The sequence below is a fragment of the Gobius niger genome (genome assembly GCF_951799975.1).
Source record: "Gobius niger genome assembly, chromosome: 6".
Lineage (NCBI taxonomy): Eukaryota > Metazoa > Chordata > Actinopteri > Gobiiformes > Gobiidae > Gobius > Gobius niger.
The window spans coordinates 19,743,372-20,320,087 of NC_136857.1; the positions used below are offsets into that span (position 1 = coordinate 19,743,372).

General features: G+C 41.7%; 1 protein-coding gene and 2 long non-coding RNA genes across 4 annotated transcripts; 1 reads left to right on the forward strand and 2 right to left on the reverse strand.

Annotated features, from left to right (window-relative positions):
* Positions 1–9,254: 9,254 nt before the first annotated feature.
* LOC306964816 lies at positions 9,255–9,721 on the reverse strand. Its single transcript, XR_013792998.1, has 3 exons — positions 9,617–9,721; positions 9,460–9,536; positions 9,255–9,385 (listed from the first exon to the last, which is right to left on the reverse strand). It is a non-coding gene; the product is annotated as an uncharacterized lncRNA (long non-coding RNA).
* A 1,630-nt stretch (positions 9,722–11,351) lies between these two features.
* On the reverse strand, positions 11,352–405,223 carry LOC306963912. Its single transcript, XR_013792934.1, has 3 exons — positions 405,113–405,223; positions 404,935–405,038; positions 11,352–11,377 (listed from the first exon to the last, which is right to left on the reverse strand). It is a non-coding gene; the product is annotated as an uncharacterized lncRNA (long non-coding RNA).
* Positions 33,950–342,311, forward strand: plxna1a (plexin A1a). Of its 2 annotated transcripts, none has more exons than XM_079557533.1 (33): positions 33,950–34,175; positions 76,622–77,966; positions 103,510–103,692; positions 178,180–178,311; positions 196,167–196,267; positions 197,823–197,946; positions 199,064–199,217; positions 199,721–199,820; positions 208,816–208,930; positions 236,115–236,315; positions 253,335–253,431; positions 259,241–259,461; positions 269,150–269,301; positions 270,144–270,267; positions 271,095–271,231; positions 274,031–274,198; positions 282,741–282,834; positions 283,779–284,015; positions 289,678–289,821; positions 299,093–299,327; positions 312,843–312,991; positions 318,797–318,894; positions 319,517–319,675; positions 320,775–320,841; positions 323,594–323,740; positions 324,354–324,513; positions 325,077–325,180; positions 325,569–325,665; positions 329,313–329,503; positions 331,468–331,637; positions 333,734–333,946; positions 336,847–336,997; positions 340,641–342,311. In XM_079557533.1, exons 2-33 carry the CDS (start codon positions 76,803–76,805, stop codon positions 340,734–340,736), a joined length of 5,685 nt encoding a protein of 1,894 aa, XP_079413659.1. In that variant the 5' UTR covers positions 33,950–34,175; positions 76,622–76,802; the 3' UTR covers positions 340,737–342,311. The 2 variants fall into 2 exon arrangements, with proteins under 2 accessions (XP_079413659.1, XP_079413660.1); XM_079557534.1 differs by having other exon boundaries at positions 33,951–34,175; positions 312,843–312,985.
* Positions 405,224–576,716: the final 171,493 nt, after the last annotated feature.

Consider the following 576,716-nt stretch of genomic DNA (forward strand, 5'->3'; position numbering starts at 1 on the left):
TTCACTTCAATCCATATATACAATTTTCATGTAAGCACACCATCATGACACATGTCCAAGAAGTTAAAAATATCTGCCTTGTAAAAAGCATTGTTCTAATTGGGGCTGCCTCGCTTGTTATTCCTTACAGTCAATTGGTCACTCGGGTCAATTTTAACAAGAAGCTGGAGCAATATGATGCTATCTCACCTGCTCCCTACAAATCCATTATTTACACACTGCCCTGAGCAAAACAGATATTTATTTGCTGGTAGCCATTTGCACAGTCCCTTATACTGCCCTCTGGCCATGTCATTATTCAGCCAATTACAAACCCAGTGCATTTTTCTCATGCTACTGTAGCGGGCTCTTTCATTGAAACCTGTTAAATGATGTATGGTGGTGTGTGGTGGGACGTCCCAGTGATCTCAGATTGAGGAAGAGACATGTCAAGTCTGTTGTGCCAATCTACTGCTGCAGCTGGACATTCTGAACATGGGTGCATGTGGATAAACACACAGGGGAGGGGATGTTCCTGTACATTTTACATGTGAGGTGTCAAGAGCTGATTGAATTTCAATAAGTCTAAGCTCACAACCCCAGTGGACATTTATTAATTCAACAGATGTTTACATTCATTCTCCACATCATAACATACAGTATAAATATGCATACTCCTTTATGCAGAATTGCCTCTTTGGGGCCATATTCTGCTATTTATTACTACTACAACTACTACTACTACTACTACTACTACTACTATTACTACTATTATTATTACTACTATTACTACTATTACTACTACTACTACTACTAATACTACTACATTATGTCAGTTGCTATAATTAATAGGTTAAATTTGACAATCTACGAATCAAAAACAATATAGTTTCTGAAAAAGCTATTGTAGCTGCTGGACAGTCGTTTGATAGTTGGATTTAGCTTTGGACTAAGTTGGATTTGGCCTTCTTTGTCAGAATATACTCTATAACCTATAAAAGCTAAATGATTGTTGATTTTGTGCCTTCCTCCTGCCACTTCCTCAAACTGAAGAGGCAGCGGCAAAAGAGATTATGAGTATGTACAGTCCAGATCAAAACATTAAGACCAATTGAAAGATGGCAAAAATTCACAATTTATCAAGGTTCCAAAGAACTTCAATATGCAACAACATAAAATGGGAGTGAGACAAAAAATGTATATATATATTTAATGTATTTATTGAAAACAACAATTAAAGCAATACTAAGTAACTTGTTTACCATAATAAATCCTTTTTGTAGTCCTTCTGGGGGTAATACAAGTGTTTATGGGATGATTGGAGGGTCTTTCATCTCCCCCTGGTGTCTCTGGACAGAAAACCGACACTTGCAACTTGACTGCCACCGGACCGGAACAATCAATACACACTATAGAATCACGAAGAAGAAGCTAGCAGGCTAACGGGGAAAGCTAACTGCGGGATAGCGCCTCTTAAACAGTATTTACAGCCAAGTTTGCGTGAAAAAAATAATCTCCATTGTGTAATTGGTTGAACAATATCCCTCTCTCCCTTTGCCTTTTCTTTCAGCTTAGTATTTTTTAATAATGAGTTAAAAAAAAACATGCAATAACTGCAGTTGCAGTTATGGCTGCTTGGGGCAAGAGTTACTTAGTGCTGCTTTAAACTGAACTGTCGCAAAAGTTCAATCTTGCCTATAGGGCGCTAGATTGGCTCAGGCCGGCCCAATGTGGAAGACCCCCCCCAAAAAAACGTCACCAGAACTGAGCCAGAGGAGCCAGTGGACTCTGTGAATAAGTTCAAGTCAAAACAACGCCGCCCCAAGAAGTGACTTCCTGTTTTGATTGACTAATTGATTAGTTCAGCAGGTACTTGCAACATTACAAGAATGTAATTAAATACACACATTTTAAATGTTTTGTCTTTTAATAGTTAGGCAGAAAGAAAGTTGAACTAATGAACTGCTGAACTAATGAATAAGATGGTGCTTTTTTTGGGTGTGCAAAACAGGAAGTCACTTCTTTGGCGGCGAGTCAATTTAGGCCATTGCTCGTGCTGACTGCAGCCCAATAACCTTCGTCTGCGACTGAAGGGCAAAAGATGTCCTCAAAGGTCTCGTCTGCTTGACCACTTGAACTGCCCGTTTTGACTTTGCAAGAGAGCACCAAAAATATTGAACATTGAAAGGTGGAAGAAAGTTGAAATCTCTGATGAGAAACAATGACATTGAGGGTCCTGATGGTTTCCAGTGTTGCTGGCAGGCAGATCCACCTGAGATGTGTTCTACTCGCCACAGTGTGTGCGGGTATGGGGAGGACGGTTGGGTGTGGGTGGACCATATTTTCTGTACCATTTTGAATTGCAGTCCAGCTATTGCATGCAATCCAACGCTAAAACGGCTCCACACATCTCCGGTAGTTTGGTGGTTGAATTATTTAAAACAGTTCTCCACTTGTTGACAAACTCTATGGACTGCCAGAGATGTGCAGCTCATTACCAGCGATGTTTCTGTGGCCTCGAACGTTTAGTGATTTCCCCCAGTTTTACACCAGGGCTCATACTGGACTGTTACCATGACAACCTCCAGTTAGGCTCCAAAGTAAAATACTAGAGTTTGATCAGATTTAGACCTAATTAAAGTGGGCCACACAAACAGAAGGCTAGAGAGGAGAGCGGCCAGGCAGATCTCCCCAAGGAATTCCCAGCACATGCTATTTATCACAGTATCATCATTAACTGTTGGACGCAACCAAGGATGAACCTCTCGTAATAATCTTTTCCTGAAGCAATGTGCTTTGTGTGCCAAATTAAAAGCAACATTTGGAAAAGGCACATTTATTTTCCATTGATGAAATAAAATCTAAATTACCCAGAGGTATGTGGTTTTGTCTAGAGTAGGCATCTGCAGTTAAATGTGCATCTGTCCGGAGCGCACGCATCGTGAAGGGAAACTCATATACTGTATTGTTTTGTACTCTCTCGTAAACACCCCTAAATCATCATTGAACGAAATTTTATCGAACGCTATCACATGTAACTGCAACTAATTCTAGTCCTGAAGCTGATCCAGTACTTTCCAAAGGACTTTACTCGGTATGCTGCAGTAATACTACTTCTTATGTGTCCATTCTGTAGTCACTTGATGTCTGCTCAGAGCTTAAAGCCCTTCTCTTCCATTTACACAGAACTGTTCCATTAGAGCTGAGAAACCTGTTCCCACTAACCCTATCACTTAATCCACAATTCCACAAATGCAATTTTCTCCTCCTCATCTTTACTGGGCTTCAAATACATTAGTTTGGTCAAAGCTGGGACTTACTTGACTGACTTCTGCTGTGGAATGAAAGATGCATTACAGGTTCTCATCAGTGATCATGGAATGACTTTTCTTTAATATAATAGAGCTATTACGAAATATTCAGCATGGATGACAAACCTGCTTAGGCCACTCTTCCAAAAATAATAATAACTCTTCTTCACACCTCTTCCATGCCACTCCTCCTCAGCTTCTGAACTGTTGCCTGGTATGTATTTTCAGCCTCTCATCGCTCAGCCAGCCTGATCTAAACATGCTACAACTCTGCTGCAGTCAGCAGTTCAGCTCGTGCAGTCTTCCTCCACCCCAGCACCGCCTCTTCGAGATCTTCCTCAAATTGTCATCAATCTTCATCACCAGCAGAGTCAAGGCTCCAGGGGAAATCTTCCCCTCCACCTTCTACGCAACACTCCACGACTCTGCACCAAGCGCCAAACCTGTTCCATTGACTTTATTCAATGCACGTTTATGGTCTTTGTCTCTACTGGCCAGCCAGGCTACACGCTGTTCCTATTCTTTACAGAGACTTGCTGGGATTTCTTTGAATTCCCCATATGTGCGACTGACAAGCATATTATTTACCAATTAGAGTGGATATGACCCAAGCAAGGACAAAAATATATTCAATAGATTCAACAACCAGAAGAAAATACTCATAGAGCAGATGAAAAATCAAAATCTACTTCTGAAAGTAATAAAAGGAAACCATCAAAAACACAGGACAGTGAAGAAGATTTCCCCTCCACACAGAAAAGCATTTTACGGGTTCATTCTTGTTCAGCGACATTACCTTTAAGAAATATTTTACGAGTGGTTAATTCTGTCGTCCAACTTTCCACAAGGCAATTCAAGGTACTTCACAGTTAACATAAAATTCCAGCACTTGCCCAGGTGTACTGTGTGTTTCCCATGTCTTGATGTTTTTATATGTGTGCTTTGCCTTAACTTAACCTGATTGTAATTTCGCATATTTTCTTTTGTAAGGCGCATTGAGTTGCCTTGTGTACGAAATGCGCGGTATAAAGTTGCCTTGCCTTGCCTTGCAAGAAAGCAGATAAAAGTCAGATAAAAACAATACATACAATATCAAATATTATGTTATGATGTTAGATAATAATAATAACATCACATACAGTAATAGTTTCATTCAAGACAAGGGTGTAGACCCGGGCAGTGTGGAGAGTCAGAATAGAAGAATGATTTCGTTGCACGGACACAAAACAATTGTGCAAAACTTTTGCAAATTCTTCCTCGTCTACAACTCTTCCACTCCATCACAAGAGGGCGCCAAACCTTTTTACCCTGTGAGATAATGGCAGATAGAGCGACTTATGTTTCAAAGATATGTGACTGAGGTGGAGTTCACCCGGGAGGCTAGATGTTAATTACACTCAATATGTTACTACATTTACCAAGATGTTTGCTTTTAATATAGTCAGATAGAATGCAGAAATACAAGGGGGCAGTATGGGACAATACATAAAATATTCATGATCAAAATAGATTTTCAGCATGACTTGTCTGTTGCTAGATCATTAATGTCAACTTCCAGTACACGATCTGTCTCATCAAAATGCTTCAAATGTTCGTCTTGAGCATCATTTTCCTGTTTTGTTTTCTCTTTATAAAGATTCTAAATGTGTATTTTTTAAAGTGAAACCTCTCCAAAAGGCTTTCTTCTTCAGCCGTGCAATCTAAACATCCCGCCGGGAGTGAGAGCAATAGCCTCAACTGTATGGAGTGCACAGGCTGTGACATGATGTTAGAGTGTGAAATATCTCAAAAATCACTGAAGTAAATGAGAGAATGTGGGGCTTTTTAGTGGGGGAGTGACTGAGGCAAACAGCGCTCTGAGGGGAACAATAGATGGCAGCCTTGTCTTTGGTTTACACTGGGTTGGAGTCAGCGGGGAATGGGAAACAAGAGCCCATTTGCTGGAGTTGAAAGCAACACACGATTGGAGAAAACCTTATATTATTGTAAACATACAGACAATAATGATTGTGGAACAAACATGTTTACAACAAGATGAGACCGATCTTCCTAATTTATAGACATTTACAAGCAGAGGATTTATATTGATGCTAAAATTATAATCAGTTGTTGCATTATTCCTGAGTTTTAAGTGATGTAGAATAAGAATTGTTTCGTATAATGTGACTAAAACCTTTGTGTAGGGTTATAATGCTTACTGATCATTCACTTATAGTTTGAAAACCTAAGAATTTATATTATAACATTATTCCTCCATCAGTATCAAGTACTAATCTTAGAAAAAAAATAGTGTTGTAAAGCAGGAACCATATGTTTACACACACATTTGCATTTTTTTCTCACTTTCTGACCAGAATTAACATTCATTTATTTATTTTTTTATTTATTTTTAGATAAATTAGAACTTTAAACATTATTTCTATTTGTCAAATGCCAGAAGAATGAGAGCAGGAATTTTCTACTCAATTTTGTATTACTTTTTACATACAGATCAGAAAGACGGCGGGTACTGTGTCCTAGAGATGAACGTGCTGTGGTCTGAAATGTGAATATCAACCCAAGAACAAAAGCAAAAGACCTGGTGAAGATGTTGCAAATAAAAGAAGGATAAAGACTTTACTTTTTGGAGACATATCCTGTGGCCTGATGGGGCAAAAAAAAAAAAAAATAGGAAAAAGGGGGAATCTTGCAAGCCTGAGAACACCATCCCAACTGTGAAATACGGGGGTGGCAGCATCATGCTGTGGGGTTGTTTAGCTGCGAGAGGGACTGGTGCATTTAACTAAATAGATGACATCATGAAGAAAGAACTCTACGTGGAAATATTGGAGCAACATCTCAAGACATCAACCAGGAAGCTAAAGCTTGGGCTTCCAAATGGACAATTCACGACCAATACTGGTTACTTCTGCCAACTACTGTGAGAAGCTTGTGGAAGACAATCCAAAACGTTTGACCCAAGTCATATAGTTTAAAGGCAATGCTACCAAATATTAATGAAATGCATGTAAACTTTTGGTTTTGTAAAAAGCAACAAAAAAAACATGTAGAAAATGTTATCTCTCATTCTTCTGGCATTTAGCAAATAGATTTTTTTTTTTTTTTTTTTCAATTCTAATTGTCCTAAAAAAGTGTATGTCAACATATGTACATTGGCGACATCTCGCGGACATGTAAAACATTTGTCCACAAAACAAAGACGGCCTTGGGTGTCTTCTTGCCTTGCCCTGATTCTGGTACCTGTGTATAGTTAGGTTTTATAAAAGGTGGGTCGATTTTTAAAACGCCCCCCTCCGGTACACCGATAATTTTGCACCCTTTCAAGACCCTAATGTCAAAAAATGTACACTCCAAAATAGAGCCTTAAAATAACTATACATTCATATTTTTTTTCTTCAGTGGCTTCTGGGTCATTTTGATAGGCCGCGGGCTCCAGTGGCTTTCGGGTCAAAATGACCGAAGGCCCCGCGAGGGTTGTGGTCAGTAAGTGGGTAGTATTAATAATAATAATAAATGTATACCTCTGTATTATATTAACAAATTGTTTTGAACAATGAAACGTGAAAAAAAAACACGTGAACAAGGTCTGTCAGTGAGGAGTGTGTAATTTGGAATGATTTAGAATCCACTGCATGTACACTCTCTGTGGTGGAAGAACTGTGAGGCAACCCACAGGCTACAGACTCTGTTAATGAAACAAGCACAGATTCTGTGAGAAATGATGGCAAATTAAACAGACTTTAATTAAACATTTATCTACACTCTCTGTTCCATTTTTACCTGGAACGAAGCAGTTTTCACCTCCAGCTGTCTTTGTCTAAACCACCTCACAGTGAGAGAAGAAAACAAGATGTAGGTGTTTAGAGTGTTGCCTTAAAATCCTGTAAATAACAATGTGTTTTGTATTTTTAAGGTACGCATGCAGGGCAGAGGGGAAAAAAGAAACGGTTTACTTTTTGACATTTAAATACAAAATTGACGGCAGCATTTACATAAAGTGGATGACAGTGTGGGAGCTATCACTGCAGGTTCTTTCAGGAATTAGTCATCCTTAAATGGTCTAAGTGAAATAAAATAAAGGCAAGGATCTGCTGACACCACGCTTGCGTAACTTAACACTGAATCTACTTTTCTAATATGAAACTGCATCGCTGCCTTTGGATCTACGAAGACACAATCAAGCCAATTTACCTCAAAGCCGAGCCACCCAGGTATACATGCCCTTCTCTCCAAGTCGGGCGAAGGTGGTGCTGAAGAATTGTCTAATGACCGCTCTGTAAACAATCGTGCATCATTTGTCACGCTGCGATTATTCCCCACGTCCCCCAACAGGCCATGTTTGGATTGTGATTGTGCCTGGAGTAATGCACAGACGCACCACTCACATTCTGTACTCCTACGTGCATGTTTTTAAATGTTTGGTGGAAGCCAGAGTGCCTTGACAAAGCTTAAAAAGCACCACAGGGGACATACTCAATCAATCAAGGGAATTGATTTCTCGACCAGCCCAAGATTTGAAACCACTTTTCAGTGAGAGAGAAGAGAATTAGATGTGCTGCCTGTCTCCGTGCAGAACATTGAATATTGAGTCATTGGGTTGGTCAAAAACTTGCCAAGAGTTCACAAAACCAGCAAACTGGAAGATGTTTTGGGCCTTTGCTGAGAGCATGCAGTCCACGCAATACAGAGAAAAGAACAGGAAAGTATTTTAAAGGGACTATACGGGGTTTAAAAATGTTAAAATGATGTATTTTCCTCCCCCTACATGTTACAACAATGTCCTAATGTGTAGAATGAGCCGATGATGTAAGTGGGGCACAATAGAGGGCAGTACATACGTATGCTCCTGTGTGCGTCACTAATACTAAGGTAGTTATGAACCATTGTTAAAACGGTCTGCTCTCTGAGTGTTCACTTAGAGCGCTCAGACCAGGGCCAACAAGGGCGCAATTACTTTTCAAACATGGAGTTCAAATTCTATGGTGCGCAAAGGTTTTTTGAAACGCTGACGTACAAATATTGGTATGATCGTGTTAAGTTCAAACAAGACAACACTCCAGAGAGACTCCTCACCACAGTTTCCCGTGAGGATAACGCTCACCGGATATACCACGTCCGTGTATCAACTTTGAACAATAAAAATGTACATGGCAGTGATCTTTCTATTCCTCCGTTTAATATTCTACGACACATCCACACATATCCATGTTCATATAACACTAATATCTGAGTAGGAGGTGAATATTCCTCTTTGTCAATGCAGTACCCAGCGGTGGCTTTGTGCCTTTCATCTATTAACATTTTGTAAAATATGCATGACTCAGGCCTCCTTTTCAGTGAGAAGCAGAACAGAAAGCAAGACATCAAGGATTCTTCGATCTGGTCACTAAGTCCTTTCTGTTCAACGGTGAATAACACAAACTCTGAACACATGGAAGGGTTTAATATGTGAGATTTTTCTGGTTAAGGTTTATTTAAGCGGGGTGTAAGTTCAATGAAAAATTTCAAGCGGAATTCAATAGTCATGAATGAATAAAAATGTCTTTCATCAGCCTTTGTTGCAGAGATGGAGTTATAAAGTTTTGATAATGTTCCCTGACAAATATTCACACTAAACTGAGTCATGGTCATGGAGTTTTAAAGGAAAGAAGAGGTGGGACACTGCACAATGTAATGTTAAGTTGCATTGCATGTGTGACCTGACGGGGGCGCAGGGGGGGTGCATTATCTTACCATGATGTTACCATTTAAAACCAACAACGCCAGCCCAGCGTTATACTGGGCAAATGAAAATATCCCCACGCTTAAGGCACCACAGGTTCGTATTAACTTGGGACAGAGACAATAATACAGTCGGTTAATTTATTAACGTTTCGTTGCTTTGCCTTTAAAACATAGTTCGTTCGTAGACAGGTTCACAGTTCCTTGAGTTACTGACAGGTATCATTTCATGTAGCTGTCAGTCAGTCCAATGCACAATGTCCATGTTACCAGTCCGATACGGGTCTCGACCACCACGAGACGCCGTGTGGCGGAGGAAGGACCAGGTGACAGACACGAGACAGAAAAGGGAGGCTCTCCCGCCGACCAGCAGCCTAGGAGGTTACAATATAATTAGTCTAACAGTATAAATCTACGTACATAACAGGGACACTAAACGTGCACATACCGGGTGGCTGTGACACATCCAGACATGCACACACGCGAGGGCTACAGCCGCGACGCCGACCTCGCACAGCCGAGAAGCTACAAACAATGCTAGTGTAAGCTCAGCGTACAACCGATAGTTATTAGTTCCGAACAATAATGATCTCATTGCCACTCACCGAGAGCACATGCTACACCGCATGCTCCGAACACTGGGCTTGACGCCTTGAGACAGTGACATTTCCTCTTTCTTAGCGACAATCTTCATACATGTTACACGAAGCTCTCACAGCCATGCTCGCTCCTGGTCGGCGGGTGACGTCACGGAGGGGAGAGGTCAGGTGGGACGAACAAAGGGGAATGCTGCCCTATTTATACCCCGCAGGCAACCACGCATCATTCATACTGCCACATTTCACCCCCCCAAAGGTATCGGCGTCCCGACGATAAAGTTTCCTAAACCATCCATACTACATACGTACAGAGTGAGAACGACACGGTGAGGCACTCCTCTCACAGGATGATCAAACCTCGACCACGCCCTGACGAACAAACATAAAATCCGTGCATGCAGCTGCCTCATCTAAACACAACGTTCGATGCTGACGAGGGGCCCTTAAGGCTATAAGCTGAGCCATGCAAATGAACCACCCCAAAATCCGTACCATTATGATTCCTGCTTGGACTACAAGATGCAGTAATAACGGCCGCGTATGATACGCTGTCAGTAGTTGAGGAACAAGCGGGCCCTGCTGCTACAGCAGTCCCTACATCTCACCCTACCTACCGCTACCTGGATGGGTTTGAGCCATCCACTTTGAGGCAACCACTCGGCACTCACATCACAGTTTAAAAACATTTAAAACAGTGGCTGACCAGGTCGCGCTTCAGACTGTCAGTGTCCTCATGGTCCCATCCGTTTACCTGGGATACGCGAGGTGCCCTTAAGGCCAATAACACGCCACACGGTTCCAACGTACGACCAACTACTCTACTTCAGGACTCCCAACCTGGAACTAGTAGCGGCATCAACAGTACGCTGCGTTGAAGCTTGAAACCGGAGGCACAGACGCTGCCGACCCAACAGCGGCCCAACTGTCACACCCGACATTCCCACCCTGACGTCCAAGTTCTACAGAGCCTCCCTTTCTGCAAACAGACATTTGTTGTAACCAAAAAGTCAGTACAAAGTTGAGGTATACAATACATGCAGTTGTTTTGGTATTATTACGTGCCACAAGGTTAATTGTTACAGAAATAAAAACAGCACCTTCCATAATTCAAGTGCAGGGCCCACAAAAGCAAAATAAAACACAGCAAAACATGCATTTGCAAAGAAAATAAAATGCACACCATAGGCCTACAACCAAATCACAGGTCAGAAAACCATTTTCTTCACACAATTTAGCCTTAGCTGCACAGTAACCAAGTACAATACATTTTTTTTCTCTTTAAATGCTATAATACCTCCAAACAAAGAATGCCAACTGATTAAGTCTCTGTCCGGATAAAGTTAATCCTGCCATACAAACGCCAAATGTGACCTGACGGGGGCGCAGGGGGGGTGCATTATCTTACCATGATGTTACCATTTAAAACCAACAACGCCAGCCCAGCGTTATACTGGGCAAATGAAAATATCCCCACGCTTAAGGCACCACAGGTTCGTATTAACTTGGGACAGAGACAATAATACAGTCGGTTAATTTATTAACGTTTCGTTGCTTTGCCTTTAAAACATAGTTCGTTCGTAGACAGGTTCACAGTTCCTTGAGTTACTGACAGGTATCATTTCATGTAGCTGTCAGTCAGTCCAATGCACAATGTCCATGTTACCAGTCCGATACGGGTCTCGACCACCACGAGACGCCGTGTGGCGGAGGAAGGACCAGGTGACAGACACGAGACAGAAAAGGGAGGCTCTCCCGCCGACCAGCAGCCTAGGAGGTTACAATATAATTAGTCTAACAGTATAAATCTACGTACATAACAGGGACACTAAACGTGCACATACCGGGTGGCTGTGACACATCCAGACATGCACACACGCGAGGGCTACAGCCGCGACGCCGACCTCGCACAGCCGAGAAGCTACAAACAATGCTAGTGTTAGCTCAGCGCACAACCGATAGTTATTAGTTCCGAACAATAATGATCTCATTGCCACTCACCGAGAGCACATGCTACACCGCATGCTCCGAACACTGGGCTTGACGCCTTGAGACAGTGACATTTCCTCTTTCTTAGCGACAATCTTCATACATGTTACACGAAGCTCTCACAGCCATGCTCGCTCCTGGTCGGCGGGTGACGTCACGGAGGGGAGAGGTCAGGTGGGACGAACAAAGGGGAATGCTGCCCTATTTATACCCCGCAGGCAACCACGCATCATTCATACTGCCACACATGGAAAAAAATGGCCAGATAGAGGAATACCAAGGAGACGCTAAGGAGACGGACATGTTGATTTGTTGATAGTTATAAATGTCCGCGCAAAATCAACCAATCCACTTGATCCACTAAACATAAAAAAAAAAAGCTTGTATCACACCTCGTTCTAAATTTTGTGGCGCCGCGCTTCCTCCATCTTCTCCTCCCCAGCCCCGCGCTCTGAGGTCACTGCTCTGTAAATGGGAGCATTGTTCCAGAATGGAGAGGTTGTCTTTGTGCCGAGGATTATCTGTCGCCGTTCAGCTCGGGGATTCACTTCCCTCTGCTGCGCGAGCCGGTCAGTGAGCCACCGCAGTGCTAAGCTTGTTATTATTGTTTGGGGAAATGGAGGACTCCTTCACAAGAGAATACGCAAGGCAAAAAAGAAAAGGGGAGCTATAGAGAGGAACAGTTATGGCCGAATGTTTGGTGATTTAGTGCAATTGGAGGGAGAGGGGGCGTCAACTGGATGTGCCGAAACTGGACACAGGTTTTAATGGGGAGGACAAAACAGTGGTGGGGAAAGACTTTATAGAAGGACGGGGAACATGAGGGGCTCAGTATGCTCTAAAGAAAATGGAAGTAGTGAGGTTTTTGGTATTAATGAACTCAGCTAGAGAGACACTCTTGCTGCTGGTAGCCAATAAAATGCCTTTTCCTCGTCACCAGTTGCCCACCAAGCCAATCATATAAATGCCCTCCCCTCCATTAGCCAGAACAATAGAAGGCATGTGTTGCTTAGCTGTGAGTCTTGCCCGGATACCCCCTCTTCCTTGTTTCCTGCGGCACCTCTTATGATGCCCCCACTGTACTGCAGGTGTGGGGGGCTTTTGGTGCCTCTTCAGTGTTTCAGAAGAAGAAATGTGTAGGTCTCAAATGGGTTTAGCTGATCAACTAGCTTTTTGTTTGCTTTTAATTCTCATCCATTTTCATTTTTTCTTATAGCTTCATGCTGTATTGTGTAAGGTTCCCCTTCTATTTTCTCCAATTTCATGACATACATTACTGATCTGTGCAGTTGTGACTATCATAACATTGTCAACAGTTAAACAAGGCCATAGCGCTCACAACAGCATCTCCACAGTGAGTTTAAAGCAGTAACAGACGTGCAATAGCTTCTACTAGGCAGTGATAGATGACTTGCAATGTACAATGTATACTCTGGATACTAAAAAAGATGTTTTGTCAATTCGATTTTTCACAGCCAACTCGTCTATGACTAAGTGAGACTTACATTATTATTTCTGGAGGAGTCCTGGAGAGTCCTGGAGGGTTCAGGCTGACAGCAGCTTCTTCATCCCAAAGGTCTGAGGTCTTAGACTCTCTGACAGTGCAGACAAGCCATGTCTAAACCCTTTAGTCCATGTCAACAACTGCACTCAATTTATTTCAAATGTGACTCTGGTGCAGACAGTAATGTGACAGGATGTTCAACATTATACATTTATATTTACTTGGCAAAAGCCACATTAATGCTATGGATCACCTGTGCTCACAGTGATATTTGCTGTTCTTGTCTATGAATAAGTCCAGCATTATACCCATCTGCTGGACATTGCAGAACACAACCCATTATTTGCAATTAAAAAGAATAATGCTTGAAATTTTCTTCCTAAATTAGTTTCATAGCTTTAGCTTTTAGTTCTGTATTTAATTGTGTCCTTGCCTAAAACATAGTTGTGCATTGTTTCATTCATTTACTCACTCACTTGTTTCAGCAACTCTGCATATTTAGGCCATTTCCCTACTTAGAGCTCAAAGCACTTGGTTCCACCTTGCGACATCAGCTTTTTACTACATTACAATGTTTTTCTCTCATGATAAAACATACCTGAAGCTGAGTCTAGACCCACTCACTTATCTTTGAGTACTCTTTGGATTTTCTCCACTGGCTATTCTTAGCATCGCGGTGACAGCTCCTCCCGATCACTTAAGCTAAATCCTCTCTTTGCAAAGTAAAAACACTCATCCTTGCTTCACTACAGCCACACGAGCCAAACTGTGTATTTCTTCTTCTGTCTTTATTGAAACAGCTGTGCAACGAAGGGGAGCAAGAGGAGGGGGAGTGGGAGGGGCTCATGATAGCTCACTTGGAGGATCAGGAAATGGAACAACTGTATAGTTTTGTTTTTAGCTGTTTTAGATCAATTTTCTGAGAGATGAAGTTTGACATTATTACCAAATGCCTGCAAAAAGCATAACACCCCTTGTTTAATATTCAATTTAAGGGGGTTCTTCTAGGTTTTGTGACTGATAACATTTTTTATATGTAGTAGGCTGGAGATGTCAGCAGGTGGCACCAGCCTGAGAACAACAGCAACATTTTAAAGCAGTAATATTGAATTTCCATCTCCTACCATAGCACTCATATATATACACATGTATCTAGAGACAGGTTTTACAATATACTGAGAAAAAAATGTGAAATAGTGACACATAAAATGCTAGAGGGTTAGGATGAAAAAAAAAAGAGAGAAACAAAAGACAGGCAAGTTGAAGGCTAGTATCATCAGGGCTGTTGGAGCAAAATGTATGATTCTCTTTATCGGCTGTAGCTGCTCCTTTACTAATTCCTGTCTCCTCTCTGCTCCCCCCGCCACCTGTCAGTTGTGCAGGTACCGCGCTCCTCTGACATACATCCCAGTCCACTCAACCTGAAAACTCAGCCTGGCATCTCCTCCAGCTGTACGGGTCTGAGGAGGGTTGGAGGAGAGCTATAGCGCTACCTCTCCAAACACCACCTCCTTCCAATCCAAGTGAATTGGTGATGTTAGCTGAGCTGGGTTAAAAAGAAGAAGAAGGAAAAGGTTTGCTAAATTGTATGTGTGTTATTGAGTTCATAATATTTGACTTAGCATATAGCAGTGTTGAATATTGACTGTAAAAAAAAAAGAAAAAAAGAAAAAATGGTGTCATCTCCCACACATTGCCTCTGGTGCCATCTCTATACTTATGCTACACTCTTCTTGACAGTTTTTCTTGTCTGTCAAGGATACAATAGATTCTGACAGTATCTTGGAACAATCAGAAATAGCAGTATGGCAAATGAAGCATTTGCCTCATTTTGCAGCAAGTCCTTGTGTGGCGGCACCGCAGTACAGCGGTTAGCGCTCATGCTTCACAGCTAGAAGGTCCCGGTTAGATTGCCACCTGGACGGGGCCTTTCTGTGTGGAGTTTGCATGTTCTCCCCATGTCAGTATAAGTTTCCTCCGGGTACTCTGGTTTCCCCTACCACTAGGGGAAACCAGTGGTAGGGGAAACCAAAACATGTCCATCCATCCATTTTCCACCACTTTATCCGGGGCCAGGTCGCGGGGGCAGCAGTCTCAGCAGAGATGCCCAAACTTCCCGATCCACACACACCTCCTCCAGCTGTTCTGGGGGACCCCGAGGCGACACCAGGCCAGCTCGGAGACATAGTCCCACACCTTGTCCCACTAGGACATGCCTGGAACACCCCTGCGGGAGGCGACCAGGAGGCATCCGGAACAGATGCCCTAGCCACCTCAACTGGCTCCTTTCGACGTGAAGGAGCAGCGACTCTACTCCGAGCTCCTCTCAGGTAACTGAGCTCCTCACCCGATCTCGAAGGGTGTGCCCAGCCACCCTGCGAAGGAAACTCATTTCGGCCGCTTGTATTCGTGATCTTGTCCTTTCGGTCATTACCCAAGAGCTTTGCCCCCCGACTCAGTTCCCTCTTCACCACGACAGACCGATACAGCGACCGCATCACTGCTGACGCCGCACCGATCCATCTATCGATCTCACGCTCCATCCGTCCCTCACTCGTGAACAAGACCCCAAGATCTAAAAACATGTACAATAGGTTAATCCAATGCTCCTTACAGCACGGGTCGTACATGGTCGTACAGGCGTCGAAGGATGGGTTAAACGCACAGGACGCCTTTCGTTGTACAATGTTGTATAATGACAAAAATAAAGCACCATATTCACCTTATTATTCATAAGTAAAGGTGAACTTGGCCGCCTCAGAAAACAGGGATATTTTAGAAATATGATTTAAGGTTATTTTAATGAGAATCTTTGGGATCTGATTATTTGAAAGAGCCAAAGGTGTTTCAGGCATTGCTTGTTTTTTTTATGTTAAAATTAATGTTGTTTTTTTGTTTTTGTTATTTGCCTGAAATAAATAAAGCAATAAAAATAAACAATTGGCTTATTTTAAATTGTATTTATAGTATTGTGGCTTTAACCCACCCAAGATTACGCAACCTTTTTTGTGTTGCCAGATTGGTTAGACTAAAATCTGTTCAAAAAAGTTCCCAAGTCGTCATAATTGTTTGTTTGCTTGTTTGTTTATTTGTTTGGTTTTGTATTGACAACCTCTTGCATCCCCAATCCACTGAAATCGCACATGTTAAAACACAAGTCCATTCGCTCACCACCGTTATTGAGGCGCTTTTTGTTGAATCTGTCCTTAGCCGCTTCACGTCTGTCACAGTCACGGCGCTGGTTGAAGCAAGAGGGGCATCCAGCATCAAAACGTTCATGTCCTCCACACATAATTACAAAGTGATGGAGAATAAAAGCTAGACGCAAGGACATCCTGTTTCCTTTTGTCAGAAGTGTAATGAGTGTACATCATTTTTCATTACAGTTGATGGACAAGCCTCAGAGTCTTTCAAAGAGCTTTCAAACTGATCAGACTTCACTAACTACTATGTGCTGATATTGCATGAATCCCAAAATTCCCAAGCTCCCAAGATATGCACTTGAATCCATTTCCCCCCGATTGTGTTGTTAAGCTCTAGAGTCTAGACCAAATATGATAAATATGAAGATTTGTAACAAGATTTCATCAGGACAACATAATATTGGCGACAGATTTTGCTTACATGAGTTTTACCCCTAAACTCCATGTTGGTTTCCGTATCCTCAGCTTTGTTCCTCCCTGATCTGCATTGTTCCCCATCGCAACCCACTGTCACCTCGACACACGGCACGCTCCATCCTTCCTCATCTCTTTCCCTCACTCCTTTGTGCGCCTCCTACTCCTCGCCTCCTCACTTCCTCATGTGTAAAAAGGCCAGAGCTGTCAGAATGGTTTAGCCACAAAGCGTAGTTTCCTCTCAGGCGGAGATGGGGTCAGCTCACCCAGACCATGTATTTACTGTTACGGGCAAGGAGACTGTTTGACAATTCCCACTTCACTTTATTCTTTTTGAAATGCTTACAAGACCCCCAGCAGCCATCCATACATCTATCTGAGGAATATGGTGGACTCGAATAATGAATGCAAATGAATAACCTGGAGAGAAATAGGGTGAGGACTCTCTTTTAATTCCTGTCCTTTGTTTTTATCATGGTGCAAACCGTCAACTAAAATGAAAATTGAGCATTTTCAACAAGATTCTTTTGGATTAATTTAGATAGTCTTTGTTTGTTATGTACTTCTGATGAAATGTTTTCAAACTCAGAAGCAAAGACACTGGTTAAAGCTCAGGCAACAGGCATAAATATGTCTTGTCTCCTTGAGTAAGGAGACTTAAAGAAAAGTCTTCACAATTTTAAATGAAATTGCATTGTTTTTGTTTAATGGCACCATTGACATTCACCAAAAAGCACGTTCGCAAGCCAGCAATATGATATGTTCCCTTTGAGCTACTTTCTCAAACAAATATTATGTAAACTGCTTAGTCACATTAGGAGAAATGCCTGAAACAAACAAAGTTGTCCTGTCCAGTGCCATTGAATCTGTGCCGTAGGTCGGTCCAGGGCGCTAACTCTGGCTCAACTCAAGCATGTCCGCACTAAATTGCATAAGAGGCTGAGCTGCCTCTGGGGCACATTAAGCTCCTGTCCCAGCTGGCTGGTTTGTGCTGGACGTTCCACCACACTGTACCCCTCCACATCCACCATCATGTATACAGTATAAGGACACAGCTGATCTGAGTCAAGCTGAGCTGTCCCCGCAGCCTGCTCGCTGTGATAGTAACTGCTTTAATAAAAACAGAGTTGGGGGATGAGAATTGAATTTCATACTTGAATGCTCCGTCACTACATGTGTTTCTTTTTAATAAAGAAGAGTGAGTGAGCTGGGCAGCGGAGCAGAGTCACTTGGTCAGAGGGAGATAGACCCAAACATTTCTCATTTCCTCTCTCTAATATACGTATTCCGTGGGTAAGTCTAGGGCATAAGGTGGACAATCATGAACCCATTTGAAAGATATTCAAAGAACAAATTTCTCATCAACTGGTGCATCCTCCCTGAATTCTTGACATCCTCCAAATACTCTAAGTTTTTTGAGTAAAGACATGACTATACCCCAGAGAGGTGGCTCTGGTATTGGTTTCTTTGTGATATATAGAGGAAAAGGAAAGAGGAGTGGTGCATGAGCAGGTCCCTGTGGAACTCCAGGTTATTCTGGGCTTCGTAACATTTTTGTTATTTTATTTCACAAATATAAATGAAACAGCTGTTAAAAGAAATATAGATTTATTTTTTTTCCCTCCCCATATTTGTTAATTGTTTTAATTTTTTTAATAGAACATGAATACCGTAGTAAGCGTTATAAAAATCTAGCTTGTGCCGAGCGAGGACCAGCATCTGCTATTTTTTTTTTTGAAAAGGGGTTCAGTTGCTCCAATAAATGAATGAATAAAATGAATTGCCTTCTTGTCATTTCCATTTGCAGATCTCTGAAAATCCATTTCCCGAGCATGTCAGTTGGGATAACCACATGTCCCACTCTTCTGAGCCGGTCTGGGAGAACGCTGATCGCAGCAACTTTCCTCAGAACAACTGCAATTTCAGCGACACAGCACAACATTGTAGCGGCCGAATTATCGAGTGTGTTTTTGTTCTGATGCCTTGGACCGACCAGTCACACACTCCGCTCAGAGCAGTCTGTTTGTGTTTATTTCCACTGACATGACGGAGTGAAATCAACTTTCTGAAGGAGCTATAGCTTTGAGACTCCCTTTTCTGTTTAAGATCAACACCGTGGTTCAAAAGTAGCAGCTCAATTAAAATTCCAACAAATACCAACAGGTCGGATGCCCCCCAAATGCTGATGCAGAGATGTCATTTGACTTTTTTCCTCTTATGGACACCATTCCTCTGACTTTTGACTCTTCAAACGATTGTATATAGTACGACTTGTATATTGAATTCTTTATTGTTATAGCGCCAGTCTTAGTTTTGCTTTACTTGGCACCCGTGGATAGACTAAACAGAAGATAAGATGAAAGTCTAAGGAGGCTGACGGTTCTGCTGCTGTAGTAGAGATGGGTCGAAGAACGCTTGGATTTATTGAAACAGGAGGACATGGCGAGAGTGCATTTGAATGGTCTGATGAGTGATGAGGGATGGAACCCCAGGAAAATAAGCTATCAAGGTTCTGACAGCTAATGGTAAATAAAAGCATAAATGAAATGTATTGGAAGAAATGCACAGATGCTGATGGCGTCATTTGATCTGAAGCAGCTCCAATCACTCGCTGGAAACAAATAAAGATGCTTTATAGGTTACACTAGTTTCCATCTGCAGTAACTGAGCAGGTGAATCAATACAACGTAAAAATGTATCCAGCAATCCAAATATACACAACCACGCAACAACAGTACCCAATTAATTAACACTATCATGTACAATTACTCACTAAATGCCATAATTACAGTTACGCTGCTGACATTGCTGCTTTTTATGACATTTGACAATAACACTGACACTGCAAGAGAAATCCAAAAGTTCAGAGGAAAGTTTAAAACTCTGTGGGAGTTTGCTCCATTCTTTAAAGCCTTTGAGAAGGCTGTCTGTGCAGAGGCTGAGCTACGTTTAGGCAGTCTGCAGTCATTACGGCTTGTGGGCCTATCTGTTCAGAGCAGGACACATTTTTTCCAGTGATTAAGGTGCAGTATTATTCAAGATTTCAAAGACTAAATGCACAATACAGATTTACATTGTCAAAGCTCAGCATGCTATACTGTATTGTCCAAAGATTGAACTGTGACGATTTCTCAGTTTCCTTTTAAATAGCACTTTAACAGCTTGTCTCAAATGCCTGGGACCAACATAAAATATCATTATGTGAAATTATCACTGCCTCCAAGTACATGTTTTGCATTAGCATGAGTGAGTGTAGTTGTAATATGACAGACAAACTGTACTTTAAAGTGTTTGAAACTTTATTTTGTAAGCTGAATGTTGGGTCCAAAACAAGGCCATGATATTTAAATCCCTCTACTACTTTTATTTGGCTGTGGTTCATGTACATGGGAAGAAGAACTTCAGTTTTCTAGTTTTGGTAAAATGCATTGCTACTGTTTCTGAATCTTCACTGTGACTTCCTCGTCCCAACTCACAGCTCTTTCGTGTAGGCTTTTATTGTTCACTGTTTCAAACATGGCTGACAGGACTACTTTGAATATTTGATTGATTTTATTACCCCCAAATAAATGACAAAAATGGTCTCTCACTCATATGTAATTGAATTTTGATTTGATAAAATTCACATCCTCCATCTTGAAAAATGACCCAAGTGGATGAGTAATAACTATCCAACCCAAACAAGAGTGAGTGATCGTGAAACAGGACGGAGGAGAGAAAGGAAGAGGCACATTACCAGCTCTGAGTGACAGCACAATCATCTCAGTGCACATCTCCAGGCGTCGCCATAGTGACATTTATTAATTGAAATGTGATTGGTTGGCCGGTGGTGATGTGTGTGTGTGTATGTGTGTGAGGGGGGGTCCGATACTCCCATCTAATCCAGATCACTGCAATTCATAACACATTCACTCCCCTCCCTTCCCGCCTCTCTCATCACCACTGATATTTCCAATGGTGGCCAGAAATTAGAAAAGCACAGAGCAATAATTGAAAAGGGGATAATTCGGGAGAGAGAAGGAGCTGGGGGCCACTGATGGAATTGGGGAGGAGGATTAATTTGCGCAACAATTCAAGGGACTGCCCAGGAGGGGATTTTATTTTTAATTCTCTAAGAGTTTTAGTAATGGACAGAATCACACTCTCATTCATGACATGTCTGGAAAGAAGGAGATGGAGACAGACATGAGGAAGCACAGTGTTCTGCTTTATTAATGTGAGGAGTAGAAAGTCATGTAAAAACAATTTAGTGTAAATCTTATCTGAATGGTAAGTGCATGAAACACAAATGTTCAATTCCATATTGACATAAAGCTTTTGCCACTTACCTACTTTTGTTGGGATAAGAAGTGAAGAAGGGAAAGAAAATGGGAAAAAGGATGTAATTGGATGATGTGTATAGATAAGAACTGACCAGGCGTCTCTCACAAATGAAATGAGAAGTAAAAAATAGGCAGAAAGCACATAATGCTGGCACTGTGCAGCATCAGTTTGCCACATAATAATAAATAAAGTTCAGACATTACAGCGTGTTACAAGTCTTTGGTTTATAATCTACCCATATTTTTCCATTTTCCATTTACAGTATATTCTTGCAATTTTGCTCTCAAAGTGTCTAAAGCCAAAGCAAAATGTTTTGCTCCTAACTTTATTATTCACTTTCATTTTTGGTACCATGCTTGACAGATTTCCATGGCAACCTGTTCCTTTTCTTCCGAGCACATCCATACATCCCTCTGCCAAATGCATTTGGAGGAAATACACTGCAGCTGGATTATGTTCACTGGCACTGAGGCTTTTCCGATCCAACAAGTGTGACATTGTGAACAGAAGTCAGGGTGAGGTGCAGACCACTGCGGCTCTGCAAAGTTTTAGCAGAGAACTTTAAATATTCCCACACATTAAGTTTAGAAGTTAAATTGTAATAGTGTAAAAAAGAGTCCATCTTCATCCTGCACCTTGAAGTGTTAATGTGTTCATGAACCACTCATTACTAGCTGAGAACTACAATAAATGCATATTCATTTCATATAGAATCTGTGGCAATCAATGGATACATATGCATTTATACATAATAAAAGTTTGTACTACAGGTGAATAGTGAATTTCCTGCGTGTCTCCAGAGTACATTCCTTCAGAGGCGTGAGGTTACTCCCTTTGAGAGTCGGAGCTTGTTGCCTGGAAACCTCACAATAGTCTGAACCGTGTTGTGAGGGGAATATTTCTGTTTGATTTGAGATTTCAATGGCAGAAATATTTGAAGTTGGTTCTTTATGTTCTGGACATTTTTCAGCTCTGAAAATGTTTTGGACAAGTATGGTGAAAAACAGCCTTGACAGCAGTGAGTAGGTTTGCAAATGAAATGCAGTACCTCTTTTCGACTGTCACTATCTGCACGGTACGATGCCCACCTACCTACATTTTGGAGCCACTTCCCCCTGGCAAAGCGAGCTGAATAGACTAATTTGTGAAACATCATACATGATTTACTGTTCCACAACATGATACAAAGTTGCGTGAGGTGTTTGTCACGACTGATAGGTAGCATTAGCCATGGAGCTTATCTTCATATCTACCTATAGCCACCATTAATAGAGGGTATAATGTCATAAAATATTCCTTATTTGGGGAAAGCATGCTCAGATAAACAATCTGTCCATACAGGTTCTTCGACCAGCAAAATCACATTTCTTTCATGCAAAGCAGGAGTGATGTGAAGTGTCTTGCGGAAGAACACAATGCAAGTGGCGAACATCTCTACCCGTTTTTATTATATATTGTGTCCATAATAAATGAATGTAAATGTGAATTGTCTGACCTCCCTGACACATAATGTCATTGAGAACACTCGTGTGGATACATGTGTCGAGTTATGGAAACATTGCAAACTTCCACCTGACAGTACCTCAATATACGGCCTGCCATTGTAAGTGAACCACCGCATTGTACATGTGTATAACAGCCAGTGAATAGGCTCTGGAAACGGTATGCCGCTGCATAGAAAAGCAAGGTCTTCACTCCGCACAACCTTGGCCTTTTAGCATTCAGTATTCCCACTGTGAGCATGAACATAGTCGTTTGAAATGCTTTGAAAAGACAGGAGCCGTCATGAAATGTGGTGGGCTCAATAGGCTAATGCTTTACAAGGTTTCTCACTTTCGTTTTTTGTATAAACAGCACAGTGTATGCACACAAGTCAATAGGCCATAGAAATATTGTAACCTCACCTTGGAACTTACTGTTTCTTTATGTATGTTCGTATTAGGAAATATCACAAACTATACTTAATGCATAAACTGGAGAAAAAGTGCATTGAACATAGAAAGTTGTTGGATCAATGGTGTGGTTCTGTCTCTTTCAGACCCACACCAGAACCGATAGATAGATAGATAGATAGATAGATAGATAGATAGATAGATAGATAGATAGATAGATAGATAGATAGATAGATAGATAGATAGATAGATAGATAGATAGATAGATAGATAGATAGATAGATAGATAGATAGATAGATAGATAGATAGATAGATAGATAGATAGATAGATAGATAGATAGATAGATAGATAGATAGATAGATAGGGTGATGGACTCAGGCTTCTTGTTTATGTCAGGAGGTGGGCTGCAGCATTTTGTAAACTCTGCAGGCGCTGCAGGGAGCCTTGGTTCAGTCCCAATATATACAAGGCAATCCAAACACAAGGCTACAAATGCATGGATAGCCTTTTCAATATCATCTCGAGGAAGACAGGTTTTAATTTTGGCAGGAGTCCTCAGCTGAAAGAAGCTGGACTTGATGACAGTGTTTAAATGTTTGTCAAATTGAAACAAAGAAACAAAAACAAAAAAACACACCTGTAAAGCGACATTGAGCGTCTGGGAAAGCGCTATGTAAGACTCATGCTTTATTATTATTCACTTCATTTGTGTGACTTTCGGTCTTTATACATGAGAGATAGATAAATTTTATTCAGAAAAGCATTAACTCATGAAGAACAATCTCCTTTGTCTAGTAGCTGTTACAGATTCTATCGGATTGATTGCTCCTATAGATTTACTCTGTGCTTGTCTCATTTTTCTTTCTTGCACACGCAGCAACATATGTCATTGTATTATTGAACATCTTTGCATATTGGACTGTAAACTTTGTTCTATTGGCCAAGTCAAATAAATTGTCCACTTAAATGATTTTCAGATGATATCCCAAGAATAATTTTTATAGCTAGTTTTTCTATCACTTCTCATATTTTTGTGTCCAAACTCTATCACTGAAGCAGCATAAGAGAGGCGTGTTATTGCGGATGCAGGACACACTTCAGTCTGGGATTAATCACAGTGACTGACTGGAGAAAATCAATGAGCTAAATGCTAAGACTGGCCGGGGCACAGACGGACAAACGGGCTGTTAGCTGAGGCCAACAGGGCTTCTGCAAACCACACTCATACTACACTACTACACTGCCTCACACATATCCACACACTCTTCCACAGATCCACACCAGAGACAGGCAGCAGTCACATTGACTGAAGATATGGAGTCCCAGTGCAGGCTGAGTTTAACAGACCCTAGTGTTGCTATGGACTTATTGTGGTGCGGAATAGAAAGAAAGGCATATTTGCTCTCTGACCCGTTCTTTAATGCCAGTGGTGCAGTTTGGTTAAGTGCCCAAAATATCACTCAAGATGATATAAAATGTCATTAAGATACTCAAGAACAGATACTGGTGAAAGTATTGCTTGGGCAGGTATTTCAAAAGTAAAAGTAACCATAAAAACAAGAAAGAGTAAATCATATTTGAATGGTAAGGTGCATGAAACACAAAGGTTCAATTCTGTATTATCGACATAAAGCTTTTGTTACTTACAGTATGGTGAGATGAGATTGAAGGAAGGGAAGGACTTTATTTGTAAAGCGCCTTTCACAAAGCACTTTACATGGGACAGTTTAAATTCACTCCACACAGTCTGGTGGTAAGCTACTTGTGTAGCCATGGCTGCCCTTTGGGGCAGACCATCAGAAGCTGAACACATGTGCTCCAACAGACCCCCTGACCACCAGCATTCATTCATTTACAGGCCTCATTAATCCTGGATTATTGTACATGTTCATAGTGGCCGGGTAATCCGAACACAGGCACGGGGGAACATATAAAGTCTACACATATAGGCCCCGTCAGGCCCGTGAGTGCTAACTGCTGTGCCACCGTGCCGCCCACAGATACTGTACTGGTGCCCCTTGAATAAGTGTCACCCATATATTGAGGGGTTCTCACTGTTCTCTCTTTTGTCTTCAATAAACAGGAACATGGTACTGACCAGTCCCCCACAAAATTATCTGCCTCTTTTGCACCACATCAAATCGGTCAGCTACACTACCTTACATTTTTTTCACGGAAGAGTAGTAGTCTGTGACTTCAAATTAATATTACTCAAGCAGAAGTAAAAAGTACTGTGTCTGGAATTGTATTGTTTCCTGGACCACCAAGCCAGTCCTGGGCTATTCATGAGCCACAAGTGTTTGTGCTTCCTTGATCCATTGTCTCCAATCCAGCTCCCCTCCTCTTCTCTGCACTCAGAGTCGCTCGTCTTCCTCACATTCTCTCGTTTAGTCACTCATTTTGTAGCATTTATTGGAGATACGTTTTGGTGATAAAGAAACCTTGCTTCATAATTGCATCTTGAACGCTTTTGCTTTTAGGATCATTTGTGAAGATGAAAGTGATTCAGTTCAAAGTTAGGATGGATTATGACGACATATGCCTCCCTTAGTTCTCATTATGTTGGCTAAAGTGTCTTTTGTTAACATGCAGTCAAACTCCTGAAGATAGTTCTCTGAAAGAATTTTACATCTGAGCACAGGAATTCAAAGTGTTATGTTTAAACACATAGCTCTACATGTTCCTCGTGGAGTAATGGCTAAAATCGATATTTTAGTAACACATTGTTGACTGCATAGGAATAATGATAAACATCAATTCCATAACAATTTGGGTGCTGATGTAGTTTTAGAATGTAGTTAGGCTTTAGTAGGCTATATAGTCACACCATATATCTAAAAACTGCAGAAATCCATTCTTCTCAGCCAAAATTATGAACACAGTAATTCAGAAACGTTCCATCAACAATGTCTTGGAATAATAACATCCTAAATTTACTCCTGGCCATGCACATAGCTTAATAAAACACCTGGCCCTTTCATTTTTCTTGTCTAATTGTAAACAGCGTCTGACTGTGAACACATCTTCCGGCCGGACCAAATACTGCGACTGAAATAAATGTGCCCGTCTCAGCAGGAGAGCAGCGGAATGAGCCTGTAATGGATCAAACGCTGTTGACCATAATTGTCCTCGGCGAAAATTGCTGTATTTCCCAAAATCAGAATCTGCATGTCAGTGTCTGCAGGGTCCTCCAGCATCTACAATTATTATTTCTCTGGCGAGGGGATCGGACTTGAACAGCCCCTCGCCCACCTCCCCACCCCTCGCTCCTCCTTCTCTCTGCTCTGGACCAATTTGGGGCGGCGAGGCGATGGTTATCTAAATGCAAAGTGATGCTGTAATAGCACTCAGCGAGAAGGCGTAAACGGGAGCTCTGAGGCCCAGAGATAGAGCCATGGGGGGGAGGGGGGGGTTAAGGAGCTGGAAGAGACAGAATGCAGAAGGAAGACGGGGAAATCAAACGGATGAAAGGTAAAGGCTAAAGAGGAGGATGGAGTGAAAAGGAAAGTGAGGGGGAGACGCCTGTTGAAGGAAGAGAGAGAGAGGGAGAGAGAGAGGGCTGCGAGAGAAGAGGGGATGAAGAATGCGTTGCTTGGTGTCATTTCGATCCGTACAAGAGGTAAAAGTGCGTGCAATGTGGATCCACATTGAGGGAAACGGGTGTGTCATGCTATGAATCAGCTTGCCCAGCCCAATCCCAATGTTTAAAGGAGCAGGCCACCGTTTTTATGTACTGAGATATGTTCTTACCTGAGCTTAGACCAGTTGATGCGTACCTGTCTGGTCTTTGTGCGTGCCCTCAATCACACAAAACGACCAAAGATGTTGTTCGTTTTTGACCTCTCTCAGCATATTCCTATAGCTCCAAACTGGGGTGAAGTTGGAAGCTACCACACTCTTCCACAGGCACGCACAAAGACCAGACAGGTACGTATCAACTCGTCTAAACTCAGGTAAGAACATAGCTCAGTATGGAAGAACTGTGTGCCCTCAGTCACATAAAACAACCAAAGATGTTGTTAGCATTTGGCCTCTCCCTGTATATTCCTATAGCTCCAAACGGGCTCAGGTAAGGACATATCTCAATATGGAAAAACGGTGGCCTGTTCCTTCAATTTATGTTCTTTTTTCTACAAGCTTCTTTCAAACCTCTGTTCCGAGGGGCAAAACTTCTGCAATTCAGAAAAACACAGATGACGACATACATCTCTACTGGATTTTTCCGGAGAAACGGAGAACGACTGGCACGGAGAAGCTGTCTTGGTGATCCGAAACACAACTATCTCTGAGTAAACACAAAATGGGGTTTAGAGTCTAGACTTAGCCGAAGTCCTGTTCCCCAGTTTGACATTTTTGTATGACTCAAACAGAATCCTGTTTGGTCATAAGCTTATCCCTGATTCATGTAAATATCAAAGAGTAGCAAACAGCTCTTTCTTCATGCTGCAGTTGTGCCACACCTGCAAAACAGCTACAAGTTGCTTTTGAAATTAATGTCAACTGATTTAAACAGATAATCCCAAGCATTAATGTGTTGCCATGTTGAAATTTGCATATATACATAATGCTTTACCTCAAAAACAAATTAAATCTACTTCAATTCATCAGTCTACTCTATTGGATTTTCAGGTGTACTATACCTCAATCTGAAGGCTGTATCTTTCCTCTGTCTTTCTCAACCAGCATCTTCTGTCACGGATCCAATCAAACGATGCCTTCAGTAAAGAAACCTTGACAGTACAAAGCACTTAAAGCTCGCTCAACTCTTCAACTTAAGAGAGCTAATTGCATCTGTTTGTGTCCAAAAGCGAGCGAAATTCTCACTTCTTTTTATCCACGTGGCTAATTAGCTCCTTTCTCGCGGCAGCTCTCTGTGGAGATTTTAATTATGATTTGGCATCAGCTGGCGTTTGTGGGATGAAATGGCTATTGTTGATCAAGGCTGTGTTGGAAGGTGCTCGAGATGGAAGACTGATACAAGCTAACGGAAGAATAAACGGTCAAAATAAAGGCTTGGTCATTGTCATTCATTGGGCGTTTTGATACATGCTGCGCAAAGAGGGACCAAAACAAGTCAGGAGCCACAACACTTTTCGCCGAAATGACTGCTTGCTCGGTGCCATCACTGGTTGATGTAATAATGAAGTGCGGGCAGGCGGTGAAAGCTTTTTCATTTACGGCTCCGAGAGAAGAATTTGTGCTTTTTATCTCCTGGAAGAGAAATCCTCTGATGCACCCAGAGTGATGGGCTTTCTGGCAAGGACTAAATATTGAAACAACTATGTGTTTGGAATAGAATGGAGAATAGTATGTTGTCTGCAGTGCAAAATGTATCATCAAAAAGAAATAGGGTGCGGCATAGTGTTCTAATACTGTATACTTGTAGCAAAGTGGAGCGAACAGAAGCTACGAAATTAAACCCACTACTCAGTTACTAAAGATTTTACCACCAACAACGCTGTTCAACCTCTTACCCCCCCCTTTAACCGAGTTTGGCTTTACCCAAATCTAAAAGCTCCTTGGCTGGAGCTTACAGCCAGAGAGATGCCACATTTGAAAGCTAAGGCCAACAAAAGTGATCAAAACTGATTTTTTTTCTTGTAATGTTGTCATTTTTTCATGATCTTTTTCATCACATTTTTTGTCACTTTTATGTTGTACTTTGCTTGCTTTTATGTCACTTGTTCTTTTATGGCTTTTCGTCCATTTTTGCCATTTTTTTTGCACTTTCATCTCATTTTTGTCACTCTTTTTTGTGTTTTGTCAATTTTTTTCATAATATTTTCTTCATGAAGAAAATATTCAAACCCCTCACTTGCTCTTTTGTGAGGGGTTTTGACACTTTTGTGCATTTTCTTGTTTTTGCGCTATTAAGATGCTTAAAAAAAAAAAAAAGGTTTTAGATTTGGGCAAAGCCAAGCTGGAGAAAATCTGCTTGCTTTAGGCGGGGGTTAAGAGGTTTATATAACTATTAAGGCAGCACAGGTCCTGACCCCAGAAGACTGATGCCATCCAACTATAGATCTGTAGACCCAGTGTTCGACGAGGCAGCATCATAATAGTTGTACATCGCAGTCGCTGGCTTTACACTCCAACACGACAAAACTACTTTGGCCAAAGCTGCCACTTTACCATGGTTTCCTGATGTGACATCACAGGAGGAAGAGGTCAGGGACGTGGGTGACCCATATATTTCGAAAGAAAGTGTGTCTTTAGAATAAACACAGTTAATTGCTTGTTTTTAACATGGTTTCCTGAATACTTTTCGCCACATTTGTTTTATTGCAGTATTTAACGTTCTAAACCAGGGGTTCCCAAACTTTTCTGACCACGACCCCCAAAATCACCCACCAACTCGGGACCCCTTCTGTAAAATGTAATTAGCATTTATTGTCATTTTTGTTGTTGTTTTGTGCAAAACGTTTAAAATCTGGTTTCATGATGCAGTGCATCAACTGCATGTTGATGTTTGGCTTAATTTCACTAAAATGTGCTGTTTTAAATCAGAAATACATCAAATTCAATGTCAGAAATGTAAAATAATTGTCTCAAAATCATCTTGCAACCCTCACTTCAGTGTCCCCCCCCAGGGGCTCCCGACCCCCACTTTGGGACCCACTGTTTTAGACAATCTTCAGTTGAGAACTTTTATATTGATATTGTGCTGAAGTGAATTTGTGAATTGATGAATTGATTGAATTGATCGATTGATTGAACGATTGAGCCAAATGCCGGATTTTCCCTTCATGAACCCAGTCAATGGTTAGCAATAGAGCATCTTGAAATAACACCATGGTAGTCCATAAGTCTCACATTTGTTTAATTAATAGAGAATAATTCTTCCGCCTGTATTTCATACTAGAATCTCCTTTGGTTTGTTATAATACTCACTGGAAATTGTATGTGGTGCGACACAATACCAGTCTGTTAAACTATAAGCACATATGATGTCAATTGAATGCAACATTTTTGTTCTGAACAACAGTCTGAATCTGCACCCGGGACATGTTTATTCCAGTGTGTCATGCATTCTTCTGATCTCGTAAACATTCTTCATCAGTCCAAGACGTTATGGGACAATAGTAGGATTAAAGCATTGCTTGTGTACAATATAAATGAAAGGGAGAAAGTGTCTCTTTATTTGGAACTGAGTTGAAGCACCGGCTGCCATCCGTAAAACTTAAAAGCATGTACTATATTAGAGGTAAGTACTGCATGTGGTGTTAGAGTATGTCCTTTTCAAGTCAAACGCTTTCAATGTAGTTAAACATCTAATACTAAATGTTCTTTGATTAGCCTTCAGAGATTGAAGCAGAGCCAATTTGATGCAGTGAAGAGCAGCAGATGTGGATGACTCAGACTCCTCTATAGGACTGTTGCCATAGATGACACGGAGTTAGCGGAAGCGCATACATTCACATGCACACGTACCGAAATCTGATCAGCACATATCGTCTGTGTAACCACATCCTGAACCTCCGCGTGGACCCGGGGAACCCAACACCACATAACCCTATATGAAAAGGCCCTCGTCATCACTAATATGGGCAGGAATATCAACATTTAATATGCACAAGGGGACAGCAGAGGTCAGAACAGGCAGCAGAGTGATGGAGAGAAATGCGACACACATTTGCAACGAGGAAGAACAAGGATTGCTTTGAGTAAGGTCTTTCAACATCCTTGAAGCCACCACTGCGTAACATTTGCCGCAATCAAAGGTATCAGTGTCCGGATGTTTCTATTGGTGAAAAATACATATTAAAAAAAGCATGCGTCTCTGCCATGAGCGGGCGCACCACTCCTTAAACCGGACTAGGGACTTTGCCTTCTCTTCCAACTAGTCTACCATGTTCATTCTCTTCCAAAGGTTTTATTTTGAAATTGCAATTGTAAAACTGAACACAAACATTGTCTGTGTGTAACTGATTATTAGGAGGTGTATGTTTGGCAACAGTGGCATTTTATGTGTCAGGGTTTAGTTTAGTTTTAAGCGCACAATGAAAAAGCACAGTAAGTACAACCTAAGACAATAATCCAAAAAACACAGAAAATTCACCTCTGCTTGAAAAGGAGCGGGATGAGGTTCAACACTTATTAGTTCCCACCCCCTCTTCCAAAGTCTTAATACAATAGCTCACTTCCTATGGTTTTATCCACTTTTCTTATACAAAACACAAGCACATCTTCATGCATTTAAACAATATGTCAGCAACAACATTTCTAACATTTCATTTTCTTTCATTTTTATAACCTTCAAGAAATATTTATATCAATCTTTTCCTAAATTCAATGACTGTAATGCCACATATAACCCGAAATGTTCCTCAGAGTGACTTTAAAGGGCTATGCCTCAGATTATGGTTAGTCTGCAAATAACAAAGCAGAAAGATGACTTGAAAGATACATTTTTCCATTTTTTTATGAGCTCCTTCGCTCATATATTACAAAACACTGACTTTCAGATTGTAAACAACTGCACACACATACCCCCCTAACCACGCCCTGGTCGTTCTGTGTCTGCCACATCACGTTTCCTAAGCCCCACCCCACGGTTGTCCTTCCAGTCACCCCCCCAAAAAATTCCGCGTGTAATTCCCATGTTTTTATGTATGTGCTTTGCCTCAACTTAACTTGATTGTAATTTTGCAAATCTTCTTTTGTAAGGCCCATTGAGATGCGCGGTATAAATAAAGTTGCCTTGCCTTATTACCCTTGTAGTTCGGCTGTGAAAAGTGGCTGTGGCCATAAATGGGCTTGATCTACACTGCCTGCGGTGGGCAAGAGTTTGAAACATCTTACCTGCACGCACAATGAAGATACTTGTGCCGGAGCGTAACACAATGGAGATACTACCGTTTGGAGGGTGTTACAGTAATATAATAAACATCTGATCTAAATCACTGTGTTGATACACCTTGGTTCGCGTGGGTGGATGGATGAAACAGAGGCGGAGTAAACAATAAGTTAAACAAAGGATGAGGTGTTCTAGATGCTGTCAGAGAACGGTGTAATCATCAAACACATAGTTTTGGTGGAGAGTGTCTGCCATAAAAAACACAATACTGTTTGATCTACTCCGGGCTCATTTCTGAGACTAGTTTTTTTTTTTTTTTTTTTTAAAGAAATGCTGGAAAAAGTCGAGGTTTGCTTGAATGTATAATTATTGTAATGGTGGTTGTGGAAGCAGTTGAGCCACAAAAACAGCTTTCATGAATTTGAAATTAGCTAGTAGCAAGTAGCTGAAGTTCAATATGATGCGTTAGTTATTTAACAACAAATAGACCTATATGACAACACAAAGACTGTGTTCGACCTGCGCTGAGCTACTGATGGGAGAAATAAATAAGTTTTGTTGAGCATATTTTTGCATTTCCAATTTCCCCTCCTACACTGAAGCACTGAAGTTCTCATGTGCTTTGTCCTACATCAGAGTGACGCTTCAGTATCAGACAAGGGCAGCGCAGTTAAGAGGCCATTCGTCAAATTTCATCGCAGCTTGACCTTCAGTTTGGAACGCCACTGACAAGACGCATTCACACCAGCGTTAATATGCACGGGAGGGGCTCTGACATTTATATATACATATACATACAAGCATACATTACGCCGCCCACACAACACCGTGAGTGAGGCCACCACGTGCATCATGGGAGACAGAGGTAATCCATCATCCGGAGTGAGCGCCAACCGGCTGCTGTGTGTAAACTGTGCACACGTCGCTGCCGGGACAAGCGCCTTCTTGTCAGCTGTAATGGGAGTGGGGGACTTCAGTAATGCAGAGTTTATTTCACTGTATGTGCAACGACGACAAAGGCGGATGACTCTTGGGGCGAGGGAAGTCTAATGAGCGGGGTAAACCTTGAGATTTCAGTGAGATTTTAATTATTATTTTTTTCATCGAGCTTTGTCTGACTTGATACATTTGTGATGTAAGTTGGGCTGTCACGATAATTGCTATATCGACTTATCGTCCAATAAATAGCAGATAAATGATACATTTTGGGGTTTTCGATATTTATCGTCTGTACATTTATTAGCATTTCCCTCCTATTTTTTCTTTATAAAACTCATTTCTAACTGTAGCAAATTGAGGTACTTGGTTTATTGCAGCTCGTGTGCTACTGTAGGATACAATTATGCACTTTTAGAACAAAGGTTTATATAATGTTTATGCCTGAGAGTTGACAGTGTCTAGTATCGTTAGAGTCAATAATATCGCTTATCATGATACTTTCCTGCCTCAATATATCCAACTTCAAATTTGTTATCATGTTATCGTTAGCCAGCCTACTGCATGAATATAAGCAAACAAAACAAAAGGGGACCTGAAGCTCTGTTTTTATAACTCTTTCTAACTTTACAACAGGATATAGTAGAGTGTCTTGGAGCGGTACTCAGATGTATAAGTGGCCCCCATGATTAAGTAAGTGTGTACATAAAGGAGCTTGTTAATTAAAAAAAAAAAAAAAAAAAAAAATCCTCTTGGACGAAAGGTGTCTTTGTTACAAATTCGGCCTTGGTGTTTATATAATGCCTCATACTGTCTGTAGCCTAAAAGTGTAGGAACACTTGACGTCTGACCTCGAGCTACCACTTCCCAGTTTAATATTTACCATTTAATTCCAATGAAAGAAAAACATATACATTTTAACACCTTTTCCTCCAATGATAATGCATTTAGGCGTAGCTACATGTTCAAACCAGTCTTTTAAAATAATAATAGGCTGTGCGGAAGTCGATTCGAATGTGCTTGAAGGCCATGACTGCAGCAGATGATTCACCCTGAAAACCACTGCAGACAGCCACAACTCAGCCGATCAGCGGATCCAATGCTGCCACCTATGCTTCTTACCATAAAATATGGGCGCGCTTTACCCTTGCTTCACAGGCAGGGGGCGCACGGCCGTCAGCTACTGCGTCTTCCCCGCATTTCTCTCCGCTCTCTCGCTGTTGTGCCTCTCTGTGCCCCCTCTCCTCTCTCTCTCTCTCCAGCGGGAGATGCCGGAGAGTGAAGCGCAGCTCGCGTCTCATTCATGCTTCGCGCTGCTCCGCCGTGCGCACGGATCCACACCACTCCGTTTCGGAAAACCCTTTCTCCGTTCGCTTCTTCTCTCGTAACTGAGCCGCTCTTGGAATGGACTTGTATTCTTCAACTACAACTATTTCCCTCTAAATCTTTTTTTCTGCCCCCCACCCGAATCATGCCCAGCTGGATTGCTCTCACGGACGCTTGTATGAGTAAGTAAAGTTTCTATGTCTTGGAGCGATTTTTGCGCATCACGTATTATCTTTTATGCCTGGTGAATTCTTGCTGTTTGGTTCATCAGGAGGGATCGCTGTGCACTGCAGGGGAAGGCAGGGATTCGTGTCGTGTCATTTTAAAACCTGGCGTGGCGTAAAAGGTTGCAGATAGATGCTTGGAGCGAACAGGGATTGTGCACGTTTGCTACAATGGGGCAAACTTACCCAAGACATTTTTTCCCCCATCTATTCTTTTCTCCCCCTTTTCCTCATCGCAGTTTTATTCGCAGGTTTACGCCTCTAAACCCGTTCTCCTCTTGTGTTTGTTGCGGAATGCTGACCCAATGTTAGGTGACGCTATCGTGGCTCAGACGTGAAGGGAGTAGCGCTCGGTAATTGAATGCGCGATTCATATTAAATCGTTTGCAACTGGCCGCGAACTTGAAAGCGATTTTGACGTCGCGCGTGCACGTGCATTTACAGTATTCAGATTCTGTTACGACGCCGGGTGTTAAAGTTTGTGCGCAGTTTTCCTTGGACATATGTCGTTTTTTTTTGGCGATGGGCTTTGATGGTGTGGCTCAACACAGTCTTTTCTTTTGGCTACACGAATTGTTGCGTTATTATTATCATTATTATTTTGTTTTATTTAGCCATTTTTCTTTTTTGTTTCTACTGAGAAAACGCTCAGCCTTGTCCGAGATGCTTCTTGGGCGGATACAAACAGATGCTTTGCACGCTTTGGAATTGAGAGTTAGCCCCACAATGTGAACACACGAGGAAAGTCCTTCTACTGTATCCAAAATGCCAGACCCATCATGATAATCTCTCATTTTCATATTGTATATCGAATATTATCACACACCTGGTGAGCTTCATAGCCTTATTCAAATGAAGCAATTCGTTTTATGCCTCTTTTTGGTTCTGCCATTTGTTTATTGCTGGCTTCATTTTGCTTACTGAGCGTGTCTTATCAGTTTGCATTTATGAGGAAATGTGCCATTAACCAAAGCAAACAGATGAAAGCAAGGTTAGTTGAGGCAAATTAGTTAACATTATTCAATCATTTCTCATTAACATCTAACATGACTTGTGCAGTCATTATTCAAATCACTTGATTTATTTATATGGGATTATGCATCGTTCAGTCTTAACATCCAGTATCCACATTTCTCCATAGCAGCTGTTTGTCCATTACTTCCTGCCACAGTCAATGCAAACTGCCTTACTTCCGCCGGTGGAATTACACTTTAACCATAATCCATGTAGAAGACGTTGTCGCAACCTACTGTGGGGTCCTGACCCACACTTTGGGAAACTCCGCGCACCTGCAGCCCAGATCTGTCAGGTCTAACCTATAGCAGTGGGCGCTCTGAGCTGCGGTTATATACTGCCGGGAGCTGGCGGCTTGTGTTGTGCCTCTGTAGTGAGCATGCTGCGGTCGGACACATTTCTCATTCTATGTGTGTGTGTTTGGATCTGGCCATTTCAGACCTTGAATTTAAACGAGTCTGTTTGCCTGGATGCATAAGCCCGACTTTACATCTTCCTAGTACATGCTGTATAAAGATGTAAGTTGGTTAAAACAAGCTATTTTACATTTAATGGCACATACAAGCCTGCTCATTTGTAAAAAGTGTGCAAGACTTAAACAGCCACATTGCACGAGCCTATACACCTGAGGGGAGCGGATACATAATTTTTTGATTTCCAATAATAATGAATATAATAAAGAATATATAATTAAACATATATTCATTATAAGTGTAGCTTAGAACTCTTCTTTTAACATGCACATAACACACCTGTGAACATAGCCTACAAGTGACGCTATGCAGATTCAGGCCGATATCGGTAATGGGTAGGCAGGATGTGTGCTTATCTCCGGTGTACGTGTGTTGTAGTTAATTGGCAGAGTGTTGTGACCCAAAAGGTCACCAGTTCAATCCCAGCTTTCGCCCTAGTGCAAGTCACTTAACCCATCTTGCCTCCGACGTCTACGTCCACTGTGAATGTGTGTGAAAGAGAGAGCTGTTCCTTGACCATATCTTGTTCAATATTGCTTTAGACACATGCACTGTGATATTCGCGTCTCATTAACGTCTGTTTCCCTTTAGTGTGTCAGTATGTAGATTTACGCCCATAATGCACGTAAGCTCACATGCATTTCTGCCCATATTCTGCTTTATATTGACCCATTTCAGTTCCATTCCTCTAAGCCTCTCTCCAGCTTCTAACTTACGCGTTGGTTTGTCCAAGAGTGTTTGTATTTCTACGCTCACCAGCCGCCCACATTTCCCACACACACACACACACACACACACACACACACACTTATCTCGCGGCACCGTCGTTTTGGAGTGGCATCAACGCGCTCTGACAGTTTTGTGTCACCTTATGAATTTTTGACTGGAGATGCTGCGTAGGTGAGGCAGACGGCGGGCTGTGGGCTCCGAGCCACCGCTTCCACAGCCAACAACTACAGAGAGAGGGAGAGATAGGAGCGAGGAGAGGAGAGGAGAGGAGAGGAGAGGGGAGGGGAGCGGCTGGCTTCATCATCCGCTCCTCTCATGTCTCTCCGGGGTGAGCGTGTGTATCGCGGTGATGAAGAAGATGGAGATGAAGGTGCAGGGGAGGTCCTCGGAGATGTCTCCAGCGCGCGATGCGAGGCTGGAGGGAGCAGATAAGACTGTGTACCTGGAGTTGAGGGGATGAAGCGTGACATTCGACCTGACTGGCTGTACGCACTGTTTGTAAAAGCAACATGAGTCATTTATGCCGCTTCTCGGGAGTGCCGTCTTTGGCTTCCTTGTGCCGGCTTAGGTCCTTGCTCGCTCCTCGCTCGCCTTTCAGCCTCTTCTGACATGCAAGTGGATTGGTTAATTTATAAATTGCCTCTATTGAATGAATGAGAGTTTTTTTTTTTTCACATGCCGCTGCGTTTCTACAAAGCCTTTCTTTGAAATATCTCGAACGCAGATGGTTAAATATGAAATATAGATTTCCATTTTCGTCTTTTGTCTCCAATGCTGCGAAATCTCGATGGTTGGAGGACTGCTTTACGGTGACAGCAATAACTGTCAAGCATACTTTTTTACCCTATTAATCTCATATGGAACTGAAATTAAGATCATACTTGTCACTCACAAACCTGGATAAATCTATAAATATAGCAGTATTAGAAAGGGCATCGGGTGCAAAACCTACGGTATATCAGTAAGCCCTAATGATCCCATAAAGGAAGGAAACAGAATGAAAAAGAAGCAACGAAAAATGCCACCCACAAACCCCCGACATGGGAGCGCTTCTATCTCTCTCGCCACCATCCTTTCTCTTTCTACCTCCCTGGCTTCCTTGCTTTGTCTTCTTCACTTATGACCTTCTCTCCCGTCTATTGCTTCCTTCCTTAATAACTATCATCCTTGTTTATTTGCCGCGCATTATTGGACGGTCCTTTCTTGTTTCCTTTCTCACACATACAAGAGTCGAAAAATGCAAGTGTGTGTCTCGAAACCTGTTGTTTGTGTAGTAAATGGAAGAAGAGCCTACATGGTGGTCGGTTGAAGTCCGCGGGGTTGGCTATTCATGGAAATTCTGTTGTACAATGGATTGTTCGTGCGCCCTCATCTTACCAAGACCAACCCTATAGCATTTTTACAGCCCAAGCGAAACACTTTTCTCTTCTGTAAACATTTTTTTCCATGTATTTCCCCTCAATCAATTTAGAAATGCGATTCAAAGAGAATTAACTTAAGTCTGCACAGTTGGGAAGTGACATAGGGCTATATATGACCCCATTATAAGGAATGCAGTGGAGCGTTGGCATACGGTATATTGGCGATATTGATGCAAGACCATTCAAACATATAAAATCACCTCTCTTGCCAATTGCAGGGGACCATGTTATGGGCGCATGACACGTTCCCTCTGTGTGATGGGAGCTGGTGCACGCTGATAAGGCTCCACTACCTCCATCCTGCTCAGTGCGTGACATGTGAAGCGACTGCTCTCTCAGGGAGAACAGCGCACTTGTTTTTCACTGGTCGAGTGACTCAGAAGGCAGCGCTCCATGTTCTAACCTCATTACCCAGTTTATTCTGAGAGTGCTGTATTATTAATATGTGTTTTTAGATGATCTTCATGTTCCCCACAGAGAGGCGCTTCTTTGGGTGTGATTGATGGGTCGGGGGCTTCACTCATGTCTTTGGGAGAAGAGCCGACATGACACTCGGATGTGGAGTAGCTGTTGTTGGGAGAAGGCATGTCATAGTGTGTGGCATCTTCCATAGGTGCTGCAGTTGCGATCTTTCTGTTGAGAACGTGACTGCTATCAGTAGAGTAAATATGGAGAAGTAGAATATTTATGTATTTATAGTCAGCAGTTGCAGATTCTCCAATCCAGTCCGCTTTTCTCATCCATCCATCCAGTTTCTTTCGCTTTGTCCGGGGCCGCAGTCTTTTCTATAGTACGTTTTATGAGCTTCAGAACAAAGTGTTGCCATCTGCAAGACTGGATAGGCTACACACAAAACGGTAGATGGATCCCTGCTATCAGCAATGCTCTCTGCTAACAGTGGGCAATATAACAATATAGAATTTAACTGATCTGCCCCGACGACAATCTACTTGGATAGATGATCGTGTCGTGATTCAAGTAGTGTTTAAGGCAGCTTTATGTTCACACAGTGTCGCATGCCAATCTACACTCCCCCACCCACACCTCCTATTAGTCTGAGAGTCACAGTTGGATTTAAGCAATCACTGCGAGGTGTGAACTCTCAAGAGGAGCGGATATAGTTAGAAATATAAAGCTATAACGTGTTAGTGAGAAGATTAAAGTATAGGCTGTGAGAATGATGATAACAGAAATCGTCGAACAAATTGTCCACCCAGTTGTGTCTTTGTTGTGGGGAAGTGTGACTGAGACTATGTGTGGTTGTGAGCAAGACCATTGACATCAGTCTGCCAAAGGGCGGCTCTGACAACAGAGTTACATCACTTCATTTTCGTCTTTTGTAATTCCTGAAAATTGTTATTATATAAAAACAACAAAAAGTACACGCAACAGAGGCTCAAAGTCACTGAATCACTTCGAGGATGAGTGTGACTTGTGGTAGGTGTTATTCAAATGCACAAAACATTAGTTGAATCAGATCAAAACAACACAAATGAAAGTGCCATATCGTTGTGAGCTGAAATTTGCTGCAGACCCATCTCGGCTGAAAACTGCCATTAATAAATAACAGCACTAGCACTGTGGCAATAGAACTGCTATAAACATGATTTGTACAGCAATTCTGAGCCCTTCACTCTCGCAAAGTCTCCGAAAAAGGCCATCAGACGTCCATAGGAAATGAAAGGATTTAAGAGTTTTGAGGCACGTACCCAGTGCCCTGAGAGCTTTGGGTGATATGGTTTATCGCTATTATAACAATCTAGCTTTGGTATAAAATGCTAATCATGTACAAGTGGTCAACTGGAAACCTTGTCTACGAAAGCAAATAGGTGAATTATTTCATTTCATTGCAGTAGTGAATTTGAAAGTGAAAGACAAAGTTGATCTATTAGACTTCACAATAGCCTATTTTAAGATAATGGACCAAGCTTAACTCCATAGTGCATCTTCCATCTTACCCAAAGGTTGTTGGTTTGATCCCGATTGTGTGTACTTGACAGACAGCTACAAAGAGTCTGCTACGATGAGATCACAAGAACACAAACAACAGCAGAGATCCGAGAAGTACTTCCTCCAACTTGAAAAAAAAAACACTCTGTAAGCATTGCTATTGATCCATGTCTAGTTCTAATGTTCTTAAATTAAGCCCAAAAAGTACTTTTCCGAGCTCTGAGTAATGACTGCAGTTGTTTCTTTGTGGCTACATCAGCGTCATTAACCCGCATCAATACAGCTGCCTGACAGGGAAAACCCTGGGTGAAGTAAATCTCTGAAGAACTTGCCGCACTCTAAATGAAGTACTTGTAGTTCTGAATTGTAGAATCCAAAGTGATTGTGGGAGAAAGGGTCCTACAATATTGGGGAGCCGTTTTCACTATTTATTTAACTACCGTATAGATGTACCTTTGTCCGGTTTGAAAAGCCTTGGTGTAAATAAAATGACGGAAGCACTACTTTGTACATGCTGCCTACTCGCTGAGAACCCAAAGCACATCAAACACTCCCCTGAAATACCTCCTCCTGTACACTACGCCCCTTCGCAGATGCGATCTGTACCAAGTCCGGGGGCGGCCTCCTTTTTTTTTTTTATACCTCTCCCAATTGTACGCGCGCTCCCTCTCTTCCAAGTCTTAAATAAGACTTCCAAGTATCTTTTTTGATTCGGGACGGGGCGACCTGTGGGTGGGCGGAGGACTTCTTCTCCCTTTTAGCTCGTGCGCCGGATGATTCTGCAGTTGTTTTGTCAGCAATTAAAAGAATTTTCAGCAACCCCGTTCCTTCTGCCGCCGCACCACTGTTCTGCTTGTGTTCGCTGTCCCAAATGGCCAATTTCTGCCTTATGTTCGGCGCTGTCTGAGCAGTTGAGGCAGCAAAAATAATTAGAGTGTGTGTGTGTGCGTGTGTGTGTGTTTGTGTGTGTGTGTGTGTGTTTTTGGACCAGTTTATTCAGATGTGCACAGCCTTGGAGCACTGCAGCACAAGCCATTGGACTGAATGCATTTCCTGTATTCATTAGGTCAATAAGGGTGGCCTCCAAGATATTGCACAAACGCACTCGGACATCCTCCCTTCCCCTTCTGCATATTCCCCTGTTTATTTTTAGTTAAGCCAAGGTCAAATAACGGCTTGGCTCGTGTTTTTTCCTCCGGACTTAAATGGCGATCGGCCCTAAATGGCATGGATTTGCTGCGGCTTTGCGCGGGTCAAAGAGTTACAATCAAACTGTGGCCTTGAAGAGAAATCAAAAGCTTGTTGGATAGTTGGAAATCTCAAGAAGAAAGCGTACATCCACAACGACGCAAGCTATTGGATCCTATAATGGTGATGAATGGTGTCTTGAAAGTCACATGGTCAGCAATTTATGAGGCAGTTCTCTGGGAAATATATAGGGAAGAATAGGGCAAGTTGGACAACCTAGAACTGCCATTCATCCATTTGCTCATTCATTCATATTTTTAAACTGGAATCCACTGGATGGGCCAATTACTCTAGGTTCTGTTCCAATTTTTGTACTGGATATAATAATCTGTCATCAAGTTGAAGTTATGACCCCCATCTATTTGCTCCCTAGAGTCTTCAGCATCACCTCAAGTCTTTATTTATTCATATAATGGATGTGAATGCACTGTAACTGTGCTGTCAACAAGTATTGCACGGTCTGTCCGTCCTGGGAGAGGATGCAGTTCTCCCTAAGGATCTTTTCTTTCCCATAGCTGGGTTTTTGGGTCAGCCTTAACCCAATGGAGTTTGTAATTCGTCAGACTTAGAAAAAAAAGAAAGATATTGTGCTATGCTAATAAGAATTCAAGCAAAGTGATACAAAAGGCGACAGCCGTTACACCTGAATCAGTAGCAACTTGGGAATTTGCTAAAGGCTTTCGTAAGCACTTTAGTCTTGTTTGTGCCATCTTAGTGCAGGTACTATCATACGTAAATGAAAATAAAACCAAATGTGTCAAAAAAACAGTGTTCGTCCCACTCTCTGTTCTTCTGCATTTTTTTTTCTTACTTCCTGTGGAGCCCTTAAAATTGGCCCAGCTCCACAAGTGCCGTACTTGACCCTACGCTTTGCCCAGGGTGGAAGGGTAAAAACGGGGAAAGAATGGGGGATTTGGGCCGTCTAAAGTGGAGAGAGAGACGGATGAGAGGGGATCAGAGAGGTGCGGCGGGAAGCTAGGCGGCAGCGCAGCGGAGTAATAGAGCGTATTGTGAGCCATCCGCGGCACAACGGGGAGGCATGCCGCGGCGAGGACAGGGAACGCAGAGCCTGAATGGAGACTAAATTGGAATGGTGCTAGGGTGAAGAGGTCACGCGGGCTGTAATGATGCATCCGGAGAATCCATCAAAGTTTCAGACAAGTTTAGGTAAACAGTTTGGGACGAGATAGGATTCAAGCGAGCGGTTCGGGATGGAATGGGGGGGGGGATGATTACGTTTTACCAGGGACTATGATGCATTTCAAGCTATGTATATTCACATCGTTGTCGTATGAACCCGGGCTCGCCGCTGTCGCAAACCTTGTACCGGTCAACGAAAGGCTCACATTCATATCTCTGGTTTTGTCAATGTGGAATTTGGATTTTTGTTTTTTGTTATGATATATTTTACATGTAATAAAGTCGATCAGTTCTTGACCCATACGTAAGCCTGCAGTGTAAGACATGTCCATTTTTAAACACCTCCACTTAGAGCTAGGAGCGACTTCAGTATATGTGCGAGATTGGATTTGCGATTGTGCACATTTTAACAATGGTGCATTGACATTACAGAGTGGGGATACATTGATATTTTCTTGTCTGCAGAGTTAAATACAACCATTCCAAAGGAGCTGACGATGAAACGTTATAAACTGGACTGGGAAGTCAGAGATCCGCCACGTTTGGGGGTAGCTGCATGCATTGTAACAAATAGAACAAGTAAAAACTGTGTAAAAACTGTACAAACTGTAGTGTCCAAATGCTTTAATGTGAATGACAACTTCAGTATTTTACATTTCCAAAATTTCATTATGGAAAATGCACTGGTGTTACTGTTCACTGAAGCATTTGGACACTGCTATGTGTTAGACGTACGACTCTTCAGTAGTTGTTCCACAGCTCTTTCCTTGTATTGTTTTTAGCTTATGTTACTCTCAGTTGCTATGTTGATGGGATTGTGATTAATCTTGCAGCGCTACTCCGCACCCATTCTCCGCACGAGTGTATCACAGAGTCAGTTCCTACAGCTAATACTTGCATAGCTTGATACATTCGCTATTGATTTAGAACACTGGTGACAAGTTCTGCTGCGGGTCGAACTTCACACAGTAAAAGTGGTGAAATGATGTGAATAAAAGGGTCTACCGTAGTGAGGAGGCTGTATTGCAGAGTGATGGCCGGTGTCAGGGAGAATCAGTGGAGAGCAGTGACAGGACGAGGGCAGGGAAGGATAACTGCGGCAGAAGAGCACTGTCAGCTCTTTACTCAGGTGATTCTGGGTCAAACAGAACGCTCCACTGGAACACTCAGAGTACCGTGGGCCAGGTAAAGTGGTTAGCCCCCCTGCCTTAGAGAGGAGACCGTTGGGTGTTATTCTTCAATCCATACTTGGAAAAAACAATGTATCCTGCCCTCAGCTAATGTTGCCGTCCTTTATAAAGTGTGTGATGTGCGTTCAAACGCATTGTTGACTTCGTAACGTTCATTGTGTCTACTCGTGTAGTGATACTGCGTTGTTGACGTTTTGGAGACTCCAACTTCTTCACCTCTCTGGCAGTGAATCAAGAATTTGCTATGACAGCAGCCCTTATTTTTAAAATCACTTGATTCCCATTGATGAGAAGAGGAATTAAGTAAGTGCTTTATTTGTCATTGTACAAGTGTACAACGAAATAGTGTTTAGGTGTTAGTCCTGAGCTGCGCCGCCACTGTGGGTCAACCTGACCAGCATATTTTTGAAGGTAGGGGAAACCATAGCACCCGGAGGTAACCTGGCTGCCTGCTTTTAGCCCCCTCTGATCCTCTGAATCGGTGTAGCACCTCCTGGGTTTGTCTCTGTTTCAGAGCGTGGTGTCCTGCACTGGTCAGCTCCACCTTCCTCTTCCTCCTGTGCAGCTCCCTCCGCTTCTCTACAGTCTTTCACCATCTTGGGGGAAGAGTTTAGCAGTTAATCTGTTTTATTCTCCAGTGAATGTCCAATAGCCAGAACAATAGAAGGCATGTGTGGCTTAGCTGTGAGTCTTGCCCGGATACCCCCTCGTTTGTCCCTTCCTTGTTTCCTGTAGCTCCTCTTGTGACGCCTCCACTGTGCTGCAAGTGTGAGGGGCTCTTGGTGCCTCGTCATTGTCTCAGAAGAAGAAATGTGAATGTCTCAAATGGGTTTAGCTGATAAGCTGGCTGTTTACTTTTAAAAAGCTGCTTTCTTCAGGACCGTTATGGACTAGGAATATTTCACAGATTTTGTTCATCCTTTTACAGTTTCAAGCAGTATTTTCACTACTTACCTTGCCCAGCCTTTTGTCATAGAGTCACAGAAAGTGTATAGCTCACCACAATGCTTTATACCTTTAGGGGTCTAGAATTTCGTACTGCGCCCCTGCTGTGCTACACTGCACTGAACACTGTAACCTCCTTCCCATTGGATTTCACTAAACAAACTCCGGCTAAAATGCACAAATCCCTTTGGCAGCCAGCAGCAATCGTTATGCCTCTGGAATAAACTAAAGGTAAATACAATGAGCCTCTGATCTGCAGTGCTGTTTGAAACATTTTGGAGGGGAGCAGCCGATGCCCGGGCCCCACAGTGACAGTGTGCGGAGAAACGCTGAGTCAGGGAGAGCACTGGCACGCCACTATCACACGCCTCATCTCATCTGCCTGAGTGCTTATGCTACACCTATTGTAATGGAAAGAGGCTGTGGAGCTTATGTCGTCTATCTTGATGCATTTTCACGCTTTTGGGGAGAAAATGAGCTCGTTTAAGTCTGTTTCTTAATTAAACTGTTCACTCAGAATGCAAAGTTGGTGGACGGAGTTGATGGGCCTGCCTAGACTATAGATTTCGATTCCGATTCTATACAAAGATGTACAGTCTGCAACCTTGTCTTATCTCCCCCAAGTTCCAAAGGGCGTGACAGACAAGGCAGATTATCCGGTCAGAAAGGCACGGTCCGTTCATGCTAAAGCAAACATGGCGGCATAAATAAATAAGATAAATGGGAAAAAAAAACAAGAAACCAACAAGATCGTCAATTTGTTTCATGTGTTGTCCTGTCTAATAAATCGAAATAAATGAAAAATAAATACTGTTTATAAAGGTTAAAGAAGAACTAAGTAACTTGTTTACCTTAATAAATCCTTTCCGTTGTCCCCCTGGGCGTAAAACAAGTGTTGATGGGATGATTGGGGGTTCTTTCATCTCCCCCTGGTGTCACTGGCCTGAAAACCACTTTCATGCCTCCGGGTCAGAGTCACCAATACACACTAATGGAATTAAGAAGAAGAAGCTAACAGGCTAACGGACAAAGCTAACTGCTCCGTAACATGCTACGACACCTGCAGCAGCGCTTATGGCCTCTAGGGGCATGAATTACTTAGTTCTGCTTTAAGAGAAGTTATAGTTTAGTGGCAGACTAAGCTAGTCAATGAGAGCGTCACAAGTTCTCGTCCATGCGACTTTACAAGCAGAGGAAGCAAGAAACCATCTTATGCACTTTCTGCAATAACCAGTTGTTGCTGATCTCCCACTACAATTCTCTCGGAAGCCTTGATGTCACTTATTGATTGCAACAAATCACATCAAAGGATTTATGAACTTGCGCAATGATATTGTAATATCTGTTGGTCTTGAGCCTTGATGTATCGCAAGTGATGTCAGGGAGAAAATCCAGTGTAAATCCCGCTAAGCTAGCATTTGACTGACTTGAATTAAAAACAATTTCATCCCAATCATACAAATGGGCTGGCAACGCAGGGCCTCAAAGTTATCCAAAGTCAAACGGATAAATGTTTATGTCTAAACCTATACCCTGCCTCGTGGCATATAGGCCTAAAGCGGCTCTCCATCTTTCTGCAAGTACCATAATTGAGTTCAACGCATTTGCCATCAAAACAATTATTCATAAAATTGATTGCGACCCGATAACCCAGTATGGAGCGAACAAAAGCAGCATCAGTCAAATTCATTGGCTAAACCTATATTAATTCCATTCCCAAACCAGCGAAGGCGGTGCCTCACTCAAATCGCAAGCCACCAGTGAATTTAATCATTCTTGAAAACTGCTCCCCACTCCGTCATGCCACTGCAATCCAGCTTGAAGCTAACTGGCTGCAGCATTGATGTACTACGTGTTGCATTAGCTGAGATATGAACCATAGGCCCAGCGTTCCAACCAGATTGAAACTGTGCCCATTCCCTTCTCCCTCTCCCTCTGCCTCTCTCTTTGCTCCTTTCCTCCTTTGTCTTGACATGCCAGTTTTGCACCCCGCTGCAGTCCGTCTCCCGGAGAAATACTCCCTGATAACACCAATATAGTAAATGCTTCCGCTGCACTAGAACAAAACGGGTCAAAAACATGTTGAAATCTCTTTAAGGGGCTAGAATTGGCAGAGTAGCTCTACCTTTGTGGGTCGGTGATGCATGGCGAACCATTCCAAGGAAATGCAGAAGGCAATTTGGCTTTTAGAGGGACGCTGGAGGCAGGAAAGAGCAGGATTTCGGGGTAGGAGCACGAGAGAAGGTTTTGGTTTAGTGAGACGAATTTAGTCAATAACCTCTTGCTAATGGAACCGTCTATTATCTGGAGTCTTTGTAGCCATCTCTGTGTCTCTGAAGCGCATTGTCTCGTATTATTTGTGCCGTTCTCTCCCCGCTGACACTCCATCTCTCCATTACAGTTACAGTTTTTTTTTGTTCAACTACTTTTCACAGCTTCCCATGATAACAAAAAAACACTGTGTAATGTCAGTGCAACCCGGACAAAGATGATGAATTTTTCCATTTTAAGCGAGGGTAATGTTTTTTTGTTCCGCATTTTGTTTTTCAGTCCACCCCCTGCAAAGTTCATCCCACTTTTCGAAATGTCCTAGTTTTGAAGGGAAGTTTCAAATGACCATTGCCAACATTGGTTAATAATGTGCAGTACATCAAGTCACATTACATGCATTTTCTTTCCTTGAGTTGGAGTATCATTTTAACTGTGCAAGGTGTTCTCTGACTGTGTCCCATGGTTACTCAAGTATTTTCAAAGCATCCGTCTTTATTTCAGCAAAAGAAGCTCATGGGGGAAAAGCTCTGAGATTCTTGGTTCATGATCAAACCAAAGTCTTGTTTTGCTGTGCTTGCAAACATGCCAACACAGGAAACTTACAAAATTGAGAAGAAATCCAGCACAGGTGGCACTTACAACCTGATCCAGAATCAGTTGGCTAATGAGAGTGGACAGTTGTGTGCATATACTGGGGCCCCTGCTCTTGCTCCTCTGGAGAAATAGCCCAAACCATACACTGTACACCAGCCCCACATTGTTCCAGTTGATCCGTTTAAAAGCTAGCGTACCTGTCGAGCTTTGGCTGCACTTGCCTCTATGCGCGTATTGCCTCAGTACAAACAGTTGTTGGTTTTCCCTCCTCTCTGCAGTGTGGGTACAGCGGGCTGCGCTGTAGGCTTCTCCCTAATGATTTTACTGAAACCATTCTACCCTCCCTCCACCCCGCCAGCGAGAGGGATTGAGCGCTTGTGCATGTGCTTCTGTCAAATTGCCTGTGTGAGTTATTGGGAGTGGGTTGAGTCAGCGCGTTTCTTTGTTTTGGAGCGTTTATATGTGTATGTGTGCGCCTTGAATTCTTTCCCCTTGTAAAGCGGTTGTGTGACGGTGGTTGAACAAGGCGGTTCATTTTCCCTCCGTGGGCTGATGGGGCTGACGGACTTCTTTCCTGGAGCTGTGCAGAGCTGTGTTTATGTTTTTTTTTTTCCTCTTGTGTGTGGAACAGCATTACAACTTCAGAAAGCTGCCAAAAGTACTCCACTAACCTACATACACATGACTTTTACTCTGAGCTCTCACAGGCTTGTTTTAGTTGGCTGTGCTGCTCATTGCTGCACTATGTGTAGCAATTCTTGTAGGAAAGATTTTAACTGCATTTTCCTTTTCTTTTCACACAAACATTTTGGAAGATATTATTCGGTAGAGATACTTTTATCCTCCCGAGAGTATTAATGGTTTCTATAAGCATTTGCGGTAACTGTTCTATCACAGCACTTGTCAATGCCTTATGTGAATGATCTTCCAGCAACAATGCCCCACTGTGAAACGATTTTGTAAGTGGTTGAGTGGGCTCCCCCATCCTGAGAGCTTGTAGTTTAATTTCAATTTAAGCCTATAGTTTGGACAGGCCCAACACTGCTGTAAACAATCAATCAGCCCCCCCCCCCCCCCGCCCCTTTGAAGCAGTTGCAGCCGTCGGTGCAATAGTGGTATTAGTAGTTTTCTCCACCACTGTCTCTAAATGCAGCATGGAATTGACTTGGCCTCTCTCATGTTAGCTCCCCTTTCTGTCCTGACTCATGTGTGTCCAAACATGTCTGTGCCGAGTGTGACTGAGGTGACGCTGTTCCACATGTGAGTGTTTAGCTCTCTTGAGGATTAAAGGCACAAGCTCCATAATATAGCGCAGGGACAACAGCAACATCAGTGTCAATATATGAACATAAACCATCGGCACTCTCAGGGATTACACTGGCTAAACCCGGGTATACCGTGAAGGCTGGGACCGTACGTTAAGATAAGGCGGTTCAGTTCAGTAGCACATACGTAAAACAACAAGTCATTTGCAATCACTGGTGATCTTCCATGTTTGATCTTCAAAGCGCACAAAGACTTAACTGATTCATTTCATCCAAAATGCGATGAGTGCATAAGCTGGCTGTATTGATCTGCAGAAGATTAATGCAGGAAAGCATAAGTTTGTGGACAAACACTGAAAAACATACAAGAAATGTATACTCTACAAACGTAGAGTATATTTGACAGTGCTGCTGCTGTGTAGTATAGTTGTATTAATGTTAATTTATTTTGCTAAATGAAATTATGTGAGTACAAATACATTTAGTTCTTTCAATTAAAAATATTTCCTTGTATGTCATCAAACTAAAAATCAAAGATACAGACGGCATTGCATCATACAAGGGGGTGTGGCCTTATTGAGGGGGAAGAAAGTATGTGTTTTTATTTGTTTTCTGGCAGAATATAAACTTTATATTATTATTATTATTTATCACACACCAATAAAGTGTAGTTCAAATCGGGTCCATGTGGATATGTTTTCTCAGCAGATTGTTCAGTGGAAGCGGGAAAAAAACAAACTGCAGTTATAACTAGCATTAGCATGTAGCATGATGTTAGCATTTTCCATTATTTATGTAGTTATGGGCTGTTGAACTACTTTGCTCCTCTCCAAGTCTTGGTGTCTTTATTTAGAAAACTGTATTCATAAGTCAGCGTTAGTTAAATTTTAAAGAAAATTTAGATTTTTCTCTTCTTATCACCCTGAACTGCTTCAAACATGACCATATATGGGCGATTCCAGATGCCATCTGTATCAATCTCGCAGCATGTCAATTTTATATTAGGCTATCAACATGAAATACACCTAGCCAAAGTTATCCTAACGCATCTAATAAAAATCATCCAGGCGTCTCAGCACGTCTCGTTTAGTCCATTAATTTCAGTACAAAACATGCACTGTTGTCCTAACCCTAATAATAACACTATCATTAGCCAAACGCTCACACTTCCAGAGTCAATATTTAGCTTTGGACTTGGCCGTGGTGCTGGTCTTGAGTCCTGATGCTGTGAGTGTGACCCCGGAGCAGGCAGTGGTGCGGCGGGGGATTACCGAGGGTGGCCTCCCTGCATGCTGATGCCGTTATGGGGGGAGAAAAAGAGGGTGACTGCTCGCGGTGCAGATCGAGAGTGACTTCAAGGATGTTGGTGGTGAAGACATGTATTGTGGGAATTCCGTGCAGTGTATATCGGGGCTCTAGTGGAGTTGACTTGGGGATGATGTGAGTTGGTAGAGAAAACACAACAGAAGAAGGAGAAGCGGAAGTGTAGGGATGAAAACAGACAGTATTTGGCATTCTTTATTCTATGGTAAAATGTGCAAGCACGTTTTCCTCAAATTCACAAGACGTAAATGTATGGCAACATCTGAAAACAAACACACAGCTGTAGACTGCTGTAAACGCTTTCATGGATGTCCTACTGCAGTGGAATAAAAAAACTTCAGATTGTAACAATGGAGCTTGACCACTTTGGCAATATAATCACCATATCACTTGTGCAATTATACTTGCAAAAGCTATTTGAGTTGCCATACTGTGTTTTTCAAAACAGCGATAATCGTCACCAACAGTGATACTTAAAAAATGCGCACTAAAGAAAATGTACAAAGTGGTAAATGATAAATAGTTTGTGTGATGGAGAATGTCAGCTGAAATCTATCTTTCAAATGTATTTTCAAAGCATCCTGCCTGTGCCACAGATCTGTCTCCAGTCAGCGCTTTGTGTGATAGATATGCTTTTCCACCGACTTTGATTATGAGATAATTATACTCCGCTTTAAAACTCAAACTGCGGTTATCATTAACCACAAAGAAAACGGGCACATTTTACATTTAATGAGCTGAAACTAAACATCCACTATCTCCGCCACAAAATCATGAATGATCTTCAAACTTGTACTTACGCGACTGGTAATGACACCTGCTCCCAACCTGAAAAATGAAGGGGCAGAATGCGGAGCAAATGAGGGTTATTAGTATTAATAATCTCAAACATCATGTGTTTGTGCCATCTGCTTTTGGCAGATGGTTCAGACACTATAGTACCCACGAGCCTCAGCTGCAGAGAGGGAGACAACCCGAGGACTGGAGGGAGTGGAGGGAACGCAGTGCCAAGCACGGGCTTTTGTTTTGATACGCACTTTGACATAGTGTGAATGTGACAGCCAGACAATTATTAAATACAGCCCTAAAAGTGGGGGGATCACCAGTTGACTGGATTTAAAAAAAAGACAGAACTGCAAACACAAGTTAAGGCTCATAATGTGCTCTGTATACTGTTCACATGTATTGTCCCTTTGAGGAACTTTATCTTATTTCTATCCTTCAATTGGACTAAATCATGATTTTAATAAGACATTTCCTAATCATACATACTTAGACTCCTATAATTATTGAAGTAAACAACTATTCTGATTTTTCATATTGGCATATATTCAAAACAGTACAGTTCATCATTTAAATTTGGTTTACTATCCCAGAGTTTATTGAGTAGTTATTTGACATTGCTTGACATCATTTCCGACTGTGCTTTCTCTGTGTTTCTTCACACAGCAGTCCTTCATATGGCCATGGCCTCCTGATGAAACCTCAAAAAACCCCTCTGATTTAACCCAGCGCCTCCCTGTTCACAGTTAGCTTTAGCCTGGCGTTAGCCGCTCACATAATTTATTGCCCCACCGCGACTTCGCACAACTTTTCACCCTGCACGTCTGTCTCTGGCCTTGTGTTTGGGTTCTGGAAGCCATTACCGCGCCAGACAGACCAATCAGATAAAGGCGGTTGGAGCGGCTGCAGAGGGTCATGGTTGAAAGGTTGGGGGTCAAATTCCACTCTCCCTGATTAGAACCGCTCTTCACACCACAGGGCTATAAGCGATCGCAGATGTGCCCGGGGATGACTTCATAAGGCGGGATCATAAACGCTGAGTCACCCTCCTGATTATTGAAGAGGATGCAGCGGAGATGGATGTGACTGCAGAAAGTGGACTGACAGATGGGACTTTTGTCGTTATTTACGAGAACAGCGTTTTCTCATACAGTGTAGGCAAAAGTTCCAACGCAGTGGCATGTAATGGATTATTTTTGTGTTGAGCGTGTTTCGCCTCTCACCTCAACAGGCTTCATCAGTGACCACTAATCTTTTAGCAGGTGGCAGGATTTGTACCAGTCTTGGAGGATGGGGATGCTTGCCTTGTTTTTGGTACAAACAGTCTTAATTCTAAAAGCTACTCTTAACTCTATTATGTTTGGTATCAATGTCCCTGTTTGCAATGGTTATCTGCTCAATCATTTTATTTTTGTAATACTTATTAAACCACTTTACACCCACCTGAACACAGTATTCTCCCAAATCTAAACACTTCACAAACATTGTCATATTGGTGATGACAGCAAGGATGAAAACGCAACAAAAAAGTGACCAAAAAAGCGGCAAAACAGTGACAAAATGGGCCAGAAAAGCAACAATAACACAATGGAAAAGCAACAAAAATTACAACTAAAGAGTGATGAAAAAGCAACAAAAATGCCACAAAAGAGCATCAAAAATGTGAAAAAAAAACATGATGAAAAAGGGACAGAAAAGTGTCAAAAAAACAACAAAAACTTAACAAAAAAGCGACAAAAAGAAACCGAAAAACAGTGATGCTAAAGCAAACATAAACAAAAACATGAATGCTTCAAAAATGTGAAAAAAAAGTTAAGATCAGTTTGAAGGTCTCAGCTTTCAAATGGGGCATTACACTGACCTATAGGCTATAAGCTCCAGTGGAGAAGCTTTTAGATTTGGGTAGCACCAAAAGTTAAGATTTGAATTATAATTTTCAACATGGGGCTGGCATTTACCCTTTGGATGTAGTAAAACCTGCATTCTCCATACCCTCCAGTCGAGTGATTTGACTTGTTCATTAAGGTCAAGTTTATGTGAAAGTAGCATATGTACAAACAGTGAGATCAGTGAGGGTAAGAGCAGTTTATTTACTCAGACGTGAGCATTAATAACATCAAATTGAGCTTCTCTTCATGAGGCCGTGGTCTGAATATGTATTTTTTGTTGGCTCAGGTGTTCTTCAAACTGTTTATGCTCCTGGACATATTTGCAAAGTACAGTACGCATCTCCTTGATTGAAACAAAAATTAGATGACGCGTTTAGATACCAAAAGCATTCGGTCCTCGCTGGTTACGTGTCCCAATCCTTTTTCTTCTGGTTTTGCGTCTCTCTATGCACACCCTCTCAGACAGACCGCAGCGATAATTCCCCATGATTTGCCTCCATCTATCTTTATTACCGTCTACACATGCCCCTCTTGTTCTGCCCAAACTCTGTGTGCAGCTGCCTTTGTCAAACTGCTCTCGTGAAGCCAGCGCTGCTCCGGCCTGTGCCAAACGTGCAGCTCTAACGCGGGCCTAATGGAGCCACGGATGGATCTGATGTGTTTGTCCTCGGCCCGTTCTGTCCCTGGCACTTCGCTTCACGCTTGGACTCACCAGTGCATTTTTTCCACATTTTGCAGGCTGGAAACAAGAGAGGAGCAGGCCAGAATGAGCTTGTGCAATGCTCGGATCTGGACGCCTGTGAGCACACTGGCGCATTAGAGCAGTTTGTGTAACGGGAGGGAATGACCTCGGTTGACCTCCGCAGATACACTCCGGACTCGAGTCGGTGCCGGGGAACATGTTTATTTTGTGAGCGTGTCTGGGAAACTAAAAAAAAAAGAAAAAAAAAAGAAAAGAAAAAAAAAAGTTTAGTCGGATTTCGACGCTGGTTCCAATTCGTAATCACTGCGGAACATCCAGGCCAAGAACAGATATTTCGGTGATTATTATTTTTCAGCACAATTGAATCTCTCTTTTAAAAGCCCAAAGCATGTTCAGACTGAAAAGGAGTATCTAAAATAGCTCGTAGTGGGCGTATGGGTGGTGATGCACAGTGTACTGACAATGAACTATGGCAGAATGTATAGATCTTATTGATTACATAAAGCACATTTTGACAAGTTATATGCTAAAGCACACAAAGGAATAGCAAATTGATGCTTGGTCTGTCTCAACTCAACTTGTCAAAGAATTCAGGTCTGGCTCGAAAGCTTCATATTTTAGGACAGATTCAGCAGATTGTAATTTTACTGTCAAACGTACAGCTTGACCGTACCAGCCACTCCTGTCAAAGCAAGAATTTCAAATGGATGCTTATGTAAAGGCTGATTTTGGTAATGTGTACGTCAAATAATCTCACAAACTAAATCTTAAAGCATAACCGTGTAACTTTTGTCCCAAGAGGCCACAGGCACCATTGCAGATGTCGTAGCATGTTGTTTTTTATTTTATTCATTAATTATCCATGAGAGTACATACTAATACAAGTGATAATCATGCCATTAACACTTGTATTACTCCCACTCAGGGGCTACAAAAAGGATTTATTAAGGTAAAAAAGTTAGTTCGGCTTTAACATGTCCAAACAGCTCAAAACAACATTTAGATTAGTATATATATATTTGTTTTACCTTTGTACATTATTTAATATTGAGGCTACACTTGATCAAATCTAACATTGCTGTCAACAGATTCTGGGAAAAAGCGTCTTTTGATAATCGAGTTACAGCCACTTTGACTTGTGATATCAATCTCTTCCAATCTTCATCTTCCATCTGGTCATTCCTAAAGCCTTTGCTGGACATTTTGACACCGCTGCTTTGAGTGTATGTTTTCTCTCGTGTCTGCCCTGTATACAGACTGTTGAAAGACCGTACTGACAGAGTGACCACTATAACACACAGATCCTGGCCACATCTGGAGCCCGTGATGCTCCGTAACCTCTCTCTCCCGCTCCTTCAGGGAAATGCTCGCACTTGTTTCAGAAACAGACAGATTATCAGATTCCGATCGCCGTAAAACGGAGCTAGTTTTCCCAGTGATGCAAACTTTTTTTCTTTCTTCTCTGTGTCTTTCACACACTCAGCAGGATTAGTTTGAATTACGTAAAGTGTCTTTGGTTTGAATTCTGTGTGCGATTTTCGAACAGATGCTACTCATTTTGAGTCCCATCTGCTTCCATCACTTACATTGTTACACCTAGTCAAGTTGCAAAGTTACATTATCATTCTTCAGTTGATTCAGGATGTCTCAAAGTACAATAGTTGCATTCTTATTTTTTTCTCTCCTTTTTTACACCATAATAAGTAACAGACAACCCGACATTACTCGACACAGGATCTAGGAAAAGAAGAGAAACAACAGGATTGGATTTTCGATTGGATACGTGAAGAAATAGGGCTAGGTTACATAAGTTTAGCCTTTGAAGAGAAGCTATACTTGAAAGGTGTATTCGCTAATATTGCAATACCCATCAATCCATTTTCTTCCACTTTATGCAGGGCCCGGTTGCCGAGGCAGCAGTCTGAGTGTACGTTGGATTGTGGCAGAACTCCCCGATATCTGGAGCTTATTATGTAGATACGTACTTGCACTGCCTTTTCAACAAAAAAACTTGTTCAAAAACCTGTTAAGTCTTTTAAACTTCCCCATTCTTCTGCATATGACTTCCCTGCTCCCTATTATTTCTGAATTTCCCCTGTCTCTTCTTTGTTTCCTGGAGCGGAACGCGCCTGGCCACCTGACAGCGCTGTTTTAGGTGGATGCCGATCACGCAGAACAAAAAGAGCCTTTGAATGTGTTAATAGTTTCCACCGCTCTGTGACAAACAGCATATGGAGACAGGACTAATATACAAAAAAAGAAAGTGTTGGAGGCTGTGAGGAAAACATTGGCAACGCCAACACTAGGAAGTGAGAAGTCATGTATGGGACTGAACGCACGCCAGAACTTATGCCGTGGGCACAAGAGTGAGTGGGGACTTTCTCAACGTTGGCAATGACATGAATAGGACATGTATGAATGGAAGATGGTGTAACTTACTGTAAGTGCTTTGCAAAAGTGTTCCATGCCACAAAGTCAAAATTAAAAATACAACTATAGTGATTCCATTGTACTACTTACAATGCTGTGCCATATTTTACGAGGTGAATATGACTTTTCTAGGACTGCTTTGTTGAGTATGTTTTCAGATTTACATTATATCCATATTCAGTCACAGGCAGAGCATGAAAACTATGTGCACAAAGGCTCCACATGCTCCAGGAATTGAACATGGGACTCTTTTGCTACAAAGTGAAATTGTCTTTTTCTGTCGTGACTGGGCCAAATTTCCAAATGGGTTTAGAGGCGGCCTTTTAATGGTGAATGAAAACCACAATCAGAAAGACTGCATCACCAACACCATTCGAGCGCTGGTCCGTAGATTGGAGATATACAAACGGGGTGCCACAAAGTGTTCTGTTGGGGAAAAGTAAAGCAAACCAAAGCAAACCGGAATAATGGCATTGCGTTTTATCGTCAAGCTCTTGCATTCCAATTGTACAAACCTATCACAGTTGACTTCCTTACAAACTATCTCCCCGTGAGCCACTCCACTGAAGCCCGAGCATGATCTGCCTGCGTAAACGTACGGTCAGTGTTTATGTGTGTGGGATTATTAATGGTCCCAGCCCACTTAAAGATTTCCTTGTTAGCTCTAATCCCGCGCCTCTGATTCAGATGCAAAGGTCAGCTCTGATCAGCAGCCAGGACGCGCTTACACTTCAAAATATACTGTATGAACTGCTATTCTCATATAACAGAATGGCACACCAGCTGTACATAAGAGTGGAGGGTTAATTCGTGGTGATTCCTTAGAGATCGAGTGGATATGAATAAATAAGGAGTGAGAGTGGTGATTCATGTATTATTACTTCACTTGTAGAGTTGGAGGACTGAGTCAGGGCATGAGCTACACTCCAGAGACAATAGTTATATCAGCACTGACACGCTTTGGTAAGCAACGTTTTCATGATATGTTTCTTCTTTAGTTGAAGGTAGGAGGAGAACTTTAACTCAATTCTACTTATTGGGTAATCTGATGACACATGATGGTAATGGGTCAATTCAATCAACAATTAAAGAGATATAAAACAATGGCACTAACAAATGTCAAACAGTGAATGAGGAATAATAGCTGTTTTAGATCCTTCTGCTTTGCGAGGGAAACTCAATGATAAACAGATTGAAGGAGAGATCCACTCCCGACTTAGCGATACCAGCTCTTAGCAATTTCATGTTTGGTTTTCAAATCCAGTCTCGCATACCTTCCCCATGGTTACACCTCCACTTGTGTTTTGTGAATTGACCCCTGTTGCTCGGGCAGGCTCCAGTCACCAGCCAACCAAGCAGAAGAATTTACATCAGTATCTCCGGCTGTTATTAAAACCAGGTTGAGTGCGCACAACATTTTAATGTTGGCTAATTAAAAATCAATGGAGGCTATGACTCATGCATGATTCATCCCAATACTTCTGATAGCGCTAATAAGACTATTGGTAGATGCCTTGAGGCCAAATGAAATGAAGCCAAAATCTATAGCTCAAATGTGAGACAGTAATATCTGACATTTTCTTCAGTCATGTACTTCCTGTAATAGGCAACACTCTATAGGCACAGATCAATACGTATGGACCACTCAGTGATCAGATATCAGCGCACAATGACAGCATCCTGCCGCCGCGTGCTGTGCCGCTAGAGGTTTAAATCAGAAGCTACTCTTTATGCAGTAAATTGTGAGTGTGTTTTGGAGTGGTATCCTGTTATTAACAACACCTAATGAAGTGTGGAAGGGTGTGGAAAGTACCAAATTGATTGCTTGAGTGTTTATACAAGGAAGATATTTCAAGTTAGCTCCAAACGATAAATGCTTTGGCTTTTTTAAGAGTAAATGCAATTGCATACATAGTAATTGTATGATGTATTTTAGTTGATCTCCTTTTATGGCGACGCTTTATGATGTTCCATTAAAAAGCGAAAGCGTTCCAGCGTGTGACGAATAAATAGTACAAAAAGCAAATAGTAAAGCAGTCCAATATGCTGCAGTATTGATCTTCTGTCCTCCCAGCCGAGCGACTCTCTGTGACAGACAGCATAGATGGTAACCTTGTCCCTCTCCTTTAGCTCCCAGTTAGCGCTCATGTTTACAGTCTAGGGTTTCATCCCTCCAGTGCTGCGTCTCTTCCTATCTCCCCCCCTCCCAGGACGCCAAGATGATCTGGGTCGCTCCGTGCTCCCACGACCCCCCCGACCCCCAAGCTACTGGACGTCCCCACAACAGGCTCCTCCGCACGGTCCGGATGGGTCCTGCCGTAACCCTGCCCCGTCCACTGTTTGTTGAGCCCCAGAAGAGCGGGTCCGATTGCTGTAATGATATGGATAGTACAGTGGGGTATGAGGGGATCTTGGCTTGTGATTGGTCAATACCAGCATGGTGTCAGACCATAGTGGTGTCCCCGCGACTTCAAAACATAGGGATGACTTACTAACAAAACTGTGCACCAGCATGAGCGTGGAGTAACTGCATCCCCCACAGTGACATGTGAGACTTCAGTATGGGCACATTGTGTTTGATCAGATCGCATGTATTTGTTTTATTACGTCTCATTTGGTTTACTTTACTCCAAGGTCAAAATGTTCTCCAATGTGTCCTGAATAACAGTGTATTACAAAGTGTAACTGTCAGCAGACTTCTGGTCAGCTTTACATTTCCCTTTCAAGAGCCAAACTTCTGAGCACAAAAAAGCATATGATAAAAACGCTCAATATATCTGGGCACGCCTCTTTAACATCATAGGTATTGCTCATTCGTTTTATTTTATCTGAATACTGAAAGCTGTTGAGTGGTTGCGCCCGCCTGCAGTAATCTCGCTTGATTGTATAATCGTTATAAATGTGAATTTGGATGAAAGCTGCACACTTATTTTTGAATATTGAGTAATTCATGTCATTAGATCTAATCCCACAATTATCCCTAATTTTAATCTCCATCAAAAATAATAATAATAATATCATCTTGAATTGATTACAACGGCACATGGAAGATTAAATAATAATCCAGTTTAGTCGTTTGGCGAGTGTTTCTGATGACAACCAAAAAGATATCTATATGTCCGTATGTTCTATCAGGGGACGTTCATCTATCACTAATTTCACACAATGGTTTATCTGTTGCTAGATTTGTTCTTCAGACACTATCGGTTAAGGCAGCTCTATATAAACTTGTAGTTGCAGTATGTTTTCAAAGTCATACAGACAGATACAGAACACATGTGCTCATTGTACTTCAGTATTGAATGTGAAGGCCCCACGCTGATTCTTATAGCCCTGTTTTGAAATGTTCTCCTCCTCGTGGGGAGGCCAGGGTTGAACTATCCCACCACAGCAGTCTTTTCTGGAGGCGCTTCAATGCTTCCGAGTCCAAGTGTTGCTCAAGACAGTTCAACAATTTCTCTAACCACACACATACGCAAGCCCCCCTTGCCACCGCCCGCCCTATGTGTGTGACCCCCACTCCACTGGAACCCTGTCAGACTTAAACATGATAATCAAAACCAGACCGTGCACGCCGGGGTTCGTCCAATCACAATGAGCCCTGCACGACGCCTCAAGAATCTGGTTCCTTCCTCTGTCAGAGTTATTTTGATTATGCCGATGTTTTTACTATGGAAAGGAGAATGTATATAATTGAGGGCTCATATTTAGTAGATAAGGCTCTGTCCCATAAAGAGTTGTTGTTATATAGAGTATCATGTGATGCTAGAATGTGGTGAAACATTTGTGTAATTCAATAGGAATGAAGAAATTACATTTTGTTTTATTTAACCACTTTCTTCTTGATCTGATATGGACCCATTCTAAAATAGTGTTGATTTAGTGCTTCACTGGTGTAATTCGTATCTGGCATTTTGGAAGTGAAGCTGCTGAAAGAAAATTCTATGCAGTTTTCAACATTTGAGTACAATTACATATAGATCTAATCCGGTTCTGACCTGTTCTGTTGCCAGGCCCCTGGATGTCCCTCAGGGACCACTCAGACATCCACTGAGTCTGAATGTACTGTAGTATAATGATTGAATAGGTTAAGACACATTCTCTATAGACTTAGGCTGAATTATATTTACATTAATGGACTTGGAGACATTTCAGGTTGCACATTATGAAATATGTGACATGATCATTCAAGGTCACGACCCTGACATTCAAGTTAGCAGTTTACAATTCCATGATTTAACCTGAACTGACAGTGATTTATAAAAACAAGCAATGTATTGCAGGGCTATTCAATTACATTTTTTACTGGGCTAGATTTTACTGAGATCATTGGGCACTAGGCCGATCATTTGGCGAGTGGCCTCCTCTTTCATTGTTTGTAATTAAAAGAAAAAAAAAAGAAAGAAGAGGTTTGGGTCCACAGGGAGATGATAAAAATTCAGATAGAAACAGATAGAAAAAGTCACTGCTAACTAATTACTCCCTCGCTTATTACTAATTTTTATAGCCTTCATTGTTTGTAAACAAGCACATATTAATGGTATTGATGGTAAGCCCCTGTGCTTTTGGGCCTATGTAGTGCAGGCATGTTTTTGTGTGGTCCTCATGTCATCTCGGCTCAGACATGACCTTTCCACACACCGCTTTTCCCCAGCCCTGCTGCGACACTGCTAACACAATTACACTTGGCTAATGAACACGAGCTAACACACTTCCGCTGCGCATATCAATCTGCCGTAAAGGCTACATTTGCATCTTTAATATAAATGAAAGTCCTTATTAAAGCCAAGGCGGCGGAGGCTGGCTCATTTCAATCGGAAACGTTTAACTCGTCACGCCACCGTTGGCCCGTTAAATTCCACCTTCCTCTCTCCTCATCTCTCTGTCCACCAGGGTCAAAGCACTAAATCAGCCTGAGAGCTTTTGATAGCGGTGGGGATTTTGTGGGGTTGTTGCATCCATTGTCCAACCAGCTGTTCCTGAAGGTATTTTATTTGCAATCAAAATACGCATCAATTCATGTGGAGACATTAATTATCATGTGGTTTACTGCTGATGGAAGCGAAGCATGAAAATCTGTTTGGTTGGATGAGGTCAGTGGAAGAAATTGTAATTTTTGCAGATTTTTTGCATCATCCCCAAATAAACATTGTCATAACTAAGATAGAGGAATTTTTTTTGTTGAGTACGTTTTATTAGAATGAAATAATAGCCTTTACTTTCTAATAAAGCTGGCAGCCATTTACTTTACAGTACAATAATAGCATGGTACCTTAAAACTTATAAACATGGCAATTACATGGAAACAGGACACACATTTTTTTCAGAATAGATGTTTTAATGTTTAATGAATATGTTTTTAAGTTTTTCATGTGGCAGCTGCAATAAAATATTTTAAATAACTAGTCAGAGGATCGATGAAGGATCGATGATCTCTGGATTCAGAGTGAGTGATCGTTTCTTAGATTATCACGTCATTTACCAATGCCATGTTTTGATTCTACCTTGTGCAACAATAGCTCTGACCGAATGAGTCATGCTCTGGAGACCTGCCCTGTTATCCGTATGTGCCACCCTATTTCTCTGTTTTTACTGTGCTGTGGAGTAAAGTGCAATCGAACCATAAAGCTTTGCAAAGCACGTTACTGTGGATATACATTCACTTGGTGGTGGTCAGGTACTTATGGCCGCACGGCTGCCTTGGGACTAACTAACAGAGTCATGGCTGCCCTGCTGTACCAATGGCCCACCATTAATCTCTGTCACACGCAGCACACAGGCAAAGTGAAGTGTCGCACACGCAAACACAGCCACAGCATCGCTCAAATCACTGAGCAAACCAACAACCTCCGGATCAGTGGGTGAATATCCACAAGCTGCAATGATAAAAATGTATTGTTTGTGACTATATGATGCTGTAGTTTCTCCTTTTTTAAATCTGATATTTTAGTGGACTCTGAATCAGTAATGGGGGTTTGACGATGACAAAATGATTGTGTACATATTGTAAGCAATACTATTAGTGCACCATCCCACCCCACTGTGTATACTCCATATTACCTTTTTACATAGCATCATTCATATACTCTTGCATGCACGCATTTGTAAATATGTCAACAGGCCCTTGTTGTACGCTGCACTTGTGCTTACACCCACACGTTTGCACAATATGCGCACAGTGGCACAAGGATGTCAACTGTCCACACACAACCCTCGATTTGATAATAATTTATGTCGTTTTACACATGCACCGTTCAAGAGCACTCAGAATGCACAACATGCCCAACCGAACCGAGTTATTTATTCCCACTACGAACATATTTACGAGTCTCTTCTAATCCTGCTTTCAAAGCCTCCCTGTGCTAACTGCTCCATGTCTTCTGCAAATCCTGCTTCCACTTTGTTGTCTTTCATCTATGTGTTTTTTTATTTTTTTCAAGAGAAATATGCAAACAGGACGCGGCACATATTTATGAGGGAATAATAGAAGTGCTCTTGCGTCTGCCTACGTGCATACGCCAGGCTTATCGTACTTGATTAAACATTAGCACTCAAAGCAGCCCGCAGTACACCTACACAGGCCCACATAGACACAAGTGGTATGCGGGCACTGAATATGTATAGCCAGAGGCGAGAGTGAGCATCCAAAACTGAACTAAAGATGTCTCCTCATGAAACGGCTGAAAGGGGAAGGTGTATGAATATTTTGAGGAGAATCTGTGCTAAAATTACTTTGTGAAGAGTTAGGACATGCTTGTGTCCCTTTCACCAAGGGTTTTCTGTGTCTTCTTTTCACCACCTAAAGACGTTAGTGATAAGGCATATCTATTTTTTCTCAATTATGATGTTTCCTTTCGTCAGCTCACGTCACTAAATGTCATCCATATGACTAATCGGTGATTCTCCCTGAACTCAGACTGGGCATGGAGCTCCGGGCCTGTGCTGGACCACAATGCAGGGACGTAACGCAAAAAAAATATCATCAATAAAACATCAAAAGTTAATCATAACCATGTCACTGTTTTACACTTCGTTGAAAATGCTATACGAATCTCCTCCTTTATCATATCACTGACATCTCAATACATGTTATGTAACACATATTGTTTTGGAAGGTAAATCTACTTTTTATTACCCCCTAAGCTAGATTATAACTATGCAAGCCTTCTGATTTTGGAGGGGGGGGGGGGGGGGGGGGGGGGGGAGGCATCATCTTTCTCATGGCTGGTATTGAAAGCCTGCGATCAGATTTGCATGTATTTACTTCTATGATCTCTCTCCTTTATGTGCAATATTCTGTTTACATCCACTTTCAATAAGTTTCCTCCTCTGCATCCACCATTTTTCATCCTCAATACCGATGCTATCAGTTGTTTATGAAAGCATTCCGGGACACTTCACTTTTATTCAGAGGCATTTGGCCAGCACAACACAACGCCAAAGAATTAATGAAACCGTGATTGAATTCAGGCCTCGTTTTGTTCCCGGCCCCGGCATCAAAAACATTCAAACCACTGGCTTTGATTTCGAGTCGCCGTTTGATCCGCTCTTCCCAATAGTTGTGTGTGTGTGTGTGTGTGTGTGTGTGTTTGCGTGACTCTGAACCCCGTCACCTGACTTCCTGCCAATCACCTGACACCTCCAGAGGAAATGAGCCTTCTAATCAGGAAGTTGTCCCCACAATAACCTGGCCAAAAGCAAAAGGGAGAGCTTTATTAGGAACAAAGAGAGGAAAATGGCCTTCAGGATGTGACAGAGAAGGCCGCAATTATTTTACAAGCTGTTTTACAAACCGGGGATGAAATGCTTTAAAGGCGCAGACACAAAGGATATTGGACTGAAGTTGGACGGTTGGTGCAGGCAGTATCAGCACTCAACGAAAGGCATAGGTTTAGTTTTAGTATAGTATTGTTTGATATGATTGGGTTTTCTTTTGCAAATGTATACTTTTGTGCTGTTTTGCTTCTTTTTTAGTTGTGCTAAAGAAAGTACAAACTCAAACGTATTTGATTTCGATGTCATGTGCTTATTGAAATGGGTGAGTCCTGCGTGGTCAGTTTCTTGGTCATCTAACTATCCTCACAACTCGAGATGCACCGTTCCAGCCTTTTGGCTACCGATACCGATACTGGGGTTTGAGTATCTGCCGATATCCGATATTTACTGATACCATGAGACTTTCTTAAAAGTGTCTTTCTCTGAGTGAAAAATTGAATTGACTCTTTTCTCCATTTTAACCCCTTAACTCCCAGCACATTTTCTCCAGTTTGGCTTCACCCCAGTCCAAAAGCTTCTGGAAAAACGCTGTGAAAATAGCGACAAAACTGAGACGAAAACAATGATGGAAATGTGACAAAAAAGTGACGAAAAATTTATGAAAAAGTGGCAAAAATGTCACAAGAAATTGACCAAAAATTGACGAACAAATGACAAAAAAATGACAAAAAAATGACAAAAAAATGACAAAAAAATGACAAACATGTGACAAAATGTGACAAAAAAATGTGACAAAAATATGATAAAAACAATTACAAAAATTTGTCAAAAAAATGACGAAAATTTGATTATAAAATTGACGAAAAAATGGCAAAAATGTGAGAAAAAAGTTACAAAAATTAGTTGAATACCCAACAAAAAAATCTGATGACGTGAGGAAAAAGATCTTCTCGGTTCAGGCGGGAGTTAAGAGGTTAATATCAATAAAGTCATATTTTATTGTCATAGTACAGATCAATTATCAAGCAGACCGTATCTATTGATAAACTCTTGGATACACATTTAACAAAGATCACTGGACTTTTCTACACTAAATATCCTTTGGTATATGACAGACTTTAGGTTACATTAATACTGTATAAACAACTCACATGAAGGGATCTGATCATTACAAATGTTAGATCAGTTATTTCTTAAACTAAAATACAAACACTTGGCTTCAACAGTGGTTATTTTATTGTATTAGGCTACTTTAGGTATTTCTATGTTAGTTTCTGTCCCAGCCTTTATTAGCTTTCGTTAGCATTTGCTTTGCTAGCACGGCATTTTGCACGGCGATCAAAAATACATTTGAGCAGATTAAACTAAATCAGCGATTGAATTCATAGCTTCAAAATGATATACAGCATGCCCATATTCACTTAGATTTACGTGGTGAAAGTTGTGTTTTTAAAGCGGTGAAATCCCAAACTGATATTTGTTCAGTATCGGAGATTTGTAGCCGATATCCAATATCGTGTTTCTTTCCCAGTATCGGCTCCGATATCCAATACCAGTATTGGTGCATCCCTACTCACAACCCATAACAGTAATAAGTATATTGCCTATTTATTTCTTCCATTAAATTTAAAGCGTTATGCCATCTAATGCAATACTCAATACATCTTCATCAGAGACGACATGGTAGCATTGATTTAGTGCATAGAAATCAATCGTTTTTTATAGCGTCTATCAGCGTAGCCTATATATACACTATAACAGCTCACCTCATTCATTTATTAACCGAGTATCCCGTTGTTTCAATACGAAGTGCTTGCAAGACACATTGCATTCGTATACGATCATTCCTTGCCTCTTTGCCGTGCGTGACTTTTACATCGTCTTATTTGTGCCTTTTAGTGGCTGGTAGTTTGCTTTCATTAACTGGGTGTAAAGTAACTCGCTCATTAACCCGACTCTCACCCAAAATGCCGGCATGTAAAGCAGATGTTACCGAATGTGCGCGTTTTCCCGCCCAGCGCTTCTCTAACGGCCAGTCAACATTCGCCTTTATGGCCAATGTTAGTGCACCGGCGCGACAATAAAAAACGCTTTTTTCCGCCGCTGCCGCAATTTAAAATCTCTCAAGCAAGATAGATGGTGATATTGTGCTCGCCCGCAGATATCAAGCTACTGCGCGCACTTACTTCCCCATCTGTCAGCGCGCTTGGGCCAATCGCGGAGCGCCGTTCCTCTATATCCTCCTGCCATTTCCCCTCATTCCTATGATGTTTTTTAAAGACCATTCTCACTGATTCGCCCGCTCCGCAGTATAATCGTTCTCCTCCCTGGAAGAGTTGCAGTGCGAGGAATGCGGGTATTAAGGCGAGGTGGGCACATCTTACTGACAAAACCGGTTATAGGAATAGTCGGAATTCGTAGAGACCATAATTTGCATTCTCGTGCTATTACCATGCTAGTACTACATATTTGCTGTATTACAAGCAGTGAAAGAAGTAATTCTTCTAATATATCCGCTAGTTATTTGAAATACTGTCTTGAACTATTGAACTATCCACCTCTACTCCCTTTAAAAAAGACCAAAGCAGTGACATTGTGGCAGTGGAAATGCTTCTCAAGAGTACAAAATGCTGTCAGGGTCGCTGTAGCTGGACCATAAAGGTTTTAAGAGCAGTAGAGGTAGTTTAGCAGTATTGGCAGCAGTGCTACCATCATTTTAGTAAGTACAATTGCTTTAGCAGCAGTAGTAGCCATAGTTGCAGCGGTGTAGCATCCAGCAGCACCAAACATGACTTTGCTCCAACAGTCAGAGCACACACATAACTCCACATCATTCTGCAGCAATTCCCACTGTACTGTAAATCCCATTCCCACCACTCCCCTATTCTACAAGTCATTTTCCTCCCAGTGACTTTAAACAAATGGGCTATTTCAATCCCTCTTTCTTTCTTTTTTTCTTTCTTTTTTTCTTTCTCTCCATCTCTCCCCCTCGCTCCCCCTAACTCTCATTTTCTTAAACTGCAAAATTGCCGTGCTGCGGTCGGGAGCCAGCTTCGATTATCTACGCCAAATTCCCCGATAAAGGAGTGTGTTTGCGGACCCATTCATGCACTCAAAGCCCCTGTAAATGGCTGTACCCCACTGCACACACACACACTTCCATACAGCCATCATGGGAACGGGCCAACTGCACTGGGAATCCTCTTTTGAACGTTTGCCGCCAGATATAAATATTATTTTTCCGTGTTTTGGCCCCTCGGAGCATGTTAACCCTTGCCGACTGGGCCGTTGTGTGCCTTTAATTGCCTGGAAGTCCTGGTAAATCTATCTAAGAAGAAGGAGGCTCTTGAGAAATCACATTACGGGTCATTTCTTCAAACTGCATGTAATGAGCCAAGCTTTTTCCCTCTTCTCCACTGGGTAGCAGGCTATTGCAACGTATTTCTTTAGGGTCAGGTGTCGCTTTTATGCTTTTGGATAAAAAAAAATAATAAAAAAATTGGTTGTTGGTTGTGCTCATACCTCCTACAGTTGCAGATGCATTTCAAATTCAGTATAAAGAACATACAAGCAAAACAATGTCCGACTATGGCTGCCAATCTTTTAATGATGATTAGCAGTATTACAAACAATCTCTTACCTCTTTATTATTTTTTTGTATTCACTGTTATTTTGTATAGTACCTTTCTGCCCATTTGCGACCCTGAAGAGCAGCACATCTCACTCATACTGAGCTTGGATCCGGCATGTGCTCCGACAAGTTGTTTGTATACAGTATTCATCATCTATACAGTGGGAGGAAAACGTATGTGAACTGGTCATAAAATGTGGTCTGATCTTCATCAAAATCCTAATAATGAGTAAACAGTGTCTGCTTAAACAAATATCACCCAAACATCTACATTTTCTCAAATTTTTTGGCCATAACATGTATAGTCACATTCACATTCCCTCCCTGTCCTATGTTTACATGTTATGGCCAATAAAAATATGAACGTTTGGGTGGTACGAGTTTAAGCAGACACTGTTTATTCATTCTTATGATTTTGATAAAGATTAGACCACATTTTATGACAAATTTAGCTGAAAATGTGAGAAATACCAAAGCGTTCACATACATTTTCCTCCCACTGTATATCCAGGTTACTCTTTCCATTGTGAAAATCACATAAAATCTTATAAGCTTAATTCAATTACAAACGGCCATCAATTTGTGGGCATTCATAGTGAGAATTTCCATATTTAACCATTTTTGAGTCAACTTTCGAGAAATATGTATCTTTCAAACCTAACCGGGTACTTTATTTTGACATGGCTTTTACTTTTTGAAGAAATTAGTTTACCAGCGCTTGTCTTTATGGTCATTATGGAAGCTCCTCAAACATTGTATGGGAACAACTTTGAACTACCTCTAAATTCAAATTTATGCAGACTGAAATAAATCAAATATTCTCTCTATGTATTTTTTTTTGACTATTGTGAATGCTTTTACAAAATAACATTCGTGTTTCACCCGACTAACTTTAATATTTGTGTCAGATAACAAAGCATGACTTAAAAGTAGTAAGCTTTTGTAATAGTCAGTGCACTATAAAACACACTGACTATTACAGCATTCTGTTTGTGTGCTTTCTATTTGGGTTGAAGTGGCCTACTTATCATTATTGCATTTCTCCGGGCAGTAAATACTCCAGCCCTCAGAACACAATGGCACTAGTTGATGGAGCTAAATATTTGTGACAAACAAAGAGGCGGCACTCGCTTTGAGAGTCCACGAGCCTGTTGACTTTCAGAACTGAATAAATGTTGAAGTTACAGCTTGGGAGATACTATCATTGTGTATGGGATTGCGGCATATAGTTTTGATGGACACATCAGAAGAAGTCATGACAGTATGAATTGTGACTTTGAGATTGCTTTGAATAAAATATGATCAAATGTAAGTATTTCAGCTTTGTAAATATAGTTAAATGCATATAAAGTATCCGGCCCCAGTGGACATAAATTAACTTTGACTCAAACCTTGACTCATTTAGATCCAAAGGGACTATCTGACTCAAAATGCCAGTCTATCTCACCATTAATACCAATTTTACAGAAACACATTAATTCGCACAACGGTACAATCTTCCCGCATTGTGTGCTTCTGTTTAATGACAAACAATGAGTAATATCTGAAACCTGACCCTGCATGTCAGTTTGTATTTTGAAGTCAACATCAATAACGCTTTCGGAGTCATCTCTCATCAGGGACGTCTTATGCAAGACAAGCATGTTTAGGTCACATAAACAATTGTGAACTGTACTGAGTCTTGTAAACATTTATTTCTTCTCCAGCGCATAAAGTTTGGGCAAATTAAAATCCATGCCGTTCATTAAAACGTAACTGAAAATCCTTTTTAACAAGTCTTCATTGACGTGCCATTAAATCTTAATAATGCCCATAGTTATTGCCCACCAAATGAACTCATCTCTGTGCTAACACCCGCGCGGTTCTGTTGTGATTGCAGTTTCTTTATCTGTAAAATATGGCTAAATCCCTGCACAGTGGAGGGCTGAGAGTGTGGGAATGGTGCATTGTTGAGGACTTAGAGAGATTAGGAATGATTAGGTCTTAAACAGTGTTCACAGTGCACGCGGTATTACAGCTCTGGTAATGAGTGACGGCTCAGCGGCACCTGTCACTGCCCTGGGCCTGTGTGGATGACTCAACGCTGCTCAATTGCTTTATTGAATGTAATTGTGATTTTTTACGGTCTGTGTGTAGCTTGTTCTTCATAAATATAGCTTGGAACCTTCGAAGAGTAAACAGGAAAGGCTCATTTGCTACAAGACGTGCGACTACATGTGTTCAGCTGAAACTGCAACAAGTCATTGTAAAGTTGTCTTCAGCTCAGCACCTCGAGGGCCACAGATTTACCTTTTCTTCATTACCTTAAGTCGATATATGAAGGAGCCTTTGTTATGAACTGAAAATGGACCCCGAAGTAAATAAGGTGTTAAGAACCACTTCTGTATGCGGTAAAAATCCATTGGTTGGAACTCTAGGACAGAGGTTGCTGCTATGTTTTCATTGTAGTCCTTTGTCATCGATTAGTCATCAGTAGAAGCCAGATAGTTGCGATTGTAGTCTTGTCTGATCATATTTGAGAGGATAGACGACTCAGCCTTTGTTTGTCTTCATTTGAATGAAAGATGCTTAGTGTCATGACCAGCTCGTGCGCACATGCACTGCACTGGCTGCTGTCCAATGGTTTCTTTGTGCACTTCAGAGGCCCGCGGGGGTGCCGCGGGGGAGTGGGGTGTTCTCAGCTGTGCGTGGGGTCAGAGCTGGAATGTGGCTGTAAATGAAACTTGGTGTACTCACTGTATGGTGCAGACCGCCTCTTTTATCTTTATTAGAATTTCAGGTGGGAGATGTGCAGTCCATTGAAGCAGTTATTGGAAGAATGGAAAGAGGGCCACAAAAAAAAGACTTTCTACTTTCATTAGATTGTTGTTAGTACCGTATTATTTCCTTAGACTCAGTTGGGTGTACGGAAGTGAGACTGACCACCACCAATCACTCACATACATTCATACGGGCAAGGTACACAACTACAGTCTGCACTGGTGGGAGATTGGATTCAAACCACCAACTAGGGCTGTGCAATTAATAGAAATTCGATTTTGATCATTTAAATTATCAAACTATTATTATTATATTATTAACAAACAATACGCAACAATTTCAACAGTTACAATACATTTGACACACTAACACCAAGCCAGGATTACAAAACAAACAGTGCTGCGTGATGATGTCATCAGGCCGCACTGCTTAATTTAATGTGAGGGCTGGCCAGCAGGGGGCAGGTGTGAAACAGAGATCTCTCCTCAATCGAGGCATACTTGAAATGAGTTGTACTTTTATGACTGTTCAGAAAACAGAAAATCTTCAGCATAGTTTTTTGATTAATAAATAAATAAAATAAAGATAGACTTTTTTAAAGGCAACACATAATCATTTAAGTAATTGTGATTATTTTTTAAATAATCTAGCAGCCCTACCGCCAACCCTCCTGTCATGCGACGACCTGCTCCACCATCTGAGTCACAGTCACCCCAATAATGACTGGCCCCGCCATGAAGATGGCGGAAAAGTCATAGCTATTGACAAATCTATACAGATATGTACTACATTTAGTAATAATATATCTATTAATGATATAAATGTTTACATATTAGAAATGAAACTCGCGCTGATTTTGCAAAGTTGAATTTCAATTTTGTAGATCGTGCAATTTTGCTTAGTCTTTTATGCATAATGAATAGTTTTCAGTTGTATTTTTCAATATTACAATGTTTCAATGTCACTTTTTTTTTTTACAAAAACAAGCAAAAAATTAAATAAAACATGACCAGCGGCTGAGAAGTGTCAATCACCAAACACCATGAGAGTCAAAGTCTAACAGAATAAGTATATTCTGACTGCCCATAGTAAATCCTAATTAAAACACATATGCGTATTACAATTTGTCTCATCCATATCAACTATCTGGGTGCCTAATAGCACCAGTAGAGTAAACTGTGAGCTGACTGCACCAGCCCGTATTAGCAGGTCACTCTTTTTTGTCTTGATTACTGAAGATATTCCGAATTAAAATCTCCTCACGTTCAAGTGGCTTCTCAAACATTCCCTGCCTGTCCTGGTGCGACCCAGGGCCATCTGGTCCACAGGAAGTCTGGACTTTGTAAATAAATAGACTGTATTGGATTCTGTCTGCATTCTTGGAAGTGCCTGGCTTTCTGCAACCCATAATGTCATTTGCAGAATGTAAAAATGCAATTTGCTTCACATTCATCATTATTCTTTCTGATTTTGAAAATATATCGTCAATTTGAATTGGCTGCGTTTTATGGCCTTTTCTTGTGACCTTTCTGTTTGGCAGTCCACCAAGACAGAGGGAAGTTGAAACCGCTCATATTTAGCTTTTTTGAGCCTTTAACCATATTATAATGTTGCACCCTCACGGTTAAAAGACACATAGCACAGTTGTGTTTTGTTTCATTGATGCTTATCATGCCAGTCTCCGTAAGAGCTCAAAACGTTTGCCCCCCACATGCTGATGTCATGAGGTGGTGCTTCTCTGTGTTTTTCAAGTCCAGACAGTTTCCCATGACTAGCTCTGATCATTTCATTGCTCAATCTGCCTCCACTATAAATGATTTCTTATGAAAAGCTATTGTTTTTAACGTAGCCAGAGGATGAGTCCAGAGGGGTCATAGTATACCAAGCATTTGCTCACGTGCAAAATGGGTAGTACATGCAAATTGGAACAGCAGCTGAGTCATTGTGCATTTTTTTTTACTCATCAGGCATTCTCTCATTTACATGTCAGACTCGGGACCCAATTTTCAAATGATAAATTAGCTGCAACATGCCCACATAATCACATATTGTATTTTTCAGTTTGCACTCACTATTTAGCATCTGTCTTGATAAATGACCCCCAGAAAATAGGGCTGATTTGCCTTTTACTCGTCTTGTATATTTGAAGTAATTAAAGATGAAATACCACTGCTAAGATGTCCTGGACCTCAGTAAGTAGCACCGTTTTGTTTCTCGATTGACTTCCTATTAAATGAAATAATAAGCTACATTCGATTCAGTCTTTTTGCAGTGGCGTTTTTTGAGCTTTTTAATTCAGCTTATGTGAGATTTTCATTAGCTGATGGGCCGGCCGCGTTAGCTTTAAAGGTCAGTGACGAAAGGGCTGGAGATGAAGCGTTAGCGAAAGGCGTGAAATCATTTGAACTTTGGAGAAGACAAGTGCGAGGAGAGAAGTGTTCCAAAGCCACTGCGGTGTGATTCATTGCCTCTGATGAGCTCATTATGGGGGGAAAAGAAGAAAGATCATTTGCAGAGATAAAGAAGTGCATGGGGTTTGTCAATGCCAGGTGCATACGGTGGAATCTTGCACGTCGTTGCGATAGTGCGGTGATGTCATTGAAAAAGTCCGCAATTAATGTAGTCACTGAGGTTTTCGCCGTCAACACCTTAATGGCTGATGCAAGGGGGCAGCATTCGGAAATATCCCAAGATGTGCATCAAATAGTATGGGTTAAATGGGAGGTCATATGTGTCTGTGCCCATTACCAGATTACACTGTGCACTGTCTTTCATAACAAGATTAGCACCTTGTAGTGTCTGAAGAATTGTTTAAATGGGGAGACATAAGCATTACAACCTATGACACGCATAGTTTTATGCAACAAAACAATACATTATTCATTAGACTGATCGCAATACAAACAATATCCCCACACGGCATTGCTAACATCTTTGCAAATATTAAATTGAATGTTTTCACGTCTTCCACAGATTGAATTGACTTGAGTTTGTGTCTTTCTTCATTTCATTTATGTGCTTTCAGAACGGAGTTCACAATGAAAATAGTGTTACTGTAAATGTTTATTCTGCTGGAGCGGCTGGCTGTCAGGAGACGTATGGCCCTGTTCGCGTACAGTTAGCACCGGGCCTGATGTGTTTGGATGTGCGTCGCTGGCTGTTTGAGTTGTAAATAAGATTGAACGGAGGCAGGATTAGCACACGCATGCATGCCGGCCGCGAGGACCTAGCAGCAGCAGCCTGTGTGAGATCCATGCTAAACAAGGGTGGTGTATAAATTTGCCTAAGTGTTTGGGCCAAGGCCTGTGACTGGGTGTGCAATCGATGTGCCAAGTGCAATAAATCAGTGCGGGACGGAACGGGAAGGGCCCACGGCTTTATCTGATGTGGCAGGTGGGCTTCAGGGTCACCACACACACATTTGGACATGTTCAGAAGGAGCACTGGATGATTCAAGGTTTTCTCACAATGCATTAGAGGCTGAGGAAAGATGCAATGGTCTGCAGGAGCGAGCTGGGAGTTGCTGGTGGGTGCATAGTTAGCGTTGATGCCCCCAAGGAAAGTGGGTTCAGAGTGTGCATTTTATTTAATTGGCATTCTGGCTTATAGAGAGTCGATCTGTATTGGGGTATTATGCTTTTTTCAATCACATGGCACCAGTCTATATCACACTGCAATGATGACCAAACCTTCTGTTGGTCTGTAAATGCAGTAAATTAGAATAACTGCCTTGTATAAAATTACTCTCTCAAAATGGCTGTAGCGAATGTCTTGAAATAGGCCTCTGTCTCTTTAAGAACCTCTGACCCTTTCCGACACGCCCCCTCCACACGCTGTCTGTGGCATCAGTGGGGAGGGGGTTCTGCTGAGGAGCAGTGGTTGGTTACTCGGCTGGTGATGAAAGCTTGGAGGCGTCTCCAGGAGGTGGGGGCGTTCCTAGGAGGACTCAGGCAAACCTATCCCTAAAATGGCTGCCAGTTTTTACAGATTACTCAAAAATACGTGAATGTGCCAATGCAACACTTCAGGCATGTTTTTAATGAGGGAATGACATAATAAAATGATGTAAAGCTTGAAAAAGTCAATTTTGCATAATACCCCCCCTTTAAAACAAATAAAAGAGGTTGGAAAACCTTCTAACGCCAATGTACACATAGCTGGCATAGTGGCTATGGCTTGTGTTATTATTTGATTCTTTATAACTTTATTACTATAATGTAGTCCTGAGCCGCTGCGACTTGAGCCGCCATTGTGGGCAAACCTGAGCAGCATGTTTTTGGAGGTAGGGGGAAACCGGAAAACCGCCTCCTGGCTTTGTCCCTCTTCCAGAGCGTGGCGTCATGCACTGGTCAGCTCCTCCATCTCCTCCTATTTCCTCTTCCTCCTGCGCAGCTCCCTCCGCTCCACAACAGTCTTTCACTATCTTATGGGAAGAACATGGCAGACCAATATAATCCGTCTTATTCTAGAACACTAGTAGGGAACACTTAGCTGTGAGTCTTGCCCGAATACCTCCTCGTTTTTTGTTGCCTGTAGCTGTACTAGCCAGCTTTTGTATTTTTAGGCTCTGCAATGGCTTGGACTTGCACTTGCTCAAACGAAGAAGAGCCTTCGCCACAGTTGCGAGTTCAGTACATTCTGTCCTATTTGTCCACATCTGTACTTTTCTTATCCTTAATTTTCCTCCATAAACTTCTCCTTTTGCTCGTTTTGAGCTCTGTGAAACATCAAAAACCTCCTCCAGAATCAAAGTTGTTTTTCTGCCTCGCTTTTCTTCTCTTATCTCCTCGTCCCAGTTTAGTAGAACAGCTGACATCACCGCTGCTAATGCTGTACGACCACCGTGGCCATATGCTCTTCCTGGCATATTTATAGATTTCATAAAGTGCATCAGAGAAGGTGAGATGAGAGAGTAGTAAAGATAGTGTCACTTCAGAATGCTTTATAACGACTTTCCTGTGCCTTTGAAAGTAGCTGCGGTGGGAATACTGTGCTGGGAATGACATACAGTAAATATGAGGCGACCTTGCTTAGAGGTGGTATACCCAAAAAATTATTTCTTATGCTGTCAACCCTGTCTTACACTCTTTCTTTATCTCCACCCACCCTCTACCGCAACATACCAATTAGCTGAATACCCAATCCAGCTTCAGTTGTGCGACTACAAGTGTCATGTCATGGTCTTTCTTCCCGTGACAATGTTGACAAAAGCACGGATATAATTCCATGATGTCTTATGCTTTTACTTCAGTTTTTGAGCCCTTGTTGCACTGTGAAATACAAATTAGGCCCATCAAATAGAGTATCAACATAATCCATTCGTTATTTATCATTTTGCGCTACAGTACAGGGCAGAGTATCGTAGATGTTAGACAGAGAATAGACAGGGTCCCTTTAAAATGCGATGAACGAGACAGTGTACATGAAGACCACAACTGCTTTGAGTGTGCGTGGGTTTGAACACTGGCCTTATTGTTCTGATGGGACAGCAGCAGCATCGTCATAGCCCACTGTAATCACGGTCAGTCCACATGAAAGACACTATTGACAAGGAGAGAAGTGTCTTAGGAAAGGAGACACAGCCCGGTCTAATGAAAGGGGGGGAAATAAGAGCCGCGAATAGCTCCCTAACCAAACTTCATTATTAAACAAGCGCCCGCCTTGTGCTTTGTATTAAGTCAGGCATAAAGCAATGAACTGGCGAAATGACTGTACGGTTATGCGTGAAGATTTAAAGATGGCATTATTGCAGTGAAGCTACTTGGCTATTAGGAAATGGTGGTAGATAAAAGATTATTTGAGCTTGGAGGAGATTAAATAGCCAGTCAATGTTTACACAGTAATAAAAGTTCAACTCCTCCTTTGGAAATTACCAGAATAAAAACGATTACAAAAAAAAGACTGTGATTCAAACGAGTGCTAGTGTAAAAATGTGTGCAGCATAATGGACAGGATGGATGAATGCAAGTGGAATACTGAGTCTATGACAATCGCTTCCCAAATGTATCAAAAGCAAAATCGATCTTCAACTTTTGATTGTATACTTGGAAAAAAACATTATGATTGATGATCAAGTTTAAGGCTGCTATGTCATTGTGTTTTTGGAGATGTAGTTCATGGTCTGTAAGATGGGTGGTTGCTTGGCTTAACTACTATAATATTTAGAACAGTACAAGAAGTAGTGGATGCATTTTTGACTATAACTTGCCTTCAATCATTCTGTACACCTTCTACAGGGACTTTCTGGACAGAACACAGTAAAATAGCTGAGCTATTTGGTTCTCATGTATTTTCTCTCTATTTTGACTTTTACCAATCACTCCTCCATCCCCGTAGCCCTTGTATTGGCCTGGTATGGAGCCAAATGGCTTTGACTTCGTTCCCTTTTCAGGGCCTCTCTTATTTTATCGGCTTCCTACGGTTTCCTCTCTCTAGCTCTATGTTAAATATACAATAGAGAAAGGATATCACTGACTCACCTGTGGTTCTTTTTCAAAATGTGCATCCGGGTCTGACGCACATCTGAGTTCTATATATTTTTAGTCTTTACTGCATGATGTCAACAAGATCCAAGCGATCAATACCAACAAGCACTTTCTTTTCCGTTTTCCGTAAGAGTTGGCAGCCTCTTTGCGACCATGTGAATGACAAACAACTGACTCACTTCCCTCTTAAATTCAGACTCTTATGGCAAAGTTTAGCATCTTCATCGTTCTTTAAATGGAGGACCAATACCTTTTGGTTTGTTGTACTGCTTCAAGTCCAGAGACCAATAAACAAGCTGATATTATGAACCAAGCTGCCGTGACAACAATGAGATAAAGATGGTCTTCTGTTTGGTTTAAAGTTGTTATATTTTCTGTACTTATGTATCTATAGCATACAATCACATATGTTTTACTAACATGTTGTTCTTTTCTCTTCCATAGGGCTGGTAGCTGAGGTGTTTGAAGCTCAGGGGATGAGGTTGTAAAATCAATTGAGGACCTAAGGAAGAGGGAGTTTCTTCTTGAAAGTTTCCAATTCGTCAAAGGCCCCACAAATATTGAACGTCCCCACAAAGATTTTCCATCAACAACGGAGACTCTACTCCTCCCTTCCCTCACCACTATGTCCTCCCGCCATTACCCGCCCCTCCTCATTCTCCCAACCCTGTTCCTCCTTACCTTCTCCAGAACCTCCTCCTCATCCGCCTCTTCCTTCCTCTCCTTCTCCCCACCTGAAGGAGGGCTCACGCATTTGGTGGTCAACAACAAAACTAGCGAGATCTACTTGGGAGCGGTCAACTGGATATACAAGCTTTCGAGCAACCTCACCAAACTTCGCAGCCACGTCACCGGACCAGTCACCGATAACCCGCGCTGCTACCCACCTCCCGGTGTCCAATCCTGCCCTCACGAATTGATCCAAACCTCCAACGTCAACAAACTCCTTTTGCTGGATGCTGCCCATAATCGGCTAATCGCTTGTGGTAGTACTTCTCAAGGCATATGCCAGTTCCTTCGCCTGGATGATTTGTTCAAACTCGGCGAGCCCCACCATCGCAAGGAGCACTACCTATCCAGTGTGGCTGAAGCGGGTACTATGTCCGGTGTGGTCATCTCGCCTGATATCTTTGGTGGTGGAGGTAAACTTTTTGTCGGAACGCCAATCGACGGAAAGTCTGAGTACTTCCCTACTTTGTCAAGCCGGAAGTTGATGTCCAATGAGGAGAATGCTGACATGTTTAGCTTCGTGTATCAAGATGAGTTTGTGTCATCGCAGCTGAAAATCCCTTCAGACACTTTATCGAAATTCCCAGCGTTTGACATCTACTACATCTACGGTTTTAACAGTGAGCAGTTTGTCTACTACCTAACCCTTCAGCTAGACACCCAGCTTACCTCGCCAGATGCCAGCAGCGAGCAGTTCTTCACCTCCAAAATAGTGCGCCTATGCGTCGATGACCCCAAATTCTACTCATACGTGGAGTTCCCAATTGGTTGCACAAAAGATGGCGTGGAATATCGTCTGGTTCAGGATGCCTACCTAGGCAAACCGGGCACCCGCTTGGCAAGGTCTCTGGGTATCCCGGAACACGAGGAGGTCCTATTCACAGTGTTCGCCCAGGGTCAGAAAAATCGTGCCAAGCCACCCAAGGAGTCGGCGCTGTGCCTGTTCACGATGCGGAGGATAAAAGAGAAGATTAAGGAGAGGATTCAGTCATGTTACAGAGGGGAGGGGAAGCTCTCGCTGCCCTGGCTGCTCAACAAGGAGCTGGCCTGCATCAACTCGGTGAGTGTCTCCCACAAGTGTTTTTGTGTTCATCAGCCGCTATTAAAGTGACGCTAGGTCTGATTGCACAAGGGATGGAAGATTGCTGTTGAAATGTTTGGCAGGAAAACATCATTATCAAGTCTGAGTGCTTTTGTGGTGTTTTTGTCTTGATTATAAAAATGAGTCGAAACATGGCTGTTTTTGGTTTAGTTTCTTACTTCCATTTAATCATTGTCATCATTGTATAATTCTCGACTTGCATTTGTTGAAAAATTCAATCACTATTCTCCCTTCTTGTTCAGTTTTAAATTAAATCTGATCCTGGTCTGATCAATGATTCAGCAAAACATGGTGGCCATTTGGAACAGAAATTCCATTAAAACAGAAGAAAAAAAAAAGGAGAGTTTGAGAATAATAAACTCTTCAAACTATGAATGTTGAAATGCAGCAGCCGCGGACAATGGAAATTCCACATAAGTGCAACATCCTCAATACCATAAGTTCACAGTTTACCTTTCTTCAGATTATTTTTTATTCAGACAAGAAAGTCCCACAGAGATGTTAAAATGTCAGTTTTAGTGAAGTCAAGGCCCCAGAGGGAAACGTATTGTACATGTTTTTAATGCTTAGTTTTCAGACATATCTATAGCCTAAAGCTTACTGATAAACGTTTAGTTGTTTTAGTCAGATCTTCACAGCTGCAGCTTGTTAATATACCCTGTATCACTCCAAACATATGTTCAGTGTTTGGAGTGGTATAAGTAACATTCCATATGTTCATATTGAGTATATTCCAAATGTTCATATGGAATATTACTTTTGGAGGAAAGTAATATTCCATCTGCATCCATCTGCATCTGTTGCAGAATTAAAGTACACTAAGCTAATACAACATACAAAAATGAACCAGGTATTATATAAACAATATAAACATAATAAATCTGTAACCAGCCCACAATTTAGACGTATAGCCTACATTTAAGATTATATTTTACACAAATTTCTACCAAAGCTTTACACTTGACACAGTATATATGTGCTCACTACAATGTGCCAGCAGTATTGGCAAAGGATGGTGCAAAACTGCTCAGATTATGGCATTATGCTGTGCTGGCTTTGACATTGGTCATAAAACACACTTAAACCTAACTGAATTATCGAGTTCACGACCCAGCCTTAGACATTGTCCCATTTGTACATTAAATCAAATATACTTAAATATCTAGACACTATAATCAGACAGTATTGATTGAGTCTGGAGAACAGGGGTCATATTTCCCTGCGTCTGTTGCAACAGTCCCGACTGGATGCAGGTCGAGAAAGGCTTGTCTTTCCGTGTGCTGGCTTACGAGGAGGTCCAGAGGTGTGGGAGAGACATAAGTGTATATTTCATCTGTTTCTGTCACCCCTCACACACTGGTGCTCACATGCACACTCATGCATTATTCAGCCGCTCTCACCTTCTGCTACTCAGTGGCTGCACCATAACAAGCTGCCATAAATCTCCGGACTGCTCTCTTCCTCCCGGTTTCTCTCCCCGTCTCCCCCTCTGCAGTGCTATGCTCTTTTTGCTGTTAGCATGTTGGTTTTAGCACAATGATTCGCATTGGTTATAATTAGAGATATAAGCGATAAACAGTCGCTCAGTTATTAGCCATCAGGAATGTTGCTGATTAAACATCAGATTGTCCTAGCATAAAGAGATGAAAGTGCACTCTACAACTACTACTCTACTTTCTCACTCAGGAGTTGCAGTAAACCAGTCCCCAGGACAACCTTCCTACTATAGCGAGTGGGTACTGGGTTTGAAGTGCCTTACCTATATGGACACAATAACAATATGCCTTCCAATTCAAAAGTAGTGGTGTTTGTTCGGTCGGTTGGTCAGTCAATTAATTGTTTTTTTTAGCTAGTTGCTATACACAGATGAAACTCAGATTCATCAACTTCACTTATTCAACTTAAACTGTGAAACTAATATAGACTCACTACATGCAAAGTGAGATATGTATAGCCTTTATTTGTTATAATGTGGATTATTATGGCTTGTAAAAACCTCAGACCTCAAATTGAAGAAAATGGACTGCAAGCCGTAATCATCAAAATTATAACAAATAATATGTAATGAGTCTATATCATATATTAGTATCACATTTGAAGTTGAATTACAGAAATAAATGAACTTTTGAACGATATTCTCCAAGTTTCACCTGTACGATCCATTTTATTTTTCTTCAAAACTGCAAACACAGTACAAAATCACAAAAACAACTTGCCAGACTGCTCAACATGTGTTTGAAAAGAGAATAGAAATTCATAATACTGATGAAGTTTAGTTAAAACACACATGATAGTTGTATAGACACAAGTGAAGTGTGTCTTTTTTCCCTAAGAATATTCAACTTGGCCAAACAAGATCCTTTCAAAATATGTTCTTTTCCTTATATTTTTCATAAAACCCACCATATGAATTTGCCAATTTCCCAACCACAATCGTCTTTTTGTACCGCTCACTCAGTAATCCCTCACCTCTCCCCTCCTGACCTCATTGCTTTTTCAATTTCTCTCACCTATGACCCTGCTCATCTTCCCTTGCCTTGCTCTCCATTCAAACCCATGTACCCACCCATCCCCCCGCATCTGCAGTCCCTTTCCTACTCTTTCTCTATCTGCCTGCGCCCTCTCCTTGACTTTGCACTGAGTGATGAGGTATAGAGTGACTTAGTGTGTAAAGCCAGTGCCAGGATGTGATCAGAAAACTCAATGCGAGAGGAGGACGAGCACTGAGGATTCACAGAAAAGTCAGTCTGAGGGAAATGGGCCACAGAATGGAAGGATGGGACAACATAGAGGAGTAATTAAGAAATGCATAGGATTTCTAGGCATTCCGTTGATAATAACTTTTTGAGCGGATTAATAGTTTTGTATCTTCTCTCCTGTCTTTGAATAATGGTAGAACAAACAACGCAGACTGATGCTTGAGGCAGTGTTACAATGTTAAAATTGCATATTTATGCAAACAGCAATTATTCTTGTATGATAATTATTTTCACTGGCTGTTGGAGCAAGACCAATAAACATGGCTGTTACTAAACACGCAGAGCTGGAGCACATTTATATGTTACTGTTTGTTGTCCAGTTGTGTACGAGGATGTAAGATATTACTATCTCTTTTTAAATGCTACTGCATCAAAAGTGAAGATGCTCTTTTTACTGAGAACTAAGCCGATCACGATAACAAATTTGAAGTAGTCGATATATTGAGGCAGGAAAGTATCGCGATAAATGATATTATTGACTCCAACGATACTAGATATTGTCAACTCTCAGGCATAAAAATGACAGTAAACCTTTGTCCTAAAAGTGCAGAATCATATCCTAAAATACCACACAAGCTGCAATAAACATGAAATATAATGTAACTTAAAGAGGGGGTATTATGCAAAATCGACTTTTTCAAGCTTTACATCATGTTATTATGTCATTCCCTCATTAAAAACATGCCTGAAGTGTTGCCTTGGCACATTCACGTGTTTTTGAGTAATCTGTAAAAAACTCTGATGGCAGCCATTTTAGGGATAGGTTTGCCTGAGTCCTCCCCCCTCTTTAATTTGCTTCAGTTAGAAATTAAAGTTTTATAAAGAAAAATAGGGGGCGAAGGATAATAAATGTACAGACAATAAATATCGAATCCAAAAATGTATCGTTTATTATCGTGACAGCCCTACTGAGAACACACAGATGACTTTCATAAGTAAGTACAGATGATCATTAAAATCCTGTTTTTTTTTACATTGTTGTTTACTCCCAAGAGAAGATAGCTGCACACATCCTTTATTTCCAACATATCCTCAGTTAATTTCAGCATGTTTCTGCTGTATTTGCAAAACTCACCCGTCTAATAACGCCACAACTCATGCGAGAAGACACAGTCTCACAGCGCTGTCAAGAGCCCACCTCTGCTGTGCGAGCACCATGTGGTCATGTTCTCCACAGTGTACACTGTATACCCGCAATTATGCTAATGCCGTACAGTTACAACATTGTCCCTATAACCATCTGTCGCTCGCCGGTGATCGATCAAGGTCGTGTCAGCCCCGGCATTAGCTGTGGGATGTCCCGTTGATGGATTTGTCATCAGAGCGGGGCGAAAGGGGTTCCCTGATGAGGAGGCGACAGCGCATTGCCAACGTGCGCCGCGGCCATGTGCAAACTTTCAGTGGACACATTTTACAACAAGGCAAGGTCAGGCAGGTGAGTTAACAGAGGGATTTGACAGAGGAGAGAAGTTTATCCAGCTGTGAACCTGAGCGGGAGATGAAGGAAATGAATGAATAGGATCCTATGGGTGAAGACATCAGCAAAAGCATTGGTTACACGTATCTGGCAACTCAAGGTTTGCGTGGATTTTGAAAAGCGGTGCATCGTGCTTAGCTACGTTTATTTGTGAGTTACTTCTAGGGTTGCAACAATGTAAGTACGAGGTAAAGGTGTCCTTTACTGTCCCGATTCGGAAATTTGTCCTGCATTTGACCCTTTTTTCAATGTAGCAGGAGCAAAATGTCCCATCTCCAGATCTTGAACCTTATGTAAGCATAAGAAACGGGAGTGCAGTGAGGAGGAAGTTCTAACATGTAGTTGAAATTAAATGATTTGTTAGTATTTGATATGGTAATACAGCTTATTAGGAACTGAAATATCCCAAAATGATGGTCTACAAAGTGTGACAGGCCTCTTTTGGAAACCCACGTGTAACCCACTGGGAGCACACTAATTCAGTTGTATCTATTTTAATTTAGCTGTCATGTTTGAGTGCACATCTAAAAATGCATGCATTCACTGAAGCGCTTTGGCTGTCCAAACGCATCAGCCCTGTGTTTTTGTACGACAGGCCGAGGCAAACACTGGACCACCTTTTTGATCTTCACAGGCCTCCATCCAGCTTCTCATCTCCAACCCAGCGTGCTCCAGTACGCCCTGCGCATTTTTAATGAGCATGCAGATACTATCCTTTCTGCACCGAGCCCTGACTTATCTCTCTGGCTTTTCCGTTTTGTATTGTGTCCCGTACTCATTTGTGTTTGCCTCTTATCCTGGCCCCAAACAGGAGGAACAAAACACCGCAAAGGGGCTGATAATAAGGCGGCGTGCACGTGCAGAAGGGGAGTGCGCGTGAGGCGGCATTGTTTAGGCGGATGTCAGATGGAAAATTGCCTTCAATAACAGACTCTCCTATTGTTATTGTGTCCTCAGCGCCGCTGTCTCTCTCTCCCTCTCTCTCTCGGTATAATGGTGTTTATTAATATTTATCAGCGGTGATCACTGCTGGCCAGGATTATGCTACCATTCGCTGTTGCTCTTCCAGGCGGCTTGTGTCATTTTCACCGCTTCATTTCTCTATTGCAGCTTCAGTCTCATTAGGGTTTTGGTCGATGGCACTGCGTTACAAGCAAATAATGGCTCTTATTGACAATAAAGTGTAAACAATACATCACGCCCTATGGAGCGACCTTATATACAGTGCCCTACATTCATTTGGGCACCCTTGGCAAGTATGGGCAGTAGAAAATCGCGCTTGTTGTTTTGTAATTGGAATCTTTTGCTCAAAAATAGCAACAAAAGGGAAACATTTTATCTACGGAACAATACAAAACAACTGAACCGGCGTTTCATCACCCATCCAGGGGGCTTCCTCAGGGCTAGTTTTTGGTCATATACAGATGTGGGTGGTGCACCAAACATTGTCCACGGCGTCCTCATCATGGCTCTGTACCAGTTTTGCAACAGCTGAAGTGTCGTAAAGCGCCAGGGAGGTAAAGATATTTCATTTGCGGACTATTTCACCCCCTTTCACGTCTGCTTCTTGCATGTCCAGTTGGATGACAGTGAATCTGCATTGGCATATTAAAGGAACAGGCAACCGTTTTTCCATACTGAGGCATGTTCTTACCTGAGCTTAGATGAGTTGATGCGTACCTGTCTGGTCTTTAGGGGTGCACTTACTCAAGGAAAAAGACCAAAGATGTTGTTTGCATTTATCTTCTCTTCCTCTCCTCTATGGAGCCAAACGGGTGAAGTTAGATGCAACCAATCCCTTTCACGTTTCCCCTATTTAAATACGGTTATGTGAGTAGATACATAATCCAAGTATACATACAAGTATACAGTTACATACAACATGTCGATTTTCCAAGTGGATAAAAAGGGGTACTATATTGTAAGGCGTAATAACACCTTAGGAGCACTTTGACGTCCACACAGTAATATCTTCACTTTACTGCGCAGACGTTGAAGTGCTCCTAAGGTGTTATTACGCCTTACAATATAGTACCCCTTTTTATCCACTTAGAAAATCGACATGTAACTATGTAACTATACTTGGATTATGTATCTACTCACATAACCGTATTTAAATAGAGAAAACATGGAAGAGCTTGGTCGCCTCTAAGGCTAAATGCTAACAACATTAGTCTTTGTGCGTGACTGAGCGCACGCGTAAAGACCAAACAGTTACGCATCAACTCGTCTAAGCTCAGGTAAAAACAAATCTCATTATGGAAAAGTGGTGGCCTGTTCCTTTAAATAAGATAATAAGATAAGTTATAAGCTAGCACGTATCCATAAATACTAAAAAGGTCCAAGAATGTCATACCAATACAGCAAACATGCAAAACATGCAAATACAGAGAGCACTGCAGGGAGAGCATGTATTCAGACTTGTAATGTTCAGAAAAGTAAAATGAATGCTGTTGTTTGAGGTGACACAGTTGGGGATTAGAGATAGTTGTACATGCAGCTTTGGTGGCACGAATTGGAATTGGTCCAGTGTTTTGTTTGACCTGAATTGGAATTGCTTCAGCCGTACGTAAAGCTGTGATGCGCATTGACTGCCAAAAATATTAATATAGGGAGTCTTGCTTAACACTGCATAATCCTAAGCATTTAATGACTCAAAGCGGGAACATTCAGCAAAATGTTTTCAAAACCTTATCAACTTGGGATTTTTCTAACAATGATCATTCATAATTGCCACTTATATGTGGGTACAGTGATTAAGGCACTTCCTCCCAACAAGAAAATTTAGTGGACCTTTCGATGTTGAGTTCATGTTTTTGTCCCCCCTGTGTCCAACAAAGGTTTATTTGCCTGCTCCGGTATCCACTGCCATGCACAGTATGAACACCCTTAATAGAATTCAAGTGCTTTTTAGGTCTGTGCTTTTGAAGTTTTAGAAGAAACCCATTGAGGACAGTCTTGAAAAAAGCCTTCTTATTGTCTTCTGTGTTTGAGGAGTTGTTTAAGGTGACACAGTGGGGGAGCGGAGCTGTTTATTCCAGCACAGCTCGCTGGCTCAGATTGGAGCAGGTCCAAGTCTTTGTTTGACCTGAAATCAAATGACTGCAGCAGTATGTAAAGTTGTGATGTGCGTGGACTGCCAAATATCATCTGCGGATAATGGGCTTACTCTGTTTACATTACACTGGAGAAATTAAACCAACTCATTCTGATTAATCGACAGCTGCAACACAAGGGCCATGAGGACTTTTCAAAAAAAAAAAAAAAATCTGTTATTACTTACCTTAAGCGCCCCGTCTGCATAAAAGTCTCATCAAAAAGAAAGTATTCGAGAATATATTTCAGGAGTTCTTAAAATGTTTTGGGGCTGGGAACTCCTTGCAGAACCGCCAAACATCTTCCACTCAATATGACGTTACTATCATGCGTTAAAAAAAAAGTCCATCCATTCATTTTCTTTCTTGTCCGTTGCCGGGTCGTGGTCGTCTGAGCTGCCCAAATCTTATAAGGGGATTCTGAACTGCTCTTTTGCTGACCCGTCAACTAGGACCTGTTGCCATGGGAGACCCAAGGACACGAAGCCCCCGACAACAGAGCTCCCTGCATCATTTGGGTGCTCAAACACCACGTTAAGGTGGTGGTTCGAGAAGAGGGCTCTTGTATCAATTATTGGCAGATTAGATTATTACACAATTAATATGATGATCAGATCTTTTTTTCCTTTTTTTTTTGCTGACCCTATGTTTCAGGAACAGCCAGGGATCCCAGAACCCCATTTGTATAATGGCGATATGACAAAAATACGCACATGATCAAAACAAGGTAGTTCCAGAATGGGCTGATCATGGTTGGCCGTCTGACTAAATGAATACACACGTAGTGTTTGAGTAAAGGTCTATAGTCAATCATGGATGCCCTAAAATCTATAGATCAACAGAGAAGATCCCAGCATGTTTAGTTGTTTATTTATATGAATTAAGGTTTCCTCCAGTACAATAGATGAATCCTCCAGCCGGGTGATTCTGAGGTTGGCTCCACATCTGGAGATGGGTCCCCGGACGCTGCACTGCGGTCGCCCACTGCTCCTTATCGAAGGATGGGAGAACAAATTTACAAAGTATACCTCAACCTTAAGATTTATTTTTTCTTTCGATAAAATATTTCGATATTTTAGCCTACATTATGTGTTCACCAGTTTGATTTATCTTTATAGATCGTTATCCCTTACCAACAGATCCTGCACCGTATATACTATACATTAACTTACTTATCCATCAAAATAAATTGCAAATTCACTCTTTAGTAACTGTATATGTGGCCGCGCAGTTTATTTGATTTGTGGATAAGCCTCTGTACAACTCTTAGCCATCTGTTTCCACTCACCACTGCTGCTACTCCCCAGCATCCCTCTAAAGGTGTCCGCTCAGAAGTCTCCAGCTCCGCAGTGCACAAAGTGGAGTGTGCGGTGTGTACAAAGTGAACTGGAATGCACAGGGCTCTCTGCCAAAAGCGTGTCATTGGACTGCCTTCCTCACGCTCGGATATTGACAGCGTTTCCGGAAGACCCTCCGAAGAAACAGATGGTGGTTATCTTAGGGCCACAAGATAGAATTTCTTTACCTCACCAAGAAAATCGTTTTTTTTCTTCTCTCTTTTTTATAGTACTCCAGCGACTTGTAACGATGAATTTGGAGCAGTATAGTGATAAATACATGCAGCGCTGAGGTGAATTGCTGTCAAAAACTGTCTGGGATGCGGCCCGTTGGGGGTGAAGGGTTTTTGATGAGGTGCGGTTCTCGCGCAGACATTTTGATGCATGACGCTGCAAAATGCTACCTACCTCGGAGCGTTTTAATGACTGTAACACTTCCCCGTGCGCCGTGAGTCCGCTGAGACTTCCATCGGCTCTGAAGCGGTGACGTTATTGGGGACAAAAGAGGAATAGCTTGGTGCGTTAGGCTGTTTATTTGAACTACATTTTGTGAAACAGTGAAGTCTATTGTGGACTCCGGCACATGACTGAATGGATTAGCAGTTCGTGACCGAGCTAACTCGAGGTGGATTTGCTGTGTTTTGGAGATTGTGGTGGATACGAATACAGGAAGTGGGGCGAAGCGATGTCATGGACCTGGAGTGACCCAGAGAAATCTTAGTAAACATTGGGATTTGATGCTGAGCTTAGATAATGTGAGAGGTATTATGTGAAAGTGCTTTGTGAGGCATAAGGGAACACAGGCTAAATTGCCTTGTTACTTCACCTCTCATTTAGAGCCTGTGCAGCTCATGGCCTGCAGAGCATAAAGCAACAACTATTAAGCTTAGAGGCCATGACAGGGCAACAGTGGTCCAGGGGATGGAGCGCGTCATCCTATTCGTGGATTTCAAGTGATATCGCTTTTCTACCATCTTGAGTACCATGATGTTGCCACAAACCACTTAAATCATTATGCTTAAAAGGATATTTCAGGATTTTTGACATAGGGCCTCATTTTCTAGTTAGTAGTAGTGTTTTTGACTGGAGACATTTCTTTTTTTAATTCATGCAGTCCTTATATTTGAAGAGTTAAGTGGTGCTAGGCTAGTGCTAGGCTAATGCATGTCTATGGTAACTAGTAGCCTGCATTAAAAACAGTCTGACCTAAAGACAGTGCACCTGAGCCAAATCACTTATAACACCAGACTAACAATATAAATGTCTGTGTTGACTGAATCATTTTTGAAATATAACCATTTTGCATTTAAAATAACTTATATTTGAGCAGCATCAGTTTCCTGGTTGTAAGCTACGCAGCAGCGGAGTGATCTGCCAGGTTACTGGATCTACAGTAGTTTGCTTACCTGCGGCCGCCTTTACTACACATGGAATTCACAAAGGAGCTTTCTACAAATCAGATGTGGCAATGTTGGGAGGACTACCTCATGATTTTGAAGAGGTTTTTAATGCAGTGCAATGCAATGCTACTAGTTACCATAGACATGCACTAGCCTGGCACTAGCTTAGCACCATTAAACTCTTCAAATATAAGGACTGCATGAATTTAAAAAAAAATACAAATCTCCAGAAATCAACAACACTCTGGATAACTAGGAAATGAGGCCCTATGTCAAAAATCCTGAAATATCCCTTTAAGCTTTGCATGCTCTGGTTTGCTTCCTCGATAGCCATGTGACTTGTAATAACATGAACCCTGCACTTCCCTGTCATTTAAAGGGAATACACAGTTCTAAAATGTTAAAATTATGTATTTTCCTCCCCCTACATGTTCCAACAATGTCCTAATGTGTAGAATGAGCCCAGAGCTATTCACCACAACTGCCTTTCAAATCCTGCACTGTCACTCAAGACGGTATTACTTCGGGTCCGAATTGACGTCATGCACGAGCTTAAGTTGGCAAGTGCAGTTGCATGTATGACCTGAGGTGGCAGTAGTGAGTATACAAAGGCTAACTTGCATCTAGCCCCTTTAAGTCACTTTTTTTTTCTATCATAAAGAGTGTATTTAATGGTGATGTTATAGAAGGTAGCATATGTGGCCTTAGTGTGAATGAGGGGTGATTTCACTTCTCATACAGTACATTCCGCAATATGTAGCTTCCAATGGAGGATAAAAGGTGGTCTTTATACAATTGTTATCAACCCTAATGAGTGTACCAGCAACTTTTTTTATTGTGAGGTGCTACAAAACAGCATACAGCACATTCCCCCCGTGGCCAAGCATTACATCTTTGCTAAGCGTTTACCAGACAAGAGCTCCTTACTTTCTTATCTTAGTGATTCCTGGAAATTGGAATTTGAATATGCACGGAGCTCACGAAAATGAAAATGGCCACAACAAACTGCTGACCACGAGGTTTACCAACACTGCATTTATGAAAGAGAATCCATGCATGGATAATGCGCGCTGGTTTATTTTCATAACAGTTGTAAATGAGCACATCCTACACGTATGCACAGGCATGTTCAAAGACGCATGCTGTAATCATTTATTTATGTTGTATACGGATATGTGCTAACTCGGCAGCTTTGGCAGGCCGCCCCATGTTTGTTCAGGAGCATCCAGAGTTCACGTCATACTGTATATTCTCCTTGGTTTAGTTTGGAGCAGAGCCATGTTTTTCACAAGGTTAGGCTATGGAGTTTTGCTTCTGCAGTATGTTTTAATCATGTATGCAGTTTTGTTTTTGTTTTTTTTGCCGGTATTGAAACTTATATTGCAGACGGGGCTGCCTCTCAGGGGCAACACCTCTACTCCTGACTCCAAGCTTCTGCTCAGATCAATTTGCCGTTCAATGTTTTCGGAAATCACACAACCCGGGAACCTTTTAGGACTGCAGCAGCACTATTCACCATTCAATCCACGACTGACAGGTGTAATGACCCGTCCGCTATATTTACTGTTGGTTGGGGCTAAAACTATAAACACCCGTGTGCCCATCACCGCCTCCCCCCCCCCTCTCACAGTGGCCTGCCCTTGACAGATCTGCGCTCTATAATAATTGTATTAGTGCTTTCAAGCTTTTGATTCAGATTACACAGATTACAGTGTTCTGCTCAGATGGTCAGTGGTTTAAAGAGCATCAGCTGGCTCCTGACACCAACACATGTCTGGGGCTGTGCAGATGCAACGTTCGAAGGACAGATGGAAATTTGTGGGTGGAAAATATCAAATGTGGCTCTCGTGTACGTCTGGCACCCTGGGCGTCATTCCATCAATCCATTATCTGAAATCTACTGCATATGACTTACTCTATGCTGATACAGAGTGCAAATTGACTGTACATTCATTTACTTTTACTGTGCTGAAAGTATTGGCATTTGGCAACACGGTGGTAAACGCTGGAGCCCTCACATCAAGACTGGTTTCGATGTCCAGGACTTGGTGTGTGTGTGTGTAGGCCTTTCGTCTTTGCATGTTCGCCCTGGGTGGGATTCCTCTGGGTGCAGAATGTAAAACACAATCTGCTACACAGTTAAAACTGCAAAGCGTGAAAAACAAATATTACAAAACTGCGCATTTAACTGCTGCTTCATTGCTTTTACCCATTGTCAACACTTGTAGCCTGGATGTGCCCATGTGGAATCATTGCAGTCTGTCCCTGTGTGCCACATTAACCTGTACGGACAACTAACCTCCACTTCCCCCCCCCACCCCCCTCCACCCCTTCCTCCCCCTTCCTCCCTCTCCACAATCTCTGTGGACCTTCCATCCCCAGTCTGCTGTAGGTTTGTGATTTCTCCACTCTAACCCAGAATTATGACCCAGAAAAGTTCCCCGGTGGGAGGCTCGGCGGCTGGCAGGGGTAAACACGCTTAAGCGACTCCCACATTGTGGATCACAACTGTGGCACTTACAGCAGTACAAGTCTGCCATTCGAGCCTGCCTTGGCCATTACACTCTACTATTAAAGCAATTATCCCGAAAGAGTGTTTCAAGGTGTTTTAAAATATACCGAGTGTGACCAATATCAGAGCTGATGAGGCTTTGTGCAAATATGTGCCAGTGTTAACTCGTGCAAGAGTGGTCAATGAACAGAATATAAATCCAGTCTGGCATAGATATTCATTTAGTGAGAAGACTTGCCCAATAAACAATTTTCACAGGAGATACTGTATCTCACTGGGACCTTCCTTAGAAAACAACAGCTACATAAATAAGGATCATTTCATTTATATATATATATGAAATGAGCCAGCTTGTAACTGTCTGCTTCCCTCACAGCGGTGGCTGCATACTGTCTACTCATCTAATTTATCACAGATTGAGAGTGATGAGTGAAGAATTAATGCACCAAATTGTGAATTGCCTTCAAGTGACTATAAAAGCTCTCTGCATTATTATTACTTTCACTGCTATTAAAACTAGTTTTTTTGGCAGATGATGAAAAGTGTCAGTCAGGATCTATTAAGCCTGTTGTCACAGCTGACTGTGGTGAGAGCAAACCCCACAAAGTTTCATGACGATGAACATTTCTTTCTTACTTAAAGGCACACTGCGTAACATTTTGGATCGTACTGTTGCCATCAGTACAAATCATACTCCTAATGACCAGCTTGACACAGAAAATGCTACTACTGCAGGGGGTAGTCAAAGAATGGATTTGGATGAGGACCTAACCATTTTAAATCTCAAATTCTGCTGATTTAAGTCAACATCTCCATGGAGACGAGCTGGAGACGTACCGACTCTCGGTAAAGTTAGTCACATTTTAGGAGAAAACAGCAAAAGCACATGTTTGTTTGTACTTTTATGAGGTATTTTATCAATGATGAAAATATCTGTCATTCGTATTTCACTTTTATTTATTGGGTAAAATTCTACACGGTGTGGCTTTAACTGAGCCAATTCAACTTACATTTTCCTAATTTTCAATTGCAATTTGTTGAATTCACCCTTTTTCTGAACCTAGACAAGTTGGGCTGGCTTGAAGCATTGCTGATTTCACACTAAATGTGCTCACTGTGCCCAGCTGCCTCCTGAGCATCTAAACCAAAGCGGTCGTGACGTCTCATGCCGTCTTGGTTGTTTTTTGGAGGCTGAGTCTTGCAGCTTCTCTGTGAGCTGGCGGCTGTGGGGAAGGCACTCCGACATTTGAGCATCTGCTGTTTTGGCTCGGCTGAAGCGGCGAGTATTAAGTTGGAGATGGAGGGAAGCCTGGCAGCCAGCAGATCGGTGCGTGCTCTGTGTGAGCTGGAGGAACTGAAGGCTGCAGGGTGCTGAGAGAAGAGCGGGGCAGGTCAGGGGAGACAGAAGATCAGCATTCACAACGCATACTGAGAGCTACTTCATGCCGTTTCTATACTTCTTATAACACCTTCCAATCTGGTCAGTGGAGGAGTGAGAGTATGTTATGCTACAAAATCTGTATACCCAACTCTTTGCTCTCTCTGATATACTTGTAAGAACTAGGGCTGCCAGTTAATTCATAAATAGTTTTCGCAATGTTAACACATTTAAGTGAATTCAACACAATGATCAAATATTGCAATTCACCCTCATATAACGCAGCCTAGTAGTGTCATTCTCCCAGTCCTCAACAACAACAGTGATATGAAATCAAATCAAAACTTTATTTATAAAGCGCTTTTCATACATACAAGGTTGTAACACAAAGTGCTTTATAGATTAAAAGCAGTTCCCGCCCACCCAACCACCCACTCTATATTACTATTTTTCAAACTCTAGGAGGAAGTCTTCTCCAGAGTGTTTGACATTTGAAGTGCTATTGAACTTCTGTGTCTTTTGATACTTGCGATAAAGTATTTTGCATCTTTTGTTTCGTTGAAGATGAAAAAAAAAAGCCATGTTTGTACCTTCGGTAATGAGAGATTTGAAATAGTGGATTGCTGAAAAGTCTAATTATGTTAGCGCTTGGTGACTGCGAGTGCTGTCTGTATCCCATCAAAGACCTTGTGAAGAACAGGCTTCAATACCCGAAAAACAATGAGGTAAATTAAAATAAAACTGCAGCGCCACACATTGTTCTAGCCTAATGTGTAACTCAGTGAAGGGGTGAACTTTTAAAGGCTATTTTAACGGTCCCTTGTTGGCTGTCAGTGCTGTGTCCTCTAACTAGACCTCTGTTAATGCTTTCCAAAGGTCCTTTTATCGGACTGATTTATGATGTGTATAAGTGGATGATTGATTGTCATGCTGAAGCCATGTATCTTTAGTCGAGGACTGGAGTGCAGATGTGCGCCTGCAGCTGCTTCGTCATTACTGTACCGCATTTTGCTTAGAAAGGACATATCGATGAAGCACAAGTAGTGACCGCTTTGTTCAGGGTCATTCGAAAAGGTAGCGTTGACACGTAGGTTAAATCAGGGCGTACTTACGGGGCTGCTTTGGATTTTAGAGGACCTTTTATATTGACAGCACGGAAAAACAAGTAGAATGTGAATTCCAATCGTGTAGTTGTAGTCTGCTGCAAAATGTATGTCTTAGAGCAAAAGTGGAAGAGTCAAGTAGAGAAACATATGCGCATGGACAGGGCCGTGGACCAGCATAATATTGGACTGCAGGCAGTGTATGGTGCAATTCAGCAGTCAGAGCAGGCACGTACCGTATGTGGATACAGAGCAGATGGTATAAACTAATACTCAAAATAAACTGCACACAAATCGAGTGTTTACAGCATTTTCGAGCACCATACTTCTGATATTCTTTAAGAAACGCATGAGCTTTGTTTTGACAATATTCACATTATTTGAATATGTTATATGTCATATAGATACAGACGGCATCGCTGGAATCGCCTATATATGGTCCTGTTTGAAGCAGTTGCAGGGGAAACAAAGAGGAGAAAAATCTAAACTTTCTATAATCACTCCAAAACTGCTTAAACAATTGCTGAATTATGATTATAGTTTTCTACGCAATAACGATACAAAGACATGGAGAGGAGCAAAGTGGTTCAACAGCTCCATACAGTTTTGAAAAAAAGGGATTTGGTCAGTTCCCCATAGACTTTCTATTGGATTTCAGCAAAATACTTTTTTTCCCCACTGTAAATTCTACCAAACAATCTGATGTGAAAAAACATCCATATGGGCCTGATTTAGACTTGACGTTATATGTGTGTGATATTCCGACTGAAAACAGCTTAGAAAGTGTGAAAAAATCGTCCTTTTTCCTCGGCGACGCCCGCCTTGTATGACCCCGATGCCAACTGTATTTATGTTGCAATTGACTTTTCTCCATTTACCATTTTTCGTAGGACTAAAACTTTATAGGTTGCTGTACAAAGAGAACTGACTTAACATACAGGCTCGCTGAACGATGTGGCTACGCTACGTCCGCTAGCCTGAAGTTCAGCCCCAGTACCAGTGAATATCATGTTTTCTGAAGATTACGAAGTAGGCAGGGAGTTCCTGTTCGATGATCTTTTACCGTGTGTCAAATACTTAATGTAGGATATAAGTACTTCATCAGAGGAGAAGTCTGTGTTTATAAAGATCGGAGAGTTTGTCTTGAGGCTAAAGGTTAACAGGCAATAATACATTAAACGATTGTTTATATTTGCAGCACTATTTTTAACTTAAAAATACTACTAATAATAATAATGGCGTACACTTGTATTGCCTGTATTACCAAGTTTCCTTAAATATTGTTATTTTGACATAAGAGACACTGACCAAACAAGCATACCAAAACCTAAAGACTTGGTTCAGCCATGGTGCCACCCTTGCATAAGTAAGTGCCCTCGCTGTTTGGGGTTACGTAAACCACAATTATACATCACTGGGCTTCATGCCAATAGATTCGATGGACCTGCACACCAAGGCCCCCTTCATCCTCCATAACAATAAGCCCTTGCTGTTGTTTCTTTGTCCCTACCCACTCCATCATCTCTCTTACATCCATAGCTGAGCGCGCAAGAGCTTGTTGTATCTGCGCTGGTCTCCGCAGTGATTGGCTCGGCCTGTCAGGCAGATGTTCCTATCCCCGGTGCCTCTCTGTATCCTGTCACCCTCTCCTCGTCTCACTTCATCTTCCGTCCCCTCCCGATCCCTCTCCGCGCTCACCCACAGCCACGCACCAACACATCCACTCATTAACAACCAATTAGAGCGCACAGATTGGCTCGCCGGGGGAATCTAAAGGCCAACCAGAGCTGTTCTCCCGCTTCCAGAGCCAAGTCACAACAATTACCTGGACCTTCTCCAGATCACACAGAGGGCTGGGCAGCAGAAAGGTTTTGTGCGGGCTGTCGTCGCTCTGTGCACAGCCACGGGACCTCCTTTGTCGACTGGAGAAGATTCCTGTCGCCAGCAAGTCGCTAGGGGTGGAGCGGCATGTTGATACAGGGATAGCAGGGATAGGGGGAAATGTCCTTGTTTATCTTCCCCATGTTTCTTGCCAAAGTGCAGAGTGTTTTCAAGCAAATGATGCCGCGTAAGTCACAAGTAATATTGATGGAAGTGTGTTTAGTATTAATAAGGCTAATGTAGCTGTTGGAAGAAACAGGGCGGGATGACTTCAGAGTTCAAATAGGTGTTCAAGTATTCTCAAGAGTCAACGTGACAAGTTCCTCTGAGTGTTTTGATATGCACTCTTCTTGCCCTACCAGGATAAACACACCTCAGTTAAAATTATATTTGAATGTTCATTTCGATTCGGTGTTGCAAGATGACCGAGGAGCAAAACCTCAACATTTAATTCACTACTCTGACAATTTTCAGAGCGCTTATGTTGCCTTTTGTCCTGTCCAAGCGCCAAGTCCAAAAACCTGAGTCTACCAACTGCTTCGTCCCCTATAGCTGTTGATCTCTGACCTCTCAAAACACCCGCTCCAATTACCTCCTCCTGGTGTAATTAACTCCCTACATGTGTTTTGTAAGCCATTGTGCTGCTCATTGCATCACTTTTGTGTTATACAGTTGCTCTCTAGTGTTACCGCCGTCACATGGGACTAATGCATTAGGTACTGCACACGAACACATAAACACTCCCGTCCTAACACCAGCTCACACGCACACCTCCGCCTCGGCTCCTCGCGGGACCAGAGCTGTTTTTGCCGCTACCAGGTGATTCTCTGGGGACAGTGTTCACAACATCTCTGCCTCCGTGTTTACTTCCGTACCTGTCAACCCCCACTTCTCTCACACACACCGACTTCTCACCGCGACTCCTCGCTCCGGCTCACGTGACGACGCTTCAATCACGACCAAAATAGACGTGACAATAAGATATGCAAATTGGGAAAGGTGAGGATTGTTGAGCAGAGAAAAGGTTTGCTAACAATGTAACAAGAAACCCAATCTTGTCACCGGGTTTATTTAACTGATAACTTTCTTATCTAATCAAATTCCATACACTTATAAAGATTTTATAGATCTGCATAAGTGATACACACAAACTGTATATCAAGAGAGCAGAAGTGCACATCACATTATCCATTCACTCTCCATACTTTGTGTGGACGGGCAACACTTTATAATAATGGTTCATGAGTTCATGCATGATATTCATGAACTTTTGCATGAATTAATGCTTGATTTCATGATACATTCATGCATTACTAAATCATGACTTCTCAGGACATGATTACATGTTGGTTCATGGATGACTTCATCCCTGAATTAATTAATTAATTAATTTATTTATTTATTTGAGCATACATTTTGCTCAAAAGGAGTAGGCTGAAGCAAAAGCTCATGAGCGCCTACCCCCAACTCAAAATGATGAACTTTTCATTTCTCATAGTATAATCAGTGTAAACAAAACAACAACAAGGAACAATAGCAAAGAAACAAAACAAAAAATGAAGAACTCGTTTCCTTTCAGAACTGCTTTTTGACTCACAACCACTGTTTGAGCTATTCACATAATAACAGAAGCAAACACTATTAAACTATTACTATTTCCTGCAAGATCGCTACAAAGCAAGTAACAAAGCGACCATTCATATATTTCTTTCAGTTTCCAATGCCAAATATCAGCCACGTTCACTAGTTTTCATGACATAAGGGCACATTAATGCACGTATTATAGTCCGTGTTCTTGTTGCTCCAGTTGTCATTACCAGGCTCAACACAATTTTAATCTATGTGCATTTTTAATGTATTATTATTATTTATATATCTTTTATTATGTACAGTGTATGATGTGACCCCTACATCGAGTGGTGCGTTAAAAAGCCGGGTGTAGAGCGGGCCAGTTGAAGAGGGCAGTAGCTCCCCATCAACAAAAAACCTGAATTAAGCGTCTAACTACTGTAATGAATGTACATGAAAATCTTAATCATTCATCTGGATCATGAGGATCACATAAGAATAACATGAATTCATGAAAATGGCAATGAAATGACAATACAATAATCAACCAATCATGATCATGAGGATCATGCATGGACATCATGACTCATATGACGGAAATCTACTTGCAAATTATGGACAAGAACACAAAGTATAACTTTATAGGACAAAATTTAGACCAATCGTGAACTTATCATTTGCTAATCCTTACAACATGATTTCATTATGATCATGTCCCCTCAGCTAAATGGTGCATTATCCTAAACTTTTAAACCTGCCAATTGAGGAAACAATCCAGAAATCATTGCTTCCTCCTCAGGACTAAGGTGGTCTTTAACAGGTTTCACGGCGCTTTCCATGGGGAAAAGTCCATTCATACCTTTTGAAATTCAGTTGTGTTATAACCTGTGGGAAGCTGTTATGGGAAAACATAGGAGCATAACATGGCATCTATCAGTAGCAAGCACCAAACAAACTTCAACCTCAGTTGTGGCAGAGCAACCAAGCCCATTGTTGTTTCTTGATGTGTTGTAGTCAAAAACCTTCTCCCATATCAACTTTAACCACATTCAAACCACAGCAGTAGACTTTCTATGTCTGGGCCTCACTGTGGGCTAACCCAAACTTCCTGTGTTGTAGCGGTCGAGGCTCATTAGTGTTGACAAGCGAGATGTTGAACTTTGCCCACCCCCATTCTCTGCGTCGCCCTCACTCTCTCCCGTCTGTCCCCCACCGTCCCATCATCACTCACCCAGCATGGCTCAGGCGGGCCTCCCTGTAACTCTCGGAGAATATGTGTATGTGTGTGGGGGTCTCGTGCACGTGTTTGCTGGGGGCATACTGTTCCTATGTAAAGCCGAGGTCTCCTACAAGGACGGCACGCTGTCCTTGCCTAACCCCCCGGAAATAGAGCGAGGTGTGCGGGGTAATGCTATGTACAGTGTCTGACGGTGAGCTATAGCGACTAATAATAACCGCTCGGTCAGGGGTATACGGCAAGCCAAAAGGGACAAGTTGGACGAAGCTTTGAAAAAGAAATAGCTATGTAAAAAAAACTACAATGGGTCACCTTCTGTTAGGGCCACTTTACAGGATTATGCCACTGATTTACACTAAATACAGGAGTACTTTGTCAATGGGAAGTGGAGCAAGGCACTATATCAGGCTACCTGGTACATGCTGTTCACAATGGGGTGGCTTTAAGTGGAATGGATACTGATAAGGCACTGAGAAGTACATTGAAGTTGGCACAGTTTGAAAGTAGGAAGGTATAGTCTTGTAGAGTCTAGTGTTTCCATTGCGCAGACTGCAGTACCGAGGTGTCCAATGCTTGGAGTTGCATGCTCGAAGGACCATCTGAAATTTCCCTTGCAATAAAGAATTGAAGTAGAAGTTTTCAACGTCATCAACTGGACAGCGTTAAAGGAACTATACAGTTTATACAGAGTATAAAATGTTTTAAATTATGTATTTTCCTCCCCCTACATGTTCCAGAAATGTCTTAATGTATAGAATAAGCCCAGAGCTGTTCACCACAACTGCCTCTAAAATCCTGCACTGTCACTCAAAAAGTTGTTGCTTTGGGTCCGAAGTGTCATCGTGCATGAGCTTAGTATAGAAGGTGCAGTTACATGTATGACCTGAGGTGGCAGTAGTGCGTAAAGAATGGCCAACTTGCACTGAGCTTTTGACCACAATATAGTGTCCCCTCATTAAAAAAATAAATAATAAAAAACAATCCTAGAGTTGTGCTTTGAATCAGTCATAGGTGTTGGATCTTTGAATCCTTGAATCTGCTCCAGATATTATACAATGTGCCCTGGCACCTTCCTCAGTTTAGCAGTACTCGGGATGCTAACATCTAAAACTGGTATTGGATATATAGGAGCCGATCCTGGAAAAAATACAATATCAGGTATCGGCTACAAATATACTGAACCGATGCCTGTTTTGGCTCTTAACGTCTTAAAAACACAACTTTCGACTAAATCTCAGTGAATATGCTGCAGCTCATTCTAAAGGGCAGAACCTGGAGAAAACAATCGCTGAGTTGCAAATGTATTTTGGATCGCTGCGCACAATGCAGTGGCTAGCAACAGCATGCTAAAGCTAGCGGCGACCTATTAAGGCTGGGTCAGAAACTTGGATAGAAATACCTGAGCCTATCCTATACCCAAGGATAATATCGGATATCGGCAGATACTCAAACCCCCAGTATTGGTATCGGAATTCAAAAAGCTGGATGTGGTGCATCTCTAATTAGTACATAGCCATCAGATTCATTGGTCTTCTCCACGCAGTCCTAAATAACAAGGAACTGCTGACCTTACCTCCAGGCTCCAGGTGATTTGCACCAGAAGAAGGAAAGGGGAACTGGCTGTTCAAGATCAATACAGCATTTTTAAACTAACGCAATAATTGTAAGGAAGTGAAGATGTGCTTGAAATGATACAAAATATCCAAGATAAGCATAACCCCCTGTTAAGAAAACATTTGAATCTAAACTAGACTCAACAGTTTCAAAACATTACATTTCTAATCAGCCACTCCATGATTATGAGGCCTGCATCTCAACAACTGCCTCTCGACCCCCCTCTCCACAGCCTGAAAAGAGCCAGCAGATGTCAGGGCTGTGTGGGGCCACATTTGTCTGCGGTGCTGCGCCTCAATCCGAGCTGTTGACTCTCTGGTAATGATGCAAGTCGGCCTAAACATAACAAACCATCAGCCTCCTCGGAGCGCGGGGAGGACGGCGATCAGAGGGAGCAGAGCGGCACAATGGGAATGCAGATTAGTTTACATGTACGAGGCGTAAATAAGGCGGCGATAAACGATACAGTCATGAACAATTACTGATGTGAAAATGGTGATGATGGAGGCAAGATAATGGAGGGTTTGTGTGGAGGATAGGAGAGGCATGCAACTGTTTGTGTGGATGATGAAATCGGATATGCAAAGAACAAAACTATATGTATTTGAAAATGAGTGCTTTCGGTGTAATGGTTAATAGCAGTCAATGTAAACAGTATCTCGCTTGTTTCAACTAATATTGCAAGTTGAATTGGATTTTTTTTTCTTCTTCAAAAGGTTTCACATTCATTTTGCATTTGATGTTTCGACGCGCCGATACATCAAGCAAAAAACTAGCTCTTTTTCAAGCATTAACTATTTTTGATTTAGATAGTAACTTAATTAGTTCTAGTGTCAGAAAGACTGACCTTTTTGTTGCAAGATTATCCCTGTTTTCTTGCCCCATTACCCTCGGAAGAAGTGACCATCACGATTCTCCTCATGTCCATAAGGGAAGGAAGTGAGGGAGTAGAGCAGGACAGAAGGTCTTAGGGAGCAGGCGGCATGTGAAACAGAGCGACCCTTCGAGGAGAGCACGAGTTCCCACTGGCCTGTCCCTGTGAAGCAAGACTGTGCAGACGCTGACGAGACGAGTGAGGACAGAGCAGGGGAGAGGGGACAGGAAGTGTGAGGAGTCTGCTGTGTTTATCTGTGGAAACAAACGGAGCGACCATGATATGAGTTCATACATAAGGCTGTCTCTTGAACATGATGACTAGAATCTCCTAGTTTACCTGTTTCCTCTCAGGGTTGTATTACTATTTGTATGTTTGAGATCTCTGTAATGCAGTTAAATGAGATACATTGTTTGGTAGTTCTATGTAGTCTGGTTAACAACAAAGGTTCCTATACCTGTAAAGGTGCGCAATGAAATAGCTTGGATGTAGCTTTGTGTCTGGGGCCTCATGTCCTGTGAGAGTGATGTAGAACAGTTCCAGGTCTTCACTGCATGCAGCCCAGAGTATTATTCTTTTGAACTCCCAATGACCGCTTTACGCTTTTTTTCCTTAAAGCTGCCCTCAGCTCTGCTCCCCCCTCACCCACGCCCCTCACTCCTCCTCCACAGCTGATGCGTTCAAAGAGACACGGGCAATATCATTAATCTTGTCTGCATTTATCAGCAGAATGAACAAGATATGTGCAAAATAAACATGATGCTGCTTTTAAACTGCAACTTTCATAGAAGTCTCTATAAGTCTTTAAGAAGAAATATATTTTCAACCCAATCCGCAACCCTTGAACGCCACACACATATCCAGTGTGTGCTTTATAAAAAAAAAACTGACAGCACCCTGTACATCTTGTATTATTAAACAAATGGCATAGACATTTTCCAAGGATTTCAGCAACATCAGAACAGGTCGGTCAGATGTTTAACAGTTTTTTATAACCTTCTGTCATAATGCTAAACTCTGACTGTGTTGGCGCACTAACTGTTGCTGCGTCTGCTGCTTCAAACATTTGCAATCCCTGAACGTGTGTGTGTTGACACGGTGCGGGGGCAGATGAGGGGGGTGTTGGGGGCACTGGGGGTGAGGAGAAGGAAGTGCGGAGCTTGCCTCTGCTTCTGCGGGACAAAGGTAGCTCGCTGTTGGAAGGCGGCGTGTCTAGCGATGCAATGTGGGAATGGAACCATTCTTGGCCGACAGAGTGGAATAGCAGAGAGCGACTTTAATGTCATGCTGATGAGTTTGAAATATTATTTCGTAAATAAAATGTCAAAATGGTAATTTGGTGACAAACTAGTGTAGCATAATAAATATATCAGACTGATATAAATCATTAGGCGTTGGTATTTCATATCATTTCATTTTCAACTTTAAATTAATAGTTTGTTTTAGTAATGTAAAAATCCTGAATATTCTGACAAATAGGGATAAAATATTCAGTACGTGTTGTTCCCCTCCCAGTAGACTGGGTAGTTGACTGCAGTTAAACCCTCCCTCTTGGTGCTCACTGCCCATGTGCCTGCAGCGTTTCTCCTCTGACGTGACACAAACATGGTCGCCGCTGACAGCTCTCTGTGGTGGGAGGGGCCAGTGATTGATTAGTCTCCACGGAGACCATACGTCTTTAATGAACAAGGGAAAGCTGCCACATTCATTTGTGTGCCGTGGGAGGCGGTGAGTGCTGCTGTGTGTCTGCTGATTTGTATACCGTGTTTAGTTTGTATGTTGTTGTTGTGTGTGGACGAGAGAGTGTGACAGGTGCATTAGCCGCAGGTCTTGTGTGGTAAGGCTCCATATGTGAACACAAGGATTTCCAAAAGCTTCACACCAAGTACCTCACAAACATGTTTGGCTTTAGAATTCTTATTGGAGTCAGACTAAAACTGGACCAAAACATGTTTGGAAAGAATGTAAACAGATGGTCAGAAAACGTAAACTGAACTCACTTCAGGATTAAATGATATCTACATAGGCCCACAATTAACTTCAACTACCGTAAAAAATAATGCACCACTGAGAAGCCCTCAGTTATACTCACCAAGGAATACATTTATCTGCAACAAGCAATGACTTTGATCAATCACTTTATCTGTGTTGGAAAGGAAATGTATTACATGTTGAGAACCAATTTTGCATAATGATGTTTTGAATTTGACAATTTTCCAGCTGGTTGCAGTGCTGTTCCCACTTTGAAATGCAAGAGTCGCGCTCGGTTTGTGACTTACATTTTTTCCACAGTCAAAAGTGGGTCACATGTATTTGCGCAGTCCATCTTTGAAGGGCAGAGTTAAATCATTTCGCTAAGTTACTGGTGCGTTCTCCGTGGAAACACTGTAACTGTACTGTAGGTTCTCCAGAATCATTTGGAAGGCACTTGACGAAGATGACAAAGGTGCGCTGCAGCCATTACGAAAGGCACACCGGTCCGTAACGTTAACCCAACGCTAACAATAACAACAAACTTTTCATAAGCACGCCTCGCAATGCTTCTGGGTGCATGCTTCTGTGCTTAGAAGAAACCTGTGTTGATTACCTCGGCGCCCCGTCCAGCCGCCCATCCTGAAGTGTGTCCTGGTTTCTTTAATGACACGCCCGTCACACACCATGATAAATCAGCCGTGACATATCAACACATCACCGGACACTGTTATTACCATATGCTAATGCAGCCTGCTGCTCACATCACTTCTCCGTTCATCCCCACCACATTTGATTTAGACTTATTAGAAACCACTTTGCCACAGCGCTCTATCAAGGAATCAATATTTGGGACGTTAGCAAACAATTGTTCAAAGTGCTCAGAGGTGGCTAATTGCAGGTTGACATCATGTAGTTTCAAGTCAGGATGCAGGTTAAGTGCCGTTGCCGTCTTGTTCTGGGGCTTTGTATCGCACTTTTCACAGCTTAAACAATTGGGACTTGTGAGTTATTGTAACAATAGCAGATCGCTGGGAGGACTTGGACAAATTTCACAGCATGGATTATGGGTCATATCTGCACATTTATCAACGCTAACTAGATTTGACTTCATATACCTGGATTTTTATTGTTATCTTCAATATCTGTGGATAGCGACGATACTTGCCTTTCAATCTATCACCTCTGTAGCCATACGTTGGTGGAGCTCACCTTGGAGAGTCCAAGAAGTATCCGAGACACAATCAAAGAAAATGACTGTAGTATCCTCATATATGTTCTTTCCTTCTCACAGCCGTTGCAGATAGACGACAACTTCTGCGGCCAGGACTTCAACCAGCCACTAGGGGGCACTTCAGCCATCGAGGGCATTCCTCTCTATGTGGACAAAGAGGACGGCATGACTTCCATAGCTGCGTATGACTACCGCGGACACACCGTGGCCTTCACCGGTACTCGCAGTGGACGCATCAGGAAGGTAAGGATATCTTTCTTGGCTTAACTAAGTTGTGACATCATAACTGTTCCCAAAGCCCGTCGTAGTACTGAGTTCGGAGACATCTTTATTTGCCCTTTTCATAAGTTTTGTCCCGGTTTCAGTTGTGATTGCTGAAACAATTTGAACTCCTTCCTCAGAACAAATGATCGAACGTGAAATCATTTAAAATTATTCTCACAACGGTAAGACAGAATGGTTGCTTTATTCAATCACACAATCAAGTATTTTCAGTTGGAAATTTACACAGTGATGGGGAAACATGACAAATATTCTGTTTGGCACTTTCTGTCAAAAAAACTTGCCTGTCACAGTGATAGTGACGCCGGTAATACTTGTTAGATATTGGCATCACCATCCAATTCTAAGGACCCAATGCAGCCTACATGTCTGACTTCATCCTGTCCAGAATCATTTTAAATGTACTTCGATGGACAACATACAATGGCTTTTTGTTATATTGCAATGTATGGTAAACCAATCTAAGGCACACTGTCTCCGCTCCTGTTTGCTGTCACGGGCTAATGTGAATTGAATGTGATGTGAAGCTGCATCTAGGAGTTGCTTTATCTATTGTACATCGAAGAACATGCAGTTTGCAGCAGTTGACTGTCAGTCTGCATAGCGCTCTAATGGTTATTGGCTCTGACAATCCTGTCGAATGGATTAGTCATCAAACTTTGTACGCATTGCATCATTGCACCTTATTACATCTGCTTTTCTGCGTGTTCAACTCATCGATGAATGAAGCCTCAGAGAAATCATACTTTGAGATAGGGACATAATGGACACCGGATTTGTGTTGGAGACAGTTTGAGTTTGTTGGCGTCCGCGTTAAATCTCGCTCCAGAAATGTTGTAAACAAGTTAGTCGGCAGACATTCAACATTTCATAATCAAATATCTGATTGAGGGACACTGCTGGCAAACATAGCTCAACCAAAGGCCCCCATATGGCACTTAAAATGGCCCTTGGAATTATTTCACATTGATAATACTTAAAAGGTGAAACTGATACGGTCTGAATATTGATCTTCCTTTGCAGATTAGAGAATTAGATCACTTTCTAATTCATCATCAGTAAGCAAATACTTGAAACTAGATATGGTAGACTAGATACTAGATATGGGAACTATTGGCATATAGTAACAACACAATGTAAGGTTTCTCAAGCGAGCAACGCGTTTAGAGAAGAGGAATTAAGAATAGAACTTGAGCATGGACGGCTGTTTTCCACAGTGCTTTTATTATTGTTGTTGCAGTTCCTTTATGAAAGATGAGATGTAATTACCCAGCTTGCAAATCTGATGCTACTCTGTCTTTTCACATCAGCGACGGCAAGCTTTTCATTTTCGGTCTGCGCTTAAATTAATGTTTGTTATCATAAACACACTAGACGCAGATGAACATATCCTTGCCGCGCGGATCGCTTTAATGAAAACCCCTCTCCTCTTGCTTCTTTCGAGTAAAATGCTAATATATTTGCCCAGGGTCGAGGTTGGCGCGGTGCGTTGGAGACAGCTAACGGCGCAGAATAAACTGGCTCCACGTGTCACTGTCGGCACGGTTTAGCATTGACTTGTTTTTCCGAATATTGCGTGGTGCTTTTAAGTTGTCTCGACTTGTGTCAGTAGAGAAGCCTTTGTGTTTACGGCTCACTTCCTGTCACATTCGTTTTATGCTTCTCCGTTTTTTTGTTGTTTTTTTTCATTCCGCAGAAGCAGTATGACAGTTTAATGTGTGACTGTTTTAATGTTGGAGCGCTCCATCAATATGTTTATGTCACACTGTGTCTGTAATTGAGTTAAGCCATCTAACTGGACTTATGACCTTGTCGATGTTTTTTTATGCACAATTAATCAATTTTTTCACAGCCCTTTATGCAACACTACAATTGATTTATTCTGTGTTTCTCTGTTATAAAGACAAGATAGGGTGCACGAAGCTTGTCTGTGTCCGTATCTAACATGTGATTCAGTGCATGCATAGTGAAACAATGCTGTAACGTCTGTGTCTTCATCTGTCAGGTTTCACTAGCCTTTGACCCATGAAGTAGGCATTAAACAAGTCAGACTCGCTCTCTAGCAAAATGAAAGTAGCTTAATATACTGTGTTGATAAAAGTATGCCGGTGCATGGCAAAGGTGAAGTTAATGCTATGACCGCAATTTCAATCTCATGCAACAAAAGATCAGCCATTAATCACAACAGACCCAGAACAACATAGAGGGGCTTATTATTTTAAAGTTTAACAGCAAATCTATAAGTGTTCTCAACATTTATCGGTCTGCAATAGTCAAATGCCCTTGGATTCCAGTATAGCATGCTTCACTGATTACAGTAAATTACTACTTTCCAATCAATGCCACTCAGATGGCCACATACTTTCAAACTATACTTGTTTGTGCTCTAACACGATAATTTCTGACCATGCAAGTGACCCCACTCCCTGTATAATAACCGCACCAATAATGCTTGTGTGCCGTCAGCTCCTTTTATACGAGCCACGCTAACAACCCACTAACACTCCTGGGTCCTTACACAGCTACCCCCGCTAAGGTTTTGCCTTGTCGGCTGAAACCTGGTCCGCTGGACCTTGCTGGTGACCCCGGGATGGCGTGCATGTAGTCGGGGTGATTTGTGCAGGAGGTCAGCAGATCCTGGATGATATCTTGGACTATCGGAATCCCATTTCCCTGCGGAATATACGCGGCCGTCCTAGTCTTCCTGTGCAGTGGGATGGGGAGGCAGTACGCAGGAGTGTCCTCTGCGATCAATGGAGCAGGAACATCTGAGCAGAGACAAGGCGCGACAGCACAACAATTACTGTAAATCACACATTCAGCTATTGGCAGTTTATAGAGCTTGGGGATTGTGAGGTCTGCATTTGATATAGATTATATTGCATTATGTTCCCATATGAAGGGTGCATGCTAGTTATACACTTGAATAAGCTTCTAAAAATTAGACTGTAAGCAGTGAGATCATGTGATTGTTTGTGATAAATCTGTATCAAGCACGTGTCACAATTTCGATTTGGATTTCAACACAGTTCATGTGCACTTATTGCCCTTAAGGGGTAATGAAAGCTGCTAATTCTGAAAGTTCACGCTTCACTATGGCCATATCAGAGTTTTCCCCATTCATTTGCATAAGCATGTGAAGTCTCAGAATATCTCAAGCAAGCAATATCCACAAGGCCAAGCTCTGGCTTATTGCTTGCATTGTCCAGGTTACATCTTCTGGCCTCAAAGCAAAGGATATGTGGGGGCAATTTTGACGATATTTTCTTACCTTATGGAATTACTTAGCTGTATCCAATATCATTGCAATAGTTATACTCAACATATCTGCGCATGAATTGCTTTCCAAAATCCCCAACACTATGGCAACAATGTTCCTAAATGCTATAAGAAAGGGTCCATTACAGAATGACCAACCATCAACTCGTCCACCTAGAACAGAGGAGTCCTGCCCGGACAGATGGTGGACATGGCCAGTGTGCTTTTATTACTTTTCATTGGGAGTTAAAGTGTGCATCCTGGCCTAATGAAATGTAAAGCTTCTGTATCGACGTCGTACTCATTAAAATTCCAACATAGGCCCTGCTGATAAACGCGTGGCCGTGTATTCGACATGTCGCTGCTATAGACTCAAGCTATTGATCGATCTATGAATGTATAATCACTGGTGTAAATCTTAAGCCTGTGCAGTCCATTGAACGACTGCACAGCTTTCGTTTGTATGTCTCTCAACATCACCAATCACAATCATTTAACTGACAAAATGCCATATATTTCTAAAACGTCCCAAGCATGATTTATGACTTTTCTGTGTATATGACCGAGGGTATACAAGCGGGGTTTGATTTACATTGTGTCCTATCCGCCGATGTCATTAGTGTGATATGTCACTTTGTAGGGCGGTTTATTAAAGGTCCCAATGATACAATCAAGGCTCAATTTGCAAGGAGCCACGCAGCCTGACCTTTGCTGGTGGCTAAATCCGAGATCACAGTGAAGTCAGGTTGTTTGAAGTGCACGGCAGTGGGATGTGTAGCTGTAGGCCAGGACACAGCAATGGTGTTCAAGACTGAGATTTAGACAGGAAGATTGACATTATAAAGGCATGGCTCAGAATCAGCTGCTCAGGCTCAGGTGCAAGAGGGTAAATAAGGTGCACATTAATTTCAGTCTTTTATCTAAGTGTCTTTAAAGAAAGGGTGTCAGTTTAACATGTGTGTGATGAGACTAGACTGCAGTTGGAGTGTTTGTTAGAGGAAGTAAAGGCGTGTCCTGCCTTGTGAACACTGTTATTCCCATACTAACGAGTGCAGCGTTACACCTCCTGCTGGGAGGGCTGAAAGAAAGGAAGCATGCTATTGGAAACGCTATCACTGTTGCTAGGGAACTAGCATGCTAAATGCCTTTTTGTATATCAGCACCGATAAATTGGGCACATGCGTCAGGACGTAACAAGGACGATGGAGAGTTCAAAAGATGTCTTTTATGTCAAGGACATAAAAGCTTTCATAATGATTTCTGTCCTGCTCAGACTACAAACAGTCTTATTTTCCATTGTATGTGACATATAGATTATTAATGTGCTCTGCTTTGGTCATGGTAATAACATCTTTGAAGATACATCTTATAGTTGTACAAATTTTACATAAAACATTTTTCTATCTTTCGTAAGACAAGTTACTTCCCATATCATGTATTGCAGAAAAAGGCCTGATTTTAGAGAATAACAAAAGCCTATTTTACCAACAGAAAATGTTAGTTAAATGTTAAAAAGAGATTATGTACAGTTTGAACTCAGGGGCAAGACTCAAACCTCTGGATAATGTCTTGACAAGATGAAATACTTCTTTCTCCTCTATTTATTAGCAGTAGTTGAACTTTGACCATGTTTACTACAAAGATGGGAAATGGCCAACTTTGTCATAAATAATACTGAACACAGTCTTTACTTTTAATAACTTTGCATAAAGGCTCTCCAGTGCCCCATTAATCAGCATTCGAACACTCGTGCGAGCACAAATAAAGTGATGAGATGAAGGTGACTGTGTGATAGGCTGAAGGACATCATCTTTATTCTTGGGTAATAAAGTGGAACATATGGTGCAGAACAGGATGGAGAAAATAAAATGAAGAATGTGCATGGGGGAAGCGCATGTGTTTATGTTTTAAGAGCGTCCAAGATTACACATTTGACTTTTGTATAATGCTACATCATGCATTTAAGCCCAAATTAATCATTCTTTTCACCCAGAGGTCTGAAACACCTTTTGTATTAATTCCACAATACAACTACAATATTACGTTTAACATTTTCTTAACGTTAACCTCTGAGAATGAATAAATGCATGCCCTGCATTTAACCCCACTGCAAAACCATATTTGGCTTAACATCCCATGTAATTATAGGCTATTGTGTCTGACAAAATGCTATGGCTTTAAAATGATACATACAAGGGAAGGTAGCTTAAATTGGGTTGCATCCATAGAGATAGTAGACATTCCTGACTCCTCCCCATGTACATGATTGACAGCAGACGAGAGAGAATCCATGATCGCAGTTCAGTCTCATCCTTTTCAGAATGCTCCTTAAAAATGTGGGAAGCTCCGCCCTCGCAGGGCGAGCAGAGCTGCAACGAGCCTCGGCAATTCTCCCAGGCATGTCCATCAAAGCCAAAGCACAAAATGTAAAAAATCTATGGAAGAAAAAACAGCGTTGTAAAAGAAATATGATACCACCATCACTAGTGGCACAGGGGGACACTCTAGTTTTAGAAATAATATTCTTTGCTCTGCTTTTAAGTTGTTTTTGACAGTAGTAAAGTCCCCATGGGCTTATGGCAATGTCAGCACCCCGCCATGAGGACCAAAGAGAATTTCTTTCCTCCCCCATTTAAAATGGAATATTCTAATAAAAATAAAATAAAATAAAAAGTCTACGGTAGCTTGGCATTAGTATTGAGTCTTGTGTTTCCGATAAATAATAATAGCATGCATCTTTTTATTTCCAATAATATTATTGCTCCATCAGCTCGACCTGGAGGGGCCCATGACCACTGACTATTAAGTGAATGAATAAAGCAATACAAAGCATCTTTGCTATATAAAACCAGTAATTACCTCCACTGACTACTGAGTGACTATAAACTAGAAAAGCCTCTTTACAAACCAATGTTTTTTTTTTCCTTTCTTGATTTGCTTTAAGAATCTGAATCCAAATCGTGTTTGTTCTGCGCTTCCACATTTTTCATCTAAAGTTTTCAAGTTGAATGTGATATATTTTCAAAAGAAACAAACAAGCATTTTGAGGAAATCTATGCGGACATTTAGTGAATTTATACTACATACTTTTCCAAATACCAAAAACATCTCAAATCCCTGAGCTCATCTTTGAAACCTGAAAATCCTTTCATTCCTCAATTGTTTCTGATTTGGCTGCCTCTCCTTCAGTGACAGCAGCTCTCCTCGGCCTGGAGTACCTTGAAACAAAGAGCTCTCAGACCAACAGAGCGGCACGGTTTAGAGGTGTGCTCTGCTAAAGGACACATTTCCTGTCATTTCATCATTTCCCTGCTAGCAGCAAATCCAATTACTTTTGCCTTTCCTTTCCATCTTGGAAGATAGCCTGAGTGACAGCAGCGATCGCGGTATAGAGCCTGCTAGGTAACTGTGCCAAGCGCTTGATTGACAAGACTCCGGCACTCCATTCCCCAGATAAAGAGATACAACAGAACATGGGCAGAATTCTGGGGGTTTCTGTAGGAGCGGAGGTGGACCAGTTCATTATCCAGTTTCTTCAATCGGACACATTTGAAGTATTGGACTGATTTTGCAGTAGCCGGTGCAGGGGCTGAACATTTAGTATTTTGAGAATACCGACAGTTGAGTGATGTGCCATGAAAAGTTTGCAACAATTATAGTTAAACTTTATTTTTCCTTTCTTTTCCTTTTTTTTTGCCTCATGCTGTGCGTCAGGGATCTCCAACCAGTCAGTCGGGAGCTACCTGTATCTCTCTCCAGGAAGATTGCCAAAGGCTTTCCACATTTCCACATACTCATGATGAGTCACATTTTGTTTTTTGCTTTGAACATGTTGAACGCAATCTGCAAACATCGGGGCCATTATAGTAAAGTACTCTAATGGTGAAATATCATCTTGGCTCTAACTCCGAAGTCCTCCAAAGTGTCTTCGAAGTATAAGTAGCTCTCTGACATTTTTGTTAGGTAAAAGTAGCTCACAAATTGGGGACTATCACTGTTATCAATCCCAGTCATATTTCCCCAGAAAACAGTTAAGCCCATTTAGATGTGAAGTTATAATAAATCAGGATGTATGGGAGTACATATCCTCAAATATATCTCATACCCAATCAGCAGGTTTTGCCCCGTCGAGCAGCATCGCGGCTCCTCGGTGAATCAAAGTGCTTTGGATGTCTTCCTAGACTTTCAAATGTCTGCATATATTGGTTGTGCACGCTTAGCGCTAAAAGTAGCTGTCAGAATGATTAAGCTTAATCAGAAAACATGGGATGGGAGCTAATTTAGCATGTGAATACTAATTAGCGCGTGCATTTAGACTGGCAGTCGATGATGGAAGCAGTGCATCGGCTGCTCAGGCTGGTTAAATGGCAAGAGCGCGGGTTTGGAGGGATGATGGATAATCCCCTGGCTGCTGCTGTCTGTGCCGAGTTTGTGTGGAAGGAAGTAATTCTTTCCCCCCCCCCTCCTTTTTTTTTTTACTTTTGCAAATGAAAACTCATTGCGAGCAGATGAGCAGAACACCTGAACACACAAATTTAATCTTAATCACATTCAAAAAAAAAAGTTTTGGGAAATAATAGCCTGTTAGTTTGCGTAATACACAGCACTCAGTCACTCTTGAAGACGGGTATGCTCAGATAAAATGTGTGGCTTTTTCCACATTGTATAGTAACTCGCCATGTAAAAATATATAGTATGTGCCAGGCATATCAGATTTTGGGAAACTTTTTTTTTTATTATTTTGCATGATACACCCCTGCTTAAAGCTGTACTAAGTAACTCGTGCCCCTGGAGGCCATAAGCGCCACTGCAGCTGTCATAGCATGTTGCGTTTTTTTACTTATTAATTGTCCTTGAGAGTAAATACCACGCTGACATAAAAGACAAAGGGAGAGAAGGATATTGTACATCCAATTACACCATGGAGATAATTTTTTTTTGCTCAAACTTTGCTGTATATACTGTTTAAGTGGTGCTAGCCTGCAGTTAGCTTTTCCCGTTAGCCTGTTAGCTTCTTCTTCGTGATTCCATTAGTGTGTATTGGTGACTCCTACCCGATGGCAGGGAAGTTGCAATTGTGGTCAAAATTCAAATACAGTTTCCAAAGTGCATACATTCAATGGCTGATTTGGTCTCTCTTTTAAGTCATGCCACAATGAGTTGCTTTAATGTTCCTTCCCGAAACAACGTTCTCCACTTAGGAGAGATATGGTCCCTGGTTGCTAACTTATTATGGCTTGCATCCTACCAATCAATCAATCAAAACTTTATTTATAAAGCGCTTTTCATACAAAGTTGTAACACAAAGTGCTTTACAGATTAAAAGCAGTTCCCGCCCACCCAACCACCCACTCTTCCAAACAGACAACAACACTGCTCACCCCACCCCCTCCCCATAGCCACATACACACACGCAGGCACACACACACAGCCACACGCACACACACAGCCACACACACACACACGCAGCCACACACACACACATACACGATGAAATAATGGACGTAATGCTGAGTCTGGGTACAGATGAACCAGGTAAGGAAATGCCATCAGAGGAGCCGTCTGCACCAGGAGCGGTACATCAGCTACAGCCACAGGGCACCACCACCGGACACCCAGCAGAGGTGCAGCAGAAGCACCACACCTCCATCCGGGCACCCAGAGGACAGTGCCCACACAGCCACAGCCGACCACCGCTCCCGGGGCAGAGGGCTCCCTCAGAGGAAACACTGGAAATTCTAAAAATGCAAAAATGCAATATACAAATATATACATAAAATAAATAAAAATAAAAATAATAATAAATAAAATAAAATAAACATATATATAAAACTAACTAAAAACTAGTATAATAAGATAATTATAAACATAAATAATAATAAAAATAACTGAATAAATAAGTAAGTAGAGATCAGCTAAAAGCTAAGCTAAAAAGGTGGGTCTTGAGCCTGCTCTTAAAAACATGAACGTTCTCTGCAGCCCTGAGCTCCTCCGGCAGGTCATTCCAGAGGCGAGGGCCGTAATACTGGAAAGACGCCTCGCCATAAGTCTTTTTGTTGACTTTAGGAATAACAAGGAGACCTCTGCCAGAGGAGCGAAGGGGCCGTGAAGGTTCATAAGGTAAAAGCAGTTCTGAGAGATAAGAAGGACCAAGACCATTAAGACATTTAAAAACCATTAAAAGAACTTTAAAATACGAGAGCGTATACAGATGAAGGCCCATACTTACTGAGACTGGCTTCAGCACGCCAAGACTATCAAAGGGAAATAAGCTAAAGCAAGAGGAACTATACTAGATATTTTTCTTCTTCCATGCATTTTCCTGTCACAAGAAATTCATTAACCACTATATCCCAACAACTTATGACCTGAATACAATCTGACTTCTACCCATTTCGCGCCGCGCACCACTTTATGCAGTACACCGCGGCCCCCTTTCCTATCAGGCTGTGTCTCAGAACTCATATATCTCCATGTGGCAGTGTTTTTCTACCCTGATCCTCTCTAATGCCGGCTTCGAGAGCCCGCTGAGGACACACCAGTGCGTAAATCTCCCTCACATAATATTAGCCCTGTAAGCGCTGCTCGCGTCGCAGTGAATTATCATCCCATTCTCCCCCAATAGTGTTCCGTCTTCAGCTCTCGGACTGCGCTCCCTCCACATCTCAGCACTCCTATGTCACCTTGAGCTCATGCCGTTGTTCCCAGCTGAGGTAGGCTCCATGCCCACAACTCCAGCTTCGGGGAGATCGGCGCTGCTGATTGGTGTTTGTGTGTGTGTGTGTGTGTAGGTGTGTGTGTGCTTGTGGGGTGCTCAGTCCTCGTCTATCCATCCATTAGTGCATTAGTGGACGTCAGCCTGCAAAAAAAAAAAAAAAACTGTAGTAGTATCTCTGTCAGGGCAGAAGAGAGAAAGAGATCCAGTGATACAAGAAGGAAGAAGGAGAGGAGGAGAACTGTGGTTTGAGACAAGAAGATTAGCAACAATTGAGATATTTATACAGTATGTTATGTTAAGTAACTTCAGTTCTATGTGCTGGGCTGCCTGCTCTTTGTGATTGGACATGTTTTGAATACTGAACTTGAGACTGCCAGTTGAGAATTTTGAGTTGTACTGTGTTCCCCAAAGCCAGGCTGACTTGCACTTTTGAGCTGTCACACAGTCACATCTTGTACCAGAACGGAAAACGTGGTCTCAAATCCTGGTATCAGACCTGCATTTGGTCATAATGAGACGTCAATTTGTCTTACTATCAGTCTGACCTCATGTCTAGGGCTGCTTACTTTTCAGTTTTTTCCCCCAATACCAGTACTTCTTCGGTACCTGGTTTGCGATACTGGTACCTGAGCGATACCTACTGTATTTTCGGTACCTATACTTTTTTTTATTTTTTATTTTTTATTTAGCCTTTATTTAACCAGGTTAGTCCCATTGAGATCTTAGATCTCTTTTACAAGAGAGACCTGGCCAAGATGGGCAGCAACACTTGGTTTCATACTACATCATTCATTATCTCGAACCTTAACGCGATAATGTTATTTTATTCCATTCCATGTTCATGTTTTAAAGCAGTACTAAGTAATTTGTTTACTATAATGAATCTTTTGCATAGTCCCTCTGGGGTAATACAAGTGTTTATGGGATGATTGGAGGGTCTTTCACCTCCCCCGGGGCCTCTGGCCAGAAAACCACAATTGCTTTGCCTGCACCGGGTCGGAGGCGCAATACACACTAGTGAAATCACGATGAAGAAGCTAACAGGCTGACGGTAAAGCTAACTGCGGACTAGCGCCACTTAAACAGTATTTAAAGCCAAGTTTGAGTGAAAAAATGATCTCCATTGTGTAATTGGATGAATATCCCTCTCTCCCTTTGTCTTTTGTACTGTCTACTTTGTACTGCTTTAATCATGTACTTCAACGAGAACAACCGAGTAACTTTCTCTAATGCTGTTTCAGGACCCACCAGGCATCAAAGCTTTGGATCTAGTTGAAAATATTTTGTTCGGTGCCAGTTTTTGATCCCGATTTTTTTCCATTGTTTAACGGTACCCAACCCTACTCATGTCCACTTTGTGCAGGGCAGAATATCTTTTTGTTCAGTGTCATATTATGAAAACGGTTCCTTCTACACTGTCTACTTCTCATCTACATCAGAATTCCCTGTCCTCCAAAAGGCAAAGACAAATGGACAGCACATTCAAATGGAGTGCACCGTCAAAGTCAACAGAACCTACAGAAATAGCCTTTTCAAAAAGCAGCACCTCGGGCACATACATATGATACTCCCTCTCATTACAGACTCCTGCTAATGTTCCGTTGTGGTTGCGGGTTCAATCCCCAGACGGGCTATCGCTTCGGAGTACCGCCCCCCGTGTCCTTGAGCAGGGCATTATGGCAGCGGTCCCCGGTGGAGTCATATAGTGTTAATGGAGGGACCATGTGAACGCGCGCTGGATGGATATATTAGCGCACTAATGAATCTTTGATAAGTGGGAAGGCTTCAGGGTGTCAAGAGACAACAAGGAAAGATCACAGCTACTGCGGCCCGCCTTTCAGATGCTAATTATTTATACAAAATACTCGCTCGGGCCCACATTGGCATTCATGACAATATTGCAACATATTTTTGAAAGACAAGAAAAAGGTTGACATTAATATTCACAGCAAGGCTTGGGGTTCCATTCCTGGGCCAACGAAGGACTTTCCACCATCAAACACTAGGGATTTAACTAGCTTAAACCAGGGATGTACCGATCCGATACTGGTGTTGGATATCTCAACACCTTAAAAGCACAACTTTTACCACCTAAATATAAGTGAATAGGGGAATATGCTTTATATCATTGTAAAGCTAAGAACCTGGAGAATTCAATCGCTAATGCTAAATGCTAAAGAAAACTAATCAAGGCTGGGACAGGAACTTTGATAGAAATAAAATAAAATAACCACTGCTGAAGCCAAGTGTATTTTAGTTCAAGAAATAACTGATCTAGCATTTGTAATATTATATTAATGTAACTTAAAGCCTGTCATATACCCAAGGATATGTAGTGTAGAAAAGTCATTGTTGTTAAATGTTTATCCATAGATATAATTCATAATTGATCTGTAACATGACAATAAAATATGACTTTATTGATCTTACAATTTTTCACTCAGAGAAAGCCACTTTTAATCTCTTGGTATTAATATCGTATATCGGCAGATACTCAAACCTCGGTATCGTATCGGAAGCAAAAAAGCTGGATCGGTGCATCTCTAGTTTAATCACATATTTTGTTTTAAAATAACCTGTTTTGCTATCATGCTGAACCAATTGGCCATGATATCATTCTACATGATATGCATTATTAATTTGTTTAAAAATCCTAGGCATCTTAAAAACTTCTGAATCTTGCCTTTTTCTTATCAAGCCCTGTGCACAAAGCGGAAGCTAATTAACTCAGAAGTGGCATTCCCCATAAATCTTGTATTTAGTTAGCAATAAAGATCACCTTCATTGTCTTTCCGGCTAATCCATGTGGCTGCTATAGGATTAATAAGGATTTCTGGCAGGCACTTATATTTGTGACCTTTTCCATCTGCTCCACACTCTTCCCGGAAGTCATGTCTTTCCACATATGTGTGCACTTGAAACAGGGTGCATGTTAATAAAGTGGAAGATTTTGATGAAGAAATAACCCAGTGCTAACCTTTTGCACCACTCCAATAATAAAAGTAATTAGTAGTAGCTTCGATGCAGCAAAATTAACGTGGTTTGGCATAATATGCACTTGAATTTGAATGTTTTTCTCCAACAACAGAAAGGTGCATCAGCAATATCCAAATAGTGAAAGGAATATGAGTTGTTCTCTGTCTGTGTGAAGAAGCCGTTTGGACGAGGAACAAGTGAAACATTCTCAACTCAACAACAACAGTCCAGATGATGACTCTGTAAACCTCTGCTAAGCTGCTGTATTGCATCTCGGAAGTGTGACAAGCCCGAGCCCCTTTGGTTCCAGTGTGTGCACAGTGAGTCAGGACGTCCCAGCGGCCGGTCACCCGGGGTCACTGCTCCAGAAAACACACACGTACAGCTATTGTACGAGCCCGAAACAGCAGCGGGGTCAGCAGTCCAACAGCAGATAGAGAGATGCAGGGGACGCAGGGGTGGCGTGGGACAGCTGCTGGTTATGACCCGCGTCAGGTGGCACCACTCTCACCACCGGGCCGGCCACATCGCCACATGTGTCACCCAGACGAGGGTGAGCGAGAGGAAGAGAGGGAGAGAGAGAGAGGGAGACAACATGTGGTGTGCTGCACAACATCTGGACAACAACTGGCTCCGTGCACAGTGATACATATTGTGTTGGGATACAGTGGTTTGAACAGTCTCATTCACAACAGCGTCATTCTGGACTGTTCCGTATGTGCTTCCTGTTTGGTTTAGGATGAGGGTTAACGTGCAACTGGGCACAAGATACAGATATCTGCTGTGCACGAACAGGAGGAGCGTTTGTTTATTTGCAGACAGAAAACAGCTGCTTTGGGAGGCTGCGGCTTGATTAGGAGTGGGAGTCAGTATAACTTGCAGTGGAATATTACATTGTCAAAGTGCTTTTCCGTTTACTAATGTTTTGCATTTTCATCTATCTTTTTTAATGCTTTTAATAGAAATAATAATAATGCCTGGCACTTATATAGCGCCTTACAAAGTGCTTTATATTGCATTATTCATTTGCTTTGCACACTCAGTGATGGTAAGCAACTGCTTTGATAACAGGTGCCCTGAGACTATACTGTATATGTATCGAACAATATATGTGAAGAAATGTATTTGTATGATGTAGTGTGTAATTAGGTATTTAAAGGCCCTATACAAAATAACCTATATAAAATAATAATGATAAAAACAAAACATTATTAACTTTCTAGTTGTTCACAGAGATTCGTTTCACAACTTCCAGGGAGCAAAGCTATTACAGTCACAGTCTGTACAACAAGCCAAAATTCTTGGTCAATGTAAATTTCTACTTATAAATCAATAAAAGAGGACAAAACAGATGTAATTCCACCACTATACCGCCTTTGCGATGTCCGATCCCGTCAGATCTCGGAATCTAAGCAGGGTAGGGACTGGTCGGTGCTTGGATGGGAGACCATTTGGGAACACCAGGAAGCCTGGGTGAATGTAGTGAGTGAGTCAGTGGTTGGTGGTGGGCGGAGGGGCCGATGGCACAGAATGATTGCCTCGCTTCTGTCAGTCTACCCCAGAGCAGCTGTGGCCATAACAGTAGCTTGCCACCGCTGAGTATGGTGTGAATGAATAATGACTTTGAGAAACTTGGCATGTAAAGCGCAATACGTAATAAGCGTCATCAATATATTATTATAAAAAATTATAAAGTAAGTAAAGAATAATAATCCTGAGCAATACAGCTACAGCCAGTTTGCCTTATCCATAAATAGTATACTGTTGAGTTCTTCTATGGTTACTATCCAGTTACTCTTGTAAATGCTGCTTGCAAAAATATGCAATTGATATCAATATTTGTAGCATAAAAAGACAATGATTCCAGTTAGTTTCCCAAATGTTTTAACAAATCTGACACAAAATGAGTTGATGAACTGTTAGTTGCACCATCTAATGAAGCACAAATGGCATAAATGATATTGTCCAACTGCTCCTCATTCACCAAGTGTGAAGTGTGCCATGTGTGTGTTATAGAGCCACAGAGGGCCCATGTGCTTCATTATGACTGCGCGCGCGTGTGTGTGTGGGGAACAAACGGGCAGATGGGGCGGTCTGGGGGAACAGTTGATGGCGGCTTTGCACTGCAGCTGCCTCTCGCACTTCCCTTCTCTTTCGTCTGTTCTCCTCTATCCAGTCTCTCTATACATCCCACTTGTTTCAGGGCAAGAGGCTCCTCCGATGTGCAGGGATCAGGTGGGCAGAATGCACTCCGCAGCTGCTGTAGATGAATGTAAACACTCAAACAGAGAGATTGTGGGTACCCCCCCCGTAATCTCACTGATCCAGAGCCAGCCTGGATCCACTCCTGCTCGAGTCTCTAATTTAGATGTATATAAGGACACCCCCGCGCTTGGCACCGTGTGATCACGAGATTAACACGAGACAAAACACAGCCTGAAGTGGCCTGGAGGACTGAGCATGCACCCAAACCACCTGCACGACAGTCATCTAATGCTATCAAGTTTGGTTATTCTGTTTTAGAATCATGATGATAACAAGACATAGGCTGGATCAGATTATAAAGTAGCAGCACGAGTGGACAAACAGGGATATTGTTAACTAAAAGAAGCGGATTGATATAATATAAAATAAATACATTCAATGATGTGACCAAGAGTCTGAATGGGCACTCTTGCTACTATTAGATGTCACTGCGTCAGAAAATGTAAGATCTCATGTAAACTCATGCTTTTTCCCCAATCCCAAACTTTCCAAAAACAAAATAATCATCATAATTTTCTGCAATCAAAGGCGCTGCACCAATTTTGTTAAACTGTGACAGAGGGAGCTAAGTTTAAACAGTTTGTGGTTGTCAAAACTCTTCGTAACTTTCACAACACATTCATGAAGAGAACGTTTTTTGAGGGTTGTCTTTGACTATGGATCTAACAAGGCGCTGTTAAGATAATGTCATGTGTGAGTGGTCTGCAAGGGCTTTACATTTCAAAGAAAAAGTCAAACTCTACAAAAATGGTATATCACTTTGTATAATAAAAAAAAAAGTACTTCATTCCAGGAAAAGTGGGGTAATGGTGTGCATTGAGAAGGGGGCAGCGGGAGGAAGTGGATCGAACGGTTCTTGATTGCAGAGGCCACTTCAGACATTAGACATTTTGGCGCAATCACATTGTTCACACAAGTGTCCGATTCAGAAATCAGGAATCTCTGGAGAGGCGCCAATCAATATCACAAACATCATCAAGGACGATGGTGTGATGTCCTTCGCACTGACGCGCTCCTCCACACCTTCGCCTGATCCCATTTCATTATGTCTCCTTGACCCACGGCTGTTACCTCAAATCCACCACATTAGCATATTACTATACTACTAATTTAGAGAGCTCTGTCCTTGTATTTGGTTTAGAAGGCGGAGTAGCAGTGAAGCCAAAGTGTAACTGTAGCATAACTATAGTGCATCAGATGTTTGAATGTAGTGTGTGTGTTAACCTCTTACCACCACCTTCACAGAGCGCATTTTCTCCCGTTCGGTGTTACCCAAATATAAAAACTTATTGGCTACAAAATAATATATATGTATTTTTTTTAAATTTCAACTGGACTTTTAGTTTTGATTCAATGTTGTATCAATTAAGACGTTTCAACAGTCATCCAGCTGTCATCATCAGTTTGGTCTTTGAGACTGAGCACTGGTCTTATATACACAACTGTAGGTGATAACCCATTAGGCCAGACCTGTGTCAGTCTGTGTTGCCAGATAAAATGGTCTACCTCCCTTTGTGGTGAATCCCTCTTTACTCTAAGCTCTAAACTCTACTCTTCTCTAAACTGATCTTTTACCTCGCATTGTTGCTGTGCCACTTCTTTTACTTCTTTCACCATCACTCTTTGACACATTTTTAATCGCTTTTTTGTCACGTTTCTGTCACATTTTTGATGCTTTCTTGTCACTTTTTTGTTGCTTTTTTGTATTTTTTGTGTTGCTCTTTTGTGTGTTTTATTGTCGCCTTTTGTAACTTTTTAATCAAATTTTTGTTACTTTTTTGTTTCTTTTTTGTCACTTTTTGTCCGTCTTTTGTCACTTTTTGTTGATTTTCTGTCACTCTTTGGTCACATTTCTGTCTCATTTTGGCACTGTTTTGACACTTTTTTTCCAAGCAACTTAATTAGATTTTAACAGGGAGACTCAAACGGCACAGTCTAGTTGATGACTTTAAAACCTTTCCTTCGATGGAAACCTCCTGAATGACAAAGAGCTTACACACACACTTCTGTTTGACTAAGTCTCAATCTGATTTTAAACACTAAATACTTTTACTAACAACAACTTTTGGACACTATTTGGCGCTCTCTCTTTTCAACATGATGCCTCTGGCCTGCTGCTCGGCCCCTTAATCCAATCTAGTTTAATATCATGACGCAGCTTGGCTTTGTGCCCGTACACCTTTTAACATTAGGGAAACCTGTTTTTTTTTCCTTCAGCGAGGAAGCAGATCAACAGATAAACATGCATTAAGACGGACAGACAGACGGCGCAGATAGCACGCGGACTACAAAAGACCAGAAACAGTATATACACGCGATAAGACTCCAGTGTTGTTTAGCCATCTGGCTTCTATGCTCGCTCTGCTATTGTACAGGGACGCGGCGGAGAGAATGGCTTAGATTACCACGACAGATATCAAAGTCACACTCTAGGACACGCTCCAAATGGCCCCCTCCAAACGGCACTCGTGTGCACACTATAAAGCACACACTGCTCACACTATACCTGTCTGTACGCAACCCTAGATTTTCGGTTCCCATTGGCCCGAGCAGAGAACGCAGAGCCAGTTGAAAGCAAGTGTGTTTGGGGCCAAGGTCCCCGGTCTAATTGAAGTGTACAGCGCTTTGGCGGGTTGCCTGCGTGGAGTCAGATGGGTGGGGTGGCGGGGGCAGCCGACAAAGACGGAGTGAATGGAGGGATGAGTGGAGAGGAGAGAATAAAAGATGAAGAGCAGAGGAGAGGAGGGGAGAACAGAGCAGAGGAGACAGTAACAAGGCAACTAATGGAGTTAGGCTTTCCCCAGCGGAACATAATGCGAGCGTATTGCGTTTCAGCTCCGTCTTCTCATGTTTGGAGACGCAGCGCTGAAAGGATTCAATTTATATTTAATGTGGACGGCCCTCTTAGCCTTTTAATTACAGCAGCCTTAAGGAGGATGTTCTATATTGTATTAAGAGAATTGAATGGAGGAGGCATTGTGTTAGAAGTGCCTTGGTCGCTTACTGTAAAATGTACATATGAATGACAACACTAGAAACCATGCCTCTTTCCTAGAAAGTTTGAAATAACTAGACACTCTAATACACCTTGTGTGTGGCTTTGGTAGCTCTGTGATGAACAGAACTGAAATAAATGAGAACCTGGACATTTCATACATATTATTGCGTTTCTTTACTTTTTTTTTTTTAGTCCGAGGGGGCATGATGTTGCGTAGCGAACAGTTGTAAAGCCGATACTGCTCTCTCGATCTCTGGAGCGTGTTTGACAAAGCAGAGCGGCTTCTCATGGAAAGATCAAAACAGTTGAGATTTTAACATTTCTCTTTTTTTTTAAATGGTCAAAATCGGTCCGGACGGCTGAGAAACATCCTGTTAAAGTCTTCAAGCCTGGTTCTCTTCAATCCGAGAACCAGGCTGTTTAAAAATACAGTGTTTCAAGATGTGTTGTTGAAAATTTACTTGAAACGGAGATATATAGGCATTTGCCTCTTCCCATAACGTTTGTGCCTGTCCAGAAAGGAGAGAGGAGGAGTTAATCAGAAAGGAGATTGTACAATATCTCAGTTTGTAGAAAAAATCCGTGGTTTTGATTAAATCTACCCTGTTTAGCTTAGGATTTCTCAGGAACCGAGGCACGTAGAATTCCGGAGAGCTTCAGTCTCCCCTTTCTAATGAGCCACAGCATGTGTCCATAGCTATAACACAGAATACGCTGTGGTGCTACAAACATGAAAAATGTCCTGGATTGTTGGCACTCTACAGCTAAATCCCCAAAACAGCGCGGCACTCAATGTGTTAATAGTGACTATGCCTCAAAATCTGCAACCTTCCATCATAATCATAAAGTTTCAGCATCAGACTTTGACATAATAGCTGATAGAGGGCATGAAACCTGCAGTATATCCGTATATATTTAGCGACAGGTCAGCGCAAGCCTTATTTTCCACATGATGGTGATGTTTTTGCCGGCTTTCGCGATGCATGGTCATCTGAGTTCTCCAGCTATTCAAATCTCCACACCTTGTGGTTTAGCAGCACTTTGCCATTCTTCTCTGTCCCAATTACATCGCTCCGTAAATGCCGAAAGCTCGCTGTTCCTGTTATATTTTCCAGCCATAATGACACGTTTCTCTGAGTGGCTCTTTGCTCTTGTATTTGAATAGAGCAGAGGTAGCAGCGTGGCAAATTCTGGAGGCAGATTTGATGAGGAGCTGCCTAACGACATGATTTTGTTCCCCATTCACTCTCTTGTACTGCCAGCTGCAGCCCGCGCCAAGTGCATTGTGTTTCTGGGTTTGTCCGCCCCAAAAACATAATGTTCTAATGATGAGGGATGGGATAGCTCGGAGGAACTGGCAGAACAAGCTACATATTTTCAAATGGGCGTCTTTTGGTGAACATTTCTCCTTACAATACAGTTAAAATAAAGAGTATTACAAATCCTTATTGTTAAGTCTTATTCTATAAGTATTACACCATAAATGTTTTTGCTAATCTTTAAAAGAGTTTTATAAATGGGCTAGAGGCTGATCCATCTTAAAGACAATCTGGAAGTTTGGAAGTCTATCACTTTCGGTTCCGGAGATATCGGCAAAAATTGTAAAATACTCAAATATCAGCCTGATATATCGGATCTCTAAAATGGACATTAGGATATTGCATTGGTGCTTCAAAGACTGGAACCATTTTCTTACCTCAGGATCATGTAATTGAGTGTCTGTGCATGTAACAATGGGAACTACTTGTCATAGAACTGTGGAATAAAAGCATACACTTTCAACCAACGCCATACTAACAAATCAATGGCGCCATGACACACTTTGAGCGCCAAAAATAAAAATTTCTGTTACATCTTGAATGCAACAACATCTAGCTAATGCCGATTAGAGCAAGTCAACAGTTTTTTTCCGAGGCCAAAGTCTGCTTATAACAGCAGCATGTCGGGGTGAATACTAATTAACTCCTATTCTACTGTTTCTTACCTTTATTCAAACACACAAATGAGAAAATAAACAACCCTCCTTGAACCCAGACCCATGAACTAGAATCATGCTCCAGTGATCCAGAGTGGAGAGGCTAATCCATCAGATTACAGCAGATTACAATGCACTGGGGAAGAGGCAGACTGCTGGATCGTATCAGAATAATAAGGCGAGATAAGAGTGGAGGGTGCTCTGATAGATAATGGTTTTAGTTTTGTTTATTTGGCTTTGATTCCCGCTCCATTCTTTATTTCGGTGCAGAAACGTTGAACAAAGTTGCCCCCAAAGAAGTCATCAATCAAACATTTACGTATTCTGCGAAATATTTTCCAGTAGAATAGACCCAAACGGACAAGTCCCCAATAGTCAAGGCAACGCTCAGTGCATTATTGCTAAAGGATCCACTTTGCTGGATAGCCCCATGTGCAACAACTGAAAGAGCTGAGTGGTGCAGATGGAAATTAGCCGTCAGAGGTGGAGATTGTGACGCTGCCAGAAGTTAAATCAATATACAAGTTGTGTTCTTCTGTAACAATTATTGAACTCTACCTTGATGAGCTACCAAAGAGCATATACTGTAACAATGACGAATGATACATTTAATGAATGAGAGTTAGGGATTACTGGTTTTTCGACTCAACTTGTGGAATTCCGGTAGCACAGTGACTTTTTGAACTTTTACCCGTATGCCGCGCCGCATAATCCGAGCCACAGTCACACGGATGGTAAATAAGGCCATGGGACCAGTGCAAATTATGCTCCACAGCATATGACTACTTATCTGCAAACATAGTCTCCCCATAGACTGGAAGAAACATGGTTGGATTTTTGTTGTATGCACACTGACTATGAGTTGCTTTATGTTGCAATGTTCAGATTGTTTTGGGCTATTCGGACTTTTCAGGCACAATTCCCCTTCTTTTTAAACAAGTTTCAGGGAGCTGGCATGTCTCTATACCCCCCCCCCCCCCCCCCCCCACCCCCAAAGAAATGTGTGACTCAGATGCCGAGACTGATAGAGCCAGTGTGTAGGAAAGCCAGAGGAGGCAGCGGAGTCTGGTGTGAGATTAGTGACGAGAGGGCTCTCCACATCCTGCGCTGTGGAATCAGACTGCAGCTCACCGGCCAACATTCTGCGCGCAGAGCTGTGCAGAGCTGCCAGGCAGATGAGACAGAGAAGAGAGAGGAGGGAGAGAGAGAGAGAGAGAGAGAGAGGGATTATGGTGCTCCTGGACAGGCCTGTGGTAACTTTGGGACTGCTGCGCCTGTGTGTTGCTTTCTGTTGAAGAATGAGCGGGAATATAGACTGCATGTTGACAAGTGATTCTGTGCTTCCTCAGAAATAATAGCGTGGTTATTTGGCAAAGCTATAGTCTACGACAGAGCGAACCAAAAAAGATCATGTGAAGAGCGTCAAAGTAATGTTTCAGATGCATAGAGAAAGGCCAAGGTGAGATTCACGGATGGAGACAAAGACAACACTATTTTCAGAGGATGGTGTGACCCCTGGAACAGCACAAAAAAAAAAGGAAAAAGATGAAAGGACTATAACAGGTTAATCACATGGCAATCACTCCGAGACGTAGTGTGACAGTCATACAATCGTCCACACTCGCATTCGCGCACCGTGGACAATTGGGATCGCCCTTGGAGCCAGTTCACCTCTACATGTGCGCTCGTGCGGGCAAGCCACAGAATATGGATGGATTCAGTAGTCACATTTTGGAAGATTTGCGCCCATGCTGGGTGGTGTTGGAATCAATTCTACCTCCCGCTGTGAAGCTGGACCGCTCTCGTTTACAGTGGGTTCAGAAAGTTTTCAGATCTTATTGCTATTGGGAAAAAAAATCCACACTTGTTACAGTAGATTTGTTATACTCGCTGTACTACGACTGCATCTACTAAACTAATAATAAGACCATACTCCCATCATCTGTGACACCATGAGGACTGAAACCTGCAGGGTGTCAAAGTGACTCGTGGTCTGACATGACCTTTGCCCTGTAGCGTAATGAAAGAGGAGTGCGTGGGCCACGAGGCAGACATGTAAAGCGGCATTAACATTGAGGTAATGGTGCATGACAAATGTGGGCCTTTGTGTCTGTGCAGCCTGAACATGTCACATGATTGTACCTAATAGGCGACTATAGAGATGCGGAACTAGCTGGTGATGTGACTTTATGACAACTTTGTAATTTACAAACTCATTTGTGAAAGTCTAATCTTTACCCTTTTGATTACTTGGCAATGTATCACGGATGTACACCAAACAAACATATTGACGTGCTTTATTCTCGTGCTTATATTTCAAAGGGTAAAAACCAGACCAGCTTGGATTATTATCAATCAGTGTGTCTCTCATTGATTGGATCTTGTATACGAGCCAGTGTGTTTTGGCTGCCTTTTGAAATGAATGGATCACATGGATTCAGCTGTTATAGCATGTTTTATTCATGCTTTTAAAATGACTGTCAGACCCCAAACTTCTTTTGTAATATATGTCGACAGCATACCTTTAGAACTTTACAGATGTTGCAAGAATGTGTCTATACAAAACATCAGCAGAGGGCGCAATGCTGCAGTAACAACAGCGATATAAGACGGAAAACCTGTTCTAATAATCTGACTAATCTGCACAGGGAAGAGAGTTTGACCTCGGTGAAGTTTGGTTGAAGTTGTCTCGAAAACGGAGCGAAACTTCATCTGGTATGATGTTTACCAGAGTGCGGGCTGGTGTTGTAAGAGTGAAGGAGGAAGACAAGTATTACTTCCACATGTGCATATGAAACCAAACCACTCCGAATACGTTTTTATTTCGCTCATTATAGGCCTATTATAAAGCTGTAAATCCCATCACTAACACCCTATATCATGTACAACTTAAAAAAAAAAGATTCAGTGCACCAAAAAACAAGAAACTAGACCTTTTGTATAGCCATTCATCTTCATTGCTTCGTAATGCAGGGTAAACCGCAGGAGTGCAGTGGAAATGTTGTTTTGACTATACTCGCATCAGGCAGAGTGGTGGCCCACGAGGGACAGCTGCATGTTTATACTTATGTTTTTGTTGTTTTTTTTGTTTTTTCCCCCCTTATTCTGGCATTTTATTGTTTATTTGGATTGAAGCGGCAATCTGCGGTGTTGCTCCCCAGCCAACCATTCTCAGTAGTTTATTTGTGCGAGCGGCTTTTTAAATGGTGGTGGAGCCGCGGGCAAAGCGCCGGGTTCAGAAGGCAAAGAGCTGGTGTTTTGGAGCGGGGAAGCGAGAGGGGTAAAGGTCAAGCAAGAGGAAGTTTAATAAAGACAGAGGAGGAGAGGGAGGGAGGAGGGAAGAGATAGATTGCTTCCTGTCTATAGCACAGTGAGCTCGGTATTGGAATCTGTGCTGTCGTCAATAAATCCAATACTGAGGCAAAGCTAAAATGTTAAAGTGAAAAGCAACTGATGAAATCAACAACTGTATCCCAGCTAGAATTGTGACAGGCCTTTTGAAGCTCAGTTACCTGTGTAAATAAAACTGCATTTTACAGAAAAGAGGTTACCTGTAAGTTAAAGCAGTACTAAGTAACTTGTTTACCTTTATAAATCCTTTTCGTAGTCCCTCTGGCGGTAATACAAGTGTTAATGGGATGACTGGGGGGTCTTTCATCTCCCCCTGGTGTCTCTGGCCAGAAAACCACAATTGGAACTGCGCTGCCTCTGGGTTGGAAGCCCCAATACACACTAATGGAAGAAACTAACAGGCTAACGGGAAAAGCTAACTGCGGGCTAGCGCCTCTTAAACAGTATTTACAGCCAAGTTTAAGTGAAAAAAATGATCTCCATTGTGTAATTGAATGTACAATATCCCTCTCTCCCTTTGTCTTTTCTGTCAGCGTAGTATTTACTCTCACTGACAATGAATGAGTAATAAAAAAAAACATAACATGCTACGACACCTGCAGCGGCGCTTATGGCCTCTAGGGGCATGAGTTACTTAGAACTGCTTTAATTTCTATCCAAAAACAAAATCCCACTTAACTTAATTTTCTTTCCATTCAGCCTGCTCTTGTTCTGATTTTGCTCTACGTTTTTTATCCTCCAGACCTCTCTGCCACCAAAGTTTGTGGCCATTGTGAACCCAATGTATAATTCATGTACTGTCTCATAGGCTGTTTTAAATGTATAGTATGAAACAGTAAGCTGGTAGCTGTTAAACACTAACAACAGAACACTCGTCGTGTTGTCTCCTTTGGGCTATCCTACCCATTGTATCCTGCCTCTCCTTGGGGTTAACACAGCTATTCATACTGTCTGCTTTGTTTTTGGCCTTCTAATCTGCCAAAATCTATTGCTCCATTATTTTATGGCCACACTATCCCGATCTTCTGTCTCCTCCTATGCCTGAGACAATAGACCAAAAAGACAAAACATTTAATTAGCCTCAACTCCGCAGACAAAATGACAAATGTAAATCCGCCGGCTCGAGGAAGAAGAAGGCAGGGGAAAACAATGAGAGAGGGGAGCTGTCTTGTTTGCAGTGGGGAATGATTTCTTTTTGAGGGCTTTCCGGCGACTGAAGCGATGACAGTTTATCGGATTAGGCATCGCAGATAATAAATACCCTTGTTTGATTTCTCCTCCCATACTCCTTAAACCTGATTACTGTGCGCGGTTACCGCCAACGCCACGCCGAGGCCCAGATTTGCATAATGTTTATTGAGACATGAAAAGGGAGGGAGATGGAGTTGGATACCCAGGTCCAGTCAATGTAAATCTGTCTCAATCTGTCAGTTTTGAGTCTTCACCTCAACTGTAACGCTTGATTTGGGGTGTTAGGGATTATGTCATGGGGATTTCGGTGGCGCTACTTGAACGCGTTATCCACAATCTCAGACAGGCCACGTAGCATTGTTTGCTGGAGGAAAATGTACTAAGAGCCCACTACATGTTGCTCAAGTGGAATGTGTGTGTATGGCAACAAAGCACAGACACCAAGTTAAATGGTCTTTGTTCCTTCTCTAAGTTGTATGCACTAACACATTTTTTAATAAGGTGTACCATAAATCATCACCAAAGGTAAGTCTCTCATAAGATGTAGTTTCTATAAACCGTCCGAGTAATAAAAGTCAATTATCACTGGAGCTAATGTGTTACACTTTACTTTAACAGCATTAGCATGGACGTAAGATGGAAAGGACCTAATTCAACATTATCAAGCTACCAAATAACTCTAGCCATACAAACTATTTATAGTGAGTTATGGTCAAGATAAAGGTTATGATTTATCATTTAACAGGACAAAAATTTGGTTTGTGTCCTGTACATGTAATGACTGTAATTATCCTGTTATAACAATTGTGTTGCCATCCCATTAGTGAGTTGTCACATTCAAGTGCGGCCAGACAATGTAACTAAAATGGCAAATAGTGACACATATTGGAGGTGTGTGCCTTTTTTCCCAGTAATACTGTGCCCCCTTTTCTATTAAGAGGAAACAGCAAGACTTGCCACCCCCACCGAGGTTTTGGGGAACAGTACCAGGGATTGGTGGTCCTTCCAGGTTTGGGGCCGACCCACTGTTCCCAGCATACTTACTGATGGCTCTGATCCCACATTCAGATCGTAACTAAAAACTAAACTCCATCAGTCCTAATCTTAACCCCTAAACGTAGTCCTGAAAAACTGCAATGGCACACCAAGGTACTCAGCTGAGGATGGTAACTTTGGTGTTCACAAGTGTATACAGACCAATGGCTGCTGGTTGCACTGCTTTATGACCGTGACGCTGGGCTGCCATTGCTACAGTACCTCCATATCTGGCCGGCAAAACAAGCTAGTTTTCCATTAGAAAACATTGCACTTTACACACGTTTTAAGCAACTGTAAAGCCTGGTTTCAAATTTTGGGATCTTTCTACAGCTAGACATTGCTCCTGTGATAATGCTGGGTTAGTTACAGTTAAAGAGACCAGGCTGGTTTTCGTTTAAAAATCTCATGCACTAATAAGGACCGGACTTTGATTGACAGGCCGGACATGCTCCGTCAGACCAGGGTAGGAGGAGTCTGTGAATCCGCCATGAACTCCCTTTCGAATGCGGTCATTATGGTAAACGGCTCGGAGTGAGGAGACGGAGTCTATTATTTATTATGTCTATGATGCAGACACTGGAAACAGTTGGGTGAAGTGTCTTGCCAAAGGACACAACAGCAGTATGCACTATGGTAGCTGGGATCTGCGACCTTTGTCAACGAGTTAAGCATATAAGAACAGATGCTTGATGCTTATGTTGTATCTAAGAAATATGAAGAAAAAAAAACATCATAAGACCAATATTAAGCACTTCAGTAAAGATTACATCTCTGCAACTGTTCATCATCGCACTGGGCAAACCTCCGCCAGATTCTTCCCTGCTCACATCTTTATTTAACATAGGTGCCCTCTGTATATTTTCATGGCTACTGTCCAAGCAGCGCTGTAGCCCACACTCTGGCCAGATGCACTGACTCTCTGCGTTCATGTTAGCGTACACGTGTTCTCAATGTATACTGTCACCGTGGGAACGAGTTAATTTCAATTCTGCATGCGGGTTCAGTGTGTCCACTCCAAACTCCCTCTGAACGTTTGGCCTAAATGTGAACCCCATACTCACAGAACACTAGCGGCTTGGCTAATTACAAATAGGACAAATTCCCGAGCACATGCGTTAGCCCCCGGCACATCTCGGAGGCGAAGTCGTCTAGACGTTGCTTTATCTTTGCAAGAACAGTAACTTCTTTTATGCAGGGATATTTTGTCGTCCAATCGCAAGTCGTGGCCCAGTTTTGTCTCTTTTTTTAAACAGAAAATATCCGAGCCACCAAAACAGTGCAAATGACAGAGGGATAAATGGAGAGATGTGAAGCAGATGCGGACGATGAGACAGCCCCAAAAGTATGTGCACTTGTCAGAGCAGTCTCTACAGGGACAAAGGTCTCCATTGTAATTCCGCTGTTGTGCTGCGCTCTGTTTTGATGTTGGCTGTTTTTTGGGCTCGTTGCCTGTGCCATATGCCGAGAAGTATCCGTGAATGTGTGTGTGCGTGAGCCGAGAGAAGTTAACACACGCTTAAAGTGGGCTTGGATTTCTGTCAGAGGCTGTCAGAATATGAGCTTTTCTTATAAATTAACTGTTACGTGCGGCTGTGCTTTTTAATGAGTTGAAGTCGGAGTTTTTATGGGCAATTTTAATATTAATTTGTTGCATAGCCTAAAGCTGTATAGCCCTTCACACACAGCATGGCAATGAGGTTGGTATAAGCTGGTAATAAGGTTCCGTACAAACATGAGAGGCATGTCATGAAATAGTCAGAGTTTGGCATGGAAAAACAAACTGATATACATATACATAAAATGCAAATATTTACTTTTTTCACTGACTCTTTTTAGCGGCGCATCGTCTTTTGGGTCATTGCTGGAAAAGATGGGAGTCTACGATCCTTGGTGCTCTTGCTGTGAAACCATTGCTAAAACTGTACAAAATTCGAGTCTACACTTGGACTGGCATCAGATCGAACAGGATCAAGCAAGTCCAAACCAGGATTAAACCAGGAGTGTACCAGATTTGCTTTCACTATCATACCACACGGCCGTAAAAGTAGATCTAAAGAGTCACATGTCGGTCTAAAACCAGTTGCAGATGCCTGAACTATACTATTATTGCAGTAAAACTGTAAAACTATGAACATCTTAAATGTCTTCTAGCAAATGGCCAGACACACAATCTGGGGGCTGGAAAGTCAATACCATAAAGCCAGTTTTGTCAGCCTTGAAAAATAATTACTTTGTCTTTGATGGAGGAAAACAACATTTAGTCTTCTTGCACATCTGAGAAATCCGATGTATTGGACAGTTAGCTCTACAAAGTGCTCGGTGTGACAGACATCTCTCAAGTGAAACACATTGTCTATTCCTTTATTGACTGTGTGGACACACTTCCCCTATCCCCCGGCTTCCTTAGCACACCCATTGCTCCATGCATCAATGGACATAGTTAAAGTCTTTGCTCCGGTGCAGCCAGTTCACTTGATGTATTAGAATTCAATATGGTCGCCTCTCGCAGACGGCATCAGAAGTATTGGAGCAGTCAACAGCCGCAATGAATGCGAAGGCACGCTACGTAATGGGACAAATATTAATTCTTGTTTGGACTAAAATGTGACAGTACATCTTAAGAATCCAAAGTTGTGTTTTGCAGATGATAGGGGACTATTCTAGTGTAGTTTCTTAAGATCTTAACAATTCTACTGTTGCCAGCAATGCAAAACATGCTCCAGCTCGATGCAGAAAATGCTTTTTTTTGCAGTGGATAATCAAAGAATGGATTTTGTATAAGGACCTAACCTTTTTAAATGTCATATTTGACTGCATTTAGTCAAGATCATGATGATGAGCTGGAGGCAGGCCAGCTCTTAGGAGGTCTTAGGAGAATTGTGCAAATACTCATGTTTGTTTGTTAATTTTGAGGTATTTTTGAGCTATAAAAGATATATCTATGATATTTATTGGGTGTAATGTTACAAGTTGTAGTACAAGTACAAGCTTTAAATGCAATATTGCATAAGGCCCATAGTTGTAGAGGTATAAGCTTGAGAGACAAATATAGTAGGCTATGATTGGGTTGAAAGTGGCTGGAAAATGAAAGGATACATAGGGCTTAACACAGAAAGTATACATGCTTTCTCGTTAAAAGGACATGTGATATTATCCACATATTTTGTCTTCTAATAATTCTGTAACATCCAAACCGATGTCTAGTTTCACAGTGCAGTGACCCACTTAAGTTGGTGGCTCCTGTGTACCCTCAACCACAACAGTGAAAAGCCATTATGTTGTCCTGCGTGAACATGTGTGCTCAGCGAAGCCTCCCTGGATGTTTTCATTTTTTATTTTTTTTAAAAGAACACTCCATCCAGATTGTGTCACAGCGAGCTCAGAGTGGAGGAGGTATAGAGGAGCGCTGATATGCTTAATGTCAGCCAGATTGCACAGTGCAGCACTTCTCTGCAGAAAAGACACCGTGCGGATGAGCGGGGATTAGACAACGCAGCATGAACGGAGCTAGCGTCTTCCTCAAAGTCACACATTTGCACAATGCGGTGACAAATCTCAACATGCTATTGCTAGAAATGTCAAACAAGCTAGCACAACAGCAAAGCATTTACTTCATTGAGCCTTTGACAAATGTCGCTGCACAGTTTAAGAATCTCACAGCAGAGGAAGAAGGAGTACTCAAAGTTTCTAAAACAAACATTACGTTGAATTTGTTAGTCTATTTGCTCCCACGAGATTTCCTCCACCTTTTAAAAAAACAAATTAGCATCATCTTCAGAATGTCACCGTGTTTTGACTCTCCCCTACCCCGTCACTTCACACATTAAGCCTAGAGACATAGCCCCACCTGTATCCGTTTAGCAGACCACGCGATATACTCTCCATGCTAATATGAAATCTGTTTTAGATTCCAGTGAGACACAGCGCTGAAAACAGATAGAGAGATGAAATGCGGAGATGGCGTGGTCCCGGCTTTTATTTAGGCGCCGTATCTTCAGCGATAAGAGTCTCAGCGGATTTGTTTTGAGCTTTACATATGAGAGACAAACTAAATAGCATCTGTTTCGGGTTCATTTTAGTTGTTTGTCTCTGTCAAAGAATAAATCTATTCATTGTCTTTTGATAGATATGCTGCTTTGAAGAGATGGTCAGTGTTTCTGTTGAGTAACATTCAAATATGAAGGATGTGCAGATACTGAGGACTACAGAGTTGTCATGGAGCAAATTGGGAACTGCATGAATTCGGTATGAGAAGTACCATCAGCAACAAGTATGACATCAGTTCTAGCTTCACACACACATTTCTAATTGTATGTGTCATTTTTATCTGAAGAACCTGGTCTGGAAACTAGATTGATTGTGTGAGGTCGCTATGCCATTTGCCCTAGGGTTGGGTCATTTCCGGACCAGAGGAGCTTCAGAATTTATGTTTAGTAGTTTATGTTTCAGTTTATAGTAACTCAGCTAGCAAACCCGTTCCAACGACACCTTTTTAACTCAATACTAATGTGTGAGCATAGATTTTCAGCCTTTTTAGCTAGTTACCTAAGCAGGATGGACAATTGATAATGTTTGATTCAAAGACACGTTGGTGCGATGACGTGATGAACGCTAGCATCCACTAAAATATGGGTGTTTTTAAAAACTAAAGAGCCTGGCAGTCTCTATCCGGCCTGGTGTCTCTCCTCGGCTGACTGAATTAATGGTGCATCTGCTCGTGTTGACATGCGCAGCCTGCAGAGAAGCCCGGTGCTGTGTCAGTGCTGGGTGCAGAGCCAGTACACAGTGAGTAAGAGGCTGAGCGGCCTATAGCCTTCACTGCTCTGGTCCACAGGCTGCAGGAGACTCAGGGCTGAGGAGGCCAGATACACCAACACATGAACACATGCACACAAACGGATCCCACTGTGTTTTTATAAGTGTGAGCTCATCCGGTCCTCGGCAAATGGAATTGATTTGGAAATGTAATCGTTTAGCAGATTTGTGGCAGAAGAAAGCACATTCGCGGGTAAAGTTGAGATTGTGAAAGATCCAGAGAGAAAAAATGGGTGAGTATGATGGATGGTCACCACTACGAGGACATTTCATGGGATGATTTACATAAATATAGGCTATACATTTGGTTACATATAAGGCAAAAAAAAAAAAAACTCCAAGCATAATAAGATATCTTAAATTGAGGCTCGTGACTTGTGTTATCAACTCTACAAGAGGATATGTTCAAGTCAGGCCTTATATTATGGACAAACCTACACAAATTAATGATACATTTAAATAGATAAATCTGGATCCAATGTAAAAACAAGGGATCCTGTAACCATTTTTGGAGGTCCTATAGCTGGATCATTCACAGTCTGTACATATTTTAGGTTAATGAGAGAAACAGAAAGAGACCTGTAATATAACGCTGAGGCAAACTCCACAGATTTGTCCCCATGGCTCGAGAATTCAAACTGAGACCTTCTTGCTTTGAGACATCTGCATGCAAAAACACATCAATTACTGGTCTAACACGGTCACAGTGTAACAAGAGGCACATATTTCATCAAGCAGCAGCGCATTCACGTGTGTTAGTAACCGAACAATACTAAAGATGACGAGCCCCAGTTCAGGATCAGAAGTGCCCTTTCTTAAGACATACTTCAAATTCCACTCAGCACATGCTCAGCAGGACTCCAAATCTCATTCAGTCCTTTAAGAAACTCCACAGGAAGCTTTTCAACTTTCATAACAGACCTTTTTCAAAATGGCAAGGCACAACAGCTTCAAAATAAATGTCCGCCTATATAAAAATAACAAGGACGACAATTGCGTGCCATTTAGTTGTTGTCATTATTACCATGCGTATGCTGCTCTGAAATGTTATGTTTATAAAGACTTTTTTTTCTTTGTATTGTTGTAAGTCATTCATTAATTGCGGCAGTGATATTTTACACATTAGAACTTGTTGGAAGATGGAAGGGAATAAAACAAGCTAAAAACAGTATGCAAGCCTCCATGGCCATGGCAAATCCATGGCAGTTTGATAAATGCTAAGAGGGCATAACAGCTCCAGTGATGTCATATGAGCTGGAAAAAGATTGAGGACACTTTGGGATTCTATGATTAGGAGGGGGAATATTATAGACATGTCTTTATTTAGTAATTTAAGTAATCTTTGGAAAACGATGGACTTGCTTGACCTTGACAGACTCAAAATGTATTATTTATGTGAAGCCCCAAATGACAAAATATGCTGGAGGTTTTCTTGCATGTCTAATATTTACCGAAGCTATAGCCTTCACACTAACCCCCAGAAAGCATCCCAACTTTTTAACTAGTTTGAAAACTTCCTCCAGCCATGATCGATATAAAGTGCACAGTAAGGTCCATGCTGCCGGTCTGTGCACTCTTGCTCGGACCACAGCGGAGGACTTGTTTGCGAGTTGTGCAGCAGTAAACAGTCATGACTTCCTCGCGCTCCATGCTGCTCTCTCTTCTGTTCACACCCCCGTCAGCGGGCAGGGTGGTTGGTGGTTGGTGGTGGTGGTGGAGGGGGGTGAGGCGGATTTGGAGGTATCCGTGGGGCGCCGGTCCATAGGGCAAATCAACATGTGCGATCGCAGCAGTGCATGTCTTTATTGTGATGTGAGGGAGTTCAGGCGTTAATCCCCAATGAAGGGGGTCCGCTGGGATTAGGATAATCAAGACCTCCCTTCTCATCCCCGTCGTGATTCACCTCTTCATAGCATTAGTATAGTTCCTCCAGCTCTCAACCCCCCTGCCAAATGAGCCGGTCCCATAGCAACAACTTACCTGATGGCTTGACTCTTCTTTCCTTTTGCCCTACTGCAGTATTTTCTTAATATCTATACAACATATCTGAACAAATTCAAGCACTAAATCACAACATCAGTGTACCCGCAAAGCTTCCCAAAGAGCTCTGATTTGTTATGTTGTTTCAATGTGGTAGGTTTCTTTATACTTAAAGGTTACACAACCATGCAACCCCAGACAATCTGGGCAGTTAATCACAAATCTAAACCCCACATTTTCCTAGGAGGGTGCCCCACCGGGATTAGGATAATCTGAGGTTTTTGAGAAGCGCGCGGGGCCCCCTATTGCTATTCGACTCCTCATACCGTTAGCATATTCCCTCCTTCAGCACCTCCAGTCTTATATTCTCATCCCGCTCTCCCATTGACCCCACGACCTCATCCTCTTACGCTCATCCTTATCATTACCTTCGCCGGTGTAGGCTTTTAGCTCGGCAGCCCGGCATTACAAGGCGGTCGCGGCGTGGAGTGCAGAGCCGAGATACCGGGCATCAAAGTTGAGTCTGAAGGAGGCAGATATCCTCCACAATATGGGGCTGGACTGACCGACAGAGAGCAAAGCACTTGGCCATGCAATTTAGAGCCAGGGAGGTATATCGCCGATTCAAGGTGTGGAGGGAGGAAAAGCTTCTGGTTCTGACAAAAGAACTATCCAAGAAAGGAGTATAGGGCTGCATATAAATGTGTCTGCGCTATAGGCTTTATGTTGTTCATTTCACCCGGCGGCACACTGCGGGCTCACTCCAGCTGAAAGGAGCGGGACTTATAAGACATAAAGCGCACCTTTCACATGGGCACACGGCTCCATCTTCCACATGGTTTACAAAAGCTGAAAGAAAAGAAGACTACTTACCCATGATTACCTTCACATACTAGCCGAGGAAGACTGGTGGTGAGGATGACACTATACACATATGAATAGCTTTGGATTTAGGTGTGCCTTTTCAGTGCCTCAAATGATGTCTTCCTGCCTTCATCTTCTTAAATGCTGGTTTTAATCTGGTCCATTTATCTTTGTCCGCCTCTGACACCCCTCTGCAGCCCCTCCCTGTCTGCCTCTACAGTAACTTATCCTTATCTACTTATCTGCACCATTTTAAAGGTCATTACGCACCCCGCCAGTAAAACGGGGCTCCAAAGTATGCTCGTGGCGTGCCGTGGGGTTTCACTCAGGGCCTTCTGTAGCGACCTGGTGTCACTCACTCAAACAGTTCAGTTCAGTTCAGTTCAAGTTTTTTATTCAGCCATGGTGTTATTACAGACACAATAATAACAACAACAACAACAGCAAAAGCTAAATATTCAATGCTGAATAGGAGCATGAGGAAGACATTGTCTTATAAATTTCATGCCCCTTTTTTTTTTCTCCAAAATCTGAGCTGGCTCTGAACAGATGGCTCACCGGTTTTTGATGTGTGTTAGCCTATATCAAGGTACAAATAATACTTTACATCTAAATCAATAACTGTTTCAAATTCAACATTGGTTCTTATGTTTCGTTGCTTTCGTATTTTCCAAGTACTTTTTTTTTATACATTTGATTGAATTGAGTGATTGTGTTACATGATTTTTGAACAATGTCCAAAGAATTCCATAAACTGATCCCTTTTACAAGAAACCCCTTTTGTTTTTGTGAAGTGTGTGAAAATGGAACCCAGAAATTGCCCTTTCTTCTGTTGTTACTATCTGTAATTAACACAAATTTGTTTTGAATATGTATTGGCACCAACTTATTTTTTACTCTCCACATAATTTGTAGTATTTTAAATTTGACCAATTCATTAAATTTCAAGGTCTGCAGTTTTATAAACAGTTTGTTTGTGTGATCTCGTGGACCTTTGAGAGTCACAATTCTTATAGCTTTCTTCTGGAGTAAGAACAACCTTTCTGTATAACTGGTGCATGCATTTCCCCACACTTCAATACAGTATGTTATATAAGGAACTATTAAGGCTGAGTATAAAAGCTGTAATGAAGCCTCATCCAACGTGTGTTTAACCTTATATAGGATACCAATATTTTTACTAACTTTACCTTTGATGTGGTCGATATGAGGCTTCCAGCTAAGTTTGCTGTCTAGGATAACCCCCAAAAATTTGATTTCTGAGACACATTCAACACGTATAAATAAACACATCTGAAAGGTGTATGAATGGAACAGATTTTTTTTTATGTGGCAATTGTACGGCACAGGATGTATTAACAACATCCAAACAAAGATACTGGACTTTGGTCTTTAACTATTCATAGTTCAGCGCTTCTGATTGGCTGAAAATCTGTTTAAGAAGGAAATTACAGTTACACATCCACAATACCAGTATAAGCAACTCAACTACATTACACAAATAAACTATAAACTAAATAAACTATGAAGACATTTTACACTTTTCACCCCCATTTTGTCAGGCCTAGCAGAGAAAGCCTGGGTGGCCCTGACTGCCCACCACTGCAGGTTGCTTTCTGCGGGACTGACACGTGCATGTATAGAACAGGCCAATTATTTAACTTAAATTAAACTGCTTGCATTGGTCAATATTAGAGATGCACCAATCCAGCTTTTTTGAGCCCGATATGGGGTTTGAGTATCTGCCGAAATCCAATATTTACCGATACCGAGAGACTTTCTTAAAAGTGAAAACACGTATTAACTCTTCTCCATTGTCAGATCAATCAAGTCATATTTTATTGTCGTGCTACAGATCAATTATCAATTATATCTATGGCTAAACTCTTGGATAAACATTTAACAAGGATGACTTTTCTACACGGTGGGGAGTCCCTACCTCAAGTGGAGGAGTTCAAGTATCTCGGGGTCTTGTTCACGAGTGAGGGACGGATGGAGCGTGAGATCGACAGACGGATCGGTGCGGCGTCAGCAGTGATGCGGTCGCTGTATCGGTCTGTCGTGGTGAAGAGGGAGCTGAGTCGGAGGGCAAAGCTCTCGATTTACCGATCGATCTACGTTCCCACCCTCACCTATGGTCATGAGATTTGGGTAATGACCGAAAGGACAAGATCGCGAATACAAGCGGCCGAAATGAGTTTCCTTGGCAGGGTGGCTGGGCGCACCCTCCGAGATCGGGTGAGGAGCTCAGCTACCCGGGAGGAGCTCGGAGTAGAGTCGCTGCTCCTCCACGTCGAAAGGAGCCAGCTGAGGTGGCTCGGGCATCTGTTTCGGATGCCTCCTGGTCGCCTCCCGCGGGAGGTGTTCCAGGCATGTCCTAGTGGGACCAGGCCTCGTGGAAGACCCAGGACACGGTGGTGGGACTATGTCTCCGAGCTAGCCTGGTGTCGCCTCGGGGTCCCCCCAGAACAGCTGGAGGAAGTGTGTGTGGATCGGGAAGTTTGGGCATCTCTGCTGAGACTGCTGCCCCCGCGACCCGGCCCCGGATAAAGCGGAAGAAAATGGATGGATGGATGGATGGACTTTTCTACACTAAATATCCTTGGGTATATTACAGGCTTTAGGTTACATTAATATAAGCAATTAACTGATCTCATTAAGTGATCTCAAATATGCTAGATCAGTTATTTCTTTAACTAAAATATAAACACTTGGTTTCAGCAGTGGTTATTTTATTTTATTAGGCAAATTTAAGTATTTCTATCATAGTTTCTGTCCCAGCCTTGATTAGTTTTTGTTAGCATTAGCACGCTCCAGCTAGCTTCAGCATGCTATTGCTAACTGCAGAATTTTGCACGGCAATCAAAAAATTCATTTGTGGAGGTTAAAACTAGCGGTTGGATTCTCCAGGTTCTTAAGTTTACAATGACATACGGCATTCCCATATTCACTTAGATGTACAGTAGGTGGTAAAAGTTGTGTTTTTAAGGCATTAGCCAAAACTGGTATCAGTTTAGTATCGTATATATGTAACCGATACCCGATATCGTATTTTTCCAGTATCGGCTCCGATATCTGATACCAGTATCGGATCGGTGCATCCCCCCAGTACACTCCTGTAGGATTATGGAGGTTTTTTAGTCATTAAAGATGTCCGACTCTTGCATGTGTAGTCCATACTGTACATAGCTATGTGTGTTTATGATTGATCAAGGGCGTCTCCCGCTTTGGGCCATGAAGCTACTCCATATTCTTATCTTATGTTCTGTCAATGTCATTTTATTTTATTATTTACAACTTAAAGGGACTAGATGCAGGTTGGTCATTTTATGCTCACTACTGCCACCTCAGGTCTTACACATAACTGCAGGTTCTATATTAAGCTTGTGCATGACGGCACTTGCACACCTTTCTGAGTGACAGTGCAGGATTTTAGCAGCAGTTATAGTCTGGGCTCAGTCTACACATTAGGACATTGCTAGAACATGTAGGGGGAGGGAAATACTTCATTTAAAAACATTTAAACTCTGTATAGTCCCTTTAAGCTGCCCAAAGTTTTGCTTCACAAATAAAATTGCCACACAAAAACAACATATACTGTAACAACACATTTGTGGTTTAAAGAAACGATTGAAGACTGTTTTACTTCCCATAAAACCTTCAGACACTTTATATTGTTGGCCAAATAATTTGCATTCTCTCTGAAAACAGAATCCAAACAGAAATGCGCCTTTTAGCTAAGTTAAACAAAGGCTATAGTTTGTTCTCCTTCCACCTGCCTGTATGTGTCTCTGAACATGTATTTTGTGAAGGCGCTCAGGAGGTGGGGGGGCGTTGAGAGAAACACCAGAGGAGGAGGATTTGGCTGCGAGTGGAGCCCGAGCCCAGACGAATACAGATGAGCTGGTTTTCACACGCGCAGAAAAGACCCGTCGCAATTATAAAACACACAATAATGGCCAAGGTAGTGAGCGTCAATGGAGCAGCGGCGGGTGCTACAACAGGGAACAAATTGGGATTCTATACGCTTGTCTCCGTGGCTGCTTTTGGCACGGTTTTTGGCGTAGGTGGTCGTTTCTAAGGCATTCGGAGAGAAGTAGGTCTCAGCAATGGGTTTCTATGTCTAGGATTATCAAAAAAGTTTAAATTCTGGAATACAATTTAGGTTTTTTTTTGGTTTAAACCAAATTCTCCTTTGAGATACTCCTTACATATGAACCCAGCTCAAGGTCTGGAGACTTACTTTGGTCGCCTACTGCTCCTGACATAATTACCAAATAATGACACAATGATATTGACTGTTCCAAGACATCTTCTGTATTTGGGCTCTTCTTATTGGAATAGAGAAGTTGTATTCATGTCCAGAACATATGGCAGCATTAGTAGCAGTAATTCACAATAATTGTCTGCAGTATTAGTTATTGTATATGTATATTTGCGGTAGAATGAGACGCAGTTGTAGCTTTTAAAAATAGTTTATCTTTTAGCCTAGCTTGGTCTTTTTGGAGAGGCTGATTTGCCTTTTGTTTGCTGTTTGTGTTGGTCTGCTTCCATTGCCCTGAAAAGCCTGAATCCTTGTATTATGTGAGTGTCCGGCCCCTGCGTTTTCTTATGCAGATCAGCCTCTTCAGTGCGACTTTCACATGGACCTGCTGTAGTCCCCCACTTCATGACACTGTGCTGTGCTCCACACCACCAGCTCCTTTCTCTAAAGCTGCACATTTAGCTGTTGACTCGGACGACCACTCGAGTGTTGGGTCTATACTGAGCAAAAGTCACAGCTAATTTGAGATGCCTTCGGGGAAATATACTGCTATTCGTGTATTCTGAATTTGAAAAGATGTGAATACACTAAAATACACAGATGAGTTGAACGTTCAAAAACAAAAATGGGGAAGGTTGCATGCCTAGCTAGTCTTGGTCTGTTGAGAAATGTTCTTGCATGCCCTATATGTTGATATCTTGTTGATACCCCATGGATAATCCAACTCATATCCCTGTAAACCTCACAAAATCCTTGAATATAATAAAAGAAGACTTACAATGGCTGACCAGGCTGGGGCATTGTGATATGGCCTTTGGGAAGCCATTGATAGAGGTTTTGAGTGTATTACACATCTTAATGCCATTGATTATGCACAAGTGCATACCAGGTCCTTTAAGTTGCCGTCCCCATTGTGAAGTCTGCCCACACACTCTTGCGCATATAGTTGCTATGGCAAAGCAGGCACAAAAATCCTCTTACGCCCACTGCTTGTGGGGGTGGCCACCATGGAATATGACGCTCCTGGACCAGGGACCTTTCACGGTGTCTTCAGATTTACGCTTCCTATTGCTGAAGCATTGCATTCACTCAATCCTACAATCAGTTATATCTTCATCATCTGCTTTAGTTGACATTTAAGTGTAAGGCAGCTAACACAAAGAACACTGAATGGGGGCAGGCATCTACTGTTAGTCTCTATGTTGCTATAGCATTAGTTCCATTTTACAACAAACAATAGTTTACTTTCTTGCTTTTTACGTGGCACGAGCTGCTTGGTAGCCTAGCAACACCATCACTTTCACTATAAACTCATCATTTTGTGCATTTGTAATTTTGGTGTAGTTGGCTTCAAAAATATTTTCTATTCTCGCGTGGCTGTTTTAATCTTCACCCCTGCTTGCAATGTCACTACTTCCCACAATCCCGCAAGACTGAATCGACTAAAGTCTTGGAAGCAATTTATCAAGCAAAGACAACAAATATGACCCTAAAATCTTCTGTCATCTATCTTTCTCTAAATAGAATGAAATAATAAACAGTTGCATATTCATCATGTGCTTTGTAGACTCCCCAGACATTGAGAAAGTGTCCAAATTTGAGCGTCTTGTCATTTTTCCTCGTTCCTCGTCCATTCCTCGCTGCTCATTACGGCGCCATGCCCGAGCTGTCCTTCCAGAGCTGTAATTGAAAGCGGGGAGAAAGGCAAATATTGCTATAATCTCATTTGCGGAACGAACAATGGGGCGCCCAGACTCTACTAAATTCATAATAGTGGCTTTAATGCAGTGAAATTTAATGAGGTAATTTGGGACGGGCGCGAGACGGTGGACGGTGGGACTTATCGTGTGATGTGCCACCCCCCCGTAACACACACACACACACATGTCCTGCGCCCAGTGGGGGGCATACTGACATTTATGGGAATATTTATAATGGCTGAGGGAGGAACAAGAACGATGAGTGGACGGTTCAGCCGAGTCATTCGAGCAGAAAGCTGACTCATGCTGTGACGGTGCAGAACATCTTCAGTGTAATTAGATTGCAATTATAAATACCAAAAGTCTTTTCAATTAGAGATACACTATGAGGGTTATTATGGAATCATAATTCCGACTGTGCCTAAGGTGGGTGACACAAAAACATTTACCACAAAAAAAAATATAGAAGTATCCACCTATTGATCCTGGTCCCTAATCCACTTACTCCCCATTACAACATCTTTGATAATGCTATAGCACGTCATAGGGCTTCAACAACAATTACTCAAACATATAAGAATGGCTTAAAAGAAGAAACAACACTGAAATATGGTAGAAATAGAAAATGTAAAAAAAACTGTTGCAATGCACCTTAAACTAGTTACAGTCCCAGCATTCACTGCAGTAACGCTTGCCCTTTCTGGCACACATAGCAAGATTAGTGCATGGGGGGGGTCAGAAAGTCACATACATTGTGTTAGTTGCATTGTTGCTGTTCAGTTGTACACCGTGGGCCAGCTGCCCTTACTGTTCTCTTCGCTCACACCAAACAAAAGCGTGCTAATTAAACTGAAGCACTTAGCTCAGGGGTGCGGTGCTAAACTCTTATCCACATATTGGTTTCACTTCCTGGACTCCCTGAGCCTTTCCCATCAGCCGAGGTGCTTGTCCGCCATAAAAAAAAAAAAAAAAAGTCTTGGCACCAAACTCTCCAAAGTCCATTTGTTAATGAGAGAAATCGAATTAACACGCTATGAAGGAGATTTTTCCTCATGTTTCATAACTTCGAGTTTTATTAAGACATCCTACACTGATTTAAAGGGCGCAGTTATTGGCGGATGTACAGTAAATTTGTGGCCTCGCTGTCATGATAAGTTATGGGTCTGTGATGAAATTACTGAAACATTGAGGCAAATTTACCAGGTGTGGCAGGGTCATATTTCAGAAAAATTGGGCTATATGTTGTATACTGCATACATCAAACTGGAGTTCAGATTTTACTTACCACGCCGCAGAATGTTCCAGATTTATCATATTACTGCGTTCAAGCGGGACTAAGTAACTCATGCCCCTGGAGGCCATAAGCGCCACTGCAGGTGTCTCATCATGTTATGTTTTTTTACTCATTAATTGTCCGTGAGAGTAAATACTACGCTGACAGAAAAGACAAAGGGAGAGAGGGATTTTGTACATCCAATTACACAATGGAGAGCATTTTTTTTCACTCAAACTTGGCTGTAAACACTGTTTAAGTGGTGCTAGCCCACAGTTAGCTATGCCCGCTATCCTGATAGCTTCTTCTTTGTGATTCTATTAGTGTGCATTGCGCCTCCAACCCAGTGCAGGGAAAGTTGCAATTGTGGTTTTCTGGCCAGAGACACCGGGGGGAGATGAAAGACCCCCCAATCATCCCATTTACACTTGTATTACCCCCAGAGGGACTGTGAAAAGGATTTATTAAGGTAAACAAGTTACTTAGTTCATCTTTGAACATAATTCCAATGCCTAAAGCCTTGCCAAAAAAGTAAAGATATCGCTTTATTCACTGTGCCTGTTTATTGGATTGTGGGATGATTCCTGAACATTCAAAAGATTAGGAATCACTTCCTTTGGAAACAAGGGACCTCCTAAACAACATTTTAGATATAGGACCCAGAGGGGAAACAGCCCAGGTTACATTGTGCCCAGTGTTTTCAGGACCAAATGTTTTATGTGGCAAAGATTCTCAACCTGTTGTTCAATTGACTCTGTAAAAAAAACAAAAAACAACTCTTTCCATGTTTATTTATAGCTCTCAATGCATAAGACTTAAACAAAACAAAAAAAATACATTCTTTCTATTATGTTTTAAGCTCCAGCACCATTCCAGCATTTAATTTTATCAGAGCTTGTTTCAAAAACCAGACTTTCATGTTTGTCTTTGGAACCTTCTTTCGCTGCGGCAGACTCACTGCTTCAACCACACCATCCAGCAACACTTTTTTTTTTCTTTCCTTTTTTTTTATCAAACTGTCCTGTCACTCAACTGCAGCCGGCGGAGAAAACGGGAATGAAAGTGAACAGGGGAACGAGGGAGCGGGACAAGGAGAGAAGGAGAGATTAAAAGCCTGAAGATGGATGCGACGTGAAGGAGGAGAGAGAGAGAGAGGAGAGGATGAGATGAGATGTGGTGGTTATAAAACACCGGGCAGGAAGCAAAAGCGGCCAGTGACAAGGGCGCTGGTAAAGTGCGCTGTGGTCATGCCGGCAGATCCCTAACTGTTCTTGCCAGCGCCCCACTGCTCGCGGGTCAGAATGGGTTAAAAGGACCCAGCGCTAACTACAACGCCCACAATCCATTTAGTGACTCACCTTTTGACACGCGGCTGGTAGAATGAACTTAATTATACAATTCACGGTATCTCTCAGTGGTCCAGGGTAACACATTGAATACGTATTACTCGTGGAAAGGTATTGCTGTGGCTCAATGCAACCTATAAATCAAAATCTGTTTGTTTTTTTTGTTTTTTTATTATGGCTGAGGACAAACAAGCAATAATAAGTACGGCATTCAGGAGAGGAGGCAATAAAACGTGACACTTAATTAACTGTTACGGCTTCTACAACATACTGTAAATACTAATAAGATGCTGCATATATTAAGTTGGAGTCTGATACGTTTGGAATGATTTAGTGAAATCCCAGACCGCTGAAATTGGTGCATATACGTTTTGGTAACTTTAGTTATCTCAAGTTATTCGTTATTCAGTGTACAGTATATCGATGTATACTGTATGTTTATGTTAATTACACTCTCAAAGATCAAGATCATTTGGGCAAATACTGGTTTACGCAAAGTCAATTCTTGAAATGTCTTCAGTTTTCTTCATTGGACATGTTTTCTCATTAGCAACTGAAGAAAAGTCGTAAATGTAATGCCTGAGAAGATTAAAGCATTACACATACTTGATGTGAAAGTTGCAATTAAAAAGAAACATTCTATTGCATGTAAAATATGTATTAATTACTGACACATAAGCACAATTTAAAGCAGAACTAAGTAACTCATGCCCCTAGAGGCCATAAGCGCCACTGCAGGTGTCATAGCATGTTGTGGTTTTGTCTGTGAGAGTACTAAATACTACGCTGACAACAAATGAAAACAAATGGAGAGAGGGATATTGTACATCCAATTACACAATGGAGATATTTTTTTTCACTCACACTTGGCTGTAAATACTGTTTAGCCTGTTTGCTTCTTTGTGATTCCACTAGTTTGTATTCCGGCCTCCGACCCGGTGCAGGGGAAAGTTGCAATTGTGTTTTTTAGGGCAGAGACACCAGGGGTAGATGGATTGACTTGTATTACTTCCAGGGGGACTACAAAAAGGATTTATTAAGGTAAACAAGTTACTTAGTTCTTCTTTAAATAAAGACAAATAATATTTAATTTATAATTCATTTATTTAAAAAATGTTGCGACAGACAATTGTTTGATAGCATGATTCTCACCAAACCCTATTCTCTTGTCTCTCCAAAGTCAAGACACTGCTACCATTGCCCACCCAAGTCACTATAGTGCTACAGATTGCTCAACTCCAGCCAAAAAGTTGGATTCAATACATGCTTTAGGGCAGGGGTCCTCAGACTTTTTTCTCTGGGGGCCACATTATTGTTCCTGACTGTGATGGGGGGCCGGACCGGGTTGGCTATAACATAGGATTGACTCAGACCAAAATGTCTCATTGTGAAGTAGAGATAACTCGCCTAGCACAGTCGTCCCCACTACTATATCCACAAGATCAACACAAATATTTGTTTCGCTGTAGTGGTTTGCAAAAATAGTAATCAAGTGTTCACACTTTGTTTTAATTTCCATTTATTTTTATTTTCAAATAAAACATCATTATGTAATGTGATCAAAGTAATAACTTCTTACACTTGCATTGCGCTTTACAAGCCTGTGTCACAAGTTTCTCAAAGTACTGTAGTCATTATTCATTCTCTCCACACTCTGTGGTGGTAAGCTTCATTTACCACGTGGCTATAATGTGTTTATATTATGATCTCTTATGTAGGTGCCCTCTGCTGGACACCTGTGGAATTATTTTTTATTTATTCAAATAGCCTCCTTGTGGCTGGAATGAGTAAACTGTTTATTTAGTTAAAATATCCTAACTCCGCACAGGAATGGGCTAGAGACTTACTTTTTTTTTTTTACATACTCAGGGATTTGTGCTCTACAAGTCGGGGGCCGGATTAAATCATCTTGCGGGCCGGATTTGGCCCGCGGGCCGTAGTTTGAGGACCCCTGCTTTAGGGTATAGAATCCCAGTCCATCCTCAGTCTAAATCAACCAAATACACAAACCGATGCCTGTTATATAACCGACATATCTAGACACTTTTGCTTGTGTCGAATGAGCCCACACCTGCTTCACATTCTCCTCAGAGCGCAGACTGATCTCACCCCGTATCAGTCCGTTCCATTCAATCAGCCTTTAGAGCAAGACAGATGAGATGGCGCCTCTGACCTCCACTCATGAGCGGTCACCTCGCGCGCCAAAAAAAAAAAAAAGAAAAACCACCAACGCTCCCAGACGGGGCCTGTATCAGAGGAAATGACATCATCATCAAGCGCTGGGTCGCCGGGGTCAAGGCTGGTTCGAACTCATCACGGCCAATGGTTATTACCCAGCTCATAAAGAACAGTAGAGGGGGACTTCACATACCCCCCGTCCCGACTGGACTGATAGGCCGGCCCCATTACTGATAGATGGATGGGGGAGATTATAGAACGCTCCATTAGTGTCACTTCATATATGCGGGCGAAGGTGGCGAAAGGTGCGGGGAGCGGCCCGGCACTCGCTGCTGATTGGAGTGGCACAAGCTGAAAGGTTATCCTTGGCAGAATGTATAACAATGAGAGCAATCACGGCGTCTGGAATAGCAATGTAAAGAGATGGTGATGATGTTGAGACAATTCGGGCACTTGAAGAGCAGAATAATGTCATGTATTATGTATGAGCACTGTCTTGAACTTGGTGGCTTTTCAGTTCTGCTATTTCAGTTCTGCTATTTCGACATTCTAAATCTGTCAAACTTGCAATGTTACCTTTTGTGCAGAAAGTCAATGTTATGCTGCAAGTACAGTACGTGGGAATAATTGACTTCCACTTTGAACGGAGGAGAATACACATACTAATACACATAAGAAGTGACGTCTGTCAAATTCCCTAAAGATGTTTGCTGTGAATTATTACTATGGGCATAAATGATTGATACACTACTGTGACAAGCAAGTTCAAATAGAGTGCTATTGTGTCCTCAACCAGGTTTGAACTTCATGACACTATAAATCAAGCAAGGAAGAGTAAAGATGCATTTTGAAATCCAGATTCATTGGACAGATTCATTATTATACCCACTGTTGTCAATAAACTTGGACTGAATCCATTGAGTCGACAAATTTCACTTGTATAAATGGAGCTCAGGGTGTTTTAAATGCACATGACAGTATGAGCTCATAAACACTGGTAAAGTTGTAGCTGTTTGGCAACTTTCCTGGCTCAACTCCTTCCTCCATCCTACTGTCAGAGATGCTTCATTTGGCATATAACTAGATTTTTAAGTCAATTGAAAACATAGTTTATTACCCCACACAATTGCAAAGCATGTGTACAATTTATCAGGTAGCAGGTGGCACCATCTCCCAGTACCGGGCATCTCGCATCAGCATGTGCCGTACACAGAAGATACCCGCTTGTGTTGCTCCATATCTTTGCAGTCTAGGCTGAACACAACGCACATCAGCCATCATTTCAGTACAGTGAATATGCCGGATCATGTGACGGCTCTGACATTTATTGCTTTGCCTTAATTTACTGCGTGACTGCCTCTCACTGTCACTCCTTCATATTCCCACTCCCTCGCTCCCCGCACCACTCCCTCGCTCACCCCCCCCACCCCCCAATACCGATGCATGCACAGATCTGCAATACAGTGGCCATGACTGCGCCGTGTCATTACCATCCGAGCGCCACTCCCATGTACCTTGACCCGGGGCTAGCCGCTCCACCGTTCTCCATCCATGGCGCCGTCCCGCAGCTGGATGCGGGAGGTGTTATTAACCCCCATGGAGCCGGTGGGAAGGTGATTTACCTCTGTTAAAGTTAATGTCCACACTGCTCAGCTCATCTCTGGCCTAATGGTGCCTGAAGGGGCCACCTCGCTATATGGGCGCAGGCCGCACTTAATCTTGGAACAAAGATTAGTCCCAACTATTAAACAGAATAGAAAGCGACAGGAGAAGGGAAGGTTTAAGAAAAGCTAATTACTTGGTTAATATTTATGGGCATGTAATTTTAATACCCACGTTGATAATGATAATTTTTATGTCTGCATACCTGGTTCGTCCGGCTATTGTGGGCCCGGTTCACTGGGCACATCTGTTGCAGTCTTTCTAAATGCTGGTATAATGTTGACAACAACAGCAACTTTACATCTAGGATGGTTCAAATTCAGAACCATTTTTAATGAAACAGAAAAAAAAGGGCAATTTATTTTTTTGTGCTGCACCTTGTAAATATGGTCCGATTAGGTTGGTGTTCTACCTGTATACTAATAGAAATGGTCATTTTATGTCATACCTTACATTTATAGTCAATTTCAAGTATAGCTGTGACCAGTATGCATACAGACGGCAATGGAATCGCCCATATGTGGTCAACAGTTAAGTGGGAAAACAATTTGGAGAGAAATCTAAACTTTCTCCAATTATTCAAAAAACAACTTTAACAAATGCTGAATTATGAATATAGTTTTCTACTCAGTAAAGATACAAAGACATGGAGAGGAGCAAAGTGGCTAAACAGTCCATTAATAGATAAATAACGGAGAAGGCTAACATGAAGCATCGTGCTAATGCTAACACTAGCTACGACTGCCGTTTTACCGCTTCTACTGAACAATCCGCTGTGAATAAACATCCATATGGACACGAATTAGACTTGACTTTATTTGTGTGTGATAAAAAATTCTGATTCTCTGTGAGTCTGTATTGATAGCTCCATTTCACAGTGACCCTGAACATTTTGGAACAGTTCATTCTACGTGAATGGAAGGCATTTCCTGTCACTGGAAACTCGGATGTGGATTTCAGCAGAATGATACAGTCCATTCTTAAATTACGCATTGACCACGCGTGCAATTTGCCGATTGAGAAATGAGACGTGCAATAACACAAATTCAGGAAACAAACGGGGCATCTGGACAGCCAGCTCTGCACATTAAAACCAAACTCATATCTTTTATCCATCCATATGGATTTAATGCTTGGTTTACTGTCAGCCGAGACTCTGCTGACTCATCAAAAGATAAATATAGCATTTCGTCATAAATGTCCCATCATGAGATACCCACGTCCTGTCTATTAATTTCACACTGCACATCGATACATCCAAGTCGTACCACACTCTGTAGGCCCGGCGCCTTATAGTTGCACAAGCACGATTTGCTTAGTCGCTTCTTGCACTTCGGAAATCTATTTCTTGAAGAGAAATATTGGGCCCCAGCGTTCATTTCCATCTACTTTGTCCTTGCCATGCTAACTACAAGCTAACAAATTCCAATGTCCTTCTTAATTGAATAAGAAAGCTTTTGACAAATGTAGGTTTCTTGTTACTGCCGCTATACAATGTTTTATAGAAGTTAATAGCCTTGTAAAGAGACAAAGACGGCGTTAACTGCACAATTACCCGATTGTATGAAGAAGTATGGGGCTACAAGCTGCTCTTGCGCGCTGCAAAATGAGAAAATGCTTTTAACGCAACCGCAAATGTGATGCAAATGTGCTACAATCTGCTCCACTGCTTTTATTCAATTACATCTTTAGCATAAAGTCGTAGAATTACAGGAGATGCTCTGTATGTCAGGCCTAATCACCAGCAAGAGACGATGTACTGCGGTTTTCTTATCCTTGTATCTGTAGGTCTTTCATTGTCAGTCTGTAAGCTGAGGAAATAAAGTGAAAATTCATCTAAAGATTCAAATGTATTTATTAATGATGTAATGGCGTTATATACTCGCTGATATGAAGCTCACAGGTCGAAGCAGGTATTGAACCACCAACTATTATAAATGTTTTATTGACAGCCAGTTCCCCAATACAATCAAATCAAAATTATAATAATAAAAAAAAAACAGGCATTTTATTCCAAGGGGTGTATGCAACTTCATCTTTATTCATTTCTACACATTCAGATGCTACGAGGAATATTGATAACCCAGAGGACAAGTTAGCAATCTCTCCAGCGTAACTCCACATCCCAAATTTGTGTAACGAGGTCACAGCGAAGATAATTGAAACTTAGCGCACTTTGCTAATTAGCCATGTGTTCTTGTTGGTGTATGCTAATTAGCGTGCACATTAGCATAATTCTAACATGCCCAAATGATGTCGAAAACATAAACTATGATTTGCATAATACTGAATGATTCCAGATTGTGTCTCCATCATGTCACAGTTTGTGGAGTAAACGAAAAACAAAATGTGAAAGAGTGTTCTGTATCAAATGTAACGTGAAAAGCCGGAGTGCTCCAGTGACATCTGGAGTCCTGGAGTGGCACAGATTATGGAGAACACAATGGGAATCTCACTTTCAATTGGGAATACAACAGAATAGTAAATGTGAAGTCAATGAGGATAAATAAGCATGATTTTATGAGCCTAATATTGCCATTCTTGAGAGATGGAAGAGTTTTCAATGCCAACAGCAAGGCGAGTGTGTGGTCAATGCATTGTCAAAACATTGGGTCAGTAGCCCAACAGAGTCATACAATCAAAAATATATATGTTTTACATGCAGTGTCTCTGTGGAGATCAATTCTTCATTTAGAAGAAAAAAAGTAAATTGTTTTTGCGAATTCGGTCAAAAGTAAGCCCCATCTATGAATTGTCAACAAATTAATGATGCAACTATTCTTATATTATTTTGTATTAATAATTGCATTATATATATTTAATTTGTTTCACCCATTCTTTTTATTCCCCCACATAGGCTTTGCTCATTGCTCATGAGTTTTAAGAATCTGTTGAAATAAATTCTTAGTCATCATACTTATGGTTTCCCCTGCCAACTGTTATTATACCAGCCAGACATAGTCAAAACCTGACTTTATTGAACTAACTATAAATAACATATTGTAATTTTGCTAATAGATGTATTTACAAGTTGGCTCGTAAATTATTCAGCTGTACGGACAAGAATGGGCCTTGTAAACTGTAACCCTGGGACACATTTGGCCCGAGGGACACACTTTGGACATGATTGATATGCAGTCTATGGATGTTTAGAATCCTTAACAGAATTCTTTCACCACTCGTGTCATAACTCCATTTGAGCAGATTTATTCCCTCTGTTTAGCCCCCCTCTGTGATGGTATGGTGTCAGAGTGGTGGGGGTCCCAGTGACAGTGTGCATATTGTTCCTATAGCCACAGCTGTGTTGGGTTAGCGCTGGTGTGTAGGGTTGGGGGTTAGATTCCACTGGTGTGTGTCCATGCGGTGCCAGTGCGAGTGGCGCTCACACCTCACAGATCATGACATCATGTTTCCACTGGGCCGGCTCCATGTGTGGACCTCCATTCATCTCTGCTGCCAATGCACTTCCTGTAACAGAGGGAGGCGTTTCCTGTCTGGGCTTTGCTCGAAGACACTGACTGGAATAAACAACCATTATACAGCGTGTACTATTCAAGTCAGGATTTAGATTTTCTTATACATCTATAAGATATTGTAAAAACTTCGGACTTCTATTTTAATTTAATTTCCCACAGACATTATGTATTTTTAACTTTAACATATGTGAAGCAGACATTGGCTTACCATAATTTAAAAGCTTCTGTCCAGTACTCTTTTAATTACACTTTTACTATTACCCTTAATGCCAGCTCTGCCATTTGCCACTATGCTACTTCCAAGTTTACATGCTCATTTCTCAAACAAGTCAAAAACCCAGACTCAATTTCAATTCAACAAACACTTCTTGTTTGCGGCACACTGGGATGACAGCTGTAGTGCTTTGCGTGAGACCATAGAGTCGTCCCAGAGCACAGGAGCTATATTTTAAATCGTGTCCAGGGGAAATTTGCGAGCTGTTGAAGGGAAAGATGGAGGGATTTTCGAAAGAGGACTGGAGATGGTGGCTTTTACTGCCTGGCACTGCGCTCACATGGCCCACCCACAGACAGGCACAACTACACGGGGTAACATTCCACCTGGGATTAGTGCAAATCAAATGACATATCCAGACATATTGCAGATTGTGATTTCATTTTTGAGGATGTCTAATGTGGGGATATAACCATTTACTTTTGCCACAATGCACAAAACATTCATGTTTGACTCATTTGAAGAAACATCATGAAAACTACAAAACAAAAACCCTTTTGCTCAACATCACAGTGATGTTTTAAAGGACGTGAAAAGGCCGAGGGAGGAAGAGCCGCTTCACAGTGTTCCACTAGAAAGAAGAGAGAAAACATTTTGTTCAGGCAAATAAGGAATAATAAATCAAAAGTCTGTATGTCACGCCTCTTTGATGCATTGATTGCAACAATAGCTAAATGATTTGTATCTACATCAAAGCAACTTTATGCTAGTTCAAACGCTCACATTTTTGTCCGTGCCACTGTCACCTGTACCGCGTGTGCTTTGAGCTGATCGATGCTCGGTCTTCCCTGGTGCACAGAGAGTGTAGGCTAGAGGCAGAGACAGGACAGACGCCCTGAAGACAGTGCTCTGTCACACAAGGGAGGGGCAAACATGGTGACCAGCCGAAATACTTTATCCATGTTACTTCTTTGTCATCTAACAGTCCCCACCTTAACTGAACACAGTTTCTAAAGTTCAGCATTACCCAAAGCTAAAAACGTCTTGACCTGAGAGCTTGCAGCCTAAAGGCCTGTGAAATGCCTCATTTAAAAGCGAATGTCCCGCGTTCGTCGTTTTTGTCACTTTTTTGTCACTTTTTTGTCACATTTATGTTACATTTCGTCACATTTCATCACATTTTCGTCACACGTTTGCTGTATATCCGTCACATTTTTGTCACATTTTGTCACATTTCATCACATTTTTTGTCACTTTTTTTTTTTCACATTTTGTCACATGTTTTCACATTTCGTCACATTTTCGTCAATTTTTTTGTCACATTTTTGTCACATTTTGTCCCATTTTTTCACATTTCGTCCCATTTTTGTCACATTTTTTTGTCAAATGTTTGTTGCATTTCCGTCACATTTTTGTCCCATTTCGTCCCATTTTCGTTGCGTTTTCATGACATTTTAGTTTTGGGTTATGCTGAACTGGAGTAAATGTGCTCGGTTATGGTGGGGGTTAAGGGGTTAACAGTTGCTCAACATGCCGCTCTACTCCCACTTCTTATAATGGAAGGTTCTCATGAAACAATATACAAATACATTGAATATCAAAAGGGTTATACCTCAACTCACCTTCTGTCAACTATGTCTTTGTTGTTTCATTTTATATAACGAGCTATCAGCAAAGTTGTAGCTCATTGTTAGTAATAGTAATGCAGAAGACCCAACGGCGTAGAGCGTGGTGTGAAATATTTTCCATGGCAACTCGCTTTGTTATTAGAAATTACTGGGTGAATAAGCTTCAAATGTTGTGCCTTTGAAGTACCCAGTAAATGTCACTGCGATCTGGAAGTCGTATTTGCGCCCATATATTAAAGAGCAACTATACGAAAGCCTTAATAACAAACAAACAAAATCTGCTGCTGCTGCTGGAGCCGCACGGAGCGAAAAGCACATTTCATTAACTGTGTCTTTATTTCCTTTTCTGCTTTGTTCTATAAAACGCCAAAAAAGTAAAAGGAAGAAATAAAAAGCGGCACATTTGTAGCGTAACAATGTAAATAAGTCGTGCGGCGTTGGGAAAATAAAAACAACGGCAGAAATAATGGATAAAAAGCATATGTTGCTGTCTGTGCCGCTCGCCTAAGGGTGTGTTTGGTTTAGTAATGGGCGCGTGCAGGCTGGCTGAGTGCATATACCTCTCCTCCTCTGTATCCATAAATAAAGATGCCTGTAATAAGTGAATGGAGGCGAAGGCGCCCGCGAACCAAGTGCACTTTATAGCCCTGTATTATCTGCTATGATACTCTGGTAAATAAAAATGGTGAATAAAAAATGTATTGCGTGACCTCCAGGCATCAGAGGGCGATACGGAGACGAATCAATTACACGCGCACATTCATATTTTCACTTTAAATGACTGCAGTAAAAGCCATCGATTGGGCACCGGCGGCTGTAAAGCGGTTTTATCAGCTGAGAATAAGGTTGTTTAACAGGTTAGTAAACTCCAGTCTTATTGTGAAAAAGTAGACATGGCAAGTTGGAGTAGCAATTGGGCCAAAGTATCGGAAAGTCTTAAACAGTTTTACAAGGTAAGATTAGAGTTGTTAGTAGCTATTAAAGTCGTCATAAGAGATGGTAAAATAGATGTATTGTGAGTCAATGTGAAATAACAGATGAAGGGTCAAAATAAAAAGCTGGTTAACGGAAAATAAGGGATATGTTATCAAAGTGGACATCATTGTGAGAATACTTCATGAATGAACATTTTCTAACTTGAAATAATGTGTGTGTAAGGAAAAGTTACTTCATTGCCATCGGCTGTGTTGGTTTGCATTCCAAAGTTCAGCTGGAGCACCCTCTGCTGGCAGTATTGGGTATTGAACATGAACAAAAGTAAACAAACATTTGAACTTGTTTGCCTTAATAAATCCTTTCCGTAGTCCTTCTGGGGGTAATACAAGTGTTAATGGGATGATTGGGGGGTCTTTCATCTCCCTCTGGTGTCTCTGGCCAGAAAACGACAATTGCAACTTTGCTGCCTACAAGTCAGAGGCCCCAATACACACTAATGGAATCACGAAGAAGAAGCTAACAGGCTCACGGGCAAAGCTATCTGAGAGCTAGCGCCATTTAAACAGTATTTACAGCCAAGTTTGAGTGATATAAATGATCTCCATTGTGTAACACACATTGTCTCCAGTTGGCTTTACCCAAATCTAAAAACATTTTGAAAAAAGTGAAAATATATGACAAAAAGCGACAAATATGTGATGTAAACGCAAAGAAAAAAACGATGAAAAAAGCCACCAAAAAGTGACAGAAACTCAACAAATACCGTAAGTGACAAAGAAGCATCAAGAGGCCGACAAAAATGTGACAAAACCAAGGCAAAAAAGCAATTTTTTTTTTTTTTAAACCATCAAAAACACACACACACACACACAAAAAAAACTACAGAATTTGCTGTCCCATAAAAAGTAGTCACATCTTTCCAGGTTCCTGCAGCAACGTGAATGTTGAACTTTAAAAGCGGACTGGCTCACATTAGCGTACGTTCTGCAGCCGGGGTCAGTGGGCCGGTGCACGTCGTGGCTCGGAGTGTCGTAACCGGATTAACCTCATGTGATCTGACTGATGTGCTTACAGTGGTATGTTGCTTTATGTGCGGTACAGTATGATGTAGTCCTCCTCCTCCCGAGTGCGTTATTGGGTTTGCAGTCTCCGGGGACAGTCTCTTAACTCCATTCTATTTTCAAACCACTGTCATCTGCAACTAAACGGGAGATCTGTCAGTGTGCGGAGCTCAGAGGATGAGAAAATCGTCTTCTTTGTATTCCTGAAAGATGTATTTATGGCGACTGGTTTTACGCTCAGAAAGTTAGTCGGAAAACAAGCCGAAACAAAGCGCTGCCTAAAATACTCTTGTTTCGTGTTCTTCTTGACTCACTTTGAAATCGTGTATAAAAAGTGTGTCCCTGCATGGCTATCTGTTTAGCTGTGTCTGTTATCGGTGTACTTCATTTTTGTGGTGGCATCTAGTGGTTCGCTTAAAGGCAGAATAAATATATGTACCGCTTATCCTTGCCGTGGATTTGTCCTATATAGAGATTGTTGTTACAGAAAGCAACTTTAGGCCATTGAATCGTGACATTTTGTCAATACGTATAACCATCAATGGAGAATTGATAGACAGTATGGATGGATAGATGAATCCAGAGAGAAATAGGCAGATACATAGAGATGGTTTTACATTTTCTCCATGTGTGACTATGCTTGTCACTTTGGAAGGTGCTATGTAGTAAAGCTAAGTGATGGACTGCTCGAACATGCCTTAAAGCTAACACCACCACTGATTCTGCCTCCCCCATCTTCCTCTCGTCTGTCTTATACTGCATCCTTTTCTCTCTCTCTCTCACTCACCTCTTCAGTCTCACTGTTGTTGTGCCTGCCGGGTAGAAGCGTCCCTGGCTGGGGTGCTGGAGTGCCGCTGTGTAGAGTGACGGGAGCTGAGTGCATCGAAGAACTGGAATCGATTGGTGTTTGCTAAGATCTCAGCTGTTGGAGGGAAGGCTTTTTGAAGCACATGTAAAACAGCCAGTGCATAAGTGCAGTGCACATTTTTAGTAGTTGGAGTGAGTTGGAGCAAGTCCTTGGGTGTGTCTGTTTTGAGCTTTGACTCATGTGAAACATTGTTCAAACAAAGCTTTCATTCTTAGCAGTTCCTCTCTAAAAATGTCTAATTGCGGTGCTATTGATTTGCTGTCATGGCGTTTAAAGACAATTAAACCTTGTTTTTTCTATTTGTCTGTTTCTCATTCCCGCTGCTGCATGCAGAGGGCACTCTAGGCCAATCTGAATCATCACCAACACAGTCCTCACTCATAAACAAAAACAGACTTTGTTTAAAGTTATAAAACGTACAATATTAATGCTGAGGTGCTTAAAAGAATGCTTATTAGGCACACTGATGCATATGTCTGCTTTAAGCTGACTGCCCACTAAGCTGCAGATGTTGTGTTGCTGTTTCCACTCAGCAGTAGTTGCTGAATCTTATAGCCCACAGAACATCGAAGGAGGGAAAACACACAACGCACTGACATTCACTGCTCCTAAAATGATGGTCTGTTCTGGCAAAGACTAAATGAGTTGTGTCAGCCAAACCACTCCATTGGCCACTTAGAGAAACACACAGGTGGGGAAAGTGTCTTGGCTAAGGACACAAACGTGGTAATGCTGGCAGAAGGGAAAATTATTTTGAGGTCACGTGTTAACTTCACTAACCCTGACTTTCATCTAAAAATAGGTCTGCAGTTCTGCCTTACATTTTCTGAGTGAATGTTTTTTTTTTTGGCATAACTTTTTTTTTGGAACAGTAGGAAAGTGAGACAGCCCAGTCGAGATCGAACCTAATCGTTGCATTTAAATGTAACTTGTTCCAAACCCATCATATGCTGCAAATCCTCCCTTAAGTCTGTCAACACTCACACTTAAGCTGCTTCCTGTCAGGGGAATCCATCATTTTGGGCTAACGTTCCTCTGCTGCCTCTCATCTCTTTCCATCACCGCGGCTGCCGGTACCACCGCCACTACGCCAGCCACTACACCGGGGGAGTGTGTTATTGTCTCGCGCCGTATGGCTGTTTTAAATGGCAATTTGAAGCTCGGCTGGCTCTATAATTAGCCGCACGCTCCCACAGGAGGGAAAAACACTGGCTTATCGTCTCCTCTTTGTAATTACACATGCGAGGCGCAGACAGACGTGTGCACAGACACCGCAGCAGACACATGTAGCACACTCTGAGGCATGAATGCTTGGATGTCAATGCACTTTCAATGGGTAAAGTTAGCATCCTTCTTTAGCTTTGTTGTATAGCTTTGTTAGCCTATCACCTGTGGGACCTTTAGAGAAACTTAACACTCTAAGTGATTAGTGTTTTGTGCTTGTTGCCTTTTGCTAAAGCATGGAATATTACGCTGCTTTTTTGACACAAAGCTTTTTAAAATCTGAATAAATAAACACTATCGTTGCGTAACAAAAACACATAAGAGCGCCATTGTTTCGTCAAACTGGATCCCCTATTTAAACTTCCACCTATATCTGCCTTTACTGGAGATAGCTTTGTAGCCTGTATCACCAGGCATGGCCTTAATATCTCTGTCTGGAGCTTGGAACAAATTGTTCCATTGATCTCCGCTGGTTTCCCCTCTTTTTTTATCTGGCTGTTGTACAACTGAAGTAACCCGATTGCTGCTCTTTGGGAAAGGGAAGAAAGAGGAAGGATGGTCACTGTAATAATACTGGGTACGCAGATTGGAGTTTTGTAGACACTTTAATTAAAGGCGAGGTGGGCAAGCTTGTTTCGTGTGCGGGCCGATTTTCATCCTTGTCAACAAAACAAGGGCCGAAGCCTGATGTAAAAAACACTTTCTTCATATCGTGTTGTATGTCTTATATGATCTAACAGGGGGGGTTGGGGGGTCGCCCCTATGAAATTTGAAAGATATGTACTAGAGATGCACCAATTCAGCTTTTTTGCCACCGATACCGATACTGGGTTAAGAGTATCTGCTAATACCTGATATTTACCAATACCACTTTCTTAAAAGTGTTTTTCTCATTTTTCTCCATTTTAATATCAATAAAGTCATATTTTAATGTTATGATGTCACAGATCAATTATCAATTATATCCATTGATGAACTCTTGGATAAACGTTTAACAAGGATCACTGGACTTTTCTACACTAAATATCCTTGGGTATGACAGGCTTTAGGTTACATTAATATAAACAACTCACGTGAAGTGATCTGATCCTTACAAATATGTTAGATCAGTTATTTCTTAAACTAAAATACAAAGACTTGGCTTCAGCATTTTTTTTTTATTAAGCTACTTTAGGTATGGCTATGTTAGTCTCTGACCCAGCCTTGATTAGATTTCGCTAGCTAGCTTTAGCATGCGGATGCTACATTTTGCACAGCGATCTTCAGGTTCTTAGCTCTCCAATGATATGCAGCATGCCCATATTCACTTAGATAAAGGTTGTGTTTTTAAGCCGTTGAAAGCCAAAACTGGTATCGGTTCAGGATCGGATATTTGTAGCCGATACCCGATATCATATTTTTTTTCAGTATCGGCTCCGATAACCGCCACAAGTATCGGGTTGGTGCATCCCCAGCATTTTCAGAGTAGTTTAACAGGTTTGCTCACTGCTGGAGTAATATTTTTCAAAATCATCTTGGGAGCCAGAGGGCCGAATTTTGCCCCCAGGCCTGACGTTGCCTACCCCTGCTTTAAAGTTTCAAGATTTATTTGCGTTTGGCACCACACGGATACAATTTTAAACGTTTACTCACTTTGATTTTCTATGGAAACAATATCAATGAGTTTCTTCCGACACAGGCATGAAAAGGTCTTCTTTAAATCCGGATTTCTGTCCGGCGCCCAGCCTTCAATCTATGACAGACAATTCTGGAACCTTTTATTCATTCATGCACCCAGGATGCACTGCCTGACTGATAATGTATTGAAATGTATTGCTATGATGTATCTTATTTGAGCGTAAATCTCCAAGTCTGTAGCCCCTCAAAGCCGGCATAGTCTTTGAAGCAACATGCCAATCTCCGCCCTCCTCTCCTCTCTCTCTCTCCTCATTCCCTCCCAGTATTAATCGCCGTGGCAACAGTCCAGCGCCGGAGACAGACATTTATCATTGGCTGTTCACCCGGAGACCGCATCCCTGACATTGTTTCTCTGTTTGCATCAGTAAAAGCAGGCAGATGATAATTTACACGCACTGGCCATCGGGGTAATGAGTGACCCGAGCGTGAGGCGGGGCTGTGCTGGTGTGCTTGGGGGGGGGGGGGGGGGGCCCGACCGCGGTTTGTCAAAATCAACTCACGCTGCGGGGAGTGGCAGTGATGAAGTGCTTCTCTCACCCTCATCTTTTACGGGCAGCAATCTTCCAAATCAAACGCTACGTGCGCCCTGTCCCCAGTGTAATAATGTAAGTGTGCGGTCAGTGCTTTGTATTGTCTCATATGGAGATTGTATTGCCTTCAGTTCCGGCTCTTTGCTAGTTGGTGCGTATAGGGTTGACATCATTGATATTGCTTTAACAGAAATTTGCAAGATGACCTTAAATGTAGCCTCATTGCATTTAGGATGCTGTGTGTGTGTTTCCATAAGGCACTTCCTAAATATTGTTAGTGTTGAATCTTATATTATATATTATAAAAAACATGTACAATAGTTTCCCCTCTGGGGCCAGGAGATTCTTAATCTCAGTGGGACTATCCTGGTTAAATAAAGGTCCATAAAAAAAATAAAAAATAAAAACCCCTCCAGTTCGACTTTAACCAAATCTAAAAGCTTCTTGGAAAGAAATTTGACAAAAACGAGACGAGATGTAAATGAGGATGAAGACGCACAAAAGAAACATAAAGAGAGCGGCACAAATGCAGCAAAAAAGTGATGAACAGGCAACGAAAATGCAACAAAAACGTAGAAAAACAGGCGATAAAAACCCAACAAAACAGGCGACAAAAACCCAACAAAACAGCCGACAAAAAAAACGACAAAACAGGCAACACAAAAGCCACAAAAACACAGCATAACAGGCGACAGGTCTTAGCTTTCAAGTGTGGCATGGCACTGGCCTATAGTGTGCAAGCTCTTGTCAAGAATCTTTTAGATTTGGGTAAAGCTGAACTGGTTAAGGCGGGGGTTAAGAGGTTAAATCATATCTCCAGCCTCCAAGAATATGTTTTGGTTAAACTGATTTTAGTCTCCAAACACTGCTACACCTTTAGTTATTATTGGGCATACTGTATGACTTAGGCATTAAAATATATCTATGTACTATTACAAACATATATTCAATGTGACACGGTGTAATCTAAAGTATTCTTCAGCATGGTATCAGATAATTGGCACTATATTGTCCCATCAGGAAATGGATGGATTTGCGTTTTGCCTTCCTCTTGTTGGTGATCGCCCGCAATTTTACTCCAGTAAAACAACATACTCTATATTCCATGGACCAACCTCTATGCTGAAAGTGTTTTATTCCAGTCAGTGCTTTCTCTTTGTGCATCCGTCCGGCCAGTGTTTACCTCAGAATCTTCTGTACAGTAGCCCTGCAGGCCCACACCTCTTGCTCTTGACAAATTGAGCTAGTTTAGCAGTACTTTCCCCCACTCACTGCTGGGCCGGCTCGGCTGTCATTCCTCTCATACCTATACTACACAGGCACGGCCTATACACCAGTGCTTTCCGCTTGACTGCTCGCGTGTAGCCGCCAAAACCGCTACATCACAACACAAACGGGTAGAAAGGACGACAAGTGGAGCGTCCAGGGACATATGGAGGCAGAACAACAAAAAGAATTTGTGATTGTTTTTTTTGGGGAGCTGCGTGGTGTGAGGGAGGCTGGGGCCAGATCTGATGCTGGAGATGCAAATGCAGAGAATCATGTCGGCGTATCAGCGAGATGGAGATTTGTCCTCAAACGTCCCGGACTCAAAGCTGTCAAGATAAAACGGCTGTGGTGAGAGAGGAAACAATAGCTGGAGGGGAGCAGTTATATTTGGGAGAAAGCGAGACGTTCTTTCAAAACGGCAGAGGGTTTGAATGGGATCGACCTGAGCGGTAAAATGTTCACCTTGAACGGCAATAACATTGGGCAATCCCAGCTTTAAGGCTTTTATGTTGGGTTCCATTATATTTTATAGAGGGTATTCTAGATAAGACTCTGCTATCAAAGATGATCCGGTGGTGGACAAGGAATACGATAGCATGCCGAGCTATTCTCTGTATAAGTATTCATTTGGCATATTACCTTTTCAACATTTGGAGTATCACGGTTTCTTTGTAACACATTTTCAAATAGGAAATCAAAAATATAGTTTTATTTTTAAGAAAAAGTACCCCAATTCTGTAAATGCTGACGTTTGTTAACTTGATGGGCACATTTGTTTGGGATACAGTGCAGAGAAAAAGTGAGTACACCGTGTGGAATTTCTCACATTTCTGCCTAAATTGGTCACTAAATGTGGTCTGATCTGCATCAAAATCACAGGAACGATTAAACAGTGTCTGCTTAAACTAATGCCACCCAAACATTTACATTTGATCATATTAAAGAAAGAGGAATGGTCCAAGATTCATCCTGATCGTTGTGCACGACTAATCTACAGAAAAGCAGTTATTGCTGAAAAAGAAGAGTCAGCTATTTAATACAAGGATTCACTTACTTATTCCATGCATGTTGTGATCAGGATGAATCTCGGACCATTCCTCTTTACACAACTGCTTTAGTTCAGTGGGATTCAGGCGGTGTACTTTCTTATTCCTCACTCTCTTGTGAATGTTTACACGTTATGGCCAAAAAAAATATGATCAAACGTAAATGTTGGGTGGTATTAGTTCAGGCAGACTGTTTAATAATTCCTGTGATTTTAATGAAGATCAGACCACATTTAGTGACCAATTTAGGCAGAAATGTGAGAAATTCCAGACGGTGTACTTACTTTTTCTCTGCACTGCATCTGGAGCTATGGACCTACTGCAGAGTTATTCAGTTTCATTATGGATCCCTCATTGTCCAGTCACATTACGCAAACGGAAATTGAGTTTCACATTTCATACTCAGAGGTCACATATTAGATGGCATGCTGACAGATTTACAGTTGTTCCATCGCTCTGACAGTGAGTGGGAAGGACAGTCACCTCTTCAGGCCTTCAGCCTAGTAATGGCTTAGCTTCTTATTTACCGGACTATAAAACTGTCTATTAAGTAATAATATGACACTCAGCAATATGAAAGTGTACGGCTTGGGAGCTTAAAGTCCCTGAGAACAAGGTAAATGCATATGTCGTGAGACCTGTTAAATGTGACCAATGCAAGTTGTCAACAGAACTGATAGAATAATAAAGAAAAATGAAAGAGTAAAAATGTACCTCCTCATGATAGTGTAAAACCTGCTGCATTAAAAAACAACAACAATAACAACAACAACAAAAACATTATCCTATTTTAAAAATAATAATGCCAACAGAACATGAAATAAATCCCAAAAATAGCTGCTTCTCTTGACACCCTTAAAGGGGCATGACTGTCACTCTTCTAGCCTACAGGCCCATGTCATGGAGAAATGGCTATGTTCTCTTACTGTACATGCCATCCAATGCATTTCCTCAAATAGGCGAAAATTCGTTGCCTTTTTTTTTCTTCCCCCTCAGCTTTCATGGTGGGTCCCTGCCTGTCAAGCACACCCTCGCTCCCGCGCTCGTGGATGTCATTAGCTCTGGTTTGCCCTCAGCCTGCTCCGGTGCCTGCGGGCGCACTGTGGAGTTAGCGTTAGCGCGAGCAGCTAGGCCTAGTTATGTCACAAGCAGTCTCCCGGGGTGCCGAGCTCAGCGGGAGAAAAACCAGGAAAGAGGAAATTCGCAGCCACCTCAACACTTAATTTAATACAATCTCACAGTGCCAAAGGGGGTATGATTCCACTTGATTTGAATGCAAATCCGCCGTCTTCAAGGTTGTCATTTAATAAGTTGACAGTGTTTGATAGGGAGTGAGCCGTGTGCGTTTTTCTCCCGGATGGTAATGACATTCTGTGGTGATATTACTGAGACAGCATTAAATTAACTGCCCTTTTATGAGGCCCGCGCCGGCACACGCTTTGACTTGTTTTAGAAGCACATCAGATCAAATCACTTAATATTACCAAGCATTTTTTTTTATGGAGGGCTGAAGAAGAATGGAGCGATAACAGAGGACAAAAGAGTGTTTGGCTGGAAGGTCTTCACTAATGTGGAAAGCCCCAGTGCACCTCCGGGCATATACACAAGCAATGTCAGAGTCTTATTCCGTCTGTGCTAATGAAGAGGCCTTCAGCTTTTCATTTAGATGTGCACAAGTAGTCATATCAAGGGGGCTATGGTTTTTAATAATGGATTGAGAACCATGCAGGCTTCTTTGTAAGTCTCGGTTAAGCTTTGCCATTTATGAATGGAGCGTGTAGTATACTATTGGTGTCACCCATTCATGACTATGTGCTAATAACCTGATGCTTTGCCATTACTGTTTAATGCTTTTAGCAGTTAGTTAGTGATAATTCCAAACACAGCCTTTGACAACTATCTTACACTTTGTTGGTAAGAAAATGCTATTTTGAACTAAAAAACGATTAAAATTCTCCCTCAGTTAATTTTCGTGGTTCAAACAGCACAGTGGTCTTATGCTCCTTCCTACGCTCCTTTTCACAACAAACCGCTGTAACAAGGGTCCGCAAACTTTAATATTGTAACTCTCGACATTAGGGCTGAAACAACTAAGCGATTAATCGTCGACTAATCGATTATTGAAATAGTCAACTATTTTAACTATTACTATTTTAGTTATCGATTTTATAGAATTTTGTATTTTTGATGAAAACCTTTTTTTTTATTTTAATAATTAGGGTCTTTCATGAATATCTGTCTGTGTCTCATCCAATCAGAAAGTAGAATTAGCACTAAGAACCTCCAACAAACATTTACTTTAAGTTTACTCCATCAACATGTCCTCCTCCTTTAGCATTATGTGATAAAAACAAAAACAAAACAAAAAATCCTACACCATTCACAGCCAAGCGATGAATCGATTAATCATAAAAGTTGTCGACAGATTGTTCGATTACGAAATAATCGACATATGTCCAGGGTCCGGACATGTGCAATCATTGCTCTTAAAAACGTAAAACATAAGCACAAGTTGAAAATGTATATCAATGAATCAATAATTTTGCCATTTTATTTCAATGCTATTTATATTGTTTGAATAATTGTTAATCCAGCCTTTGATATTAAGTATATTGAGAGAGAGAACATGTACAGACTTCTCTCACTGTGGGCTGTTCTGTGTTGCTTAGTAGTGCTGCTTTGGCAGTTCTAATTGCGTGCTTGTGCTCTGCAATGAAGGAATAAGCGATGCCAGAGAACGTGCAACTCCCAAGTATGTTTTTGATGAGAGAACAACATTGTGGGTCACTAATCTTGTTATTCACATGTGAAACGTTTTACGCCAACGGTTAAAACAGTTTAAAGTGAGTCTGTAAGATTGCAAAATGAGGAGAGAGACAGATTGCAGTGATATTTTTGTTGGTTGGATTGTCTACTTTCAGGCTTCGGATTGACAGTACATGCACAGTGAAAGTCAAAACAAAAATAATCTACTTCAAAAGTCCAAACTGTTGTGAATTTAAAGTAAAAAAATATATATATATATAGTTGAAGGTAAACTTGAAAAGCAGGTTTTTCTACCACAACCAATGTCAAACTCCAAAATGCACAAAGCCCAGAAAGACGAAAGTCTACTCAGACAGTGGTAAAAGATGGTTTTGGGACTAGTTTGAAGTTGTGGTTGTGATTGAAACAGCCACAGAATGCTTTAGAATACTGCACTGTGGGGAAAACTCAAGCCTATCATTGCTGGGGGAAGATAAAAGACCCGGTATACCCAAAAGTACACAGGAACAGTCGTGTTCGCTGGAGTAGGGTGACAGCAGAGAAAGTGCGCTGGCTTGTCTAACTGTGCGACGCCAGACTTAGGTGAAAAAAAAAAAAAAAAAAATCTCTCCTCTTTTGGTACCAAGTGTCATTTCAGTGGCGCCTGTTCCCCCGAGTTGTGATTCAAAAGCACTGTGTTGACATTTTGAAGCCCCTGCGCCCTATAGTTCCACAGAGTAGCGCACTAATAGTGCTAATAAAACATGCCAAAAGGTCCGGGCAAAGAAAATAACATCAGTAACATCGGAATTGCTGAGGCTGCTGTCAAGTTGTTCCTCTGAGAATTTTTTTTGCGCGATTTTCGGCTAATTGCTTTTGCCGCTCTAGTCACCCCTTGTCACACTGTGGCAAGTGCAGGGTCTAAAAACAATGTATTTCAGCTCCAAAATAAAGTGGCTAAGGTGCTGCGCTGTGTCACGTTGCCACAAACAAAGCTTGAACTACAGTATGAACTGCTCATGGCATCAGTTGGCAACATACTTCCAAGGGTTTGACAACTAGGAAGTTATTAGCGTACATCTAACATGCATTACTGTTTTGGGATTTTGTTTCATCGTTACGTCAATACATACATTTAAAGTGATGGTCTGTAAGTTTAAATGTTTTACACATTTAGTAGATTGTGTATAATTGACTGTCTGGGCTTAACTTAAGTACTATTAGATAACTATGTCATTTCTAAAGTCCCTTTCTTTGCTGATTTCTACGACTAATCAGAATCCCCGGGATACAACTTTGACCAATGAGAAGCGCTTTCCTGTGAACTGGCCTGTCAGGTCCAATCAGGAGGGAGGGGGAGGAGCTTAATCATTTACTTTTGAAAGTTCTGTTTCTGCTCTCCTCATTTTGCAAACTAGGACAGGCTGTCTGGTTAAAGGGAGGACACATTTGATTGTTTACTTTCAAATTTCACTCTGATCCCTCCTCACTTTGCAAACTTACAGACTATCACTTTAAACAGAGTAATTACGTCAGAAGGAGTTTGAGAAGAATAGTGTGTGTGTTTTTATCTGGGATTTTATTCATGAATCTATTATATGATTATGAGAAGGATGAGTCCAGCAACAACGACGGGGGGAAGAGAGACCAAAGAGAGGAAAAAAAGTTGGAGTTTCTTTCTGGCAGAGATTGTTATAAAGTTATTGGAGCAAATGTGGTCTCGTGCCACTAACTGGAAGGCGTCCACTGAGTCCCAGCACACCTGCTGACTGTACACTCTACTGACACCCGATTTACTCCGAGAGAAATTAATCATCGTCGTGGTGACGCTCCACCGCTCTCACAACAGGACGCCGCCCCACAGGACACGCACGCAGACTTATTTATTTATATATCTTATCACACACAAACAAACTCTATTATATCTATTTCTTACACACACATACTCACACACTCACACTCACAGAGGAGAGTGACAGACCGACAGCTGGCCCCTGACAACATGTCACCGTTGAACCGCTCTCCAAAGGATAACAACAGTTGGCTCTGCTTTAAAACGACCACAACGCTCAATTTAAGTCAACCTCCCAAGAAGAAAACACAAACAATCTTCTTGTTGTTGGACAGAAAAATAGATTTTTTTTTGTTTTCTTTTTTCGTCACGCATTGATTACTGTCAAAGTTCTGCTGACACTTTCATTTAGAACGGTTTGTATACAGTGCTGCTATCATCTGCTCTCAAAATATTGCCCTTTTCTCTGTTTTGCAAACACATTGCGCATCATTGCTAGATCACTGATGTTTTTGAGTATTCAAGAGCAAGACTTATAGTTCACTTAAAAGAAAAGTGCCTTTGCTCAAAGGATATCAACAGCATTATGCACGTTGGTCGGTTGATATCTTCAAGTCGTAAGTTATTTGTGGACACTTTTATATACTAAATCACTTACTGCTTTCTTAACTAAGTGACATCATTCTGGACCAGTTATTATCTCCAATGTCGTCCCTTGGGGTCAGAACAGCAGATTTCATTAGAGCCGAGCTTTTAACTGTCTGTGCCGCTCCGTCTTCAAAGACTTACGTGGACTTTTGGACTGGACTCCATCAGTCTCTCTGGACAGTCCTATTACAAACAGTAACAAGGTTAACGGGCTGCTGCTCAGTGGGTGTGCTTCCTCCAAGCTTCCCGGCCCCCTCGCTCCCTTGCATCCTTCTCCTCCCGGTGCCTAAGCCAGTCCCTGTAATTAACTGGATGTTTAACAGCTGAGGGCGGACAAGCCACCGCTGGGGCTCTGTAGGGGCTGGACACAGAGATGAGTATGGGGGACCAATGAAAAGGTTGTGCGAAACAACAAAAGAGAAAGATGGGGACGTGCATAGTGGATTTGATAAGCCTTTCAGAGTCAAAACGGAAGTAAGTAAGAGCTTTATTTGCCATTGTACAATTAATACAACAAAATAGCGTTCAGGTGTTGGGTCCGTCCTGAGCCGCTGTAACTGAGAGGGCCTCCATTGTGGGCCAACCTGAGCAGCATGTTGTTGGAGGTAGGGGAAGCCAGAGTACTGCCTTCAGTGCTCCTCTGAAGCGGTGCAGCGCCTCCTGGGTTTGTCCCTGTTTCAGAGCATGGTGTCCTGCACTGGTCAGCTCCTCCACCTCCTCCTTCCTCATGCGCAGCTCCCTCCGCCCCACTCTTACACCATCTCCGTTGGTTTGTCCCTTTTTTGTTTCCTGTAGTGCCTCTTGTGACGCCTTCCTCCACTGTGCTGCAGCTGTGGGGGCCTCTAGAAGAAATGTGGTCTCAAGGTCTCAAATGTCTTTAGCTTGTAAGCTAGCTGTTTACTTTTAAAAAGCTGTTTCCTTTATGGACATTATGGACTCTCTGCAGTAAAAAAAAAAACCCACAGAATCTCACAAAAAACACAGCAAAGATGTACAAAAGTGTCCAGTGGAACAATGTGGAACACAGAAAAAGTTTGCAGAATAAAAAAAGCGGAAACGCTGCTGTACCAAGAGAGAGGGAAGCCGCTGCTAGTTTATGCGTCGCCATGATGCACACATGATCACCCCACTTTTTCCCACACTTCCATGGCCCTATGAGTGTAGCTTGGGGTCTGTTGCTGACGTAAAGACCATGCATCACTCTCATCCCATTTCACATCAGTCCACATAAAAAGCCTCTTTGCACCGTCACATGTTTGTGCTACACTTCTCTCTGTGTGGTTAACTTTAGTTCAGGGGCATATCTCGAAAATATCCGCATTTAAACAAGAATTATTAGAGAATTTTATATGTTTTTGACTTGTACCTTACTACAGTCCACCTGTATTTGCTCACCACGGCGGCGCTCCATGGGGAAATCAGCCCTCTGCATTAGACCCATCTTTGATTCAGTGCCTCTGGGCAGCCTGTCTGGGGAAGTGGGGTTACCATTTCCAAGCCTTGAGCCAGGATCTTGGTCAGGAGTACAGCATACCTAGCTGGGGGATTAGCCTACTTTGCATGACTTGGATTTATTGGGGGCAAAATCCAATGAGCTGAAACCCACCCAGACACAGAAATGCGGGAGAGTCAGACTCAAGACTTTTTTTGCTGTAAGTCACGCAGCTAAATCCTAAAATAAGACAAATAACTCCAGCATCTCCGTCCCTCTTTAGTAAACGCGTACAGTATACACCAATTAAATCACCCCACAGTTATCTTTGTTAAAAACGGCTTCACCCTTCAATTAACTCACCGTTGCGGTATGTGAACTCTGGCAGCTTTAATGTTAAAAATGGACCATTTATTTGCAGCATAAATAAGCCATGAGTAAAAAGGGAGGAAGGAATGGTGAAGAATAATAGCTCTACATTTTAAGTCAGACACTGGTATGATGAAACGTGACGAGGAGAAATGATTCTAGAGCGTAGACAATAACACGGGGGCGATAGATAGTATGTTTGTGTTAGCCTTTCTACCTGACCCAAAGGTGTGACCGCGCTGTGAACCCAGTCCGGCATTAATCACACAGCAACTCCATATAAAGCTCATAACTCTTGTTCACTTTTATAATAGTGTCCTCCTCCACATGTCCAGACCCTGAGAACACAGCCAGTCCTGTTCAGTAGGTCTGTAATAGTGACAAGACTTTCTTAGGTAATGCAAATTATTCCTCGCTCTAAGATATAGTGGCAAGATGGCAGATGAGGTAAAGAAGATATTTCCCGTTCACTTCAATCAGTTTGTTGTAATTGCAAATAAGACGTTGCATACATAATTCTATAGCAATGCAATGTAAATGTGTCGTTACAATATCAATCTCAAAGAGTTCAGAATCAGATTCAGATGTGAAAACAAAGCACCAGACCATACTCTTGTATATAGTAATTCCGTAAAATCTCAATTTTCTTGTGTAGACCTCCTCAGAGCAGACCTATTACAGATGTTTCTTCATAGCACGTCTTATAATGCGTAACACATTTCCCCGCAAATAGACCCCTGTATTGTTCGGACTACGGATGGGCCATTATACTCCTGACTAGCTGAGACCCGGCCTTTGGCCGGGCCTCGCTAGTCTCCACATTTGATATTCTGAGATTATGAGTGATTACAAAGAAATGTCCAACCCGTCACACAGTTCAGCTGTAGACCAGTGGTTCCCAACCCATTCCAAAAACTATGGCCACTACAAATGAGTAAAAGAATGAAGGCTCAAAAAAAGTTAAAACAAACTGCAATTGGAGTGTTTGATGCACCCGTGCTCCTTTCTTATAAAGTACGACAATATTTTCGCTAAACTTGGGGAACAGGATTCAAGAGACAGTGGAATAATTATGGATAAATATTAGGGGTTCAGCTGTAACGGTTTGGTTGACGGTGCAGGACCCGTGGTTTGGTGCATCACGGTAGTGTACAATAAAAAAAAAGAATGAGTAGGTTTTGAACTGAAATAGCCTAATGATCGTTATTAGACAGTATTTATAACCTTACAATAAAATTGGCAATGCGTTCAAAGCTGCTTTAGAATCAAATGTACCTCTGGGCTCACAATACGTGAAAGCAAAATAGAAAACAAAACGTACAGCAGCAAATTAAAAAAAAAAAGGAAAAAAAACTACGCAGTGCAGGCCATGCGCTCGTTAAGTGGTTTCATTTTCGCTTTGACTCACACGGAGGAGAAATCAGTCGGAGCAGCGCGTTTGATTAGAGGCTCGTGTTTGAGCAGGTTTTGGGCACGCACGCACATGCACACACATACACACACGCACACACACGCACACATCGCCCTGTGTGGATGCGCGCACACGCACGGCAGTCAGAGCGCGTGCACTCGCGTTTGTGTGACAGCGGGTTGTCCTCGGACAGCAGCACCGCGGTCCATATGGACCCGTGGCCAATGCCCGCGGCCGGTGGGACCGTCACGTGGGGGCCGGCCGCGGATGTCCACGCACACACTCAGTACTGTCTCCAGGCTTCCTGGTGTTCCCAAACGGTCTCCCATCCCAGTCCTAACCAGGCCCTTCCCTGCTTAGCTTCGGAGGAACGGTCTCCCATCCCAGTTCTAACCAGGCACTTCCCTGCTTAGCTTCAAAGTCGGTATGGGAAATAAACATGGCGGCGCCCAGGCGGCGGCCATTGAGATAGCGTTTTCTATAATAGATACCCCCAGTCAATGCCACATATGGGTTTGACTCAAGTTTTGAGACTTTTCTGTGTAGAGTGTTGGCTGGCCTGGCTGTCATTTAAAGGCAATATCCTTTTACTTAAAAGAACAGGCCACCGTTTTTCCATTCTGAGATAAGCAATTTAAGCAATTCACAAACTCAAAGCACTTTACATCAAGGAACCCTTCACACACATTCATACTCGGGAAGCTTATATAGTAAAGAGTCTCAGACACAAAAACAGCATGCACGAAGGGAACTTGGATCGAACCGCTGACTTTGGGGCTATTGAGCCACTGCCACAACTCCTGTGCTCTTCAATCGCGTGTGCTGTCTTTAAAAAAATATAATGCACACACAGTATGTTTAGTCAGGTGTCTCTTAATTTAATCCGCACATGAGCCGCTTGTACTTGTCTGCAGTTTGTGTGGCCTTTGTGCGAACGTCCTTGGTTATAGCGGCATTGTTTGGTAATGAGTGTGGTCTCGGGAGATCAGAGGGGGACAAAAGAAGGGACGCAACACACAAACTTGCGCTAAGACAAGGGTAAAGGGACGAGAGTGTTTCCAAAGTTTCGTTTCTGAGGACTTCCAACTCACTAAAGTCACCCCCGGCCCCACTCGCCGGTGTCTCATAGGGTTGAGATCTCAAGGTGGTCTTGGAGATTGTCCCTTCACTCAGAGGTCAGAGCATGTGTGCTTTATGACACCGGCCTTAGGCGCCGCAGTGACATTAGCGATGCAGCTCTGTCGGCATGGGAAAGAGCATCTGATAAAAGTTCACTGGATTTCAGACAACAGATATTGGAATCAGGGGGAAACAGGTGTACGCGGAATTAATGGAATGATGAATTGTGTATCTAAGTAGGTCTGACTTTTGCAAGGCATTTCATTTGCTGCTTTGAGGCTAATCTGTCATGAAATCGACAAAAAAAATTTGGATTTGCTTTCAAGACCCAAAAATTTATATCCCAGAGACAACCACCCTCATGCTGGCAAGTGTGCATGTTGTGCAGAGACATTATCTGGATGGACAGTTACTCATGTATGTCTTTATATGTATGAAATACTGAGTTTGTACATACTCATGATGTCCAAAACATTATTTTTGTCCATATAGCCACCAAGATTAGATCCATCATATGAGAGGGTTAGTAGAATGAAGTACACAAGGCAAGAGGTTGTACGATTCTATAAAGGGGATCCCCAGTGTGTACTCCTCTTGAAATAGTATGATGCTGAATACTGCGACTGCGTGTATTGTACGTTGACAACAATGGTGGCAGAAATCAAGTGACTTTATCATTTCCTATTCTGTTGGAGTGACAGTGACTAGATTGATTAGTTACTCCTTCCATACAAACACTGTGTTTTGTAACTCACTGATTGGCAGATAATTTGAATGCAAATGGCAGCGATTAGCATTAGCTGCTCTCATTGGAGACGGGCACCATTGGGAAATATGAAAATATGTATGATTGTCTGCTGCGAAGAGGTAAACTAATCAGTAAAATAACAGTGCGCTTTAATGAGTCATAAGCTGTCAGCAACATCAAAGTCGTGAGGTTTTTTTTTTTGCTCTAATAACTGTCCCAGGAGCGGCTATAAAAGCATATTTAATAAGCACCTCTTAAAACAGGCAGCCTTTGCAGAGGGAGCGCGGGGACCCTTTCATCTCTGAGTTCGGACTCTTTGCTAATAAGTTCCATGCTGCCAGAGAAAAGGAAAGAGAGAGAGAGACTGGACAAATGCAAGCATAAAAAAGTTCCAGATGCCCCCATGTCTCACTTTTATGGTCATGGATTTACGAAGCAGACGCAGGGCGGAGGAAGTGGATTTATGGAGGCAGGTCCCGCAGGTAGAGCAGCAAGATAAACACATGGAAGTCCACTCCCTAGACTGCTAATACAGAATAAATGGGACAAAAATACGGTGTGGAGCTGGGGTTATCTCAAGGCCATAGTAAAAAGGCTCCAATAGCTAAGGAAATTTGCATAATAGTAAAAATACTGGCAATTGTATTGCCCATTTTGCCAAGTGAAAGACGATGGCATCCTTTTGTCTTTAAAGTACTAGTTCTGTAATTTTGTTATTGTATTGTCTCTTTATAGTTGGTCATTAGTGAAAAAGGAGAGTTTGTGATGCCATATATACATAAGATTAACTTGACCTTCGTCACTCTCTCCTCATTTGCACCTCATTCATAGCAAATTGCTGGCCTCCTATGAATGCATGTCTATGTTATGGTGGTGGAAAATAGAAAAATGAAAACGCTCATGAAGATGAGCTACTATATGAGAAGAGGCTGTCTGGATCGCCACAGTAGAGTGAATGCTAGTGAGAGAGCAAATAAACGTACAAACCAGGTACTCTTCAGACTCATGGGGCAGGTAACTTTTTGAAGAGAAGTGACCATTATATGACCACCATATTTTTATTTACAGCATCACCAACGCATTTCAACTTGTAAGGGTCTTCATCAGGGTGAGAGTGAGTGTCTCATTCTCTTCAAAAACTCATGAAGATGACTTGGACAGAAGATTATTAAGTCTTATCTGTTTAGAAAGAATAATTAAATATCTTATATAATGCTTGAATCAGGGTCTTTAAACAACTTTAGGATTCCTAAATCTAAATATTTCTGTTGCATACCATACAATATATAATGTGTATACATGTTATAAAGTCATGAAAAAAACAACATTGGTATTTTGAATGTGAAAGAGAGAGACAGACTATTACTGAAACATGCATGAATTAAACTAAATAATACTCTATGTATGTGCTGATGAGGTTATAACGTTAAACTTCGGCTAAATGGCTAAAAGTAAAAAAAAAAAAAAAAGATTTTTGTATGATATAGTGGACCCTTTAAGCTGACTTTTCAATTTCAATTTAAAACATATAAATGACTTGGAAAATGTTGCTAGAAGGCTGAGGATGAAATAATAATTAATAATAATAATGATGTAATAATTGAAAGTCTGTTCTTTGAATCCATCCTTACTGTCAATTAAAAATCTGTGTATAAAAGAAAGCAAAAACTAGGCCACCGAACCGAACTTGTGTCTCCAGTGATCCGTCGTTTTGATAACTTCTACAGCACAGGTCTCACTGATAGAGCTGGAGGCTATATGGCACATGTCCAGTCACCTGCCTCAGTCTGGCGCCCCCTGTGTGCCGGCTGACCCGAATCCCACCCCAGCTGCCCTTTTCTCAAAGCTGCAGGCAGGAGCAGGCGCACTAAGCCAGTGGGGCGTGGAGGCCGAGCAAACTTTTTCTTCCACAAGTGTCAGAGTGTAAGTGAAGTGTGCTCCTATGGACAGAGAGGCAGAGGATGCAACTCCAGGGCAGCAGGGGTCACTGTGTTCACAGCGGGTTAGACAGACTGTGAATGTGTCAAGAGTGGGGTCTCGAAAAATCTTTATGTAATGTCAAGTAAATTATACTGGTGCAACGGTTCAAAACAGGTTCACACATTTTTTTAAATCAATTTGATCCTGATTTGTTCGTTGTTAAAGGGACAATACAGAGTTTAAAAATGTTAAAATAATGTATTTTCCTCCCCCTACATGTTCCAGCCATGTCCTAATGTGTAGAATGAGCTCAGCCCTGTTCACCACAACTGCCTCTAAAATCATTAACTGTCACTCATAAAGGTTTTAATTCGGGTCAGAAGTGCCGTCATGCACGAGCTTAATATAGAAGGTGCAGTAACACGAATGACCTGAGATGGCAGTAGTGAGTATAAAATGGCAAACTTGCATCTAGCCCCTTAAAAAAGTTATTAAAACTGCAGCTCTCTATGGTTACGCATATAAGTAGGCAGATACTAATCAAGATCAAGATCCGCAGTGGGCGACCACAATGTATCGCCCAGGGACCCATCACACATACCCATAATGGTCAGAATCACCTGGCTATTGTGGCGCAATAGGTGAAGGCAGGAGAGATGAGCAGTTAGTAGCTTTGACTTCAAATCAGGTTCGGTTTTAGAGTCTTTAGCTTTAGAAACATTTTCCAGTATGGCGGCGGGTGGTGCTTCTGTCATGTGACTCACAGAAACCAATTTTAAGATATTCTATTTTATGGAGACAGGAAAGAGAATGAAAATTGAAACAATTAGCTGTAGTTTAGCAGAGACCAAGGGCTGCCTTTTGGCAATTGCCTTGAATCTAACATAAACGCCTCTGGACATAGAATAAAACAATCCAGTGTGTAAACATTCGGACTGTAGCCTGAAATGAGAACATAATTCTATATTACCCTTGTATTTTTCTCTTTATATTTAAACTAAAATGTTCAACTGTGTTCCTAGTTTTGAGAAGTGTTTTGCCTTATACCCCTTTCTTCTCTTTAGCTACGTGTTCCACAGCAGTATAGTAAAGTGCCGTCTGTTTTATGTTTGCCATATGATCTTAACTCATTCTTATGCGCAGATCAGTTTGATAAATAAGGATCACTGTCAGCACATTTGCATACGTACACGTAGGAGCACTTCTTATTGTACGCCTAGCATGTGTTCTGGCTGACGAGTTGAGATGCAGTTAATTATCCATAATGAGCACACTTCTATACAATGCTAATCAACTGAGAGCCGTTTGGAAAAGTGCCACTTGTGGAAGGATAACATCGAGTGATGCAACAATTGATGTATTTGCAGAACACTGTTGTGCTCTCTTTCTTTCTTATACTATACAAAATGTCTTTGCTTATTCATCAAATGTAATCACTGCGTTGTTTAGCATGTTTTTCATATAGTACTGCTGCAATCTCCATCAGCGGTGTATCTCATGGTGGATCTTTAATGGGCTCATTTGCTGAACTGGAGATTTTGCACATTATAATTTTCTGGAAAACATACCCGGAGCTGTGCTTTGTTTCATTTGTGCATATTTTATCAATCTTGTATTTTCTCCCAGTCTCCTTCTCATGAGCTTCCTAGAACAATCCGTTGTGTCTGTCGGTGCCATGAGCCGGCGCCATCCTTTCCCCTCTCTGCATGTTTGCGTACATTTGCATATTGGCGTTATAATTAAAGCTGTAGCTATCAATAAAGCAGCAAACACCTTTCGATTTGAACCGTATGTTGACTTACTACAGTCAAAAATTGTAGACAAACTCAAGAACATGTTTGGTGTCCTATTTTGGCCCCTCCAGGACCCCCTACCTTGATCTCTCCCACTCTCTCTTGTAAACACAAATGTCAATATCCGCGGCTGAGTCTTCAAAGTGTGAAATCCGGGGGTTTAGCCTCCCGCTGAGAAACTCAGAGCAGGTTTGTCTGAGCACTTGACTTCTATGCGGTGAATGTAAAAGAACAAAGAGAGACGACGGGACGGCATCTGTCTTTTAATGAAGCATCTGCTCACTGAGCCATTATCAAAACACTGCTCCTGATTTATAATATTCACGCAAGTGTTGATAGAGTAAATATAGCGTGAGTTATTTTCAAGGCAAACAGTTGCTCTTGATGGATGAGACAATAGATGGGGGGAATTCGGGCCAATTTGAGTAGGGGTGCATGGTGTTGGCAGAATGGTTGTCCTTCGAATTGGCTGATGGCTTTGTAAAATAAGTCTGAGAGGAGTATGCCTTTTCTCTTTGAGACTGTGATTAGTTTGAAGATTTTTTTTTGGATGCGTGATATCCACTTTCTCTCGGACTGATTTGAATGAAAGCGGATATAACTGGACTAACACTGGCAATTGTGGTTTCCATTACAAGTGTGCATTATTTTTGAAGTGATAATGACAGCCATTCTCTGGTGTGCCCTCAGCTGCTGGTGAACTCGGTGGTGCAGCCGGCTCTGCTGTATGAGAACGTGGTGGTGAGTGAGGGCAGCCCGATCCTGAGAGACCTGCTCTTCAGCCCTGATCACCAGTACCTCTACGCACTCACTGACAAGCAGGTAAGGCCAACCAGCCTCTCAGAGCACGCCGCACAGTTAACGCTCATGACTCAAGGCAAACAATAACTGGATATCAATAGCCTATTACCTGGATTATTGACTTAGAGAGAACGGATTGAATGGTAGTGGAAATGCTTTGGAGTGAATATCAACATTTATAAAGCAGTGCTGGGGGGGTTTCCTTCTACAGCATTGTAAATTCATTCAAAATGATTAAAATTGGTACCACATAGTCGTTTGACCTTAGTGTCAGAGCTGTCTTTATGTGACTACAGTAATGGTGTGAATGAAATCATTCTATTATGATTAAATCAGTGGTTCACAACCGAGGGTTCACAAAAGAAATTCAGTGGTGACCAGATGTAGATCTAGATACTATATCCTATGTAAATACTCTATCCAAACACCAATGGTTCAAGTTCTATGGCATTGTGTGATTGAAACAACACACATACTCCATTTTCAAACCTCATTCAGGTGTTATAGTTGAACACTTTTCAACGTATACAATTCAAATACACTTTCAAGTATTGTTTGATTTTAAAGTGTGTCCCGCCCCTTCTCCTTTGCACCCCTATTGCTTCAGTAACTTGATCAAGCATCTGCATATCATTCTATTGCCAGGTGAGTCCAACTGTTATAGAATTCCCAAACAAATTAAACCAAATGCCCCGACAAAGCATGCACTCTTTTTACACTATATGGGGTTTGGTCATACACACACTATGCAGTTTCAGAGTTTGTTAGATTGATTCCTGGCTCTGACAAATTCCTGATATTTTACACTCTTTACGGCCAAATATGTTTAAAATCTATTGCCCGTCTTAAATATATAGTCATGTTCTGTCGGTGTAGCAGCAGGAAAGGGCTTTGCTAATTCTGTATGAACAAAGGGAACAGTGTGAACTCTTGTTGTAATTATAAAAAATGCATTTGAAATATACAGTAGAATGAAGGAAAGCAATCAAGCTAATTACATCCATACCACACACAGAGTGGACTCAGTTGCAGTTTAGGCAGGCTCCACTCACATACACCGGGGCTAATTAAGATCATGAATAATGTATGGTGTCATATAAAGATGATGCATGTCACAGCCGTAGATTTAAATTACACTACGAGGTTTGCATTTTAAATCCCATGCTGAAATAACTTCCTGGATTAATAATCACGTCAATTATAATTACCAGAAGACACTTTTGGAAGGATACTGATACGAACGCGCAGTGCAGCTTTACAAAATGATTTGAAACTGTCCACAGGTATTGTACCAACACACAAAACAAACACAGATAAAATATTCTTCAGGGAACTGTGAAGCAGAGAAAGCAAAGGAACATCTTTGGACACAGTGTTCGCATGATGTCATTGTCATGCGATATTCAGGCTCTGTCCATAATAATATCTTACAATGATTTTATTGTATTAAACCACTTTATTACATCAGACCAGCTTGGCTGTATGACACACGTAATGCGATAACATGTTGCAATGCCTGGTGGGAAATACTTTCAACAGTAGACAGTATCAGAGCAGGTTCTCAAGTTCTCAACATTGTGTGTTATATTATGCACATTTTGGGAATTTGGGATAATTATTTTTGTGCAATCTCGAGAGCATTACACATGAACATTCAAACGAGTGTAAATCACAATCTTGAAAGTATGTACCAATACTGGACATTTATTGAAAATATAAAATCAAAAAAAGGGCCATGGACAGATATTACAGCTTTTAACCCCAGTCTGACTCACTCATCTTGGCCCCACCCTCTCTCCCTCCTCTCCCTTCCGTTACATCCACCACAGTGTTATCTCTTAAGAGCTAATGGCGGCGCTGTGATAACCTTCAGCCACACTTGCCCACCCCCACCCCCCGAACGCTGACTAACTGCCGTACCGCTGGTGTGTAATTTCACTACGATTAGACATAATTGACTTCCACGTGTTGGACTTGAGCGCGCAGAGGAAGAGGGGAGGGAAGAAGAGGGCAGAGAGGAGGAGAGGTGAGAGGAAGAGCGGGGGGAAACTGACTCCGTCTAAGCCAGGGGTGTCCAAAGTGCGGCCCGGGGGCCAAATGCGGCCCTCAGACCAATTTATGGTGGCCCTCGGCCTCTTGCTGTATCGGTACACATCACCAGAGATGGACCTTTTTATTTCAAATGTAATAATTCTATACAATTCTAGCCAAACAACTAACATTTCGTTGTGAGACAGAGCTGGCATGAAGGTTTTAAGCTTAAATAGACGTATGGGGCACAATTTAAACCTCGAAGGTCGAAGGTTTTGCGGCACTAACTACTGATCTACGGCCCTTCACCCCGTGTACACTTCAATATGCGGCCCCCCATGAAAAAAGTTTGGACACCCCTGGTCTAAGCTGATGTGGATACGGGCATTAGTTCAGATGTAATTCAGAAAGAAGATGATGAATAATAATGGAAAAAAAATGTTGTCAACTTTTAGGATTTATACATTTGTCTTACTTATCCTAATTAAAATGCATAATGTTTGGATGATAAAACACGGTATAGTGTATTAGGTGCAAAATACACATATGTAATTAGTTGTATTTAGGCATAAGATAAAAACCCTTTGACTCCGGGTCAGGTGCCAGCCAGTTTGCCTTAATTTTCAATAGGCCACGGGCTGTAAAATTAATATACCCGAGCGGTGGTGTCAATTAGTATGATAATTTTGATGATCATTATTTTAGTCAGGGGCGCCTGGTGCGCATTAAAGATGTCTGAGCCACCAGGAAGTCTTTCTCAAATATTAAAGCGGCCTTTTTATTTTTGATGAGCGGATATGTTCTCTGCGTGTCAGCACGTGTAAGGAGAGACAGAGGAGATGAAAAGGAGAGGAAGAGGAGGAGCGTACAGGAGCGAGCCAGGTGTGACATTACCACACAGTGTGCTGAGAGGACGTGTAAATCGGAATTTTCTACTGTGACGACTTTCTGGTCTCAATATAGCATTGATTTTAGCACCATAAAGGGGGAAAAGTAGTCGTTTCTTCTTTCTATCTTTGCCACTTAGGTAACTTGGAATTGCAAATATTGTCTTATCTCATAGGAAAGATTAAAGCAGAACTAAGTAACTTGTGCCCCTAGAGGCGATAAGTGCCACTGCAGGTGTCGTAGCATGTTACGTTTTTTTGCTCATTAATTGTCCGTGAGTAAATACTACACTGACAGAAAAGACAAAGGGAGAGAGGGATATTGTACATTCAATTAAACAATGGAGATCATTTCTTTCACTCAAACTTGGCTGTAAATACTGTTTAAGTGGCGTAGCCCGCAGTTAGCTTTGCCCATTAGCCTGTTAGCTTCTTCTTCGTGATTCCATTAGTGTGTATTGGTGACTCCTACCCGGTGGCAGTGAAGTTTAACACTTGTATTACCCCCAGAGGGACTGCGGAAAGGATTTATTAAAACATTGAGTGCCAAAAGTGGAACAACTATTTTATTTATTATGTGTGATTTTGGTAGATGAACAGAAGTGAAATAAATTACCATCAAAAATTTGTGAATGTCACGATCTGGACATTTTATACATATTATTGCGTTACTTTTCTTTCTTTTTTTTAGTCCGAGGGGGCGTGGTGTTTGTGTAGCTAACAGCTGTAAACACGACACTTCTCTATTGCGCTCTCTGGAGCACGTTTAACAAAGCAGAGTGGCTTCCCATGGAAAAACTGACACAGTTGAGATTTTAACATTTCTCTGACTTTTTAAATGGTCAAAATTGCTCCAAGGACGGCGAGGAAACATCCTGTTAAAGTCTTCAATCCGAGAACCAGGCTGTTAACGATAAGCGATCGATAACATGCAGTGTTTCAAAACGTGTCAGCAATGTTGTCGTTTAAAATTTACTTGAAACTGAGATATTTAGGCATTTGCCTCTTCCCACAACGTCCAGAGAGGATAGAGAAGAAAAGTTGGAGAGAGGAGTTAATCAGAAAGGAGAGTGTTGCATAAAACCTTCGTTTTGTCCGTTTCTAGAAAAAAAATCTGTGCTTTTGATCCAAACTTGCCTCTGTTAAAATTAGATTTCTCAGGAACCAAGGCACGTCGAATTAAACTGTTCAAACGAGCCATAGCATGTGCCCAGAGCTATAACAGCGCGGCACTCAATGTGTTAAGGTACACAAGTTAGGTGTGATGATATTGCGGAGCTGGGACAGTCATCAGCTCAACACTGAAGTCTGTTTGATAGATTTGTGTGGGGAATATCTCTGACTTCAGGCCTTAACGCTGATGGTTGTCAAGATGAGAAGATCGAGAGGCTGAAATGTGGGATGGCTTCAATGGATGGTTTTCTTAAACCCAAGAATGCACAAAATCAAACAGTCTCTTGCAAGAGAAAAGTAAAGCAAAGTATGCCTTTTTATTTGTTGATTCTCAATATCCTCCACACCAATATATCGACAAATGCTGCGTAGTTGTGTCCAATTTGGAAGCCAGGGGAAGGCATTGAGAGCGGAGATGGAATATGCCTTTTAGCCAGTACATAATGGTCTTCCTCCAGCCCAGTCCATATTCACAGTCCAGTCCGCGGCAGACGGAGAGAGCAGCTAAGGTGGCAAAAAATAATTGGTTTTCAGGATGCATCATTCGTTATTCGGACCAACTTTCCTCCCCTAGTCTGCTCAATATTCGTGCCGCTCCTCATGTAAGTGCTCTCTGGTGCTGCCTTAGGACTGGGAATAAGCACCCTTTGCCATGGCTGCTCCCATGAACCCTTGTTCCAGACATTTCTTGTCCATATAAGCTCCATCTCTCTCTTATTGATGAGAGCTGTGAAGCGCTCAGCCCCCGAGTCATGGACTGTCTGGACACTGCATTAATTATGAAGATTTAAGGTTATTCCGTGATTGTAGACGAAAACACCCAAAAGAAAAACAGAACATTTTCCAAGACACGTAACTGTATCTGATTTAAAAGTATTAAGTTTTGACTTTGACAATTTAATATCGGCGCTCAGGGGCTTGTGTGGGAGGAATGGCACTGTGCATTTTGATTGTAGCTGTAGAAGATGACTTTTCAATAATATAAGAAAAGGACAAACATTGTAAGAGCAAACAATGTATGCGTAAATAGGGGAATATTAAAGAGTGGAAAGAATTTATGAGCTATATCGGGATCTCGATGGATTGTCTGTTCAGATCACACAGAGGTGCACAGCCAACATAAAACTGCCCCGATTCATACAAGGGGAAACTTTCCATTATCGCGTTATGAATTTATATACACTGTTGTATAATTTCCTTACATCCTCGAGCATTTCACTCCCGAATGAAGTCACTGTGAAATCACCTCTCTTTTGCTCGTAAAAGCGAACCGTGGCGCTAAATCACTTTTGTTACATGCTTAAATTGTCCCCATTGAACAGAAAGTGCAGAGTCGGACATTTATCAAGCTGTCTCCACATTCTCCGCTGGCGTCACCTGAAGAATGCCTCCGCTGCATGACATCACCAGATTGCTCTATAATAAATGGCTAAGTGCATTACATGTCATAATCTACTGAAGCCATATAGGAATCCGTGAAGCAAATGAGTCACTTATCGTGTCTTCTACGGCGTCCCGACGGCTGCTACTTCAACGTACCATTGCGAGATGTGTTTTTTGGACAAAGTTGACTGCACTTGATGTAATTATTATGCCATGTCCTCATCTCAAGGTGTAATCCACAGATGTTTGGTCAGTGGCGCATGTCCGTTTTTCCTAATGCGCATTGCTATAATAATATTGAACGCATACTGTGATCACGTCTCGGGGTAAGACCATTAACTCCGGTTGCTCACTCTTGTCACGGTAATGTGGATAATGGCAAGGTTTTCCTGGTGTTCTCACATCATCTTGTGGATTAGAGGTTTGACAAGAAGAAGAAATTAATGCACATCGCTGATTTTGCTTTGACCAATACTGTTTTGTAAACCCATTGCGTATCATCATTGTTAGAGGTTGACTGATATGGGTTTGGGGATTTTTAATGGTCGATACCCATACGCATGGCCGAAATGCTTAGACCGAATTGACCAACATTTTTGACTGATATTTCCAAATGTCTGGTCTATAATTCTGTAAAAAAAAAAACATAAATACTTGCCCGCTGCATGGGTTTTTTATTTTATTACTTTAATTGATCCAATCATAGTTTCTGTCACAGGTTTGACTAGTTGCCGTTAGCATTAGCCTGCTGCATTAGCATTAGCATACTGTCGCTAGCCGTGGCATTTTGCGTGCCGATTGTGGAGGTTAAAATCAACAGACTCAGTGATTGAATTCTCCAGGTTCTGTGCTTCAAAATGACATGCCCCGACTCACTATCACATTTGGTCCCAAAGATATTGGCTTTTATTGGCGCTAGATCGGCTAATAGCAGATATTGTAAAATCCCCAAATATATCGGTCGACCTCTAGTCATTGTTTGTTGGGCCAAATAACACGAGTATCCCAGCCAAAGCACAGACTGGGGCTGGTTTGGACAGTAACTGAATCCGCCCTGGCATAAAAAGTTGCCTATTCGTCATCCATTTTTATGTTGGAACCTCGTAAGGTTAATCAATGCTCTTTTTTTATTGCGAAATTGCAATAATAAACTGGCTCGGGAATGGAGGAATAATGAAAATGTCATGATAAGATTTTTCTTATTCACTTTGCCCATAAAAAAACACCGTCCTAAAACAAAGCAAGTCGTGCTGAGGGCAACTAGAGCAGCAGAGGGCACCTACCTCGACTCGGCGGGACGCGACAGACCATTGACCAAACCTCCAAGACTCATAATTTTGTGAGTTATACTGCGATGGATTCCCCAGCCTCTGATTATGAGCTGGTATATATTTCCCTATTCCATTCCTCATGCTCGGGCCAAGGTCAGGTGTGCGAAAGGTGACCCCGGCGGCCGCCATCTTGGCTCTAAACGGTGCCATAACAGTCCGCCTGATGTACCTCCGTTTATCGATTAAGCCGGCGTTACAGAAACGAGCAGTCGGAGAAACCCTAGCCCTGGCATGGCATCAAAGACGGTTCATATTCCAATTCACTCAGCGTTTAGTGCGACTTGGAGGTCAGGCAGAGAAATCCTGGCGTGCGCTTCCGATTTTTTTTTTCCAAGCACTTTTCTTTTGGTGTTTGTCCAACTTTGAAGTCACAAAATTGTCGGAGAAGACAGCAGGACGGAGAGAGCGAATAATGAGCGGAGGAGAGGAGACAGAAATCTACTGGAAGTTGCCCTTGGCGCTATTAGCTAATTGGGCCGAGTTGGGTTTGGAAGCGGCTGGTGTCTGCAGTTGTTTGCGTGGGAGGGAATATGACTGACAGAGCGGTCTTTGGCTCGCAAAAAGCTGCCGTACAAAGCGGACAGTTCTACCAAAAAAAAAAACATCAACGTCTTCTTTAAAAGTTCCGTGACTGAGTCGTCCTGACCCCCGCACACCTTGCAGCCTTGTGAATATTATTTGTGCACAAAGACAAATGGATATAAACAAGTGGTGGTGCCGTAGCCTGACAGTGCAGAGGAGGAGGTGTGGAAGAGAGGAGAGCAGTGGGGTGCTGTGCTCATTAACAGTCTTCATGGGGCTCTGGGTGTACGGAGAACTGGACAGGGGTTTGCTTACAAGCTGCAAAAGCACACAACACTCTACTTTTTCTACTTAAATGCAACATTGGTAAAAATTGCCAAATCATGTTGAATTTTTCATTGTGCGCAGTCGTCATGTCTGATTCCCCTGGAGATTCTCGACAAATCCTTTAAATCTCTACATGCACTTCTTAGGACAGCAATTCGATAGGAACCATACTTTTGTAAGTATGTGGCCACACCACCTTTGCTCTGCCTGATCCCATCAGATCTCGGAAGCTAAGCAGGGAGGGGTCAGTACTTGGATGGGAGACCATTTGGGAACACCAGGAAGCCTTGGTGAATGTAGTGAGTGGTGGTCGGAGGGGCAGATGGCACAGACTGGTTGCCTCGCTTCCGTCAGTCTACCCCAGGGCAGCTGTAGCTACAGTAGTAGCTTACCACCACCAAATATGCCGTGAATGAAAAATGCACGAAATTGTATAGCAACTTTGAGCATCTGGAAAAGCGCTGTTTAAGACTAATGCATTATTATTATTATTTTGTTTTTTTGTATTCGTCACACATGGACAATTATGTTGGATATTCTGTAAAAGGGCTGCCCAATATATTGCCAGATTATCATGATCAAAATTTTAGGTGATGCATTTCACAAAATGTGCATCTGACCGAGATTCAAAGGATTTATAATCACAGCTTAATTTTTTTTTTTATTGTGAGTTAAAACTTGATTTTTATTTTTTTTCAATTGTCTTGTGCTGGTCTTGATCTAGATTTTGTTAAAAATTATTCTGACAAAAAAATTGCATCGCGCTCATTGCTGAACACATATTTCAGTCCCACAAAATCTGAACCAAAGATGTAAAGTGAGAATTTACGACTTTAGGTGGCATTATATATGCATAGCTGTTAATATTTGTATAAAACGGAGGCCAAGTCTTTTGGTCTTATGCAGACACGTGATTAGCAGAGTCTGCCAAATTGAATGCAAGTCATGTGACATCTATTTTAGCCTATCCACACAAATTGACTGATATTGCGTGACATGGTTGTGCCTCATATTGCCCCGGTATGGCATTGCCTAGTCGGCCACATATGACCAGGAGGTGACGCTTGTTGGAACTAATTTGAAATAAAAATTCAGAAATCATCATAAATCTGATCACATTTCAGGAAGTGTTCATTACCATAACAGTCATTACATGTACTGAAGTTGTAATTTGTGAAAGTCATGACGCTCTCCTCTTTCTCTCTCTTGGCCCGTCTGTGTCAGGCTTTATAGTGATGAATGATGGAGCGATGTGGCAGTGATTTGTGCCACAGCAGTTCTGAAAGGAGCAGACGACTTAATGTGGCTGAAAGGAGCAGCGTGACTCCCATTTGAACCAGGAAACCAGCTTAAGTTGATTTGTGTAAAACACGTAACGGCGTGTAAGCTATAAAGACAGACAGCTGTGGTAGAAAGAATTCCCTATAACTATTTAGATGTACTCTGCGTGCCAGTTTATGGAGACGTATGACAATAAATACCGCGTTTACCAAGTTATTACATTTGGATACTGTTTCTTCACAATGTGAGCTAGCAAAATAGCACCTAATGTGTGCAGGCGCTGTGGATTAGCAGAGCGCTCTATCCCAGGTGCTATCACACAATGGAACAGGTGCATGCTAACTCCAGCTAACGCTTTGTGCAGATGAAATTGCATTTCGCTTTTGTCACTGTCGCCGGAAAACTACAATACAATAGTTAAAAGTACAATGCAGTAATTAAAGGTAACCTTAACAATACCCTTAATGGAGGGAGCAAAGTTATACATATTGTCACATGTGTGTTGGATTTCTGCTTTGGGATAAAAAGGTCATTGTTCTCATGTAAGCAGCAGATAACAATATACATGTTATACAATGTTATGTATTAAAAACTGTAATTTAAAAGATTATGCTCCAAAGCTAAGAATCATTTAAAGATGTGTTGTGCTAATAGTCATAAACAAGAGGGAAGTTTCGGTATGATCATTTTCAAGTACTTGCATCTTATCATGAACAAATATTTTAAATGTTTTAGGTGGTCTCTGAATCATCTGAAGTTAGAACTGTTAGTTTAACTGAGAGGTACACATTTTTACTGATAGTAAAATATAAATTCCTGGGTCATGAAAATATCACAGTGTTGTTCAACCTGGCATCTGGTCAATAAACATACTTTGAAGGGCTCACATCATATTGGCTGTTATGAATTCAGTGTAATGCATGTTGTTGCAAATAAGCTGTTTTTTTTATCAGCATCAGTTGGAGGCGACAGTGGCGTATGGGTTGAGTTTTTCCAGTGTTAGCCTGTTTGGCGGTTTTAACTTTTGCTGTATCCTCTTATATGCCCAATGCCCTTGTATGCACATACATACAAGAAAAAGTAAGTGGTTGTCGCATAACTCTGTGTGACGCTGGCTAATTTTGGGGCGAAACATTGTATTTTGTGTTGTGTCTTTATAACCATTTCTTCTGTGTGTCGCGTCTTGGTTCCATCTCGTGCCTGTGAGGTTGGTCTGTCCATGTCGCCCCGGTGATCTATGGCCTCATTTTCTTCTGTTTTTCGGCGTGTCCAGCCAAATTCAAGACAGATGAGCGTGCGGCCCCGAGATGGACAGGGAGAGACAATGAAAAAGTTGGACAAAATACAACGGCAACAGAATAAAGCAAGAATATCAAAGGGACAAATTGAAAGAAAGAATAAGAGCATAAGATTTGAAATGATATTGCAAAATACTGATATATAATCATGTACCAGAAAATCGAAATACTATGATTCTCTTTTGTGTTAGATAACAGTCTGCTCTTACTATGTTTTACCTAACCTACAAGTCCTAAGCCCTATATCAGCACACAGCTTGACCGTGAGGGTTAATCCATGTCCAACGCGGCACCATTCATTAGCTCCCAGATATAAAAAGCCGTGCAGTATGATTGAGGCGGCTGTAATCTCAGGATGTGACTTTCCCCAGAGTGCGTTATCCATCAGGCCATTGTGTTGTCATAGCACCTATATCCCTGTCTATATTATACAGATGGGGCAATTACAGCTGAGCCCGTTGTGGAGGCTATAGCTGCCACCGGCCGGACCCCCATATGCCGAATGAAACATCGGGCACAATAATATCCGTGCGTCTTTCCCATCCATTCCTCTCCCCCTCCCTCCCGTCCTCCCGTCCGCCACTCGCCAAAATTAAGAGCCTCTCCATCATGACCCAAATGAGAGCGGCTCATTTGTAGCTCTTATTTATTTGCAATGAACTCTCCCCGGTTTTTTTGTTTTTTTTCAGACCCCTTCATCTCCTCACCGCAGCTATCCTTTGCGGCTAATTCGGAAAGCAACAGGAGCGAGATAGAATTTGAATGTGTGCAATTGCTGCACCTGTTGTTTCAATATGCTATTAATGTAAAAGCACTTGCTAAGGACCCAAAGGTACAGTATGTCAAATGTTGCTTCTATAGGTTTGGCATTTCGGGCACCTTTTCCAGTAAAATGGGTTTAGAATCAATTCAATCTTAAGCATTCGTATTCGCATATGAACACATATTTTGCTTTTATTAAGTATAAAGCAACAGTGGCTCAGATTGTAGAGAGGTCAGTATAGGCCGATGACAGAGATTGCCAGCTTTGTTTTTCTGTCAGTCTATCCGAGATCAGCTGTGGCTACAATACAACTAAGAACAACATCAAATACAATGAATAAAGTCTAAAACTGAAAATGACCCTGAGTCCGGCCTGAAGATGCCGAAGTATCTTCACGTGGTAGTCTGATGCTACTGCGATCAAGTGTGTGATAAATGTCCCAGAGTTTGAGAACTGCTGCTGCTTTAAAGGAACAGGCCAGCGTTTTTCCATACTGAGATATGTTCTTACCTGAGCTTAGACGAGTTGATGCGTACCTGTCTGGTCTTTGTGCGTGCCCATGGAAGAGCGTGGTAGCTTCCAACTTCACCCCCGTTTGGAGGTATAGGAATATGCCATATGAGGCGAAATGCTAACAACATCTTTGGTCATTGTGCTTGACTGAGGGCACACACAAAAACCAGACAGGTACACATCAACTCGTCTAAGCTCAGGTAAGAACATAATCACTATGTAAAAATGGTGGACTGTTCCTTTAAATATATCAGGAAGCAAAGACTTCTCATGAACAACGTGAGGATCGTGACAATATGGGTGAATGTCTCTGCTCCCCTCGGAATACACCGCAGTTCTATATGTAGCGCCTCAAGATATCATCCCAATTGTTATTTCTCTATGTAGGTCAAAAGGCGCGTCCAATCTCTCTGTGTGTCAGCAGGTGGCTAGTCCATTAGCATCAGGTGTGTTTTGAAAGAAGTATGTGGCAAAAGTAGCAAGTAACATGAATGTGAATATGTTTAGCAACTCTGTATCGACGAGTGAATGGACAGCGCAGGATATGAAGCACCATAATGTTCCTGCGTTGCTCATTTCCGTATTAGTCATAACAACGCAGCGCATTCCTTTGATTTTTTCTTTTCCCCACATACATATTCACTGTTGCAGAGTTGTTAAATAGATACATTTGATTTGGGAGGAAAAAACACACTGTCCCTCCTCCGGGAATCTGAAATTAATGCTTAACAGCCTATTTCCCCCCCCCCTTATTCTCTCCTATCTCCTAATTCACTTCCCCCCCCTCCCTTTAGATAAATATGTTTCCTCGCCGCAAATAGCCCCGGAATGAAAACGCCATTTTTATTACTAATAGCTGCTTCTCACTTAGTTCCTAACCACCTCCATAAGACAAAGCCCCCATCCCTGTGCATCTTCCATCTCCTGGCCTATTATATGTTTGCTACCATTCAATAATAGAAGGCCTCTATAGACATACATCATCCCCGCGCTATCACAAAGGCTATTGAATAAACTTGTGCAGAGGACTATTGTGCGAGGCGCTGACATATTTTTCCAACACCCCCCCCCACACACACACCATCCCTCCTTCACACATTACTACTATGGTATTTGTCCAGGCCCGAGTAATGACAGCAATTTGCCGCTATTTGGTGTCCCATAAGAGCCCCATGCTTTGTAATGGTAGCATTATAATAGTTATCGGGCTGGAGTTACTATTATCATGCTATGAATCTAGCATAAGGCTTTGTGTGCAACTGTACATCAGAGTGACACCGGGACAGAGTCAGGAGAGCGAGCGGGGATTCAAAAACACATGCTTTTGGGTGGGAGACCTGCGGATGGAGCGGGAGATAGATATGAGTGGCAGCAACAGATTGCTTTTAAAAGATGGGCTTTGGTGATTACAGGTTTTTGTTGGTTTGAAATGGTGCAATTTTGTGACACTTGTAAGATTGGAGCGAGGGAACAAGAAGGAGAATGGTTGCGATTTTAATGGACAATAGGCTGTAAGATTGTTTGCATGAATAAGAATAACCAGGCTCTTCCCGTAGATGTTAAGAAATGTTTTTGTTTGTTGTAAAAAATAAATTAAAAAAAAATTAAATTGAAGCCCAGTAATTGCATGGTAAATAAAGGTGTATAGCATTATGGCAATTGCATGGAAGTATAGGGCAGACATTTACATTATTTCATGGTTATACGATCACCCAAAACTCTTACTCTAACACTATTATTTTCTCGGGATTTAAGTCTGAAAACTGCAATTTTCCAGTTCTGCTTTTATCCCTTTTTGGTTGTAGCCCTCCATGTCAAGTCTACACGGATCCAAACTTGCATGTCATATATAGTCCCCTCACCTTTATATCAGCAGAGATGCTCTCGAACAATAACTCCCAGCACTATAGGTGTCCGTTAACCTATAGAGTTGCAAGCCCTGACAAAGGCTGTGGCATGGTTTCACAAGCTCACAAAAAAATACACCTTTACAATGATTTGTTTGAGAAGTTGGACTGGAAAAAATGGTGATACTAAAATAGGTTCGGGATATTCCGTGAGTCAAATGCACACAACTAACAAATAGTGCACTGACAGAATATTCATCTGGGTACCCACCACAAGACACATTTTGCATAATACTGCAGCGGGCTACGTCCACATCTCTGTCATTGTTAGTTCAACATCTGAAAAGTTAGACAGTCAGGCAGACCAAAGCCGCTTGATAAAAGTCCATTCCCTTTCCAATCAATTTCAGTGGGAGCCAGCCCGGACTAGTACAGTGTGCCATTTCGCTTTGTCAATCAATCCTGATATTGTCATGATAAGTGGGGATCACCGTATGATTGTGTGTCACATCAAGTTAAAACAGTCACATTAAAAGCTATGCTAAATTCACTCGTACACGTATTTGAACACAGGGCAGAAGAGCTTTTTTTTTTTTTTTGGTGCAGTTCTTGTTTCGCACACCCCTGTAATACGTCATTGATTTCTCATAACGCTGAGTTGTCCCATTTATGCTCAGGCCATATTGATCCCTCTCACCTCTGACACCTATTACTGCCTCATGTTAGGGAATGATTACAAGACCACTTCACATCCCTCACGTTGGCACCGCACGCTTCTCTGACAAGCTGAGAGACAGCCCTCTCGACAAAAGACGTCACATTACAGATGCCAATAATTTGGAGCTGAGATACGCCTGCACAGTAACCAATATATAAAGCTTTAGTTTTGCAGATGGTCTGATCGGCTTGTCCAACCGTCACAATTTGACCCTTGTGACAGTTGTTCAAATTCTCACACCTCTCCATTTTCCAGATTCCAACACTCAATAGACTGGTTGAGCAGCTCGAGAAAACGTTTCCCGCAGAGGCTTTCAAACATGTAAAGCAAGCCAATCCTCTAGTGTGCTATTCGTGACCAAGATGTTGGCTCAACGTCTCACTTGTTGCCACATGAGGAGGACACATTGCTACAGAATCAGCAAAGTCTGCCTTATCTTTAACCATATTTGAAAGACAAAGTTCACAAATACTGTAAAACCCAAACAATTGCAGGTGTCACTTGGAAAAAGGGGCAGAAAATGCAACAATAAACTCAACTCACTGACATTCGCACTCACATTCATTCAACAATACGAGCGATCGCGATGTCGTCACATCCGTTGGCCGTGGTAGGCATTTTACATTTTCATATTTGATAAACATAAACAAAATCCTATAATCAAAAACAAAAACAATGTCCATAAACAGGGCATTGCTTCTCTTGCGCTGTAACAGATCTATCATTTTATAAAACCGAGTTAGAGGCCTGTATGCATCAGCTGCCTACCAAACATCCGGCGAAAATTGCGGAAGTAAACAATAACAGCGATCGCTCGTATTGTCACCCTCTTAGGCATAATAGCCCGCCATTTTGAAGTGTTTGAGAAAATGGAAACATTTTTAGAACATTTAGAATTCTTTTAGGTTGCAATAAGCCTTCTGATGGGCTTTTTCTGAGCAGCAGTGTTAAGTAGATGGAAACAGAAATCTAACCCCCTCCTCTCCACCACCCTTTAGGTCAGTGGGTGCACTGAACACTCTACCTACTTAGCAATATGAGCGCTCAATTTTCACTTTTGAACACCTTAAGCTGCAGTGTTTATCCAAAAAGCCTCGCCGCGCCTTTGCCTTTATTTACTTATGCAGCCGTTGTTCCACAAATTAAGCCTGATTTATCGCGGCGAGTGCAGAGGCAGGTGCTGTTTTTGTGACTGCAGTCGCTGTGATCAGGATTCTGCAGCAGCACCTCCGGCTCACCTGGCCTAACCCCCGCTCTCCCCGGGTTATTGATGTCCTCTCCACGCGGACAGGCTGCTTATAGATGTGTGCACTGGGGCGTTCATCTCCACTGGCCACTGATGCATTCGAGTGCCTGACCCAGAAAACTTCACTCAGACCCGGGCAACTTTGAAAAGCCAAGATGATGGGTAGCGCCTATAAAGTGATAGCAATGAAAAGGATGGCGTAATTCAAGGGAGCTAAGATCAACTACAACAGCGGTAAAGCAGTTGTAAATTGTGCTACATGTGCAGCCTGATTTTCTGAGCTAAATAAAGGCCACGTTGCGCCGTTTTGCCCTTTTTCTCCTCGTGGCCTTCCTTCGGTGACTGAGGACGTCCATAGAGGCCTTTTGGTTTTGAGCAACTACCAGAAATCGTGCCAATGGGTTCTTGTTATAGCATGTGTTCTTCGACTTAATTTCGCTGTTGTCACTTCATTCCCTCTTGTCAATCGCTTCCTCCTGGATTAAACCTGGCTGAAATTCGGAGGTGGCTCAGTCTGCAGATAACAGGCGCAGACAGATGGCGATGCAGCGGCAGACAGCAGCAAGAACGCGCGTGTTTAATGATAACCGCAAAGACGGATGGACGGGCCTCGCGCGCGGCTTCCTGTCTGTCTCAGCGTCTTCCCTGACACTCGCATATTTCTTTGGGGTTGTGTTGCAGATCCGGCAGGTACATTCGGGCATCTTTGTTTGATGTCCTTGTTAACATGGCGGCTCTGATTTCCCCACAGAGATCATTAAAGTTTCATCTTTATCTCCAGCATGCAGGCACACACGCTGAAGGAGATCCACAGACGAGATGAGTAATCCGCCCATGTTTGGCCCATTGCTGTAAATACAATCTTATATTCGACGCAGACTTGAAAGGAACCTGTGCTTCTGTGATTTGATCAAGGAAAATGTGGAAGTCGATCAGGCGAAGGTTCATTTCCATAGATAATGGCTTTCATCTGCATTCTCTATTGTTTGCAGCTTATGTAGACCATAAGATTACTGCATATTTGATAAATGCCAGCGCGGCAATGATTTTTTTTTTAGCAGAAGTACTGAAATCTTCACCTTCATTCTGATGAGGTGACAGTAGCTCAGGCAGCAGAGAGGTCGTCTTTTAAGGATGGTGTTTATATGAATTTGTTCTTACTCAAACTGGTATGTGCAAATGTTGTGTACATTAGCAAGACACTTTGCCTGCCTAAGTATGAATGTGTTATGTGAGTGAGTGATTTGTCATTGGGTTGATGATTAAGAAAGTTTTTTTTGTAACTATTAGTGAAAGAGATCACATACTAGTTTTGGTTAATGGTGCAACATGAAACACAGATAAACTATTTCTGTGTTTTCCGGACTATAAGTCACACTTTTTTCATAGTTCGGCTGGGTGTAGTGACTTATACTCAGGTGCGACTTATATATCAAAATATATAACTTCATGTTTGTTATTTTCACTTACTGTACCACTGGAAAATTTTAAAAAGGTAAAGTTTGGAGTGAGCCAGACTCTTGTGAGGAACTGGCGAAAAGCAGAGGATACTCTTACTGTGATGAAGAAAACAACAAAAGCTAATCGCAGGCTTAACGCTAGATGGCCACAGCTAGAGGAAGGAGTTCACAAATGGGTGATTGAAAAACGTGATGCCGGAAGAGGCTCGTCAACGGTACAGTTATGCCTGCATGCCCAGGTAGTAGCCAAGGCTGCTGCGACTTATACTCCAGAGCGACTTATATTCTGGAAAATACAGTATATGTTTTTTTAAAACACAAAACTACCACTTGACTAATTGACTTGAATAGGCTAAAGTACTGTTCTCTTTCTCGAAATGGTGGTAATCGTAATCCAATTATTTGCATTTCCATGTGAAACCAATATACTTTGTGATCCAAATTCTGACCAGTGACCCTCTTTTCATTACTAATGAATGCCATAGTGCAGTGGTTCTGAAGTAATGAAGAAGAAAAAAACATACCGTTATATAAGTCACTCCAGAGTATAAGTCGCAACAGCCTTGGCAACTGGGCATGGAGGCATAACTGCACCGTTGACAAGCCTATACCGGCATGACGTTGTTCAAGCACCCATTTGTGAACTCGTTCCTCTAGCTCCAGCTTTCAGCCCGCGGTTGGCTTTTTTTGTTTTCTTCATTGCAGTAAGAATAACCTCTGCTTATTTTTTTTATTTTTTTATTTTTTTCCGTACAGGAGTAACAGATACTGGTACACATACCGAGAGTGCCCTCTAGCGGCTATCAGTGTGAAAAAAAAAAAAAAAAGAGTCACATCTGAGTATAAGTCGCACCCCCAGCCAAACGATGAAAAAAAAGTGCGACCTATAGTCCGATAGATAATCTTGGATGTATATTTGTTTACATGAGTTGAAGGATGAACTCCTATAGCAGTCCAAGGCTGTACCTCCAGAGCTGCACTCATAATCACTCTGGGCGTGATCTACCTTTTGGTCTGCCATGTCCACTGTAAGAGCCGTGCAAAGGGGAGAGATTTTTTCGTTTTACCGTAAGTGTGTATTTTCTGTGTTTTGCAGGTGACGAGGGTGCCGGTGGAGAGCTGTGAGCAGTACACGTCCTGTGGAGAGTGTCTGGGATCAGGAGACCCTCACTGCGGTTGGTGTGTGCTCCATAATGTGTAAGTGTCAAGTGCTGTTACTACTTACTGTATCTAATCTATGTTGAAGGGGAAGTAAGGGCACACTAAGCTAAGGGCAGAAGTCAAACTGGATTACATCACATGCCTTGTCCTTTGTAAATGTCATTGTTCAATAAAGATATGAATCAAAACATTGAGATGTAGCCTTTTTTTACCCCTCCAATTTGAGTTTTGTTTTTGGCTAGTTTGCATGGAAACATTACTTTTCAAAAAGTTCAAAAAAGTTTCAAATTGATATATAGTTTTCCCTCTACAGTTAGAAACATATGTCTGCAGCTACTGTGCTTATTAGAAAGGGATCAAAATGTTGGCGTCTACTTTATTTTGAAATGTGCAAATATGAACCATAATAATCCAACTTTCCCACAGGTATTAAGATGTTCTTTTGCCCATGTGTTTGTGGTTTGAGCAAATTATCAAAACCAACCCAATGCTGCTTATTGTATGCAATAATAATAATTATAATGTGTAATTGTGATATTTTACATTTTTTAAAGCCCCCAATTCTTCCATTAATTATATATATCTCGGCCAGGGTGTTAGTTGCAGATATGTGTGAAATTCCTAATACTGTAGAAAAAGCTGAGAAAGGTTTGAGTTCATCTTCTCCTCCCACTCTCCCACTTTGAAACTGCAGTGCTGGGATGTCGACATCTTTATTTTATAGGCATTAGGCTAATTAAAGATACATGCATGTTAATGAGAGCAGCTGTTCAGGGTCTATGCCAGACTTAGACTCAAATACTTATAATTCTCATAAAAGGGAATCTGCTAACAAGGGCAAAAAATTCACACTCTTAAACTCTGCTGTAAAAATGAAATTGGCTATGAACCAACTGGATCTGCATACTCTGCTTTTGAGTAAGCTTTTAAGCTATTAATAGAATGAAACAAATAATAATCCCTGAATAGTTCCAAATCCATACATTTTCCATTTACAAACAAAGGGTTTATTTCCTTATAGTACTTTGTACATGTTACTGTTTCTTTTAGGAGCAGATCCCCCAAAATATTGATGCAAACAACTGGGAATCCCCCAAGTACTTGTATTGTCACCTGTAGTCTATTCACACAACAAACCATTCAAAATATTATGTAATAATGTGTAATTCACAAATGTTTGCTTACTTTTCATCTTGGGACCCCCAGCTCAGTGCCAGGTGACTCCACAAGGGGGCCTGACCCCCATTTTGGGAATCCCCACATTAACTGCTAAAAGATACATTAAAAATATGTGGAACAAAAATCAAGGATTCAGAACAATCAGATTGACATTCTTCAATTTGATGAGGCAATAATCTCAGATGTAGTGCAGTGAACAAAGTAGCTTTATGCCTAATGCACTGAAAGTTAGAGAAAATCTACAGATCAGTCTACTATCCCACTCTATTAAATCCGTGGCTTACAGTTTGCTGTTCTCCATCCTAATTCAATCTATAAAATCCTTGACCTGAAGCGAGGTTGTCTAAGTTCACATACACCAACCCTCCATTGATGGATTTTTTTTTTCTTCTCCTTTGTGCCTGTTGTAAAGATGTTCGAGGAAGGACCGCTGTGAGAGAGCAGAGGAACCGCAGAGGTTTACCACCCGAGCAGAGCAGTGTGTGCGCCTGTCGGTCCAACCACACAACATCTCTGTCACCATGGCAGAAGTGCAGGTAAGAGGGGTTCAATAAACGACCTTGATACTCAGCCTAGTGAAATAACACAGTCATTATTTTTCTCATCAACACTAAAATGAAATGTATTTGAAACTCATGCTGCTTTTCCAGTTGCTCTGAAAAGTTGGATGAAGTCCATAACAATTTCCATGTCTAGCTGTGTAATCAGGATGAAACTTTAGGAGGGGTGTTATGCACAAAACTACCTGCATCTAGAAGCAACAGGAAAAATACATTGATTCGTAGGTGTTGGATTCTGGTCATCGTGGTCATACCTTACCGTACTTCCAGAGAGAAACCAAACCATTTCACTTCTATTGAATTTGGACTATCACTTTGGATTAAAAGACCCATTTTTATATACAAAAAATATTGGAGGTTGTTAAAGAAGAACTAAGTGACTTGTTTACCTTAATAAATCCTTTCCATAGTTCCTCTGGGGGTAGTACAAGTTAATGGGATGATTCGGGGGTCTTCCATCTCCCCCGGTGTCTCTGGCCAGAAAACCACAATTGCAACTTTGCTGCCTACGGGTCGAAGGCCCCAATACACACTAATAGAATCACGAAGAAGAAGCTAACAGGCTAACGGGCAAAGCTAACTGCGGGCTAGCGTCACTTAAACAGTATTTACAGCCAAGTTTGAGTGAAAAAAATATCTCCATTGTGTAATTCGATGTACAATGTCCCTCTCTCTCTCTCTCTCTCTCTCTCTCTCTCTCTCTCTCTCCCTCTCTCTCCATCTCTCTCTCTCTCTCTCTTTTCTGTCAGCATAGAATTTACTCTCACAGACAATTAATGAGTTAAAAAACCAACATGCTACGACACCTGCAGTGGCGCTTATGGCCTCTAGGGGCTTGAGTTACTTAGTACTGCTTTAGAGATTAGAAGGCTTTTTCACGACGATGTAGAGTGCCCGGGTACTATCAACAAAACCAGGGGAACTTCGGGGTTTTTGATCGCTCATAACATGCCGCAGACGAAATACATACAGCCCCTTGAAGTATATCGTTTCAGCCCTTTGATCTCACCCAAAGTGGTTTTACAAAATGTAGCCTATACTGCGCTTGTTTCTTTTTCCCCATGTTCTGATCTGTAATGCACCTCTTTTCCAGCTGATTCTCCAAACCCAAAACGTGCCAAGCCTCTCTGCCGGAGTCAACTGCTCGTTCGAGGACTACGTGGAGACCGAGGGACGTATCTACGGCGGCCGCGTCTTCTGCCTCTCCCCTGCGACGAAATACGTGGCTCCCATCACGCGGGACCAAGGTACAAACCAGCCCAATTCCTAACATTTACCGCAGCGCTGACATTTCAAAAGTCTAAAGTTTACTTTCCGGATTCAGCTTGTTTTTCATTTGTAGTTTTGCGGATCATCAGTTTGGTTTGGAAACAGATAATTTATGCTCGATTCGTCTCATTCGGTGAACTGTGTAAATGTCTCTGTGAGTATGCGGAGCGGCGATGCAGAAAGGACCATACATAGAGTTTGCTATTGATTCTAAAGGCAATTCAATACAGAAGCAAAATGTCAGCCGCGAAGAATGGATGCGTTTAAATTGGTCCGCTAACATTTACACATCTGCTGCACTTTTGATCATCAATAGTCAGGAGACAATTGTAGTGTTATGTTTTGTTGTTGCCTTCAATTCGACATCTAGAAGGATGGGATAAAATCAATTAGATGAGTATTCTGATGCTTTTTCTGATAGTCGGCTTAAAAAAAACTTGACGTATGAGCTAATTAAGTTGAATTGCGTGATTTATTCCAGGTGACCAGCGCATCATAAAGCTCTACCTGAAGTCCAAAGAAACTGGGAAGAAGTTTGCCAGCGTGGACTTTGTCTTCTACAACTGCAGCGTGCACCAATCGTGAGTCCACAATTAACCGACATTAATGTATTCCTATTACAATGTGTTCATCGCTGCCGCATGATATTCCATTCCCGCACGGTAGAAAGAGCCAATCAATAACAGAGCCTGTGGTCCTTACCCAGAGCAATGGTGCTAAAATATTGGCTCGCACATAATGGAAAATGCAAAGGAACATTCTTGTGACCTCGGCTAATTCATTATTCAATGTATTTAAGCTTTTTACAAATCAATTAGTTAATTAAATCGGGAGCAATGAGCGTCCTAGTGGTGAGTGAAATACTAAATCGATTGCTAAGCATGCAGGACGCGGAAGAGCGGCCAAGCCTGGGAGACTCAAACACATCCATCATGTTCCCGGAGAAATGAATTATCCCTGATTTAACTAACACTGATATGAATCCACTTTTCAACTCCAAGACTGCGCGGGTTATTATCTGGCTCTGTTTGCATGTGCAGAAAAGCAAAAACATGTTACCTTTTGTTCTTTTTTTAGATTTCTTCAAAATAGTAATTGACATGTCATAATGTTGTTTCCCCATGAAAAAAGAGCACACCGGATGTTGTGTTGGTAATTGAGCATATTCACCTTTGTAAGCCCAGACCTCTTCACTGGAGTGAGCATTGCTTCTAGCCTGTATACTATAGGTAACATGCTTCATTTGTCATTTTACAATTGTAAAACATAATTGTGTCGATCAGATGGACGGCTAGACCCGACCAGAGTGACTTTTTCCCCTCAAAAAAAGAGAAAGGGGAAAATAAACACATTTATTTTGTACTATGTATGTTTTAGCCTCTGAATAAGAAAGTAGATTTAAAAAAAGTATATCTAGAATTTCACAGTCTCTATGGTTATGGCAGAAGGGTGAAAACTAGTCAATGTGTAAAAATAGCTTTAAGAGGAAGAATGTTTTTCTACACATTTTTTTTCCAACACAGTTTTCTTGTCCGCTCGCCACTATACACATCTACTTTCAGGATGGACTGATGAACAAAGGAGGTCCTCTATCAGACCCCGTTAAAGCGCAGAACACAGCACATAATCAGTATTCATCACATGACTTTACACTGTCCATCCAGAGGCTGTCCTACAATCTTTGAGCAGATTTTAATCAATAGTCTCAGTCCAGATTTAGCAGTGACAGAGAGACAGTTGACAGCAGAGCAAAACATAGTAATACAAACCAAAACCCTGAAAAGGGTACCATGATGACCTGAGAATAATGCTGAAACATCTCTCCACTTCATTCACTTGTTAAAGAAAGAATCAACTTCTAATTGAAATCGCAGAACTGTTCCTGTAAAGTGTGATTTTCTTCTCTCCCTGTTGCAAACAACCAAATACTGTATATGAATATAGTGTGGGGTGCACAAAGACCTGCATTACTTGTAAATCGAAGCATATATTTATCATACAGTAAATTCCACATCTGACAACAACGGTGTGGCACAGTTCCAAAATGCCAGGATGATCTTGTCCGCCGTGTACCACCTGAGTGGTGCAGTAAACAGAATAGATCATGTAGAAGCAGCTTGTGAGACAGGCCTGATAATGAATGAAGAATGTGCCTCTAATTGAGCCGCCGTGTTAAATAAAGGTTAAGTGAAAATAAATACATGCGCTCGGCTAAATGAGTGTTGGCTGGTGCTGTGTAGGACCCACTGTTCCCCTCTGTCCACCTGGCACACACTCCACCGCCATTTATCTGGCCATAACGGGTGCTAGTGCTCTGTTTAATAATACATTATACAATGTACAATATTAACTTTTAGAACTGTACATTGTGCATAATATATAAACTTGATGAATGCAACCAGAGTGCCCTTGCACACATTTTGGTAAATCGTGTTTATTTGGGAGGCTGCATGTTAATGAACACACGTAACACACGTAAACATGCCATCTGTTGTCCCTCACTCTCATTCACCCTATTGTACAGAGGCAACCGGAGCAGGTACACAGAGAATATGCAAACTCCATACAGAAAGGCCTTACCTGGTGCACTCACACTTGTCCATCCAAACAGTGTGAGCGCAATCAGACCATGCTCAGGTCCAGCTCGGTTCTGGTCTTTTGCACAGTTGGAGGAGGCGGGCTACAGCGCTCATGTAGCTTATGTGTAAGCAGGGATAAGCAGCTGTCATAGGAGTGGCTGCATTTGTCACAGTAAAACAGTGAGAAAAGGCTGTATTTACGGCTTGTGTCAGTGCCGCTGTGCAGCGTTTAGAACTTCATCCTGATGAACGGAGAGAGCGATCAGCGGCGGGACAATGAAGCCTCGTTTCCTCATCATGTAATGCTTGATCCAAAACCCTTCACAACCCTTCACACGAACAAACTCTCAAATACTTCTCAACATAAGCATTAAGCTATACAGTTTGCTCACTACTGCATAGAGATGCCATATCCAAACATACAATTCGCTTTGAAGTTTGCAGCTAAAAATTAAATTATATGAAATAATAATCAAATAAAACCTCGCACTGATGACTGCAGTCCTTTTATGTCTGGATCAGAAACATTATGAGCTTGAACAAAGCCGGACTGGAGTGCACTTGTACCTCTCTTGTTCCCTTTCATCTTTCCATGTCCCCTACTCTCCTCCTCCTCCCAAGCTCCCTACCTCCTCACCCTGCCTCCTCTCCCCTCGTTCATCAGGCCGTTTATTGCCTCTGCAGTGCTCTTGGCCGCGCATAGATCTGCATAGTAATAGGCGCTTAATTAGCTGCCGCCGTAGCCCTGTGCCGTGATGGTCCTTAGCGCAGAGAGCTCACCTGGTCCACTCCTCTGGCCCGCAGGCGCACTTCAATGGCATGGATTCATTTTGTCAGAGTGCACGCCGACTTCTGTTTCTCCCTCTCCAGAGCTCAAAGGATGTGTTAGATTAGAAGGCCGGCATTAGCTTTTACCGTGGCGAGCTCGTATCAAACATGCATAACCGGAAAAAGTACATGCTGTCCCTATTCATCATGTATTTAACCTTTATTTGCCTTAGCCACATTCAACTCTTTCAGTAGATTGTGATGAAACACTTTAATTTGTTTTACTTTTTATTTAAAAGTAGACTTCAATTATTTTCCTTACTTGTGTTGTCGCTTCTGTTTTTAGTTTGCTGTGTACTTAGAGCCTTCAGTGTTTTGGCCTCTGTGTCAGGTCGGCTTCCGTCTCTCTTCCACACCGCTGTTTTAAGACTGTGATATTGTCCGCTCTGGCCTCTCTGGACTCGTCAGGGCAGTAAAACTAAAGCACAGTTATTACTAGCACCGCTGCAACATAAACCTCCATATTACAAAGTACATACCGCTCTCCTTTGTCGTCCCCTCTCGCCTCCGTGTCTCTGACCTCGCTGGTGGGGAACTGTAGCCTTTTGCACCGCTCAACTCATATTAGCACACAAGTCTAAAGCGGCGCCGGAACAACATCCAAGCTATAGGATCCAGGGGAGGAAAAGTTTGCGCTGTAGCCTCCGCGTCGGTGTTTGATAAGCCACCGAATAATGATGCATTTGGGTTCTTTCTGACGCAAGTGGCCACATGGCGTCGAGTGCCTAAGAGCTCGTTTGGCTTACGGGACCTCTTGCACCCAGTTGCTGCCAAGCGCGTTCAGAAATGTTCTTTTATTTCATTTTCAGCCACAGCGCCTGAGAGTGTGGTGGGTGAGTGTACATTTGGTGGTTGGTTGAAGAGCTTGTTAGCACAGTATTGCAGCCATGTTGCTATCTGTAAGCCCAAGGGCGGTTACAGAAGTGGTCCAAGCTCACCACCGCCATCGAGTGTGGGGGTGAATGTATAAATGTGTACTAATGCAAAAGTGGAATGCAGTGAATGTTAATAAGTCGTGAACAGTATGAACCGTGTCATTGTGGTGTTGTCTGATTGGGAGGAACTACGGCTAAAAATGTTCATAGGATTGCAGAAGAACGTACATATTAATGAGCTGGGATTATATTTTTGAATTTGCTCTGTAACTGGGGGAGTACGTGGTGCAGTCTCTATGAGTTTAATGCGTCCCTTGACAAAGAGTGGAGTGTGAGGAGAGATGGAAAGTAATGTAAAATCGTTAGCCACATAGCATAACTGCCTAAGTCATTTTGTATTGTTAAAATGGAAATAAGAGAAAAACAATGTGTTTCCTAAAAAATGTCTTTTTACATGTTTTCCAAAATCAAAACAAAAATGAGTTAGGCAATTATGCTATGTGGCGAAATTATACATTTCTAACCTACTCCACATCATTGTGTGACCGAATAAATATGGGTTAATTCTCAAACCTTGATAACTAAAGACTGCTGAAGATGCTTTACTATGTAATATTGTGCAGGCAATTCATTTATTTTTCCTTTGTCCTGATGGAGCCTGCTACACACTCTCATAGTACTGCTTCAATCGGAAAATCAAATCCTTCACCTTTTTTTCCCTCCACCTCTCATCTTACCACTTATATTAGCACACTCCACCATCAGATGAACAACCTGCAGGCTACAGCCCCCAAAGGCAAGGCAAAACTATACAGTAGCAGGTGCACTTTTATAACGCAGATCACACAGCAGACAGACGGCGCAGACTTGGCACTGCAAACACCCCGACGGCTATTTACATACACTGCTACCATATTCAGAATTAGCATTAAAAAGAGCTGGGAAAAGTTTAATTGCGTGAGGCGCTGGGATGATGGGGAATGGATTATAATTGAACCCTAGCAGTGTAGAGGTGAGTGAGTGAACCCCCTCCCACCAGCCCCACGCGCCTCAGAACTACAATGACCATTACAATATGAAAGGGCTTCAATCAAAGCACTGAAAAGAAACACTCAAGGGACGTAGCTGCCCACACACTGTCAAGAAGGACTCTAGATAATCCACACTCATTCCATGTCCATGGTTACTGCCGACAAAAGTTTCAACAAGGTGAAGTGGTCTACAAGTTAACAAGTGACACCCTGACCCACACAGTATGGCTGTTATATTGTAGTGTTTTTTTTAATTTTTTATCTGGATGAAGAAAAGCATTGCCTGCTTCAAAGGCCCAATGCTTAAATCTGTAAAAACTCATTCCTAACTTTTGTAAAGCATGTGTAGCATCCCTATTCTTCACAGGGTTGAGGTTTTAAGCACATTTTCACAGTGGGAAGTGTTACTGTCATTTAAATAACAATAGCTAGTCTGTCGTCAAGATCTGCTAAAACTTTTACTTTATATACTTCATATTTAGATGCACCGCACACACATTTTCACATAACTTTATTATGCAGTGCCCTGAAGAACAAGACAAATTTCATTTGACAGTTTGGAAAAACAAAATCTTTAAAACAATCAAAATACACAAAGCTCTTCCGATCTGAAAGAACTAGTGAACAAAGTATGGAGATGAATATGAAGACAATTTATATGGAGATAAATAAACTAAAATCTTGGAATTATCTGCTTTATTATTATTATTCCCTTGTTATTTTTAAACAGTAGGTTTGTTGACCAAATGCCTTCGTAAAACCGGACAAGACAACAAATTAAAAAACAAACTAAAAAACATGCCGTTTCTGTTGGGCCAATGAACCCAGGGCCATGTTATTTCAATTACTTGGATACAGTAGGATCCAGAGATGGACTGTTTTATTGGGCAATTTTCCGCTTGACTGGTTGTAACAGTTGACCAGCAGATGCATTTAATTCAATGGTGGTCACATTTATAGCCATTTACCTCGATGGAATCTCCCCAATGAAACCCAATAGGCCTTTGAAGGCAGAAATTGGACGCGTTGTGATAACTTCCACCTGCGGATGAAATTATGACTGTAAGAAAATGTGGCTTAAACAAACTTTAATTCAAAAAATATTCCTAATGAACTTTTATTAAAGCGAGGGTTGATATTTACACACTGGATCCTCTTCGAGACAATATAGCCAGTCCCCTAAAGAGAAAACGCACTTAGCCGAGGTGCGGTGTAACTTAATGATGTGGTATGCATATCTCTGTTATTGCTCGCAGGTTTATTGGATGGAACACAAAGGTGGCTATTAATAGAGAGGCCCAGGCACCTTTTATATCTCCTAAGACAGAACATCTCCAACAGCCAACTTGAGTCCGGTGTTAATAGCAGCACTAAAACACCGTCGGCTATGAACACATTTATCAGGAATTACTCCAGGCGCCCTTTAGGTGAACCACAATCAGACTCCTCAAAGAGAAGCCGGAACTGGAATTATTATGAGGAGTGTAACGTCTCAGATTCGTACCATAACGCAGTGGGACATTTACTATTGCAGACTTCATTGTCTGTGATAAGTTGCTACTACATGGTTAAGAGTGGAGCAAGGAAGAAGACGGTAATAATGTAAGTAGTAATAAGAGAGTGATAGAGGTTTACTTTGGTTTTGGTTATTATTATTTTAATTTAGTGAAAGGGATTTGTTAAATTTGCCAGATCTGTATACTGTATAACATTAAGTCCCTTTTGCTGACCCCTGTCTGTTTTTGGTAATAGAGTCTAATGCAGTGGTCCCCAACTAAATCAGCTCGAGGTCCGCAAACTTGAATTTTGTAACTCTCGACATATGCCCAGGGTCCGGACATGTGCAATCATTGCTCTTAAAGGAACAGGCCACCGTATTTCTATACTGAGATATGTTCTTACCTGAGCTTAGACGAGTTGATACATACCTGTCTGGTCTTTGTGAGCGCCCGTGGAAGAGCGTGGTCGCCTCCAACTTCACCCCCATTTGGAGCTATAGGAATATGCTGGGAGATACCAAACGCTAACAACATCTTTGGTCGTTTTGCATGACTGAGGGCACACACAAAGACCAGACAGGTACGCATCAACTTGTCTAAGCTCAGGTAAGGACATATCTCAGTATGGAAAAACGGTGGCCTGTTTGTTTCAAAAAGGTAAAACACAAGCACAGGTTGACTATTTACAGAGCTGATCAATGAGTCAATAATTTTGCCATTTTATTTCAATGCTATTTATATTGTTTGAATAATTGTTGATCCAGCCTTAGATATTAAGTATATTGAGAGCAGGAAAGGCTCTGGGGTCCGGATTATAGCCTCTTGTGGTCTGGATCTGGACCCAGGTCCGCCAGTTGGGGACCCCTGGTGTAATGCGTTTAATGCAGACATCAGGGCAAGCAATTGTGCATGATTCAGGGATAGTCATGGGAGAAAAAAAAAACATGGTTGGATCAATTCAGCAATCTTGAACATATTGAATGAAAAGAAAGAAATGGCCTGAGAGAATTTAGTCTTGTAAACAAATTAATTGGACTACAAAACGTTCTGTAAAAAAAACAGCTATTTGTGAGCTCTGGCAAGCTGCCTCGGTCAACCACATGCTTCCTTGAAATAGACCCCTTTTTGAGATGATACATTCTGCTTTCTGTGATAACGTACGTCTGTTCACAACTACACACGCTGACCGAAACCGCTCATTTACCAAAACAGTAAAGCTCTCTTCTTCTTGTAGCCTGCCCATGCATAACTTTGTTCCATCGATCGCCCGTGTTCTGAAACAAAAGCCAGGGGAAGATGAAAAGCCGCTTGACCCCAGCGGTGGTGCTGCGTGTGGTTAAGTAGCAGGGGATTTTATTGACCACATTGCAGCAGTCACTTACCCCGGGCCGCGCATTGACGTCTCCACTGTAAGGAATGTCTCCACCGGCCGTGTGACCCAGAGGACCGCGCTGTGGGTCACGTCAACTGTGGGACAGTTCATGTGGACAAGCCATCGCTTTCTTACGTGCTATTGCATGTTGCGCGTGCCCATCGGAGCTGCACACTCCACTGCTACTTGGAATCGATGCACCCTGGGGTTAATAGTGAGAGGGGAGCTTTACTAACAAACATCAGACTGTTAGCATAACCCTAAGTCCACCGGCTCCCCGCGGAAATCCACTGGCATTGATTAGGAGCACTCCAGTAGATCACTCTGGAGCAAAACGTTATTGGAGCAGCCCGTTGAGGAGTTAACCCACAAACCGGAATAGCCCAAGGACAACAGGATGAAGCCAGAGCGGGGATTAACAGACAATTTAAAGGGAGTCTATACTGCACTGGCTTTGACACTTGACTTGTTTCCTTTCAGTTTGGAGAGCCAGGAGTTCGCTCTTGTTTGGGAGACAGTATCACTTCCACTGAGCAAACATAATCCAGACCCGTTCACTAACCAAATAACTAAGCCTATGTAACTGTCAGATAACTGATTCATCTAAATAAACATAATGCAAGTAGGTAATTACACATTGCCAACTCTATGTTTGAAACTAGAAGTAATACGTTTTCTGATTGATCGTGTTTTTCAATGATGCTTTTATAACGGTTGATATAAAGTGTCCAATCCAAGAATTATACCCAGGATTACCGCGGTCTCATTCAGTCGCCGTGAGGTTTGATTTTTTTTTATAGAATTTTACATTTCTTTGAAGTACATACCTCCGAGATTATACTATGCTTAAATATAGTATAGAAAGTCTGCAAGGTACTGATTAGCAAAAAAAAAAGGAAAAAAAAAACCTTTCCACATATAAAGTGTCCCGGTGGGATTATGAAAGAGCACTGCACATTGTAGCAGTGGGCCGCAGTCACTCTGTGGGAGTGGGGTTGACTCACTTCGAAGAGAAATGATTAGTGTGTCATTAATGTTCACTTATGACAAGAGCTGCTCTAACCATGGTGTGAATACCTGATGCTGGTTAGTGGCTTGATAATGCACAGTAGCTATCAATAGAATCGAAGGGCCTACATTAATCCAAGTTTACCATTTGTCCCTTTAACTATTGTGTTGTAAATGTATATACCGTATACCTGGAGTGTTGCTTCATCATTTATCCTTGTTGTTCAGGATTGGATTGTAAATGAAGCAGTTTAAATGAAGCTGGGAATAATAGCCCAAACAAGTCAATGTCTTATAATGCTGCTGTTTAACTTGCAGATAGTCAATTTTGTCATTAAATCCACTTAAGTGCCCGCATTACTCTTTGCTCTGTCCTCGTTGCAGGTGTCTGTCGTGTGTGAACGGGAACTTCCCCTGCCACTGGTGCAAATACCGGCACATGTGCACTCAGGACGCCAGTGACTGCTCCTTCCAAGAGGGCCGTGTCAACACCTCAGAGGTAGGTCATTGCTAACTTACACGCTGTGATTGTGTTATGTTTTGATCCAGAGCGAGCTGCATCGAGGGGCTAAGCAGTGCTGAATGCAATCGCAAACAGTCGGAATGAGTATGCAAATGACAGCGGGCGCTCAAGTCGAAAATGAGCATGAAACTCTCTGTGGCGTCTCACTCTCTGTGGATCGTTTTGACTGTTTGTCCCAGACAACGGGAAACAAGTGCACTTTTGTATCTTTGGACTGTAGCCGTCAATGGCTTGCTCAAATCCCTTTGTAGATAATCTTAACATCATGCGCGTCCTTTTCTAATTTTGAGCCTTAGCTATGTTTGAAAAATTGCATTTGTTCCATTTTATGTTTGAGCTCAGCTGTGTGCACTACATTGTACAACTTGAGGGTAGATATCTATATACTTTTACGACAATATGCTTTTTCTTCACTGTGAGGGTTTTTCAAGCTTTGTTGAGGTCAAATAATATGCTGTCTGAGGGATTTGCTCAACTACAATGGAGAAATGCCTTGTCTCTGACAGTCTATGGCCTTTGAAGCAAAGAAAATGTATAAATCTACTGTATGCATAGCTAAGGCTGGGTGTACACTGTGTGATCTTGGCCATCTGCAATGAACAATCACTCATCGTCGGAAAAATCTTAGGTTGTAGCTCAAAATTGCACGTCATTGTCTAATATTTCCATCCTCTCGCTGCAACTAAGATCTCTGTCAGTGTCCCGTCAACACTGCGTGCAGACAGAATCATAAGCAACAGTTGCTGGGCATGAGCGTGTCCGACATGGCATTTTACAGGACTTTTCCTGCACTTTTCAGGGGAAATAAACACCGCTTGCATGCAGCACTTGCATCGCAACAAAACTTTGGTCGTAGCTACAGTTGTCGCTTTGAACTATTGCACAGTGGAGACGAGAGCAGGCTCACGATTTTACAATCCCCTGTCATGCAATGTGACATCTAAAAAATCTTATAAGGCAAAAATAATTGCAGTGTACACTAGTCATAAGACAAATTGTGGGCCAACAAACAAAAAGAACTAGGCCCTCTTTGTGCACAGATTAACTTTCACATTTGGTGTGGCCCCCCGATAGATGTGGATCCCTCTGCATGTGCTCTGATTTCTGCTTTCACCATCACTATTACTTCCACTAGTACTTAGTGTAAATTGTTCTGTACAAATTCAAGATACAAATTAAACCCATAACAGTGAAATATTATAGTCATCCCTTTCAACAAAATACAGATACAGACCCACTCAATAGCCTCGTCTAAACCACCCAGGAGGTGACTATATATTCTACAGTGGTTACCCAGATGTCTTTGTCTCCATGTGTTCTCTCATGTTTACCTCTTCATTCAGATTTATGCTAATGCCTTGTACAGATGGTGGCTCTATACTTGCCTATTTGGTGCATAGACGGATTGGACCGCGCTCCCGCTGCCTGTCAACACGTTACACCGCTGTAAACATCCGTCCTCATCTCGTTACCAGCGCCACACACCGATCCACGCTTTGATTCATCCGGTTATGCCATGATTTTTCTTCTTTTTTTTTTTTTCTTCCTCTTTTCCTCCACACTTCCTTTGTGGCTCCAGCGTTTCCATGGTTACCTCCTCACTTTGAATGTCAGACTGTTTGTGCCGCGTCCCTGCTTGTACATCTTTACATTGAGGGATTATAGGACAATTACTCTCAGGAGCAGCAATCATTTTTGACAAGTCATGTTTTATGTAGTTTTAGCCATAGATTTTCCTCCTCCTGTTGTCTAATAAGTGATCCCAATGTGAATCTATAGTTGAAGTAACAATGTCAAGCAAATATTGTAATTGTAAAAAACTCATAACTGCATAACTCCAAATCTAAAAAACGCCACCCAAGAAGTGACTTCCTGTTTCGATCCAGCACACCAAAATAAAAGCACCATCTTATTCATTAGTTCAGCAGTTCATTAACTATTAACAGACAAAACACTTATAATTCTTGTAATGTTGCAAGTACCTGCTGAACTAATCAATGAGACGAGCTGTGTGCTTTTATTTTGGCGTGCTGGATCGAAACAGGAAGTCACTTCTTGGGCAACGTTATGATTTGAAGTTATGCAAAGAGTCAATTGTATTGCGCTTTACAAGCCTGGGTTAAGTTTCTCAAAGCGCTACAAAATAATCTATTGGCAGCGCCAAGAAAAATAGGACTTGCACAAAATCTATGATAAGTATTTGTTGACCATCTTCCGTCTGTCTCTGTCACTGTTTAGTTTTTGGTAATGTGTCTTTCTCATCACGTGCTTATCCGTCCCAGCCCTTGATTTTGTTCCAATTTGCCAGTTCGTAGCCCCCGCTGAAAGCAATATTGCCCATCTCCGCAGCTTGGGAAAGTTCCCCCCTGTGTCATTAGCAGTCGGTTGCCAAAGTGATTGAATTCACACTACACTGGTTATCTTCCCAAAGGCATTTGTCATATTTCCTGGAGCCGACTTCACTTCATATCTGATCATATTCTCTGGCGTTGGTGTGAATCCAAAACAAACTTCAGAACTTGCTGGTGTAAACAGATGCAATGGCCATCACGCAGGAGCTAGTTGTATGCGCGGGGGGCTTGTCGAGTGGGCAAATATTTGAGGAAGGGTCTCGAGGAACGGTCATGTGTACGCAGACATCCCAGACAGCTTTTTGGAGGGCTGAAGTGAGAAATGGTCTACAGTGCATAAATAAAAATCATTAAAAATAATATACTAAACAGCACTACATCAGAGATCACTACATCTGATCAGCCAGAGCGCATAACTGGCTTGTTTTGGTATGCTTTCTCTCAAATACCATCACAAAAATATTCGCCAATATGCCCGCCATATGCTAATTAGGGATTCCGTTACTTTCTCTAATTTCCAGTTGACAAAAATGATTGAAAAAAAAAGATGACTTGGCAAGTCAAGACAAACCGGAAATAAAACTTCAACCAAATGTCTGTAAATTGTAATGTTGGTTTAAAATGATAAGAATTGCTCGCCCTATGTTTTAAGATGTTTTATATATTGCAACATTGAGGGTGTATAGGTGTGAGGTTTTTGTTCACTTTATCTCCGAGGGACTACCTGTGGTATATAGGCACAGTGGTGCAGCAGTTCATGCTCTTTTTTGACAGGAGGACCTGGGAATCCATGGCGGATTTACAGACTCCCAGCTTTGACGGAGCATGTTCCTAAAAGGGCATAAGGGATCTTCACAGTAGACTCGGCCCTCGCAGGGCACGTAGTTCGATCGTAAACGTGTTAGCTCTAATGCTAACAGCCTGTCAATCAAAGTCCGACTCTTATTAGTATACGAGATTTCTAAAATGTACCTTACGAAAACCATCCTGGCTTCTTTAATTGTAACTAACCCAGTGATATCACTTGGAGCAATATCTATATCTAAGCTCCAAATTAAGCACCAGGCTTTACAGTTGCTTAAAACAAATAAATAAATAAATAAAAAAATCTGAATCTTAGTGGATTTCTAAATAAAGTTGTCAGTTGTGGACATGGGCTGAAGAAAGGAAGTAAAATGTGTGGGCGGCAAGCACAGCCAGTGGTTAGTGCTCTTAATCTTTTAACCTGCACCTGAAGTGAGAACATTTTCTCCAGTTTGACTTTACACAAATCTAAAAGTTTAAACGAAAACGCAACAAAAACGCCAAAAAAAAAAAAAAAAGTGACGAAACGCAACAAAAGAGCAACAGTTTCCCTCTACCCCTAAAAAACTGGTACAATAGACCAGGATGAATGAGAGTGTTATTGTGCGGGACAATATGGAAATTACCCCATGGCAACAATAAAGCGAGGCTTGTTTACATGCAACTTAAGTACAAAAACATGGGTCTTCTTTTTCTCAGACTGTTCTTGGAGATCTTTTGAATCTAGGCACTGTGGTTATGAACTGATGCATGTCCTCTTGCACAGTCAAACGTGCTGACTTCTTTCTCCGGACAAACACAGCAGTAATGACTAATGTTTAATGTGTCTTGCGTTTAAGTAAATCTAATTCGCCGCTGCCACTCGCTGCGTGTGTAAATATCTATAAATCAGCCGTTGTTGTGACAGCAGATAAACAGAGACGCACAGAAGACGCGTCCAAGCAGAAAATTAGCAGAGTCGCAGAAGCACTGGAGAAGGCCATCAACGGAAATGTGCACAAACTCGCAAACAATAAGAAACAAATTTGGAAAGAAACAAATCTGTCGCGCTCGGCTGGATCCGAGCATTAATCCAGAGTAAAATGGGATGGAGACGGAAAACCCAAGCATCCAATCAAATTAGCGTATTTATATTTGTGGAAATAGGAACAAATGGTTAATACAAGTCAACAGCAAGAAGTTGATTTCTTTTATTTGTGTTTCATCTGCAGTGTTTGTTTCCTGGTTTAGTAGTTGTCCTCAGAAAATAAAATAAATGGAGGGAACTGTCTATCCTGTAAAGGTCCTATACATCTTTCTTGTTTTGTGCTTTTTTGATATAAAAGCAGACGTTTGGGGGGGAAATTCCTTAGATGTGCAGTGCATGACAGTATTTCTTCCCGGAAGTTGTGAAAAATGCTTATAATATAATTCGGATTGAGTTTAAACAACTAACTTCAAATATATACTTTATACTCACTCTCTGTTAAGAAAATAGAAGAAAGAAAAAAATAGGTGTAGGGCTTTTAAAGAAGAACTAAGTAACTTGTTTACCTTAATAAATCCTTTCCGTAGTCCCTCTGGGGGTAATACAAGTGTTAATGGCATGATTGGGGCGTCTTTCATTTCCCCTTGGTGTCTCCGGTGTATTCCGGAGGCGCAATACACACTAATGGACAGTGTTTGGGGAGAATACTTTGAAACGTTTCTAATTAGAGTACTGTATTCTAAATACTTAGAATACTTTCACATTAATTTGCATAATATTCTTGCATAAAAGCAGCATAAAGATTAAGAAGATGTTTAGGCTTGTTACTCGCCTTATTTAGTTAACTTATTTACCACTAATTGGGAATGCAAAAAAGCACTTTGCAAATCCCCACAGCCTAGAAGGACAGAGCTGTTTTGATCTATTCTTTCTTTTCTCATTAATGTTACAATTATGAAACTGAAATTTAATGATTGGGTACTGTGATGTATTCCTTTTGATATGAAAGAAAGTAACTCTATTCTAAATACACTCAAATTAAAGAGTCACTGTACCTGAATACAGTTACCCAAAATTAGTATTCTAAATACGTGTTCTAAATACGTGTATTCATTTACTACCCTACACTGCTAATGGAATCACGAAGAAGAAGTTAACAGGCTAACAAAGCTAACTGCGGGCTAGCGCCACTTAAGCCGTATTTACAGCCAAGTGTGAGTGAAAAAAAACATCTCCATTGTGTCATTGAGCTGTGGCACAATGTACAATATCCCTCTCTCCCTTTGTCTTTTCTGTCAGCGTAGTATTCAATCAGTAAAAAAACGTACCGTGCTACGACACCTGCAGTGGCGCTTCTTGCCTCTCGGGGCATGAGTTACTTAGGCCTGTTTTAAGTTGATAAGAGCAGTAAACACCAAAACCAAAGTTAACTTTTTCTCCGTAACATCAAAAATCCAGCCTTCTTTTTACGCTATAGACCAGTTAGGCATCAAGCTAGCACAAGCCACCCCAGCTCCGTTGGTGACTGACAGTAGGCCACCCGCCTGCTAATTAACCCATCCATTCACTTTGCATGTTTTTGACTGAGGATGTTTCATGTCCCCAAAATGAATTAATGGAGGAGATGATTGACAGCAGCAGAGTAATGGGCACAGATGGGAGCTCTGACAGCAGAGTGAAGTGCGTATTTCTGCTTTCTCTTTTGTGCATTTGGGTGTTAAAACAGTACAATTTAAGCTCACTCTTGCATAGCGGCGCACCCCTGGTTAATAAGGGAAAACAAAGGAATACAGATAAAGGGCGGTAAACACAGAGGAGCTGTTTTAATGGCCGTTAAGTGCATGAGAGCGGCCTCTAAGTGGGACACAACACTGCAATGCTGTGGAGATTAGCAGCTACTCTGAAGTCATAAGCATTTGGAGAGTGGCTTTTTCCTCTACTGGATTGTGGGTAGGGGCGGATAGGTGGATGAAGTGTTTGTTGGTTGTTGTGGAATGTCTGTGAAAGTTTACTGCGCTCTACAGGTAACACTTGAAACCACATCCATGCGGAAAGACCAAGTGACTTAATATCTTTGGGCACTACAATAGCTCTAGTCATTAAAAACACTTCTACACAAAGAGAAAATTACAAGCATACCTTGATTTCAGTTTATTTTTTTCCCCAATCACAAATGAACTCATCGTCTATTGATTACATGGCAAGTTGATGGGAGAGGAGTCATCTATATACTAGTTTAAGGTTGTATTCCCGTAACAAAGGAGTGTCCTTTGCCGTTTACCCATCATGCAGTGTTGCTGGGGCAGTACAGAACCAGGACATTCACCAGCACATACGAAAACTTGAAACCGATTGTCTAAAAATAGTATTTTTTATTTGAATGTGTAATAATACCAAGAGCTGTTGGATGTTTTGATGATTACTATATGCTATTACACATTTTGAGCAAACACTGACTTGTATAACTTTAGTACAGTTGTCAACTGTGGAACATTACTGCATGATGTTCTTTCGTCAGTGCCCAAAGGCGGGCTGAGAGTCACCCTCAACAAGTAAATAATATTAGTCTTTCCAATCTTGTCTCGGCACATTCTTAGTCTGACTGGCCCTCACAAATGCATAAAAGCATTACTTTCATTACACTGAACTTTGATGTTGTCCTTAATATTATGCAAATGAATAGACTCAAACTTTTTTTTTCTTTCTTCGAGTTACTGTTTTCATTGTGATGTTATTATTCCATATTGTGTGCACAGAGAGAGCTTTGGCCTGATGTACTCATTAAGATGGTGTCACACTGAAGTCAGCGCGAGCGTTTGGAGGCACAGCTCATTATAATCCTGGCCCCATTCTGCATTAAACTGTTTATTTTACTATCAGCCGCTGACCTTTTCACTGCAATGCCACACTATTGTGACTCATGCTCTCACATCTTCTCCCGGCTGGGTTTCAACTATTTTTCTCGCACTTTTGTCCCCCTGTTGTTTACTGTCGTCCTTTGTCAGCATGTATTATCTGTGTCCAAATCACAAAGTTATGGGACTCAATAATTGCAGCATAATGACTCACTATTTTATTTGGGAGATTTTGAGCCACTAAACCACTCATTTTCTCTATGACAGTAATTACAATATCACTTTCAATATAGAAATGTGCCACCAGGCAATAGACACTCAAACACTGTCTATGCAGTTTTTAGAAAGTTTCCACCACTGCAACACAACGTGACCAACTTTTCAAAATCACTCAAGCAGCAACTCAGTGCCCCATTCTGTAAAATGTAATTAGTATTTATAACAATTTAAGGTGCAAAACCATCTACAATCTTAAAATCTAGTTTAATTATGTTCATTCGGAAACTGTGTTTTAGATATGTTGCTTAATTTCACTAAAACTAGCTGTTTTTAATCAAAAATGCATCACATTCAATGTCAGAAATGTAAAAAAAAAAAAAAGATATTGCGACCCCCCACTTTGGGAACCACATCAATAGATGAAATACAAGCCCAATACACTGCAGTGATATACTAGGGTTGCAACTGAAAAGTGCAAATTGGTAAGAGGTCTAAGCCAAAACCGGATGTGCGTCAGCGTCCACCATGCAGGGGCGGATCTAGAGGGGTGGCACGGGGTGGCAGCTGCCCACCCGTAGTCTTGCCACCCCATTGATGTCATGCAATGTCTCACATCTGCTCTCGAAGCTACTTGGGTGCTTACAGAGGCTCACTCTCAGTACTTTTTTGTTAGGACAAAGAATTACAACAACTTTGTAGCTAAATAAGGTGCCAGGTGCCAACTCCTGTGGCTCCCAAGATGATGATTTTTTTTATTATTATTTGTTTTACAAAAGTCTAAATTTTACTTGAGTTACAAACCTCCTACTTATATTACGGACAACGCTACTATTTGTATATAATCTTAGGAGGCTGAGCCTGCATTGGAATAGAAAAATTGCCTTGCAATCAAGCAAAACTTATCCCTGACCCTGCTTGCCACCCCGTGATTTTTTTTCTAGATTCACCCCTGCCACCACGATAAGAAGAGCTTATTTATTTGTATAGAAGAAGAAGAAGAAGAAGAAGAAGAAGAAGAAGAAGAAGAAGAAGAAGAAGAAGAAGAAGAAGAAGAAGAAGAAGAAGAAGAAGAAGAAGAAGAAGAAGAAGAAGAAGAAGAAGAGTCAAAACAGTGCTGTCTCTGAGGAAGGAGGTATCTGCTTTAGCTTTGGGACCTCAGGAGGTTCTTCACCAGCGCTTAGGAGCTGTGAGCCATCCCACAAGCCACCGCGCTGCTAACCCCTTCCCCACCCCAGAGTGATTCGTGAAATTGCTGATGTCTACGCAACCACTTGATGATTGACAGCCACACATTTAATTCAATGAAAACAAAATCTGCATAAGCCAAACTTTATAAAAGTGACAAAATATATGCTAGAGTCACCACAGTCACATCTCACTGTTTTAAAGAGTACAGTTGATGGCTTAAATGAAGACAGTTGGCGAACTTTTGTTTTCGTTTAGAATCGAAAGTTCACCCACATGGCTAGTTTTGCATACACAGCTGCAAAGGCGCAGACCTCACTGTCTTTTAATGTGGTGTCTTTGAGGATGAACCAAAGGACAGGAATTGATGGAATATTTGACCAGAGCATTTTTATTTCTGTGACTGAGGGCTGTAGCTGCGGAGAGTAAGTCTTTTATCATCATCTGTTTTCTGCGTGGCTTCATATATATACAGTGATTCATGTTCATGAACCAGTGCAACTGTGTCTATAGTCTGTGGGGTTTATAAAGTGCTGTTTATTGAATACACAGCAGTTTGACTGAATTGAAGTCACAGATTGTGGTTATGCCTCTTTAACAAAAAAGTAGCCAGCAGTAGGAACTTTTTTTTTATAGTTCAATACTATATGGGTGATGTAGTTTTTATGAAACAGCTGTTGGTGACGTAGCTGCATAGGGACCTAGCAGTTGACCTTATCACGTGACAAAGGAATGAGAGCTAGGATCAGGACACAGGAGCTATAATTTCAGGAATTCGGATTGAATGTATTACTTCTTTTATTACACCTAAGAAACCCCCGTTAAGACATCCTCTTCTTCCTCACTTGTTTTTTTTTTCTCAGCATCCTCTCTCAAACTGACCTCCTCCCAGTCCCGGCAAACACCCCATGATGCATTGCCCCAGATCCGGTACCGAGCGTCATCGATAATCATTAGGCGACCAGGGTTAGTCACCAGAAGAGTAAAGGTGGATATAAATATGTGAATCAGCGTTAGCCTTCGCGTGCGCTAATTAGTAAATAAATCAGGAAGACGAGTGAGCCGCTACGAGCCTCCATATTTCTGTCACACCGCAGCCCACTGAAGCCAGCAACTGGGTTAATATGCACATATTTATACACACTCTGCGAGCCACAACCCGGGCCGAGAGCTCCCCGAATGCCCCTGCTCTGGGTGCCGCACTCGCGCAGTCGGTTTGATCTCTCGGCGCCGGGACGGTGGCGGATTTGCTGGCATTCCTTTTCCGTTCCCCTTTGGCTCCGTGACTGTACGTCAGAACGAGCCGCGCACCGAGCAGAGGAGGTCTTAATTATTCAGAATGTATTAAAGCTTAAAGATGCGAGTCCAGATGCTGCTCCGATGGGCCGGGCTGCTTAATGAATGGAGATGGATGAGGAGTGAAAGGTGCAGGCATCATTACAACGCTCTATAGAAAGATATAGCAGTGTCGAGGCTGGAACTCGAGTGCCCCCCTCACTAATATGGGTTGCAGAGCGATTAAATATGAGGACCGAAACTAAATATTCTATCTCTGAAAGGGGGCACTCCCTCAAAATGGCCACCATAACAAGATAAAGTCACATCACTGAAAGTACTCTTCACAAATGTGGCCATGTGGCTGCGATTTTAGCCAATCTTGGAACTGAGATTCATGCACTTGCACGCATTCCAAACAGATTTAACAAAACAGTCGATGTCCTGAACTAGCCTGGTAAACATAGTCGCAACATATTGTGACGAAGAGAATATATCAACCTCTATGTTGGCCGGAAAACTATAAGCAGCGTGATTGTAAAATACATCTCGACTAAGGTGTATTTTGTTTTCGGCTCCACAGATTCCACACTTTCAAGGAGAACATATTCTTTGACTATGCTCATACCCAATTTTAGTTCACACAGCAGGGTTTCTCACTTTGCTCCAGTTTCCAAGCTTGGAGGGAACTGATAGTAGCACTAACTCCTCAGAAGTTGGATAATTTAGTTCTGCCTTTTTTTCTCCCCACTGCTTCATTTGTCAGACTGATAAAAGTGTGATGTTTCAGTTTATCAACTACTCAAATGCCTATAGTTCGAACTCGTCTAGATTTCAGTGGTCATAAAGAGAAAAAGAAAATAGCCTTTTGTGCTGTTAATGGATGATTAGGACAAAAAATAAAGTAGCTTCAGTTTCTGAATGATGGAAAATGAGTTTTGTTCCCTGCAATTTTACCCAGAAACAAGGAGACACTTGAAGATGGCTAATATACGTCGCTATCTTCAAACAGCACATAACTTCTATGGGTAGAATTTAGAACAAAGAGAGAAAAATGGATTATCTCCACAGTAAACAGCAGCCAGTGGAAGAAAATGAAGACCTCTAGTGGATGAAAGATGGCAGAAGGAAAGGGGCAACTGATGTTTAATCATTTAGCAGATAGAGAAAATCCTGCGGGTCATGACATTTTCTGTTCCATGTGTCGCCTGATAACTTTTTTATAATATGTCATTATAATATGCTCTATACTCTGTCTAAGCTTCAGCTGGCTACAGGCTTGTGAAATCTTACCTGCGGATTCCACAACTCATGTATTTGAATAACAGCGATCGTGGTGGGTGTGCCACGTTTATTCTTGCTTATAAGACAGTAGGCTACACCGGCTGATAATGGTACACTTTGTTACAATGTGAATCACAAAACTCCTATTTGTCAAGTTCTCCAGCAGATATTTGAAGAAATCACTCTCCTGACAGTTGTGACAATATAGATACAGACGGCATCGCTGGAATCGCCCATATATGGTCAATTATTCAAAAACTACTTTAACGAATGCTGAATTATTGATATAGTTTTCTACCCAATAAAGATACAAAGACATGGGGAGGAGCAAAATGGTTCAACAGCCATAAATACATAAATAACGGAGAATGCCAACATGATGCTTCATGCTAGCTAGCTTTGGCATTAGTACAATGCTAACAAGATAAAGGAAGATGAACAATAACCTTTCCTTTAGTTTGGAAAACCCTATAATATTGCCCTTTTGTTCCCATACTTATGAAGATTTTTATTTATTTCCTTTTCCCATAAGATCAAAATATTAAAACAAAAATGCTGCTTCTTACAGCCTTGTTCCAGAATGAGTTTAGGGATCTGTAATTGTCCAGGCCTGTTGAGACTTGACTAGATGCTTTTATTTCTTCGATCAAAATGCTATTCTGTCTGATTGACCCCAGACTTAATCTAGCTCATTGCGGTGCGGCTCTGAAGGCGCACCAGTAATCATATGTGGAAAATGAGTTCAGAGCGCATTTTGATAGCGCTTGTGTCTCCGTGGATGTTGTTAATGGCTATCAAACCTCTGAATGGTGCACTGAGGAGGAGAGATGAAGGAAACTACCTGGGATCAGCGCACTTCACTCTTCTTGTGCTAATAGTGATAATAACACGCTATAACTGTGCAGGATCTGTGGGAGACGATATCAGCGGCGCTTCAGTGTGAGAGAATCACACACTGGGATCAGCTCAACACAGATATGTCTCAGTTCCTGCAATTACTGTTGAATGCACTAATGTTCGTGAATGCTGTCAGAAATACTCAAATATTCTATACCCAGATGTACATACTTTACACCCCAGTGACACCCTATAGTGCGATGAGGTGACAGTCACCGAGGAAGATTCAAAGATTACTCTAACATGCACGAGTGACTCAAAACACACTGCTAGATGTCTTTTTGATGAAGAACAAACCTTATAACATTCTAAAACAGTGTTTCCCAACCAGGGACACAATATTGTAAGTTCATTTGAATGTTTTTTTTTTCTGTAAAATGTTTGAACTTGAGATTGTGGTTATGGCAAGCATAATTCCAATCGTTGCGTACTTTATTTACTCAATAGTCTTTTAACTTGGCTTACTTCAACTACCGCTACACTTTGGCACGAGTCATCCAGAACTAGGTCACTAGCCTGCTGCCAATAAGCTTGAGGGGGCATGATGCATGACTTCAACTACTACCAGTACTAGTACTGCTACTACACCTCCCTTAAAGTATCGCTCTTGAGCACTTCCTCAGACATGTCCATTAGAAAGCCACAGCCCTGGTGCTATCAGAGATGACCGAGTGAGATTGTGTGTCTATCGAGATGTTATCTGCTCCGGACGGTCAGAGAGTAGGATGTATGCGATAACCATCCGCTGCAGAATCAATACAAGCTTCTAGATATGCCATCTCAACCACAATGTATGTTTGAGCCCGGAGACCTGAATGAGTCTAAACTGTGTGGAGACAGTCTAATGCAAGTGCTGCTCTCATTTTTAAGGCCCGGATTCCACATTTGATCAATTCAGTTTGCCCAAAGAAATAAAGTTCCTCACGTCATGAGGGAGCTAGCAGACTTCCAACCCACTTTAGCCCATGACCTGATGAATAATAATAGACGTCTGACCCAACTAGAAATTGCCAAGTCTGAGGGCACTGGCTTAAAACAAGAGCTAATCCGTTAGAAAGATTTTGAGCTCAAAGAAGCAACATTTTTATGAAACTTGAGTTTGCAAAAATGATGGACAAGTTGGCTGCAATTCTTGAAGAATAGGTTCTGCCAATGATTTGGAGTGGATTATAGATATATATATATATATATTTTTTTTTTTTTTTTTTTGGAGGGGGGGGGGGTCACAATGAACGACTACGTGAGGACCAAAGTATTATAACTAGTCAGCAAAGAATTAAGTGATCCAAAAAAGAAGGATTTTTTTTTTTTTTTCCTATATGATTCTCAAATGATTGTTTTACAATCCATTTAAAATCAGAAAAAAATGGCATGAGATTTTGCGTTACAGAGTGAAACAGTCTTGTGCTCGCGCTCTCATGTACGTCACAGAGAGATTTACATAATTTCCCTCTGTGTTCTAAGGTCCAGACACCTTCACCGAAGTTGAAACCCCCTTCTTTCCGCTAACTAGCACGTTTGAGTTTGTTTTTGCACTACAACCCTGGTCGCTGTTTTACAAAAGGAGGAAGTCGGCCAAAACATATCTTGACACGTAAGGTATTTTAAGCTATAATACAAAACCATCAAGTTGAAGAAGTAGAGAGTGGTTGCAAAAGTCTGAATAATACATTGCATCGCGCCTTCAAGAGTCTTTATTATTTCAGGTTTAAACCAGTGTCGTGGCTGACGAGCCTGTGCTTAAGTACTCAGAGCGTCATGTGAATCTGTTCATCCTCTATCTAACAAAAAGGTGAAAAGGTTATAAAATGAACAGAAATGTTCATACAAAAGACATCACAAGTTTGCACAGTCACACTGGGACAAAACTTTTGAAAGCTCTCATCTTCTTCATCTTTCATTCCACATATATCTCACTCATATCCCGGGTGCTTAATGTCGACACGGAAACGTTTCATCTGTTTGGTTGAAATGAGCCGAGTTCGTGAGCGGCGGTCTCAGGTGGAGAAGGCCCCGGCAGCTCGTCGCTTCCATAAAAGAACCTTTGAACTGGGTTAGAAGCCTTTTGGAGTGTCCACCCACTCCTCACCAGCCGCACCACAGGGGATATGCAGGGAGAAGGGTGAAGAAAAAATGCAAGAGAGGGTTCACCAGCGAATAAAATAAAACATAACTGCCATAACCTAAGAATAATGGATTTTTGCAAGAGAGATGAAAGTATCCAGAGCATGTATAAGACACGATACAAAATACATGGTTATGGATGTATACATATTCACAACTGCAAAGCATCATATATGCATTACTTTATCGATGCATTCAATCGAAACTTCACCTGAGAAGTCAAACTGTCAAAGTTACTGCCAAATATATGTTTATAGGGAGCAAAAATGAGGATGCATTTAATGTTTTGCTCCAGAAGTTTGACAGCTTGAGGCATGCTTGTGAATCCTTTTTATGAGAACCTCTCCACAGATGGGGATCCCAAAACACCGTTGAGCAGAGGACCCACATAAAGGCACAAACAGCCCTGATATTTTTGTTAACTAATGCTGTTTAAATCATGCCATTGCTATCATACCTTTAGCTTCCTTTTTGAGAGTCATACCTTGCATTACAAGTTATATACAATGTTATATAAAACATACAATGGAAAGTACATGTAGCATCTCTATTAAGCTTTCTAAATGAGAGTAACTTAATATCTGATGAAACAAATCTTTATTACACCACTTACGCCTACAATCTGAGCGGCCTACTACCACCCACACGCACCATTGTATCCATTATTCTGCACAAAGAAACCCAAACAGCAAATGCACTGACGAATATTGCTTTATGTCTGGCCTTTCCTTGACCTCTTTCTTGGATTTCTACATAAATCCGCAGCAGTCAGTGCACGGTGGCCTTGGGGAGGCGGATCCATTGTCTACATTGCGTGTTGCTGTACAAATGAACGTTCTTGGTGATATATGTCGGGGAAAGTTTTTCTCCTCTGACTTGCCGTTATTTTTCTGAAGGTTATGAGAGATAGGCAGTGTGAAGGGAGAAGGAAGAGTTGGTAAATGGAATGAATCAGGCAGAGACAGTGGAGATGGATGGACTGGAGCTGAAGGAGTTTGCAGTTGATTAAATGGTTAAGTCTCCATGGATTACAGTATATAGCTATGAGTTGAGTTGTAATAGCAATAGTTGGTTTGGGGCCACATATGACAAGAAATAACAAGCAGCAGGCCCTATATTGGACTCAAAACATTTTGTTTATAACATTTTCCCCATGAACATTCAAAAATATTTTGGTGTTTGAGCATTTAATTTAGCATTTTTAGCTTGTACTCCTTCTCTGTTGATGATGACCTGTAAGCAGCAGTTAAGCCTTTGTTTTGGTATTGATTTGTCATTGGACTGTGTGTCTTCTGGTGCCATTTTGCATTAGAGGGGTTGCCACAGGGAACCTCTTTTACAAATAAAACACATTTTTGTATTTTGCTTATTATACAAGTTAATGTAATGGCAGCATTGTCCATTTTTTTGTGATTTATTTGATTAAAGTGACATGCACATAGTGCCCCTTGGCAACTTGAAAGTTTTGTATTGCATTTTATTGTGGTAGACTTTATTCATGTTGTTCAACAATTGTATTGCACACATTTAAAGCAGTACTAAGTAACTTGTTTACCTTAATGAATCCTTTTCGTAGTCCCTCTGAGGGTAATGCAAGTGTTAATGGAATGATTGGTCTGTCATCTCATCCTGGTGTCTCTGGCCAGAAAACCATGCTTGCAATTTCCCTGCAACGGGTCGGAGGCGCAATACACACTAATGGAATCACGAAGAAGAAGCTATCAGGCTAACAGGCAAAGCTAACTGCGGGTTAGCATCACTTAAACAGTATTTACAGCCAAGTTTGAGTGAAAAAAAAAGATCTTCCTTGTGTAATTGTATGTACAATATCCCTTTTTTCCTTTGTCTTTTTTGTCAGCATAGTATTTACTCTCACGGACAATTAATGAGTAAAAAAAAAACGCAACATGCTATGACACCTGCAGTGGCGCTTATGGCCTCTAGGGGCATGAATTACTTAGTACTGCTTTAATTGAGAGAGGACTTTTAAAAAAATATTCTGATCAATAAGTTAAGAAATTGTCAGGTGATTTAATCATTATAATCCTATTCACCTTATTCCGGAGGCTCGCGTGGGCGCCGCCATGAATTGTGCCCGCCCCTTTTCTCCTATGTGTTAACATGGGACTGGAGAAGTCCACATAAAATCAGTCACTACACGAAAACAAAGCCGGTTTCAGGCCGCGCAGAGAAACGGTGCAGTGTTGACATGTCGGTGCAAATGAACATTGGACATTTTACACAAATCAATCGACTAAACGTCAGATTTGAGCGGAGAATATTTTCCCTCGTTCTCCATTAAAATGAACGGGCTTCGCGCTCGACCGGAAGTGTCTGGACAACGGAAGTGCCGAGACAACGCAAAAAGTGGCAAAAGTGGGCGGGGCGGAATAAGGTGAATAGTGCCAATCAAAATCCTTTAGAGGAGTTGTTCTCTACCTTTTTTGTCTCGCATGTCCCTTGTTTTATTCATTTGTACTCTGAGTATCCTCTGCCTTGAGAATCCTGCCAATTTTTTTTTACAAAGTGATCAAAGTGACTCTCAAATACAAACCTTTTACTGAAAAAACACAATTCAAATTGACTTTCCTTTGAAAATAATATTGAATTTCTATACTCAGTGTCATCTTTCAAAAAAAGAAAAAATACCTGTATGAGACACAATGAAACAAAAACATTATAGCCCAGTTAAGATTCAACACTTTGAATCTTGGACCACTTCAAAATTAGATGTTTCAAATCTTCATCCAAGACTGCTACACTACTGCTTCCACTGGATATCCACAACGTTATACTTAAAGTCACTGCTCTTGAGCTGTCCTCATATCCCGTATGCTCTCAAATATTATTATCTGAAAAGCGCTGGACATTTCTCCACACGGCTCTTCCTCTTATGGGAGATGCAGTCATCATATCTCCTCTGTGTGTGTTTTTTCTTTTCTTTTTTTTTTTACGTCGCGGCCAACTCCAACGGTCGATGAGGTCCTGGCCCTGTTCCTCTGTGAAGCGCTTCATTGGGCTGTAACGCTAATCCTCAGGGACCCTCCGCACCGGCATAACCCCCCCACCGCCCCACCCGGAAAGAAACACACCGCGCCTTTCCTCATCCATCATACTTGGATCCTGTCAGCCCCGCGGACCGTGGCTTTAGCCTCACGGGTGACAGCCAATGGGAGCGCCAGGTTCATGCGTGACATCACCGGGGAGACGGGTGAAGCCACTGGTCTTATAGGGAGTAATTAAATACAAGGAAGACAAAGGCGGAACGAAATCATATCTCCAGCAGAAGTGGCAGAGGTGCAAAGTAAATGTCAGGTTGTGCCTCATATAGCGCTCCCTTTGTCTTGGGGAGCAACCATGGCTGTAACTGCGCTGCCAGTGCATGAATAAAATGGGGTTATATTTAGTTATTGCACATTCTCTCATAGGTGGGATTCTCTCAAGCGTCTGAAGCCAGGTTTATGTGGCGTTGTTATTGAATAGACTATCATAAAGTCCTGATTTATATGTGGTTTGTGACATTTACCAGACAGACAAATCTTTCAGTGCGGCACAAAAACCAAAATCATGGCTCATTTGACCCAGGCCATCACTGACAATGAGATTTTGGAGACACAAAAAAAACCATCATTGAGGAAAATGATTCAATTCATTTCCCCAACAAGGAGCATTGGGTCTGAGACGGGAGGATTTTTACAAAGCAACTAAAAGCATGTTTAGCGTTCATCAACAAGCAAGATCCACAGAGCATGCGCCTAAGTTCATTCCAAAGTCTGATGGTTGTCTTTCACAATGAAAATAGCAAGAAGAACAATCCAATGGCTAGTTTTCGATGCAAATTTGAAACACTGTCATTAGGGCACAGGTAAGGTGGATGAAGTATCTTGCCAAAGGGCATTCTGACTATTCAGCACAGTTAATCAATTTTGAATTTTTGTCTGCAGCCCTAATTACTAGTAAATCATCACACAATACTTTGCAAAGTCCCCTTGACTCATAGGAAGGTTGTTCCAGTTAATTTCATTGAATCATGTTTCTCCACTGAATAAAAGGCAAAATCTTTCAATGACAACGAAACTATTTGATTTGTCCAAGTCCAACCTGCTGCTCAAAAAAATCATTAGTTGTTACCGTATTTTCCAGACTATACGTCGCTCCGGAGTATGAGTCCCACCAGCCAAAAAAATGCATAATGAAGAAGAAAAAAATATATAAAAGTCGCTCCGGATTATAAGTCGCACCAGCCACCCTGATGCATCGATGACGAGCCTCTCCCGGCAGCACCTTGTTCAAGCACCCATTTGCAAACTCGTTCCTCTAGCTGTGGCCATCTATCTTTTAGCCCGCCAATTAGCTTTTTTTGTTTTCTTCATTACAGTAAGCATAACCTTCAGTTTTTGCCTGTCCCTCACAAGTTTCTCGCTCACTCCAAACTTCCTTTCTGCTGCTCTATTACCATTTTCAGCTGCACATTTCACTACTTGCAGCTTGTAATCTGCAGAATATGATTTTCTTTGTAGTCAGAGTAGCAGATACTGGTACACCAGCAAAGAGCGCCCTCTAGCAACTGTCAGGGTGAAGATAACGAATATTGTGAAATTGTATATTTTTATATATAAGTCGCACCTGAATATAAGTCACATCCCCCGCCAAATTATGAAAAAAAGTGTGATTTGTAGCCTGGAAAATACGGTAGATATTGCCTCTTGAGATGAATTATCATTAAAACGTTTATCTGTTCGACCTCTGAGAACTTACTGTACATGAACACGACAGAAAGATTGTGTTGTTGCTTAAAATGTTTGGCTAAAGAGCGAGTTGAGCACGATTCTTGTCACACTTTCTTTTGTGATCCGAATCTGTTCTTTTCACCTCAAATTACCCTCCTCTGAAGACACTTATGAAGGAATCAGATAGTTGGTGGAACACGGCGCCTGCAGGTCTTTAGTTTGGTACAGCCGCGCATCCCGGAGTCGCTGGAGGCTGTAGACCGCCGAGTAATAAAGATTTGGGATCAGGAGTGTGGAGTGGGAGACAGAGCTGCTGTAGGCTCACCTCGCCTCTTTGATCACCGCGGGAAAGCGTTTGGCCCCTGGGCCCCTGTACGCCGCTCCACAGGCTGCTCCTGATGACTACTCCGAGCCACGGGGCAGGATTTGAACTGAGGCGTATAGCTTCCAAAGCCAAACAGCTCTGCCTGGATGGAGTATGTTAGAGTTTGTTTTTGTTGGTCAGACGCGGTGTTTACGACTCCCCCGGTGCACTGCTTTCACTTGGTCGGGATCGTGACCTCCTCGACTCACCTCCTCCGCTTTTAATAAATGACTGTACGTCTCCTCAGACCTTACCTCCTAACTCGTCTCCTATTCCCTTACCGCTTCACCTCCCTCCAGCCTTTTCCTATCTGGTGTTTTATCACTTCCCTTTTCTGCATCATTCAACATCCTTGACCCATGCCGCCATAAATTCAGAGCCAAACAAGACATAGTGGGAGTGAGGGTTCACGGGTGACAATTAGAGCTCTGGAACCTGCATGAAATGTGGCTTGAATATATCAACAAAACACAGGAGACTTTATTACTGCCTGAAGTATTGCATGGGTATGCAATTTACACATGCAAAGAATGGTTCTAGTAATTTCTAGGGTATGGCCTGGAGTTGCAGCATTGTTGCAGTATTTGAATGGGTTATGTAAAAAAATATGTATTTGTATAAGAAAGACAAATACAACCGATCTGTGGTCATTAAAACTAATCCTGGTCAGAGGCTTCCTCATATAAGCAGATATATGAAGTTCAAGTTCCAAGTCTATCCTCTAAATTAGTTGTTTTCTTCATTTGTCATTTTCTTCTTTGTCACTATTTGTTCAATCTTCTTCCACTTAATTCAGATTGGAATTCAAGGACTACAGACTACCCCACACCTTCCATAAGGCGGGCCACATGCGAGATGATTTAATGTGGCCCTTTGTAGAGCATGAATTTCTGAGTATGTCAAAAAAAAAAAGTAAGTCTCCAGCTCATTCCTGCGCGGAGTTATGGATTTTTAAGGAAATAACCAGAATTCTCACTCCTGTCACTAGGGGCCAGCACCTTTTTTTTTTAAAAGGAAAGAATTACACACGTGTCCAGCAGAGGGAACTGACATTGTAAGAGATCAGGATATAAACAGCATATTGTAGCCATGTGGTAAATGGTCAGTCTGCCCCAGGGCGGCTGTGGCTACTGTGAATAATAACTTTATCTAAGACTTTGAGAAACGTGTGACACAGGCCGATAAAGCACAATAAGTGTAAGCTGTTGTTATTTATTAGACCAGAGTTCTTTGCAATATATGCAGCCAGCAACCCGAATTTCGGCCCACGACCCAAGCAAGTTTGACACCCCTGGCTTATGGAGTAATAGTCTTATGAGAAAATCATTCACGCTCACATTCATTAAGTATTGGCGGTAAGGCCCCATCTCATCTCAATGCCCTTATTGTAAACACAAGGGCATTTGGAGTAAACAGGTGCTCGAGACATTCATCTCTCCCTGCGTGTCCGTCACCACTTCTTCAGTAACTGGAGCTTTCTTGTGGTACAGCCGTCGTAAATATCACGTAAGCGTCACGCAGAGAAATAATTACCCCAACATGAGCAAAAAATATACATACATGAGCCTGAAAAAAAGATCAAGAGTGTTAGAACAGCGGATTAGAGGAATCCCCAGGTGAACACACTGTTGCTTCCCATTGTGCAGGCGGCGCCGTACTATCAGATATACTCCCCGCGCCGACACCTGTCACCACTCCTAATGAAACAGCTCCCACAATCCTCTGCTCCCGAGCCCTTTGTTCCCTTCCCTCTCTGTGTCGGTGCAATTAAGCCTTTGTACAGTGGAGAGAGGCTGCTCCCTTCCGTACGCCAGTGCAGTGTGCGTATTACAGCGATCCTCAGAGAAATGTGGCGGCTCTTTTTTATCACCGCTCTGCTGCATGTGCAATGAGGAACAGGCCTTGGAAGATGCATATAGATGTGTATATGCATGTGTGGCGGTGTATAGGAGGCTGCCAGGAGGGAGCAGACAGGGAGGTAAATGAGAGGTGCTGGATAATAGGATGAGTGTGGCACAGCCGGGGAAAACAAAATGAACAACTTCCGCTGCCACTTATTGGGCGGTAAAGAATATACGTTTTCCATTATGGCTGTTAATAAAGCCTTCTGGGGCTATAAATAAGCATGGTTTTATACACATTCTCTAAACAAACATGTAATTCTTCCTTTGAATATAGCATTCTACTGCACAGTAATGGCAGAATGGGTGTATGATGGGGCCCAAAAGTGTAATTACAACATAACAATTACAATAAATGGAACGAGGACACGAAAATCATTTCTATCACAGTGATAGTTATGTGATGAATCACCCTGAATGTATAGTATGTATTGTATTCTTAGGTTTATATAACTGTTTTCAGTTGCAACTGACGTTTTTCACTTCAGACAACTGGAAACAGTTATATAAACCTAAGAATACAATTGAACTGAACTGTCTGAAGAGGTGAAGCTCAAATTTCAAATCGACTGCATTGTAATCTTGTTACTGATTCAACATAACATTTCTTATCAGCCCTTGGAATTAGCATCACTTTTTTGTCACCATTTTGTTGCTGTTTTTGCATTTCTTTTGTTGCTATTTCATCACTCTTTTTGTCGCTTTTTTATTGTGTTTATCTGTTGACACTTTTTTTTGTCACGTGTTCATCCTCTCTTTTGGATTTGGGTAGTGCCAAACTGGAGGGAATGTGCTCGGTTCAGGTGGGGGTTAAAAGGACTAAAGACTGATTCTTGGGCTCGGACTTGTGGACCTTGAATTTGAACTCACACTTGCGGATTAAGGAACTGTTTCTGAGACTTGAAACTTTTAAACTGGGATCTGTAGGATTGTGGACATTGAACTTGAACTTGAGTACCTTGGACGTTCCTTCCGTGAGTGCAGCAGCTCGACATCTCCACCGCAGCAGAAGAACCATCAGCCACCTTACTCTCTTCATTTTCCTCCTTTTTTTTTTTTAACCATCAGATCGCCTGATGTCTGATCTCCGGCAGAAGGGATCCCACCATCTTGAATCTTGTTTGCTTTACCACGACTGACACAAATGTATTCCACAACAGAATCCAAAGCGCTCTCTCTCTTTCTCTTGTTCATCTTTATTGCAGTCTGTCTCCAGTCCATTAGTGCTGTGTCTGTGCGTGTGAATAGTCTAAACTTTCTCTGTCAGATGGACTAATTGACACTGTGCTTGGCTGAACACAGTGCCATTGATCCATCTCCTTTCTGTCCCTTCTGCTTTGTGTCCGTACTTATCCACATCACGGTCTTCTTCCCACTGCGGACCTCACAGCTGCGGAAAAAGCTCTTTACCGCAATGTTCGGTCGTATCATATTCATTAGACGTTAGCGTGGGGAAACCATGCATTTATCACAGCCCCCAGTTTGGTGTCCATGCCGGTATCGCTTCGGCGAGATGTAAAGAGTCTGTGCAACACTTTTTACACCTGTGAGTCGTGCATGCCTTTCCTTTTTTTTTCCTTTTTTTTTGATCGACTGTCCCAATGAGCGGTTTTAAATGGAGAAAAGACAGTATCGCTCTTCTGAGGTCCAAAGTTCTTACTGTCTGCTGCTCTCTGACCAGTCTAAAAGCCATTACCTCTGCACCATTAGCCACACCTCCTCGCCGCGCGCTCCCCTTCTCTTTCCGCGGTGAATGCGAATCGACTATAGCCCCCCCCCCCCATTCATCACAGAAGCTGCAAAAAGCCTGCTATCCTAATGCCCAAATGATAGCTTGTTTAACAGGGCATAAAGCGGAATGCAATTTAATTTTTCAATTCCGCTGTCGCATTTGTTTGGCCTTTGATTGTTTACCTTGGCTGCGAGTAAATACCAAGCACTCATTTGAGCGTGTAACGGCGCAGCAGTAATTCCAGTCTTTATAATAACTTTCTTTCTTTTTCTTTTCTTCTTTTCTTTTTTATCCAAGTACAAAAGATCTTCACCCCCATCCCTCCCTTTTTATCAGCCTTAATACGATTCATATTTACACAAACAGTATGAATCTTGTGCCGTGAAAGAAGCTGCTTCAGTGTTTTTTTTTCCGCCATGTATTAAAAAAAAGTAGCGTGCACTTTTTAATGAATAGAAGCCCTGTGTGGGAGGGAGGCAGATCTATTAGCACATATGCAATATTCATAACTACGCTCTTAATTATGTAATACAACTTAGGAAATAAGATGCTTTGTGTTAGGAGGGCTGCATTCGAGTACGCCGTTTATGTTTACAAATGCACGTGGCACAAACAAGGATTAATGCTGGAAGGAAGGAGTTTACGGGGTGAGTAAAAGCTGCGGAGTCATTATTTATGGGAACGCTTGGCTGATACATACTGATAAAGGAATGCATTTTATTATTATTATACCTAATGAAGCTGGAGTTGAAATCCACCTATACAAAACTATCTGACACTGTGCATCACTCAGGTCACTATCACTGCGCAGACATTGCACTTCTACAGCACAATCACATCACATTAGTATTTCCATTTGTGCTTCTCCGGACATGTTTCACTTATCCTCTTACCCCCCCACTTTAACTGAGTGCATGTTCGCCAGTGTAACAGCTCATTTGAAAGCTAAGACCTGCGAAAGTTTTTGTTGCATTGTTGCCGTGTTTTTATCACATTTTTGTTGTGTTTTTTGACATATTTTTTGTAGCTTTTTCCGTTGCTTTTTCAATGCTTTTTTGTCGTGTTTTTGTCAGTTTCTCATCGCTCTTTTGTGGCTATTATGTTGCTTTTTGATCCATCGTAAGTCGCTTTTTTATTGTGTTTCAAACCAAGGTTTTGTCGCTCTTTTGACGCTTTTTTTCAAGAGGCTTTTTAGAGCTGGGCAATGCCGGACTGGAGAAAATGTGCTTGGTACAGGCGGGGTTAAAGGAACAGGCCACCGTTTTTCCAATACTGAGATATGCTCTTACCTGAGCTTAGACAAGTTGATAAATACCTGTCTGGTATTTGTGCGTGCCCGTGGAAGAGCGTGGTAGCTTCCAACTTCGCCCCCGTTTGGAGCTATAGGAATACTCGTCTAAGCTCGGGTAAGAACATATTTCATTATGTAACAACGGTGGCCTGTTCCTTTAAGAGATTATTAAAAGATTGGTCAAATGCAAATGACCACAGAAAATATGTGCTTCACAGTATCATCAGCATGCCTTAACTTTGGTACGTTTTTTTGTGTCTAAATGCAAGCCCATGTGCTCATCCATAGCCACCTTTATGTCCGTTCAGCTGTACTGGATGTCTCTCAAGGGGACAACACCATCTTCTCTATGAGCATAATGTGACTAATGATCTACTAAAAAGCCCCATAACTGCTTTACACAAATATAGAAAAAGCAAGAAATAAAATCCATTCTCTCTCCATCTGACATAATGCATTCAGTACAGTATGTGTTAATGGTGATGGGAACAACAGTAGACACAGAGCCACAGCCTCAGGGCCGTCATTTGTGTCCACTCCGACAGAATACCAATCCCCCCCTCGCTCAGACGGACAGAAGCAGGCCTAATATCCATAAACGCCTCATTAATACCCCACGGATTTAAACTCACAAATGCCATGGATGCATTTTGACAAGTCAGCTTCGTTTTGAATATGTAGTGTTTTATAAATAGGACGAGATTATTTGCAAAAATGGAAAGAAAAAAAAAAAAGCCGAGCAGGGCGGCTCATATCTTCAAACATGTTTCAGAATAGAGAACAAAGCTCGCTGAATACATCTGGGACAGCGTTTAATGTGCTGGGATGCTCTCAGCTGCAGGGATAAAAGGATATAATGGATTACTCTGAGGCCGCCATGCCAAAAGTGCTCCCATGTCGTATTCACAATTGTTTTCTATTGACAATTACAGCTCAATTAGATTGAATATTGCATTGTATGTGGGGTGTATGAGATGTGCATCCTCCACTGGTCTGTTGGTTGTAGAATTTGGTGACGCACGATGGGAGGGAGGAGTGACTTTGTAAGAAACATGTATGGTCGCTGCCATTTTGAATGTTATAGTTTAAATACTGTAATTCAGAGGGGAGTCCAGTCTCGATGGTGAAGTATTAGACTGTCTTAACCTTAATTTTGAAGAGGAAAATGTATGTGAACGTTTTGGAATTTCTTACATTTCTGCCTAAATTGGTCACTAAATGTGGTCTGATCTTCATCTAAATCCTAAGAATGATTAAACAGTGTCTGCTTAAACTAACACCACCCAAACATTTACATGTTATCATATTTTTAACCTCTTAACCCCCACCTGAACCGGGCACATTTTTTTCTAGTTCGGCACTACCAAAAATCCAAAAGCTTCCAAAAAAAACATAAAAATAGCTTGAACAGCTATTGAGAAGAAAACGAGAATGAAAACGCATCAAAAAGTGACCTAAAAAAAGGCACAAAAGACCAAAGAAAACAACAACAAAAACTCAACAAATTGTGACAAAAACGCCATAAAAAAGCAACAAGAAATGGAAGAGATGAAAAAGAACATGGGAAAAAAGTGACAACAACACGGCAACAACGCAAGGAAAAAGATCCATTTCCCTCAGTTTTGTAGGACTTAGCTTTCGAATGAGGCGTTACACTAGCCCATAGGCTGTAAACTCCAGTCAAGAAGTGTCTAGATTTGGGTAAAGCTGAACTGGAGAAACTGCGCTCGGTTAAGGCGGGTGGTAAGAGGTTGGCCACAACATGTAAACATTCAGGAAAAAATAAGTGAACCCAGGAATCTCGCTGAACTGCGTTGTGAACATGTAATGAACATCAGTTATTGCTGCAAAAGAAGAGCCAGACAGCTATTTAATACAGGGGTGTACTTATTCCATGCATGTTGTGAATGTGTCTGGTCTTTCTGCAAAGTATCTTGATAAACTTGTGAGTTCATTTCTCTATTGATGATATCACATTGTCCAGGCCTTGAGGCAACAAAACTGCCCCACACCATGATTTTCCTGCACCATACTTCACAGTAAGCATAGGGTTTTGATGTTGGAGTGCTGTTCCATTTTTCTTTCACACATGATATTGTGTGTTCCGCCCAAACTATTCAACTTCGGGTTAATCAATCCACATAATATTTTGCCAGTATTTTGCTGTGGAGCATTCAAGTGCAAACCAAAGCTGAATAGTATATGCATATGTTGAATAATATTTGCTGGGTTGCTAGGTTATAGATTCCGTAACCATTTAGATATTTAACTATAGATACAGACGGCATCTCGTCATAGAAGGGGGCGTGGCTTCGCCGAGGGGGAATATAGAATCCTTAGAGAAACACAATTTTTCACTCTTTTCAGCCATTTTCTGGTGGAATATCAACTTATTTATAACACATAAATAAAGTCAAGTGTAAATCGGGCCCATATGGATATTTTGTCACAACAGATTGTTCAGTAGAAGTAAAAAAATGGCAAGCGCTAGCTAACCGCTAGCTAACCGTTAGCATTAGCCCGATGCTAACATGTAGCATCAAATTAGCATTCTCCGTTATTCATGTATTTATGGGCTGTTGAACCACTTTGCTCCTCTCCATGTCTTTGTATCATTATTTAGTAGAAAACTATATTAATAATTCAGCATTTGTTACAGTAGTTTTTGAATAATTAGAGAAAATTTACATTTTTTCAAAATTGTTTTCCCCCTTAACTGTTTTCAAAAATGACCATATATGGCCGATTCCAGAGATGCCGTCTGTATCTATTGTAACAATTCTCTAATTCTCAATCTTTTTGAAATGATTTTTATTCCTGAATGGTGGTGTATTCAAAGTAAAGCCTTAAAAGCCTTAATTGCAAAACCAGAAGTTGTAGTAGTAGCTGTAGTAGTAGTAGTAGTAGTAGTAGTAGTAGTAGTAGTAGTAGTAACTGTACGACCATGCTATTATGATGCACCTCTGTAACCTCCAAATCTTCACATTTATTTATTTGTGCCTTGCTGAAAAGGTGCAGGGCATAAGGTGTGTTGCATTCCACTGAAGTCCGAGTGGAATCAAATATTTGTGAAGCGATACATAGTGCAACAGAGCCCCACTGCTCCTCACTCCCTTCAAAGACCCCTGGCTCCCCTCTCTCTGGTGCTGAATCCTGAGTGGTGTGTTTGTTTTATTCACAGGAGTGTCCTCAGATCCTGCCCTCCACACAGATCTACATCCCGGCCGGAGTCATGCGCCCCATCACGCTGCTGGCTCAGAACCTGCCCCAGCCCCAGTCGGGACAGAGGAACTATGAGTGCATCTTCCACATCCAAGGGAGCACCCACAGTGTGCCCGCACTGCGCTTCAACAGCAGCAGCATCCAGTGCCAGAAAACAACGGTAAGAATGGTCAAAGTCAGAGTTTGTGCGTATTAAAAAGTACTGTCAGTGTATGCAAGTGCAGATAATGCCCTATTGTTACTTAAATTAGCAATAAAATTGAGTCAAAGTTTGTAGGTTGGTTGAGAATACATTTCCGCAGGGCAAGAAACTTCACAGAAGCTTTGAATCATACTGTGCACTTGCTTCCTCTTTCCTGTTGTCAGCTCCTGATCTATGCTGTAAAGCACATTTGTCAGTTTCTTCTTACAAAAGGAAATTCCAACTTGAGAATTCCCCATCAAACCAAGCATAAAAAAATGTACCGTGTGATAAAAACTACTGTAGATAGAGGAACGTACCTTCAAGTATCCTGCTGTAGACGGCAAAAGGTCTCCTCTTCAATCTAAACTGAATAGAAGTTCTTTGCTTAAGCACAGCTGATTTCCGAGTACATCACTCTTTATGACTAACACCAGAACTGTAACTTAAATTGCCTCGGGCGCCTCCACCAGTTAAACTCTACAGTAACCTTTACAGTGCGAACAGTGTAGTTAGAAGAAATCAACGTCAAGACAAACGACCACATAAACGCTTCCTCACATCGTTCCACGCGGCAGCTTCTACCCTTTAGCTTTCAATCAAACTCTCAGTGCTTATAGCTACCAATTATGCCATGTTAATTTCCTGGACCCCAATCAGGGCTGGAGGGAGAGGAAGAGGTTTTAAAACGCACCAATCTATAACTGAGTGAGATGTATGATTAAGATGTATTCATGGCATGCAGGAGATACTGGCGTACTGCAGGTTTATGTTAAATAAGGAAGACCTGGAAAAGTTAGAGGTGACGGGATTGACCCCAGTGTGTGGTGACACAAAGTCGGTTCATTTTGCATTTCTTGATATCGCCGTGCTAAAGTGTTTGTGAGCATCGGCAAAAACATGTTTGCCAGCTCCAACGTTGACAGACTGCCCCCTATTGTCTAGATGTTGTTATTTCTTTTCTTTCGTTTTCCCCCTTTTTCTCTTTTACAAAAATCGGGGTCTGGTTGACTTGTGATTGATTATTTGCAAGGGTTGAAAGGGGTATCTTATACAAAATCGACTTTTTAAGAGACTAGATGGAAGTTGGTCATTTTATGCTCACTACTGCCACCTCAGGTCTTACGTGTAACTGCAGTCTCTATGACAGTGCAGGATTTTAGATGCAGTTGTGGTGAATAGGTCCAGGCTCATTTTACACATTGGGACATGGCTGAAACATGTAGGGAGATGAAAATACTTAGTTTTAACATTTTTAAACTCCATATAGGCCCTTTAAAGAATAGTGCCATGGCGATCACCTTGTAGCACAGCTCACCCTTTTAACAGAGTAGAAACAGGTGTCGACTGGAGCGTCACTACTACAAAACAGCCGACCTTTCTGATACTAGTGCCAGTGTCCAACAGTAGATACATCCATGGAGCCGGAGAGGCAGTGGAGTTTGTTTTGATGAGGGGAAGAGGGACTGGCTATTTGCGATGCTTAACAAACTGAAGGAAAACCAACTTTGACTGAGCTATTAAAGGTTAGTGTTGTCTATCCAAGAATAATGTAAGATAGTGAAAATGATTAACACTTAATACCTTTCTTGTCAAAGACAATGCATTATGTAGGTAAACAAAAACAAGACAAAAAAGGAAACTAGAAGAAAGCTTTTAACCTGACGTCACTGTCTCCTATAGTCATTCAAATAAAAGTCCAGTAATTTGGAAACTCTCTCTGACATTAAAACAGTTTTGAGGGCACATTATTAGCCCTTTCGTTCAAATCTTAATGATGGCTCCTGTAGTTCTTTTGTGCACATTTGGAAAGGTAATTTTCACATATTTAGCGCCTGAAATGCAAAGGAGATTTCCGTGTATAATAACAGCTTTCTGGACTTGTCTCATCAGTGACCGCCGACTTGGAGCACAATGAACAAAGAGCAAGAAAGTGCAGCAAATTAGCATTTACAAAGACAGGAAAATAGCCAATTCAAGTATGGACAGACAGTATTTAACATCAATCGCTAATGTGTTTTGGGGATGTAGTCCTTCAAGAAAGTCTCTGTGTTATTAAAGTAGGACAAGTGATTTTTAAGGACAAAGTGATTCTAATCTTAACAAACTTTTACAATTAGCCCGAGGAAAGTGATTTCACTTTGATATACTGTGTTATTTAATAATTATAAAAAAAGATACAAACAGACTCTGATTTGAAACTTTATCAGATAGGTCCAGGTAACACTTTATAATAATAGTACATGAGTTTATGCATGATTTCATGATACATTCATGCATTACTAAATCACTTCTCAGGAACAAACATGATTACATATTGATTCATGGATGACATGTCTAACTACTGTAATGAATGTACATGAAACTCTTAATAATTCATCATGATCATTAGGATTATGCATGAACATCATAACTCATATGGCGTAAATCTACTCATGATTGGTTGATGATTTTATTGTCATGTCATGGTATTCTTATGTGAACCTCATGATCATGATCACTCATTACAGTAGTTAGACGTTTAATTCAGGGATGAAGTCATCCATGAACCAACATGTAATCATGTTTGTTCCTTAGAAGTCATGATTTAGTATGATACATGAATGTATCATGAAATCAAGCATTAATTCATGCAAACATTCATGAATATCATGCATGAACTCATGTACCATTATTAAAGTGTTACCACAGTCAATATTGACAAAGACTTTAAGTAAATGTAAGAGAACATTTCCTTCTCTTGTCTCTCACTGTCAGTATGTGATTTTAAAAATCCAACAATTTTACACTTTCCACAAAACATAAGTAAAATAAAAAGAAATACTTTTTATGGTAATCAAATCTGGGTAGCTATCTGAGCTCCTACGATTTGTCAACAGCAAAAGCAATTGTATGTGACCGCGGCTCCGGTATGCATTGCCTATAGATTTTTACTCTTCAAAAGTTGTTTGTCAAGTTGAAAAATGTCCAAAATAAAGTGCTTGAAAAGAAACAGTGACAGTTGAACGAAAAATGTCTCCAACTCCGAGTCATACAGAATGAAAATGTATGGTAAAAAAGCAAACCACAGAAACTCATAATGGATTTTTACAGTATTGTCCTAGAAACAAGAGGCCTTGGGGTAGGTCCACTTTGAACCTGGACTCTGTTGGACAGGACAGAAAAAGAGTTTGAAAAGGTTTGAAGAACAGAGAAAGGCGTTGTGCATACATGTGCATTAGCTTTACTCTATTGCTTTTATTAGCCAAAAACGTTGTCCATGCTCAGAGGTACAGACTGCAGCACATGCAGTTTGCTTTAGCACTTACAAAACGCCTTTACTGTATGAAAATGATGATTGCCCCTCCATTTCAAAACACAATTCCTCCAATACGTCCAATCCCCCTCATTACTGTATCAGCCACTGCTCAGAGATGCTGATTCCGACAGACACAGACTTTCCTCAGCAAATCTCCCTCTGCCTCTTCACATCCAAGCGCACACGCATTAGTCCACTCCACTCTGCCTTTTAATCTTCTCCACAAACCCAAATTCCGGCTCGGCGGGAGGCAGGCGAGAGATGGTAAATAAGCCCGACTTGGCAGCTGCTTGGTGGGGGCCGCCTCTCCTCAGGTGGGACCCCGGTACGATCCAATTAAGGGAACTGTAGATAAAATGATGATGAATTGCAGCGGTGTAGTCGACTGACAGACAAACACACACCTGGGGAATGGCCAAGAGGAGGAAACGAGACAGAGAAAGAGGAGAGAGGCGAGGAGGGAATTAAAGACCAGACAATGATGAGGAAGAGGATGGAGAGAGGGATGACGGTAGGGGGGGGAATTAACTGTGCAAAAAGGAGGTGAGAGAAGCAGGAGTTTGCTTGAATGAGAATATGAAAGAATGTGTTATCTTTTCAAAGCTAATTCAAAGGACGCACAACAGTATAGTTCATATTTGGGACAAGCCGTTCACGTTGAGTGAGTGGCAGAGCTAAGAAAACAAGAAACTTTGTAAATGCGTTTTTGCCTGTTGAAAGAAGTTTAGTTTAGTTTTTTTTTGCAGCTTGGCCCTGTGTTGGTATGTCTGATATCAAAACACTGCACGCTTATATTTATCAAAGTTCTGTTGACTCAAGAATATATGAGAATGAAAACGTTTGACAGTGATTTTATGTCCCGTGTGCCGCTGGGAATAGTCCAGCAACCCTTTTTTGAGTCCTAGCCCACAAGTTGAGAACCTCTTATCTAACCCATAAGCCATTGTGCAGTGTGAAGAAGTTGCATATTTGTTTGTTTTCTTGCCTGTTTTGTATTACCCTCTAAGGTACACCGTAAGCGAGCACATTTTCTCCAGTTCAGCATTACCCTAATCTAAAAGCTTCTTGACTGGACTGGCCAGTGTAACGCCTTATTTGAACGCTAAGGCCGACAAAACTCATCTAAGCTCTTTCCTTGACATGCTATTCGACATACGGAAGCTTGTAGTTTGTTTAGGTATCATTTATTTTATCGATCAAGCTTTAGACCGTGTTCTAAATATTTTAGCTCAAAAGTTTATATGATTATACAATTGGCTATGGCTACAAGCAGACACATGATAGACATTCGTAGCGCCCAATAAACGCTTATGGACAATTGTAAATCACACCTCTCCTATGAGAAAATGAATTGGTGGTCCCCAGACTTCATATGTGATATTTAGCCAGGCTATGTTTTTGTTGCTTTCTTCATGGGCGCCATAACAGCGCCATAAATCACATGATTTGGTCACATTTTTGTGGCTTCATCATAAAAATGTGGTAAAAAAAAACGAAGAAGCTTCGATTAGTTTTGCAAGTTTTAGCTTTCAAATGAGCTGTTACACTAAACTATAGGCAATAAACTCTTTGATCAAGAAGATTTTAGATTTTGGTAAAGCTGAACTGGAGAAAATGTGCTTGGTAATGTTGCGCAACATGGTAAAAAATGTTTTCAAACTGTATATCTGAGGTAATAATAGTATTGCCTTTGCTGATATTTCACAATACAACTCGCCCATTCCAATCTATCAATACAAATACATTGCAACAAAGCGTCCATTAGCAATTAGCATCATTGCACTGCCCTACATTAGCTTCTACTGAAGACCAAAATACTGTACGGTGACTGCTTAGAAATAAAAAATGGTATATTTAAATTAGCAGCGGTAATATAGGGAAGAAGCTGTTAACGGTAAACATGGATGATTGAGCGCCTAGCCCTGTCTATTCATTCTCCCCACTCTGTGTATACATGTATCACAGCTGGGGCCAGTACAGCGCCATAAATCACAGTGGAAATTAGCTCCAGCGCTACATGCACACTCATCCCCTCCATCTTGCTGTCTGCCGTCGCATTAGTTAGCTTCTCCGAAAACTCACTGAAGAATCACGAATCCACCGGGGAGAAAAGATCCATACGCTAGCCCCCGCCGTAGCACAAAGGATACCCGCTGCGATGTTCCGGGACTGTCCCAGGCATGTCCCCCAGGGGTCCGGGGCCCCAGCTCACCGCAGACATATGGGGATTCTCCACACGAGGCGCTCCCTAATCATGTGGAGCAGACGGAGAGTGTCGCATCAGCAACAAGCAGCCAGCCAACCTGCTTTACATGATTTATTACACACCTTTTTTTTTTGTCTCTTTCATACGCCGCTGTTGTGCAAGCACAAATTGGCCGAGACTGGGTTTTGCTAATGCATTGATAAAAATATGCAGGGCTTCACTTAAAATGTGGTGTTTGCATAGAATTAGAATGTAGTCCACTTTCTTTGTTAAAAAGCAAAAGTGGTTCTATGTGTGAAATTGCAATTATAAGCAGTATTCAGAATATGCATGGTGAGGTACATCGCCGACGCCGAGGTCCTTTAGTATACAGCTGTGCCAAGAAGTTTACACACACTTTTTTTCTTTTTTTTGGTCATTTCTCAAAGAATATGAATGAAAACACAACAACTTTTTTCACTCATGGTCATTGATGTTGTGAAGCCATTTATTGTGGGGGGAAAAAAAATGTGTGAACTCACCATCCAAAAATAAAATACCAAAATGCTGCACTTTTCATCAAGGCCTATGATGAAAAGTGCACCATACCTACTGTGAAATAGGGAGGTGGTTCGCTGATGCCACTGGCTCCAGTAGAATAAAGAAAAGGTCCTGTTAGAGGCCATCTCAGTCATCATCTCAATATCATTAAACCACTATCCAAGAAAATGGGCCGCTTTACCATTAGTTTATATACAGAATCTACTCCACAACTACCACAAAAGACTCCAAGCTGTCATTGATGCTAAAGGGGGAAATACACTGTATTAGGAAATGTGGTGTGTAAACTTTTCAACAGGGTCATTTTGGCATTTTATTTTGTTTTGGTGATTTGAAATGAGTTCACAATAAATGGCTTCACAACTGACCATGAGTAAAAAAAAAAAAAAAAAAAAGGTTGAGAAATGGCCAAAAATTCCACCAGGGTGTGTAAACTTATTCGCACAACTTTAGCTGCATATATTTTCCAAAAGGCTACTATAAGTATTTTATTGTACAAATCAACCTTCAATAATCTAAGATGGACTTGGTTATAGCCTTAAGTAGACTTAGCAGCATAGAAATAAAACAGAGAAGCGATGTTCAATCCTTATGTATGAGGACAGTTAGCAAGCCGGCTCGTCAGGGAAACTTTTCAGCAATCGTTAGCCTGCTCAATGTATTTTCGTTATAGCTATTAGCATTTAGTCATAAAACATCACAAATGATGAACTATCCAGATGTCTTCAGCAAATCAACCACATTAATAAATACCTCACCATGCTTCACCATTTACTAGTAAGGGGATGATCAAACAGGTCTGGGGAGCCGTAACTAACAGCGTTTATGTTTATGGACAGGAGTTGGTTTTCTCTAAGCAATCAGTCATGGTCCTCTCATGTATCACCGTAAAGGGATATTTCAGGATTTTTGACATAGGGCCCAATTTCCTAGTTATCCGGAGTGTTGTTGATTTCTGGAGATGTATATGTATATTTTTTAATTCATGCAATCCTTATATTTGAAGAGCTTAGTGGTTCTAGGCTAGCGCATGTCTATGGTAACTAGTAGCCTGCATTAAAAATAGTCGGACCCAAGCACAGTGCACCTGAGGCCAATCACGTATAACACCAGACTACTGATATAAATGTCTGTGTTGACTGAATATCTATATTTTTAAATACAACCATTTTGAATTTAAAAGAACTTACATTTGAGCAGCATCATCTTCCTGGTTGTAAGCTACACAGCGGTGGAGTGATCTGCTAGGTTACCGGATCTACAGTAATTTCTTTACCTGCGGCCTGCCGCCGGCATTACTAGACGTAAAAGCTCCTTCACAAAGGAGCTTTCTACAAATCAGATATGGCAACGTTTGGAGGACTACCCGATGATTTTGACAAGGTTTTTAATGCAGGCTACTAGTTACCATTGACATGCACTAGCCTAGTACTAGCCTAGCACCACTAAACTCTTCCAACAGAAGGACTGAATTAAAAAAAAAAAAAAATCTCCAGAAATGACCAACATGAGGCCATATGTCAAAAATCCTGTAATAATCCTTTAACAAACCGTTGTCTTGCACCAAATAATCAATGCTGAACATTTCTCTTGGAAGAGCGCTACACCTTCTTCAGGCAGATTTTCTGTTTAAACTTTTGAACATGCAGTATTGCTTGTTCCTTGCCAGTGTTCCAGTGTTTCATATCTTGTAAGCACGGGCACAAGTTTCTTACTGCTCAGAACGTTTCTTGCCAGACTCACCTGTAGCACTTCATATTTGATTTCGTCTGTAATGATCTGGTGTGGAACAATTGCATTACATGTTATTAAATGAGTTCAAACTAAGAGCCAGAGATTGCCTACAACAAGCACAAAGAAAGAGTATAAAAGGAAATGAGCCAGTGAATAGCTTCCGCATCCTCAAAGTGAACCGTGTCGGCGCGTGCCCGCACTATATACTCATGTGCCCAGGTCTGCAGTATTTTTACCTCCACCCGGGTGTATGTATCCTTCAACATGACTAATTACACTGAGGTGACCTGCACATACATGTACCCGCTCCCTCCTGCAGCAGCTGCGCTCCTCTCACGCGCACTGTCGGCACTTTCCTCCCTCCCTCCCTCTCTCTCTCTTTGTGCTGCTGCATGTCTCTCACCCTGGGAGACGTCTGTTGAGTCCGCGGAGACACTGGGGTGTAGCGGGAGAATGAACGAGGCAGCGCAGATAACGGATGGAGCGCGGTGCTGGTGTTACTGTAATGAGGCCAGGGACGGCTTTGTGCTCACCTTGTACTTTTTACTCTCTCTTTCTCTCCTCGCACACGTCCCCTCGTTCTCTTTCCTCTGGCCCCTCCTCCCTTATCTGCTCCGTGTGTAAGCTTCCCCCCCGTTCTTCTGTCCTCCACTTTTTTTTGTCCCATTTAAGCCTCCTCTGTTCTATGTTTTGCTGTATTTTTCACTCTTTTGTCCTCTAATCCAGACTCCACTCATGTCGTCCTCTGGCTTTCTCCAAAAGTTCTACCTAAATGCTGGTGTATGCAAGATAGGCTTTGCTGTTGGATGGAAGGCGAAAAGTTGGAAAACAACACAAAAGTTTGTCCCGTTTGAAGGGGAGTCAGTGCTGGTTATACAGTTAAAGATCTTACGCAGACTCTACCCTTGAAGTAACATAACACTTCAATGGTGATATGTTTACGCTGAGCATTCCCAATAAACTGTTTCAAGTAGTTGTGAACAGTATTGTTTGAGTATAATTATGACTATCAATTACTGCGGCAGCCGTTGTAAACATATGCATAACGTCCTCTATATTCAGGTGCAAATTTCTGACAGCTGTTAAACATTAGTAGTTCTACCATTTTCTTACTTCACTGGCAAATAAGAGGGAGGGAAGTCATCATCGCACAAAAATGATTGAATTCACGCCATACTCGGTGCTAAGCTACATGCCAAAACTATACGTGGCAGCTCCCATGGGGTTGACGGACAGAAGCGCTGCAGCACCAATCTGCACCATCAGTTCCTGCGTAAACACTTCCAACCACTTATACACCAATGATCCAAGCTGCTATTCCCACACGCTCGCCCATCCTGGCTGTAACCAAAGGGACCTTTGTGTGTCAGCCATGCAGCTACTTTAATAACTGGTCACGGACAACCACACCCACGTACACGCGCCCTATTGTTCATATGTGCAGTACTTGATATGTGCTGTATGTAGGCTACTGTTCATTCTACACTATACATTCCTCCACCCCGTCCTTCCTCTCCCTTCTCGCTCTCCTCTGACCCGGGTCTGTCCCTGCTCCGAAGCCCCGAGGGACCCCCTCTGCAGCGGTCCCCGCTCAGGTAGATTAATTACATGCAGGACACAGAGGATCTGACCAGAGGCTGCTGTAATGAGTCTGATTACTCATCTCCAGCCTCTCGAGGGGGGGTGAGGGGTGTACTGGCCTCTGGGGGGGGGGAGCAGTCGGACAGTGGTGGGGACTGCTCTCTCACCTCCAGCTCTATGGCACAACAGCAGACCAGACTGAAAGAGCAAAGGTCGGATGAGTCACAGTGTTGTTGTGTGCAACATAAGATGCAGATGTGAGGGGGAAATCTTTCTGGGACCAACCAGAAAAAAGGTTTCGTCAGCTGGATTTGTACCATAACAGTCAAATGCACTGCGAAAAGGTTTGTGCTCGATCGTATGCTCCGGAGGGACAGTCTGCTGTGAAAACATGAGATATCATGACACAAATTAAGGTTAGGGCCAGGGAAATGGTTAACCTTAGGTTAGGATTAGGATTATTTGTATTTTTAGAAAAAACAACTCATAGATCAATACAAAATCACAGCAGACCGTCCCTCCCAAGCATACGATCTAGCACTAACCCTGCGAAAACTGCTTTGTTTATCTTTAAAAGTCAAATTGAGAAGTTTGATCAAAACTGAATCAAATTGGAACATATTTGCCTGTGTGAAGAGTTTGAGAGCAAACTGATTTCAACTCTCTATAAGTACCTTACATGTGATAGATGTAACAATAAAACTAACATGAAAAACAAAGTCAAAATTGATATTGGGTTCCAATAGACTTCAAAACAATGCCGTATTAAGTGGGCCATTCACCCTTTACCTCACATTCTCCCTTAATTCCCTTTCTACTCCTTCAGTGTCCTCCCTCGTTCTATTCTCACATCCTCAAATCCTCTTAAATCCGGTTTGCATCGGGACTGTCCCAGGGCGAGTGTCTGTGACGCGCGGTGGCAGCGCTCTGCTCCCGCTCTCCCCGTCTGCGAGCCTCCACCATGTGACACAATGAATAAAGCATGAAGTGGCAACAGCGGCGGTGGGCAAGGAACAAACTCACCCAGTGTTCTGTGGACATTCGACAAGTCCAAACCCTTAAACTTTAATGGGGGGGCCACACCGCAGAGAGTGCTGTGGTGTGACCTGGCGCTTGGGGCCCCGACTCAGTGGGCTGTAATGGCGATGCTAATAGAGTCAAGTGCGCGGCTCATGTGAGGGGTCACAGCGGGGCGGTGGGAAGAAATGGCACCAGTAAATCGTGGCATTGTGGAGATGGATAGTGTTGTGGTTAGGTCCCACTCTTCTGAAGCAGCGCCGGCATTAACCAAATGACCTCCTACGATCCTGAGGTTTAGTCAAAGACTCTATACAGAGAAGTGCACTATTCTTTTGGGAGATATTGGATTTTGGAGACAATTAGTTCTTTCAGGAACTGCACTCTGCCTTCTTGGGGCTCTATCCTTTAGTGTGATCAGAAGATGGTTTGTTGAGTTTCGTCGGCAAAGCGGTAAACTGTACTAATTTGCAACAACAACAGCTTTTTTCCACCTTCCTTTTTTTTTCTTGATGCATAATAGTAGTATATACATAGCTCTTCCAAATAGCACTTCCTTGTAGGTGAGATCACAGTCGTTTGTGGGCCAAGTATGCTTTGTATACATCTATATGGGTGCCTCAGTGTACGAACGATAGTGAAGCAAATGCAGTTCATATAGAAAACTGCTTCATTTAAAAAATCTCATAGCTTATACTGGTTCCTTACTGAGTCCATCAAGTGGTAAATGGACTCAGTAAGGAACCAGTCACCCATTCACACGCTCATCCATACACCAATGTACGCAGACACTGGAGGCAACTAGGGGGGAGCTGGGATTCGAATCCGTGACCTTGCGATCACAAGACGACCAGCTCTACCATCATTCACCCAGAAAGCTTGGGTGGTTGGTGCTGGTCAGAGGGGCCAATGGCACAGACTGGTTGCCTCGCTTCAGTCAGTCTACCCCAGGGCAGCTGTATCTACAACAATAGCTTACCACCACCAAGTATGGAGTGAATGAATAATGACTTCAGTGTAGCGCTCTGAGAAACTTGGTAATACAGGCTTGTAAAGCGCAATACAAGTGTAAGGCATTATTATTATCTGCGCCACACTCGCCCCCAAAGCCTCCCTTGTAACTCAACAAGTGACCTCATGGCAGACAGTGGTTGCCAGACTTGCGTTGCATTATGTAACTAGAGCTTGCCTGATCAGTAAATTAGTAAATGAATCATCTCGTCTGCAACCCTGTGCCACTGTTTGTATCATGATGATTATTGCGCTCTTGACAACTTGCGCATAATAACAATGAATAAATGATTAAACAAAGTTGTTTGTTCTTTTCAAATAAATGTTCTTTCACCCCATCTTCACCAATCATCCCTCGTCTAGACTTTCCTCCGTAAAAGAAACAAAATAACAATTTTGCCATTCCAGTCAACATTCTGAACCCTACTGCATGTTTGATAATGTCTGCAGCTAAAGCATCTTCACAACAGTATTGATTCTCAAACCTGTTTACGTCTGGCATATGTTTAATATTTGATTCCACGCGCTCGACGTCAAGGCCGCAGGAACAAAAAAAAAACCTCGGCTTGTCTTGTGAGAGTGTAGTTTTTGTAAAGGCCCATTGCCCATACGGGGTAGTCCTGCCCCTTCCTCCAAATGCACAGTGTCAGGGAGCAAATTGGAAATGCCATTTTCACTTTGCGCAGCCCCGGATCTTATCTTTTCCTTAGCCTCATGCCGTCACTTAGCTTACGGGTAAATGAATCGGCTGCTCTCACATGCGCCAGTGTCCGCCGGTTCTCTCACTCCACTGGCCAGCGCTTCTGCACCTTCTATTATGCCTATTCCAAACCACTCAAGTGAATCCCATCTGCTGCTGCTGTAAGGTTTATGAAATGCAGTGATTTTTTTGGGGTCTGAATATGGATTTGAATAGCCGTATATTGTCTGCAAATATATTGTCCCGGGCTTGTCAAAATTGTGGAGTAGGTGCCTGAATACACAAAGGCATTTACCAAACCAATTCCGGAATATGTAGGAGCATTATCTGAAATCCACTGTAAGATTGCCCATATATTTCTGCCTTTTATTATTATTTTTTGTCAACCATTTTATGATTGCAGTATTTAGCTTTATAAAATGTTTTGAATGGACATTGGTCATTGGGTTTTGCTTCACGAGAACCATAGGTAAATCAAAATCATTTTTTTCCTTCATTTAGTTGATTGGTTTTAATGTATGTTGTAGTGGGTTGGACATATAAAAAATTCAGACCTAATCACTACTGCGCTAGTGCATAAACAAGCAGTGACAGCGCTTAATGCACTTCCACTGACACTGTGTTTCATGTGCGCTGAGGAGTTCTTGGCTACCTGCCACAGCCACATTTGCATATAGCTGTAAGGTTGCGTTTGGTACTTGTTGACGTACAGTTCTCTCCGCTAATACTGTTTCCGATGTTGCTGAACGAGACAAACAAAAGTGTCAAAGTTATCAATAGCGTGGAACTTTATTACTCTAATATAGTGGCTCAATCCCGTCTGCAGTAAGAGAACAGCCTCTTTGCTCGTGATAGTGTCTCTTCCAAGATTGACAAAGCCTCCTGGACAAAGGTTCAAACATCTCACACTCTGTGCAGACATCCCATCTGTAGATTATTGCAGCCTGTGAAAACCACTGCCACAGCCCATACAGAGGCATCACACATCAGACTGACTGACAGGCGTGATGGACAGCTCACTCATCAAGACACTGGCTCCACAAATTAACTGTAATGTGGAAGCTTCACAAATCCACCCTTTTTTCCAGGTTTTTTGTCCAGTTTGTCGTACGGTTACACGGGAGCAGCTTGGTTAGCGCGTCATGTCACATCAAGAAAGCGCTGTCAGTGATCTCTGGACCAGGCAAGACCTGAGTGTGTGGCATTTTGAACTTCTTGCCCATACATGGTCATGTTCGAAGCACCCAGAAGGGGGGAAACAGAGAGAAAAAACACAGCTTTCTCCCATTTCTCCACCATTACTTCACCATTATAACAAAAGCTGAATATATTTTTCTACTATATAAAGATACAGAGACATGGAGAGGAGCAAAGTGGTTCAACAGCCCATTAATGCTAAAAAAACGGACAATGCTAGCCAGGAAGCTATGCTAGCTTCATGCTACATATGCTAACGTTAGCGAAGTGACGCTAACAAGTGCCATTTTTCGCTTCTACTGAACAATGTGCTGTGAAAAAACATCCGCATAGACCTGTGTGTGATAAATCTATTATAGAAAACGCTATCTCAATGGCCGCCGCCTGGGCGCCGCCATGTTTATTTCCCATACCGACTTTGAAGCTAAGCAGGGACGGGCCTGGTTAGGACTGGGATGGGAGACCGTTCTTCGGAAGCTAAGCAGGGACGGGCCTGGTTAGGACTGGGATGGGAGACCGTTCTTCGGAAGCTAAGCAGGGACGGGCCTGGTTAGGACTGGGATGGGAGACCGTTTGGGAACATCAGGAAGCCTGGCGCCAGTAGTGAGTTTGTGCGTGGTGCCGCCCCCCACGTTGCGGTCCATATGGACGGTGCCGCTGTCCGAGGACAACCCGCCGTCATAACAACGCGAGTGCACGAGATCTGACTGCCGTGCGTGTGCGCGCATCCAAACAGGGCGCTGTGTGTGTGTGCGCGTGCGTTTGTGTGTGCGTTGGTGCGTGTATGTGTGCGCGCGTGCATCAAAACAGGGCGGTGTGTGCGTGCGTGTGCGCGTGCGTGTGCGCGTGCGTGTGCGCGTGCGTGTGTGCGCGCGCGTATGTGTGCGCGCGCGCATCGAAACAGGGCGATGTGTGTCCTTTGCTTTCACGTATTGTGAGCCCAGAGGTACATTTTATTCTAAAGCAGCTTTGAAAGCATTGCCAATTTTATTGTAAGGTTATAAAGACTGTCTAACAACGATCATTAGGCTATTTCATTTCAAAACCTACTTATTATTTTTTTGATTGCACACTACGGTGATGCAACAAACCACGGGTCCTGCACCGTGAACCAAACCGTTAGAGCTGAACCCCTAATATTTATCCATAATTATTCCACTGTCTCTTGAATTCTATTCTCTTTTAGTGAACATATTGTCGTTGTAGTTTATAAGAAAGGAGTCCGGGTGCATCACACACTCAAATTGCAGTTTGTTTGACATTATTTTTTGCCTTCATTTTTCTCATGGCAACATTTGTCCTGGCCATAGTTTTTGGACTGGGTTGGGAACCACTGGTCTACAGCTGAACTGTGTGACCGGTTGGACATTTCTTTGTAATAACTCATAATCTCAGACTATCAAATGTGGAGACTAGCGAGGCCCGGCCGAAGGCCGGGTCTCAGCTAGTCTATTATAGAAAACGCTATCTCAATGGCCGCCGCCTGGGCGCCGCCATGTTTATTTCCCATACCGACTTTGAAGCTAAGCAGGAAAGTGCCTGGTTAGAACTGGGATGGGAGACCGTTCCTCCGATGCTAAGCAGGGAAAGGCCTGGTTAGGACTGGGATGGGAGACCGTTTGGGAACACCAGGAAGCCTGGCGACAGTACTGAGTGTGTGCGTGGTTGGTGTTATTACATCCGCGGCCGGCCCCCACGTGGCGAGTCTCACCGCTCGCGGGCATTGACAACGGGTCCATATGGACCGCGGTGCTGCTGTCCGAGGACAACCCGCTGTCACAAAAACCCGAGTGCACGAGATCTGACTGCCGTGCGTGTGCGCGCGTACAAACAGGGCGATGTGTGTGTGCGTGTGTGTGTGTATGTATGTGTACGCGTGCGCATCCAAACAGGGCCATGTGTGCGTGCGTGTGCGTGTGCGTATGTGTGTGCGTGTGCGTGCGTGCCCAAAACCTGCTCAAACACGAGCCTCTAATCACACGCGCTGCTCCGACTGATTTATCCTCCGTGTGAGTAACAGCGAAAATGACACTACAACTTAACGAGCGCATGGCCTGCACTGCGTAGTTTTTTTTCTTTTTATCTTTTTTTTTACTGCTGTACCTTTTGTTTTCTATTTTGCTTTCACGTATTGAGCCCAGAGGTACATTTTATTCTAAAGCAGCTTGGAAAGCATTGCCAATTTTATTGTAAGGTTATAAATACTGTCTAACAACGATAATTAGGCTATTTCATTTCTAAACCTACTCATTATTTTTTGGATTGTAAACTACCGTGATGCACCAAACCACGGGTCCTGCACTTTGAACCAAAGCGTTAGAGCTGAAGAGATTAGATCGGGCCCAAAAAATCAAGCCCGACCCGACCCGAGCCCGCGGTTATAAAAGCCCGACCCGACCCAGCCCGAGCAATTAACGTGAATTGTCAGCCCGAACCCGAAACAAACCCGACGTAAATAATTATTTATTTAAGGCTCAGATAGGTGCATCTGCACAGCAGCACCATGTTTGCGAGGTACGCGGCTACGCGCACGGCATACGTGCACGCAGCACGCGGCGCGGAGCAGCCAGCGCCGCAGCTCAATGTGTCTGTCTCCTCTTTTCCGTATCTCTCTCTCCTCCTCCTTCATGTTTCATAAACATCGCGCTCTACAAAAGCTACTTTTTACGCAGTAACAGGAACCAAACTGCTTATTTATCCACTGTTAATGAAACGCTGTCCTGAGAGAAAGAGTGAAGAGTGATGTTCTCTGTGTGGCGCCGGTATCACAGCCTGACCATGCTGCTTAAACGTGACAACACAGCAGCACGTGCGCCCGCCCCCCGCACCTGCACCTCCTCCTCTCCCGGTCTCCTCTATTTTATATTGCGTATTGCCACATTTTGTATCCAATAGACCGCATATTGCATAGATTTGTATTAGAGATTATAATGACATTAATTAAAAAAAGAAAAAAAAAAGAAAAAAAACTTGAGCCCGACCCGACCCGACTCTCATGCGGGAAATCTCGGCCCGGCCCGGCCCGAATGTCGGGTCGGGCTCGGGCTGGGCTCGGGCTCGGGCCAAAAATCTAACCTCTAAGCTGAACCCCTAATATTTATCCATAATTATTCCACTGTCTCTTGAATTCTATTCCCTGAGTTTAGCGAACATATTGTCGTTGTAGTTTATAAGAAAAGAGTACGGGTGCATCAAACACTCCAATTGCAGTTTGTTTGACATTTTTTCTTGCATTCATTCTTTTACTCATTTGTAGTGGCCATAGTTTTTGGCATGGGTTGGGAACCACTGGTCTACAGCTGAACTGTGTGACGGGTTGGACATTTCTTTGTAATCACTCATAATCTCAGAATATCAAATGTGGAGACTAGCGAGGCCCGGCCGAAGGCCGGGTCTCAGCTAGTATGTTATAATAGTCTGCCAGAAAACGGATAAAAAGAGTGAAACATTGTGATTCTTCCCTATTGGCTAGGCCACGCCCCCTTGTATGATGCGTTGCTGTATCTTTAGCTTGATGGACATTATGTAAAGACATAAAGCCACCTTTCATAATATAAAATGAAAGGGCTTATTTTGTAGTATTTGTTCAACCACAAGACCAACACAATTTTTTTTTTTTTACATGTACAGCTACGATTACTAGAATAGTCTATTTCCATGATTCTATAACACACTTTAACATTGCTGACATGATCCTCTCTTCTTTTTTTACAGTACGACTACGAAGGCAGTGACATCAGTGACCTGCCCGTGGACCTCTCCGTCGTGTGGAACGGAAACTTCGTCATTGACAACCCCTTCAACATTCAAGGTACCACTGCCGCTGCCGCCACCACCGCTCCAACCCTGTTTATATTTCAGTTCTCCGCTAAACCGCACTGCCCCTTTCGTTTATCCGTCTGTAATAATTTCTACCACCCTCCTGGAGAAAAAACATAATCGCCTTTGTGACAGGTATCAGAGGAAAGGGGTGAAAGCGCGGCATCCATTTTTGCAAATCACTATGGTTATCTCCGAGCTGGCAACCGGTGACTGACTGAAAGATAGATGGCGATGATAGCAAACAAATATTCCAAAACAAAGAAATTAATCGACGTCGTAAACAAATGCGGAAGAGGGGATTGGCAGAAGTCGAGAACGCGTTGTTGACAGTTTGATGGATGGAGTGGGTAATGACTGCAGTTAGAGCCAGCCGATTGATATTGCGAAACAACGCTTACACCCAGGGATGGCATTTATTATTTTAATCGCTGTTAGTGCATGAAGTGGAAAACAATTACCAACTCCGAATTCTTTATCAAGCTTAATAAAACGGGTGGCACAGGCTAATGATTTTAGACGTCCCATTACACAAGATAATATAAGCTCCCGAGTGCTACAAATTTGCATCCGGATTAACCAGCTACTTTTTTTCCCGTCTATGAGCAAAACTCCATTCACAATTCAGCACGTTTTAATCACACCTCCTTTGTCTTCCATCTGACCCCATTTCGATAAATGTCAAACATGCGCTTCATTTGCCAGATTAGCTGCAAATTAGTTGCTTATCGGTCATGACCCAGTTCTTATTCCTGTGTTATTTTATTTAAAAATCGTTGAAGATTTTTTTCCGGCAGAGAGGCGGAAAAAGACACACAGGGGATTAGAAGAAGTAGTCGATTTGGCACGTGTCGTCATAGGCTGTTTGGAGTGAGGGCTAAATTAGCTCTCCGGAACTGGTAGCATATTGCATTTAGCGAGTAAACATGACCCAAATGTGAATATCTGTTGCGGCATAACGGTGTCACTTTGATTAGGAGTTCGGGAGCAACAGTGGAGCGAGCCTGACAGGTAGACGAGTTACTGAGGTGCGTCATTAGCAAGGCAAATATTTATACACACAGGACAACTTTAGAAGGATGATTCGAGCTGCCAAGGAAAAGGCTGGATTGTGCCTCGATGAGTGGGAAGGGAAATAAGAAAAAAAAAGTTGAGATTTTTTAAAAATAGCCGTGTAACTAAATCAAATGTGACAGTTTCCTCAGGATGGAGATGCTACGAATAACACCAAGTACTAATGGCTGCTGTGACTCTGCACATGATCCGACGAGTGAGGCTGTAATGTGAATTTCAGAAAGGATCAGATATGTATCACTTACACAGAATGTGAAACAAACAATTAGAAAGAGGAAACATATAATAGACTAGTCTCAATCACAATACGTAAATTGTTTTTTTGCGCCAGGGTACAACAGGCCTGGATGAATGAGACTGTATTTGAGAGTGCGAGTTAAAAGTTTTGTTCCAACACCACCTGTCTCTGCTTTCCATTATTGTTGTAACAGCTCATATGGGATTATTCATAGTGGCCCTAATGTATTATCTGCCTTTTCCTCACACTCACATTCTTCAGGTGCCAAATGCTCCCTCTGTATAGACTACTGTCCTGCCACCCACATAATGAGAAACACTGTTAAGCTTACATTATACCGAGTGGCATCAGTGCGAAAGCCCCTCCAAATCTTCCAATTTCCTCCAGATCCGCAGTCAATAAATACAACTAAACACGGTCTTACATTTGGGCTACGAAGAACCACAAACTCTGCTAATACTTTGAGCTCAGAGGAATGTAGCAGAGTGGAGGGCGGCGAGTCTAAAGTTCAGCGGTACGACAGGAGCATGTTTTAGATTAACAGAATAGTTTATCCCTCTTCCTTTTCACAAGCAGGTGCAGTCCGCATCATTCTACTTTCTCAGGTTTGTGGACAACCAATCACAATCTTTTATCCGGTACATCTTTCAAAATGTGTTGTTGTAAACTGTGATTATCCCTCAAACCAGTCAAGAGTAGAGGGAGGCCGCCTTGCAACACCTGCAGACCAATGTCCAGATTGCGCTACACTATTGTCATTGTTCGCTCACTTTAGACTCAGTTAAGCCACACCTGCCCTAGACTGATGGATATTATGCTGTTACATAGTTTGGGTTGCACTAAGAAAGTGGAGAACAACAAAATGGCTCTGACAAAATTGGACATTACCAGAATATTATTGATTGCATTATACACTTCAAAATCTCAATGTCTTAAAGTGGGGGTATTATGCTTTTTTCAATCACATAGCACCAGTCTATAGCACACTACAACAATGACAAACCTTCTGTTAGTCTGTAAATGCAGTAAATTAGAATAACTGCCTTGTATGAAATTGCTCTCTCAAAATGGCTGTAGCGAATGTCTTGAAATAGGCCTCTGTCTCTTTAAGAACCTCTGACCCTTTCCGACACGCCCCCTCCACACGCTGTCTGTGGCATCAGTGGGGAGGGGGTTCTGCTGAGGAGCAGTGGTTGGTTACTCGGCTGGTGACGAAAGGTCGGAGGCGTCTCCAGGAGGTGGGGGCGTTCCTAGGAGGACTCAGGCAAACCTATCCCTAAAATGGCTGCCATCAGAGTTTTTACAGAGTACTCAAAAATACGTGAATGTGCCAAGGCAACACTTCAGGCGTGTTTTTAATGAGGGAATGACATAATAACATGATGTAAAGCTTGAAAAAGTCGATTTTTGCATAATACCCCCCCTTTAATACAGTGAGGTCCACAAACCGTCGTCTTTCAATTAATGGGACGACAGAACTCTAAAATGATCTGTAGTGCCGTGGTTGTTGGGAGGGCTGTTTTGAACCATGGCAAAAAAAAAGTTCTCGTTTGAAATACGAAAAAAAATGAAACGTGCCTTTTATTCCCCTCTAAGCCTTCTGCAGCCGGTCTGAGGGGATATCGGCGCCTCCGTGTGACAGCTCTGATGTAGATTTGATGTTGCTAAAGTCGAATGTCAGATTTGTGTGGCAGTTTCTCCTGTTGTGGCTGTGAACAGTGTGATTGGCAGCTCAGTCGTGACAGAATGTGAGCAGCTGGGCCTTTGTCTGAATCACGCCTCGCTAGCAAATATTCACTGCAAGGCTGGGTCTAAAATGTTGTATTTATGTAAACATACAAAAAGAAATCATGTGAGTTAATGTGTGGAATTAGTTTACAAACTGCCTGTGTTTTTTTTAAAAGACAAGTTGGATCATTTAAAGTGTTTTTAAATAATATAAGTAATTTCTGCTGATAAACAATAATACATAATAACTGTCGGACATCCATGCCACAGTCGACACACGGTTACCCCTTACCCCTGTGAGTGCTATTTCTAAGCAAGCGGCTTCAAATCCATGCCCCACTGACATCAGTCCGACCGTGAGGATGGACCAATGTTTTTTTTGTTAATATTGCATCACGAGGACAAATAAACAAGCAGCAACCTCCCTCTCTCCTGGTACAGCTCCCCACCCCCCTTTTTCTGCGAATTGAATTTGTGGTTTCTGTGTTCCGCAATACGTACATCTTTGCCGTGTTTTTGTGGGGTTTGGTTTGCTGCAGAGAGTCCAGGACAGTCCTGAAGAAAGCAGCTTCTCAAAGTAAACAAACAGCTAGCTTATGAGCTAAAGACATTTGAGACCTGCAAATTTCTTCTTCTGAGACACTGAAGAGGCACCAAGGGCCCCCGACACCTGCAGCACAGTGGAGGCGTCACAAGAGGAGCAACAGGAAACAAAAAAGGGGGGCAAACGAGGAGGTATCCGGGCAAGACTCACAGCAAAACCACACTTGCCCTCTATTGTTTTCCCGGAAAATGGTGAAATGCAGTTGTGGGGCGGTGGGAGCTGCTCAGGAGGAAGGGGAAGGAGGAGGTAGAGCTGACCAGTGCAGGACACCACGCGGACCAGTGCAGGACACCACGCACCGTTTCAGAGGATCAGAGGAGCACTGAAGGCAGTACTACGGTTTCCCCCGACCTCCTAAAACACGCAAAACACTCCAGTATTCCCATTTAACATTCATTACTTCTACATTTCACGAGGGTCAGGGTCGTCGTTTCAACGTGTGTGTCTGTGGATGGAAGTCTGAACTACTTGGAGACTCTTCCTTTATTCAACATTAAGGCGTTAAATGACACTTGCTTTTGTGTTTGCCACGCGAGACCTCATACTTATGAATAGCCACATTATGAAAGCATATTCACTAAAAGCACAAATCTCATAAAGCCCTCTCCTCTTGCTCATGCCTCTGTGCTAATCCCTCCTCTTCACGCTGCGTCTCTTTTCTTTGTGAACTTCTTTAGCCGTCTGAGGCTCGGCGGCTCGACCTCGCTTTTAGACTTGAGATGTTCCTGTTAATTCAATCATTCATTTGCTTCAGATTAATTAGCTCTGTGCTGCCGTTAAGCCCGGGCCGTGGATAATCTGATTAAGCGGTGCCGCGGACAGATGGAGACAGCCAGGGTGCGTTTGAAGTCCACCACCAGCCGGATGAGTCGGAAGGAAGAGGAGGAAGGGGAGAGCGGGCCGTATCTTGTTCACGAAAGCTGTGATGTTACATATTCATTTGCAGGCATCGGAGGACTGGAAGTTACATGAAAAAAAAATAAATAAATCAAAATTGCGAGCTGAATGTGGTATCTTGTCCTACGTTTTTTTGCACATGTTGGTAAGTCGTCTATGAATGTGACTGAATCGCGAATTTGCAGATAAATTCGTGAACTTAATGCATAACACTAATTCACCATAGCGAATATGGAATGAATCATACAAACAACTAAAATCCTAAACCCACAGTCATTAGCTCTCTCCGGCGTCTCACTGCGTGTTCCTGTTTTGTTAACAAGTGCGCTCCGGTCTGCCCCTCCCCTCCGCTCCCCTTCATCTCAGCTGTTTCTCAATATTTATCCCCCTACAAATTTATGGATTCATTTTACAACTTTAATGACTTTTCCTTTTTGCGTTGAGTCATGGGGGGTATTGTTCTTCTTTTCTTTTCTTTTTTTTACGCAACAAATTATCAAATCCCTTTTGGCATTAGAAGATATTACCTGTTGAATTAATTTCTCTAATATCGCCGGAGGCAGTGTGTTGCGTTTGTGTTTATCAGGGAAAAGCGGTTCTTTCGTGGTCCTGGCAGCAGTGAGTGAGTTTGAGGTATAATGTCAGGGATTAACATTCATGTATGCCGCAGCTCGGTCATATTATACTCTCCTGATTACTTCTCCCAAAATGTTGTGAATTTATAAAGCAATCAAACAACTTTGGTGTGGTTATTTTAATATTACTAAAACTGGATTTGGTGGGGTTTTTTTCAAATAAAATTTAAGTTGCATACTGCTGTAGCAATTGAGCAAGGTAGAGCAAGGTAGAGAAGGATTGGTCAAATGCAGTTGACAAATGTCTTTATGACAACTTGCTCGGAAGACGGCATTTAACTGGATTGGAAGATTTGGATGACTGGTTTGAATTTAAGTACTAAATAAACAGTGTGCCAAACCACAATTCAATGATCTGTCTACTGAGAGCAATTAATCATCAACAGCGCATTTTAGCTACTTCCTTTTTTCTTTTGACAAAACTTTGTGCCCATTTTTCTTCGCTGTTACGCAGACAAACCTTTCAATTACAGAGATATCAAACATAAATCCGATTAACAGTCATTTCTAATATAAAATGTCTGCCTTTCTTCCACCTCAGTATCACGCAAAGGCACCTGACATGCATCTTCTTCTGCTGCACATTTGTAATACAGTAACACCCCCCCTCTCTCTATCTCCTCAGCTCACCTGTACAAGTGCCGCGCCCTCCGGGACAGCTGTGGGATGTGCCTGAAGGCAGACCCCAGGTTCGAGTGTGGCTGGTGCGTTCAGGATAAGAAGTGCTCCCTCAGACAGGAGTGCACCAGCGGAGGCAACTCCCACCTCCCCCTCACTCTGTCCGACTCCGGCTGGATGCACCCCTCCTCCGGGAACAGCCGCTGCACCCATCCAAAGATCACAAAAGTAAGGACCATTCACATTTATTGGGGAAATCCGGGAGGCTATAGAGTCAATGTAATCACTCAAGTGCCGAGATAAGGTCAGACAATTATAGCACTCGCTGTCTTGAAGGTTGGAGGCTTATTTTATGTGGCAAACTTAACCAGCCGTTTTAGCTCCTGATTTACAAGGCATTAGACAATTATTCTGGACCCCAAACATCCCTTTATCAAACCACTGAAAAAAGCTCTGTCTTGGGGGGGAATAGGGTCGAGACTTCAAAACTTTATCAATATTATTCATTGTAGGGAAGCACCGATCTATACTGGTATCAGATATCAGATCCGATACCCAAAAACAACCCGATATTGGGTATCAGCTACAAATATCCGATACTGAATCGATACCAGTTTTGGCTCTCACCGCTTTAACAACACAATTTGGACATGTCGTGCCTCATTTTAAATGGCAGAACCTGGAGAATTCTATCGCAAAATGCTGCAACTAGCAATAGCATGCTAAAGCTAGCGGCTGTATGCTAATGATAATGTAATCAAGGATTGGACAGAAACTGTGATTGAATCAACTTATATAGTGTAATAAAATAAGAGTGTTTAAGTTTATGAAATGCTGTTTAAGAAAAACATATTTTTAGCCACATAGCATAATTGCCTTAGTCATTTTTGTATTGTTACAATGACAATAAGAGAATTCCAATGTGTTGCTTTAAAAACTTATTTTTTTCATGTTTACCAGTGGAAAAATGAGTTGAGTATGCCATGTGGCTAACGGTATTTGAGTTATGCACAAGTTGTAATGATCTAATCAGTTTATGTGTGTTGTTCTTATTGATGTGACCTAAATAGCCAGTCACATAGTGTAGAAATTCCGGTGTCACTTTATTTTTTTTTACATTACTAAATTTAGCACAATGTAATGTGCTCTGTAACAATCTGTAATAACTTGTACCTACGGGTTAGATACACAGGGGACTTGTTAGTACTTGGAGGTACATAATGTAATAGGACACGAGACTCTTAGGGCTACAAACTACAAATACATATTCCATTGTGTATCTAACCCATAGGTACAAGTTATTACACATTGTTACAAAGCACATTACATAGCACTAAACTCAGTTAGGTACAATATATCAAGGGTACTGTAAAATGAATTGCTACCGAAAGTCCATTTATTCTTGTTTAATGTTTTTCCATTACAGTTTATTCATAATAGCCATAATTGATCATTGATAACAAAAGATAAGACACCTTTGACAATGGTGAAAAGAGGACACATTTTGTCATTCACAGCAACTAGTCTCTTGGTGTCGGTTAATGTCGGATATCCGCAGATACTCAAACCCCCAGTGTCGCTATCGGAAGCAAAAAAAGTTGGATCGGTGCATCTCTAATTCTTTGTATTGCTAAAAGCGTCTTATTTTGAAATGTCAATAGTGGGGCATGTTGGGGGAAAACACCAAAGAAACAATGCGATTTCAGCTGTGAATATTCCTCTGAAAACATCCGAGAAACCCTCTTGTTCTGCTTCCTGCGGAGTGTAAACTTTTGAACCGCGGGCACATATTGCATCAACAAACCTTCACTTTTTTCTTTTTCTTTTTTTTTTTTTACCACACAAAGCCTCGCCTCCCCCAGAATAACTTGAATAAATTCTTCTAATCACGGCCTTCTCCAGACATCGCCCGTGTGGAGGAGCAGCCATCCTCCTCCCGAAGCCTCCCTGTCAGACGGGGGGGTGGGGGGGTGCACTTTGAAGCGTGCCGCGTCACCTGTGGAGATGCCGGGGCTGCCCGAGCTTGATAGGCCGTTGCATCACTTCTCTTTGGTCACGAAAAGCCTCTATATACGTGTCCCGCACCCACAATGAGCCCGGCACCTTTTTTTTAATGTGTGACTATTAAAGCGGGCCCGCACGGGGGACCTTGAGCCTGCCCTTGGCACAGAAGCGCGCTCTTATTACTCGCAGTTACATCAAACCGGCGCACCCCTCGAGAGGAAGAGAGATTGTTTGGAGGGGATTTCGCTTTAAATGTAAGTGGCTGTCTGTCCGTGCAGGTTCGGGGTCTGTTGAGAGTTCGAAGGTTGGGATGTTAGAGAGCGGGATGTACGTTGGAGCAAAGGAGCAGATGAGGAGCAATTGTGTTTTGTGAGACAAGCATGTGGTTAAGGCTGTCTCTTCAGTGTCGTGGATTCGAGTCCTGGCTCTTGACAATTTGCTGAGTGAATTTTCTCGCTCTTCACCCCCCCCTTTCACCCAACGATCAAATCAAAAGCCTGTGGGCCAAACAAAGAAAAGTATAAAAAACAAAGCATACAACAGTAAGCCAATCTTTACCATTACTGCAGCCATTTTTTACAACTAGAACGTGTTATCAGACAACACTGATTGTATTCAGTTCCACAAAAGACAAGAAAATGACGGCGTTGACCAGAGAAATCTTTGGAAAGAACAATGTCTTATGAAAAAGTCATTATTCACAACTTTTTTCATTTGTCCCAGTATATTACTTGCACCCTCTCCATTTCAAACTTTGCGCACACTTTTGGTTCAATTATTCTGAAGCAATACTACATTTCTTCTCTTGAGAAATATTTTGTATGTTTTAACGCTTCAGTCCGATCCTAATCTCAGAAATGTCAATACATCATTTGCAAGTCTGTTATAATTCATTTGTGTTTTGATTGGAGCATTGACTATGTGATTAGAAAGCCCACGCGTTTGATTGGACAAGAAAATTAATCTGAGCCATATGGGAAAACTGCTCACATTACTGAATTCCCACTTCATTAAAACACAGCTTTCTATAGATTATTTGATTAAGTTTGGGCTTGCCACATATTTCAATTTTGTTTGGAAACCCTAACTTACTGTAAGTTCTGAGCTGCTGCTGCTGTGCTTCATTGGCCATGTGCTATTACTTACCAGGGTAATCACTGAATGAGGTTAGACGTAGGCACCAGGAAACCGCGGGGTGAGCCCCACAGAGTTGGATGTGGTTTCTGCAGCACTAAAGCGACCACACTGCCACAGAAAGATACCAGTGTACTTCATCTCCATTAGGACCACTGTGAGGTATTCAGGGCCCAGGCACAAAGCGGGAACAATCAGGTTTACTTCAAAGTGTCTTCAATAATGAACCCTAAATTACAACCACAATAGTGATACACACTTCCTTTGTTAAAGACTATTGTGGGATTGCAGTGCTTTAGTTCTGTTTCATACAGGCACAGTTCTGGTGCCAGTTGTTTTAGGCTGTCTCGGTAGACCTACCCCCGTCCTCAAATAATCTCATGCCTAAAACACATGTGCAGTGTTGCACGACTGATTCATTCATAGATTTATGACACTGGGCTTAAAGGAACAGGCCACCGTTTGTCCATACTGAGATATGTTCGTACCTGAGCTTAGACGAGTTGATGCGTATCTGTCTAGTCTTTGTGCGTGCCCGTAGAAGAGCTTGGTCGCTTTTAACTTCACCCCCTTTGGAGCTATAGGAATACATTGGGAGAGGCCAAATGCTAATAACATTTTTGGTCGTTTTGCATGACTGAGGGCACACACAAACCAGACAGGTACGCATCAACTCGTCTAAGCTCAGGTAAGAACATATTTCAGTATGGTGGCCTGTTCCTTTAACAGGAGAAGTGTTAGTAGAAAAAATCTGTGGTCAGGGTACATGGTAAACATCAAAATATTTATTGTCTTTTTTTCTGTATTATTTATTTCATAATAAATTTTGTATTTTCTTGGTTTGAAAACTATTCAACATGAAAGTTTTATTGAACATGAATCCTAATTGAGGCTCCTGGCGGAATATTGAATTAACGATATGAAATGCATGGTGATGATGAATGACAGAATCTTCCCCTGGAGCCGGGACACTGGTAGTGGTAGAGCATGAGACCCGGGGCGGGCAGTTGACAACGACGAGCAGAGCCGAGGAGGAGGGGCGGAGCAGGGTCAAAGCACAGCTGGAAAACGGCCAAGTGATGGATGAGAAAGCTTAAGAAGGGGATCCTGGGCGATTAATGGCTGAAGCAGGAATGAGCAGCTGCAGTGATTGGCTGTCGCGAAGGTGCGGCTTGAGATGGGACTGTGATTGGATGATTGGTGAAGAGCTGATGAGGCATTGAATGAATACTGCAGGCAGGTCTTCCAGGTTGAATTTGCGCTGAAGCTTCATTTCAACTAGACTGAATTTCACTTCTCGAGAGCAGTCCTTTTTTGTGTGCAGGATGACATAGGAGGGTCCACTGGGGGTATTGGGACTTTGAGTCCTAGCTGTTACTGCACTTGTTGGGAAATAATAACAAAACACCACAGTTTAGTGATAGTTTAATGTAGAGCAGCAAAGTCCACTGCTAATGTCAGGTTTAAAAGCACCAGGCTGTCATTGAGAGGCTGAGATTGACCTTTTCTAAAATTGATCAAAGTTTGATGAAGCGGCCAGCCCTATCACTGCAGACTGAGAAGAAGGGTCATCCAAAGACAATTGCACATTTGAGATTTCCTTTCTTCCGTTTCTCGATTGATTCTGACTTCAGAATTGCTACTTTTAGGACATACTTTATTCTGAAAGGCAGTAATTTACTCTTCTACTGTACTAAAAGTACAAAAAAAAAAAATATATGCATCATATACATGTACAGCCCAGCCTTTAACCTGTTAAGGACCACCTATTTTGATGTACTCTCGCCTGGCTAAATTAAACAGTAACCTCTCCATATTAAAATTACTGTTAAAACAACATACTTTGTCCAAATTGCTTATGTGAACCATCATAGGAATCAGGACAAGAAGTAGCTTATTTGTACATTTAGAAGGACCTTGTGACAAGAACATGTAAAAAGGTTCTTTAGTTACAAAATTAATTTAAAAAAATATAGCTTTTTTATATCTCGAAAATTACACATAAACTGAAATATCTTTCCTGAAAATATACTTCATAGCACACACTCCAAATTGAGTACAGTGTTAACCTTACTGGTACTCAGCATGTGTGCAAAATTTCCGAAGTCTAGGTCCAAGTATGTTGGATTTGTAAACTTTTCAATTTTTTGGTGCTTTATCTCATTAGCATTGTGCACAAACCTCTCCAAAGTGCCAAATGTTATAAAAGCAAAAATATTTTCACATATGTGTCAAACAAAGTGCAGCAGTAACAACAAACCTCCCAAAAATGGACTAAATCAAAGCAAAATGAAGTGGGTGATTTCTTTTCCATATTTATCTCAGTGCACAAAGGTGCGTCAGTCACACCCTTCCCCCTTAAACAAAATGGCCGCCTTGTTTACTCAGAAAAGAGCCTTTACACGTCTACATTCACTGTTGATATGGACTATGGCATATTGTTGGACAGAGACAATGGACCTCTACTCAGATGTACCACTGTCCACTGTGAAATCATTGGCCCTGTGGACATTTTAGACAAGTTTGTGTCTATATGCTAATGTGGCTAACATGTGGCTAACATGTGCTTCTGGCACCCACTGAGCACTGCCAGCACAAATATCAATGGATTTCTTTGGGAAATGGTCATTTTGAAGAGAATAGTCATTAGGATTAAGGGAACAGAACTGGAATTGCCAACAAGTTTGTTTACAAGAAGATTTTCTCATTTGTGGAGTATTTTTAGGTAATTTCTGACCGTGAAAATTGAAAATAATGAGCCAAATTTTCCAAAAAGAGTATTTTGTTGTAATATTTGTTGAATTATATTTTACTTGAGTATTTTGGACCAACAAAATCCAGTCAACCTATGATTGGACCACAAATAATTTAATATGGATAAGAAATGCTTAATTTTAATGCTCGATTTTCATGTTTTTTTAAATTTTTCTGTCCTTAATTAATGTTTTGATTTAAGTGATGGTGTTCCATGACTGGAATAGATGTTTTGGGGAGAAGTGCCTGTTTAAAAATCTGTGCCACATGTCTATATTGGTCGAAATATAATTTGCCTAAATACTGTAAATGGAACTGGAATCAGTCCCTGATCAGGGACGGCGGTCCTGAACAGGTTAAAACTTGACGCTAAAATGTATTCATTTTGACATGAGCAGCACCCCAATGACAAAATTATAACTGCCGGTGATTTTAAATTATATATTGATTTTTAAGCACTTTCTTTACGTATTCGAATTGTACATTTTCCTGGAAGTTTATAAATATTGATTTGGTCGGTCGATAGAACACAATGATTTGTTTTTTTCTTGTAGGCTCTCACAATTACAAGTGTATGTGGGGAAGAAAGTGACAGTGCACAGTTCTGATGCCTATATGCAGAGTGGGTGGGGTGTATGTACAGAGTTTTTACTGATTTCTGGCAGCTATATTGAAAATCCACAATAATTGCTTTCTTACAATGCATATCTTACATATATGTGTGATTTTTGAAAAATAATGAATATAAATAATTTCCTAAAAGACAAGTCTTGCATTGTTTAGGCATTGGCAGCTTGTTGGTACTGGGGTCTGGCTTCCCTTCTGCTCCACTCGGCTCCTCTTACAGCAAAACAGCCCAATGCGGTCTCAAAGCCACCGTTATTATAACTTCATTTTCCCCTTTCCTGTGAAGAATGCCTGGTATCCGTGCGTTCTCTCAGCCGCACCGCTCGATGGTTAGACAGTTTCCACTGTCTCCGCGATCTCGACTCCACCGCAAAACCCACATACTTTGAGAAGTATTGGTAATATCTGCCCTCACAGCAAAAGCCGGGAAACAAGTGATGATAGTAAAGCTCTGCATAAGGACATAATTACATATTTTTACAGGTCTTGGTTAGGGTTGAGAAATAATGTGTTTTTTTCTGTAAGCGAAGGCCAAGTCTGGGTAGAGGTTTGAACAACAGCGTCTATATTATCGAATTTTTGGGTGATACCTTCAGTATTCGAAGTATTCAAATGTTGGAGTAGGGGGGAAAAAGACACGTCTTCGTCCGAAAGCTGTTGCATTTGTGTGAAGCCTGTTTGCCGCAATAGTCAAACAATCTGGAAAAGACGGGAAAAGAATCTCAAAGTGTTCCTGTTTATTTGTGGTTTAGCAAAATAATCTGCACCTAGCTGGAGCTGTTAGCCAAAATTGGAAAGATTTAGGTTAGTGGTTCTCAAACGTTTTACTGCCCCCCCCCTAAAAGTCTGTTCTAAACGGGCTAAAATAAACCGCTAAAGAAGACAATTTACTATCGCTTAGGGAAAAAAAAAGTTCTAAAAGAGTCTGACAGTCTGCCAGACAACTGAACCGACAACAATAGAGCTATCAGTGAGCAGACTCTTTGCCCACAGTGGACCTACGATGCGAATACTATTGTTGCGGCGCTGAATCGGTCGCACAATGGTATATCCATTTGCCTTTACACTCTGGGACGTATCATGCTGGTTGTACACACTGGTTTTGTATTCAGTAGTATGGTTTTAATTGCTCCCTTGCTCCCTGTGATGATTGCGCTAATCCCTGCACCAGCCTGAACCCCTCTCTCTCTCTCTCTCTCTTCCCCCCCCGGCCCCCTCTGTCTGTCTGCCTGCCTGCCTGCCACTGTTTACGCCCCGCGGTATGGGATTCAGTTGTGCGCTCTCATGCTCTGGTTCTCGCCATCCCATAAAAAAAAAAAAAAAGAAGGCCCCAATTCCACAGCGGGACATCTGTTGTGCATATCACGCCCCGGAGCATCATGGGAAGTGGTAGCTGCTCTGGTCAGTGTTTACCAGGCTTTTGTGATTTTTTTTTTGGTGGAAGCACAGGGCTGAGGATGAGGATGAGCTGGCGCCGGAGGTCCCAACGTGAGTCAGCTTCCACACGGCGTTATCCCAATCCCGCCTGTTCCCCCTCCAGTTCGAATGGGCCCCCGGTCCATGAAGCCTGGAATCTTTTCATACAGCAACTCTTGGCTGTGAAAGTGTGGTAACTGCAGGCGGCGTGACTAGTGGATTTGGTGGGTTTTCAGATGAACACTAATCAAGGAAGCAATGGCTATTTCGTATTTGAATTGATCTCATTCTATTTTTCAATCTGGGCACAGATTGGCGCAGATGGTAGAGCAGGTCGTCTCATGATCGGTAGGGTGGGGGTTCGAATCCCACTTACTGAAAGTGCACACTGTCGTTGTGTCCTTGGGCAAGACACTTCACCCACATTGCCCCCAGTGTCTGCGTACATTGGTCTATGAATGAGAGTATGAATGGGTGAGTGGATCCTTGCTGTAAAGCGCTTTGAGTGCCTAATGTACTGTAGGTGGAAAAGCGCTATATAAGTTGAGACCATTTACCATTTACCAGGCCAGTGTAATGCCTCATTTGAAAGCTAAGACCTACACAACTCAGTTAAACTCATCTTTTTCCTTGCGTTTTTGTCACTTTGTTGCCACTTTTCTGTTTCTCTTTTGTAGCGTTTTTGTTTCTTTTTCATCACATTTTTGTCACTTTTTTGTCAATTGTTTTTCACTTTTCGTAATTTTTTGGTCACTTTTTTCACTTTTTAGTCACTTTTTTTGTCACTTTATTTCACTTTTTCGTCACATTTTTGCTATTTTTTTTTCTGCTTTTTTGTTAATTTTTTCCACTTTTTTGTCACATTTTTAGTCAAATTTTTTCATCATATTTTTTATCAAAACGTTTTCACTTTTTTGTAGCTTTTTGTCACATTTTTTCACCTTTTATCATATTTATTCACTTTTTTGCCACTTTTTCGTTACATTTTCGTCACCTTTTCATCGTTTTTTGTCCCCCGTTTTCAGCTCATTTTTGTTGCTATTATGTCGCTAGTTATTTCTAGAAGCTTTTCGATCTGGATAAAGCTGGAATAAACTGGGGAAAATGTGCTCAGTGCAGGTGGGGGTTAAGAGGTTAAACGGCATCATTTAAACTAAAGCTTCTGATAACTGTCCATAACTGACAGACAACCGTTCACCTCTTTGGTCAGTCCATAATGGCTGTAAAATGACAATATCTCAATCTTTCAACAGGCATCTCACAATAACAGATCATCTTTAGCTGTGCTCCTTGATGCTGTCATTATTAATCTATCTGTGCGTGCCTTCAGTGGTCCCCCTTCAGTGGTCCCTCGGCTCTCTGTTTATCTGCAGTGGAGAGAGCCAAGCCTGCAGAGCATAATCATCTCCTGATGCTTGTTAGGTCCGGGATAAGCATGTAGGGAGAGTGTGACAGCGGCGTCCATCCGTCATGCCGTTTGTTTTGTCACCGCACACCTGTCCCCGTTACGCACCATAATCTGCCCACATAAATCACATTATGTTTCAGAGCAACCGAGCGTTACCCCGCTACAGCCACCGACACGAAGCCAGCGCGTAATGACTTTCAATTAGGAGGCTGTGATGGTGTGGCATGCATGGTTCAGGCACTGGCTGCTTTTTGTCACATCTTTTGGGGGGGAATGAAAAGGGGTAGTTTTTCTTCATTATGCCTTGAGTCAACTGATATAGACACGGGTATATGGTGTGTGTTTGTGTGTATAGTAAGTCCATGGAGCCGCCTCTTTGTTTCGGGGTCACCGCGCTGCATGTTTAACCAGCTTTGAAATATTTGTGAATCTAATAGGAAACAAGCCACAATGTCGCTATAAAAATGGGTTACACTGGGGTCAGTTAACTCTAAATATATGTTGTTCTTCCTATATTGTGCTTAAATATGTTTCCACCCTGCACTGCTTGAAACCTGTTTGATTTCTTTGCAGTTGTTCCCAGAGACGGGGCCTCGCCAGGGGGGCACCAGATTGACAATCCTGGGGGAGAACCTGGGTCTGCAGTTCAGGGACATCCAGATGGGCGTCAAGCTGGGGAAGGTGCCCTGTGTGCCCATCGAGGACGAGTATGTCAGCGCAGAGAGGTGAGCGCGTCAACGAAGCCTTGCTAATATTGTGAAGGGCGGTCCTAATGGAGGCATATTGTCTTGGTATTTATGTGCACGCCTTGACCTTATCATATATTTTCGCATACCTCAAATCCCTGCTTTTTGGATCCAGTTGCAATTAATTATTAAGAGAAGTTGTCCATTTTGCATCCTAGGTTGGTATTCATAGTTCATTATCTAGACAGATACATTAACATCTGTGTCTGCACTGGCAACATGTGATCAGTGTATTTCGCTGTGCACCAGTGGTACTCTCTCCCAAAACAATCAGAGAGCAAACCTTCAGAGTCTGCCCCAAACAACCACAGATTTCCTCAGTAAATTCCACCATTGTTCCTGTTCATTACTCCCCGTCTCTGCTCTGCTTTCATTTCCTCCTGCCTCTGTCCTGACATTTACACGTCTGGCTTCTCCCGCACGCCTCAGGGATCGGGTTCACGCAGATCAAACAGTGTCTGTGTAGCGCACTTAGTGGAGAAGTGAGGCGTGCACCTGCGGCGGCCATCTTTATTCAAATGGCGCACACGCTTCCCCGCTGCATGTTTAGGCGGGGTTTGGAGCACTACATGTATCGAGCATGATTGAGCACATCCGACATTGTCCTGCAGTATAGAGTACGTAGAGTGGTCACGTGACTAGACGTCGATTTCATGGAAGGGGCGTCGGGGAGTGCAAGAAAACATTCAAAAACAATTTGCACACTCTCTTCAGATTTGCCGTGACTTTATTTGTTTAATGGTTGCATCACTTTTTGAACAACATACCCGTGTGGAGTCAACCGTCTTCATTTCCATGCTGTGCCTCTCCTTTCCTTCCAGAATTGTGTGTCTGCTGAATGATGCCACGGGATACAGAGTGCAGGAGGCTCAAGTGGAGGTGTGCATCAAAGACTGCATCAGCGAGGTCTACCGAGCCCTGTCTCCCAGGCCGTTCACCTTTGTGGTAAGGACAAAGCTGATCTATCGGTTCCTCGCTGTGCCGTGAGCGTGCATGTTCGCCCCATGATGCAGCTGGTCCTCTTAGGGCGCCGGCAAAATGTGAATATGCACTGTGATTGTTCGGATTGCATTCAGCATCAAGAGGCAAAAAGAGGCAGAGAGACTGAAGTAACCTCTCAAGATTTCAGAGAAGAAAAAAAAAAAAAGCAACAAAAAGGGATGAATTCGCACCTAAAGAACACGGCGGGTATTAGCAAGACAGTGATGATCGACACTAAAGCCATACTTGCGGAGGAGATGCAATGGATAGGGCAGGCTAACTTAATACTAATGGTAAATGCAAAAATGTATTTGTTGTGTCATTCCATGTCATGGAAAAAAAGCCTTCTACTCGACTATCCTGGATTTTCTTTGAACTTTCTACTTTGAAGTTTGCATCTTTTAGTGTTTCAGGCCAAAATCATGTCTTTTATCCAACATGTTCAGGGTTTGTCCCAGACAGCACTGTAGGTGTAAAGCATAGGATTCATTTTGACAAGCAGAAGTAATGTCACCCTGCCACAGTGCAACTTACTTTGCCTGATCATTTTACACAATAAAATCTTATCCCATACTAATTAGCATTGTAAAATATGTCATATTCCAATGAGGGTAAACATCTGTATGACATTATGAATGTAAACCACAGCCTAACACTGCTCTCTTGAGTGCAAAAGTTGCCATGGTTTAAATAGTGGCTTTGACCGCATGCACATAACACTCGATATTGGTCATAAGAACCTCACATTCCACATCAGCAATTCTCCCTTTTTTTTATTTCACTCTCTCCAGACTCCCTTCTTCACCCGAATCCAGCCGTCCCAGGGGCCCATCTCTGGAGGGACCCGGGTCACTATCGAGGGAGCCTACCTGAACGCCGGCAGCTATGTGACTGTCAACATCGGACAGCAGCCCTGCCACTTCAAAAAGTAAGTTCCACTCTACACTATATCCAACCGCACTCAATGAAATGTTAATGAGCCTGTCAGGAAGCTGGGTCATCACTGGAGGAGAGAATCAGAGAGGATGGTACAGCCGAGACACTGTGGCCTGTTTTATCCTCTTATACATGATATCAATGGGGATTCTTCTCTTATGTGTGCCCCATATATCCTCGACCACTGAGCACGTTAAGTGTAAGTTTGATGTTGTTATAAAGCAACAATAAAACATGTCATGCATACTTGAATCATCATGACAAATCATTGCTCAAATATTTGCCATTCTAAAGAGAACCCTCAATGTTCCAGGCTGAAAGTGCACTTTTTTGGAATCAATTATGCTAAATAATTTGAAGCAATTGCAAGCACACACACTTAACATTAACCTATGTAGTGGAATAGATAACCTAGTATGTATTTCATAATCTTAAAATCCATTTGGAAATCTCCAGTGTAATGCCATTTCGGATTCCAACTGCTGATACTCATGTAATCATAAATCATTTCTGTAGGCTCCTTGTTCCTCGCAGGTAAGTACCTTAGCTGAGCATCTCCTTGTCTGCCCTCACACAAGCCTCGCCTAATCTCACGCATTAAAAAAATCCCGACTATCTCCCCACTTGTGCTGCGTGTCAAATGAAGGGATTAGCCTCTCGCAGCTAATCTCTATTACAGCCCAATGTATGCTAGCTTTGATGTTTTAGCATTTCACATTTCTGCTCATCGTAATCCAACACACGTCGCGCTGTCCCTTAGCTGCAAAAAACTCGCTATACACTTGTACAAGATGGCTTCAATGAGGTTGCTATGGCGACGGACTAAAAAGAGGAGGGGGTGGGGATGTTGTGTGTTTCTGTTATTGCTTCTGTTGCTCCCAGTGGGATTGCTATGGTATATACAGGCGCACAGTAAAATGAATGCTATACACACTTGAGTGCTGTGAAGTCATGGCCCAGAAAAGCAGCCGCCGCTCAACTGTGCTAAATACATATTAGATAATGTCGCTGCCAGGAAGCACACTCCAGACTGCAATTGAAATGCTATTTTGCCCGTGAGACGTCCAAGAAGTCGCACTTATACATGCTCACACTTAAAGAATGTGATTTTATTTATAGACATATTTCATTCCAATTCAAGAAGCCATGAAAGTGCGAACTGAAATGTTGCTACTGAGATAGCAATGTATTTTTAGTAGTATTAGGGTCAAATAAAATAGCACAATGCACAAACAAGACGTCAGTGAGGGGGCAGCAAACATTAGCAAGTGTGAGATGTTTGTCAACTTCAGACTATGGTGTAGCAACTGTAATCCTGCCGCGGTGCATGTTACAGTTGAACCAATAAAACGCTGGGAAGCACGTAGAGAGGGAGTCAGCGTGGCAATCGCAGACGGTGAAAAACATAGACGTAGCATTGCTTTTAGCTGCGGAAAGCGTAATAGTGGGCAGGCTCCGGTAGATCTTTGCTGTAATGGACTTTGCACTGAAACTTTTTTTGGCCCTCAACACAGGCTTGTCATTCTTACCTACGTGCAATTGTTTTCCTTTGGCTATTTTTATTTTCATTTGTGCCCTACATATTAATATGGGAGTTGGCTCCAAAAACCTATCTAAATTGCTAGCATTAGCAAGCTTACGTTAGCCCGCACTGAGTGCTATGGGGAAAGCCTCTCAGTCCATCGCTGCTCTACAGTCTATGGTGGGGATGTAGTCAGGGACATTAGTAAGTTTGTGAAATATGTTTTATCTCCCAATGAAAAGGAAAAAATTGAGAATTATATATTTTAATGGATTGCGTGTCCTGCGGAGTGGACAAGGATGGCCAGTGTACTTACACACAACACTGTTCTCAGCACTATGGGTTTGAGCCCAAGCACTCTCTTTACCCTTCTCCAACCTCTGTTGTCCTGGCAAATAAAGCTTCTGGGCCAAAATATCAAAAGAAAACATCAAAAGAAAAAAAAAACAGGAGGACAAAGAAATAGAAGTTTTAGTTTTTTTTAAAGTTATAACCAAGTTAACTTTTCAGTTTATTTTGTCAACATCCAACCTAAAATAAATAAACATAAAATAATCACATTGTTGAACACAGCTTCTTCAAAACACAATTTCATATGTAAATTTGCACCGTGTTGTGCCCAATTCATTAAAATGAAACTGTTGGCTGAAAAGAGGGGCAATGCTTAACTTCCGCCTGCATTCAGCATTTGGCCGCATGTCGACCAAACTTAATAGAAAATGTAGAATTGACGCACACGGAGAGGCCGCTCTAATGTGGGGAGCAGGGGTTGAAATTGAATGTTCTATGTGTGTAATGTGTTGATTCCAACTGGTGTAATGAAAGTAACATGCTGGCTTTAATTACTACAGCAATTTTCATCCAGCAATTAAATCAAACCCACTGCATTAGAGTTTCTCTGTGCAGGGAGATTTTAGCCGCTGGTCACTTTTCACCAGCCATGCAAAATGTTTTCATGGCTGCCTCCAAATTATCTTACTTTAGAGAAAGGAAAATGTGTTATATTCTCAAGCAGGAAATTGTCAGTGAACCATCTTTGGTTTGAATAATACTAAATGAAACTGGGTGATGTCATGTTCCAGTTTAATTTAGCTTACTATCACTTATGGATTAAACACCCAGTGCCTTCGCCTTGAGGGATGATTGCTGTTTGGACCAACCAGCCCTCATATCAAAGCATTTTCTTCCTTTACAGCATTGGGCGGAGGATATACTTTGGCTCTGTCATGTACTGGGGGGATAAAATGAGAATTGCATCTTTGTGTTCAGGAGAAATGCTCGTGAGATTGTGTGCGTCACACCGGCTGGATTGACCGCTGGAAGTGTGTCTGTACTGGTGGACATCGATGACGCTGAGCTCAGGAACCCAGAAGTCAAGTTCAACTACACTGAGGACCCCACTGTTCTGAAGATAGAGCCCGACTGGAGCATCGCCAGGTCAGTGTTTCAACCTGCCAGCCTTATGTTCCATTTATTTATTCATGTGTTTGTTTGTGTTGTCTTTGTAGTCGTTTTTTTAGTCTGAGGGGGTCATAAGTGTTAGCAGGGGATTTGCGCACAGCTATGTGTGGATGTGTTTGAAATGACATGTATGGCAGTATTATGACCCCAAATCTTACACGTAAAAGAGAGAATGCTGCTTGATTGAAAAATGCTTAAATGACTTGGCTGCTGATCCACTTTTGCAGTCGCATTTAGCACATGAGCAAACGCTTGGTACATGACCCTCATAGTGTTTTTATACAATGAATTATTTTCATATTTTGATCAGGATAAAGCAAAGCTGTGTAGGTGCTTGTAATGAAAATGAGATTATCAACTAACTAACTGATACATGACATTGCTAGCCTGGCTAACACCAGACTAAAATCACAAGTGATATTTAGTCTGGGGACCACCAATTCATTTTCTCGTAGGAGAGGTGTGGTTTACGATCGTCCATACTCGTTTATTGGGCGATACGAAAAAAAAAAAAAAAAGTCTCATGCGTCTGCACGTAGCCATGGCCAATCGTATCATCGTATGAGATGACGTATGACGTACCCGCTGTAAACTTTTGAGCTAAATTATTTAGAACAAGGTCTAAAGCTTGATCAAAAAATACCATCGTGTCTGCTGCTGTCACGTTGGATCCGTAAATAAACTTTTTTTTTATTATCCGTAAATAAACTACAAGCTTCCATATATCGAATAGCGCGTCATCGTCTTGCCGTCCCTCCTCGCTCTGTGATTGGTTCCCGAATCCACCGGAGATTTCGGCCATGGTCCCCAGGCTGTTGTGCAGTTCGAAATAATTTGAGCGCACACAGCAGCATGGTGTTAGCCAGGTTATGACATTGCTGCAATGTGGTACGCATTGTAATCCGGTTTATTTTTTCAAGCTGTGGTAATCAAACTATTTTCTTGTAGTACAGTAAACTTCTTTTGGCACCATAAACCTACTTCTTAAACGTGACATTTGTGGAGGGAAAATAAACAAACAATGTGCACTGTTGTGTGCCTTAATATGTAGTGCATTTTCCTCCAGTGCGAATCAGGAAGTCAGAGACTAAATTGACATAGTTAGCATTGGTGGTCTGCCTTATTCGCATCTCAACTCTGTCTCACTATGAACTCTGGCTGAGACATGCGTCTAATGAATTCAAGTGAACAATCGAGATGTGTGGGAGCTTTAATTTGCACTTGATTCATGTGTACAATGCTTTGTTCTGCATAAGCTACATTGGCTCTTTTGGGGAAAAAAATATTACAAGAACAAGAATTGTATCACTTAGTTCGGTGGGAGACATCAGATTTTGTCGGGTAGAAGAAAAGCGGTAAGTATACCAAAACAAGATTTTTTTTCATTGATTCATTTATCTGTCATTAAAATGGAAGAGAACATTTCAGACATTTCTTTCTGGCTAAAGCAGGGAGTCACATTCGATTACAGCCTTAATGTGGGAGCAAAAAAACATGTCGGCACTTCCGCAGATAGCTGTTCTGACAGGGACTTTGATGGAGTTAAATTGAAACCACCCTGAAAGATTTTTCATCTGGGACATTTTGCACAGTGGAAATCGGCAAACTCGCGAACCTAAGTCTGTCAATTTATTCAGATCATTAATTGTTTGAACAAGGCTTGTGATTGAGGAGCTCGCCGATCAGCTGACAGCCAAGAAATTCATTTGGTAATGGAACGTAACTTTGCTAAGTGTTTCTGCGCCCTAGCCGCCCACGAGCTGTCAGGAGGTTTAGAGCAGTCACGGCTAAATGAAGGAAGAGCTTCCACTAGTCAGCATCGGATATGACAGGAACATCGCAGGGGAGTAGACCCAGCCAAAGAGTTGCACATTAAAGGGATTTACAGGCAGGGAGGCCAGCCCGGGCTCTCACACTTGATGGATGCCGACTAGTTTCATGGCTTTTGCAAAGACTATCCAGAGGTGTGTGGGTTTCTTACCAGAGAGCGACTGGGAATTGCAGTATCAAACTCTGAGAGACAATATGCAGAAAACCAATATACAGGGAATTGTCAATAGATTGTAAGAACAGTAGCTAAGTTATGACAATTTTGAGAAATGGGTCTTTGCTATAAACCATCTTCTTCCACGAGTTCTGCTTTGGAGTTGAAGGTAGCATATAGTAGAGCCAGCACTGGTAGCAATGACCAATGTCCACGATAAAAAACTTTATGAAGTGAAAGTTAAGCTGCAGATTGAAAGTTATGCCCACGAGTTTGCCTGAGGGTACCTTACCTTCGGCAAGTGTGACATGGTGGTTGCACCTTTGAATATCTGTTACTATAAAAATACTAATGCATGAGTATTCAGATTTTCCAAAATTAAAGCAGTACTAAGTAACTCATGCCCGTAGAGGCCATAAGCGCCACTGCAGGTCTCATAGCATGTTCCCTTTTCATACTCATTAATTGTCTGTGAGAGTAAATACTACGCTGACAGAAAAGATAAAGGAAGAGAGGGATCTTGTACATCCAATTACACAATGGAGATCATTTTTTTCACTCAAACTTGGCTGTAAATACTGTTTAACTGGCGCTAGCCCACAGATAGCTTTGCACGTTAGCCTGTTAGCAAAAAGTACTGTAAATAGCCTGAATAAGGTAGTGATGACGCTCGGAAAACTTTTTTTATATTTCTTTGGCGCGTATCTCCCATTGTTGTTCTCCTGATTTGGCCTTCCTCTGCGCCGCTCCTGACTACTCCGTGCAGTGACTCATCAGTGGCTGGAGCAGGTACACACAGACTGGAGCTTGTTAGAGTCCAGTGCTCCTGATTTCTGCCTTTCTCCCTTCACTCTGCGGGATGGGCCGATGGGCAGCTGTGCCCCAATCACCGCCCTGTCCCCCCACCGCGCCCGCATGAACCAGTGTGTGTTTGGAGAGCTCCAAACAGGGGCATCGCGAAGAGAAACAAACAGCTGATTCCCCCACTATACCTTCAGCCGGCACTCTGGCTCTTTCATCATTGAGCCGTGCAGGACGGATGGACTGATAGCTACTCTGCTGCGGTGTGACTCAGAGTATCTGGAGAGAGTTTTGACGCATGTCTTAGAAAACTTACCATTTAGAAAGTTGAGGTTTCTCCTTCAAGCTTGTGATCAGCCAACCAACAGGATGTGGTGTTGATGTCGGAGCGTAGTTTGGATGTGAAAGGGCTTATTTAAAGGTATATTTGAAAGACTTCACACAATTACAGAGTCCACTGAGAAGAGCGTAGTCCAGCTCGATAACTAGAGAGCAAACAATGGTCTTTACCAGTGGGGACAGACAACAATGTGTGGTCTGGTTCAGTATATATATGTATATATATATACTAGCTGAGACCCGGCCTTCGGCCGGGCCTCGCTAGTCTCCACATGTGATATTCAGAGATTGTGAGTGACTACAAAGAAATGTCCAACCCGTCACACAGTTCAGCTGTAGACCAGTGGTTCCCAACCCATTCCAAAAACTATGGCCACTACAAATGAGTAAAAGAATGAAGGCTCAAAAAAATTTCAAACAAACTGCAATTGGAGTGTTTGATGCACCCGTGCTCCTTTCTTATAAAGTACGACAATATTTTCGCAAAACTTGGGGAACAGGATTCAAGAGACAGTGGAATAATTATGGATAAATATTAGGGGTTCAGCTGTAACGGTTTGGTTGACGGTGCAGGACCCGTGGTTTGGTGCATCACGGTAGAGTAGAATAAAAAAAAAGAATGAGTAGGTTTTGAACTGAAATAGCCTAATGATCGTTATTAGACAGTATTTATAACCTTACCAAAAAATTGGCAATGCTTTCAAAGCTGCTTTAGAATCAAATGTACCTCTGGGCTCACAATACGTGAAAGCAAAATAGAAAACAAAAGGTACAGCAGCAAAGTAAAAAAAAAAAAGGAAAAAAAAAAGTACGCAGTGCAGGCCATGCGCTCGTTAAGTGGTTTCATTTTCGCATTGACTCACACGGAGGAGAAATCAGTCGGAGCAGCGCGTTTGATTAGAGGCTCGTGTTTGAGCAGGTTTTGGGCACGCACGCACACGCACACACACACACGCACACATCGCCCTGTTTGGATGCGCGCACACGCACGGCAGTCAGATCTCGTGCACTCACGTTGTTGTGACGGCGGGGCAGCACCGCGGTCCATATGGACCCGTGGCCAATGCCCGCGGCCGGTGGGACCGTCACGTGTGGGCCGGCCGATGATGTCCACTCACACACTCAGTACTGTCGCCAGGCTTCCTGGTGTTCCCAAACGGTCTCCCATCCCAGTCCTAACCAGGCCCTTCCCTGCTTAGCTTCGGAGGAACGGTCTCCCATCCCAGTTCTAACCAGGCACTTCCCTGCTTAGCTTCGGAGGAACGGTCTCCCATCCCAGTTCTAACCAGGCACTTCCCTGCTTAGCTTCGGAGGAACGGTCTCCCATCCCAGTTCTAACCAGGCACTTCCCTGCTTAGCTTCAAAGTCGGTATGGGAAATAAACATGGCGGCGCCCAGGCGGCGGCCATTGAGATAGCGTTTTCTATAATAGATATATATATATATATATATATATGTGAGCACAAATCCAGAACAATCTATTGAAATATTGAGAAGCCATGGCTGTGTATTGTTTTTTGTATGCATCTTTGTGGACGTTTGTGCAGAGATACGCATGTCCAAGCATGATGATCACAGTATCACTGGAGACACAGAGACGGAAAAAAAAAGAGAATGAAACAAAAGTGCATTAGGAGAGAGCTGGGCTGGGGATATTCCATTCAGGACAGAGACAGCACTTCAAAAATAAATCACTGTCAAGAGCGCTCATGTGGGACTGAGGCAGGGATCGGTGTGAGAGGAGAGGTGGAAGTGGAATTTTGATAGATATATTCAAAACTGGTGGAGAAAATAAAATGGATTGTAAGGAACTATTTTAAGTGCTTCCATATTGGATGCAATTTTAGTTGTAAATGCATACAGTGGGGAAAAAAAGTATTTGGTCAAAATCCAATAGAATGTCTATGTGAAACTGACCAAATACTTTTTTCCCCCACTGTATTTAGTTTATGGGCTTAGAACGTCAAAATGTACCAACATGCTGTTCCACAACTCTACAGTTGCATCATCTAGTCGCTCTTATTCCAATTGGCCAGTTGCTAGAGCGGGGTAGACTTTGAACAGTTGCCGAAAAAAGGTACCAATTCTGTGCAGTATAGATATGGGTATTGAAACTTGTGAAAGGAAGGACACTGATAAATATGTCTTTTTTAAATTTTATTTTATATGTAGATTTGTTGTTTGATACTACTGCTTTTAAAAGAACTCCAATATGCACATGAAAGTGAACATACTGTATGTATAATTGTGGCGTATGAACATTAATTCTTTAAAGCAGTACAAAGTAACTCATGCCCCTAGAGGCCATACGTGCCACTGCAGGTGGTGTTGTAGTATGTTGCGTTTTTTGACTCATTAATTGTCCGTGAGATTAAATACTACGCTGACAGAAAAGACAAAGGGAGAGAGGAATATTGCACATCCAATTACACAATGGAGATCATTTTTTTCACTCAAACTTGGCTGTAAATACTGTATAAGTGGCGCTAGCCCACAGTTGGCTTTGCCCGTTAGCCTGCTAGCTTCTTCTTCGTGATTCCATTAGTGTGTATTGGGGCCTCTGATTTGTAGGCAGCAAAGTTGCAATTGTGGTTTTCTGGCCAGAGACACCAGGGAGAGATGAAAGACCCCGCCCCAATCATCCTATTAAAACTTGTATTACCTCCAGAGGGACTATGGAAAGGATTTATTAAGGTAAACAAGTTACTAAGTACTGCTTTAACGTTTTAAAACAAAACAATCTACACACAGCTTATGAGTTGCCAGAAAAGGCTTGAAGCTCCCCCAGAAGGCAGCAGTGGAAAATGAGGAACAGAAAATATAAGGTTTCATTTTGAGCAATTGACCCGTTAGCAAAACCAAAGAACACACTTAACTGGTAAAACTGAAGGGTCTGATAGGTCTGGTGATCATTTTTTTGGATTTTGAAAAAAGAAGAAGAAAAAAGCCAAAAAGATTCAGCATATGTCCCATTTAGGCGCATTGAGTTACCACGAAGTGCGCGGTATCAATAAACGTGCCTTGCCTTTAAACTGCACACATTTGATAGAGTTGTGTTGGTATAGTCAGAAATATCTGCATAACGAGAGAAAGTATAGAAGACACAATTTTCAAAAAGGTGCTGTCTCGCCTCGTCTCACAAAAATCCTCCTCATTTGAATGTGCCCTCTGCCAACCCTTTCCCTTGTTAATCAGCTATCTCTATACTACTGCAGGATCAGAAATGCGAGTGCATCCTGTAGATGTTTTTGATATGCAAAAATGTTGCTGTATAGGGCTTATTAACTAAACCAGTAATTGCCGAAAACATCTCCTCATTTGGCAGAGCTTTCACTTACAGAGAGGGGATGATCAGAGACATGTTGATAAAGTTTCTTATTCATCATAACTTTTAATAGTATTACATAACGTTTCCTTTTAAGCATTAGTATACACAGACCTATGTGAGGAAAATGTGGCAAGATAGAAAGAAAGGCGGTTGTTTGGTGATAATAAAATCTATTTTCTTAACACCTGTGTGCCTCCTCCTCACCAAATGGCCAGACAGAAAAGAGATTAACACGCCTATGCACCAATGTGAGACGCTTTTTTTTCTTCTTTTCTCAACAATAGGGCACCATGCTGATCGAGTTTACACCTAAAAGATAATTTATTAAAGTCAACAAAACTGGATCCCATACAAAGAACATAATAGCCCTCGGTACACGCATAACTTAGTGGAAATGGCTTTTGTTGTTTGCACAGGTACAAATGTGAATAAAATGAAAAATATGCATATCCCACTAAATCTTTTTTTTTATTGTATATTTTTTCCCATTGGTACTGAAACGTGAGTACAATAAAGCAGCGCGCTACACTCCCCTTTGTTGGTCATTTCACCTGTTTATAGTTGACTATAGGACTAATATATAAGCTTTAGCTGTGTTACTGTACCACTCTACAGTCTGACACTAAGAACCCACAGCCATAAGCCACTCTGATGTATAAGGCTGTCGAAATGTGATAATACAAACAGGCCTAATAAAGACATTGTTGAATATGTTAGACAAGTCAAATCCCACCAAATCTCACCCTCTGCCACTCCAATATGCCCACAGAGCTGAAAACAACTTACAGAGATTAATGGTAAAGACAAATGAATTTTTTATAACCATCATTGTGATAGTGAAATACAATAATAGTATAGTGAGAACACCAAAGGAGGCCACACAGGTCCAAAACGAGAATAGTAAAATGTAACATGTATCCGGGGGGTCAGATAAGGATAAGGATGACACCATGAATCAACCTGAATCGAAGGAGAGAGTGGCTTCTTTTACAAGAGGCCTGAGCACACTGCAATATCCTGTGCCATAGAAGAGTTTTATTTTACTATAAGTCTTGTGCCATTAAAGAGAGCAGGTGCAGGACGTAGATGGAAAGTGGTTCAGTAAAGCAGTGTGGAAATGTTTAAAAATGTCAGGTGTGAAATGGAATTCCAATAGCACATATATCCTGGTTGTAAAACACTTCTCCTTCTCCTCCTTCCTTTTTTTAAAAATTATTGTTAGAAAAACAAAAAAATATTTATATTAATAACTAGAAATAGCTTTGGACACACCTTTTTACACATTTGAAGGTAAACATTTTACAGATCATAATTACATACGGCATCATAATAGGTATTGGATCAGCACTTCATGAAAAAATAAACAAAAAAAGGTATTGATACGTTCTGCTCTTTTTGCTGCCTGAAACAGTCCACATCTTTTGGAAAGATATCAAAATGTATGTACGACAAGCTACACTTAAACCGAAACCTATTGTTCGAGCATATCATCTTTGGATGCTTCAATATAATACGGGATAAAGAGTTTTGTGTAAATCTTTTACTATTGCTTGCAAAATTTCATATCCACTAATCAAAATGTTCCGTCAGTATCGTATCATGAGAATCTGACACTATACTGACATTCTCCTTCCCTGATAGAAAATATGAAGGTGATCCAAACGAAAACCGTCTGTGAAAAATTTGACGTGTAAATAGTAGGGCTGGGATGATGCACTTCTGTCACGATCTGATATGTTTTTCCTTTCATTGTTCTTCTTCGGCTTCTTCATTTTGTTCTATTTCTTCATTTTGCTCTCTTCCTTTTCTTCTTCTTCTTCTTCTTCTTCTTCTTCTTCTTCTTCTTCTTCTTCTTCTTCTTCTTCTTCTTCTTCTTCTTCTTCTTCTTCTCCTTCTCCTCCTTCTCCTCCTTCTCCTCCTTCTCCTCCTTCTGCTTCTCCTTCTTCTTCTCCTTCTTCTTCTTCTTCTTGAACTGCGTCTGCAAGTCCAATGTTTCCATCAAATGTCAGTCCAAAAAGGCTATTTTGTGCGCTTGTGCCAATCTATTGTATTGACTTGTTTTACAGTGGCGGCACGTTGCTCACAGTGAGCGGAACCAACCTGGCAACCATCAAGGAGCCAAAAATCCGGGCCAAGTACGGACAGGCTGAATCCTTCCATGTGAGTATCACCACCAAATAAACCTGTACGCTGTTGCTATACAGTGACATCACACGCTTTATACAACCACTCAGTATATCGTGCAGTCTCTTGACATCACAACATTCAACAACATTCAGTTGGACTTATTGGTTGGTTATTGTTTTTGAAGACTTTTGATTTGACTTCTTATTGTTGCCAAAAACAGTTAATCATCCATAGAGTTAAATAGATGATGAAAGGCAACTGATTCAAATTTGTTTTGACACCCAGTCTGGAACATAGAGGGTTCTGTTTAGTGTGAACATTTTATGTAATACCACCTTTAGGCCCATACCCTTTTTGACGTCGTGATCTCAGAGATTCGACGACACGGCAAGCAACACATTTGTCGTAATAACTTCCTTGCAGAGCGCTTTGTGACTATATGTCTGTGAAAGGCGCTATATAAATAAAGATCTTCTTCTTCTTCTTCTTCTTCCTTCATGGACTGCACCTTTAAGAATGTTCCGTAATGTTCGTGGTGCAGGGAAGGTGGCAGACAGGCTGTAACACTACCTGGGGCCAGAGTTTTTCAAATGTCAGCGCTGTGCACAAGTGTCTCCAATAAAGAGTGTCAGCAGCAGTAAGAGCGAGATGTGAGGGCTTTTATTAGATACACTGTTTACACACTACCCCTCTGTCTCATACCGCGCTCATACTGGAGGCTTAGGAGCGCAGTGTGGAGCAGGACTAAGCCACTACTGCCGTACGCTCCGACTGACGCATTTGATCGTCTGTTTGTACACAATGACATTTAGGATGTGCGATTGTAGTAGAATCGGAAGAGCGGCGTTCAAATGAAGAAATGCGAGTTGTGTCCATGTCATTGCGTTGGGCAAGATGGCAAAAGACATGGAAAAAGTATGTTTTATTGCACCCAAATAATACTTTCATGACACAGTGTATCTTCCATTCAATTCCAGAACTGCACCGTCTACAACAACTCCGTCATGGTTTGCCTGGCTCCCTCCGTCGCCGACTCCGAGTTGGGATTCGCGGAGACGGGCACGGGCCCAGACGAGATCGGTTTCTACATGGATAACGTCAACGCCTTGGTCGTCGTCAATGAGACTTTCAGCTACTACCCGGACCCTGTGTTCGAGCCGCTCAGCCCGACTGGAATACTGGAGCTCAAACCCACCTCCCCGCTCATCCTGAAGGTCAGAAAACAACTTCTAAAGTCATGCACCCCTCCTGCTGTTTCTGAGGCAAACATACACGCGGGAGAAGTCAATGGTTTTCGATAAGATCAAGAAGATGTTTAATGATTAACCAAGTCTTCAACGCCTCATTTTGCAAGAACTTTGGCTTTGAAGGACGAGATGATGCATAATTTAAAACATATAGAAGAAGATTTTGCTGTTTTTGTCTCTAAACGTATTACTATTATTTTTTTGAGGAGCAGTTTATGTCACTCCAGTAAATAAGTAAATATTTCCGCTAAGCTACTCTTGGTGGATGCCTCAGTGACCAGGATGGCTAAAATGCTCCTGAAGATGTATTATTTAGAAATGGTTCATCATATCTCATCACCATCTGTCTTTTGATTCAACGCTAACGCTATTGATTGTGTAGGGAGCGGTAGTCTGTCCATGCGCGATACCTGTCGACGCTCGCTAAATATTTTATTCTGAACTCCGCTCTCGGCCCCGCACTTGTTTTTCTCACATGCTTTCTTCGCTTTCAAGTCGAGCCTCCAAACATATCGAACCCATTTTGTATTTATAATGGCCGAACGCCCCCAAGCAGATGCCCAATGCAGCTCCTTCTTCTCGCACTTTCTGAGCAAAACACACTCCAGCCTGTTTGCAAGGTCTGTACTCGTGTGCCGGATCTTTTAATTGAAAGTGCTCACCTTCCAAGGCCCAATGCTTGTCCTTCAGTCACCACTTTGTTGAGATGCTGCAGCCTGAAGCCCACTTAAATAATACTCTTTTCAATTTGTGTAATTATTTTCCTCGTGCTATAGGACCCTGTGAAGGTGGCAATTATGGGCTTATTTTTTTGCAGTACAAAATTCCCTTTCAATGTATTTATCAGTTTAAAAAAATAACAGCTGCACTCCACTGCCCTCTATATGCCTCTCCACATGTTTTGCTTTCACTTATAACAAATTAAAGGCTATAGGGGTGACCAATAAGATTAATTTAGAGACCAGATCTAGGGTAAATTTTATTGGCTTTATATTGATTTCAGAATAGGGCTCTGCGACAAATCGATTAGTGTTTTTTTTTTTAATTGACGATGTGGAAAATGGCTAAAGCGTAAAATCGGGTCAAGTTAGCGGCTTTTCAGACGGCTCCGTAGCGACTCTTGAGAATAACACCAGTGGAAAACCCAGCGACTTTCTGACCATCTCCGCTGCTTTTCAAAGGCCATGGGTTCTGTGTTGAGTTTAGGGGTGCACAATGTAGTTTTCCACCTCAGAAACGGTGTCTTTTTTTTTTAGTCATGTCTAATGACTTGCCGCTCTCCTCTCACTCTAAGACGAAACAGCGACATGCTTAACTCTGCCCCCTTTCCCCTCATGTGTGAGTCTCCATTGTGACGGTTATCAATAGATACAGAGTGCATCGCGTCATAGAAGGGGACATGGCCTTGCCAAGGGGGAAAACAGAATCTATTGGGAAACACATTTTTTTTTAGCCTTTTTCTGGCAAAATATAAACTTATTTATCACATACAAATAAAGTCAAGTCTAAATCAGGTCCATATGGATGTTTATTCAGCAGATTGTTCAGTAGAAGCGAAAAAACGGCAGTCGTTGCTAATTCTAGCTAGTGTTAGCATGATGCTTCATGGTAGCATTCTCCATTATTTATGTACAGTATTTATGGTCTGTTGAACCACTTTGCTCCTCTCCATGACTTTGTATCTCTATTTAGTAGAAAACTAATCATAATTCATCATTTGTTAAAGCAGTTTGAATAATTAGAGAAAGTTTAGATTTTTCTCCAAATTGTTTTCCCCTTTAACTGTTTTCAAACATGACCATATATGATCAATGAAGGTATTCGAGTCGTCTTCTGTACTCAGTGGTTGGAGTCGGCAGAAGTCGATAGAAGACGACTCGAATACCTTCATTGAAGATGGTCAACCCCTGTACGACTGAGAGCTTACACAGTAATGACCATATATGGGCGATTCCAGAGATGCCGTCTGTATATATCACAGACTGCACTCATGTTTTAATATCAAGAGCAAGCCGAGGCATAGTTAAAAGATATGAAAACAAATATTAAAGTGCTGGACACAAAAATAAACATTTGTGAGTAATTTATCAGGCCTGAACAGAAGGAAAGTCCTGATTCCAGCAGCCGGTGACGTTAATTTGGAATAAAATTGATTGAAATTGTAATCGTTCACTAAATCGCTAAATCACCCTGCCCTACTTCAGAGGCAAACCAAAGCTTATACTGAGAGTTCTCACTTAACGGTTATTGGTAAATCCTCCTGACCAATCGATGCAGAAGGTGTTAGGCTGCATGTGTCTGATGTTGCATAAAGTTGCATTATACAGAAAATACTTATACTACAGTCTATGTCACGTCACCCACGTCTAGTTGTAAATGTGCACAGATGATGTTGACTTGATGGCGAACCAAAGGAATAATGTTTGTTCTTGCACCATAGTGTCCATTGCTTTTGGCCATGTTGTTTACCTACAATAGTTAAAAAGGTGTTAACAAAAAAAAGAGGAAGCTTTTGAAATAAAGTCCATTCCCCCAACCCCCACATGAAGCTTTCATACCAGAACCCAAACCCGCAAAAGCTGCCTCTTTGGCTGGATAAATCTCCCTCTTATTCTTGTATGGAGCACACCTGACGCCTGAGATTGGAAATTAATTGCGTGGCGAGAATCCTCCAGAACAGCTCTCCCCTTTAATAAATTGCATTTTTGCGTCCATCTCATCAGTGCTCCCAACAAGCCAAGCAAGAGATTTGACAATTACCCAGAAGCTCGGTGCTAATAAATGATCATTTAGGAAATAAATGGCAGTGGTTACGCTGCTTTCAATCTCTCCACGGTTATAAACATGCTCCCGTGCGCAGGAAAATTGATTGTGTAAAATGTATACGTGACAATAGATTTTTTTTTAAGCCTTTTATAAATGTGTCCTTTATAGTTATCCTGGAAGCACCTGAATTATCATCCAAGTCCTGACCAAACCTAACTAAAGATCTGGAGATGGATCCCGGGTGCGCCTCCGTGCTATTGCCCACTGCTTCCAACAGATCGCCTTAGCTCACTGAAGGATAGGTGAAATGTAGAGGACAAATTTCAGGATAAAGTACATCCTTTCCTTCTGCAGCAAGGATATTTTGATGTATCTCCATCCAACTTTAAATCCTCCTCCCACCAGGCCTCCCTTGCATGTTAGCCACATTGGTGAAATTCAAATTAGTTGTTCACATTTTACAGAAATGTGAAGATTTGACTTACAGAAACAAATTGCATTGTTGAAGGCTGCAGGTGAATAGGGACAGCTTTTAAATTTAAAGATATCAATTTGAAACTCTTGCTGTATATTACAGGCATAAATATGAGGGAAAAAAATATTGCAAGTTTTATGTCATTTTCTGTTTTCATATAAAAAATAAAGCGTTGCCTAAAAGTTCCCAATGTTTTTGGCGATGAAATCTGAATAACGGATTGAGCCAGATTCAAATTTGTGGTTTTATTTTGTTGAAATATGAGTTACCAAGCCTTTTTTAGAAGGGATTTTGGATATCTTGTTTAGTTTTAAAATAAGCTGTTTTTCAGTGGAAAAATCTGTAAGAAAAAAATATTTCTCCTTGTTTTTAGACATTTAGACAAAAATCAATAAATCAGGCTAGGAATTAGATATTAAAAACTCCCTCTGAAAGAATCTTCCAAATATTGTTCAGTCCAAGGCTGGAAAATTTTGAAGTCTAAACCTGTAACTGACATAGCCTGGCATAAAGCCAGACTGACTTTATCTATGTATTCATGAATACATATAAAAGTCTGGAATTGTGGTAAAAGGGCACAATTTCCAAATCGAGACTAGGCGGGGCTAATGATCGCAGTTTGAACCAGAGCGAACCAATCAAACACAGAGCCACCATGATTGTTTTTTAGTCTACACATGCAGTCGAGTAAATGTTCTGTTGTGTTGCTGTGGCTTTAAGGACAAGTCCAGCTCATTTAAAACAGAAGAAAGGGCACTGGTATTTTGAGAAAATGGCCCATGAAATTGCGATTTCCTATGTAAATCAATGGAGAAACATTCAATCAGTGCAATATTGAAACATGTTGTTGTTAGGTATATTTTTCTGTTTCCATGTGAAAGCTTATATGTTCAGAGACCAATTTGGCCCAAACTGACAAAAAATGTTTTGCCTGGAGTGTCTCCCCTTAACAGGTAACTGCTGATAGAGTAGTGGATGAAGGGAATGAATGTGAAGGAAAGAATATCAATTATAATGTTAATGTACGGATGTGCAAATAATGAAGATTACTTTACAATTATAATTATTCCCCCATGATCGCGAAAGTAATTAATAAAGAAGATTAAAACTAACTTGGCAATGTGTTTAATGTGAACAAAATGAACGTCAGTTTCTACAGCGGTTCACAGTGTCAGATTGGTGTCGGTTAGAATGTGAGCCCTGTATTGTCTTTACAAGTGAACATACTTGATTGACTGCAAATTGTTCAAAGTATATTTTTCGCATTGTATTGTAATATATTAAATATATATCTATATACGTTTTGTAGTTTCTATGGTAGTTTTTCAGCACTAGTGGCAATGTTTTCAAGTTTAATGAGGACAGACAGCGTCGTCCAACTTTCAACTCAAAGCTCGAATTTCTATATTGTTTGTGTATCTTTTCACTAACAAAAAGCAGCCATGTCTGTTGAAATGAATGGTAGTATTTGCACCTGGAAGCGTCAAAACAATGTGTAATGTATTGTGCTTGAATTCATCATTTGTGCATCAGGTGTGCGTTCTACCTCGCGATAAGTGAGAGATTTACTTCCCCATCGCCACTGTTTCTTGTATGTTTTGATGTTGGCGTGTTGCTGACTGTCTCCGCTCCTCCCGCTTGTGCGCGCGTGTGTGTGTTCATGCGTGTGTGTGTTCATGCATGTGTGTGTGTGTGTGTGTGCGCGTGCGGGTGCTAGAGAGGCGGATTGGTGTTTACGGTGGCGGCCTGCCGAGTCGGCGGGATTGGAGAGCCGAGCGAGCCGGAGTGTCCCACTGGCAGAGCAGCGGGGGGACGCGGCAGCTATCTCCTCTCACTGCACGCTCCAACTCCTTCCCCACTCCTGTCTCTCAACACCACTTCTCCTGCGCGCGTCGGGCTCTGCGCGCGCTCCTCCCTCCCGCCGTGCTTTGTTTTCCTCGCCCGTTTCCTTTTCATTACACCACAAACGGAGAGAGCGTGTCTGATCGGAACAAGTGGGGTTGATATTGTTATGGAAAAGGGTGAGAGGAGTGGACAGATGTTTGAATAGGAACTTTTTTTTTTTTTTACGTGGAGGGAAACAAGGAAGAAGCAATTTGTTTTTTGTTTGGCACCGGCGTTGTGTCAAATCCTTTAGAGTTGGGTTTTTGAATAGCCCTGAGCCATGTGTAGCTTGTTTCGCTCCATATTGCGCATCATAATGTCAGAGTTTGTTCTTATAGGATGCACATTTTTATTGCGGTCCTTGCTTTGCAGTGAACCACCACCCCGATAAAAAATGATCTGGAAACTCGAATTGAATCTTTAAATTGCTTTGTAAGTGATAAGTCTTCCTATGCCCTTATCTGTGTGACATTTTCTCTTCTTCTTCTTCTTCTTCTTCCTCAGGGGCGTAACCTGATCCCAGCAGCCCCAGGGAACAGCCGTCTGAACTACACGGTGCTGATCGGGGAGACGCCCTGTGTGCTCACTCTGTCTGAGAGCCAGCTGCTATGTGAATGGCCTAACCTCACCGGACAGCACAAAGTCACGGTCAGTTACCTGCTGTAGCTGTGGACGCAACCCCTGACCTGCAGGCACTATGGCTGAGTAAAGAGTTAGTTTAGAGACTGTAAAAAGCACTTATTCTTTAGGAGTTTAGTGAAAGACTGAACTTAGTCCTATTTTTAATATATGGCAATACAGAGTGATGGAGTTCGTGACCTCCCAGTTCTAACTTCCTGTCTCATGTTTCTCAATGCCTTTTTTTTTTTTTTAATGGGTAAAATTACTATCTTATAACGGTGTCCTTGATGTGCTTGACGTTGGTCAGATGAACTAACTTTAAATGAAAACGTAAATAGAAGGTCGTGAATAGGTTGCGTTCACACCTCTAAAATGTGATGATGTCATAATCTCAGATAGAGGGCAGGGACCAATACAACTCTGGTTGAGAGGAGGTTTTTAGGAGGAAAAATCCCAGCATACAGTACACAAATAAAAATAATAGTTACCGCACACTGCCAACATTGCAAAAAAAAAAAAAAAAAAAGTTTATTTGGATAAAATCACCGTTTCAGTCCTGAGACTTCAGGCAACTTGCCTGATCGCCTCAGCACAGAAACATTTTTTTTTTTTTTTTTTTTTGCAAGGTTGGCAGTGTGCGGTAACTATTATTTTTAATAGAGAAAGAGTTTTTGAAAGAACTCTCAAAAAAATACATTCACCAATGTTGAAATTGATCATTATTTGGAACTGACTGGATCCACAAACTCACCACATTCATCTTACAGCTGAAAGTCCTTTATCTGACAAACAACAGTAATATCGTTTCAATATTGTCTCCACTTTTGGACACCTTTATGAGACATTCAGCTGACCTTTGTCCCAGTGTTGTGAGAGAAGATACACTGAACATTGTGACCATTTTGTTTCATGTGGATTGTCCTAGTAATGATAGTTGTGAGTGCAACACAACAGATCGACATAACCCAGTGTGGCGTGTTTACATGCATGAGTCTCATGTGTGTTCGTTAACATGCAGTGTCCAAATACACAAACAAATACATAATACCAAGCCCCTTGTTGGTTGTGGTTCATTTAGTTTTAGTTTTATGAGTTTTTGAACATTTCAAAGTTAGCAGTTGTCAGACCTATGGTTACATGACCATTTGTATGAAAGTCCCTGCTCCAGTCCTTGTGTGTCTGATATTCCTGCCGTTAAATATAGAGCCAGTATATAAAAGGAGCCCTAGGTTCTGCCACAGTTATACCCTGTGTCACTCTTATATTATAGACGTAAGAGAATTAGCCCTGTTGTCATTTCCGAACCATTTGCTGAGATGAATCCAGGCACACTTCAGTGAGCGGGCACCAGGCTGCTGTTAAATATGGAACGCCTCATTAACATGTTGATCTTTGCTGGCCTTTGGCGCGTTCAGGCACAAATTAAAGAGCGGCAAGTTTACTTTTCTCTCTCAAGAAGCAGAACGGAAATTAAAATGTACAAAAAGCTTTGGAGGTGGTTTTAGGAGTTAATCCGTTAGAGCCGCAGCGTGCAGGATCTTTTCCTTTACTTGAGTTTATTTGTAGATGAAAGTTGTAGCTTCACTGCTAAGGTTGCCTGTAAACATGCAGTCTCTAAACAAGATGCAGGAAGTCAAATGCATGACAATGTGCTCATCCTAATGAGTTTAAGATTTGGTTTAGACATTGCGCACAATTTTGACATGATATAGTCCATCTTAGACCTCTTTCAGATTATACATCTTGACCTGTTGGCATTTGTAAGCTAAAGTTTTTGGTTTTTTTTGTTATGAAGTGGTACTTGAAAGGTCAAACATTTGTGGTTTGTGGTGTGAAATGTCTAAAAGATTAAAGATGTAGTGGTGTAGTGGGTGCTGCACAATTTGCTTTGCTAGCCTTATATCTGAACTAACTTGCCTGACAAAGCCTATGGGCCAAAGGTCTTTAGGAAAAGTAAAGAAAGACAGAGACATGCACAATAGACTAAGACCTGACCAAGTTCCTGACTTAAGATCAACAGATGGATCCCCGGGAGCTGCACCGTGGCCGCCCGCTATACTCCTGACAGGTTGCTCAGAGTCACTGCTGGAAGGATGGGTTAAATGCAGAAGACAAGTTTCCCTGCGGGGACAGCAATGTCAACAAATACAAACTGACGTTCCACTTTGTTACATAACTATCCAGCAGAGGTGGAGATTTCAAGCTGCATTAGCATTCTGATAATCACCCCATTCAATGTCAACGTGAGATTGCTGCAATTTGCTTTAACCAAAAATATTAGCTTCCTTTGGTCTGGACTTTCTAAATGCCTTTGCATGTTATGCTAGCGAAGCTCAATCACTGTCAACAGTTTCCCCTCTGCACAATCCCCACTCTGCAAACCATCAAAATACAGTATTATTGTCATAGATCACTGTGCAAAGGCCCTGGGTTATTTTAAATGGGCTTCCATTGATCTTACAACAAGAAGTTTACAAACAGACTGAAACGGAATATTAGCAAAAGCAATTCCACTTAATAGCCTTGAGGAGTTGACTTTTTAGCATGGCAGCATCCATTTGAAGTGTTTGTGAAAATATTCAAATAAGGACACTGCATTAGGTCTTTTCATGCACCACACTGAAATGTGCGGCTGGCTTTATGACAGCGCCGATGCTAATTCTCTTGGTAGACATTTGAAGTTGTATAACCCACATCCATCTGCATTGTGACGCCTCTCTGGTATGAACAAACAGTTATTATAGACAGTGCAGGAAGTTTCAAGGCAAACCAAGAACACTTTATTTTGTTTATTTTGTTAAGTCTTTAATAGAGCCATTTTTAATTTGCTCTTCACTTGCTGATATTGAAAAAACAGGAATTGATTAAGCGCTGATTCCCACATAATTCAAAACATTCTTCAAATGCCCCTTGTCAAAACATGATGCCCCCCACAATGTAGTTTGCATAAGAAAGAAAAATCCCACCTTAAATAGAGGATATAAAGCTGATTCTGTTATGACATTTTAATTTTGCAATGTTGGATTGCATTGTGTCGCCTTCTGCTTGGTCGTAAAGCTGTCGGAGGAGTCCTTGCCCTCAACAAGGTGCTTTATGGCTGTGGGATAAATGAACTGCAACATAATTAAATTCAAGTCAATCGTCAGACAATTATCAGAGCCATTAATTTATTTTATGGGCCCACTCTTTACCTTGTCATGACACTACTTCAACATTAGAAAATTACTTAGTCGACAATTAAAAGTGAGCCCAATCAGACGCTATTGTGCTCAGCAGCTTGGACTAATGATAGCTTTGTTCCGCACACTTAATACAAAGCAAACATCTTTCTTTTTTTTATCATTACAGACTGACCTGTTACATATGTGACAATTTTAGTACAGCTCTGGGTTACTGTATTTTCCGGACTATACGTCGCGTTGGAGTAAAAAAAAAACTTATGGTATGCTAACGTAGCACATTGATGGCTAGCTACATGAAGCATAAACAACAAACCAAATAGGTGTCTAGCATGTTATCGTCACATAAACAGTTTAGATAACTTTAGCATAAAGAACATACCAGACTCTCCATCTCACTTCTGAACAATCGCCTTGGCAACTACAAGGGCACAGAGGTATTAACTGCTCCACTGACAAGCCTCTCCCGGCAGCACGTTTTTCAAGCTCTCATTTGTGAACTCGTTCCTCTAGCTGTGGCCATTCAGCTTTTAGCCCATGACTAGCTTGGTTTGTTTTCTTTAATGCGGTAAGAGTAACCTCCGCTTTTCGCAAGTCCCTAACACGTTTCTCGCTCACTCCAAACTTTCTTTCTTTCTGCTGCTCTATCAGCCTGCAGTGCCCTCTAGCGGCAAGCGAAATTATATATTTGAATAAAAAAAATAATTAAAAAACACATATTAGTCACTCCGGAGTATAAGACGCACCCCCAGTCAGACTATGAAAAAAGTGCGACTTATAGTCAGGAAAATATTATTAAGAGTCTAACCTTGTTAAAATTGTTGGTGTCAGGATTTGTCTTGTTGAGATGTAGCAGCTCTTATGATAAGAACTGGTCTCTTGATGTGACACTATTGTTTCCAGATTGCTGAAGAAGTTAGGTCAAATGTGTTCCTGTGGCTGCTACATCTCAACAAGACAACAAATCCTGACATCAACAATTTTACCACATCAAGAGACCAGCTCTTCACATCTGAGCCACGATATTGATATAAGTTCCAAGCTGGATGGAGTAGCTTGCTGTTATTGTTGATGAGTTGTTGAGGAAACACCTTCAGGGACACATAGAAACAGTTGAACTCCAGACAGAAATGCCCCCTGTGGCTCCGGAATCAAACCTGTGATAAGTGTTTGCAATGGGAACATAGTCGTACACTCAGATTCACTTATTTATTTATGATTTCTTTTACATGAGCATGGACGGCCACGCTCGCCAATTTTGCTGTGTCCTGGAGTTATACAGAACATAAAAGAGTGTATTAAAAATAGATGGGTTTGTTGAGGTTGCTGCTGATGCGCAGACACTAAGCCTGTCTGGGAGCACTAATCTAGCAGCCCCGTTCAACTTTCTGATGCAATATGGAACAACTTTGGCGAAGCATTCAAACTCTTGTTGCATGTTTAGTCCTGTCACCAGCGCGTCGCTTTGAAGCCGTTGTCATGGGCCCATCACCGCCTCCGTCCCGGGCTGTCATTGCTGTGTCACTACGGGGCGAAGCGCAGTCAATGCGGAGCCGTCCCCACACCCAAACGTCTTATTCATTCTGACACATGCACACTTTGAAATTCACAGTGCCACTCCTGCAGCAGCTGTTCTAGGGAAGGTCACTAGGGTTCCAGCAAAAGTCTACGTAAGTGCAGGAATGTACAAGAGATTTGTCCGCGTTTGAATGATCAGGGAATTGATGAGGTTGGCCTTGGTATTCTTTCGGAGTAAATTGGATGCGACCTCTGCTTTGGAGCGGCAGTTCACATTCAGACCCACGACATGCAGTTCTTTTTGTAAAAATATTTGAAATATTATTTAATTATATAACGCTTTTCACAGACAGGGGTCACAAACTGCAAATGGAACACATTTTTTCTGTCATCTTCGATGTAACCTTGCACAGAAATCCACGCCTGCATTTTCTATCTGTTCAAGAGCAGGACCGTCTGGAACTTTGCTAACAGCTTATATATCGCTCCAATCACAGACCCCTTTGCCACAACAGGAAGACCGAATTAACCACAAGTAAAACAAAATCTTAAATGTACTTAACCTGAATGTGCCTGTGTAGATGTTGATGCTTCATCTTCTGTAAGAGGATTATTTTCTGATGGTCAATCACACCCATCGGAACTTTGAAAAAATCCCCCCGATCCCAGACTACGCATCTTTGTAAAGAAGAGGAAAAGCGTGTATTCTGGCTGGAATAGAAGAAGAAAGAACATATTAACATACTTCAGTGTAGGCCCCGGTCATTTTTTTAATGACACGGCAAGTTTGATGAAGGTGAAGTTTGATCTAAAATTCCGTTTGAGACAATACTTTGACACAACAACATTTTAGTCGTGAACTGGAACACTCTTTGACAAAGGGCAAAATAAATTGCTAATTAAAGAGCAAAACAACACACAATCCATCTGGATGCTTGTGCCACTTGACATTTAGGATTATCTGCCAATCTGCAGTTTTCTTGTTGTGATGGAGGTATGCAATTGCAATGCCTATGCAGTGCTCAATCAAACGAATGTCAGAAGCATAGCAGCGATGTAGCAGCAAGGGAGTTGATGTGGCAGGACCAAGTAGCACTTCTCATGTTTATATACTTGACGTGCAGCAACAGAACTTATTGTGTATTCTCTCTAAAACCTCAGCGTGAAACACACCGTGATGCAAAATCCTCAAAATGTCCTTGAAACTTTTTTTTGTTAAATCCCATTCTCTCTCTTTTCTTGACAAGCAACCACTACCCTTTAACTTATCACCCTACGTCCTTCCTCAGATCTTTGACATGCACTCGCCACCAGCCACCACCACTGAACCTCGAAAGCCTCCCTCCTGTCAGCGCATCCATGTTATTCAATATGATCGTCCTCCATCGAACTGTGCCCTCCTTTTTTTCTTTTTTTTGAGCGGGATGTCATGTTGAATATGGCAGCTCAGCTATGTATTGGCGGGGGTGCAGCGCTTGTCTGTTCCGATCTGATCAGCTGTGTAAAGGCCTGTGTTTGGGTTTGTGTTTGCGACCCTGGGAGTTGCGCAGAGAGGGACACAGCTGTAGGCACATGCGTGTTGACCTACTTGATGGGGACCCTAAAGGTTACTCGCATTTGGGGGACGTACTGTAAAAAAAGAAAAGAGTGTCTTTGATTGTCCCCTCTGATGCTCAGCTGTGCGTCGCCAGCTGAGAACCTCCCTGGAGTTTTTCGGAGAAAGTTGTTTGTTGTTTTTGCCGTCAGCTTTTTACCACGAGTTCGTCAGTATAAATAGATGCCTGCCTCGAAAATGTGTCATCTTCAAAGCAATTAGATTTCTTGTGAACTGTCATCATCTTAGAAGTGAGAACAGATAGTACGGGGGAAAGTAGCCTTTTTCATCCAGGACAGAAACAAATCGGCACATGGCATTCACGTGTGAAAAAAGGGTCAGATACAAAAAGGGCATGACATATTTAATTACAGGATTCATACAGTCAGGAATTTGCTGGCAGTTTTGTAAATATGTGAGACTGAGTGTTTTATTGTGCAATTAAGTCTGTCACACAATCAAAATGTAGTATACAGCAAATGGTCTACTCCAGTATTTCTCAAACTGTGGTATGGGTACTATGTTAGGTCCTCAGTTCTTTTGTGTGTAATCATGTTAGTCAGTCTGTAGGTCTGTCCTTATTTAGAAATACTGACGTCATGGCATTTTACTTCACGTGAAAAGTCTGAGAAACACTGCGTATAGGAAATACTGTATTGTGTCCATGTGCTTACTTTAACACAGATGAAATGGCCTATTACTTTCTGTTTAATTCATGTTGCGTACAGAATGTTATCCCATGCCTGACCAATTCAACCTGAAAAGACTCACGTAAACAGAGTGGCGTTAGGAAAGTTTAATTGGACATGAATCATAATTGGGACTCAGACCCCGGCGGAAGATTGAATTAACGATATGAAATGCATGGCGATGATGAATGACAGACAGAATGTCCCCCGGAGTCTGGACACTGGTGGTAGAGGATAAGACCCGGGGCGGCCAGTTGACAACGACGAGCAGAGCTGAGGAGAGGCCAGGCCCAGGAGGGGCGGAGGAGGGTTGCAGCACAGTTGGGAAATGGCAGAGCGATGGATGAGGAAGCTTAAGAAGGGGATCCTGGGTAATGAATGGCTGAAACAGGAATGAGCAGCTGCGGTGATTGGCTGTCGTGAAGGTGTGGCTTGAGATGGGACTGAGATTGGATGATTGGTGAAGAGCTGCTGAGGCAATGAACGAATGCTGCAGGATGGTGTTCCAGGTTGAATTTGCGCTGAAGCTTAGTCATCACCTGGATTTAACTGTGATGATCTAGGGCCGAATACCTGAATGTTATTCCATCAATGGATTTCTTCTTCCCTTATGAGCTTAACCCCCAGTGAGAAGGCTTTGCATAGTGGTCCCACTCTCCCATCATCAATACAAGGTCACAATGAAAAATGAGCGCAACACTGGATCTTTGCAGAAGCTTGTTGAAAGAATGCCACAGTGAATGTGTGCTGTAATAACAGCTAAAAGCAATCCAACAAAATAATATAATAATATTGTGGTGACCTTTTTTTTTCCTTTTTGGTCAGGCAGTGTATTATTATATTATTATCCCCATCGGCAATTTTGTCCTTTGCATCTGGCCCATCACTCAATGCCGATGTGGTAGCCTGTCAGGCGCCGCTCCTAGGGAACCCTTCTGCAGATATTGAGCTGGGTTTTAGTTTGTACCTACAACCACAATCTCCATACAACCACAATCTCTGTCAATTGAATATCTGCAGTTGGTCTTGTGTCCGTGTTCTCTTGTAAAGTGCCAGTGCGGGCGATAATCTGATTCACGTTCTCCTTTTATCTCCTCTCATTATACAGTTTGTCTCTTAATTCCTGACTTCATTTCCTCCGAGCTCACCCACTTTGTTCGCACTCCCGTCATGTCCGCACTGCTAATTGGTTGCCTAATCTCAAACAAGCCCGTCTAATTGACTTTACTATTGCAAATTTAATTAGTAGGTATCGACCGCATTTCTATTGATATAGCAGCTGCTCTATTTTACTTTTCCAAATGCGACTTTTGAAAATGTTAGTAGCAAGAAGTGCACTTAGAGGAACTTGCAGCGAGGGTAATCACGGCTCATTTGAATCAGGTACGGAGCCCTCCTGTTGGACGGCCTGATTTGAAAGATTCCACGATGGTGTGTGTGTCTCTAAGGGAAGTGCATATGTAAATGGAGGTAATGGGAGAAAGAAAAAAAAAAAACAGTTACATGTGTTTGACTTTTTGTAATTACCCCAACTCCTCAGGGAGGCATTTAAAAGCTGGTGATTACTTTGTTTGATTGCTTGCGGAATGAGATGAACAAATGCTAAATGCTAACTGGATAAAACACGGTAGAGATGGCGTCTTCACAGAATGTATAAAAGAAGCACACGTTTTGAGGGGTAGAGCTGAAGGTGGCAGATCATGTTATCTTTATGCATGATGAGGTTAGGGTTAGGAGTGAATTTGCTGGTCAGTTTGTTGCTAGTTGTTTTCAATGGGTCAATGATGCGAGGACCAAAGTGAAGATTTACGAGAGCAGCAAGGGAAAATGGCTCTTGAAGTCACAATTTCCCATATCTATCGAGAAACGTAGAATGATATATATATATATTTTGCAGGCAGTCTCTTCCTAGTTTCAACAAGTCTCGGTCTGGTTCTCTCACGCTGCTAAAAGGCTTGTGTACGTTCTAGCCATTGCTGTTGTGATCGACCATGAATTATTGTTTTTCCTTATAGTTGACGTTTTACTAATTCAGACTTCTCTCAACTCTGTCCAAGTTTCGAGTCTCCACGGAGCTAAACTGGCTCAAATCTTGGGAGTGCTTATACAAATAGCCGTTTCCTCTTCCTTTACGACCGCTGAGAAACTGTCTTCTAAGAATGCAGGCACTGATAATGCATTCGCTTTTTACCCTCAACCAGAAGAAATATGTTTTTCCTAAAAGCTCCCCTGTGCCTCGCTCTTCAATAAAACACTTTTACTTCAGAAAAATACAGTGTTTGACCTCGGCGCTAACTTGTTGATTTGTTTCTGTGCAGATCCGTGCAGGAGGGTTCGAGTACTCCCCTGGGACTCTCCAGATCTACTCAGACAGCTTGCTGACTCTGCCCGCCATCATTGGGATTGGAGGGGGCGGCGGTCTGCTACTACTGGTCATCATCGCTGTGCTCATCGCCTACAAGAGGAAGTCCCGGGATGCGGATCGCACCTTGAAACGCCTGCAACTCCAGATGGATAACCTGGAGTCTCGAGTGGCATTGGAATGTAAAGAAGGTATGGAAACAATGCACAGCTACATAGAACTGAATTTGAACATGGAGTCCGTGTAGTCGATTAGTCTCTGTAGGCTGTAGGCTAGACTTTTGGGCTCAGTGAAATCTTCAGCTTCAGACCTGACACAGTGATTGGGCTAGACACCTATAGTGAATGGTGTTGTTATGTATGGTCTCTCCCCAGGCTTTTTTCTCCTACAGACCGTACCAGACTTAAATATTTTGCATGAACTCGGGGTGACAGGGCGGTGACACATGCATGAGATCTGATTGCGTTTCTGCGGCGTACAGAACCCCGTGCTTTTCATTGCCAGCCCAGCGCCATATACATCCTCTTTTTCTCAGGACATGGACAGTGTTTAATTCACAGTGGGATGAATAACGTTGTAGGTTGTCCTGTGGGAGCTCAAAAGATGTTGCCTAACTGCTGAATAAAGTACATGAGGCACAATGTAAAGTAAGAGATTAGAAGACGCTGCAAATGGGAAGCAGTAGCTTTTGCGTTTTTGCAGTATACCACACCTCAGTCGGCCTCTGTTATTGTAAGCGACACCCTCTAGCCACTGACCGTAAGCACTGATGCAGCAGGTCGGTGCACGCACCTTGGACCAACGCTGTCGTTGCCTCAGGTGGAAGATCGGGCCCAATATCTTTTGATTGTGGAAAGGCTTTTTAGATGACCAAAAGCTGCTCATATTGTGTGATATGTAGATCTGAGAGTCATCTGCATAGTTGTGGGAGGACAAATGCTTATTAACTGGAAGAAATAAAAGATGATGAATCTGGTTTTAAAAGTTCAAGCTTAACTCTACCAGTGATAGTCACTTACTCCAGGCTTTAAATAAACTACAAATCCCTAAACAGTTTTTTAAGGCGATGTTTTTTCAGTGGAGTCAGCCATGATAAATGTTGTATTTATTTCTAAAACAAAGCTATTGTTTTTTCGGAAACAACTATACAAACCAAGCGTTTTACAGTGAAGCGTTGCATTAATCAAAAAAAAAAAAAAGAGGTCAGGGATTCATTTACAGAAAAGGAACAGTTGAAATAATATCTAGCATACATTTGTTGTGTTAGTTTATTTATTTATTATTTATGGATAAAAGTGTGGTAACGCTTTAGAATACGGCCCGGTAATTAACAGGTAATTACGGTGGTACGTCCCTGGTACTTACAGAGGTAATTAACAAGTAATTACGGTGGTACGTCCCTGGTACTTACAGAGGTAATTAACAGGTAATTACGGTGGTACATCCCTGGTACTTACAGAGGTAATTAACAGGTAATAACGGTGGTACATCCCTGGTACTTACAGAGGTAATTAACAGGTAATTACGGTGGTACATCCCTGGTACTTACAGATGTAATTAACAGGTAATTACGGTGGTACATCCCTGGTACTTACAGAGGTAATTAACAGGTAATTACGGTGGTACATCCCTGGTACTTACAGAGGTAATTAACAGGTAATTACGGTGGTACATCCCTGGTACTTACAGAGGTAATTAACAGGTAATTACGGTGGTACATCCCTGGTACTTACAGAGGTAATTAACAGGTAATTACGGTGGTACATCCCTGGTACTTACAGAGGTAATTACTATGTAGTTGCAGTGGTACATTCCTGGTAATTACAGAGGTGTGTTTAGGTAACTTAAGTGGTAGTAACTAGGTACTTTTAGTGGTAAGACCTAGACCATCAGTGATATATAGTAAGAATGGGCTTATGTAGGTTATGATAGCTGGTACTGATATGATGGTTGATTATGATTATGATGACTTTGTGAATAAACAAAAAATACATTTAATAACACATGAGTCTCTTTATTTTGATGAAAACACAGAGAAAGCAAGAAAAACATTTATACATTTATTACATTTTGGTATACATTCTCCTAAATAGGTTTTCCCATACAGGCAAATAATCTGTATTTACATCCCTGGACTTTCATGTACAAATGACTGTAGTTAACCAGTAATTAATACAGCAACCCCACAGACTTACCAGTGACAACACTTGTAATTACCAGGTAATTAACACAACTCACGGGCCGTATTCTAAAGCGAGACAAAGCTGGTAACTACCAAGGACTTACCAGTTACAACACTTGTAATTACCAGGTAATTAACACAACTCACGGGCCGTATTCAAAAGCGAGACAAAGCTGGTAACTACCAAGGACTTACCAGTGACAACACTTGTAATTACCAGGTAATTATCACAACTCACGGGCCGTATTCTAAAGCGAGACAAAGCTGGTAACTACCAAGACTTACCAGTTACAACACTTGTAATTACCAGGTAATTATCACAACTCACGGGCCGTATTCTAAAGCGAGACAAAGCTGGTAACTACAGAGGACTTACCAGTTACAACACTTGTAATTACCAGTAATTAACACAACTCACGGGCCGTATTATAAAGCGAGACAAAGCTGGTAACTACCAAGGACTTACCAGTTACAACACTTGTAATTACCAGGTAATTAACACAACTCACGGGCCGTATTCTAAAGCGAGACAAAGCTGGTAACTACCAAGGACTTACCAGTTACAACACTTGTAATTACCAGGTAATTAACACAACTCACGGGCCGTATTATAAAGCGAGACAAAGCTACCAAGGACTTACCAGTTACAACACTTGTAATTACCAGGTAATTAACACAACTCACGGGCCGTATTCTAAAGTGAGACAAAGCTGGTAACTATAGGGACTTACCAGTTACAACACTTGTTATTACCAGGTAATTAACACAACTCACGGGCCGTATTCTAAAGTGAGACAAAGCTGGTAACTATAGGGACTTACCAGTTACTACACTTGTAATTACCAGGTAATTAACACAACTCACGGGCCGTATTCTAAAGCGAGACAAAGCTGGTAACTAGCAAGACTTACCAGTTACAACACTTGTAATTACCAGGTAATTAACACAACTCACGGGCCGTATTCTAAAGCGAGACAAAGCTGGTAACTATAGGGACTTACCAGTTACAACACTTGTAATTACCAGGTAATTAACACAACTCACGGGCCGTATTCTAAAGCGAGACAAAGCTGGTAACTATAGGGACTTACCAGTTACAACACTTGTAATTACCAGGTAATTAACACAACTCACGGGCCGTATTCTAAAGCGAGACAAAGCTGGTAACTACCAAGGATTTACCAGTTACAACACTTGTAATTACCAGGTAATTAACACAACTCACGGGCCGTATTCAAAAGCGAGACAAAGCTGGTAACTACCAAGGACTTACCAGTTACAACACTTGTAATTACCAGGTAATTAACAGACCTCACGGGCCGTATTCTAAAGCGAGACAAAGCTGGTAACTACCAAGGATTTACCAGTTACAACACTTGTAATTACCAGGTAATTAACAGACCTCACGGGCCACCTCACGCGAGACAAAGATGGCAAGTCCGAACACTTACCAGTTGCAACACCTGTATTTAGCCAGAAATAACGGGCAATTAACAGTAAGGTTAAGTTTTCAACAGGAGTCTCTGAACAACATGTTCTCAAAATCCTGCCTGCGGGTCCATAAGCCTGGTTTCCATCAACAAAAAACAGCAATTCTTCTTCTGGTTCTGAGACTTCTTATTTTCTTTGGTAGCCAAGGAACCGAATGGACTGTGGACTTAAGAACTTCATTCAGTCGTCAGTTGTCCTCACACTGGCGGGGTAGATACAGGTGAAGGTTACCTCTGCAATACATAATGTTTATAAAGTAATTGCGTGTTGAACATTATTCTGTTCTAACAGCAGGTGGATAGCATTATCACTTACATTTGTTTTGACCCATCGGTGTGCCTCTTCTTGGAAGCAGGACCTAAAACATGTAAGTGGAAGATGTAATTTTAGTTGCAAAGGTTTCTATATTTTAAACTTGTAATGAAGTTCACATAAATACATAGACTATTTTTTATTTATGGCTGAGCTTATCAAATTTATTTCTGTTCAGTGGATTTTGTGTGTGTGTGTGTGTGTGTGTGTGTGTGTGTGTGTGTGTGTGTGTGTGTGTGTGTGTGTGTGTGTGTGTTGGGGGGTCTTGCAATTGTAATCGCAATTGATCACATTTAATCCTGCTTCATTACGTAAATGTATCTTCTGTGAACTATAAGGAGAGTGTTCCTAACGTGTGCACACCTGAACTATGGCAATGCAAAGCTCCAGGTTAGGAACCACTGCTTTAGGCAACAGTTTGTGCTTCCTACTATACATTTAGTCCATCTGTGTCACACACTCACAAATTATTAGGATCCAATTTGTATACACGTGTGCCTTAGTCCATGTAAATGCGACCACATGAAAGAAAATAACCCCCAAATAAGTTTGTCTAGAGCCAGCTAAATGCTTCAGTGAAATTAAAATAACAAACAGCTTTAGCAAGTGCATTACATTTACTCACTTTTAAAGGGAAGAGCTGAGAATCTTTCAGGGAATGCTTCTCATCGTCACATGGAAAATGGTCCAAATCTACACGGCGCTTCTAATGTCAGTGCACGAGCGGCCTCAGGTCTACTGTAACAAAACTTTTAACATGCACATGTGTAAATACTTTAGTCATAGATGAGAGGTAAACAAATTAAACCTTACTCAAATCTACTTACATTCTGACTGAGTCTTTGTCAAAGTGTGTGCTTCATTTCCCTGCATTCTTCTTTTCCGCATAATGCACGACATACTGGTGGATACTGGAAAGCCTTCATGTCTTCATCCTCACAGGCCTTTAGATCACAGTGCCTTCTCTGGTATTTGTAAAATGGACAAACAGGATACTGAGGTGAGGACACTTAACCTTCCCACAACTATTGCAAAAGTCACTTTACCTTCTTCTTTGTGCATATCACTGAATTCCAATGTAGTAAGATGTTGTTGCTAGAGATGATTCTCTAGTTGTGCAGACCCTGGAGACAATGTGGGGGAAGTGTCTTGCCCAAGGGCACAACAGCAGCATGTACCTGTGGGAGCTGGGGTCATCTAGGTAAAAAGGAGACAGTAAAGAATTAGCCCCATTCCCATTTGTGACAGTTTTATGTCAAACACCAAAAGAAACTGTCCTTTTTCTTCAAATAATTCCAATAGAATTCTCAGATTAAATTAAACAGATAAATGTAATGCACAGGGATGGCCTGGTCAACCAGCTGCTCTTGCTTTCTGCTCAAAGACAAGAGTATCTGGGACTTTTCTCACAGCCAATCATTCAACACATTTTATAAATCGATCCAATCAGAGACGCCAGTTTGTGAATGAAGACTCTCAAATCACATCACATTCAGAACAAACTTTATCACTCCTGTTACCTGTAATTAAAATAATTAAGCGTTTTTCCTGATTTAACACAAGATGAGTGCAATATTTGACAATTAAGTGTAGTGGGATGGGTCGGCAATGGCATGTTCTCCAGATTACATGTTTCTCCCATCCTGCGAACAATCTACACATTTGTGTGTGAATTGGAGAAGCGCGTTAGCGAGCTGGCTCAAGATCCAGTGCAAGCAGGAAAAAGAGGCAAAAGAAACCCCAAAACACAACAAACAGATCTCAGAATCGATTTGATTCTACATTATCTTAAAAAGGGACCATTGTACTCGTTTATATTCCATCCTTTAAGGCCCATACAAAGCAGTTTTATACTGTTTATTTTGGATCAGCACTTTTACTCAAAGATCATTTTAGAATCATTTATTGCTTAAGCCCTAAGAAGTATCACGGAGTTAAATTCTCAAAACTCTGCCTGTTTGCGCCTCTGCACAGACGGAGGGGGGCAGGGGCGGGCGGAGCGTCTCGGTGCTGGTGTTACGTTGAGGGGCAGACAGCGTTTAGGATTTATGGAGACAATGCTGAAAACAGCGATATTAACGTTACTTGCACTTTACAGAGGCTAATTGCGTGCATATTTAATTAGGTCCTCGCGGTCATTTGTAAGGATTTTTCTTGTAAGACTCGGGCGGATGTGCGTCACGGTCGCCGTTTTAAAAAATGAGCGGGAACGGTCAGACGCTACACTTTATCGACTAACAGTACAGTCTGAAGCATAAATAATTCTCCTGGGTCAAACTACCTGCAAACGGAAGTCAGAAATATCATTTCGTTGGATATTAATGAAGTATATTACCTTATTTCGGTGGCTTAGGTGGTCTACGTTGCTTCACTTCAGCTCCCACAGCAGCGCACTGCGGCTGCGCAGAACCAAAATGTAACTCCATCGGAGGTACGCAAGCGTCATGACGTCATGACGCTCGCGTCCACAGACTCCACACATAGAAATATATCCACACCGCGCTGAAGAGCGTAGATCTGCAGCCTGAATAAGGTAGTATGCTTTATTAATATCCAACGATATGACATGTCTGACTTCAGTTTGCAGGTAGTTTGACCCAGGAGAATTATTTATGCTTCAGACTGTACTGTTAGTCGATAAAGTCTGACCTTTCCCGCTCATTTTTTAAAACGGCGACCGTGACGCACATCCGCCCGAGTCTTAGAAAAATCCTTACAAATGACCGCGAGGACCTAATTAAATATGCACGCAATTAGCCACTGTAAAGTGCAAGTAACGTTAATATCGCTGTTTTCAGCATTGTCTCCATAAATCCTAAACGCTGTCTGCCCCTCAACGTAACACCAGCACCGAGACGCTCCGCCCGCCCCTGCCCCCCTCCGTCTGTGCAGAGGCGCAAACAGGCAGAGTTTTGAGAATTTAACTCCGTGATACTTCTTAGGGCTTAAGCAATAAATGATTCTAAAATGATCTTTGAGTAAAAGTGCTGATCCAAAATAAACAGTATAAAACTGCTTCTTATGGGCCTTAAAGGATGGAATATAAACGAGTACAATGGTCCCTTTTTAAGATAATGTAGAATCAAATCGATTCTGAGATCTGTTTGTTGTGTTTTGGGGTTTCTTTTGCCTCTTTTTCCTGTTTACACTGGATCTTGAGCCAGCTCGCTAACGCGCTTCTCCAATTCACACACAAATGTGTAGATTGTTCGCAGGATGGGAGAAACATGTAATCTGGAGAACATGCCATTGCCGACCCATCCCACTACACTTAATTGTCAAATATTGCACTCATCTTGTGTCAAATCAGGAAAAACGCTTAATTATTTTAATTACAGGTAACAGGAGTGATAAAGTTTGTTCTGAATGTGATGTGATTTGAGAGTCTTCATTCACAAACTGGCGTCTTTGATTGGATCGATTTATAAAATGTGTTGAATGATTGGCTGTGAGAAAAGTCCCAGATACTCTTGTCTTTGAGCAGAAAGCAAGAGCAGCTGGTTGACCAGGCCATCCCTGTGCATTACATTTATCTGTTTAATTTAATCTGAGAATTCTATTGGAATTAATTGAAGAAAAAGGACAGATTCTTTTGGTGTTTGACATAAAACTGTCACAAATGGGAATGGGGCTAATTCTTTACTGTCTCCTTTTTACCTAGATGACCCCAGCTCCCACAGGTACATGCTGCTGTTGTGCCCTTGGGCAAGACACTTCCCCCACATTGTCTCCAGGGTCTGCACAACTAGAGAATCATCTCTAGCAACAACATCTTACTACATTGGAATTCAGTGATATGCACAAAGAAGAAGGTAAAGTGACTTTTGCAATAGTTGTGGGAAGGTTAAGTGTCCTCACCTCAGTATCCTGTTTGTCCATTTTACAAATACCAGAGAAGGCACTGTGATCTAAAGGCCTGTGAGGATGAAGACATGAAGGCTTTCCAGTATCCACCAGTATGTCGTGCATTATGCGGAAAAGAAGAATGCAGGGAAATGAAGCACACACTTTGACAAAGACTCAGTCAGAATGTAAGTAGATTTGAGTAAGGTTTAATTTGTTTACCTCTCATCTATGACTAAGGTATTTACACATGTGCATGTTGTTAAAAGTTTTGTTACAGTAGACCTGAGGCCGCTCGTGCACTGACATTAGAAGTGCCGTGTAGATTTGGACCATTTTCCATGTGACGATGAGAAGCATTCCCTGAAAGATTCTCAGCTCTTCCCTTTAAAAGTGAGTAAATGTAATGCACTTGCTAAAGCTGTTTGTTATTTTAATTTCACTGAAGCATTTAGCTGGCTCTAGACAAACTTATTTGGGGGTTATTTTCTTTCATGTGGTCGCATTTACATGGACTAAGGCACACGTGTATACAAATTGGATCCTAATCATTTGTGAGTGTGTGACACAGATGGACTAAATGTATAGTAGGAAGCACAAACTGTTGCCTAAAGCAGTGGTTCCTAACCTGGAGCTTTGCATTGCCATACTTCAGGTGTGCACACGTTAGGAACACTCTCCTTATAGTTCACAGAAGATACATTTACGTAATGAAGCAGGATTAAATGTGATCAATTGCGATTACAATTGCAAGACCCCCCAACACACACACACACACACACACACAAAATCCACTGAACAGAAATAAATTTGATAAGCTCAGCCATAAATAAAAATAGTCTATGTATTTATGTGAAGTTCATTACAAGTTTAAAATATAGAAACCTTTGCAACTAAAATTACATCTTCCACTTACATTTTTTAGGTCCTGCTTCCAAGAAGAGGCACACCGATGGGTCAAAACAAATGTAAGTGATAATGCTATCCACCTGCTGTTAGAACAGAATAATGTTCAACACGCAATTACTTTATAAACATTATGTATTGCAGAGGTAACCTTCACCTGTATCTACCCCGCCAGTGTGAGGACAACTGACGACTGAATGAAGTTCTTAAGTCCACAGTCCATTCGGTTCCTTGGCTACCAAAGAAAATAAGAAGTCTCAGAACCAGAAGAAGAATTGCTGTTTTTTGTTGATGGAAACCAGGCTTATGGACCCGCAGGCAGGATTTTGAGAACATGTTGTTCAGAGACTCCTGTTGAAAACTTAACCTTACTGTTAATTGCCCGTTATTTCTGGCTAAATACAGGTGTTGCAACTGGTAAGTCTTCGGACTTGCCATCTTTGTCTCGCGTGAGGTGGCCCGTGAGGTCTGTTAATTACCTGGTAATTACAAGTGTTGTAACTGGTAAATCCTTGGTAGTTACCAGCTTTGTCTCGCTTTAGAATACGGCCCGTGAGGTCTGTTAATTACCTGGTAATTACAAGTGTTGTAACTGGTAAGTCCTTGGTAGTTACCAGCTTTGTCTCGCTTTAGAATACGACCCGTGAGTTGTGTTAATTACCTGGTAATTACAAGTGTTGTAACTGGTAAGTCCCTATAGTTACCAGCTTTGTCTCGCTTCAGAATACGACCCGTGAGTTGTGTTAATTACCTGGTAATTACAAGTGTTGTAACTGGTAAGTCCTTGGTAGTTACCAGCTTTGTCTCGCTTTATAATACGGCCCGTGAGTTGTGTTAATTACCTGGTAATTACAAGTGTAGTAACTGGTAAGTCCTTGGTAGTTACTAGCTTTGTCTCGCTTTAGAATACGGCCCGTGAGTTGTGTTAATTACCTGGTAATTACAAGTGTTGTAACTGGTAAGTCTTGGTAGTTACCAGCTTTGTCTCGCTTTTGAATACGGCCCGTGAGTTGTGTTAATTACCTGGTAATTACAAGTGTTGTAACTGGTAAATCCTTGGTAGTTACCAGCTTTGTCTCGCTTTAGAATACGGCCCGTGAGTTGTGTTAATTACCTGGTAATTACAAGTGTTGTAACTGGTAAGTCTTGGTAGTTACCAGCTTTGTCTCGCTTTTGAATACGGCCCGTGAGTTGTGTTAATTACCTGGTAATTACAAGTGTAACTGGTAAGTCCCTATAGTTACCAGCTTTGTCTCGCTTTAGAATACGGCCCGTGAGTTGTGTTAATTACCTGGTAATTACAAGTGTTGTAACTGGTAAGTCTTGGTAGTTACCAGCTTTGTCTCGCTTTAGAATACGGCCCGTGAGTTGTGTTAATTACCTGGTAATTACAAGTGTTGTCACTGGTAAGTCCTTGGTAGTTACCAGCTTTGTCTCGCTTTTGAATACGGCCCGTGAGTTGTGTTAATTACCTGGTAATAACAAGTGTTGTAACTGGTAAGTCTTGGTAGTTACCAGCTTTGTCTCGCTTTTGAATACGGCCCGTGAGTTGTGTTAATTACCTGGTAATTACAAGTGTAACTGGTAAGTCCCTATAGTTACCAGCTTTGTCTCGCTTTAGAATACGGCCCGTGAGTTGTGTTAATTACCTGGTAATTACAAGTGTTGTAACTGGTAAGTCTTGGTAGTTACCAGCTTTGTCTCGCTTTTGAATACGGCCCGTGAGTTGTGTTAATTACCTGGTAATTACAAGTGTAACTGGTAAGTCCCTATAGTTACCAGCTTTGTCTCGCTTTAGAATACGGCCCGTGAGTTGTGTTAATTACCTGGTAATTACAAGTGTTGTAACTGGTAAGTCTTGGTAGTTACCAGCTTTGTCTCGCTTTAGAATACGGCCCGTGAGTTGTGTTAATTACCTGGTAATTACAAGTGTTGTCACTGGTAAGTCCTTGGTAGTTACTAGCTTTGTCTCGCTTTAGAATACGGCCCGTGAGTTGTGTTAATTACCTGGTAATTACAAGTGTTGTAACTGGTAAGTCTTGGTAGTTACCAGCTTTGTCTCGCTTTAGAATACGGCCCGTGAGTTGTGTTAATTACCTGGTAATTACAAGTGTTGTCACTGGTAAGTCTGTGGGGTTGCTGTATTAATTACTGGTTAACTACAGTCATTTGTACATGAAAGTCCAGGGATGTGAATACAGATTATTTGCCTGTATGGGAAAACCTATTTAGGAGAATGTATACCAAAATGTAATAAATGTATAAATGTTTTTCTTGCTTTCTCTGTGTTTTCATCAAAATAAAGAGACTCATGTGTTATTAAATGTATTACTTTTTGTTTATTCACAAAGTCATCATAATCATAAGCAACCATCATATCAGTACCAGCTATCATAACCTACATGAGCCCATTCTTACTATATATCACTGATGGTCTAGGTCTTACCACTAAAAGTACCTAGTTACTACCACTTAAGTTACCTAAACACACCTCTGTAATTACCAGGAATGTACCACTGCAACTACATAGTAATTACCTCTGTAAGTACCAGGGATGTACCACCATAATTACCTGTTAATTACCTCTGTAAGTACCAGGGATGTACCACCGTAATTACCTGTTAATTACCTCTGTAAGTACCAGGGATGTACCACCGTAATTACCTGTTAATTACCTCTGTAAGTACCAGGGATGTACCACCGTAATTACCTGTTAATTACATCTGTAAGTACCAGGGATGTACCACCGTAATTACCTGTTAATTACCTCTGTAAGTACCAGGGATGTACCACCGTAATTACCTGTTAATTACCGGGCCGTATTCTAAAGCGTTACCAAAAGGGGGACTTGGGCCGGCATAAATGCTGCAGCCTGAGCTATTGTTTATGACGTATCCACTTTAAAGTGAATAAAGCAGCTATACCTCAGTACCCCATTTATTAAAAAAGGCTATGAATCTAAACTTGCCCAGCGATGCATGCTCCCGTCTCTCCTCCTCCTTCACAACATCCCGCCTCTCCTGCTGCCCTCCCAGCTGCTCCCTTGCGCAGGGACGCGACGTGTGGGCGGAGGGACAGATGAAATGGGCGGAGTTTCAAGAAGTGTGGATTTTGTGGGGGTCCTGAGGGGAGACATTGGGGCTGTAGGTTTATTCATCCATATAGGCTCATCCAGACTGGAGCGTTCATGGCTAATTAGCTGCACTTTGCAAACGCCAACTGCCGACTGGCAAGTGACAATGGAGATGTTTATGAATGCTGAGTGGAAAGCTCATATTTGAGGAAACACGGGGAGAGATATGAAAATATGGTTATGCAAGCAGATGTTGTGATGCAGAGTGGGGAGTGTGTAGCTTGGCTCTTTCAGATCGAAATGGGACTTCGCCAAGCAGTCCAACAAATATTCCCAGGTAAATTGTTATGAAACAAAGAAACGCTTTCCCATCACCAGAACTGTATTTTTTCTCTCATCTGAAGCCAAAATTTGCCCATACTATAATGACCAGCTTTTAACATTGCAAAATTGTTGATTCCGAAGCTGCTATTATGTCGTAATGTATGTTCCTTTGTTCGTTTTTTGCACCCGGCTCATAATTACTGGTTATTCCGTGACATTTCAGAGCCTCGCTGACCTGGCCTTTTGTCAGAGTGCAACCAACAGACTCCACTCATTGTACTCTTTATAATGTACAAATAATAAACTCATTTTGTGTTCCGCGGCTTTGCACAATTGGATTTAATGGCATCAACGTCGCATACACTGACAAGTTGCTTTCTGTACAAGTCAATAGTACGTAAGTTGTAAAATTAGAGGCTAATTTTGCTGTCAGCTCTGGTGAAAACGCCAAAGTTGGTGGTTTGTCACACTTTCTTCCAACATGTAAAGAGCGAAACTGACTTTTGGAACTTCCAACCATATTATTAGATTTTTCTCGCATGAAGAACTCACCCGGCGTTTGTGTTTTGTGCATATTTGATTTGTCCTGCATAACCAGCCCATACAAGAGCTCAAAACACTCGCCGCTCACCTACTGATGTCACGAGGCAGTGAGTGTGGCTGTATGTTCCAGACATGTTCACTAGACTCATTCTAGACGTCTCATTTCTTAAGTTGCCCTCACTACAAAACATGTTTTTCTAATTACCTGCAACTATTGTTTTTGCCTTTTTATACACTCACCTTTGTGCTTTCAAAACACCCAGCAAACTTCTTAAATATACGATGTCTGATATACAGCGCTGGGGAGTAACTAAATACATGTATTTAGAATACTCATTTTGAGTAGTAAGTTACATTTTCATTTGAGAGTATTTGGAGTACAGTCACTTTCCAAATATCAAAGGATACATCCCAGTACTCAATCATTACATTTTAGCTCCATATTGCACAACATTATTAAGAAAGAACTTTCAATGTTGACCTGTTATTCCTCCTAAAATAAAATAAAGATTTAAACACTGCACTTTTGTCACATGATGCAGTATGTGCTGCATTTGCCAAGAGAGTTAAAGAGTTCATCATTAATGGTAATTGAGTACAATCATCTACATGTTTATAATTATACGCCATATTTATGCATAAATATAATGACAATCAATGTGAAAGTATTCTAAAAGTATTCAGTAACGAAACACAATTTCAAAGTATTCTCCCCAACACTGCTGATATAGGAGTGCTATGGTGTCCACAAGTATGTGTTGAATATTGCAATAATGCACTAAAAGACAAGAAAAGCATTGTGTTATAGTTTTGTTTTGTTTTAAATGGCAAATTAATTATTCAACAGATTTGCAAATCCATGTTCATAAACCAAGGTTGCTGTTAATAGCATCTAATAGCTAAGAACTTGTTTTTCTGCATCTGAGGTAAAACTGCATGACAAATTGACAAAAACACTTTGCACCATTTGATTTGAGTCCCTCTCTTAAATAACGTTTACATAATCGTTTATTCTCCCTTTTAATTTTGCAGCCTTTGCCGAGCTGCAGACTGACATCCACGAGCTGACCCAGGAGTTAGACGGTGCCGGGATCCCCTTTCTGGACTACCGCACCTACGCCATGAGGGTCCTTTTCCCGGGGATCGAGGACCACCCTGTGCTCAAGGAGATGGAGGTACGGGTCAGTACACCACCGGCCAATTCGACTACTCTAAGATTACTAACCAACCTGCAATCAACACCCAATCATTGTAGCTACACTAACAAACTAATGAAACTATTGTCTACTATGTAGGATCAGAAACATATTCAACAATAATCATATACGTCTAGGTGACAAACATGATCATTATTGAATATATTTTCTGAAGTTTGTTTCATAGCACCTGCTGCGCCTTCACACTGGAATTTTGACTCTAAAACACTCCCCATATACTGCAGCATCAACAAGGTGTGATAATAGTCATAACTTCAGAAACATGTTATCCTGCAATGAAAATGTGTGTTGCGTAATACACAAAGATTTCAGCATGAACATGTGAGAAACTCCAAAAGGCTGAAAGCAGGGCAACACGGAAAGCTGGATTGTTACCTCCATTATACATCCTCTTTAGTTATTAATGAGTCCACTACACTCTGCAGTACATGTATTCACCTTGACAGTGCACGCCAAATGGAGATTGCGATTTATGCACGTTCGCGGTGGAATGAATCAAACGTAAAGCGCCCCTCTCTGAAACCTAGTTCGTAATCAGTGGTTATCATTAAGATGTAGAATGTGGCGCGCATCATTGACTTTGATTGGAGTTCTGACTTTTTGGATTTGACGAATAATTTGTTTGACCTTTTATCGCGCCATTAAAGCACTCCAGCCTGAAAATGAATTGATGCAGCTCGAAAAGGTAAGACATCCAGAGAGGTTCAGCTCAGCAGTACGGATTTAAAAACAGATTTTCTGCCCGAGACACATTCAGTAACTGGACGGAACCTGCCCTGCATTCTGAGTAGAGGTCGACCGATACGGGTTTTTCTAAGGGTGATGCAGATTTTTTGGGATTGCCGATACGCTTGGCCGATTTTTCCAAATGTCTGGTCTTGTACAAACATGAATACTTGGCCACTCAAGCTTCAGGTGATTCTATCATAGTTTCTGTCCCATCTTTGATTAGTTGCTGTTAGCATTAGCATGCTGCCGTTAGCATTAGCATACTGTTGCTAGTCGGTTGATCCAAAATACAATTGCGGGGGTTGAAACTAACTCAGTGATTGAATTCATTGTGCCTCAAAATGACTTGCAGCATGTCCATACTGACTGAGGTTTAGTGAAACTTGTATTTTTACAAACTTGTAGCTAACCACTTTTCATCCTGATGTTTCTCTGTTCCCCTGAGGCCTTAGAGGCCTCAGAGGAAACAAAACACATAATCATACATAAGTACTGATATGTTTGTGGATTGTGTTCAGAACAGAAAAGAAAATGCATCTCAAATGTGAGTCATTGTGTATAAACGTAGAAATGTCTCATGAGCTACTGGTTGGAGATCCCTGGCTTCGTATGGTGCTTTTTTTGATTACACAAGTGCTGTAATAGAATAAGGTGAGGATCTTTGCCTCGGCTTTGTTTTGATTGTTTTGAGTTGAGTGACAGGGCCCTTGAGGAGAACCACTGTCAGCGCAGTACTGCATGTTTTAATGCAGTTAGCAGATACTTATTGAATAGACTCTGCACCTGCACTGACCTCTGCTGACAAAGTGGCTCAAACAGTGCGCTCCAGATTGCATTTCTCTAACTGGATATGGGATTGTTCTGCGGAGGTTATGATGGTCATGTACTTCAGACTTCCTCTGCCTCTCTGAGTGGATATCCCCGAGGGCTCTGTTCTAATCCAATGGCCTGTGTAAACCACCTTCTCTGGCTTTATTGCTCTGAGTGAAGCGCCAGGTCTTAAGCCATACAAACACTGCGCTGCACCTCACACAATTTCATATCAAGATGGAGACTGAGGTGGACCATAATCAAAGGATTCTTACTTATAAACAGTGATGCCGTTTGTACAGTATATAAAGAAACTTTCCATGGTGCGGCGTTTGATTACTTTTGACTGTGACGCTAAAGGACGTGCAGGGATTTGTCGGCGTCTGGCTGCAAGTAAAGTGAACCTTGCCATTTTTGAGGCATTTAAAAAATCTGAATATTGGGAATCGTGTGTGTGAGCTAGAAACAAGCTCCGTGACAGCCACGGTCCTTTGAGCCTATTGTGGAAGTGAGCGTTCTGTTGCGCAGGTCTAAATGAGAGTCAGTGAGTTTACTTGAAACCGTTAAAGAAGAACTAAGTAACTTAACTTAACTTTTGCTGTCCCTCTGGGGTAATACAAGCGTTAAAACATCTCCCCCGGTGTCTCTGGCCAGAAGACCACAATTGCAACTTCGCTGCCTCCGGGTTGGAGCCACCAATATACACTAAGGGAATCACGAAGAAGAAGTTAACAGGCTAACAGGCAAAGCTAACTGCAGGCTAGCATCACTTAAACAGTATATACAGCCCAGTTTGAGTGAAAAAAAAAGATCTCCATTGTGTACTTGGATGTACAATATCCCTCTCTCCCTTTGTCTTTTCTGTCAGCGTAGTATTTACTCTCACAGACTCAATTAAGGAGTAAAAAAACGCAACATGCTACGACACATGCAGGGGCGCTTGTGGCCTCTAGGGGCATGAGTTATTTAGCTTTGCTCATAAGCTCATAAACATGCTATCCAATATTTATACAAGGCAGTAAAAGGTGGTCCCTGTTATGTACACTGTTCTAACTGTTGTGCGAGTTCCAAGCCCAGAGAAATTGAGAGAAACCCTAAATCTGCTTTAAAGCCATTGCCAATTACTATGCAAATCACTGCAGCCCACAAGGCGGTTTATGCACTGTAGCCACAGACATAAAAGGCAAAAGTATAGAAGATGTATAACCCTGACTTATACTATACTCTTTAAGTGAGGCAGGCAAAGTCCCATTCCACCTCATCTATCAAAAACATGGGTGCAGAGTTCTCCCGCTGCTGCCAACTGTAGTTATTATAATCTGACTCATGAAAGCAACATTTTGACACCAGAGAGCGCTTCCTCCAGATAATATTCATAACTAATTGCAGTAAAATGCGAGGCTTTAGGTTAAAAGGCTTACCGCGCGCCATAAGTCATCTCATCAAACTAAGCCAGATCTCCTGCCTGCATACAAATAACTAAATACCTAATCCATCTCATGAATAAATTATATACCGCGGGAGAGAAATAATTACTTCAGCTGAGTACATGATGAAGAAGTACGAGTACAAACAACTGCGCAAGACATTAATCTAAAGGTAAAGTGCAAAATCAAAATGGTGAACGGTGAATATTTCTTGCTTAAAAGTCCTGTTTTTTACCAAAAAGCAGCAGAGTTTGCATCCAGCTCCCTGCAACCCAGAGGAAAGCATTAGAATTCAGATGATGATGATGATGATGATGATGATGTGGGCGTTTGTGTTTATCTAAACATTAAATATTGCATTAGTTTGGAGATTTCTTTACTCTTCCTCCACCACATGTTTTTTTATTTTTTTGCTTCAGTGGCTCAGCTCCTGCCTCTCCTTTTCCCACTTTCAATCCTCGCCTCTCGAACACAGCGCTCTGACTCCGATCCCAGACAGAATCTACCCTGGAGGCCTCAGAATCTCATTTAGCACTTACGAGAGAGGCCCAGACACTTTATTATGGAACACAGAGAGGGGGCGGAGGACATGTTCGACTTGTACAACAGGAAGACGCACAGAGGTGGAAATGATGCCGCGATTGTTGTGAGATAAAAGCCGGGGTCAGTTTCTGCATGGTTTAAAGGAAGTAAAGGAAATGTCAGACTACACCATTCCTACTAGACCTGTTGTACTTTAGGGACAAATATAAGAGAGTAACCCGGCAGATGCCAGAAGAAACTTTGACCATCATGACTCATTTGTTTGGCTGAGAAAATGTCACAACATGTCACCGGTAAATGTATGCATCCCTGAAGTGAAATGGGAAATGATTGGACGCAAACACAGAGACGAGCAGCACAAGTTATTGCTGTCAAGAATAAGGTGTCAAATGTGTGACAGGAATGAATCATTTTACGAATTAGAACTTGTTTAATGAATCTGTGTTTGTTCTTCTGTTATGATTGGAACAGATATTTCAGGATTAAATAATATTGTAATGGTTTTGATACAAGCGTGGATATTGGGTTTAGTCAGTTAGTCACACATAGCCCATTTGACCTCCTAGCTTTGTTCTAAAGAAGTTTTTATTGGGTATTGGTTGCAGGAGACCCAGAGTTTTGTCTGAGTTTTGTGAAAAATCGGACTGGCACATCTCCAATTCTTCTGAAGAATGGTACGACCACCCCACCATAACAAAGCTACCTTAAGACTATATACTGTCATTTAGCACGTCTCACACTATCTACCGACACCTTTTTCCTTCTTCAGAACGTTAGCTTGTTGTTGACGGGTAGTGACAGGTGCCACCTTTGAGACAAACAGTCTCTGAAGCCTTTACGGCCCAGCGCTTTTCATGTCTTTGTCTGCATCCCTCCTCAAGTGGAGATTTCTCTCACAGCAATGCAACACATCAAACTGGCCTCATTACACTCTTTCACAAACTCCAATGAGCAGTGACAGATGCTGCTGCGGTACAATTGAAGAGCTTACATTCTGCTAAACTGTTTGAGTAAGTCGGCAGTATACACATCTCTTTCTCAAGGAAAACACTTGACCCCACCTGCTGATGTCATGAAGTGGTGTTCTTAGTATTCTTATGTCTGGAATGGCCATTTTAGTGCTCCAATTTCTTTCTACTGCAAGTATACCTTTTCAAGTGGCTGGTGTTCATATGATTTAACCTATTTAAGTCGCTCCATACTTTGCTAGCACCAGCTTTTGAATCAAATAGAGCCGTATATCTATTATTTTAAGATGTTAAGGACTCCAAAAACCCACACATATCATGGGCTCTTTAAAAAGATTTACTAAAGATTTCATCCAACACTTAAAAACTGACTTTTCGAGGAGATAAAATCCTCTTCTAGATCCTCTCCACGGCAAATGTCAACTCCTGATTAACTCCTGATTTGCGAGTGTCGGCGGAGGGATGCTTCGGGGGAGGAAAAAATGTAAAAATGGTAAAATAACTTCCAGTGGTGTACAATCAGAGTGTGCCGTTCTGGGGCCAGTTTCATCTTGAACTCTGCATGAGGCAGAATCACACTCGAAACACACTCACGCTGGCTGTTTTTCTTACTGCTGTTTTGGGGAATGGCTTTAACACCTGAAGCTTTGGACAAATTCTATAGACGTGTGTGCATGGTTTCCGTACAAAAGTAGCTGCTTTTGAAGACTTGTTTGAAGCAAAAGAAGCTTTAGATAAGCAAAGTAAATGAAGACTATCCGAGTTAGTGTTGCAGGATAGAGAGAGATGATGATTAAAGGAAATTATCCGTCATATGAAGGAACTTTTCACATAACAATTATAGGCGACAATGTTACAGTAAGTAATATTGTCTCAGAGTTGGCATACAAAGCAGTGGTTCACAACTGGTGTGGCATCGGCACCTGTTATCCCCCTAAGAAGGGAAAAATGATTCAGTCTAACTCGTTTGTTTTTTCTTCATGTAGTTTTTATTGATTCAAGCAACAAATCACAAGTCATTCAAGTAAAGAAGAGTTTTTAAAGTACCACATTTCCTCCTTATTTAGTTAATAATAATATCAATACATTTAAATTGAATGAGCTTTTTAAGACGACTGACCCACCCTAGAACCACTGGTCTAAACAATCCACCGTCATTCGACCAGAAATCAGATTCACATATTATTATCCAATAGCCTATATGGTATATTTTTACGTTTTCTCTATTATTATTTGTTTACATGCATATAACTCTTTGTAACCAATTCGCTTGTTTTTGTTTGTGCATTCAGGTCCCAGCGAATGTGGAGAAGGCTCTTACGTTGTTTGGCCAGCTGCTCACCAAGAAGCACTTCCTGTTGACCTTCATTCGCACCCTGGAGGCACAGAGGTCTGTACCACACACAACAAGTTTAAACAAGCTCCCTATCTGCGAATATTTTGCTTAGTAACACCTTTGTGAAATCAACATCATGGCTCCAATTTAGATTTAACAATGTTCTGCCACACTAAGAACACAACCTCAGGTATTCAGTACATCAATTAGTTGATCATTATTTGCAGTCCAATGATTGATTAGTTTGCCAAAGCTATGCTAACAACATTGCTCTTGTTTGTTTGTTTGTACAGATTTAAAGTTATTATTTTAATAAGAGCTGTAACTTTAATTGTTACAACCCTATACAAACCCTGTGTAGTCAAAGCAACAGGACCACTTAACTCAATATCAATATTTTACTCCTTTATCTATAATGTATGTCAAATAATACACTATTATACCTCAATGTATTTGCTAAACTGCACTGAAATTAAACAAAATGTGCAATTCCCATCATTAAACCTCCATAAAGCCCTTAACCGAATGGTCCGTAACATCCATTCGACACACATTCTGATATGATTACATCCATAATGATTAAAAATAGATGTGTTGCTATGGCTGTCGATGTATACAACAGCTTAAATATTGATGTTAAGTGATCCTAACATGTATTTATTGTGTGGTGGCGTAGGTCGTTTTCAATGCGGGACCGAGGGAACGTGGCCTCCCTGATCATGACGGCGCTGCAGGGGGAGATGGAGTACGCCACCGGGGTCCTGAAGCAGCTGCTGTCCGACCTCATCGACCGCAACTTGGAGAGCAAGAACCACCCCAAGCTGTTGCTCAGGAGGTCAGCATAAGACTGCAATGAATACTGTATTCACAGTGTCTTCCATTCCGAATAATGATCTCGATTTTAGCGCTTTCTAAAGATGAGTCTACATAGATCTACAATATTTCTCATAATAATACAGAAACATGACTCTTCTCAATCCTAATCTAGGTGAAGGTGAAGTAATATTGTACCTGTGAAATATTTAAAAACAAGTTACTGTGAACTATGATGAGCTCAACCACCAACAATTCAACCCTCACTACTCAACAATATCTTAGTACAAAAGAAATTTGGGTAGCACTGCTTACTTGGCCCCTGACATGAGCAGAACCAATTGTATTAATGTTTTGAGCAAATGAAAATGTCCTACAAGTCATTGATATTTGTACATACTTGGAGAATCACTACTTCAGTGTGTTTTCCGACTTCTCCTGAGTGGGCATTGAAAGATTCAATAAGATTCAATAAGGTTCAATAAGCCACATTCTACTACCTCTTACTACCACTCCTTATTACACTTTTTTAGTTGTAAACAACAACAACTAAATAACTGTTGCAACAACAAGAGTCTGTGTTTGTCAGCGAAGGCCTATCTTGTGTTTGGTATTCAGTTGTTACCAAGTGACATTTCCTGAAGCCCACGGCCTCCTCATATGAGCTGGCAGCTCTGCAGACATAAGCCCTGAGACTGTGGGAGAATGGATTTGCCCATAATCCAGATAGGACTGTGGCATTATTTAGACGTCAGGGAGTGACTTCCCCTGAGACTTCCACAATGATGTTGCAAACTTCTCTACACTGAAAAACAAGTCATCGACCTCCTTGTCTGCCATAAGGGACATCTTCATACACCTTGGACATTTAGCGGGATGGCACTCAGTTGTTTAGGTTGGTATATAGAACGTCAGGCTAAATTCTCCTTCATCACATTGACACAAGAACTCACCTTTTACACTTTTATAAAAGATAAAGATTTACAGCTAGGAAAATTCCCTGCTGTTCAAATGAGTTTGCTTCTTGTTTTGTATGGGACATCATTTTTTTAAGTTTATCACTAAATGGACAATAATTAAATTACAATACTAACACTGTTTTTCATCACTTTGTCCTTCAGAACAGAGTCGGTTGCAGAGAAGATGCTGACCAACTGGTTCACCTTCCTCTTGTACAAGTTCCTAAAGGTATGTTCCTTACTGGTCCCGTTTAGTCTTCACTATAGCAATCACTGCAGCCTAGAGTGGACTTAAATTACATTACAGCTGAGCAATCGTCCCAGTAAATGTTTTCATATTGGGTATTAGCTCCTTATACTCCTATTATATCTTGGTTTTACTCATACGTATCCGCCATTATTAAAAGACTAGCTATGATATGCTCCTAGCTCCTGTCTCCCAGCCGAGCCCGTCTTTTCCCTCTTGTATTGGACTTATATGTAGGTCGGTAAGCCCACACGGCATGTCGGCATGATCTCCTTTTGAAGTGCAGTGCTGCTGTTGTCATTATGGGGCTGTCTGTCCGACTCTGGCTTTGCCTTAAGGTCATGTGTCCCAGCAGGGGGCAGTGGCGCCAAACATGTCCTCGCACGCACTTCGGTGATGATGGAGAAGAAGACACATAGGCTTTTTGAGGACAAATATTATTTTTATAACAAGTAAAGGTGATTAAGTCTTTAGTTAAAACACTAAATAAGAATTTTGTTTTAGCAATTAGACAGATGGTGCAGTGTAAAATGGAAGAATTAAAGAAATCCTGCAACTGGTCTGGGGCAATTGTGAAATAGTCTAATCACCTTTCTCCCCAAAACACAAGCAATGACCATTGCATCCTGTCATTGTGTCATTGAGCTACTAAGGCCCGGGGGCCAGATGTGGCCCGCCGAGCCCTTCAATCCGGCCCTCAAAACTTAAAGCAGTACTAAGTAACGTGTTTACCTTAATAAATCCTTTCCGTAGTCCCTCTGGGGGTAATACAAGTGTTTATGGGATGATTGGGGGGTCTTTCATCTCCTCCTGGTGTCTTTGGCCAGAAAACCACAATTTCCTGCGTCCGGGCCAGAAGCCCCAATACACAACAATGGAATCACAAAGAAGAAGCTAACAGGCTAACGGGCAAAGCTAACTGTGGGCTAGCGCCACTTACATAGTATTTACAGCCACGTTTGAGTGAAAAAAACATCTCCATTGTGTAATTAGATGTACAATATCCCTCTCTCCCTTTGTCTTTTCTGTCAGTGTAGTATTTACTCTCATGGACAATTAATGAGTAAAAAACACAACATGCTACAACACGCCGTGGCGATTATGGCCTCTAGGGGCATGAGTTACTTAGTACTACTTTAATCAAGTATTGCAAGTATTAATCAAGATATGTATTGCCTAATAAGGGGGAAAAGCACCAATGTTTTCATTGACATAAAGAAAGATAATGCATAACTGCTGCCATTTTGTTCCTCTCTTAATGTGTTGAGGCGATTACAGTCTGTTTGAGAATTGTAATTGTCAAAAACAACCAAATTCACAACTGGTCTGGCCATTGTGGAAAGTTGAAGTTTACCATATCTGAACTTGACACTTCATGAAACACACATTTCTCCATTGTGAGATCAATAAAGGCTTGTCTTATCTTATGCCTATGTATGAATGTGTGTATGTCTGATTGGTAATTAAAAAGCTGCTATTATATGACTTGGTGACTTAACTTAACTTAACTAAAAGGATGTGTTCGGCTCATATTTTGTAGTTCACCTTTTGATACTGTCATTGTCTCCGGGGCTGGTCCTCTGTGCGAAGACTGAAACATTGGTACCTCTTCATTTAGAAATCCATGTTAGGATTCAGAACGTCTCAGAACGTTTTATGTTGTCTGTACCATCAGTCAGAACTCACTTCATATGTTCAAGAGACTTTTAAATGTTTGGCAAGAAAGATCCTCATGCTGCAAATGCTTTGTCTAATTGATCTCACAATGCAATGTTTTAATATATGTTTTGTATTGTGTTTATGTAGTTTGTAATTGTGCTGCTTCTTGGCACGGACAATTTTGGAAAAGAGATTTAGTATTTCACTGAGGTTCTCGTGGGGAAATAAAGGTCAAATAAAATAGCATAACTTCACCCCTCACTCATAGGTTGAACTAAGAGCATTCAAACAATACTGCGCCTTTAATGCCAACTATTGCAAAGACCTCCCTTGACAAACCAGAGTGATGCAGTTTGACAGCTCTATCCGTCCACATTTAATATTATAATGAACAACATGAACAAGGGTCACCGCCGCTACAGCTGTTTTCCAGAGGACAGAGGAGTCGGTGTGTGTATGTGTGCAGGTAGGTAACGGTGCTTGAAGGTGAGACTGATAAATGAGAACTCTCTCTCCTCTCACCCCGTACGCTTCATCATTGCACCTGCCGTAGTCCCCTTCACACTTCCGCCACTCCAGTCCATACTGTTTTCCTTTCAGTTGAACCGCAGACTAATAGGCCTATTGAATGGCGAGTGTCTTTGCCCGAAGCAGAGGTAGAATTCATAATTATAACATCTGTGTTGGCAAATGTCAATGAGTGAGAGATGTGTGCAGATTTATAGAAAGCTAGACTCAGACAAACATGCTCAATGTGAATCATCCACGCGAAAGAAGTGTCAATAAAAAACAAATACAGCCATAACAATCTCTGAATCTTTGCAGATGCATAATAAAAAAGGTACCCATACCTCAATAAAGCCGTTGTAATTTTGGCATATGCAAAACTAACAAAATAAAGAAAATTCTTCAGTTTGTAAAGTATTGCTTTGTGAATAAGTGTCAAGAAGAGAAAGTTTGGCGACCATTTTAGAAATAGAACCTCAAAGAGCCCCGCTGCATGTGGAGCAGCTCGACTCTAAATAGCAGAAAGTTTTAATTTGCAAATCTTTCTGTGTTTTCTCTTTTTGTGCAGGAGTGTGCCGGGGAGCCCCTGTTTATGCTCTACTGTGCCATCAAGCAGCAGATGGAGAAGGGTCCCATAGACGCCATCACCGGGGAGGCCCGCTACTCCCTCAGTGAAGACAAGCTCATCCGACAGCAGATTGACTACAAGACACTGGTCAGTCGAACTCACGCGGCCAAGTTCCCAACAGGACTGCGCCTATGTGCCCGCTATATCCCCCCGCTGTTTCACTGCGGGAGCATATCCACAGTGAAAACCTGGGCAGTCTCCTGATTGTGTTTGGAGTGGCCATTCATTCTGGCCCGTGTCCTGATGTCCAAACAAAGCACTCAGACCTGGATGGGACACAGACAGGCACTTGTCAGCACGGTGCTGAAAATGCTGAGTGATTACTCGCTCACACAATGACAGAGAGGGAGGTCTGAAGCCGCATCTACAAATAGGTGTGAATATCTCTGGTGGAGTTCAATGCACAAAACTCAGTGGATGAAACAATGCACCTGCTCCTGCTTTTACAAGTACAAAGTGAAATCTGGTTATGAATTCCTATTATATAACCAAAAAAACAACAACCTAATAATCTGTTCTGGAAAACACATTTTCAAGTCATCATTTGAATTGAAAATATCTAGTGTGTCGGTATACAGGCAAATAATGATAGCTGCCCATGATTAAAAAGCATCCACAGCCTAAATATAGACTATTGGACATGGTTTATTGGTTCATTATTGTCACATCTTCATTCCCGGTGTATTTTTGTGTGCCATAGACGCTGCACTGTGTGAACCCGGAGAACGAGAACTCGTCGGAGGTGACGGTGAAGGCGCTGAACTGTGACACCATCACTCAGGTCAAAGAGAAGCTGCTGGACGCCGTGTACAAGGGCAGCCCCTACTCCCAGAGGCCCAAGGCTTCAGACATGGACCTGGGTAACACTCTCGCTCACCTTTTATCTGTACATGCAGTTTGACCCATTATCCACTTGCAGGATTGACTTTTCAGAAAAGGCTGAATGTTAGGCTGCACATGTCCAAGCATAAAGACATTGCTTATTATGTATACCAAAAACACTTTTGGGACATTTGAAGCATTTCATTCAAGTCTAAATTGTTTATTTGTCCACATTCGGATTGATTGTATTTAAGTAGATAAATGAAGATAAAGACTAAGAATAATATAAACTCTAGCAGCTGTGAAATGTATGGATAAATACAACATCAGTGATTTCCGCTTCATCCCCTGAAATCATTTCTTGAACTCTTTTTCTTCATCTTGTTTTTCTTTTAGTATGATGAACTGAATAAACATGAAAAATAACAATGAGTAATATAAGCTTTATTTTTAATATTTTACACTTAATTTGCAAGTACAGAAGAGTTAAAGTCGTGCATGACCTCGAAGCCACACTACATACATTAGTACACACACAGTGCATGCATACATTAGCAGCTGTGGGAGTGTCATACATAACATTTCCCGTGTGTTACTGCAGAATGGCGCCAGGGGCGGATGGCTCGGATCATCCTCCAGGATGAGGACGTCACCACAAAGATTGACAACGACTGGAAGCGACTCAACACACTGGCACACTACCAGGTACACCATACACTACGCGAGCAGCTTCATGCAACTCAGATAAGCAGTGGTTGTTGTTGTTGTCGTCGTAGTCAGAAAGTGCTTGAAAAAAGATGAGAGCTGTTATTTTTTGTTCATATTTTGAGCATCTTCTTTGTTGTGATCGTAGTTATATGCTTTCTGTTGTTCAAAACCTTTTTAACGCATATGCAAAACAAACCATCACACATGACGATATGCAGTAATTTCAGTTTGTATATTTCTTATGGATGCAGTATGCATAGTTGGCATAGATGTAACTGTGCAGTGATTGCAATTATTTGAAAGTTGAATTATTTGCATTCATTATTTATTATGATGATACAGTAAAATCAAATACACTTGAATAATTGATGCTGTGGGTCCACAGGTGACGGACGGCTCAGTGATTGCCCTGGTGCCAAAGCAGAATTCTGCCTACAACATCTCCAACTCCTCCACCTTCACCAAGAGCCTCAGCAGATACGGTACACTCGCTCTCTAATAGTGAAATGTTAAACATGGCCACATTTGTACAGCTCTTTTCTGCCTGGCTGGGTGGATCAAGTGTCTTTCCTAACAATGACATGAAGCACTGGCAGGAGCTGGGTAATAATAATAATAATAATAATAATAATAATAATAATGCATCGCTTTTCTGGACACTCAAAGACACTTTACATACATGGCATTATTCATTCACTCTACTTGGTGGTGATAAGGTGGTTGTAGCCACAGCTGCCCTGGGGTCCCACACTACATTCACCCAGGCTTCCTGGTGTTCCCAAACAGTCTCCCATCCAAGTACCAACCAGGCCCTTCCCTTCGGGAGCGCTCCACCAGGCCATACCACCTTTACTATGCCCGCTATGGGTGTGAACCTTTGGTCTTTTGCTCAGTGTGCAAGTGCTCTTCCAACTGACCTCCTGCGGGCCCTGTAGTAACGATTGAAGTTTTTAATGCTTAAATAAAAATGCATGTGTTTGTAAAAAATGTATTTACATGACACATTTTATCACAACAACTGCAGTTGTGTAGTGTAGTGGAAACACAAGCGTTTACTGACATAGACGAAGATGTGCGGGACACAAGCGTGTTATGTGGAAAGGCGCCTTTTGAGTTTGTTTACGTCATGAATGATTACCGGTTTCTTGTTTGGCATTATCAGAATTGTTAAGTCTAATTTGCCAAAACATCAAAAACAAGTTCTTCTACCGTAGCTATCTGAATAAGTGAACCCTTCAAATTCCAAGATTTTCTAACAAAATAGCTGTTTAAGAATGAGATTGAGTCCCAGGCAAGTCGCATCCCAGTATTCTACCCTCCACACGCACCCCCTAACGCCCTCCGTGTGTTTTCTTGGCCTCTTTATTTATGGGGGCCATCATCAGACCCCATTCTTCTGCACCTCTTTCTCACTCAATGGCAATCCCTTTTTATCCAGAGCTATCAGCCCGGGCCAAGGCTGTTCCAGGGCTATTTCCAAGAGCGCAGCTAAATGACAGGCATTAAAGGAGACACCTCCAGAGAAAGAGAGCGAGAGTGAAAGAGGGAGGTAGGAGAGCGAGAGAAGGAGGAGGGATGGAGCACAGATTGGATGGACACCTGGCAGCTGGTGATAGACACAGGCCCAAGTCGAAAAGCCCATACTTCACTGGGAAATGGAACTCTTTAGAAGATAAATGAGTCTATAGCCTGATAAAGGAATGGATGGACTTCTGGAATTCAAGTGGTAAAATGTGCTTTCTCTGTCCATTCACTAAAGGCAGGGTGATTAGTTGGAGACATTCAGACTTAACACTGGAGCGCTGGAGTATGAATAATTCAGTTTCATTTTTAGTTTTTCAGCGTGACAGGTTTTAGGGACTCAGCCATTTCCATTTGTGCAAAATCAGAACAGACTAAAATTGCACTAAAAGCAAAGGCTAAGACACTACTGGCTTACAATTGAGCTATGTTGCCCAATAGTAAAAGCAAATATGAACGTGATGATGACTAGGCAATGGGAGAGCCCTCATGCAAAAGTGATTTCCTTTCACCAAATAAAAAGCTTCCCCAATGATGCAATGACTATGTCGCTGTGGGGTCGGCGTATCATGAAGTAGTTTGTCACAATCAAAGTTAGATTGAATGACAATTTTACCTCATGCAACTTACTTTCAGAGAATTTAAATGGTTTAAACAAACAGTGCAGAGCATCTACAATGCTAAAATACACAATATATGCCTGATGGGGGTGGGTTTTGTGTATACAGGGGAAGCATCCTTTTTTTCCCCCACACTTGTGCATTAAGCTTAATTCCAAGATCTAACATTAACATTATGTGTTCATTTATTCATGAATTTATTTATTTATTTTATGTGTATGTGTTGTAATAGCGTGTGGTAATCCTCTGTCTTATTTTGTTTCATTAAAGGCTGCATCGTTGATATTCCAGCATGAGAACTGGTTTAGACCTGGTTGTGTGATGTCCTTGTTTAGCGAAGCATATTTTGCCTTAATCCCTTCATATGTAAACCATGTAGTGATAATAATGGTAATAATGGCTTACATTTGTATTGCGCTCGACAGGTTTCTCAAACCGCTGCAGTGTAGTGAGTGATCATTCACCTTCCACTCTCCAGGGTGGTAAGCTACATACTGTATGTGGCAGACTGATGAAAGAGCAAATCTGTCTTCAGGTCACCAGGTCAAAACAGGAACAAAAAGCTAGCCAAGATAAGCAGTCGTGGTGTGACCTGGATCATCCTTCTTTTAGGTTCTCATGGCAGGGTGCTGACATTGCTGTGATATCACCCCCTAGTGGGGCGCCTGCAGATGGTTCGGTCATATGGAATCCAAAAAAAGCCTGGCTTTTAACTGTTAATTAACTTTTAATCATTGTAAGACAGATTCGTCCAGTAACAATTGTGAGGACAGAATCATATTTTGTTCGATGCATTTTTAAAGGTTTAGCTTCGGGCTTTGATTGACTGACCTTGGAGAACTGAGTAGACTTATTTCTGCTCCGCAGAGTTTCCTGCCTTTTTAGAACATGCTTTTAGAGCTGCCATCATGAATTTCCTCTCAAATGGTGTTATTAACATAAATGTGGATGAGTGAGGAATTATATTCTACTAATATTTTGTCTATGTCACCTGTGACACAGTCCAGGTGAGCAGGTCAAGGCTGGGTTGAGACTACCAAAGTACAACATAGGCTCCAAGCAGCCAATCAAGAAAAAAAAAAAAAAGTTTAGAAAGAGTGATATATCTTTCTAAATATAAAAAAATATATATTACCAAAAAAAAAAAGGCAAAACACAAAATGTACCACACACATGGGCCTACATACTTCATTTGGGGATTTTTGGGCACTAAATCCAACACAACTAATGTAAAGCTAAGCTTTCAAGAGGTTACCTATACCAAGCCGTGCCATTTTGACCCTTACCACTCCAAGGCTTTATTCACTTTTCTAAGCCATTACTCTTCATTTCACCCCCTGCCACTCTGCTGGAGCTGCCCTTTTAGTGTCCATTTAGCCCCGCCCCGTCCCCTGTCATCTCCGCTGGCTCTCAGAGAGACTTCACCACAAGCCCTCCACACCTCCTCTGCTTTTTTCTCCCATCTCCATTCCTTCTGTCACTCTGACCTAAAAGCGACTTGTCAGATAGCACCCTCCCCGCTGTGCATTTCAGCTCCTGCCACTCCCTCTGTAAACAGAACAAACAGCTCCTGGTGCTTTTAATCAACACTGACATGCTATGAATTATGAGGCGCATATGAATGATACACAAAGTTGGGAAGCAACCAAATTAAGGGATTTGCAAAATATGTCATCTACCAAGAAGTATTTTTCAAAAAGAATCTGGGAATCTGTACAAGCAAAAATAAAGAATTTACCATGCTAAGCTAAAAACAATACATTGTTTTTGGTAAATAATTAGATAAGATAATAGATTAGATAATTTTAGACAAAATGTTCAAGTTCTTAAAATGCTTCTCATTTTGCTACGATTGATCAGAAAAGGTTGCTATAAATATGTTAGGATTCCGACCCGGTCCTGTCTATTGAAGGAAATGTGTCTCACTCATCAGGCTGCGTATAACACAATATTACAAGTCTAATACCGTCCTTTGTTTTGTGTTGTAGAGAGTATGTTGAGGACAGCCAGCAGCCCTGACAGTCTCCGCTCCCGGACGCCCATGATCACCCCTGACCTGGAGAGTGGCACCAAACTGTGGCACCTGGTGAAAAACCACGACCACTCCGACCAACGCGAGGGCGATCGGGGCAGCAAGATGGTGTCTGAGATCTACCTGACCCGGCTGCTTGCGACTAAAGTGAGTCTGGAATTTTACCAACGCGTAAAAACCTCTCAAACAGAACTTAAGCAATAGGAGGACGGTAAAAACCAATAGTGAAACCTTTGACTAATGGGATCCTGTGAGGACAATGGGGCCTTTTGGAGGATGTTCTGAGTAATTACATTTACATTTTAAACTAAACAATGGGCTTTCTATACTGCATGTTGAATATTACTTGACAGAGTATAATACTGTATTCCGTTGCAGAATGTACAGTGAGGTTTCCGCAGTGCATGATATTGAACCTACACGCTCATGAATTTTGCACCCCTGGTCAGCTTCTGCAATCTCTAATTGATTACTTGATTTATTCCATGTAACCATACAGCGCTCCAGCCCTCGAGTGGTGACACGTACCTCACACCCATTCAGGAAAACTGTTTACATGTGAAAGATTGCGCCTATGCATCCAGGCTTTTTCCATTTCCACGTAATCAGAGAAAACAAGATACATTTGTTGGAGCGCGAATAAGGTGGATACAGGAGCAAAGCCAGGGGACGGGTCGTTCGGCGAGGCGGGGAAAATTCAGCCTATGCATAATGAAAAAAAAAAACACAGAAGAAAATGTAATTGAGAGACCCATCCAGCGCCGGCCTTGTGTCTGCACATCTCTCTACTTTTCAATCCATTCCACTCTTGCTGACTAAATATGTTCCCCAGACGTTTATACTGTAATGGATTGTGCCAGATGGAGGAGTCAGCAAACAAATGTGATTTTAGTGAAATTCATTTAGCCACATTTGATGTAATTATGTTGAAGTGCTGTTATTGCACAGAAACATGGTCCACATTCGAGAAGCCATGGCTTGTGGACAAATTTAAGAAAGTGGAAAACAGTCATGATCCAAATTGTGAGGTGTGCACTTTGTACATACAAAATACCTGACAGAGGGTGGACATAAGGCGACACAGCGGCATAGCAACAACAGCCTGGTTTCAATTCAGTGACTATGTTTATTGTTTATGTGGTCATACCGCCTTTGCTATGCCCAATCCCGTCAGACCTTGGAAGCTAAGCAGGGAAGGGCCTGGTCGGTACTTGGATGGGAGACCGTTTGGTAACACCAGGAAGCCTAGCGAATGTAGTGAGTGAGTGAGTGGTTGGTGGTGGTCGGAAGGGCCGATGGCGCAGACTGGTTGCCTCGCTTCTGTCAGTCTACCCCAGGGCAGCTGTGGCTACAATAGTAGCTTACCACCACCAAGTATGGAGTGAATGAATAGTGCAATGTGAAGCGTCTTTGAGTGTCCAGAAAAGCGCTATATAAAACCGATGCATTATTATTATTATTATTATTATTATTGTATTGTTTATTTAGTCAGGAAGGTGCCTGTTGAAGAACTAAGTAACTAGGTTTCCTTAATAAATTGTTTTTGTAGTCCCTCTGGTGGTTATGCAAGTGTTATTGGGATGATTTGGGTGTTTTTCATCTCTCCCGGTGCAATAAACACTAACAGAATCACGAAGAAGAAGCTAACAGGCTAGCGAGCAACGCTAACTTCGAGCTAGTGCCACTTAAACAGTATTTACAGCCAAGTTTGAGTGAAAAAAATGATTTCCATTGTGTAATTGGATGTACGCAACATGTTCCGACACTTGCAGTACCGTTATGGCCTGTAGGGGCATGAGTTAGCTCTGCTGATGAGACTCATGCATGAAAACACGCTTCGCCGGTTTGTAGCGATGAGCTAATCTGCTGTCCGGCACTCGCACTCTCAAACACACACACTTTTATTCATCTTGTTCTATTGTTCATGTTTTTAGTGGTAGGGGAAACCAGTGTACCCGGAGGAACCTACGCAGGCATGGGGTGAACATGCAAACTTCACACAGAAAGGCCCCGTCCACCCGGAGATTGAACCTGGGACCTTCTCGCTGTGAAGCACGCGCGCTAACTGCTTGCCCCCTTATTAATTTGATATTGTTTCTTCCATGAACCAGGGTACGTTGCAGAAGTTCGTGGACGATCTCTTTGAGACTATCTTCAGCACAGCACACCGAGGCAGTGCTCTCCCGTTGGCCATAAAGTACATGTTCGACTTCCTGGATGAACAAGCCGACAAGCACTCCATCAATGACTACGACGTCAGGCACACCTGGAAGAGCAACTGGTGAGAGACATCTTACTCTTATTTTGAATGAATAAGCATGATGTACTGCTATGATTTACAGTGCATAGTGCAACTGCAGCATATCCCATTGACAACAAAGCCCAGTCACAGTAGCAGTACAGAAGAATAAAAGATATGTGACCTTTGGATTGAAAGATTCTGGTCATTTTTTACTAGACTTTATGTGCCACGATGATGTTACTAAAGAAAACATTACATGCTTAAACATTATGGATGTGTTGGACACTTTTTATTTACTTTAATTCATTAAGTTCACAGTTTAGAAAAGCATCATGTGGTCAGTGTTGCTCTGCAGAGTCTTGACTGCCCACACTGACTTCTGTAATAGTGTGATATGCATTGTAATCTTTCACGCTTTTTGATTTAGAGTAGCATAGTAAACTAAGACCAAAACTACACTTCAAGAGAACAATAAAGTGTAAAAGATTGAAATTTCAAAACATTTCAACTGGACATTTTTACTTCATAGTTTCAAGATTCATCCAACCCTTGCCAAACTCTGATTTAATCAAACAAAGATTCTTTAGTGTACTTAATCACTTATTAAATCACTTACTACCGATTTATGATGAAAACTACTGAAGTTACTGGTTCACGGTACAGGTCCCAGCTACTTGACCCATCCTACACAAGTAACACTGGCTTTGTTTATTTACTTAACTGGTTCGCTATTCACTTCTAGCGCCATTAAAAAGATGAAAAACGATGACGCTTGTTATCTTTGAAACTATCAACAACGGACAATATTGCAAAAAAGGCTCAAGAAAACAGAGTTTTATTTTCCGGCCACGCCACAAATGATTAAATCAATTGCACAACATCTGCAGAATGCCAGTGCGTGGGAATAAAATAGTTTTGTGCATACGAACCTTGAATGTCTGTCTGAAGTCCCAGTGCAATATTCCTCACTTAGCTTCCATTTACATGTGTTAGTCAGCTGCTCCCGTCTCCGCAGAGCCTAATACAATACACACGCTGTATTTCATTAAGAAAAAGAGAAACTGCTCACAAGGCACTAATTAAAAAATGAATCCGTGTGAAGTTGCAAATTAAATCTTGAGGGCATAGCACTTATATAGTCCTCTATATGGCAGATGTCACTTACAAAAGGCGTGATATGAACTTCATTGCACACTGTCGCTATTGTTTCTTTTTCAGGATTTGCTAGTAGTGTAAATGTATCGAGAGAATGTTTTATTTTCAAGTCAACAGTAGTTAAGGACCTAATGCTTGCACAGTCAGCTAATCCTCCAGCTAGGTACTCCCTTAAGCGTTAAATCAAGAAAAAAAACATGTCTGTATGTTAATTTTATGCTTTACAATCAGAAATATTTGCGCTGTCTCCGTATGTTTGCTTTTTTTTTTGCTTTCAGAACTTGTGTGTTGTTTTTGCTACCTCTTGGCCAGGACTCCTTTGAAAAAGAGGTTTATAATATCAATGGGACTTTCCCGGTTAAATAAAGGTTACCGTATTTTCCGGACTATAAGCTGTGTAATGAAGAAGAAAAAAATATATATAAGTCGCTCCGGAGTACAAGTATTATCGCAACCTGGTCATGGAGCGTAACTGCTCTGTTGACAAGCCTCTCCCGGCAGCATGTTGTTCAAGTACCCATTTGTGAACCTGTTCCTCTAGCTGTGGCCATCTAGCTTTAAGCCTGTGATTAGCTTTTTTTGTTTTCTTCATTGCAGGAAGAGTAACCTCTGCTTGTCGCCAGTCCCTCACAAGTTTCTCGCTTACTCCAAACTTTCTTCCTGCTGCTCTTACTACAGGAGTAGCAGATACTGGTACACAGGCCTAGAGCGCCCTCTAGCGGCTGTCAGCATGAAAATAACACACATGTGAAATTATACATTTTGATACATAAGTCACACCTGAATATAAGTCGCGCCCCCAAACTATGAAAAAAGTGTGACTTATAGTCCGGAAAATATGGTAAATATAAAAAAATAAATGCAAATTCTTCTGTTATTATACCCAGCTATTATACTATTGTGGACTGGGCAAAGTTGATTGTGAGGCTGAACCTGTGACCAGCCCTAGTGTGTAACCTATTCCTGTTTTGTGTTTGCAGCCTTCCTCTGCGGTTCTGGGTGAATGTGATCAAGAATCCTCAGTTCGTCTTTGACATCCATAAGAACAGTATTACGGACGCCTGTTTGTCAGTGGTGGCTCAGACCTTCATGGACTCCTGCTCCACGTCAGAACACAAACTGGGCAAAGACTCGCCTTCCAATAAGCTACTCTACGCTAAAGACATCCCCAACTACAAGAACTGGGTCGAGAGGTGAGAACACTTTTTATTACGCTTCTTCGGCCTCTAAACCATTTTTGGACATGATATTACAGTGAGAAATGCTTGTGGTACATGCTTTTATATCAAGTATTAATTAGGATTCTACAGTAGAGTCTCTTTAATTGTCCAGTTGTAGGTCTAGATATTATTCAAGTATAATGTAACAAGAAGGTACTGTCACATGTATTAGTAGATTAGTCCTTCAACTATGGGCCTTGGTTAGTCTTAGACAGTTCCAGGACACCTGATGTACAAAACCAGACAATCCAAACAGAAATACATGCAAATTCAAATGTTTTCTCTTGCCAGCAAACCTCACCCATTTGTATTCCCACTTTACCAGTACGTAGAAAGAATCCAACAAGAGACAGATTTGTACCAATTTGACATCCTCTCCAAAAGTAGACGCATACTCAATGAAAATGGCCTCTGTCTCAACCTTCATCTTTTATTCAGCAGCTCAATGTTTAACTAAACTCAGGAAGTGTTGTCTCGGCGTCCCACATTCCCTTTTGGGAGCCTAAGTAGCTTTCCAAGGCAGCTTTTAATAGACTGCCGGCGTGTCATGACAATGTTTGCTTTGCGCTCCTCGTCTTAGCTGCTACTGACGCTGCTATAAGTGTCGCCATTACTCAATAGTCACTGGGAATGGCTGTCTTGGCTTTAACAATCCAGGTGTTTTTAGACGTGGAAGCAAAGAGTATTAGTTTAAACTTCTCGTATTCAAACTTCTTCAGACACACAGAAATAACATGCTCTTGCTCTAATAGATAATTACCCCAGTGTACCCTTTTACCTGCAAAAGAGAAAAGTAATTCTAAAAGACTGGAAAAGACTGGATGTTCATACAGTTTAAGTGGCGCTAGCCCGCAGCTAGCTTTGCCCATTAGCCTGTTAGCCTCTTCTTCGTGATTCTATTAGTGTGTTTTGGGGCCTCCAACCCGGAGGTAGCAAAATTGTGGTTTTCTGGCCAGAGACAACAGGGAGAGATGAAAGACCCCCCAATCATCCCATTAACACTTGTATTACCCCCAGAGGGAAAGGGAAAGGATTTGTTAAGGTAAAGAAGTGACTTAGTACTGCTTTAATTGTCATTGTACAACTATACAACAGGATTCAGGTGCTCTGTCAGAATGCGGACTGAATAAAAAGTTTAATTATGTAGAAAAAAAATACATTTCCATCTCTCATATAACACAGTTCAGTCTCCATAGATACATATATAGGCCATACTGTATGACAAACTGGTGTGGCAAGCAAGGTATAAAGAAAGAACAAACAAAAAGATGCGGTGAAATGGAAGCTCTTAGTAAATAACTAATCACAGTCATGATTAAATATGCATGAAAAGGAAAGTCTAAGTCGGGAGCACATATCTAGTACCAGTCTAAACAGAATACATCAGGCTCTCCACATTCAGCAGCCTGAGAGAAAGTGTGTTATAATCCAAGGTCTGAAAGAGGCTACCAGTCTTCCACCCAGCAGCACAGAGGCGCTGTACAGTCAGATTTATGGGTGAAGGTTAATTGGCTGCAGTTATACAGTGTATCTGGTCCACTCCTAACCTATATTATTCCCCGTCCAGCTTCTCCGACCACAGCAAGATACTGCAGATATAGATCCCGCAAACCGGCACAGTGCAAGTCAATACAGGGATATGTTTCTTAATATACTCCATTGTTCCCTCAGCGGGGTTACGGCTGGACTGTGCTTCTTAGATAGGGCCGGCATCTCCCAGTCGATAATGTGGTGGAGCACCCGTTAATTATCACATATATCCTCAAGTCTTTATTGGCTTCATCTGTTTGGGAAAATCATTTAGAGTGAGGGGTCAGCTATGCAATACAAGGTAGAAATCTGTCGAAAGTTGTCCCCAAGCAACTGACTGCAGCGAAAATAAGTATTGATGGAGCTGGTTAACAAGTGAATACATCTGAGGTCGGTGTGGGTTTGACATTACAAGTGCACAGCTCATTCCTGCATTGGAGGAAGTTGTTGTGCAGTCAACTCTAGACTACGGGTAAATAACACCAGCTTGTATTCCAAGCCTCTATATTGGTTTCGGCTTGTATTATTTATTATTCTGTGTTACAACAGTGATCTTGTTAACACATTGGCTCAACGGACAGAATTGTTCACCTACTGTGTAGCTGGTTGTATTCCTATCAACAGGTTCTCGAATCTATGCAAGTACTACGTAAAAAAAAAAAACTCTCTAATGAGATCTTAGGCAGGTCAACAACAAGACTATGTCAAAAGTTGGGCTGAATCACATCTAAACTATTGGACTATACAACTAGTGTGCTTTTCTTGCAAAGTCCGTTTTTTTGTAAGACACCAATTTCTCTCAGAAGGCCTGCAAAAAACAGTCCTTGTCCTCTTTTTGCTGTTGCCCTCAGAAATGCTTGAAATCCAAATACAGTTTTCCCCTTTCAGGATGAAGCCCTTGTTACCCCTCCGTAATCGTCTGAAAGCTTCTCTGTGATGGCATGTCTCTGTTTTTACATTAGTGGAGTTGCAGATTTGTTGGCGGATTCTATTCTGAAAATTCACTGGATTCTATTCCCTTGACTGGCGCATGACTACCTATTTGGTTCATCTCATTTCATCAGCGTGATCAGAGAGCGCTCCAGCCCTCTGCGGCGTCTGGCACCCATACCAGTACCCATACCCGCACTGCACCATGGCTAATGTGAGCTCACTGTAATGAGTTTTGATACTTGTGGAGCCCACACCGTACCCATTCAGTACTCAGAGTAATCCAGGTGTAAGACAGTTGGCCACATGAGTTCTATTTCGTCCTTTTTATAATGCCACATCATCTGTTTTGCCGCTGTTTATACTCGTGTTTGTAATCTTGCCCTTTTCTTTACTTATCTCTACTTTACCAGGTACTACTCTGACATCTCCCGAATGCCTGCCATCAGTGACCAGGACATGAGTGCGTACCTGGCCGAGCAGTCCCGCCTCCACCTGAGCCAATTCAACAGCATGTCGGCGCTGCACGAGATCTACTCCTACATTGTCAAATACAAGGACGAGGTGAGCCCCCCCAGCCCCCCCCCACCCCGCCCAACCGTCCCTACTCCCATCTCCTAATCACTGGTGTCATCCTCCTCTTTACCCATCCTGACTAATACCATGAGGTCATTTGAATTCAATTACTGCGATAAGAACGGCACATCCATACGGGCGTCCAGGGTGAGCTATTATCACCATTAGAATGCACATTACGCCATGAGCTCAGCACATTACAAGGCTAATGGAGCTGCGTTTAACTGATGTGAGTTCTATTGTAACAGCAGAACGGATTGGGCCGTCGCTGCTCTCTGATTAAAGATGAGATTTTCGTTATTTGCCGCCACACTGCGAGTTGTATCAGTAAAATGTGCACGGGTTGAAACATGCATGACTTATGATAGAATCTACAAGTATGTTGGACACTGCAAAATGTCATTAATGGTGGAGTGGAGTGGTTAGCATTAGGCAAGTCGGCAGTGCTTCTGAATTTAGCGGTAAAGGTAAGTGGCTCGGGGGCTCAAAATCTGACTTCTGCTGGTGCACTTTCATTGTGTCATTATGCAAGACACTTGCCTGTGTATATATAGATTGCCACCTTTGAGTGTGGAGTGAATAAAAAATGACTTCTGTGTAGCGTTTTTAGAAGCTTGTCAAGTGCAATACAATACATTATACAGAAATGGGTCCTCTGCATTTAACCCACCTTTTCAAAGCTGAGCTAATCAGGAGCAGTGAAAGACCACAGTGCCACTAATCTTAACCATGCCTTTATTGCATGGTTAAGATTAGTGTTAAAGAAAACCACCCAGACACAGGGACAGCACCGAACAGGAGTTGAAACTGGGACCTTATGGTTTAGAGGTCAAAGTTGTTGCCACTGAGTCACCTCCATGTAATGGCACTCAAACTTTAATATTCTTCTACCTGGACTTGGACTGAAGAACCATAATAGACTTTTGGTTGTGAATTTGTAACTGTAATCTAGACAAACAGGTATTTTTTGGGGGGGATAAAAGGAGCTACAAGCTCTTTGTCTGTCCATTTATAGTGACAGGTCAGGTCTTGGGTGCACACACTGTGCTTCCGCAGTGACATGGAATAGTGTTCTAATGTTAGAAATCACACAGTGGAAGCCAAGTGTCACAAAGTGTCTGATATTTGTGAGAATTGCTCTCGGAAAAACAGTAGTTGCCATCAGGCCTGCAAACTTGTCACTCGACAAAGGTCATCCTATTGTGCAGATTTGTAAAAAAATATATTTTGAGGTGTGCGGGGGGCAATGTAAGCAAGTCTGCTCACATTAACTAGCAGTTATAAAACATTACCATTCACCTCACCAAAGAAGCCATTTCAGTGCCACTGCCGACCGGCTCCGGTCCCAGTGCTGTGGGTACTATTCTATATCAGAGAAAGGCTGATCAGACACACACCCCTGAGCTATGAGGATACAGCACGGGAAAGACGTAACTCCAAACCTTTAGCATGATATATTTCGTGCTCACTCGGTTTTTTTTTGCCTCAAGTTCAGGCCTGTAATGTATCACCAATCAGGCACAATAAGTCACTGCTACCAGTGTTTTCTTTATTACCATTGCAGCTATGTATTAAATTAGACATGCAGTTCTACATGTGGTGAGAGTGGGTTAAAGGACAACAGCTAATCAAGTTATTAAAAGTAACACAGTCATATCTTCAGGCGTACATACTTTCATTCTTATCCTGACTGTGTCTTCTGCCCAGTGTCATCGAAAAGTCTACACTCCTTTATGTATCATGGGATTTTACCACTGACCTGCACCTCCAAAACAGCAGTATTCTAGTAATACAATGGGTCTACAGTTGTTATATGGAGTTTGAATACTTCTGTCGTTGTGACTTTTTTTTAATCAGTGTGAATAGAAATCAATCAATAGAAAATAAATCTGATTATTAATCAATTTCCATGTGATTTTAGTGTCAGACTGTTGCATAATAAAATAGAAATAATCACATGTGAACTGATAACTTTCCAAACTCCTTGTATTCCAAGTATCTATTCATCATCATTATTTTAAAGCCTGAAAAATATGTGCTCGCCAAAAACAAATTACATTTGAAATCTGTCCAGTTTTGTGCATGTTTGTAGGTTGAGTCTCCTGATGGGCAGCCATATGTCTTCTTTGTATAAGCCATTCCCACTCTCAGGGTGCATTCATGTGTTCAAAAACACGCCATCAGAGCCTTTTACCCCCCCATCCTTCCTGCTCGTACCGCTGCGTGCCCACAATATGACTGTAGTTACACGGCTTGGTTGCAGCTGGCCCCATTCAATGCTAACTGCCCCCCGTCATTACAGCCTATTATCCAGATGTAGGCTTGCCCTGACCTCTCACACTAACACGGACAGGCTTATAATGTGCTGGCAGCAAGACAAAAACGCACATAAATATAGAGTAGCATGTCCTCTGTGTAGCAGCTCCACCTCCCCTTGTTCATCCCACACATAAAAGAAAACAGCAATGTAAGTGCGATGGCCATTAGCTTTCCATCTGAGAGTTTGGATACTCGTCTCCTCTGCCCTGGATACTCAAAACATTGGCGTTACTTTTCATAGTTCAGGCAGCATTCAAGAAGAATACATGTGTGAATATACCACGCTGTGGGGAACTAGAGTATAAACAAGTAATCTAGCACTGTTGTACCTCTTGAGCACTCAAAATACTCAAGGAACCAGTCATCTATTTACACACCAGTGTATGCAGACACTGGGGGCACACACAGTTGCATTGATTTAATCATTAATAATTATACTTTTTGCGTCATCAAAAACGTTTATTTATAGTTGATGATTATTACGTCTCAAATGTACAAATAGCTTACATTGTCTTATTTCAACAAGAAACTTACAAAGATTGGGTATCTTTGCCAGCTTTAGTGCAGGTTTATAATTTTAGTTAAGTATAAATAAACAGATCGAGATCTGCCAAGCATGTATTTGTATCCAGGTCATATCATCTTTGATTTCAACCTGAAAAGACTCACAGAGACAGAATGCGTAAGGAAAGTTTTAGTGAATGTGAATCATGATTGGGGCTCAGACCCCAGCGGATTATTGCAGTAATGGTATGGAATACATGGCGTTGATGGATGATGGCCAGAATCTTACACCCAAGCCCGGACGCTGGTGGTGGTAGGACGAGACCCGGGGCGGCTAGATGACAGCGACGGGCGGACCCGAGGAAGGGCGGAGGAGGGTCACAGCACGGCTGGGAAATGGGAGAGTGACAGGGGAGCTTAAGAAGGGGATCCGTACGATGAATGGCTGAAGCAGGAATAAGCAGCTGTGATGATTGGCTGACACAAAGGTGCGGCTAGAGCTGGGGCTGTGATTGGATGATTGGTAAAGGCTGCCGTTGATGAGGTGATGAATGAAGGCTTCAGGTACGTCTTCCAGGTTGAATTAGCGCTGAAGCTTCATTTATTTTGATGGGGACAAAAAGCTCATGAAACCGTATTCACCACACACACACTGTATTCCGCTGGTTGTCACTTGCTCCATTATCTTATTTTTGAGAAGTTTGCAATCATCAGAAGGTAAATGACCTGTCATTCGTTGAAACTGTCTTGCGATATCTCTGCAGAAGCGTTCTTGTATTAATCTCACCTCTTGTGATTTCCGTCACAGATCCTGACGGCGTTGCAGAAAGACGAACAGTCGCGCAGACAGAGGCTACGCGGCAAACTGGAGCAGGTGATCGACACCATGTCCATGACCAGCTGAGAGTCGGCCAATCACAGCCTCCGCCTGCCGCCAGCCAGCCCCGCACTGGCCAATCAACACGCCTTCCCTGACGACCTTGTGACTTTTTGACCTTTAACGTTCCTTTCACGACAAAACCATGGAGCAGCAGCACACCAGAGAGACGAACATACAGGGATTGGCTTTGTTTTCTTCTTCTGAACTGCCAAGCCAGGCCCCCCCGACACAACCAAATCAAACCTGCCCTACAGCCTCAGTGGATACGGACCTACGGCGGGAGCACCAGTGGGGTTCTTCGGCCAATCAGGCGAGACTGGTTCACTGCAGTGGTGACCAAGAACTTTGGAAATATAACTGCAAAATGTTTTTTCTTCAGACGATTAGCCAAGACTAACCCAGGATCTGTGTTTCTATTGTGGTGACAGTGCATAAACAGCCATGGTAAAGATTCAGTGCATCGCTCTGAGACACTTCAGCAGGTGGACACACAGGCAAACAAGGACTATTCAGGGAATCTCTACGGAAACAACACCCATAGTCCGACAATTTGGATTTTTGCTTTGTTTTTTTTTTCTATTCCGGCTCTCCTCAGTGCTGTGCCACTTGTGTTAACTGCTGAATTTGCACAACAAAGCTGAATCAAAAAGATTGAAGAGGATATATGAATCTCTATATAGATATATAAATAGAAACTTTTTTTCAAATGAATGAGAGAAAAAAAAAAAACAGAAGTTTTCAATTTTAATGTACAAAAGATCCAGGATTTGATAATTATGAAAAACACAAGGAAAAAGTCGTTCTGTGCCATGTTGTTTTACTTTGAATGTTGTTTAGTGCAAAGAAAACTTTTCTTTCTGATTAGACGAAATGTGCTATGAAATGTTGTCATGCTTAGTGACTGAAAGTGAAGAGTATAAAATAGGCAAAGCGCTCTATATATAACAGACAGCTTCTATATTTCATTTCAAGACAGTTTTTTTTTTGGGTTCTAGAGGGCATTTTTTTGGTTACTCTAAACATTGTTGACCGAGGAGCTCTGGGTTTTAATTGATGTATAAATTGTTGAAAATAGCTAAAGTATTTTTTTATACATCACAAATGAAAATGCTATTCGTCCGCCATATTGCCTCATTGTTGTCAACTGCATATTTTGGTTAACTTTGAGACAGTACTGGACTCAAACAGACTTTAGCGGTCCAACAAGATCTCATGTGTTGGAAACACTGTTTAAAGTAACCAAAGACATACTTCCTCCTAACCATTACCGTAAAAGCCAGTGGAAGTGTAGTCGAAGGCGATGGCTTAACTCTGGCAAAAGGCTATTATCCAGAACCATCCACGTTGTTTTGCAGACTGTTTCCCACGGCATTCCGCAATCAAGGGCACTTTCCGGAGCGCCGTCAGTATTGTGTTTTTTACCAATGGAAGGTGGTACTGAAGGCTGAAGGTCTCTCAAATGTGAATGTGGTGTAAGTAAAAGAAACTGTAGCTCGATTTATGTGAGTGTTTTGTACTAGTCAAAGGCCTTTTCTCTTATTTTCGTTCTGTGCTTTGAACCGAAGGTAAAAAAAGAAAAAAAAAAAAAAAAGAAGAAAAGATATGTTTTAATGTTTACGCTTCCTTTGGGGTATGTGCTGCTTTAAACGCCAATTTTGCAGTGCTTCATTGTGATTAATTAGAACACGTTGATTCTTCATGGCTGTACATGGGGTACAAGGCTAATACGCACACACGTCTGGCAACATGTTGAAAGACGGCCACGTGATGCAGTGCGGATGTACCCATTTGTTGTTTTTACAGGCTTTTACAAAATGATGTAAGGGGAGGGGGGGGGGGGGGAATGTCAGATGCGTTTCTTCGACACCAATGCCTCCGAAAACATTTAAGTTCTTCCATGACAGTGCTTCCCATTAACGGATGTTTTTTGCTCAAACACAAGCCTCGTCTCATCAGGAACAAAAAGCCATTTCATTGTTGAGTGTTTAGTTTGTAAAACAGCCTCAGTCTTGTCATTTTGACGGTAAAAAAAATAAAATTAAAAAAAACACACAATGCAGAAACAGTAAAAGTACAGTTGGCGTTGCATCTAAAATCAGCCAAAACATTGTGACCATTTGTCACTCATCTCATAGGCCTTGTTAGTTCCTTTCGAATGGTGTACATTGTATATACATAGATGGTATTGTAAATAGACCAAAACGTATTATGTCATTTCAAATACGTCCAGTTGTACATATTTATTTGATGAGAGGTGTCCTTCAAAAATCTTCAAAAAATGTTAGCTTGTATGTAAACCAAGTTGCTCTTACTTTACAATGAAGCTTGCCAGACAGATTGCCTTATGCTACTAAGGTTTATGAGTTATAGCTAAAGCACAATTTATATAAAAATGAGTATATTTTAGAGTAAAAAACAGCAGCATACATTTTGTGGTTATTCATAGTATTGAAAATAATCCCAGTGCTAACCATTATAAAACTATGTCAGCATAGCAAATGACCCCAGTGGTCTTTTGGTGGTCTCGTCCAGTCGCCTTAGTAGCTGCTTATTTCTTGACCTACAGTGGATTTCCTGATATTGGTCATAATGTTATGGCTGATCCCAACCACAAATTGCTTCAACAACATTTGCTATTATTATTTTTGAGTTGCAATCACATTTAATTATTATTATTACGTTTTTCCTAAGCCATGTCATTAATGTAACGTACTGTATGAGCTTTGATACTTGAACCAGTGATTTTAAACAGGGTACAACTCCATACAGGGCGCTGACCAAAGCTTCTTAAGTTCATTTCAGAAATGTATCCATCATTCCTTTCCTGTGCTTCGCCCCAGATATTGCATTTCAACACAGATCCAGCTATAGAAATTCTGACTTTTGAAGCACTGCACTGAAGATGTTTCTTTCTTTCTTTTTTTGTTTTTAATGTACAGAACTTGTAAAGATATTTGGATTTCTTTTGGAGTATAAAAAAAAAAAAAAAAGTTGAGAATTGTATAAAGCAGCCTTCTATGCTTTTGTTTCTTGGTTCGGCGTCTTGTTTTGTGCTTCACCACTTGTTGGGGTAAAAAAGATGAAAAGACCGGGGCGCGGCGGAGGAAGTTGCTTTGAAGGGCCTGCTTCGGTTTTTCATTTTCCATTCCGTTGCATCTGCGCCGTTTGGCTTTTCCCGATCGAAAGAGACAGCCATGCCAAGAGGAAGGAGGAGGAAGAACCGCTCCCTGTGCCTTGGCTGCCTCCTCCCTTATCAAAGAATGTGTTCGAGGCTTTGCTGTTAAGTTTAATAAGCTGAAAATGATTAAAAGAAAGAGTTAAATATTTATTAAGATGCATTCTTTTTCTTTGAAAATGTGAGACTGGACCAGCGAAGCGATAGTCCATGTGGTAAATACAGGGTCAGAGTATACAGAGTGGGATAAAGTGGAGATGGTCCAACACGTAAAATAACAAGATTACTATTAAAAATTGAATAGTTACTTAGTAGACCAAGATGTAATTCTCTATTGCATGTGATTGGAAAGGATTAGCTTAAAATGATATTTTGTAAGCACAAGCGTTTGGAAATGAAGTTTATTGTGAAAGCCGTGTAGATGAAAACGACACAAGCTGAAATTGTGAGCTTAGCAGTCTCCCCCATCACTCTTCTGCAGTGACTAGATGGCAGTACTGAATGTTCTTGGTCTATGGCTCCCATCAGATTGATTCTTGGGACTTCTGAGGCTGAAATAACTTGCAATACGATTGAAACCCAGTTGAGACAATGCTGAACCCCTGACGTCATTCTGCCACACATGTTTGTAGAGAAATCGGGATGTAGAGACCTGGACTATTGATAGTTTATTCTTCGGATTGATTTAGCGACAATCCATCAAGGAATAGCTCTAAAATACTCAAATCAGGTGATGTGGGGGCTTAAAATGGAGTTCCCCAATTCAGCCGACTCTTCCTTTTATACGTATTGCAAAAACCCTACGCTAAAATGATCCGTCTGAAGAGGGCTCGTGCTAAATAAGGTTATTTGAAGTGTAAAGACAGCTCTTCGCCATAGACTCACACACCGCAGTTCTCCTTATACGACATGTTCCAGTTTGTCCCTGGCCCCGCACTCTTCCTCACCTGCTCACTCCGCTCTGATAAAAGGGGGATCTTAGAAGGAGCGTGGGACATTAAGTACCTGCACACAGATTAAAGGAGGAAAAACTTTCATACTTTGTGATTTCTGCTATACCTTTTTAAGAGTTTGAGACTTGAAGCTGCTGTGGCAGGTCCGTTTCACGCCTGTGTGTGTGTGCGTGGGTGTGTGTGTGTGTGTAAATATCTGCCTCTTTCCTATTTTGCAGATTTATTACGTGTAAATATGCATCAAGGAGAGATTAAACATGTTTTTTGCTACACTTGCCTTGTGTTTTTATTTCGTCCGGTGCCATATTCCTCCAAAGATTAAAGGTGAAAATGAAAGTTTTGTAACGTCATTGGTGTTAAATTACTTGTTACCAACGACAGTAGCTGTGATTTAAGAAAAAAACGAACTGTCTTAGCGTCGTAGATAGTTTTTTAGGACTCTTTCTTTTTTATTCATTTAACCTCTGGGCCCCCGCCTTGACTGAGCAAGTTTTCTCAGGTTATTATCCAGGCACTACCCAAATCTAAAAGATGTAAACCAAGATGAAAAAGTGACGATAACGTGGCAACAACGCATGGAAACTGAAGGAGGAAAAACACTATGAAAGTGATGTAAAAGCCACCAAAGAGTGTTAAAAAGGTGCTGGAAAAGCAACAATAACACAAAAACTACAAATACACGACAAAAATATGACTTAAAAACTGTGACAACGCAACAAAAAAGTTCCAATCAGTTTTGAAGGTCTCTAAACTGGTGAAAAAAAACCAAAGTTACCATATTTAGTTTGTTGCCCTTTAAAGCCACACCGTGTAGAATTTTACCCAATAAATAATACTGAAATACAAGCATTTATTTTATGACAGATATTTTCCTCATTGAAAAATACCTCATAAATGCACAAACAAACATGTGCCTTTGCTGTGAGCGGCTCTTCTCTCTAAGACATCACAGCAACTCTACCAGAAGTGGGTACGTGTCCAGCTCGTCTCCATGGAGATGTGACTAAAACAAGTAAAGTTATCATGCAAGTCCATTCTTTGATTACCCACTACATTTTCTGCGTTGAGCTGGTCATTAGGAGCATGTTTTGTGTTGATGGCAACAGTATAGTCCAAAATGTTGCGCAGTGTGCCTTTAAGGGGTAAAAAAAACAACCTTCGGCAACATTAAAACATAGTCCTAGGGTTTATTGGTTCTTTTGTCAAGATAATGCTGTAAGCATGAATAATAGGTGCAAAGGGCATGTCCAAATATGGACAAAAACTTTAGGTTTATGATCAAATATGGTGCCTGCTTTTTTCTTGTTGTAATTTCACTCATTCACTACATTTCACTCCAAAACCAACACATATATCATCAATGAGCACAATTATTCACCAATAAAATGTGTGAGTTTCATCAACTTACAATGACAAGTTATGTCAAGAAATGTACCATAATTTTAGCCAGACTTGGGTCTTTTTCAGACTTCAGAGAAAACGGGAAGTTTAGATCGTGACCGGTCTCTGCTGATTGGTCAAATGCCACAGTATTGGGATCTGATTGGCTGAGTGAGGATTACATGCTTCTTCAACTTACCTTACCATTTGTAAGTGAATGTTGTATTCAAAGAGCTATACGTTCTATTGCAAAAATATAGTTTTTCCATAGTACAATTTCACCTTCTTTTTCAATCTGCAATACAGCTCCAAGTACTTTCTGCTAGATTCTCAAGTACCCCCACATGTCCTCATACCCCTGGTAGGGAAACACTGCCATAGAGTATATGCCCAATCGCTGTCGCAGAACAGTAGAACATCCAAATGTTAATTCTGACACTGTGAAATAAAGAAAGAGTTATAAAATAATAATAAAACTGTATTGCTAATAGAAGTATAAATGGTTTATGATCAGTCTGAATCTGCTGCATTTGAACATTTTATACAAAATAACGAATCACAAGAATAAATTCCTAAGAACATTCCCAACAAACTAACAAGAGCAATGACTCTAGTAGGCCTACCATACTTGTCATCAGCACATCAGCAGGGCAATATCAGGGTGTTTTGTTAATAAGCTAACTAACAGGAACAGCAAGCAAATACAGCATGAACAGTATGCTAACACAGTGAATCTCAATTCATTTAGCTTGTGAAAAAAAATGAGATCATCTTAACATGCCTACACCACAAGTCTGACACCTGTAATCCTCTCCACTTCCTCTTTTTCCCCCCCACTGTGTTCTTCACAACACAGCGTTCCTTTGTCTTTAATTTTCCACTTGTACATTATAAAGAGTCCCCGCTGCTCTCGTCAGAAACACATTTCTTCACTTACCACCTCCTGTCGCCTGCACTTTCTGTGTGTGGTGCGTTTGCGTATCTCCAGGCATCAGATTACCATGTTTGAATAGCGCTCGTTGGGAGGAATGGCTCTTTATTTGGCCGCTCTATCTCGCTTTCTGTCTCCTTTGTGCCCGCGGCCTTTTCTGGTGATTCAATCGGCGACCGTGCTCCACGCAAAACTGCACTGGGCGCCTGAAAGATGGCACAGTGAAGAGGAGGAATGAAGCACAAAAAGTCCAATTGGCTCTGAGCTGGAGACAATGGGACGTCATCGGTTTGTTTTAGAGACACGGGAAGGTTCTCAGTGGAGATAGTTAATAAGGCTGACTCTCGTTTTTGTTTTGCTTGAATGTACAATCAATAATGGCCAACAAGGGAAATCACAACAGGATGAAAGAGGACGTCAAGTCGAAGGGGCTTAAAACCTCCTGCAAAGCCTCATGATGAGTGTTTCTTTACTGACCCCTTATGATTGGAGTTTGTAGAGGTGCAAAGTATTTTACTTTGCTGTTTATATCTACAGTATATATATGGTGTTCCCGGTCTTCAGCGAGAAATCATGTTCATTTAGCCCCAGTGTTATATAATATTCCAGCTGAAACACTAGATGATGGACTTACAGTGGGAGTACATCGTCCATACATGACCTTGTGTGTTCCTCCCAAACTATTCAACTTAGATTTGTGAAAGAGCACTGGATTCCACAGCATTACTGGCAAAATACACTGTGGATTGATTACCCCAAAGTTGAATAGTTTGGGAGGAACACACAACGTCCAGGGTGGGGGGGAAAATGGAACAGCACACCAACATCCAATAGCTGGCTGATCCTTCTGTGGCAGAAATAACTGCTTTTCTGTAGTTGCAGATTAGACGCTCACTACGATCAGGATGAATCTGGGACCATTCCTCTTTACAAAACTGCTGCAGTTCAGTGAGATTTAGGGGTGTTCAACTCCTTTGAAATGACTGGATCTGATTTTCCTATAGCATTTGGTCGTGACGTATGTAATGCGCCCGAGTGAGTGAAGCAGCTATCATAACTCTTGAGGGCATTCTTTGCACATTCCAAGGCTTCAGTTTTAATTTCTGGATATTTGGGAGCCGAGCCAGGAAGGATTGAAGAGCTTCCATTACTTTCATATCCGCCGCCATTGCCAAACTACAACCAGCAAATGCGGCGCAAATGCTTGAAGTCACCTGCAACACCCGCCTCCCCCACTCGCTGAATGGTAGGTTGAAATTCAACCGATGTAAAGCAGCCACTGAGATCAGACCCAGACGTACATGTACGGAAATTATACTTGACCGGAGTTTACGGATGGCTAAGGCCAGGCTACTTCAGACGTCTAAAATGGAAAACTTCTTTACAAGCAAGAGATTCCACAAACGTCTGCAACAAATGAAGCCGTCTCCTGAATGATACACCGTAACTAGTTGGCAAGACTCATCTTCAAGTCAGATGGGTCATTGTTGCTGCACCTTTTCCCTTAGGGTCTTCTTAATTTTGCAACTGTTTCATATGATCTAAAGACAGAAACAGTAAACGAATACATGATCTTTTCTAACGCAAATGTCTTTGCATCTTCAACCTAAACTGTTTCCATTTGAACCTGAGCTAAAGCCGAAGGCCTCTGTCATTCACATCTGCTTTGAAAAAAAAAAATCTATTTCCTCAGACCATGTAGTGTTACAGGTGACTTTTACTGCACTGGCCCCGATCAATAAACTCCAGAATAGCAGCCGTGAGGGAGTTCCTATAAGTCCTGCAGTCGGATTGTGAGTGCGTCTCTCTCTGGCAGGCTCGCAACAGCAGAGTGCGAGAAGAGGAAAAAGCAAATGTAGCAGCAGAAATACAGCATGTACTTGGACTGGGGCTATTTTGACCAGCTTCAGCCTCCTCCTGTTCGGCAGCACGAGTCCCGGCAGGAGATTTCTGCACCTTTCCTCTCGCAAGATATCCCATACTTTGATCTTGAGAACAACTCCACCAGCCCGCTACTCGCTGCTTATAATGTTCCACCACTTTCTGTCAATCTTACTTTCATGTTATGCTGTAGTTCCAAAGTGAGGTCTACATACGGCAGAATAGTGTATCGTGTTCATAGGGAATACACATTACACTTTCTACTTTGAAACGTAATGTGAAAGTTATTGCTTGATTGGGAAATGTAAAGTGTCAGAGTATTATTATGACAGCATTTAGAATGAAAGATTGTGTTCCACCTGCAGTTGCGACTCGGCGTCAGGGTTGCCGGGTATCAGCGGCCAAACCCCGCCCCAACGGTATCTGAAAAAAACACCCGAAACCCGCGGACATACGGAGCAGCTGGAATTTCCATAGCATTTTGCAGATTTATAGGGTCACTGCATGCGCTCCACTGATGACGTGGGACAGCCTCTCACACCCAGAAAAAGCATCTGTATTTGCCTTAGATTTTAGGTTTTATTGTAAGAAATAGGGGGTTTACATCATAGACTGTAAAAAATAATGGACGTCTTCTGCTCACTCCTCCCCGTTTACCATAATGACCACGGTCGTGGGGGAATTCATGGCGGATTTACAGACTCCCCCTCCCCAGCTCTGACGAAGCATGTTCCTAAAAAGGACATACGGGCAGGATTTTCACCATAGACTCGGCCCTTGCGTGACGTGTAGCTCGCGCTGCTCCAATGCTAACAACAGTCCCTCATTAAGTACGAGATTTCAAAAATTATTTTTACGAAAACCAGCCTGGTTTCATATATTGTGATTAACCCAGTGTTATCTCAGGAGGAATATCTAGCCTAGTCTAGTGTTGAAAAAATTGAAACCAGGCGTTAAAGTTGTTTTTAAGCTGTCTAAACTCCAATGCTTTTCAATAGGGGGCCTAGTGGCGATATGGAGGTACTACAGCAATCGTGGAGCAATGGCGGCCCCCAGTGTCTTGGTCATAAAGCAGAGCAGCCAGCGCCCATTGGTTTACATTTGCTTAAGCTATAAATACCACATTTAAAGCAATACTAAGTAACTATTGTCCCTGGATGCCATAAGCGCCAATGCAGGTGTCGTTGCATGTTGCGGGGTTTTACTCATTAATTGTCCGTGAGAGTAAATACTACTGCAAAAGACAAAGGGAGAGAGGGATATTATACATCCAATTACACAATGAAGATTTTTTTTTTCACTCAAACTTGTCTGTACATACTCTTTAAGTGGTGCTAGCCCGCAGTTAGCTTTGCCCGTTAGGCTGTTCTTCTTCTTCATCATTCTATTAGTGTGTATTGAGGCCTTCGACCCGTAGGCAGTGAAGTTGCAATTGTGGTTTTCTGGCCAGAGACACAAGGGGGGACCCCCCCAATCATTCCATTAACACTTGTATTACCCCAAGAGGGAGGGTAGGATTCATTAAGGTAAACAAGTTACTTAGTACTGCTTTAACATGGTAAGCAGCAATGCCAATCCTGCCCGGAGCGGGAAACTCTTATGGCGTGACTCTATGTGACTCTTCCTGACAATATGTCTTACAAATACTGTTAAAAGGCAAAATTTCGGTGTAATAATATGCGTAACAAAGTTCTGGACCGCACTGACCCTCTACTGACTTTGAATGTAGAGGAGCATTGCAGTCTGATAAATATTAATATAGGGATTGTGACTCAACATATTGCGATCTATAACAAAATCAATATTGCAATAACCCTGGATAAAACGGAGGAAGCAATAACTGAACTCTTGTGTTTGTCAGGATAAGTAACGGAAAGACAGCTCTGTTGTCACTCTCTGTAGTAACACTAAGTGTTGGGGCATAGTCGCAGTGAATGTGAATTTTGCATTTCATTAGCAGCATTTGTGAGTCGTCAAACACTTTTACGCTGTTTACTCAGATCACTTCATTGTGAAATACTGTATACTCTAACTTTTTGTGCTTTCCACTGCATTTCATTGTCTCAAGTGCTTGGAGTTAAGTTTACTTTGTCTCATAAATTCTTCTTCTCCTAAAGTATTCTCTGGTGCTCTGTTTCGCTGTGAATTTTCTTGCCAAATCAACCCCTTCACCCAAAAGTTTCCAAACGCATAGCTTTTGAACAACATTGATTAACTGTCTTAAAGGCACTGCTTAAAGGAATAGTTCACAGTTTTTTCCAGCTTAGACGAGTTGATACATACCTGTCTGGTCTTTGTGCATGCCTGTGTAAGAGGTAGCTTCCAACTTCACCCCGTTTGGAGCTATAGGAATACATTGGGAGAGGCCAAATGCTAACAACATCTTTGGTCTTTTTGCGTGACTGAGGGCACACACAAAGACCAGACAGGTACGCATCAACTCATCTAAGCTCAGGTAAAAAAACATATCTTAGTATGTAAAAACGGTGAACTATTCCTTTAACATTTTGGACCATGCTGTCGCCATCAATACAAAACATGCTCCTAATGACCAGCTCAACACAGAAAATGCTATTTTTGCAAAGAATGGATTTGGATTAGGACCTAACCTATTCAAATCTCATATTCTGCTGACTTTAGTCACATCTCCATGGAGACGAGCTGGAGATGTACCCACTCATGGTAAAGTTACAGTCATGTCTTTGGAGAGGTGAGCCGCTCACAGCAAAAGGCTCACGTTTGTTTGTGGCTTTGTGGTTTGTGGCTTTAAGTATTGTACCGTTGTCCACGAGGTTCCCGATGTTGCTTTACAAAAAATAACAGTTCCTTTCCAGGTGGTTATTTTGACCACACTTGATTTGAAAGAAATGTGAATGCTTCGAACTGGCTGGGCTACTTACTCAGTATTCGGAAACACTTCTATAGCTGCAGTCAATATTTCCTTTTTTCCCTCCCTTTTTCTCTTCCTGCTCCTCTGCTGCCTCACTGCAGGGCTGGCTGAGGGCCGCAGCTCCTGGAAGAAGCGCAGAGCTCCAAGAGTCATCTGGCGCTAAGCACAGCTAAGCCGGGCTTCCCTAAAGCATCTTAGCTCTGTGGTCTACAAAGGTTTACAAAGAATATCACAGGACCAAGTGCTAAAACCCAGCAGTTGGCCTCTGACGCCTCCAGTTGAGAGGGCTAAGCTAACCGAAGGCTGATCTGAGGTGATTTGGGGAGTAAACACTAATTTTGCACAGTAAACAGAGCTGCGCAGAAGGACTTTGAAGTTTAAAAGACAATTTCAGAGAAGACCTACTCCTTTTACTACATTTGTTTCAACTCAACTCCGTAATATTACCAATAAGCAATAGTCTGATTCATTTTTCTGTGGTAATATTCTGGCAGGGAGAATTGCAGTTCTGCTCAATGTTCACCACTGCTTCGGGCAATGTAATACAGTAGTATTGATTTGGGATTTGGGTGTCCTCTCGGATGTAACCATCTGCACTTTTCAAAGCTTGGTACGTACACAGACTGTTGGTGACTGCTTGTAGTTTTACTGCATATATGGGAAGAGCAGGGTCTAAGTGGGCAAGGCACATTTACATATATACAACACAAAACAACACATTTCAGGATCATAATTAGACGTTCAACTGTTTTGATATATTTTCTTAAATTGTGATCTTCTGAATATTACACTAAAGGGTCTGTTGCCCGCAGCGAGTGGATCGGACAAATAGAAAGGCTATTTAGCATCAGGGGGAAAGGTGCAGCACACTGGCATTAGCACAAAATTAATGATAGACACTTAAGGGGAGACACTACAGGCAAACCTCAATTTTTTCAGTTTTCAGGTTTTGGGCCAAATTGGTCTCTGAACATACAAGCTTTCACCCACAAATAATCTTCACAATAACATGTTTAAATATTGCGCTGATTCAGTGTTCCCCCATAGACTTATATGGGACAATGCAATTTCAAGGGCCTTTTTCTCAAAACACATTTTTCTGTCGACACTATGTCCACGTCAGTCGGACCTAAAGACTTCTGACTGGACTGAACAATGTTTTGAAGATTTTTTCAGAGGGATTTTTTATTATCTAATCCCTAGCCCCATGTATTGAGTTTTGAATGTCAAAAAATAAGGCGAAAATTAAATGTTTCCACTAAAAAACAGCTTATTTTAAAACTAAACAAGATATCATAATCCCCTCTGAGAAAGTCTTGGTAACTCATTCATCAATAAAATGAGACCATAAATTTGAATGTAGCTCTATCCATTATTCAGATTGTGTCGCCGAAAAGATGGGAAATTTGGGGCATTTTTAGGCATAAAACACCTTGTTCTTATATGAAAAGATAAAATAACAGAAAACTTGCCATGTATTTTTTTCTCACATTTATGCCAGTAATCTACAGCAAAAGTTTCAAATTGATATCTGTAAATATACATTTTTTCCCTATTCACCTGCAGTGTCTCGCCTTAAATACATATAGACATACTTTAGTGAATAAAACTACAGATCATAAGATAAAACCTGATTAAGTTATTGGTGTATATTCATGCTAGTATTTTTTTTTGGGGGGGTGAACGCACATGTCTCTGTCTGCCGTGAACAATCTGTCCCATTCAAGGTCATCGCCCTTTTCCCTCTTTAGTGTCTCATTGATTAGCAGAAGAGCAGGATGTCAGCAGCACGGCAGAGCTGAAGACTGTGAAGTGCGCACAGACCCAGACAGGAGGAACTGTCCTCTGCAAACAGGTGTGGCTGTCAGCATGTCCACTAAAACACACTCAACCTGACAGGCGACAGACAGGTCCACAAGCCTCCGGGAGAGACGCCGGGGTGGGCGCAGGCTCTGACAGCCACCAACAGCCACCAACAGCATACAGTTAGGAGGAAGACGCCGCAGCTCCGGCTTACAGAAGGAGTTTGATGACACATTGTTTGGAAATTGCCTCGAAGGGATGAGGATAATAAGGCAAACTCGGCAAGCAAAAGAAAGAGAGAGGATGCGACGAATGAGGTGTCACGGTGCCGGAGTGATCCATGGGGAAAATGTTGCCATGCGGTCACATTCTTCTAACAAACAAAGAAAAAAAAGTTGTATTTTTGCAGAGCGGTAAAAGATTCTCACCACTCTTTTTGCTGTTTAGGTAGACATTTTTATTCATAGCTCAGCGTCTTCAGCTTCTGACATCAGCACTTCTCTCCAAACAATATGTTGAGGTGCTCTAATGACTGGGCAGCACAAACAGATGTAATAATTCATTTTGTTTTGTGTACAAGGAATTAATTCACCCCTTCTGGATCCCATTGGTGCACACAAAGGGTCATCTGCACGTTTGATTCACTTCATACTTTTAATCCTTGTGCGCCATTAGGAAAGGTCGGTGCCAGTCATTTCAATTCATGTTCCCTTTACTATGGGGCATATCCAGGGATCTATTGGTCAATCTCACACACACACACACTCACGCACAACACACTCACTCACTCACGCACAACACACTCACTCACTCACGCACAACACAGACACTCACTCACGACACACACACACTCACGCACAACACACCCACTCACGCACAACACACTTATACACTCACTCACTCACGACACACACTCACGCACAACACAGACACTCACGCACAACACACACACTCACGCACAACACACTCACTCACTCACTCACTCACTCACGACACACACTCACGCACAACACAGACACTCACGCACAACACACACACTCACTCACGCACAACACAGACACTCACTCACGACACACACACACTCACGCACAACACACTCACGCACAACACACTCATACACTCACTCACTCACGACACACACTCACGCACAACACAGACACTCACGCACAACACAGACACTCACGCACAACACACACACTCACGCACAACACACTCACTCACTCACGACACACACTCACGCACAACACAGACACTCACGCACAACACACACACTCACGCACAACACACTCACTCACTCACTCACGACACACACTCACTCACGACACACACACACTCACGCACAACACACTCACTCACGCACAACACACTCATACACTCACTCACTCACGCACAACACAGACACTCACTCGCACACGACACAATCAGACACAACACACTCACTCACGCACAACACACTCACTCACGCACAACACATTCACTCACGCACAACACACACACTCACTCACTCACACACAACACACACTCACTCACTCACCCACAACACACTTACTCACGACACACACACACACACACACTCAGGCACAACACACACTCACTCACAACACACTCACTCACTCACGCACAACACACTCACTCACGACACACACACTCACTCACACACAACACACTCACTCACGACACACACACTTACTCACTCACGCACAACACACTCACGACACACACACACGCACACACACTCACACACAACACACTCACTCACACACAACACACACACTCACTCACGCACAACACACTCACTCACTCACGACACATACTCACTCACGACACACACTCACTCACGCACGCACAACACAGACACTCACGCACAACACACACACTCACTCACGCACAACACACTCACTCACTCACGACACACACTCACTCACACACAACACACACACTCACTCACGCACAACACACTCACTCACTCACGACACACACTCACTCACGCACAACACACTCACTCACTCACGCACAACACACTCACTCACGACACACACTCACTCACAACACAGACACTCACGCACAACACACACACTCACTCACGACACACACTCACTCACGCACAACACACACACTCACGCACAACACACTCACTCACTCACGACACACACTCACTCACGCACAACACACTCACTCACTCACGCACAACACAGACACTCACGCACAACACACTCACTCACTCACGACACACACTCACTCACGCACAACACACACACTCACGCACAACACACTCACTCACTCACGACACACACTCACTCACGCACAACACAGACACTCACGCACAACACACACACACACACACACTCACTCACGCACAACACATTCACTCACTCACGACACACACTCACTCACGCACAACACACTCACTCACTCACGCACAACACAGACACTCACGCACAACACACTCACTCACTCACGACACACACTCACTCACAACACAGACACTCACGCACAACACACACACTCACTCACGACACACACTCACTCACGCACAACACACACACTCACGCACAACACACTCACTCACTCACGACACACACTCACTCACGCACAACACAGACACTCACGCACAACACACACACACACTCACTCACGCACAACACATTCACTCACTCACGACACACACTCACTCATGCACAACACAGACACTCACGCACAACACACACTCACACACAACACACTCACTCACACACAACACACACCCTCACTCACGCACAACACACTCACTCACTCACACACGACACACACGCACACAACACACTCACTCACTCGCACACGACACACACACAACACACTCACTCACGCACAACACACACACTCACTCACTCACGCACAACACACGCTCACTCACTCACGCACAACACACTCACTCACTCACCCACAACACACTTACTCACGACACACACACACACACTCAGGCACAACACACACTCACTCACTCACTCACAACACACTCACTCACTCACTCACGCACAACACACTCACTCACGACACACACACACACGCGCACACACACACACAACACACTCACTCACACACAACACACACCCTCACTCGATCACACACGACACACTCACACACAACACACTCACTCACACACAACACACACCCTCACTCACTCGCACACGACACACTCACACACAACACACTCACTCACGCATGCCCAGTCGCGCACAGCACATGACACACACTCACGCACAACACACACTCACTCGGGATGACACACTCACTCGTGCATGATCCATACATACTCACGCACGACACACACTCACGCGCGCACAAGACACACACACAAATACTTCAGCAAAAACAGTCAAAAAAGTTTGCGCTAAAATGCTTCACCAATAAAAGCTCGAGTGTGTTGTTTCCGTTTCACATCAAGGCCGTAAATCCAAGTCTCTCTCTCTCTCTTCATTTTAATACTTCTTTTCCTGACCTCCCAGCCCTGGCGTGTGTCTGGATGACATGTTTGATGTTCCTGGTCTTGGATGAGGCTGTTGTCTGCCCTGGGTGAATAATAAGTGGACGCTTGTCAAAATAAACCTTGAATGTGGGGCATCTCATTTGACCCCACGAGACCCCTGATCACTCTCTGAGGACTCTCTATAAGCGCGGGCAATTCAGTAAAGTGGGACAGAGCTACGTATACTGCCGTTCAGTGTGCTGTGCCATCTCCTATATGTACAGTGGAAGAAGCAAAGCCCACACAATGTTCTGAGATAAAAATAAGTGTTGAAACATACAAATAGGCATACCGGATGTATATGGCATGTGAGAAGTGGAAATATGCTCTCGTCATGCCTGCGGGCTACAGTGAATGGAGGCAGTGTGCAGTATGTAAACGCGCCAGCATGGGGTTCAAATTCAATCAAACTGCTGTTCACTACCATTTTATGCTTCTAGTTTACACACAGGCGTCTATGATGTTTAATATGGGGCAGTGAAGGAAATATAGATACACCTGTATCTTGATTCTAAAGGTAGCTCGTCGTGATCCTTGAAGCGGTGTGAAAGAGAAGAAAATTCTGTAACTTCATCTTGCATAGAAACATATTGAATAAGTTGTATATTGTGATGAAAACAGTGTAGTCTTAAGTCTTGCATGAAAGTCTGTGTCCTGGCAGAGCAACTAAATGGCAGATTCAAGCTTTGTAAGGATAGTACAATAATAGTAAAACAGCTTATCTAGCATAGCAGTTTGATAAAGAGGGTTATTTTCTTTTCTATTTTTCTTCTGTAGAATTGTTCATCCCAAAGGGTTCATTTGACATGACAGTACAGAGAGAAATGAGGATGATGAATTGGGAAGGGTCATTTGCTAAGCATCATAACACGTACAAACACGGTAGAGTTTTTCAAAGTGGAGCAAAAAGCAAGAGCAGCTGATATTTGTGTTTCAAACGACAAAGGGCGGAGAGCAGCTTAGCGGAAAAGACCTGATGAATATGCAAACCAGGGCAATTTTGCCACACTGCACAAAATTTGAGGTGGAGAAAAGCAAATGATTTAGGTTAACAAGCGCTATCATATTCATCACGACTATGTGAAGTAAAACAGCTCAAGAAGTAAGTAAGTTGGACAAGCAGGTACAATCTTTTGTGAAGGACAGTAAAATGCAGTTTACGGACAAAATGTGGCATTCAAAACAGTGTCAAATGTTTGTATGTGGCTCATTTGCAAAGATAAAATAATAATCGTTTTTTTTTATGGTTACGGGATTACACAGAAAGCACACTTTTTTCTCTGGCACTCGTCTGTATTACGTTGAACTGGAGCGGTTCACAGCAGCTGTCCATCAATTGGCTTCAGTCTGTCCCACGTCCTTACGAAGTCCTCATGCAAACTGCTCGATCTGTGCACAGGGTATACAGCTGTCACCTGTTCCTTTCATTTCGGGGTGTGTCCAGTGCGCACGTTCCTGCTGCATTGTTTCCCGTTTCAGTCTATGATCAAATCATAGCACCTGGCTTGGATATTGATGCCCTGACATTTTCCGGCTGTGTGATATCTGTCATTAGAAGTTCATTGTTTGTTTTTTTTATTACTATTTTGGTAGAAGGTGTGACCGAAGTCACATATAATCTTTTGAAATTGCTTTTAATTTAACTTTTGACCACTGTTCAGTGCAGAAGTAGTCTAAAACCCTGAGTTCAATCATACAGGTACTGTTTGACCTATGATCATAGTGATACACTGTCTGCACTGTTTATTCTTTATTCTTTATTAGGATCCCCATTAGCTCCCACAAGTGGTTGCTAGTCTTCCATAATATAAAATTACAAATAGTTCAAATGGAATACATGAATGCTACACATTTCATGTATATCATACAACCATAGGACGCATATAACACATCGTTGCTATTGCTCACATGTACTGAGCAAATTGGCCTTTTACTTTCAGATTGAAGTGTGGTTTATATATAATATTAAAAGGAGGTGAATTCCAAGTATTTGCTGAAGTTTCTGAAGATGCTTTTGTGTAGCATTGGACCACACTATAGGGCAGTAATGTAATGTTCCTCCAGTGCTCCCCCTACTGACAGATAAAGAACATTGGTATCTGGTTGAACACACTTTTTGTTAAATACAATACATTTAGTTTTAGACGTTACCAATTTATTTGTTTTGATTGCAAGGTGTAGCTTATGCTGTAAGGTACTGTTCAGTTCAGTTTCAGATATTGTGGGTTACAAGGAAAACAGAGTCATCAGCATACATTATAATACTGGCCCTATTAACTGTAAATGGAAAGTCATTTATGAATATAGAAAATAAAAGTGGGCCCATACAGCTCCCTTGAGGCAAACCGCATGACGTCATTTTGGTATCTGACAAACCATTAAAAAACATTCGTTGCACACGATTGGAGAGATAAGAAATGATCCATTTAAGGGCTGTTTGAGAAAAAAAACATAAGATTTGAGTTTGTCAATTAAAATGTGATGGTCAATGGCATCAAAAGCTGTTGTTGAGTCCAATAATACAGCTCCCACTGATTTCTTTTCATCCCAAACTATTAACCATTCAGAACAGAGATGCAACAACACAGTAGTTTGTCTGAACATGGAAGTGTTCTTGACCAAAAATATACAGCTGGGGTCCGTTTTGAACTTACTCGATGTGGGTTAATGATTGTGCAGTGCAAGTGTTTGCCATTCTGACAGCTTATTGCTCTGTTGTTTAGTCTTTAGCCCACCTGCTCATTATGCACTGTCTGTACATGTTTGTAGGAGGACAAAAGAACATTCCGCAACAGATCTTTTATTATTCATCAGGGTGCACTGTTTACTGATGATGTTTTACACACAAAGTCCATTAAGCTCCGAAGTCCAGACGAGCACAAATGTATACGTCACAGCAACATTGTCAGTGTCTTCGTCAAGAAAGAAGACTGATGCTTCCAGGGTATAATGTGGAGAGAAAAACCTTGAGCGTAAAACAAAGTAAATGTCAGATATAATGATAGATATGAGGAGAAAGCATTTTAATACCCACAGCCTCTCTCTCTGTTTATTACAAATAAACATGGAGGACGTTTCCTTTATTGAAGAAGGCATTCTGAGATTTAGCCTTAAATGAAATTGCACTTTAAAAGCCAGGTGCACAAAATGTCTCAGCATCTTCACGGTTGCAATTTGCTTTGAGGCTGTCACAAATTGCTATTCTTTTCACCAACGTAAAATCCAGTTTCGTCGAGCCTTGCATTTAAGACTTTTGGGCACAAACAACAATATTGCACTTGAATGGTTGACTGTCGAATACAAAATCAACCATGTATGTATTATATGTCAAGCCTCATTATAACTAACACTGTGAAGCTTTAAGAATCTTAAACTATCTGCATGGGTGTAGATCGCTGAATAAAAATAAAACACTTTGTTTATGCTGGGTTAAATAAAGTATCATCTAAAATGACGGATATAAAGTGGTTATTGTATGATGATAGACAGAACTCAAATGAAGTAAAGCCTGGCTGCTTCAGATTACATTGTACATGACTGGTTATCAATATTGCATTATCTCTGTTTCCCGTTGTAAGTCAAACCTGGATCTTATTTCCATTTCCTATTGATAGGCTGAGGATGATGCACTCAATACTATGTATGAACTCACAATCGATTTTAGCCCTGAGACAACTCAGAAATGATTTTCTTTCAATTTCATTTAAAAAATGCATGTACTTTTTAATTTTAATATGACTAGGGCTCAGAGTTACATGCTATCCAGGGGGAATGGGAATTGCTCCAACAAATGAACTTTCAGCGCAGTTAGAAATTTCACTATGAATTAAATATGCAACAGTTGTGTATGTGTGTTTTGTTTCGATTGTTGAAAAAACGAATAGCTAAACTAAAATGTTGAAGTTACAAAGAATACCTAACTGGGACATCGCTTTGAAACATTAAAACGACACGACTGCGTTACAAATTTATAACATGGCCTAATAAAACCGAAAACCGAAATCCACCATTCTCTCAAGCTACTGCGCGAAGTTCTTTTCCGCACTGCTCTTCTTTTTTTTTTTGACAGTGACAAAGATAGTTCCGATTATTGCCAACCAACACCAGAGGGATATCCATACTGAGTTCAGCTAATGCAGTTTTGCTGGCTGTTGAGTGCACTGCTGGGGTGAGAGCGGGGCAGATCTGGCCAGAGTTCACTCCAGCCTGTCTGCGCTGCTCCTCCGCTGCCCTGGCTCCGGCGCACTGACACCACCAGCCTCCATGCATTTTTCATGACCCGCGTCGGCTGACAAGCTCTGCCCGCCTCGCTCACACATCCTCTCCAGTGCCAGCCAAAGCCATATACCCTGCTACGCATCTCCTGCCACGGCCAGCCGGTCCAATCCGCGCTCTAATTTAGACTGGTGTTTCATTCAGACGAGGCCAGGGGAGACGTATGGATAAAAGGATCTGTGATGCTGAGCTTTCGTCTGGACAATGAGAGCGATCTCGTATGGCTGTCAGGACAAAACTCACTGAGAGCAAGTGATGATCCAGCGAAGCGATCACATTTATCTGTGCAGTTCAGGATAGTATGAAGTATTATTATTTTACTAAGGAAAGAAATGTTAACCTCTTAACCCCTGCCATAACCAAGTGCAAGTTCTCCAGTTCAGCTTTACCCAAATCCATAAAGTCACAGCCTTTATGGCAGTGTAACACCTCATTTGAAAGCTAAGACCAACAAAACAAATCTAAACGGATCCACGCATTGTTGCCGCTTTGTTGTCACTTGTGACATTTTCATCACATTTTTGTCACTTTTCTTCTGTTACTCTTTTGTTGCTTTACTATTGCTCTTCTGTGGCTTTTCTGTGGCTTTTTTGTTGCATTTTCGTTGTTTTTTCATCACTTTATTGTCACTTTTCTGTTATTCTTCTGTCACTTTTTCATCCCTTTTTCAACGCTTTTTTTGTCCTGCTTTTGTTGCCCTTTGGTTGCACTGTCATCCTCGTTTTCATCTCATTTTTGTTGCTATTTTGACACTTTTTTCCAAGAGGTTTGTGGGTTTGTGTAAAGCCAAAATGTGCTCGGTTCAGGTTCAGTTAAGTGCCATTAAAATGAATTAAAAGCTTTTCATGCTTTTATAACTTTAACACTTCTCCAGATAACGCTTGTATCCAATGTTTGGAACCCTGTCCTGTTGATTGCAATACTGCGGTTTCATAGAATTATGTTACTGTTCAAACTGATACCCTCTAAATAGCCACATCCGTACCCATGGCACTTAGGGGCTCAGTTGGGTTTCAAACTATCATTGGTGGTGTAAGAAAAGTTACAATATTTGCTAATATGTGAAAAATATGTGCCTTTCACCCTTTTTTTTTTAACAGATTTTCCCCATCACCGCTTAAAAAAGTAAAGTAAAGTCCATTGTATGACTTCTTTCAGTGCGGTAGACATATTACTGCAGTGAGAAACATCATCAAAGGCGCGAGATGAACCTTGATGTGACATGAAATAGGGCTTAGATAGGATTCACCATGGTTTTGGGAGTCTGCAATTGAAACTTACAGAAATCCCATTGAAGTTTTATTTGAAGCATGAAAAGAAGTGTAGTGTATACTCAACATTTAAGAAAAGGTATTGGCTGCAAATTGCGGTCAGCGGTGTGATCTGTTGGTTGTTTATTGGAAAGTAATCGTAGTAACCTTTTGTTGGCAGGTGGCGTTTGACTCTAGTGTAGGGCTTGGATCGTGCCCAAAAAAATCCAGCCCGAGCCGACCCAAGCCTGACCAATTAATTTGATTTTTTTATGTACTAACAGGAACCAAACTGCTGTATTCAGCCACTGTGAGTTACGAGAAAGAGTGTAAAGCGATGGTGTAGTGCCGGGATCTTGAAGCCCGAGGCAGACCTTGGGCCTAAGATCTAAACTCGACTCTAGAGCCTTGGAGGAGACACGCTTCTCCATCTGCCAATCTGATAGACAAGTTTTGTGAATTTCTCCATTGTGAGTTCAACAAAGGCTTATCTTTATCTTGTGTTTTGCGGATGAACTTGAGTGACCTGCACAGTGTCCTGACCTCCGACATCAGTGTGTGAAGTAACAAGTGCACTTCTGAAGGAATGGTCAATGTTCCCATAAACAAACACTTAAAACATAATTTAAAAAAAAAGACTCAAGCCATATTTTTTAGCCAACAGAATGCAATCAAACCAATGGGATCTTGATGAATGTAAGTGTATGGTACCAGGTTTGGTTATGGTTTTAAGGATGTAAAAAAGGGACACTTCTTGGTTCTATTTAAAACGTAACAAGCTGAAGGGAATAACGATAGGTGAACTTCAGCAGAAGAAGAAATGAGCAAAGTAAAAGGGAGTACTCATGCCTTTATGAATGAGGTAAAATACTACTTCTGGGAACAATGCTACAACATAGGTCAAACTCAAAAAGGGTATGTTGCATGTTATGTTCACTTTAAAAGTATAGACATTCCTCCTGGCACCTCAACACTAGTTTACCCATACAGACAAAAGCAGCGATTAAGATTTATTGACATGTATATTCGTTTTGGCGATCAGACCCCGGCGGTAGACATCGATGTATGAAAGTCAGTATGGATGAACAGCTTGTAGTTAGGGATGTCTTCCCCGGAGCCTGGACACTGGTGGTGGTGTGGAAGACCCGTGAAGCTGCAGCAGGTAGAAGCCGTGGATGGAAGAGGCGGAGATGGGGTGGAGGCGGGTCGCAGCGCAGCTGGGAAGCGAACGAACCATGATTGCTGGGGCTTAAAAGCGGGACCGAGGGCGATGATGCTATGGAGGTGCAGCTCTTATGCTGATGGCTGAGGTGGAGGTGTGGCCCTCTCGGAAGCGATCATTGGCTGGCGGTATGTGATGCTGAAAATCGTCTCCCAGGTTGAATTAACGCCTAGGCTTCATATCACACGCTCAACCAAAACATATCCCTGACTTTTTGCAGTGAGCGGCTGCAGACGCGTTATTTTGTCTGTGTGCCTGTCCATGCCTCCTCTGGTGTGTGTGTGTCTGTCGGCGGCTCTAGTGATGTGATATGAACGGGTTTGCGGAGGTGAACGGCTCATTTTTTGTATTATTATTTTATTCCATTTCAGAGGAGGGGCGTCACTTAAGTTGTGCATGCTTATTTTGCACGACAAACGTCACTGCTGGAGTGGGGCGGACGGAGAGAGGATCGCAGAGGGACTGCGAATGCACGACCCGCGGGGCGTGAGCGCGGCCTGCGAAGAAAGGGTTTTAGAGCGCGGCTCCGGGGAAACAGCGAGAGAGCGCGCCTGAACGCTCCCAGCGCCAGCTCTCCCGGGCCATGGGAGAGAAAAAGGCGCGTGGGTTCCGTGAGTGACGAGGCGGCTACAGGAGCCCCAACACTCACATCTTCCACCTGTTCACTCAGCTCATTCCTCTCTTGGCCGCCTCCGAAGCGACATCACCGCGCCATCTGCCTCCTCCTCCTCCGCCCCGGTCACCTCCACCTCTGCTGCCCCACGAGGAGCTTAAAGTGAGCATGCATAAGGAAACGAGTTTGAGAAATAAAAGTCCTCATGAAATAATAAACAACGGTTAAAGCGAAGCTAGACCTCTTTTACTTACATTTTGTGTCCCTTTTGCGCGAGGGAGATATAGGCAGAGAAAATGCAGTTATTACATTGAATAATTATATTCAAAGTTTAATCATCAAACATGCTCTAATCTAACATGCTGCAAAATACAGGGATCACATTTTCATATTTTCTAAAGCTTGTTTTCTAAATGCTTTTTGTTGGTAATAATTGGAATGACTGACTTAGAGAAACAGAGACATTGTGTCATTGTACCTTTTACCAGGGCTGTAACGATGAAGGGGGACCACTGGGCATTTGCTGAGAAGCCCCAATTTGAAAGGGGCCCAGAAATATAATTCTTTAACACCAGTAAATAGACCAGCTAAAATTATTATTTATGATCTAAAATGTACCAGATTGCAGGAAATCAAATCTGAATGATAAAAAAATTCTGGGGGGAGGAGCCCCAAACCCCCCCATCAGAGTGCCCTCCCACACTTGCAATGGGTTCTGATCAGCGGCTTTCCCCATCAGTCAAACATAAACAATCCAAGTCATCTAGGATTAGCTTCACCATGTTGTGAGCCGGAGCTGCAGCAACTCTGAGACTTTTACAAAGACACACATCAGTGTTTCTTTTATCTAAAGTGGCTGGATCTGTGAAGTGACGTTCCATGTTCCTCGGTGGCAAGGCTCCGGGGGTGGATGAGATTCGTCCTGAGTACCTTAAGTCTCTGGATGTTGTAGGACTGTCTTGGCTGACACGTCTCTGCAACATCGCGTGGCAGTCGGGGACAGCGCCCCTGGATTGGCAGACCGGGGTGGTGGTCCCTCTCTTTAAGAAGGGGGAGGGTGTGCTCCAATTACAGAGGGATCACACTCCTCAGCCTCCCCGGTAAGGTCTACTCCAGGGTGCTGGAGAGAAGGATCCAGCTGATAGTTGAACCTTGGATCCAGGAGGAACAATGCGGTTTTCGTCCTGGTCGTGGCACACTGAACCAGCTCTATACCCTCCGTCGGGTGCTCGAGGGTTTGTGGGAGTTCGCCCAACCAGTCCACATGTGTTTTGTGGATCTGGAGAGAGCGTTTGACCGTGTCCCTCGTGGTGCCCTGTGGGGGGTGCTCCAGGAGTATGGGGTCCTGGGCCCTCTGCTAAGGGCTGTCCGTTCCCTGTATGACCGCAGCAGGAGTTTGGTTCGCATTGCCGGCAATAAGTCAGACCTGTTCCCGGTGCGTGTTGGTCTCCGCCAGGGCTGCCCTTTGCCACCGGTTCTGTTTATTACCTTTATGGACAGAATTTCTAGGCGCAGCCAGGGGCCGGAGGGTGTCCGGTTTGGGAGTCTCAGGATCTCATCTCTGCTGTTTGCGGATGATAGCTAAAGATCCATAGGAAATGGCAGCAGCAAAGAGGGACTAGTTAGCCCCAAAACAGCAGTTATTTTTCATGCAAGAGCTCATTTCAAGATGGCAACGAAAACATTGTGTGACTGTGACAAGTAGACGCCCGCCGAAAAGCGTGCGCTGTGGACAGAGCATTACTCTATGCAACTCAGATCTTCTTATTGACACGTTTTAAATAAGCTCTAGACTTACAATGCACTCTCCCATGAAAGCCTGCACTGTGTTAAAGGAGTGATTGTATTCCAGACACAGATAAAAGCAGTAATAAAGAAACAAATATTTGAATACATTCCCATATATTTCCGCCTCTCTCTCCTGGCACACACCGCCTCCAGCAAAGTGAGCAGCAGCCCTCTTCAGTCTTAGCAGTGTCTGTGGGAATATTAAGGTTAATGGTACTGATGTTACTCTAGCTTTTTATTAAGTCGAATAAAACAGACAAAAAAAACATGCCCGTTTGCCAGAGCCTAGTGCCGGCTGTTGCGTTGGAGACAAGCCGAGAATCTTTTCTCAATTGTGTTTGAAAATTCATTACACCAAGCCAGATTTTACTATTGTGTTTAGATCTCCAATGTGATAACAATTATTTACTCTGGTTTTGTGTATCCGGTGAGAGGAGGCTGGTAAATAACAGGTGTGGATATGCAAAAATAATTACTGCTCTGCCAATTATGTAGGCTTAAAGAATAGGCTAGTATTAATGTGTAAAATCCAAAATATTTGCAGGTAGTTCAGGGCCGTGCGGCATAACAAGTGCACGAAGGGGCTTTTTACTATAATATTAGCAGTATGTAGTTGACCGACTAATTCAAACCCTTAAAAGACTATAACAATGCCACCCTTGATTTAGGGCTGACGATTGAATTGATTGAACGATTAGAATTAGAAATCAAGTTGGTAAGTCAAACACATATTTTCTCAAAATCTTTTTATTTTATTTTTTAGTATTAAAGGTATACAGGAGGATTTTCCCGAATTTTAGGAAAGAACCGCCCTCTCCACTTTTAAAAAAAAATTCACATGCGCAACGCCCTACCTGCCTCCGAGGAGGAAGAATCTCCCAAAAACACTCTGGTCTTGTTTCTCTCTTCTGAAGCCTGTCTCTTCTTCTCATACACTTCAAGGACACTTTTTCTCTTGCGACCCTCTGCCATTTTCAAACGACTCGGTGCGTTCTGCGAGCAGCAATGAATGGCTAACAGCGTAACTCACATAGGCTTGAAAGTGCGCATGCGCAGAAATTAACAAGGGGCGAGCACGTACGACGGCCTTACGTAGGCATATCACCAGAATGATTGACAATTAGGAGGGCCAATCGTCTTGATGATCCACCCGGAAATAGAACATCCTCCGCTATACCTTTAATAATTTGGATGTTACAAACTGCACAGTGACTTCAGTTTTTTACAGTGATTGCCTTCAATATTTTTGAGTTCTTTTATTCATTAACTCCCTTTTTGCAAGACCAATAAATCAAACATCCTCCTATGTTGACCCACTGACCATAGTTCTAAGAGTCCAGCTGAACAGACTCAAGGTTGCTCACAGCCGTCCAGAGCACCATGCCCATCACAGTCAGCGGTCACTGCCGTATCCGACTGCATTCCCGAAGAGTTGCTTGATGCCTTTACCTCTTCACTGCAGGCCTGATTACTATACTCACAAGGTCAGGTTGGGTTGTCTACTGTCCACATGAAGATAGTGCTTAGCTGAGCCGACAGGGAAGGGGAGCTATCCTAGGAGGGGTCACTCAGAGAACAATCACAGAGCCTGTTGGTCGCAATCATGTTAAAAGTCGTATGCCCATTTTGTTATTGTAACGTAAGAGTGTAGTTTGTCTTCACATGACAATGATCGTTTTAAATGTTTAACTTATGTCAGTAAGTTCAAAGGTGAAAAACTCTTTGAGGTGTGTTGGGGTAATATTTAAATACATGAACTTGACTTAGTTTGGTAAGTTTTAGAAAGAGACCGGATCTTGTAACCCCACAACCATATTACTGTGCCACACATATAGTGCTAGAAAATAATATAAAATAATATTCAGCTTTTTTGAGAGTGAATACTTATTTTTAATAATAACTCTTACTGTCACATCTTAAGAAATGTTGTTGGTAAAAATCAATCTGGACAAAACTGGCGTACTGGCGTAAGAATGCGATCCACATCAGTCCGTCCTACGGTACATTTCAACAGTTTTGTTTTCAAATGGAGTGAACGTTTCTTCGCTGAGGATCGCGCTAAAGTAAGGAAACAATCTTTCACTTGTGTTTTAGCCAAATAAAATATATGTTCAATATCACCCAAAGCCAGGTCCTGCCCATCTATAATAATAATAATAATATAATAATAATCTATAATAGAAACAGCAAACTCAATGGCCGCCGCCATAAGCTACATGGGCGCCGCCATGTTTATTTCCCATACCGACTTTGAAGCTAAGCAGGGAAGGGCCTGGTTAGGACTGGGATGGGAGACCGTTCCTCAGAAGCTAAGCAGGGAAGGGCCTGGTTAGGACTGGGATGGGAGACCGTTCCTCGGAAGCTAAGCAGGGAAGGGCCTGGTTAGGACTGGGATGGGAGACCGTTTGGGAACACCAGGAAGCCTGGCGACAGTAGTGAGTATGTGCGTGGTTGGTGGTGGGGGCTGATGTGCGCAGACTGGTTGCCTCGCTTATCATGAAGTGAATGAATACTGCATCAAATTGTACACCAATTTTGAGCGTCTGGAAAAACGCTATATAAGACTTGCCATGTTTATATCCCAAAAATCCGCGGGCGGCCCCCACGTGACGGTCCCTCCGCTCGCGGGCATTGGCCAGGGGCCACCATGTGTCACATATGTCACAACCACGCGAGTGCACGAGATCTGACTGCCGTACGTGTGCGTGCATCCAAACAGGGCGATGTGTGTGATCGTCACTCACCGCTAAACTGCAGCTGTAGACGCTGCGCACAGGTACAGTTACATCCTCCAAAACACATCTGCGCGTTTCTCCTGCAGTGACCGAGGCTGTGGTCATACCGCCTTTGCTATGCCCAATCCCGTCAGATCTTGGAAGCTAAGCAGGGAAGGGCCTGGTCGGTACTTGGATGGGAGACCGTTTGGTAACACCAGGAAGCCTGGGGTGAATGTGGTGTGTGAGTGAGTGGTTGGTGGTGGTCGGAGGGGCCGATGGCGCAGACTGGTTGCCTCGCTTCCGTCAGTTTACCCCAGGGCAGCTGTGGCTACAACAGTAGCTTATCACCACCGAGTATGGAGTGAATGAATAATGACGACAATGTAGCGCTTTGAGAAACTTGTTAATACAGGCTTGTAAAGCGCATTACAAGTGTAAGGCATTATTATTATAGATCCAGTGCTGCGTAATGTCAGAGGCGCAGACAAATGCGTAAGATCCAGTCCTGGCCATATTCCGTCTCCGAGGCTTTGTCTCCGAAAAAAAGTACACGCAGAAACACGAGCTTCAAATGAAACGCGCTGCTTTGAGTGCTTCAGCCTCCGTGTGCTGAAAGCGAAAATGAAACTACCACTTAACGAGCGCATGGCCTGCACTGTAGCGTTTTTGTTTTGTTTTTAACTTTGCTGCTGTACCATTTCTTTTCTTTTTATAGGATACTATAAAAAGATATACTGTCTAATAAAAAAAAACGTATTATTTTTTAGATTGCAATTGCACCGTGATGCACCACACCACGGGTCCTGCACCGTGAACCGAACCGTTAGAGCTGAACCCCTAATATTTATCCATAATTATTCCACTGTTTCTTGAATTCTATTCCCCGAGTTTAGCGAACATATTGTCGATGTCGTATATAACAAAGGAGTACGGGTGCATCAAACACTCCAATTACAGTTTGTTTGAAATTATTTTTAGCATTCATTATTTCACACATTGGTAGTGGCCATAGTTTTTGGAATAGGTTGGGAACCACTGGTCTACTTAGTTCGGGTCTACAGCTATACTGAGTGACGGGTTATAGGGACTATACTGGACATTTCTTTGTAATAACTCATAATCTCAAAATATCAAATGTGGAAACTAGCGAGGCCCGGCAGAAGGCCGGGTCTCGCTAGTAGCACTTGGTTTGTTTTGCCACTGCACCGCTGATGACAGCTTTTAAATCACTTATGGACCTTATTTTTGTCAAACAAAACGAAGTTTGGAACTATTGTGGAATGTGGAGCAGCCTTGACCTGACGCTTAGAAGCTGCTTCTTCAGGATAGTTTTTTTGACTTACCAAAATGACCTTTTGATCAAGGTCATTTTAGTACTTTTTTTCATTATGATTTAAAAAAGCAAACTCTGTTGTTTCACCATAAATGGCTTCACACAACCACTGAAAATGAGTGAAAAAAAACCCATTTGTGCTATCTTTCATATTCTTTGAAAAATAGTAAATAAAAAATAAAAAAAAAGTAATCCTTTGAGCACAACTGTACAGGTCCTTCTCAAAAAATTAGCATATTGTGATAAAGTTCATTCTTTTCCATAATGTAATGATAAAAATTGAAAAACGTTCATGTATTTTAGATTCATTGCACACCAACTGAAATATTTCAGGTCTTTTATTGTTTTAAAACTGATGATTTTGGCATACAGCTCATGAAAACCCCAAATTCCTATCTAAAAAAAAATAGCATATCATGAAAAAGTTCTCAAAACAAGCTATTAACCTAATCATCTGAATCAACTCATTAACTCGAAACACCTGCAAAAGATTCCTAAGGCTTTTAAAAACTCCCAGCCTGGTTCATTACTCAAAACCGCAATCATGGGTAAGACTGCCGACCTTACTGCTGTCCAGAAGGCCATCATTGACACCCTCAAGCCTAACCCCATAGAGAATCTGTGGGATATTGTGAAGAGAAAGTTGAGAGACCCAACACTCTGGATGAGCTTAAGGCCGCTATCGAAGCATCCTGGGCCTCCATAACACCTCAGCAGTGCCACAGGCTGATTACCTCCATGCCACGCCGCATTGAAGCAGTTATTTCTGCAAAAGGATTCCCGACCAAGTATTGAGTGCATAACTGAACATAATTATTTGAAGGTTGACTTTTTTTGTATTAAAAACACTTTTCTTTTATTGGTCGGATAAAATATGCTCATTTTTTTGGATAGAAATTTGGGGTTTTCATGAGCTGTATGCCAAGATCATCAGTTTTAAAACAATAAAAGACCAGAAATATTTCAGTTGGTGTGCAATGAATCTAAAATATATAAGATAAGATAAGAGATGATACTTTATTGATCTCACAGATGGAGAAATTGCATTCGATGAGAGAGCATCCGGCAGCAGCACCCATTCAGTGCGCACCACTCTTTTTTTTCTTTGGTGAAAGATCGTTGTGTCGCGGCCGCCATCTTCACTGTTTTGGTCACAGGAGGAGCACTGGTTGATGGGAAATCCGTAGACGATGACCACGGTGGTGCAGCTCTTGCGCTTGGCCACGATGTTCTTGGCCACATAGGTGTAGTTGGCCGTGTCGGACAGAGGCGCCTGCTTGATGATCAGGTTGTGGTCCACGGCGATGTAGAAGTTCCTGTCCTCGGCCGGGTCGATGATCTCGTTGTCCTTCAGCCACTCCACCCGCATGACCTTGGAGGATGGAGAAACTGTAGCTGCCCTCTGTCTCCTCTGATCATCTGAAACGGTGCACCGCCTCCTGGGCTTGTCCCTGTCTCAGAGCGTGGTGTCCTGCACTGGTCAGCTCCACCTCGTCCTTCCTCTTCCTCCTGCACAGCTCCCTCCACAGTCTATCACCATCTCCTCGTTGGTCCCTTTTGTTGTTTCCTGTAGCTCCTCTTGTGACGCCTCCTCCGTGCTGCAGGTGTGGGGGCTCTTGGTGTCTCTTCACTGTTCAGTGTCTCAGAAGAAGATGTTTGTAGATCTCAAATGGGTTTAGCTGATAAGCTAGCAGTTTGTTTACCTTCAAAATATGAAAGTTTAACTTTTATCATTACATTATGGAAAAGAATGAACTTTATCACAATATGCTAATTTTTTGAGAAGGACCTGTATATGTACTAGGGCATTAGTTGACATAATTTCAGACGACTAGTCGTTTGTTAATCTCTCCCTCCCTCTCGCTGCCTAGTTTTAACATTAATGTCAAGGCGGAACCCCTTTTACTTGTTTCGGTGGGACAATAAACAGTGTTACATCCAGTTACCAGCTAGCGGCTAGTTGTTTTTGCCGGTTAGTATTCACTTTCAGTGCTCCACATATAGTTACGCCAACATAATTAATTACACACCTATTCAGCCAATATGAGCGAGCTAAAATCTCTCACATGGAATCAACTATGATCTAACACTCCGGGACCAAAAACTTGTTTGCTTTAGGCCTTGTGTTTACAATGAAGATGATCATAGCAGTACAAAGGAGTACAGATGAGGCCACCAGGATGAGAGCGAAACATATGGAGAAGGAGAGAGGACGCAGATCTACGCAATGTTTCTGAGGGCACAGGTAACACTGAGCATTGCCTGAGAATTAAATTAAAACCAAAGAAATAGTAATAAGCCCCTATATAGTATATTAACTCAACTGCATTACTTGCTTACATTTGAGCCTACTTTATTACATGACGGATCTGGACTTGGACTTAAGATGTAAATGAGGTGTTTTTTCTCTGCTTTTAATATGATGTCATCAAACAACGAGTCGACTCGACTTTGACTATTTTGACAAATAAGTCGACCTTAAAAAATCAGTAGTCATAATACGTACTGTATGTAACAGGGAATGAGGCACAAAGTCAGCAGACTGCAGACCACACTCCAACCCCCACTGTCAAGGTGCATAAGCCATGGGACTGACATGATCATGGACTTTTGATTTTGACTGCACTGTCTCAAGTGACAGACACTGTTCAAGTTACAGTATGTTGAAAAGATAAGCTCATATTTTTCCCTAGGTTTAGCTACAGAAGCACAAATGATGTCAAAGTTTTATAAATAGATCCATTAGCCTGAGGTAGTCTGAATTAAAATACTTCTTTGTGCACATTATTCAGGAAAAGCAGCTCACTCACATTCAGTGTCTTACCCTTTCACTTGGATGGTGTCCTCATGTTTTCCACTACTTCTCTGCCTTTTGTAGTTCCTCTCCCACAGCTGTGTCTCCAGGCTGACCTTCTCATGTGGACCACCATGGTGCCATTGGGGTCGTTGTATGCTAAACTTATTATCCGCCGCTCGATACTCCCCTGTGAGCAGCAGAGGAGCGTTCCGGGTGGCTCTTTGTCTATGTGCCCAACATTATCTTCTACACATTTCTCCTCTCTACAAAAGCCCCTGTGGACAAGAACCAGATGACCTCAAACTTTTAATAAACTAATGTATAAGTTTGCTTGTGGAGTGAACAAAGTGAGCTTGCATTACAACACTGACTGGGTTGATTTGAGAATGGATTGTTCAGTACAAACCTATGTTGACGCTGAAGGGTTCAGGCTACTCATTATTATTGGAAGATGTGAGATATGGTGTTTTTTGTTCTTTCTTTATCGAGATAATTTCTGCAACAAAAATAATTGCCCCTTGAGTTAAATGTATTTCTGATTTAGATACATCCAACCATGACTTCATTTCTTTTAGATTTATAAATGCCTGATGAGTAAGCACAAAACTGTATTTTGATGTTACAGGAGTTGCTTATGCAATTGGTTTACTTATTGTTTGGTTTACCAGGATTGCAGATGAAAATAAATCTTCCTCTTGGTAACTTTTGTGTCTTAACATGTTAAATACAAAACTACTACAACTTTACTTAAAGTAAGCTTGTCTGCATTTGAGGTGAGACTCAGCATTCCTTTACTCCAATTTGGACATTTCAGAGGCTGGTGTTAAAATAGGCTATGCTAATCTTTTATTGAATGAGGCTCCTTTGGCAGTTTGATTGTAGAACTAAGGAGTTTTTTTTTTTTTTTAACAAGCTGCACTGCCATTTTGTCAAGTCTTGCATTTTGTTCTTGAAGCCTTTGAAACATGTCTTTCATCTGCTCTGTTCTTTTGGAAGTTCCCGGGCCGCTCCGCTGCTCGCCCTGTGTAGCCTTTGGGCCCAAACAAAGCCAAATCCATAAATGCATAGTGAGCTCACGCCGAATGTTTTTGAACTTCCTGATTCGATCAATACAGAGACCTCAGCTCATTTTGAATCATTCATAGTCTAATCTTGAATGTAATGGAGGCTGCGGGGCATGGTACGCCCAGCACCTTGTCCATAAATGATCACGCGGCATTAGCCACAGGGCATAACATGACAGGGAGTCAATATAGAGGGCACCGCTGGAAAATGCAAGAAGCATTTTTACCAGCAACACTTTAAATTAATGATGACATAAGCTCTTGCATGATTCATGAAATTCAATTCTGTAGATATTTTGTCTGCTATAATTAAACCTGGGCAATGACCGCTAGTATCACACAGCTGTCACATCTAACTTTATCCATCTGGGCAGTATTCTCAGTTGTCTCATTCTTAATGGTTCGAATTGCAGAATTCATTTTATAGCTCCTATCGTGCTAGAGTAGAATCTGGAGATCATGCGTGATGTGAGCTTTTATGGTTGTATACAGCAGAAGAAGAGAACAAGAATTTTGTTTGTTGTTCTTACTCTACATCCAGTGAAACTAAATAGAGTGAACCTATCGTAGACAAAGGTTCTATCACCTGAGGCAAAAAACTTATAACACCAGACTACTGATATAAATGTCTGTGTTGACTGAATATATTTTTAAATATAACCATTTTAAAGAACTTATATTTGAGCAGCATCAGCTTCCTGGTTGTAAGTGACGCAGCGGCAGAGCGATCTGCCCGGATTACTACTCGCATTACTACACGTGGAATTTACAAAGGAACTTTCTACAAATCAGATAAGGCAACGTCGGAAGGACTACCCGATGATTTTGAAGAGGTTTTCAATGCAGGCGACTTACATAAACATGCTCTAGCCTAGTACCACTAAACTCTTCAAATATAAGGACTGCATGAATTAAATATATATATATATATGCAGAAATCAACAACACTCTGCATACCTAGGAAATGAGGCCCTATGTCAAAAATCCTGAAATATCCCTTTAAAGCACCTCCATAAGAGTAGGGCAGGTGTTATCTCAATGCCATTGTCCTCAATGTGCTGTGGCTTCACACCTAAGCCTCTGACGAGGTGTGATGGTTGCAAAGGCATTCACTAAAGGGTGCTGATGTTCCCATTTGAATCTAGCATGATTTGAAGTAATAACTCTTGAAGTTAGGTCGTCTACTATATCCACTGTTTTAAACTTCTCCTGTTGTCAAATTCAGTTGGACTAACCAAGGCTAAAGTACCTTTTATCTCAGTGTCATTCTACTCGAAAGTACTCCAGAGCAGACCCCCGCAGTGTTGCTAGTTCTGACATTCCACGCCACAGCTCCAACCTTGGAATAATCCTGGGTATTCCCTCATCAGCTTGCCTGTGCTGTAATGTATAGTGCATGTGCAGAGGAATATGAAAGCGCAGCTAGGTCATGTATAATTGAACAAAGCCGGCTCCTATTGTGTGGTACAGTACAAGTGCTGTGCAGAGCTGGAGTGCTCCGTGGAGAGCAGAGGAGAGCGGGCCCTGTTTCTGTCTGAGAGCAGAAAGTGAGTTATTAAGCACCATTGCTGAACTGAAAAAAAGAAAAAGAAAGAAAGGAGAAAAAAAAAAATACATCCATAAGCTTTCGACCGGTTTGCCATCTGAGAGCCCAAACTCAACAGCTCCTGCCAGTAATTAGTCTCCGGACACACAGTGCAGCCAGAGAGATACTGGATGTAGTGGCAGCAGAACGCACTAACGCACTTGACACTGTAATTATGATAAGATGGGCTCACACTGTGAAAAAAAAAATTACACTGTCTCTTGAAACCATTATTATGTTTTTGGCTTTTGGTCTGTTTTGACTAAAAAACATGAACTTTTTGAACATGCGAAAAAGAAAGACTGACAAAAAAATAAAAAGATAGATAAATGAAAGACAGGAGATGATCAGGTTACAATGTTGGCAGATAACAGGTAGCTACCAATTATATTATTCCTTTAAAATGTGCTTTAAGTGGTTGAGTGGCATTGAGTGTAGTGGTTAGCGCGTGTGCCTCACAGTATGATGGTCCCTGGTTCGATTCCCAGGCCAGACAGAGCCTTTTTGTGTGGAGTCTGTAGGAGAGAGCGGGGTGGTTGGGTCATGGGGAGGGTTGGGTCTCACAGTGTTTTAGATCTAATGAGAGAGACCAGGCTAAACTGAGAGTTCATGGTCACTTACTGTTTATGGATGCTAGATGGGAGCTGCCGGAAATGTGAGTAAAAAAAAAGAATAAAAACTAAAAACCTTGACTTTTATCTGTCATAATTTCCAGGGTGACTCGTCATGATCTGAGAACTAAGAAGGTATGCTATTGACAGGAGTGTTGAAAACATTAATGTCCCAAGCCTTTCATCCTCAACACCTAAACAAGTTTTGGTCTCTAAGGAATGATTGAAGAAGTGGTGGAAGGTCTGCTATTGTGGCTCTTCTGTTATGCAAGAGATAGTGTATAGAATGCTGGTCATTATCAGGAAAATAAGTACCGACAGGGTTTGTTTCTCCCGCGGGAGGTGTTCCAGGCATGTCCTAGTGGGACAAGGCCTCGTCGAAGGCCCAGGACACGGTGGTGGGACTATGTCTCCGAGCTGGCCTGGTGTCGCCTCGGGGTCCCCCCAGAACAGCTGGAGGAGGTGTGTGTGGATCGGGAAGTTTGGGCATCTCTGCTGAGACTGCTGCCCCCGCGACCCGGCCCCGGATAAAGCGGAAGAAAATGGATGGATGGATGGAGGGTTTGTTTCGCCCTGAAGGTACTTATTTTCCCAATAATGACCAGCATTCTATACACTATCCCGCTATACGGCCATTTGCCAACTGAACACACACAATATAAACTTCACACACTTTCATGAAGGCCGAAAGGTTTATTTAATGACTTCCGCAGCAAAGAGTTCCCAAAAGTTTGCGCGTTGCTTGACAACGTTTGGCTAGGCTAGTAGCAGCAAGGCTAGTAGCTAGCCTAGCTACTTAGTTGAAGGTGCAGTTGCAGAGGAGGAATGGTGGTCAATCTCTGGGCAAATTGATAGTCAGACTCCGCCATTGGCAGCGGTCATTATTTTTTGCGGTCATTATTTTCTGATAGAGGTCCTCTATCAGAAAATAATGACCGGTAGAACGTTGGAAAATCCCATTCAAATCAATGGAGCATTCTAAGGTTACGTTGTGAAGAGCTGTATAATAATAGAATGTATTATTCCAGAGATTGTTGCTATAGGTCCCCCTTTATCTGACAGGTCTCTTCGATCTATGATGTTTCCTGTGGATTTTAGAGGTTATCAAGTTCAGTAATGATGAACACTTGTACTGGTTTTGGCAAAAAAAATATACAAAATATGTGAAGGACCTGTTTCATGTTTCAATATTCCAACTTTTTACTAAATAAACAATAACAATTCTATAAGATATCATACTAGATCAGACATGTCAAGCTGGTGGCCCGTGGGCCAAATCCAGCCCGCGAGATGATTTAATCCGGCCCCTGACTTGTAGAGCACAAATTCCTGAGGATGTAAAAATAAAAAGTAAGTCTCCATTCTTGTGCAGAACCGTCTGGCCAATCATTTCACGATTTGACCCATATCGGTCCAAACAAGCACCAAGAGATGGAAACCGTCACCTGTCACCACCACGCACTCGTCCAAAACATTAAAGATGGCGGCGCAGCGACCGACACATTGTTTTCTTCTGCTCTGCTCCTCTGTTTTAAATCATTTGGAAAATATAAAATCCCTAAAACCGGAGCAAGAAACACCGCTTGAAGCGTTTCTCATAGAAAAGGACGTATTTGGAAAGGCTTCCTCCCACTTGTTACTGCAACGTATCTAGCGTTGCTCTATTGATTGATGCCGTCTGTCAATTACACCCACCGGGAAATTGTTGAGATGCTTGCTCCCAGACTATGTCTTTGAAATATCTCTGAAAAAGCACAGAGTATGGCAGGCCAGGCAAAATAAAGAGTATGCTCCTTCCAGCCACTATGGGGTGACTTGAATTAAAAAAAAAAAAGGAAAGAATTCCACACGTGTATTCTGAGAAACTTGTGACACAGGCTTGTGAAGCGCAATGCAAGTGTGAATGCCCTTATCTTATTTATTACAGTCCCGTTGGGTTTTTATCTTAAAATCACAGCTCATTATTATTAATTTATTGGAAAAATAATTGTTAGTGTCTTCCCTTCAGAATAGTAGCCCAACCCTCCTCTTGGACTAGGAACACTATCTGCAAACAGGAAGAAAAAGCTTTACGAGTATGATTGTACAAAATGATGAGCAGAGCCCAAGCATTCCAATCAGAAAATTAACATTCTCTTCAATAAACTTATGAAACAAAAGACACAGACACAATAAAGAACGCACTGGATTTGATCATGATCTGATTGCTGGACAGGTACTGGGTGGAGTTCTCCACCTCCTAGTGTCAGAAGCCATTTCAAGGCTTGTTTGCATGGCTGGTACTGGTGCAAGTGAACAATATAGCAGACCCTGCACTATTATTTCATATCAGAAAGTCTAAATGATGAGATTGCCATCATGGCTGGCAGTGGCTGCCATTTTTATGACCATAATTATCATCTGTGCTCGTTCCGGACTGTAAGTCACACTTTTTTCCTTAGTTTCGGAGAGTTCCTTTAGTTTCCGGAGACGAGTATGAAACTATGAAACTTTTTTTTTTCTTCAAATATATAATTTCACATGCTGCTAGAGGGAACTGCAGGCTAATCGAGCAGCAGAAAGAAAGTTTGGAGTGAGCAAACTTGCAGGGACTGGTGAAAAGCGGAGGTTACTCTTACCACAATGAAGAAAACAAAAAAAGATCAAAGGTTTGGTATGTTCTTCATGCTATAGTTATCTGAATTTTTAGTGTGTGATGTTAACATACCAGACACCTATTTAGTTCATGTAGCAAACCATCAATGTGCTATAGCATACCGCACACCTATTCAGCCTGTTGTTGGCTGCTGCGTCTTACATACTCCAGAGCGGTAATTCTATAGTTGTCTAATAAGAACAGTAAATGTTGGAGTGGAATGAACTTCTCATTTTGGTTGTCTTCATCAACCTAAAAGGTTTATTGTCACCGATTGTCCTCAGCCTTTGACCCATTCATCAAAACCATTTCTGTAAAGGGTCAAGAGCAGTGGGTGATAAAAGTGCTGTGCCCATGGATACATCTCCAGATCTAGAGCTAGATTTGTAGAGTACAACTGGCTCGGGAATTTGTCTACTGTGAAAGTTTAGTTCGTACAGTAGGCTGATCATTCACTATGGGACCTCATGCCATTCACATATTCCCTATGTCACATGATACTGTGGGTCCATATTGCATTGCCAATGATTTTGTAAGCATGACTTATAACACTCATAGGTGTGAGTGCATAGGTGCATATTACAAAGAGCACATTTCTGGCTATTCTTCAGTAAATACCGTTTAATGGTGAGGCATCTGGTAAAAAGTACACACTGCGCAGATTATTGGCCTCAATCATGGAGTTTCAATTTTGCACGCTCTCTTATTAGGAGCAAATAGATATGAGTGCAGCACACTTTCCCAGCAGGATCTCAACATCAAAGAGATTTGTGGAGAATGGAGATGCTTTATTAACTGATGACTTCACTGCAGCCGCTTCTACCGCTCCAGGTGACGTGCAACTTTTACGGTTCAAATTGTAAATGAGGCAAATACATTCTTACTGCTGTAATGACACCCTTATTTCCCTTGCATAAAAAAGAGAAATGAGGAGCATTGCCCAGGCATCCAGAACTATTTCTGCAAGACATTAGAACATGGGACAATAGAGATGTTTATCACTAACCATTTTTGTATTAATTACACACGCACGCACGCACGCACGCACGCACGCACGCACGCACACACACACACACACACACACACACACACACACACACACACACACACACACACACACACACACACACACACACACACACACACACACACACACACACACACACACACACACACACACACACACACACACACACACACACACACACACATACTTGTCTATATCACATCGTGGGTACCCACGACAGGGACGTGCATTGTGGGGACCAACCTTTCTTAAGGTTCTACAGCACTGAAAAAAATCAGGTAAAGTACTATAGCAGCCAGAAACAGAAATGTCACTTTACATTACCATTCAGACAAAGTAGAGTACCCTTGACCTGACCAGGCACAGCTTCCTGGGGACTTGTCATGTTTTTGTGATTTGTGGGGTCACGGTATACACATTGTCCGGTTTTTATGTCTTCGTTTGGACCACTTAACACACATTCAAGATTAACTTACTTTGTGGGGACTGCAAAGAATAATACATCTGACTCAACGTGTAAAATGTAAAGTGTGTTATTGTATGTTCATTTTCCAAAATTACCATATACTAGGCCAATGTGTGTTAATAAATAACCTTGTAATTTGACTTGAACCATTAGTATTCAATTTTCTTTCAGGTAAAAATGCTTTATGTTGAGTTAAGAAGAACCCATTATGTTCTCAGTAAAGGAAAGGCATGATAATGATATAAATTAGTTTGTCTGTAGCCGTGCTGTGTAGGCCACATGTTAAAGTTTTTTTTCCCACTGAACACGACTTTAATCCAGAGTATGATGTTGGAAGTAGCTTTCATCAAGTTGTACGACCAGGCCACAGAAAATGACTCTCATACTCATAGTGCCAAAGATGCTATGTTTAATAGTATTGTCTATAAAACATAAGTCATCTTACATTGAACGGTTACCATGGAACAACTCAAAAGACAGACCAAAAGACAATTGTCTTTGTCTAATTTCTGTTAATCACAGTAGAAATAAATGGCAGAGAAATCAAAGTGTATCATAATGTTAAAGGAATAGGCCACCGTTTTTACATACTAAGATATGTTCTTAGCTCACTTTAGTCGAGTTAATATATCCCCGTCTGGTCTTTGTCCGCGCGCTCTGTCACGCAAACGGAGCACATACGCAGCCTCTCCCACATGTCACATAGCTCCGAAAAAGCTCACGATAGAAGCTACCAAGCTCTTCCACGTGTTCCCTATTTAAATAAAGTTACGTGAAGTGTTTTCATGCGAAGTATATTTACCCAGAAATGTAGCATGTCGATTTTATAAGCAAATAAAAAGGGGGACTATATTGTGAGGCGTAATGATACGAGGAGCACAGCGTCCGCGTAGTAACTCCTAAAGACTTCCCCCGCTCACTTCCGTCAATAACCTTTAGGAGTTACTGCGCGGAAGTTTTACTCCTCGTATCATTACGCCTCACAATATAGTCCCCCTTTTTATTTGCTTATAAAATCGACATGCTACATTTCTGGGTAAATATACTTCGCATGAAAACACTTCACGTAACTTTATTTAAATAGGGAACACGTGGAAGAGCTTGGTAGCTTCTATCGTGAGCTTTTTCGGAACTATGTGACATGTGGGAGAGGCTGCGTATGTGCTCCGTTTGCGTGACAGAGCGCACGGACAAAGACCAGACGGGGATATATTAACACGTCTAAAGTGAGGTAAGAACATATCTTAGTATGTAAAAACGGTGGCCTATTCCTTTAAGTGTATCTTAAGTAATGCCACTTTTATGAACAACATGAACATTTGCCAACCATGGCTTTAAAATTTCCTTTTCAGACTTGTAATGCGGTTCTTAACATAAAACTTAATGGCCAGCCAATCTCTGTTTTTAAGAGCTATTTTTTCCATGTTGATACACTTATCGCAGTCACTTTTCCGAGGAACCTGGCAACATGTGATGAACGACATCAGGTGCCTCTCCACAGCAGCAATCTCATCCACGTCCCACTTCTTCCTCTTGGTCTGTTGTCGCCCTGTAGATCGACAAAATAATTTATGATAGTTTTTGAGCATATTTACATCATTTGGGCAACCAACCTCAAAATGTGACCAGATTTACCTTTTGATCCTTTCCTCTGTGTTTTTTGTTGTTTGTGCTTGTCATCTGTGGCCTGTGTAGACGTCACAGTGGCCTCCTGTGATGTGTTCACATCGGTCTCTGTGTCTTCCTGTGATGTGTTCATATCGGTCTCTGTGTCCTCCTGTGATGTGTTCACATCTGTCTCCACCTTCTCGGATGTGACCGGATGCTCTGAGTGAAAAAACAAAACAAAAACAGACATGACTGCCATTAGCATTGCAGTGCATCTCATAGGCAACCAAACATGTTGTCCTACTGGCTATTTGTCTGAAATGTACAGTAAAATTTAACACTAAATCATAAAATGTAATCAGGTCAAATACCTGTGTATAGGAAATCATTAATCAATCACCACGAAATCAAATATTCCTTTTAATTATGATAAGTCCAATTATAGTTGTCTCACTTATGCTAGTCTTCCAAATGTTTAGTAAGGATAGTTTACGTGAGCTTAAAACTACACTTAGATCTGAAATCTTATTGAGGTACATAATGACTTGTCCCTCTACAAATACCGTACCATATATGTTTCATCATTATTTGCAATTCATTGTACTAATTAAGTCAAATTCAACTCACACACACTCATACTTACACTGTATATTAAACATTTCAAATATAGGATAGCGCCTAGGATACATGAATGGATAGATTTAGGATCATACAGGGAAACGACGGCCTTACCCAGTGAGTGCTCAAGGTCACTGTCTTGACCACTGTCACAGTGTACACTGTCTGTGGAAGAGAGGGAGATAAATTTATAATGGTGTGAGAGGAATGTGTAAGTGAAAATGTATGAATTTGACAGTAAAAATACACAAAGGTGAATGTGAGTGACAATTTGCTTATATAAAAAAAAAATGTGTTTGAACAGAGCATGCCTGAGAAGTCCAGAATGAAAGCTTGTTGACAACTGACCAATAACAAATAAATAAATAAAATGCTGTACCTTCTGGATCAATGTTGATGTCGTCAAGGGACTTGCCCTTAAATTCGGCCAACCGTCCCTGCTCCAGAGCCATGAGAATTTTGCTGATTTTAGCAAGTTGGAGAGTTCCCTCAGGCAGTCTGTAAAACTGTCTATGCACTCTAATGTCATGTCCAAGAAAATCAGCTAACTGATCTAACTCTGTGTTACTAAGGTTAAGGACTTGGGACAGGGTTGCTGTTTGTTTGCGTAGCTTTGTTGAAGTCAGACATTCTGGATTTTTTGCACCACAGGCCTTCGCAAAGTACCGAAGACAATCAGAGCCACGGTAGTAAGTCAAACTGGATGGTCTTGCAAATAGGTAGGTGTTCTCTGTAAGAATGCCACATTCTTTCCGTTTGCTGGTGAGCAGATCCAATGCCTGTTGCATTGTTGGAGTCAAAAGCACAGGTACTTTCCTTCCCCGTTTGCCTCTGATTTCCATTCTTCGGAAATGTTGACACAGTCTCTTCTCTAGATCTGAAAGTGCAAGATTCACATCCTCCTGCGGATCTGATACATTATCAGATGTATAGACAGAGAGAAGAATTTTTGACACTTCCCCAGCTCTGCGTCGGTTGAACAATATAACTTGTGTCAAAACTACTTTTGCCAGCTGCATATATGTCTGAGGGGATGCGTCTGAGGACAATTTGCTGATAAGGTCTTGTTGCTGAGCATCCAAAAAGGAGTGGAGTGTCTGGACGTCTTTTGTAAAAGGGATCAACTGTGGAGTGTTCCACTTGGACTCCTGAAGAGTTCTAAGAGACGATGATGATACTAATTCGTTCCATCTGGCTTCATAGACACTGCGGAATGCTTGAGCCTCTTTTGCAGCTTTGTAGTTACCTTGTACATTTGCACGGCTTTCAACAAGCAAGGATATTTTTTTCAAACTGTATCCTATCTTCAATGCGAGACTTGGACAACTGTAGGAATGCTTTTCAGAACTGTACCCTGCCAATTCTTTTACAGCGTTACAAACGTGCATAAAATTTGCAGGTTTGATGTGCTCTTTAATTGTTCTCATGTGAGTAGTTTTTCTTGAGCACAAGAGAAGTCTTCCCAGCTCCCTTAATTTCTGACGAATATGCTCGTGACTGTTGACATCATGCCCAAGCCTGTTGTACAGATGTTCACCATATTCTAATATGCAACCATCCGATTTCACTGCATGGAACACATCATCTTGCACCATGTTGTTCAACAGATTCCACAGCTGCTCCTTTACTCCAGCTGGTGGAGGTACTGTAAAGCCACAGAGGGCCTGGATACGTGTTCTGCCAGGTTTCAGAGGAATACTGGGTTTGAATTTGCATAGCTTCATGTGCCTCCAAAGGACTTTCCTCATGAAATAGCCCTGACAATAAGCACAGTGTAGAAAGTCCCCAGCTTGAACTTTCTCCTTAGGCTGCTGACGTGGCACTAGACTTCCAACACCTGTACTCATCACTTCAACATTGTGTGCAAAATTGCCCTTGTTTCTCAAAATCGCCATGTGCATTAGTCTTTCTTTGGAGTATTTTGGGAAGGTCAAAGCCTGCGCAACTTCTGGTTTGTCTTTATGGGCACGTTCCAAATGCCTTGCCATTTTTATAACTCCTTCCTTACAATACAAACAGTATTGCTTTTTGTTGTACATTCGTGAGCCATCGTCTTTTTTACAAACAGCAGGTATGAAAAGTGAACTGCCAGGTGTTTCATCCAGGGAAGAATCTTCATCAGGTAGATTTTGCTCTTGACCAGATTTAGAATTTTCCAACATTGGTCCTGTAGCCCCATCTTCTGTCTGTTCTGAAGTATTAACCATGCCTATTTGAATCTCCTTAGATGCACCATTTGTAGAGCTCCTGCGAATCCTTCTTCGTTTTTTTACAGGAGATATCACATCTTGAGTTGTTAGCTTCAAAGAAGTGTTGTCCAGTTCTTGTGGTGACCGAGACTGTTTTCCAGTATCCACCATCTCGCCTATGCTTGGAAACCTCATCTTATTAATTTTCTGATCGAATGTGCAAATGGAACTTGAGTCCGTATCTTCAGAGTCATCCGGACCACTCTTTGGAATATACTCCTCACCACTGTCATCCGTATCATATAGCTCATCTGAATCAAAATCAAGACGACCTTTCATCTTTAAGAGAAAAAGACAAGAATTAGCACAGTAAGCAAAGTCATACAGGGAAACATTAAATGTTAAAGGCAAAGATTCCTATTGCTGTACTTTCAGTACACACCAGAATGCTTTTTGTCCTCCTCAGCCGTGGCACTGGATGTTCAGAGAGGGTCAGGGAACAATCAGGTGAGGATGGACTCCATATCTGGGTAATCAAAAATGGAAGATCAAAAAATATTTAAAGTTACAAAAGTAAATACCAATGTACAAGATGAGAAGTGTATTCAATACTAAAGGTAACTTTAAGAACATTACCAAACAGCTTTCAGCTTGCGGTGAAGAACTGGTGCAAGGAGCCTCTGATTGATCAAAGTCTGTATCATTTATAAAATGAGCGTTTCCAGCTGTCTTTCTTAAAAGTCCTGATCCCGATTCATCCTTTAAGTGTAAGAGGAACAGGGAAGCATTAAAAAAAATAATTATGTAACACCAACATAAAAATAGACTATTCTGACACGGATGGACAAATGTATGTCCTTTTAAGTACATTTCCGTTGTTGGTGTTAGTTAAATAAAAATGAAAAAGGTTTGCCCAAATTAGAAATTAAAATTAGAAAAAATAAATGAATACAAAAAACAACAAAAAATAGTTCTCTCCCTCCTAGAACGGCAAAACTGGGAAGGGCTCAAATGTGGTGGTGATGGTTCCTTAAGAGTAGTGCCATTAGACAAGTCTTTAAGACATAGCCATAGTTAGCCATTGTAAAGCATGGTAATGAAGTGGAACCGAACCCTGTAGCAAACTTAACCCCCTTAGTCCAGTTGATCTGGACTAAACTAAGCACTCAAGGGACATAATGGTCTAAAATAACACACTGGTGTTCAAACTGACTCTTGCCTGTAGAATGGTGGCTCCCAAGTCACCTTCATCCATCTCCGTTTGTGTGGAGGGCTGCGACTTGCGGGACGTGGTGTTTTTTGGCTGGTCTTTTGTCTGGAATAAGAAATGATCATTGATGAGAAGCATATCAGAAACACATCTATTACATATTTTTGATAATCAGCTACAGGAAAAACAAAATGGTAGACCAAAACAAGTCCATAACAAGTGTCAGAGGGGTAAACTGAGCTCTGATAGGTGAAGCAATGAATATTATAGATGTAAACTGAGCACGTGATATAGGGAGTGTATAATACTTGGTGTTTTGTTGACTGTCAAAATGTCTAATTAGCTTAAAAGTGTAGATTATTGTACAGCTGCCATGGTCCCCACCAGGAAGGACAGCAAGTGAGTGTAAGAGCAGCCAGTGTAAAACATGATGGTCCCCACTGAGTTAGAAAACCAGAGTGTGCTTGTCTGACACTACAGCTGATCTAGACTAAATTAAAGAGAGTGCCCAAGAGACATTTTGGCCTACAGCTACCGTGGTCCCCACCAGGAAGGGCATCGAGTGCAGAAAAAAGATATTACAATGTCCCCACCAGGAACAATGGCAAGTATGTGTAAGAGCAGCCACTGTAAAGCATGGCGGTCCCCACTGAGATAGAAAACCAGAGTGTGCTTACATACTGCTGTTCAAACTGACTGACTCCTACCTGTAGAATGGTTTTTTCCAAGTCACTGTCATCCAACTCTGTTAGTCTGGAGGGCTGACACTCACATGACTTGGTGGCTTTTGGCTGTTCTTTTGTCTGGAATAAGAATTGATCATTGATGAGCAGCATAATGGAAACACATCTATTACATTTGATAATCAGCTACAGGTCAGTATCAAGTTTTTAGACGGGTAAACTGAGTTCTGTTAGATGAACCAATGAATATTATATCAGCCGTTGTTATAGGCAGTGTATAATACTTGGTGTTTTGTTGACTGTTAAAATGAAAAATGTCATTAGGGTAACTTAAACGTGTACATTATTGTACAGCTGCAGTGGTCCCCATCAGGAAGGACAACAAGTGAGTGTAAGAGCAGCCAATGTAAAATATGGTGGTCCCCACTGAGTTAGAAAACCAAAGTGTGCTTGTCTGACACTATAGTATATCTGGACTAAAGTAAAGAGAGCACTCAAGGGACATATTGGCCTACAGTTACCGTGGTCCCCACCAGGAAGAACATTAAGTGTGGAAAATAGATGCCAGAGTCCCCAGTCTCTTAAGAGTGCAAAGTATTACAATGTCCCCACCAGGAACAATGGCAAGTATGTGTAAGAGCAGCCACTGTAAAGCATGGTGGTCCCCACTGAGATAGAAAACCAAAGTGTGCTTGTCTGACACTATAGTATATCTGGACTAAAGTAAAGGGAGCGCTCAAGGGACATGTTGGCCTAGAAAATACACACTGCTGTTCAAACTGACTGATTCCTACCTGTAAAATGGTGTTTCCCAAGTCACCTTCATCCAACTCCGTTAGTCTGGGGGGCTGAGACTCACAGGACTTGGTGGCTTTTGGCTGGTCCTTTGTCTGGAATGAGAATTGATCATTGATGAGAAGCATATCAGAAACAAATCTAATACATTTGATAATCAGCTACAGTAAACATTGCCATAAATGTCTGAGTCTGTTAAAACAAGTCCATACCAAGTGTCAGAGGGCTAAACTGAGCTCTGGTAGATGAACCAATGAATATTATATCAGCCGTTGTTATAGGCAGTGTATAATACTTGGTGTTTCGTTGACTGTTAAAATGAAAAATGTAATTAGGGTAACTTAAACGTGTACATTATTGTACAGCTGCCGTGGTCCCCATAAGGAAGGACAGCAAGTGAGTGTAAGAGTAGCCACTGTAAAGCATGGTGGTCCCCACTGAGATAGAAAACCAAAGTGTGCTTGTCTGACACTATAGTATATCTGGACTAAAGTAAAGAGAGCGCTCAAGGGAAATGTTGGCCTACAAAATACACACTGCTGTTCAAACTGACTGATTCCTACCTGTAGAATGGTGTTTTCCAAGTCACCTTCATCCAACTCTGTATGTCTGGGGGGCTGAGACTCACAGGACTTGGTGGCTTTTGGCTGGTCCTTTGTCTGGAATGAGAATTGATCATTGATGAGAAGCATATCAGAAACAAATCTAATACATTTGATAATCAGCTACAGTAAACATTGCCATAAATGTCTGAGTCTGTTAAAACAAGTCCATACCAAGTGTCAGAGGGCTAAACTGAGCTCTGGTAGATGAACCAATGAATATTATATCAGCCGTTGTTATAGGCAGTGTATAATACTTGGTGTTTCGTTGACTGTTAAAATGAAAAATGTAATTAGGGTAACTTAAACGTGTACATTATTGTACAGCTGCCGTGGTCCCCATCAGGAAGGACAGCAAGTGAGTGTAAGAGTAGCCACTGTAAAGCATGGTGGTCCCCACTGAGATAGAAAACCAAAGTGTGCTTGTCTGACACTATAGTATATCTGGACTAAAGTAAAGAGAGCGCTCAAGGGAAATGTTGGCCTACAAAATACACACTGCTGTTCAAACTGACTGATTCCTACCTGTAGAATGGTGTTTTCCAAGTCACCTTCATCCAACTCTGTATGTCTGGGGGGCTGAGACTCACAGGACTTGGTGGCTTTTGGCTGGTCCTTTGTCTAGAATGAGAATTGATCATTAATGAGAAGCATATCAGAAACACATCTAATACATTTGATAATCAGCTACAGGAAAAACAAAATGGAAGACTTATACATTGCTATTGATGTCTGAGTCTGTTAAAACAAATCCATACCAAGTGTCAGAGGGCTAAACTGAGCTCTGGTAGATGAACCAATGAATATTATATCAGCCGTTATTATAGGAAGTGTATAATACTTGGTGTTTTGTTGACTGTTAAAATGAAAAAGTCTCATTAGGGTAACTTAAACGTGTACATTAATGTACAGCTGCCGTGGTCCCCACCAGGAAGGACAGCAAGTGAGTGTAAGAGCAGCCAGTGTAAAACATGGTGGTCCCCACCAGGAACAATGGCAAGTATGTGTAAGAGCAGCCACTGTAAAGCATGGTGGTCCCCACTGAGATAGAAAACCAAAGTGTGCTTGTCTGACACTATAGTATATCTGGACTAAAGTAAAGAGAGCGCTCAAGGGACATGTTGGCCTAGAAAATACACACTGCTGTTCAAACTGACTGATTCCTACCTGTAAAATGGTGTTTCCCAAGTCACCTTCATCCAACTCCGTTAGTCTGGGGGGCTGAGACTCACAGGACGTGGTTGCTTTTGGCTGGTCTTTTGTCTGGAATAAGCATTGATCATTGATGAGAAGCATATCAGAAACAAATCTAATACATTTGATAATCAGCTACAGGAAACATTGCCATAAATGTCTGAGTCTGTTAAAACAAGTCCATACCAAGTGTCAGAGGGCTAAACTGAGCTCTGGTAGATGAACCAATGAATATTATATCAGCCGTTGTTATAGGCAGTGTATAATACTTTGTGTTTTGTTGACTGTTAAAATGAAAAATGTTATTAGGGTAACTTAAACGTGTACATTATTGTACAGCTGCCGTGGTCCCATCAGGAAGGACAGCAAGTAAGTGTAAGAGCAGCCAATGTAAAACATGGTGTCCCCACTGAGTTAGAAAACCAGAGTGTGCTTGTCTGACACTACAGTTGATCTAGACTAAACTAAAGAGAGTGCCCAAGAGACATATTGGCCTACAGTTACCGTGGTCCCCACCAGGAAGGACATCAAGTGAGTGTAAGAGCAGCCAGTGTAAAACATGGTGGTCCCCACCAGGAACAATGGCAAGTATGTGTAAGAGCAGCCACTGTAAAGCATGGTGGTCCCCACTGAGATAGAAAACCAAAGTGTGCTTGTCTGACACTATAGTATATCTGGACTAAAGTAAAGAGAGCGCTCAAGGGACATGTTGGCCTAGAAAATACACACTGCTGTTCAAACTGACTGATTCCTACCTGTAAAATGGTGTTTCCCAAGTCACCTTCATCCAACTCCGTTAGTCTGGGGGGCTGAGACTCACAGGACGTGGTTGCTTTTGGCTGGTCTTTTGTCTGGAATAAGCATTGATCATTGATGAGAAGCATATCAGAAACAAATCTAATACATTTGATAATCAGCTACAGGAAACATTGCCATAAATGTCTGAGTCTGTTAAAACAAGTCCATACCAAGTGTCAGAGGGCTAAACTGAGCTCTGGTAGATGAACCAATGAATATTATATCAGCCGTTGTTATAGGCAGTGTATAATACTTTGTGTTTTGTTGACTGTTAAAATGAAAAATGTTATTAGGGTAACTTAAACGTGTACATTATTGTACAGCTGCCGTGGTCCCATCAGGAAGGACAGCAAGTGAGTGTAAGAGCAGCCAATGTAAAACATGGTGGTCCCCACTGAGTTAGAAAACCAGAGTGTGCATGTCTGACACTACAGTTGATCTAGACTAAACTAAAGAGAGTGCCCAAGAGACATATTAGCCTACAGTTACCGTGGTCCCCACCAGGAAGGACATCAAGTGTGGAAAATAGATGCCAGTGTCCCCAGTCTCTTAAGAGTGCGAAGTATTACAATGTCCCCACCAGGAACAATGGCAAGTATGTGTAAGAGCAGCCACTGTAAAGCATGGTGGTCCCCACTGAGATAGGGAACCAAAGTGTGCTCGTCTGACACTATATTATATCTGGACTAAATTAAAGGGAGCCCTCAAGGGACATATTGGCCTACAAAATACACACTGCTGTTCAAACTGACTGATTCCTACCTGTAAAATGGTGTTTCCCAATTCACCTTCATCCAACTCCGTTAGTCTGGGGGGCTGCGACTCACAGGACTTGGTGGCTTTTGGCTGGTCCCTTGTCTGGAATGAGAATTGATCATTGATGAGCAGCATATCAGAAACACATCTAATACATTTGATCATCAGCTACAGGAAACATTGCTATTAATGTCTGAGTCTGTTAAAACAAGTCCATACCAAGTGTCAGAGGGCTAAACTGAGCTCTGGTAGATGAACCAATGAATATTATATCAGCCGTTGTTATAGGCAGTGTATAATACTTTGTGTTTTGTTGACTGTTAAAATGAAAAATGTTATTAGGGTAACTTAAACGTGTACATTATTGTACAGCTGCCGTGGTCCCATCAGGAAGGACAGCAAGTGAGTGTAAGAGCAGCCAATGTAAAACATGGTGGTCCCCACTGAGTTAGAAAACCAAAGTGTGCTTGTCTGACACTATAGTATATCTGGACTAAAGTAAAGAGAGCGCTCAAAGGAAATGTTGGCCTACAAAATACACATTGCTGTTCAAACTGACTGATTCCTACCTGTAGAATAGTGTTTTCCAAGTCACCTTCATCCAACTCTGTATGTCTGGGGGGCTGAGACTCACAGGACTTGGTGGCTTTTGGCTGGTCCTTTGTCTAGAATGAGAATTGATCATTGATGAGAAGCATATCAGAAACACATCTAATACATTTGATAATCAGCTACAGGAAAAACAAAATGGAAGACTTATACATTGCTATTGATGTCTGAGTCTGTTAAAACAAATCCATACCAAGTGTCAGAGGGCTAAACTGAGCTCTGGTAGATGAACCAAAAAATATTATATCAGCCGTTATTATAGGAAGTGTATAATACTTGGTGTTTTGTTGACTGTTAAAATAAAAAAGTCTCATTAGGGTAACTTAAACACGTACATTAATGTACAGCTGCCGTGGTCCCCACCAGGAAGGACAGCAAGTGAGTGTAAGAGCAGCCAGTGTAAAACATGGTGGTCCCCACCAGGAACAATGGCAAGTATGTGTAAGAGCAGCCACTGTAAAGCATGGTGGTCCCCACTGAGATAGAAAACCAAAGTGTGCTTGTCTGACACTATAGTATATCTGGACTAAAGTAAAGGGAGCGCTCAAGGGACATGTTGGCCTAGAAAATACACACTGCTGTTTAAACTAACTGATTCCTACCTGTAAAATGGTGTTTCCCAAGTCACCTTCATCCAACTCCGTTAGTCTGGGGGGCTGAGACTCACAGGACTTGGTGGCTTTTGGCTGGTCTTTTGTCTGGAATAAGCATTGATCATTGATGAGAAGCATATCAGAAACAAATCTAATACATTTGATAATCAGCTTCAGGAAACATTGCCATAAATGTCTGAGTCTGTTAAAACAAGTCCATACCAAGTGTCAGAGGGCTAAACTGAGCTCTGGTAGATGAACCAATGAATATTATATCAGCCGTTGTTATAGGCAGTGTATAATACTTTGTGTTTTGTTGACTGTTAAAATGAAAAATGTTATTAGGGTAACTTAAACGTGTACATTATTGTACAGCTGCCGTGGTCCCATCAGGAAGGACAGCAAGTAAGTGTAAGAGCAGCCAATGTAAAACATGGTGTCCCCACTGAGTTAGAAAACCAGAGTGTGCTTGTCTGACACTACAGTTGATCTAGACTAAACTAAAGAGAGTGCCCAAGAGACATATTGGCCTACAGTTACCGTGGTCCCCACCAGGAAGGACATCAAGTGTGGAAAATAGATGCCAGTGTCCCCAGTCTCTTAAGAGTGCGAAGTATTACAATGTCCCCACCAGGAACAATGGCAAGTATGTGTAAGAGCAGCCACTGTAAAGCATGGTGGTCCCCACTGAGATAGGGAACCAAAGTGTGCTCGTCTGACACTATATTATATCTGGACTAAATTAAAGGCAGCCCTCAAGGGACATATTGGCCTACAAAATACACACTGCTGTTCAAACTGACTGATTCCTACCTGTAAAATGGTGTTTCCCAAGTCACCTTCATCCAACTCCGTTAGTCTGGGGGGCTGAGACTCACAGGACTTGGTGGCTTTTGGCTGGTCCTTTGTCTGGAATGAGAATTGATAATTGATGAGCAGCATATCAGAAACACATCTAATACATTTGATAATCAGCTACAGGAAAAACAAAATGGAAGACTTATACATTGCCGATAATGTCGGAGTCAGTCTATAAATAATTTGATTTCTCTATAGGTTAAAAGAGGTCAATACCAAGTGTCAGAGGGGTAAACTGAACTCTGGTGGATGAACCGATGAATACTATAGATGTAAATTCAGCCTGTGTTATAGACAGTGTATAACACTTGGTGTTTTGTTGACTGTCAAAATGAAAACGTCTCATTAGGGTGACTTAAAAGTGTAGATTATTGTACAGCTGCTGTGGTCCCCACCAGGAAGGACAGCAAGTGTGTAAAATAGACACCAATGTACCCAATCTTTTAAGAGTGCAAAGTATTACAAGGTCCCCACCAGGAACAATGTCAAGTATGTGTAAAAGCAGCCACAGTAATGCATGGTGGTCCCCACTGAGATAGAAAACCAGAGTGAGCTTACATACTGCTGTTCAAACTGACTGACTCCTACCTGTAGAATAGTGGCGCCCAAGTCACCTTCATCCATCTCTGTACGTCTGGAGGGCTGAGACTCACAGGACTTGATGGTTTTTGGCTGATCTTTTGTCTGGAATAAGAAGCATATCAGAAACACGTGTATTAAATTTGATAATCAGCTACAGGAACAACAAAACATTCCTGATCATGTCAGAGTCCGTCTCTAAATAATGTAATTTCTCAATAGGTTAAAACAAGTCCATACCAAGTGTCAGAGGGCTAAACTGAGCTCTGGTAGATGAACCAATGAATATTATATCAGCCGTTACTATAGGCAGTGTATAATAATTGGTGTTTTGTTGACTGTTGAAATGAAAAAGTCTCATTAGGGTAACTTAAAGGTGTACATTAATGTACAGCTGCCGTGGTCCCCACCAGGAAGGACAGCAAGTGAGTGTAAGAGCAGCCAGTGTAAAACATGGTGGTCCCCACCAGGAACAATGGCAAGTATGTGTAAGAGCAGCCACTGTAAAGCATGGTGGTCCCCACTGAGATAGAAAACCAAAGTGTGCTCGTCTGACACTATAGTATATTTGGACTAAATTAAAGGGAGCCCTCAAGGGACATATTGGCCTAGAAAATACACACTGCTGTTCAAACTGACTGATTCCTACCTGCAAAATGGTGTTTCCCAAGTCACCTTCATCCAACTCTGTATGTCTGGGGGGCTTAGACTCACAGGACGTGGTGGCTGTTGGCTGGTCTTTTGTCTGGAATAAGAATTGATCACCGATGAGCAGCATATCAGAAACACATCTATTACATCAGCTACAGGAAAAACAAAATGGAAGACTTACACATTGCCAATAATATCGGAGTCAGTCTATAAATAATTTGATTTCTCTATAGGTTAAAAGAGGTCAATACCAAGTGTCAGAGGGGTAAACTGAGCTCTGGTGGATGACCCGATGAATATTATAGATGCAAATTAAGCCTGTCTTAAAGTCAGTCTATAATACTTTGTGTTGTGTTGACTGTCAAAATGAAAAGGTCTCATTAGGGTGACTTAAAAGTGTAGATTATTGTACAGGTGCCGTGGTCCCCACCAGGAAGGACAGCAAGTGTGTAAAATATACGCCAATGTTCCCAGTCTTTTAAGAGTGCGAAGTATAACAAGGTCCCCACCAGGAACAATGGCAAGTATGTGTAAGAGCAGCCACTGTAAAGCATGGTGGTCCCCACTGAGATAGAAAACCAGCAGTGTGCTTGTCTGACAATAAAGTTGACCTGGAGTAAATTGAAGAAAGCGCGCACAAGGGACATATTGGCCTACAAAATAAATACTGCTGTTCCAGCTGACTAACTCCTACCTGTAGAATCGTGGCTCCCAAGTCATCTTCATCCATCTCTGTTAGTCTGGAGGGCTGAGACTCACAGGACTTGGTGGTTTTTCTTTTTGGCTGGTCTTTAGTCTGGAGCATGATTAGCAGCATATCAGAAACACATCTGTCACATTGAATTAATATCTATCACAAATAAACAATGTTGATAGTGACACTAAAACACCCCATGATTGTTATCAATTCGTAGGTGGTAGCACATTCAACTCTACTGAATTTTGCAAACTTTCGGTAAATACATTCCTTCATAAAAATCTCTAGCTGTGACAGGCTGCAAAGTTTCTATAATGTGAAATGTGAGATTAGCTCAATGTTGACACTGACATACCTGCTTTCTCCACGGCCAATCATTTCCACCATAGTTGTATGTTATTTCTTCCCCTGGCTGTATGTCCTTCAAAGCAAATAGACAGAGATGCGGTTTGGTCTCTACCGCAATCATCTTCATTCGGCAATTTGGATGCTTGTGGTCATCATTGATGAGTCTTCCCAGGCTGCCATCCTCTTGGGCTGCGTCAATGCTGAAGGATCAACAAAAAAACATTGAACTGAATTATTGATTAGATTACCTTTTTAATATATCATTTCTTTCACTATGGTTTACTTGTTAGCTTAAAAACATTATGATCAAATGTGTAAGTGCCATTTAAAATTAAGAAATCAAAATCAAAACTTTACCACCACGTCTTTTGATTCCAGTGAAAGTCGAACATAAAAACAGAACATCCTCTGTGATAAATCCTCCTTCTTCTTATTGACTCATCAAAATTGATTAACTCCCCTCTGTATTCCACTACAAAGTCTCCTTTGGAAAAATTGGACTGTGCAAAAACCCCTCGCCCTGTGCAAAACAAACATAACAATTTTACAATCTGGATGAGTTAAAATAGCCCATCATAAAATTGTAATGGATTTGTAACTCAAAATGTAACAGATACTATGACAGTATATTCTGCACAAGTAATGTTATGGATTTAAATTTGCCAGGTGGTAAACACACAGTACCTTTATAGGAGTCAATGTACTTTACTTCTAGTTCTGCTGTTTTGTCCAGGGCTTTCTCGACATGTTCAATTGCATCCTCTGTGGGAGTTATCCTTCTCCTTCGTCTTTCAGTCATCATAAATCTTGAACACAAAAATGATATGACATGTAAGCAAATAGCACTATTGATAATACAGTATTTTACTTCACTCATTTTGTAATTCAGTCAGACAATGAACAACGCAATACCAAAAAGGTATGCTGAGCATCCCAGTGGTTCCCAAAGTCAGGCTCCCACTGTTCATGCACATACTGTAATTTCAGCCTCAAAATTTTGACTAGAAGTTCTGAACTTGAAGTTATGTAAGCCATAATATAGTGAATAGTAGCAGTCCCAACTTCATACTGTGCTTATTTTATTTATATTGTAAACAGCTATATATAATATTATACATTGATAACTGATCACATTAAAATAAGTGAATCAATATTCTCCTAATCAGTGAACCTGGCCATAAAACTAACCATCAAGAGAATCATGAAAACAACTCAGTCAGAAATATATAAAAGCAGTAGGATTTTACTTATCAAAGATATAAAACAAATGTGAAGAAACTGAAATGGAACTTTTTGAACATTGGCCTATACAAGCACAAAGTATTCTCTCCTATACCGTCTGTTACATTCATACATAGTGCAATGTGTTGTTCTGTTTGGAAATAAACCTTCAAAGTGAAAAAAATTAGCTGCTTGTTAAAAATGTCAGATTAATAGATTAATATACCCAGTGGTGTGCAGTGCCTGTCGAGATCAGACATTCAGTAATGTCATGTTTCATAAGCTAGTAATGTAAATATAATCACAAATACATCTAATCCATGCTATCTACTGTATGCCAATGCTCAACATGTGCACCATGCACAACACGACCCATGCTAACGCGACATGCTAGCGCAACATGCTAACGCGACATGCTAGCGCAACATGCTAACGCGACATGCTAACGCCAAGTATCTCTTCCATAAATGTCAAAATACACCCTGAGGCCACATCATGCACATGCACTGTTCTGAAGATGCATTTAGCACGGAGATGAACTCAGATAAAGTCTTAAAACTACTGTTAATTAGCTAAAGTAATAAAAGCTTACCAGTTTAATATGAAGTTGAAGTTGAACCCACATGCTAACCACGCGACCCATGCTAACGCGACTTGCTAACGCGACGTGCTAACTCCACAGTTTGTTCCCTGGCCCACAAGTTTTATCCCCCATCAAAAACTTATAATTGAAGTAGGTGAAGCAGACCTTTGTTGCAGCCCAGTTGCTGCATGTTGGGACTGTCTGTTAGCCATTAGCTATCGCTAGCTACCATGCTAACGCTGTGCTAACGCTAAGTCTCTTCCAAAAATGTCAAAATATCACTCTGTGGTCACATGAAGATGCATTTAACATAGAGATAAATTAAGATAAAGTCTTAAAGCTAATAATAAGTAATAATAATAATAATAATTAGTTAAAGTAATAAAATCTTACCTGTTTGGTACGAAGTTGAAGCCTCCCGTCCATTGTCTGCACATGCGCAGATGTGCCGAGTGTGTGAAGTGTGTGTTCCTGCAGTACCATGTCCGGCCTGTAGTAGGGGTTGCTGAGTAAACCTCAGCTAAGCACACTTGACACACATTTTCCCGGTTTTTGTGCATGGTGGGGTGACCCCTGAAAATTTGACAGCGCATCCCTGTGACCTTATTTTTAATGAATTTAATGGTCTCCTCGGTGGGGACCAGGATTTTGGTCCCCACCATTTTTTTGGACCCCACCGCGTGACTGTGTTATCAGGTTCTGGTCCCCACCTAGTGATAAAGACAAACACACACACACACACACACACACACACACACACACACACACACACACACACACACACACACACACACAGTGGTTGTGCAAAGCCATTTATGGTGAAACTGCTGAGTTTGCTTTTTTCCAATCATAATAAAAAAATATGTTGTTTGTTTGGCGTTATAACATGAACACAAGTTGACACAAACGGGTTCGAATGGCTACTAAAGGTAAGCATCCTCACCTGTGACCTATGTTTGTAATTATCATGTGTATAAATGGTCAGTGAGTTTTTGGGCTCCTGACAGACCCTTGCATCTTTCAGCCAGTGCTGCACTGGCGTTTCTGGTTTCTGAGTGATGGGGAAAGCAAAAGAATTGTCAGAGGATCTGCAAGAAAGGTAGTTGAACTGTATAAAATGGGAAAGGGTTATAAAAAGACATCCAAGATACTGAGAATATCAATCAGCAGTGTTAAAACTCTAATTAAGAAGTGGAATATGCAGGATTCTGTTGAAACCAAACCATGGTCAGGTCGTCCAACAAAAAAATCAGCAACAACTGGCAGGAAAGTTATGGATTAAAAGGGAAAAAAAAAGAGATAACTTCAGCTGAAATACAGGACTCTTGAAAGAAAAAACATTGTAGCTGTTACACAATAAGGAGGCACTTGATGAACAATGGGCTGCATGGCCAAGTTGCAAGCAAACAAAACCATTACTTTGCAAATGCCACAAAGTATCTGCTTACAATAAGACAAACAGCACAGAGACAAGCCTCAACATTTCTGAAACAATGTCATTTGGAATGATGAAACCAAAATGGAACTTTTTGGTCATAACCATAAATGTTGCATTTGAAGGAGTCAACAAGGCCTGTGATGAACGCACCAGTCCTGGGTGGTTCAATGATATTTTGAGGAGTGTGAGCTTCAGGGAACTTGGTGAAAACTGATTTCAGGATGAATGCAGCATGTTATTAAAGAATACTGGTGGAAAAGTGTCACTCATCAGCCTGGAAGCTGCACATGGGACGCACTTGGACGTTCCAACATGACAACGATCCAAAGCACAAGGCCATGTGCTTTGGATCGTTTGGATCATTGGCTACAGCCAATAGCCAATGATTATTGTTATCATTGGCTACAGCAGAATAAAGTGAAGGTTCTGGAGTGGCCGTCTCAGTCTCCTGACCTCAATATCATTGAGCCACTCTGTGGAGATCTCAAACGTGAAGTTCATGACAACCCAGGAATTTACAGAGGCTTTTTACCAAAAAGAATGGCCACTTTTACCATCCAAGGAAATAAAGAGCCCATCCAAAACTACCACCAAAGAATCCAAGTCATCATTGATGTTAAAGGGGGCAATACACAGTATTATTAAGAACTGGGGTATGTAAAGTTTTGCCTCACAGAAAGAGGGTCCTGGGTTCAACTCCAAGTCTGTGAGGGATTTCTGTGTGGAGTTTGCCTGTTTCTCTCCCCGTGTCTGGATGGGATTCCTCCGAGTGCGCTGGTTTCCCCCATCAACCATAAACATGCACAACCAGCCAGATAATTCTGAACATTAGCCGGGCTCCACATCAGTAGATGGGTCCCCGAGCTACTTACGGGTTGCACAGGGACAATAAAGTTCACCTTAACCCTAACAACGTAACCTTAAACTTTAGTTGGATCGCCTTTAGCTTTGATTATAGCGGGCATTCGCTGTATCAGTCGACCCTTAAGGGCGGCTGTGGCTAATAGTAGCTTACCATCATAGAGTGAATGAGTAATGACTACAGTGTGGTGCCTTGAGAATCTTGGTAATACGGACTTGTAAAGCGCAATACAAGTGTAAGCCATTATTATTATTATTATTATTATTATTATTATTATTATTATTATATGTACAGTGTGTATGCGTGCGTGCATATGAAGAGTTCATTAGCAAAAACAGATATGTGCCGCTGAAACTGGAACATTTCTCTTTACTGTGTACCAGATTTGTTTCAGTGCCACACCGCCTATGCTATGCCCAATCCCGTCAGACCTTGGAAGCTAAGCAGGGAAGGGCCTGGTTGGTACTTGGATGGGAGACCGTTTGGGAACACCAGGAAGCCTAGCGAATGTAATGCGTGAGTGAGTGAGTGGTGGTGGTCGGAGGGGCCGATGGCGCAGACTGGTTGCCTCGCTTCCGTCAGTCTACCCCAGGACAGCTGTGGCCACAATAGTAGCTTACCACCACCGAGTATGGAGTGAATGAATAGTGTAATGTAAAGCGTCTTTGAGTGTCCAGAAAAGCGCTATATAAAACCAATGCATTATTATTAATATTATAAAAATATAAAGCCACTTGTTCTTAATTAAATTCAAAGTAGAGTAACAAATATCGAAAACAAATTTGATAAAAAAGAAAAATCATAATGGAGATCTCTGATTTTGCAAACGAACTCTTCATATAAACATGAGGATTAATAATGATATTTGTTCAAAGTGTAAAAAAAGCTTTATTTCTCCTGTAGCGGTTGATTTCTTGTGTTGAGGTTTTTTTTAATAGTTTCTTTGAACTGCCCGGAGCAGCCCCACCTCCTCTGTCTGATAGTTCATTCTGTTTGATCGCTTGTTCATTAGCCCCTCAGCAGACCACATACACGGACCGCTGTAAAGGTTATGTAGCATGCACGGGCAAAGCAGGTCAACAATCTAATTGGATACAACGCGTACAGAGCGCAGAGTTATGGCAGGCCGTTTCCTTTACATAAAATAGCTGCCACAGAAAGGTTAATTATGTCTGAAATGGGCCTTTTACATGTGTATGTTATGAGCACATCTGACATCGCTGAGCCAAAATGTCAAACGCTGCTTTTTCTGAAGTGATCATTTAGTCTTTATACTGTTCACCCAAACTGCTGACAACGTTAGCAAATGACTGAGAAACAAGATTCCGCATTGTGCTAATTTCTGTGCACCGAGCCCTGACCATTTTATGAGCTTTATTCTTTATCGTGGCAGTAGTTGAACAAGCAGTAAAACATCAACTACAACCGGTCACACGAGCTTGAGAATGCAAATGTTGTAAGAAAGGTTAGTTACAGAACGGTGCTATCAGGTGCTGTAAGCATTATGCGACAATGGCTCACAGGGGTGCCCAAACTTTTGGTCTCCGAGGGCCAAAATGTAAAAGTACCTGTGGGTCGCGGGCCAAATACGGCGATGTCAAGCCTAAAACACATATAACTGCATATAATAAGAGTTGCTTTATTTTATTTTTCGATAGCCTATGCATTTGCATTTGATTCTATCTATGCAAATAACATGCTATATTAAAACAAATGTTAACTCTGGCAAAAGCCTAGTTTTAGTTGAACAAAATCAACAATTATAGCAATATAGTGCAAAATGTAAAAAAAAAACACCTGTATCTACAGCACACAGTGACTTTACCTCATTCATTTGTTAACTTAAAGAAAATGCCACATTAGATCATTTTGAAAGTGTTCAGCATAAATTATTTTATAAGTACATTGTTAACACTCACCTTTGTTGATGTTAGCAACCTTTGCAATAAAAGTTGGACAAATGGGAAACTTGATGCTACAACGCTCTGTGATAAACACCAAGACACCACAACAGTGTTTCCTTAACTTTGCGAAAGGAGTGAAACAGCGCCCCCAATTTGACATTGGTGGCCAAAAAGTGTATTGCATCCATATTTACCATTGAGGATGAATGGAAGAGTATTAACCACACGCAGCACAAAAGTAGGTAACTCTCTGGCGGTCCAACAGAATTGTTTCGGCGGGCCATATTTGTCCTGCGGGCCCCACTTTGGGCACCCCTGGGTTAGAGAATAAGACAATGTCAATCACTAAAAGTACAGCTCATTGTAACCTGTTTTTGCCCCAGAAAGTTTGAGAATTCAAGCAAAAAAGTCCCTTCCACGACCTTCGACAGAATGTCCAACTGACTTGCTTTTGTTTCGTGCGGTCAAACATGGCAAGAAAGTAATTGCTAGTCCATTTTCCATTATGGCAAGTGTCACTGCTTCTTGCTTGTAACATTCAAGAAAAGGATGGAACCTGTCCATCTCGGATTAGGCTTTAGGTAATGTATTTTGAATAATGAAAAAAAAAAAAAAAAAATGGAGCACCTTTTATTTCCTTTTCTTTCTGCGCCTCCCACTCCCCAGTCCATTCACTGCGTTGTCTTTTGGCCATCCTCACCTCCTCGCAGAGTGCTTTTAATTACTGCATCTGTGTTGACAAGAGGAGAAAAGGATGTAATTAATGTCTAGCCTAAAGTGGGCTGCATCCCAGGGCACAAACACTGCTGCTGGTGTGTGTGGTTTGTCCTTAATGTACTGAAAACAAAAGCATACTTTCGAAAGCGACTGCGCACATTAGAATTACTCAAATACGGAATGCTTTCTGCCATATGTTTACCAATGATGACAATATCTGCAAGAAAAGTTCATATTATACATATTCTTAAATATGAATCAACCAACACACAGCTCATAACATGTTCAGTATGGGACTCAAAAATGCGGAGGACTGATTTGTGTTTCATTTATGAAGCAACAAAATCCAGGTAATACAGATCAGGGTGCTTCGACAGTAGAAGCAGACACAGGCAATATAACCAGGATTACTCAAAAACTAAACAATCGAATGAAATACTGCTCCTGCATTTTTGAGTTTCAAGGAACAAAATCCAGCTCCACAGACAGCACAGATGTTACCCCCAGACCCACACACCCAGTCCATAAAAAAAACACAAGATACAATTTATGAGTGTAAGGTTTGATTCAGCAAAGAGGCAGTTCTAAAGGATCTTCAAAGTTTTGCTATCCCGACCCTCACGAAAAAATAAAAGTAAGAGACACTTAGGTGGAACTATTAAACCCCCGAAGTGCTGAAGAGGAAGTACAGTAAATCCACTCTGCAGCTGCACTCGCCATTACCCACTTTTAACTCGCTCAAAAAAAAAGGTACAACAAACCCAAACTGGCCGCGCTTCGGTGCAATAATCTTTTGTAGTGTGTCCTCTCGGGTGGACGCCGCTTGGTTCGACTTTGTTATTGTGTCTTTATGTAACTGTGCTGAGCCGGGGAAAGAATGGTCCGGAGTACAGCAAAACAATGCGTGATGGATGAGGGTGGCTTCGGTAATTATGTGCGGACCAACAGGTAACGGAGCCTGCCGCGGGATGATAGCATAGGTCGAATACAGCAACGCTTTGTTTGGTTTTTGTTCCGCTGAGAGGATGGTGCTGGGCATGACATCGCGCAAACATGCATTCTTTTTATGGGGTATACGTGTAAAGATACTAAATGAAAGGAGTTTTCCCATTGGGGATTTGAGAAATATGAATGGAGTGAACAGTATGCAAATCTCTTAATATCCCAGCAAAGCTTCCAGTTCATTGCAAGCAATAAAATAGTTAGATATTGATTATACTCTTCAGTGTTTGCTGCATTTATGTTTTATACTACTTTTAAAATTGTGAGTCAGGGTATTTACTGTGCTGTACTCTCCCTTTCAAAGGTCTGATCGAACCCGGGACTGTCTTGCTGTGAAGCCCAAGCGATGACCACTGTGTTACTGTGCCGCCCAGAATCGGTATACAGTATAACGTAACCAGCAAGAGTGAAAACAAAGGAAAACAGGCGACCAGCAGCCTAGGAGGCTACAATAATATACTGTAAGTCTCCAGTATTTTTATTTTATTTATTCATTTATTTGAGCATATATTTTGCTCAAAAGGAGTGGGCCGGAGCAAGAAGCTTATGAGCGCCTACCCCCAACCCAATATCTTAAAACATTTCATTTCACATAGTACAAGCAATGTAAACAAAACAGAAACAAGGAACAAGCTTATTAACACAAACCAAACTCACAACCACTGTTTGAACTGTTCACATATTAAAGGAATAGGCCACCGTTTTTACATACTGAGATATGCTCTTACCTCACTTTAGCCGAGTTAATATATCCCCGTCTGGTCTTTGTCTGTGCGCTCTGCCAGGCAAACGGAGCACATACGCAGCCTCTCCCACATGTCACATAGCTCCAAAAAAGCTCACGATAGAAGCTACCAAGCTCTTCCACATGTTCCCTATTTAAATAAAGTTACGTGAAGTGTTTTCATGCGAAGTATATTTACCCAGAAATGAAGCATGACGATTTTATAAGCAGATAAAAAAGGGCACTATATTGTGAGGCGTAATGATACGAGGAGCAAAACGTCCGCGCATTTTGCTCCTCGTTTATAAAATCGACATGCTACATTTCTGTGTAAATATACTTTGCATGAAAACACTTCATGTAACTTTATTTAAAAAGGGAACACGTGGAAGAGCTTGGTAGCTTCTATCGTGAGCTTTTTTGGAGCTATATGACATGTGGGAGAGGCTGCGTATGTGCTCCGTTTGCGTGACAGAGCGCACGGACAAAGACCAGACGGGGATATATTAACTCGGCTAAAGTGAGGTAAGAGCATATCTCAGTATGTAAAAACGGTGGCCTATTCCTTTAACCGAACGAAACACTATTACAAGAACGGTCTTGTTTCCTGTAAGATCCCTACAAAGCAAGTAACAAAGTGACCATTCATATATTTCTTTAAGTTGTTTACCAATGCCAAATATCACCCATACTCACTTGTTATTATGACATAAGGGCACATTAATATACATATATATTATACGCTGTGTTCTTGTTGCTCCAATTTTCATTACCATGCTCAACACAATATTAATCTATGTCCATTTTTATTGTATTATTATTATTAATATATATTTAACTATGTACAGTGTAGGATGTGGTGCGTTAAAAACCTGGGTGTAGAGCAGGCCAGTTGAGAGGGCAGTAGATCCCCATCAACAAACCTGCACCCAGCTGCCCTAACAGCCGATTTTGTAGATGATGTTCCTATGCTGTAAAGTGCAAGGTCATTCTTTTTTTTTTTTTTGAGCAATAGAAATGACAACCGTTCCAAGCACAGCACAACATATAACAGATAACAGGGACACTTTACTTTCACATACCGGGTGGCTGTGGTCACACCAGCCCCGTGAAGCTATCCAGACACCCCGTAGATTCACACACACAAGGGCTGCAGCCGGAACGCCAACCTCGCACAGCCAAGAAGCTACAAACAATGCAAGTGTTTGGCCCAGCGCACAGCCGATAGTTACAAACGACAATGCCATCTTTGCCACTCACCGAGAGCACATGCTACACCGCATGCTCCGAACACTGGGCTTGACGCCTCGAGACAGTGACATTTCCTCGTTCTTGGTGACACTCTTCATTCATGTTACACTATGCAGCTCTGACAGCCATGCTAGCTCCTGGTCGGCGGGACAGGTCAGGTGGGATGAACGAGAGGAATGCTGCCCTATTTATGCTCTGCAAGGCAACCACGCACCATTCATACTGCCACACAAGCATTGATTAAAGTTGGGCAACTCAAGATACTGGCAGTGTTTCACCAAAAAGCTTACATTAAACAGTCAAAATCAAATCCGCAGATTTCCTTAGTCATGCGCAATAGTCGGGAATCTTCTTTCATCCCGAGTTCCCCTGTTGTTATCGCCAGTTGAGCGAGTCTTCATTATGCATTTTCCAACCGGGGAAACTGTTTTCCCCAGTTCCCGAGAACCACGTTAGTCACGTTTATGTGGTTCATGAGGATGCAGCAGACTTGAAGTCTGGCTTAAGGATGGGCGGATCGATACCACAGTACGATATATCGATACCAAACGGTTACTTTTTAAGTATCGATATTGGGCAAAAAGTATCGATACTAATTTGCATATGTAAAGAGTAGGCGTGGCAGCAATTTTAAACATTAAAGGACAATTTACATCTTTGTTCTGAGCCAAAACAGTCCACAGGAGCAGTGGATTGAACTAAGCCAGCCATATCATTCTGGTTTAGATTCTGTTTGTCATTAAAGTATTAGTTTTTAACTTTGTTTATGTATTTAATTTCACACTAACATTGTATAATTAACCAGTTAAAGTAATATCATTTTAATTTACCTATTAATTATATAAAATAACCAGTTTTAGAAATGTATATTGATTGATTGACATTCACCCATATAAAAATGACCAGTATCAGTATCGGTATTGGTATCGAGAAAAATGACCCCAAAAGTATCGGTATCGTATCGATTCCAAAAAATGTGGTATCGCCCATCCCTAGTCTGGCCAGCTAGCTCCTGCTCGAAACTCAGATCATTCAGATTATTTTGTTTTTATGTTAGTGTTGGTATACAAGCAAACCCCACATGTATCTCTGACCAGTCAAACCAGAAACTGTAAATGCGTCTTACTGTATGTCTTCGTAAAGAGGAATCAAAGTGTGTGTTCTCTCTGGCAGGCCAGGCTCACAGCTTTAACTTTTCACCAATCTAGGCATTCCGGTACCCTACAAATCTAGCTCTGAGGTTTGTAAACATGGAGGAGATGCCAGGTCCGAATGTGTATGTTTGTATGTGCTCAATAAAAGCATGACCTTGGTCTCATTATTTTGCCACCTGCCATGCCAGAGCAGACATTAAATACCTACAGAGTTGACTCATTTGAAAGTCACTTGTATGCAGTCTGTGTCTGTGTGAGTTTGAGTCTCTCTAGTTGCTGTGGGATCCGCCTTCTATGAGCATCAGTTCCTTCGCGCCATGTAAAAGAAAGCAAAGTTAAAGCTCGAGGTGTGGGGAGGGGGTAGTGTTGTTACGTAGTTAGGGCAAGCTCCATGGGAAATGATAATGCATGTCTTAAAGAGTAGAAACATATACTGTTAGGGCTGCTCGATTATTGAAAAAATAATAATCACGATTTTTTTTGTCATAATTGAAATCACGATTATTCAAACGATTATTTGTTGCCTTTAAAAAATCCATCAAAAAAGTGACAAAAATCCATTTAAAAAAAAGACAAAACTCCAGCAAAAAAAGACAAAAATCCAGCAAAAAAAGACAAAAATCCAGCAAAAAAAATGACAAAAATCCAGCAGAAAAAAGACAAAAATCCAGCAAAAAAAATGACAAAAATCCAGCAAAAAAAGACAAAAATCCAGCAAAAAAAAGACAAAAATCCAGCAGAAAAAAGACGAAAATCCATCAAAAAAGTGACAAAAATCCATTAAAAAAAAGACAAAAATCCAGCAAAAAAAGACAAAAATCCATAAAAAAAGACAAAAATCCAGCAAAAAAAGACAAAAATCCATAAAAAAAGACAAAAATCCAGCAGAAAAAGACAAAAATCCATCAAAAAAGTGACAAAAATCCAAAAATTACAAATTAGAAAAAAAAAATAAAAAAAATAATTGAAAAAAAATAAAAAAAAATGAAAAAAATATATATAATAGATTTTTTGCGATTATGCTAATTTTGTAATCGTTTACTGTTGTAATCGAAATCGTAATCGAATTTCGATTACTTGCACAGCCCTATATACTGTTGAACTTTCTTACTAGCTCTAATGTTCCGTGTGTCATAACTCAGTCCTACTAAATGAGGTCTTTACTTCGACGCTAATACAAATCGCTGTAAACATCTCATCTTCATTTACCATTCCATTTTGTCATATTGTCTCTCATAAACAGTGCTGTCTTTAAAGTGACATCTACCGGAGGTGCAAGAACACGTCTATAGTTTTTCTCCCACTCGAATGTATTAGAGAATTACTGTCGCCGACGCTCGCTAACAGAGACAGACAGATTGGGGTCGTTACACCAGAGAGGCAGATGAGAGGATGAAGATGAAACGCCATGGTGGGGTGCATTCCCGCCGTTTCAGTGCAGCCACGCACCAAGGGAATGCATGGGAAGAACAGAGGAGATCTGAGAAAGGAAGAGCAGGGACAGAGGGACATGGAGAGGCTTTAAAGACAGACAAACGGTGGTGAAATGTTACACAACAACAAAAATTATAGCGCTGTGTTGGAATACATATGAACAGGTTGGTTAATGGTGATAGAAACCTGGAGCAAGGAAAACGTATCTTGTACATATCTGTGCTCATTAAAGAAAGCTGCCAGCCACGCCATTCTGTAGATACACATGATATCTGCAGATTGATTCATGTCTATGGATTTTGCAGTAATCTGTTTCGGGCATAGTGCTCACCTTATTCCGCCCCACCCACTTCAGACTTGTTTTTTTTTTCCACGGATTGGCAGACTTGGAGGATGTTTAGTAAATTGATTTGTGTAAAATGTTCGACGTTCATTTGCACCGACAAGTCAACACGGCTCTATTTCTGTGGGCGGCCTGAAAACAACTTTGTGTCCAATAGGTAGTATTTTATTAGTCATATGCACTAGTTACGGGGCGGGCACAATTCATTGTGGCACCCACGGGAACTTCGGAAATAGGGTGAATAATACCTTATACAACACAGCTACTTAACGTCAGCAACAGCAGTTTTGTTTTTTAAATAGGTGCTTGTAATATAGATCACTGTAAAGCTTGATGAATGTACAGAGGGGAATATACATCTCTTCAAATTAAGCTCATCCTAGACTGATTAGATTCTGATTAATAGCACTTCATGATGAAGGGTGAATTAATCACCAGTAATAACATGTTGATGGCTATCCGAGTGATTTGTCAGAGTGTCGCGGTGAAACTGGTACCATTATAAAGTACAATATTCATCCACTGATCATATTGTAAATGAGAATTGGTTCTCAATCTTTACCTGGCTTGGTTAGGCCTTGTTTTCACTATAATCCAATGTGGGACTAGAAAAACTACATGTATATTTTTGAAAGAAACTTTGATAGACGGTGATATCCCGCGGTTAAGTACTTTTTTTTTAGAAAGTCGGCAGGTCTGCACCCCGTGATTTTTTTTTTAGATCCGCCCCTGTGTGTTGGACAGTTTGCCCTTTTCCTCCAATGTTTTTTGTGTTTTGTTTTTTTGTTTGATTAAAGTGTTGTCTTTTCTCATTAGCAGGCTTTTTTTTCCCTCTCAAAAAGGGTGTTAATTTGCAGGAGAAAGAGATGATCTGGTGTTGAAATTGCGGCAATATTTTCAACAATGAGCTAAAAAAAACATCATGTTGTATCTCATGGATTGTGCTGTGCTCGGTCTTTACAGTAAACATGTGCCTGAATGACGTGCAGACCTTGGCAGGACATGCACTTCTTTTTGCCACAGTCGTGCATGACTCCAAAGTCATTGAAGCTCAGCTCTTTGGATTTATTAGCCCATTTATTTCGTTTTTGAGCACTTTTTGTAATCCCAAAGAACAAGGTTGTCGCTTCGCTGATGCACCGTTCATCATCTTTGCATATGTTCACATACTAATCTAGGAAGACCATAACAAATGAGCTGATTATCCGCGGCCAATGTTACGGCGGGACAGTGGGCTGTGGTGGGGAGGGGGTGTTTGTCTCAGTGTGCCTTTGTGTGTAAGGCGAAGGCAGAAGAAGCGACGGGAACAGGTGCAGAAGGGGCATGGAGACTCCATACATCACTGGGCAGCTAGTATGGGTACTACCCCCAGAGCATGACCTACATTATGCCTCATATCTGACTATTCATCATGATGTGGCACTGGGAACACACTGGGACATAGGGGCTGAGATGGGGCAGGGGTGAGCAAGAGGGTAGCACAGGACGTTCAGTCCACCTGCTGTAACTGGGACCATTCGAAAGAAGGAAATGACATTGGAGAAGAGAAAGAGTGTCAATGTTGGCTCATATGTCTGAGATGTAGGGGCATATTTGTGCAAGCTCAGCAGTCCAGGAGTTTGCAATGTGCCGAAGGTTGTCCAAAAAGTTGTTGGAATGGTTTGTTGAGATTTTGACACGTTTCACATCTCCTCCAATAAGCTTGATGCAACTAATTGACTTGTAGGTTTGTTCATGCCTAAACAAAAAGATTTATTATGGTTTTCACATACTGGCATTGTGACTTGTGTTACATTTGGTTCAGTTCAGGCAGAAGTGTGTCATTGTTGGCACGGCATAATGTCGGAGACAGTTACAATAGAGGGATGCCTAGAGGGTAAGTTGTTGTTGATGTTTTTTTTTTTTTTTGTATAACAAATTTTATTTTATTCAGGTGTTCTGTGGCTCAACATGCTGCGTTTAATTGCTAGTTTCAGATAAAGGAGGGGCTGAATTTGTAGCAATCAATTGGTTGCATGTGATTGACCCAGATTTTACAACGCCAAATTTGTCTTGCTTAAATAAAAAGGCAACCACAGGTTTGTCTAGCTTCCTCTAGACAGGGGTCATAAAAATACTTGGATTTTCTTTCAAACATTTTGTTTAAAAAGGCGATGAATTAGTCCGTAGTTTTCCCATGTTCCACTGTAAGTTTAATAACTGATTTAAATAGGCAGTCAATGAAACTGGTGATCACAGTGCTACCAACATAATCCCTCAACATAATCCAGAGCTCCTGTGAACGGAATCAAGCACCGGAAGTATCTGAAGTATAGCCTTTAGCCTTGCCGCAGCTTGGTAAAGTGGATTGGTAAATAGCCGACCACTCGCCCATTATGATGCCCACAACACTACAGATTAGCCACCGGGCTTGACGCCTTCACACAGCGGCTGGAGTGTGTGCAAAATCGCTTCCCACAGTGAGCCTTGTTTCTCGTGGCCACGCCATGCCGACACCTGATCGGCGTCTGACATCAGGGACGGGCTGTAAGGTAAGGGGACAACCATTCAAAGCAATGCCTATAGTGATGGGATTTACAGCTCTCTTTGGGATCCATTCATTTGAAAGAGCCGTTCAAAAGACTGGCTCTTTATCATTTTAAATTGTAACAACGCCAGCCAGATAACTCTCGATAGATAAAAGGCACACTTTAAAAGCTTTCACTTGGGTCGCTTGTGCCATTTTTGGGCTGATTCTCGTGTTCGTTTGGGGGAGTTCTGGGTAAAATTGACAGAAAAACAGGTCTGGCTCTTTTCACACTTGAGATCCGGTTCGAACTGCTCACCTTAAAGAGCCGTTCAAAAGAACCGCTCGGACATAAACGTCACAACACTGGCAATGCCCCTTTAATAAGCAAATGTGTGGGGTGAACCCCCAAACTGCTAAACAAAGGTTGCCAGTTTTGTAAGTGTAAGTGGTTAAGATTTATGTTTTTGTTAGTATTTTCTTGCTTATAATTCATGACGCCTTTCATCTTGACCCTAAAACCGAAGCTGCTTTTAAACTTTAACTCAAGTTAGTGTGGAAAAGTTGCATCTGATTATAATCTATTACTGTCCCATCCGCGGGGTCGCTCATGACATGTGTGCTTATACGAGAAACCTCAGCAGACTAATTGGTCACACTGTGAATTTGGTCCAATTGAATAAAAATGTACTCACTGCTGGTCTCTTCTGCAGTGAGAGGGGGGGGGATTCTTAATTTATGGGGACAAGACCAAACAACCAGAACTAGAAACGAACTCAGTAACTTTTAGAGAAGTCTTTGAAAACTCTGACATGTCGTTATAGCTTCCTTGAATATCTACCACTGCCAAAGCCATTAAACGTATTCCATAGTAGACTTTTTTTCTTTCTTCCTGAGATGCGGGGCAGCCCTGTCGGACATGTGCAGTGTAACCCAATCACTGCACTGTATTTGTTGGTTGTGGTGATTGCGGCAGTTCTGGCTGATTGCACTGATTGTGGGATGATGGGACATGGCTAGATATGGATTTTTTTTTTTTTTTTCAAGAAAGTCTCCAGTTTGAAATAGAAAGGCTTTTTACAGGCTGCAAAGAACAAGGTGCAGCATGAATGCATAACGTGATGGTGATGCGCATCACATCAGTACTGAAGGGATGGAGTTGTTGGGCAGACTACCGCAAAAAGAAAAAAAAATAGATATAAAGGCTGCTTTACGTTCATTCTTAAAGTGTCGCCAGTGATCGCATCAGAGATTATTATGTTGTTTCTATTCATGTCAGGATACGAAATGGTTAAAGCAGTACTAAGTAACGTGTTTACCTTAATAAATCCTTTTCGTCGTCCCTGTGGGGGTAATACAAGTGTTTATGGGATGATTGGAGGGTCTTTCATCTCCCCCTGGTGTCTCTGGCCAGAAAACCATGTTTGCAACTTGACTGCCACCGGTGCGGAGCAAGCAATACACTAATGAAATCACGAAGAAGAAGCTAACATGCTAACGTGCAAAGCTAACTGCGGGCTAACGTCACTTTAAACAGTATTTACAGCCAAGTTTGAGTGAAAAAAATAATATTTCCATTGCATAATTGGGTGCACAGTAACCCGCTCTCCCTTCACCTTTCCTGTCAGCGTAGTATTTACTCTCCAAGACAATTAAAAAGTTAAAAAATCGTAACTTGCTACTACACCTGCAGTTGCGCTTATGGCCTCTAGGGGGAAGAGTTACTTAGTACTGCTTTAAATACATTTTTTTTTTTGATCAGGGTGTAATGTGTATTTGAAATCAGAGCTTGACATTAGCACCCACCAACATGCAGGTAGATTTGGGCTGTGGGGGGTGATGCCATCTCCCTCACTAGCCACAGTGATGGGTCAGACTGCTCCATTTTCCTTCAGTGTCCCCTCATTGACATTTGATCATTCTACTGCACAATAACTCTCCTGCAGCGTTTAACTATTCTCTGCACAAGCTTAATTGTCTTGTTCTCGGCCCGGGTCTGCGTCTGTCACACAACCGTGTCACTTGCAGCGCAGTAGCACACAAACTTTCCCCTCTGTTTTTCTTCGGACAAAGAAGGAAACTCGCAACCACAGTCATTTTGATATGCAATATGAGAGCAGAAAACAATGGATGAAAGTGCAGACAGCACGCAGTTAATGGACGCGATTAGGAAAAAAAGAGGCGCTGTGAAGGGGGCCGCACACAGGAGGACGCGGTGAAGTTGGTTTCATGGGGGACGGTGGATATTCACCTCCGACACTTTGGTCTCAGCCTGGACCCTGGAGAAAGCTGTGTTAGACCTTGTAACACAGACTAAATCTCTAGCTACAGACTGCACTCTCTGTCGCACTGGCTAAGTCATGTAAAAAGGAAAGTTTATCAATAGACTTGTAATAGCCCTACTACAGCAGGCTGAAACACCTACAACAACAGTAAATTTAATACAAGCCCAAGGCAAGCTGTGATTCAATTTTTGGTTGATTTCTTTCTTATCTTATTTTCTATGTTAATCTGATCATGTTGACGTGAGAGTTAAGTTATAGTTTTGGTTTGCGAAATTAGTTGGTGGCAGTAACTTTAGAAAACCACTAGCCACAGTGGCTGAGAAAAAGATAATGTGAAGCCCTGATTGTAACTGCTAACTATTCTCATTGAATTCTCTAAGCATATCATTGGCCGGCACAGTGATACTGCAAGCAAAGAAAGCAAAGATTGGCATTCCAATTTCAGTATCATGTCAGTGGGCAAGACTCATCACCACACAATACTAGGTGGACGTTTTCTTCAGGGCACCACCAGGAAGTGAATGACTAAAGCATATACAATATAAACACTGGCAAAAATGTGAATTTGAGATGAACATTTATGGTCCCAAAGGTTTGAGAACCCCTGCATTAAAACTACAACAGCTGACATAAAGGAATGAGTTTCAATATGTACAAGAAAGTTCACAATAATGAGTGTAAAGAGTTATATACAAAAGCAGATTACCAATTAGTAAAGTAATGTTTCAACCCAGGTGATTGACACTCTCGTCCATGCGGTTCTTCCCTGCATAACCCCCCAACGCAGCTGTAACAGACTCTTACCTCTGAAAACTAATGAATAATAAGCTTTCAGAAATATATGAATAAAAAAGTAGTCCGTTAATGATCAGCGTGATGCATTTTTTGCTAAATACACCTCTTATCTCATTTCCATACCAGGATCTCTAAGGAAAAGCACATGTGGGCTGTAATAATGCAGGGGTTCCCAGTGAAGAGCTCATTTGCTCCAACACACTTCTGCCTGTCACACATCTGGTTTATGAATTTTGTATCTTCAGTAAGAATCACTAATGAGACCCAGTGTGCTATTAACATTGTGGTTGAATTTCAGCAGCAATGGTTGTAAATGTAGGTCAGACTATTGATGCATAAAAAGTGGACCAAAAGGAGCATGGTATCAAAAACTGTACATCAAATTTAAAGGAGGACTAAGCAACTCATGCCCCTAGAGGCCATATGCGCCACTGCAGGTGTTGTAGCATGTTTCCGGTTTTTACTCATTATTTGTCTATGAGAGTAAATACTACGCTGACAGCAAAGACAAAGGACAATGGAGATTTTTTGTTTTGTTTAAGTGACGTCGCTAGCCCACAGTTAGCTTTGTCTGTAAGCCTGTTAGCTTCTTCTTCGCCATTAGTGTGTATTGGTGATTCCGACCCGGAGGCAGGAAAGTTGCAAGGGTGATTTTCTGGCAAGAGACACCAGGGGGAGATGAAAGACCCCCCAATCATCCCATCAACACTTGTATTACCCCCAGAGGGCCAATGAAAAGGATTTATTAAGGTAAACAACTTACTTAGTTCTTCTTTAAAGGGACTAAATGTAGTTTAAAAATGTTAAAACTAAGTATTTCCATCCCCTAAAGGTGCATACAGACCAAACGCTTTTTGGGCGCCGAAAACGCGCCTAAAGCCCGCAGTTAGACGCTTGTGTTTACCTGAAGTCAGACGCTTGTCACAAATGTCACCGAGCGTCAAGACGCTCTGGCCGCACGTCAGCTCAGAGTGTGTTCGTAGCGATACAACAGGCATCCTCGAGGCCCAAACACATTCCCAGCGCAGATTCAGCCACTGAAATAAGTTTTCTTGTCGCCGCCTTTAATCCTGGGTGTTTAGGTAAAGAAACACTGAAGTGTGTCGTAAAAGTCCCAGAGCTGCTGTAGCTCCGGTTCACAATGAAGCTAAACCTCCGTGACTTGTTTACATCTGCGGGCCGGCATTTTATTTAATTTTTTTGGCCGGCATAGAATCCGCCCCGGTGGCTGGTCACTGTTGGAAAAAGCTCCGGATTGGTCGACGTTCACAAATTTCTCCAAAAAGTTCAACATTTCCAACTCTAGCGCGGGCCGCGCAGGACGCCCTGAAGGCGCTTCAAAAGATTACCACGCGCGTAAAGCTTCAAAAGCTGCACAGGAGGCGCGTGACCTGCTGCAGGATGTTTTGACGCTCCCTGAGGCGCGTCCTCCATGTATTTTCAATGTAAACCTGACGCTTGGCCAGCAATGTCCTAATGTGTAGAATGAGCCCAGACCTGTTCACCACAACTGCCTCTAAAGTCCTGCACTCAAAAGGTTGTTACTTCGGGTTCGAAGTGAGGTGGCAGTAGTGAGCACAAAATGACCAACTTGCATCTTGTCTCTTTAAGTCACAATCTAACAATTATAGCACCAATTTCTGTCATTATTTATGTAGCATGTTAATAATTGAAATATGCACTGCAATGGATGGAAAAAAAAGCTCCAGCTGTCTGCAGCACTTCAGATAGAGGATGTAGGCGACAGCACTTTCATAAACAGTGCTTTTCTAAGCAGACAGGTGTTTCTAATAACACATACAGGAGTCCCTCTAATAAAGTTACACAAAAGAACAGCAGTGCGGCCCACTCAACCCCAGGTACCAGACACTGAAAAGTAGTAGTAAATAAACATCTTTAGCAACAACAACACAATTTGTAATATTATTTCTGCTTTTAACTGTGTTGTGAAGCACTTTGTGGCCTTTGTCTGTGAAAGGTGCTATATAAATAAAGATTACTTACTTACTTACTTACTTACAATTTATTAAGGCCAATCAATCAATCAATCAATCAATCAATCAATCAATCAATCAATCAATCAATCAATCAATCAATCAAACGTTATTTATAAAGTGCTTTACAGATTCAAATATTTCAAAATAAATCCTCGCCCAGCCCACTCTGCCATTTTTAAACATTGTGGTAATAAAGTAGGCACTCCTCAGGTCCTCCTCTGCTCGGTCTGCTTAAGGGCTGGGCTGGCTCTGGTTTTCACCATAACACATCAATGTCTTTGCTCACTGAGAAGAATTGGAGGACATGTAGTTGCCTCTTAACCACCAAGCACATTACATTATTTGGGTAACTAATTATCCTTAGCAAATTGATTCTCATGCTATTTTTTTCAAGAGCCATTATAGTTTGCCCCTAAAAGTTTTGCAAAATGTGCCCTATTTCCCTGTGCCAGCCTTTTGTCCTCGATAGGCCTCAAAGTGCTCCTCATCCGTTTTAAAAACTCTTTTCTCTGATTGAGATAAGACCGGCTTTTTCATGCCAGACACAATCTGTCTGCGCCTGTTCCCTGCGGATTTGGGCTGGAAAAAGAGGTGCACGGTAGATTTTAATTGCTCTCCTCTCATCCATCAAATCCATCAACTTCCTGTATCCGAATGGCGGGACTGACCATTTTATGATTTAGGAATTCTCTCGGGATTGGATACATGTGGGAATGTCGCTGAGATGTCGGATGAGGGGATATCGCGCCGAGGCGAATATGTGCGTCTACATATGAATTGGTATGACGATGCCTTGACTCCCAGGGGATGTACTTGACTTGAAAGGGTCTCTGGATCCTTAGGGAGGCAGTGATTGGGGGAGAAATGGGAATTGGGGCTTGGGGAGTAGGAATTCTGAAGAGAACAGGAGGGAGCCAAGCTCGGTAGAGTTAAGGACATAGAGGAAGAACGAAGAAAAGGGCAGACTGATGTTTTGGGTATTCAACTTTTTCCGTTGCAGTGTACAAAAGATATGCTATTAGTTAAATAAATATATATTTTTTTATTTCAGTAACAGCACAACCTTGAATTGAATACGCATTGGTAGTACTTCCTCACAAACCGGGAAATGAAAAGACGGCGTCAACAGAAGCAAAAAAAGTGGCTGCTGTCAATGAAAACTATCATCTGGGATCATTACATTGCGTCGTGGTGTAAAGAAAAGAGCACCTGGCCACGCGGCGCCAGCGCATCGCTCTAATAGCAGTTTTGATGGCAAAGATGGATGCGCTTCACAATTCCACCACATATTCATCTGTGCTACAGACTCCATACAGATGCAGGGTGAAATCGCAAAAAAAAAAAGCATTTCATCGTGTTCTTGCCTTCTTTGTGTTGGGAAGTGATTGCAGGGGTGAGATTTGCTCAGGAATATGGGTCCATTAGGTCGCCATGTACATTGAGTTGCATTGTATTGGTCGTAATTAGGGATGCACCGATTCCACTTTTTCTAAAACCAATACAAGTACTTTGAGTTAAGTACTTGCCGATACCGAATACTGATACGAGTACAAGGCATTTTCTTCAACACACTTACTTTTTCACAGCAGATTGGTTTGTAATTAGTTAATTTACTTACATTTCCATTACATTTCCTTAAGTAACGTAGGCTACACTTTTAAGAGAATTCATTCATTATTCAATATAACTTCTTTATTTTTGATTCTCATGCTGTCCATCATAGGCAGAACACCCTATGTCCAAAAGCTCCTCAATGCCTGTGCTTTATTCAGTTATGTATTTTATTTAACAATAGCATTGAAATGGTCTCTGTTTGCCTTTACTACAGCTCCGTGTAGATTTTCCTGTGTGTTTGTAGCAACTTAGCGAGTAGCTACAGCGTTTTCACTGTTTTGCTACAGCTCATTTTCGCTCAATATGGACATGCAGTATCTCTTTAATTTGGATTTTCTGAGTACTTTTTAATCGCTGTGTTAGTTCTTCAGATGAATAAGCCCCTGGGCATTAAATGGCGTAAGAAGCGTCAAAACCGTTAGCCGCCAGTTAGCGGCAAGTTAGCAACATTAGCCTGTATCTTGTAAACACTGCAGACTCCACACTGCAGCACTAACAACATTTAGCACTGGTTAAATCCAGCACAGACTCTGATTTAGGGAGTGTAGTCTGAAATAAAGTCAGCTCTATGTGGAATATTGTATTTCAGCTAAAGAATTCTCCAGTTTGTTGCTATTTTTTCTCCTCAATGAGTACAAGCATTAGCATGCTTGTACTCATGCTAATGAGCATGAGTACAAGCATATATATACATACATATACAAGCCCGATACCCAATAAAGGTATCGGTGCATCCCTAGTCATATTGCATTCTTTGAGAAATAAACAGTGTTTAAGTCACTGTTTAGAGTTACAGAGTTGATACTGAACAGTAGGTCGGTCGCGCATAGAGTTAAAGTCCTATATCAGACTTCAGGTTCTTTGGGTGAAATAGGGAAGTGTCAGTATTGCTTCTTTGATTCATATATTTCAACTGAATGAATTAATGCTCACAGTTTTTTTTTGTTTCCCCCACAAAATCAATTTCATATAAATACAGTAATGCTTTTCTGATAAACAACTGAAAAGGAATGAAGGAAAGAAAGCTAATGCCACAAAACCAAAGTGTTTTGTTTTATTTGGCAAATTTCCAGTCTATGGCACCCTCTGATATGGTGTCAAAACAATAGCCCTGATGAGGAGGAGAGGGGAAAGATGGGGGGAAATAGAAAGAGGAGGTGATCAGAAGAGAGAGGGGAGCAGTGTGTGTGTGCGTGCGTGCGTGTGTGTGTGGTAGGGGGTACATCCCAGAGGCATCGTCCCAAATGCGCAGGCCCCGGAGGACCCCGCATGATTGTACGTGACCTCCCTCTCTCCTTCAGCATTCAAGGGCATTGTCTGACTGTGTCTTAAAAATATTGGAGAAAAAAAAAACATGGAAACATTCAAGGACTTTGGAGGAAAAGACAAGGCTGAAAAAGACAGAACATAATAATTCTGCGAGACGAGAAGTGACTCAAGTTTACATAAGACTGTTGCACGTAAAGGCAGTGGCCACGATTGTTGTGTTTTTGAACTTGCAAAAGTATTAATCATGCCATTTATTGAAAAAGATTAGGCCTTTTTGCTGTATTTTCATAGTAAATTTATGAAAATGTGCGAAAGATCAAAAAGAAATCAGATTATATGATATGCAGTATATCCGATTATGCCGTCGCTTCAACATTGTGAGAACTCCAAAAATTAGATCATGATTAGATTTTTGGTGGGCATGTAAATGGAGCCACTGACTGTAACCCTTTGAGCCTCCATGACTGTGAAATGTTTTGGGGGAAAAAAAGAATGCAAACTGCTCAAATGAACTACTACTACACTCCACTGCTTTCTGTCTGCACAGTGTTATAAAGATACAACAGTTAGTGCATTCATCTTACTTAAATATAGCCCCATGTTTGGTAAACTAACATCTCATGTATATTTCAGCGTGTTTACCAAGCGAAGGATGACTCAGTTGTTAAGGGGGCTGCCAGGGGGGGGGTGGAACAGCCGAGCGCCAGATTAGTCCTCATTATGCTGTATTAATCATCTTTAATCTGCTTTTAATCCAATATCTCGACTTCACCTTTTTAATGAGCCGTACGTGGAGACTGGATTACACCGACAGAGGATCTGACGGAGAGGGAGAACACGGGAGGGTTATGAGACAAATAAACATAACATCAACACGAGATAAAAATACGAGGATCGGATTTAGATTCATTAACAAGCAATACAAACATTTTAAGGCCATGCTGGCAGAATGGTTAGTGTTCACACTTTTCAGAGTCCATGACCTTGATGCCGTATACGCTTCCACCTACAACATACTCTCATGCAATATTACCATGAGGACATATTATTACAGCCCCCTAGTACCCTTGCTACGCAACTGATTATCACATGGAATTGGGTTTTATCCATTCCCTGTCTTCTCAGTGTTACCCTGTGTATTTGATCAGTTTGTAAATCTGAAATGCTCTTCTTGTAGATGAATGTGCCTACTCTGTGAATTTTAGACCTTGGCATGACCCGATGACCGTTCATTCACAAGAGACAGTTTAGAGTTACCAGTTCACCCAACAAAGGAAAGCATGCCACCGGGTCGCCCCAGAAAGTACTGATATTCGGGTGTCTCTGCTTATAGCTGGTACTGAATACAGCAGTGGAATATTGATACATGTTTGAAAATGACACAAAGAGAATCCACAAAAAGCTCCTGCAAAGTGCATGACTCGGGCTTGCCGTATTTGTGCACACACTGAGGTCAAAGGTGATGCTAGCAGTAGTTCAAAGTGTGTGTGTGTGTGTGTGTGCGTGTGTGTGTGTGTTTGTGCGTACACACGGCAGTACTGTGTGTGCTTGTCGGTTTCTCCTGTCAGTATTCAGCATCCAGCCTTACCTTGGGCGTTTCCATGGTTACCGGTCATAGCGCATTCGACTGACTTTTCCGTGGTTTTCATGCTTTTATAGTTCATAAGCAGAAAGTGAGATAAGAGAGGTGCAGAAGGTAAATAGGATCAAAGAGGAGGAAGACAGAGCCAGTGTAATCAGTTCCGCATCTCGCGCCGCGCTGTGGGATCAGGATGGTGATGAGGATGGGAGGAATCTTCAGACGCGAGTTCGTTTTCTGAAAGACCCTGGCCCCGGGTTAAATTCTGACAAAGGACAAAGGGGGTTATGTAAAAACTCGACACAAAAGGCAAGGTTCACTGCGAGAAACTCAAGGTCCAGCTGCAATTCGTTTCCGAAAGTGCACTCAGATTATAAAATTATTTGTTTGCCAGTCTCTTCATTAATTGAAGATATTTTGTCAAAGCAGGAGCAGCTCACAACAAATCATTCGCTTCGATAAGTTTGGTATCGATCCAGTAACAGCTGCAAATTTGGATCGTGTTGATCACAAGGGAAAAAATTCTCTCAAATCCACTCACATTCAGAACAAACTTGATAACCTCTCTCACTTTGGTCTGAGTTATGTTAATTTTGGCTTGTAGTTTTAGTCTTCTGTGGGATTTTTTTTAGTTCATTTCCATTCCTTCTACCTCGTTGGCTTTGGTATGGACCATGCATTTCTGGTTAATATGACTGTCCATAATGCCTATTGGTACTTGAGGATGGATTGCCATTGTCTAAGGTCACCTCAAATAAAGTAAGCAACGTAAGAATGCCTTTTTTGTGTTTTGCCCTGCCTGCACTCTCAGACCTATAGTGCAGGAGGACAGTCTGGTTTGAGGAGTGTCGCTGTTGTCGCCGTCTCCACTCTTATGAGCTGCTTCCAAAGACTTGTCGGATGTATCGTGGGAAGGTAATCCTGTCGGCCCAGTCGCATCAGGGGGTCGCCCACACTGACCTGTACAAAGCCCCTCTCTCTAGGATAATTCCTGCATATCCAGATTGGAACGACGTCCTCGCACCATGCATCAAATTCAAGCCCCGAGTAACCTCCACTGATAAGGCCCCACACTCAACTCACTCTACAGGCTCTCTGCAGACATGAGGCAAGGCTTTATAAGCAGCACCAGAAAGAAAGGAGCCACTGTATGCATGTATCTGCCAATTTGGGATAAATCAAATAAATGTAAACTTGTACATGGATGTAATGTGAGGAAGGCCATGGTATGTAGAACGATACCCTGCATTTGCAATCATTCAATCATCAAATTCTTGATGATTGAATGATGGCAGACAAACAAATGAAAGTAATGTGATAAGACATGTAGAGTGGATGCGGCTCCCTGTTCATTTTAGAATTTATTTAAATATTTATCTTGTTGTTGTTGTTTGAATGGATTGGCCCCTCAGTATGGACCTCATCCAAATTAACCGACCCTGGCTCGCACTGAGGTCTGAGGGCGAGCTCCAGCTTGAGGCTCCTAGGACGAACCATAAAACAAGGGGTACAGAGCTGCCAGCCCTAAGCTGTGGAACACTCTGCCCCACCAATTCCGAACGGCCCCCAAAGTGGAGTGTTTAAGCATTGATATAACGCACAAGAGATCGATGATTAGCCATTCAGCCCCATTCATAGTAATGATCCCGTGTGGCTTGTGAGCCTCTCCAGAGCTCCAGAGCCTGTCAATCATAGATTTAGGCCTCCATGTTTTATTGCTGATGTACAAAAACCAGCGTGGTTAAAAATATGAAAAATATGATACATAGCCCACCGTTGTCACATGGGTCAGAGCAATTTTTAGAAATAGAAAAACTCTTTAGCGCCAGGCTTTTTAATCTCTTAACCCCCCCAACACCAAGTTTTTCTCCAGTTTGGCGTTACCCAAATCTAAAAGCAAAAAAAAAAGCCAGAAAAGCAACAATAACACAATAAAAATATGACAAAAACACACGACTAAAGAGTGATGAGAAAGCAACAAAAAACGTAACAAAAGTACGAGAACACATCAAAAACACTTTCATTAGGTGACAAAAACGCAAGAAAGCTAAAGCTAAGAACGAGACAAAAAAAACTACGAAAGCACAACAAAAACACTTAAAAATCAAAGTTACAATCAGTTTTCTAGATGAGGCGTCACACTGGTCTGCAGGCTGTAAACTGGATCAAATGCACTCGGTTAAGGCGGGAGGTAAGAGGTTAAACTATAGGTCCAAAGCTAGGAATCATGGATACCAAGTGTCTCTTGGAGTTGCCCCTGGCCACCAGGGGGTGGTATTACAGCATTGCCAGCTTCCCACCATGAGGACCAAAGAGAAGGGCTTTTTTAAGTCTCGTCTTAAGATCCACATTTATTCTCAGGCTTTGAACTTCTTTTAAGTTGTGTCTTATGTTTTTTCCCCTTTTGCATTTTATTGTTTTAAATCTGTTTTATTTGCATGTTTTTTTTTGTTTTTTTTTAATTTCTGCAATTTTTTTGTCTGTTTTGGAGCTAAGTAGCTATATTTTTATTTTATTTTTTTTAGATTGTGTACAGCACCTTGGAAACATTTTTGTTGTTTAAATGTGCTACAAATATAGTGGATTTGACAGCTGGTACACTTTCATATCGGCAGGAATGAACAAATAAAATGTCTATTAATCTAAATCTAACTTTCTTTTATAATGCAATGAGAAATGTGTATGGTCAATACCAGCATCACACCGTAAACTGCCAAGATCAACTTAATGGGGGAAATTCACGGAGCATATATCTGATTAATACCATACACCATGTACAACACCAAAAAAAAAAATACAATGCATCAAATCTAGGCTAAAAGTTACTAACAATAGTAATAAATTAGACTGCATATTTGCCAGATCGGATACACGGTCTTTTAAACGACCTCTTGAACCGCTCCGTAATGGGGTAACTACTGTTGCCGAGGTTCGTTTTCATCATGCTCCTCATCTCGCTCTCCACCAGTTCTGCTACAGACTCCACGCCCTTCCCCATCACTGATATAAAGCTTGTGTTTGTGCATCGTCTTTGCGCCGCATCTCCTGCAACTCTTTAGTAACAATCTGTAACAAGTAACAAGCGTTCTTCATGAAGCTCGGTCTTTCTGACTTCAAAGCAATCAACAAAAATATCCCTTACATTGACTTGTTTTTTTATTTGTATTAAAGCACACATTTCGACCGGAGCCATATCCGAAGCCAGACAGCCTCACCCCAGATTCAAGGCCAGTGTATGTTATTATAGGGAGATTTCTCTGTTCTTTCTTGTAATACATTATTCATTGCTTTGGAGAATCCATTTTCTTTTTGGTGTGTCTGTGTCTGATTAATTTTCTCTCCTCTCTCAGTCTGCTGCAGCCTCTTATCCTCAGACCGACACTACTTCCACATGTCTCCAGAGCATCATCCATATCAGCCCAGAAGAAGAAGAACACGAAGATGGTGCGGTGTGTGTTTGGTCTACGGTTTACTTTAGGTAGTGGAAGAAATGCTAAATTGGTTGTATCCTTGTTTGAAAACTGTGAACCGTGGAAAAATTACCAAGCTCCGTCTCCGCGATGTTGCTGGACATCAAGTTTAGGCACAAAAATACATTTGTTATAGGTTGTCATAACTATTTCATAAATGTTCTGCTTTGCAACTTTTTTGTAATTTGGCAAGAAAACAGACTGATTTTGCAACCTGAAGACTACATTTGTTGTTTATGTATAGTATAGTATAGTATAGTATAGTATAGTATAGTATAGTATAGTATAGTATAGTATAGTATAGTATAGTATAGTATAGTATAGTATAGTATAGTATAGTATAGTATAGTATAGTATAGCTTTACAGTTTGCCCGGAGTTAAGCCAAAATGTCTGATATAAGGTCAGGGATGGTAATTAACACATTCAACTGATTTAATGAAAATAATAATATATTCTTCAGCCTAGCATACAGATCTCAACAATGTGACCATACTCTTCTTTTTTTTTTAGTAATACCCTTTGACCTTGTTATGATATGTATGAATAATCCTGAGCAGAAATGTTTCACCTAAAGGTGCTGTGCTCACCTGAGGCCATCTGGGGTTAACATGAGGATCCAGCTCTGACAGGGTGTCAATACAAAGCAATTTACGGGACCCCACAAAGAATCGACCATCAAGATAACAGGCAATTTCTCTGCTCCGCTGGTCCCCTGGCCACAAGAGCCAATAAGAGGAGGGTGCGCTTCTACACTCGGCCTGCATTGTTCTGTCCCTGTTAGATTCTGAAGTTCACTGCAGCACAGTTTGGAGCATTTTGCCTCTTTGTTGGAACCACCAGCACATTTTAATATCAGCTTAACTTAATGGTAAACAAAAGAAAGTCAACTTTAGTTAAGTGAGAGTTATGAACTTATTAGATCGAGCAATGAGCAGGTCTGAAGAACGAGGTCTGAACCAGATATAAGCCCGGACTGAACCGGGACTTATAGCAGGTCTGTCTCTATACCTGAATTAAACCAGTCAAGACGCAGTGTGCAGTAGTGAGTGTGTAAAAGGACGAGAGGTGAAGTACTATAGCTACTACTTATGAGGGACGAACAAGGCCATTTACATAGCAAGGATTGTTAGTGGTTGGTCGTGCGGCCTCTGCAACTCGGCAACGAATAAGTGGAAGAAGATGGATGGTTATTCCCATTTACAACAATGTTTGGACCTTCTCTTAAAAAATACATATACATATATGTATTGGGACCTCAGTGAATTTGTTTCATGACTTCTGATCTCAATAGGAAATACACCAAAATGCCCATATTTGGCCACATTTGGCCCCCTTACCAGTTTGACACTTTTAGTCTATTATGACAGCTGATTATGTGATCCACTTTTACACACACTAAGACAAGTCATTTTCTCATATCATGTCAAAATCCCACCACATTGGTACTTGGATATCTATATGACAGACATCCAGTGAGTGACCCTTGACAGCCATTGCACTTGTGTGTCACTTGGGGAGGCTGCGATCCACCTCCATCAGTTTATGATGGACAGCTCGAGGCTCAGAGACGCTCACACAGCCCACACACACATGTCCAGTTCAGGTCGTCTTCTTCCCACAGAGCCACTCTGGTGAGACAATGAATCAGCCTGTGACAGGTGTTAAACATGCTGGTGCTGCTGTGTTTTCAATCATCGGCTAATACACATACTACTGTATCTAACACATATACACAAAAGAATCTATTGTTCACTCAAAAGGGCAAATATTAAGTATATGGTCATTTGAGTTGGCCCAGGACTTCACCTTTATGTAATCTATGGAAAGGTGAATTTTGACTTTGGTCGAACATTGAGAAGTATCACAAGATGAGTTGTTTAGAATTTGATTAACATAATTGTGCAAAGAAAAACACTTGCCAGATGCAAGATGGCCATTTTGTACTCACTACTGCCACCTCAGGTCGTGCACGTGTAACTGCACCTTCTATGTTAAGCTCGTGCATGGCGGCAATTCGGACCTGAAGTAACAACGTTTTGAGTGACAGTGGAGGATTTTAGAGGCAGTTGTGGTGAACAGGTCTGGGTTCGTATAGTCCCTTTAAGGCCACGAATAAAGTAAAGTAAAATTAAAAGGCCAGAGGGAAAATGTACATCTACTATCATGACAATTAAAGGTTTAGCACTGTCCACTGACTGTTCTCAGCTCATGCCTGGGGCTTGTACATTCATGTTGGCATTCATGGTCCCCTTCTTTGAAAACCATTGATGTCAACATGTGCTGTGCCATTCTGAAGCAAAGTCATATCCCAATTCAACACAGCACAAGTTTATCATCATTGGGACTTCGATACTGCAGGCCTTTGTCTCATATTTTACACTCTTTACTGAGCTACATTTTCCAACACCACAACATTTCTCCTCAGTTAAAAAAATTATATCATTCAACAAAGTGTTAACATCTTCGCTTGAACCTTGACTGAGAAATGTTTTGCTCTTGGTCTTAAGTCCCTCATGGATGGAGCGTGAGATTGAAAGGCGACCGGTTCAGGGTCTGCGGTGATGCATCACTGTAAGAACTACTGTGGTGAGAAAGGAGCTGAGTCGAAAGGCGACGCTCAAGATTTACCGGTCGAGCTACGTTTCTACTCTCACCTATATGGGCACAAACTTGGGTCATGACTGAAAGGATAAGACTGCATATACAAGCATACTTTCCTCCTCAGGGTGGCCGGGTTCGCCCATTGGGACAGGGTGAAGCTTATAGAGATGCTAATTATTGTGTTACTCACATCCTAAGCTAAGAGTCAGCTCCTCCATTCTTTCTTGCTACTCCAACACACCATTCATTCCCAATGTTTGGTTACCGCTGCATATTTTTCATCATGTTTGTAAGATTATCACCTTGCGCTGTCAATATTGGCCTACAGTCAAGGCCAGCCTTTGTAAATGTCCTGTACATTGCAGGTTTGCCTGGACTGTGTAATGCCACTCAATCGCTCAATAAATCTAAACCTCTGTGAAAACCTGGGTATAGAGTTCTCAGTCAAATGTTCAATTTCCTTCTCACTCCATAAACAACTGAACATTCAGCACTTAGTTGAGGTGAAACTTTTCAGTACATTGACAAAGCTGCAGCAAAGACCGCATAAGAAATACAGCGTGTAAGACTATGGAGTGAAGGGGCAAAGCTTGGAAACAGAGCATGGTTGCTAACGCTCTATCTACCCTCTATTTCACACTCGACGCGCCCTTTTAGACTGCAGCATTTGTCATCATTGTGTGTTTATGAAAAGTTCCAGGTTGTGTCATCAAAGTTTGTTTCCAATAGCCACCTTTCTCATCCAAGCCCCGCTGAAAAGTGGCGGATAATGGGGAACATGAGTCTTCCCGTTTAGTGCACCGCCACCTGCTCTAACTGTGTCACTTCTCCATATGTTGATTCACTGATATTGAGCAGCAGACTTGGCTACGCTCCACCTCTATTTCTAAAGGTCAACATCTTTACTTTAAAGAAATGTCCCCCTGTGGTGAACCGCCAAGTCTCCGGAGAGGCAAGTATTGAGAGGGAGAAAGTAACGGTGCGAAACAACATTTTCCTCAGTACAAAGCGCGACTATTATTCATGTGGAGTGTTGAAATGTGCTCCCTGCGGACGTGCCGGGTGTGCCGTAGTGAGACGCGACGGGAGCTCACTCCATTTTCAGCCTGTTGAGCAAAGTGGCGTCTACTGGAGGAGAGGGGCTGAGGGGTTATTCAGAGAACAGGTGTTAAATGCTTCGGTGCGAATACCTGCAAAGCGCATAATATTCACAAGCTTAATTTTAAGTAGACTACTGTAGTCTTAATTGGAACAGCTGAGAGGCAGGGAGGGCGACGGAGTATTGTCTTCAAATGAGGTAGGTGGTAGGCGCCATCTCTCACGACTCTCAAGCCAATTTATTTGTGGTTTGGCAGCAAAGGCCCAGGAAAATTATGACAAATTGGAATTCAAGACTGTAAAGTACAATTCTTATTCTGCAAGCTTTAAAAAGATCTTATATTATTTAGGCATCAATTAATTCTTTGACATGATAAAATTTGTTTTCATTTGGCAAAATGACTTTGTCAACAGCCCCTCTCTGTTCACGCCTCAGCCTCGAGCTCACAAGAAAAGTCAAGCTGTCCATTCACATTCCTCTCACACCTAAATCATTCATTTGCATTCTCACAGTCCGCTCGCTTATTAAAATCTGGACAGTCCAATTGTGCCGATGCATTTGCTGCAGACTCTTACATTTGCTGCACCCTTCCCCTGTCCTTCACAGAGCTCTCCCAGTGGGTGCTGTCACATCAGTCGAGGCGCGTGGAGGAAGACGAAGTGTGAAAGTGTTGCCTGGACCCTGGAATCACGGTTAAATCTATTGCGTGGCTGCATGTGAATGTCAGCCCGTCTGTCTCACATTGTCTGTTGTTTATCTGTGCATGTGTGAGCATGGATTCTGACACTTACATCATTTGCCACGAAAATGTCCCTCCTGAGAGCACCAGCGAGAGGCGACTCTTTACCGATGTGTCAGAGAGCTGTTTTCTCCAAAAGCACTGATGACACGCTGACGGTGAGGCAGAGTCTGCAGATCGAACCAGGAAAAGAGTTAGAGGTGAGGAACAGATATATTATGAGTGGTGAACATCTCCAACTGGGATAAATTTACCCTGCAATGGTGAATCAAGAAAAACTAAAGCAGATGTTGAACATGCTTTACCTAGAAATTGAATAGATGTGAATAGGGATGTTGGAAAAAATATGATATACAGACATCATCTCTGGACTCGCCCATATTTGGTCATGTTTGAAAACAGTTAAGGGGGAAAAACGATTTGGAATCTAAACTTTCTCTATTCAAAAACCATAACAAATGCTAAATTATGATGATAGTTTTCTACTAAATAAAGATACAAAGATATGGAGAGGAGCAAAGTGGTCAACAGCCCATAAATACATAAATAACAGAGAATGCCGACATGATGCTTCATTTTAGTATTGTGCTAATGCTAGCGCTAGCTATGAACTGAACAATCTGCTGTGAATCAGCATCCATATGGACCCGATTGAGACTTGACTTCATATGTATGTGATAAATAAGTTTATACTTCACCAGAAAATGGCTAAAAAGAGTGAAAAATTGTGTTTCCCAAAATATTCTATTTTCCCCCTTGGCAAGGCCATGTCCCTTTCTATGACGCGATGCAGTCTGTATCTATCGGGTATCGGCGACAAATATCCGATACTGAACCAATACCAGTTTTCGCTCTCAACACACCGTTAAAACACAACTTTTACCACCTAAATCTAAGTGAATATGGATATGTTGTATGTAATTGTAAAGCTAACAACTTGGAGAATGCATCCGCTGAATTAGTATATTTTTGATGGCCGCGCAAAATGCCGCGCTAGCAATAGCATTCTACAGCGAGTGGGCACATGCTAATGCTAACGATAACTAATCAAGGCTGGGTCAGAAAACTATGATAGAAATACCTAAAGAAGCCTAATACAATAAAATAACACTGCTGAAGCCAAGTGTGTGTAATTTAGTTTAAGAAATAACATATCTCACATATTTGTAATGATCAGATCACTTCATGTGAGCTGTTTATATTAATGTAACCTAAAGCCTTATAAACCAGGATAATGAGTGCAAAAAAGAGTTTTTGTTTAATGTTTATACATTAGTTTATCAATAGATATAATTGATCTGTAGCATCATGATGATAAAATATGACTTTATCTTAAAATGGAGAAAAGAGTCATTACATTTTTCCCTCAGAGAAAGCCACTTTTAAGAAAGCCTCTTGTATCGGTAAATATCGGATATCGGAAGATACTCAAACCCCAGTATCGGTATCAGGATCAAAAAAGCTGGATCGGTGCATCTCTAGTTGTGAATCATGTATACAAGCTAATGTTTGCCCAAAACTGATCTCGTCAACTCATCACAAGACATTTCACCCACCATGCAATTTGGAAAGTGTCTGTGTAACTGATTTTCTGCAGTTGGCTAAAAAGCTAGGACGACATTTGTGTCAGTTCAACCTTGATGCAGATATGGCTGTAAAAATAGAAAGTGTGGCCAAATATTGTATGAAAATGGATCAATACAAAAGTCCAAGTAGCAGTGAAATGCTGGTCCACTTCATACTTGTGTAAAATGACCTATTCATCATCCTACTTTGATTGCAGGTACACACAAGCAGCACAATAAGACACATTTTTAGCAATGGGAATCGTTTAGTGTCGCTAGTACAATTGTAATGATCACTCAATGGAAATACAGAGTGAGTTCAAGTTTGGCCTCCTACAGTTCGCTGTTTGGTCAAAGTACTTGATTTCATTCATACTTGATTGGGCGGCACGGTAGCACAGCGCTTAGTGCTCGTGTTTCACAGCTAGAAGGTCCCGGATTCAATCACCGGAGAGGCCTTTCTGTGTGGAGTTTGCATGTTCTCCCCGTGTCTGTTTGGGTTTCCTCCGGGTACTTCGGTTTCCCCCTACCACTAAAAACATGTGCAATAGGCCTGAATGAATGAATGTAGTGAGTGAGTGAGTGGTTTGTGGTGGTCGGAGGGGCCGATGGCACAGAATGATTGCCTCGCTTCCATCAGTCTACCCCAGGGCAGCTGTGGCTACTGTAGCTTACCACCACCAAGTAGGAGTGAAAGAATAATGACTTTAGAGTGGTACTTTGAGAAACTTGGTAATACAGACTTTGTGAAGCGCAATACAAGTGTTAGCCATTATCATTATCATTATTATTATTCATTACTTCACTAATAGTACAGATACTACTGGTCAACTATAACGTCTATACAAGCAAAAGTGGCACAGTTCAATTATCTCTTAAAGGAATAGGCCACTGTTTTTACATTCTGAGATATGTTCTTAGCTTAGCTTAGATGACTTTTTTTGTACCTGTCTGGTCTTCACGCGTGCCCTCAGTCACGTAAACACAGCACAGACGGTGTTAGCATTTAGCCTCTCCTCCTCTCCTTTATAGCTCCAAATGAGGTCAAGATAGAAGCTACCAAGCTCTTCCACGTTTTCCCTATTCAAATATGGTTCCGTGAAGTGTTACACTACAAAAATTATAATTACACAAAATTAAACAATGTGGAGGCGTAATAATACCAGGAGTCGCTCGACATCCGCACAGTAAAGTGAAGATATTACTACGCTGCGATTAGAAAGTGTTATATTTGACTTTCAAACATTGCGGAGTAAAAGTAATTCTGTATATTCTTCACACAAATACAACTCAAGTAAAGTGCAGATCACCAGAAACTAAAAGTACAGTACCTAAGTAAAGTAACTTTGTTGCTGACCACCTTTGGCTGTTTGTCGATAACATAGAAAAAAGGAAAAACAAACAAGGCACCCATCCTCTATCAAAAAAAACTCTATTTACCTTTGCTCTACTGTAAAAATCCTTTAATTAAGGGGGTAATTAATTACGTACTGGTAAGAGGAGGAAGTGAAATCACACACCCTAAAAAACTAAAACAAAAAAACAATAAAAAATAGGTAAAACACAGTATTACAAAAAAGAAGTATACTAATTATATTAGTCCTTGTTTAATCCAGGGTAAAGAGAAGCCTTCAAATTGTAAATGTACCAGATTTCCCTTTGTAATAAACAATTCAAAAGGCCTGTTCTGCTTTTGTATGTGTTCTCAATCCTCCACCTTGAGATGCTGAAAACATGCAGATGCCATCATAGCACAATCGCAACTGTTCACTGCTACGTGTCGGTATAAAAAAATAGTTGAAAAAGCTGAAAGGCTTATTTTCAGGCTAATGCACTGTCGATCCTTGAGTACAGTGTAATTTGGATTCTTTCACTGTCGGCGCATGGGCCCGGCCTGATATTAAGCGACAGGTGTTAATCATAGTTCTGAGTGTGGCTCCTGACAGCTCCGTTCAGGCCCTCAACGTGATAAATGACGCTTTTATGACAGCACAATTTCAGCTGCTTCCACATGTGCGCCGCTTTGACAAAAGTCTTTAAACATTCAGCTGCTCAGACCTCCGGAGAATTTCCACACCAAGTCAACCTCTAACTCCTAATCTTGTGAGTGACAGTCATATGATGTGCATGCTGTGCTCCACTATGTTTCTCTACCCTGTGAACCATGATTTAAAGCCAAGTCAAGATGTGTTTTTTCCAATATTTTGCAGAAAAGCTCAAGAAGCAGATATATTGTCACATCTTGATCCTGCAATGATTAAGATTCACTTAGTTAGAGCAATTCATCCATGGACTCAATGTATTCAACCAATTGTGAACATAAACCTCCTGCATGTCATGTCAAATATCGGCAACAGGACTGATGATGCATTGCTTTTTTCTTCAGAAGCTTCTTCTCGCTCTTATAGACAACTGGTTGTAAGAGAGTGGAGTAAAGAGACAATTTTTATTAGGAGAACACAAACCTAAACCGTGGTGGTGGCCTCCAACATAATTTGTCGGTGCAATGGGGAACTCAATCCCTGATAAAGCTGAAGATGGATGGATATACATTGAAAAAATAGCCCTTTGGTTCATTCTGCCTTTTTTTTTAACTGGCTTAACCGGTCAATTATAATTTCCCTACATGTACGCCTGGGCTTGATCTCAGTGGCTGCGTTACATCGGTTGACTTTCTACCTACTATTCAGCGAGCTGGGGAGGCAGGTGTTATAGCTTAAATCCGTCCTGGCTCGGCTCCCAAATATCCAGAAATTAAAATTGAAGCCTTGGAATGTACAAGGAATGTCCCCAAGAATTATGATGGCTCGCTTAAATCTCTCGGGCGTATTACATATGTCATGACCAAACGCTAGCAAAAATCTGATCCAATCAAAGGAGTTCACCCCTCCCACCTGATAACGGAGCTCAATTGAGAAAGTCCAGACCCTTGTACGAAACGAAGTAAGTACGAGGGCTTTGTCTGAATATGTGCTACACGAAATTGCATTGTACCTTAAATAAAGTAGTCTAATCTCAAATTCCAGCTGGCCTTTGCTAATGTAAATGACAAAAGCCCGGACCACTCTTCTCAGGGTAGGGTGACCAAACATCCTGCTTTACTGTTAACATCTGTGGAAGAGCGCTAAACCACCTACGGTATGTGTGCAAAGGGACACTCCGCCCCAATGTTCAAACACAGCTGAAAACACAGCCAAGCTCTTTCTTTCTGTACAGAAAACAGGCAGGTCTCAGGTCTGTCATGGACACAGAGAGTGCTATAAACTTTGAGCACAGAGACGAGAGCTGCTCACCCGAGGCAGAGACTCCAATCTCTCACTTGTAACCTGCTAAAACAGCCCCCCGTCCTCTCTTTTCTCATTCACATGCGCTATATTTAGTTGGTGAATTGGGGATGAAACAAATGTTTTCACTCCTCTGGTTGTGTTAAAGCCTTTTAAAGAGCTGTGATGTGATGTGATGTGCTCGGTGTTAATTCGCGCTCTCAAAGATCGACCCAGTCACGATTTTCAAGCTGTGAAATCTGGTCACCCTATTGTGAAATCTGATCACCCTAACTCAGTAGTGGCCAGTTTAACGCACGTGTGTGTTTAACCAGTTTTGCATTTCGACATCAAGAGCGAGAGGAATCACTGGACAACTGAGAGGCTGCAAGTCCTAGGTGAAAATAAATCACTCCAGATTAAGACATTTTAACTGATTGAGGAGGCTTGGATTATATATTGCACACTATATTGATGGATAGGACTGAAAGGTTCCTGGACTATGCAATCACAGCCGTACTCATGTTTGAACTTGTTCCTGCTTACACTAAATTACCTTCTGAACCCTCAGTCGCTCATATTACTGCCACATACTGTTTTATTCATTTTATTTTTAATTTTAAATCTTCAATACACAATGCTACACTCACACAGTATGTTTGTTTTGAAATAATAGTGTAAAAATGTGTCCCTCTTAAAACAGAATCAATCCACGCTTGAGTCAAAGCGCCCTTTATACAATATTCAATGGCACTGGAAAGGCAATATCCACTTTGTTGCGAAAGTAAATGTTTAATTTATTTGAATGAGTAAGCGGGCTATAGTATTCATGTGTGCAGTCTCATTCATATTTGATTCGTATAAATATGAGAATCCTCAGTTGTCAGCTTTGGTGCCATCAACAGGGGAAGTCTCACCGCTCTTCGTCGACCACAGTGAAGGGGATTGAAAAGTGTAAATAAAAGTATTCTTGAGGCAAAATTGCGGCTCTTTTATTGTGTACATGTGAGTGCGTGTTTCATATAAAGTTGTTATCTTAATAATTTTGTGTTGAAAAAATATACACGTGGAACATTTGGAAAATCTTTACCCAGAAAGTCATCACACCGCAGGAGAAGCTACAAGAAGCTTTCGAGTGTTAAAGGAACAGTCCACTGTTTTTCCATACTGAGATATGTTCTTACCTGAGTGTAGACGAGTTGATATGTACCTGTCTGGTCTGTGTGCGTGTCCGTAGAAGAGCGTGGTAGCTTCGAACTTCACCCCCGTTTGGAGCTATAGGAATACATTGGGAGAGGCCAAATGCTAACAACTTCTTTGGTTGTTTTGCGTGACTGATGGCATGCACAAAGACCAGATAACACAGGTACGCATCAAATCATCTAAGCTTAGGTAAGAACATATTTCAGTATGTAAAAACGGCGGCCTGTTCCTTTAAAACTCTGTGTGACTACAGTAAACGTATGAAAATGGAAATGTCCATAGGTTTGTGTGTGTAGTCAGATAAATAACATGAGTAGCCCTAAAGCATTTACTGGTGCTCAGAGAAACGACCCTTTAGTCAATTACAATTAGCCTCTAATGCAGTCTGTGTTAATTATAGTGTTGTTACATGGGTTAAATGAAAAACATCACGTCTGATCAACTGTACATTCAATCATAGATTCAGACTGTCTTACCTTGTTTGTCATGCTAATGCTGCTAACTCCTCATAGCATCTCATCTCGACACAGGGTTTGTTGAATATAAATAAATATAGATGTTTTTCTTTCACACTTTTCATTTTGGTGCAGCAGCTCAGGTCAGAACGCACACAAAATAAACGGCACACAGTTCTGGACCACACAAAACTGATTACACAATGGCAGATTTCAACACAAACAGTGGGGGTTGTAAATATGAACGGGATTACCCTGCTTTGACATGCCATCTGAGTCTAATCCTGCAGGTTTAACAGTCCAGACTTCCAACTGAGTCCAACTGAAATGAGTGTATGTCCTCTTTGGGTCGCCATAGGTTCAAGCTGGTTACTCTGGCTCGCTCCACTCATCCAAGCAATGTGAGGAATTGTCCCTATAGTGCACAAGTGAAAGTTTTCTTTGTGCCAGCGATGCAACTTGCTGCCCACATTCAGAATATTTTGTATATGAACCTATTTACTTAAATATACTGACTCATCCGAGGACTCTCTTTCATTTGGAGCCATAAGCCAGTGCAAATTTACGTGCTTTTCTGTTTTAACTCAAATTTCAAAGTGAAAAACTCACATATGAAATTGAGTGTTATAAAATTACCAGCGTAGTTTGAAAGAAAGAAAAGAAAAACCTTCCTGCAGCAAAGTGCAGTACATTTTCTAAAATGCATTTCTAGGACTTTGAATGTTCTCCCGGTGCCTGTGAAAGTTTCCTATGAAAACAAGAATTAATTAATTAATTAATTATATGGTTTATTAGGTTTATTATGAACAATTATACACTTTTACAAACATGTCTCATACTATTTCTACTGAAATGTTAATTGAGGTCAGCGACACAATTTGTTGTTCCACCCACATCTCGTAACGCTCAACAGCTACAGCGAGCGCACTTAGAAACTTCTCGAGCAGTTCTCTCCTCTCAAAGTTTGGGGATATTCATAAAGTCTTGTCAATACTCACAGAAAGTAGAAATAGGAGCAAAAGGCTACACTTAATACTAACTTTTCCTCTTTTTTCTATATTCACTAGTACAAAGTGTGACAGCCTGCGGCGCCGAGAGACGTGTTCGGGGTAAGGTCATGTGCTCCATAGAGGTGCCGCCCACTGAAGGCATCAGCTGACAAACTTCCAGTCTGCATAGATTATACTGTAGTTGAGTTTGTCTAACCTCTTTTGACCCAACTGGGAAAATATGCATTTTTATGCAACACTGTGAATATAGAAATCAATTAAATATGAGCTACCGGATGTCATGCATTGTATGACATAATAAATTGGGGAAAATGGGTGAAACTTGGAAAATTAGAATATCGTTCAAAAGTGCAAAAGTTATTCAACTTAAACTGTCACTAATATAGACTCATTACATGCAAAGTGACATATGTACAGCCTTTATTTATTATTAGAATGTTTTGAAAATGGACTGTAAGCCACAATCATCAAAATTATAACGAATAAAGATATAATATTGTGAGTGTATTGCCATAATCAAAAGGTCCAATAAAATATATCTTTATTAGGAAAATACTATTGGGGAAACTTTTGGAGCCTACCTCATAAAAACTTGTATTGCACTTTACAAGGCTTTGTCACAGGTTTCTGCTACACTGTAGTCACTAGTTATTCACGCCACACTTTGTGGTGGTAAACTACTATTGTAGCAGACTGTCCATTTACCATGTGGCTATAATGTGTTGTTTATATCCTGATCTCTAATTATTGGAGTGAGCATTCTGGTTTAGAGCATTATAATTTCTTACAAAATTAATAACTCTAGGAATGGGAGTTTTTTGAGATACTCAGAAATTTGTGCACTACAAGTGAGGGGCCGGATTGAATCATCTTGCAGGCCGGAAGTGGCCCACGGGTCGCCTGTTGGAGACCCCTGGTCTATTTCATATATTACATTTTAAGTTGAATTACAGAAATAAATGTTTTTCAAATTTTTCACCTGTAAATACTATGAGTTGCATTATCCAAACAGTTCTTAGTTTGCAGGACTGTTCTTTCAGTACCACAGACTCTCCAAAGTGAAGAATGAATTACCAAAAATGGAAAGATTGCATATGTTTAGACCTTTACTTTAACATTTACTTTGAAATGCATTTGCATTTCAAGTAAGGTGATAACATCTGTGCTTCAGTTCACATTTCCTTCCTTCAGACAATAACACAGACAATGGTTTATTACTATGTCATTATCTTTGGATTCCTCAATTGCTCCAAAGGTGAGAGCCAACAATGGTCTGTCCTGCTGCTCAGCCATTTGTCCACAACGAGGCCCAATCTTTAAACTTATTGTTTCTCAGTCATTTACCACAACCTGCCGGTGTAAAATAGTCTATGTTTTAAGTGTCGCTCGCTGTAGACTGGGGAGCAGTGTGGGCAGAACGAACGGGCAGATGGACACTCGGATGCGGCCAGGTGGGGCGCTAGACGGACAGCCTGTCGGGGAGGGCCCACAATGCATTGCCACCTTTTTGTGCCCATAGCCCCAAATTGCACCCCCAAAATCCAGGGCCTTTTTCAAAAACATGCACGAAGCTTGTAGTGTGAGAGAGACGCAGTGCCATCTGTTGTTGACTTTACCAGCTCAAGCGCACAAGTTCTTTGGGGAGCGAGTGAAACCTCTCTTTTTTTAATTGTGATTACACATCTTTGCGTCGTCTTAGCAGGGTTAATGTTCACAATCCCACTGAGGCTGACTGGAGCTGAACTTACCTGAGAGCGTGATGTGTGAAGGCACAGCAGCTGTTTTGGGACGAGTCCACCGGGTAACAACATGTACGTCTATAAATACTGAGGAGAAAATAATCGTTTCACTCTGACTCTCTCACTTGGAAAATGTTGCCCTTAAGTATACACCGAACAGCGCAGTCAAAGCACACAAAACCCTTTATTTAGCTACTTTATGGAGCACAAACACATACATACCGTGTCCAGGATATTTTTGAAGGGAGAACATGGCTTCTGGTTTCAGGTTTTTCTGACAGAAACCTCCGAGTTGTGTTGAATTGTTGGATGAACACGTTGAATTTGTGCACTTTATTGTTGGAAAACGGTCCTCCTACCTTGGACTCATTATTCCTCCACCGCCTCGAGGCAAGAGTAAGGAGCAGTGGGCGACCTCAGTGCAGTGCCAGGGGAAATGGAGTGCCCCCAGGAAGCTCTCTCAGACATGGGGAGAACATGCAAACTCCACAGAGAAACCCCCCACCTGAAACACTCGTACCCGGGACCTTTTTGCTTTGAGGCGAGAATACTTAAGGCGAGACACTGCAGGGGAATAAGGATTTTTAAATTCAGAGATATCAATTTGAAACTTGTGATGTAGATTACTGGCATAAAAGTCATTGTATGTCTTCATCTAAAAATATGGCTATAATGCCTAGTATAAATGCTCAAAACTCCCCATATTTTCGGCGACGAAATCTGAACAATGGATTGAACCCGATTGAAATTGATGGTTTCTCAAATTAGCTATTCAGACTTTTTCAGAGGGAATTTTAGATAGTTTGTTTCGTTTTAAAATACGCTGTTTATTAGTGGAAAAATCTGTATAAAGAAAAAGGAACCTCAAGAAATCAGGTTAGGAATTAGATATGGAAAAATCCCTCTTTAAAAAAAAATCTAAATATTTTCAAGTCCAAGGAAGGAACAATTTATTTTAGGGCTGTCAACATTAATCGCAATTAATTGCATTTATCGAAAATCCACTTTTTGCGTTGTCTCGGCACTTCCGTTGTCCAGACATTTCTGGTCGAGGGCGAAGCCAGTTCATTTTAACAGAGAACGAGGGAAAATATTCTCCGCTCAAATCTGATGTTTAGTCGATTGATTTGTGTAAAATGGCCAATGTTCATTTGCACCAACAAGTCAACATTGCACCGCTTCTCACCGCGGCCTGAAAACGGCTTTGTTTTCGTGTAGTGACTGATTTTATGTGGACTTCTCCAGTCCCATGTTAACGCATAGGAGAAAAGGGGCGGGCACAATTCATGGCGGCGCCCACGCGAGCCTCCGGAATAAGGTGAATATTCTACTTCATGAACCTAAAAGTTTGCAGTTTCTTTCCAAAAGGTTCAGCCCAAAAGAAAATGGGCCAGATCTTGTGGTTCATAGCGCAGGCTGTAGAGAAGACGAATACGCAGACGGGTGGCGCTCCTTGCAATCTTCAGTGTCATACCTGGCGCAAAAAGTGGGCAGGACAGGAGGGGGGGACAGACTCGCATTGCGATGTTGTGGTGCCGCCCTCTCCCCATGCTTTCCCCAGACCTGCGGAAGGCGGTGGGTAGCAGGGGGGGTTCTCTTGTACACGCGTAACATGCACGATGTTTAGTAAAGATTAAAGAAATAAAACTGTTCCTCCGCTGCTGCAGTCACTTGCTGCAGATCAAGATGAGCGGGCGGGACAGAGAGGCAGCCTCGCGTTGGACACCGTTCGAATGCGCAAAGTTACGAAATGTACAGGATTTAACTGATCAGAAACTGTCATATGGGCTGCGGAGGAGTTGCAGAGTTATGTAGCAGTTGCAAGAATACTGTAGCGTATTGGAACATTTGCGCTACAGCTGCAGGATTCTTGGAGCGGCTGAATTGGAAAAGAAAAAAAAAGTGGCTATGCGCCCTGAGCTGTGGCTACACAAGGAGCATCATCAGGAGGTAAAGATTGACACACGATGGAAATGTCTCCTTAAAACTCAGATCAGACGTGGTGTTGTGGCACTTGAAGGCATGTGTGGTTTATTTATGGAAAACTGTTGTTTTGGTGTTGTGTTGTGGTGTTGATCTACTGTAGAAAGTAAGCCGTGTGTATCCTACGCTCGAACAGACTTTTCAAGGCAATTTCGCTTTTGTTTTCAATTTGACATCGATTCTAAGGAAGAAGACGAGGCAGTGGGATGTAAAGAGGAACATAATGTGAAGGTTGCCATAGAAGAGTAGTGCTGCTTGTAATGAACCACGCCTCAGTCGGCCTCTTTGTCTTAAATAACGCCCTCTCCCTAGCAGCGCAGCCTTTAGCGCAAAACCTGCGCCACATGCAAGATCGCGCGTGTACCACGTTGCGCACGGACTGCGCCAGTCACAAGATCTGGCCCAATGTCTCTAAAAAGTGAGTTATCAATCCCGCTGTTGGGCTTTTCACATAAATATGAAACTGTGGATTTGGTCAATGAAATGTGCAATCAGTAATCACGTGCTCTAAATGTAAATGATTTATGTTGGATAAGTATTAAAAATGTACATAATTATTAGAAAAAATTAACTGCGATTAATCGCATTTCACAAGTGCGATTAATCGCGATTTTAAAAATGTATCTATTGACAGCCTTAATTAATTAATTAATTTATTTTAATTTTTCAGGTGAAAGTTTGTATGTTAGAAAAGACAGATTTGGGCCAAAACCTGAAACCTGAAAAACAAAACATTGTTTTGCCTGTAGTGTCTCCCCATAATGCTGAATTGAACAGACTGAAAAAAGGCGTATATTTGTGGATATTCTGCATGGATATTCTGTCAAAAATATGTCCTTGCTGTCAAATTACTGTAAATTTGATGATTATAATGGACATATTATATGGCATTGTGGCAAAACCGGGTTTCTTGCACAAGCCAACTAATCAAATCTTTATAGCTGCTAGAGGGAGCGCTAATGCAGATCTGTGTGTGTGTGTGTCTTGGTGTACTTTAATATAACAGTCTGTACCAAATGCTGAGTTATTTTGATTATTCTATTTTTTTAAAAGGATGCACGGAATGTTCTGAAAGCAGCATGTGAAGTTCTTTTTGAAGTCCAAATAGTTGAAAATTTAGTAAGGGAAATAAGGGAAATTAAATAAACCGATTAGCAGTTAGAGTTAGTAAAAGTTAAAATGCAATTTCTTATACAAATGAATACCAAGAACTCCCTGAAGAAGTCCAAGAAACTTTGTGATGTAGCTCCTTAAGTGCTGCGATCTCAGACTTTTTGAACCAAATGGGTATAAAAAGGCGATTTATAGTGTCCAAACAATACCTTTCCCAGTGCAGCGCATTCATTATACATAGAAGTGTTTATGTTTTGATCAAACGGAATATATAAATTGCACTGAGTTATTTATTGTTTTTGTTTTGCAATTCAACTAAAAGAACAGCTGCACACCTGCATTCATGCATTCTCAATCGAGTGTTCAACTCCTTCTCTTTCTTTAATAAGCAATTATGTGGTAGATCACAGGCCTTGGTCTTAATGTTTCATTGTTTATTGTATTCATATATTCTTTATGTTTAAAGTTAACTACCTGTTTGCATATTGATTCCATCAGACTGCTTAGAGGGATACTGCATTAAGGATACTGCCTGCGTTATGTATGGTTTAAAAGTTATTTTGTAACCAACTCAACAGTGAATTGATAACCTCTTACCTAAGAGTGAGGCAGAAAAACGTATTCATGCATTTGTTTCATCAAGGCTAGACTGCTGTAACTGTCTGCTAGCAACGTGTCCTTTATATTCTCGATGAAGTTTTCAGCTAGTTCAAAATGCAGCTGCAATATTGTTAACGCAGACTAAGAGAAGAGAACACATTACTCCTGTGCTAAAGTCTCTCCACTGGCTTCCTGTTGAGTCTAGAATCAAATTTAAAATCCTGCTCCACAAGTTTAAGGCCATAAAGGGTATGACTCCGATCTACAGTACCATATCAGCCAAACAGAGCACTTCATTCTCAATACACACGGCTTCTAGTGATTCCTGAAGTCTCCAAAAGTCTCTTGCCCATTCCTGTGCAGAGTTATTTAAAGAAATAACAAGAATGCCTACTCTAGCCATTAGCGTGCAGCTTAAATAAAAAAAAAGAAAGAAAGAATTACACACGTGCCCAGCAGAGGTCACTGACCTATTAAGAAATCAGTTTCAATGGCCGCGGGTGGCAGAGTTCCGTGACCACCATACAGGGTGCTGCCATTGTTGCAATATGTGTGTGCCATTTCTGTGTTCTGTCTAATTGTTCTATGGACCCCCTCGACAATGAGATGCTGCATCTCAATAGGCTTTCCATTATAATAAACAACCGATACCTCCATCTGGCGGTTGTAGCTGTAGACTAGTTCTCCATTAGAAAGCATTGCCCTTTACGCACGTTTTAAACCACTGTAAAGCCTGGTTCCTTTTTTTTCTTCACTTTCTACAGCCAGATATTCCTCCTCTGATAACGCTGGATTATGTGCAATTAAAGAAACCAGGCGGCATTTAGGTACATTTAGGTATACTAGAAATCTCATTTATTAATGAGGGCCTGACTGATTGACACACCGACAAGCCGAGCCGAGACTACAGTGAAGGTCCCGCCTTTATACCCTTTTAAGGAACATGCTCGATCGGAGCAAGGTAGGAGGAATCTGTAAATCCAGCATGGATTCCCTTTAGAACGTGGTCATTTTGGTAAACGGGGAGGAGTGAGCAGATGTTGTCTATTAATTTTATCATCTATGATCAGGATACAAACAACACATTATAGCCACATAGTAAATAGACAGTCTGCTCCAGGGCAGCTGTGGCAACAATAACAACTTACCACCACCAAGTGTGGAGTGAATAAATAATGACTACAGAGTAGCAGACACTTGTGATAGAAGCTTGTAAAGTGCAATGCAAGTGTAAGCTGTTTTTTATGAGGCTACAGTCCTGTCAGCTCAATATTATGCATTTATTGAAAAAAAGTTTCCTCATTAGTATTTTCCCAATTAAAACATATTTTATTAGAGCTTTTGTTTATGGACCCCGGCAATGCACTTCCGATATATTTTGGCCCCCAGGGAAATTTACTTGTTTTCAGAATCAACTCCCAGCTCATGTCAAGGAAGCAGACATAGTGTACTGTCTACATTTAAGACAAGGCTCAATACATACCTCTTTGAATTAACTTATTATCAGGTCTTATCCACAGCCTAAAGCAAAGCTGTCTTAGGAGGAACACTGCTGTGGGAAGTACGGTACACTATCCTCTTGCTCTTCTTTGTGCAGACTTTGTCTTAATTATGATACAATATTTATTTTTATCTGAAGTCTGTTCCTCATTATTCACAAGGTGTGCGCCTGTCCCGCTCCCCCTTTGGAGTGCCTGTTTTCAGATGGTGGGTCCTTAGTGTTGCAGTCTTCAGCCCTATATGCGTTCCTATATATATATATATGTACTGTATAGGGCTGAAGACTGCGATAGTAACCCCTGCCTACAGGGACTGGACAACAAGACCTGAAGCTCCAACAAGGACTGGATGTTCTTCTGTGGTCTTGGCCCGTCTGCTGAGGGACTCTATGTCTATAGCATGTCCGTCCGTTCATTCTTCCACAGGGTTTTTGACTCTTTTCCCACCGTGTAGGAGAGTCTAAGGACAGGGGCCTTGAGGCTCGTCACTGTGATCTGCTACTCATGCTTATAGGACTTTGGCTGGATACTTCATTTGCCTGAACTTTTCATTGTCTTGTTTATTGACAAGACACAATTTGTTGCATTGTTTTACTGCCGTCCTGTGATGCGACTACAGTTGTGATATTGGGCTATACAAAACAATTGATTGATTGAAATAAAAAGTCTACCTTGAGTTGGTTAATGATAGATAACATTGTACTGCATACTGTTGTAGTTGAACTGAAAAATTGGAGAACTAACTACATAATTTGACCTGAAGAGAAGATGTGCCTGAGTTTAATTTGCTACTATTTTATAGCTATGCGACCTACATGTCAAACACATCACTAAATTTCTCCAATTTCCCATTTTAGAGACTAGTGTAAACTCAAGACAGCCAATTAAAGAATGTCACCGTGTTCTTTGTGTGTGTGTGTGTGTGTGTGTGTGTGCGTGCGTGCGTGCGTGCGTGCGTGCGTGCGTGCGTGCGTGCGTGCGTGCGTGTGTGTGTGTGTGTGTGTGTGCGTGTGTGCATGCATGCGTGCGTGCGTGTGCGTGCGTGTGTGTGTAAGCACTTGTATGCCACTTTTACTCTTTTTTGTATGATATTTTAGCCCCATGACCTCACAAGTCATGTCTAACTATATATTCTCCTTCTTAACAAAACAGTTAATTAAGCTTTGTATTTCAGCAAAGCTTTTTTCTTTCGGCTTCCCCAAGGTGACAATCCCCTTGAGTCTGATGCTACCTCATAAATTACCGCACAGATCTCGGCGGTTTTCATGTATCCAATTAAGCACCACAGTAAAAGTGTCTTTTCACTCAGTGGGGGCTGAAATGGTCAAAGGAAGCAAAAGGGGGTCGGTGGAGTATATAAGAATGACCATAAAAGGCATGTTACACTGATAAGCAATAAAGGGGGCTTTCCTCCACAGCATGAATGCATAATGGACCTATCTCCAGATCTTTTGCCAGAATCTTGGTCAGAAGAACCTATCTGGAGGTTTAAGCATACTTTATAAACTGGAAACTGGAGCAATTGGAGGAAACCCACCCAGGCACAAAGAGAATATGCAAACTCAAGGCCCCATCCGACCCTGGACACAATCATTGAATGTCAGATAAATTAACAAAATGACTAACACAGGAAAGGAGTATTGAAATAAATAATAATTAAATAATAAATCAAAACAATAATTACTATAATTATTGCCTGAATTCTTAAATTGTGAGCATTTTAAGAAAAAACGAAATAAAATGAATCAATTGACAGTACTATCCAAAATGCTTTAATTCTCAGTGATGAGTGTTGTTGTGACCAGGGAACGTAGTATGTAAAGAGAGAATTTAACGGAATGTAATTTCAAGCATTGAACATTTTGGAGCTACTTCAGAAGTCAGGACATTGTCAGGAAAAGTGGTGTGGCGCTATAATGAGCAGAGGGTGTAATACATGTGTTAAGTTTAGCGTGAGATCAGAGGAGGTGAGACTGAGGTGAGGGCTGTCTCCTTAACGCCACATAATAAAACCTCTCCCAGTTCAGTTGAAACATTTCACACCTTGTTTCGAACATTTTTCCTGAACTCCTGCTGGGCTATTTTGCATTGTGATGAACTGCAGTAGATCTTCCATGTTCTGCCGTGCTCCTTGTGTACGTGTACACTCTGACTAAACCAGAGCTCATGTGTGAAAGTTGGCATTACCCATAATAGCTCTGTACCTCAAAGCCCTGCTTCACACTGATCCCTGAGATGTCTTTTAAGGCGGTGCCACAGAAATGCCATTGATTCATCTCTGTGTGATTTTACAGCCAGTTTTGGGTTCGTAGCAGAAATTTTCTCGCTCAAAGACAATGTTGCCACGGCAACAGCCTGCAGGTTAAAATGAATAGAATACGGTTGGATTTCGCTCCAGAGAGAGTTTTTGAATAACACAGCCTTCAAAATCAAACTATATGACATTTTCAGAAAGAGAGTGCGCTGAATACAGAATACAAAAATATGTTTGTCAGATATTTCATGCATTGATTCCATCCTCTGACCACATATCTAGTTAGAGGTTGCCCACTGGTGACTGTAGCGGCTGCTTTTTTTATTAAAAGAGACACTGGAGCGCTTTCCTTTCCTTTGGTTACCTTCGTGCTATTGTCTGGGAAGCGAACAACACTAAGCTTTAATAAGCTCTGGAAATTATGTACGGCATGTTCACCTCTGCTGTCGGAGAGGTGAACAAGATGGGGGCAAAACATGTACAACATCCAATTTAGACATTCTACCGTTGAGTCGTTTATTGGGAAAAAAAAAATTTTGTGCACACTCTCATTCAACCCTCTCCTTTAGCCTTGGTGACCTGTGGAAGAACTTTGCCAGAATTTAATCAGTGGCAGCGGGTGATGTAAACTCTATGTGGGGCTGTTGCAGACTGTGTTGATTATATATTTTTTTACAATCAATCTGCTTAAACACATGTACTGTTGTTTGTAAGACTATAAAGAAGCCATATCAGCAAATACCCGCAGAACCTCCGGAGAATGGGTTGGCTGAGGTATGGGCCTGCTCCTGAACCTAGTCTCATTCCCAGACCTCAGACCAGAACCGTCATGTAATTACAGACACAACGAGGTAACTTCACAATGCACTACAGGCAAACAGCTGACACATCTAGACTACATAGATCTAAGTCCAGTTGCAAAGAGTCTTAAAGGATCTGTATCAGTTAGCCATCCCAAAGTAAACTATAGGCATGTATATGATATACTGTACCTCTAACACTATGGAGTACTATTTTATGTGAGAAATATAAGTATTTTCTGGGGGTATTTTGCAAACCTGGAAACCAAGGAATGTCACAAGCTAAATAATGAAATAAGGAAAAAGCTGTTTTATAAAATAAAATATACATTATAGACGTCGGACTCTGTTTGACACTATGACGTAAAAAACGTCAGTGTCACAAGTCATTTTCCAGGAGAGGACGGAGCAGCTGCTCAGAGAACAGGATTCGATTCAGGAGGATTGTTGGAAATAGCATAACAACATGGTTAAAAGCTCCAAAAAGTCGATTTTGCATGATACAGGACCTTTAAAGGAATAGGCCACTGTTTTTGCATGCTGAGATATGTTCTTACTTTAGCTTAGACGAGTTGATGCGCTGTCTGGTCTTTGTGCGTGCGCTCAGACACGCAAATAGACCAAAGACGTTATTAGCATTTAGCCTCTCCCAGCATACAGTGGGAGGAAAAAGTATGTGAACGCTTTGGAATTTGTCACATTTCTGCCTAAATTGGTTACTAAATGTGGTCTGATTCTGATTGTGGTCCCAAACTATTCGACTTTGGGTCCAACAGTCCACTGAATATTTATCCAGTAGTGCTGGGGAGCATCCAAGAGCTCTTTCGCAAACCAAAGTTGAATAGTTTGGGAGGAACACACAACGTCATGTGTGGAGGAAAAATGAAACCGCACATCAACATCGTTACACTATGCTCACTGTGAAGTACGGTGCAGGAGAATTATGGTTTGGGGGCTGTTTTGTTGCCTCAGGGCCTGGACAACGTGCTATCATCAAGAATTATCAGAATTTATTCACAAGTTTATGAAGATATTTTGAAGAAAAACCTGCGACATTCACAACAGCGTGGAATCCCTTGTATTAAATAGCTGGCTGACCCTTCTTTTGCAGCAATAACTGCTTTTCTGTAGTTGCAGATTAGACGCTCACAACGATCAGGATGAATCTAGGACTATTCCTCTTTTCTGGGCGTTCACTTACTATTTCCATAAATAAAAATAAAGGTTAAAAATAGGTTAAAATCTAAATGTTTGGGTGGTATTAGTTTAAGCGGACACTGTGCTTTTGATTTTGATGCAGATCGGACCACATTTTATGACCAATTTAGACAGAAATGTACAAAATTCTCATACTTTTTGCTACCACTGTATTCCTATTTCTCCAAACTGGGGTGAAGTTAGAAACGGCCAAGCTCTTCCACGTTTTCCCTATTTAAATACAGCTACATGAAAAGTTTCACAAGCCAAGTATAGCTACACAAAATGAAACATGTCGATTTTGTAAGCGGATAAAAAGAGGTACAATATTGCAAGGCGTAATAACACCTTAGGAGCACTTCGACTTTACAGCACGGACGTCAAAGTGCTCTTAAGGTATTATTACACCTTACAATAGATCAGCTTAGTTCGACCACTCTGAAAAATAAGCAAATCTCAATGGGTTTTCTTGTAATCAGTTTTAATATTGTCACGGTGATATTTGTATCCTATAAATACTAGACCCCAGGTGCAGTTTCTTCATCAGCATCAGCAAACAAAATAGTTCTTTATGGTGAACAAAGAAAACAGAGTTCTCCTCCTGTGTCATCTGCAGAGGACCCTCCTCTCAACTCAAGTCCATTGTATGCACCGCACTTGTTTTCAATGCTTTGATTTCATATTGAATCAGGACAATATAGAGTGATTGTCTCTCACACGGTGCATTTGTGTTGAAGGAGAAAAGCTTGACAGGAAAGTTGGTATGCAAAAGACACAGAGGGAGGGTTTAGCACCACAAAGAAAAACATATTTTCACAGACTCTGTTACAGTTAGGTTCACAGCCCCTCCAAATCCGGCTTCAAATCCATACATCTGTGCAATTACAGCAATTCATAACAGTAGGTTGAAAATATAGTTCATTCTTTGACATAAACTATATTTTGAATGCTCTTCCGTCCACGTCTATTGAGTTAAAAAGTAGTATTAAGCTAGTCAAAAGTAATGTAAATATTTTAATCTGAACTTTTAAAATATTTCCCCCACTGTTTGTGGTATGCAAGGAAAAGACCATTGAAGACATCAGCCAGTGACAACATTTGCATTCCAGATGAGAAAAGGAAAAAGGAAAAAATCCAAATAAAATACTCATAGAACTTCGAGTCTGGTTCTGAGTTCACAGTGTTCAGCACATAGAGAAAAACAAAGCTTACCAGCTTTATGGAATTTTTGGCGATGAGAATAAAAACGTGAACCTTTTTATACAAAGGATAAAAAAAACAAAAACTGAATATCATTTTGAATATGCATGACTTAAGCTGAGTTAAAGATGGCCAGTTCCCCCATCCCTTTCAGCTCCTTGTCACTCCTCATTTGAGCGCACTGGAGAAACTTGCATGCCATGATGAAATGCTTCATAGCCTGCAGCACGTCTTTTGACTTTTGAACAACTTGCAAAGACATACAGTAAACAGAGCCAGGCTTGAAACGGCTTCACTGAATAAATAATACATTAGACACATCAGCGTTCACTCGTAATGAGCCGCTGAAGTTCCCAACAAATGTTCTGAAGAGCTGCCGTTTTAGTTCTAAAATTCAAATGAGGTATTCCTTTTTTTTTCTGTTTTGGCTAGAGGTGGGAGGATATGGTGGAATAAAAACGTGTGTCTCAGCAGGTAAATGAAATTGGATGTTGTCCCAAGTTCTACAACGATACAGAGTTGGTGGAACAACTATTGGCATTGAAGGGTGGGTCAAATGCAGAGGACAAATTTCCCTACGGAGATCAATAAAGTATACCTTAACCTAATGATACCGTTACTACCATTTCAGCTACTGTAAGTACCACACGCCTAATAACCACCTCAGGCACTCCATCTCCTCCTCTGATGTTCAATCAAATGTTTCAAACAACAAATATTCTTGCCCTTCATTGAATTATTGAAATTATAAAAAAAACAACAACAGGAAAACAAATATTTTAAAGCAGTACTAAGTGACTCATTCCCCTAGAGGCCATAAGCGCCACTGCAGGTGTCGTAGCATGTTGTGTTTTTTGACTCATTAATCGTCTGTGAGAGTAAATACTACGGTGATAGAAAAGACAAAGGGAGAGAGGGATATTGTACATCCAATTACACAATGGAGATAATTTTTGTCACTCAAACTTGGCTCTAAATACTGTTTATGTGGCGCTAGCCCGGCGTTTGCATACCTTGTATTGATGCAGATATCATATAAAATAAGTATCATCAATTATTAAGTATTATTAACCCTCCACCATTCTATCCACAACAATAGTGTTTACTATTCTTTGTTGGTTGTAATGCCTAGCATGACAAGAACGGTTGTTTGTGACCCCACACAGTATGTTTGGGGGCATGTTTTCCAGTCAGTATGTTTTCCATTCAAACTAAAATATGCCTCTCATGTACACCCTGAAATTATGTTGCAACCCCGAGTTTGAGGGCTCAAAATCCTTATCCTTATTCATTTTTTTGGCTAATAAATCCTATTACACGTACTGTTCAAAATGTTGCACAAATCTGGACGAAGTCAGTGCTGTGTTAAATAAGTGAGTTTCAGAAGTCTTCAAAGTGTCCCCTGAAGTATTCTCACAGTGGTGCAGCTGTCAGTGTCCGCCGCGCACTGCTGCGGAGGAGTCTTTGTGTGTGCGCCTCCTCAAAGCTCTGGTCTGTCCTGCTTTAACTTATTCATAACTCTGTGTTATACATGCAGATGAATAATTAACATGGGAGGACTCACAGCGGGGCATGAATGTAAACATTAATACACTTTTAAGTACGAATGCTGCACGTCTGTTTACACTTCTGGGGTATGGCTCCACAGTAAAAAAAAAAACTAACACCAAGGAATATTGGTTTAGAATTATGCTAATATCATATTCACTCAAAGATAAGGTACACTTCATAAATGACTATTTGTGTTCATGAAATTACTGATGAATTATTAATGGTGTGCAAAAATTCAGTCCACAAGAAATATGACGAAATGCTGCACAGAAACAAAGAGGACTTTAATGTCTAAGATGTTAGTTAATTTAGTTAGTTAATTTATTTTCTTCGGTCATTATGAACATTTAAATCACATGTCACATGTTTTCCAAAGATCTAAAACATTATACAATAAGAAAAACACATACATTAAGAATTAAATCTAAATGATGCCTGACCGAAGGGGTTTAGGCTGAAGCCAAGACTTATTCTGCCTAACCCCTTTTACAACTGTGACTCTGTGTCCCAAGATGACACATTTTACACTTTCTTTAATACCAACGATGGTAACACTTAAGCACAAAACTTAAACTTCAACAAACAAAAATTATGCTATGTATCCTCGATCGACTTCTCTTCTAATGGTTTTCATTCAAGTGTTCTATACTTCTCTATCATGTTTGATTTATACATTTTCTTAAATGCTTTAATAGTTTTGGAGCCCTTAAGTTGAACAGATAAACCGTTCCATAGATCAACGCCTTTAACTGATAAACACCTCCTCTTAGTATTACTGAGCGCCAGAGGTTTCTGTAGCAGATCAGTTCCTCTAAGGTTGTATCTAGATTCTCTAGTTTGAAACATCTCCTGTAGACTCTGAGGGAGCATGAGATTGTGAGCTTTGTACATCACAACTGCTGTGTAAACATCAACAAGATCATGCAATTTTAGGATATTTAGTCTGATAAAAAGTGGATTTGTTGGAGCCAAGTATTCTGCATGGCTGATCACTCTAATTGCTTTCTTTTGCAATAAAAAGATAGGTTGTATGTTAGTTTTATAGGTATTCCCCCATATTTCCACACAATAGCTAAGGTATGGAAGGATGAGGGAATTGTACAGTATATATAATGCATTTTGATTCACAGAGGTTTTAATTTTACATAGTATGGCAATAATTTTAGAAATTTTAGTCTTTAGTGTATTTATGTGCGCTTTCCAATTTAACTTATCATCAATATTGATTCCCAAAAACTTTGTTACATACACCCTTTCGATTTCTACCTCCCCAATTTTGAGTTGACACGGTTTATTTACTTCCTTGTTTCCAAATACAATATATTTAGTTTTATGCAGATTTATGGAAAGTTTATTTATATCAAACCATTTTTTTAGTATCTTAAGCTCAGTTCCTACTGTATTTAAGAGCAACTCGAGATCTTTTCCTGAACAGAACAGACTGGTATCATCAGCAAATAGGATACATTGTAATTTGTTGAGGACTTCAGCGATTTCATTAATGTACATGATAAATAATTTAGGTCCCAAAACGGAGCCCTGAGGAACACCGTGGGTTATTTTTTCCTCCTTTGAGTTGATGTTATTAATATGTACATACTGATTTCGATCACTTAAATAACTTTTTAGCCAAGTGTGAGCTAGGCCCCTGACACCATACCCTTCAAGTTTATTTAAAAGCAATGAATGGTCTATTGTGTCAAAGGCCTTGCTGAGGTCAATAAATACTCCAACAGCATACTGTTCTCAATAGATGTTGATATCTTTTCTACTAGTTCGGTGACTGCCATTGAAGTGGACCTATTGGATCTAAAACCGTACTGATGTTCACTTAACAGGTTATGCTTGTCTACAAAGCTATCAAGTCGTCTGACAAATAGCTTTTCTAATATTTTTGAAAACTGCGAAAGTAATGAGATTGGTCTGTAATTGGTAAACTGTTGCTTTTCTCCACTTTTAAAAATAGGTATTACTTTGGCGGTTTTCATTTTACTTGGGAAGATACCGGTTATAAAAGACTGATTACATATATGCATGAAAGGAGTGACAATAAAATCAATAATTTCTTTCACGAGGACCATATCTATGTCAGATCCATCTGTTGATCTCTTAGCTTTGAAGGAATGTACAATTTCAATGATTTCGCTCTCACTAACACTTTTAATGAAAAGTGAGCTAGGATTATTTTTTACGTTTCTTTCTTCAAATTCTTTTACATTCTTTGGTTGCACAATTTCATTGGCTAACTTAGGCCCAACACTGACAAAAAAACTATTAAATGTATTTGCAATATCCTTTTTTTCACTAATAATTGATTTATTCACTGTAAAGTAATTTGGATATTCTTCCTTTTTTCTCCCATTCCTGATAAGGCCATTCAATACCTTCCAGGTACCTTGGATATCACTCTTGTTCTGCTCTAACAACTTGTGATAGTATGCTTTTTTATTGAATCTTATTATTTGAGTTAACTTATTTTTATACGTTTTATACCTTTCTTCAGTTTGATTAGTCCTTTTCTTTAGATGTACTCTATAGAGTTGTTGTTTTCTTTTACAAGCCTTAGCTATGCCCTTGGTAAGCCATGGCTTATCCTGACTGTTTTTGTTTTTAATATAATATTTTTTCTGTGGACAGTGCTGGTCATACAGTTGGATTAGAGTAGATAGGAAGGCATTGTATGCCTTATCAGGGTCAGGAGTTGCATACACTTCTTCCCAAGTTTGGGCACAAAAGTCACCCTTGAGCGCAGCAATAGCTTCAGGTGTTCGATGTCTTACAAATTTGAAGTCATTTATTTTTGTTGTATTATTTTGTAATTGTTTAAAAATACTAAAAATAGGAAGATGGTCAGTGATGTCATTGATAAGTACTCCAGAGGTAATTTCACTTGCTAATTGATTAGTGAATATATTATCTATTAATGTTGATGAGTCCGTGGTAATTCTGGTTGGCTTAACAATAAGGGGAAAAAGAGTATTGCTATACATAGCATTGATGAAGTCTGTTGTTTTTATATTTTTCTGAGGGTTCAGAAGATTAATATTAAAGTCACCACACACAATATGGACCTTGTTTAAGTTACTGAAAAGACTGTCAATTTTTTTGTTGAAAACATCTAGACATGATCCAGGTGTTCTGTACACACAACTAACAACAATATTTTTAGATTTTTCTACTATAATTTCACATGTTATACACTCCAAAACATCCTCAATGGTGGTTGACTTACTACTGATCTTTTTACACCTCAGATCTGTATCTATGTATAGTGCAACACCCCCTCCTCTTTTATTTATCCGATTGGTAGTGAACAATTCATATCCATCTAATTCTACTTCGCAGCAACTGTCTGCATCCAGCCAAGTCTCAGAGACAGCAATGACACTGAATTTATTAAACTGACTGAGGTAATGTTTAATATCGCTGTAATGTTTGTTCAAACTTCTACTATTAAAATGTATAATGCTAAAGGCTCCATTCCTATTAATGCACCTAAATTGCTCATCAGTATAGTAGTCACAATCATTAATTATATTGTTAAACAAATGCTTATCCGGATCTATGTCACAGCCAAACTCATTTGTCCTATAATTTATATCATCGTACAGAGTGTCTTCACTACCATTTATATATTCTACATCATTGTTGTCAGCATCCACTTCGCTCAATTCACCCTCACTGTCATACATCGTTTTTTAGTTTTGTCATGCACACACATTCCCACCATAAGCACATAGCGTTGAACACACCCAAAGACAGGACCACTCACGCTCATGGAACACACATTCATGCTCATGGAGCACACATTCACACACACGCACTCAGGACACGCATACACACAGCGCAAACATCCACATTTATGCACAGACAACACACTCATAACCGCACACAGGCGCGCACACAGCACACAGTCAAACGCACGCAGAAAACTGCAGTCCATTTGGAGATGTCCCGTAAGGTTCCCAGTCCAGAGCATAGTCCCCTTGTCCCCAGTCCTCCCAAGTCCAAAGTCCAAAGTCCGAGTGATCAAAATATCCATATCCACTTGTCGACTCCACTGAATATTATTAGCACAACCGCTGATAGGAAAGAGGCTCTCTGTCATTAAATCCTTTGAAAAAAATGTCCCAAAACTTAAGTCTTCCATCCAACGTAAGACGAACACGCTCTGTCCATTTGCAGAGTTACAGTCATATGTCCTCAGTCTAACAGAAAAATATCCATCAATCCATGGTGTACTTCGTGTTAAATTATTCCTCCAGGAAACGTCCGCTGCGTAACTAAAAATAATAATAAGGCTAGATATCGCCTGTGAGCATCCATGTTTTCCCAACTGAACACAATTTTCTTTCCCATTAACACTAGGACTTAGTTTCTCTCGAGTTGTAGCAAGAATACTCAGTGGAATCGGCAGCATTATTTGAATTGGTCAAGATCTTTCATTTCTCTTACCAATATGACTCTAGCTTGTTCCGGAGTGTGCCCATTTAGCTGGATAAATACCTTACAATTCCTCGTCCATGTCGCTTTGATCTTCCCATTTTTTCTCAAGATACGCGCTTCTCTGGCAATTCCAGCCGTTTTCTTGGTGAGATGATCATTCAGATACACTGATGTTCCTTTTAACTTCTTCCCTTGACGCATGAGTTCTGTTTTATGTTTGCGGTTTGCAAAACGCAAGATGATAGCTGGATTTGCCTTGTCCTTCCGTGGCAAGGTGTGGCATGCCGAGATGGTGTTCGGATCCAGGTATACATCCTTCTCTGCCAGAAACTTCACAACTTGCTCTTCCAGCGTTTGCAAATCCTCGGCGTGCGCATCCTCACTTATGTTTCTGCCTTCCATAGCTGCTCTAGCGTAAGAGCGGGGCTTAATGGTAAGGCCTGTAATGATTACATCTTCCATTCTGGTGTACTGCTCGAGATTGTCTATTCTTTTCTCAAGCTCCTCGATGGTTTTGTCTCTTTCTCTTACGATGTTTTTAAGTTGTTTCACTTCTTCGAAAAGTTCCGCTAGCTTCATCAGCTGTTGCGTCACTTTCGTTAGCTCCCCCGACATACGGTTTAGAGACTCACGGATTTCCTCCAGATCATTCTCCATCTTTGCCTCCGTTGCTGCTTTCTTCGGAGGCATCGCAAACTTCTCCTGTGTTACTTTTTGTTTAAATAAATAAATGTTAGATGTCTAAAAGGAAAATGTTTAATGGTGTATTATTTTGAACTGTTTCACATTGTGTGCGAACAGTATATTCTACTAAATGTATAATAACATGCATTTTGTGTCAAAATGTGGCTTAACCCTTTATTGGGCACTCATTGAAATACTTTGAAATAAATAATTTCAACTTAAGAGTGTTATTGGGGATATAACACAAGTCTAGTTCTGTTGCAACATAAACAATTTTTAAAAATCAATATGCAGAAAATCAATGTGAGTGATGTTACCATATTTGGTTCTGTGCCCTTTAAGTGGTAAAATAATAGAAAAGGTTTATATATCAAACATACAAAAAGTACTTTCAGGTCTCAGGGGGTGCTAGTACTCAGGAGATGTTGTGTTTTTTGATACTGATGTTTGAATGATCACATCTGTCATAGGCGAGAGTTTTTGTGATTGAGAGTTAGTGGAACAACTATTGGCATTGAAGCTGATTGAGCTTTACGTGCAAAAGATTTACTAAAATTAACCTTCGGCAAGATAAAACAGAGCCCTAATTGGTTCTTTTGTCAAGAAAATACTGTAAGTATTGGACAATAGGTGCAATGGGCATGTCCAAATATGGACAAAACTAATTAACTTCAGGTTTAAGTGATGTTAAAGTTTAAGTGTATGATCAAATATGGTGCCTGCCTTTCTCATCCTGTAATTTCACTTATTTCACTACGTCCTCCAAAACAAACACAAATATCATCACTTCGCACAATTATTCACCAATAAAATGTGCGAGTTTCACCAACTTACCATGGCTAGTTTTCAAGTTATGTCAAGAAATGTACCATGAATTTAGCCAGACTTGGGTCTTTTTTAGACTTCAGAGAAAACATGAAGTTTAGAGTGCGACCGATCTCTGCTGATTTCTCACATGCCAGCCACAGTCAAGTTTATTTATCATGTGCATCAAGTACAAGGTACCAAAAGAAATGAGAAGAGTTTTGCCCTAGCACTCTCCCCGCTGCACAAGAAAACAAATCTACATATGAAAACATCAATACAATACAAACTCACCTCTCCTTTAAGCTAATTTTCAATATTTTTGATAAATATTTTGTATTAAATATTTTGTATTAAATGTAATTGCCGGTTAGTCTGAATCTGCAGCCACATGTGACCTCCTATGCAAGTCCTACTGCTTTGCATTCGCAGCAGTGAATTTTACCATGCAATAAATGCTCCTAAATGTATTGTTTCACCTCTGCTGATATAAATGAACCTAATGCTACAGCATCAGAATACTTCCATGTGAATGCTAAATGTAGTATTTTACTTTCTAGACTCTCGAAATTGGTTTGACATTACACTAACTGGTCATTCGGAGCAGTTGTTTATACAGCAACACAATCACGATCTCAGAGAGCTATGGTGATTCTCCACCGTTGATATCATCCTACACACTGGGTTCCCCAATTCAGCCCAGGAGAGCAGCATCTCATTCACAGTGTCGACTTAAATGAGTGCCCACGTCTGCGTTACCCCAGCAGTTCACTTTTCCTGACCCAGTTTTAATCGGTGAGCTTCAGCGTTTAAGTCTGCTCATGGTGTCAGTTCCTGGGATGCACACACCGCAGCTCGGGCCTTCTCAGGTTAAGCCTTACATGGCAGGTTTCCTCGGCAGCAGTAGTTAGCGAGTCTGTAACGTGACATGATGATTGATGCAATGGGAGAGTCGAGGTGTTTGTCGAGAGGAGTGCATTGACAGAAGTAGCTGGAGGGCAACTGTCTGGAGCGGGTTACATCTCAGTTCAGTCCAAGTCTTCACCTCTGAACTATTATTTCCATAAGAGCATTGAGTTTATGCTGATTCAGGAGAGGTCCATGTCCACACTGAACCATTAACGCTTTAGTAGAACATACTTCAGAAACATCATGTGCAGATCATGTGAAATCAATTATAAAACATAATAATGAAAACTATTTGAAAATGCATGATTGACAAAGGGGATGTAGTAAATCATAGTTCATACTCATAGATGCATAATTTATGACTTCACAAACTCAAATTATGAGAGATAGGTGTGTGTCTTTTTGTCTGAAAATCAATCCGTCAAAATGAATGAATGTTTTAGCAGTCCTGTAATAAGATTCTTTCACCAAAGAACAGGCTTATGAATGACTATGTGGGACACTCATAGTTTATAAGACGGTGCTGCAGTATATACACCATATAAAAACACCTGATGATCAACAATCAAGAATCTGATGATCTTCAAGCGTCATTTGAGACCTACAAATTCACAGGTTTCTTCTTCTGAAACACTGAAGAAGCCCCAAGTGTCCCCCACACCTGCGGCACAGTGGAAGTGTCACAAGGAGGTATCCGGGCAAGCCACACAAGCCCAGTATTGTAGCGGGCTAATGTGCGTTCACTGGAGAATGAGCTGGATTACATTTGTCTGCTACGATCTTCCGAGAAGATGGTAAAAGACTATTGTGTTTTTGTATTCACTGAGTCCTGGCTCTACTGTAGCGCCTCATTTACACCGAGTACGTTATGTCCGCAGCCCGTTTTACACACGTCTGCCATTTCGTAAGAACAACAGAACAACAACTCCTGGGAAAAAAATTGTCCGCGACCCACGTCTGATCTCTTCTGCACATACTCATCCGAAATGAGTGAGTTAAAGGTGGGTCTCTCCAGCGTGACTGCGGCGAGACGGCCCGGTTTCCTTTTCCTCTCACACGGACTACGATCTTGAAACTCGGGGGACCCTGAGCGCCTTTGCTTCAGACGTTGGATGTGAGGATGATGGTGATCGGAGGAGAGAGAAACAAAGTGCGAGAGGACAGAGGAGACAAAGACAGCGAAGGAGGAGAGGGTAGTATAGAGACGCAGGTACACATAAACACTGAGCATTATATTGTATTTTTAACTCAGAAAATAAGCTGGCATTACTGACCTACATGTGATTAAAAGCCTTTGTTATCACACATCGGATTAAAGATGTACGGGCACTGTGTAAACATGCATGATTTCGTGGACATGACCCTCAGGTGAAGAGTGGCGTCAGAGCCAGGGGAGAAGGAGGAGGACAAAGAGGAAGATGAGAAGGAGCGAGAGGAGGGAGCAGCACTGGAGGAAGAGGAAGGAGGACGTTCTGATCTACGCAATTTCATTGTACAGTGGTATCATGACAAATAAAGCACTTACTCACTTGCTTAGTTGTTATAGGGTGGCAGGCTTCAAAACAAATGATGGGCACTTTGCCAACTTTAGCGCTAAGAGTTCGCTTCCAAGTTCAAGCAATTCGCTGTGTGTCTCTCCCTGCTTTATACCCAGTTTCACTCTGCTCTGCCCTGTCTAAAAAAAAGTATACCACAACTTGTCACGCCGTCAACTTTTTGATGACATCATTGTTTTGTTTAGTTTAGTTTTTTTTTCCCACAAAGGTCACTGTTGTCAAATTAGTTAGACCCGATGGAAACAAGGTCAATAATGGTTATATACTGACAATACAAAGAACACTATTAGCCCCTTTCCTCTTAAGTGGTTTTAAATGAGCTTGCCTGCCCTCAGCCTGGTGCCCACCCGCACACTGACACCCCCCCTGGCCTCTCACACCGCCTCAGGCCCCACACCAGGGAGCGGACAGCCAGGCCACTGCCACACTTCCTAATGAATTCACATTTTTATCCCGGATCAGATTGAGGGAAAAAGAGGAATGCCCTGTTGTAAATGCCTAATGAGCTTAATCGACCACACTCCGCAATCTGGTTTAAGCCTTCTCTTTGCTCGTGAATTAAACTATTACAGAACCTGCTTCAACTTGAACTGGCAGCGGCTTAATCGCACAAATCACTCTAATCCAGCTGTCAGAGCATGAGAGGAGAGAGCGGAGGGAGGCGGATCTGTGACTTGTTGGATACAAGCGTTGTATGCATTGAATGTTAAAATGTGTTACAGCACGAGGACGAAATAGATTATCTTTGGGAAAAATGAGACCTGAAGTCAAATTTATGATGTTTCGGTAATAATAGTGCATAATTCTAATAGAGAACCCTCCGCCACAACATCACATGATTTAGAGAAATTATGAAATGGTGAGGTACCTTTCACATTTGGAGCACACAACACATTTCAGCATAAAATGTTTTGTAGAATTATACTGTAAAATTACATAGATTACCAGACTCTTGTCAGACAAGGAACGCAGATTACTAAAAATAGATCCGTTACCGAAGATATATTAAAATGACTTTAATGCAGGGAACCAAATACTTGACAAGTAGCTCCAAACGCTCTCCAGGTTTTAGTATTTTATGCATAAAACCACCTTTTATTATGTTCTTTTTTTTCCCAAACACCAACACCAAAAGATTTAAGACAGCCTTCAGATGTGCACTGCTGAACCCAGAGCCACTTTCTGAAGCTCACCGCGGCTCCTTTCTTCATAAAGTAACCGTGCAGTGAACCTGCGAGTCAGAAAACCAATCAGGCCGGCTTTAATTAATGATAGTGGAAGGCTTTTTAGTGAGTCTGCGTTTGGGCCGAGAGGAGAAGAGACTCTGGAGCATAAAGGGCACACGGGGAGACAGAACTTAAATGAGTTGTGGTCTGGAGTTGGAGCGACCACTAAAATATTTTTAATAGACCTGCTGTCTTTAATTTTACATTGAGCTGCAGCAGTATGATCTTTTTGAGACTTAGCCTTGAATTATAGCATCATAGCGGGTGTAAAACCTGTACTCTAGTATTTGTAGGGGGAAATGTGCTTGGCTCTTGCCTTATTATTATGTTCAAGGAATGGTTCAATATGTTGTTGTTCATTTTGTTTGTTTCATTGTTTTGGATTTCCAGTCTGTGGACTGGTTTTGCTCTGATTGGTTTGCTCTGACTGCTATACAAAATATACTGTATATAGGTGGGCAAAAAGTTGAGGGTGTTTCGCTTTTATAAGCCTCTGAATATAAATATGAAATATCCTCATCTCCATCAACTTTACTATGACACCCGACATGCACAAACACAAATGTTTTATAATCACATGCATTTGACAGAATTTCTGTTTTGTCCTTTGTCCACTATCTAAAAGCAGACATTTGTGTAAAGTATGTTTGTGCTCCTTGTATTTAAAGCATTTTTATTGGTCAATAACCAGCTACAGTTGCTGTTGTTTACATTACCAGAGATAGGTTGGTTCCTTAAAAAATGGAAGTGTGCTTATACACTAATCCCTGCAAATAATTGTGATGTTAGAAATGCATTACTAAAGTTAGGAATGTGTTTGGAACACAATTAATAATTAAACATTTTTGACCTCCTACTTTCATTGTTTGCCCCCCAAAAAGGTACAGATCCTTGGACTAGATGGACTTCAATTTTTTTTTTTAAATTAGGTATATTACAGTCCTACATGCTACATGGTGAAAGTTGGTATTTCGGCCCGAAATACCAACTCTCACTATTGTCATGCATGAGCTTATCATAGAGACTGCAGTTACGCGTAAAATCTGAGGTGGCAGTGGTGAGTAAAAAAAATGACAACTTCCATCTAGTCCCTTTAAAGAAGAACTAAGTAACTTGTTTACCTTAATAAATCATTTCCGTAGACCCTCTGGGGGTAATACAAATGTTATGGGGTTGATTGGGGGGTCTTTCATCTCTCCCTGGTGTCTCTGGCCAGAAAATCACCCTTGCAACTTCCCTGCCTCTGGGTTGGAGGTGCAATACACACTGATGGAATCACAAAGAAGAATGAGCAAAGCTAACTGCAGGCTAGCACCACTTTAGCAGTGTTTACAGCCAAGTTTGAGGGGAAAAAAATCTCCATTGTGTCATTGAGTAGTGGCACAATGAACAATTTCCCTCACTCCCTTGTCTTTTCGGTCAGTGTAGCATTTACTCTCACAGATAATTAATGATTAAGAAAAAGGCAACACGACACCTGCAGTGGCGATTATGGCCTCTAGGGGCATGAGTTTCTTAGTTCTGCTTTAAGGAGTGAAATGTCAAATATTTCCACTTGAGAGAGCTCAGGAAAAAAACAAGAAAACTTTGGATGTTTTTTCCTGTCTTGTCAGTCTCAATGACTTTTTAGTTGTTTCCACACCCCTTCCCTGTAGATGTCCCTTCACAAACAGGTAGCCACTTTGGCCCCATTCGCTCGAGTTCCGAGGGCCGCTAGTGGCCAATAACACTAATTGACAGTTGGCTGGTTCCACTGGCTGCTCACCAGAGGTCACCTTGCCATTGCTAGAAGTAAAATGCCTTTGGGAATTGTGGCTTTATGACAGCCCCTCAAGCTAGCGCGCTGACCGGGGATTTGTTCTTCCTTTTTACGTCAACCTCTACTGCTCACACTGCTATACATTTCTAAATACTTTGTCCTTTGGGAGGTCTACCCCACCTCACCACGCCATTTCAACCTACGCATCCTCTTTCATCCCCCACCAAACCTTTGACTGTCCCTCCGTCCTTTCCTCACCATTCCCCCCATGAAATCCCTTGGCTCCTTGTTAGGGGGCAAGCTCAGGTGGCTCTGGGAGGATGAGATGGATGAGGTTGTCGGTTCAACGCCGGCCCCGTCGCACAATGTCGGGGCCAAAAGCAGTTCAGTGACAGTCACAGGCGCCGGTCCCTTAGCTTTGCGGCACAATGCTCTGAACTGTGCGGTGCCTTTGTAGCCTGTGGAAGAAAGGGTGCTTTGAACCTGTGCTTTGAATAGAACTGGGAGTGTGAAATGAGTAGTTTGGATGTGTTAGTAAAAAGGTACAAGTGTGAGTGTGCCACAGTCGCGGTGGGTGGAAGGTGTATTTGATCGTAATCATTAATGTTTCTGCTCTTCTAAAACGGAATAATCGGTGGACTTTAGCAGGCATCATCAAGCTCTTTTCTTAACCTATAAACAATGTCGACTAATAATGGCCTGATACATTCTTCTTGGTAAGATGACCTTTAGATCACAAGACGCACATAATCATCGGTTTGAAATATTTTGGGGGAAAAGGTTTTGCATGATATGAAAATAATTTGCTAAGATCTGATTGTGAAAGAGATTGACTCTTTCGTTAGAATGCTTTTTTAGACTTTAGCTCAGCATTCAACATTATAATCAGCAGCTAATACACAAACTGCTCCACCTGGGGATCAACTCGTCACAATGCAACTGGCTGCTGGACTTTCTAACGGGGAGACCACACGCACTACCAGCGGCAAGTCCTCCCGAACCATCGCAGTGAAGACACTGGCTCCCCAAGGCTGTGTGCTGACCCCCCTCCTGTTCACTCGCTCCATCAGCTCATCAGCAACAGAGTCACGTCAAACTACAGGAGTGAGGTGAGAAGTCTGACCATGTGACCCTCACCCACCACCCCCTGCCCCACACCAAGGACTTGAGAGAAATGTATATTTTGTTTCTGATAGGCAAGGCATAGGCAAGTCTGACACACTTTTCATAATAAAAGAAAGTCTCGACACATGTTTTTCAACGCTGACAGTATATCGGATAGTTACAGTAAGAAACAAAACAGTGTAGGTTGAAGTGTCTGGCATTGACTTTTATCTTAATACGCAGATGTATTTTTCATTCTGTCCTCAACAAAAACAATCAAGTAAACCCCTAATAAAAACGTTTGCGGTTGTTAACACCATGCATGTATTACAGCTCGGCACCGAGATTGTCCTTTTGTTATTTTAATCGCTTCACAACATGTAGCACTCTCCTCGCCGTCAATATTTGTCAGCGGCGTACGTTTCCATGAATGCGACGGCGGGCAATTGCTTTTCAAAATCAATGACCCCTTTTGAAAAACTCTGCTTTGATGCATTTAAAGTGATAGATTAAAAGCCATTGTGTAAAAGTTGACTCTCAGAAAAACTTCTTACTTTATAATTTGGCCTGTCAAAACGCTTCCTCGTCCCTGTTTGCGCACTTCAGTTCTCTGTTTTTGTTTAACCAGCTTTAATATTTGATAAAGTGCTTTGGTACTAGCATAAATAAAATCAATGTTCCATTTTCCACTGAAGTGCTCTTGGAGGCTGCATTTATTGTTAATTAGCGTTAGCATGAGTACAAAAAAAAAAGTTTCTCATTGGAGAGAGGTGAATAAACAGCTTTAGTGGGCCCACTTCTGGAATGATGATGTTGGACGTCCCTGGAAAGCGGTGGCTCTAAACAGCTATTGATTTGCTAATTGCCTTCACTTTCAATTCCATTGTCCCTTAAGGTGGTATTTAACCCCAGTGACATGCCAGTTTTAGTAAAGCAAAAAACAAAAAAGACACTTAACGTCCCGGCAGCCATTGACCGATGCGCAGGGAGAGAACAGGCTCAGTTTTGACACTCAAGAGTTTTATTGCTACATATAGAAAATATATGGTCAAGATACAATTGTGCAAAGGTGAAAATAGGCACGGTGAAAGTTTTGTCACTCACTTTGTCACATGAAACATCAGTTACCATTTGCCTAAACTCAGTTGTTGAATAAGGCGTTTTGATTACAGACTGCGGAGACAGCTCACCCTTGTATGCTGCTCACACCGAGGTATGGGGCTAACGTCTCAATAACATTAAGATTGATCTTATAACAACAGCTCATTTAGAGGCTAAGACTTGATCAATAGTAACTGTTTAGTATGAGCTTCTATTAAGCTCCAGGCTGCAGCAGAGCCTTGTCCAGCATGTTTGCATTACATTAATTTTGCCTCCTAACTGAGTTTTTACACTTAACCATTTTATAAAGGTCCATTAGCAAATGTAAAACACACCTAACTCTCTCTAAAAGTGCTCTGTAATCAGGGTCAGGGTTCAAACTTAGGTCAGGATGGGTAGAGGGCACCCTTATCTTGCAGTCCAAGTCTCTTGCAATGGGTGAAATCAACAGTAATCCAAGTAATCATGCCATTTGCATTCAAACAACAATACCACACTCATCATCGTTGAGGATGACATTTGCCGGGTACGCCGAGTACGTTTTTACAGACACAGTACATCAAGCTATTACTTGGTTTATGTAATGCAGCGACCGTGTAGTACAGGCTGCTCGTTTAAGGCTGCTAGTATTAAAGCACACCGTCCATACAACCATACAGCTTTTTCGCAGAGTTTGTTAGCCTTAATGTGTGTACCCACATAGACACCGGGAGAACATATGATGTGTCAATGATTCACTGTCTAGAAATGCTCAGGGTCTTCTTGCAGGGATTTTCTATCGTACAGTGCCCTCTGGTTTTTGTATTCTAAAATATATTGAAATTATTTTCATGCTATTGAAGTACACTTGCAGATGCAAATGCAGATTTGCGTATCTGTTTTGCCTATACGAACCATTATGCACTCAGTTAATCAGAAAGTACTTTGTATTTTAAGGAAATCACTGAAATGTTTGTGCAACTAAGTTCATAGTTGCAGTTTTTCTAATTTAAAACAATCCTATTTTCATTTTGTCACATGTTTTTTGAAACTCTGAAAGAATGGGATGTCATTCTTTAGACATCCCATTGTTAGAAAGACTTCCCATTTTGACCCATAAGAAGAACAAAAGTTGTGCTGTCACTGAGATGGAACATTCTGAAAAGTCCTCCAAATCCATACGACACAAGTGGTCGTTTGTCTTATCCCTGAATTACGACCATATAAGACGTCTACTAAAACAGCGCCCCCAAGCTCCCATTGAGGGAATGTACATTACCTTTAACCCAATTCAGAAACAACTTTATTTTACGTAGTGGAGCTGACCAACTTTGACGACGATTCCAAAAGTCACACGCAAAGAAATGAATCACAAACTTGCAAAATTAGCCCCAATTGCAATATATGTTCGGGCAAATAGCAGTCCCAGGTCTTCAGCCCTGCCACACCTGTGGAGGAACTGAACGTCCAGCGGTGCCAAAGGATCTCCAAGCGCGCACTGCGCCATTGCTCATCACATCCCCAACCGCAGCAGCGCCACAATTCACCACTCTCATATCATATCATACTGTATGTGTAGGCTATAGGTTATCACCATTTAACTCACAGCAACAGCGACACCAAAGCACAACTCACCATTTATGTCTTCGTGAGTCCTTCTTCTCCTCCATATGCGTCACTACCAACTCGTCAACTAACGTCCTCGTGTGTCTCCCGTACGTCCGGTTGTCCGGTGACCGCGGCGAGCCTCGGATCCTGCGCCGGGTTCCAGAGCGTATGATGCGGGGAAACACCTCTCGTCATCCCGGCAAAGTCGGGCCTTGGCTCCGCTGCTGTTCTCCACAGAGTTCCTCTTGAGAACGCGGTGCCAAATGTCCGTGATCAAACTGATGTCGTTCATTTCTCCGCAGTTTCGTCATTTAAGGATAAAACGTATAAAACATCACAGCTGTGTTTAGCTCACGGGTTTTTGAACTAGATTTGACGGAAACTCGCTCCGTCCAATGAAAACACGTGAATCAGCTCGAGGGCGTTTGGGCAGGTGAGCCTGAGCTCTGATTGGCTGAAGGGTCAGCTACGTCATAATGTCATATCTAGTAGTATGTCTTAATAATTATCATCATTATATCAATACAATCTGAAATAAACTGCAGTAGAGCATTTCTTCTGATGCCTGTGATTTATATGGACTAAAGCAGAAGTTGTTGTAGTTGTAGTAAAAAATAATAAAATATAGCGAAAGGTGTACATGGTATTGCTGGGTTGCAGGTGACATCACAGCGTTCTAAAGGCCTATGTATAATAGAAACCGCAATCTCAATGGCCGCCGCCTGGGCGCCGCCATGTTTATTTCCCATTCCGACTTTGAAGCTAAGCAGGGAAGGGGATGGTTAGGACTGGGATGGGAGACCGTTTGGGAACACCAGGAAGCCTGGCGACAGTACTGAGTTTGTGCGTGGTTGGTGGTGGGGGCTGATGTGCGCAGACTGGTTGCCTCGCTTATCATCACCGAGTATGGGGTGAATGAATACTGCATCAAATTGTACACTGACTTTGCGCGTCTGGAAAAGCGCTATATAAGACTAATGCATTATAATTATTATTATTACTAGCTGAGACCCGGCCTTCGGCCGGGCCTCGCTAGTCTCCACATGTGATATTCTGAGATTGTGAGTGATTACAAAGAAATGTCCAACCCGTCACACAGTTCAGCTGTAGACCAGTGGTTCCCAACCCATTCCAAAAACTATGGCCACTACAAATGAGTAAAAGAATGAAGGCTAAAAAATGTTTCAAACAAACTGCAATTGGAGTGGTTGATGCACCCGTGCTCCTTTCTTATAAACTACAACGACAATATTTTGGCTAAACTCGGGGAACAGGATTCAAGAGACAGTGGAATAATGATTGATAAATATTAGGGGTTCAGCTGTAACGGTTTGGTTCACGGTGCAGGACCCGTGGTTTGGTCCATCACGGTAGTGTACAATAAAAAAAATAATGAGTAGGTTTTGAACTGAAATAGCCTAATGATCGTTATTAGACAGTATTTATAACCTTACAATAAAATTGGCAATGCGTTCAAAGCTGCTTTAGAATCAAATGTACCTCTGGGCTCACAATACGTGAAAGCAAAGTAGAAAACAAATGGGACAGCAGCAAAGAAAAAAAAGAAAGAAAAAAAACTACGCAGTGCAGGCCATGCGCTCGTTAAGTTGTAGTTTCATTTTCGCTTTTACTCACACGGAGGATAAATCAGTCGGAGCAGCGCGTTTGATTAGAGGCTCGTGTTTGAGCAGGTTTTGGGCACGCACGCGCACACATACATCGCCCTGTTTGGATGCGCGCACACGCACGGCAGTCAGATCTCGTGCACTCGTGTTTTTGTGACAGCGGGTTGTCCTCGGACAGCAGCACCGCCAACCACGCACACACTCAGTACTGTCGCCAGGCTTCCTGGTGTTCCCAAACGGTCTCCCATCCCAGTCCTAACCAGGCCCTTCCCTGCTTAGCATCCGAGGAACGGTCTCCCATCGCAGTTCTAACCAGGCACTTCCCTGCTTAGCTTCAAAGTCGGTATGGGAAATAAACATGGCGGCGCCCAGGCGGCGGCCATTGAGATTGCGTTTTCTATAATAGATTATTATTACATCCGCGGCCGGCCCCCACGTGCCGGTCCCACCGCCCGCGGGCATTGACCACTGGTCCATATGGACCGCGGTGCTGCTGTCCGAGGACAACCCGCCGTCACAAAAACGCGAGGGCACGACATCTGACTGCCGTGCGTGTGCGCGCATCCACACAGGGCGGTGTGTGCGTGTGTGTGCGCGCGTGTGCTTGCGTGTGCATGTGTGTGCGTGCGCGCGTGCGCACGTGTATGTGTGCGCGCGCGCTTCCAAACAGGGCGATGTGTGTCATCGTCACTCACGCTAACCTGCAGACGCTCCGCACCGGTACAGTTACATCCTCCAAAACACATGACATCTGCGTGTCTTTGTTTAAGTTTCTCCTGCAGTGACCGAGGCTGTGGTTCATTATAGATCCAGTGTTGCGTAATGTCAGAGACGCAGACAAATGCGTAAGATCCAATCCTGGCCGTATTCCGTCTCCAAAGCTTTGTCTCCGAAAAAAAATGCTCTCAAAACATTTCCCAAACCCTGCTCAAACACGAGCCTCTAATCACACGCGCTGCTCCGACTGATTTATCCTCCGTGTGAGTAAAAGCGAAAATGAAACTACCACTTAACGAGCGCATGGCCTGCACTGCGTAGTTTTTTTCTTTTTTTTTACTTTGCTGCTGTACCATTTGTTTTCTATTTTGCTTTCACGTATTGTGAGCCCAGAGGTACATTTAATTCTAAAGCAGCTTTGAAAGCATTGCCAATTTTATTGTAAGGTTATAAATAGGCTACGATCATTAGGCTATTTCATTTCAAAACCTACTTATTTTTTTTTTTATTGTACCCTACCGTGGTGCTCCAAACCACCAGTCCTGCACCCTGAACCAAACCATTAGAGCTGAACCCCTAATATTTATCCATAATTATTCCACTGTCTCTTGATTTCTATTCCCTGAGTTTAGCGAACATATTGTCGATGTAGTTTATAAGAAAGGAGTACAGGTGCATCAAACACTCCAATTGCAGTTGGTTTGAAATTATTTTTAGCATTCATTATTTTAAACATTTGTAGTGGCCATAGTTTTTGGACTGGGTTGGGAACCACTGGTCTACAGCTGAACTGTGTGACGGGTTGGACATTTCTTTGTAATCACTCATAATCTCAGAATATCAAATGTGGAGACTAGCGAGGCCCGGCCGAAGGCCGGGTCTCAGCTAGTACTATTATATAGAGGAAAAATTACTTTGTTTTTTGGTCTTGTACAGAGAGATCATGGACCCAGTTATCCATTTATTTGTATTTTTACTGTTACTCCAGATGAATAGTGATATTATTTTGAAGTATCTGTACCCGTGAGTGTATAGTTCTTTTTTTACTCAATAAATCTGCAAGCGGAAAACTGGATTTAAAAAAAAAAAAAATGAATCAAAGTACAGTGAATCTATCCCTGTATTCATTTTGTTGTGTCTTATCAGAAGAATTATGTTTTTTTTTTTTTTGGGGGGGGGGGTATTATTTACACATATCAGATTTTTTTTTTAGGTTTTGTCTCTGCTATATCAACATTAAACCTTAATCAGCAGAGGAGAAAAATGGTCTGAGGCACTCTGACTTAGTTAAAAGTCCTATATTGAATGGACATGCCGACGTGTTTCGACCTTGGACTGTCCAGAACTCCATGAAGCAAATCTGTCCCTGCAGCTGTTCATAAGATGTTACATCATAGGGAATGATGATGATGTTCCTCTGCACAAAACAGATCAGAAATAATGCAACCTCCTCATGTTACTATTTGAAAAAGTCATGTTTACATTTCGATAATTTAATAAAACACACTTGACAATAGCCTTTATGATTTACATGATGGGCGGCACATGTGGCTGAGTGGTTTGTGCTCTGGCCTCACAGCAAGAGGGTCCTGGGTTTTATTCCCTTTCAGTGTGGAGATCACCTGCACCCCAACATAAAATAAGATAAACGCTATTCGCCCCAGAGGGGATTATTCTTGTGTTACAGTGCCGCTCATCTACACACACAGTTCATATAATCAGACATGACAAAACATTCACACTGAGCATATCACATCTGCCACATCTGCAGTGTCTCTATTACATTTGTTTAAAACATAAAACATGTCCTCCTGCTGAATCCTCCAGCAGGTGATTCTGACCATCAGCCTGGCTCCACATCTGGAACATGGGTCCCCAGATGCTACACGCTCCTGCCCACTGCTCCTGACCGAAGGAGGGGCCAAATGCAGAGACACATTTTGTAATGACACATAAATGATCTTAACCTTTAATCTGCACTCATGTGTTTAGCCCATTATGTCATGCATAGAAACACATATGGGTAGAATGATTTTTCTGACCAAGACATTTATTTTGAATAGAAAAATAATAAAATGTGTAACATTGTCCATATAAATCAATGACATCAGAGGAAATGCTTTACAGCAGTTTATTTCAGTTTATTTATTATATAATGATGATAAGAAACACTATGACATTCTGACGTAGCTGACCCTTCAGCCAATCAGAGGCGCAGGCTCACCTGCCCAAATGCCCTCGAGCTGATTCACGTGTTTTCATTGGACGGAGCGAGTTTCCGTCAAACCTAGTTCAAAAACCCGCGAGCTAAACACAGCTGTAATGTTTGATATGTTTTATCCTTAAATGACGAAACTGCGGAGAAATGAACGACATCAGTTTGATCACGGACATTTGGCACCGCGTTCACAAGAGGAACTCTGTGGAGAACAGCAGCGGAGCCAAGGCCCGACTTTGCCGGGATGACGAGAGGTGTTTCCCCGCATCATACGCTCTGGAACCCGGCGCAGGATCCGAGGCTCGCCGCAGTCACCGGACAACCGGACGTACGGGAGACACGGAGTCTGACAACACGAGGACGTTTGAGGACAGAGATGGAAGTGACAGGAGAGCTATGGAGTTGGTAGTGACGCATATGGAGGAGAAGAAGGACTCACGAAAACATCAATGGTAGGTAATGCTTTGGTATCGCTGTTGTTGTGAGTAAAATGGCGATAATCTAGCCTACACATATGATCTGATATGAGAGCGGTGGACTGTGGCTGTTGCTGCGGTTGGGGAGGTGTGATGCGCAATGGCGCAGTGCGCGCTTGGAGAACCTTTGGCACAGCTGGACGTTCAGTTCCTCCACAGGTGTGGCAGGGCTGAAGACCTGGGACTGCTATTTGCATATGTTGCAATTGGGGCTAATTTTGCAAGTTTGTGATTCATTTCTTTGCGTTTCACTTTTGGAGTCGTCGTCAAAGTTGGTCAGATACACTACGTAAAATAAAGTTGTTTCTGAATTGGGTTAAGGTAATGTACATACCCTCAATGGGAGCTTGGGGGCGCTGTTTTAGTAGACGTCTTATATGGGGATAAGACAAACGACCACTTGTGTCGTTTTCTATTGGAGGACAGTCTCCAATCTTTCAAAGTAGAATGATCAGGAACTAAGTCTTTGATTGTTGTCTGTCATTCTCTCACAATCTGAGCGACAAAATAGTGTGTTTTTATACCTTAAATAACACTGTTGCCATTCGCATAGCCAGCGAATTGCATTTTCACTACTAGAAAACTGGCGTTCATCCTGTTAGCTGAAGCTCAATGACTTATGCTGCTGCTAAATCATCACATCTTCAGTGCAAGACATTCTTGTCTTCAAAGATGAGGTCTGCCATAACCATGTATGGAGATATTGTACTCCAACAAGTTAAAACCTTCCAAATCGTAAAATGTTATAGTGTAGCACACTTGCCTCAGAGCAATGAGTTCCCTGGTGAGCCATTGCTGTATGGGGTGCACATGTTGTCCTGTTTGGTTCCTCTGCAGCTTTGGTTTCATATATCAACTTGAAACATAATTCTCCAGCTACTCTGGTCATGATCCCATAAGGTCAACTTTAGCTCCCCAACTTAAATTCTCTCGATAATAATTTTGAAAAAATTATCTCTAGATAATTTTGAGAACACATCAGAGACTTACACCTCCTTGAATACACAAGGATTACAGTTTTAATCCACTCTCGCCTCCCGTAAACATTTGGTCTTACTTGGAAATGGAAATGTTAGTTAAAACAGAATACATTGTCCAAAATTCTGGGTAAATTTAGGAGGGCATTCTGGGAGAACAATGACAAAAGCTCTCTAGTTCTAAAATAAATAAGACATAATTCACTCCGAAATCTCAAAAACAATGTGTGTAGATTTTTCCGAACTCTAAATCCAAGTATGTTGGATTAGGGCAGTGTTTTTCAACCTTTTTGAGCCAAGGCACATGTTTTTCATTGAAAAAATCACGTGGCACACCACCAGCAGAAAATTTTTAAAAAATGTAACTCTGTAGCCTATATTCAGTTGTTCAAGTGTCTTGAATAGGAACACCGTATAGTCTCGCCACAATGCCTCAATGCATCACTAATTCTCTTGTCTCAAAGAAATTAACTACCTGATATGGAAGAGTATTATATGGATACTCTGCCGATCACTAGACAGCGCAGACTCTCGAAAACGGTACATTATTTGCGGATAATAGAGCATTTGTTTTCAAAAAGCCAACTAGGTGAAATTGGATAATTTCCCAAGGCACACCAGATATCTCACGGCACACTAGTGTGCCACGGCACAGTGGTTGAAAAACACTGGATTAGGGCACGGTACAATTTCTAAGTGCTCCTATATTTGTTTTACTGTTGTGCACAAACCACTCCAAAGTGCCAACTTTTATCATGTCAGAATCATTTTCACAAATAAGTCAAAGTGCAAAAGTACAAACACACCTCCCAAGAGGACAGAATCATAGCATAATGCACTGAGTCATCGCCTCTCAGATTTATGTGCATAATGGTGCATAATTCACATCCCTCCCCTGTAGAAAAAACGTCATTGTTAATAAGAAAAGATTCCTTTACACCTCTTCATTCACTTTTAATATGGGCTATGGCATATTGTTGGACAGTTACAATGAATCTCTTCTGAAATCTATTAGTAATCAATCCCCCTGTGGATATTTTTAACAAGGTTGTGCCTAATACTAATGACTAACATGTGCCTGTATTCACTGAGCTCTCCCAGCACCAGCATTGATGGATTTCTTTATGGTCTGAATCACCTGGCTGGAGGATTAGCCTGTTGCACATGTTTTTGGTTGATAGAAACCAGAGCACCTGGAGGAAACCCATCCAGACAAAAGGATAAACACATGGATCAGTGCTTTGACTCATGCATGGTGTTTCATGACTGGATTAGTTGCTTGTGTGGAATATACGGTACCTATATTGGTTGAAAAATAATCCCAAACACTGTATGCAAGGGAAAGCAGAACATCACTATTCGTCTGGTCCAGTCCATTGAGTGAAGGGAATCCCAAGAGGATTTCAAAGTAGAACAAAGAAAAGAACTAGCACATTTCTTAAACTAAAAACAGCATATATTTCTGAATTGATGCATGGGTAGTAGCAAAGTTAACTGCTGTAGCTCAAAATGTGGAGAAGAGAAGAGTCCCCAAGGACAAACAATACAGTGTACTTAAACTGTATTTTTTTTAATTACAGTTTAAGTACACTATATTGTTTGTCCTTGGAAATTGAAATTTATATAAACATATTTGTTGATATCAACTTTTGTGCCAACAGAGTATTAACTGTAGAAGCTATTAAAGAGTAATATACACAAATGTTCATATATTGACATACATTTCAAAATACATTTAAAAAATGTACAAGATATTGAAGATTATCCATACATTGTCAAATTTGAAATTTATAAACATATTTGTTTATACAACTTTCAAAATAAAGGTCCAGACCTTAAAAGTAAAGAGTGTAGAAAGTTGCTAGTATAATAATTGGTAACTGGTGTAACAAGAGTTCCACCTCCAAAAGTAATGTGCAATTATAATGTAATTGCAGCAAGAGTGTTTCAAATGGTAATTAATAAATGAACCTAATAGTATAGGTTCAAATGGACACAAATCTCGTTTTTCTTTATTTTCCTGGTAGTCCGTTTTGCGCGAATATAAACAATGGCCTTTCTCTCTCATTTTGGCCTGGCTCCAATAAAGGCCTGGTCCTCGATGCGCTTGAGTAAATAAAGACCCCGGCCTATATTAGAGAATTTACGGTACCTAAAATTATATTCATGCCCGTTGTTGCTAATTTGCAACATACCTAAAACTATATCTGTACTATGTGCTACAGATAAATTAACAATCTCCTCTTAATTTACCATAAGCTTGAAAGCAAAAACGTATTTTTTAATAATTGGAAATAAATTCAGGTGTTAAGGGGTTAAAAACAGATGGAGGATTCTCTGTCTTCAGAAGGTGGTGCACTGCTCTGCCCAGACCAAGGGTGATATTTAGTAATTAGGAGGTAAATGTGAAGATTAAATACATTATTAAGGGACTAAGACAGAACAGGAGTATTGTTGAGCTAATTTGATACCAGAGAAAGGTTTCTTTCCTTCAGTAGTTGATGGGCTTATTATTGCATTATATAGTTGCTTCTACAGCTCGACTGGCTGGCTGCACATTGGTTTATGGTTCCTTTTTAATCACTTAATACAGATATTCTTCTCCTCTTGAGATAAAGTTTTTGGGACAGGATAGTTACACACTGGACAGATTTTACTCCCTCCATAAATGAATGATGAATGACGCTGTCACGTTTTACTACCTTCACCAGTGCGGAGACTGCAGCAGTTTGCCAGTACTCCTCTGAACTCTTCCCCGAGTCGTAATATGTACAGTGTTTATGTGGGAACTGACCAATTTCTAATGTAGAGGCGATCAAGTCTGCATTGTTAGATAATACCAAAGAACAAAAGGTAATTGTAGAAATGAATTAATCCGAGATAAAACCTAACAGTTTCATTGTTAGAGCCTCCCTTTCTCTGCTCAGTCGCAGAACAATAAAAAAATACCGGCAGATCCCATTATATAAGGTCATTACATCATTTAGTCATCAGCTTTAGTGTGAAATTTCACAAGAATTTTATTTTCCAGAGGCAGCGGAGAGAGGCCCCAACTGCCCATCTGCCATTGTTTCACATGGCTCGCCGTAATCAGGGTGAGGACCCTGGGGGGAGCTGTTGATCTGTAACCTCCACCTCCCACTCGCATTCAGCAGCAAACCTCAATGCACTGGTGTAATTATGGCCCAACAGGTCCCATATGTGCACCGGACACACTCAGAACAGAGGCATATTCAGACCGTGCAAACCTCTCCTTCAATCTGATTCCTCAATTACTCCATAGTGAACTGCAGCCAATTTCCTTATCAACATCACAACTCGTGCAGCACATAATAACACATTCAACTGCATTGTATTTGTCATTATGTGCACCCTAACAATCATTCAATCATAAGCTTGTAGAGATAGTGGCAATAATCATACACAGATGCCAGATTCAAGGGTTTATTTACATGTATGTTTATTCCAATGATTAACTGCCATTTATAGTGATCAATTCAGGTGGACAAAGAATTGTTTGTTCATTGGTTTGGAGTTTTTGGAGCTATATGTGTTTCCAATGACATCACGCATACTTCTGGCCGCCATTTTGAATACTGAATTATGCAATACATGTAACAATATCTCTACTGTAATATCTCTACTCAGGATATAAATGAAAGACAACTGATTGACAGTGGCATTTTTATGTAATCGTAATCACTGCTCGAGAAGATAACCGTTAAAACACGGCCCCAGAGACACACGTTTATGTGATACAATGTGGCACAGACGTAGCAGCTCTGTGTGTCGAGCTACAGCAGGATTATCTAAATATCTGGTCCACTCCTCAGGCTACATTAACACATCAAAGAGGAAACAGAACACATTTTGCTGTGATTTTTACAGTTTGTAATGTCAACAGTGTCTCCGTCTGAGTCAATGTTTAAGCTGCTCAAGACGTTAGCATTCTACCGGTTAGCAAATGTCAACAATCTACTGTCAATGGCTTCTACATGATAAACACATGTGTGGCTCACATCTATGAACACTGAGGAAATACTACAGTAACAGCTCAGCTCTGACCTCTGTCACATGTTGTAGCCAAGGCTAGATATTTGAAGTGTGGTTCGGGGCTTTCTCTTGGAGAGGTCAGAACTGAGCTGTTGAAGCTAAATGCTAACCGGTAGCATGCTAACATCTTGATCAGCTTAAACACTGACTCACTGGTTTCTTCACATAAATGTGCGTCTCTGGGGCCGTGTTTTTACTGTTATCTTCTCAAGCAATGATTGCGATTGCATAAAAATGCCATTGTCAGTCAGTTGTCTTTTATGTATATCCTGAGTAGAGACATTGTTAGATGCATAATTCTACTTCAGTATTCAAAATGGCCGCCATAACAACAAAAGTCACATGAAAGAAAGGCATGAAAACAGACGGCAACGCGTCACACAAGCCATTTTCTAGCAGATTATAAACTTATTTATCACACACTAATAAAGTCAAGTCTAAATTGGGTCCATATGGATGTTTTTTTTCACAGCAGATTGTTCAGTAGAAGCGACAAACCAGCAGTCAGAGCTAGTGTTAGCATGTAGCATGATGCTAACATGAAGAATCATGTGTCACATTCGCCGTTATTTTTGTAATTATTGGCTATGGAACTGTTTTGCTCCTCTCCATGTCCTTGTATCTTTATCGAAAACTGTATTCATAATTCAGCATTTGTTCAAGTAGTTTTGGAGTAGGCTTAATTATAGAAAGTTTAGATTTTTCTCCTCTTTGTTTCCCCCTCAACTGCTTCAAACATGAACATGTATGGGCGATTCTACCGTCTGTATCTAGCTACCTGCTTTTTCAAAACACCCCAAACCTCCACATAAATACATTTTACAGTACGGGACCAACTGGTGCGCAAGTCCTGTCTCTATCACTGTCAGTACATACAGTGACTCAATCTGATGAAGTGTGATCCTGACACTGCACACGGCGGAATGTTCTTTCGCCGAGTGAAGAGAGCAATGGCATGCAAATCAATGCAGAGCCCTTGATGTGCAGCAGATGGCCCGAGGATGCGCCGACCTGCCAGGTTACTTCCTGATGATTATTCCATCCCTCACCTCTCCTCCACTCTTCACAAACATCTTTATTCCCCCTGTCTTTGCCCCATGTTTCTGCTCAAACACCATTTTACCAGGCTGTAATCTCGGTCTTTCGCCTTCTTTCATCACTAGACCATTCCTCTTGACTCCCGTCACATTTGATATGAATAATCAACAACATGCAAAGAGCCCTGAAAGGCTGCTTTCCCAGTGAAAGGGTAAACACCAGCAGCTCGGGTGATGTCTAAAATCAAAACAACATCGCAGACAAAATAAGTGTTACTTTTAGGATTTTTTTAGAAATGGGAATGGAAAGTGTTGGTTGGAGCTGCGTGAATGTTCTAGCCCAGCGACAAAGCTACCAATAAATAATGGGGTGGCAGTTGATAAATGTTTTGCCCATGAACGAGGAGGCCGGCGGTTCAGTCATTGCTACTAGTGCATAGCATCATTGTGTCATCCACCTTTATGTATGAATGTAACTCACCCCACCAAGTGTAGAGACTGAATGAATAATCTATGAGTGAGTTGTCAAGTGATTGAAAAAACTATAAAAGCATAGTTTTCAAATAAAAAAATAATACATGCCTAAGTGGGTTAAATGGAAGCAATAATACCAATAATACCAATGATACCATAATTATTAACTATGAAGTTTTAAAGGATTCGGAAACAAAGTGTTTGCCATTCAACCCATCATTCATACTGTTTAAAAAACATCTGAAGAACTGGTTCATTAAACACAACAGTCATGCAGTCATTAACCCTTGCCTGTATATGTATCCTATGACACTTTTATTGTTTTCACTGTTTTGCATTTGTTTTTACCTGTATAGTGTAGTGACTGTGCCCTACTTTGTATTTCATTGCACCAACCTCGAATGTTTTTATTGTCTTAGGGAGACTGTCTGTCCAGGGACTACGGATGAAACACAGCCTTTTGACTAATTCCAGTGCATTTACAGAAATGTTAATTAATGTACAGTGTCCCTGTCAAATAAAAAAATAAATAAATAAATGCACTCATTAAAGATCAATGTTTCCATCAAAGTAAACCATCTTATGTGGAACGTCAAGAAAATAAATAAATAGAAGAACCAATAATTAACTAAATACATGGGTAATGCTTTATATTAAGCTGCTTGTTATTTTTTATCTGTTAACATACTAGTAGGTCATTATTAATATGCTTATAAAATATGACTGGGCTGATCATTATATTGTTGAAAATATATGACTTTTCATGTTTAGCTGTTGTGTTGTAAACCAGATGTTGATTGGTTGATTGGAGTGAAATAGTGCTCTAGACAGAGCGAGTCAAAACAAGACTTAAAAATAGAGCTCAAGACAGAGCGAAATAGTGCTCAAGACAGAGCGAGTCCAAACAAGACTTAAAAATAGTGCTCAAGACAGAGCGAGTCAAAACAAGACTTAAAATAGTTCTCAAGACAGAGCGAATCTAAACAAGACTTAAAAATGCATATAACTGAAAGAATCTTATCTACACTCTTGCCTCTTACTGTAATTGATTAATTCTATGTTTTTATTGATTGTATTTGTTTTCTTATATTTATGCAACTGTGAAGCACTTTGAATTGCCTTGTGTATGAATTGTGCTCTACAAATAAACTTGCCTTGCCTTGCCTTGCCTTGCCTTGCCTTGCCTTGCCTTGCCTTGCCTTGCCTTGCCTTGCCTTGCCTTGCCTTGCCTTGCCTTGCCTTGGTAGGTATTCACGATGTATCCCGGGTAACTTGGATTTAGATCACAGTGCTCAAATGATTGCTATAAGGAAGCCTAATAAGGAAAATGGAACAAGATACATAAAAGGGGTGGGACTAAATTAGCGTGTAATTCCCCCCATTCCTTTTCACACAGCCTAATCTAAAATGTGCAAAAGGTAGAACAAAATTGTTTGTCCTAAGCTGTAAATGTGTTGAGCCGCACATTTTATATTGAGCTCACAACTGCCACAATCATGGCTGGTTGTATTTTGAGTTCATATAAGTTTGTGTTTTTATGTTTTGTTTATGGTCCAAATAAATATTTATTCATTAATTCATTCATAATAGGCCATGAATAAAATGCTTATTCCCTAAACCTAACCCTCAACCCTTACCCTAACCCTAAAAAGATGACTAATGCTAAATTTCTGGCAATATTTACTCAGCAATGGAATAATTTGTACCTGAAATCCCTCTAAATGGATTGACATACTGCACATGCTACACCCTCATCAGTAAAGATAATCACTGGACACAAGTAGGTGGGCAATGAGCCAAAAAAATTGATTTGTTTCGTTTTTTCTGTTCATTTCGCCAAGTCCGACAGGACACACTCGAATGACAGCACATGAATAAACCTCACTGTTGAATCAAGACATGCAGCTGTGAGCCAACCCTCATTAGCATATGCGCTACAAGTCGCTGAAGAGAGGCACATTTTAACATATTCCTCACACAAACAAAAAGTCAGGCCAGTCTAGGATGTTCGACATGCTCGACAGCCAATGTTTACTTTAAACTATGACGCAAAAACCTGCAAGATCAGTCCGATGTTGCAACAAGGCAATAAAAAAAGCCTGTGCATGAAAAAAAAAAAAGTACACTCAATTTGATATTCCTGAATAATGCATGAATCGACATGCATGCACTGTGTTTTGATGTTTGATTGCTTGATTTCTTGTTTGTTTTTTAATTTTACTCATGTCACTTTCAGGGCATAAGACGGGCTGCATCATTCACACTAAATTGGCCAGAATCGCTCGATTTGATATCTGTTTATTCAACATTAAAATTCAAACCAGTAAACAGACACAACTTGATCATGATAAAATGGCTCATGATCTGGGCTCCATGAAAATCTTGATCGAGATAATCTTTTTTATAATTATTTAATGTTGCAACTTGACAACTGCTACATACTTTTTTTTTTCCTTTTGTTTTCTTCACAGAGCTAAATTTTGAGACTCATATCATTCGGTATAATTTATTCTGGTTGCAAGTTTATAACACAGAGAATCAAAACCAATCATTAATAGCAGGCGTAACACTTTCAGTTTTTAGTAGATAAGCTCAGTAACCAGTGTGTCTCTTATATATGGACATTCTCATGAAGAAATCAATGCCCAATATTGCTGATTGGACGTAATTATTGCAGACCTTTGGCACTAGAGACCACTGTAGAGACATGGAGCAGGCATTTGGACTTAATCCTTTTTTTATTAATGTTTGGTTTAGATATTGGGTCGAGTATAGTCAAAAGTAAAGGCATCCATACTTAAAGTAATGAAAATTTTCATCATCATATATCATCATATGTTGTTTATCATTTTCTTATTCCTTTAATTTAGTTTATTTCGAGAGTTCTTTACAACAACTCTTCATAATAATAATGGCTTACACTTATACAAGCCCGGACATCTCACTGCCTGAACCAGAACATCCAATTCTGAAAAAGAACATCAATGCAAAGAAACTGACAGAATGATTAGTGCAATGTAAAGTGACTAGTAGCAAATGTTATAAGGCTGATGCATTTTGAGAAACATCAGAATTAGTGACTGATGTCGTGTTGTCTTCATAACATTCTCTTTCTCACTGAGCACATCTACACAGAGAACACAATCCTCCCACAGATTTTCCACAGTAAAAATAAACTTTTCTTTCACTTTAAATTTGTCAGGTGTCACCAGCGCAAACAGACCTTTGGGCTAAATATCAAAAGTTCAACAGCTCTGTATAACTTTGAGTTGACAGGCTGGATAGAGTACGTTTGAAAATAGTTTGTGTACATTCAATATCAGAATTATTCTCATACAAAGAAGCCAACTCAAAGTCTCAAAATGTGACTTCTTTTTTTTTACCTCTGCTATTTTGGTCAAAGACATGACCGCAGTGGGGTTAAATAATTTATATTTTGGGAATGTAATATGTCACAAATCTTGAAATTCCTGACGAAAAAAATTAAATAATTGAATGCTTGAAATAAGATGATCTGTCTTCATTTGATTAGACACATTTCATGTTCATCTTTATGAATCGCCACATTTTCGGAAAGCAATGTTTCATTATTAGTCAATTTTTAGTTAGGATTAGGTATTTATGCCTCTTAACAGATTGTTTGCTGAAATACTTCATTGTTTATTCCAAGTGTTACCGAAATGGTTAAAAAAAATAAAAAATAAAAAAAATACATCAACAGCAAACTATCATTGACATTTTCCTCTGGGTTTCTTTTGTATTGCGTTTTACACACAACACTCTAAATATTTTATACGTATCAGCCCTGATCCCATAGACCTGTCCAGTGGGGCCCTCCATTAGCATTTGAGACTGGACTCCTCAGGGGCCAAGACCTAATTACAACTCACAAATCCTCACATGTGAAGCCAGTAAATAAATGAGATGAATTGATTATAGCAGTTTGTTGTCGTATTCATTCTCGACAGAAACCCTACCCTTTTGCAACCCTTGTTATTTTCTCCAAATATACTGTAGCTTTCTTTCCGTACACTACATAAAAGGAAACCAAACCCAGTGTGTATTCCTCATACTTTGACACGTGTTTAATAATACATCTCAAATCTTCTGAGATATTTTTTTTTGCTTTTTGCTTCTATTCCATCACCCCTGACTCGTATTTGTGCTTGTGAATATAATTACGTTGGTGGGAGGTCAGGTCAGCGTTGGCCGCGGGACAGCCCCCGGGCATCAGCTTCACTTTCGGCCCCCAGGATGATCATCGCAACCACGGGATGATCGAGCACACGTGAAATTGAATATTAGGCGAGTACTGAGCAGCATGCCGGCCGGCTGACAGGGAAGGAGATGAAGAGGCCGGCTAAAGCAGGATGACAGTGACCTCCATTCTAATGTGTGGCTGGGTTCCAGGAGCAGCGGTAGCAGGGTGGTGCCTGATCTGAGTGAGGGGCAGACGGACTGCGATGGTATGTATACCTGATGTGATCTGAGAACAGTTCTTTTGATGCCTGGGTTGCCTTTATACATGGGAAAAATAGGCATCACTTGGAAAAGTGGGATTTTGATAGGCCACTTTTCCAAGGCAAAGTACATATCTGCACCATGCCTTGGAAAAGTGGCATGGTACAGATATGAGGTCCAAGGCAAGGTACATATCTTTAATATGTACCTTGCCTTGGACCTCCCTTTCTTGTACTTTTGATCAATTTGGGCATCACGAATAAAAAATATTATTTGCTCGCATACAGTATATTTTTCTAAAGTAAAAGATAAAGGGCTCGATCTTCTGCCTGGCACAACAACAGTGCTGCTCAAGACAAAGTTGGTTTTATTAGAAATTAAACTGCTATTTATCATATTGGGTCATGCTGTACCGTCTTATTATCTCTGTGGGTCATGCTGTACGGTCGTACTATCAGTGTCGTAGTCTTATATGGTGCTGAGATGCCTGTCCTCATGAATGTTTTGGTTGCATATCAGTATGACACTGAACAGAGAGTATTTATCCCACTTGGTAGCATTGGCAGATTTGAATGGTAAGACTCGTGCAACGTCTCGAGTTCATGTCTCCGGGTCCTGCACCGATGGTAAATAAACTTCTCCTGCGTAAGAGATCCAGACTCCTGCCTATCTTTCATCTATCCTCTCGGACACCATTGTTCGGACACCTCTAACAGATACGTCAGCCACCAAATAATGACATTTACAACATGTCAAGAAATGCAAATCTACAACTGATACAATACAAGACAATACACAGAACTCACCTCACAGGCCAGAAACTCTCTAAATTCACCATAAACTCTGATATATGTACAAACTGCAAACAAAACAAGATAGACAACTACATTCACGCCATATGGTTCTGTTCACCTGTTTCAGCTTTTTGGAAACAGGTGACAGATTCCCTCTCTGCCCTTCTGGACTGCCGCATCCCACTATCCCCCTCACTCTGTCTCCTAGGAGATATCTCAACCATCACTCTTGACTCATCCCATACTAAACTACTGCTTGTAGCCCTAACCATTGCCAAGAAAACCATACTCACAAACTGGAAATCCAAAAATAATATCAGTGTACACCAATGGAAAAATCTGCTGTCTGACTATATCCTTACAGAATCTCAGTCAACATTCCCTGAATTTATGATGATAGAACCCTCTCCATTCCAAACCAAACTCACAAAATCTCTGCAAAATAGATAATTTCAGTACTCTTTGAAATATATTGTCCCCTTCTTTTATATATATATATCTTTCCTATATATGTATGTATGTGTATGTGTATGTGTATGTGTATGTGTATGTGTATGTATGTATGTATGTATATATATATATATATATATATATATATATATATATAAAAAAAAACTCTTCCTCACCCTCCGCGGGCGGTCTCTTTCTCCTCCTGCTCGGGTCCTCTACCAGAGGCCTGGGAGCTTGAGGGTTCTGCGCAGTATCTTTGCTGTTCCTAGAACTGCACTTTTCTGGACCGAGATGTCTGATGTATTTCCTGGGATCTGCTGGAGCCACTCCTCCAGTTTGGGGGTCACTGCCCCGAGTGCCCCAACGACCACGGGCACCACTGATGCCTTCACCCTCCAGGTTTTCTCCAGCTCTTCTCTGAGCCCCTGGTATTTCTCTAGTTTCTCATGTTCCTTTGTCCTGATGTTGAAGTCGCTTGGTATTGCTATGTCGACCACAACGGCTTTCCTCTGCTCTTTGTCCACCACCACAATGTCCGGTTGGTTCGCCATTACCATTTTGTCCGTCTGTATCTGGAAGTCCCACAGGATCTTAGCTCGGTCATTCTCGACCACCTTTGGAGGTGTTTCCCACTTTGACCTTGGGGTTTCCAGCCCATACTCTGCACAGATGTTCCTGTACACTATACCAGCCACTTGGTTATGGCGCTCCATGTAAGCTTTCCCTGCAGCATCTTACACCCTGCAGTTATGTGCTGGATTGTCTCATTGGCCTCTTTGCACAGTCTACACCTGGGGTCTTGTCTGGTGTGGTAGATCTGGGCCTCTATTGCTCTGGTGCTCAAGGCCTGCTCCTGTGCAGCCATGATGAGTGCCTCTGTGCTGTCCTTTAGTCCGGCTCTGTCTAGCCATTGGTATGATTTCTGTATATCCGCCACTTCAGTTTTGTTTCGGTGGTACATGCCGTGTAGGGGCTTGTCCTCCCATGACGGGGCCTCCAGCACCTCATCTTCTGTTCCCCATTGTCTGAGACATTCACTGAGCACGTCATCTGTCGGAGCCTTGTCCTTGATGTACTTATGGATCTTGGATGTTTCATCCTGGATAGTGGCTCTCACACTCACTAGTCCTCGGCCTCCTTCCTTACGGCTAGCGTACAGTCTCAGAGTGCTGGATTTGGGGTGGAAACCTCCGTGCATGGTTAGGAGCTTTCGCGTCTTAACATCTGTGGTCTGTATCTCATCCTTTGGCCAGCTTATTATTCCTGCAGGGTATCTGATTACTGGTAGGGCGTAGCTGTTTATTGCCCGGGACTTGTATATATATATATATATATATATATATATATATATGTATATTTTTTGCTTTGATTGTTACTATTATTTATTATTATTATTCCTGTTTTTTTTTTGTTTTTTTTATTGGTTAATTGTCATCCATGTCAATTATACAATATATAAACACACGCATATAAAAATGTAAATACACACACAATATCTCCTCTTGTTCCTTTCTCTTCCTCTTCACTATCTCTCTCTCCCTTTCTGCTCCCCTTTATTTTTAATTTTCATGAATTATATGTCCCCGAGGTTATGCAGTGCTTATAATGCATTTTTTGGGGGGGAGGTAGAGGAAGGGAATATATATATATAAGTATATATATAAAAAAAAGGGGGGATACACCAAAAACACTGCTTGATCAAGTGAGCAGACTCTCTCCTCATCAGGTCAGAGGGTTGCTCTAAAGTGATGGAGCGGTCTCTGCTATGCAGCTGCCTCCCCACCACGGACAGGCAGCAGCAGAATTTAAGCACCATGGTCTTACCCCACCTCAAAATTAAAGAATGCAAATAATAAAAAAAAAAAATAATAATAATAATAATAATAGTAAAAAGAAAATTAACGACAAACGTAGAGGTGGATATTAGCCAGGTAAAAACACTACTCGATCAAGTGAGCAGACCCTCTCCTCATCTGGTCAGTGGGTTGCTCTGAGGTGATGGAGCAGTCCTTGCTCTGCGAGTTGCCTCCCCAGGGTCGGGCAGCAGCAGAGTTTAAGCCCCTGGTCTTACATCCACTTCAAAAGGGTATTGAACTTATAAGTAAAAATGATTAATAAATAAATAAAATAAAATTATAAGCATTGTATAATTGGAAAGAAATGTCTTCTATTTGATTGATTTTACTATTCTATATTTTAGTTGTATGACTATTACTATTATTATTATTATTAGAATTTTTTTGTTTTTCTTTTTTTTGCTCCTTTCTATGTTGCCAAACTCTCCTTCTCTTGTGTTTCCCCTATAAACATATCCAAGTCGCACTTAGCATTTCATACAGGCACGCACACACATGCACACATGCGCACACACACACACACACGCACACACGTAAATGTTTAAGGTAGCACTTCTAACTTGTGCCTTTTTTTTTGTTGTTGTATAGAATTTGTTTTATGATTATTATTAAAATAATGACAGAGGTCTGTAATTTTCATCATAGGTACACTTCAACTGTGAGAGACAGAATGTGAAAAAAAATCCAGGAATTCACATTGTAGGATTTTTAAAGAATTTATTTGTAAATTATGGTGGAAAATAAGTATTCGGTCACTTCAAACAAGGAAGATCTCTGGCTCTCACAGACCTGTAACTTCTTCTTTAAGAAGCTCTTCTGTCCTCCACTCGTTAGCTGTATTAATGGCACCTGTTTGAACTGGTTATCTGTATAAAAGACACCTGTCCACAGCCTCAAACAGACTCCAAACTCCACTATGGCCAAGACCAAAGAGCTGTCGAAGGACACCAGGAAAAGAATTGTAGACCTGCACCAGAATGGTAAGAGTGAATCTACAATAGGCAAGCAGCTTGGTGTGAAAAAAATCAACTGTGGGAGCAATTATCAGAAAATGGAAGAAATACAAGACCCCTGATAATCTCCCTCAATCTGGGGCTCCACGCAAGATCTCATCTCGTGGGGTCACAATGATCATGAGAACGGTGAGCAACAATCCCAGAACCACACGGGGGGACCTGGTGAATGACCTGCAAAGCTGGGACCAAAGTAACAAAGGTTACCATCAGTAACACACTACAACGACAGGGAATCAAATCCTGCAGTGCCAGACGTGTCCCCCTGCTTAAGCCAGTGCATGTCCAGGCCCGTCTGAAGTTTGCCAGAGAGCACATGGATGATACAGCAGAGGATTGGGAGAATGTCATGTGGTCAGATGAAACCAAAGTAGAACTTTTTGGTATAAACTCAACTCGTCGTGTTTGGAGGAAGAAGAATACTGAGTTACACCCCAAGAACACCATACCTACTGTGAAGCTTGGGGGTGGAAACATCATGCTTTGGGGCTGTTTTTCTGCTAAGGGGACAGGACGACTGATCCGTGGTAAGAATGAAAGAATGAATGGGGCCATGTATCGTGAGATTTTGAGCCAAAACCTCCTTCCATCAGTGAAAACGTGGCTGGGTCTTCCAGCATGACAATGATCCCAAACACACCGCCCGGGCAACGAAGGAAGAAGAAAAAGAAAAAAGCATTTGAAAGTCCTGGAGTGGCCTAGCCAGTCTCCAGACCTCAACCCCATAAAAAATCTGTGGAGGGAGTTGAAAGTCTGTGTTGCTCGGCGACAGCCCCAAAACACCACTGCTCTCGAGAAGATCTGCATGGAGGAATGGGCCAAAATACCAGCTACTGTGTGTGCAAACCTGGTACAGACCTATAGTAATCGTTTGACCTCTGTTATTGCCAACAAAGGTTATATTACAAAGTATTGAGTTGAATTTTTGTTATTGACAAAATACTTATTTTCCACCATAATTTACAAATGAATTCTTTAAAAATGTGAATTCCTGGATTTTTTTTCCACATTCTGTCTCTCACAGTTGAAGTGTACCTATGATGAAAATTACAGACCTCTGTCATTATTTTAAGTGGGAGAACTTGCACAATTGGTGGCTGACTAAATACTTTTTTGCGCCACTGTAGCTTGCGTACAACAGTATGCTAGTGCTTTTGGGGCGTATCTCATTAAACGCTTGCAGGACAAACTACAAACTCTTTCTTCCACTGTGAGATAAACCGTGTCCATGTCCCTAATACATAGATGGTCCGGCCATAGCGCCAGTATTAAAGCGTGCCAGGCAAACACACCGCAGAAACTTTATCAAAACACTAGAACATGCGCCCTTCCGCAGACCACCCACAGTAGCGGAAAATATTCCAGTCTGGTACGGTCTGTAGGAGGTAGAGCTCGGGGAAGGACCACAGCTGCACATAACATTGTCATGGGAGTCTGATACAGTTGTGTTAATTGGGATTATATGTGAAATAAGTTACTGCTATATTTACATAAACAAATAATTTATTAAATTACATTTTGTGTTTAATGTATTTACAGGGAGCTTTGTTGCAGCAGCAAATTAATGATAGCTATAATCAGAAAGACAGGTATATGTATGACTTTATTAAAGGTTTTAGGTAATAAAGTGTTTGTTACTTCAATTCTAGGAAAGGGAGACATGTTTGTGTCATGGCAACCTCGCCTGGTGTCCATCTCTCCCTTTGTTTCCCCTCCCCTTGTGTGTGTCTCTCTGTTCCCTCCTACCTGGGCGTGGTGTCTGCAGAGCTCACCTGGCAGCAATCCCAATCAACCTCCCTACCTGCATAAGAAGAGCAGCTCTCCAGCCACTCCTCGCCAGTTTGTTAATCTACACTCACTATCTGCCTGCCTGCCTGCCTGCCTGCCTGCTCATCTGCCAGTCTGCCTGCCTCTCAGCCCACCTGCCTGCACCTGCCGCGGCGTTCACTCCGTCTCCCATACTTATTTTTTGGACAAATAAATTGTTAACACTTCCCTGTTGTGTTCTGCTCTTGGGTTCAATTCAGAAGCGTGACAGTTTGAGCTGGTTATGGAGCTAAGCGTGTAGGGATGCACCGATACCACATGCTTGTACTCATACTCGTACTCATTCATGAGGTCCTAATACCAGAAACCGATACCATTTGACGTGCGGCCAGCGCACCTACGAGGCGCACCTCTCAGCTGAGGAGAGAAGATAGCAACAAAGAAGAGAGAATTCTTTAGAAATACAATAATCCACATAGAGCTGACTTTATTACAGACTGTATTCTCTAAATCAGAGTCTGTGCTGGATTTAACCAGAGCTAAATATTGTTAGTGCTGCAGCGTCTGCAGTGTTTACAACATACAGGCTAACGTTGCTAACTCACGGCTAGCAGTTTTAGCCATTCTGACGCCGTTTTATGCCCAGGGGTTTATTCATCTGAAAAACTAACCCAGTGACTAAAAAGTCCTCAGAAAATCCAACGTAAAGACATACAGCATGTCCATATTGAGCGAAAATGAGCTGCAGGAGAACAATGAAAACGCTGTAGCTACTCGCTAAGTTGCTAGAAGCACACGAGAAAATCCACACGGAGCTGAAGTAAAGACGAGAAGAGACCATCTCAATGCTATTGTTAAATAAAAATACATAAATGAATAAAGCACAGGCATTGGGGAGCTTTTGGACATGGGCTTTTCTGTCTATGATGGACAGTGCAATAAAAATATAAAATTATATTGAATGAAAATAAAATAAATCAATAAATGGCATCAGCACAATTCTAATATAAATGCTCTTAAATGTGTAGCCTACTTTACTTAAGGAAATGTACATGAGTAAATTAACTAATTACAAACCAATCTGCTGTGAAAAAAGTAAGAATGTTGAAGAAAATGCCTTGTACTCTTATCGGTATCGGCAAGTACTTAAATCAAAGTACTCGTACTCGTATCGGTTTTAGAAAAAGTGGTAGCGGTGCATCCCTATAAGCGTGTACCAGGTTCACTGGTATTGGTCTCTCCTTCACCTTAATATCAGCTATCATCAGTTATGAAAAATGTTACACTTAACTCATGCCTAAATCTTTGTGGAGCATTGTAGCTTCATAGTGTTTTTATGTTTTTATGTTCGGAGGCCTTGCAAGATGCTTGTTCTGAAGCTTTGTGGATGTGTTTTTTTTATTTTAATTATTATTATTAACAATAGTTATTTTCTTAATTCATAAAAAAAATATTATCATACGGCAATGACAGCTTTTCAACTTTAACATTGATTCACAATTTACCAAAGCCTTGTTGAAAATGTTCAAGTGTTTGGAGTTATCTTGTGAACAATAGAAAAGTGTGAATCTGAATGTGAAATGACTTGTTGAATTGGCCAACATAAAAGAAAGTGTATCTCCTCTGCCAAACTCTTCACAATACTCTTATTAATCTAGCAAGGGAGGGGGGAAAAATTATTGCAAAATTATAAGAACAGCCACAATGTTTTCACAATGGCTCATTCAGTTGGTGCCATATCATTCTAACAGTTCCTCTCGTACTTTGCCAGAAGGAGAATTTGGAGAGACTAAAATGGGGTTGACACTGAGATGGGACAGAGGGATGACAGTGTGCGCGGCTGTATATCAAAGAGCCTATGCTAATGAGCTGGCTGCTAACGCTGGTTCTGTGGACATTTGGACACCGTCGCTGTCCATGGTGCTAGTCCAGGTACAGGCCTCATGCCAGCATGAGGAAGCCTGCCAGTTCTGGGTGATTGTGCTGGCACTCCGGACACTCCAGCCGCTGCGTTAACCCAGCGATGTGATTGGAAGGGAACACATGATGGACCGCAGAGAAACATGGCTAATTTTAAAAATGCCTATGAAGAAATGCAAATGCGGAATCTAAAGGTATGAGGAATGAATAATGTATGAAAAGCAGACTGTGTCTAGAGACTGTGTGTGTCGAGGGTAAGCAAAGTATGTACTTTTTAAAATGTTCTGGTAATTCGTTTCACATAGAAGAGAGTACAGAAAGTAAATTTTCTCTTTAAATGTATTTGAAGTATTTCATTCAACGACAAATAGTGAGATAAAACGTGATTAATATGCACACTTGATGATTTCAGATAGATGTTAGAAGCCTGTTATCAGCTCTTGGGCTTTTCATCTCTCTCAACCTGAGGAAAGAGTCTGAGATGGAAAGTTATAAATTGAACATTACTATAGAAATCTGTAACTAATTAATGGGGTACAACCAAATATCGTCCATTGACTAGGATCGTGATACTAACAATATAAAAAGTTGAGAATAGAGGCGTTGAACAACTCCGTTAGCAGCCGAGTCATTACTGGGGAAGAAGAACTGAAGCTCCAACAAGGACTGGACGTTCTTTGATCTTGGCCAGTCTGCTGATGGACTCTCATCGGCCCTGGGTCTCTATAGCCTGTCTGTCCATGGGAGTGGATCTCTCCTTCTCCCCGAGGTTTCTCTTTTCTCCCGCTGGGTTTTTGAGTTTTTCCTCGCCGTGCTGGAGAGTCCAAGGACAGGGGACAACACCTGCTGCAAGTAAACAGGTTGGCACATTTTCCTGTCAGCTCACTTCTTGTGACCATGTTGGCTATTGGCAAGTAAACACTCGATAGTTCTGTGGTTTTGTCCCAGTAATTTCAGGAGTGCTGCATCCCTCTGACCAAGTTCTCATAATTTGTGACTTTTCCGAGTGTTCCAGATGTCTTTTCCTGCCCATTTTGTGTGAGGAAAACAGCTGCATTATAATTCTGCACTCCTGATTCAGAACGTGGATCTGCTTTGACCGCACATCCTCTTAATACAAACATCGCCATCACCTGGGACGCTTCAATCCAACAGCCTCTCAGTTTGAACATGTTAAAAAGACAAATAAAAATAACAAAATGGTAAAAAAGAAGAAAAAAAAAAGAAAAATTGCATCATTGTGTTCACTGTGTGGGCCTATTTTCAGATCTATTTTGGGAAAAGCTGACAGCTGTTATGTCAGCAACACAGTGTCGCAGCAGTTAACGCTCTGGCTTCACTGCAAGAAGGTCAGGGGCTCATACCGGCCCGGGCACGTTTACATGTTTTCCCAGTGTCTGTGTGGGTTTCCTTAGTAAGTTCCATATACTGAAAGGTCCAGTATTTTTGTCATGAATCAACAATGTCGTACAGCTTTTATTTTTTAGGTATGACCACTGAAGCCGAGGTGAGCTTTTGTCCCACGCTGAAATCAAATTCTTTCAATTAGTTGAATTTTAGAAAATGTGTGCCCCTCATGATTTAAGGTCTCCAAAATGCATCGGGCACAACAAAAAGGAACAAAAGCAGTGAGATTGAAATGCTTTGTGAACAGAGAGATAAACTGTGTTTCTCCTGGTAGCACCTCTCGGCTGCAGATAACGTCTCCCGCGCTAAATTAAGTCTTTACTCACGTTCTGACCCTGGAAAGGTTAATGCACAAAAGATTTGCTATCTCATCTATTGTGTTCATTGATTGTAACATTTAAATTATTCTGCTTCTTTCCGTGTACGCACCTGTGCCTCCACATTACTCTCCCTGACCCCAACTTCCCCTGGTTGATAGTCTCTCTTTTCTCCAGCGTTTTGTCCCTTAACCAAACAGCCCTAAGCCTGTAATTGGATATGGCCAGATTCTTAATGAAGTAGCGACAGCCCTTAGGAAATGCTGTCTTCTACTGCTTCAGAGATTGTGCTGACAGTGGAACATGGAAGTTATAGGGTAACTTAAAAGAGGATCTATAAAACACTATGTACCTTGAGAGGACGGCAGAATTCATAGTGTGTGTCTAATTTGGTATTGCTGTGACTGTGCCGACTTCATTTACATATGGGTATAGGAGACTATCTTGTTAGTTAGGAAGCCTCTATGAACCAAGAAGTGTCAAGGTCCTCAGGCTAGAATACAGTAAGCTTGAACCAATTAGATAAAACCGGGCATGACCCAAGTCGCCAATGGATACTGCACTGTCAGTCAATGTCTACAGATAGATAGATAGATAGATAGATAGATAGATAGATAGATAGATAGATAGATAGATAGATAACCACATAACAACTGCACCATTGCTTTCATTATATCAAACTGTTTGCTTCTTACTGGAAAGTGACAGTTACACTTAGCTCGAGCATTTGACATTCTCCTTTTGACAAACACTTTTTTTTGTCTTTAAGAGCTTGTTAACGCTGCTCTAGTCATTCCACCTCTGTCTAGACCAATGTATGACAAATGCAGTGGCATTTTGCAGCAAAAGGATTTGGTGGAACTTTCCCCTGTTGGTATTTAAGCCTCATGACATGACAAAGTCTGCCTTCTGGATCTCTCCTGAGATGGTTGGCATCAGACTGTCGCCTTTTTGACCCGATCCCGGATAAAGTGGAAGAAGATGGATGAAATGGATGATTGGCAACTATGAACCTCCATGTGCAATAATCTATGCATAATATCACGTGTCTGTACTTGTTCTGTAAAATCACATGCCACCATTTCACATAAGGAAACGGGAACATGATGCGTCGCAGAGACACATTTAACAGCCGCAGATCCATTCTTTAATCCAAAGAATAAAAACATACTTTAATGGTAATGCCTTCTATTGAATTTAACATTTGTAAAAGACATGACACCAATTTAACAAAAGATTTTGTGTATGTTGTTAAATACATACTGCATTGGTGACTCAAGTGTTGAGCTGTGCTTACGCCGGAGCCGTGTTCTTCGCGGTGCTCTAGTTTACTAACTCCAGTTGTATTTATATCTCTGTTCTTTATTTGTTCTGAGAAGTCTCCCTATAGAGATCATTATAGGTTTCTCGTGAAAACTACCACACAAAGCAGCAGTCACAGTTCCTCTCACAGATGTCATGCTGTTGAGTTCAAAATTAGTTTTAATCACATGTCAAAGAGAAAAGCACGTTCACAATATATTCCAACTGAATTAATATACATGTGCTATTTAAGTGGTCTCCGCAGAAGGTGGTAAGTATCATCAATCATAGGTATACAAAGCAAAATTACAACATTAATGTTCTTCAATAGTCAAAATCCTTCAGTTACTATCCAAGAGTTCTTTCAGAATACAGCACCTGGATCAATGAATGTTTGTACTGAGCATGCAGACTGAATCGGCTGGGTAGAGTAGAATTATAACAGAATAGAATAAAATAGAATGTGTGTATTGTCTACCATTCACAGTGATAGCAGATTTTTCTCTCCGCTAGTCTCCACATTTGATTTTCTGAGATTATGAGTTATTACAAAGGAATGCCCACGCTACTCCCTATAACCCGTCACTCAGTATAGCTGTAGACCCGCACTAAGTAGACCAGTGGTTCCCAACCGTTTTACTGGAAGGCCCCCCTGCACATTCCATTCCAAATACTATGGCCTCTACTATGGCCACATGTATAAAAGAATGAATACTAAAAATAATTTCATTGGAGTGTTTGATGCACCCGTACTCCTTTCTTATATGTGATGATTTTTACTCATGACCTGACCCTTTGACTAGACAAAGCTCTGAGCCTCTGCAATCCCAGAACCGCTGCAATGTAGTCTAGTGCACTGGTTCTCAACCTGGGGGTCAAGAGGGAAATTTGGGGGGTCGCCATATTTATTAGCGTATATTATTTTATTGTTGCATGTGTCTGCTATTTTACCAGAGTGCCATTATATGTTCTTAATTTTATTAATTTTATTTTAGCCATTTGTTTTGTCTTTGTTTTTAAGAATTATATAGGCTAATGTTCCGATATCTCACGGTGTGACCCGGGCGGGGGGTCACGAACACCTTTAACTGTAATGGGGGTCGCGGCTCCAAAAGGTTGAGAACCACTGGTCTAGTGCAAAGATAGCTACCTACCTACCTCGCTGCAGTGCAGAAAGGAGTGAGCCCGTTGTCCAGAGCACCAGCAGAATGAGCGACTACATCTACAATATGTTCGCTAAACTCAGGAAATTGATTTCAAGAGACAGTGGAATATGTATGGATAGGGGTTCAGCTCTCACAGTTCGGTTCACGGTGCAGGACCCGCGGTTTGGTGCAGCACGGTGCAAGTACAATATAAAAAATATTAAGTTGGTTTTGAATTGAAATAGCCTAATGATCGTTATTAGACAATATTTATAATCTTAGAGTGAAATTGGTGCTGCTTTCAAAGCTGCTTTATAATAAAATGTACCTCTGGGCTCACAATACGTGAAAGCAAAATAGAAAACAAATGGTACAACACCAAAGAAAAAAAAGAAAAGAAAAGCAACGCAGTGCAGGCCATGCGCTCATTAAGCGGTAGTTTCATTTTCGCTTTCCTCACACGGAGGCTAAAGCACTCGGAGCAGCGCGTTTGATTCTAAGCTCGTGTTTGGCCAGTTGTTGGACAACATTGTGCGTTTTTGGAGACAAAGCTTTTGAGACGGAATATGGCCAGGATTGGATCTTACGCATCCGTCTGCGCCTCTGAAATTACGCAGCGCACTGGATGAACCACAGCCACGGTCACCTGCAGGACAAACTAAAACAAAGACACGCAGATGTCATGTGTTTTGGAGGAGTTCACTGTACTGGTGCGGAGCGTCTACCGCCTGCAGATTTGCGGTGAGTGATGATGACTCACATCGACCTGTTTGGATGCGAGCGCACACGCACGGCAGTCAGTTCGTTCACTCGCGTTGTTGTGACGCCGGGTTATCCTCGGACAGCGGTACGTACAGCGGTACATACAGCAATGCACTGCGGTCCATCTTGAGCCGTGGCCAATGCCCGTGGCCGGTGGGACGGTCACGTGGTGGCCCGTGGCCAATGCCCGCAGGCGGAGGGACGGTCACGTGGGGGCCGCCCGCGGACTTCTGGGAAAATAACATGGCGTGCCCCTATAAGATAAGATAAGATGGTACTTTATTGATCTCACAGATGGAGAAATTGCATTCGATGAGAGAGCATCCGGCAGCAGCACCCATTCAGTGCGCACCACTCTTTTTCTATGGAGCTTAAGCCCCGCCCATCCCGTAGTGTTTTATATTATAGATGTGTATGAGCAAGCCAAGACAGCAATAGCTGTGCATTATTGAAAAACCAAGAGATTCTGTTCTGGTTGCCTGTTCTCTCTTATTTCTGCTAATCTTTTATTTTTATGCAATGCTGTTAACGTCATGGACAGTTTATGATAATGCAGGACAAAAGGGAAGTTAATAGGCCACTGTCTGCACATGTTATGCCCCAGATTTAAGTCTGCTCCACATAGACATGAGCGCTACACCTGAGAGTAGAACACATCAATTAGTATTATTTAATTTTTTTTATCTAAGTAGTGCATTTGTTGGGTCAGTAAAGTGGTTTGTATAAACGTGTAGATGTGAGTCAGTCGTAGGATAAAAGCTGGTGGAAAATGAAGCCATGACAAGGTTATTAAACCCTTTATTTGTTGTTGTGCTTACACATATCTTCATAGTTCATGACCAACTTTATGTGTGTTTTCCTCATATCGCCATATTTTGAAATATTTAACACTGTTAATAAGTTAATAATAACTTTAGTAAACAATTACTAAAGTTCAAAGGAAAATATTAAAAAAAGATTGGGAAATGGGACTTACTTGTTGATTTAACTCTTTTCTAAACACCAAGGCTGCTTTCTCCTCCAACGCAGACCAAAAGCTCTTCAGAAACATTTCAATCAACCCTCAGCACACATTTGTTTTGTCAGTTGCAGATCTGCCAACACTTCCTTGTTTCATTTGATTGTGGCCGAATGATTCGCTCAAGGTCGGCGTCATAAGAGGTCCTCCACTAGTGCACAATGGCCCATCTGCTGCACAAGAGGCATCCCAAGGCTAAAGCCAAGTGCTCGCTCAAGAGGTCGGCTATTTCCCCAACAATGTCAGTGACGGAGATCCAAGGACCCGGGGTCTTTGGAATGTTTTGCATGAGTTAACACAAGTGGCAACTCATCTTGACCGAGCAAGGACAAATGTGTGTTTCATTGTTCAAAATGAAAAATAAAACACTCAATGGAATTATGCTCTCAATGTACAAGAAATGTCATGGTGAAAAAAAGAGCAGTTGCTGACAAAAAAGCAACTAAATGGTTTTAATGGCAAATGTTAATTGGTTTAAGGTTAAGAACAAAACTATTCACAAGTTCCAGGGTAAATGATCACAATTATACAGCGCCCTCGATAATGGACACTCAAAGAGCTTTACCTCAATGAAGCAACACGCCCATCCACACAGAAGCATTTACGGCATACACATGGAAGCAAGGTGGGTGAAGTGTCTTGTCCAAGGACACGCTGTATGGGAGTCTTATGAGCAAATGTTGTACCATTGGAGTAGAGCCCTGCACTCCCGCGGTAGTCCCGCGGGACTCGCGGGACCCAACGCAAAACAGTGCTGCGCGGGACACTATAGGTGTGTTTAAGATGAAGTGCGCCTCGCCTCGATTCCAGACGAGACCAGGCGGTGGCGTCAGAGGGCGGAGAAAGGCGCCTCTAATCAAGGCAGACACATCTCAGCCCCGAGAACAGAGAAGAGCCTCAGATCACGCAGCATCTCGCATTTGTTAGAAAGTTTGGGAATAAAACTACTTTAAAAGTTTGTGAACATATTTCTGCTTCTCCCACACACCAGACAAATCGCCCCATCACTACAGCTACAATAACAGACTCTCCACTTACAGTTTAGGATTAGAATAATAAACTTATGCTTATTTAAAATGCAGGCCATATGTTGAACACACGGGCACTTTCTGTCAAATATGAAGCATTTCTGCAGATTTAAGTAGATCTTGGTGATGAGAAAAAAGGAGGCAGGAGCCGCGGAGCGTCAGGGCAACACGTCTCCGATCTAAACACAACTCATATCCAATCATCTGTCAGTCCTCTCTCAGCGTACGTGTTTACGGCACTTCATTTCCCACAATCCCTTTGGCCTTTGTAGTTCAGGCAGCCGAGCGAGGGAGAGAGGCGGAGAAAAGCAACTTCGCTCGCCGACCCAAGGCGCTCCAGCCGCCTCGGTCTCACGAGATTACGGGCACTGTCGCACAGGTGGCGTCAGAGCGATTCTGACCGGCATGCACCGCTCGCCTGCAGCCGCCTGCAGCGCCTCGCTCATCTTAAACACACCTATTTTTAAAGCTCATTGCGGGCGCGGGAGGGGGGCGGGACGGCAGAGTGCGGGAGCGGGCGGGTGGGACGATAAACTCCTGTCCCACAAACTAAATAATTTTTCATTTTCATTTCATTTGTTCATTCTATTTTGATAAAGAGAGCACTAGTACCGCAGAATCACTGTGTTCATGCTCAAAATTGATACAGTTATTGGCTCCAGTCACTGCGTAACACGGACAACTGGATCTATCAAGTCAAACACATAACAACAAACGCACGCGCAATGAGTTAGTGCAACATGTGATTCAGCCAGACTTTACTCCACAGAATAAGCATAAAAAACACTACACTCACTGTGCACTCGATCTTCTGGGGATCCGTCGAAGAACTTGCTGCTCTTCACCTCTTTATCCAATGATTCTCTCTCTTCGTGTCGTCATTAGCGCCATTTGGAAAAACTTCTTTTGCATAATCCACAACAACAGGCCGGTCTTCACCTTCCCCGCGCCCATCACCGCTTGTTTTACATGTCAAAAGTTGTAAATAAGCCGCTCCTCAGGTACTGAAGTTGTTCCGCCGGCTTTTCCTCCTGATGTTTGGGAGCCAGTTCCTGCCCCTACCCCCCCCCCCCCCCCCCCCCCCCCCCCGCTGGATAACCCCACTGTTATATTTGTCCACATTTTCCTCACGTTTGTGGATAAAAGGACAGTAAGAAGTGCGCCTTTCCCGCACTTCTCACGGTCCCTGAATGCATCTCTCACGCTGCCTCCACTGACCAAAACAACAGCGCGTGGTTACGGTAGCTACACCATGGATTAGTTAAGGCTTATTTACAACTTTTGACATGTGAAACAAGCGGCGATGGGCGCGGGGCAGGTGAAGACAGGCCTGTTTTGTGGATTATAAAGTTTTTCCAACTGGAGCTGAGACTGACCCAGAAGATCGAGTGCACAGTGAGTGTAGTGTTTTTATGCTTATTCTGTGGAGTAAAGTCGGCCCTTAATGTGCGGCTGTTACACGGACTTATCTGACATGAAGCGCGTGCGTTTGTTGATGTGTTTGTCTTGATTGATTCAGTCTGTGTTTGATGCTACACAGTGACAGGAGCATAGCTTAGTTTGGGGTTGAACTGGTGTGACTGTCCCATACACCGTGAAAAACCTATGTTATACACAAGGCTATATGGACAGGCATGAGCTGGTCTATTTGCTTTTTGTGTAACCCGATTTGGCAAGAGCCCAATGAGTCAGGGGAGAGCAGGTCGTTTCTGCTCTGCCCCGTGTGCGCGGCCCGAGGTCTGTCCACACGTCTTCCTGCACTGGTCATGACTCCTGCAGTGCAAACGTCCCCATTTTGCATATTGCAGGATTTTTGCGGGCGGGAGCGGGACAAAACAACACAGATGCGGGCGGGAGCGGGAATAAAAATTACAATCCTTTGCGGGATGCGGGCAGGAGCGGTACTGCACCATGCGGGGGCGGGCGGGCGCGGGACTGAAAAATCGGTACCGCGCAGACCTCTACATTGGAGCATTCCTTGTTTATCTTAATATATCCTTTCCGTAGTCCCTCTGAGGGTAATACAAGTGTTAATGGGATGAGTGGGGGGTCTTTCAGCTCCCCGTGGTGTTTTGGGCCAGAAAACCACAATTGCAACTTTGCTGCACCGGGTCGAAAGTGAAATACACACTAATGGAATGAGAAGAAGAAACTAACTGCAGGCTAGCGCCACTAAAACAGTATTTTCAGGTAAGTTTGAGTGAAAAAAAAAATCTCCATTGTGTAATTGGATGTACAATATCTCTCTCTCCCTTTGTCTTTTCTGTCAGCGTATAGTATTTACTCTCACGGACAATTAATGAGTGAAAAAACATAACATGCTACGACACCTGCAGTGGCGCTTATCGTCTCTGGGGGGCGTGAGTACTGCTTTAACCCCTTGATGCCTGAATTTATTTCCAATTATATAAAACATATATTATCCGTGTTTTTAGGTTTAGGTTTATTAAACATTGAAATAGCAGGAAAGAAAAAAAAATCAACCTGAAATGTGTCTATTATAACAAAATAAAAACAGTAATTGAAAAAAAAATCTATTAAACAGATTTATAAAACAACGTTAAAGCTTGTGGGACAAAATATATTTCATTTCATTTTTGTGTTGCTCTTCTTGGCTGCATATGGTCTTCGGTGCCTGAGCTGGTATCCAAGTTGAGTTATGAAGGTGTGCAGAGGAGAGGAACTGTCCTTCAGGATATTCTGGAGGGTCTGCAGTGTGGCCATGTCCTGCCTCTCACTTAGAGATTGGATGTGTTTTTGCTTTAAAGCTGATGCTTTAATTTCACATGTTCCAGCCATGTCCTAAGGTGCAGAATAAGCTCAGACCTGTTCACCACAACTGCCTTTAAAATCCTGCACTATCACTCAAAAAGTTGTTATTCGGGGTCCGAAGTGCCGTCATGCACAAGCTTAATATAGAAGATGCAGTTACATGTATGACCTGAGGTGGCAGTAGTGAGTATAAAAATGACCAACTTGCATCTAGCCCCTTTAACGTCAAGAGACATTTTGGCCCTCGGACAATTGTAATTGTAACTTTTCTTTACATACGTAGAGTGGCTACTTTGTAGACTGGAAACAGTTTAAACTAAAATTATTCCAGACGTCCCACAACTTGCTCCTCTAGCCTTTCACAAGAACAAACACCAGATCAAAGAAAGACAAGTTGGACATTGCTCCATTTGATTGGTCCAACTTTTGTTTTTGTGGACACATTTCTTTGACCAGAATGGGTTATTGCGTTCTTATTTGGGACAAAGATACTGTCCCCCCTAAAAGTTAGCATTATCTAAACACTAATTAACTAACAACACAACCTTTTAAAACATCCCAGGGCAATAATAATCTTATGCATTATTTCCAGACTTACCTTTGTGTTTCTGTTGCTCCCTGCTTGCCTCTCCTCCCAAATGAGATTGGGGTGATGAACTCCTCCATTACACCGGTGCTATCACGGAGCGCGTAATGAGAACACATAAAGCACTCCCTATCAGTTAGCCCCACCATTATCGTCCCTTATTGTGACAAAATCTCATTTGACTGTCTCTTAATTAAACAACGCCGGGCAAATAAAAAAGGTTGAACCCGGGGCGCGTGGCGGTAATAATTTGGCGGCAGGTAACTTTTAATCATTCTGCCAATGAAACGCGGCACTCGGCTGGGCTCAGATAGGCAGCCTATTAGAGATCTTTTGTTGGCTTCTCCCTGTTGCTCTTTTTGAAACTGGTCCAAAAAAAAAAAAGCTGCCTGTTTAATGGTATGCTGTATGGAGTGGGCATTTTAGCTGTACCGTTTGTTTCCCCCTGTTATCAAACAGTATACTTTTTGATGAGGGCTTTATGGTGTGTCTTGGTTGAAACCTCAGAACGTCGATTTTGATTATGTGATATAGGACCTTTTTTTGCCGCAAACCCAACGCTTTTTTTTATCTCACGAAACCTTACACACATCTCCATTCTTCATGTGGATAAGTTACACCTAGTATATGTACCTTTTACAAGACCAGCAACACCAACAAATTCTAGTGTTGTGTGTTTTTTCCAGTTTTGCAGAAGATTCAAATGTTTATAGTAAATGGCACACAGCAGCTTCTTGCTCTCTCGTTTTCCCCCCTTAAATAGTCTGTAAGGAATGGAGGAAACAGGATTATAATACACAATGATTTAAATAAAGGTTAAAAAAAAGGGGCTTAAAGGGAAAACAAATAACTGCAGGGTCCTACACTGCATTCCAAATTATAATTATGCAAATTGTATTTTTGTGTCAAAAAGGTTAAAAACCCAAAAAATAATTAATGAAACTCATGGATGGTATCGTGTCTTGGGGCTCTATGAATCACTGACATTAATCTCAGAGACCTGGGATAATTAGTTGTCAGGTTAAGCCCAGTTAAGGGAAAAACTACTGAAAAAGGGTGTTCCACTTTATTATGCAGATCATCATTTTCAAGCAATATGGTAAAGAAAAAGGGTGTCTCTGCTGATGAAAAGTGTGAAATAGTTGAATGCCTTGGTCTAGGTATGAAAACCTACAATATTCCATGAAAGATTAAGTGTAATCATCATACAGATAAGAGATTTGTGGATGATTCAGAGCACACTTGGGTTTGTGCAGATAAAGGCACAATATGGAAGGTTTCTGCCGGACAAACACATCAGATTAAGAGAACAGATGCTACAAAGCAGCATACAGGTATTTGAAGCTGCTGGTGCCTCTGGAGTCTCCCGAACATCAAGGTGTAGGACCCTCCAGAGGCTGCAGTTGTGCATAAACCGTCTATCCAGGCCTCCCCTAAACTGTTAATTGAAGCTGATTAACAAAAACGGCTGCAACGGGCTCAGAAATACATGAAGACTCATTTTGAAACAGTCTTGTTCACTGATGAGCGCCGTGTAACCCTGGATGGTCAAATCAATGGAGTAGTGGATAATTGGTGAATGGCCACAATGTCCCAACAAGGCTGTGACGTCAGTAAGGAGGGGGCGGAGTCATGTTTTGGGCCAGAATCATGGGGAGAGAGCTGGTCGCTCCCTTTAGGCTCCCTGAAGGTGTGAAAATTACCTGACTGACCACTGTCTTCTATGCTACAAAAAGAAGAGCCGTGCTTTCCCGAACAAAATCCTCTTCATGCATGACAACGCACCATGTCCTGCTGTAAAGAATACCTCTGCATCACTGGCTGCTATGGGCAAAAAAGGAGAGAAACTCATGATGTGGACCCCCTCCTCCCCTGACCTCAACCCTATTGAGAACCTTTGGAGCCTCAACAAAACGGCAGCTCTGGGAGGCTATTCTAACATCCTGCAAACAAATCCAAGCAGAAACTGTCCAAAAACTCACAAGTTTAATGAATTTAAGAATTTTGAAGCTGCCATCACACAAGGGCTCCTATGGTAAAATATAACTTGACCTGTTAATACTTTTTTTTTTATTGAAATAGCTTTTGATTTCAGTAAATATGACCTCCTAATGCTACAAATTCAACAAATGACCATTTTCAGTTAATTACAAGCTTTAAAATGTATTGAAACGATGAGTTGCATAATCATTTGGAACAGTAGATTTTGAGGTTTTTACTATATTTATTTTTGAAAAAAATATTGTTATCACTGGGAGATTTTTTCCACCACATTTAAATGATCCTCTACCAGTTAAAGACTTGAAAATTATGCTGACTCTCATTTGAGTTGACAATTTAGAAAATCTTAGAAAAATGTCATTTGCATAATAATTTGGAACGCAGTGTACAAAGAAGCACTCAAGCATTGTCTGAAGCCTTAGTTTAAACATTTTTGCCCTATGTTGAAGTATACATAGCACATTTTTGAGAAGTACCATCGCTGTGCAGCAAGCTGTCAGCTTGTGAATAAAGTTTTTTTTTGCGTAAGTATGTCCTTGGAGACTTAAAAGTTTTCCCGATAAGAAACAGCAAGCATTGATTTGGAGACAGATAGAGTGCAGAAAGGGAGCGAGCACACAGTGAAGCAGTGTAAACTATTAGAGACAGCGCTGGAGACTGAGCAGGAGAAAATCAAGCGCTTGGACCAGAGCCCTGAAGAACAAGTATTTCTCTCCAGTGAGTATAAGCAGAGCTCAAGTTACGGCTACTATTTTATGATGATTCCTGAAGTACACAGGATAAAAAATAATCAGAATGTACATAGAAACACAGTAGACAAGAGCTATTATGCCCCATTCTGCACAATTTGTATATATATATATATACATACAGTATATACTATATATACCGGTGACGTCTCATACATTGGCATGGATCCAAACACCTTTGGTGAATATCTGCTCCGCGTCACACTGCGCATAACGCCTTTCTCACCTGTTCTCTCCTCGCCTTCCCTCTTCACCTCGGCATATTGCCGCTGGCACCTGTGAAGCTTTATACATTTAGGGTTTTGATTGATGCACTCTCACCGAACGGGCAATTCACGATCAACTTACGCAACATGTATGGAGGTTGTATGAAATATCTGAACGTGTGTTGGCCTCACCAATGGTGCACATGTGGCACATGTGGTGCACGGCAAATACGAAGTCCGCAAGTGCGGCACACGAAAAAAGGTTTCATACAAAACGTACGAAAGATATACACTGGCCATACAGACGACGTACGAAGACATAAACTTGAAAAAAACGTAAGTGCCTGTAGAGTTTGACACCCTGATGAAGGCGCAAGATGACACGCGTTGGTGTGCTTTTTAATGTTTCTGGCCCATTAATAAAGCCTTTTCTACTTTTGAGTGCCTGGACCTGATCTTTCTCTCCACATCCCATTGCCTCCTTCCATGAGCACCATTTTTAGCTGGATACCAGAAGCTCCCTGTCCTAATTTCTGTCTCGCCCGTAGAGTTTGTTTGACAAGACAAAGAACCTCTTTGGAGAGTAGGGTTGGGCGATGTTCCCTTAATTGGCCGTTGACGATGTTTACAGTGAACCATCGTGATGGACGATGATATCGTCCATTTTTCATTATAAGCATTTTTTTAAAGACATTTACATAGCCCATATATGCTGCATATTACTATGTATGTTAGGAAAATGTGAGATTGCAGATAAATGGATCTAAACTAAACATGATCTGAACAGAGTCACGGAACACGACTTTTGCAAAAGAAATGTGTTAAAACTTGTGCGTAAAGTCTGAGAGGAGAACGACTTATTCAGAGCATGAACTCCAAGGCTCTTATCACACTAACACAAATGTAAATCGGAGCTTATTATTTGCATTTGCTCAATTTTAACGTAATGTTTAAGAAACAGTGGGTGAACGGGACAATATTTAGAAGTTTGCGTAGTAGCTACGTTTTTGAAGCCGCTCCATGCGCCGCCCGGTCCGTGAGCTCGTAACCTCTTAACTCCTGCACCGCCTCTTTCTCTCTCCTCTCTCTTTCCTCTCTCGGTCCTTCGTGAGAATAATCCGCGCGCTCATCTAGCTCCGATGTGAGCGCCAGAGAGCCCCGCGCGTCATAAACAGAGCAGCTGCGTCTTTCCGTTAATAATTACGGCTAACACATCGTGGCTTCTGGCAGGCTACTGACGCTAGCGCGCATATTACATCCGTGATTTAATTTACAGAGCAATCCCTGCAAAGTTTGTAGGTTTACAAGGCCTACAGAAGACCAGTGCGTGTTTTTGACAGGAGGGGGCGTGGCATCACGATGGTGGCTCTCCATCGTGATGTTGCTCATCCATCGCCGATGGACGATGACATCGTCCATCGGCACAACCCTATTGGAGAGTCTGCGGCCAGGCTACAGCTTGAAAATAAGAACGTCACACGCACTCTGCGTTTCTTGCATTTTTTGCACGTAGACCGGCCGTTGGAGCCTGTATGGCCGGTTGTGACCTAGGCTTTGGTAAGTAAGTACAGGTAAGTGCTTTATTTGTCATTGTACAACCGTACAACAAAATATTGTTCAGGTGTTAGTCCTGAGCTGCTGTGACTGAGCCACGCCACCACTCTGACCTGCATATTGGCGGAGGTAGGGGAAACCGTTGCGCCCGGAGGAAACCTGGCTGGCTGCCTTCAGTCCTCGTCTGATTCTCTGAAATGGTGCAGTGCCTCCTGGGTTTGTCTCTGTTTCAGAGCGTGGTGCATGTGTGGCTTTGCTGTGAGTCTTGCCCGGGTGCCTCCTTGTTTGCATCCAGCAAAACAATGTGCAACACAGAAACCACAAATGCAGTTTGCAGAAAAAGGCAAAAAATTAAGCTGTGCTAAGAGAGAGGGAGGTTGCTGCTTGTTTACACGTCGCCAAAAAAAAAGTTATCTACACTTATGTTTGTCAAGCGCTCAGTCATCCAGGAGTTTCACGCTGTTGCAAAAAGACTGTTATGCACCTTTGCTACCATTCTTAACACTTAAAGTTCTCCCTTGGCCATTATTCCAGGTTCAACAAGCACACTCCATGAGCTCCTCCCTCCCCATAGCTCCCCTTCTGTGTAGCTGCTTGCTCTTCAGCGGAAGGATGAGCTTTGCAAAAATATGTGACGTTAAGGATATCATTTCCTGGCCACGTTGCGCCTCAAGAGGAGCTTGTGGTTAACAGGAAGAGCAGAACAGAACTTGTAAAGCTAAAAGCACTTTTAAAAAATACCCACCGGATACCAACAACGGCATATCCTGATGGCTTAGTCTCCAAAAGATAAAAGTCTACTTGCCAATGAGTGTCCCAGGGCACTTGCATAAACCAAGCTGTGAAAACATGCCACCATCTTTTCAACAGTGACAGACAGAGAGATGGACCAGCTGGCCGACTTTCAGAGCTGATGGTGTGAGACTGCAACTGGCCAAGATCATCAAGTTTTATAGCAAGAACTTGGAAGAATTCATAATAGATCCAGATGGTATGTGTTTTCTTTTATATTCTATGATTTGATTGTCATTATTTGTCTAGTAATTTTGGAGAAGATATGCCCAGGAGTTCTTAAGACTGGGCATCTGATCACATATGATGATAGAGATCGAATTTATTCCTTTGAATCCCAAGTAGATAAGCTAAGGTTGTTTAGGAGCCTCCAAAGTCAGTGTTCAAGCTGGGGTGCCAGCAGTGGCTCGAATCCAAGGCTAGACAAGACAACGAGACAATATTGCTCAGGTACAAATCAAAGCGCTGAAACTGAAATAGAAACAGCCAAATTAAACAGAGAATTACTCAAAACTGCATGAATGAAGAAAATATAATGAACATTAGCCAGAGGTTCCCAAGATGGTGGCCAACAAAAGTCATGTGACTGAGACCCATGGAAAACCAACAAGGAACAAGTATTAAAGATTGTACTGCGCTTGTGTCACGGATTCAAAAAGCTTAGTAAAGTGTGAATATCCCTTTATTTATTTGAGAAAGTTGATTCATTTTCTCTCTTTCAGTGGAGCCCTGAGCATGATTTTTTTTTTTTTTAAGTCATGGGGAAACCTGAGCACCCGAATAAAACCTATATATGCCCCACCTGGCCTGTGCCTCCGTGCCGACCCAAGGCCTCCACAGAAAACATGTGAGAATTCATCCCTGAGTCTATGTGGAACACTGCCTCAGACCCAATATCTATGTATTCGACTCAAAACCTCATCTGTATGAGAGGAAGAATGACAAAAATCCTGCCTGTGCACATCCTTTTAACTGATTCCCCTAATCATTCCATTCCACCTGTACTTCCGTAATTTTTAACTCAATCATTGCTTCTTCACATTCAACGCATTTCTTTATGTGGGGATTCTTTTCTTCTTATGTTTGAGCTGAAGCTGTCTGAACCCCTTTGCAACAGAACCTATTTTTTTTTCTCCATATAATGCGCTTGCAAAAATATAAAATAATACTGTCAAATAATGACTTATTCAGATTTCAGTTTAATAATGTATTTTAACACGAAATATATCCAATACAAAGTTAGGTATCGTATTAGCTTCTTGTTGAGATGGAACTTTGGCACTCAAAACTTTCCAACTTATAGGAAGGCACTATACATGTCTACAACTTTTACTTAGTTTGTGAAACACATTTTATCAGTACAAAGTGGGTCACAGATCTGTCCCGCCATGTACCAAACGGCAAGAAGATGACGGAGGAATGACTGATGGGTTTCTGACTGGCTCCAAGTCCTCCCAAACCCTCTATATGCTGTTCAACATTCTGATGGAGCACAGAAAGGTTAGCAGATATTGAGCGTCCTACGATCTGACATTTCCTAGTAAAGCCCTGAAGTGTGGTGAACCGGAGACATGAGAGGAATCAAGAACACTTTGCTACAGAAAATAAGAAGGCATCTTATGAATTATTTTGACGTGTTTAGTTTTAATAAGCGATAGTTAGCAGGCTGTTGTTTAATTAACGCCGGGATCAGACAGACTACGAAAATGCTTTGGCATGTATTTAGTACGATTGTCTTGAAACTTGTCTCTCATTTAGAATACATTTTTGTAAACAGTTTGTGCAGAGCCCTCACAAGACCACGAGTCCACAGGGTTTCACACAATAACAAAGAAATACTAGTAAACAGTGCATTTATATGTAAAAGAAAGACTGATCAAACAGAAGTCCAGCTAATCCACTCCATGCCTGCTCCTTTCTGCTGCTGCCGTCAGCAATCCACATGATCCACATACAACAATACTGTTCCTCGTCGAGGGTGAAACTTACTGTCCATATCCACAAACATCCTCCGTGATCCTCAGACAGCTCCTCCATGGCCACATGTTTTACCTAACAACTGGAAGGTCCCGGGTTCGATTCCCATCTGGTCTGGGTCTTTCTGTGAGGAGTTTGCATGTTCTCCCCGTGTCTGGGTACTCCGGTTTCCCCTACCACTAAAACATGTACAATAGGTTCCCATCTGGGGCCAGGACTCCCCTGAAAAAGAGAGTCTTAGTCTCAGTGAGACTTTCCTGGTTAAATAAAGGTCAATTAATTACACTTTGTGTATTTTCAACAGCTGATACCTACCGTTATTTAGTAGGACTATTATTTCCTGTAAATATTTAGCCTTGTCAAGCCAAGGACGCGCATGTGTGTGCATCATTATTTAGTTTATTCAGCTTTTCATCCTCGTTAACTTCAACCATCGCACTGAAAGCACTTCTGCACTTCCTTCAAACGGAGTTTGTTAGAAATGAAGTGATGCACTATAGCAGGGTCGCCAAGTACATTTCCCTGGGTCCAAGATATATCGGGCTCCAATATAAAAAAAATATTGTGATTAGGTAAATACTATTGAATAATAATGAGCCTGGCAGGACTGTAGCCTCATAAATACGGCGTACACTTATTGCACTTTACAAGCCTGTGCCACAAGCCTCTGCTACATTGTAGTCAATATCCATTCACTCCACACTCCATAGTAATAAGCTACTAAAGTAGCCACGGCTGCCCAGGAGCAGACTGTCCATTTCCCACTTGACTACAATGTGTTTTTTGTATCCTGATCTTTTGTTATGTCTGTGCCCTCTGCTGGACACCGGTGTAATTCTTTCCTATTTTGTTTATTTAAGCTGCCCCCTAGTGGCTGGAGTGAGCATTTTGGTAATTTCTTTAAAAAAAATCATAACTCTGCAGGCTAAAGACTTACTTTTTGTATTTGACATACTTATGAATGTATGTCCTACAAGTCGTGGTCCGGACTGAATCATCTCATGGGCTGGATGTGGCCCGTGGGCCGTATTTTGCCCGCGCGGGCCTGGACACTGGAGGGGGTATGGGAGACTGGCGGTGAAGGATGTAGCAGTGTGGAGCTGTGGATAGAAGAGGTGTTGAAGGGGTGGAGGTGGGTCGCAGCACGGCTGGGAAGTGGACCAGCCATGACGCTGGAGGCTTAAACACAGGACTGTGAGGAAAAGGTGTGGCTCTGCACTGATAGGCTGAAGTGGAGGTGTGACCCTCCCAGATGTGATCATTGGCTGGAGGTAGGTGACCCTGAAATTAGTCTTCCAGGTTGAATTCATGCCTGGCTAAAATATTGCAAATTCTCTCCGTAGCACCACACATGTCCAGTTGATGACTTTGGGGAAACTTTATGGGGCCAAAAGGAAAAATTAGAAATTCCATGAATAAACCAGATCATACCGGTTTGAACGGGCTTGAATGTGAATTAACCGATTTTACAGTAGATGAAGAAAAGTGTTGCTAAAAGTGAAGAAGAGCAAAAGTGTGCTTTTTTTTTACAAGTTACATTTGAAAGCAAGACCTGAAACATGTCATTGGACTCTGTGCAAGTCTCCAAGCTTTTGCAGCTCTACCATTTCTGCCAGTGAATTTAGATATGGGTTGATGTGCACCGCCCTCAGCAGCATTTTGAACTCTTACCTGAAAAACCCCAGAGACACAATCCTACACGCTCGCTCCACAGCTCAGCCTCTTTTCTATCATTCTATTTATTCTGTAAGCACTGGATTTACAGGGTGACTCTCTGATTAGTTAGGGGTCAGAGAAACTGAAACGGTAAAAGACAAACGGTTAAGAAAGGTGAGGTGTTGAGAAAGTAGCGTCGGCACTGAAAAACAAGAAAAAAAATTATGAAAGCTTTTAAGAAGATGAACGTGGGAGGAGATCTGAGACGACGTATCAAAGGTAAAGCTGAAGTGCAGCGATGATTAAGAATAAAGAGGAGTGCTGAAGGAGAGGCAGCTGTGCTATTCATCTGCTCAGAGCACCACTCGTTTATATTCTGCTTCTCAGAATGTAGAGTTTCCAATAGGCCTAGGTACAGGAGAGTCTGCGGTGATGTGTCTGCTTCACAGATTTGAAATCTATGGTTAAAAGACATTTGTTGGATGAGCAAAGTGTCTTTCATTTTCTGCTGATGTAGAAGATAAAAACAGTAAAAGGCTGGTGAAGCGTCTGATCTCGAAAAGTCAGAATTATGGTTGTATATAACAGGCAGAATAGTTGAAGTTAAATAGTTTGAGACATATTATGGCATTTTTCCTGCATTTTGTGATAATCTATTACACACATACAACATTATTCATCATTTTAAACATTACAAGAGGCAATATTGACCAAAAAAAATAAGGTAACACTTTATTTTACACTACCTTTGATACATTGTACGGAAATAAATTTAGTACAATGTAATGTACTCTGTAACAATGTGTAATAACTTGCACCTATGTGCTACATACACAATGGAATAATTTGTAGTTTTTTGGTACATAATGTAATGAGACATAATTCTAACTCTAAACCTAAACTTAAGCCCTAACCCTAAGGGTCTTGTGTCCTATTACGTTGTACATGTACCTCAAAAGTACTAATAGAAGTTTTCCATTGTGTATGTAACCCATAGGTACAAGTTATTACAGATTGTTACAAAGCACATTACATTGTACTAAATTTAGTAATGTATCAAAGTACTGTAAAATAAAGTGATACCAAAAATAGATACGAGTCGCCTTTGCGCAGTGGTCCGATACTCCCATCACCACTCCACGATCTTGGTAAAAAATGATTGCACCATTGGACAGATATAAACCTTGCGATATCGCAGATGCTCATTGACTCATTGCCACAGCAAATGAGTGCCATAATCAAAACTAAAGGTTGACTATACTTGTCTTACTTTTGTTTCATGGATTTCAACTTTTTTTTTGGCCAGGGACTGTGTAAAATAGTGTCATAAATGAGCGTATATCAAAATCAAATCTAAGTCCAAGTTCCCATCCTCACAAAAGCTCATGTGAAATGCTACAGTCTGTGCGGATGAAGATATAGAGAACTAGGTACTTTCTGACACCTCAGCAGCTCCTGTTGTGCTGTTGCCCGAGGATGGCCATGACCACAGCTTCACCTGTTTCAGCTGCCAGCACTCGACACCGCAACCCTTTTTTGTCCCTCTATTTTCTCACACTTTTTTAGGTCACTCAGGCCCATATGGACTATAATGAAATAAGCAATAGATGGATATTTTTTCCCCTCTTGTCCATATTGCACTTTGTGAAATTAAAGAGGGCAAACCATGCTTGTAAATTGACTATTTAAATATCGGTTGTTCCCTTATCAAAATAATTACCTGGTATTCGGCTTAATTCACACAGGTTCCAATAACTGTGACTCCTTTGTTAGCAGACCGTAAGCAAACCCCCAAACAACCAACCAATATGCAAACCAACACAGTTTATTAACAGAAATGATGTTTATTTATAAAATGTACAATCCCATTACATTGATGTGCTGATGTGCCCATAACCTTTATAAGTCACAATTACGCATGACATGTCAAAGCTGTCAACTTCTCTGAAACTTCTCCCCCAAAACTGCTGTAAGTTTGAAGAGTTGGGCCTCTACTCCTTGTTCCTCGTCTCTTCCCAGTGCACCTGCTTGTGTCTACCTGTCACTCATAAACCAATCATAAGCGAACATCTCCCTCTGCTGGTCCTGTGTCACCTCTGACCCCGCCCCTGAACCCTGCTCTCCTCCAATAAGATGTGGCGTGGCATTAAGTCGCTCACCCGTGGCCACAGACAGAGACGCCAATCATGTGGGATAATCAGAAATGGGCTGACCCCGCTCTGACCCTGGCCTTGCTCTGGGCAGACAGATGAGTATCTAGGAACCTGAACAGCACTTCACACACTCACATAGAGCTGTAATATCAGGTATGCCACCTTGTCTTATCTAGTTCAATTATGGTGGTTTTTCCCTTCTTTTTTTGTTGAAGAACATGTAGAACATTTTCAGACAACTATTAAAAAGGCAATCTAAATATGACACATTTGAATTGTCACTAAATCATCTTGATCAAAGTAAAGAATAGAAAAGAATAGTAAAATTGAACAACAGCATTGTAAAATACTATCAAAACTATTGTCTTATTCACTTATTTTCATAGTAAATCTCTTAAGAACTGTCCACATTACTTCATTAAACCATGATTTAAGGTATGTATTAGGTGTTTATATATGACCATATGTGCGATCAGATTTGTTAATTTGCATCACGCTTTTAAGATAAGATAAGATAAACCTTTATTGATCTCACAAAGGAGAAATTCAGTGGTTACAGTTGGCGTTCAAGAAGAAGAGTTAATAAAGTGCAGCTGATACAGAGATTATTGCACTTGTTACTTTACAGTCTTATTGTACAGTCTGACAGCAGTGGGGATGAAGGCTTTGCGGTAGCGCTCCGTCCTGCACTGAGGGTGTCTCAGTCTGCCACTGAGAGAGCTGCTCAGCTCTTCTACAGTCCCGTGCAGTGGGTGGGAGGTGTTGTCCATGATGGAGGTGAGCTTGGCTAACACCCTCCTGTCCCTCACCTCTTCCACAGAGTCCAGGGGGCAGCCCAGGACGGAGCTGGCCCTCCTGACCAGCTTGTCCAGTCTGTTCTTGTCCCGCTCTGTGCTGCCCGGGGCCCAGCACACGGCAGTGTAGTGGAGAGCAGAGGCTACCACAGAGTCCTAAAAAATGTTATCCAATAGGCAGTAAATGATCAAAAACGCACTGACAGTAGGTGAGTTTCATGATTCATAATCCTGTGCGAATATTACCGACAGATGCCTGCCCTTCGCTGATTGGTTTTCTCCGCTTCCTGTTTGCTTGCGTGTGTTCCACTCTGGAAATGTAGTTGATGCTACGGTCACCAGACTCAATCACTGCTACAGCAGTGAGTCTGTGTGACTCTGTGTTGGAGTCCATGGAATCGTTGAATGAGTTGTTTTGAGCCGAAGGAAAGCGTACTTCACCTCCCCCTGTGATTTGCAAAGCTCTTCATGACTTCCGATGACAGAACACAAACTTGACAATATAGAAACCAAAAGTACAACACAGGCATCGTACGGGAGTACAGAAGGCTTTGTTTACGATTAATCCACTCAGTAAAGAGAGAGGCTCAAGAATCTTCACAAATTGGCCTCAGAGTGGCTTGTTTTGAGCCATAGCCATTGCATATGGCACCCGAGACCCACCATGCTCCAAAGCTCTTTATCTTCAATACAGTAATTGACACATTTTTTTTTTTTTGGGGTATATTTGTCCGGGACAGTGCATGTTAATGAACATACATGGGTCTCATGCATGTGAACAAGCCACACCGGATTGTAGCCTTGGGCTAATTTCCATCTGTCATCCCCCATGTGCACTCTCAAAACATGTTTTTAGTGGTAGGGGAAACCGGAGTATCCGGAGGAAACCTACGCAGACACGGGGAGAACATGCAAACTCCACACAGAAAGGCCCCGTCCCTGGTGGGAATCGAACCCTGGACCTTCTAGCTGTGAAGCACGAGCGCTAACCGCTGTACTACAGTGCCGCAATGAGCAAAACAATCACTTTTGAGCTCCTTTCTTTGAGTAAAATATTTTCAAAGCTAAATATCTTTATATATTTTACAATAAAATGTTGTTATTACTGATACCAATTAGACTTGAGCACTCTGTATCTGTTGACATTTGCTTGCAATGTCTGACATCCATGTCATTTTGTTCATTAAGTAGACTTCCTTACCAAAACGACTGATACTAAAAACATGCTATTTCCTCATTCTGTCACACTCTCCTTTAATGAGAACATGTGGCATGCCATTGCTCTGGCAGCGTGTCACATATTACATTTATAGTGGTTACTTTTGTGCACAAATAATATGCTCACTCTGGTGCATTTTACTGTCAGAGTTCACTCACGAGTAATCACAAAATTGGAAAGGATACTTTTTTCTTGGCATTGTTTTTTTCTGTTTCTTCCAGACTGGGAATTCACCAAAAAGTATATGGTGAATAGACTTGCTTTTGTAGCGGTGCATTGATACTCCATGCTATAATCTCAAACTCACTGTAGGGGAATTTTCTTTTTAAAAATATGCATAAAAAGCAAGCAGAGAAGCTGGCACAGACTCTGCGATAAGACGCTTGGTTTTGAAGGCTTCGACTGTGGGCGTTTGGGAAGGCAATCATACCAATTACTCTGTGTGTCTTTGTATTTGTTATAATAAATCAGTTTGCCTCGTATCTTTAGCCCGTTCATTAAATTTAGATGCGACAGATTCCCATTAGAACTGCAATGCTTATTTATTATTTCTTTGGAATGAATAATTGAATTTTCATTTTTGCAAGTATAGCACTAGAGCCAGAGGAGATAACCCTCCAATCACACTGAATGTTTCATGCACTGAACGCATTGTGAAGGATTTCTCGCTGGAGTATGCTGTACCCTTCACTGGTCCATGTGTGGCCTCTTCTACGTATATGCAAAGACACGTGAGTTTTGTCAAAAATAGAATCCGGGACTGATATTGTGTGAATGCTCCCACTGATTTTAATGGTTTATGCATCATCATTCCATCTTTATTTATAAACAAAAATTATATTCATCAATTTTCAAGCAGTTTTTATCACAATCACCAACGTAGCATGTGTGGCAGAACAAAAATCCGCCACTCCCTTCCTCTCCATTCTCACTTTTGTGAACACTGAATACATTGCTTGCTGTGTTTTCTACGTGTCAAACAAAGCTTGTTAGACGGCATTGCGCTTGTTATCAGGTGCTGTTTTTATGCATGAATAACATTTGCATGTCAAGAATAGACCTTATGAAGTTAACAGCTTGTGTGGCAAATAACTTTTTAAGACCTCAACTGCCATCTGAACCTGAGACTAAAGCGATAATAGAGATGCTACCAATAAACTGGTTTTATTTTGTCAACCCAACATCACAGACAGCAGTAACAAGACAATAGTTACAGACGGCATCTCTGGAATCGCCCATATATGGTCATGTTTGATGCCGTTGAGGGGAAAAACAAGGAGGAGAAAAATATAAACTTTCTATAATTGCTCCAAAACAACTTCAAATAAGAACAAAGTAACGTATGCCCCTAGAGGCCAGAAGTGCCACTGCAGGTGTCGTAGCATTCTACTTTTTTTTTATTCATTAATTGTCCGTGAGAGTTAATACTACGCTGACAGAAAAGACAAAGGAAGAGAGGGATATTGTACATCCAATTACACAATGGAGATATTTTTTGTCACTCAAGCTTGGCTGTAAATACTGCTTAAGCGGCGCTATCCCGCAGTTAGCTTTGCCAGTTAGCTAGCTTCTTCTTCGTGATTCCATTAGTGTGTTTTGGGTCTCCTGGTCAGAGCATGGAGGGGCTGCAAGTATGGTTTTCTGGCCAGAGACACCAGGGGGCGATGAAAGACCTCACATTCATCCTATCAACACTTGTATTACCCCTAGAGAGACTACTAAAAGGTATTAAGGTATTAAGGTAAACAAGTTACAATAAATGCTGAATTATCATTATAGTTTTAAAGATAGAAAGACATGGAGAGGAGCAAAAAGGTTCAACAGGCGTAACTTTATTTGTGTGTGATAAATAAGTTTATATTCTGCCAGAAAACGTCTAAAAGTATGCGTTTGCCGACTGTATCTATGCAACTGAAATGTAATCATAGGTACGATTAGTTTCACAGACATCCCTATAGGTAATTATATACTCATGCAAATAGGGCTTTAATCTTTAATGTAGCCTAAATATGACAGTCCCTTAATTGTCATAGGATAGAAGAAAATAAATAAATAAAAATAAATAGCGAAATGCACTATTTTTCCTGTCTTTATTTGATCATACTTTTTTGGTTAAAAACTCGAAACATCCACAAAATATTTCCCGAAACGCTGGGTTTGACTGGTGGTTTTATTTGTCCAAATATGAACAGATACCATTGTTGCCTATAGCTATCTTCTACCGTGACAGGGTCTCTCCAATTTGTCACATTACATTACAGAATCCACCTGGGATCATTTCACGAGTTGGACAGAGTACGATGTGCATATATTCCCAGCTGCAACCTGTGGCACCGACACATGCATACCAAATCACAATGGAGGAACAGGGAGGCGTGGAGGTCAATATCAGCCACCAATTACCGCCACTCATTACTCGGCGCTAAGGAGGGGGGCATCAAACACCGGGCCAGAAGAGGTCCACCACGGTTGAAATTATAATAATGCTTGATTAATATCTTTGTCTTTTCCCCACAGCTATTTTCTTGTCCTTTGAACCTTCTCAAAACCTCTTGGAAAGCTTATTTTCCCACTAACCAAAGGTGGAGCCAGCCCTCATCGCATTGTCCCCGCACCACCTTTTTTTTTTTTTCCTCCTCTCTCATTTATTTCAATTTGTCATGCTTTGCTCTGCTCCCTAGATGCAGGACGGGGGGATCGGGCGAAAGGAGGCAAGGGATGGAGGGCGCATTACTTGAAGATGCTGTGGAGAAGTGACGAGAGAGACGGCTGGCGAAATTGGTATCTCCACTTGTGGCGTAATGAAACATTTAGATGCGGCCGAAGCTATGCCCGTGCATTAATGGCTTGTGATGACAGCGAGAGGGGGCAAGGATGAGAGGGGTAGGAGGAAGACCACTTCACCCTAATAACCCTCAAATTCCAGGTCAGACAGGAATACCTCCAGATAATCAGCCCTGCCACCTTCGCTGTGATGAGTTTTTTGAAGAATGTAAGGAGATGGCTGTGCAGAGATTGGGTGATGCCATTAGGCCAGGAGGAATCCTAGGTGTCATATGTATTCCCGACAGGAATGAATATTGACATTTTTCATCTCGAGCAAAGATTAGAGCGTTGGCAAACTTCCCTCGGTATTGTTCCCACACGTCGAAATCAGACGCAGGAGCAGATATTCAGTAGGGATAAAGTGGCAGAGATATTACCTCTGAATGATGACTGACTGCCCTGATGGACTCTCATGTTCATGTAAAAAGAAAGGGAGAAGTAAATCATTTGACGAAAGGTGTTGCATTTCAGATAAAAGGCCAATGAAGACTGGGGATGGATACGCTTTTGATTGAGCCAGCCATTGTTACAGTTTTACTGTTTGTTTCTACTGTAGGGATTAGGAACAAAGAAAATGCCATTTTGAGTTTGGGTTTGCCATAAGACAGACAAAAGAAACCCTGTGTAAGAGTCCACTTTGTCTCTGAGAATCAATCAAAAATAATATTTTCAAATGAATAATTAAGCTTGGTGATTGGGGCACGAAGTTAAAAGTTTATGTGTAACCATGTTTCTTCACAAGAGCAGATAAACTCAAAACAGAAACAAATATGCCACCTATGCCACGATTTGAATGCAATTCACAGTGATTGGCAGGGGCCTACATTGAAGGACAAAAAGGCAAATAAACATAACATAAAAAAACAGGGCTTTGTTTTTTTAAATGTATAATAATATGTATTTTTCTTTTTTTTATATTCTCTTAAACCATTCAAATCACTTAAGAATCTTAAGTGATTTGAATGGTGGTTCAGTCCAAATGGAAAATGGTGGTGCAGTGGTTGGCGCGCATGCGTCACAGTCAGAAGGTCCTGGGTTCAATTCCCAGCTGGATGGGGCCTTTCTGTGCGGAGTCTGCATGTTCTCCTCGTGTCCCAGTGTTTCTCTTACCACTAAAAACTAAAATAGGTCCCGTAAATATGGTGACTACTACCACTTGCCGAGTGGAACATTGCACATGAACGCCGCCTCATGTCGTATTTTCCACTGGGAAACTAGGAAATCATTTTAATACCTGATTTCCTGAGATGAGAAAAAAAACGTTGACCTTTCAACACAATAGAGAGCAGCGATGATGCACTTTTTCATGCCTTTTAGCTGATTGTTTTGAAGCCCACATTATCAGTTCTAATATTGTCGATTTTTCCACATATCGTCATGTAAAAACAAACTCTTTTTACCGAGTGGCAGTAGTTCAGCAGTTTGTAGACGACTTTCTCACGTCAATTTATTTGTTCATTGTGTGTTGCTGTTTTTTTTTTTAATTGTTCACTTTGCCACGACACAGAAGCACTCAAACACAGTGCGCTCGTAATTTCCACTTCCACAGCTGGAAAGGATCATCTTTACCAGAGCACATGAAGGCAGCATTATCTCTACACCCAATATGAATATGACTTGAAGCAATCCACACACTTGTCCAGACCCGCTGAAAACACACACAGCGGGCGTTCACACTCGGGGGGACACATTTGTAAAGCAATAACAGAGATATTTTGTTCCTTCTGAAACATCATGATAAAGAATTATTTGATTGAGATAAAGCCTAGCAGACACATCGCTTTTGATTTATAACAAACCGTGACTCATCAGAAATGAAACAGAGCGGCCTTGTTGGAGATAAGACGGAGGGAGAAGAAAAAAAAAGAAAAAAAAAAAGCAAGAAATGGGAAGCTATTACAGAAATCCGTGGCTAAAGATGCATCATGGCGGAAGATTGGGTTTGGGCTTGAGTTTATGAATAGCTTTTTAACTTGTCCTGCTTGTTCTTTTGTCATCCTCAGACACACACTATCTGTAAGCTAATGGCTGCCGGAGCCCAACGGCCCGCATAACTCCTGCACGTCTGACACCGTACTGTCATATCCGGCCCAGACTTCATTAATTCCTCGTCGCAGAATCAATGGGTCGCCTTTGTAACGGATATGCCGTCCTAAGGCACTTTTCCCTTTTTTTTTTCCTTTTTTTTTTTTATTTCCGACGTATCTCCTTGCGTTCCCTCTATTTTCCACTTTCTCAGGCTTGATCTGACTCTGCCTCGGGGGGAAGAGATGTGAAGACGGATGACAATAGGATGGGTTCACCTTGAGCACAAATTTCCCATAGATAATAAAGAGCAAAGAGAAGCGCGTGCATAGTGCTTTTAATATATTCTCTATAGAGACACTGTGTCTTACAAAACACTGGGGCGATAATTTACACTGCAATGCACTGCTTATCACTACTACGATAACTATGGAGACAGACTTGACAGCAGATGCATGTACAGGACAAAAGAACAGTTGTGTAGAGGGTGTGTAAAAGCTAAACCGACCTTCCTCCCTGTGGTCGGGCGCAGCATTTGATCCGGTAGGTTTGTCTCGTCGGGTGTGCTCAAAAAGAATAAAGAAAGGAAGAAACAAAAAATCATCAAACATTTGTCTGGAAGGACACGCGTTAACTGCTCAGTGTTCTTTATTCTGTTGCTACCGGCAACAGATGGTCTTTTGTCGCGTTGCTGCAGTTTTTTCTGTTATTTTTGCAGTTTTTAATCTAACAGCTTTGTTTGCTGCGTTTTACATAGAGATACTTTCAACTTTTTTTTAAATTCCTCAAATTTTGTTATTTGACTTCCTGTGATGAAGATATTCATTATTAGTAGCAACGTCTTGTGTTCTTACCTTTAAACTAGACTAAAACTAAACCTTTATCATGAGCTGAAGTTGGAATGAACAAGAACAACACTTGGACTGTCCAGCGTCTTGCCCTTCTCACAGTCGGTCAATGCCCTCGCTGCGTCGTGTGCTGTGTGGGAATTCTATTACACATGTTTTGAATCTTTGTGTTCACTATTGTTATCCAAAGAGACGTCCGTCCCCAGGTCTGCCAGCATGTCGTCTAAAGCTCTTTGAGCAATGACTCTCCAGTATTTGCTGCGTGCATCTGCGGCACACTCGACCATCATAGAGCTCAGTTACAACAAACAATCCTTTAAAACTAAAACATTCATGACTCAAATGTTTCCATATTGCATACACTCTATAGTATATGGTAAAGTCAGCTGGCCACATGCATTTTAATGACCTTGCTTGTGTAAAGGGTGCATGTACTGTGCCTGATTTGGCCTGTGCTTGTTAGTTTTAGAGAATGTAGTGTGACATCTCTGTAAACAGTGCCTCGGCCTTTAGTCTCGAGCTGACGTGTCACATTAAAGTCACGGTCTGGTCTCAGTGCTGGACGTGGCTTTTCCCGGAAATTTGACATAACCTTTGCTCCAAAATGTCATTTACTTTTGGGTCAGATATGGCTCCCTGGGCTAAGGTCACTTCATTTCCAGGACGTTTTGGTCAGATATGGATTTAAAATGACTCACTGACCTGTGGGACTATAATTAACTGACCAATAACCACAAAAAAAAAGAACTGCCTTTTTTTTGCATATTAAAAAGTTATATCCTCATCAACTGATAGGTATATGATTGATGAAGTATATCGCATCATATCATAAATCATTAAACTGTACCTGGTTTATTGTTTCATTGGCACAAGTTTCAGTTAAAAAAAAGCACAACCTTCGATTTACAACATGCGGTGTAATCCATGGAGTTATCCATGTGGCTCTTCCTTCCATTACACGTACACAATCATTGTTTTAAGTTTCATTTAGATTCATAACATATATTTATGATTTTTATTTTATTTTAAAGCTCACTCACAATGGAGAGCTGGAAAGACAATTAAAAAGAAATGTATTATAGCAGAACAAAGTAACATATGCCCCGAGAGGCCATAAGCGCCACTGCAGGTGTCGTAGCCCGTTTTTTTTAAACTTTATTAATTGTCCGGGAGAGTGAATACTACGCTGACAAAAAAGACAAAGAGGGATATTGTACATTGTGCCACAACCCCATTACACAATGGAGATTTTTTTTTTCACTCAAATTTAGCTTTAAATAAAGCTAAAGTGGCGCTAGCCCGCAGTTAGCTTTGCCCGTTAGCCTGTTAGCTTCCTCTTCATAATTCTATTATTGCGCCTCCGACCCGGTGAAGGGAAAGTTGCAAGGTCAGAGACACCAGGGCGAGATGAAAGACCCCTTAATCATCCCATCAACACTTTTATTACTCCTAGAGGGACTACGGAAAGGATTTATTAAGGTAAACAAGTTACTTGGTTCTTCTATAAAGCAAAGTCTGTTGTCTCGATTATACTTTAGAGGTCCTCTGTACACTGTAACAGAAAGTGCGCTTTGAGAGATTTGCAATAAACTGCCATGATGGAGCATAAACCAACAACAACAAGGCAACTTGCTCTGCATATGCACAGCAGCTCAACAAACAGAGCTCCAGAATTAGCTTACTGACGCATTCCATATAATTAAATTAATTCCTGATACCTTTAAGTGTGCTAGATGTACTTACCAGCAGTGGCTGGGCAGGTAAACAGTTGTTCCCCCTCTTTTTTCCCCTTTTCCTTTTGTATTTCTAATGTTTGTTTCATATATAACACACTAAAGCACATTAACAGTGACAAGAACTAGACAATAAATATCACCATAAATGGTAGTATCTGCTAAAATGCCAGATTTCTATGGTAGTCTAATGGTAAATCTATGAACTCTATGGCTCAAAATAGATGTTGAAGAGAAGCAGAACTTACAATGTTGGTGCATGTAGCTTCAAGAGTTTTCACCAGGCGTTGCGCTGGTTTTGACTGCAAGACACTAGATACTTGTCAGGGCTGGAAATCCCATTTAGGCCTGTCTATAAAGTGCAAATCAAATCATATTTCAGGGGAGTACTAATCTTGATGTAAATACTAGTGTTTGAGTGTTCTTTCTGTAATACTTCACCCAGGTTTATGAGGCTAGGTGAGAGGCAGCGCACGGTTATCTCCGACTTTAATAAATCCATCCTGTTTGTTAACCATCAGAGCCCTATTAGCTGTTGTCATCGCCTCGCTCTGATTTATCTGCTTGCTCCGTCTTTGCTACTGTGTCTCTCTAAGTAACGATCTAAGCCAATAATCAAACATCACATCTTTTTTTTTCCTTTTCCAGCACCGTACGCCGCTGCTCCTGTCACCGCGGCAGACCGACGAAGGCGTTAGGACGCCCACACTTATAATGAGGTGAGAGACATTGGCACCTTATATTTGTCAAGGGGCTCAATCAATGTGTAATCACGATGGACGGCTATCATAAAAAAAACAAAAAAAAACAACAATGGCAGGGACGCTCTCAAGGTTACCCTTCTAATTGTGTTATTTATAAATATGAAACGGTTGTAAATGCGGCTGCCACGGTGCATGAAGCCAACGCCTGATGAACATGATATATTTCCAATTTGCGGTAGGAGATGTGCGCGGACAGGTCGATGCGCGAAAGAGCTTTTCGCACTCGCTTAATAATACGGATAATAAGGCTTGCACTTGAGCAGGCTCTCAGGGCGGATAGATGAGAAGTCATTCAAAGAGACCTGATCCTGAGTAGTTCAGTGTTCTGTGTTTTATACCGTCAGCCTCCTGTGCATTAAGGCCAAGGTCCCGAGGTTTTTATTAATGGATTCTATTCAAAGGGATCGCTCACTTGGGGCAAATGCAAATGTTCTTATCGGACACTGCCTTGGTTCTGGAGAAAAGTGCAAATGTGGTTTGCTTTATGTAGTGACTGTTTGTGTTATGCTGTCTTTGGTTGGTCCGTATTGCAGTTAACCTCTTACTCCCCATCTTAAAAGGAACAGGCCACCGTTTTTACATACTGAGATTTGTTCTTACCGGAGTTTAGACGAGTTGATGCGTACCTGTCTGGTCTTTGTGCGTATGCTCAGTCACGCACAAAGACCAAAGATGTTGTTAGCATTTGGCCTCTCCCAGCATATTCCCCTAGCTCCAAACAGGGGTGAAGTTGGAAGCAACCACACTCTTCCATAGGTACACATAAAGACCAGACAGGTGCCCATCAACTCACCTAAGCTCAGGTAAGAACATATCTCAGTATGGAAAATCTGTGGCCTGTTCCTTTAACTAAGTGCATTGTGAGTGATCATTTTCCTCGCAGTGGTTGTCCTCACCTTTTTGATGGTCTTCTTCATCACTTTTGTGTTGCATTTTGTCAGTTTTTTGTTGCATTTTCATAAGACCAAGGGCCATTTGGGATTCTACAACTCAAACATTTCACCTTCACCAGTGTTCCCCTCCCATACTTGACTCTGGACAGTTGAGGAAAGATCAGACAATGAGTTTACTTGAGAAGTCTAACGAACCGCAGGGGAAAAAAACATTCTGACATACGGTACATGTTGTGAACAAAAAGCTATTAAGGAGTTTTTTTTTCATCTCAAAGTGATATAATAACTGTCATTCCAAAAATATCCCACCTCTTCTGAAACAGATGTGAATTCCCAGGTTTCTATTCACCGTCCGCAGTCCTCCTCTCTCAGAAAGAGCTCTCGTCCGCCTGTACGTTTGTATCAGCCCCAGTGCACCCGCTCTCTAGTCTCCACCTCCCATTGCACTCCCAACCTGCCACATTGCCTCATCTCCGCTCCTCCTTCTGTCCCAATGGGAGCCTTGTCATTCCCAAGCCCATAAGAGCGGGCTTGACATGGGCCTCGAAGGACAGCTCGCTCCCCTTTGCTCTGCTGTGCACTGGAGGATGAAATTAGCCTACCGTGGACCATCCGGGCCAGCAGTGCCTGACCAAGGCACCCACATAATGCCTGGCTTTTCCAACCTCACCAACCACCAGGCATCTTTACAATAATCCCACACTTGGTCTGACTTGCCATTTGTCTGTGATGCCTTTTGGCCCCTTGGTTAAATCCATTTAACCCGCAGTGGGGTACAAAAAAGCAGATTCACCAGAATGGACGTTGAATATTTAACACAGAAGCAACTCTCTCCAAACTAGAGGCAGAGTGGTATTTTAAGAAGGAGAAGCAGGGTCGTTGTGGATAACCTGCAAAATTGGCTGCATACTGGAAATGAAAGGTTTGATCCTTTGAAGCCAGTGGTACCCAGTTTAGAGAAGTTAGGAATATGAATGTTTCAATATTTTCTATGTAAAATGTGCCCTGTAAAATATAGCAAGATCTGCAGTGTATTGCAGTAGCAGTGTTGGGTAACGTTACTTTTAAAAGTAACTCGTTATTTCCCTGGATACTCCTCTGGAAAAGTAGCTCACTACGTTATTGCGCTACTTAATTATGAAGGTAACGCATTAGAGACTCATGCATTACCCACAATAAACATATATATATATATATATTCTTTGTTTCACAAACTGAGTCGCCAATACATTCACTCCTGAGCTTTATTTTATATGTGACAAATCACAGCTACAGGCAACAATAATGAGCATGTCTACTTATAAAAGCTTAGCTTCGTTCATGAACAGTTTGGCTCTGTTGGAAATTGCGCCCATTTTTCAACAAAAAGAACGTCTGTAAAGGAGCTCTTACGCTTTACAAAGTGCATTGAATTGGTAATACCTCATGGGACTGCGGATGGAAATTCGCCTTGAGCTAAATCTGGCATATTTACAGCACTAGTTGTCTGTTCATTAATATGCACTGTCCCATTGAAAATAAATTAATAAATGAAAAAATGAATGAAATAATAATAAACACACAACATACTCAGAGACACTTTTTATTGTTATATTGTGAATATTTACTGGAAGCGGTGAGAAAAAAAATCATTCAAATGTATACTTATAGCCCTGGATAGAAAACCCCTGCCCACTCATGCATTCTGACTTAATAACTTTTTTCAACACATACAAAGCCAAAGAAGTTAAATCCCCAAATAGTTGCACCATCCAAAGTCATTCAGATCTAAAGCACCAGTGTGGTCTTAAAAAGCACCAGAAGTACCCAAAGTTAACAGCGTACTTACCCTATCCATTAATGGGGCATAGCAAATGACTGTGAGTCATGGTAAAAGGAACCTCGTTGTGTCGGCAGAGAAGCAAAAGGGAATAATTACCCCATGTTTAAGTAAATATTGTAAAAACACTGAATGAATTTGATGTGGATTGTGATGATCTGTTGTTCCCATTTGGATTGCGGTGCTGGAAGGCCTTCATTTACTCATAATCCCCTGCTCTACCAGCAACCATAATCCACACCTTTTCTGGCCAGCTGTCCTAATTTTTCACTACCTAAAGCGCTGTGGGGTCAAGGACAGCAGGTTGTGGATGGAGAAAACCGGGCAGGAGAATGTGCTGTTGTTGTCACTTTCAATAGACATCACAATAAAGAGGCTGCCTTTCAGAGAGCGTTCCCTGGAAATGTCAGGGCCATCCTCAGGAGCCTTGAAGAGCGCTGTCTTTTTAAAAGCAATATTGGCAGTAAACAGTGAGGCGGGGGCGGCCTATCTGTGTGCCATTGCGGCGTGCGGGGGGGTGATAATCGCTGTGGAGGAGCGGCACCTGCAGGAGTTGAACTTTACCTTCTTCACATTTATTGGATCCTTGCCTATGGGGAGATGCTTTTGTGAAAGTGTCATAGCAGCTCTTTTACAGTAGGAGAAAAAAAAATCCTTACATTTTCCTTCACTTTTGGAGATATCATATTTAAATGCTTTAGTTCTCGGCTGTCTCGGTGAATGTCATCAAGATCTCACGAATCTGTCTGCGAACATTTCAAGAGTGTGCTGTTAGCTCCTGAGGATTCACAGCAGTATATTATAACTATTTGGGAATACAAATTAACTACAACATGTAATGGTAACATAAATGAATTGTTCAGAATCAAAAGTGTTGTTCTATCTGTAAACTTCTTTCTTTTGTCATTTTAATTGAGTAGGACTACAGATTGAAATTAACATAGTGCTAACGGTACGGTAGCGCAGCGGTTAGCGCCTCCGCTTCACAGCTAGAAGGTCCCGGGTTCGATTCCCACCAGGACGGGGCCCTTCTGTGTCTTCTGTGTGGAGTTTGCATGTTCTCCCCGTGTCTGCGTAGGTTTCCTCCGGGTACTCCGGTTTCCCCTACCACTAAAAGAGGTGAATCCTCCAGCCAGGTGATTCTGACCAACAGCCTGGCTCCACAACATGGAGATGGGTCCCCCGGCACTGCCGTCGACCACTGCTCCTTACGGGTTGCCCGAGTGGCATTGAAAGATGGGTTAAATGCAGAGGACGAATTTCCCTACGGGGTACGGAGTATACAAACAAACAAACAAACAAATCTGGTGCAGCAATCATTTAAAAGGAGCATTATGCAACTTTTCATGCGGAAAAAAAAAATTGTATTTGACCTTGTAGTAACTCAGTGGCTGTCTGAGTGGTCAGCACGGTGCCTTTACTTTCAATCACAGTGGTCTCTACAACGCTCCAGGGTCAATTGTTTTGTAGGTTTTCTGTGGAGAGGGTCCGTCAGCAGTGAAAACCTTCCAAACAGCTGGTCCTGGAGCGTCCTAGAGACCACTGTGATCGAAAGTAAAGGCGCCATGCTGACCACTAATACAGCTGCTAGATCACTACAAGGTCAAATGCACACAAATATCAACTTTTTTTCCCCACATAAAAAGTTCCATTGTGCACCTTTAATGTAACTGCACGTTGTCCTTATATAAATAAACTACACTAAATTGTTGTTGCTGTTATTATATTTTGACTGTAAATCTGTCAGCAATTTTTCAAGGACTTTGACCCTTGATGCTAAATACGGTATTACGGCTAGAATACTTTTAGGACAACAGCATGCACCTGTGAGCCCACAGGCTATTCAATGATCAAACCAACCTCTAACACCTGATGTTTTGCATTGATGCACAAAACTGTTTTAAGATATATAATCCTTTTGAAGAAGAGAAGATGCCAACTATATATTTAGCTGCTGAGTTAGCATGTTTTTTGCTAAATAAAGACACTGCACTATACAGTCAAGTGCATTAATCACAAAGTTACAACGTGCAATTTAAAATAGAAGCAACAATGTGGCTAACAGGTGCAGTTCTTCAACTTTAAAGTGGCGGAGTTGGCACAAAACTTTTGCTTTTCTGACTTGGACTTTTCCTGTTCCTTGCACTGATGTATGGAAAAAGTCCAGCTTGAGACGAGAGATCATTATTTGCTGAACCTCTACAACTCTATGTAGAACAATCCAGGATGATGGCTTGATATACAATACAAAGTTTCACCTTTTTTCATAATAAGTAGGTAACCAGTGGGGCATCACCAATTTCGACTGTATAAACCATGCATATTGATTGTGAGCAGAGGCCATTGTGACACCATACTGGAGCCTGGTTCACACTGCAGAGGAAGAGATTCTCCTTCAGATACACAGTGACTAACTCATCAGCATAGGTAGAATGGTTGTAGAAGAGAAAATGCAATGTTGAATACAAAGGAACAAAGTAAATATCTGACTATTATGTACTTCAAGGTGGAGCAGGTTTTTGACATATTCAATTTGAACCTTGCAGAGTCCACTGCAGTGCTCCCTCCCCAAGCTTCTCCTCTGACAGACCGAACTAGACTGGAATATTTCCCCTACTGCGCTGGCACACGTGCTGGTGTTTTGATCACGTTTCTGCAGGTACATCAGAATCAGAATCAGATAGAGTTTCTCTAAATGCAGACTTAAAATGGAGAGAAGTACGAGTTTGACAAAGCATGGACAAATTAATTCAGACATCATCAATGAGCACTTTGACAACATATATAAGGATTTTTTTGCTATGATTTTTTTGCTGTCTGCCACAATTACACGTGTTAATTGCTGCGAACATGTGACTTTTAAGTTTAATTTTGCTGCTGACTGTCCCATTCATCAGTGCTGACTTTGGACTCTCCAAACTTTGCCACATGGACATTACGCATGTATTTTAAACATATATTTAAACAGTTTGATGTGTTGCTATTGTCCTGACTCGCGGGGTTCTGTGCCTCGCTGCCGTGGCCATGGACGGCCCACTGTCTCCCCAAGCAGCTCTGCTCTGAGCCCGGGTCTGAGTGCCCTGTGGGCAGGTCTGCTCTGTCACTCGCAGCTCTGGGGGCTTTGAGGCTGCAGTCACAGCAGGCCATCGGCAGTAGCAGCAACACGCGGACAGGAAAGGCGAATGTGGGCGAGGGATGAAGCTATGATGATCTGGCTCAGTAGAGACATGCTATAGAAACAAATAAAGGCTTTCTTCTTAAATGTTCCTTTATTTAAATGAATTTACCCAAAATCACAAAAACGAGATCATCTCCTCGATTTGTATGCTTGTTCAGATAGATTAAGGACAGTCCCGTTTCTTAGAGCTGTCCAGCCAGCTTTTTGAAGAGTACATTGATTATTTTTACCTCCCAATATAAATAAATAAATAAAGGACTGATAGCATGTCAGGACCATCAGAGGCTTTAGACTGGATCACAAAGAATTTTAAATCTCTAACTTACTAAACAATAAATTAACGAGATAACTTTTGTAAAACCTAGACACCTACGGGAACATACCACATACCAACATACCAAATCCAACATATACCACAACGACATTGCAACAGATAGTTTTTACTTCAATAAAAAGTTTTTATTCCCCCCACCATTTCTAAAACTACAACTGCACAAAAGCAAAGTAAAGTTTCTGACAGAACTTATACTCTTGCCTTTGCTTTGACAGCCCTCAATGCTTTTTTTCATACTTTCCTTTCCTTTGCTCGGGACTTGTAGTTTTTTCTTTTCTTTTTACTTTAGAAATTTTGTCACCAAGGTTTTCTTCATTGTAATGCAAGCCATAAAAAGCCTTTGGACACATCTTAGCACATATCGTATGTATGAAGTTTGTGTGAGAAGAAAAAAAAAATTCTTCTGCCAAGGATCATGAATTTCATTTGACTTTGACTTTCACTTTCCAAACATGAAATTCATAGTCCTTATGTTGTAATTCCATGGTTATGATATTTTCCTGTCAGCCAGGTTTATAATTCTCTTGAAAAATAGCCTATACTTATTGAAAATGTCAATGTCTTTGTTGGATTACATTCTTTTAAAAACGTTTTTCATGGGTTTTCTGAATATGTCATTTCAAATTGTCAGTCAACGTAAAGACCCATTTATCAGCTATTGTTGCTCGTAGAGGGAAGCATATCACATTTGCTAGTCTCTGGGGAGCACGGTTTGGAGCCCCTTGGGCATGGAGTTCCTAATGTCCAGCAAAAGTATTGTGCTTTTTGCAGCTCTTTTGTCATCATTTTTAAAGAGCTTGATGATTATCTTTGTTGGTTACAAAACGCTGTATTGATATCCGTTCTATAAGATGCTTGTGTTCCTTTCTAATTGTATCGCAATCACACTTTATTTTTCTCTACAATTCCTCTCGCGGGCTTTCTCTTTCTGTTCCCAGAGCTGACCTGCTCGCACACCAATCTCATTGTCATAATTACCGTCATCACAATCGCTATTATCTTAATTGGCCTTATCTTCTTGTTAGCTGCTCGTTAGCTAATTGACTCGGAGAATATCCCGCCAAAAACTGCTCCCGCGGTCGACACAAAGAGAAGAGGGGAAACAGACGGAGATCAAGAGGAGACATCTGCCTGTTGAGGGAACGCTTGGAAAAACTTCTTTGGCATAATGAGCTTCAACAACTGTACACAATTATGAGAAGTACATTGGCGACAGCAGCGATGGCTCATGGGAGCGCACGCGACTCCGGGAGTACTTAAAGAGTCAGACACAAGCCTAATGACACGTTCTGACAGAGGCCACGAAACAAAGCGGCGGAGCACAATTATACAGAAGAACGGCGAAGTCACGTACGTGCGCTCGCTATAGTATGCCGCGGTGTCAGAAAGCCAATTACAGGACATTGAAAGAAACGCGGGTAAATACTGTAATTACAGCGAGCTGATCTGCGAGAAAGAGGGAAAAAAATAGGGAAATTGCGATAAATGAAGGAGCCCAAGAGGTCACGGCTATTGAATGAAAGAAGAAAAACATGAGAGTGTCAGGGAACGCGACTGTCGTTATTGGTTGAAACACGAACTGCTTTTGTGAGCTTTTTTAAGTTATAGTTGCCATCATTTCTTTGTGTAATGGGATGGGTTTGTCTGCCCTGCAAACGCACCTATAAAAGGGCGTTACTACACCTACGTTCGTCCCCTCATCTGACCTTCCGACGACATACGGCGTTGGAGCCGCGCCGCCATTGGCCGCAAAACTGGAGAGGACGATTAGGCGCACTCGGGTCATTGTGCCGTCATGGCCAGCGCCTGGCAGTGTTGTGGGGAATCGTCGGTGAGTAGGGCACGTCTTGAGAAATGTGCGAATCGACTTGCGTGAGGTTAATGGGTCGTTGTTGTTTTTGGAATGTTGGTGGCCCTGGACTCCTGCTGCGCCCGTTGGTTTGGCCACAGTTGAGTGGCACAGACACCGATACCAACAATGGTTAGGTAATTGTAGTCAATGCGTTATGTAGGTTATTGCCGAGTCTATGTAAATTACCAATCATGTGCTTTGTAAACTTTATCTCAGGCTCCTGCTGGCGCTGAGCCTTTCCTTTTTTCCTTTCCTTTCCACCTCTTCCACGTCGTCTGCTACTAAAGGGCACTCATTTGCTTCAGGCGCATGGTTCAGTTGCTCCACAGAGTAGTGTGGAGGTGGATGGATATAGGCCAGTAGGTTTGGTGGCCTACTGACTGGAGGTAAAGCAGTTGGGAAATGGGAATGGACACTTAACATCACGGACAATTAAAGTGTTTATTTTGGGTACATGGACTGGCGATGTGAAGCTGCAAATGTGAAACATGAACTCCATTGTCTTGATCACCTGTCATACTATGGCTCACCTGTTTTAAAAGTAACATTCTTAAATTATTATTAACATACATCAGTCAAATGTTCATGTGTTGCCTGGTTATGTCTTGGGGTATTGGTTTTGTTTACCTTTCCCCCTCTGTGGGTCACATGTGTTCATATCAGCATAGTCAGCTTCTCTCACAAGACAATGAAGCTGGCCATGAACACAACTTTGAGCTTGAAGTGCCTGTTCACCTGCACTATGTGTTAAATAACATCTGGTTTGACAATCCACTTTTAAACATTAGCAAATCATAACCTACTTTTTGTGTGAAATAAGAATATTCCAAGAAGAAAAGAAAACCTCCTTCTAAAATGTTCTGTGTTTTCATGCCCCTGCAGTCTTTTTCCAGCAACCCCCAACTATATCTGACTGATTTAGAAGCGTTTTGCGAGTAGATGGCTGGGCTCACCGCACATCCAGTCCTCAGTAATACTCTTCTACAACAAATCCCCCAGTCCGGCAGGGTGGATGATCCATCAGCCGATCCTGGTGGTTCTAGGCCCCAAAAAGCCTAGAGACCTCCCGCCTCTGCCCTGCTTTAGAGGAATAAGATTATAGGTATCAGCAGGCCGTGTGGAAGACTCCCTGCTGCCGGACTCTTTCAAGCTCCCCACGAAAAAAAAAAACCTTCCCTCAAAGTGCAGTCTGGACAGAGAATATATTACACTGGTCTAGACGGACTCCCACAAACTGTGCTAACGATATTACTATTCATCAAGGCTGTAAGGAAAGTGTCTTCTGTTTTAATAAAACGCTACATGAGGCCAGACATTTAGAGAATGCATGGCCCAAAGTGATTTGCAATTTGTCAGCTCTGTCATTACAAGTTGTATGCAACACTTAGTGTAGAACAAAGCTTATCCGACTACAATGGGTTTGATATGGACAAAGTGAAAACTTAAAGGAAAAGGCCACCTCTCAGTATGTAAAAACAGAGATATGTTCCTATCTGAGCTTAGACAAGTTGCGTACCTGTCTTGTCTTTGTGTGTGCCCTCAGTCACGCAAAACGACTAAAGATGTTGTTAGCGTTTGGCCTCTCCCAATGTATTCCTATAGCTTCAAACTGAGTGAAGTTAGAAGCTGCCAAGCTCTTCCACGGGCACGCACAAAGACCAGACAGGTGCGTATCAACTCGTCTAAGCTCAAGTAAGAACATATCTCAGTATGGAAAAACGATGGCCTGTTCTATGTAGTTACTGCAGCAAATTCTAGACGTCCACAGTGGTACATCTATGGTACCTACTGTATCTATTATGACACCGAAAAATGGTTCTTCAAAGTTATGTTTAGATACCCTGATGAGTACCATAAGCACCATTATAGGTACCTTGATAGGCACCATAGATTTACCACTGTAACTTAATGTGAAGTTACTATAGGTGTACTACTGTAGTTGTCTAGGATGCACTCCAGTAACTATACAGACTTACCGGTTCGTATTGTAATGTTAGCCTTTTGTGTGATTGGGTGATTGGATGAGAGGTAATGGTAACAGGCTGTAACGGGATTACAGCAACGGACAGGTAACAAGAGCAAGGAACAAAGTCCAGTATAGAGTCTGGCGTTTCTAACTGCAGACTGTAGACTAGACTCTGCAATCTTCAGTGTCAGCAGCATGGTGATATTATGTTTTCACCCACAGCAGTGGAAAATAGGGGGTGTGGGGAGTGGACGAGCTGGCGTTTTTATCATGTTTCTGCGGCATGAAGTTTGCCTGTTTAATACTGCCGTTAGTGTAGGACCATCGATATATTCGGGAGCTGGACTGTGTTTAACTCACAGTGGGAAAAATAGTTTGTAGTTTGTCCTGCGAGCGCAATGTTTATGTAGAGCGAAGAGGAAGCACTCGTTGTAGTCAGTGCTGTTTGTAGCCAGGCGGAAGATCAGGCCCTTGAGGTTGTCCTGAAGAAGTGTCTGATAGCAATCAGAGACATCCCTTAAAGGTCAGAAACCATGGCAACGCAAAAAACAGTTGCTGCATAACAGCGGAAACGTTTCTTTTGACACTTGACAACTCTAGGAAAAATGCAATAATAAAGCATACATTTTGTGTAACCATGTGATCCAAAGTTCTGTGTCCTGTCCCTTTTCATGTGTTTCAACATAAAAGGTGAGTGTGACTGACTGACTGGCATTCACTACAGTAGAGTTAAATAACAATATAAATGCTATGTACTTCAGAGTGGCTCATATATTTTCAAATTAGTTATTTTTGATCAGAATATGTAAATGGCTAATGACAGACTTGTATTTAAGATAAGATAAGATAAGATAAGATAAACCTTTATTGATCTCACAAAGGAGAAATTCACTTGTTACAGTCGGCGTTCAAGAAGATCACTCAGAGTTAATAAAGTGCAGCTGATACAGAGATTATTGCACATGTTACTTCACAGTCTTATTGTACAGTCTGACAGCAGTGGGGATGAAGGCTTTGCGGTAGCGCTCCGTCCTGCACTGAGGGTGTCTCAGTCTGCCACTGAGAGAGCTGCTCAGCTCTTCTACAGTCCCATGCAGTGGGTGGGAGGTGTTGTCCATGATGGAGGTGAGCTTGGCTAACACCCTCCTGTCCCTCACCTCCTCCACAGAGTCCAGGGGGCAGCCCACATCGGAGCTGGCCCTCCTGACCAGCTTCTAAACGGTGTTTCAGACAATGCAGAGACAATAACCTGCTAGCCTTCCAAACAAGCATGGTGCCTGCCACCAAATATAATCCATGTCATCTATACCTGTGTTTGAAATAGCTGAGCCAAAGATAATGACATTTGTCTGAATTGACTTACTCCGTTCACAGTCACTTGGGTTTTCTATCGCTGAGTTGTAGAGTTTCTTTGTGGCGTCGTCTCAACTCCACAAAAGAACGTCATATATCCATTGATGCTACCACTTCGACGAAAGGAAGCTGGCTTTTATTGAATTAATTCTGCTGTGAAAGAAATCCCATTTCCCCTTTGGGCTCTGGATCCTATCAGCTGAGACAATGTCCCGGGGAGGCTTAGTGCTACGGAGTGAGAGAAGGGTCAAAAGTCCTGCGGGTCAGGTAGGTTTATCAGTGCGTGGGTCTTATCTGACGTTTGTCACCGGGACGCGACTGGAGCAGAAATGGAAAAGGAGACTTCTATTATTCTTCAGCTCTCACATTTATCTTCAGCACCTTTATCTCCATCATCTCAATATGTTATCGGGAAGTGAGAAGTCCACTGGAGGTTTTTACTCATATGGACAATGCGTTCACTGATAACCACTGTGTCACTCACTGTGGCCCGCTCGCTCTGTGTCAGCGGGTAGTGCTAAGACTTTATTGTTTTCATGCGACAACGCCAAAAAATGTTTAACTTCCGACAGGAACATGGTTGATGATTACATGTGAGAAACTGATCATAGTTAGTTTTCCACTAGTTATTCAGTGGAAAAGCAGTACAGGGTCTTCTTTTCCATTCCACTAATTGAGTCACAGTATGGCAAATATTTCCAACAACGGCAATTGCTGATGGTTTTGTGGCATATTAACAGCATGCACGTTGGTAGGGTAATATTGCTACAGTAGCCATACTTAAAGAGAGAGAGAGAGAGTTACTTAAAGGACTAAGCAACTTGTTTACCTTAAAGGGTACTCAGACACACAACTGCCTCTAAAATCCTGCACTGTCACTCAAAAGGCTGTTACTTCGGGGTTTGAAGTAGTGATGGGCTAAACGAGATGAGGCACCAATACACGTATCATGCACTGAAAGCAAAGCCTCAGCCGAGCGTATCACTTTGAGAAAAGACACAGTCACTGTGTCATTTTGTATCATGTAGTGTCATAAGCAGCGAGCAGCAGGGCGCGCCAGTTGGCTCATGTTGTCTTTTGGGATTTATGTACCACACGCCGATCCCGCGGGTGCTCTCGGGCTTGAGCGCCCGACCTAGGCTGCCCAAAACTTTACCCAAACCTAAAAGCTTCTTGACTGCAGAGTTTGTTCACATTATTGTGGCTTCATCACAGTTATATTACACAAAACAGCTAAATGTGGCCAAAACACAACAAAAATGGCACGAAAAGGCAACAAAAGGAAAACATGACAAAAACACAGCAAAAACCATTAGAACATGACAACAATAACTAGGAAAAAGCTTAGATGAGTTTAGTATGTCTCAGCTTTCAAATGAGGCCTTACACTGACCTATAGGCTGTGAGATCTCCAGTCAAGAAACTTCTAGATTTGTGTAAAAAAAAAAAAATCACTCAGTAAGTGGATGTTTCACAACCATTGAGACTTCTATAGGTCATGGCCTATAGTTCCTTTTGCTTTATTATCGTCTGCTCGAGTCAACTGAAAAACATGTTTACTCGCACCGAGAGCCGTGGTTCACCTGAGGTTCTCGCCTTGAAGTTGTGCTGTGACAGGCTGCTTGTTTGTTGGTGCATACATTGCCCCCATACGTTGGCTCCTATCTGTGGCAGGCTGCCTGTTTGTTTGCGTGTACATGCGGATGCGCTTGGTGCCATTGGCGGTAGGCTGTGATTATGCAGTAATGCTAGGCCTGTCAGGAAGCCAGCAGGCAGCCTAGTGTTAAGGCACGGGGGGGGGGGGGGGGGACGACACCATCAGCGCCATTACACCAACCTCCCTCTCATCCAAACACAGATACACGCAAACAGGAAACAGTGAGATTTGTTCTGCATGTGAGCACAATCAAACAACTATTCAGAAATATGGATGTATTTGTTTTGTTTTATTTTTTTGCAACCCAATGTTCTTTGGCGTTGAAAGACAATACTGTCATAATTTTAAACAGGAACAAGGCAGGAACTTGACACTGGATTAAAAGAGAACAAAGAATGGATAAGATGTGCCACTAATGCAGTTTCAACCCCTATGTTCAGGAGCAACAAGTATCTCCCAAACCCTTTCAAGTGCTCGATTAGTCACATTTTAGATGCATTTTCTTGTACACTTTTTGAAAAGTAAAAGTTATTTTCTTGAGTGCGTTGAAATATAAATGTGGATACTTCTCTCCCGGGTGAACTCCCAATTCACATTGTTCCACACGTGTTTTAGATGCATAAGTAACTTTTTTTGTTTTTTGTTGAATAAAAGTACCTTAGAGTTGGTCGGTGGGGGAGTCACTGCAGCGAGAACTGGTGCAGTGTTTAGTCAAGTTGGATAACGGGAAACTTACAAGGTTTTTCTTCACTTTGTGCTTCTTTCACGGTGTGCAGTATTGGGCACGAAACTCCAAATATTCTCACCTAGCCTTCATCAAACAATCAGTGATACACAACTGTGCTCAGAGACAAACGTATCCCCTGTAAATGTAAAATGTTTTCATACAAGGCCATCAAAAATAGTCGCGAATGAATGTATTGAAAGTAAAAAACAAAACAAAAAAGTTATTAGGGTAACTTTTTTGTGCCCTTGTTTCACAAATTCGCAAACATCTTGTTTAGTTAAACTCTCGGCGTACGTGTTGTGACCTTGCTAGGCCCCAGACAAAGACAGACGATCCCGGTCAGGAAGCAGAGATTTATTCAGTCTTAAACAAGAGTGTGGAGTCTAAACAGAGCGCGGCAGCAGAATAGGGGTGGGCGGTCATTAATAATCAAGCAGGATCTACCAGAGGGGCACTGCAGAGCGCCGAGGCAGCTTGATAATTCAATCTGTCAGAGCACGATACCAGGACGGCCAATTAAGAGGAGAGAGGAGAGCTGACCCCGACATCCTCCACCACTGCACTGCTTCATCTCAGCGCTGTGTTCAAACAGCATCCACACCCTTAAACTGCCACTCCAGCCCGGGTCAGCCCGGCGAGCACGAGGTCATGACTTTGAAATCACTTCAGTAAATCTCTGTTAGATTCAACACAACTTCTGCTTAACATGGGACATTGTTTTTTTTTTTTTCTTTCTTCAGTGTAAGTTGTAATATTCCTCATTTTGGTCCAATTTAGCCTTATTTTGGTCGTGATTTCATTTCGCTTTTACTAATAAAAAATAAGTGAAAAGTATATTGTGTTGTAATGATTTAGTAAAATATTGCAATAGCATGCAGACATTGTTGAACTTTTTTCACTTGAAATATGAAGCATGATCTCAAAATTTCCGTTAATAATACTGTGAAGTAGGGTTTAACTACAGATTTTTAAAGGTGAACTTGTTTGTCAAAATAGTTAGGAGCACTTCACCTTTACTGCACGGACATCGAAGTGCTCCTAGGGTATTGTTACACCTTACAATGTAGTCCCCCTTTTATCCGCTTAATTTTGTGTAACTACTGCTCACAACATGTTTGGTCTTTTTGTGTGACTGAGCGCATGCGTAAAAACTAGACAGTTACGCATCAACTCATCTAAGCTCAGGTAAGAACATATCTCAGTATGGAAAAACAGTGGCCTGTTCCTTTAACGGCTCATTTTCATTGAATGCATTAAGTCCACATCCAAATCTGTCAGGCTCATATGTAAGCATTAACGTCATCGTATGTTCTGAGTTAATATACAGTACAATATAGTGGCTTATTTCCATTAACTTAATGTCTAGGCAATGCTCAATGCGTTTAGAAACATGGCAGAGCTGCATCCTCCCCCTCTGTCCTCCTCAGTTTGTCTCGTAACTCCTCTCTCCTCCTGGCCTCATCTCTACACTCTGTACTGTTAGAATCATCCTCTTTGTACATCCAAGGTCCCGGAGAGAGAACATTTAAATGCCACGTGGTAACGGTGGGGAGACAGTCCCGGCTTCAGCTCGCTCATATCTGCTGAAAATGTTTGGAGGAGACGCGGGCAAATCTATATGTGGAGCACTAAAAACAACTACCACCGTAACACTGTTTATAGTCCCACCGATATACGGTAAAGGGGCTCCGCCTTGACCTTAGTGTTAAAACTATAAGCAGAGAGAGAGAGGGAGGAATAGAGAGCTTCAAACACAACAAGTCGGCTCATCTAAAAAGAAGTCGACAAGTGCTGCAGTCGTCTGTTAAAGCCCTACTGTGAACTGTCCGTTATTATTGCTCCTGACTTTTATTTATTTATATATATATATATATATATATATATATAAATGTAATTACTATTAGAGCAATATATAAGTATTTTCCAAGCCTACTCTAATCACCCAAGTACTTACCATTGTAGCCTTGTCCTGCACCTTTTACAATATGTCCATTAAAAAAAGAAACAAATTCCATGAAAGCACCAATTAAAACACTTAAGTGAGCCAAAGCTGTGGAGGTGTGGAGATGGTTGTACTGTGGAGGGGTGCGGAGAGACTTTGTGCCAACTGAAAGAGAGCATACGGCTCAAAAAACATCTTTTCATGCTCGGCAAAATTACAGAGGAAGAAAAACAGACCTTTGGATCAAGGTCACAGAAAAGTGTGAATGAAAGTGTTGCAGTGAACAACACGCCATAGCCGAGTTCCAAACCAGATAGATTTCTATGGTGGATTACAGTACATACAGAAAGTGTGCTGCATTGGTCTTTCAAGGATAGCCAAACACTTTTCAGCAATACAGCGCAACCTCATAACATTGCTTTAAAACATATTGTATAAACATTCATGGATCTACTTTAAGTAAGGCCATGGCACCATGACTACACCTGGTTGTACGTCTGTTTCACTCTGCTCCGCCCTCCACAGTAAAATGTTTTCTATTATAGTTAATGCAAACAGTGCCACATCCTCCTCTCTGCTTTGGAAGACCTCCATCGGCCCCAGTCCACTGACACATTCCTCTCTGACAAAAATACATATTAAGTGTATGTGACAGAGTCCGACTCCGGAAAGAAATACGTATTTTCATTATTTTACACAACCTCCATATTTTCCCCTCTGTAGGTGTTTATTATCACTTAAGGCCACAACAATCCCAACCAGATTAGGCATTCATTGTGTTTATTGTAGTGGAATCACCCATTTATGTAATTATTAGCCAATCAGGAGACTGATGACCTGCATCACTCACTCACTCTCTCTCTCTCTACCCATCACCCAACAGTGTGAATTCTAAACTGCTGAGTAGAGAAGAGAAAATGTTGAGTTATACTGTTGAATCAAATGACTACACATTTCAGCACCATGGACAGCGACCCAGGGCAACATAGCTGTCCAGCGCTCTCTTTTCAGGCTTTTATTGTACGCAGCATATGGGGTTCAACCCACTGATCTTAAGCAAGTGGTCAGTAACTAGTCGGAAGATGTATATGATAGTGTATTTTCTGATGGGGGAACAAGAGCACCCAGGGAAAATCCACACAGAGAGAGCATGCAAACTTCATGAAGAGGCCCACACAGTTCCATAATCCAACTTGGGACATTCTTGCTTTGAGGTTAGATTCTCCATTAGCCATGTCTTTTTATTGGTAGCAATTGACCAATTTTAAGGAGAGACACTGCAGTTTTTCAATTTTCAGGTTTTGGGCCAGTTTGGTCTCTTAACATATGAAACGAAAGAAGCAACAACCAATTCATCCCAATAACATCTCCACATAAGTAGCACCTAAAGACTTCAAATTTTCCGATTTGTTTCAGAGGGATCTTATAATTTCAAACTTGATTTATTGAGTTTTGAATTTCAAAAAACAAGGCGGAATTTTAATTTTTACAGATTTTTCCACTAATTAATAAATATCCAAAGGTCCTATGTCAACAAAATAAACCTATACATTCAAACCCGGCTCCATCTGTTTTCCAGATTTCGTCACCAAAGTTGTCGGCAATTTTGGGCTTTTTTATGTGTGCCTATACAAAACATTAAATGAAGACAACTTGCAGTCAGTAATCTATTGGAAAAGTTTCAAATTGATATCTCTAAATTTAAGTGCCTATTAACTTGCAGTGTCGCACCTTGAATAGGGATAGGCAACCTTGGACATTAAAAAGAAACAAATTAGTGTATTTGTCCAAACAGATAATTTTAAAATATCGAACGCCATTTTATCTTGTCCAATTGTGAGACCTTTCCATGACTATAGTTTATGTCCAGAACACTGTCCTTCTGAAACCACAAAAGTAGCCATATTAGGTGAAAGTGAATCACCTGGAGTTCACTTTAGTAACATTTTTTTTTTTTTCTGATACATTTTAAGAGATTGTTCAATAAAACTCTTAAAGACTTTTCGGGGGGATTGAAGTTCTGGCTGTTAGCGTTCCCCTTTTTTTACACTTTCCAACCAAAGTCCATTAATTTTAGTGCTACACTTCCTGTTCGAGCCGCATCCGTCTTTTACTCCAAAGCGAGTTTTTTAGCATATATCATGGCGTGTGAAATCCACTGCATAATAATGTGTGTTTTGAAAGGCTCTCGCTTTGATAGTCTAGCACCAAAAAACGGCTCTCAGAAGAATTATTCACACAATTTCACAGCTTCCACGCTTGTGTACTGTAACTTTGAGAGAAGACGGGGCGATGTCAGGTTTTTGCATCAAAAAAAAAAAAAAAAAAACTCAAAAGAGACTCTTCTCTTTTCTCCTACTATGAAAAAAAATGGTGTAGTTTTTTGGATGGAGTCTTAGATGAATATTGCAGGGTGAATCCAAAGAGGTTTTCTGAGTGGGAGAAAGTGTAGAGGTGTCTAGGGTGCAGAGCCAGAAGAGAACAGGGAGGAAACATGATGGTTGAACAGAAATGCTCTCCTTCATCAGCTGAGTGGGCCGTGGTGAAGATGACTTTTTGGGGTTAGTGCAGAAGGGAGGCCTCCATTCTCCTCCTTTCAGAACCAGAGGAGTGCAGGGGCAGCGCAAGTCCATACTAAACGTGAAAGACATGGCCCGGTATCCAAATGGGACTGGAAAAACAAACCGCATTCTGTCATCTATAGATACGAGGGGTGTAACAATGCACTGTGTCACACGTCACATACGAAAGTGATGGTGCAAGCTTTAGTCTATATGTCTTAATATTTAAAGGGACTATACGGAGTTTAAACATGGTAAAATGATCTACATGTGCCAACAATGTCCTGAGGTGTAGAATGAGCCAAGACCTGTTCACCACAACTGCCTCTAAAATCCTGCACTGTCACTCAAAAAGGTGTCACTTCGGGTCCGAATTGCCTTCATGCAATATAAATATATACTATAAAACTAAAGCGTACAATAAGGTGACTGCGACAACGCCACCGGGTGGTCAGCCCGGAAAATGACCATAAACAAAAGAACTACCAGTAAGATCACACAGGTTTGTTTAAATTGATGACAGACACTTGTTCCATAGAGAAAATATAATAAGTTGATATATTTTACATTTGTTTGGTTGAAACAGTGTTTTTAGTTACGGCATTTGCATTTCAGGGCTCTTCTACATCACAAAACTAGAGTTGAACAAGGCAGGTTTTGGAGTAAACAAAATTAAACAACTTAAAGTCAGGGCGACCATCAGAGGTAAATCAAAATAAAGTATAGTCCATAGAATCATTCAGAGAGAGTACACAGTGTCCCTGGGCTCCGTTACACAAGTGCCTACTGTATATGAATGAAAATAAGTTAGTGTTTGTTGGAAACTGCAACAGGTTAGCCGGACTTAGCTGCACCTACAATGTAGCTTATTAGCCAAAACGTACTGTTTCTGACTTGGCAGGTCAGAGCCTTGACGGCAAGTCCAACCGGGAGGGACTGGATGACACAAGTTACCGCAGCTATGGCGGCTACAAATAATACACTGGGTTAGCATATGCTGTGGATAACAACTAAAACAATACTAGCATACTAGCAATACAGCATTTACAGGGGCGCTCTACAGGGGCACTAAAAGAGCAGTGAATTAGATTTAATATTTAAACGGTAAAGCAAAAAAAGGTTTGAATGGGCTATACCTGAGTTCGGAGGAGGGATACGGACAGCCAGGAAGTCTTTTGAGGTCAGGGAACGTGAAGCTAATCTGACCGTCCATTTATACACAGGGCGCCGCCAACAGGCGGGAGGGAGCACAGCAGGCGCCATGTCACAGTTGCATTCTCCAAAAACACATTCCATCTGCGTGGCTTTGTAATGGTTTCTCCGAGTCCTACAGACGACCGGGCTGCAGCGAGTTAAGATCCAGTGCCCCAGACAAATGTGTAAGATCCAATCGTGGTCATAATATGCCTCAAAAGCTTTGTTTCCAATAAAGTCCAAGTGTAATGTTGTCCAGGATCAGCCCAAACACGAGCCTCACGTCAAATGCGCTGCTGTGAGTGTTTTAGGTGTCGTGTATGGAAAGCGAAACTGAAACTTATCGCATGCCCTTTCTTTTTTTCTTTTTTTTTACTTCAGTGCAAAAAGCTTTGTTTTCTATTTTGTTTTGTATAGTGAACTTTAAAGGAATAGGCCACCGTTTTTACATACTGAGATATGTTCTTACCTAACCTTAGTCGAGTTAATATATACACGTCTGGTCTTTGTCCGTGCGCTCTGTCAGGCAAACGGAGCACATACGCAGCCTCTCCCACATGTCACATAGCTCCAAAAAAGCTCACGATAGAAGCTACTAAGCTCTTCCATGTGTTCCCTATTTAAATAAAGTTACGTGAAGTGTTTTCATGCGAAGTATATTTACACAGAAATGTAACATGTCGATTTTATAAGCAGATAAAAAGGGGTACTATATTGTGAGGCGTAATGATACGAGGAGCACAACGTCCGCGCAGTAACTCCTAAAGACTTCCCCAGCTCACTTCCGTCAATAACCTTTAGGAGTTACTGCGCGGACGTTGTGCTCCTCGTACAGACGGCATCTCATCATAGAAGGGAGTCGTGGCTTTGTCGAGGGGGAAAAGAGAATCTTTTATTTTTTATTTTACAATTTTCCACTCTTTTTAGCCATTTTCTGGTGGAATATGAACTTATTTATCACACATAAATAAAGTCAAGTCTAAATCAGGTCCTTTTGGATATTTTTTCACAGCGGATTGTTCAACATGAAGCATCAAAACTGTATCAATAATTCTGTATTTGTTAAAGTAGTTTTGGAATAATTGGAGAAGATTTTTATCTTCTTTGTTTTTCCCCCTTAACTGTTTCACACGTGACCATATATGGGCGATTCCAGAGATGCCGTCTGTATCTATATTAAGTTACTGGATTGGAACGAAATCCAGTAAATGAATTATTGTGGTTTTGACTTGCTGAATTTGCATAGCTTAGCACACATCCCCATGCATCTTTAATCCGACAAACTGGAAGAGCTCCCAGAGAACATGTATGTGCTGCTAAAAGCAACACACTGTGACATATAAATAGGGGACAATGACTTTCAATATCCTCGACAAACATGAAGACATGGTTTTGAGTCCATCTTCCTCTCCAGAACTCAAAAAGCTTTCCCCATTTGCAATCCACAAAGCTAAACGCCTTTATGTTTTCAAGTCATATCCAAAGTGATGATGTTTAGTTCACAGATCTAACACCTCTCTTAAGTATGTTTTCTATCTATGTATGTGAGACAAAATTGTCCAATGAATCCGTGTTACGTCTATGCATTTCGCTCCCTAAATAGAAAGCTTTAATTATTACCAGCTCTCGTACCCATGTCACCATCTCCTCCACAATCCCCTGTCGCCAAAGAGAACACCTTTTGATCATGAAACTTTTATGACATGTTTGCCTGCGCCCCGACCGCCTTATCGACTCAGTGTCAATTAGCGGCGGCAGATCACGGGGCGCTGCCGACGCCAAACAAACGCAGCCGCTTCTGAAGAAAGAGGATTAAAGAGGAGTTGGGAAAAACAAAAGGGGGGAAGGCCTGTTAGATTTGTGCACCAAACATCTCTGACACTTTGGGTTTGTTTGTACAGAGTTACATTGTCTGCCGTTTGTTTCCTCTGTTGTGCAAATGAGCATTTAGAACTCATTTAGCCCCATTCAGAAGGTCATGCATCAATAAGTCCAACTGGGGTCTTGTGAAAGCGCGTAACTTGGCAAACAATTAATCAAACATAGAATGATTTTAGTTCAATTAATAAAAAATATAATACAACAACAATAAAGGGTAGGAGCATTGCGTTAATTGGAGGGTGGCTGATGGGGGTACACTAACAAACTTGTCTGTGGCAACTTGAGCGAGACATGAAGAATCATCAGTAGTGGGAAAGTTTTCCAGGTGACATCATATTTGAAGAAGCTCTGGGTTAATGTGCTGAACATCAAAGCAATTGAGAGAAAAGCAGATCAACAATGATTACAATGCTCTCAGTCATATGTGCACTCAGAAACAGGTTTGTATGGTAAATAAATGTCCTTGACTTTGCTATTATTTAATGAGAGAAGGAAGTCTCCATGTTTCTTCCCTCCTACATGTTTTACAGACCATTCTCTAATTTTCAGCAGTACCGTCTGCTGGGAGGGAGCGCTCTCAGGAGACACTTCAGGAGACAATCCAACATGTCCATGTTTGACTCCTGCCTCCGTCTCTCCCTTGGAGCCCAGAAGATTCCAGCGTGCCTTCCATTATTGAGCCAATAAAGCAGTTACAGCGGTGTGCAGCGATGAGGGGGTGGTGTGGCAGCCTGCTTTTTATTAGGTCCCAGGACGCAAAGGACGCCAGAGAACACATCAGAGTGTGCACTGTCCTCCACTCCCTCCGTCTGAAATTAAAGTGATATCTCATTTCTGTACAATACTAGCTGTCTAATAGTGGGAAATGGAGAAAGATGGAGCAGATGTCCATTTCAGGGAGAATGAGTCTGCGCTGTAAGTGTTAGTGATATGGTAAAAATGTCAGGATGGGGAAGTGGATTTTGGGGTTTAATAAAAGGTAAGTAAAACAATCTTACCTTAAGGACTGAAGGGAGAAAATTGGATCTAAGTGTGGAACATCAGGACTCGCCCTGTAAATGATTTACCACTACATTGTAGACTAGAAATCCTATCACGCAGCCAACCACCGGGATGACATAATACCTTAAAATATGTCAATTTATAAGTCTCCACAAAATATGTTCACATATTTTTAAAATAGAGAACAGTGAAAGTGCAAGTGTATAATCGACATGCACCTACTCTGCTTTTGAACATTTTAACTTTCCACTATCATCTCAGACCATGTTCTATTTCAGTACCGTCTTCACCCTTGGGCTAAAGTGACCTGAGTGGTTATTAATCATAAACAGACTGTGTGCTGCTGATTTTCCTCTGAAACAGGCTCTAACTTAAAGGAATAGTTCATCGTTTTTCCATACTGAGATATGTTCTTACCTGAGCTTAGACGAGTTGATGCGTACCTGTCTGGTCTTTGTGCGTGCCCTCAGTCACGCAAAAACACCAAAGATGTTGTTAGCATTTGGTCTCTCCCAATGCATTCCTATAGCTCCAAACGGGGGTAAAGTTAGAAGCGACCAAACTTTTCCACGGGCACGCACAAAGACCAGACAGGTACGTATCAACTCATATCTCAGTATGGAAAAATGGTGAGCTATTCCTTTAAGAAGTCAAAATGTAATGTGTTTGCAGGCGGTAACATTCGCTGATTGTCAACTGCTAGCATTAGCATTAGTCATGTTTCAACCCTCTTTCCTTTTGTCCACCGGTTGGCACACCTTCAAAACTTTTGCCGTTAGATTCACGGCATTGAATTGACACACAGGTAAACTACTCTGTACGCGCACTTTGAACGTCCCGCGTGTAGATTCAGTACCACAAGCTCAATAAAACACACACGTGTGCATTATCCTGATGTGCGCGCCCTATGTAGAACCGTGGCTGCCAAAACAACAAATATATCAATCAGTCAATCAATCAAAAGTAATCCAGCCATTTTCAATGAATTGTCATTTTTATTTAACTAAAGAACACATTCATTTATTATAATAAGTCTACTGCAGTTTTTATTTCACGATATGACAAAGTAGTAGACGTGTGTTCATGTTTGAACAATCAAATAAAAACATCAAACCTCAAATCTGATATCACTTTAAATGCCCCGCAATACGAAAGACTCATTTCGAGTCATGCACCAGCCTATTGCCTACCTTTGAAGTTAATGCATGTTGCTCACTTAAGAATCAACAGAGATGTTCTGGGACATGCCCAGACATCTAACGGACGACAGCAACGCCCCGAGACAGCACGTTAGGAAGAAAGTGTGCTCCTGATCGCTGACAGGAGACGCTGGAGGTAACAAATCAAACCAGGAAGTCTGAGCCCAAAACATTTAAAAAAAACACAATACCCCGCTCCTTATCTCCGCTCCAGCACCTGCCATGTCGGCTGCTACTTATCCTGTGATTACCGCTGTAGCTATTCTGCGGTAATACAGCAAAAAAAAATATACGTGAAATAAATAAATATCACAGACAGAAGAGAGACGAGGGGGAAGGGAAGGAGAGGGAGCAGTGAAATATTCAAGTGAAATGTTCGGTAAGGACAAGATGTACTGACTGAGATGGGGTGAAGAGAACGGAGAGTTGAGGGGATGTTTTACAATCTTCAACTGAATTTCATACGAGGTCAGATATACTGTAGCTCTGGAGTGGACGGATGACAACTACAGTGGCCCTTCAGGTAATAGAGATAAAATGTACATGAGGCCGAATATGGGAAGCCAACAACATCCGAAATACTGCAGGTTTCTATCCTGACTAATAACTCTCTCAGTGCTTTGGCAAGATGGACTTTGATACATTAATACATATCTCCAGTTCTGTTATGTTATGTTATGTTATCTCAATGTAAATGTTATGTTATCTCAATGTAATTCAATCTGGATAGACTCAAACAGACAAAAGCAGCGATTAGGAAGATTTATTGACATGTATATTAGTTTTGGCGATCAGACCCCGGCGGTAGACATCGATGTATGAAAGTCAGTATGGATGAACAGCTTGTTGTTAGGGAAGTCTTCCCCCGGAGCCTGGACACTGGTGGTGGTATGGAAGACCCGTGAAGATGCAGCAGGTAGAAGCCGTGGACGGAAGAGGCGGAGATGGGGTGGGGGCGGGTCGCAGCACAGCTGGGAACCGAACGAACCATGATTGCTGGGGCTTAAAAGCGGGACCTAGGGCGATGATTGGCTGCTGCGTGGCTGAGGTGGAGGTGTGGTCCTCTCGGAAGCGATCATTGGCTGGAGGTATGTGATGCTGAAATTAGTCTCCCAGGTTGAATTAACGCCTAGGCTTGATTTTGTATTCATGACTAGGAATAGACAAAAAATAGAATAAAGATACAAATTAATTCAGGTCATAAAATAAAATCATTGTCAAGTAACATTGGAAAAAAAGATGTGCTACAGGGACCAGGGAACCAAAAAAGTGATGTCATGGTAAGGAGTTCCAGAAAATAAACAAATAAATGAGTAAAACACATGTCACCCCAAAACAAAACAGAGAGCAATTAACCTCTTAACCCCCACCTGAACTGAGCACTTTTTCTCTAGTTTGGCATTCACCAAATTAAAGCGTCTTGAAAAAGTGATGAAAACGAGGATGAAAATGCAACAACGAAGCAACAAAAGAGCGACCAAAACATGACAAAAAAGCGATAAGATAATGACTAAAACATGACGAAAAAGCATTGAAAAAGCAATGAAGAACATGAGTAAAACGTGTAAATGTTTGTATTTTGAGACCCCAGAAACTCAATGGATGAACCAGATCGTGCACCTTCAGGCCTGCTTCCTTTTGTTGCGCTAAAATGTCCCAGAGCTGAAGAACTTGAGTCGATGTTTTTAAGTGAACCATTCCTCCGAAACCATTCTCTGCATGTTTCTTGTCAACATTTGAGTGCAAAATGAGATCTTCAACTGAGCTCAAACACAAAATGACACAAAAACCTCCTTAAAATAATCTTTTTCTGAGTGATGACCAAAACAAATAAACATTTCCCAACAAAATAAACAGGCCAGTCGACAGTTCAGTTCTCACAACCAAAAACTCAATTTGTTGGCGTGTCCTTCGCCAAAGCACACCACTCACTACGAGGGTAAACCAAGTTCTGAATGCACAAGAGGAACGACAAAGTGCATGTCGAACCCAACACACCCAAATGGCGTTTAATCTTTAATCTATTAATGACTGGCATGTCGTTATCACAGTTAAAAAGTGACAAATGTGGTTGCCGGAGCTTGAGGGGGTGTGAGGAGGCTGCGATGGTGTGAGGGATGTGGCACACAGATAATGAAACACAGTGCAAAGTGACTGCGAACGGAACACAAATTTAATCAGCCATTTCAATTTTAATCCACCGACTCCCATCAGATCTGCGCCGAATTCCGATGTTTATCCTCACACATTTGCTCCCTTAACCCCCCCTTCCCACCCACACACACACACACACACACACGCACGCACACCCACACACACACACACACACACACACACACGCACGCACGCACACGCACACACACGCACACACACTCACACGCACACACACACTCTCTCTCTTTAAGGCTTTATTGTTCTTCTGGTTGCAGAAAGTGTAAAGGGAGGTTTCAACCAAAATCACTTTACAGGCCTGTGGATAGTAATGGTGCCCTCTGCTGGATACAAATGAAAGAGGAGAGATGTTTTGGTGTTCAATACAAATGCAACATCACATTTAAAGACTAGTGTATTTATTTTCTTGCCATCCATCCATCCATTTTCTTCCGCTTTATCCGGGGTCGGGTCGCGGGGGCAGCAGTCTCAGCAGAGATGCCCAAACTTCCCGATCCACACACACCTCCTCCAGCTGTTCTGGGGGGACCCCGAGGCGACACCAGGCCAGCTCGGAGACATAGTCCCACCACCGTGTCCTGGGCCTTCCACGAGGCCTTGTCCCACTAGGACATGCCTGGAACACCTCCCGCGGGAGGCGACCAGGAGGCATCCGAAACAGATGCCCGAGCCACCTCAGCTGGCTCCTTTCGACGTGAAGGAGCAGCGACTCTACTCCGAGCTCCTCCCGGGTAACTGAGCTCCTCACCCGATCTCGGAGGGTGCGCCCAGCCACCCTGCGAAGGAAACTCATTTCGGCCGCTTGTATTCGCGATCTTGTCCTTTCGGTCATGACCCAAATCTCATGACCATAGGTGAGGGTGGGAACGTAGATCGATCGGTAAATCGAGAGCTTTGCCCTCCGACTCAGCTCCCTCTTCACCACGACAGACCGATACAGCGACCGCATCACTGCTGACGCCGCACCGATCCGTCTATCGATCTCACGCTCCATCCGTCCCCCACTCGTGAACAAGACCCCGAGATACTTGAACTCCTCCACTTGAGGCAAGGACTCCCCACCGACCTGAAGAGGGGAAGCCACCTTTTTCCGGTGGAGAACCATGGCCTCGGATTTGGAGGTGCTGATCCTCATCCCGGCCGCTACACACTCGGCTGCAAACCGCCCCAGTGCGTGCTGAAGGTCCTGGTTCGTTGAAGCCATCAGAACAACATCGTCCGCAAACAGCAGAGATGAGACTCTGAGGCTCCCAAACCGGACACCCTCCGGCCCCTGGCTGCGCCTAGAAATTCTGTCCATAAAAGTAATGAACAGAACCGGTGACAAAGGGCAGCCCTGGCGGAGACCAACACGCACCGGGAACAGGTCTGACTTACTGCCGGCAATGCGAACCAAGCTCCTGCTGCGGTCATACAGGGAACGGACAGCCCTTAGCAGAGGGCCCCGGACCCCATACTCCCGGAGCACCCCCCACAGGGCACCACGAGGGACGCGGTCGAACGCTTTCTCCAGATCCACAAAACACATGTGGACTGGTTGGGCGAACTCCCACGAACCCTCGAGTACCCGATGAAGGGTATAGAGTTGGTCCAGTGTGCCACGACCAGGACGAAAACCGCATTGTTCCTCCTGGATCCGAGGTTCAACTATCGGACGGATCCTCCTCTCCAGCACCCCGGAATAGACCTTACCGGGGAGGCTAAGGAGGGTGATTCCTCTGTAATTGGAACACACCCTCCGATCCCCCTTTTTAAAGAGAGGGACCACCACCCCGGTCTGCCAATCCAGGGGCACTGTCCCCGACCGCCACGCGATGTTGCAGAGACGTGTCAGCCAAGACAGTCCTACAACATCCAGAGACTTAAGGTACTCAGGGCGAATCTCATCCACCCCCGGAGCCTTGCCACCAAGGAGCTTTCTCACCACCCTGGTGACTTCAGCCCCGGTGATGGGCGAGCCCACTTCCGAGTCCTCAGCCTCTGCTTCCTCATTGGAAGACGTGACGACGGGATTGAGGAGGTCCTCGAAGTACTCCTTCCACCGCCCGACGATATTGCTTATTTGTTTATTTTTTTTCTTTTTAGTTCTGTTTGTGAGACAGATACATACAGTATTAAAAATCATTCCGGTAGATTTTGGTTGTTAAAATGATGTTAAAAGCGAAACCCATATCTTTTGTGAAGCATTATTAAAGCAGAACTAAGTAACTCATGCCCCTAGAGGCCATAAGCACCACTGCAGGTGTTGTAGAATGTTGCTTTTTTTTAACTTATTAATTGTCCGTGAGAGTAAATACTACACAGACAGACAGACAAGACAAAGGGAGAGAGGGATATTGTACATCCAATTACACAATGGAGATAATTTTTTTCACTCAAACTTACATACTGTTTAAGTGGCGCTAGCCCGAAGCTAGCTTTGCCCATTAGCCTGCTAGCTTCTTCGTGATTCTATTAGTGTGTATTGCGTCTCCGACCCAGAGGCAGGAAAGCTGCAATTGCGGTTTTCTGGCCAGAGACACCAGGGCGAGATGAAAGATCATCCCCTTGTATTACCCCCAGAGGGACTACGAAAAGGATGTATTAAGGTAAACACGTTACTTAATTTGTTAAAAATAGTAACAAAAAATGTGATGTATTGCTTGTATTTTGCTTTTGTAACACACTCAAGTTCTACTGTCGCTTTACAAAAAGTTATTATTGTATAACCTCTATTTTTTTTTCCCGCTCTAAGAGGTTGATCACATTACCATGGATACGAAGCATGCTTGATTACAAAATAAGTACTTTTTCTGTACTATTATTGCCGCCTTAGTGTTGCCACTGCAATTCATTTACATGGAAACATTGGGTGACTTTTTGTAATATTTGTTGGTACTGTTGGAACTGGGCCATGAGTTTAATTTGTCTTCTGTATTTGACGCATCCTTCAATGGCACTGGGACCACTTAACACTAAAAAGAACATTTTAGAGAAAAGAAAATTAGAAACAATTTCATTCCACACAACCCTCCCACCTCCCGTGTATAAATCCCAGGCTGGGTGGCGCCTTTCTGTGTAGTCATTACATGTTCTGCCCATGTCTGGATGGGTTTCTTACAGGTGCTTTTCCCCATTAACCCACATATGCACACGATAGGCGAAAACGTTCAACAATGACTTCTCAAACTACAATGCAAACAAACTATACCTCAACCTCCAATTTATACTTGTTGGGATATGTCGAAGTCCCAGTCGTCCATGAACCCCAATAGAAGAGAAGAATTATATTTGCTAATGCAGAAGCCAGCTGCAAGTTGAGCCTAACAGCAGTATAAAGTTCTCGATGCTCATTAAAGGAGTTGAGCAATGGCTTTCTTTGTCAGTTTTATAAAGTGGGCCCTGACTTGAACTTAATGAGTCTTTGCTAAATGTCAATGAAAGGAAACTGACGCTGATCAGTGACGTCTGAAAGCTGCACTTCATTATTGTAGCTTTAGCTCAAGAGAAAGTCCTGTCAACATGTCAGCTACACCAGCACTCTCTCTCACACACTCACACACAACACACGAGGCTGGTGACAAAGGAGATCCCGACCATTAATAAGCCCTCTGACTCTGGCCTCTAAATGGCGAAAGAACAACTAGAGCAGACATTTTATATTTGGTTATCTACCTTGAGGTGATACTGGCATTGCAACTTTATTTTTGGCAAGGCAAACGAAATGTAAAATAAAATACAACAGAAAACAACGGTCAGTAATGAAGCACTTTTTTTTGTTTTGTTTGGACATTGTTTACAGTCTGGAGCCTGGATCATTATTTTCAGAACCCTTATTTTTTTTAGTGAGATTGGACTGTCTTCTCTTAAAAATAGAAGAAAAGAAAAGAAAAACTAATATTTTAGCAGCTTCATATTCAACTGAAGGAAATAAATAATAAATAAAATAAAATAAGGTTATATTCTACATTATGCTACTTTTAGCTTTGGAACTGCTGTGTTGTCCACACTGAAGAAAGTTTTTTGTTGAACCAACTTTTAAAAAAAATCCTTCAATTGGTAACAACAAATTAAATTAAGTTTATTTAACTTATATTCTAACCCTTAATGTCTAACCGACTGATATGTTAAAGTCAAATTTAATTTAAATAGTAATTTGATTCAATCGAATTGGCTGGTTAGCTCTAACTTAAATTACTATTAAATTTGAATTTGACCCCAACATATCCGTTTGGTAAACACTAGAAGGTAAGTTAAATAAACTTCATTTAATTTTGTGTTACCAAATTTAAGTGGGTTCAACAAAAAGCTTCTGTCAGTGTATGTAACAATGATTTTGTCTTTAAATTCAAATAGGTTTCATAGCAACAACTAGACTCACATGTTTAGATAAGCACCAATGTTTCTTTACAACCGTCCAGTCCAACCTGGTTTAAATTAACTACTGAGAATTGACATTATTTCTCCTTCAAATGCTCTTAATTGTACAAAGAACATTCTACTCCACAGCACCGTACTTTAACTTGTCCATTCAAAACCATATTCATATCCACATGAGAGCCCCTTTGTACCTTTTTTTGGCCAGAAATCCTCGAAAACAGTGAAATGCCTGTGAAGCAGACAGCACTTTGAAGCATCCTTTCATCACATGCCGTTTGGAGCAGTCTGGTGTTTGGCTGAAAAGCACAGAGCTGCCACACGACGACAGCTTTGGAACACAGCCTGTCGGTAACGCAGACCTGCGGAGACACATGCGCTCAAACAATATACTATCATTATCGAAGTGGATTTTTTACATTCATTCTTTAATCTTGGCACTCCGCTTCCCCCGCAGCAGCAGCTCACCCTGCTCCACCGTGTCTTCAAAACCGCCTCACACTTCTCCGACTCGCGCGCTGCCGCCACTATAGACGCAAGTTGTCTTTCTATTCCACACAGAGGAACTCAATCTGGGGGCCGCGCCCTCCATCAACCCTTCTGCTCGGTACTTGAATTTCGGTCCAATGTTTTTGTTTATTTGTTGTAAACATGCTTTGTGTAATGTGTTGCTCATTTAGATTTGAGGAAGATGAGCTCATACCGGTTTTTCAAAACAATCAAGGGAGCATTTGTTCATCTATTGCCTTAAGGACTGAATAAAAAGAAGTCGACACCTGTTGGGATCTGGGGTTGCAGCAGTTGGTCAGGTCAAGGTTCAGCAACACGTTGTCATTTACTAAGCCAGGAGCTAAATTGCAAGTTGTACTTAAAGCAGAACTAAGTAACTCATGCCCCTAGAAGCCATAAGCGCCACTGCAGGTGTCGTAGCATGTTTTGTTTTTACTCATTAATTGTCCGTGAGAGTAAATACTACGCTGACAGAAAAGACAAAGGGAGAGAGGGATATTGTACATCCAATTACACAATGGAGATACTTTTTTTCACTCAAACTTGGCGGTAAATACTGTTTAAGTGGCGCTAGTCCACAGTTAGCTTTCCCTGTTAGCCTGTTATCTTCTTCTTTGTGATTCGATTAGTGTGTACTGGGGCCTCCGACCAGGTACCGGGAAAGTTGCAATTGTGGTTTTCTGGTCAGAGCCCCAGGGACTACGAAAAGGATTTATTAAGGTAAACAAGTTACTTATATCCTCTTTAAACTTAGCAAGTTGCCCCTGATTTATTATTAGAATCTGTGTGTATTATTAGTGCAAATGTGATATGCAAATGAGTTTTCTGCGCAAGCAGCAAAACTGCTTCTGCTGCTATTCCTGATTGAGCGCCTTTGAGGGAACATTTAAAAAATGATGGATAAATGACAGATGTCCACAATCAGACGTGCTGGTCTGAGAAGCACATGTCGACTGCTGCGCGTACGGGGCACACAGGCCACAGCCATATCTGGGACTTAAACTAGTGCTATGAGCGCCGCAGTTTGTCCAATGATTATGAGGTTTTATCACAGACTCCTCAAAGCAGAGAATATTGATCCAGCAGGAATGCACGGGCTTGTACTTTGGAGATGTCCAGGGATGAGCGGCAGGTGAACAGTGAACACACGGCTTATGCCTTCTCAATGTCTTCTCGGATTTCCTAAGGATTAAGGACTTTAAAAGGACAGACTAATGATGCAGGTAACGTACAGTATATTGTCTTTATAACCATTAAAACAACCCAACATTTGAAAATATGTAGAACACCACATTGGTACAGACTGCATCATATGTATCTGCGCAAAAGTTTACACCTGCTTGTCCAATGTACTCATTTTGGGATCTTTGAAATGTGCTGGAGAAGGCTTTGCGCGGTGATCACACTCTCCTATCATCAGTACAAGATCTTGGTGAAAAATGAATGCGACACTGGATCTTTTGTCAACACAGAAGCTTATGTATACAATGCCACAGCGACTGCATGCTATAATCAATGCTAAAGGCAGTCCAATGAAATACTGGAATGTGTGACCTTTTTTTTTGGTCAGTCAGTGTAATAGATGAACGGAACAAGCAAACCATGTATATCCCCCCAAAACCCCCCCTCAGCAGCATGTTGCATACAGGCAATGACTAAAGAGGATCAGCTGTGCTTTGCCTCTCTGCCTCGTCCCTTCCTGGGGTTATTGCACGGGCCTCCACAGGGCTTTGTTTGGCCTTCCACGCAGCTCCAGCGGGACCTAATGACTTTCATTATCAGATGGGGGGAGGGGGGGGATTTAATTTGAGCTGCAGCACTGTCACAGATGAGCATGCCGATACCGAGCCACGGCGGGGAAAATAAACGAGAGGACCATTACTGTTTTTAGGGCCGTGTGGACACAGCGGTGACAGGAGAACCGCGGGTCGAGACCAGAGGAGCGATGAGGACAGCGCTTTATGAAGGGATCGATCGAGAGTGTCCAGCAGCAGCTTATGTGATCTGAGATGTGTTTGTTATGGAGCAATGGTCTGTGTTATTAGCCTCAAACAATGAGAGAAGCCGGCGCAAGACCTCTGGAGAAGCAAGGACAAAGGTTTTTCAAAAGTTTAGAACAATTCAAACGAAAAACAAGTCAACAAGAAAAGAAAAAAAGCAAGAATATATGTCACTGTTTGGAAGTTTCAATAAGAGATCCCAAAACAACCAAACAAAACCCTTGTTTGTTGTTTTGTTTAACCTAGTTTATATTTATCTCCTTTTCCATCTTTCAGGTCAACTTCATCTCCTCATTTTCTTTAAAGTGCCAGAGTCTGCTCGGCTTTAGAGTAGCCCTGGAGATATTTACAACATAATCAATAACAACCCCAGCACTCAGGCTAATTCCGCTGATCTTTCTAACGAAACAACATATAAATTATGTTCATGAAAGTTGTCTTGAGAACTCCATTTAAAACATGCTCGTCGACGCGACTCATGTTCTCTTATTTATTTCGATGGAGTCGGCTGTAACTCTCTTGAATTATGTACAGTGAATTAAAAAGCCCTCTCACTCTTCTCAATGATGCCAACATTTATCAAGCCCAAACACTCTACTAAAATGTCCTTGTTAAGTGTCATTATTGGTCCCTGATCTCAGTTAAAAGGTTAACCGTTTGAAATGCACCACATTTTTACTCAGTGTGTGTGTTGTAACTCCACTGATCAAGTAAGATTGATTGACTGGCTACCAATAGAGCTTCTCTTAGAATAGACTCCATCACTATGACAATGGTAACGGCGCAACACACTAGCAGCAGCAACCTGAGGGAAAAGAAGTACGTATTTGTTGCATGTACAGTTCTATAGGATGAAAATCCCAAAGCTCAAATAAGCTTGAAAGTGGATGATACAGCTCAAGATTTCAGGGAGTTTCCTCATTAAATAAAGGTCAAATAAATTATAGTTTAAAAACATTATCTTGATATAGGTCATGTGTAAAAACATGATTCATGTCCACTAAAACTCTTCTAATGCCGCTTTGTTTCTGTGAGCGTTTTCTGGTTGAATTACCAGAAATATTGTAATATTGTAAATATTAAAAATCAATATTTTAATTGTAATATTGTATATTAATATTGTAAATATTAAAAAGAAAAAATGAATAAATAGTTGAAGCACATAATGTTTGCAGAACCACTGTTTAGTACATTGTGAATAGTTATAAAATATGTAAAATATATTAATTAATATATACATTCTTTGTATGATCTGTATATGTATCAGAATGACAAGAGAGTGAAAAAAAAGAAAAGTGCAAGTCAAAATTTCCCACAATTCACCTTGATAAAATAAGCCTGATCTCACAATGGAAAAATTCACTGCACTGTGTGCATTATGGTCATGGTCACTATCCAACTTATTCCGCCCCGCCCACTGTGGCCTCTTTTTGCTTTGTCTTGGCACTTCCGTTGTCCGGACACTTCCGGTCGAGCGCAAAGCCCGTTCATTTAAACGGAGAACGAGGGAAAATGTTTTCCGCTCAAATCTGATGATTAGTCGATTGATTTGTGTAAAATGGCCAATGTTCATTTGCACCAACAAGTCAACATAGCACCGTTTTTCTGCGCGGCCTAAAAACGAGTCCCATGTTAACAGATAGGAGAAAAGGGGCACAATTCATGGCGGCGCCCACGCGAACTTCCAGAATAAGGTCAATAGGTCAATATAGCAAGAGTTGACGAAATACTGTTTCTGTTAAAGAGATTCTTTATCTCAGTGGGACTTTCCTGGCTAAATAAAGGTCAAATAAAAAACAAATAATTGAACTGAACAGGACTTATTCAAAAGTCAAAATGTTGTATTGTTGTTATTGTTGCATTGTGCTGATGAATAAACCACTCTTAATTTTAGTGTTTTGGCAAAGTGTCTGCCTGCCTTTTGCTTAAGTTGTTAAATGATTGATGGGCTCCCCTCTCAGGCAAAGAACTGATATAATCCAGGCCGTTTTCCTTATAAAGTGTTGCAGGGCACAAAGGAGGCAAGAGCAGCTTCCACGCAACACCTGACTAGCATTTTTAGTATCCAATTAATGAATCCACTGCAGAAGCCCTGGCCTTCCTCCTACCCAGTTACAGCAGCTGGGACAGGACACTGCACATGAACATGAGTGTTAATGTTCATGTGTTAAATAATGGCAAATGTATCCATAACTGAATGAACACTTCAATTTGGATGTTTTTGGGGCGAGACATGGCAGGTAAAAACATTTTTCACCAGGTGATCAATGCTGAGATTTTAGCTTTAGTTTTCTCCATTAACATCCTAGTTTAGCGCAGGTTGTAAGACATGGGGAAAGTTGTAATAGTTGCAGCACAATGTCTCTCTCTCTAACCTGCCATACTCTAACCTCACGTGGAGTCAGGCCTTAATACAGGTCTGCTGTCTGATACAAACAGTCAGCCAACACTTCCTCCTGCACCTCAGAGAAAACGTTGTTGCTGCTCCAGTAACCTAAGATCACTGGACCCCGGTCTCTCAGCTTCTGCTGTGTTTTACAGTATCTGCTCAGTGTTATTTGGCAGATCCCCTGCGCCTTCGCAACTGATCTGACTGACTTGCACTTCGGACCTCATTAGACCCTTTTTAAAAGAAAAACGTTTGCAGGCACGCCTCTTCTTTCTTTTCCACTGCCTAGGCATTCTGTAAAATAACTAAAATCAAGAAAGTGTTATTAGTTGGTGTTACAACCCACCCCACCCCTGTCAGCCATTGTTTAGCTAGCTGTATTAGTATCATGGTTTGAAATTAGCAGGGGAAATGTGCATCCCATTTTGCCTGAGAAACTACAATTTAATCTAATCTAAGTCATATGGTTTTATGTGCAATAGTACAAGAACTAAACAAAATATAGTCTTGGTCAAAAAATACACTTTCTACCTCAAAATCCGTTTTATAACCTGGATTTGGGATGAGGGAAGAACACTGATATGTTCATTTGACTCCTATCTTATCCCTGATTGGTGGAACTGGTGGTGCTTCTACTCCGCCCATGTTACAGCCATACCCGATCTACTAGAAAACTTCAGCTTCCGCTTTCTCAAAAGGAGGTTTTTATTACACTTTTGTAACAACACCTCCACATAAATCTACAAAATAAAACAATACATTTCTACCTGGCTCAATTCATTATGTAATAGTCAAAGGGGTGATTTTTCTGACGTGTGCAAAAACTGCAGAAAACTCCAAAACATGCCATATATATATATATATATATTTTTTTTTTCCAGCTAATAAGCCATTTTGCTAAGGTCTATATAATGCCACTACCTTCACAGCTTCCAGCACCTGTGGTTATAACGGCATAATGGCTCAAAATGCCTCCAACGCATTATTTCGATTTTGGCGCTGAAAATATTTTTTATACCTTTAATGGTTTTATCCATCCATCCATCCATTTTCTTCCGCTTTATCCGGGGCCGGGTCGCGGGGGCAGCAGTCTCAGCAGAGATGCCCAAACTTCCCGATCCACACACACCTCCTCCAGCTGTTCTGGGGGGACCCCGAGGCGACACCAGGCCAGCTCGGAGACATAGTCCCACCACCGTGTCCTGGGTCTTCCACGAGGCCTCTTCCCACTAGGACATGCCTGGAACACCTCCCGCGGGAGGCGACCAGGAGGCATCCGGAACAGATGCCCTAGCCACCTCAGCTGGCTCCTTTCGACGTGAAGGAGCAGCGACTCTACTCCGAGTTCCTCCCGGGTAACTGAGCTCCTCACCCGATCTCGGAGGGTGCGCCCAGCCACCCTGCGAAGGAAACTCATTTCGGCCGCTTGTATTCGCGATCTTGTCCTTTTGGTCATTACCCAAATCTCATGACCATAGGTGAGGGTGGGAACGTAGATCGATCGGTAAATCGAGAGCTTTGCCCTCCGACTCAGCTCCCTCTTCACCACGACAGACCGATACAGCGACCGCATCACTGCTGATGCCGCACCGATCCGTCTATCGATCTCACGCTCCATCCGTCCCTCACTCGTGAACAAGATCCCGAGATACTTGAACTCCTCCACTTGAGGCAAGGACTCCCCACCGACCTGAAGAGGGGAAGCCACCTTTTTCCGGTGGAGAACCATGGCCTCAGATTTGGAGGTGCTGATTCTCATCCCGGCCGCTACACACTCGGCTGCAAACCGCCCCAGAGCGTGCTGGAGGTCCTGGTTCGTTGAAGCCATCAGAACAACATCATCCGCAAACAGCAGAGATGAGACTCTGAGGCTCCCAAACCGGACACCCTCCGGCCCCTGGCTGCGCCTAGAAATTCTGTCCATAAAAGTAATGAACAGAACCGGTGACAAAGGGCAGCCCTGGCGGAGACCAACACGCACCGGGAACAGGTCTGACTTACTGCCGGCAATGCGAACCAAGCTCCTGCTGCGGTCATGCAGGGAACGGACAGCCCTTAGCAGAGGGCCCCGGACCCCATAATCCCGGAGCACTCCCCACAGGGCACCACGAGGGACACGGTCGAACGCCTTCTCCAGGTCCACAAAACACATGTGGACTGGTTGGGCGAACTCCCATGAACCCTCAAGCACCCGACGGAGGGTATAGGCTGGTCCAGTGTGCCACGACCAGGACGAAAACCGCATTGTTCCTCCTGGATCCAAGGTTCGACTATCGGCCGGATCCTCCTCTCCAGCACCCTGGAGTAGACCTTACCGGGGAGGCTAAGGAGGGTGATTCCTCTGTAATTGGAACACACCCTCCGATCCCCCTTCTTAAAGAGAGGGACCACCACCCCGGTCTGCCAATCCAGAGGCACTGTCCCCGACCACCACGCGATGTTGCAGAGACGTGTCAGCCAAGACAGTCCTACAACATCCAGAGACTTAAGGTACTCAGGGCGAATCTCATCCACCCCCGGAGCCTTGCCACCGAGGAGCTTTCTCACCACCTCGGTGACTTCAGCCCCGGTGATGGGCGAGCCCACCTCCGAGTCCCCAGCCTCTGCTTCCTCATTGGAAGACGTGGCGACGGGATTGAGGAGGTCCTCGAAGTACTCCTTCCACCGCCCGACGACATCCCCAGTCGAGGTCAGCAGCCCCCCACCCGCACTGTACACAGTGTTGGTGAAGCACTGCTTCCCCCTCCTGAGGCGCCGGATGGTTTGCCAGAATCTCTTCGAGGCCGACCGATAGTCTTCCTCCATGGCTTCTCCGAACTCCTCCCAGACCCGAGTTTTTGCCTCTGCGACCGCCCGAGCCGCAGCACGCTTGGCCTGCCGGTACCTCTCAGCTGCCTCAGGAGTCCCACAAGCCAACAAGGTCAGGTAGGACTCCTTCTTCAGCTTGACGGCATCCCTTACTTCCGGGCGCCACCACCGGGTTCGGGGATTGCCGCCGCGACAGGCACCAGAGACCTTACGGCCTGTCCCCGACCGACAACTACGAGCAGCCGCATCGACAATGGAGGAGGAGAACATGGTCCACTCGGACTCCATGTCTCCAACCTCCCTCGGAATCTGGGTGAAGCTCTTCCGGAGGTGGGAGTTGAAGACCCCACTGACAGAGGGATCCGCCAGACGTTCCCAGCAGACCCTCACAACACGCTTGGGCCTGCCAGGTCTGACCGGCTTCCTCCCCTGCCAGCGGATCCAGCTCACCACCAGGTGGTGATCAGTTGACAGCTCAGCCCCTCTCTTCACCCGAGTGTCCGAGACACGCGGCCGGAGATCAGATGACACAACTACATAGTCAATCATCGACCTCCTGCCTAGGGTGTCCTGGTGCCACGTGCACTTATGGACACCCTTGTGCTCGAACATGGTGTTCGTTATGGACAAACCGTGACTAGCACAGAAGTCCAATAACAGAACACCACTCGGGTTCAGATCGGGGAGGCCGTTCCTCCCAATCACTCCCTCCCAGGTCTCACTGTCGTTACCCACGTGGGCGTTGAAGTCCCCCAGTAGAACAATGGAGTCCCCAGTCGGAGCACCATCAAGTACCCCTCCCAGGGACTCCAAGAAGGCCGGGTACTCTGCACCGATGTTGGGCCCGTAGGCCGAGACAACGGTGAGAGACCTGTCCCCGACCCGAAGGCGTAGGGATGCGACCCTCTCGTCCACCGGGGTGAACTCCAACACGTGACGGCTGAGCTGGGGGGATATGAGCAAACCCACCCCAGCCCGCCGCCTCTCCCCGCGGGCAACTCCAGAAAAATGGAGAGTCCAGCCTCTCTCCAGGAGTTGGGATCCGGAACCCAAGCTGTGCGTGGAGGTGAGCCCGACTATATCTAGCCGGTATCTCTCAACCTCCCGCACAAGCTCAGGCTCCTTCCCCCCCAGCGAGGTGACGTTCCATGTCCCGAACGCCAGAAGCTGCGCATGTGGACCAGGTCGTCGAGGCACCCGGCCTCGACTGCCACCCAGTCCTCTCTGCACCCGACCCCTACGGATCCCTCTGCGGGTGGTGAGTCCACAGGAGGGCGGGCCCACGCCCTTTAATGGTTTTATATGAAAACAAAAGTTGATACATATGTTTTCTCCCTCCCATTCACCTGCAGCATCTTAATTCAGGAATAATTCTTATCGGTTTGGCGGACTTTGATTTCTCCTCAGCCCTAGAGTCATGTGATCTGACCAGCAGTCATTCAGACACATTCAGACAGTGTGACTCGTAGACAGTAAGCTAGTGTGACTTACGATTCGCTTGTGCCATTGCAGAAATAGCAACATGTGAGTAATTCTCAGATGTCCAGTGACGCATAATTACAGAGATGCTTTCATGGAATTGTACAATGGAGGTAAATTCCCCCCCGACCTTTGCAAATGATCTCCAACACAATGGATTGATTCTCCAATTCTTCATCTCAATGAATAAACACCTCTAATGAGTAGATACAGCTTTTGGAAGGTTTTCTGGCGCTCGTCTGTGCGAGCCAGGCAGGAGGTCCCTCTTCCACCACACTCAAGCCATCAGCTTCATTAGCCACAACAATTACACTTTCATGAATTTCACGTTAAAATGGCATTTGCCGAGTGCTGAGTGCCCCTGCTTCTGTCAAGCTTAAGTGCTGGCGCGTAAAATGCTTTTAATTGGCCGCAGCCCCTTTTGCCTGGGCGATTGAGGTGGTGGTGGTGGTGGTGGGTAGGTTTAGTGGAAACGCGGTGCAAATGTATGTCTAAAAGCTTCCAAGATGGCGGAAGGGGTGGGAGGAAGAGGATGAGTCTTTGGAGAAAAAAGGTCAGGCTAATCAGCATAAAGGCCAACATACAAAGTGTAATTAAAGGTAGAATAATTGGCCGTGGGGTGTTTATGTGTATCTGCGGGCGTAGGAAAGGAGAACATTCTACAGGAAACGGCAAAAAGGATCTGAGGTGATTTTGAAGTAGCTCTGAGATTGTTGGATGATATATTTCAATGAATACCCCGAGTAGCAATGTTAGACTGGACAATGTTCTCCCACTGGTCTAGGAAAACAGATATGAGATATGTGCACAATTTTCCAAACTTTCCTATCTTTTTTTGTGTTTCACTCCCAGTGGTTGTAGCAAAAATAAAAAATAAAAACAATAAAAACAGAAATTAAAAAGCCAGTTTGACAAGAAGTTGCCTTGTTGTTCACTGGGGGAATACAGACTGTCAGGCCACTTGATCTGGCCCAGACAAAAGAACGCGTGACAGTCAATGGGCTCATTAGGGGTAAGCAGAGGAGACATCATGTTCTGGTGCCACCAGCGGCCCGCATTATGGTTTGATCCGGCACGGCTGCAGGAGGCGAGCCTGTAAACAGCATCCAAGCAGCGTTTATATGAGATGAGAATCACAGGCATGCTAATGGTCCAGCGCGATCGATGCCCCACTGACATTTAGTCGATGGCGAACAATGGAACGGCCCGAAAAGCAAATGCCATCGGAGCGCGGCGCAGGAGTTAATTGTGGGATCCTTGTCTCCTGCTGGACTTTTGGGTCTAATTAGCTGAAGGTGTCTGGATAGGGACTTGCCGGCACAATCAATGTGGGGCAATGGAACGGCGTGCTGGATTTTTGGTAATGATTTTTTTCCCCGAACTGTAGAATTGTTACTATTGTGGTTTATTATAAATCGCTATAGTTTTTGACAACATTTTGCTCTTTCATTTTCTGAAAATGACTTTTTCATTGGTACCTTAGATTATATGGGTCCTATGACTTTTCTGGATTAACATGGGTGCATTTCTATTATTCCATGTAAAGCTATAACTTACTACTTACTTACTTAATACTGTCATTGATGGATATGATCTCAAACACTGAATGTAACGTCAATACCATCCTTTCTATTCTGTTAATGTTTCCAATCCTCTAATTCTATCTTTTACCCACTGCTTTGTTCACCTTAATACCCATTTGATGTGATAGAAGCTATTCATAAAACTCATGGGCATAAAACACTTTTTTGACTACGATTTATATTTTCTGTAACTGGAGCATGTTTGAATACGTTGGGGTGCTGTCGTGCTCCTCTGGGTGACTTATATTTTATAGCCGGCTCTAAAACAGAAGTCCCTTTGAGCCAGCTCCCTACCTCACATCTGTGGTCACACTGGGTGGCACTTGAAGATAATGTCCATAATCAGCCGCTTTAATGCCCTCACAGCGGCACGTATGAAGCAGATGGAGAAACCACGGGCTCAACACGGATCGGCATGTCACTCAGCAGTAGCCACCAGACTGTATACACTTAAGCCCTATGGAGCCGTCCTGGGTCAGAAGGTCCACCAGTATTGCTTCATAGCAATACTGGCCTAACCAACCATGGGGAGACTGCCTCTTCTCCTGAAATGCAAGTGTTTGTGCCCTTTGCCCTCTCATTACAGGAAAGACAAAGGATTCTCAGTGGCAAGAAAGAGTCCAATTCGCTCCAAGAGTAGTCATGAAGTAAAGGAGAGGACACTAGTGTAAGTAAATAGATACTGATTTAGTTTGCTGAGTTATACACAATAATAAAGGCAGGACAGACTGACCAAATTTCTTTCAAACATGACCTGCATGTGCCGTCTTCTAAAGGACTTGTGTTGATACAAGTGTTCCTCTTTTCTTTTAATGTCCCCCATTTCTGAGCCTGCTGTACTAGGAGTTTTGTTAAAGTTAGAGAACTTAAAGTAACAGTGTGAAAGTCTAAATGTATTACAAATGTTATAAAATGTGCAAAATTGGCCATCCCGTCTTGCATTTTAATGTAAAGTCCCTCCTTCCCGGATCCCAGCAACTAATCTATTATCCTCCCGCATTGACCAATGAGATGAGCTTTTCCTGTGAACCAGCCTGTCAGGTCCAATCAGGAGGGGAGGGGGAGGGAGCTTGATCGCTGACTGCTGAACATTCTGTTCCTGCTCTCCTCATATCTAAGAAGGGCTTTCTGGTTAAAGCAGTACTAAGTAACTTGTTTACCTTAAAGGAGCTATACCTGATTGTACAAAGAAACAGGGTCACTCAAATTTCACATTGCTATTTTCTGGTCCAAACTCATCTCAAACTTTCCAAATGCATTTACAACATCAACATTTGTCACAGGGATTGAGTTTAAATCAAGTTTCACAACTTTCAGGGAGGAAAACTGTCACTTCACTGTAAAACATGCCTACTAGCCTGACAATTTATGACTGTTTAAAAGGCTAAATGTCTGCTTTTACCATATACTAAAGGACAAAACAAATTTTATTCCAATAACAGAAAATTAAAAAATCAATCTCTTTTAATAAATCCTTTCCATAGTACTTCGGGAGGTAATACAAGTGTTAATACGAGCGATCGCGATGTCGTCACATCCGTTGGCCGTGGTAGGCATTTTACATTTTCATATTTGATAAACATTTTATTAAAATCCTATAATCAGCAAAAACAATGTCCATAAACAGTGCATTGCGTCTCTTGCGCTGTAACAGATCTATCATTTTATAAAACCGAGGCCTGTGTGCATCAGCTGTTGCCTACCATTCACCAAAACATCCGGCGAAAATTGCGGAAGAAAACAATAACAGCGATCGCTCGTATGGGATGATTGGGGGTGGGTCTTTCATCTTCCCCTGGTGTCTGCCAGAAAACTGCAAGTGCAACTTTCCTGCCTCTGGGTTGGAGTCACCAATGGACTCACAAAGAAGAAGCTAACAGGCAAAGCTAACTGCAGGCTAGCGCCACTTAAAATGTATTTACAGCCAAGTTTGAGTGAAAAAATGATCTCCATTGTGCAGTTGGATGTACAATATCCCTCTCTCCCTTTGTCTGTTCTGTCTATTTCTCCTCACGTTGCAAGCTTACAGACTATCACTTTAAAGGACACACATTTTTGGCATTTGGCAACCTTAAAGGGATAGTTCACCGTTTTTCCATACTTAGATATGTTCTTACCTGAGCTTAGACGAGTTGATACATACCTGGTCTTTATGCGTGCCCGTGGAAGAACGTGGTAGCTTCCAATTTCACCACCATTTGGAGCTATAGGAACATATTGGGAGAGGCCAAATGCTAACAAAATCTTTGTTGATGCATACCTGTCTGGTCTTTGTGCCTGTGCGCTCAGTCACGCAAAAAAGACCAGACAGGTATGCATCAACTCGTCTAAGCTCAGGTAAGAACATATCTCAGTATGTAATAACGGTGAACTATTCCTTTAAATGAATCAAATAGGGGTGTGTTTGTGGGCCCAGGACTCATCTGAAAATGATGCTTTGAATCACAAATGAAAATGGGAAATGAAAATGACAAAAGAATCACCTCCATGCTCATCAGCGCTCATCCCCGTAATAAATGATGTGTAATTTCTCATGCTAAAACAAGACAACAAAGACCCAAGACAAGATATGCAAATATAGGCTCCACATAATTATAACAAAGATAACATGAACCATATATTATCATTAAGGCAATCTTTCACAGTAGAAATTGTAGCCCTTGGCAGTGTTAAATAATACACACCTATTAGATCTAACTGTTAAGCTTCTGCAGCCTGATTGGCTCAGAGAGCATTACTAGCACTACACGGCAATGCTCATTTAAACACTTAACATGATTTTGAAATTGCGCAAAGCTCAGCATAATGGGTTCCTTTTCCCATGCATGTAATAGCTTGGATACCGTTATGGAAAATTGAATGCCTTTGCAATGCTGTTAACATGTGGGTAGGCCTATGGCTTCAAGCACTTTGAAGGTTGAAGGATATCAATCTGGCAGTAAATGTGAAGAAGTTGATGAGTTGTCATTTACCATGTTTCTTTTTCTTTTTATTATTTTTTACATTTGTTCCAATCAAGGCAATCCATCCGTGCTTGGGGGGGCTCGCCTTAACACTGCCATTCTCATTAACTCCCCCAGTGACCCGAAAATAAACAGCTATTTTTCTATCCACTGAAGGATTCTTTTTGACACCATACCTTTGATAGCTTCTGATTCTTCCATTTTGACCGGGGCTCCTCTCCTCGCTGCTATCAACCTGTAATTTATGCATCAAATTCATGCATAATTAATTTTGAATTTGCCACTGTGTAACTATTAAAATGGCAAAACAAATTCTGCGATAATGGAGGTGTTTGAGGTCGAGCTCATTTCAAATTATTACCACCGCCTCTTTTTGCGGCCTTTCAGATGGAACCAAGGAGAAAATAGAAGGGGCTGAAGAGACAACAGACACATCGCCGCGATAGGAAGCATTCCTGAGGATATATTAGCAAAACAGTACGTCTAACTCTTTCCTTATTGAAGTTAATGCTGCGTGGTTATCGGTATTTGGCATGGTTTGGCTATATGAAACAGTACATTTTTGAATGGCATAATGAAAATTATGTATTTACAGTACAGTTTCAATACCTCTGCAGAGAGTGAAAATACATCTGCTTGACACTAACAATGATGCAATTGAAGCTAATAAACAAAACATTAGATTATTTCTTCATTCAACTTTTTATTCTGTCAAACTGCGGATCATTAGATAGAAATGACAGGGACAGCAGTCACCACACAAATACAACAAAAGCACACGGAGGAGGCCGTGTGTAGCAGACGCAGTCAGTGCCAGACTCCAAGTTTACCTGGAGGCTCTGGGCAGACGACGGGTCTGTGCATCACTATACAGGCGCTCGTCAAATAATTAGAATATCATGAAAAAGTGCGTTTACTTCTGTTATTTAACTTAAAATGTGAAACTAATATATGATTGATTGATGATTATGGCTTCCGTCCATTCTTAAAATATTAACATTTTCAGAGATTTTTAATTTGGGTTTTTTACAAGCTGTGAGCCATAATAATCAAAATGATAACAAATAAAGGCTACATACAGTTTAGGTTGAATAACAGAAATGCACTTTTTCATAATATTGTAATTATATGACAAGCACCTATAGTGATATGCTTCTCCAAAGACAAGTAAACAGTGGCGTGATCTCTTCCCGTCCCACGTAGCACAAAGGCCAAACCTCCACCTACGTGCTCGCATTTTAATTATTTAACTAATATGGATTGTTGTCAAATCGATTAGTATAATCACTGCTCAACTCAAAAAGATAGCACTGATAAACAACACACCAAGGGTCAGTCCGTCACTCAGCAGCATCCGTGTGAAACGAGTGAAACATTTGCTCCGCTGCACATAAACTTTAAAAAATTGACCAAAATTGTATCGAAACAGTGCACAAGTGGATCTAACTGAATGTGCTGAACCGAAACGGTTCAATACTTTACATGTACTCTTACACCTCTAACAAATATGGTTTGTAACCATCATGGTGACATTGTAAAACGGGTCAAAAGCACAGGACACATTCCTCTTTTGGTAAATGTGTCAGAATCCGGCTGAAGTGTAAAGGTGTTTAATATTCTGAACAGGTTAAGATGCCCTGATGAGGGAGAAGTAAATAACTTGTACTTAAATTAGGGCAGCCATGTGTTAACACAGCAATTAACAGACCCCCGCTGCCTATAGCTCTAATGACGATCAAATTTATCAGGCGAAAGCACTGTTACAGACTTAAAAACTCAGGCCACAAAACTTTCTCTGATGCTGTGATAAGATCCTACAGTTTAAAGTCCTCTTTAGCCCCTTTAGTCCTCTTTAACCTTGTAGTTCACAAAGGTGCGGTCTGGTAGTTTCCTTATTCATTTCATGTTAATAGAAATGGTTTTAGGTTGCGGGGAGGGAATCTTATATTGCTTTTCTCAAGGCACAAGTCACCCAGTACACTTCACACGGGACACATTCTTCTTTTTTTTTCTTCACTCCATTAGTGGTGCCAACAGACCCTCGAAACTACCAACCAACAACCACCCACACACACACACACCACTCACCCAAGCTAAAAGCCAACTATACAAGCTTGGTATGCCTTGCTTTCTTTACTCTATCATCAGATTAAATGCTAAATACATGCAAAACTCATGGAAAAATAATAATCTTCCTGCAGTTCATTTAATGTGGAAGTTTTCAAATCCTTGGCCCGAATTCAGCTACAGTGTTTTGTGTTAAAGAGTTAATGGTCAAAGCTAAAAAAAAAACAGAAGCAGAAGTCTGGCAGTGAACCGCAGAGAGGAGCGGAGAGAGTGAAGCTGCGCTGTGAAGTGACGCTTCAGATTTAGGTCCGCCGTCCAAGTCTCTTGTAAAACATCTGCTCTTATTGTGGCCTTTGACTGGCACTTGATAAAACGGCACGGTTCGCCTTATATTAGATGGAGGGGGAAAGTAGGCAGATTTCTCCACTATAAAGTGCTGACAGGAGAGAGCCAGGAGAATGGATATCAAGGCTTTTAAACTTGCTTTTATCATTTTAATGAGACCAAATGGACAGGGGTGCGCTTGGTTCACCGCAGCGGTAATGTGCGTGTTCCTCGGTGTGATGGAAGGGGTGGGACTTTCGGTTTCTTCGTCTGGAGTTCCATTACTATTCCCATAATAAGCGTAGCCAGAGTCAGCAAACAGTAAATGTGGCGTATTAAGCGATGCACATAAATTGCTTTCGCGGACAGCAGGAGATGTTGACTCAGTGTTGGAGTGACGCAGCGGGGAGTTTTGTCATTTGTTTGCGGAGATTACATGGTGTCTGATCTTGTTTGGGAGTTTTTATTTTTGAGTCACACTAGATGGCCGGGTAATGTTTGGAAGGAAATGGAAAAGCACACAGCTGAGAGAGACAAATAGTAAGACAACACTAGCAATGAATGTGAGACACACAGAAAGTTAGACACTATATGAAATAATGATATTAATTTAAAAAAATCACAAATCAGAAGAATGAATTTAAATTGAAATATTATAGGGAAGTTTATACGGCAATATTTGAGCCAAAGAAAGATTTTTGTTCAGAGCTGGACAGAGATACCTTTAGGCTCAGACCAAAAGTAGAATAGAAGCTATTTATCTATTGGTTTATTTGGTTGGGTAGTGCATGTTAATGAACACACCACCCCGGATTGTAGCCATGAACGCTGTTCCACATTTGCCCACTGTACAAATTAACCACAGCCCAGATCACTCAAAAAGTACAAAATATTCCTTGTAAAAGATGGAAAAATATTATAAAATGGAAAAAAATCTAATTTTCTGGTGTGATTTTGTATCAGGTTGTTGTTGTTTTTAACCATGATTGCCTTTGCTTATGCAGCTAAAACAATAAATATATATATTAAAAATATATTTACAGTCAGCAGTTATTTTGCTTTAAATTGGGGAAAAAATCAAATTGAATTGTTTTAATTGTGTATTTTATTGGACATAATAAAAGATCAGGGGCCAATAGTACATTGCCTCTAATTGAACATAAACTTTTTTTTTTTTTTCAACTTTTGGGTATGACGGCTGTAAATGTCTAGTCTAGTCCAGTCCTTGGAACTGCTTAGACATAATAAAAGATCAGCGGCCAAACTCTGGCTGCACCTGAAATGAGGATAGTGGTTGTGAACATACCGTTCCCTGCCTCGGTAGACCAGAGCTTGACGTTTCTAGATTGGTCGGAGGGCTATACCTGAGATCGGAGCGAGCGATGCGCACAAAGCAAGAAGTGCTTGAGGTCAGGGAACAAGAAACTAATCTGATGGGCCATTTATACTCACAGCGCCGCCAGCCGCCAGTAGGGAACACAACAGGCGCCATTGTTTCTATTCTTCCTCTACTGCAGTAGTGCTCCGATCAGTGCTTCCCAGATAAAATTGCAACATGGATGAAACATGAAACTGTTCCCCAAGCCCTTAATCCATCATCAGACCCATTCTGAGAGGTTCTAGGTGTGTTCATCACTGCATTGTTCTAACTGCTGTTAAAATATAAAATACTGAGGTACCCAAAATTTAGCTTTTAGGCATGAAATGCCCATGATATTACATCGTCGTCATTAAAACCTTTGCTGTGACTTTGCCAGTCACACTGGCTTCTTGACAGCCTGTCCTTAAATCAGAAAGTCAGAACAGGGTCCTTGATTAATTAACTCTGAGAGAAATTGAAATATAAACCCTTGTGAGATAATTATGTTGTTTAAAGGCAACCAATGCACATCTCTTCATTAGTACACCAAAATAAATAAGAAATCTGAATGTAAACACTGGAGCTTATTTTCCACATGACGAATCTCTTCTGAGTGAGTGAAATGAGCTTTCAAACAGTTTGGAAGGAACTAAAAAGTGCGCCCATGATTCATAATTAGGGTGGAAAAAAGCTTCAAATGTCAGTTCCGCTAGCTTAGACTTCTCCCTGCACCATGTCACGCGGTCTGCCTTTCTAATTCCCCAGAGCCCCCCCAGGCCAATTTTCTGCTATGCTAGCACTATCCTTCCAAGGAATTGCTTATGTTGTTATATGACGGATAAAATAACTCTCAGCAATTAAGCAATTAATGTGGACTGAAATGTAGCATCGTTGTTTACCCGCTCAATATTGGATCTCAAATTGGAACATCCAAGACAGGCAATGTTTTAATTATTTTTGTTCAAATCAGCGTCGAGGTCAAAAGATTTATTACTGGAATGATGAAAGAAGACAAAGGAATTGTGGCACGCAAGTAAAGTCAAAGCATGTTTAATCGTACTATTTTGCCAGTTATCTTCATTGCAAACAATATATGAAATTACTAGTAAAATTTAAACCATTATTTTTTCAAGGATATATTTAATTATTTACTATGTCGTTTGGTTCTACAGAGACAGGTCCGGCTAATAATTAAGAAAAACTTTCAGAATGAGTGGAAATCCTCAGTTCAACAAGTGAGTCACAAACCGATATTACCCGTACCCGTATTTTGACACTTCAAATGATTCGATTCAATGATTCCAATCAAATACCCACGGTGGTCCATGTACACTCTGGCGACCCTCCTATGCCATCTGTGATATTGGCTTCTCTGACCACCACTAAAGGAAATAGTAAAATAATTTTAGGCATCTGAATAAGCACAATACTGTATATTATTATTCAATAAGAAAACACTATTTGGAGCAGTAACATTAACATTGTAAACACTTTTACTTAATTATGTTGAACTTGGAAACTTGGTACTTTTTTATTTGAATATTGCTTCTTTTGCTACATGGAAGGAAGGTTAATGCACAATAGATAGATTCTTCAGTGGGTTGTTGAATAATGAGAAGCAGCAGATTTATCAAAGCAGATGCGTCACTGCTCTGATATGAGGAATAGCTCTGAATCTTGTTTCCACAGTCAGAGGTGCACAGATGACTGACAGCGACCAATGTATCCAAGCATTGATCATTTGTGATAAGGGCGACATGCATCAGTGTTCCCACAAATGGATCAAGATGATCAGCTGCTCTTCAAAACATATGACGTACCCATAGATGTATATATAAAAAGCCTGAATGGCCTTGGAAGCAATGGAAACATGAGCATTCCAGGCAACAGGCAAAGCATGAGTATCTCTAACTTGAAAATTCGGATTGTCTAAGATATGTAGTATTCCAAAACTTTTTTCCCCACATCTTTCTCTTTCTGTCTGTGGCGTATCCGGAGGAATGAAAAATGCATACAAGTGAAACTTGTGAGGTTTCTCTCAAACTTCAAATGTTGAAGCTATTGAAGCCGACTAAACAGATTGTGTTGAAACAGCCCATATGACAAAGACAGTGGCCTAGGTCTCTCTGGAGATTGACTGTTTGTTGTGGCTCAGAGCAGCCAGCTGTGCAGGAGAAGCGGTGCAGCTGTGGAGGTGACAGCTCCTGGTGACGCTGGGCCTGGCATCTCTGTGTTTAGGTTTGAAGTGGAGAGACGGTTCGAGACAGATCAGCAGGAGATGGGAAACCCACCTCGGGCATCCAAATAAATGCCTGGTAGAACTTGTGATGAAAATAGTGTCACACATGAAAAAAAAAACACTGCAGTCATTGAAAGTGAATTGGTCTGGAGTGACCTCCTTGTCCATTCATCTGTCTGCACGAAGCACTTGTTTTTAGTGAATTGTTGCTTGGCGCAGCATCTCTCAACCTCCTCCATGGCGTCCATGGTGTCAGCCAAGCCTATATCTTTTTTTCCATTAACAGCTCAGACTTCAGTAAATGACCCACTGAATCTATGAAGTATATATTTATTATTAAACTGCATTAAAATAAAGGTAAGTACCCAAATGTTTTTATACGTATATATATCAAACCTGAGTTTGCCTTTGGATTGTGAACAAAATCTCAATTGCGTTGTTTTCAAACTTAAAATTGTGGAATGGAGTGCCCCCACTTGGTTACAGTAATAAGAAACCAACTAAAACTGTAACTAAAAGAATTTAAAAGGGAGACTAAATGAAGCCTAGGCATTAATTCAACCTGGGAGACTAATTTCAGCATCACATACCTCCAGCCAATGACCGCTTCCGTGAGGGCCACACCTCCACCTCAGCCATCAGCGTAAGAGCCGCACCCACGTAGCAGTCAATCATCGACCTCGGTCCCGCTTTTAAGCCCCAGCAATCATGGTTCGTTCGCTTCCCAGCTGCGCTGTGACCCGCCTCCACCCCATCTCCGCTTCTTCCGTCCATGGCTTCTACCTGCTGCATCTTCACGGGTCTTCCATGCCACCACCAGTGTCCAGGCTCCGGGGGAAGACATCCCTAACTACAAGCTGTTCATCCATACTGACTTTCATACATCGATGTCTACCGCCGGGGTCTGGTTGCCAAAACTAATATACATGTCAATAAATCTTCCTAATTGCTGCTCTTGTCTGTTTGAGTCTATCCAGGTTGAGATACAATGTTCCTGACAGGTCGCCCCAAAATCATTGAAGGACAAATGCAGTGAACAAATATTCCTATGGGAACAGTAAGTAAACCTTACCTCATGGTCAGACCCTCTTTGCCTTGTCGCCAACGAAACAGTAACCTAAAATAAAGCTGCAACAAATCCAACCCGAGGACAGCTCTATCTGTGATTAGATTGAACAGGCTGACACAGGTTGATTGAGCTACGGTAATCTAAAATAACATATCTTTCTGGGTACCGTTCAGCTGTACCACCAAGGGTCAAAAAACTATTTCTGTGAAAGGGTGCACTGCAATCGTTTTTGTGTCCTTGTCAATGGGAACAACAACATCTTTGCCACATTTTGAAGACCATATCCCTCATCTCCTGTGACCTTATGTTGTTAAGTTAGACTGCTTTCATTTATACACTAAAAGCCTTGTGATTCTGCTGTGGAGAGTGGCGGCCTTAGAGTTAACTTGTTGTTGACTATGTGCCTGTGTGTCAGAGGGGTTAGCTTAAACTGTGAGTGTTTTACCTTGGCCACAATTATGGGGCTCTCCAGAGGGCAGCGTGCTTCACTTCCACTTCCTCTTCTAACCTATGTTTGGTGTTTATCGGATCACTGGTGGCACTGACTGTTGGATAAAATAGCCGCAGTAAGTGTAGTAAGTATGGAAGCGAAAGCATGTTACATATTTGAACCGCGTTTTTTAACTGGTGAGTTAGGACCCAAAAGCTTGTTGCGAGAATATTTTCAGTGTATTTTTTGCCCCCCAAAAAAAGATTATATCAAGAACTTTGTAAATACTCAACAAGTGTTAAATCCAACCAATGACAAAATGAGACGGCAAACCCTGGGTGGTAAAAACTGCTTGGCCAGTACAGTCGTCCAGATTGGACGCATAGACATGATAAATAGTAGACTCCTTCTGCTCACTTATCCCCATTTACGTTAATGACAATCGTTCGAAGGAGAGTCCCTGATGGATTTACAGACTCCTCCTACCCTGCTCCTATCGAGCAAGTTCCTAACAAGGGCGGGATCTTCACTGTAGACTCGGCGTGTAGTTCGATCGCAACTTCACCCATGCCTTTAGCTTTGATGCTAACAGCCTGTGAATCAAAGTCAGGCCCTCATTAAGATACAGGAATTCGGAATTCTTAATTCGCCTGGTTTCTTTAATTGTATCTACCGTATTTTCCGGACTATAAGTCGCTCCGGAGTATAAGACGCACCAGCCAAAACATGCGTAATGACGGAGAAAAAAACATAGATAAGTTGCTCCGGAGTATAAGACGCACTAGCGTCATTAAAATGCGTAATGAGAAAAAAACAACAGGCTTAATAGGCGTACGGTTTGCTAACGTGACACATTACACAACAAACTAAATAGGTGTCTGTTATGTTAACGTCACATAAACAGCTCAGATAACTAAAGCATAAGGAACATACCGTTGACAAACCTCTCCCACCAGCATGTTTTTCAATCTCTCAATTGCGAAGTCGTCCCTCTAGCTGTTGCTCTAGCTTTTAGCCCGTGATCAGCTTTGTTTTGTTTTCTTCTAAGAGTAACCTCCGCTTCTCGCTCTCCCTCTAGTGGCATGTGAAATTATATATTGGAATTTAAGAAAAGAAAAAAAATACACATATTAGTCGCTCCGGAGTATAAGACTCGCCCCCTGCCAAACTATGAAAAAAAGTGCGACTTATAGTCCGTAAAATACGGTAATCCATCATCACACAAGCAATATATAGCTGTAGAAAGTTTTACATTCTTAGAAACCAGGTAAAAGAAACCATTCTTAGAAACCAGTTTAACATTCTTAGAAACCTAGGAAACCTGACTAAAGAAAAATAGTTGTTGAAAAGTGTAAAGAGTAAGGATGGGACGAATAACCGATTTCCACACGGATTTGCACACGTGAGATGCGAGTGCATCAGCAGGGAAGCCACAGATTCAAAGAATAAACACAAGATGTATTGGAAAAAACACAACAGATTTCACACGCTCATTTCAGTTTTATCTAGATACGTTATGGCGGCAAAGCCCCTTGGACCACTGCGTGCGTCTTGTGCGTGCGTGCTCCAATGAGGAGTGCGTGTGTCTTACCAGTGAACATCAGGTACAATCCGAGCTGTGGAGTCGGGTTGGCCTGCACTGTGGTGAATGATGGACGGATGGAGTTTAAGATATGCAAGCAGCGGGTTATTTTGGAATCTGATGTACAAGACCTAACAACAACTTCAACCTGCTGATCACTGACGGTGATGACCTGTGGTTCGGGGCGCGGCATGAAGTCCAACAGCTATTGTATTTTAGTCTTTGCCCAGCTGATGATGAGGACCAGAGGCTGAGCTTCCTCTACTAAAATTCCCAGTGTTTCAGCAATAGTGCTGTGTCCTGAGGAGAGCAAACTATTTCTAACATCACCAGCCAAACATTATGTTAGTCAGTTGTAGAACAAGATTAATATGGCAAGTTTTTCACAAAAACAGTGACTCTTCTGTAGAGTTACAGTATATTAGCCCAGGCACTATCTAATTCTAGAACGTGAACACAACCTACTGCTGCCCACTGGATGCTCTCTCACTTGTTTAATTAGAAAACAGAAGCATCTCAGCGGCCTAAATGTAACACACATGTCCAGCAGTGTAACATATTTGTTCAATCACTGTGGAATTGTGTACACATCTCATTCTAGCCCTAACTACAACCCTTCAACGTTCCGCTGTGGGGGAATGGCAGGAGTGGAGATTCCCTCTTGTAGCAACACACATACGGAGGCAGAAGTGTGTCTCTTTGGTAAGTTGGCCACTGAGGACGCTAATCCGTTTAACTCGGCTGTTGCTATTCACATGTGGCAGCTTGTGGAACTGTAAAATGTGGCTTTCTCCATCATGAGATTACGAAGCCAAGACTTGTAATTGAAGCTTGATGAGCCATGTAATGTTTTAGGAGCGCAGAAGGTGGAGCAGATGTAGTTTAGTCTTTATGTCATCGGGACGCGGAAAGGTTTGGGTAACATTTGCTGACAAAGGCGTGAATGAGGATTATAGCGTAGTCTTAATTAGTTTGGGTGAAGCTTATATACATTGTAATAAATTTGACGTTATCTGAAGTGAAATGTGTCAAATTATAATTCTTGCTTCTTGACCTTTGTATGAGATCAAACAACACTGAATACAGGGGACTGGGAGACATTAGAAAGTTGCACTATTTACTGTACTCTCCTCGAGCCCTGAGGTTTAAAGGATCTGTATCATGCTATTTTAGCCATTCGAAAGTAAACTATAGGCATTTATATGAAACATTGTACCACATCTGCATGAACTGCACATTTGAGATCTCCAGAGTGGCTTAATGATATTGAGGTCAGGAGACTGAGACGGCCAGTCCAGAACCTTCACTTTATTCTGCTGTAGCCAATGAGAGGTCGACATGGCCTTGCGCTTTGGATCGTTGTCATGTTGGAACGTCCAAGTGCGTCCCATGCGCAGCTTCCAGGCTGATGAGTGACACTTTTCCACCAGTATTCTTTAATAACATGCTGCATTCATCCTGAGATCTATTTCAACCATGTATCACTGTAGGAATGGTGCATCATTTATCACAGGCCTTGTTGACTCCTTTAAATGTAATGCTTATGGCTGTGGCCAAAAAGTTCCATTTTGGTTTCATCATTCCAAATGACATTGTTTAAGAAATGTTGAGGCTTGTCTCAGTGCTGTTTGGCATATTGTAAGCAGATCTTTTGTGGCATTTGCAAAGTAATGGCTTTGTTTGCATGCGACTTCGCCATGCATCAAGTGCCTCCTTATTGTGCATCTTGTCACAGTTACAAGTTTTTTGTTTTTGTTTTGTTTTGTTGAGAGTCCAGTGTTTCAGCTGAAGTTATCTCTTGTTTTTTCTTTTTAGCGACAATTTTCCTGCCAGTTGTTACTGAATTTTTGTTCGACGACCTGACTGTGGTTTGGTTTCAACAGAATCCTGCATATTCCACTTCTTATGCAGAGTTTGAGTTTTTATAACCCTTTCCCATTTTATACAGTTCAACTGCCTTTTCTTGCAGATCCTCTGACAATTCTTTTGTCTTTTGTCTTTTCCCCATGACTCAGAAACCAGAAACGCCAGTGCAGCACTGGATGAAAGATGCAAGGGTCTGTCGGGAGCCCAAAAACACACTGATCTTTTATAGACACGATAATTACAAACACAGGTCACAGGTGAGGATGCTTACCTTTAGTAGCCATTCAAACACGTTTGTGTCAACTTGTGTGCATATTATCAGGCCAAGATCACCAGGGTATGTAAACTTAGGGTCATTTTGTTCATTCATTATGATATAAAAAGAGCAAAGTCAGTTGTTTGACCATAAATGACTTCAAACAACCACTAACAATGAGCAGGGCAAATGAGGGCAACTGTAGCAATGGCAAACTCATCTTAATGCTAAAACAAAAATGTAAAATTCATTATTTTCATTATTTTCATCGGGTTGACACAAATAATATGTCTAGTTGTAAAGCTAAGTTGAGGTTGTTTATACATTTGCTATTTGATGCGGTTTCTGACACAATCCATTGATGGAGCACAAAGAGTAAGCTATACCATGTTGACTCTGCTCACATGAACAGTAACCTTGGTAATGAGCAAGACAGTTTCCATAACAGCATTCTCACTGTTTTTTTTCTCCATATATATATATATTAGTAGCAGCATGCGTCCCCTGTGTACAGCAAGTATGCGTGTAGTTTCTCACAGAAATTCCTGTCAAAGGCACCTGTGAACTTCACATGAAAGCGCACTGTTGTTCTGCGCCTTCTGTCTATCCTCTCTCATCACAACGACATAATCAGCTTATGGAAATTCAGCTCTCCGCCATTAGAATGCACCAAGTAAATAAATCACATGAACCAGTGTCACCTCTACGCACACAGCTGCAAAGTATGGCCCGTCCCATGTGTCTTCACTGTTTGGTCTTGTCAGTTCAAAAACATCTAATCCACGCTTTGCACCCGGAAGCTTAGTGGTACAGCGCAAGTGAACTTAGCATACATCAGGCTCATTTTACGCCTCTTATCGTATCCCTTTCCTGTCGTTTTATTCTGCAATTCATTAGACTTTGTTTCATGGTGGTGCTGGCATGTTTTTCATTTTGGTAAGTTTGAACCAATGGAAAAAGCAAAGGGTCGCTCTCTTGAACTGCATGCAAGCCAGAGCTGTTGAACTAGTTTTTCTCATTCATTCAGTCATTTCTGAGACTCATGACTCGATTTGAACATGTAGATCATGGAGTTGGATTCAAACTTCTGAGTTTCTGAAAGGCAGTGAATCATGACGCTTGTTGAGGTTTTTCCCAGAGAACTTCACTCTTGTGGGTCTTATACTCACTGACACTGGACAGCTCAAGTTCTCGACACAACCTCCTGCTTTGTGACTTTGGAGGAATGTTAAAATGCACTTCTTTTTTTTAAGATTCCTGCGACTAAATAGCAATTGAAAAACAAACGGAAGGTTGTAGATTGCAGAAGAAACTCCATCATGGTGTCAGACTTGTCAGACTTGAGTATGGACCTCTAATGTCTTTGTACAGATGCACTGCTAACTGTGTTTTCATCATGCCTTCAAGGATGACATCCAATCCATCTGTTTTCTAAAGTTCTAGATGAAATGCATTGTTTCCTTGCGACACTTAATCCAGTCTCTCTACCTGAGAGCTTAGCAGTACAGTGTGTGGACTTAGCATACATCAGGCCCATGTTACGCCTCCTATCTTGCACATTTCTTGTCACCTGTTCTTTGATTCATTAGACATTGTTCTGTTGTGTTGTTGACATATTCGCCTCTTTTGTTTGTA

Excerpts from the sequence above, each read along its gene's own strand:
- plxna1a (XM_079557533.1), top strand. The coding sequence starts at position 76,803 with ATGTCCTCCCGCCATTACCCGCCCCTCCTCATTCTCCCAACCCTGTTC. Across the intron at positions 103,693-178,179 it reads GCAGTGGACGCATCAGGAAG|CTGCTGGTGAACTCGGTGGT; the intron begins GTAAGGATATCT and ends GTGTGCCCTCAG. Across the intron at positions 336,998-340,640 it reads TTGTCAAATACAAGGACGAG|ATCCTGACGGCGTTGCAGAA; the intron begins GTGAGCCCCCCC and ends TTTCCGTCACAG.